The sequence below is a fragment of the Marmota flaviventris genome, chromosome 2 (genome assembly GCF_047511675.1).
Source record: "Marmota flaviventris isolate mMarFla1 chromosome 2, mMarFla1.hap1, whole genome shotgun sequence".
Taxonomy (NCBI): Eukaryota; Metazoa; Chordata; class Mammalia; order Rodentia; family Sciuridae; genus Marmota; species Marmota flaviventris.
The window spans coordinates 179,354,853-179,846,625 of NC_092499.1; the positions used below are offsets into that span (position 1 = coordinate 179,354,853).

Sequence of the window (491,773 nt, forward strand, 5' to 3'; positions counted from 1 at the left end):
GAATAGGGCGTATCCTGCTGCCTGAGTTCCCCTTGAGTTCTCATGGGATTCAGACAGTATTTTTTGGGAGACAGAAGCCCAGTGGAGGTGAATTTGGGCAGAGAACGTGGATTTGGGCAGAGAATGTGGATTTCCCCAGAACGTGATTGTAGATGGCTGGTGTGAGTTCGGGAATAAAGAGTTGCTGTTTGAATCTACAAGCTGTGTGGTGGCTCGTGATTGTGTGCAGCCAGACTGCGGCATTTGTGCCCAGCCAGACTGTGGTAGATCCCAGCACAGTGACCTTACAGAGCTTCACAGTTAGAGTAGTTGGGTTCATCTCTATAAACTCACACATGCGTGGAATTCACTTTCTGTTCCTGATCCTCCCACCTTATAGGTTTGTGTAGGAATCAGAAAATGGGTCTTCTCTAGACAGTAAATCTGCTGGCCCCATGATCTTGGACTTTGCAGCCTCCGGGACTATGAGAAATAAGTTTTTGTTGTTTATAAGCCACATTGCCAGGGGCCCAGTAACTGGGAGTGTAGACACTCACCACCACACCTGGTAATTTATGGTATTTTTGTTATAAAGCCCAAACAGACTTAGATACAGACATATGGATATAATCTGTTAGTTCTGTTTTTCTGGAGAACCCCCCAATATATTCATAAACCACAGAATTATCCCACCCAAGGGGAGAGGGAGTCAGGATAGTTATACACTATAGTCATGGGGTGAAGGACACCGCTGGGTGTGCTAATTCCTCTATTTTGCCATGTGGAGGGACCGATGATGGAGGATGATGGAGGAATTCCCTCTGGCAATAAGATGCAAAAATGCTCTAGAACCCTGAACCAGTTGAGCACTGAGGTCCCTGAAAACCCTTGCTATACCCAAACTCTTCACTCCTCATTAAAAACCCTATAAAAGCTGGGCATGGGGGTGCATGCCTGTAATCCCAGCAGCTCAGGAGGCTGAGACAGGAAGATCGCAAATTCAAAGCCAGCCTCAGCAAAAGCGAAATGCTAAGTGGCTCAGTGAGACCCTATCTCTAAATGAAATATAAAATAGGGCTGGGCTCAGTGGTCAAGTGGCACACACCTGTAATCCCAGCGGCTGGGGAGGCTGAGATAGGAGGATTGAGAGTTCAACGCCAGCCTCCACAATTTAGTGAGGCCCTAAGCAATTTAGCAAGACCCTGCCTTAAAATAAAAAGGGCTGAGGATGTGGCTCAGTAGTAGAGTGCTCCTGGGTTCATTTCCCAGTACGTAGGAAGGGAGGGAGGGAGGGGGGAGGGAGGAAGGCAGGAAGGCAGGCAAACCTATAAGGTGGGAGGATCAGGAACAGAAAGTGAATTCCACGCATGTGTGAGTTTATAGAGATGAACCCAACTACTCTGTGAAGCTCTGTAAGGTCACTGTGCTGGGATCTACCACAGGCCAGTCTGATCCTGAAGCCCTGCTCTCCCCACTGGTGACTGATCCAGCCTTAGACAGGCCAGCTTCCCACTGAGGCGCTGCTGCTTCCATGGGTCACCACGGCCAAGCCAGTCCCTGCTGACTCCAGGGTCTTCGCCTAGGTGGTGGCTGCTGTGTGGAGAATACACTGCAGTGAGGGCGGGAGAGGGAGCAGGGAGCCCAGTCAGAGAGCATCTGGGGACTGTGGCCATTGGACCTCTGGACTGGTGTGGTATCTTAGGCAGTGAAAGTGACGAGAACAAACTCTCCAGATTGGGGAGCCCAGGTTCCATCCTCCCTCAGGACCTTTCTCCTGAATGCTTTGCCTGAGATGCCCTCCCACCTTCCCCCCGACTCCTACTGGCCAGTGAATGTCCTAATAATGCTGAGCGATTATTCCCACCGTTCTGTACCCCCTGTGGGTGGAGTGCATTTCCTTTCCCACTGATGTCAGGCTGCGGGCCATGAATATGCCTTGCGTGGTTTACCTTTCTTTGTATCCCAGTGACTTGCCATGGGAAGAGCATGCTCTGGGAGCTGAAGCCCCCTCATCCTGGGCTCTAGAAGGAACACAAACTCAGGCTACAATCTGGAGCAAAACCACCCCGCCCAGCCTAGCTTATACTAGTCAAATTCATCACCATGCAGCCCAGAGCATGAATATAGATGCTAGTTGCTGTAGCCGCTGAAATGGGGGCTGGGTTTTTCCACAGCACTGATGAGAGCATGCTCCTTCTGATGGACATCCATGTCAGTGTCTCCTCCTGAGAGAAACCTTCCCTACCCCCCTGCTCAGGTCAGATCCCACTGCCACCCCCATGTGTCTGCCCAATTGGAATCACGCCATTTGATTATGGAAACTGCTAATGAATTTCTTTCTCTGAGGATGGGGATCTGTCTGCCTCACTCACGGCTACATCATCTCCTGGCCCTGGGGACAAGTTCAGAGCAGAAAACAAGATGCTTCTCAGATGAACAGGGGGTTGACAGATGGATGAGTAAATGGATGGATGGGTAAGCAAGGTCGGAATGGCTCTGTTTACCTGCATCCCCCCATTTTCTATTACCTGGCTTCTGGAACCAGCTCTGGGTCTGACTTGTTAGTAGCTGCATGTGCCCATTGCCTCATGTGGAGGATCAATTAGAACCACTAAGCCCAAAGCAAGAACCACGTGTGGCTACAGAGCACTTGATATGCAGCTCGTGTGAATGAGACTGGATTTTATTTTCATTTAAAATCTGACACACAATGCAATTAAGAAGATTTTAGAATGTTTAGAATAACATAGTGTGTGGATCTATGTTTTTCAAATGTAAAAGTTATAAAATCTAAATACAGGGGCTGGGGTTGTGGCTCAGAGGTAGAGCGATCACCTAGCGCATGTGAGGCCCTGGGTTCAATCCTTAGCACCACAGAAAAATAAATAAATAAAATAAAGGTATTGTATCCAACTACAATTAAAAATATATATGTGTGTATATATATGTATTCTATTCATTAGAATACATATATAAATATACATACAGAAGTATATATACATATTTTTTAAAAGTGTAAACACAAATCCAGTATTTCAATCGAAATTTGGCATCTTAATAGAGATGTGCTGAGGTGTAAAATACATCCTGAGTTTTCAAAACAGTATAAAAAAAGAAATGTTAAGCCAGTTTGGTGGTTCACACCTGTAATCCCAGTGATGCTCAGGAGGATGAGGCAAGGAGGATTGCAAGTTTGAGGCCAGTTTCAGCAACTTAACAAGACCTTGTTTCAAAATAAAAAATAAAAGGGGGATGGGGGCTGGGCACTGTGGCACATGCCTGTAATCCCAGCGGCTCTGGAGGCTGAGGAAGGAGGATCACGAGTTCAGAGCCAGTCTCAGCAAAAGCGAGGCACCAAGCAACTCAGTGAGACCCTGTCTCTAAATAAAATTCAAAATAGGGCTGGGGATGTGGCTCAGTGGTTAAGTGCCCCTGAGTTGAATGCCTGGTACGAAAAAAAAAAGTGGATCCTAGCTAGGCATCGTGACATGGGCATTGTCCCATGTGGGAGGCTGACTAGCATGTGACCGCATATGTCTCCTCTTCTGATTGGTGTGGCATCCTCTGGCACTCTGTGATCTGGTTGCCTAGGTAACTCAGATGTTAGGGTCAAGAAACTGTGTCTTCGTGCATGGGCGTGCCTTCCCACATCCCCCTGGGTGGAGCTATGCTCACCTGTTCCTTTGTAATATTACCCCCTTGCCCTATTTAGGATAGAATGTTCCATGGAAATGCCCCTTGTGTGTCCCCTTCTCTTACTCTGCCCTTGGGTGTGGACTTCCTAGATGTCAGTCAACCTGCTGGCAGCAGACATCATGAAGCTAGACTCAGTCCCCTGAAACCTGACCCCTTGCCTTATTTGAATGGCTTCTACTCAATAAAAGGGGTCAGAACGTGCTCTCTCTCTCTCTCTCTCTCTCTCTCTCTCTGCGGCTCCTTAAGGTCAGAGGAGCCATCACAGTACTCCCCAAAGAAAAAGGTATTTCTGTCTCTTGTGTGGTTATTTCGTGAGGCCCAGTTCCCCTGGAGTGACCCGAGTGTTTAAGTCACCGAAAACGCAACAGTCCCAGCTACTTAGGAGATTGATGCAGGATTGCCTTCAACACCAACATGGGCAACACAAGACCCCCATCTCTTTTACAAAAGGTGTAGCCAGGCACAGTGGTGCATACCTGTCATCCCAGTAGCTGCGGAGGCTGAGACAGGAGACTTGAGAGTTAGAGACCAGCCTTATCAACTTTGCAAGGCCCTACACAGCCTAGCAAGACCCTTTCTCAAAAAAAAAGGAATGGTAAAGCACCCCTAGGTCCAATCCCCAGTACAAAAAAAAAAAAAATAGTGGCACCTACTTACCCCCTCCTTGAATGTGTGCTGGGCTTGGTGACTCACTTCTAATGAATAGAACAAAGCAGAAGTGACTACATGACACAAGAGCGGGTCCTCCCTGCTCTTTTCTGAGTCACTCAATTTAGGGGAAGCCAGCTGCCATGTTGTGAGGACACTCAGGGAGTTGTGTGGTTTGGCCTCTGTGCTCAGGAACTGAGGACTCCGACCAACAGCCACAAGTGAGAGCGATGTAGGAAAGGGCCCCTCCACCCCAGGTGACTGCAGCCTTCTGAGTCACAAACAACCCAACTGAGCCCCTCTTAAACTGCTGACCCGCAGGACCTAGGAAATAATACATATTGTTGTTTTGCACCGCTAAATATGAAGGTACTTCGTCACACAACACACTCTCTTTGGGGCCCTTGGGTTAAAGGTCTCCTCTTCTCCAGGGAGAGAGGCCCCAATCCTTGGTCTGATTCATGTTGGAACTTCAGGAGCCACCACAGGGCCCCCAAACCAAGGTGCAAACCACAGACTCCGAGCCAGGCTGCCTATGTGCTCACAGGCTGTTTATTATCCAAGCAGAAGGAGGAGAGAGAGAGGAAGTAGGGGGGCGGGGTGGAGGGAAAACCAGGGGCCCTCAGGTGGTGGGCGTAAGGGAAAGTGAACAGAAAGGCTCCTCTTCTTTCTCCTGCTGCTGACCAGGGAACTCCACCCTCAGATGGGGCCTCTGGGGTGGCATAGGGGCCTCAGGAGGCCCGGCAGCTCAGTTGTTAGCTGGGGTCGGCAGGTCCCAGGCTCGGAATGGCTTCTGTGTACACAAAATATCTCTCTGCAAAAGGCACTGGTGGAGGAGGGCAGCAGGAAGGCCACCCCATCACAGGCAGGGTCCACTGGGTCCTGGGTCTGGGTCCTGGCCCCCAAGACCAATCCAGCCTCCCTCACAGGCTGGGTCTCTCAGGCCCTGTTCTCCTCTCCTCTCCCTCAGCCCAGCAGTGAGCAGGCAGTCAGCAGAGGGCCGGGTCACGTGGCAGACATCCCCTCTTCAGGGCTAGCCCATCTGGTGACTTCTAGGCCAAGAGCCCCAGGCGGGTGACTTTGGCTGAGAGGAAGGAGTGGATGATGAAGACCATGGTTTTGGGACACGAGTGCAGGTCCAGCTGCTGCAGGAAGGATGGAGAGAAGGGTCAGGGCCCAGTCCAGCCAGGCCTCCTGGAGTGCACCCCCCTCACGGTACAGAGGTGACCCTCCACTTACGATCTCGCCTTCAGCGCCTCCAAAGTCCAGGAAAAGGAGACTGGCGCCATCATCCGAGGACATCTGCAGCTTCTCAAAAGGCTGTCGGAGCAACACGGCCCGGGCTGCTCCCGGTTCAGCAGCCCACAGCGTGAAGCCCTTGTCGATGTGCACGGAGAGGCTGCAGGGACGGCCATGCCACGTGCAGGCTGCAGGGAAGGCACGTGGGCACAGGCACAGCTGGCACCTCAGAAACCATGTGACCCACCTCCAACCCCACCAGCAGCTCCACAAAGTGGGTCTAAAGTACCCCCAGGGCTGGGAGCTCACCTCCCTGTGCAGTCACCACCACCCTAAAACACAGTAAGACAGGTCCTCAGAGAACCTGCGCCTGCTTCCAGTCCCACCTAGCAGCCCCATAAGTAGACAGGGGGGAGCTTAAGAATCTACCATGGCAAGAGGCTCACTCCCCAAAAGGACATCAGCAAGCCCACTAAGCATGATCCCAGAGACCTATAGAGGTGCTTCGCTAAATTTAAATTTCAGGTGGACATGGTGGTGCAAGCCTGTAATCCCAGCTCTCAGGAGGCTAAGGCAGGAGGATTGCAAGCTCAAGGACAGCCTTAGTAACTTAGCAAGACCCTGTCCCAAAATAAAAAGTAAAACGGAATGAAGATGTAGTTCAGCAGTAAAGCACCCTTGGGCTCAATCCCCAGAACAAAAAAGAAAATAATTTCAGAAAAACAGCAGAAAATTTAGACATACTTAGGTTTTTTTTTTTTTAAGTATATACTATTAGCTGGGCATGGTTAGCATGTGCCTGAAATCTCAGCATCTTGGGAGGCTGAAGCAGGAGAAGTCAAACACAGCCTCAGAAACTTAGCAAGGCCCAGGCAACTTAGCAAGACCCTGTCTAAAAATTAAAAAATAAAAATAAAAAGGGCTGAGGATGTAGTTCAGTGGTTAAATGCCTCTGGGTTCAATCCCTGGTATCAAAATAATAAATAAATAACCACCAGAAAAAAAAGTATTTGTTGTTTATCTGAAATTCGAATTTAACTGAGTGTCCTACATTTCATCTGGAGTCCCACCCCAAGTGCCAACTTTTACAAGGACACAGCTTGAAAGGTCCAAGGGAAAAGACCCACGACCTACCAGGGTATCTACATATCCAAAAGACAGGGCCTCTGGAGAACCCAAACCCCACTTACTCTCCCCCTTCTAGGGTACCCTAAAGAAGGAGCTTGAGCCAACTGTAGTGTCACATGCCTGTGATCCCAGCTACTTGAGAGGCTGAGGCAGGAGGATTACAAGTTCAAGGCCAGCCTGGGCAACTTAGTGAGACCCTGTCTCAAAAGATAAAAAGGGCTGGGGATGCAGCTCAGTGGTAGAGCACCCCTGTTTTTAATCCTCAGTACCACAAATAAATAAGTAAATAAATAAATAAGGAATGAGGAGACGGGGAGGAAAAGGAGGAAGAGGAAGAGGTTGAATGCCTCCTCCTGGGGGAAGAGGCTCATTACAAGAGAGACACTCCCAGATCCACCCAGCGCACCTGTGGACACCTCTTGCACACCCTCAGCAGCCCGGTGACAGCCATCCACCAGCTGTCGGGTCCAGGCAGCCAGCTCCTGAGGTGACTCCACGCTGAACAAGTGAGTATCCACACCGTGGCGTGTGCCCGTGCGCAGGGCAAAGGACAGCTCTGCGTCGTAGGGCACCGAGCCCTTGGAGGGGCCTGAGTGCACCAGCCTGCGGTGGAGGGCAGAGGGCGACGCGTGAGGCCCTGGGGTGGGGGAAGAGTCTGGACAAAGTGGGCAGTGATCAGTGACCCGTGGATCCTTCCCACTAATGGGGACTCAGCAAGAGGCGATTCCCCCACCCTCCTCCGGTGGCCCGGCTCCAGCCACAGTGGTGTCCCGCCGGGCACACTCCTGCCCCAGCACCCCTGCACGCGCTGTTCCCTTTGCCTCAACACTACGGTCTCCCCGGCTCGCCTTTCCACGTCTTTCAGATCTTTGCTCAAATGTCACGTCCGTCCTCTGAGAAGCCCAGAGTCAGGGTTTAGATATGAGGTGTCCCCTAACAGCTCATGTGTGCGAGGTGAAGTGATTGGGTTCTCAGTGCATTAATCCCTGACAGGGACTAACTGGGTGGCAACGAAAGGCAGGGAACTGGAGCAGGAGGGTCCCTGGGGACATGCCTTTGTCCTTGTTGAAAGGATCCCTCTCTTTCTCTGCTTCCTGGTGCACTGTCAGGAGCTCCTTTCCTCTGCCGGCCCTTCGCCATGAGGTCCTGCCTCACCTCTGGCCCAGAGCAATGGAGCTGGCCATCTACGGACTGAGACTCTGAAACCACGAGCACCAAACAGACGCTTCCTCCTCCGAAGCTGCTCTTGTCAGGCCTTTGGGAACAGCACTGGAAAGGCTGATCAAAGCTCCCACCCTGGCCGCCCTGGCCAACAGCACCCTTCTCTCTCACTAGCCCTACTTTTCCTCATGACACCAGAAATCGCGCTTTTTATTTGTTTGCTTCCATTGGCTTTTTCACTGGAATGTCCACTAGGGTAGAAACTTTTGTCTATTTGTCCACCACTATTCCAGTAACTCAAAACCATGCCCGACACATAGTAGGAGCTCCACAAACATTTGTTGCCTTAATAAGTCAGCTGATTAAGTAGGCAATCTACTACCCACTCGTCCCCAGTAACCAGCAAACTCCTGACACACAGGCCAGAACCAGCCCAAGGAGAGGAGCCTCTTGCTGTGTGGCCTTGGGCAGCTCACTGCTTCTCTCTGATCAGCAGACCTCAGAGTTCTGGACACAGCCCTCTCTGCTCTTCACCCTGTCCACTCTCTCTCTCTCCTGGAGCTCTAGTTTCTCTTTAGGGCTCCTTCTGACACCCAATCTCCTACATTCCAGCCATAAGCCACAGACTTGCAAGTCCCCAAGCTCCCTATCCAAGTTCCATATCCGTCCCCCACACACTTTGGACCTGACTCAGCACCTCACTCCAGCCTCCTCCCTTTGCACTCCCACCCGCCCCCCAAACTGCAACCTCCTATTCATCCTGGGACACCTCCTTCTCCCTCCCCATCTGGCAAGCGCCAGGCTGTGAATTTTCCCAACGTGTATTCTCCACTGCAAATGCTGCCTCTCTTCCCCATCTGCTGCCTCCGCCCACCTGCCTCCCCCAGTCACACCAGCTCCCCTGCAGGCTGCAGGGGCTGCCAGCTTCCATCCTGCCCTTTCCGGTGCATTTCCCAAGTGACAGCCACAGGAGACTTTTTGAAAAACACAACCCCAGTCACCGGACTCCCTGGCTTAACCCCTTCAGCTCTGCCACAGGTCTTAAAGGGAAGCCAGCATCCTTAACCAGACAGCAGAGGCCCCACAAGATCAGGCCCCGCCGACCCCTGTCTCTTTTCAATGCGTGTCCTGCGTGGACTATGTACCTGGTTATGCTGCACTCCTAGCTCCACGAACACGCCACAGCCCTGGATGCCTCAGCACCTCTGATCACGACGCTCCCTGCATGAGAGGCTCGTCCATCCTTTCCTAAATAATCAACTCACCCATCAAGTACAGCTCAGATGTCACTCATCCTCAAAGCCTTCCCCAACCAGGCCAGGTAGAGATAAGTGGTTCCTTCAACCCTGCACTGTAATGTCACCTCTTAGGTCTGTCTGCTGGACCAGGCTGGGTTCTCCCTGAGGGCAGTGTCTGCTGGGATAAGCTCTGAGTCCTCTGAACCATGCAGCATGGGGTGTAGTGGACCTTACACCTTTCTACTCCAAGCCCCCATTTCACAGATGAGGAAACCGAGGGCCCAGACAAGGCAGAGACTTGCTTCAGATCACTTAGGGAATAATAGGGCAGGGAAGAATAGGGCAGGAATGCATAGCTTCTGGACCTATCTGAAGCATCTGTCCCCAGGCTCTGGGTGAGTCACACAGTCCGTGCCCATGGATACCTGGTGGCAATGAGCGGGGCGGTCCGGGCTGGTCGGCTCAGGGCCTCACGGGTCTGAGGGAGACTAGAATAGAGGAGCAGTTCCTTTTCAGTCAGCAGGGCCAGGGTGGGAGCCGTGCCCCCACTGGGCAGCTGCGGAGGGATAGGAAGGGGAGAGGTCAGAGGGAGAGTGAGGAGGAAGAGGGGCATTGGGAACAGGCCAGCGTCAAAGTGAGGGCTACACCGAGGAACCGGCAGATACCTGTTCCGTCAGCCAGCCAATCTGCTTGATGTCCTGGTTCCCAGCTGTGCCCGTGGCTGCCAGCAGTGCCTGCAGCTCTTCCTTGACCCAGGGCATCAGCACGTTGATCTGAGCTTGGATGGCACCAGCCCATGACCTTGCACCAGCCTCATCCTTGGCCCTCAAGAAGAACGTCTCCTGGCCATCTGCTGCACAGATCTCCAGATACCTGTGGGCACAAATGGAGCAGGGGAGGCCTGTCACTGGGCTTCAGCTGTCCAACCCTGAAGTCTGGCCTAAGAAACCCAATCCACCACCAAACCGGAAGCAGCCACAGGGAATGTCCAGGAGAGAATCAGTAGCAACGTTCACTGCTGGGGCCCCAGCTCCAGTTGTTGGGGTCTAGGGACACAGGGCTATGTCATACACACATGTGTGCACAAACACACAATTACACTCAAACATGTGTTCTGGGGGACAAAATTTTTACTCTGAGTAATTATCATGCTCTTTTCTCCCGTTTTTTAAGGAAGATTCTTTTGCTGGACCAGCTCCCAGGTTCTCCTTTTGTATGAAACCAAAGTAGTGTGCATACTTACAAGGGGAAAAAACATGAAAGTGGTCAAGAGACCAAATGGACCTACATAATAAAGAGCTTGGGAAATGAAGTGGGGGTAAGGGAGGAGACAAGGACATGCAGGCCGCTGTGAGGGAGAGTTTCAGGGGGGTTTCACCGGGCACAGTGTGCAAGGCATTTTCAGAAGGCTTTGTGGGGCACTAAAGAGTCACTCCCCTTTGGCATTTCTGAACTAGATAGGGCGGGACAGAAGTGGAGGGTGGCTTACTACACCCGTTCTGCTCCCTTCACGTCTGCTTCAGAACTAGAAAGCAAGGTGCTTGAATTCCCAGCCTCCTCTGCAGCTAGGGCTGACTACGTGGCCCAGTTCTGACCAAAAAGACACACCTAGAAGTCTCTGGAGAGGGTGACCATTCCAAGTGAAGGGCAGATCCATGCCCAAAGACGGATTCCACCAAATCCATCCCTCCCTGTACACATAGTCCACTACTCCCCGCAGAAGCTGAGGTTTGTGTTCCTTCTCCTAGACTTTGTGGCTTGGGTCAACAAAGAAAATATGGCAGAAGGGACACTGTGGAATTTCCAAGCCACTATATAAGAAGTCCAAGGGGCTGGGATTGTGGCTCAGGGGCAGAGCACTTGCTGAGCACGGGTGAGGCACTGGATTGGATCCCCAGCACCACATTTAAAAATAAATACCTAAATAAATAAAGGTATTTGTCCACCTATAACTAAAAATATGTTTTGAAAAAAGAGGTCCAGGGCTGAGGCTGGGGCTCAGTGGTAGAGTGCTCGCCTAGCATGCATGAGGCACTGGGTTCGATCCTCAGCACCACATAAAAATAAAAAATAAAGATATTGTGTCCACCCAAAACTAAAAAATAAATATAAAAAAAAAAGAGGTCCAGCTACACTGAGACCACCATGCTATAAGGAAGCACAAGATAACTGTGTAGAAAGGCCAGATAGGAAGAGAAATGCTCGGTCAGCCCCCAGATGTTGGACCTTCCCACCAAGGAAACAAGAGGGCGTTACCGCTAGCTTGGCCTTCAAGCCACAGCAGACAGCAAAGGGAACAGAAGAAATGGCAGACTGTGCCGGCAAACTGCCAAATTGGAAGAAATAATAAACTGTTATTTTTGAAGGTACTAAGTTTAGGATAATTGGGGTTTTAGGGGGTGTGGGTGGTTGTTTGTTTTTGCTACTGGGGATTAAACCCAAGGGTGCTTACCACTGAGCTATATACCCAGCTCTTTTTAGGTTTTATTTTGGGACAGGGTCTTACTAAGTTGCTTAAGCCCTCGCCAAGTTGCTGAGGCTGGCTTTGAACTCGTGATCTTCCTGCCTCAGCCTCCCAGGTCACTGAGATTCAGGTGTGTGCCATTGTGCTCAGCTGGGATGGTTTGTTATGCTGGAACAGATAGCCAGGCAAAGGCTTTTGTCTCTTTCTTGTTTGGAATTAGACAAAATGCTTGGAGGTATAGCCATCACTCTGCCTCCATAAAGAAATATCATAATAAAAAAGACAGAAAGCTGGGCGTGGTCGGGCACACCTGTAATCTCAATGTTAGAGAGGCTAGGGCAGGAGGATCCCAAGTTCAGGGCCAGCCTCACCAATTAAGTAAGGCCCTAAGCAACTTAGCGAGACCCTATCTCAAAATAAAACATAAAAAGAGCACATGATGCAGCTCAGTGGTTAAGCACCCCTGAGTTCAATCCCTGGTACCAAAAAATAATAATAAGGTGAGTGCCTCGGTCCTCATCATAAAAAGAGGTGAGCAATAGGACTTTACTCAAAGGCTCTGTGAGAGGGAGATGAAATTGTGCCTGGGTACCACTAGACACAGTGCTGGGGAAACAGTAAGCACTCAGTAAATGCTGGCCAGGCCCAACCTTGTTAGTGAACAGCTGAAGGCTGCTCAGGTGTGAGGGATGACAACCTTCTGTGGCCCTGACATGAATGCCATATCTCAGAACCTCCCCCAACGTGGCAGAGACTAGAGGGATCACTGGGCCCAACAATGTCATTTCACAATGGAGAGTCTAAAGGCCAGTGAGGAAAAGGAGCTGGGTCAAGGAGGACCAGGACTAGAACCCAGACCAAGGTCCTCCTCAGATGTGAACAGCCCAGAGGAAAACATGAGAAGCAAAGCACACCACTGTCCGTGACTTCACTCGCGCATCCATTTGACCCATTTCTTCAGCAGCTGTTACGTGCCAGCACTGTGCCTGCCACTCAGACGACCCAGAGGAAGCTCTCCTTTGATCTCACCACCTAACACCGCCTTACGCCAGCCTTACCTGGGCTCGGGGTCAGTAGGGGTGCACCTTCTTGAAACATATGCCATCTTCAAGGACACGTGTTTGACCTCACTGAGGTTCCGGGGTTGGGGACCAGGGGAGGAAGGCTGCCGCTGAAGGGGTGAGGACGGGGGTGAGTCCCAGCCAACCGAGGTCCCGCTGGCAGAGTTCTTGAAATATGGTGAGACCTCCTTCATGTATTTGACTGGTCAGGAGAGAGGTCAGCAGTTACTACTGTGACACAGGCCCCCATGTAGCCCACAAGTGTCACTAGTTAATTAAAAGGGAAAGCCAGGGCACAGTGGCACACACCTATAATCCCAGAAACTCAAGAGGCTGAGGCAAGAGGATCATAAATTCGAAGCCAGCTTGGGTCACTTACCAAGACCCTATCTCAAAATAAAATAAAAAGAGTTGGGTTTATAGCTCGGAGGTAGAACACCCCTAGTTTCAAACACCAGTGTCACAAAAAAAAAAAATAGTTTAACTTATGCCAGGTATTGTGGTGTATGCTTATAATCTCAGCAACTTGGAAGGCAGAGGCAAGAGAGTCATAAATTCAAGGCCAGCCCAGCAACTTAGTGAGACCCATCTCAAAACAAAAAATTAAAAGGGCTGGAGATGTGGCTCAGTGGTAAAGTGCCCCTCGGTTCAAATTCCAGTACAGTAAAAAAAATAATAATTTTTTTTTTAATTTTGGTGGGGGCCAGGTGCAGTGGCACACACCTGTAATCCCAGCAGCTCAGGAGACTGAGACAGGAGGATCGTGAGTTCAAAGCCAGCCTTAGCAAAAAGCAAGGCGCTAACAACTCAGTGAGATCCTGTCTCTAAATAAAATACAAAAAAATAGGACTGAGGATGTCGCTTAGTGGTCTGGTGCACCTGAGTTCAATCCCCAGTACACACACACACACACACACACACACACACACACCCCAAATTGGGGGGGTAGGTAGCAGTGATTGAATTCAGTAGCACTAAACCACTGAGCCACATTCCCAGGCCTATTTTGTATTTTTTTTAGAGATGAGTCTCACTGAGTTGCTTAGTGTCTCGCTTTTGGGGGGGCTGCCTTTGAACTCACGATCCTCATGTCTTAGCCTCCCAAGCTGCTGAGATTACAGGCATGCACCACTGTGCCCAGCTAAAAAAAATTAAAATTTAAAAAGGCAGGGGATGGAGACTGGGGTTGTGGCTCAGTGACAGAGCACTTGCCTAGCATGTGTGAGACACTGGGTTCAATCCTCAGCATGAAAGGAAGGAAGGAAGGAAGGAAGGAAGGAAGGGAGGGAGGGAAGGAGAGAGGGTGGAAAAAAAGGTATATAAAAAAAAAAAAAAGCCAGATGTAGTGGTGCACTCCTATAATCCCAGCGACTCAGGAGGCTGAGGCAGGAGGATTGCAAATTCAAAGCCAGCCTCGGCAATGGCAAGGCCCTAAGCAACTCAGTAGGACCCTGTCTCTAAATAAAATACAAAAAAAAAGGGGGGGGGGGGGCTGGGGATGTAGCTCAGCAGTAGAGCACTTGCAAAACCCTAGGTTTACTCTACAGTACTAAAAAAAAGCTTAATTATATCCAATATCACTACCTTATTGTAAGCTAAAGCCTTTCTCAGGGCAGTGAGTGAGACAGGAAGTACTGAATGCCTGCTCATATCCATTCACTTACCTGCCCCCTGGTCTATGGCCACCTGGCCATCTGTAAGAAAGACTATACTTCCCAGCCTCCTTTGCAGCAGGTATGGCCAAGTGACTAAATTCTCACCATAAAGTGGAAGGTTTAGACCTATGGTTTGTTTCTTTGTACTGGAGACTGAACCCAGCACTTTATGACTGAGCAACACCCCCAGTACTCTTTATTTTTTATTTTGAAACAGGGTTTTGTTAATTCACTAATGTTAACCTCATCAGTGAATTAACTCCCTGCCTCAGCCTCCAAGTTACTCAGATTACAGGCGTGCACCAACATGCCCGACTGGATTTGGACCTTTGGGATGACTACTCAAGGAAAACAGACAGCAGCTACAGCAAGACAGGGGACGAGCCTAAGGTAGGCGTCAGGACATGTGACTGCTCTGTCATTGTCCTATTGCTTTCTCCTATCTCTTCATCCTTTGCTTCTGCAGAAAGGAGGTGTTGATCCAGCAACTCAGGAGTCCAAGGCAAGAGGATCACAAGTTTGAGGCCAGCCTCAGCAATGTGGCAAGGCCCTAAGCAACTTAGCAAAACCCTCTCCCAAAGTAAAAAATAAAAAGGGATGGGGATGTGGTTCAGTAGTAGACTGCCCCTGGGTTTGATCCCCAGTACTGCAGGAGGGAAAAAGTTGGAATAAGATGGTCCTATAATATGGTCCGGAGTGGTAGAACATGCCTGTAATCCCAGCAGCTCAGGAGGCTAAGGCAGGAATATTGCAAGTTCAAAACCAGCCTCAGCAACTCAGTGAGGCCCTGTCTCAAAATAAATAAAAGGGCTAGAGATGTGGCTCAGTGGTTAAGTACCAATTCCTGGTGCAAAAAAAAAAAAAAGATTGTCCTATAATAGAAGCCACTCATTGTCCTCCAACATAGCAACAGCTTCTCAGCTAAAGACTTCATTTAGGGGCTGGGGTTATGGCTCAGCGGTAGAGCCTTCGCCTTGCAAGTGTAAGGCCCTGGGTTCAATCCTCAGCACCACATATAAATAAATAAAATAAAGTTATTATTAAAAAAAAGAAAAAGATTTCATTTACCAGGTTCCCTTACAACTACAAGTGCCCATGTGGCCAAGTCTGGCCAATAGGATAAGAACAGACACGATGTGTGTAGCTATCAGGTTTTGCCCACTATAAAAAGGGGTGTGCCCTTCCCTTCCCCACTTCACCTTTCACTGCCTGGAAACCATATTGGTGGGGCACTATCTTGACCATGAGGACATGAGCCATACTTTAAGGAAGTCCAACCAACAAAATAGAAATAAGCAGATGCTGATGTTTCCAAGGTACCATGGCAGACTTGGACTGTCAACTGAGAAAGCAAAAACCTTCATTCACACACACACACACACACACACACACACACACACACACGTATGTATATGTACATATACTCTTTGTGTGTGGCGGGGGGGGGGGGGGGGGGGGCTGAAGATTGTACCCAGGGCCTTGTGCATACAAGACAAGCACTCTATCGAGCTATATCCACAGCCCAACCTTCTATTATATTTACGGCACAAGTTTATGGGTTTCTTTCTAACAGTAGCATAGTTTGTACACTAATCAGTATAGTTGCCCAGGGCTGGGGTTGTAGCTCAGTGGTAGAGCACTTGCCTAGCATGTGTCAGGCACTGGGTTCAATTCTCAGTACCACATACAAAATATAAATAAAATAAAGGTTCATCAACAACTAAAATAGAAAAATTAAAATATATATATGGTTGCTCAAAAGCCCTTGAAGGTGTGGCCAATTCCTACTGAGTAAATGCAGTAGTCACCTTGTGGATCAATATTCTCTAACAGAACCTTCTATTAGGATGGAAATGTGTAACCTATACTTTGTACCATACAGTAGTGACTACCCACATGTAGCAAATGAGTACTTGTTAATATAAAAAACTGATTTTTAGATTTTTATTTACTTTGTTATCTTAAAATTAAATTCAATCCTCCCTATCCTTGATTTTATCCTAATCTACACTTCAGATTTCTATTTTGTATTGAACTTGAGGCTTTTTTTTCATGTTAAAAAGATGAGCTGCAGGGCTGGGGTTATAGCTCAGTTGGTAGAGTGCTTGCCTCACATACACAAGGCCCTGGGTTCAATACCCAGCACCACACACACACACACACACACACACACACACACGCAATTAAAGATGAACTGGGCACCATGGCACACACCTGTAATCCCAGTAATTTGGGAGGTTAAGGCAGGGGAATCACAGTTCAAGGTCACCCTCAGTAACTTAGCAAGACCCTAGACAACTTAGTGAAACCCTGTCTCAAAGAAAAGATACGAAAAGGGCTGGGAATGCAGCTCACTGATAAAGGGCCTCTAGTTCAATTCCCTAGCACGAACAAGGAAAAAAGAAAAAAAAAAAAGGTGGTAGTGTTTCAAGAGCCAAAAATAAATGGGAATTAGAAAAAATTAAAATCAAATAATGACATAGAGATAATAGCAACCACATTGGACAGAACAGTTCTAGAATACCTGCCCAGACCTGTTTCTCTGCCCAACTGACCCATAAAGTCCTGTTCTGACAGGTCAGAGGTGAACACCAAAGCCACACCAGGCGATCCAGATTGAGACTGGAGAAGTCTACACTGAGAGCCTGACTGTCATCTGTTCTCAGGGGACAGAAAGAGAAGAAAGCTGCTCTGTAGAAAGAGACTGGTGCAGACATGAGGAGAGATAGAAGGCAGGTCTGCCAGCTACCTGCTGACATTCCAGTTTCTGATGTCTGTCCTTCAGAAAGTTGGGTTGCAAACCCACTTGGGGTTCTGATATTGGGGGCCCCAGTGATAAGGATTAGGGTCCCACACCCTTGTAGAAAAGAAAAGGAGATCTCACCACCAATGGCAGCTGGAAGCCAAAGGCAACAGAACCACACAGCTGATCTGGGAAAAGCTTGGCCAGAGTAGAGAGTGTCAGGGACAAGCCAGCTTTCTTGAGGACCTACTAAGTGCCAGGTATTGTCCTGGCCCTAGGACCAGATGGCAAACATCTGACATTTGTGCCACCACTTCTTTATCCCTTGCTCATGGAAGACATCGCTGATCAATCATAGTGTCATTACAAATAAATTAAGGCCGGTAATAAAACCTTTTGGACACTCTTGTTAAATCAATTAGATGGGTTTAATTGCAAATAATTGAATACATGATAATAGGGTCTTAACCAAAAAGATATTTATGATTTAATTTAACCACTCTTGAGGAGGGCTAGCTTCAGCAGCACACATACTAAAATTGGAATAATACAGAGATTAGTGTGGCCCCTTTGCAAGGATGGCATACAAATTCATGAAGCATTCCATATACTTCTTTCATTTGGTAAATTATGAACTGGTTTAAATTTGTACCGTTCAGGTACATTGATTGTCACAAAACTGTACAGATTTCTATATTTTGGATGGGAAATATTTCCTTTCTCTATAATACATTGCTTCCTATCATGGCATTTAAAAAAGAAAAGAGCCAGGTGCAGGGGTACACTCCTGTAATCCCAGGAGCTCAGGAGGCTGAGGCAGGAGGATCACAAGTTCAAGGCCAGATTCAGCAATTTAGTAAGGCCCTAAATAACTTAGCAAGATCCTGGGGATGTGGTTCACTGGTAAAGCACACTTGGGTGCAAAACCTAGTACCAAAAATAAAAAAGAAGAAAAGAGGGGAGAAATGCTGGGGAGTGACATTGGCCAAATTCTATTGTTATAGTGTGTGCATCTACAAATATGTCACAACAAATCCCATCATTATGTACAACTATAAGACACCAATAAAAAAATGTGGAAGAAAAGAAAAAGACCTTGGGCTCAGAGATCTACAGAATATGGTCAGAAACTGCCAATATTGATGCTATAAATTCTAACTCTTCTTTCCTATTTTTGTCCTTCTACCTACAAACTGCAAGACAATTGTTGAAACTTCAGGTATATTTTCATTTCAATAAAATAACTGTAAACAAAACAAAACAAAAAAAAAAAAACGGAAAGAGCCAGATGCAGTAGCACATACCTAATCCCAGCGGCTCAGGAGGCTGAGGCAGGAGGATCGTGAGTTCAAAGCCAGCCTCAGCAAAAGTGAGGAGCTAATCAACTCAGTGAGGCCCTGTCTCTAAATAAAATATAAAATAAGGCTGAGGATGTGGCTCAGTGGTTGAGTGCTTCTGAGTTCAATCTCCTGAACAAAAAACAAACAAACAAACATAAAAATAAAAATAAAAAGTGCTGGGGCTAGGGCTGGGGATATACCTCACATGGCCAAGGCCCTGGGTTCTAATACCCAGCAGTACAAAAAAAAAGAAAAAGGATATTAATTAAAATGAAAAAAAAAAGTGCTGGTCTGTAGTTCAGTGGTAAAGTATCCCTGAGTTCAATCCCTAGTACCAGGGGGAAAAAGAAAGACAGGAATCTTGAGGAAGGGGACTCAGGATTGAGTTAGGGGCTGATGACCCTGGATTCTGGGCGGGCCCCTTTGCCTTCCCTGGTTCTTTTCCTCATGACCACAGCTCAAGCTGATCATTCCTTCTGGGATAAAATCCAAAGCAGGCATAGAGGAGACAATGCGTTCTCTCCTCACACTTCCCTCTTATCGAAAAGTTAGGAATTTCCATGAAGCAGCCAACAGACGTTTCCTTATATCTCATTGGTCAGAAGTGAACTGTGTGTCCACTGCTGGCCCAGTCAACAGAAGGGAATGATCATAAGCTATAGTTCCGCTTGGTCTACAAAATCAGGTTTCTATTAGTGAGGAAGAGGAGGAAATAGTTCCAAAGTGTCTACTACACTTCCCTGGGGAATTTGGGCTCTTCTGATGAGGACAGTCTCCTTACATCTAAAATGAGCTACTAGAAGACAGTATATAGACCAAGATGGTTAAAAGAGGGCTGGGGCTCAGGGATAGAGCACTTGCCCAGCACATGTGAGGCACTGGGTTCAATCCTCAATACCACATAAAAATGAATAAACAAAATAAAGATATTGTGTCCTTCCACAACTAAAAAAAATATTCAAAAACATTTTTTAAAAGATGCTTAGAAGACTTGTTCAAGCCTGGTCGGACTTCCTCAGCCACGCCATGCCCTCTGCTGATCTGCTGGGGAGTGCCTGATACCTGTCAGCCTCCCTCTCCCCTCAACCACACCCAGGGCCATGGCCATCTGCTAGTTAGCTATCAAAGTCTCACAATTAAGCCCAGCATGTCCTGCCTGTGAGTGGACAGTCCAGGACAGGGTTAGGAGGCAGTTCTTGGCCCAGTTCCCTGGAACAACCCGATGAGAAGCTATTTCTGTCATAGGAGACACCACTAAGGTTCAGACTTACAAACCCCAGCGAGGAGGATGAGAAGTTATGCTGAAAGCAAGGGCAGGGTTTGTTTGTTTGTTTGTTTGTTTATGTTTTATTTTAAGAATTAAGCCTAGTCTGAAGTTTGGGAACCAGAACTAAAAATGACTCACGTCAGCTGGGCACAGTGGCACAAATCTGTAATCCCAGCAATTTAGGATGCTGAGGCAGGTGGATTGCAAGTTCAAAGGCAACCTCAGCAACTTTGTGAGACAGTAAGCAACTTAGGGAGATCCTGTCTCAAAATAAGAGATAAAAAGGTCTGGAGATATGGCCCAGTAGTTAAGCACCCCTGGGTTCAATCCCTGGTATTGAAAAAAAAAAAAAAAAGACTCATCACTGAAGCAGTGACTTACCTGGGAACTATTAGATTATGTCTCAAAGGGCCATGGCGGGGGGAACATGTCACAGCTCACCTGATAGCCAAAAGCCATCTCCCTGCCTTCTCCATGCTAACAGAATCCTGAGCCCTGGAAGCTCAGCTTCTCCCAACCTATAGAGAGAGTCTTGATTGGTCAAAGTTAATCGGGCTCATTCTAAACTTTTTGCTTGTGACTGGTTTGGAAAGGGGCAGATGATATAATTTTGGCCGATGAGATGTGAGGGAAAACACTCCCTTCCTTTTCTCTCTTCTAGCCTTGCCAAGTTGCTTGGGAGAGAACTTGGTCTGAGAGAAACGGTAAACAACATTTTCACCTAAAGGTTGGGGTGCACACCTGGAGGATGATGAAGCAGAAAGATGGACAGACCTTGGTCTTCAAAGACCCTAAGACTCCAAATTAATCTACCCTGATCCATGCTGCTTCAAGATGTTCTAGAAGATGACATATTTTATTCAGTGCTTACATTTATTGGAGGGGGATAGAGAGAAGTTGATTAACCGGTACAAAAATCATAGTTGGATAGGAATAAATTCAAATGTCCTATAGCATAAGAGTGTGACTATAGTCATCAATAATTCATTATATATTTCAACGTAGACAGAAGAGAGGACTTTGAACATTCCCGACACAAAGAAATATGTTTGAGGTCATGGATATGCTAATTATCTCGATTTGACTATTATTGAAATATCACACTGTACCCCATATATAGGTACACACTCAATTAAAAATTTTAAAAAGAGGGGGGGAAAATCCTTGAATTGGGCTCCTATTATTTGCACTCAAAAGCATCCTAGACTAGGCACAGTGGCACATGCCTGTAATCCCAGGGACTCAGGAGGCTGAGGCAGGAGGATTACAAGTAAGTTGCTTCAAGCAACTTAGCAAGACTCTTAAGTAACTTTGTGAGACCCTGTGTCCAAAGAAAGGCAGGGGGCTGCTGGGGACTTAACTCAGTGGTAAAGTGCCCCTAGGTTCAATCCCCAGTACCAAAAAAAAAAAAAAAAGTGTCCTGGGTTGGGGCTGGAGCTCAGTAGTAGAGCACTTAACTAGTCTATGAGAAGAAGATCTGGGTTCCATTCCCAGTGCCATCAAAAAAACAAACAAACAAAAAACTAACCATCCTGAATACTACAGTCCCCAGTGGTGAAATTGTTGTACCTCCTTGCAAAAAGTCCACACTCCTGGGGCAGAGCTGGGGCTGGAGCTCAGTGGCAATGCACTTGCCTAGCATGTATGGGGCCTGGGTTCCATCCTCAGCACCACATAAAAAATAAACAAATAAAATAAAGGTATTATGTCCATATACAACTAATTATATATAATATAACTCCAATAAAAGTCCACGCTTCTCCCCTGCACCTTTACCCAACTTCAATGCCCTCCAGGACTTGCCCTGCCTACCTCCGGGTTTTACCATCTCCCACATCCCTAATCCCACTCTCTAATCCAATCAGACCATCTACTCTCAGCTCTCAGAAGCTATCCGTGTCCAAACTCCCGCACCTTTGAAAATGCAGTCCCCACTGGGATAGGTTCACTGAACAGAAGGAGGATGTCACAGCTCAGATGCCCAAGCCCAGCTCACCTAGGAAGCCCTCCCAGGTGCTCGGTCTGGATCCATCCCACCCCTCTGCAGTTCCCAAGACCACATCCCCTCCGATTGATTATGTGGGGTTCGTGTCCCCCACCAGGCAGGAGCACTGTGAGGGCAGGGACCTCTGTGATTCATTTCTATCTCTCTAGAATTCAGCAGGGATCTCATACGCTACGTGCTCAGCAAATGAACATTTGTCAATTTTGAAGCCAGAGAAACCGCTGAGTCCCTGCTCACCCGGTCATACCAGACTGGGCCCTCCTCTCCTTTCCTGCAGGAACATGCTATAAATGGACAGCACACCAGACTGCTGGTGCCAGAAATGGGGCTTGGATTTCACAAACCAAGTGGCCTCACCCAGAGTGGGGGTGGGATCCTGGGGGCCCCCAGCATGTGGCCATAAATAGCCCCGCTCTGAAGCCTCCTCCCCACTGAGTCATTTGACCGGGCAGGGCGGGGCTGCCCACAGGCTTCAGCCTCAGGAGCTAAGGGCCCAAGAGCAGGCCCACCCAGTGTCCACGCTCCCCAGCCAAGCCCTTGGCCCACGAGCCTGGTAAAGCTCACATGGGCACTTCCTTCCTTCCTCCTTAAGAGAACCTGGGGCAGACACAAACAGAGGCCCCAATACCCAGGGACATCCAGCTTCCCCAAGGAGAAAAGCCAGGACCCAGCTCTGGCCCCAAGAACCAGGAAAGAGATTCCACTAGAAACGCAAAGAACAGAAACAGGGCAGGACCATTCACCCGGCCCAGTATAATTGAGGGGTATGGGGTCACATGTGATGCTGAGAGAAGCAGACACATCTGCTTTGGCTCAACATAGCATCCCCAGAACTTATCCCAGGGCTCAATGAATGTTGGTGACTGAATGCCCTGACTTCAAGTCTTGGCTGCAGAAAAACCTCTCTGCCAAGCTCAAGCTGTTCCTGGTCTGTTCAGTGGGTGGTCACTTATTTACTTCTGCTTGAAAGTCCATGATCAATCCATTTGTTTACTAGTCCAGGGCCTCTCTCCTCGAACCCATGAGCACAGGAACCTGATCTCTTGCTGGCCAAGCTTCTATATGTACACCAGGTAATCAATGGAGAAGACATTTCTTAGATAATGGAGATGGGGGTGGACGTAGCTCAGTAGTAGAGGGCTTGCCTAGCATGGGCAAGGCCCTGGGTTCAATGGCAAGTACAGGGAAGGGAAGAAATTTGCTAAATGAATGGACATTAAAAGTCCTAGGGCTTCTCAGCCTGGGGCAGGAACATGAAAAAGAATGTGGCTCTGGAGGAAGGCAGCCTTGGTTTCCCATCCTTGATCTATGATCTTGGACAGGTGACTTAACCTCCATGAACCCACATTTCCTCAACTTTAAAATGGGAGTAAAATTATATGTACCTCATGAGGTATTGAAAGACCCAATACCTATAAAGCACTTTTCCCGCCTGGCACAGGATGGTTCTTCAGTTGGCAGTAGTGTGGTTATTACTTCTACTGCCATGTTTAGCATGACAATATGAAGAGACAGTCACAGGATGTGATGGCACAAACAAAGGATAGGAATACAGGTCCTGTGATTTGCTCTCTGAGCCTCAGTTCCTTTCCTGTATAAGAGGTTCTGATACATCAGCTCTCTAAGCAAGGCACTGTGAGGATTCATGATCAGCTATCCACCACCTGCCCAGGATGGCGGAGAAAACTTGAGATTCCAACAGGCTCAGAGGAATGATCTTTAAGGATTTACTGGCCTAGCAAGGCTGGACTAAAAATAGTTCCTGGACACTGGCGGACCTGGCATCAGGGCTGACCAGCAAAGCCCAGACTGCCACACCTTGAAAAATAAAATCTCACCTTAACACACCCTTTAGTATGGGCAGGGAGGCAGAGGATACCACCTATCAAGATTCTACAGCTAACACCAAGGCAGGAGGGCAGACGCCTGTAATCCCAGAAACTCAGGGGGCTAAGGCAAGAGGATCATAAGTTCAAGGCCAGCCTCAGCAATTTAGTTAGCCCCTAAGCAACTTAGCAAGATCTTGTCTCAAAATAAAAAAATAAAATAAAAAGGACTGGGAATGGAGCTCAGGGGTAGCGCTGGGTTCAATTGCTGTTACCAAAAAAAGAAAAGAAAAAAAAAGATAAGCTTCCTGACTGTCAGAAACCACACATCCCTGATACCTACAACAAGTCCTGGCCCAGAAAAGGGTTCAGTAAATACTTGCTAGATGAATTAATGAATCCCAGTAACAGAATATTATGCAACCATTAAAAGGAATAAGAAAGAGTTACATATCCTTGACTTATTAATTAATAAAAACATACATACAGAGGAGTGACATGGCTTTCCGTGGCACATGTCTATAATCCCAGTGAAACCAGGAGGCTGACGCAGGAAGATTGCAAGTTCAAGGACAGCCTCAGCAATTTAGCAAGGCCCAAGCACTTAGTGAGACCCTGTCTCAAAATAAAAAGGGATGGGGATGTGGCTCAGTAGTTCAGCATCCCTGGGTTCAATCCCTGGTACAAAAGAAAATTTGAAAAGGACCCATATCGGGGCTGGGGTTGTGGCTTAGCAGTAGAGCACTCGCCTAGCATGTGCGAGGCCCTGGGTTCGATCCTCAGCACCACATAAAAATAAAGGCATTGTGTTGTGTCCATCTACACCTAAAAAATAAATATTTTAAAAAAAGGACCCATATCAACTCAGGAAGCCAAGATTCAGAGTTCTAGTATATTAGCAAAGGGAGAAAGGAGCACTAATTGAGTGCTTACTACATACCAAATACCAAGTTCATCTTTCTCAAACACATCTTCACCTGATTTTACCAATTCAATGAAATGAATTGATATCCTTGTTTAATGGATGGATAAACCCAGCCTCAGAGGGGTGACATGACTTTCAGCACAGTATAAATAGTTAAGACCACGGAGTTTGGCTTCTGAGAGATTCAGTTGAAATTCTCTCTCTGCCACTGTGTAACCTGGGCCAAGTCACCACCTGAGTTCTCATCTGTTTAATAGGATAAATAATGTGGGGGTGGCATTGAGGATTCAACGAAATATTACATGAAAGACACTTAGCACAATGTCCAGCACATTGTAGGTGCTCAATAAATAGTAGACACTCTTCTCCTGATTATTATCATTGTGATTTTCTCCACCACTATAACAGCCAGGGTCACACAGCTCACGGGTCAGAGCCTACCTCCAGAGGCCCACCGGCATTTTAATTGAGGTCTGGGGATCAGGCCAAGGATGGATTAGGCCAAGTTTTGACTGTGGCAAATCACATGGTCCAAAGTTATGTGTGTGTGCAGCCAAATAAATGTTTCCTTGAGAACAATGGTCAGAACAACAGGTCTTTGCAGCCACCAGAGACCTGGGTGGGGGCTCCATTCATGCCTACCAGGACAGGAGTCCCTCAGGCGCCTCAGGGGCCCAGCATACTTGGCTCAGCTAAACAGGGTGACCCCAAATTAGCTGCATCTCACTTTTGACAGCAGTAAGGCATGGAGCCAAACCATGGGCAGGACACCTGGCAATGTCCATCTCCCGGAGAAAGGACAGGCAGGGCACTGGCCTCAGAGTCTAAAGACTCATAACAGAGAAAAGCTCGGGAGTCAGTCAAGCCCCGTGTGAGCTTTGAGCCTCTTCTTCTTCTTTTTTTTTTTTTTTTTTTGGGGGGGGTATACTGGGGAATGAACTCGGAGTCACTCGACCACTGAGCCACATCCCCAGCCCTATTTTGTATTTTATTTAGAGACAGGGTCTCACTGAATTGCTTAGCGCCTTACTCTTAGCGTACTTACTCTTTTGTGTGTGGGGTGGGGGCAGGGAAACTAGAGATTGAACACGAAGTGCTCTACCACTGACCTACATCCCCAGCCATTTTAATGTTTTATTTTGAGACAGGGTCTACTAGGTTGTCCTGGCTGGCCTGGAACTTGCAGTCCTCCTGCTCAGCCTCCAGAGTACTGGGATTAAAGCCATGTGTCCCCACATCTGGCACAGATGAAGTTTTCAAGCTTTGTTCAGAATAAGTGGTTTTCAGCAAACATGGTGGCACATGCCTGTAATCCCCACAGCTCGGAAAGCTGAGACAGGAGGATCTCAAGTTCAAAGCCAGCCTCGGCAACTTAGCAAGGTGCTAAGCAACTCAGACCTGCCTCTAAATAAAATAAAAAATAGGACTGAGGATGTGGCTCAGAGTTAGAGCACCCCTGCATTCAATCCTTAGTACGAAAGAAAGAACCTAGGTCCCCTCCAGAGAGGCTCCCAGGAACCCTGTTCCAGATTAGGGCAACTGCTGAACCCTGACCTTCTCCCCAGATCCCTGAAGTCTTGAGGACCAGGCACAAGCCAACATCCTCCTGTCCCTGTGCTGCAGGTTTCCCACATTGCTCCTGCAATCTTATCTGTGAAATGGGGATGAAAGCAATTCCTATTACTCTACAGACTGTTTTATTTATTTATTTGTTTGTTTGTTTGTTTATTGTACCAGGCATTGAATCCAGGGGTGTTTAACCACTGAGCCACATCCCCAGCCCTTTTTAATATTTTATTTAGAGACAGGGTCTCACTGAATTGCTTAGGGCCTCGCTAAGTTGCTGAGGCTGGCTTTGAACTTGTGATCCTCCTGCCTCAGCCTCCCAAGTCACTGGGATTACAGGTGTGCACCAGCACGCCCCATTCTACAGACTTTTATCATGCACATGTATTCAAAGGCTACTACGTGCTCAGGTCTTTTAAAAGCCCAATTTCTGTGTAGGATGTACTTCTACTTTGTACAAAGCACTAAATTAGCTTTTAGTATTATCTTTTAATGCACGACAGGCTCACTGTGGTTACTGTCAGTGTGTCCAGCCACACTGGAGGAGGGAAAAGGAAGCACATTTTCCTCATAGAGATCCCTCCCTCTTCCCCCAGGCCTGGTCTCCAAGGGCCCGGCTGAGCCTGGCAGGCGCTCTGCACACACAATGGGCCTCTCTAAGCAGCAGGCAGAGGCGTGCTGGCTGCCAGCTTGCACCCAGACTCTGTCACAAACACATCCCTGCGGCTGAGAACAGGCTCTGAACATTTGTGCAAATCTCTGACCTAGCAGAGGAAAGGTCCCAGCAGCTGGGCTGCTGAAGCACGGCTGAACCCCCAACTTAAGGAATGAGGGCTCTGGCTGGCACCTGGAGTTTGCTAGCCAGACCTGTTCTTCCAGGACATTCTCCAGGAATTCTGTACCTACCAAGCCCCAGGCCCCAAGAAATTTGCCCAAGCTGCCTTGCCAAGTTCACATCCAAAGGACAGGCCATTCTTCCATGGTTCCTTGGAAGTGGCCTCAGAAACAGGTCAGGAGTGAAGAAATTCTGAACAATGTGATGTGATGTGCTCCAGAGGGGACCTCGGCCCAGAGGGGCTCCCAGGAACCCTGTTCCAGATAAGGCAACTGCCGAACCCCGACCTTCTCCACAAACTCCCCGAAGTCTCGAGGACCAGGCACAAGCCAACACCTTCCTGTCCTTGTGCTCCAGGTTTCCCACACTGGAAAATCAGAGATTCTTCATTTTATTTCATTTATTTATTTATTTATTTTTGTACCAGAGATTGAACCCAGGAGTGTTTAACCACTGAGCCACATCCACAGCCCTTTTTTATATTTTATTTTGAGACAGGGTCTGGCCAAGTTGCTCAGGACCTCACTAAGTGGCTAAGGCTGGCTTTGAACTTGCAATTCTCTGGACTCAGCCTCTGGACCTGCTGGGATTACAGGTGTGCACCACCATGCCCAGCCCAATTCAGAGATTCTTGGGCCCAGTTCCTCACCCACACACCCCACCCACCAGCTCTTAGTACTGCCTTAGGTGGAATTACTTCTATCTGCTGGGCCAGGAAACCAGGTCAAAAGAGAATTCAGCCAGGCCAGTGGCACATGCCTGTAATCCTAGTGGCTAGGGCGGCTGAGGCAGGAGAATCACAGGTTCAAAGCCAGACTCAGCAAAAGCAACGTGCTAAGCAACTCAGTGAGACCCTGTCTCTAAATAAAATACAAAATAGGGTGGGGATGTGGCTCAGTGGTCAAGTGCCTGAGTTCAATCCCTAGTAACCACCCCCCCAAAAAAAAAAAAAAGAATTCAACTAAGAAAAAGCTGGGAAAAAACAACAATAAGACCATAATCTCAGGGCTAGGGCTGGGGCTCAGAGGTAGCGCACTTGCCTGGCATGTGTAAGGCACTGGGTTCGATTCTCAGTACCACATATAAATACATAAATAAAATAAAGGTCTATCAACAACTTTAAAAAAAAAAAGAACATAATCTCTTTCCTCTTCTCTAGGTCTACAGAAGAATCTACCAAGAAATGATCTTACCCTTTGAAAAAATCTAAGAATATATAAGTTAGAGACTGAGAGCTGGAATGGTACACTGGTACTTCTCTTCCCTACTGCATCTGGGGTAGACATTGCTAATCAACTCCAGATCGTTTCTGCTGAGCCCAGACAAGACCTCCCAATCCTCCCAAATATGGGACTCTCAGTAAGCTACCAGGGGAGCTAACACTCTAAATGAAAACTGTTGGATGTCCCTTCTGATTCATCACAGTGCAGACAGTATTTTAATACTAAGAATTGATTTTCAGTTTGCAGGGAGGAAACAGTGTTTATGTTTTGTTTTCCCCAAAAGCCTGGGTCTGGCTGTACTTCTGACCCCAATGCTCTATATACCAGGCAGGAAGTACCTATCGATGAATGTTTCTTGACTTAGTGGGAAGAAATGGAGTACTTGGGTTACAAGGACAGTCTGGATATCAGCTCCTAAAATCAAGAGATGCTTCAAATGTCAAACATTCAGAGATACTTCCTTCTCTAAATGATGTACATGCTAAGTACCCTGACATTGATGTTCTCAACCTAAAGATAAGAAGGGTGAAGGGATCTCAGTGTGGAATCGACATGTGGCTACAGGCCAGGCATGGAGACACACCAGCGTCCCAGCTACTAGGGAAGCTGAAGCAGGAGGATCAAAAATTCAAGACCAACCTGGGCAACTTTGTGAGATCCTGTCTCAACATAAAAATAAAAAGGGTTTTGACTGTAGCTCAGTGGTAGAGGGCTTACCTAGCATGTGCTAGTCCCTGAGTTCAATCCCCAATACCTCAGTAAAAAAAATAATAATAAAAAAAAGAAAGAAAAGAAACATAGCTACAGTAGAAATTTTACCATCTGTAGACTAAATTTTCAAATAGCAGAAACTAAAAAAAGCTTTCAAGTCAACTAAAATTTGACATTTCAATGAATGTCAATTGTTTTAAACTGCACTGCTGGCTATAAATATCAAAGTCATAAGGCATCTGGGGGAAAGCCTCTTACATTCATATCACTTATGTATGACCCTGTATTTGACTTAGCTATTAAAAGGTGAGAGGTAGAGGCTGGGTGTGTGGCTCGGGAGCAGCACACCCCAGCACCCAGGAGGCCCTGGGTTCAGATACATAATGTGATTGATAACACTGAAGATTTTAGGGTCCAAGGCTCTCAAGTCAGCCCTTTTTAAGTATGAAAAGAAAATGCAACAGCAGCACTTATAGATATTCCCAAAATATAAAAATAAAACAAAATCAAGTGGGAATTAAGGTCATGAGTGTGCCAAGATCACCAGAGGCCCACAGCCTGTTTGCTTCGATGGCCTCTTGGAGGGGAAACCAAGGCAATCTAGTGGGGTCTGGACCTGGGACTCAGCTGAGCAGCTCTGCTGGCCCTGGCCTCTCCATCAGCCCCTGCCACCTCCCTGTGCCTATTCTGGGCAACAAGCCAAGACACATTCCTCAGGCCCCCATGGTCTTCCGGAGCTGGCAGAGTAGAGTCAGAGGAAAGGGCTGAGCAAAGCAGAAAGCTCCTGACAGAGATGGCAAAGACAGACACGGGGCAGCCAAGCAGGAGGCCCGCCACACCAATGGGGAAACTGAGGCCCAGAGAAGGCAAGAGTCTCATCCAAGACCACACAGGGACAGTGGAGAATGCTACCCCGCCACAGTTCCTGCCACCAAACTCATCTCTATCCTTGGAGGAGGGATTTGAGGTCTTGTTACCTAATGGCCAAGTTCTCCCCGAAAGGAAAATGGATCTCAGGATTTTAGGGCCCCTGTGTGCCAGAAGAACCAAGAGTTCAAAGCTCCCCAGGCCCTCTGGGAAGGCATCTCAACTGTCCCTTCTCCAGTCCTCACTCCTCTCCCTCACTGGGTTGTGCATCCCACCTTGTACCTTTTGTCCTGTACAACAACCCAGGAAGGCAAGAGCTATAACCCCATTTTACAGATGAGGAAACTAAGGTTCAAGGAAAAGAAGTGATTCATCCAAGGTCACAATGCTAGCAAGTGGGCCAAAGGAACTGCAAACCAGGTCTGCTCAGCTCTGTGCTCCACCAGCCCACGCCGGCTCCAGGCAGGTTCCAGGTTCAGTCTCTGTTTTCTGCTACCTCCCATCCCTCTAGGCCAGGCTGAGGCCGCTTCAGGCCTGGGGGAGAGGGGAAGGAATTCAACACCCCTGCCCAGCCCTCCGGGCTCTAGACCCCAGCACTCACCCTCCAGCACCACCTCCTTGCCGGTCTTCTTGAGGGCCTGCACCGCCTCATCATGGGTGGCAGAGGACAAGTCTTCACCATTCACCGACAGGATAGCATCCCCCACAAAGAGGGCCTCCGTCTGGTCCGCGGCCAGTCCCTTAAAGATCTTGGAAATGAGAATGGGCATCTTGTTCTCCCGGCCTCCTGCACAGGCACAGAGGAGGAAGACAGTGAGGCAGACACCCCAATAATTAGGAGTCACACCAAGGTAAAATTACTTCTTCTTCTTTTATTATTTATTTATTTATGTATTTTTTGGTACAGGGGATTTAACCCAAGGGTGCTTAACCGCTGAGCCACACCCCTAGCCCTTTTTTATATATTAGAGACAGGGTATCACCTAGGGACTTGCTAAGCTGCTGAGGCTGGCTTTAAACATGGCGATCCTCCTGCCTGAGCCTCCTAGTCACTGGGAAGGTAAGATTACTTCTGAAGGGCTCCCTCAGTGCCCAGCCAGTGCTGGATCTTTTGGTTAAATGTTTGCATGTTCACCACTGTTGGAGTAACTTCAATAGTTCTTTCTTGAGTTAAATATTTTGGATTTTAATCAATTTTCCTACAATGTGAAAACTCGCTGAAAGTCTCTGATCTGGAATTAAGATAGAAGTCAGTGATTGCTATGGCCCCAAATACCTCCTCAGCAACCATAAAGTTTTGCAATCCAAGCTTCAGACCAGAAACCAAGGCCTAAGATACTAGGGATTTCAGAGCCAATCTGAATTTCACCTCTGATGCAAACAACTCTAATACATTTTACTGAATTGCTTTATTGCTAAACTCTTTTATTTTTTAATTGTCAATGGATTTTCTATTTATTTATCTATTTATTTATATGTGGTGCTGAGGATCAAAACCAGGGCTTCACACATGCCAGGCAAGTATACTACCACTGAGTCACAAATCCAGCCCTACTTAAACTCTTTTTTTTTTTTTAATATTTTCTAAGTTGTTGATGGACCTTTTTATTTTTTATTTATTTATATGTGATGCTGAGAATTGAACTCAGTGCCTCACACATTCTAGGCAAGTAGTCTACTACTGAGCTACAACCCCAGCTCCTATTGCTAAACTCCTAAATGGCTTTTTAAATAATAAATAGTAAGAACAGCCAGGCCTATGGTGCATGCCTATAATTCTAGCTATTGGGGAGACTGAGGCAGAAGGATCACAAGTTCAAAGCCAGCCTGGGCAACAGTGAAACTCATCTCAAATTGGAGAATACAAAAAGGGCTAGTATGTAGCTCAGTGGTAGAGCACTTACCTAGCATGCTTGAGGTCCTGGGTTCGATCCCCAGGACTACCTCCCCCACACAAAAAAAAGTAATAACAGATATCAGATAACATGAGTTCAGCCTAGTTACACATATCAAGGTCTATAATGTACTGTTGTCCTTCCACATCTTCACAACACCCCATCAACAGGCAGTGTGGAAACAAACCCCTTGACCAAGGTCACCTAGCTAATAAGTGGCAAAGCCACCAAGTCTCCTGGCTCCAGAACCACACTCTTAACCCTATGGTAGACTGCAAGTCAGGCCCTGAAATTTCATACTTCTGGCCTATCCTAGGAGTACTAAAGATCAGGAACTAATCACTAAGAGCAGAAGGTCATTGTTCCAAGGTCACATACGTTGGTGGCAGAGCTAGAAGTGGAACACCTCTCCTGATCCCCACACAGGCCCAATAGTTAGCTCAAGGCCAGATCATGATTGACAAAAAAAAAAAAAAAAAAAAAAGCTTGAGGTCTATGAGCAGAAGGGATTTCTATTTATATCTGCCCTCCCCTACCTAAAACTAAGAATGTGGGCAGGGATGTAGCTCAGTGGTAGAACACTTGCCTAGCACGCACGACATAAGAAAAGGAAGGAAGCCAGGGGTGAAGGGAGATACAAAAGGAGATAAAACTAGGGACTTCAGTTTAGTTTGAAGTTATATTCATAGCTGCCTTGGATTCAGCTGGACCCCAGAGTATAGATCACCACGGTGACAAGAGCCCGTCTCCATCCACAAGGAATTGGATCGAGCTGGTATTTCCCTTGAAAGCCTCCTAAAAATATCCTCACATCCATCTGTAAATGCAGAGCTGGGGAGTAACTTTGTGTGCCCATGGAAAGATCCTGCTCTCCTGAGAGTCAAGTTTGCCCATCTGCAAAATGGAACTTAAAAGTTTCTTTCCAGCTCTGACACTCTGAGTGTACAACTTTGGGATGGGTTTGTTGCCCTATCCTATGCTAGAGTTTGGGGGTTAGATGGGTGTCCACTCTCTGATTTCCCCCACTTCCCCCATTAGACCCTGTGGGTTAGCTGCCTGGGGATGTGTCCTTCCATTGGGAAGAACCAACTCCTATATGCTTTCTAGGGGAATCATAGTCTGATAATTAAGGTTCAAATCCCAGCTCTGCCAATCACGGACAGTGGGATCCTCTGAAAATCATTTTCCTTTTCTGAGTCTCAGTTGCTTCTCCTGCAACATGGGGATTATGTCCACTACCGTTCATCACTTGTTGCCAAGGTGAAGTAGATAATGAGCCAAATGTACTTTCATAGCACTCAGGACATAGTAGTAGCATTCACTATCATTCCCGCCCCCTCACCCAGGCCAAAGGGTTTGGCAGCACCAGTGAACACAGCCAGCACCAAGGCAGGCAGCCTGGGAGGGGACAGTGCACAATCAAGGTGACAAAAGGACTGACACCCTTTCCCAAGGCAGCCTGCTGAGACTGGAGCTGAGATTCTGACTGGCAGATGGACAAGAATGGTGAACCCAGCTACTGGGGATATGAAGGGATTTTAAGCACCGTGGTTAGCTGCTTTTGGAAGTCCCTCCTGGCCTCCATGTTCCTCTTGTCTAACAGCAATAATAAACCAAGCACTTCAAATGTGCTGGCCCCATTCTCATAGGAACATCACAACTCTATCATCACCTTCATTATACAATTGAGGGAACTAAGTTTCAGAGATGGGAAGTTACTTGTCCAAGTTCACTCTGCAACCCTGGACTCCAACTCATTCTGGTTGACCCTAAAGAAGGCTGTCAGCCTTAGGGGCTGAGAGCTCTTCAGGAGGAATGGCAACTCTGGGTCCACCCTCTCCATCCTGGGTAAAGCAGAGATGGCCAGGTCAGGAGTCTCAAATCCAGTTGTCACAGCTCCCTGCCCAGGTACAGAACCTTCCTGGGGCCTCAGATATCTAGGTCCTCTCTGGCCCCGCCAGCATCACCTGTGCCTGCATCTACATCTTCTACTCGAGTTTCCCAGACTCCTCGCCTTGCCCCACCTTGGTTCTCCCTCTGGGACTTGCCCCCAGGCCTCAACCCTCTTTCTCCCCTGTCTGCTTTTCTGGGGCCCCTCTTGTCCTTGATGCCCACCCTAGTTTGCTCCTTTCTGACTCCTATGGCGCCTACCCATGTGTCCTTGGCGCACCCGCGATCTCCTCCACAACTGTGCCTGGCGTGGCACCCTGAGACCCCCTCCGACCTTGATGCTCTGAGTGCCCTGGGTTCCCTCTATCTCCTTCGACTCCCCTTAGCCCCAGACAGAAGGCCTCCAACTCCACGTTCTCCGTGCACTGCCAGCCCCCGCGACCCCTGCGCCCTCGGCGGCCCCACAGACACCGCGACCCTGTGCCCTCAGTGCCCCGCGCCCACCTTTGATGCTGATGCCCAGCCCGCCGGCGTCGGCCTTGCGCACCGTCACGCGGCGCCGCTGGAGCAGCAGCGCTTCGGGCAGCTGCGGGGGCGCTGCGCCCGGCTCGGTGGCGCCGTTGAGCTGCGCGGGCTCCGGCTCCCGTGGAACGCCGGGCTCGGGGCCGGGCTCGCCGTCGGCGGGGCTCACGGTCAGGGCGTCCTCGGTCAGACTGAGCAGCACCCGCTGCCACCGCTCGCCGCCGGCCCCCGAGCCCGCCCCGGCGCGCAGCTCCAGCAGCCCGGTGCGCGGGGCACGCCTGCCTGACGCCATCTTCGCCTCCGAGCCCCCCGGCCTCCGCGCTCGCCCGGTCCCGCCGCGCCCGGCCGCCTCCGACCGAGGGCCCAGGGCAGAGGGCAGCGGGGGCCCGGCTGGGCCAGCCGCCACCCTACCCGGGGCTGCTGGAGGCGGAGCTTCGGGGGGCGTCACTGGCTCGGGGTGTGGCTAATACCCGGGGGCGGGGCGGGGCGGGGCGGGGCCCCCTGCCGGAGCAAAAGGCTGAGAGGAGGCCTGGCAGCCTAAGGACTTGGGGCAGGACCGCTTGGAGGGTGGGACTAGAGGCGTCGGGGCGGAGCCACAAAGTAAGAGAAGGAGGCCGATGAGGGGTGGGTGCTGGGTGGGGTCCTCGGGGGGCAGGGCTTCATGTCAGGGGCGGGACCCAGGGATCCCGGGATGGAGGCTCTGTCCTGGGAAACGCTGTCGAAGGACCCAAACCGTTGTTCACGGTCTTGGAAACACAATGAAAAAAAGACAAACCCTGGGTCCTGGTGCGAGGGGTTGGGCGTCTGGGCAGAGCCACGTGTGGCGGAGCGCTGAACTCCAGGGACTTCGCCGTCAGGTTTGCTAGTCGGGGAGTTTTCAGAAGTTGGTTTCCCATTCTGGTGTCTGGGCTTCGGTCTATTTGCCTGACTTAGTGTGAGGTGCAGCTTCGAAAGGTAGCAGGCCCTGCCCATTTGGAAGGAGATAGTCGCAGACTCCATTTAGAGTTTGAAGAGGGATTGAACTCTTACAGACTGGAGAGGAGCCAGGAGTGGTGCGCATGCCTGTAATCCCGGAGACTCTGGAGGCTAAGGCAGGAGGATTGCAAGTTCGAGGCTAACGTCAGCAGTTTAGAGAGACCCTCAGTAATTTAGCAAGACCCTGTCTCAAAAGGAAAAAAATAAATAAATTTTTTAAAAAGCACAGGAGATGTAGCCCTCAGTGATAAAGCACCTATGGGTACAATATCCAGTACCCCCCGAAAATAACAAAACTGGAGGGGAGTTTAAGAAATTAACACCCCGGGCTAGGATTGTGGCTCAGTGGTAGAGCGCTCACCTAGCACGGGCGGGACCCGGGTTTGATCCTCAGCACCTCATAAAAATGAAGGCATTGTGTTATGTCCATCTACACCTAAAAAATAAATATTTAAAAATATAAAAATAAAGAAATTAACACCCTGCTCTGTTCACAATTGAGTAAAGAAAAGCTCAAAAGCCCATATTGGGAGGTCGAGCAAGAGAATCCAGAACTTCCGATTTGTGAGAGGTTTGCAGGGTTGGATGCTCTTAGATTTAGACGTCTGGAGACCTAATGTTGAATGCTTGCCCAGAAACTCTGTCAACTCCAAGTTGACCTTAGTCCCTGAACTTCACTTCTCTGAGTCTTGATCTCATCTATGGAATGGGAATAATAATTATCCCTATCCTGCAGGACTTGTGTAGGGATTGAATCGAAATGAAAATGCGTCCTAAACTGTGAATGTCTATACCACTGATACAATCACTTTCATTATATACTTACTATGGCCAACTGCAGCGCTGAGTTTTTTTTCATGTATTATCTTTATAGTCACTTCATGAAATCTCTACTGGAAACCCACATTATACAGCCATTTGCCGGTCTCCGTTGCCCCTGCCTGCAATCCCAGCAGCTCGAGAGAATGAGGCAGGATTACAAATTCCAGCCTCAGCAGTTTAGGGAGATCCTCAGCAATTAAGCGAGACCCTGTCTCAAAAAATAAAAAGGGCTGGACACAGTGCACACTCCTGTAATCCCAGCAGCTCTGGAGGCTGAAGCAGGAGGATCACGAATTCAAAGCCAGCCTCAGCAAAAGCCAGGCGCTAAGCAACTCAGTGAGACCGTTCCTCAAAATAAAAAAAGGACAGGCGGTGTAGTTCAGTAGTAGAGCACTCCTGGGTTCAATCCCCAGTATTAATTAAAAGGGCTAGGGAGTAGCTCAGTGGTGGAACTACCTACATCCAATCCCTAGGATGGAGGGGGTGGCTAGAAGAAAAAACTTGGATTGCAAGGTCTAATTGGCCAGGCTGAGGCTGTGGCTTAGCCATAGCACACTTGCCTGGCATGTGTAAGGCACTGGGTTCAGTTCTCAGCCTCGCATATAAATAAATAAAATAAAAGTCTATCAACAACCAAGAAGAAGAAAAAAATTAACAACAACAACAAAAAAAAAAAAAAACGGTCTTATTGGCCTAGGTCACACATTTATGAGCAGGACAGATCTGGGATTCAAACTGAGCCATGCCAATGGCTGGGCATGGAACTGCTCTACTGAGTGTTAAGACAGCTGCTGAATATGAAATAAGGCCTGATTTTTATCAGAAAAAAATCTCATCACATCACACACTACAACTGGCCTTCTCCATCTCTGTCCCTTGTCTCCATCTTTCACTTCCAGCTGGAACATGTTGGACAATAAATAGGTAAGGCCATACTATTATATAGATTCTCTGCACCCTTGGGTAGAACCCTCTATGTAAAATACTATCAAGGAAATAAAGAGAAAACATAAGAAAACAGGCACATATACAGTTGTCCACAATAAACTTATCCACAAATCACCAGACACAAACCAAAGTGTCCAACAATAGCTCTTTACCACTGGAAATCCCCTGAGGCCATGCATTTATGTCATTTATTCAGTATTTGTTATATAACAGCACATGAGTGGGCTGATTTATATACATTGTCATTTAACCCCCACCTAAACTGCCCGCATGGTGCATACTTGTAATCCCAGCTACTTGGGATGCTGAGGCAAGAAGATCCCAAATTCAAAGCCAGCCTGGGCAACTTAGTGAGACCCTGTTTCAAAGTAAAGATGAAGCCCAGTGCAATGGTACACACCTGTAATCACAGTGATTTGGGAAGCTGAGGCAAGAGGATCCCAAGTTTGGAGCCAACCTCAGCAATTTAGCAAGATCTTATCTCAAAATATAAAATAGAAATGTTGGGAATGTAACTCAGTGGTAGAGTGCCCCTGGGTTCAATTCTTTGTACCACACACATACACACACACACACACAAAAAAAAAAAAAAGTAAAAATAAGCTGGGCATGGTGGCACACACCTGTAATCCCAGCGGTTCAGGAAGCTGAGACAGGAGGATCACAGGTTCAAAGCCAGCCTCACTCAGAAACAGCAAGGCTCTAAGCAACTCTCTAAATAAAATACAAAATAGGGCAGGGTATATGGCTCAGTTGTCGAGTGCCCCTGAGTTCAATCCCGGTACTTCCCCCCCCCCAAAAAAAAAAAAAGAAAGAATGAATGCTTGCCTAATATGAATGAGACCTTGGGTTTAATCCCTATACAATGGGGGTTGGGGGTTGCGGGGAGAATAGACCTCTATTCTTACCTGAGTCTATCTGGCTTCCAAGTTCATATACCTCCTGCTTTTTTCTGAAGCACACATAGTAGGAGGGGATGGTTTTACAATTCATTCATTCAACAAGTATTTACGGAGCAGCACAGAGGTGCACACCTCTAACCCCAGCAACTCAGGAGGCTGAGGCAGGAGGGGCACAAGTTCACGGCTAGCCTCAGCAACTTAGCAAGAACCTGTCTCAAATTTAAAAGGGCTAAGGATGTGGCTCTTGGTTCAATCCCAAGTACTTCCAAAAAACAAAAAATATTTATTGAATAGCCACTCTGTGTCATAGCGCTAGGTGTAGAGATTAGTCATAAAGAAGACACACAGGGTCTCACCTCACAGAGCATACAATCCAGTGGGAAGAATGTTCTCACAGTGATGAGAAGGATATGTTTGGCCCAGCACTGTGGTGCACACCTGTAATCCCAGTGACTCTGAGGCTGAGGCAGGAGGATTGCAAATTCAAGGTCAACCTCAACAACTTAGTGAGGTCCTAATTTAGTAAGACCCCATCCCAAAATTTTAAAAAAATTTTAAAAATGCTGTGGGTATAGTTCAGTAGTAAAGCACCCCTGGGTCAATCACTAACTATATATATATATATATATATATATATATATATATATATATACACACATATATACATATATACACACATACACACACACACAATACATACGCACACACACACATATATGTACATATTCTAATTATTTTGGGAGACAAGCATCAACTAAATAGCTTTAATGTAGACAACTAAGTACTAAGTGTCAAAACAGGGGGAAACATAGGTTAATTAAAAAAAAAAAATCAAGCCAGGCATGGTGGCACATGTATATGTAATCCCAGATACTCAGAGGCTGGAGGCTGAGGCAGGAGGATCTCAAGTTCAAGGCCAGCCTGAGCAATTTAGTGAGACCCTGTTCTCAAATTTTAAAAGGGCTGGGGATGCAGCTTTTTTGGTCTAATGCCTCTGGGTTCAATCCCTGGTGCAGATTTTAAAAAAAGGATCATGTTCTGGCATATATATGATATATGGAAGAAAGAAATGGGGAGGACTGCGGGAGGAAAGAAAGAAAAAAGGAAGGGAGGAAAGATAGGAAGAATGGAAGGGAAGTGGGAAAAGGAGGGAATTCGATTATATATGAGCACTGATATTTCAAAAGCATGATTTTGCTTAAAGATTGTACAACAGCCTGTGAAGTTGGGGGTAAGAACCTAGGATCAGTGAGAGAATCCCATCCTACTTGGCTTCTGGAAGCTTCCCTTTGATGGTAGAGAAGGGACAAACGGAGACAGCAGGCAGGAGATGGAAGGAAGCGAGGCTCCTTTCCCAGGACCAAAGCCTGGAACCAGATTCTTAAAAGTCCCCCCACGTACTGCCCTGCTTAAAAGAGACTTAATAAGACCCAAGCAAACTTAATGAGAAAGAGCCCGGGAGGAAAGTCCGCCCCTGGGCACCGTTTCCTGTGAATCAATGGAAGGGGAGAAGCAGAGGAGATGTGTATACAGGGAGCTGGCAGAGAAGGAAGAGCAGGGGAAAACAGTGGCGTGTGCACACGTGTGTATGTATGTGTATAGTACATGCATTGCACGTGCACATGTCCGTGATCACACAGTAGGGGCAGTGCCAATCACCTGAGTCGTGCCAGCTGTCTCAGGAACCTGTAACTGAAGTAACACTGTCTTCTTCCCTTGGTCAGCTGATCCTTCTCTGCTGTGACTAACAAATCGCCTCCCTCCACGGCCACAGACCTGGCTCCCCACCAAACCCCAGACAGAGCTTCCAGAGGCAACCTGTTCACTCTGAAGGAATCAGAGGTGGGGGAGGGAAAAGGAAGGATATAAGCCAGGCACGGTAGTGCACACTATCAATTCCAGCTACTCAGGAGACTGATGCAAAAGTCTTGGCAAGTTCAAGGCCAGCCTGGGCAACTTAGCCAAACTCTGTCTCAAAATAAAATCTTTTTTCAGTACTGGGGATTGAACTCAGGGTGCTTTATCACTGAGAGCTACATCCCCAGTTCTTTTTATTTTCTATTTTGAGACAGGATCTGGCTTAGTTCTGAGGCTGGCTTTGAACCTGAGATTCTCCTGACTAAGCCTCCAGAGTCTCTGGGATTACAGGCATGTGCCATGGCATCCAGACAAAATGAAATATTTTAAAAATGGGCTGGGGATGTGGCTCACTGGCAGAGTGCTTGCCTAGCCTGTGTGAGGCCCCATGTTGAATCCCCAGTACACACACACACACACACACACACACACAATAAAGAAGGAGATAAATTTCCAGCTCACTGAAGGCCTTACAGGCCACCTTTGGAGCAAGGGTTTGAGGTCCTGCTCAGACAGGGAGGTTTCTGCTCAGACAGGGGCTGCAGGGCAAGGAGCAGAGATTCCTACAGTCATGGCCTCCCACACCCAGAGACAGCAGTAACAATGAGAGTTAACATGACCGGCCTACTTAATTAGTGCTTTCTGCGGATCATCTCACTTAAACTTACATACAATCCTAGGAAAGCGGTCTTATTACTATTCCCATTAGCCAGATGAGAACACTGAGGCTCAGAGACATGACATAGTAACACAGGCAGTCTAAAACCACAGCTCATTGTGACACTGCACCCTAGGAGACATTTAGGTGTCAGCGAAAGTCTAAGGCTCTGAGGTACTCTGTGGGATGGGAATCAAATGATCCCAAGAGAAAGAGCCCTGGAGGAAAGTCCTCCCCTGGGTACTGTTTCCTGTGAATCGAAGGGGAGGGAAGAAGCAGAGGAGTTCTGTACGCAGAGGAGCTAGCAGAGAAAGAAGATGCAGAAGCCAGGCTTGGGAGGCTGAGGCAGGAGGATTGTGAGTTCAAATCCAGTCTCAGCAATTTAGTGAGGCCCTAAGCAACTCAGTGAGACCCTGTCTCTAAATAAAATATAAAAAGGGCTGGGGATGGGGCTCAGTGGTAAGTGCCCCTGAGTTCAATCCCTGCTACCAAAAGAAAAAAAAGAAAAGTATAGAGCAGGGGAAACCGAGCTGGACTGAAGCCATAGGGACAGAGTCAGAAGCTTGTCACTGTGGTGATTTTCCTGGGCAAGGCTTGTGATGAGTGACCAGGTGACAGGGTTAGGGTGCTACAGAGTCGGTCTTGTAGGGCTCCTCATCTTATGGGTCTTAGGGGAGGGGTTACCTCTGACAAGGCTGATAACTTCCTGTGTCTGGTGTCCCTTACACATTGCTGTTTAGTTCTCATTGCAGCCTCATGAGGTGGTCATTCTCACCTCCATTTTGCAGAAAAAGAAATCAAGATTCAGAAAGGGAAAATGTTTTGCTCAAGGTCACACAGCAAATAAACCACAGAGCCCAGATACAAACCAGGTGATTTCTGAATCCAAAGCCCTTCAACTGGGCTACCCTAGGACACTGGTTAGAATCAGACACTCAGAGCGTTAGAGAATTTAAATTGTAGACATATGGAATTTAGAGAAAAGGAATGTTAGAACCCTAAAATCTTGGCATTTAGGAGATTCTCTTCAAATGTCACCAGATCTAACTCCATCACCCACCCCACAGATTCCAAAATGCATTGGTGCTCAAGTCCCTTCTATTAAATGACATAGAGCTATTTGGATGTAACATACACACATCCTCCTGTATACTTTACTTACTTGTTTACTCATTCGTTTATTTATCTGCAGAACTGGGGATTGGACCCCAGGCACTTTACCACTGACCTACATTCAGTCTTTTTTTTTTTTTTTCTTTCTTTTTTTTTTTTTTTAATTTTGAGGCAGGGTCCTACTAACTCACCCCAGGCTGGCCTCAAACTTGCAATCCTCCTGCCTCAGCCTTCCCAGTAGCTCAGATTTCAGGCCTGCACCGCTGCATCCAGACCTCCCATATACTATAAATCATGTCTCGATTACTTATAATACTTAATATAATGTAAAGGTAGTGCTAATGGTTGTTATACTACATTGTTAAGGGAATACTGACATTAAAAATAGCTGTATGTGTTCAGTATAGATGCAACTTTGTTTATTTCAATACTGAGGCTTGAACCCAGTGTCTCATGCATGCCAGACAAGCACTCTACCACTGAGCTACTTTGCCAGCCCTTTTTATTTATTTTGAGACAGAGTCTCACTAAATTTCCCAGGCTGGCTCTGAACTTGCCAACCCCCCGTCTCAGCCTCCCAAGTAGCTGGGATCACAGGGCTGTGAGCCACCTCTGGCCAAGTGCATTTTTTATTAGTTTGTTTTGGTGCTGGAGATTGAACCCAGGGGTGCTTTACCACTGAGCCACATCCCCAGCCCTTTTTACTTTTTATTTTGAGACAAGATATCACTAAGTTACAGAGACTGGCCTCAACCTTGCAATCCTCCTGCTTCATCCTCCTGAGTCACTGGAACCACCGGCATGCACCACTGCACCCAGGCAGGCAAGGGATTTTTGTTTGTTTGTTTGTAAGTCTTACTAAATTATTTTTTACATGTGTATTTTAGTTCTAGATGGACACAATACTTTTATTTTATTTGTTTATTTTTTATGTGGTGTGAGTGCCTCACACGGCCCAGGCAAGCACTCTGCCACTGAGTTACAGCCCCAGTTCCACAGATTGTCAAGACCCGAGAGAGCAGACTACAGGGGACAGCTGGCAGTCTCAGTGTCAGCATGAGATGTCAGCTCGCAGTAGGCCATAAATGGCAGTCACAGGCAGGAGAACCCAAGCTGGACTGAAGCCTTAGGGACAGAGCCAGAAGTTTGTCACTGTGGCGATTTTCCTGGGCAAGGCTCATGATGAGTGACCAGGTGACAGGGTTAGGGTGCTGCTGTGTCCGGTCTGGTGGGGCTCCTCCTCTTACGGGTTTTAGGGGAGGGGTTACCTCTGGCAAGGCTGATAACCTCCTGGTCTGGTGTTCCTGATATGATTTGGGATATCCGTGTGTCCAGATGCTTTTGATTTTATTTGATAAGTTGGCACAAAGTGTACGGTCATTCTACCTTGGCATTTGGACACAAGATGAAGCACTCACGGCAAAACTACGGCTTTACAAAAGGGGGTAACTTAGGGATAAGCACAGCCCGAAAGCTACCGTTCAGTACATCATGGAGTCACTCAGAGCGGGCACAGCCTGCTCTCCTCAATCTAGATAACCTAAGAGGGAGGTTAGATGAAGACAAAGAGGCCAGGCCCTGAGCCCTGGAGCCTCTCTCCAGCAAGAGAGTGACCTGAGGAAGCGGGACACTTGCTGTGGGATGGGGGCAGGCAGGGTGAGTAGAGGAGGGCTTTTCTCCCAAACCAGACATTAATCCTGGACCCCAGGACAGGAAAATAAACCTGAGAGTGATGATGACAGTTCAAGCTGAGCTCAGGTAGGGAACACCGGAGAAAATAAGAGCCAGTAGATTCAGATTTATAGTCTGAGAGCTTTTAGTGACAGTCCAGCACTTCACAAAGGAAGAACCAGAGACCCAAGAAGGGGCATCCTCAGCACCACATAAAAATAAATAATTTTTTAAAAAACATAGTATTGTGTCAAACTACAACTAAAATATACATGTATATAAATACTTGTACATCTTAAAAAAAAAAAAAAACAGTGTCAAGGGCTAAATACAGGCTAAACGCTGGAGGGTAGGCAGATTCTGCACCCAGGCACCACATCCAAAAGATACCAGAAGGGGGCAGCAGAGAGTCAGGACTGCCCGCCCAGGGTACTAGCAATGAGGCCAACTCACATCTGGCAGAGGACAGAGAAAGGGATAGAGGAATAGCTCAGCCGTGGTGGGGGTATGTGAGAGAGAGGAGGGGTGGGAAGCAAGGCTTCTTGGGGCTTTTGTTTTTGTGTTTTAGGTACCAGGGATTGAACTCAGGGGCATTGAACTACTGAGCCACATCCCCAGCCCTATTTTGTGTTTTGTTTAGAGACAGGGTCTCACTGAGTTGCTTAGCACCTCACTGTTGCTGAGGCTGGCTTTGAACTTGCAATCCTCCTGCCTCAGCCTCCTGAGCCCCTGGGATCACAGGCATGTGCCACTGTGCTGGGCTTTGTTTTGTTTTGTGTTTTATTTTTTGCCTATTGGGGTTTGAACCCAGGGCCTTCTGCATTCTAATTGATAGGCAAGTACTCTACCCCGGAGCAGCACCCACAGCCCGGGTTATTTTATTTTGAGACGGCGTCCCGCTAAGTTGCCCAGCTGGCCTTGGACGTGCATCCTGCTGCACTGGCCTCACTTTTTTTCCCCTTGCTACTGAGGAACCCAGGGCGCACTACCCCCAGCCCTCTTTAATTTTTTGCCTTCCTTCCTTCCTTCCTTTCTTCCTTCCTTTCTTTCTTTTTTCTTCCTTTCTTCCTTTCATAGAAGTGGTTTTACTAAGTTATTGAGCTGTCCTTGAACTTCTGATCTCCCTGCCTCAGCTTCCTGGGTCACTGGGATAACAGTGCCACTGTGGCTGGCTCAACGTCACTTTTTGTTGTTGTTGTTTCTAGGGGTTTGTTGTTGTTATTGTTGTTGTTTTGTTTTTGTACTGAATATTGAACCGAGAGGTGCTTTACCACTGAGCTACTTGCAACCCTCCTGTTTCAGCCTCCCAGGCACCACTATGCAGGCTCAGCCTCAATTTTGAAGCACTTTCCTCCCTTCTCCATGTGAGGATTACATACCCACGGTGATAACTATTATTATTATTATTGCCACATTGTTTTAGCCCATCCCATTCTTACTCCCCCAGCCTGAGTCACAGACTGGGACAATAGAAAAAAGGAACAGCTTGGGGACCAGACAGACTTGGACCCAAACCCTGGCTTTCCACTGACTTAATGTGTGACCATAAACAGGTCACTTACCCCCTGAGTCTCTGTCCTCATCTGTAAAATGAGGTTAAGAAAATGAAAAGCTGAAATCTCTGGAAGAATTAACTTGGCCTGGGGTAAGGGCCTGACATGTGAAAGAGCCTTCATCAATTTAATCCCTGCTCCTGGCTTTTGAAGACTATTTTATTGGACTGGGTGGTAGCTCAGTGGCAGACCACTTGCCCAGCACACTAGGGATTATTTCTAATACTGTTTAAAAAAGGATATTTTATTTAGACTTACATTATTAATGTCATTTAACAGACATTCATTGTGGTTATACTCTGTGCCTGGTTCTGTCCTAAGTACTGGGGACAGAGTGGCATTTCAGGTCAGCAAGAACCAGGAAAGTACCACTTTGAGTGGGGTGGGTCCCTTCAAGTCTAGGGTCTGCATATCAGCATTAAAAGCCAGAATTCCAAATTATTGCTACCTTGCTTTAAATTTTTATTGGGCTACTCACTATGCAGTCTCTGAGCCTCAATGACATATCTATAAAATAGTATAGTTGGAAGTAAGTCTAACTAGGCACATGCCTGTAATCCTAGGAATTCTGGAAGCTCAGGCAGGAGGATCACAAGTTTGAGGCCAGCCTCTTCAATTTGGTGAGATCCTGTCACAAAATAAAAAAGGGCTGGAGATGTATAAATAAAGGGGATTACAGGATCTTGCCTGTTCCCCCTCCCGGCCACCTCTCCTTGACTAGAGATGTACACTGGCTTCAACATACACTTCTGCCATGATGTGCCACCCTCAACAGAGGCTCAAACCAGTGGGGCTTCCCAATCCTGGACTTGAACCTCCAGAACTGTGAGCCGAAGAGAACCTCTCTTTACTTCACAAGTAGCCTGTGGGAGGTATTTCACTATAGGAACACACAGCTGACCAACGCAGCCTCCCTTGAACTTGTGTCTCCCCTGGGCAGTGCTAATTTCACCAGGTCGCTCTCCTCAGATGATCCAAGCAGCCTGGTTTCAGAGGGGAAGTAAAATCCCAGCATCCGGAAGCTGAAATTGCATCCTGGTTCCGACACCTATCAGCTGTGCAACCTTGGCCACTCAGCCTCTCTGCTCCTCAATGATGCAAAACAAAAATTAGGATCATTTCAATATCTACTCATTGGGGTTGCTGTGGATGAAATGAGGTAGTATCTATAAAATGCAAAATATAGTCCTGTCACGGTCACTGTAATTATTGTGGCTCCAGGTACTAGTACCATACTATCTTGCACAGCCACTGTGACATCAGTTCCTGGCGGATTTGACCTCTTAAAAGTAAGCTGTGCAGGAGGCTAAAGCAGCCTCAGCAATTTAGCAAGACCCTGTCTCAAAATAAAAAAAATAAAAAGGGCTGGGGATGTGACTCAGGGGTTAAGCACCCCTGGGTTCAATCACGGGTACCAAAAAAAAAATAAAGGCTCTGAAAGCAGTCTCCATCCTCCATCTCCCAGGCCTGGCGCCGCCCCTCCATTCACACCTCTATGAAGGACTTGTTAAAACAGATTTTCAGTCCACACTCCACTTTCTGGTTCACTGGGTCTGTGGTAGACCGAGAATAACAAATTCTCAGGTGAGGACCGGGCTGCCAATCCAAGAATGACATCTTGACAGCCTCTGCTCTGAGCTCCTCCCAGCCTCTCCTGCTTGGAGTCTTTCACCCAGTCCTTCTGCAGACTGGTGACTCTGAGGACGGGGATCAGTCCAGGAGGCTCAGAGGCTGCAGGCTGGGGTAGGAAAAGGAACTGGCCTCGGGCTCCAGGTTTTCCCCCCACTCTGGAAACTGCTGCTTTGCAACAGCCAGAGTCAGGGTGTCTCTAGGACCTGCAATCCCACCCGCGGGTTCACGCACAGGCCCCTACCTCCATCGCTCTTTCCAGAAGTCCCACGCGCATGCTCCCACCGGTGCAGCTTCCCACCCCGCGTGAACCCTTGCTCCCTGCCTTGGCCCCAGACCTCACCCACACGCACGCTTCATCCAGAAAACATTTCATCCCTCTCCTCACAGATGTTTCCCTCACCCTTCTCTCTCTTCTGAATTCCCTCAAAAAGCAGTCACTGGTAATTTTTCCAAATCACAGTAATTACCTCATTACTTTGTTATTAATAGACTTCACTTGGCTCCGAGGCTCTGTGTGTGAGGAGGGATTCCTGGAGGCAGCCCCGCAGGAGAGCTGCCCTGGCCACAGCCCCTGGGCTGGCCTTGGCTTGCCTCTCTCTCCCCGGGCCTTTGCTACCACATGCTCTGACTCAAATAAAAGGGTGTATTTGAACCACAGGTTCCTGAGAAATGGTAGAGGACAAAAAAGAAGAAGGTGCAGGCTGTAATCCCAGTGACTGGATTAGAAGGCTGAGGCAGGAGGATTGCAAGGTTGAGGCCAGCCTCGACAATTTAGCAAGACTCTCAGAAACTTATCAAGATCTGGTCTCAAAATAAAAAATACAGGGCTGGGGATATAGCTCAGTTGGTAGAGTACCTGCCTTGCATGCACAAGACCCTGGGTCCTAATCCCCAGCACCACATGCGCGTGCATGCACGCGCGCACACACACACACACACACATTCACACACACACACACACACAAATACAAAGAACTGGGGATTGTAGCTCAGTGGTAAAGCACCCCTGGATTCAGTCCCCAGGACCAAAAAGAAGAAAACTATGGTCAGGAGCAGTGGCACATGCCTGTAATCCCAGCCACTTGAAAGGCTGAGGCAGGAGGATTGCAAATTGGAGGTCATCCTCAGCAATTTAGTGAGACCCTGCCTCAAAATAAAAAATAAAAAGGTCTGGGATTGTAGCTCAGAGGTTAAGCACCCTGGGTTCAATCTCTAATTTAAAAAAAGAAAGAAAGAAGAAGAAAAATGGAAGAAAAAGAAAAATGGTAGGAGCCAAACAATGCAGAGGCCTGGAGTCCCACAGCAAAATAGAGGCAGAACCTAGAACGAAACCCAGGCTTCCCAGCCACCCTGTACAGGCTTTTCCCTTTTCTCCCCTTCCTTAATCCCCAAGGCAGATCTGACTTGGAGATGCTTCCAGGTTTAACCGGGGGGGACCCCCAAACCTGAACACCTTCCTCAGTTTCCCCCCACTTGCCTCCTGATAATAGCTATACTTATTGATTATACTCCCTGAACTTCCCAAATGAGAACTGACTTACTACTCACAGTACCCCTGTGGGGCAACTGCTGACAGTTAACCCATTTTACAGATAAGGAAACCGAGTTCCAGCAGGAGGATCACAAAAGTCTTCAGGGAGGACTCCGAGCCTGAACACTTGGCTACTGGGTTGCTGATGTCCTGGGATCCTCATCTCGCCGCCCTGGGGCTTTTGGTAGTTCAGGCTTGCAAATTTTTTCTAGATTTAGAAAAAGAATGAGATTTAGTTCACAAGTATTGAGTGCTTACTGTCTACCGGATTCTTCCTTGTGGGAAGGTCTTGGGTTGGCTTATCGACCCTTAAGTTAAAGTCACCCTGAGGACTATTTTCTATGATAAGGATTTAATTAGCCCCATTTCCAATGGGGAGACTGATAACTGCAGCCATCACAAGGGCTCCTTCTGGGAAGCAGATATGGATTCTCTAATGAGTTAGTCCTGATTCCCAGACCTCTTCTCACCATGAGACTCTTCCCCAAGCGCCCTCCACTCTAGGCCTCCGCCAACACAATCCCAACCTGACCCGTGGCGCTTATCCTGCTACTGCATTGGAATCTGTGACCAGTTACAAGCACAGGGGTCACAGAGGCTTGGCCATCGTTGCCCACTCTCAGGTTGAGAAGAGGGTTTCCAAGTCCAAGGTCCTCCAGGAGCATTGCCTGGAAATTTCCTCCACGAATGAGATGGGGGAAGAGACAGTCTCAGCAGAAAAGCTGCCCAGGGCAGGAGGTGGCCAGGGCTGAGGGGACTGGGTAGCGGGAGACTAGCCTTGCCAAGCTGGTCAGGATCAGTGGCGGGGGGGAGCAGCATAGAGGATCCTTTGTCAGGCCAGAAGCTGCAAGGCTGCCCCATCCCCGCCATCTGGCTTCTCCTCCAGCCTAGTGATGCATGATGGGGAAAATGGGGGGGGCACTAGGGGCTGCCCACCTGCTCTGCCTCCTGGGATAAGCCAACCCGAGACCTCCCAGGCCCATCTGGCCAACACATCCCCAGGCCCTGACCACCCCTGGGACTCCTTTCCACAGGCTGAAATTGGCCGGGAGTGTGGCCAGCCTGTCAGGGTCACAGGTCACCATTAATCTGACAGAACAAGGGAGGGCGGGCGGGTGGGCAGGCAGCCGGTGTGGGCAAAGCCCTGGCAGTTCCTGCCGTCTGCTCTGGTGGCCCTTGGAGGGAGGTTTTCCTCTTCTGGGAAGCAGGGAGGTTAGAAAGAATACAGAACTCTAGGAAAATTGCAGTTGCTCATCTCTCACTGCCTAGCAATGGATGGGAACCCCAGAAAGTCTCAGCCATGCATGTTCAGGGTGTCATGCAGCACTGACCGCGGGTGACAGAGAAATACTGGGAGGGAAGTAAGTGCCCATCAGTAGGAGACTGGATAAGTCTAAGAGCTGTGCCTATCTTCCTCGACCTTACCCTACACTCAGGTTTGAGAACTGAGGTCCCCCGTGTCAACGTGACTTCACTCTTCCAGGAAACTCTTGCCCAGAAAGACAAGACTGTAAACCAATAAATAACCTCACTGTTTGCCTCAGGAAATACTTGCAAACCAATTTGTTTGGGCAAACAGTTTGCTCACCTTAGCAAATATATCCGTGACCAGACCACAGTTTGATATCATGTTTAAGAGCTTCTTGTTAGTTCTCTATCACCCTAAACTATTAAGTCACCAATCCAGCCCGATCCCACTTTCCTGCCTTAAAAAAAAGACCACCTAACACCACTAGAACCCAGACCCCCTTACCCTGTAAATAGTGTTCCCAAATCACCCCCTTCCAAGGCATGACCAAGACTCCCTCAGACACTACTCTTGGGCTGGGGCTGGGGCTCAGTGGTAGAAAAAGAAATGGAGTCTCACCTGGCAGAGATGGGAATCTGACTCAGCACCAAATAGAAAATAAATTAATTAATTCAATAAAGGTATTTTGTGTCCACTTACAACTAAAAAAAAAAAAGAAAAAAGAAAGAAAGACACTGCCTTTGGAACCAGGATCTGTGGTGCCCACCTCTAATTCCAGTGACTCAAGAGGCTGAGAAGACCACAAGTTCAAGGCCAGTCAGCAACTTGTAAGACTCTATCTCAAAATTTAAAAAAATAATAAAAATAAAAAGAGCTGGGGATGTAGTTGTTGGAAAGTGCTCCTGAGTTCAATCTCCAGTTCCATCTAAAAACAGAGAATCAGAGACTGAGGCTGAGACAGATGGAGAGAGAGAGAGAAAGAGAGAGAGAGAGAGAGGAAGGAGAGAAGGAAAAGCAAAGTGTCCCTATGTTAAAAGAAACACAATGGCAGATCAGGTTCATGTCCCACAATCCAAATATTAGCACTGTGTGGCACTGAACAGGTCCTTTGCCCCTCTGAATCCATATTTGGCACCCAGGGAAAGAGTAGAGTAGCAATCCAGAATTCCGGAAGTAATAATTATGCAAATGTTTGTACATAGAAAGAAATCTGGCCAGAAATTCAGGAGATCAGCCTGTAAAGGCTGGGAAGAGAAAGCTGGATGAAGAAAATGGAGGTCCATTAACTGTTCAGGAGGACCAAGCACTGCACAGATTCAAATTCCTCCCCACTGTAGAGAAGAAGAAATGGAGTCACACCTGGCGGAGGTGGGAATCTGACTCCGGAGATGAACCTTTTTCTTTTTCCAGTACTGGGGTCTAAACCTGGGGCTTCCTACACAGGCTAGGCAAGTGCTCTACCATTAAAGCTACATCCTCACCCCTTTTGATTTTATTTTGAAACAGAGTCTCACTGTGTTGCCCAGGCTTACCTGGAATTTGTGATCCTCCTGTTTCAGCCTCCAGAGTAGATGGGGTTAAAGACATGTGCCAGCAGAGATGAAATGCTTCTCTGCTACAATTCGCTGCCTCCCATGTCAACTCATCCTGATCCCATGAATTCAGTGATAAGGGCCCTGAAGATCAGAAAGTTTAACTTAATGATGATGATAACTAATATTTAGCTGGGCTCCCTGGTGCAACCTGTAATCCCAGGAGGCTGAGGCAGGGGCATCGCAAGTTCAAAGCCAGCCTCAGCAACTTGAGGCCTGAAGCAAGTTAGCATAACCCTGTTTCAAAACAAAAAATAAAAAGAGTTGGGGAATGTAGCTCAGGGTTAAAGCGCCTCTGGGTTCAATCCTTGATACTACTACCACTACAAATAATATAATAACTAATATTTAATGAGTACTGCCCATGTGCTAGGCACCACATGTCAGTTCTGAATTCTCCCAAACCCACTGAGTAGTATGCTGTCGCCTTACTAATTTGGAAACAGAGTCTCAGATATTTCAAAGGATTTGCCCCAAAATGACACAGCTAATAATGTCATTGTCTGTGTGGCTTCAGAGCCTCAGCTTCCTCATTTAAGTATGCAAGACTCAGGATTCCAACCTGGAACATGCTAGAACTGTATGCCGATGTACATCCCATGGTGTCTCCTGCCTCCAGGAAATGAAAAGACTCCTCAAACTGTCCTTCCTGGCATGCTCTGTCACCTCACGTCCTTCTCTTCTTCTGTCTCCTCTTCCATTCCTACCCTGAGCAGACCCCAGGAAAGGGCTTCTCATTTGACCTAGTGGCTGGCAGGCCATGTTGGAAGGTCCTTAAGTACCTGGGGGGTGATCTGTGGGCCATGACTTTCAGACCATGACTTTCAGGCCATCCATCAGCGGTAACTTAGGTTTCAGATGTCATGTGACCTCCACCAGCTTTCCTGGGCTCCCAAATCCTCCTTCGGGACCCAGCCAGCCCTAAGCCAGGTGGGTTTTGTGTTGTTGTTTTTTCCTAGGTGGGTTCTTGCTCAGGTACCAAGAACCTAGCTGGGTCCCAGAAAGAGCCAAGTCTGTCCCCAACATACACACAGGAGTGTCCCTCAACCCTAGGCTCCCAGCACCTGCTCCTGGGGCACTTCACTACTAAGCTACATCCCCATTGCTTTTTTTTTAAAATATCTTTAATTAATCATTTTTATGTGGTGCTGAGGATCGAACCCAGGGCCTTGCCCGTAAAAACCAATCTCAGAGAGGTTAGAGAACTTTCCCAAGGTCATGTGGTGGCTGCCCAGTGGGTAGTAGAGCCTAGAAATTAGAAACCTGGGACCTGGATCTTGCCCTACCTGGTGCTCTCTGGGAGACACTGACAAAGTAAAAGCCTCTCAGAGCCCCAGATGTAGAAGAGAGAAAAGACCAGAAGGGAGAGAACAGGAACAAAGAATCTTGGAGCAGCACACTTTGATGGGGACTTGTGATCAGGAAGGATGACGCAGGAGCTGGGCACAGTGACCTGCACTTCTACTCCCAGCTACTTGGGAGTCTGAGGCAGGACAATGGTATGCACTCAGGAGTGGGACATCGCCAGGGCAATGTAACAAGACCCTATAAACTGGGCAGAGTGGCACACTCCCGGAATCCCAGCTACTAGAAAGGCTAAGACATGAGGATTGCAAATTTGAGACCAGCCTCAGCAATTTAGCAAGACCCTGTCTCAAAATAAAAAACAAAAAATGTTGGGGGTGTAGCTTAGTGGTAAAGCACCCCAGCCTGCCCCCCACTAGAATTAGAGGTGTACATCACCAGGTTTGAATGGATCTTAGGATCAAGCCTTGGGCCACTAACAAGAAAGGACTTGTACACACAAAGAAAGGATACAAAGAAAGGACTGGAAAACTGGGTGTAGTGGCCCACACCTAGAATCCCAGCTACTTAGGAAAGGAGGCAAGAGGATCATAAGTTCAAAGCCATCCTATTTTGAGAAACTGTTTCAAAATAAAATAGAAAAAGAAGGGTTGGGGATGAAGCTCAGAGTTAAAATGCTCCTAAGGTCACTCAGCATTGTTACATTAACTCTTTTTTGGGGGGAGGTGCACTGGGGATTGAACTTGGAGCACTTGACTAATAAGCCACATCCCCACCCTATTTTGTATTTTATTTCGAGACAAGGTCTCACTGAGTTGCTTAGCACCTCACTTTTTGCTGAGGCTGGCTTTGAACTCTTGATTCTCCTGCCTCAGCCTCCAGAGCAGCTAGGATTACAGGCATGTGCCACCAGACCCAACCGCAAACAAATGAAAAGGCACAGGGAGGGCTGGGCATGTAATTCAGTGGTAGAACACTTGTCTAGCATGTGTGAGGCCTTGGGTTCAATTTCCAGAACTCGCCCCCCAAACACACACACACACACACACACGCACACACATAAAGTGGGTTGAGCAGGGCTATTCTCACTATCTGTGATAAGGGAAAAGTTATTGTTTCCAATCCAATGGGGACTAATATTTTTGTAAAGTACAATTAAGTGAATTACCAGAAAAATAATCACATGCTCAGATATCACAGTAATATCAAATTGCTATAAAATAGCAGTTTCTAAACCAAGTGATGTGGTGCACACCTGTAATCCCAACAATTCAGGAAGCTGAGGCAGGAGGTTTGTAAATTTGAGGCCAGCCTCAGTATCCTAGCAAAACCCTGATTCAGAAAATTAAAAAATAAAAAGAGCTGGATATGTAGCTCATAGCACCTCTGGGTTAAAAACAAAGTTTCTAAGGGCTAGCTAGGGCTGTGGCTGTGGCTCCGTGGTAATGTGCTCACCTAGCATGAGTGAGGCACTGAGTTCGATCCTCAACACCACATAAAAGTAAAATAAAGATATTGTGTCCACCTATAACTAAAAAATAAATGTTTAAAAAAAGTTTCTAAACATGCTCTATTTCTTACTTATTTTATGGTTACAGTTTGGATACTATCATTACTCATGACCAAACTTTGAGTCATAATTGGTGTCAGATCGGTGGAGGTGACTTAGGACAAAGCAGCCCTGGCGGGAAAGAAACATCAATGAGGTGCCCACAGAAATGCCTGTCAATTAGCAGGATCTCCTGATTAACGCCTTGCCTGATCTTACAATTGGTTTTTCTTGTACTGAGAATTGGACCTAAAGGCACTTTACCACTGAGCTATATCCCCAGCCCAGCCCTTTTTAAATTTTGAAACAGGGTCTCACTAAATTGCTCAGGCTAGTTTTGAAATGGCAATCCTCCTGCCTCAGCCTCCCCAGTCCCTGGGATTACAGGCCTGCACCACGGCACCAGGCCAGTAACCATGATTGTAGAGCACGTGGCTTCATGGCAGGCACACAGCAGAGGTGGCTATTGCCATTACTAAAGATAACACTGGATGGAAGAATGAGTGAGAGGGGAGAGAAGAGGAAGTCTATAAAAACACCATTATTAAAACTAATGCTCATAAGGAGCAGAGTGGCCAAACATTATCACTGCAGAATCTCCTGACAGTGCAGTGTGGAGAGGGACACATTGGCCACAGGCCTGGTTGGAGGAAAATTTGGAATTGGAGATCTGGCTCAACCCAGGTGGGGCATCTAGCCTTCTTTTTTTCAAATGAACCAAGGGCCTCTCTCAGGCTAGACAAGCACTCTACCACTCAGCTATATCCATAAGCACCCTCCCCCTTTTTTAATTTATTTTATTTTATTTTTAAAGAGAGAGTGAGTGAGAGAGAGAGAGAGAGAGAGAGAGAGAGAGAGAGAGAATTTTTTAATATTTATTTTTTAGTTTTCGGCAGACACAACATCTTTGTTTGTATGTGGTGCTGAGAATCGAACCCGGGCCACACGCATGCCAGGCGAGCGCGCTACCGCTTGAGCCACATCCCCAGCCCCCTCCCCCTTTTTTTTTAAAAGACAAATTCTATTTTGAGACAGGATCTTGCAGAATTGCCTGACTGGCCTCAAATTGTGCAGTCCTCCTGCCTTAGCCTCCCCAGTAGCTGGGGCCACAGCATGAACCACCATGCCCAGTTGGGTATATGAGTTTTAAAAGTTCCCTGCTAACAAAACTCTAGTGTTGTTCAAAGGTAGAAAAATGGACCCTTTTACAATAATGGTCTTACTGATGGAATGACTGGTTAGCAGCCCATTCCAGCTTCTTAACCTTTCCACCCTCCTGCCTCAGGACCTTACAGCCTGCCCTCTGGGTATATTCTTTCTTGTTTATAGGGAAGTTTCCTGATTGATTTGAATTGTAAGGCTTCAGAGTTCTATTAGAATTTCAAGACAGAGAATTCTATTGATTAGAATTTTATGGCACCAGAGAAATATTGATTAGCATTCCGTGGCCACAGAATTCTGTTACTCAGAATTCCATGACTCAAGAGTCCTATTGATTTGAATTTCATGGTGTCTTAGTATTCCCGCCCTGCTAGCAGAGCCCCATAGAATCCTTTGTGTGTATGTGTGATACTGGGGATTGAACCTGGGATGCTTTACCACTAAGCTACATCCCAGGCCCTTTCATTCATTTTTTTTTTTAACTTTTGAGACAGGGTCTTGCTAAGTTGCTAATGCTAGCCTCAAAATTGTGAACCTCCTGCCTCAGTCTCCCTAACAGCTGGAATTTTAGATGTGCACCACAATGTCCAGCCTCATAGGATCACTTTTAAAAATGGTGATGCTAACCTACCCACCTGTTTCTGGTGAAACAACCTGTCCCCAGTCATGCTTTAGCTCATGGTGAATGGGGGAGTTGCTGTGCCATGTTCCCCCTCCCCCCCCCAAAAATGGAGCTCCCTTGAGACAAAATCTTGAGGTTCCTAGGAGAGGGAAAGGAATTGAAATAAGGAGGAGGAAGAGTGAGTCTGGAAGGGGGCTGTCCCAGATCCTGGAAACGTCTCATTTTTCTGTGTCTTTTTTTTTTTTTGGTACTGGGGATTGAAATCAGGAGTACTTGACCACTGAGCCCCATCCCCAGCCCTATTTTGCATTTTATTTAGAGAAAGGGTCTCAATGAGTTGCTTAGCGCTTTGCCATTGCTGAGGCTGGCTTTGAATGCGATTCTCCTGTCTCAGCCTCCAGAGCTGCTGGGATTACAGGTGTACACCATGGCGCCTGGCACATTTTTCTATATTTTAAACTGCTATCACCTCCTCCAGGAAGCTCTTCCTGATGACCAGATTGATTTGGCTCCCTTGTTGAATGCTCTTCAAGCTCCTCCATTCTATTTCTTTGTTGTTGTTGTTGAGATGGGCTCTTATTATTTTGCCCAGGCTGGACTTGAACTTGAGATCCTCCTGCCTCAACCCCTGAGCTGCTGGGATTACAGGCATAAGCCACTGCGCCTAGCTTTTTTTTTTAATTATAAGTTTTTAGCGGCACCTGGGAAGGAACTCTGAGCCTCATGCAAGCTAGAAAAACAGTACACCCTCCAATCCAGAAATATGTTCCTAAGATTGTACTATTTGTATTTAGAGATTCTGGGTGATTCTTTTGACTAATATGTAGAGACAAGGACCACTCTACTTTGTGCCTCACGCCCAGACCAGTGCCTGGTATACTATATTTGTAAACACCTATCACACTCCTACAGGCCGCATAGAAAAGGACCTGCTAGAGACAAGAACTGCCAAGGATCAGGGGATGCCAAGGAAAGAAGGATCTTCAGGGGACTGAGCGTTTGGGCTCCCACCCCATTCTGGAGCCAGCTTCTGGGGAAGGGGCCAAGTTGAGCATCAAAAAGAGGAACACATTAAAACAGAGGCTGGATGAGCCATGCGGGTTTGGGTCTCTGTCTGCTGTCATAGCAATCAGTCATGCCCAACATGAGCCATAGACCAAAAGAAAAAAAAGAAAAAGAAAAGAAAAAAAAATGTATATATATATGCAGTTTAGTTGCAAAAGATTCTTCTAATTACCATAAAGTTTGAGTTTCACCTAACTTTTAGAGTGAGGGAAAGGTTTTCCAAACCTGGAGATAAAGCTTTCCTGGGGGGGGCGGGTAGTTTGCCCCACCTCTCTGGTGTCAGAGAAGTCCCTTAACCACTCTGAGCCTGGGGCTTCTCATTTGGAAAAGGGCTATAATAAAAGTCCTTGGTTCCCAAGGCGGTCATGAGGATTAACTGAGATAACGCCTTCAGCTCCAGCAGGCGGGCTCAGTGGGAGCCATTGGATTGCTATTGTTGGTAATAATTATTATTACTATTACCAGGGGGACTTTGGGAGGAGCAAGCGGAAGGACATATGCAAATCCTCCAGCACAATGTCTAGCACCCGGGAGACCTTCATAAAAGCTCTCAACCTCCCCAGTCCTCCACCCTTGTCCCCCATCCACACCTCCACCTCAGGCGATTCCAGACAGACCTTCCCGGCATCCTCTCTTGCCCCCCTGCACGCGGTCCTGTGCCTCTCAGGCCTCAGCCCGAGACCCGAGAAGGTGCCCACGGCAGCTGGCCAGGGTGCTGGGAGGGGGCTAGGCACCGAGGGAGGAGGGTTCCGGCCAGACCTACCACCCCCCCGCCCATTGTCTGAGCCTGCCGGCCCGCCAGCCAGCTGATGTCCTGGGTCGCCGACACCAGCTGGCCGAGTGCACCGCCGCCCCAATCTCCCCTCCTCTCAGGTCCCTCCCTGTCACTCAGCCTCGGCCCATATCTGCCCACAGCCCAAAGAGACTCAGGGTGTGATCAGAGGGCCTGAGCTATTGTCCCCCAAATCAAAGATTGATTTGCATTCTTCAGCGATTTGCACACCCCATTCATTTGTAGAAAGCTAGACTGATGAAAAGTCTGTCTGCTCCTTTTTTTGAGAGGGGTTTTGACATGTGATTTTGGGGGTGTTCTCTTTGAATCTTCAGCACTTCCTTACCCAGGGACTTTGGCCATGTGACTTGCCAGTCTATCCTCAGTTTCTTCATCTGTCAAATGGAGAATATTTTCCCTACATAGTGTTTATGAGCAGGAAATGAGATCCAGGGATAAAGAGTGTGTTCAACAAATGATGGCTGTTCTTACTTATTATTTAAATATTTTATCATTCAAACATTCCAGAGCCAACGGTTAGATCCTGTGTTATCCAATACAGGCTACTAGGCACATGTGGGTATTTTAATTCAAATTAATTAAAATCAAGTGGGGCATGGTGGCATAAGCCTGTAATTCCAGCTATTCAGGAGGCTGAAGCAGGAGGATTAGAAAGTTCTGAGACCAGAGCTAGAGATGTAACTCAGTGGTAGAGCACTTGTTTAGCATGCACAAAGCCCTAGGTTCATTCACAGCACCACAAAAAAAGAAAAAAAGAAAAACAATCCACAGTTGCCCAGGCTGGTGGTGCCCAACTATAATCCCAGCAATGCTGAAGATCAAGGCAGGAGAATCACAAGTTCAAGTCCTGTCTGGGCAATTTAGTGAGACCATATCTCAAAAAGGGCTGGGAAAGTAGCTCAGCCATAGAGCATCAATGGGTTCAGTCCTCAGTGTAAGATCAGGCGAGTCCGGCAGGGACCAAAGGAGGCCGCTGAAGGAGGCTTTATTGAGATGTCACTCCCCGGCGGGCGGAACTCCATCAGACCGACAGAGTGGACAGAAGAAAGGTCTGAGGAGAAACCTCGTGGAAGCTTCTTCGTGGAAGCTCCACCTGACTGGACTTTTATGGGGTTTACAGCAGGAAGGGAAGGGCTTGGGCCAAGAAAACGTGTTTTTAGAGTCCCTTGTCCCGCTGGAGTTGGTTGGGGGAGCTGGCTGAACTCCAGGATTGGCCAGGGGGTCCTGATGATTGACAGGCGTTTGTCAGGAGATCCCGCTGATTGACAGGCGTTTCTGTTGGCGCCTGATTGATGTTTCTTTCTGGCGCGGGCTGCTTTGTTCTAAGTCACCGCCACGGACCTGACACTCAGTACCACTAATAATAATAAATAAATTAGTTTCTGAGTCACAGCAGCCATATTTTAAATGCCCAAGAGTCACATGTAGGGGTTAGGGATGTAGCTCATTGGTAGACCACTTGCCTATCATGCTCAAGGCTCTAGGTTCTATCTAATACCGCATTAAAAAAGAAAAAAAAATGAAAGAAAAGGAGCCGGGTGTGGTGGCACACGCCTGTAATCCAGGCAATTTAGGAAACTGAGGCAGGAAGATAGCAAGTTCAAGACCAGCCTGGGCAATTTAGTGAGACCCTATCTCAAAAAAAGAAAAAAAAGTCCGGGTGCAGTAGTCTACACCTGTAATCCCAGCAGCTCTGGAGGCTGAGGCAGGAGGATCAAGAGTTCAAAGCCAGTCTCAGCAACTTGGTGAGGCCCTAAGCAATTCAATGAGACCCTGTCTCTAAATAAAATATAAACCAGGGTTGGGTTGAGTGCCCGTGGGTTGAATCCCTGCCACACACACCAAGAAAAAAAGAAAGAAAGGGAGGAAGGAAGAAAAAAAAAGAGAGAGAAGAACGAGAGAGAAAGAAAATAGTTACAGGGCATATACTGGGGACCCTCATTCTGAACACCACAGATACAGATCATCACAAGAAGCTTTATTGGAAGCTCCTGATTCAAACCACGAATCCTCCAGAGTTTTTCTCCCTTTCTACAACAGGGCTCCTGCTTTAGCAGCCTTTCTCCCTGCCCCCAACAAAGTAATGACCTTGCTGAGTGGGTGTTCTTTTGTTTTCTGCGGGCCTGCACCTGGGCGGAGGGTGGAGAACAGGTGTGGAGCTGTGCCCTAGAGCACCTAGGGGGTGGGCTCAATGGTCTGTGCTGTAAAGCAAACAACTGCACCCAACTTTGTTCCAGGCCCCAGTAGGAGCCTCCACCTCCTGGAGGTGAGGGAGGGAGGGAAAGTACTGAAAGTTGTGGGCCTTGTCCCCACTACCTCTCTTAGGCAGTTTAAGGTCACACAGCCTGGGCCTGGGATGAGCAGTTTCCAGCACAGCTGACACCTGGGGAAGGTGTGCCAGATGGGAGGCTCAGAGGCCAGGGGAGGGGGAGGGGGGCTGGCAGCCTTCCCAGTGGCAAAGGCTCAGCTGCGCCAGAGGCTAAGGAAGGGATGACTGGGTCACATTCAGACTATTTCAAACCTTACACATCCCACATCTGCTGTGACCCTACCTCCTTTCTGCGGAGAAGCAGGAATTGAGCAAACACAACAACAATATCTTCACTACTATGTGACTGTCTCGGCATCTCAAAGTTCACATCTCCACTCCTGGACTCTTGCTTTTGCCTCCAGGATGTGTTGATTCATCCCACAGCTGTCCCCATCTTAGCAGAAGGCTGTTCCATCCTTTCAGCTGTTTAGGATCCAAACCTTGGAGTTACCTTTGACCTTTCTTGTTCTTACACCACACAAACAAGCCTTGGGCAAATCCTATTGCTACACCTTCAAAATGTATCTTAAATCCAATGCCTTCTCACCACTCCATGGCCCCACCCCTGGTGGTGGCCACCATGATCTCCCTCCAGGAGCACTCTAGTGACATTCTACCTTGACCTCCTCCAGTACACTCTTTACCCTGGGTAGATAAAAATCATATCACTCCTTTGCTTTAAACTATCTACTGGCTCTGAAATGAAATTACGTATTATTCTTGCAGTCCTAGGGATGGTACCCAGGGCCTCACGCATGCTAGGCAAGTGCACTACCACTGAGCTACAACCCCAGTCCTTTTTTCTTTTTACTTTGAGACAAGGTCTTGCTAAATTGCTAAAGGTCTGTCTAAGATCCTCCGGTGGTCTTAGCCTCTCCAGTTGACAGGATTATGATCATATGCCATCATTCCTGGCTCCTGAGCCCTTTTAAAATTTTTATTTTATTTATTTGTTTATTTAGGTACTGGGGATTCAACCCAGAGATGCTTCACCACTATCTGATCTACATCCCTAATGCTCCCATCCCCTGCCTGGCCTTTTTTGTTAAAAACTGCATTTTTTAAATTTTGCATATTTCAATTTCAGAAGAAAACCAGCAAAACCTCCCACAATACATAATGTCAAATTAGGGAGGGGATGGGTTTGAGGCCCAGGTTTCCTGCTTTAGACATAAGGACTGGAGAAAGAAAACCAGGAGATATCAATCACCACAGGGAGCCAAGTGGGAAACTATACTGAAGGCTAATTTTTTGAAATTTTAAGACAGGGTTTCACTAAGTAACCCAGGCTGACTTCAAACTTGAAAATCATCTTGTCTGTTTTCCGAGTTGCTGGGATTACAAGAGTGCACCACCAAGCTCTGCATAAATTTTATTTTATTTTATGACCCTCTCACTAAATTGCTCAGTCTGACCTGAAACTTGTGATCTTCCTGCCTCAGCCTCCCCAGTAGCTGGGATTACATGCAAGAGCCACCACACCCAATCTCTAAATGGAAATTGATTTAGAACAAAGCCAAATTCCTTGTTTTGGCTCTGTAGTCCCCACATTCTGTGGCCCTTACCCTAGTCCCTTTCTCTAGTTATGTACTGATGTCCTTTCAGTGACATGCTATCTTCCTCCAAAAGCAACTTGTTCTCTCACTAAATCACAAGCAGCTCAGTGACCTTTGGGTTTCAGGAATGTGCGTATCACTTCTTTAGAGAAAACTTCTTTTTTCTTTAATGACACTGAGCATTGAACCTAGGGCCTCTTGCATGCTAAACCAAGTGTTGCACTACTGAGCCACACCCCCAGCTCTTTTTTTATATTTTATTTAGAGAAAGGGACTCACTAAGTTGCTTAGGGCCTTACTACATGGCTGAGGCTGACTTTGAATTGGCGATCCTCTTGCCTCAGCCTCCCCAGCCACTGGGATAACAGGCTTCTGCTATCACTCCTGACTAGGAGACCAAATTCTGAATTCCCAGGTGGATTCAGTTGCATAGGAATGAGGGTTGAGATTCTCTGCTCTAAGGGTGGGCAGCTTTAAATAGATGAACTTTTAACAGAGGAAAATCCAAATCCCTAGATTTCTCACCTTGGCATAGTGCTGCAGGCTTATAAGCCAGCGATTTGGGGGGTTGAGGCAGCAAGATCTCAAGTTTGAAGGCAGCCTGGGCAATTTAGTGATCAGTACAGCAAGCTGTGCCCTGTTCTGAGTTACTTCATGGTGTAGACAACAGCAGTTTTCAGGCTGTGCCTATACTTGTGTTACCCCATGTTGTAAAGCAGTAGTTTTCGTAAGCTGCTCTATTGTGAATTCAAGTACTGGGGTGAAATGACTCTACACCTTGTTCGTACATATAAACAGCCACCATCTGCCTGGCACAACCATAAGGCACAAACCGATAAATAATTTTTTTTTTTAAAGAGAGAGAGAACGAGAGAGAGAGAGAATTTTTAATATTTATTTTATTTTTTTTTTTAGTTTTTGGCAGACACAACATCTTTGTTTGTATGTGGTGCTGAGGATCGAACCCGGGCTGCACGCATGCCAGGCGAGCGCGCTACCACTTGAGCCACATCCCCAGCCCACCGATAAATAAATTTAATTGTGCTAAGGAGAATGACCACCTGTAAACTTATCAAATTAATCAGAAGCATATGTATGCTCAGGTGTATAGTTGCGAGGGGGCAAAGTTGCGATGTATGCAGTCAAGGGGGAGAAATAATGTCCATGCTCTTCTGCCCTTTTCACTGCTTTATTCACTCGAATTATTCAATACAATTCCACTCTATAGGTTCTTTTTAATTTTTTTTGTAGTTGTAGATAGATAAAATACCTTTAGTTTATTTATTTATCTTCATGTGGTACAGAGGATAGAACCCAGGGCTCACATGTGCTAGGCAAGCACTCTACCACTGAGCTACAACCCCAGCCCACTCTATAGGTTCTTTTTTTTTTTTTTTTTTTTTTTTTCAGAGTAGAAATTAGAAGTTTATTAAAGGACAACAGAAAAGACTTCTCCCGGAGGAAGAAGGGGACCCAAGAGGTGGAATCCTCTATAGGTTCTTAATCAAGAAAATGACAATCCCTAATGCTCGGCACTGCAATAGACATCATCAATTCACAGCAAACGATTCTAGATTAATTAATTCACTGCAAACAATTCTAAATTAATTCTAAGCACTACAAACACACTCAATCATGACAGGTTAGTGACAGACATTCTCTCTGCATGCTAAGTTCAAAAGTCTCAAGCCTTAGGCTTTATGTCCAGCAGATGCACACTCACTCAGACCGTGGTGACCAGGTCCGGAACCAAGGCAGGTTTCTCCTGGCATGGAGTGGAAGACAGTTGAGGAGAGGGTTTTAGGGAGAAGTTGCGGCTCTCACCAGGGTCCAGATGAGGTGGTAGAGTTTGAGAGCGGTGAGGATCACACAGAGGATCAGGAAAACGATGACAAGTGATAGGATGTCAGTCCAGGTCCTCATCAGGCCCTCCAGCTTCAGTGCATCCTTGTTTCGGCTGGCTGAATCCCTGATCATTAGCTCTATTATTTATACTAAATTTTGGGGCTTCTGACCCCCCTTTCAATCCTTAACAGCTACCACCAGATTTCTCCATGACATCATTTACCCCAGGATCAGAAACATCTGGTCTGTTGGTCTCCATCCTGATCTTCTCGCCTTTCTCCCTTATCAGGTGAGGACAGTCTGCCAGAAGCTTCACTCTGTTTGTCAGGGTGAGGGGAAGTGACTTGTCTGAGGGCCATATTGGAGGGCTCTGTTAGGTGTGCCTACTGAGACTGTGGTTTCAAACTGGAGTTTTTAAAATGGAGTTGCTTAGGCTCAGGCCTAAGGCCATCCTCACATGTATTAAACTCATATCAGAAAAACTAGGCCCATGAGCTTATCGAACACACCAGACCACCAAATGAGGCAATGATCCATAAAAGGAGAAGTATCCCGAGACTGGACACTCTGACCCTGTCACCTGGCCACTCATCATGAAACTTGCCCAGGAAATTCTCCATAGTGATGAGTCTCTGTCCTTGGGCTTTAGCAGAATGTGGTTTCTCCTGAACTTGGCGACCATGCATGGCCCTCTCCAAGTTGACTTCTCAAGCTGACACTGTGAAAGCAGGGTTTTTCAAACTTTGCTAGAATAAATTCCTGTGCTTTGACAGCTCTGTGCCCTGACCAAGTTCTTAGGCCGGTTCTTCATCCTATATGACCACCTCCAGTGACTCTCTGTAGTCCTATCTCTGCCAATGCTCTCACTCCAGCCTCCGGAACCTCAACCCTTTCTTAGCCTTTTTGTAACCTATAGAGGTGATTGTGTAAAATGTAATGTGTGATTGGGGCTGGGGTTGTGGCTCAGCGGTAAGATTAGGGGCTCAGGCTATAGTTTAGTGGTACAGTGTTTGCCTAGCATGTGTGAGGCACTGGGTTCAATTGAGAGAGAGAGAGAGAGAGAGAAGTATTGTGTCCATCTACAACTAAAAGTATATTTTAAAAAATTATGATTGGAGCCAGTTCAGGAGGCTGAGGCAGGAGGATCACGAGTTCAAAGCCAGCCTCAGCAATGATGAGGCACTAAGCAACTCAGTGAGACCTTGTCTCTAAATAAAACACAAAATAGGGCTGGGGATGTGGTTCAGTGTTCGAGTGCCCCTGAGTTCAACCCCTGGTACCCTCCCTCCCAAAAAATTAAGATTGGAATAAAGAATTTGTGACTGCCTGGCTCTTGACCACCAGGCGATCCACAAGTATTTACTGAACTGCCACTGATTAGAGTGGTATAGCTTGTGAATTTAATGTAATTCAATAAATTCTGACATTGTGGAAAGACACAAATGTTTTTGGTCTATGTTAATATAATAATTCGCTATGACAGAGACCCAAGTGTTACTCAGTGTTAGAGCTCCCCTAAATTCAATACCCAGTACCACAAACAGACACACACACACACACACACACACACACACACACAAAGAAATCTCTGGATTTCTCTTCTCTTGTTTAAGGGAAGGATATGGCAAATCAGAAGCCTCAGAGTGAAATAGAAACCTTTTATATGCTAGTTAAGTGTGGTGGCACATGTCTGTAATCCCAACAGTTTGGGAGGCTGAGGCAGGAGGATCAAGAGTTCAAAACCAGTCTCAGCAACTTAGTGAGGCCCCAAGCAACTCACTGAGACCTTGTCTCTAAATAAAATATTAAAAAAGGCTTGGAATGTGACTCAGTGGTTAAGCACTCCGGGGTTCAATCTCTTGCCCCCCCCCAAAAAAAAACCCCTTTTATTCTTTTATCTTTTATATGCGGTCCTTTACTCCAGGCTTCAATATCCTTCCCCAGATCTCCATGTAAGCATTCAGGAGCTCAGCTCACCTTGCCCAGGTCTCTCTCATTCTCCTCAGTGAGAACCAGCATGTGACAGAATCAAAAGCCCTGCAGGTGGGAGCAGGACATTGTGGCACATGTCTGTAATCCCAGCCACTCAGGAAGCTGAGACAGGAGAACCCTGTCTCAAAGAATAAAAAGGGATGGGGATGTAGTGGTAGAGCAATCTCTAGTACCAGAGCAGGTGGGAGGAGGTTCTACAGTAGGAGAAGGTAGAGAAGAGGAGAGAGGCCCACAGGGTGGTGCACACCTGTAATACCAACAATTTGGGGGCTTGAGGCAGGAACATTGTAAATTCCAGCCAGCCTCCGCATTTTACCAAGGCCCTAAGCAAATGAGCAAGATCCTGTCTCAAAATACAAAATAAAAAGGGCTGGGGATATGTGGCTTAGTGGTTAAGGCATCCCTGTATTTAATCCTCAGCACACACACAGAACAAAAACAAAAACAAAACCCCCCACAAAAACCTGAGTTGTTTTTCCATTTCTCAATCTTATTGTTCAGTGTACAGATTCTTGACCATGACCATGACCATGAGCATGCTCATGTTCCTTTCATAATTATAGAAAATACTACATTTTAATAGTTTAACTAGTACGTAAAAACTCAACCTGTTTATCTCTTTCTTTGGGAGCTCTTGAACTTTCCAACTAACTTTGGGGAAAAGGCTTTCCTGTTAGAAAATTTGCAACCATGGCAAATATTTCTCTGGCACACAGATAGGTTTTGTAAACAGCTACAGATATTTCAGAATCCTGTTTATCCAAGGACCATATACCTTTGAGTTGCTTCCCCTACTAACTGTCTGGCCTAGCCTTGTGTTTAACCTTCATTAGCAGAAGGGGCACGGCCAGGGCAGATGGTAGGCAGCATGCACTCTCCCTGCCACCCATCTTTATCCTTCCTGTCACTAAAGAAAAACATTCAGGGCTGGGGTTGTAGCACTTGGCTACCATGTGTGAGGCAGAGGGTTCGATTCTCAGTACTACATAGAAATAAATAAAACTTAAAAAAAAAAGGTGGTGGGGGGGAACATTCACTTGGTTTGGACATGAATCAAACCTACAATTAACCTTCCTTCCTTCCTCCCTCCCTCCCTTCCTTCCTTCCTTCCTTCCTTTCGAGTCCTGGCCACATTAGGACCTCATGCATGCTGGACAAGTGCTCTTATCACTGAGCAGTATGCCCAGCTCCCAGAACCTAAAATCTCACAATTTTTTTAGTATATATATTTTTTAGTTGTTGACAGATTTATTTTATTTATTTATATGTGGTGCTGAGAATCGAAGGCCCCAGTGCCTCACACATGCCAGGCAAGTGTGCTACTGCTAATCCTCAGACCCCCCCCAAATTTCACAATTTTAGTAAATTGTGAAAAAAATGTCAGAGGCACTTGGGGGTCACTCAGCAGTGGAGCACTTACTTACCATATGGGAGTCCCTAGTTGGATCCCTAGCACTGCAAGAAAAAAAAAAGGAAAAAAAAGGTCACAATTTGACTCTATTTGAGATTCTGCTGAGCTTCAGACTTGAGCAGACTTTATAGTGTCTCTTAACCTTTCTCACACTTAATGTGTTTGTCAGGAAAATGCAGTGTGGCAAAACCGAAATCAAATTCACTTTATAATGCACCCAATCCTATTGCTAGGGAATAATCCCTGAACTTCCTGAATCTGAGGCAAGGGCTTTACCATTGAGCTTCATCTTCCAGCCCCATCCCTGACACTTAAACCCTTAGACTTTAGGTAACTAAACAATACTGTCTGATGCTTTGTGGCCTGTTCCCAGAGGTCTTATCCCCCACCCCAAAACACATACTGCACTATGATTAAGCAAGAAAAATAAAGAAGAGAGAGTGACTTTCAGAGATTAATTTATAATCTCTATATTTGAGAAACAGAATTTGAGACATTCCAAGGTAGGCCTGTTGAGGTCCTCAACAAGAAAGTGTTTGTTTTCTAAAACAGTAGAAGGTAATGAAATTCAACAATGACATACTTCACAACTATAAAAAAAAAAAAAAAAAAAAAAAGAGGATAAAGGGATAGCCAGGCATGGTGGCCCACACCTGTAATCTCAGCTGTTTGGGGGGCTGATGCAGGAGGATGGCAAGTCCCCAGTAAGCCTGGGCAATTTAGTGAGATCCTGTTTAAAAATAAATAAAAAGGGCTGGCATATGGCTCAGTGGAGAGCACTTGACTAGCATTCATAAGTCCCTGAGATCAAGCTCCAGTATCTAAAAATAAAAAATAAAAAACATTATGAGGATCTCAGGATTTAGCTCTATGGTAGATCACTTACCAAAAATGTGTGGGATTCTGAATTCAATTCTAGTACTGCAAAACCAAAAACAGAATTTTTTATTTACTAATTAAAAATTGTGCATTTCACTGGGTGCAGTGGTTTATGCCTGTAATCCCAGTGACTTGGGAGGCTGAGGCATGAGTATTGCAAGTTCAACGTCAGCCTCAGCAGCTTATGAGGGCCTAAGCAACTTAGTGAGAACTTTTCTCAAAATAAAAAGTAAAAAGGGATGGACATGTGGCTCAGTGGTTAAGTGTTCCTGCGTTCAAGCCCCAATACCCCCCCAAAAAGAAGTGCATTCCAATAATTTTGAACAACAAAAAAGGCATTCTATTGAAAATAACATCTGATTTAAAGCTATTTAAAGCAACAGCACATCTTGGACAAGTTTGGATTTTATTTAGATTTCATCTTCATCCCACACAACTTCTTCCTTCACCAACATGCAAGTTCTTTTTCTTCCCTAGCTCCGAGACAAGCAGATGGACAGGGTAGGGCCTTCCTTGACAGTAGTTCTAGATTCTTTGGAGCGAAAGGAACAGCATGGTCATTTAACCTTGATCCAGTCACAAGTTCCTGGCCAGCCTGAGCAACTTGGGGAGATCCTGTCTTAAAAAATGAACAAAGCGGGGCTGAGGCTATGGCTCAGTGGTAGCACACTTGCCTAGCATGTGTGAGGCACTGGGTTCGATTCCCAGCACTACATATAAATAAATAAAAAATAAAGTTCTATCAACAACTAAAAGAATATAAAAAAAAAAATGAACAAAGGGATGGGGACAGATTGCTCAGGTAGAGGGGTAGAGCATTCCAGGGTTTGATACAGAGTACTGCCTGCAGGCACATGCAAACACACACACACACACACACACACACCCAGACCGATTACATACATTTTCCTCACTTTTTTGTAGATTTTTTTTTTTTTTCATACCAGGGATTGAACCCAGGCATGCTTAACCACTGAGCCATGACCCCAATCCTTTTTATTTATTTATTAAAATATTATTTTAGTTGTCAATGGACCTTTATTTTGCTGACAGTGCTGAGAATAGAATCCAGTGTCTCACACATGCTAGGCAAGCGCTCTACCACTGAGCCACAACCCCAGCCCTTATTTTTTTATTTTGAGACAAGTTTTCCCCAAGTTGCTGAGGTTGGCCTTGAACTTGTGCTCCTCCTGCCTCAGTCTCCCAAGTTGCTACTTGGCTTTTCTTTTTGTTTTTAATTTTATTTGAAATTTATTTTATGATGTGGCATTGGAGAGATTTTCACAAAGGAAATAACATTTCAGCTTTGTTGTTTCTGTCATTTGAATTCCTTTCAGGTTTAGCTAAAAGCCCCTACCTGGTACCTCCTGAGTAAATTGGGGCCTTTTGCTGCGTTAATCAAAACAACATAGAGAACTTCCTTCATCTTTGCTCATACTACTATTTATTTATTTATTTATTTATTTGGGGGTCCTGGAGAATCCAGGGCCTGGTGCGTACTATGCAAGGATTCTATCACTGAGTTACACCCCCATCCCTTATTGTAGGTTTAATCCCCCTTTCTGAGACGTTGGAGTCAGAGTAGTTCAGAAAATCTCAAAGCACTAGATCTGAAGCCAGAATTACTTTGGTTTTATGGCCTCTGTGTTTTCATTTCTCCAACAGAAATGGATGGGCAAGATCTTTCCTCATATGTAGAAAAGGCGGAATAATATTTCTCTATCCCACTGAGAGGATTAACTGCAGGGATTGTACTAAAACAGCACCTGAACCTGACAAAGGGCTCAATAACAATGGTAACTAACAGTTACTAATTTTATGACATTTTAGGCATTTAGAACGCTGTAGACCCAAAAAGGGAAGTAACTTGCCCAAAGACTTGGGCAAAGGTAATCAGGCCTGTACCTGGTGAACTCAGGTGAGACCTGTTACCTTCCCCTAAGCTCCGCCCCCACGACTCCGCCCAGTCCCCCCCCCTCCCCCCGCATCTCCCTCGCCTCGGGGGCTGCCTTGGCCATATCCGGAAGCTCAGGGCTAGAAGCTACGGCTCGAGACGCGAGCGCGTGACGCAGGGGGGGTGGGTCTGAGAAATAGGATGCGCCGGGATAGGTCCATAGGTTCGCGCGGAAGGGGCGGATCGGGTCAGGGGGCGGGGTTTAGCGGGAGTAGGTCTTAAGGCCGGGCTTCCGCGTGCGTTGGTCTGGCGGGGGAGAGCGCGCGGCGGGGGCGTGTCCGGAGGTGGGGCGGGGCCAGCAGGGGGGCGGGGTTGCGCGCGGCCTAACGGCGGCGGCGGCGGCGGCGACGACAGCGGAGCTGGTGTTGGTGGGCTCCGCGCCCTGAGGTCCTGCGGCGGCGCCTGTGAGGCACCCGGGCCGCGGGCGGAGGCGCGCGGCGTGTGGCCGTCGGCGATGGTGGGCGTCCCTGGAGCGGCCGCCTTCCAGAGTAAGCTGGGAGGGAAGGCGGGCGGCTTAGGGGGGCGTGTGAGGGGCCTGCAGCTCCACCGACGCGAGGTTCCCAAGAGTTCCCGGAGCGAGGCCGGTATGGGGAAACTGAGGCCCTACGCAGGGCGGCGAGTCCAAGGTCACCGGGCGGGCCGGGCTTCGCGGGTCCCCGAGGCCACCCCTTCGCTTCCTGCGCCTCCGGGTGTCTAGAGGCTCAAGGTGTGAGTGAAACTGGGGACCGCGGCCTCGAAGCCCAGCCGGGCGGGCGTCCATCGGACTTGCGGCGGACAAGAATTGTTTTGTTCTCCAGGCGCTGGGGCCAAAAGTCCAGCTCTGGGGAAATATTACACACGCCTGATTATGAGAGCTGTGTGGTCAGTGCTGGAGCAGGTGAGAATGGCGCCGCAGAGGGGCCTGTTGCGTGCAGGCTCAGGGGTCGGACTGCCTAGGTTCCCATTCTCCCCCCCCCCCCCCCCCGCCGCCCCCATTCATGTCTGTCACCTTGGCTCTCCCCTGGTCTCAGTTACCCATCTGAAAAATGGGGGTGTGAAAAACGTTTTCTCCATTCTCCAGAGTTGGGTGTAGTGAAGCTAGAGGAATGATTGGCACACCCTGGCACAGACACCAGCGTGAAAACTGTCATTATTGTAATCGCAGTTTATTAATCATTCTGTGTGAACCTCACTTGGAATAGTCTGAAATTGGACTCTTGGTTGGGTATTTAAGATTTTATGTGGTCGTTGGTTAGTCGTACTCTATGATCCAATTGTCCAATTGTTATTCTTACCTCCATTTCGCCATTCCAGCATTTATCGAATGTACCTCCTAGACTTGTGAGATCCTTGGGGGAAGGGTGGCATCTTTTAATAAGAACAATAAAAATTTAATTGTTTTAAGTCTTTTTCATTGGAATAGCAATAATAGCCAACAGTTTTCATGCACGAGGCATTTTACAATTCTATTCATTTAATATTTATTAAATCATCTCTTGAGTAAAAAGTACCATTCTAGGCCCTGAAAAATATAGCAACAACAACAAAAAAAGATAGACCAGACTGCTTTTGAGTTTAGTTGAGAGAAGGAAGAGACCCAGTAAATGAAGAAACAGATAAATGGTTTCTCAGTTGTTTAAGCATTGTGAAAATCTAAAGAGCTTTGTATTTAAATACACCCATTTTGCAGAGGATGAAACCGAGTGACATTAGAACTCTAGCCCCAAAGCAGTGTTCTTCACCACATAATAAAAGGGAAGCCTTACAAAAATTGTGGTATATATGTGTATTAAGAATTGTAATGCAAAAACAGAAAGGTACATGTATAAAGGCATGAATTGGCGTGAACATACTTTATATACAGAGGTATGAAAAATTGTGCTCTGTATGTATAATAAGAATTGTAATGCAAAAAAAGGGGGAAAGTTTTATGCAGCCTTTATTCCTTCTTTGGTACCCCTTAAATGTTGCATTGAAGAAATACAAAGTAGATTTAGTTTATGCATTTCCTAGTTAGATCTGCAGTTGCTGGTTTTGGTTTGAGCCATACCTTTTGAAATTTATCAATAGAGACACAGATAGGTGACCCCACAAGTTTGGATCTTTTATCTGAACTTAATTTTTTTTTTCCTTTTGCTGTGCTGGAGATTGAACCCAGGAACACTCTACTACTGAGCTAAATCCTCAGCCCCCTTTTATTTCTTTTTTGTACCGGGCACTTGACAACTGAGCCACATTCCCAACCCTATTTTGTATTTTATTTAGAGACAGGGTCTCACTGAGTTGCTTAGCACATTGCTTTTGTTAGGCTGGGTTTGAACTCAAGATCCTCCTGTCTCAGCCTCCTGAGCTGCTGGGATTACAAGGCATGTGCCAAAGTTTCTCTAAATTGCCCAGACTGGCTTCAAACTTGCTGTCCTCCTGCCTCAGCCTCCTGAGTAACTGATATTACAGGCATGTGCTACCATGCCTGATTGAATTTAAAATTTTTATATCTAAATATTTTGTTTTTATAAGTACTTTTGGTTCTGTTAATGTAACTTTTTCTTTTTTTTCTTTTGTAGTACTGAGGCTTTAATGCTGGGGCTACCTACTACTGAACTAAAATCCCAACCCTTTTTTGTGAAAGGTTCTCGTTAAATCCTCAAAACTTGCCTCAAACTTGAAATCTTCCAGGATAGCTGGGATTGTAAGCATGTACCACTTTCACTTGGTATACTTTCTCTTTTTCTTTCTATTTTTTGAGACAGGGTCTTTTGCCAGATAACCTCTAACTCCCAATCTTTCTGCTTCAGCTTCTCAGGATTTTATAGGCATGTGCCACCACACCCTACTGTACTTTTTCTTTTAATCTAGAAGAATCAAGTAAATTGCATTGAAATATGATAGTATTGCCAGGTTTGGTGACATGTGCCTATAATCACAGCTGCTAAGGAGGTTGAGGCAGGACGATCTAGGCCAGTTTGGGCAGTTTGTCTAGACCCTGTTCAAGGCCAGCCTGGGAAGTTGTCTAGACCCTATCTCAAAATTTAGAAAAGGGCTGAGGATGTAGCTTAGTGCTTGCCTAACATGTGAAGGCCCTGAATTGAATCCCTAGTATGACACACATACAAAAAAATTTATAGTTGTAGTTTATATATATTTTGTAACATGCAACATTTTACAAAAGAATGAGCTAAAAATAAATATTTGTAGAAGTTCCAGTATTGTCTTTTCACATCCCAGTGTGTGAATAGTAACTATTCCTCTGGTGATGGAGATCATTGATCTTATAGTGGCACCTTTCCTTCAACCCATTAGGTCTGCTACTCCTGAAAAAAAAAAAATCTGGGGGCTGAGGTTGTGGCTCAGTGGTAGAGCTCTTGCCTAGCACTGGTGAGGCTGGGTTCAATTCTCAGCACCACATAAACAACAACAACAAAATAAAGATTAAATTCTAAAAAAAAAAAAAAATCTGGCTTATTCAATAGAAGTATAATGTGGCACATGTCTGTAATCCCAGTGGCTAGGGAGGTGGATTGCAAGTTCAAAGCCAGCCTCAGCAATTTAAGCAACTCAGTGAGACCCTGTCTCTAATAAAAAAAAATACAAAGTAGGACTAGGGATGGGGCTCCGTGGTCAGGTGCCCCTGAGTTAAATCCCTGGTACCCCCCCCCCCAAAAAAAAAAAAAGAAGTAGTAAAATGTAACAGTTTAGCTTGAAATTCTAAACTTTTGAAATTAATTCTAGAGTTGGGCATAGGTTGAAAACCTGGTGGGTAGTCCTTATAAGCCTTTTTTTTTTTTTTTTTAAAGAGAGAGAGAGGAAAATGAGAATTTTAATATTTATTTTTCAGTTTTCGGTGGACACAACATCTTTGTATGTGGTGCTGAGGATCGAACCCGGGCCGCACGCATGCCAGGCGAGTGCGCTACCGCTTGAGCCACATTCCCAGCCCTTTTTTTTTTTTTTTAAATCAAGGATTGAACCCAAAAATGCTTAAACATTGAGTCACATCCCCTGCCCTAAAATATTTTATTTAGAGACAAGATCTCTGAATTGTTTAGGGCCTCAAGTTGCCGAGGCTGGCTTTGAACTCTCCATCCTCCTGCCTCAGCCTTCTGAACTGCTGCTGGGATTACAGGTGTGCACCACTGTGCCTGGCCAGTCTTTATAAGCTTTGAGACTTTGGAACTTTCTCTACACTTTATTTTCCTCATCTGTGAAATTGAGACAATGAAAGTTCTTACATTAAGCCTGATGCAGTGGGACATGCCTAATGCCAGCTGCTCCGGAGGCTGAGGCAGGAGGATTGCAAGTTTGAAGCCAGCCTGGACAATTTAGCAAGACCCTGTTTTAAAAGGAGAGGATTTAGCTAAGTGGTAGAGCATGCCTGGGTTCAATCCCAAGTAACACACACACAGCAGTCCTACCTCATTTAGAGTTTTTATTTAAAAAAAAAATTTTTTTTTTTTTTGTTTGTAGATAGACAAAACATCTTTGTTTTATTTATCTATTTTTATGTAGTGCTGAGGATTGAACCCAGTGCCTCATACATGCTAGGGAGGCAATCTACCACTGAGCCACAACCCTACCCCCTCATTTACAGTTTTATTGCCATGATTAATAGTTTGTTGTTTTGGTACTGATGATTGAACCTATGGGCACTTTACAACAGAGCTACATCCCCAGTTTTTTTATTTTTTTGTGGTACTGGGGATTGAACCCAGGATCATTCTACTAGTGAGCTACATCCCAGCTCTTATTATTATTATTATTATTTTATATGTAATTTAACCCCTGAGCCACATTTTCAGACCTTTTTATTTTTTTCATTTTGAGACAGGGTCTCACCAAGTCGTTTAGGGCCTCACTGAGTTGCTGAGGCTGTCTTTGAACCTGGGGTCTTCCGGCCTCGGCCTCCCGAGTTGCTGGAATTATAGGGGTGCACCACCATGCCTGGACCTTTATTTTTTATTTCGAGACAGAGTCTTGCTGTTACTTAGGGTGACCTGCAACTCCTGGGCTCAAGTGATTCTTCTGCCTCAGCTTCACAAATTGCTGGGATTATATGCATGCCATGCACTGGGCAAGAGTAATATATGTTAATGTGATGTTTGTGTTAATTTATGTAAACAACTTAAACAATGCTTGATAGACTGTTTTGTTTGCTTTTTGTGGTTAAGGATACAAAAAGATGACTTAGGATCTCAGTCTATGGGGACTTAAACAGTTATAAAGTGCTTTCAATGTTATAATCAAAGGCTTTTGGGATACAAAGGAAGCATAACTAGTTGTTCTTTGAGGGTTTAAGTAAGGACTGGGTAAAGAGGTAGGTAACATTTACAGAGGCTTTAAACCAGCCCCAGCAACTTATAATCTTCATCAGAACAATATATGACAAGACTGGGGAGGCTGAGGCAGGAGGATCATAAATTTGAAGCCAACCTCAAGCAATATGGCAAGGCCCTAAGCAACTTTGTGAGACCCTGTTCTTTTTTTTTATTATTATTATTTATTTTCTAGGTGTAGATGGATACAACACAATGCCTTTATTTTTATGTGGTGCTGAGGATCGAACCCGGGTCCTGCCCGTGCTAGGCGAGCGCTGTACCACTGAGCCACAATCCCAGCCCAATATATTTATTTTTTAGTTTTAGGTGGACACAATATCTTTATTTTACATTTATGTGGTGCTGAGGATCTAACCCAGTGCCTCATGCATGCTAGGCGAGTTCTCTACCACTGAGCCACAATACCCCCTCCTTTTAAAGTAAACAATAAAAAGGGATGGAGGTGTGGCTCAATGGTAAAACGCCTCTGAGTTCAAACCCCAGTATAAAATAAAAAACAAATAAATAAGGTTCTCTCTACATGATTCCCTCCTTCTGGGTTTGGGAAATTTTTTCCCTTTGTTCCTCTAGCATAAAAGTGCTCTCATTGATCCCAAAGAGTTACTATTATTTGTAAATATATTATGCCCATTCACACTTGTTTACTACCTTATTAAACCCTTCTTAAATTACCTTACTGGACTATTCCATTTTTCCTGAGACTGTCATTCAAAACTTATTTGTATTCTGCATATACTTCAAACAGAAAGATGTCTGAGTCCCCAGCTCATAGCAGAATTAAATAAGCAGAGAGAGATACTTAAAGCTTGTTCTTTAGTTGTGTTTGTTTCCTTCTTTCCTTCCTTTCTTTCAACAGTACTGGGGATTGAACCCAGGGGCACTCTGGCACTGAGCTACATGCTTAACTCTTTTATTTATTTTTTTAATATTTATTTATTTAGTTTTTAGCAGACACAACATCTTTATTTGTATGTGGTGCTGAGGATCGAACCCAGGCCGCACACATGCCAGGCGAGCGCGCTACCGCTTGAGCCACATCCCCAGCCCCCATGCTTAACTCTTTTCATTTAATTTAGTTTAAATTTTATTTTTTGGGTTACTGGGGATTGAACTCAGGGGAACTTGGCCACTGAGCCACATCTCCAGCCCTGTTTTGTATTTTATTTAGAGACAGGGTCTCATTGAGTTGCTTATCGCCTCGCCATTGCTGAGGCTGGCTTTGAACTCATGATCCCTCTGCCTCACTCTCCCAAGCTGCTGGGATTATAGGCATCCACCACTGCGCCTAGCCTTTTAATTTTATTTTCGAGACAAGGACTGGCTAAATTGCCCAGGTTGTTCTCAAGCTTTTAGATCCTTCTGCTTAAGTTTCCCCTGTAGCTGGGATTGCAGATGTGTGCCATTATTCCCCGCTTCAATTATTTGAATTTAATGAATGTTTGTAAGTATGAAGAAAGATGTTTTAAATGGCAGTATATAATGCAGCACTAGGATCAAGATTAGTTAATTCACTAAGTTTATATCTCTTCCAAGACAAGGAATATGGAGGAGAGAGATGGTGAACTGTGTTTCTTGCCTTCAGTTTTATCTTCATTTCTTAATTTCAGAGAAGTGTTTTGAACCTCATATTACAGAAAGTGATCACTGGATTGTAAACATTTGCTTCAAATTCATGAAAGCTTGAAGGTTAATTAGAGAGAATCTTAGTTCTTGTTTGGACCTTAATAGAGCTGTGTTGACAGTGTGCGTGTGCAGTATGCACTAGTGTATGTACATGTGACAGACCCTGTTTCTGGGTTGTATTACAGTTGGTGAAGTTGCTTTTTTCCTCTGTCTCTGGTTTTTGTCTCTGGCATCTTGAAGGCCTTGAGGGTATCTGAAATTACAGGGACTGGGGTACAATAAGTTATACTTTGCAAATGAGTCAGTAGCAGATATGTCAAGTGAATATGCCTTCCTTTTTTTTTTTTTTTTCCTGTTTCTCTCTCTCTCTCTCTCTCTCTCTCTCTCTCTCTCTCTCTCTCTCTCTCTCTCTCTCTTTCTTTTTGTGGTACTGGGGATTGAACCCAGCGTCTCACAAATGCTAGTACTCCACCATGGAGCTACAGTCCTCCTCCCCCCCCCCAAAAAAATATTTTTTTTTAAGGCAGAATTTTGCTAAAGGTTAACCTGGAACTTCAGATCCTCTTGCCTCAGTTTCCCAAGTATCTGAGGTTACAGTTGTGTGCCTCTTCACTTGGCAGGACCATTTTTTAAATTCTCCATTACATGGCTGCTTCTTTTTACTAGACTAGAGTTTTTAGATGAATGTTCTAGAGGATCCCAGAGGTTTCTTAAGATACTTGACTTTTCCATCATATTTCTTCAAATTTCTTTCCTTAATGTCTCTTATTTTAAAGTCTAGAGAGTCTGGGGCTGTGGCTCAGTGGTAGCGCTCATCTTACAGGTGTAAGGCACTGGATTCGATCCTCAGCTCCACATAAAAATAAAATAAAGGTATTGTGTTCATCTACAATTATAAAAAAAAAAAAAAAGTAAAATAAAATTGTCCTAGAATCAGATGCCTGTAATCCCAGCCACCTGGGAGATTGAGGTAGGAGGATCACAAGTTCGAGGTCAGTCTGGGCAACTTAGCAGCAAAACCCTGTCTCCAAAAATGCTGCTGCTGCTGCTGCTGGGGATGTAGCTCAGTAGAAAAGTGCCCCTGGGTTCAGTCTCCAGTACCGTAAAACTAACTAACTAAACAATTGTTTCTTAGAATTGAGATGATTTAAAGATGGATATCAAAGGTCTTGTTCAGGGGTGTCCTAACTTGGTCTTAGATATGAATTAGAGGGGAAAAAACATAACAGAAACTCAGCAGCCTTTACCAATCCATCCCATATGTTTCCTGATCTTAACTGTGAAGCAGATGATGGCAGTGAACATCAAAAGCTCAAGAAAATGTCCATGTTAATTTTGTATGGCTCTGTGAGGAGTTGTCAAATACAGATTCTGAACTGTGGTATATGGACTACTTTTCAATATGACTTCTTAAGATTTGATCCTTCCCCTAGGTTTTGTATTGCTTAATTAAATGTAGAAATCAAAGTAAAATTCAGAGTAACCCAGAAGTAGGTATCCTTCAGTCTGAATTTATTGTTTCAGAGATGGCTAGACCTTTTAATTAAATTAGCTGATGGGGACAAATATGTAATCTGACCTCTGCAGCAGCTCAAGTGAAATGTTAATATCAGGCATTGCAAGTCTCCCTTGACATATTACTTTGACCTTTTCTACTCTTACAAATGTCTCCCTTATTCCTTTGTTGTTAACTTAGCCAGCCATACAGAGGTCCTGCCTGCTTTTGATTTTTGAAGCCATATGAGAACAGACATTCAAATAGCACAGATTTTCACTTTAGGTTCATATCCCTAGAACTACACTAGCCATACGTAACTGAATTTCAATTAATTCATTTGTAGTTTTTATATATTTTAAATATATAATTTTTAAAATTTTTATTTCTTTTGCAGTCCTGGGTCCCTTGTAATTTTTATCTAGTTCACTGTTCTCACCATTTCCCATTACCTACTCTCTGTCCCCCAAATAAAAACTAATGTGTTGACCTTTTTGCCCCACTAAAAATGTGGCAGTTTTTTTTTTTTTTTTTTGTCTTTAATATATTTTTTTTTCCCCATAGGGAAATGAAACCAGCCTTGAGGGTAGAGGTCATGGTCTTGGCCTCTTTCGGATTCCCCAGGTGTTTATAGGTTCTCCTTAATTTTCCCTTGGGTTGGTCTGGCCAGATAACAGTCATGTGTTAATGACAGGAATATGTTCTTGGTTTTTGTTGTTGTTGTTGGGGATACTGGGGATTGCACCCAGGGCTTGGTGCAAGATAGGCAAGTTGCTCTGCCACTGATCTGTAGTCCTAGCCTGAAAGTAATGTGTTTAGAAATGCATCCTTAGTTGATTTTTGTCATTGTGGGAATCTTATATTGGGCTTAAACTGAGGTGGCATGGCCTACTGCATGCCTCAGTTTTTATGACATATACCACTGTATATGTATAGACCACTGTATGTATGGTCTGCTGTTGTTGGAAGTTTATACAATGCTTGACTCTTAGCTCTTCTAAAATATATTATGTATATTTTTGTATAAGCCACTTTATTTTTTGCAGTATTGGGGATTGAACTGGGGAGTTCTCTACCACGAACTACAACCCCAGCCTTTTTTTTTTGGTCCTGGGGATTGAACCCAGGGGGCTCTGAGCCACATCCTGAGCCCTTTTTTATGTTTGACTTTGAGATAGTCTTGCTAAGTTGCTTAGGGCCCCACTAAATTGTTGAGGCTGCCCCTGAATGTGAGATCCTCCTGCCTCAGCCTCCTGAGTCACTGGGATTGTAGGTGTGCACCATCAATGCCCGGCTTCCTTAGGGTCTTGCTAAATTGCCCAGGTTGGCCTAGAATTTGTGGTCTTCCTGCCTCCTTCTCCCAAGTTGCTTGGTTTACAGATATGCACTATTATGTTTTTATGTTTGAGACCAGGTCTTGCTGTGTTGCTGAAGGTCTCCCTAAGATGCTGAGGCTGTCCTCAAGTTTGTGCTCCTTCTGCCTCAGCCTTCTGAGTTGCTGGATTACAGGTATATGACAGCAAATCCAGTTCCTTTTCATTTTTATTTTATGTTGAGACAGGATCAGGCTGGGTTAGTGAGACTGACCTGGAATTTGCGATTCTCCTATTTCACAGCCTCCTGAGTTGCTGTGATTACATACTTGTGCCACTGTATATAGATGATTTATTTCTGTTTTTGTCTATATATGATAAAAAACATGAGTTCATGCTAATTCCTCCAGTTCCAGCCCAACACGGCAAAGTTCCTTTAGCCTTTCTCCTTTCCATATTTGCAAATTTTTTGTATTGAAAAGGTCAACTCCTCTTATCCACAATCTACCTGTTTATTTGTTCAATCATAGAAGATACCAAAAATAGCTTTAGAATTACTAACCATGTTTCTATGAAATATCTGCAAGTTGGAGTTGAGTGTTTAGTTAAGTCAATCTTTCTTTTCTTTTTTTGGTACTAGAAATTGAACCCAGGGGCACTTAACCATTGAACTACATCCCTAGCCCTTTTGAGATTTTTTTATTTTCAAAAAGGGTCTCCCTAAATTGCTTAGAGCCTTGTTAATTGGCTGAGGCTGGCTTTGAACTTGTGATCCTCCTGCCTCAGCCTCCTGAGCTGCTGGAATTACAGGTGTGCATGACCACACCTGGCTTGTTCTTTCTTTTAAGCTTGAGAGTTTATAATCAATATATTGAGTTGAAAAGTTAGCTTGGGCTAGGTGCCTTGGCTCATGCCTGTAATCTCAGGTACTTGGGCGTTTGAGGGAGGAGGATAACAAATTTGAGCCAAGCCTGAATATCTTAGTAAGACCTTGTTTTAAAACAAAACAAAACTGGGCTGTGGCTGTAACTCAGTGTTAGAGCACTAGAGCACTTACCTAACATCCTCAGGACCCTGGGCCGTGCCATAACTTGGGGTCACTCCTTAATTATTTGGTTTAATTTGATTAATTAGTGATGGAAACCAGGAGTGTTCTGCCTATGAGCTAGCTACATCCCCAGACTTTATTTATTTGTGGCACTAGAGATTAGACCCACTGGTGCTTTTTTGTCTTGAGGCAGGATCTCATTAAATTGCTGAGCCTTGTCTCAAACTTGTAATCTTTCTGCCTCAGCCTCCTAAATTGCCTCCTAAATTGCTGGAATGTAGATTAGTGGTAAATTGCCAGAGTTCAATCTCTACTACCAAAAAAAAAAAAAAAAAAGGCTGGGGGTGTAGTTCACGGCAGAACCATGATCAATATTTTGTTTTTTGTTGAGAGCCACAGCCCCTGGCATTTTGCCAGAACTAATGGTTGAGAGGCAAGCCATTAAGATAATGATAATTAAGTTAAGCTGTGTATGATTGCTGTGACTGGATGATGCTGGATTGAAATAGGCTATGTATTCAATTGTATATAGATTCCTGCTGCCTCGGCTCCTGGGGATTCCTAGAGAGTTCCAGTTGGTTCCTGAAGTTCCGGTTGGTGTGTGGTGTCCCTGGAAAGGCCAGGGGAGCTTGGAAATAAAGTTTGTTCCTGCTTGAGTGGCTCGTGATTTGTGCCCAGCCAGACTGCGGCAGTTTTTGTGGTACTGGAGTTTGAATCCAGGGCCTCACTTGTGCTAGGCAAATGTTCTACCACTAGGCTATATCTTCAGCCATTATTTTGTAATTTTAGGCACACATTTATTATGTAAGATTATATATATGAAAAATATTCATTTTGTATTTTTTAAGAATTTCTCCCATGTTCTGCCTTTTGGCAGAATTTCAGAATAACTTGAAATTCTTTATTTCAAATAAATATCAGCATTTCTGTTCACCTTTTGGAAGAGCTTTTAATTAACTCAGCCATGGAGTGTTTACCTTGCCCCAGATGATTAGTTTTTACATTTTATATGGGCATAGTAATTTGCACCTGCTGATTTCTTGTTTTTAGTGATAGTGAAAAGTCAATTTTTTTCTTGTGGTGATAATTAATGCTTTAGTCTACTTACTGATTTGCCTTTGCAACTTCACAAAAGCAATTTTAGCGTGCTCATTTTTCAAATATATTTGCACATGATAACTCTGGTTTGCCCTTTTTGAAGGTTTTGAATGGGGAAAATTGGTAAATGGTGTTGAAAGTCGGGTAGTGGTAGCTACAGGAATGAGCTCTGTCAACATTATACTAATTCCTTAGAAAAAAGAAGCACCTGAGGTGACCCCCCCCCCCAATTGGGGATTGAACACAGTAGTGTTTTATCATTGAGATACATTCCCAGCCCTTTTTATTTTGAAATAGTGTTCTCTCTAAGTTGTCCAAGCTGGCTTCAAACCTGTTATCCTCTTGCCTTAGCCTCCAAGTCTTGGGAATTACAGGTGTTGTCCTATCCAACTCTGTGCTATTTAATTTATGTACCTATAATTTATTGATTTTGTGGTACAAAGGGTTGAACCCAGAGGTACTCTACCACTGAGCTCTACATCACCAGTGTTCCACCCCCCCCCTGCTATTTTAAGTCAGTGTCTCATTAAATTGCCCAGGCTGTCCTCCAACTTGGAGTCTTCCTGCTTCACCATCCTGAGTTGCTGGTATTATAGGCATGCGTCCCTGTGCCTGGTTCTTAGGTCTTTAAGATAGAGTTGAAAAAGAAGATATGGATATCATCCCAATCTTCTTACTTTTATTTCACAAGCAATGCAACCTTGATCAATTCATATTTGGACTTTGAGTTTATTTCATCATTTGAAATGTGGATAGCCTTAACTCTTTTATTTTTGGTAGTGCTGGGGATTGAACCAGGGCCTTGTGCATGCAGCACTCTACCAACTGAGCTATACCCCCACTTTTTTTTTTTTGTACAAGAGATTGAACCCAGTGGCATTGAACCACATCCCCAGCCTTTTTTATTCTTTATTTTGAGACAGGATCTCATTAAATTGATTAGGGCCTCATTAGATTGCTGAGGCTGGCTTTTGAACATGCCATCCTCCTGCCTCAGCCTCATTTGCTGGAATTACAGATGTGTGTCACCATGCTTGGCAAACATCCATACCTCTTCTGTCTACCTCACAAAGCAAGAACCAATATTTGGATTGTTAACCATGTTTTGAACATTATGTTATTACATGAATAATTTTGTAATACTACTAATTTGTTTGATTTCCCTAATTTTATGGGACCAAGTTTGCTGGGGAAAAAAATGTATAGAAATAGGGGAGAAGTGGGGCATGGTAAAGTAGCACACCTGTAATCCTAGTGACTCAGGAGGCCAAGCAGGGAGGTTTGCAAATTCAAGGCCAGTTTCAGCAACTCAGTGAGACCCTGTCTCAAAATAGAAAATAGAACTCGGTAACTCAATGGTAAAGTACCCCTGGGTTCATTTTCCAGTACCATAAATAAGTAAATGTATGTATGTAAACAATGAAGATAAAGTAATACTCCTGGGCTGGGGTCCTGGCTCAGTGGTAGAGCATTTGCACTTGTGTGAAGCACTGAGTTTGATTCTTTTTTTTTTTTTTTAAATATTTATTTATTTATTTTAGTTTTCGGCGGACACAACATCTTTGTTTGTATGTGGTGCTGAGGATCGAACCCGGGCCGCACGCATGCCAGGCGAGCGTGCTACCGCTTGAGCCACATCCCCAGCCCCTGAGTTTGATTCTTATCACCACATAAAAATAAATGAATCAAATAAAGGTCCACCAAAAACTAAAAAAATAAAATAAAAAAATAAAAATAAAGTGATACTCCCTTTCCTGGTCTAAGTGAAGGCAGCCATTCATTAACAGCTGTATTGTGAAGTTGTTGGATGCAGGGACTTTGTTAAGTGCTGTGGAGCTGCCACGTCTGTAAGATTCCATCTCTGTCCTCAGAGAGATCTTCCAGTTTGTCTTTCCTTCTATCTTCTAACACTTTGTTGATTGTTCTTGTGAGGAAACTTTTTTTTTTTTCCCTTTCCTTTTCTCTTCTCATGATGCTGAGGATTGAACCCAGGGCCTCACATGCCAGGCAAGTACTCTACCACTGAGCCACATCCATTCCCAACCCCAAAATGGGTTTCAGTTAAGTTTTTATAGTGGTTATTCATCTTTTTCTCTTGTAATTGATGCTGGTAGGCAGGGTTGTGTTGAGAATAGAGACACAAGAATTCTGTTTTAATCAGTGGAAGCAGAGAATTTTTCAAGAAAAATGGGATGCCATCCATGCCTCAGAGGCAGTGAGTACTTAACTGCAGCTGTGAACATCAACATTTGGTGCTATGATCTTTATATGTCTCTAAATAGTCCATGCTAATTTTGTGACCATTGGACTGTGAGGAATGATATAGTAAATGATGAGAGTTTTCATAGAAATCATGGCTGTTTAGCTGTTTGAAATATAAAAATTATTTCCTTATCAGTGGATATCCTTTTTTGTGGATTATTTTTGCTCACTTGCCATTTCAGTCTCTTGGTTCTTGTTACTTTGGTAGTTTTCAATGAATCATTTATTTGAGGTGTCCAATGTTTGTATTCTATTAGAACAAGGAACCACTGGGGTTGGGGATGTGGCTCAAGCGGTAGCGTGCTCGCCTGGTATGCGTGCGGCCAGGGTTCAATCCTCAGCACCACATACAAATGAAGATGTTGTGTCCGCCAAAAACTAAAAAATAAATATTAAAAAATATTCTCCCTCCCTCTCCCTTCCCCCCCTCTCTCTTTCTCTTTAAAAAAAAAAAGAAAAAAGAAAAAGGAACCACTAATTATACTGGAAGTTTGAGTATGATGAGTTATCATTATAATGACCAAGGGTCATTGACTTTCTAAGATACTCTTTTTTTTTTTTAATATTTATTTTTTAGTTTTTGGCGGACATAACATCTTTATTTGTGTGTGGTGCTGAGGATCGAACCCGGGCCGCACGCATGCCAGGCAAGTGCGCTACCGCTTGAGCCACATCTCCAGCCCTCTAAGATACTCTTGATTTCAGTTACTTTCAGAAACATTTATTTTGCCCCTAGTACCAGGTGCTGGGGGATATAAGGAGAGTTCTAAGGCCCTAAAGGAGTTCATAGGAAGGCCAGTAGGGGAGATAATACAGGTGGATAGTTTCAGTTCCAAATGGTAAGCAATGGGAGTGGTATGTGTGGGTGATAATGGTCCACAAAGGCTCGCATCTGACCTAATGTGTGTATTTGCATGTATGGGTGTTTTAAAAAAGGCTTCTTAGAAGAAAATTATGCCTGTCTTGACCCAAATATATTTTCCCTTTCCAACAATTTTTTTAAATTTATTTTTTAGTTGTAGTTGGACTCAATACCTTTATTTTATATATTTACTTTTATGTGGTGCTGAGGATCGAACCCAGGGCCTCTCACAGCTAGGCAAGCACTCTACCGCTGAGCCACAACCCCAGCCCCTCCCTTTCCAACAATTTTAAATTTTGGGACTGCAATATATTTACATAATTCATCATTTTAGAAAGTATAAGCCAGGCATGGTGGGATGATGCACCTGTAGTCTCAATCCTTTGGGAGGTTGAGGTGGGAGGCTCACTGGAGTCCAGGAATTGGAGGTCAGTAACATACTAATTTCATGAAACAGCTCCCTTAACTCTACAGTTGAGTAAGCTTTCCTTTTTTTTTTTTTTTTAAGCCTCTGGTTCTAGAAAACTAGTTTTCCTTTGGGGTAAGGGTTGTCTATGGGGTGGAATGGATGTGTGTGATCAGAAATTACTTCAGGGAGCTATTAGGATAACAGTGTGACAGCATGTTTTGAAATATTCTGGGGGAGGACATCTGGTATACTTTTTTTCGGGGGGGCAGCACTTCGGATTAAACCTGGGGCTTTGTGCATGCTAGGTAAGCCCTCTACCGCTGAGCCACATCCTCAATTCAACTTCTGGTTTATTTTTTGAGAAAGCCTGCTATGTGAGTCTCATGCTGTGCCTTTCAGGGTAAGAGCTGTTATTTGAACAAATTTCTGTCCTTTCACTCCTGCCCTCACTTTATCTCCAGTGCTGGTGGGATTACATTGTTTTTTCATCTTGTAGCATGAAGGAAGAGTTGAGATGGAATTTTCCTATCCCACAAAGGCTGCTGACCTCTGGCATATCTTTTGGCAGTGAGTATCCTAACTTACATTGTCAGCTTGATTAACCTTTGTTTTGAAAAGAACACACAAAATTTACTACACACCTGAGGGTGGGAGTATTAGAGTTCCTGATCAGCCTTTTTTTTTTTTTTTGGTAGGGAATTGGATCTGGGATTTGACCATTGAGCTACATTCCCAGCCCTTTTTAATTTTTATTCTTAGTTTTGAGACAGGGTCTTGCTAAATTGTTGAGGCTGACTTCAACCTTGGCCATCCTCCTGTGTTAGCCTCCTGAGACACTGGAATTACAGGTGTACCACTATGCCCAGCCTTGTTGATTTTATTTTGTCTCAGTTTGTTGTCTTAGCTTTGTGCCTTAGTGAAAAATCAGCTCTTCTTATTTTTGTGAAAACTGCCTTTTTTGTTGTTGTTGTTAGGGATTGAGACCATGAGTGCTCTACCACTGACCTATGTCCACCATCATGGAGCCACCCTCCTTCTTTTTTGTATCCGTGGTTGAGCCATATCCTCTGCTCTTTTTATTTTATTTTTAGACAGGGTTTTGTTAAATTGATGAGGGCCTCACTTAATTATTGAGGCGGGCCTCAAACTGGTGATCCTCCTGTCTCAGCCTCCTGATTCACTGGGATTATAGGCATATGCCACTGCATCAGGCTCTGAAGACTGCTTTTTATCAGCACAAAGCCAAAGATAATGGTTGGATACTTTGCTCTTACTGCCCCTATGTTTTTTGTTTTTTTTTTTAATGTGGTGCTGAGGATCGAACCTGGGTCCTGCCCGTGATAGGCGAGCACTCTACCTACTGCTGAGCCACAATCCCAGCCCCTGCCCCTATGTTCTTAAAGGCATTCTGTGCATCTGCTAACATGCAGTTAATGGACATAAAGATTTTTGTGGAGGTGAAGGGATGCTCCAAATATAGGAAACCAAGAAAAAACAAAAACAAAAAACCTTAAAGGAATTCTTAGGTCCTTCTCATTCCAGAGGCTGGTTCCATGAATTAAAAAGGCAGTAATTCCTGATAAAATCCTCTGACTAAATTACATAATACCTTATAGCTGAAAACTTTTAACTATAACTTGTTTGCTTGCTTGGTTTAATAGCTGTAAGTGAATGAGATGACTTTATAGATTATTGTGATGTGAAAAGTTTATAGAGACAACAATTTGGTCAAATTTAGTTGATCAGTCATCTTTTCTGATCAAGACTATTATTTTGAACTTCTTTTTTTTGGGTACTGGGGTTTGAACCCAGTGGCCCTTTACCACTGAGCCACATCCTCCAATTAAAAGTAAAAACTTTTAATTTTGAGGCAGAGTCTCACTAAGTTGCTGAGCTGGTCTTGAACTTGTGATTCTCCTGCTTCAGTCTCCCAAGTCCCTGGGAGTACATGTCTGACTATCATTTCAATTTTTAAATCACTTGAGGTTTCCAGGGCTTTTTTCCTTTTTTCTTTTTCTTTTTGTGTGTGTGTGTGTGTGGGGTTCTGGGGATTTAACCCAGGGGTTGCTTTATTACTGAGCTATGCCCCAGCCCTTTCCCCACCACACACATATTAAGTTTATTAAATATTAACATGTTTCATTCCAAAACAGCTATGAAAACTTTTCAGAGCCCTTAACATGTCAATTGGAATTGTGACTCCCCAGAAGGTATAATGTGCAGCGTCTCTCAATTTGTATGATTTTGAAACACTTCCTTAAAAAGCATCTTGAGGCTTTACTGTCTCACAGAATATGTGTAGGTCCTGATAGAGATGAAGCAGGACTGGGGGAGTAGCACCCCAGGAACTCCAGTTGCTTCAGGACATCACTCGGCCCTTGGTGGTGGGTCATGTGGTGACTTGATTCTCCTGGCAGCCCCTGGAAGTTTTACTTTGGCTCCTGCTAATTAGGCTAGTCAACTCAAAGTCTAAGGGCAGCTGTCCAGCTCTGGGGCCTTGGACCTAGTGAGCTCCTGCCTAAGCTGGGAGTCAAGAATGTGACAGTTGGAGCTGGGGTTGTGGTTCAGTGGTAGAGCGCTTGCTTAGCATGTGTGAGGTACTGGGTTCGATTCTCAGCACCACATATAAATAAAATAAAGCTCCATCAACAAGTAAAAAAAAAAAGTGACAGTCACGCTGCAGTGCTGCAGTCTCTTTTCTTTACTCCTCTTGTGCAACTCCATTCCTGGCCCAGCATCCCCACTCAGACACCCCCCCCCCCCCTTTATTAACTTTGTGACAGGATCTGGCTAAGGTGCCCAGACCAGATTTGGAACTAAGTGTGATAGGATTATCTGGGAAGATCAGCCGAGTGCTCACTGAAGGTGCTCATAAACCAAGAGGGGTTTATTTAAACTTCTATCAGAAATAAGTCAAGATCTGAATAGGGTTTAATTAGCTTGGGAGCTGCCGAAGGGTTAATTTATTGGGAGATTTGGCAATATGTGGAAGAGCCCAAACTTATTTTAAAGAAGGGATATCTGTGCATTTCTTCAATTGTCAGATCAATTATGTTTAGATGTGAATCCTATTCTCAACAGGGAAACAGGCAGAAGAATCCATGCCAATTAAAAATTCGTTCATGACAGACTGATTCAGATCACACAGATTAAGGGGAAAAAAATAAAACAAATTTCATTATTTACTCTGAATAATGGCATTTTGAAAAATGAAATCTTTGGGGAAAGTCTATGTGTAATAGATGTGTAAAAATTTTCTTATTTAGAAAGGTCCATCTATCTATATAAACGACAGGGCCTAGTGAGAAAGGAGCTTTGGATGTTTACTCAATAATTAGACTGCACTTTATAGGTGACTCAAGTTGTGGCTTTAGCCCATCATTTAATCTTGAATTATATATTAAATGAAAAAAAATACACATTTTTTGCTTATGGCCAATATTAGAAGGATGTTATAAATATTAGCTATTATAGCTTTTTTGGAAGATAGCCTTCTTTTTTTTTTTTTTTAGTACTAGAGATTGAACCCAGGGACCTTTACCACTGAACTACATCCTAGCCCCCCCTTATTTTTAATTTTGAAACAGGATCTTGCTGAGTTGCTTGGGGCCTCACTGAGTTGTGGAGGCTGGCTTTGAACTTGTGGTCTTCCTATCTTAGCCTCTTACATAACTGGATTATAGGCATGTGCTACTAAATCTGGCTGGAAGATAGCTTTCTTTTTTTCCCCTGTTTGAACTTTATTAAACAGACAAAATGCACAAATGCACAAATTGTAAGCATACAGCTTTCACAAAGTGAATTTTTACAAAGTGATGTGTCAGCTCTCCATTTCTATGACAAAATACCTGAGAGCAAGAGAAGTTTTGTTGTTTTTTTTTAAAAGAGAGAGAGAATTTAATATTTGTTTTTTTAGTTTTTGGCAGACACAACATCTTTGTTTGTATGTGGTGTTGAGCATTGAACCCGGGCCGCACGCATGCCAGGTGAGCGCGCTACCACTTGAGCCACATCCCCAGCCCCTGTTTTTTATTTTTTTGTCTCAGGTTTCAGTCCAGGTTCATCTGGCTCTTGCTTTGGGACGGAGGTGAGGCAAAATATCATGATGGCATGAGTGTTGGATTGAGGAGACTGCTCACATGATGACAGCCAGGAAGCCAAAGGGGCTGGGAAGTGTCTAGGAATAAAACATACCCTTCAAAGGGTATCCATTGATCAGGTTAGTACCCTTATGGTCCAATTATGCCGGGTTTCTGTTCTCGCAACTAAAAGGCTCAGGGGTCACTCCAGTTAAACTGGGCTAACTGGGCTGCACGAAATAACCACACAAGAGACACAAATACCTTTTTCTTTGGGGTCGCTGTGATGGCTCCTCTGACCTTAAGGGTCTGCAGAAAGAGAGAGAGAGCAAGAGCATGCACTGACCCCTTTTATTGAAGAGAAGCTATTCAAATGAGGCAAGGGGTCAGGTTTCAGGGGGCTGAGTATCTTCATGATGTCCACTGTCAGCAGGTTGACTGACACCTGGTTAGGCCACACCCAAGGGCACAGTAAGAGAAGGAGACGCACACAAGGCACTTCCATGGAAGATTCTTTTTTTTTTCTTTTTCTTTTTTTAATTTTTATTGTTGGTTGTTCAAAACATTACATAGTTCTTGATATATCATATTTCACACTTTGATTCAAGTGGGTTATGAACTCCCATTTTTACCCCGTATACAGATTGCAGAATCACATCAGTTACACATCCATTGATTTACATATTGCCATACTCCATGGAAGATTCTATCCTAAACGGGGCAAGGGATTATATTACAAAGGAACAGGTGAGCATAGCTTCACCCATGGGGCTGTAGGAAGGCACACCCATGCACGAGACATTGATCCTCGCGCCCAAGAAGGGTGCCACATTTCTGCGACTGAGAGCCTCAGCACCCAGCGGGGAGTGTAACTCAGTCATGGGGAGTGTAACTCAGTCACGTGTAAGGTTGGCCTCCCACACAATTACTTCCCAGCAGCCCAACCTGTGAACATTGGTGCATGGGGGACCAACACTTCAACACATAAGCCTCTGGAGGACCTTCCAGATCCAAACTGTAACAGTGATCATACTTGTGTAACTACTGCATAAATCAACATATAAAACATTTTCTTTTTTTTTTTTAAGAGAGAGAGAGAGAATTTTTAATATTTATTTTTTAGTTCTCGGCGGACACAACATCTTTGTTTTTTTTTTTTTTGTATGTGGTGCTGAGGATCGAACCCGGGCCATACGCATGCCAGGCGAGCACGCTACCACTTGAGCCACATCTCCAGCCCCTAAAACATTTTCTACTTCAGAAACCCATCTCCTGCTAGGCGCTGTGGCGGCATACGCCTGTAATCCCCAGCAATCCCCAGTGGCCGGGAGGCTGTTACAGGAGGATCGGAAGTTCAAAGCCAGCCTCAGCAAAAGCAAGGCGCTAAGCAATTCAGTGAGACCCTGTGTCTAAATAAAATACAAAATAGGGCTGGGGATGTGGCTCCGCGGGCAAGTGCCCCTCAGTTGTTCAATTTTGGGTTTACTCACCCCGTGCCACGCTGCCCCCCCCCAAAAAAAATAAAACACTCTTGCCTTTTACTTGCCACTTATCCCTCCTCTGCTTACTATTCTGATCTCTATCACATTCATTAGTATTTCTCTTTTGGGGAACATTATACAAATAGTCATATATAGCATGTTTTTCTGTATCTGGCTTCTTTTGTTCGATAATAATACATGTTCATGTGTGTAACAATAGTTCATTCTCATTGCTGAATAGAGTTCTAGCTATGTGCCACAGTTTGTCCATTCTGTTGTTGATGGATATTTTGATTGTTTTTAGTATTTGCCTGTTAGGAATATGCAGGAAACAGTCTTCTGTGTCTTTGGGTACATGGATGTCATTTCCACCGCCCTATCTTGGTGCCAGGGAATGAACCTAGGGCCTTGCACATATTAACATATCTATTCATTTTTGTTGGCTACATACCTAGGAGTAGAATTGGAAGACTATATTCTTCCAATTCTTTCAATTCCAAGTGTGTGTGTGTATGTTTGACTTCATTAGATACTGCTACTGTCAAAACATTTTTTCAGAGTTGTTGTGTAAATTAATACTTGGATTATAGTCTTTTTAAGAGTTTTGTTTATTCTGGATGTGGTGGGTCTGCCTGTAATCCAGCAGTTTGGGAGGCTGAGGCAGGTGGATCGCAAGTTCGAGGCCAGCATCAGTATCTTAGTGAAAACCTGTCTCAAAAAATTAAAAAAAGTGCTAGGCATGTAGTTCAGTGGTAGAGTCCTCCCCCACCCCTTATTCCATCCCTAGTACTGGAACATGGTGGCATGTGCAGGCTGAGGTCAAACAGAAGACATGTCTCCAAAAAAGGAAGTGTCTAAGGAGTTCACATAGAGAAGTGGGGGAATTGACTCTGGATCAATGGGATTCTTGGTGAGGGTAAAGAATTTCAGCAGGAGCCAGTCAAAGGCATAGACAGAGGCTTGTTTAGGAAAGTAAGTAGATAAATAGTCAAGGGAGAATGGGAGCAATCTCAAGAGAAATGCCTTTGAGGTAAAGCAAGGAATACACATTCAAGGGGGATGTGGGCTCTCCTCAGGGAGGGAGAAAAGGAGGGAAGTCAGTTCTAGGGAGGGAGGAAAGAAGAGAAGGCAACTCATTGGTGTGGGGTGTTAATATTTATAGAGTGGTGGTCACTAGAGTCTGAACTAGAGGTGGAACCAAGGTGGAGCTACATAATTTTGCACCAGTTTTTCCTGTGTTTGCATATTTCCCTTGTTAAAGGGCATGGGTCAAGGGTAAGTGCTTAGGAGTTGCCTTTGTTCCAGGGCCCTTTTTGCATCTCAATGGACCATACTTAGACTTATCCTAAATCCTTATCTCAAGGTGAGAGGATCACTTGAGCCCCCAAGTTCTAGACCAGCCTGGGCAACATAGTGAAACTCCACCTCCAAGTCCGAGTGTGTGTCATGCCCCCCACCCATGAAGATAAAGAGAGGAGGGTGATGAAGAATGTTCTTTGAAAGTGAAAAACTTTTCTGAACAAGTGACATTTGTTTTTGGTAATACTGGGGATTGAACCCACCAGAGTTCCACTAATGAACCACATACCCAGCCCTTTTTATTTTGAGACAGGATCTCATTAAGTTGCCGAAACTGGCCTTGAATTTGATATCCTGTTTTAGCTGTCCTAGTAGCCAGGATTAGAGGTTTGCATCACATTTGAAAAAAGATCTGACAGAAGCACATGTCACATCTGGGACAGGAGCAATTCAGGCAACTAGAATAATAAGTATTGAGGCCCTGAGGTAGGAACATACTTAATAGGTTCACAAAATAGCATGAGGCTAGCAGGAATAGCAGTAAAAGCCAATGTTAGAAGGCAGACAGGGACTTAGGGTCTTGGTAAAGATTTTGGATTTTCTGAATAAGCCATTACAGGTTTTTGAATAGAGGAGTGACATTATACTCACTATTTTTTTTTTCCCTCCAAAAATCCCACCCCCCACCCCCCGTGATCTAACCAGGGTTTTCAGCATGCTTAGGTAAGCACTATACCACTGAGCTACATACCCAGACCCACATATGGATTTTCTTTGATTTTACTTTTGTGGTTCTGGGGATTCAACCTACAGTCTCATGTATGCTAGGCAATATCCCCAGGCCCCAGCCTAAGATATTCTAAAAGAACTTCTAGTTAAACTGAGTAAAAAGTAAAAATTACCTTTCACTTCATTACTGAAAGTTTGTATTTCCAGATGTTTTTGTATATCTATTTATACATGTATAATACAGTGTTTTCATCATACTGTGTGTAATATTTTGCAGTCTTTATAAGTTCCAGTCAGATGGGAAGTCCACAGACCTATTCTATCAGATCTTTAAACAAGAGCAAAACCATTTGTCTCTTTTTGTTGTGATAAGTACCTTGGATTTTATGAACAACAATAGCAGCATTCAGTAATGTTTTTAATGTTGACTTTACATTTATTAGTAACATAAATGTTCAAGAATAAGAGAAACAGATAAAATGAACTGGGTAAGGCCATTTAATCTGTCATTTAGCAAGATATTTTCTAAAGCTATAGTGATTCTATTTTGTTTTATTAATGTGGCTATTTTTTTCTTTTTGTACTGGGGATTGAACACAGGGGTGCTTAACTACTGAGCCACATCCTTAGCACCCCCCCCCCACTTTTAAAAGGATTTTACATCCATCTATCTATCTATTTATTATGTGGTGCTAAGGATAGAACCCAGGGCCTCACCTGTCCTAGGCAAATGCTCTACCCCTGAGTTATAACCCCAGCCCTTTTTTATATTTTATTAGAGACAGGGTCTCATAAGTTGCTTAGGACTAGCTTAGTTGCTGAGGCTGGCTTTGAACTTGCGATCCTCCTGCCTCAGCCTCCCAAGCGTGTGCCACCATGCCCACCTAATGTGGCTATTTTTTATTTTATTTTTTAATGTTTTTTTTTTGTTGTTGTTGTTATAGGTGGACACAATATCTTCACTTTATTTTTTATGTGGTGCTGAGGATCGAACCCCGTGCCTCATGAATGTGAGGCGAACACTTTCCCTCTGAGCCACAATCCAAGCCCTAATGTGGCTATTTTTTTTTTGTTGTTGTTGTTATTTTTTAAAAGTAAAAAATAGGGCTGGGGATATAGCTCAGTTGGTAGAATGCTTGCCTCATATGCAAGTCCTGGGTTCAATCCCCAGCACCACCACCAAAAAAAGTAAAAATATGTTACATCTATAATAAGTGAAAATAGTTATTTACATTTTATAAATAATATATGCTATTTACCCTGAGATCATTTTTTTCCCTTTGAGTCTAAGTCCTCAATAGTATTTTGTTATTACATTTTGTAATTGACAAAAATTGTATGTATTTATGGGTACAGTGTGATATTGCAACATGTATACAGCATGCATTAATCAAATCAGGCAGATTAGGATTGGGGATGTCGCTTAGTGGTAGAGCACTTGCCCGGCACATGTGAGGCCCTAGGTATGGTCTTCAGCACCACATAAAAATAATAAAGGTGTGTGTCCATCTATAACTAAAAATTTTTTTTTAAATCAGGCTAATTATCATGTTCATCTACTTATCATTTCTTTGGAGCCTTTGAACTTCTCTCTTCTAGTCCTGTGTAAAATATATAGCATGTTATTGAGAACTATAGCCACCGCATTGTGCTGTGGAACACTAAAACTTACTTTCTACGTTTTCTTATTTGCTATCCTGCCTTCATCTATCTCCTCCACCCCAGCCTTCCAATCTCTAATAGTCATTATTCTATATTCAAATAAACTGTTTTTAGCTTGCATATATAAAAGAAAATTTGCAGTGTTTGTCTTTAATTTATGTACCAGGTACAATATGATGTTTTGATATATGTACAGAACTCAGTATTGATTTGTTCAGTGTTAGTAATGAGATTCCTCTAAAGTGATCACACCTTTCATTTTAGAGAACTTTGCAAATACTCTGTGAAAAGACAGGTTTGTGATAGACTGCTTCATGAGTTTGCCAAGCACCATTCAAATCCTTTTTCCTCAGAAAGTGCAAGGTCGTCCATTTTAGAGCAATTGCTTCTTAAAGATGTACCTGTTACCTGTGGTTATAGGAGATAATGTTTCTATAACAGTAGGAAAAGGCATTAACCTGTGAAGTTCTGGAACCAGGCAGATTTGTGCTGGAAATAAAAATAGGTCCTTTACTACTGTTTGACATAGGAGACAGGAAGCTTCAGGTGGAACCAAGCTCTGCCTAAGTCCATAGAAGCCTTGCCAAATTAGTTCATCACCCATCACCATAAAATATACCTTGGTGTGTATTTTCATCATTGTAAACTGATTCATGAGATAGGTTATTGCATATTTTTTAATTTTTTCTTTTATTTTTGGTACTGGGCATTGAACCCAGGGGTGCTCTACCACTAAGCTACATCCCCAGCCCTTTTTATGTTTTGTTTTGAGACAGGGTTTTACTAAATTGCTTACGGTCTCACTAAATTGCTGAGGCTGAACTGGAACTTGTGATCCTCCAGAGTCTCTAGGATTACAGGTGTGTGCCATCATACTCAGCCCAGATTTTATTTTAAACTTGAGGAACATATCTTTTATTTGATTGCTTTTTATTTGATATTCCTGATAATGATATTATGTCCTTTAATAACCAAGCTTTCATATTTGTTTATTGTACTCCTGGGGCATCCTTGATTTCCAACACACTACACTACTTTCTCCATAAGCCCTCAAATTACCCTAAAATGTAAAACTTTTCAACACTCAGACTAACTCATGGAATATGACATAAATCATCTATCATCTCATGAATGTTTTTGTTTATCTGCATAGGAAATAATCACTGTTTTTAGTTCACCAATATTAATGAGTCTCCTTAGAAGAAATTCCTCTGGGAATTTAAGTTAAGGTGAAGTTGATTTAAGTTCCCACAGGGAAAGTAAAATGTTTCTCAATTACAAAATTTCTTAGGTATGAAACAAGGAAGAACTTCGTATGTGTCACCTGCTTTTTATTTAACATTATCCATCCATTCAACGTGTTTACTGCTATTGAAGTTCTGACTGCAAGTGAGTAATGAGCCTATTTTACTAGGAGTAGTATTCTAAATTAAGTAGTTTGAGAAGTGATTAACGAAAACCAAATTTGTTTTTTTGTTTTGAAATGGTCTTGCTATGTTGCCCAGGATCATTTCAAACTCATGATCTCATCTCAGTCTCCTGAATAGCTGAGACCACCACACCTAGCTTTATAGCTATATTTGTAATCTAGGATTATAATACCTTATTACAATTTTTGACATTATTATAGTAACTTCAAATGGCTGTATTTGTGTTTTCGGGATGAAAGATGTATTTTAGCATCCTATAAATGTCCTTGGTCTTTATCTGGGCAGTAAAATGAAAATGTTGACCAGGGCTTGCCTGATCTGTAGCTAGTATTGTTCTAATTGCATGGAATGGATAAACTGAAACAGGTGTTTTACTTTTTAAGTGCAGCTGTACCATCTGTGCGAGCAGGTGGACAGATTCTGTGTCATCAGGAAAACACAGCTGGTGAGACTTAGGAGAAGAGATAATTGATTGCTTTTCCAGTTTCATATACCTAAGCACAGCCTTTACCTTGACATAGGTGTTGACTCTGGTCAGGACAGTGACAGCAAAAGTGAACAAAAGGGGTGCAAATTTGGCTGGTGTAAGTAAGCAAATTAAGGTGTGTGTGTGTGTGTGTGTGTGTGTGAGAGAGAGAGAGAGAGAGAGAGAGAGATCGATCAGTGCTGAGCAAGTGATTTAAGGTGTTTTGTTTTGGTACTGGGGATTGAACTCAGGGGTGCTCTGCCACTGAACTACATCCCAAGCCCTTTTAAAATTTTTGAGTCAGGGTCTCGCTGAATTGCTGAGGCTGGCCTTGAGCTTGCAACCCTCTTGCTTTAGCTTCCCAAATCTCTGGGATTACAGGTGTGCATTACCTTGCTTGGTTTATGGTATTTTTTGTTTTTGTTTTTTTGATTCTTTTGGTACTGGGGATTGAACCTAGGGTTGTTTTAACACTGAGCTACATCCCCAGTTTTTTTTTTTTTAATATTTATGTTTTATATGTAGTTGGACACAATACCTTCATTTTATTTATTTTCATGTGGTGCTGAGGGTCGAACTCAGGGCCTAACTCAGGGCCTTGCATGTGCTAGGCTAGTGCTCTACTGCTGAGACCCAGCCCCAGCCCATCCCCAGTTCTTTTTATTTTTTATTTTAAGTTTGCTTAGGTCCTTGCTGAATTGAAGAGGCTGGCCTCAAACTTTCGATCCTCCTTCCTCAACCTTCCCATTTGCTGGGATTATTGGCATGTGCTCCTGTGCACAACAAACCATAAACTGTAATGATTTTTTTTTTCAAAGAGAGAGAGAGAGAATTTTTTAATATTTATTTTTTAGTTATTGGCAGACACGACACAACATCATTGTTTGTATGTGGTGCTGAGGATCGAACCCGGGCCGCACGCATGCCAGGAGAGCGAGCTACCGCTTGATCCACATCCCCAGCCCCAACTGTAATGAATTAAGATAAGCAATTCTTACTTTCCAAAAGCATTTTTTGTTTTATTTTGGTGATACTGGGGATTGGACCCAGAACCTTGTCCATGCTAGGTAAGCACTCTATCACTGACCTATATCATCCTGCCCTTACTTAAATTTTTATTTACTTTTTTGCCATATGGAGGATTGAATGAACTCAAGGGAGCTCTTCCTATGAGCTACATCCTCAGGCGGCTTTTGCATTTTATTTAGAGACGGTCTCACTGAGTTGCTTAGCGCATCACCGTTGCTGAGGCTGGCTTTGAACTTTAAAAAAAATTTTTTTTTTTAGTTGTTGACACAATACCTTTATTTTATTTTTATGTGGTGCTGAGGAGTGAACTGGTGCCTCACGGGTCGCAGGCAAGTGCTCTACCACTGAGCCCTAGCCCCAGCCCTGGCTTTGAACTCTTGATCCTCCTGCCTCAGCCTCCTGAGCTGCTGGGATTACAGGTATGTGCCAGTTGTGCCCAGCTCCTTTTCTATTTTTTGAGAGGGGGTCTTACTAAACTGCCTAGGCTGGCCTCAAATTTGTGATTCTCCTGCCTCAGCCACAGCTGTCATCATAGGCATGCTCCACTGTGCCCAGTATCCAAAAGCATTTTTCATATGGGTTATTATTTAGATGAGATGAATCTTACCCAGGAGGGCTTACAGTGTAGTTGAAGCAGACCTCTTTGAAATTAAAAACAAATTTGTGATAACTTTTTCTATAGCCATTCTATCTCTCCTTTTTTTTTTTGGTGCTAAGGATTGAACCCAGTGCCTCACATATTGAGCTACAGCCCCAGTCCCCCATTATTTCTTAATTCCTACTTTTGAAGGTAGATGCCAAGAAAATGAAGACTGATCCATTCCCTGGCTGGTTAAGTCCACATTATCACCTATAAATTGTAACCAGTTTTGTGGGACTGGAGGACCAAACGTCTCAGTTTAATCAAATTGCATAAAATTCATTTTTCCAGACAGAGTTATCAAGACCCTGTCTCAAAATGAAAAAATTAAAAGGACTGGGTGTGTAGTTCATTGGTAGAGCGCCCCTGGGTTCAATTCTCAGTATTAGGAAAAAAAAAAATTCATTTTTTTTTTCTTTTGTACTGTTTGCCTATTTTATGTGGGCCTGAGGCTCAATCTAGCCAGCCAGTATCCAGGCAGGGTCCCTGGACTAGGCTGCTTGTAACAAGAGATAGCTAACAAGCAAACAGATGATGTACTAAAACCCCAGTTGGATATACTTTGGAAAAAAGTAACCAGATTAAGGTTTTGGAGAATCTTTTGGTGTATTCCTATGTCTGTTTTTGTTTTAGTTTCATAGTGTCACTTGGTCAGGTAGGTTTTAGAGTAGATACCAGTTTTAAGGACACAAATAGGCACAGGTATTTTTTTTTTTTTTTTTTTTAAGAATTGCCTGTGATTCAGTGCTTGGCACATAACATTTAATAAAAATTAAAATGCCTTCTGGGGCTGAGGTTGTGGCTCAGTGGTAGAGTGCTTGCCTAGCATGTGTGAGGCCCTGGGTTCAATCCTCAGCACCACATAAAAATAAATAAATAAAATAAAGGTATTGTATCCAACTACAACTAAAAAAATTTTTAAAAAAGATGCCTTCTAATAAGTCTCAAATTCTATTATTAAAAAAAATCAAGGCCAGGCACGCCTGTAGTCCCAGCAACTCGGGAGGCTGAGGCAGGAGGATCACAGGTTTGAGACCAGGCTTAGCAAGTTCCTGAGGCCCTAAGCAATTTAATTAGACTCTGCCTCAAAATAAAATAAAAAAGGACTGGGAATGTGGCTGGCCTCAAATTTGAGTAGGAAAGGGCCCCTGGAACAAAAATTAAAAAAAAAATTAAAAAAAAATAAATAAGAAAAAAAGGGAGGGAGGGAGGGAGGAAGGAAGGAAGGATGGATCACAACTTACAGTGTGACCTGCAAGTAGTGTAGGCTGATAATTATGGTTAAGACCATGCAGAAGGACATGGAATCGAAAGGTACATTATTTTGTTCCCTTTCTCATACTGTGATTTTTGTATTCTGTTGGAATCCAGTATCTGAGGATCTGAATAGAGAAGTGGTCTCCACTCTGTTGCACACCATATGGGTATGGTTTTGGAAATAACTAAGGGTTTTTTAGACTGTGGGTTCTTGAGAGATTTGTAACATTTCTCCCCCTTTGTCCCTGCCCCCTCCCAACTGCCTAGATAAGCATACTGCAAACTTGCAAATGTTCTGCTTTTCAGATGTAAGAATTTTATTGCAAATTTATTTTTTCTGTACTGGGAGTTGAACCCAGGATGCTGTATCTCTTAGCTACATCCCTAGCCCCTTTTATTTTTTATTTGAGACATGCTCTCATTAAGTTGTTGAGGCTGGCCTTCAACTTGTTATTTCTTGCCTGTGCCCCCTGAATAGGATTACAGGTAAGTGCCATTGCATCTGTTAGAGTGTATCTTATGGAGAAAATGTTAGTAAGCTTCAGGTTGCCATGTTAAAGAACTAATAGTTAAGTAGTAATGTATACATTAAGTCCGAAGTTTTAAACAGAAAAATAAAAAAATTAGATACTGATTGGTTGACAAAAACATGACTTGGAGGCTCACAGTACCCTATTCCTGTATTTCTCCCAGGAGCAATGGTTCAGTATTGGTTACCTCAATTTTAGTGGCAATAGCAATAGCAAGGATTATTACTGCACTTGGTCTGTTCACTGCATATCAGAAGCCAGTTAGTCAAGAGGTCAGAGAAAGAACTTCATTAAGATGAGATAGCTGATTGGAATATCTGGGGAAGCTGATTTAGGAGTGGTGTATATAGGAGATGGGTGATAGGGGACTGGTGGGCATCATCTCAAAGTGGGAGGTTTGCGACCAGGTGTCACACATAAGATCCTAACCCTCCTCTTCTAGTTAGGAGCTGTTTTTCAGTTCTATAAATCTCAAAAACAAAGATCATTATTTCCTGAGACTATTCTCAATCACTGATTCCTTTGCCCTCCTGCAATTGCTGTCATACATTATATAATGGCCATGCTAGAGAGAGTAGCTACCCTGAGGCCCTCTTGCCCATACTCAGGGTAATTAAAGAAAACATGCCTCACTTGATTATTTTGGAAGAAAACTGTCAGGTGAGATTAAACAGGGAGTCAGCAGGAAATCTGGTATCACTGCTCAGCTTCTTGATCTACTTTACCACATTTTACTTACCTCTTTCTCAGTTGATCTTTGATTTGTTTCTACTTTTGGCTATTAAGAAACATGTTATAAACATGGATGCTAGTTTTTGTGTAGACATATTGTCTTGTCTCAAAAAATAGCTGGGGATGTAGCTATGTATTATATGTAGCTATTAATTATATGTAGGCATATAATTTTTCCATTTTAAAATTGTCATTGGCAGTAGATGAGGATTCTAATAGTGCATAAGGGTTTTTATTGTGAATGGTTCCACATCCGTGGCCAGTACTTTTAAAAATTAGTTTATTGTACTGGGGATTGAACCCAGGATCTTTAGTATGCTCAACATGCATTATACCACTGAATTATACCCTTAGTCTTTAAAAAAATTTTTTTTAATATTTATTTTTTAGGTGTAGATGGACACAACACAATACCTTTATTTTTATGTGGTGCTGAGGATTGAACCCGGTCCCTGCCCATGCTAGGCGAGCGCTCTACCGCTGAGCCACATTCCCAGCCCCCTTTTTAAAATTTTTATTTTGTGACAGATTGCTAGGTTGCCCAGACTGGCCCCCAACTTTGGATCCTCCTGCCTCACCCTCCTGAGTCCAAGGGATTGCTGGCATAGGCCTCCATGCTCAGCTTCAAAACATATTTAATGAATAAATGTATTTTATGTTGAAACTATAAAAGCATAGAATTTTTGAAGACTGAAATTCAGAAGTATAAATTACCTTCTTGGAGTAATATTGAGAGATTATTGTGGGTGTTCAACTTTTTTCAATAGGGCCAAATAGAAATTTCAAATTGATTGTAAAAAAGGAAGTATAAATCTTAGGCCATGTTTCCATGTGAAGAAGACTGTTCTAAAGACCACCCTGAGAGGGATTAAGTCTTATGTTTTAAGGTTGGAATGCCTAGAAAATTCTCTTTGTTCCATATCTTACTCCTGGCTTTTATTTCAGCATTTAGGCTGAGTCAGGCCACAAACATACACTTAAGTGAGTGCAGGTGTTCATTTGAATGTTGGTCTAAACAGATCTCTACACTTGTCAATACCTGAGTATGTAATCATTCTAAAATTTCCTAATTTTATAGGATGAATTGGCAGTAAGCAATTTTAGTTCAAGTTCTCAGCTACATGCAAGCCTATCTTTTAGCTAGCCATCTGTACATATATTTGGTAAAGTGCTAAACCCAGGAGCCTTTCTAAAAATTATTTTTCTGTATCTCTTAGTTATAATTTTATCATTTAATTTGTGTGTTTTATAAGAAGTGTTTTCTGATTATTCAGATTTCATTTTCCTGCAGTCTGGAGATTGTGATTTGTACAGATTTCATTTGTTTCAAAAAACCAAAAAAGAAATTGTTTATATGTGTGTGTGTGTGTGTGTATTTAGCAGAAAGCTGGAATTTTATATAAGACTAGTTTCTCAGATCTTCAGAAACTTTAAGTTGAGGCTTGGGGCCACACCGCCGTAAACCAGCAATATGGCCTCAATTCAGGAGGCTGGGGTAGAAGGATAGCAAATTTGGGACCTCTGTAATTAGTAAAACTGTCTCAAAATAAAATTAGCAAACAACGGCTGGGGTTATAGCTAAGTGATAGAGGCTGGTAATGTAGCTAAATGGTAAAGCACACAGGAACCCATAGTTTCAATACTCAGTACTGCTAAAAATTGACTAGATTACAGGGTGTTGCCACTTGCCTGACTGTTCCAACTCTGTGTGTGGAATCATGGATATGACTTATGTGGCCTCTTAATACCTTTTACACTTTTTTTTTGCCAGAATTGTATACTCAACTGGGTTCAGCAAGCTTTATACTCTCCACTCATTTGGTTGAGATCGCTGTTTGCCTAAGAACTAATTGTTCCAGCCAGTACCATGTCCTAAGCTCTTGGAGCCACTAGTTGGCTGGTAGGAGGAAGTGTTTATTTAACCTTTTTCTTTCCCTTTTGGGAATTTGCACTGTGGATGTCCCAGTTTCTTTCTTTTATTCTAATTAATTACATATGGACCCAGTGACGTTAACTTTGACTTTTTTTTTTTTACCACATATCTGTTCTCTTCCAACCTTCTAGTATTCTTTAAACTTTTAAGCTTTAACCTCCCATAATTTTTCTTCCAACTCTAGTGTAATTACTGCAGGAAATCTTTCTCTCTTTGTGTATTGATTTTAGTTATTTTTCTTTTTAGGAGACAAGATTTTTCTGTGTTGTTCCTACTTGCACCCAAATGCCTGGGCTCAAGTAATCCTCCTGTCTCAGCCTCTTAAGTAGTTGAGACTACAAGCAAGTACCACTGTTCCTAACCCTCTTTTTTTTTTGTGTGTGTGTGTGTGTTAAGAAAAAAAGAATAACAAGCCAGACATGAAATTACCTTAGTATCTTTGTATCATAAAAGGAGAAAGAAGTAATAATAATTTTAAAAATGAATTAAGAGGGACTAGGGCTGTAGCTCAGTGGTGGAGCACCTGCCTTGAACGTGTGAGGCACTAGGTTCGATCCTCAGCACCTTATAAAAATAAATAAATAAAGATATTGTGTTCATTTACAACTAAAAAAAGAAATGAATTAAGAGATTCAGATATGCCATTCTTTTTAAAATAAGCCTTCCCAAAGCTTCTACTAATCACTGTAAATTTGTTTTCTTTGTTATTTTCCTAATAACTTTTATTGTATGAGTCCAACATCTAAGATCAGTAAAAACCATATTCACGTTTGTTGAAATTTGCTTAGTTATGGCTGGGGATATAGCTCAGTTGGTAGAGTGCTTGCCTTACATGCACAGTGCCCTGGGTTCAATCCCCAGCACCATAAAAAAACAAACAAAATTTGCTTAGTTATTCACGGTGACAATAGTACTATTGTCCATTATGGTATTTCCCAAAGGATATCCTGTGAAATTAGTGGTAGAGAATAAAGGTCTTCCTACATTAGCCTCTCCACTGGGATTACAGGTGTGGGCCATTATAGCCAAGTTCCTTTGGCTCTTTTAATAACGCTTTTATTTTACTCGTTTGTTTATTTGTCGTTTTGAGATAGAGTCTCAGTAAGTTTTCCAGACTGGGTTTGAACTTGGGATCCTTCTTTTTCCTCACCTTCCTGAGTAGTTACCTGAAATTATGGGTATGCACCACTTCACCTGGCTTTAATAATACTTTTATGGGAAAATGTGTTTTCCAAACTTGCACCTGACTTAAAACAGTTTTTATAATGTGAACAATTTATCATTTGGGGCTGCTTCAAAATACCTAGCTCCACTATGAGCGAGTGGAGCTGGCTTGGAATACAGTTTTGGAGCCTACTACTTGTGTGACAGGAGGACTTGGGTTGTTAGAACATGAAACTAGATTTTGGGCTTGAATTTTAATTAATTCTAGGGTAAGATTTGGGTCCCTTGTGATTTTTATATGTCTGATATGCAGTTGTTAGGGAAAACTAGATTTGTGTATGGAGGAATCTGCTTGGAACCATCACTCCTGTCACAGAATTCTGGAGTAACAGAGAGGAATTGAGAACAAGGGTTTAGGCAAGTGGGAAGACAACTCTTATGTGAAAATTGGTGTTTTGCTTTTTTGTTCTTTTATTTAATGGTTTGAGCATGTCTTGTGTAGTAGACCTAAATAATATGTTTTATATATGTTACCCAGAAGGAAGAATTGGAGAAAGTTATCTTTTTCTTTTTGTTTTTGTGTATTAGAGCTTACACCCAGAGATGCTCTATCACTGAGCTATATCCTAGCCCCCTCCCTTTTTTAAAGATTTATTTATTTTTTTTATTTTTGGTATCATACATATCATGCTTACAAATGACAAATGCTCTCATTTAGGCCAGAATGCATCTCGTATACTGTTACTATATGTTCTCTTCATCTTGTGTTTGGGGATTTTGAACTGTATTTTTCTTGGATTGTTGCCCCCCTGGCCACTGAGCCACCCCCCTAGCCCTTTTTGTATTTTATTTAGAGACAGGGTCCCCCTAGTTGCTTAAGGACTTTATAAATTGCTCAGGTTGGCCTTAAACTTATGATCCTCCTGTATCAGCCTCCTTAGTTTATGAGTTGCTGGGAATATAGGCCTATGTTACCATGTCCTGTTGAAGAATGCGCTCTTATGAGAACACCAAAATAAATCAGAGTTTATAATTCAGTATTGAAGAGGAAAATAGGAGTTTTGGGGGGTGTGGGGATGGGTGGGTGCTGGGTATTAAACTCAAGGGGTCCTCCCACTGAGCTGTATCCCCAATCCATTTTATTTTGTATTTTGAGACAGGACCTTGTAAGTTGAGGCTGGCCTCAAACTTGCTATCTCCTTTTGGTTTCTGATATCTGAAAATTGGAACAATATAAGCGAGAAAGATGTATTGGTATGTGGACTGGAGTATTAGTGTGGCGGAGGGACTTCAGGACTGATTACTGCAACAACTCCATGATGTGAATTAGCACCGAGGTTCCTTTGTTTCTCTGATGTATTCTTGCTCAGGGTCTGAATTCCCTGAAAGCTGACTTCACTTCTGGTTACCAAAGTGGGCTAATGTTGCATGTTCATATACCTCTCCCATCCTGAAAGGGAACATGAGGGGACATTGTCAGCTTTCCACTTAAGAGTCTAGGAAAATAGCCTAATTTAGCTTTTAGGTCTTGTGTCCGTTTTGACTTGGCTTGTGGGATGTACCATAAAAAGTGCTTTGGGTCTTCCAAGAGTATAAGAGATGGCTTTTAGGTGGAGTAACAGAGAAGAATTTGAGAACAAGGGTTTAGGGACTAAATGCCAGGGTGCAGTGTAGTTTCAGTGTCAGAGTATAGTATTCATACGTGCTCACTGAAGGATGAGTATGATCCTCCAAGATGAAGGATGACATGATCTACATACACCACAGTTACAAGTACAGGGGAGAGTGTTAGCAAAGTCTCGGAGGTAGAAAAGTATAAGGGATGCTTACAAATGACAAATGCTCTCATTTAGGCCAGAATGCATCTCATATACTGTTACTATATGTCCTCTTCATCTTGTGTTTGGGGATTTTGAACTGTATTTTTCTAGGGAAAAACATTCTGATATGTTACAGTTTCACATTTGAAACTGCTTTAGCCTGCATCCTTATCCTTGGACCTTCCTAATAATGGCTGTGGTCACACTGGGCCTGATCTGTTCCTGTGCTAAATGAAAGCATACAATCACAAAGCTGAGAAGGCATAAATGAGAGGCATATGGGAGTGGTGTAAAAGAACTCTGAGTCTTAAATGCTTGGGTGGGCAAGCTAAACTAATAGCTCCCAGCAGTTCTTCTGAATCAGACATTATGGAGCCAAGAGTCTAGGATTTGGAATTCCACTGCCTGCACAAAGGATCTGTCTTTTATCCTCCTAACCACCATTTGTTAAATGGCTAATGACCCAGTGGACCTGTTGACAGCAAAAACGGGAGACTGGCAAAGATCAAGTTAAAAGGAAAAAGAAAAGTTCAAAGGTAGGAAAGTAAGAACAAGAAAGATTTAATCATATCTTCACCTACTCTCTTTTTTCTTTTTTGTACTGGGGATGAAACCTAGGTGCTTTTCCACTGAGCTGATTCCCCAACCTTTTTATTTTTTGAGACAGGTTCTCTAAGTTGCTGAGGCCTGGAACTTGTGATCCTCCTGCCTCAGCCTCCTAGTTGCTGGGATTATAGGTGTGCTACCACACCTGACTTCTCCATCTATTATCTCTCTCTCCCTCCTGCCCAACAATTTATTGTTGAGAATTTATTTATTTTTTGTTGTGTTTTCGTACCAGGGATTAAACCCAGGAGTACTCACTCAGCTACTGAGCCACATTGCTTAGTGCCTCGCCGCTGCTGAGGCTGGCTTTGAACTCGGCATCCTCTTGTCTTAGCCTCCCAAGCCACTGGGATTACAGTCATGTGCCCCCACGCCCAGCTATTGTTGAGAATTTTGAATAAACACAAAAGTAGACAGAATAATGCGGGTAAATCACCTTGATCACTCTCCTTATCTCCAATGAGTTACAGTTATCAGACAGAATGAAAGGAAACCAGTACTCTGATGAGCCCTGGGTTTGGTCTCCAGACCTCTCTAAGTCTTGTCACCTTTTTGAACGTCTGCCATCAACCAGTTCTTTCCCCTGTTTTAGCGCCTGTATATGCAGAACGCTGTGTTTAGACTTTGTTATGGGTAGGACATCACTTTACCTCTCATAGCTAAGGGAAATAAGTTGTTGTGCCAGTGTAGTTTTAGGGGCAAAAATATGTAATTCTATCAAGGGAACACAGTGAAAGGAGAAAGGTTTTATCAAGAAGATGGTATTTAGCTGGATACAGGGGCTCATGCCTATAATCCTAAGGGCTCTGGAGGCCAGGATAGGAGGATTGCAAGTTCAAGGCCAGCATCAGCAATATAAGGACATCCTAAGCAACTTAGTGAGACCCTGTCTCAAAATAAAAACAAACAAAAAAGGGCTGGGTATATAGCTCAGTGGTAAAGTGCCCTGGATTAAATCTGCAGTACCCAACTCCCTTAAAAAAATAAAAACAATAATAATAAGAAGGCATTTGATCTTATAATAGAAGGTTGGAGCAAGAGGGTAGGGGATGGATCTCTGAGACAGCAGTGTAAGTGATGTGTTAGCTCTTTTTTACTGGGCTGATTAGAACATGACATTTATGTTACATTTATAACGATATATTTTAGATGTAGTTTCTCTTCATGTTTGAAGCAACTTAGAAATATAAGTCTGTTTCAGATATTTTCTGGTAAACCATGTGTGTTTTTGAATACTTTTTATCAAGATGAATTACAACCCCTGAACCACATCCCCAGCCCTATTTTGTATTTTATTTAGAGACAGAGTCTCACTGAGTTGCTTAATGCCTTGCTTTTGCTGAGGCTTCCATGAAATTGGCAATCCTCCTGCCTCAGCCTCCAGAGCTTCTGGGATTACAGGCTTGTACCACTGCGCCTAGCAGTATTTCATAATTTTTGATGCTACCTTATTTATTTATTTATTTTTTAAATTTTATTTTGTGTGTTTGTGTGTGGTGGTGGAAATTGAACCCAGGGCCTCATGTTGCTAGTGAATGTTTTTCTACTGAGTCATACTGTAGTCCCGATTTTTGACCATTGCTTCTAAATAGGAATCAAGTTGACTTTTTGTATTTTGATCTTGTATTCCACAACTTGGATAAATTCACTCATTTTATTAGTTTAAAAAATATATTTCAATGGATTTCCTTTTCATTTTTAGTATAATGGGGCTTATACATGTGAAGTATGAATTCTATCCAATAGAGGCATGTTCCTGCCTTCCTCCATTGGAAATGGAAAGAAAATCACTCGGTGATCTAAGTGAGTTCTTAATACCAGTTTTTCTTTTTTAGTTTATCTCATTTGTGACTATGAAAATTTGCCTTTGGAAAATAGTGGTTTCATTCTGTTCAGAGACATATAATGGTTCCCATGTACCAATTACATGTAGTCCTAACTTATGGCTAATAATTAATTTATAAACACCAGTCTGATTTTTTTTAAAGAGAGAGAGACAGAGAAAGAGAGAGAGAGAGAATTTTTTAATATTTAGTTTTTTAGTTTTTGGCGGACACAACATCTTTGTTTGTATGTGGTGCTGAGGATCGAACCCGGGCTGCACGCATGCCAGGCGAGCGCGCTACCGCTTGAGCCACATCCCCAGCCCAACACCAGTCTGATTTATTCCAGCCCAGCTCCCACTTAAAAAATGATGGGGAGGGGGCATCAGAGTTGTTTTGGGAAATTTGATTTGAATTTCTGCTTTGTTCCTTAATGTCTATGTGTAATCTTGGGCAAGTTTCTTAACTTTTGGATTTGTTTGCTCATCTGTAGGAAAACAGTAACACAAGAGGGTCTTTTTTTTTTTTTTTTTTTGAAAGTAGGACAAATATTTATTTATTTTTATTGTTGGTTATTCAAAACATTACATAGTTTTTGATATATCATATTTCACCCTTTGATTCAAGTGGGTTATGAGCTCCCATTTTTACCCCATATACAGATTGCAGAATCACATCAGTTACACATCCATTGATTTACATATTGCCATACTAGTGTCTGTTGTGTTCTGCTGCCTTTCCTATCCTCTACTATCCCCCCTCCCCTCCCCTCCCCTTCCTCTCTTCTCTCTCTGCCCCCTCTACTGTCATTCATTTGTCCCCCTTGTATTATTTTTCCCTTTCCCCTCACTTCCTCTTGTATGTACTTTTGTATAACCCTGAGGGTCTCCTTCCATTTCCATGCAATTTCCCTTCTCTCTCTATAAAAAAGAGAGAACACAGTAATCTTAGTCATGTGCCTACAATACAATGTGAGTAGTCAGTAAATATTTAACCTGGAACTAAGGTAAGCACTGAGTGACTGAACGGATGCTTGATTCCATATCCTGTTTCTTTTTCTTTTTTCAATACTGAGGATTGAACGCAGGGGCACTCCACCACTGAGCCACAGCCCAGCCCTATTTTTTGTTTCGTTTAGAGACAGGGTTTCATTGAGTTGCTTAGCCGCTGCTATGGCTGGCTTTGAACTTGCAATCCTCCTGCTTCATTCTTCCCGAGCTGCTGGGATTACAGGTGCACACCACCAAGCCTGGCTCCCTCCACTTTTTTTATTTAGAGGCAAGGTTTCACAAAATTGTTTAGGGCCTCACTAAATTGCTCAGGCTGGCTGTGAATTTGAGATCCTCTTGCCTCAGCCTCCCAAGCTGCTGGGATTACAGGCGTGGACCATGTGCCTGGCTTCATATCGTGTTTCTTTACTGTTATTTTTGCTGTTATTCTCATCTCAGGATACTTTTGCCTCTTTTCAGGCCGTTTGAATCTGACGCATATTCCAATGTTAATAAAGTGCATTCCAGTTACTGATTTCTCTCTATTCTTTTTATTAAATACTTTTGTTTTTGGCATGGACACCAATACCTTTATTTTGTTTGTTTATTTGTTATGTGGCGCTGAAGATTGAACCCAGGGCCTCCCACATGCTAGGTGAGCTCTCTACCGCTCAGCCCCAGCCCTGGAAATATATCTTTTGAACTTTTTTTTTTTTTTTTTTTTTAATAATAGTCATTGAATTCAGGGATGCTTAACCACTGAGCAACAAGTTGCTAAAGCTGGTCTTGAATTTGCAATCCTCCTGCCTTAAGCCTCCCAAGTTGCTGGGATTATAGAAGTGTACTACCACGTTTGTCAAACTTTTTATTTTTTAAATCTGGTGCTAGGCATTGAACCCAGGGGTTCTCTACTACTGAGGTATATCCTCAGCATCTATCCCTTGCCTTTTTTGGTGGGGGGCATTGAACATAGGGGTGCTTAACCACTGAGCCGCATCCCCAGTCCTTTTTTATATTTTATTTTGAGACAGGCTGTTACTAAGTTACTTGGGGCCTTGTCAGATTGCTGAATCTGGTTTGGAATTTGCCATCCTCCTGCCTCAGCCTCCCAGGGTGCTGGGATTACAGGTACATCATAAGCTTTTTGATAAACAGCTTAAGATCTTTCAGGTTCCTGTAAGAAGTTCTGTGGTAAGACTAAGCTGATTAGAGCAAGATGTGTCTGACTAATTAGCATATTATAATAAGGGGTTTCAAAACCGGAGATGGTTCAGTCTGCCTTTATTTATTGTGTTAAAAATCTACAGTATAGGGCTGAAGATGTAGTTTAGTGGTAGAATGCTTGCTAGAATGTGGGAGGCTCTGGGTTCGGTCACCAGTACTGCCAAACAAACAAAAACAATCTATGATATAAGCCAGATGTGACATACACTTGTTCTCAGCTACTCAGTTGAGATGGGAGAATTTTTTGAGCCAAGGGGTTTTGAGACCAATCAGCAAGATCTCCTTTTCAAAACATAAGCCTGTAATCCCAGATACTCTGAAGGCTGAGGCAGGAAGATTATAAATTGGAGGCCAGCCTCAGCAATTTAGGACCTGTCTCAAATTTAAAAATAAAATAAGGACTGGGGATGTAGTTCAGTGGTAAAGCACCCTGGGTTTATCCCTCAGTATGAAAACAAACAAAAACCCCACAATAAGCATTCAAAGCTTTTGGATCAGACTTTTCCTTAGTTGGTTAGCTTATAAATTATGTTATAAATCTTCAAATATAAGATATTTGTTGGGACACCTATTTAATATACAGTTTATAACTCTTCGGTCACCATTCACATTGCGTTCTGGAGTTGTGCTCTGTGAGGTTCTGTTCTTATAGAAAGTGAATGTAAAAGGTAACCCTGAGAGTTATGTAAGTAGGAGGTATTTGGCTTAATGCCTTTGGTTCTAATAAGTCATTGAAGTCATATGAACATTGCTTGAGAGCTAGAATTTAAGATGCACTGAGGGACACTAGAAAGTAATTTGCAGGCAGCCAGGAAATCTGAGTTCTGGAACCAATCATTAACTGAAACCTAGACTTTGTCATAGTGCCAAGGAGTACTTTGGTAGATTCTTTTTCATTGCTCCTTGAATTTAGATGATAGAGTTGAAATCAGGAATAAAGTGCAGCTTTGAGAGTACTAAAAGGTGGCAGTCATGTGGTCTAGATGTCAAAGGTCAAATGATTAGAAGTTCACTCAGAGCCAAGTGGTTGGAAAGAGATTAGGCCTATTTTGGTGTCAAATGTAACCGGAAATCCACTTACCTGCCCCTTCCCTATTGCCTGGAGATTGACTAGTTATCATTCTTAGATTATACTGTAGGTACATGGAAGGGACTTGAAATTGATGATTCACGTAGCTTAGCAAAGAAAGAGAAGCAGGGCTCTCTTCTTTTGTTAGATCTGGGCCTTGTAAAGTCTAAAGATAAGTTTTTTTCTCCTGCCCTATTGCTCAGACAGCGGCTTGATGTAGTAGACAGTTATGACTTATATGTTCTAGCCTAAGATGATAGCTTATCACTCAATTCTAAATCATTTTTTTAGAATCAGAGTTTTTTCCCATTTCTCTCAGTTTATAGGTATATTGCCCTAACTCATACAAACTCAAATTCTTTCATCTTTTCCATGAAGCCTTTTATGTCCTTTACTTACTTGGAAGAGATTTTTCTTGTCCCTTTTGGTACTTTTTACTTCTTACTTTCTATTTCCCTACCCCAGTACTGGGGATTGAACCCAGCCCTTTTTTATTTTTATTTTTGAGAGAGAGAATTTTTTAATATTTACTTTTTAGTTATTGGCGGACACAACATCCCTGTTTGTATGTGGTACTGAGGATCGAACCCGGGCCGCACGCATGCCAGGCGAGTGCGCTACCGCTTGAGCCACATCCCCAGCCCAGCCCTTTTTTTATTTTAAGATAGGATCTCAGGCTGGGGATATAACTCAGTTGGTAGAGTGCTTGCCTTGCATGTACAAGGGCCTGGGTTCAATCTCCAGCACCACACCAGGCTGACCTTCAACTTGCAATTCTTTTGCCTCAGCCTCCCAAGTTACTGGGACCACCGGCATGTTCCAATGTGACCACATTCTTCTACTACTACTACTACTACTACTACTACTACTTCTTCTACTTTTCTCCTCCTCCTCCTCCTCTACCACCACCACCACCACCTCTACCACCCCCCCATCCCCCCACACACCCATGGTTGCTTTTACCACTGAGTTCCATCCCTAGTTCTTTTTTTTTTTTGATACAAGGTCTCACTAAGTGCTGAGGGTCCCTCTATCGTTGAGGCTGGCTGTGAACTTGGAATGCTCCAGCTTCAGTCTCCCAAGTCTCTGGCATTACAGGTGTGGGCCACTGCACCTGGTACTCTTTACTTTTTGAAAACATTTTCTTCATTTGATTTCTAGAACTCACTTTCTGTTGTTTTATCCCTTATCTCCCTGTGTGCTATACTTTTACAGTATCCTCCTACTTTTTTTTTATATTTATTTTTTAGCTTTAGGTGGATACAATATCTTTTTGTGGTGCTGAGGATCGAACCCAGTGCCTCATGCATGCCAGGCGAGCGCCCTACTACTCGAGCCATATCCCCAGCCCTTTCTCCCACATTTTTAAAGTTGATGCTTTATAGTTGTGAATAATGGTGTGATTTGTTGTTACATATTTACACATGCACACAATATCCTTTACAGTAACCTTTGATAGTTATCAAATTTAATCAGATCATGTGAACTCTGATAAACTCTGTTAATGAGGTCCAGTTTCCTTAAAGCTAGAGTTCTTTTTTCCTGTGGCTGTCAAGTGTTCTTTGATATCTACAACAATATCTATCTATCTCTCTTTCTCTGCTCCCCATTTAACTTGTTTGAAGTAATACCCTTATTGCTTTCTCAGCTCCAGCCACATAAATCTCAAGCCTTGGTCTTGCCTTAGGACATTTGCCTAGATTGCTCTTTCTTCACCTGTTCTATGGCTCATTTCTTTGTATTTTTCTCAGGCCAACCACGATATCCTATTTAAATTTATCCCCAAACCCACTTCTTATCATCTGCTAACAGACTACAGTTGGCCTTTGAAGAACATGGGTTTGAACTGCAGGGTCCACTTATGGGGCTTTTTTTTTTGGGGGGGGGGGCAGATTCTTCAAAAATTTGACAAGAAGAACCACATAGTTTAGAAATATTTAAAAAATTAAGAGATAGATCATGAAGATATAAAAATGTAAATAGTTGTCTATTTAACATTTACTACCGTAAAAATATATAAATCAATCATAAAAACTAAAATTTAGGCTGGTGACATAGCTCCGTTGGTAGAGTGCTTGCCTCACATGCACAAGGCCCTGGGTTCAATCCCCAGCACTACATACACAAAAATAATAATAAATAAATAAAATAAAATTTATCAGAATTTACACAAATACTTGCAAATTATGTTTGGCACCATTTGCAGTTAAAGACAAATGTAAGCAAATGTAAAGATTTAGGGCTGGGGTGTAGTTCAGTGCTGGTTCTATTCCTACCTTCTACCCTTAAATAGTGATGACTATTTTTTTTTTTTTTTTTTTAAGATGTGGTCTTGCTGTGTTGCTCAGGCTGGCCTTGAACTTGCAATTCTTTTGCCTCAGTCTCCCAATAGTTGAGATTATAGATGTATAATACTACACCTGGGTACCTTGACTAGTTTTTGAAAAATATTGTTAGGTCATTTTGGATCCTAATTCATTGCTAATTACAAAACGTTCTATTTCCTTGACATAAAGAGCAAATTCTTTGACTTTTTTTTTCTTTTTGTACTGAGGATTGAACCCAGGGGCATCTAACCATGGAACCACATCCCCAGCCTCTTTTATTTTTTATTTTTGAGACAGGGTTTCATTAAGTTGCTAAGGGCCTCTCCAAGTTGTTGAGGCTGGCTTTGAACTTGTTACCTCCTGCCTCAGCCTCCCTAGCTGCTGGGGATTACAGGTATGTACCACTGCGCCTGGCTTTCTTTAACTTATTAATGGAATTCACAAATGAAATGAGTTTTTTTGTTTGTTTTCATTTGAGTTTTCCTTTTCCCAATTTACCATGAAAAATTTCATTTAAACTCACAAATTCATCTAGGCATGGGAATAGTGGTGGGGGGCACCTCAAAGTTCTGCTATAAAGCTAGGCACAGCAACTTGGAAGGCTAAGGCAGGAGGATTGCAAGTTCAAGGCCAGCCTCAGCAATTTAACAAGACCCTGTCTGAAAATAAAATTTAAAAAAGGACTAGGGATGTACATCAGTGGTAAAAGCATCCCTGGATTTAATTCCAGAAGTAAAAAATCAATCAATCTGTAGAAAATCAGGTATGATAGGGAAGACTTTTGAACAAACATCTAGTGTTGAGCAAATAGTAGATATCATATTTATGCCATCTGAGGAAATATGATAAAATTTAGTTAATAAATAAATCTGTTAACATAATCTGTCATGTGCCAATTTAAATAATGAAAGCACTACTTATGGAGGGTGTTTAGTTTAATGTCCTATAAGACCTGTATATTTTTGTACAAGACCACCATGTGGTAGATACTTAATAATAGTTGGTGAATAATATAACTGAGTTATATGCTTTTTTTCCCCCTTTGGGTACTGGGGATTGAACCCAGAGCCTGCAAGTCAGGTGTCCTACCCCCCAACCCTAAAATTGGTAATGTATTTTTTTAATAACTGACATGTTTTCTTTCCTTTTTCCTAAAAGATTTGCAGTGATTTCATAATAAAATAAACATTAAAAAGATGGTTTTGGAACTGGGAATTGAACCCAGAGGTACTTTACCACTGAACTACATCCCTAGGCCACCCCCTGCTTTTAAAAATATATTTTTAGTTGTATATGGATACAATATCTTTATTTTTATGTGGTGCTGGGGATTGAACCCAAGGCCTTGTGCGTGTGAGGCAGGTGCTCTACCAATTGAGCTATATTTCCAGTGCCCCCCCCCCCCCCACCACCATTTCTAAGACAGGGTCTTGCTAAGTTTATCAGTCTGGCCTTGAATGTGTGCAGTTCTTTTGCCTCAGCCTCTTGAGAAAGGAGCTGGGATTACAGGCATGTACTACTGTGCCCATCCAGAGTAAAAAAAATTTTATGGTGGTCTTTATGTAGGATAAATAATGAAGGTTATAAAGCTGGGCATTAGTGGTCATACTCCAAAAGCTAGAGGAAATGAAATTTTCAGTTGTGAGTTTTGAATCCCTCTTTTTGTTTTGTTTTGTTTAGTTCCGAGTCACTTTAACTCATCATAGCCTATCTGGGTATGTTTTCTTTGCAGTGAAAAATTTATAATTTGGAATACAGAAAAATAATTTTACATTGCTTTTCTGTTTAGTTTCATTTATGAACCAGAGTTTGTTAAATGTGTAAAATAATTAGGCCTTATTAAGGAAATTATCAAGGAATATGAAAAGTATAATTTTCTATTAAGATTCATAGGAATAATTAGAAATAATTGAATAATTTGTAGGATCTTCCAGTTGGATATATGAACTATATATTTCTCTATATAAGTTCAATAGTTATTTCATAAAAGTAGAGTACTATTGTTAACCTTACTATTTTGTGTTTCCAACAGAGATGTTGACTGTGTGCATGAAATACTGAATGGTTTTAAGTTTTCTTAGGTTCTGTCAAAGACAGGAAATAATAAATTTGCTTGGCAGAAAGTAACAGGTTAATATAAAAATCATACAGGCATTCCAGGGTTTGGTATTTTTTGTGGGACTGGTGATAGAACCCATGGGTAGTCTACTGCTGAGCAACATTCCCAGTTTTATTTTAAATTTTTTTGAGACAAGGTCTTACTAAGTTGCCCAGACTGTCCTCAAATTTACTATCCTCTTGCCTCAGCTTCTTGAGTTGCTGATATTCACGTGTGCACCACCATGTTTGACACTAGGGTTTCTGAATAAAATCATTTCAATAAAACTAGTTTTAATAATCTCTCTGTGAACATTATTTTCCTACTAGCTTTTATTATAAAACAAGAAACATTTTACTGAAGAGTAGAAAAATAAATAATCCCAATATATAAAGTGAGAAATTTATAAGGAAGGCAGAGTCTCTGGATTATTCAGATTTCTTGTAAATGGTAGGACTCTTGTGATTTTTAGCTTTCACCTGTGGGATTAGTTTTATCTTGATTACTAAAGGATGTTTTCTTTTTTTGGTACCGGGAATTAAACCCAGGGGTACTTTACCACTGAGCCACATCCCCAGCCCTTTTTTATATTTTATTTAGAGACAGGGTCTGACTGACTTGCTTAGGGCTTCACTAAGTTGCTGGCTTTGAACTTGCAGTCCTCCTCTGCCTCAGCCTCCAAGCCCCTGGGATTACAGGTGTGCACCACCGTACCTGGCCCAATTACTGGAGTTTTGAGGTCTTAGTTATTTTTAGTCTTTGGATATTGATTTTTTTACTCGGTAATGGATAGACTTCAACTCGGAATTTTTACATGTATCAAAAATAAATTGTAGGGCTGGGGATGTGGCCCAAGCAGTAGTGCGCTCGCCTGCCATGCATGCAGCCTGGGTTTGATCCTCAGCACCACATACAAACAAAGCTGTTGTGTCCGCCGAAAACTAAAAAATAAATATTAAAATTCTCTCTCTCTCTTTAAAAAAGAAAAAAAATTGTTAAAATAAAAAAAAAAAATTGTAGTAAAGAATGAATGGTAGCCGGGCATGATGATGGCAAACACCTATAATTCCAGCTACTCATCAGGCTAGGCAGGAAGATCCCAAGTTATTAAGGAGACCTTGTCTCAAAATGATATTTTAAAAGGGCTGGGGATATAACTTAGCAGTACAATATTTGTCTAACATGTGTGAGACCCTGGGCCTATCCCTAGCACTGAAAAAAAAAGGGGCGTTGTTGAATTTAAAAAGTGAAGCCATGACCATTGCTCGAGAGCTTGTAAGAGTGAGAGAGGGATAAACTTTCTGTATATGATATCACAATCGTAACCAACTACCAGTGACATTGGAATCTCAAAATATAAAGAGAGTATCACTTTTAAAAAATTGGTTGAGGTAGCCTTTCTGCAATGGCAGAGTAATATGCTTGGCAAATCTTCTCTCCAAATGCTGATAAAATTAAAAAAAAAATAATTTAATCCTCCCAGTGCCATTTACTCAGTAGCCAAACATTTGGAACAATTTACATTCCATCAAAATGCAGATGGGGGCTGTGGCTGGGGCTTAGTGGTAGAGTGCTTGCCTAGCATGTGTGAGGCACTGGGTTTGATTCTCAGCCCCGCATATAAATGAATAAAGATCCATCAATAACTAATAAATTAAAAAAATACAACTCAATAAACAAAATGCAAATTGATAAACATTGTAACATATTGATGATGTGTTCATCAATAGAACTCTGCTCAGCAGTAAGGAGGTGTGAGTTCGGATTCCTGCTACCACACAGATGTATCTCAAAGTATTCCAAGTTACTTAGAATAAAGAAGCCAAACACACGAAAGGAGACACATTATTCTATCCATGTGCAGTGTCCAGGAAAAGCAAATTTATGAGGACAGAGAAACAGATTAGTGATTGTCTTCGACTGTGGATGAAAATGAAAATGGGATTTATGGTGAAAGGGACATGAGGGATTTGGGGGATGGTAAAAATGTTACGATATTGTGGTAATGCTTGTACAACTCCATATATTTATTAAAAAATCATTGAATTTTGTATTTAATGTGGGTTGATTTTTGCCATGCTTCTGCTGCTTGGGAGGTGGAGGCAGGAGGATTGCTTCAGTTCAGGGGTTCACGGCCAGCCTGGGTAACACAGTGAGTTCCTGTCTCAAAAATAAAAATAGTGTGTACATTTTGTCAGGAGCAGTATCACATGCCTATAATCCTAAGTACTTGGGTGGTTAAGGCAGGAAGATCAAAAGTTCCAGGTCAACCTGGGCAATTTAAAAAGACCCTGTCTCTAAAAATGACTAGGGAGAGCTGGGGTTGTGGATCAGTGGTAGAGCGCTTGCCTAGCAAGTGTGAGGCACTGAGTTCGATCCTCAGCACCACACAAGTATAAATAAATAAATAAAATAAAGATATTGTGTTCATCTACAACTAAAAAAATATATATATAAAAAAAAAGACTGGGGATGTAGCTCTATGGTAGAGTGGTACTGGTTTAATTTCCCCCCAAGGTGGAAAAAAAGGTGTGTCCAACTACAACTAAAAAATAAATATTAAAAACTAAAAAATAAATATTAAAAACAAAACCAGTCATGGGCGGGTATATTATGCCTGCATGAACCCATACCCCTGGTATAAGGGTATCAAAGACATAAACCTTGTTTTTAAATTTATAAAATATAAACACCTGTCTTTCCTGAGAAGAATTTGGACATCAAATTTTGTTTTTCACATAATCTTTTTAGAAGATAGTATGAACTACAAATCTTATCCTGACCAATGTTATAATGCTTTCTGTTGTCCTTCCAAATAGGTTTGTACTCCAAGGATGAATCATATTTTATTTGGGACACAGCAGAGTAGCAAAAATGGCCCCATATTTGGGAAAACCAGCTCTGGAGCAATTATTTAAAAATAGTTATTTACAAAGTGGTCTCATTTATTAAATAACTTTTAGTCCTTTAAAAAACCAGTCACGAGGGGCTGGGGTTGTGGTTCAGTGGTAGAGCACTGCGTAAGACCCAGGGTTCGATCCTCAGCATCACATAAAAATAAGTAAATGAAATAGAGGTATTGTGTCCAACTACAACTAAAAAATAAATATTAAAAACAAAACCAGTCATGGGCGGGGCACGGTGTCACACTCCTATAATCTCAGCAGCTCAGGAGGTTGAGGCAGGAGGATCGCAAGTTCAAAGCTAGCCTCAGCAAAAAGCGAGGCGCTAAGCAACTCAGGCCCTGTCTCTAAGTAAAATACAAAATAGGGCTGGGGAAGGGCTCAGTGGTTCAGCACCCCTAGGTTCAATCCCTGATACCAAAACAACAATAACAACAAAAAGAACCAGGCTGGAGTTTTAGCTTAGTGGTAGAGTGCTCGCCTAGCATGTATGAGGGTTCCAGCCTCAGCACCACATAAAAAAAAAATAAATTAAATAAAGGTATTGTGTCCACCTACAACTGGGGGCAAAAAAAGAAAAAACAGTCATGGACTGGGGATGTATCTCAGTACTTGCCTAACATTCTCAAGGCTTTGGGTTCGTCTCCAGCATCAAAACAAAATAAAACCTTAAAAAACCACCTTGCTGGGCCTGGTAGTACACGCCTGTACCAGCTACTACGGAGGCTGGGGCAGGAAGATTCTAGGTTTGAGGCTAGCCTGGACAACTCATTGAGACCCTGTTTCAAAATATAAAATATATAAGGGTTGGCAATGTAGCTCCGAAGTAGTCCACTTGGGTTCAGTCTCTAGGATCACTAAACAAACCAACAAAACAAATAGTTATGTATATCATAAAAAATTCTTGAACAGAACATAATTTGTGTTGAATATATCACAATTAATATAGAAGTAATTCAACCTTTTGACCTTATCCTCTGTTCTCCTTTTAATTAAATGAATAGCTTTAAGACTTTTTCTAAAGCCTATGTTCTGTGGTTTGATCCTCTTAAGTTTATTTTTTAAACAAACTGGATGTTTTATGTTTATATTTCATAGTACTGGGGATGTAACCCAGGCCTTTGTGCCTCTAAGAATGTGTGCTCTAGCCAGATATGGTGACAACTTCCTGTAATCCTGTTGATTTGGGAGGCTGAGTTAGGAGGATCTTAAGTTTGAGGTCACCCTCAGCAATTTAGACTCTGTCTCAAAATAAAAAAGTAAAAGGGCTGGGGATTTTGCTCATTGGTAAAGCGCTCCTAGATTCAAATGTCAGTACTAAAACACAAACAAACAAAACCCTGTGTGTTACCTCTGAACTGTATCCCCAGTTTCAAAAGAATATTTAAAATTATTTATGCAACAATTAAGCAATGAGTATGTTAATTAAAACATTTCCTTCACCCCTCAGGAAGTAGTATTGAGAACTTTGATCAACAAATAATTGGAAATCTTTACTATTAATGTACTGTCTTACTCGTTATCTTAAGTATTATCAAGTTACATGGTAGGATGGTTAATTGTTAGCTATTTTAGGAAACATCTCTCCCAAAGGCAAGATGCTTGGAATAAAAATTTAAGTATAAATCTTGGCTCCAGATAGCCTGAATAGGAAGGGGTATGGAGAATAATTGATGTGAAAGAACTGTGCATAGTAAAGGAATGAAATTAGGTCAGTGGTCTGATTTGAGTAGAATAACTGCATATCCTTCATAGTTTAGAATATAGGGTTGTGTGTTGGTTTCTTCCAGCAAATGAGAGTTTCTATGTCCAGTTATTTTCTGTGATTTTGTTTCTTCAACTTTAAAAATGTTTAAAAAAGGGAGGGGGGGGCTGAGGCTGTATCTCAGTGGTAAAGTGCTAGGTTCAATCCTCAGCACCACATAAAAATAACTAACTTAATAGATAAAGATATCGTGTCCATCTACAACTAAAAAAGTATTTAAAAACAACAACAACAACTTAATGTTGAAATTTTAAGTGTAGCCTGACTAGTAACCATAAGTGCTGGGCCTGGTAGTACATGCCTGTAATGCCAGCTACTAGGGAGGCTGGGGCAGGAGGATTCCTGAGCTGATGACTATCTCAAACATCAGAATTATTTCAGTTTTGAGTTTTCAGAATCATTTCTAATTTTGTTTGCTTGTTTTGTTTGTGGTGCTAGAAATTGAATGGAGTATGCTTTACCACTGAGCTATATCTCCAGTCCTTTTAATTTTTCATTTTGAGACAGGGTCTCAACTCACTTAGTTACCTGGACCGATCTGGCAATCTGATCTTCCTGCCTCACTGTCCTGAGTAGCTAGGATTATAGACATGTACTGGGTGCTTGGTGCTTCTCTGTTTTTAAGTTGGCGAAAATTTTTTCCAAGCTTTGTAAAATTATGTGCATAAAACAAAATAATTGGTAAATTATGAAATATGTTAATAAAAAGGGAATCTATTGTCACGTAAATCAGAAAAGAGCCAATATTCTGATCCATATTTCTTTTTTTCGGTACTGGGGATTGAACACAGGAGCACTTTCTTATTATTTTCAAAAGCTCCTGGTATATGAACTGGTGATACAATTACAGAGTTAAATGACTACTGGTACCATATTGAACCTCCTGGCAGAATCCCTTTTGTCTGAGTTAACTTAATCTCTCTGCCACATCCCTTTTTGTATTTTATTTAGAGACAGGGTCTTGCTGAGGCTGGTTTTGAACTCTGAACCCTAACCCTAACCCTAACCCTCAGCTTCACAAGCTGTTGGCATTCTAGATGTGTGCCACAGGAGCCTGGCCTGCATCTTGTTTCTGAGAGCCTCAAACCTCTATTTTATTTCCAGGTTATCTGGCTTAATGATGATACTAGAGACTATAAGGAGGACTAACTGATCTAGACCAGTTTAAAAAAGTGCTAGATAGAAAGACAAAATTTGCAGGGGACAGCAGATACAACTTTGTCAGTCCTGCCCTCTGATTTTTTTTTTTAAAGAGAGTGAGAGAGAGAGAGAATTTTTTAGTTATCCGCTGACACAACATCTTTGTATGTGGTGCTGAGGATCGAACCCGGGCCGCATGCATGCCAGGCGAGTGCGCTACCGCTTGAGCCACATCCCCAGCCCCTGCCCTCTGATTTAACAGGTGATAGGTTACCAGTTTAGATAATTCATAACTGAATTGGAACACTTCTGTAGGCTTTTTCTACTGCATTCCAAAGAAACCAATGACTGTTGAAATGTTTTCTGTAGATAACCTAAAAAGGAAAACACTCCATTTTTTGTATATTTCAAACTTTAAATGCTACTATTGTATACTGTGTCAGGCCCTGTGGATCTGAAAAGTATTAAGAGAGACTGTCTTTGGAGTTTTTTGAATCAAATTGCTTATGCTGTGCCCTCCACCTCAGAAAAGCTCTAGGTGGTCTTCCCTTTGCTTGTCCCTGTTTCATCTTCCTCCTATAGGTTTAATGCTTCTAGTCCTGCTGATCAGTTACTTTCCCCCCTCCCCTCTTTGCCCCGAGATTAGGTAAGGGGTGCCTGTGTGTGTGTGTGTGTGTGTGTGTGTGTGTGTGTGTGTGTGTGTGTGTAGGTGTTTCTATGTTGCCCAGGCTGGCCATGAACTTTTGCTCTCAAAGGATGGACCTGCCTCAGCCTTTGGAGTAGCTAGGCTAGTGTCACTTTATGCCCCACTCCCCTTCTTTTTAGGTATTCATGACAGTAAAATAAACTTGCCCTTCTTAATGCTTTAGCCATATCTCTTACCATCTCAAGATTTTATTTTTTTTTATATCTTGTTCCCTTTGTCTGAAAAAATCTCCATCTCTTAAAACAAACACATTTCTCATGTTTTAAATTTAAGTTCATCAGAGAATAGCCCTTACTCTGTATAGCGTACCCCTTGCCCTTCTACCTTTATTTTTCTTTTATAGCACTTATTGTATATTATACATTTATTTGTATGATAATTAACTTTTTTCTCTAGCAGAATGTAAGCTCTCTGTAACTGCAGTGTTTGAGTGTAGTGTTCTTTTCTTTCTTTCTCTCTTTTTTTTTTGGTACCAGAGATTGAACCCAGGGGAGCTTATCCAATAAGCCACATCCCCAGCCCTTTTTATATTTAGAGACAGGGTCTCACTGAGTTGCTTAGGGCTTTGATAAGTTGCTGAGGCTGTCCTTGATCCTCCTGCCTCAGCCTCCCCAGCTGCTGGGATTACTTATGCCACGGAGCCTGGCCAGCAGTGTTCTTTTTCCTTTTTTTGATACTGAGGATTGAACTCAGGGCCACTCAACCACTGAGCCACATCCCCAGTCCTATTTTGTATTTTATTTTTAGAGACAGGGTCTCACTGAGTTGCTCAGCACCTTGCTACCTCACTCTTGGTGAGTCTGGCTTTGAATTCATGATCCTCCAATCTCAGCCTCCTGAGCTGCTGAGATAATAGGTGTGCACTACTGCATTTGGCTAGCACTCTTTTTTTCTAAATGATATTGCATTGCTATAAATCTGAGTTTAGGGTTTTTTTTTTTTTTTTTTGTAAGGCAAGATGGTAAACATACTTGATTCTGTGGGACAAATAAAACCTGTGTAGTTGGAAGCAGCCATTAATGGACAATATATAAAGGAACAGGCATGATTCTGTTCTAGAGGAACTTAGGTAAGCAGACTATAGTTTGCTGACCTCTGCTGTGAACTGTCATCTCTTAATTTTATTGGACTTGAAACTCTTATTACACAATCTTACAAATCCTCTATAAGGACTTCTTTTTCCTTCAGTACTGGGAATTGAACCCAGAGGTGCTTGCTGTACCTCTGAAGCACATCCTCAGGTTTTTATTTTTATTTATATTTTTATGTTGAGGTAAAGTCTTAAAAGTTGCATAGGCTAGCTTGGAACTTGGGCCTTCCACTTTAGCCTCCCAAATTGCTGGATGTGCCACCACATCCATCAAATAATCATCAATTATTAATTACAATTAAAATACAGTATTACTAGGAGTGGGAATACAGTACCTTCATGGTAGACAGAGAGCGTTTGGCTGTATCATGTGTGAACCCTAAGTTCAATCCCCAGTACCACCAAAAAAAAAAAAAAAAAGACAAGCCCAAATAATAACAACAAAAATAATCGACTATAACAATATGGAATCCTTATCAACCACTTTACAAATGATGTTACAAAGTAACCAATTTAGAAGCTGTTTTACTATTCCTGATCATCTTGTACTGTTTGTTTCTCATTATTTTCAAAAGCTCATAGTATATGAACTGGTGATGTGATTACAGAGTTAAATGACTGTGTTGGTACCATATTGAACCTCATGGCAGACACGAATTCCTTTTGTCTGAGTTACTTAAACAAAACAAAAACTCCTTATCCATCTGTCATTCTCACGTATAACTTGGCATACTATTTAATCACTTATTTATTATTTATAGTGACATTAGGGATTTAACCCAAGGACACTGTACTGCTGAGTACATCTCCAATCTTTATTTTTAATTTTTTTAGTTGTAGACGAACACAATACCTTTATTTATTTATTTATTTTAAAGAGAGAGAATTTTTTTAATATTTATTTTTTTAGTTCTCGGCGGACACAACATCATTGTATGTGGTGCTGAGGATTGAACCCGGGCCGCACGCATGCCAGGCGAGCGCGCTACCGGTTGAGCCACATCCCCAGCCCCTCAATACCTTTATTTATTTTTATGTGGTACTCAGGAGGATTGAACCCAGTGCCTCACACATGCTAGGCAAGTGCTGAACCACTGAGCCACAACTCCAGCCCCTTTTTAATTTTTATTTTGAGACAAGGTCACAAAGTTACCAAAGCTGGCTTGAAACTTGAGATCCTCCTTCCTCAGTGTTCTGAGTACCTGGCATTATAGATGTGTGCCACTATGCCCGGCTTGTCTTTTAAAAAATTTTTAAAACCTTGTATCATGGAAAATATTAAATAGCCCCCCAGATGGACAAGATAAACACTTTGTTAGGATAATTACAAAATTGATTCTTCTTGAAGAAAATCCCAAATAACATAAACTTGTCCATAAATATTTTCATCCATATCTCTTAAAATATAAGTACTTTGCCAGGTGTGGTGGTGCATACCTGTAATCCTGGCAATAAGTATTCTTCTTAAAAACAAATGTATAATTATACATGAATAAGTTAAAAATAATTTCAATATAATTAAATAGTGAGTCTTAAACATTTCCATTTATCTAACTTTTTGCTTTGTTGACTAGGCTGGTCTTGAGCTCCTGGGCTCAAGTGATCCTCCTTTATCAACCTCCTGAGTAGCTGGCATTATAGGCACGTGCCACTATGTATAGCTAAAGATTTTTTTTTTTTTTTAACAGTTGGTTGTTTGAACCAGGCCCTAATGAGGTCTATAATTTGCATTTGTTTTAGTCTTTTAATGTATAGTTTCTTTTCCACTCTTTCCCCATCTTTCTTTTGTGAAGAATCTGGGTTGTTTGGGAAACTGCCCACATTCTGGACTTGGCTACCTGTGTAACCATCTTGTTAATAACTAGTTCATACATCTCAATGTCCTGTAACTTGATTGTTAGATTTAGAGGCTCTGTCAAATTCAGATTTACTTATTTCATCAAGAGTGCTTTGTAGCTATGGTATGGTCATTAGAAAGCACATTAATATCTGTGTCTTTCATCTTATATTAGTAACAATTTATCATTACTTAGATTCATTTTTAAATGTTCTGTTTAGATATACATGACAGTAGAGTGTATTTTGACATACATACATAGAGTATAACTTAGGATAGATTGATTTTTTTTTAATTAAATATTTGCATAATGATGACAGTACAGATATGTTATTTCTCATTTATTAGGTTTAATGTTTTTTCCAATTATTTATTTACTTAGAAACACAAGTAATATAGGAAAAACTAGTGAAATGCTTGATTCAGCAGTTTTCAGAAGTATGAATTTGTTTTCTGGTACTCCCCAAAAGGTTAGGGTTTTTTTTTTTTTTTCCTTGTAGTTGGACACAATACCTTTATTTTATTTATTTAATTTCATGTGCTGCTGAGGATCGAAAAACCCAGGGCCTCGCACATGCTCTACTGCTGAGTCACAACCCAGGGCCTCGCACATGCTCTACTGCTGAGCCACAACCCCAGCCGGATCAGTTAGGTTTTTACAAGTAGTAACATTATGAACTCACAGTTTTAAACATTTTGTTTTGGTTAAATCGGTTGCAATTATTTCTTATTGATGCTCAAATTATTTCATCTATGTTAGTGGAAGCTTCTTAAGGTTGGCCAAGTTCTTTGGATGTAACTCCAGAAGTCTTTGATAGCCTTATTGCCTTTTTAAATGTTTTTTTATTTTTCTAGGTTGTAAATGGACAGAATACTTTCATTTTTTAATTTATTTTTATGCGAAGCTGGGGATCAAACCCAGTGCTTCACACATGCTAGGCAAGCAATCTGAGGTACACCCCCAGCCCAGCCTGATTGCTTTCTGATATGACAAATTTTATACATTTCCTGTCTCATAATTGGGGTCCATTATTTTTCTAAAGAGCTTACTTTTATTGGGAAATGATATTTAGGATCCATAATCTGTGGTAGAAGTTAAAAAAAAAAAAAAAGCCAAACCATTGCCTTTTTCCTTTGTGGATAACAAGAAATATTTATTATATTCGGCAGTTTCTTTAGGTCATAATTCCAAGGTGGCTTATCAGGATGCTAATGGCCTGGTCTGCTGTCAAGATTGTTTTACTTAACATAGGGAACTAGTTTGATACTGAGTGTTGGCAAGAAATCTCAATTCATCATTAGAAGGACCTCTTAGGGCTGAGTAGTTCGGGATAGTCTGTATTATCTTTTATTTTTTTGAGATGAGGTCTCATTATGTAGCCCAGGCTGGCTTCAAACTCTTGGGCTCAAGTGAGCTAATGTCTCAGCCTCCTGAGTAACTGGGACTACAGGTACATGTCACCATACTCTGTTTCAGTAGCTTTGTGTGTGTTACTGGCATTGGAACCCAGGGGCCCTCTACCACCACCAAGCTACATTCCCAACCCATTTTGATTTGTTTTATTTTATTTTGAAACAGGGACTTGCTAATTTGTGGAGTCTGGCTTCAAATTTGCCATCCTCCTCCTTCAGTCTCCTGAATGCTGGTATTACAGGCATGAGCCACCAAGCTCAGCTCAGTAGCATCTTTTGATTCATATTCCTAGTTGACAATAAAGAGTAGTGCTCCAGGTGTTAAGTAAGTTTTGGAGAATACCCTCATTCCCCAATCTTCATGATGTTTCAGGGAATTCGAGTAATCTCTGGCAGTTACAGAATATTCATGGTAAATCTCTACCTGCTGCTACTGTATTTACCACTACCACCAATGGAATGAACTAAAGACCTGAAACATAGTCATAAAGTTGCCCTAGATAGAAATAATATTCCTTCTTATTTGCCAAAAATTGCCAAGGCAGAAGATTTTTTTTTATTATAGATTCTAGATATCTCAAATTGGTAGACGATTAAGGGTTAGAGAATTATAACCATCCTGTTCGATTATGTATATGAACAGTCTTCTATTTGTATTCTGTTAATGTACATTTTAGTAGTAAGAAATGTGTTAATATAATCCAGGAAGAAGCCCAGCCCTCCTCCATTAACTTTTATTTTTTTTATTATTATTATTTTTTTTTGTAGTAGTAGTATTAAGGATTGAACACAGAGGCCTGCTATCACTGAGTTACATCCCCAGCCCTTTTTACTTTTTGATTTAGATAGTGTCTTATTAAGTTCCCAAACTGGTCTCATATTTGTAATCCTCCTTCCTCAGCCTTCCTAGTCCCTGGGATTACAGGCACAAGCCACCACGCCCAGTTTAACCTTTTATTTTAAAACATGGATTCATAGAAAGTTGCAGTAGAAAAAGGAAAAAATGTATATGATGGTCCCCTGCACCCTTTGCCCAGTTTACCCCAATGGTAACATCTTATGTAAGTGACTCCTCATCAGTTTACCCCAATGGTAATGTCTTATGTAAGTATAATATCAATTTTTAATTATCAGTTTTCATTCAGCAGAAATCAGCTAAGCAGCTATTTATATGCCAGCTCTTGAGAGTAGATTAAACTCTGACCTTGTGCAGTTCTTCTTGTTTTTGGCTTGTCAGAATAATTGTCTCTAAATATAGTTTTTATTCTTGTGTTCTTTGTTGAAACTTATTTGCAGCTGTTTTTAATGTTAAACATTGTTATTCCTCACTTTCATATTTACTTTCTTTTAAAACAATTTTTACACTGTGTTCCCATCTTTGTTTTATAATCTTTACAGCACCAGAACCATGTTGCCTGCATTGTCTTATTTTAATCACGTGCCAGTTTTGCAGTGCTACCAAGTCTGGATCTGAGAGGCAGCTTGTGTGAATCATTTACATACATTTCTGTTTATATTCTCCAAATTAATTTGGAACTTTATATTTTTTATCCACTTGTATGTTCAAAACACATTTTAATAATTCATTTTATGAAGGAATTTGTCATGTGTGATTTAAAAATTGGCTCAAAGAGCAGAACTATTAAACAATAGCAGAAACCGCACAATATGTAGGACTTTAAATGGTAATTGCTAAACATTTGCATGTTCTCAAAAATCTTAGTGTGTATCTATATGCTATTCCACTAGGACTTGCACAGATAGGTTTTGCACAATATCTTTGCTGTTACTGTCAGCCATAAACAAATTACACGTATTTAACAAGTTAATGTCAGATTGGCCAGGAGCCACCGGGAGGTGTGTACTTAGTGACATCAGCTGGCAAAGAGCCCTGGTAACAGGGAGGGTTGGAAGGGTTGTGGAGAGAGAGGAAGCAGGAGGGAGAGAGGAAAAGAGACAGAGAGAGACTGACTGTATCTGGGGATTCTGGCAAGGTGAAGAGCTGGTCTGTTTGGCAGGACCTTCCCATCTGGGATCCATCTGTGTTTCCCTGGAATGGGACAGGCAGCTCCAGTCAGTGAGAAATCGCAGATGTGAGAGAGCTGACACATGTCCAGCTAATGAAAGGAGGAGGAAGGCTGGTCTCCGATTGGGCTTTGAAGATTAGGAGGAGAAAAAGAAGAGCTTTTAAATATCTAATTCAAATAAATTTTATACTAAAAACTTGGATTGTTATAACCTGGGCGTTCAGGGTAAGTACATTTTTATTTAGTTTTGGGGGAGAAAGTGCACAATTCTCTGCCTTTCCAAGCTTTTTACTTATCTTAAATTATGGTGATGTTTGAGTTCAGTCTTCACTCAGTTTCATTTTGTTCATGTTTTTATCTCATTTTTCAGTTGCCACCTTTATATTTGAATGCTGTGCTTTTTGAATGGAAAGTTTAGTTAATAGTCAGATGTAATATATGAATTCTACAGCTAAAAGACATCCCACAAATATTTCTGTAAACTCTTCCACATTGAATTCTTCTCTGATGTGTTGAGGGAATTTCGCTCTTAAGTATGCATACTTCAAATGGGCAATATTAAAGAGATGGCTCATAAAACACATTTTACTTACAATTACTTTATTTGTCAGGTTTTATTTCAATGTGTTCAGGCAAGTTACAACTAAAAGAAATTGCAGTAAAATTAGTAACATATTTAACTAGTAGCATATTTAGCTTCTTTATGTTACATTTTTTTTCCTGTGCTGTTTTCTCCTTTTTACTCCTGTGTGCAAAATAAATAATATCAAATCCAACTGGAATTGTGAGTAGGGGGTATCACATACATAACTACCATGTTCTATAATCATGGTAGTTTTTGATGTCTGTTTTGGATTTTTGCTACTTTTTGCTGCTATTGTACATTGTATTCATCATGTTTTGAGACCTCCAAATTCAGACACCTATGGAAGAACATGAGTTAGTAGATTAGGTATACTTTTTCCTTCCTGTGGCACTGTGGATTAAATCCAGGGGTGCTCTTCCTCTGAGCTATGTCCTCAGCCCATTTTATTTATTTTTTTATTTTTGAGATAAGATCTGCCTAAGTTTCTGAGGCTGGCCTTGAACTTATAATACTACTGCCTCAGCCTCATGAGTCTCTGCTATGAGGCCTGCAACACTGTGTCCCATTAGTTGCCCATACTGTATAGCCATTATTCATTAGTGCTTTTATCTCTATGTTCTGTTTGAGTTTTTATTTTTGTTTAGTTCCTGATTCATGTTATTGGGGAAATAATTTGACAGTACATAGAAGGTGGTATGCATTTTAGTATAAGAGTTCCTAGATTATTTTTCTGTTGCAATAGTTTCTAAACCCTTTTGCATTTTTTCAGCTCTTGAACTGAAAACGGGTCTTGTTTGGGGCACTTATTTTCAGGGTACCTTTCCTATTGCTGCACCTACCTTCCAAATCAGCTGTATCTGTTATAAATGTTACATGCCATCTTTGCCTCTCCAAGTTTATAAAGAGTTTGGAGAACATTCCAGTTCTATAATACAAATGAACCTGTTAGACTACACCAGAACAGAACTTTGAGAAAAATCAACATTCAAGAGAGAGGTCCTAAATTGCAGTGGTTTGTGACAGCACTGTTTAAATTGTACCCCCCCCCCCACTCCAAAATTCTATGAGTTCTCAAATAGAAAGTTTTTTTTTTTTTTTAATTTCAAATAAAAAGTTTTAAAAATATTTTCATTGCTTAAAGTTCTTCAATCTTATATCAGTATTTTAAGAGAACAGTACAGTACTATTCAATTTCTTTCTTCAATTTTATGGTCAGATTTCTTGGTGGAAGGAACCTTTTAAATGGACTATTGTAAAAGTTTTCTTTTATGCCAAATTGACCAAATGGTTTAGTAAAAATTGGAGGCTTCCAGTTGATAGGTTCAGCATTTTTGGGACTTGTCTGAATATTTGAAAGGATATAGTGTTTACAGTAAATTTATGTGGTATTCCCTCTTTGAGCAAACACTTTACATTGTTCCCTTAGGAGACATGATTCTAAGGAAGAGTGGGGAGAAAAAGACCTAATGCTGAATGAAGCAATAGTCTAGGCTGTGGACTACTACGGAGGGCCTGAAAAGGGTGTTATAGTTCTGTATGTTCATGTTAGAAAGAATACCTTTTTGTTTTACTTTTGTTGTTGTTTGTTTATTTTGGTGATGAAAATTGAACTGGCGTATGCTTAATCATGTGCTCTACTACTGAGCTACACCCCCTGATCCACAGAAATCCTTTAAATGCTAGAGTTTTAAGAGACATAAGAAATGATAAATAATATGCATTATAATAAGCGAAGAATCACTGACTTTAAATAAAGGTAGTTGGTTAAACGTCCTGGTAGGATAAAACAGTTTAGGAGAATAGTTGCTTCTTACTAAGATTGTAACCAAGACATCTTTGAGTTGAATACTGCTAGAGTAAAATCATATACTTTCTGAAGACTTTGAAAGCATCTTATGAAGCTTTACTGCTATGAAGAGAAGAAAAATCTCTTGGACTGGGGATGTAGCTCAGTTGGTAGAGTGCTTGCCTTGCATGCACAAGGCCCTGGGTTCATTCCCTAGCACCACCAAAGTGGGGGGAAAAGATCTTCTTATTTGGTTTCTGGTAGTGATGGATTTTTTTTTTCCCTTCATATCAAGTGTCTGTGTTGGACTAAAAGCATATAATGCATTTATGGCAACAAACTAGAGATGAGGTTCATGACAAATGGCATCTTTGCAACATCAAAAAAAATATTGCTTTTGAGTGTGAGTTAACATTTTATACATGAGTAGAAAAATCCCAAGTGGATCTGAAAGATTGGTTAAGTCAGTTCATTGATGGTTATTTTAAGGCCACTCAGTGTAAGAAATGCTCATAAGTTTCCAGTGGTGACCTATCAACAGGAAAGCATCTTAAGGATAGGTGATCTAGTCAAATGCTTTATTTTATCAGTAAGGAAACTTGAGGAAAGGCTAAGAAGTGGTAAAAAGTCTGCCTGGCCTAGAGTTTAAAAGTTATAGTTGGTGATTGGACTGGGATGTGTTCAGATCTTCTAGGACATTCATTTTACAAATGCACATGCGTGTGCCACTGTGCCTGACTTGTAGACATTTTTTGATGGCCTGTTGTGTGGGAAAATGTGTTAAGAGATAAATAAAGTGCCTATAATTCCAGCTTCTTGGAAGGGTGGTACAGGAAGAACCCAAGTTCAAGGCATCCTGGCTCCGAAAGGGAAAGACCCTGTCTCAAAAGGGCTGGAGATATATCTCAGTGGTAAAGTGCTCCTGTTTTTTCTTTTCTTTTTTTTTTTCTAAGTGAAATTTCATAGAGAAGATAAAATATTTCATGAATGCACAATAGTAGTTAAGTCTAGAAATTAGTATCAATCGGAGGAAATCAGAGAGCCTTCTTGAAAGAGGTTTGCATTTGATTAGAAAATATTGCAGGACAGGAAGGATTTGTACTCCTCATGTTTGGAAGGAACGAAGTGGATAGATAGAACTAAGTTCAAGTACCACTGGGTGTCAGTGCCTTAAGTAAGACTTTGTCAAATGCATACTTACTCAGTGTTAATTTTTACTGTGTTTTGAAGTATTCCTAGCTGTGGTGATCTTTCCAAATCCAAGAACAGTTGTTTGCTTCTGAGATACTTATCTATACTTATACTTACCTATACTTATCTATACTTATCACATACATTTTTATTCTCCCTTAAATTTGTGGTTTACATACCAGGAAGCTCTAATTGAAAAGGTTTCTACTATGATGGACTGTGAGGTTGTTTAATTTCACCTCCAAGCCAGCAAATAAAGGAATTAGTGGTGGCTGTATCTTGCAGGAAAACAACCCATTATAAGTGATTGTTATATTCTCATTGGCTGATGTGCTTCTGAAATAGCATCTAACTTTTAAGAACTAGGAAATGACACAGATTTATGCTAGGAAATTTAAATGCATATGGATTTACTTTTCTAAAATATGTCAAAACCTGCTAAAAGCAACTCTTTGTGTTTTGTTTAAGCAACAGCTAGTGAAATCCTTCTATCTTTGAATCCTGAGCAGCTTGTTAGAGATCTCTGGTAAGGTGGAGTGCAGTTCTGTGTAGAACATGTATGTCCATAATATCTGCAATCGACATCTTACAGCTGGAACTAAAACAAATAGAATATGGATTTTAGTTTGGTTGTGGTGGTTAGGACAGATGGAAAAAAGGAGATGAAAATACTGTGTATAGGCTTTGGCATGAGACTGTAACTGTGAGCTAATTTAACCTTCTCCTCTGAGCCTCTGTTTTCTAAACTGTAAGGTGGAAACAAAAATGAGTATTAAAGTATTAAATTAGAGAGTATTTGTGAAGCATTCTAGTTACTAAGATTTATCTTTCCACGTGATATGTATGTATTTTCTTTCTGTGTTGCAGGGGATTGGCCCAGGGCCTCAACCATGCTAGGCACTGAAGCTTTCTAGCACTGAGGTACATCCTTATCCCTCAAAACATTGAAGTCACAATAACTGAAAGATTTTAGTTTAAATGTGTTTCTTGCATATTTTGAATATCTCGCTTCAGACTGACCAACCCTGCTTCCTTAACTGATTCTTAGTTATGAGAGAAAGGTGTGTGTAGAGAATGCAGCAGCCTTAAAAACTCAAACCTGTTGCTGTGTGGCAAGCTGTTAATGTTTGGGAACCTTGCATTACTTACCCTGCTGATGAGCTGGGGGATGGGCCGCTTTGAGGGTGACAGATGTGCCCTCTGTTGCCGGCGGGCGCGTGCCGGCTCTGTCCCTCTGCTCCCAGCACCAGGTGCAGCCATTGTTCTGGCTGGTCTCTCTTCATCCGGCCTCGTCTGTTACTCTGCTCTTTCTAGCTCATTGTTTCTGTAGGAAATTAGCATTAAAAACCCATCTGAAACCCCCATGTCCCTCAACTGCAGGTGACTGTTATTGGCCCCAGCTGCCACCCTTGCGCTTGATTACTTCCATATGGGTCTGTGCAAAGAAGTAGTAGCCATTTATTGATTTCCACCACAACCCCCACCTCTATTACTCAAACTATAATACTCTGAAATCTATTAGACCCCCAATAGGCTGTATGGCTCAGTTGGCACTACAACTGTGATGAACGTTTTACAAGCAAAACTAATTACGCCCTCGTTCTCCCCCCTTTACCACCTCCTACCTAAATATTAAGTGTAGAAAAACCAGAGTGTCATAAGTAGAATAGTAAATCTTTTCAGTGTCTTGAGATGAATCTGTTTCTAAGTAGTAAAACTGTTCGACTTTGGATGGGCTTTTATGGAAAATTTTAGTCAGTGCTTTAAATATTTCATACCACACCCATAATATTCAAGTAAACCATGGCCCAATAGGTCCCTGGAGTGGGAGTTGGGGAAACAAAAATTTTCATCACTTGCCTTTTGGTTTATTAAATTTAATTGGGGTGGGCAGTATGTTAGGAAAGGGACCTAGTTTAAAATGATAGTATGTGGGCTGGGGATATGGCTCAAGCGGTAGCGCGCTCGTCTGGCAAGTGTGCGGCCCGGGTTCAATCCTCAGCACCACATACAAAGATGTTGTGTCCACCGAGAACTAAAAAATAAATATTAAAAAATTCTCTCTCTCTCTCAAAGAAAAAACAAAAAAACAAAACCTCTAGTTTCCTACAATGTTAAAAAAACCACAATAAAATAAAATGATAGTATGCTTTTCTGAAAAAATTATGTAACAATATTAAAAATCCTTTAGTATTGCATTATCTTGTTTGTATAAATATTGTTCTAGTTTACTTAGAATGAAAAGCACAGTAAGAAGGTTGGTGTCATAGACTTCTTCCTTAATCAGTTCACAAATTTAAGTGTTTGAAATTTAGGTTAGGGTTGCAAATCAAGATTATAAACAGGTAATTTTAAGTACCTTACTTAAAATTCTACATCCAATTTTAAGGACAGTCTGAAGTTGTTATTGGCTCCTGATGATTTGTATTGTAACCTTAGTAAAGTCACTACCCTTATCAGTTAGTGCCAAGAGTCCTGGTTGCCTGCACAAGTTAACGGCCCAGGGAGAAGTAATTGACTTTTGATTGCTGATTGTTTAGATATGCAACTCAGTTTTAAAGTTAAGTCTTCAGTTAACTTCCAAATTAAATTATTTAATAATTCTAACATTTAAAGTAATAATGTCAACCACGAGTGGTGGTGCAAACCTATAATCCTAGCTATTCTGGAGACTGAGACAGGTAGATCATGAGTTCTAGGCCAGCTTGGGCAATTTAACAAAAAGATACCTTAAAATGAAACAAGGCTGGGATGTAGCTCAGAGGTAGAGTGCTTTTATCTAGCATGCAGGAGGCTCTGAGTTAGGTCACCAGTACTGACAAATAAAAAAAGTAACAATTTCAGTTACTTTTCCCTCCCCTCCCACCTCCCTCCCTCTTCTCCTCCCTCCCCTCCCTCCCTCCTCCTCTCCTTAAACTTAGCTACACTGAGCTTTTATCACAAATCTGGAAGGGGAATTTTTTTCCTCCCTCCCTCCCTCCTTCCTTCTTTCCTTCCTTCCTCCTCCCTTTCTTCCTTCCCTCCTCCTCTCCTCCCCTCCCTCCTCCTCTCCTCCCCTCCCTCCTCCTCTCCTCCCCTCCCTCCTCCTCTCCTCCCCTCCCTTCTCTTCCTCCCCTCCCTTCTCTTCCTCCCCTCCCTTCTCTTCCTCCCCTCCCTCCTCCTCTCCTCCCCTTCTCCCCTCCCTCCTCCTCTCCTCCCCTCCTCCCCTCCCTCCTCCTCTCCTCCCCTCCTCCCCTCCCTCCTCCCCTCCCTCCTCCTTCTCCCCTCCTCCCCTCCCTCCTCCTCTCCTCCCCTTCTCCCCTCCCTCCTCCTCTCCTCCCCTCCTCCCCTCCCTCCTCCTCTCCTCCCCTTCTCCCCTCCCTCCTCCTCTCCTCCCCTCCTCCCCTCCCTCCTCCCCTCCCTCCTCCCCTCCCTCCTCCCCTCCCTCCTCCCCTCCCTCCTCCCCTCCCTCCTCCTCTCCTCCCCTCCTCCCCTCCCTCCTCCTCCCCTCCCCTCCCTCTCCTCCTCCCCTCCCTCCCTCTTCTTCCTCCTTCCCTCCTCTTCCTCTTCTTCCTCCCCTTCCTCCTCCCCTCCCCCTCCCTCTCCCCTCCCCCTCCCTCTCCCCTCCCCTCCCTCCCCTCTCCCTTCTCTCCCCTCCCTCCCCTCTCCCTTCTCTCCCCCCTCCCCTTTCCCCCCTCCCCTCTCCCCCCTCCCCTCCCCTCTCCCCCCTCCCCTCCCCCTCCCCTCTCCTCCCTCCCCTCCTTCCCTGGTTCCCTTCCTCCTTTTTGCCCAGGCTGGGCTTAAACTCTCTATCCTCTCACATCAACTTCCTGAGTAACTGGGATTACAGTAGGTGCATGTGTTTTTAGCCTTTGTATTTTGGGACTCCTGAAGGATGGGATTTCCTTTCATGACTATTGAGACTAATTTTCTTTTCTACCCTTTTAATTTTATGAGATATGTTTTCCTGTACCATTCTTAGAATTAATGCCATGATAAAGCTATGATAAATATTTTTCACCCTTGAATGAGAACTGCATTTTCACAAGCAAAGTTTGCTTCTGTTTTCCCAAGAAGAGAGGCATAGCAAGTAACTATATGTGCTTTGACTGCCCAAATGAAATATTTGCTGGAGACTTCAATAGGACTGGGTCTAGTGGGGGCATGAGTGAGGTACCTAAGGTGCAGACTTTGAGACACTGTGAAGGTCAGTCCTGCACTTATTTTGGATCCCAGGCATCCTTACCCATCCCACTCATCTTAAGAAATTTTTCAAATAAGGAAGGATCACAAACTTGGTGTGATTGATTTTCTAGAAGTATTATTTTCCATTTTTGTTTTATTTTACTTTATTGGTGCTGGGGATTGAACCCAGGGGAACTTTACTACTGAACTACAACCTCAGCCCTTAGTTTTTTGTTTTTTTAATTTTTTTTTTTTAGTTGTAGATGAACACGGTATCTTCACTCTTATGTATGTGTATAAAATGTCATATAAATAGAATTATAGTATATAGCCTTCTCTGTGTGGCTCCTTTAACTTAGTGTAACACATTTGAGATTCATCTTATGTTCATCAATAGTTTGTTGGTGAAGTAGTATTCCATCATGTAGTATAGTAACCAGCTTTCTCTGTTTGCCTTGATCCTAGGAAAACATTCGGCTTTGCCTTTCCATATAAATCTTAGACTAAGTTTGCAAGTAGATGGTGGTATGATATTAATGTCAGTTATTTTGATAATTATACTATGAGTATATAAGTAAATTTTCTAACTCTTTTTGTTATTGGTACTGAGGATTTAACCCAGGGGTGCTTTACCACTGAACTACATCCCCAAAACCTTTTATTTTGAAACAGGTCTTGCTAAATTGCTGAGGTGTCCTAGAACTTGGGATCCTCTTGCCTCAGCCTCCCAAGTCACTGGGATTACAGGCAAGTATCACTGTGCCTGGCCAGTCTTCTAGTTCTTAATAATTATACACTTAAGATATTTACAGGTAAAGTCATAAAATGTTTCTAGCTTACTGTCAACTGGTTTAGGCAAACAGGGAGATTAAAAGGTAGGTAGGTAGAAAAAAGGAAAATGATAAAAATCGATCAATTTGTGTATTTGGGTAATGATATCTATAGAGTTCTTTGAATTATTATTGAAAATTTGAGATTATTTCAAAATGAATAATCTTTTTAAGTTGGAATAAAAGAAATAGAGTACTGAGTAATAGATTCCTGTTAACAACAACAAACAGAATAATATTAAGTGGTCAGCTTAGAGTTGTCTGAAGAAGGAAACTTGTTTGTTCTGAATTGGGATGCTGATTTTATTCTGAGTAATGGATAACCATTGAAGGGTTATCAATGTGATAGTTACGTGATCTGATTTACATTTTCAAACTCCCCATGTGGTATGAGGAAAGAATTTCATAGCAGCATGGCTTGAAGCAGAAGTGAAAAAGGTGTTTGGATGGTTTATGGGCAGTGGAAGATAGAACAGGATAGATCATTTGATATATTTCGGAAGTAGTTGAATTTCTGCACTGGTTGATGGAGTAAATATTAATAAAGGTGGAAGGGTTCTTTTAAATAGCATCAGGTCCATCTTCTTTGTTATTCACATTTATTAAATATTTAATTGCTGACTTCACTCCAGGCAGCATTCTAGTATTGAAGTTAAATCAAGGAATAAAACAAAGCTTTTGCCTTCATTGAAATTCAATTCTAATGGAAGAGACAAACAGCAAAGTTATATATATGCAGCCTGAAAATGTTTTATATTGCCGCAGTCTGGCTGGGCACAAATCACGAGCCACTGAAGCAGGAACAAACTTTATTTTTAAAACGCAGAAAAACACTTCACACAGCTCCCGGGGAAATCCTCCCGAACACGCCACGAGGCTTGTCCAGGAACCCCCAGCCGGAACTATATCTCCCGGAAATCCCTCCTCCTGCACTTCCCCAACCAATGGGAACTCTCGGGGAATCCCCGGAAATCCCCACGAGAACTCCAAAATAGTGCGAGAACTCAAAAGTTGCGGCAGAGGCGGACAGGCAGAGGCGCCTGTCAATCAATACTGTTGGCAAAATGCCAGGGGCCATACAGACTCAGCCGTGGCTCTCAGCATCTCCCCCTTTTTGTTTAATTAAACAACAAGCAATGTGGCTTAGGGACCGTGCCTGTTAGGCAGTCCAATTCAACATATGGTCCTTACCCGTCATCGGATGAACTGACCTCTAGGCGTCAGCCTCCTGTCTTAGGTTGGTACCACTGCAATTGGATCATACCCGTCACTGACTACCGGTCCAGCATACAGCCATACTTGTGGATAGGTCTATGCACCAGTGGGGGGGTGAGGTTCTTTGCCTCACCTCTGTTGGCCCCCAAATTTGGCCTTGGTGCCAGTGGGGGAGTGAGGTTAATGTGGCTTAAGGACCGTGCCTGGTAGGTTGTCCAATTCAACATATGGTTCTTACCCGTCATCGGAAAACTGACCTTTAGGCGTCAGCCTCCTGTCTTAGGTTGATACCACTGCAATTGGATCATACCCGTCACTGACTACCGGTCCAGTATAAGCCATTGGCCCCCAAATTTTAGACCATCACTAGCAGAAGGGAGGAGGATGCAAAATGCCATGACACTAAGCCAATTGAGGGCTCCTTTGAAAAATTGTACCACCGGTGACACCATCAACAAAAATACTCCAGCACTACCACAATTCGCTGTACCAACAGATAGTTCACAATGCATACAAGTGATACATAGTCCAGGCAAGGTCTGCAAGCAATTCAAAGCAGAGGAATCTGTCAATATGTCCATTTCCTCCCAAAGTAAATCGACTCCTTGATTGAGCATTACTTGTGGAGTTATTATTCATTGATGCATCAGTTTTTACAGTTTGTTGTGATAACTATCGAAGAAGCTGTAGTTTGGTTTTATCTTTGTCTTCACCGGCACTGGGATGAAGATAGGAGTTCTGGCAATGATGCTAAGAAAAAAATTATGTAACATTCCAACAGGCACTAAGAAAACAATTTTTTGAACAATTTACATTATCCTGAACAGAATTATTAAATATAATGAGAAGGAAAGGTGAAAGTAAACAAACAGATCTGTTAACCTCCTATTTGTTCACATATTAAAACAATTTTCAACAGCTGTTTACCCAATCTAAATTAAACCATTAAAATCACGTGAATAAAAAAATTTGGATCCATTTATTCATGAGCGCTCCTCATATATGATATATGGACATACACACATACAGACATACAACACAAAACAGAAGTGTGCACACATAACATACAACACTTAAGACAATAGTAAAGGCCTTGAAGCTTTACCTAGGTGAAATCTCCATTGCAATGCTTAAAAACTCCACAGTCAAAAAATAAAACTGATCAGAAAAACATTAACCTAGGTCTGTATGAGCTCAAAAATAAAATAGAACTTTATGATGTGGGAAAAGGCAAATAATAAAATAAATATTGAAAAAAGCATCCTGGTTAATCACTGTCGCAGATGTAAGAATGGCCAAACTGGAGTTCTGGATATCAGCTGTTATGGATTTGAGTCAAATCATCTTCCTTTTGGCCTGTAGAAATTGTTTTAGTTAATCTCTCTGGAATCCAAATCGGCTGCTGTTCTCCCTGTGGAAAAACACAAACAGAACCCCGACTCCAGACAATCACTGGGTCAGGACCTTTCCATTGTCCTGTTAGAATATCCTTCCAAAGTACCTTAGGCTTATGTACATTTTTTGGACACATATGCCTTTCCGCAGCACTAAGCCCTGAGGAATCCAAATTTAAAAAGTTTAGAGTAAAAAGGGTTATTTTAAGTTTATCTTTTGGTGACATATACCCCTTTCCAATTCCCTCTTTTTGCTTTAGTAAGTACATTTTAATAGTTTGATGAGCTCTTTCAACTATGCCTTGTCCTTGTGGATTGTATGGAATTCCTGTTATATGAGTAATGCCAAATGATGAGCAAAATTGTTTAAAAGAGGTAGAAGTATAACCAGGACCATTATCTGTTTTTAACTGTTTTGGAACGCCCACAGTGGCAAAATTTTGTAAGCAATGAGCTATAACATCTTTAGTTTTTTCTCCGGAATGAAGGGAGCCCATCAAAAATCCGGAAGAAGTATCAACTGTAACATGCAAATATTTTAATTTTCCAAATTGTGGCAAGTGTGTGACGTCCATCTGCCAAATATGGTTAGGTATCAGTCCTCTAGGATTGACTCCAAGATTAACTTGTGGTAAAAAGGTCACACAATTTTGACATTGTTTTATTATTTGTCTAGCTTGTTCCTTAGTTATTTTAAAACGCTTTTGTAAAGTATTAGCATTGACATGGAACCTTTTATGAAAATGTGTAGCTTCTTCTAGTGTAGAGAAAATATGTATGTCATGTGTAGTTTTATCTGCTAAATCGTTGCCCAAACTAAGGGCTCCAGGCAATCCTGTATGTGCTCTGATATGTCCTATAAAGAATGGATCTTTTCTGTCCCAGATTAGACTTTGTATAGCAGAAAACAAAGAGAAAACAGTAGAGGAAGGGGAAATCCTGCCAGCATCTTCAAGGGATACTATAGCATTAACTACATACTGACTATCAGAGAATAAATTAAATACAGAATCTTTAAACATCACAAAAGCTTGTAAAACTGCATTAAGCTCTACCTTTTGAGCTGATTGTTTGGGTACTAAAAATGTAAAAGTTTGATCAGGGGTAACTACTGCTGCTGTACCATTATTTGACCCATCAGTGAATACATTTGGAGCATTCATGATAGGGGTTTTTCTTGTCATTTTTGGAAAAACTACAGGATGCGAAGACCAAAAAGACAACAAAGGATTAGATGGTAAGTGATTATCAAATGAAACATTAGATTTACACATGATTATTGCCCAAGTATTTAACTCATTAGCTAACTCATCAATTTGATCCATAGTATATGGAGTAATAATTTTATTGGGAGAAATTCCAAACACTCCCTTTGCTGCTTTTATTCCTTTGAGTATTAATTGTCCTACAGCCTCAGGATACCTAGTAAGAATAGTGTTAGGAGAATAAGATAAATGTATCCACAATAATGGACCTTCTTGCCAAAATACTCCTGTAGGAATATTTTTTGTTGGTATTACAATAAATAATAAAGGCAAAGTTATATCAATTCTATCCAAATGCATATTTTCCATATATGTTTCAATAATTTTTAATGCCTTTCTTGCTTCAGGCGTTAACATGCGGGGTGAATTTGGATCTGATGGACCTTTTAGGATATCAAATAAAGGTCCCAACTCTCCTGTTGGTATGCCTAGATAAGGCCTTATCCAATTTATGTCTCCTAATAACTTTTGAAAGTCGTTAAGTGATTTGAGTTGATCTACTCGTATTTGAATTTTTGGTGGACGGACCATGGTTGAGGATAATAGAACTCCTAAATAATTAATTGGAAAATTTAATTGTACTTTATCTATTGCTATCTCTAGATTATAATTTTTTAATAAATTTGTAAGTGTGGCATAACATTCTAGCAATGTGTTTTTATCTTTGTGTGCTAACAATACATCATCCATATAGTGAAATATTTGTAGTTTAGGATTTTGATTTCTAAGTGGCTGGATTGCTTTGTTAACATAAATTTGACACATAGTTGGGCTGTTAGCCATCCCTTGAGGGAGTACTTTCCATTCATATCTCTGATCAGGACCTTCATGATTCAGTGCAGGGATAGTAAATGCAAAATGTGGACTATCCTCAGGATGAATTGGAATTGAAAAAAAACAATCTTTAATATCTATAGCTAAAACGTACCAGGTTTTTGGCAAAGCAGACAATTGAGGAATCCCCGATTGAGCAGGTCCCATAATAACCATCTCATTATTAATGGCTCTTAAATCTTGCAATAATCTCCATTTACCAGATTTCTTTTTAATGACAAAAATGGGAGTATTGTAAGGAGATACGGAAGGTTGTATATGTCCCTCCGCTAATTGTTGCTTGACCAGGTCATGGGCTGCTTGTATCTTTTCTTTAGTCAGGGGCCACTGAGGAACCCATACTGGTCTATCTGATTTCCAAGTAATTTTTATTGCCTCAGTGACCCCTTCTGAAAACCCAGTCCATGTCTATTTATTCCCTGATCTATTTGAATGGGTGCTGCTATGCCTTGTTCTCCTAATCTTTTTTCTTTCCTGAAACCTTGTCTAGCCCTAATAGTGGGCGCATTTGGATTGATGTTATTTGTTAATGTCAAACCTAATTGATCTAGGACATCTCGTCCCCATAAATTTATAGGAAGATGATCCAATACATATGGCTGTATAGTTCCTTCGCATCCTTCAGGATCCTTCCAATCTAATACCATTGCACTTCTATGGGGATTAGTTGCCACTCCTAGGCCTCGAAGCGTTTGAGTGGCTTGTTGTAGCGGCCAATGTTGTGGCCATTCTTGACGAGATATGATGCTAAGGTCTGCACCTGTATCCAGTAGCCCATTAAATACATGTCCTTGAATATTTAGTTTTAGCATGGGGCGAGAATCTAAATTTAAAGACAGCATAGCCCAATCTACACCTGTGGAGCCTAATCCCCTGGAACCTCTTTCTATAGTACTACTGGAAAATTTATCATGTAGGCTGGGTATTATTAATAACTGTGCTATTCTATCTCCTGGTGAAATTACTGATATACCCTTTGGAGAACTAGCTATAATTTTTATTTCACCTTCATAATCGGGATCAATTACCCCGGGACTTATCATAAGTCCTTTTAGCGTAGAAGAACTGCGTCCTAACAATAAGCCTACTGTTCCTTGGGGAAGAGGTCCTTTTACTCCTGTGGGAATGATTTGAACTCCCATCTCTGGAGTTAGTACTGCTCTGGCGGAGGCGCAGATGTCCAACCCTGCGCTCCCTCTGGTTCGTCTGATGAGAGATCTGATGGATAATGTGTCCTGGGCACTACCCTGATGGTGTTGCTGGGTTCCTCCATGGTGTTTCTGGGTTCCTCCAGTGCCCCGTACATTTGTGGTCGTGGGCCCCGGAGCATTGGGCCCCCCTGTCCGTTTTTTGGCAATGGAGCTCGATGCCTTTCTCCACGATATCGTGGGTAAACACTTGGTCCTTGTCTGTTTTTTGATAACGGAATACCCTCTATGGTGGTTTGAGAACGGCATTCATTAGCCCAATGTTTCCCTCTACGGCATCGTGGGCAAATACCCGGTATTCTATTCGTTTGATATCTAGCTTTGTTAAACCCTCCTCCTATGGGGCAACTCCTTTTAAAATGTCCTGTTTGATCACAATTATAGCATGTTTTTGGCCTGGCATCTAAAGCCTGTTGTACTGCTGCCAAGACTTGCCCTTGTTCATTAACGTCTCTACATAATTTAATATATGTGTTTAAATCTTCATGTCTCCATGGTCTAATGACCTCTCTGCAACAACGATTTGCTTGGTCATAAGCCAGTTGTTTTATAAATGGCATTGCCTGTTCTGTATCCCCAAAAATTCTGGAAGCTGCTTGAATAAGCCTATCTACAAATTCAGCGTAAGGTTCATTAGTTCCTTGTATTACCTTAGATAATTGACCTTGTAAACCTCCATGCCCCTGTAAAGTTTTCCATGCCCTAACCGCATCTACAGCAATTTGTGCGTATACACCAGGATCATATTCAATTTGTTGCCGTTGATCCTCATAAGGTCCTTTTCCTAACAACATATCTAGATTTCTTTGAGGGTAACCGGCTGCTGCATTTCGCCTAGCTGTCTCCCTGCAAAATTCCTCATTGGCAACCTTCCATAACAAATATTGTCCTCCATTTAGCACAGATTTACACATACTAGCCCAATCTGCTGGCGTCATGTCCAAGTTGGTAATGGATTCGACCATGCTTACAGTGAAGGGTGCTTGAGGACCATAGGTTGTTACAGCCTCCTTTAACTGCTTCACTGTTTTGAAATCTAAAGCACGGTGAATTCGCTGCCCTCCTGCCTGCTCAAGTACAGGGCATGCTAATCTTTGAGGTCCTGTCTCAGGATCCCATCTATCAACTACGGGGTTTGAGGGCCACTCAGCTATCTCCATAGGGGGTGCTGTTGGTTGAATTACGCCCTCTGGTGATAGAACGGTGTTAGTAGCAGCCTCCTGTTGTAGCTTTTTCCCTAATACCTGTTTCTCCTCTAAGCTTTCTTCCTTTAAATTTTCTTCCTCTGTCTGACTAGCTTGAGAGACCTTCTCTTTTGCTTGATCTAAAATGTCTTTCTCCATGGTCTGAACCTCTAACAATTTACTTAACACTCTTTCAGTTTGTTTTTTACTAATTTCTAATCTGTTATAAAGATAACGCAACCCAATAAGATAACACAAAACAAAACCGAAACAGAATGAAACAAAAACGGAACAAAAAATCGTTGTATCAATTTTCCTATTTTCTTGATATGTGCATTTGTGGTCTATTTCTATCTCTTCCTCAGGGGCGAACAACTTCAAACCTTGAGCCAACCATTTTTCCCAATCTGCCTGATAAAATTCTAGGGATAGGCAGCTTGAAACAAACACAAAACAAATCAAAACAAGAACACATTGTTTTTTAAAATGGTCACCCATTCTCTCGCCTTCCCTTAGGGGCAATCAATTTCACTTACCCTGAAGCTTCAGACGTTCCCCGTACGGGCCACCAAATGCCGCAGTCTGGCTGGGCACAAATCACGAGCCACTGAAGCAGGAACAAACTTTATTTTTAAAACGCAGAAAAACACTTCACACAGCTCCCGGGGAAATCCTCCCGAACACGCCACGAGGCTTGTCCAGGAACCCCCAGCCGGAACTATATCTCCCGGAAATCCCTCCTCCTGCACTTCCCCAACCAATGGGAACTCTCGGGGAATCCCCGGAAATCCCCACGAGAACTCCAAAATAGTGCGAGAACTCAAAAGTTGCGGCAGAGGCGGACAGGCAGAGGCGCCTGTCAATCAATACTGTTGGCAAAATGCCAGGGGCCATACAGACTCAGCCGTGGCTCTCAGCATATATGTTTAAGGTAATTGATATTTAAAATGTTACAAAAATGAAAAGGCTAAGGAAAGAGGAAGATTCAGGTTAAGTTGAGGGTATGGGGAGGACCCTCATTGAAAGGTGATTTTGAAATGGCAAGAAGATAAATATTAGGGTTCAGCATTGTATGTGGCACATTTGTTTCAGCTTTTGAGTACATACTATGCTTAATAAGCTTGATGATAATAATTCCTTATGGGGTATAATTCTGACTCTACCTATGATATTGGCATTCATCCTTTTTAGCAGTGTAAGGCTTAAAGAAGTACAGGTCACCAGGCATGATGATGCATGCATGTAGTCCCAGCTACTTGGGATGCTGAGGTAGGAGAACCAAAAGTTCAAGGCCAGCCTCAAAAACTTATCATTGAGGCCCTGTCTCAATAAAAAATTAAAAGGGCTGGGGTGTAGCAGAGTGGAATGGCACTTGCCTAGATATTGTGTGCAAGACCCCAGGTTCAATCTCAGTGGTGGGGTGGGATGGGGTGGGGTAGGGGGAAAAAAGGTGAGGTATAGGTCTTGGTAAGACAATGGAAATAGGAATGTAAAACATTCATATATAGTAGGAAATTAAGTTATCGACAGAAAAATATTCCCTATAAACAACTTGCAAGGTTATTCTGCTTTAATATTAATCTGTGAACAAGGGTTTTGAGGTATATACAACAACAACAACAAAAATGTGTTAAAAAGACAACCCTTAAAATGGGCAGAGGATCAAGAGCCAAAGAATTTGAGTAGTAAAGTGAAGCTGTTGCTGCTCAGCCTTGTACTAACCTAGGTTTCCTTTTAGTAAAAATAAGGTTGTTACCTCAATCCTCTTATCTGGTTAGAGAACACACTCCAGAGAGGCTTTCAGTTCTTGCATAATGAGCAAGGAAAAGTTTCTTCTGAACGGATAATACCCAGGGCAGTTCTTGTGTGTATGAAAGTTAGCTTTGAGAAGATGAAGAGAAGAGTCCTCATGGAGGATGAAGTCGAGGGTGGAGTTAAATAAGACTGGATAGGTAACTGATGTCTAGGTTGTAGAACACCTTCTATGCTATATGTAAGAGCATATATTTTATCCTATAGGTAATAGGATTAAAATAGTTAGTTTTATTTTGTTTTTAAAAAGAGGGAAACATGACTTATTAGGTATTTTTGAGGTAATTTACTGGGAAAATATGAATTTTAGGGACACAATTTGAGATGGTTAGGGTAGGTATAAGCAAGAGATGGCAGAGGCTTGAATTTTGTAGGTGGAATAGAGAGGGAAGGGAAGAGGATTTGAACTTGTGGTGTGCGAAATGCAAAGAATGTGGTTTTAAAATACAGATTTAAAATGAAAAGGTTAACCTGATCAATTTTGCTTTTTAAAAAAATGTGGCTGATAAAGCACTTTGTGCTTTCCAAGGGAGTTTGATGAACAAACTTAGGGTACTGTATGTATTTTATTAGACATTTGGGGGTGGGAAAACAATTTCTAAAATATTTCTGGCAGCTTCATTTTCATTTTTATTTGCAAGATGAAAAAGTAAATTCTGTTTTTGTTTTTTTTTTTTTGATTAAATTAGCAGACCATATGGTGTTTGCACAGACTGACTGCTTATGTGAGGTAGCTGTGTTATTTTTCTCTTTCAGGATATGATGCTTTACCTGATGCCAATGTTCTGAAATATTTATTTTCTAGTCAACACTATGTGAAATAATTATTGTAGTCATTGTATTTTTTTTCTTGATGCTTTAATTGATGTCCCTATTTGTTTAGTGCTTAATCTGCTTTTCTATTAGTTTAATATTTAAAAAATTTTAAATTTTACATTTACATAGTGTTTCCTAACCTTTTTTCACATCATAGCACAATAGAAAATAAGTTGATTGGCAATCCCAGGCTGAATAAATCAGTATCTCATTAACTCATCCATTTATCAGTGTGAATTAATATCTAGCTAATTAGTATCTAGGAATTCTGCCTTAGCAGAAAAAATATATAGAAACTTTTCTTCCACTGTATCATAGTTGATTAACTGGAATTAAGTTAGAATATATAGTGTGTCCAAATAGGACACTGGGAGCTGTGGTCATAGAAGTGAAGCGCTCCAAGAAATCAACAGTCACAGGCATAGAAAATAAGTCACTTGGTACATTATGACATGTGACACCATAGAAGTACTTATGGCGCTGTAATGTAAGAGTGCAGATGTGGAAGGATTTAATTCTCTCAAGGTGAGTATAAGGAAGTATTCATGAAGAGGTGATGTTTGAGTTATACCTTTAAGTAGGAGTAGTTCTAAATTACCTGTGACAGGAAAGGCAGGACATAAAGAATACTGCCTGTTTAATTATCTATTGGTCTCCCCCCATACACACACACATTTTTTACACAATACTTTTATTTTTATGTGCTGCTAAGGATCTAAGCCATGCCTCGCACGTTCTAGGCAAGCACTCTACCACTGAACCACAACACCATCCCCTGAAGGTCTCCTCTTAAATGTAAAAGTAGTAGGTATTGGTATTCATGAGTTTGTTCTGATGGCATACATGGTTATTTGCCCTGACGAAGTACCCATCTACCTTCCATTTATGTTGTTCACATTCAGTCCCAACTATATTAATGGCTTCATATTTGCATTGCACTTTTAATTTTCAGAGCCTTTTATCCTCATAATGAACCCTCCCCCCAGGATAGGGAGGAAAACCCAGATAAATGGTATTTTTATTTTTTATAGAGGAGAAAGCTGAGACATTATCATCCTATTACATTTTAGTTCCTATATTGCTGTGTAGTAGGAAGAACCTCCCTCAGTTCTCTGGGCATAGCCCAGAGAGCTGATTTAGGCAGCCACCAGGAAAACCCTGGCAAGGCACACAGGCCTAGTTGCTGATCACAGAGCAAACAGCCTGACATCTGCAAGCTGCAGCTGTATCTTTTTGCTACAGCATATCTATATTTCTACTCGCACTTGTAAAGAGTTACAGAATTTGGAAGAATGCAAGTTAAACCATTCCAAATTTATAGATGTGCTTTATCTCTGGGAGTATTCTATATTGAGTGGGGTTGTCTATGAGATCCCACAGTTGGTACTTTTCTCAGTTCATTTATTGCCATGTTGAGGCCATCATCCCTATACCAATTTTAGTTATTTGCCAAAATAAGTCTGAGCTATCATAATAGATGAATTGAGTGGGTGCTAATTGCGTCTCTGAAGTGTTTGCCAAAGAGATTTTTTTCTAACTAGTTTTGTTCTGTCTCAGTCCTTCAGTCTGTTTTGGAAAACATAGGGTCTCAGATTATGTTTTAGGGTGTTTTTGTTAAAATAGTCAATTTCAGTGAGCAGCCTTTGATCCTTTATGCCTATACTTGGTATTTATACAGTTTTCTAAAGTTTGTGGATTTTGGAAATAGTGAAGGAGTGAGCTTTCTGGATTGTTAGGTTTCTTGTTGTTGTTGTTGTTGTTTGTTGTTCTGGGGATTGGACCCAAGGATGCTTTATCACCAAGTTATCCTGTAACCCTTATTATTTTTTTTAATTTTCAGACACGGTCTCACTAAGTTGCCCAGGCTGCCTTGAACTTGGACTTTTCTTGCTTTAGCCTCCTGAGTTAACTGGGATTACAGGCATGCACCATGACACCCAGTTGAATTATACTAGGAAGGAAAGTGTGATCTATGTAGAACCAGCATTTTCAAAATCTTGATTTATTTGTTACTACACCTTAAAGTACTCCCACTGCAGTCCTCAAGCCCATTCAGTGACAGTAGGCTTGCTTTGTCAAAAATTTTTTTGATTGTCAGTTGAGGATATAAATGGGGTCCTCTTTAATAAAAACTTGTTGTATTATTTCCCTTCTAACTTTCCTAGGGTTTGCTTCAGCCACAGGCACTACTTTTTTAATTTTTTAAAATATTGTTTTCATTGTAGATAGACACAATATCTTTATTCATTTGTTTTTATGTGGTGCTGAGACTCAAACCCAGTGCCTCACGCATGTAAGGCAAGTAAGTGATCTACCACTGAGCTACAACCCTAGTCCCCCATATATTTGTGAAGAAAGACAGCAACTGTAATATGAAGTCTGTGATCAGTGCTCATTTCTTTTCTCTTATTAAATTTTTGGTCACCCACCATGTACAAGAAGCTTCATTGAGTTTTATAATAATTCACTCTTTCAGCCTCACTCAATTCAGACTTCTTTTGCTATAGTTACAGTCTCTGGAGCCCAGCAGAACTGTCACCTCTTTTTTATCTAAATTTTCATGGGCATGGTTTAATTTCGTGAGCCTTAGTTTTTGGTTGAGTAAAGTGATAAAGTGGCCTCTCTTCTCTTTTTCCCTTTACAACTGACTGCTTTAGTAGCTTATTTTAAAAAGTCACCTAATTGAAAATTGGGGGGGGGGGGGGGCGTGTTGCTCAGTGGTAGAGTCTTTCTTAGCATGTGTGGGGTCCTGGGCTTAATCCTCAACACTGGAAAAATTCTTTAAAATTTTGTAATTTTTAAGAAAACATGTATTTTTAAAAGTTGTAGTTAGACACAATATCTTTATTTTGCTTTTATTATGCTGAGGATTGAACCCTGTGCCTCATGCATGCCAGGCAAGCGGGCTTACCACTGAGCCACAGCCCTACCCAAAAAGTTTGTAATTTTTAAGGGCAATCTATATATGATTGAATAATTTTGCATTGATTAATGATTTTTGGGGGGAATATTAATTTTTAAAAGATAGACTCCCCCCCAAATAGCAAATAATTGAGAAGACTGAACAAATAGAGAACTTAGGCCTAAAGTTTAGTGTGAAAATAAGATAAACAATTTCTGTTTGCAAAAGTATCATAATCAAAGGAGTTTTCTTAAGTTACTTTTGATTGCAGCCATTGACTCTCCATATTGCAAGGTGTGGAATTGCTATACTCTGTGGTGTTCCATGAGGCTAACACAACAACTTTCTGCGTGTGGTGCCTAGAGCTATCCTCCAAAAGAGCCAAACACATGGCATTGCAGTATATTTCCAGATGTCATTCTCTCTGTTTGGATGACTTAGATCTTAAGAAGGGTATTTGCTCTTGAATAGGATAAAAATTGTTACTTTGGCTTAAGGCCCACCCTGGCACCATTCCCACATTTGCTATTGATTAGAAGTGATTGCTGGTCAGTCAGGATGTAATAGTGCTAGTCTGATTATCAAGCTCAGCCTTCAGGATGAAATGCTGGAGGAAAATGAAAGATGACTTAACTAGCTGTACAGAGAATCTGAAAGAAGACCCTTTTTTCATAGCTATTGAACAGAGCTGCACAGAGATATCCTAAGTATTTCTTTGTGTTAAGAAATACCATAATGTTTGTATACTGATACTGCCCTTACAAAAGGCAGTTAACAGAATGAGTGTTGAAATCCTTTTGCATTGATTTTAGAAATATATAAGTCAAATTAAATGCACAGATACATGTTCAATTCAATGAGGTTTTAAAAAGTAGTCATCTAGAAGAACATGATACATATCTGTAATCCTAGTGTTCTGAAGGCTGAGGCAGGAGGATCACAACTTAGCACGGCCCTAAATAACTAAGTGAGACCTTGTCTCAAAAAATAAAAAGGTCTGATGATGTGGCTCAGTGGTTAAGTGCCCCTGGGTTCAATCCCTGGTAAATGCCCTGCTCAAAAAAATAAAAATAAATAAATAATAAATCTGTATTTCTGTAACTTTTAGTAACTAAAAATTTAGGACTCTTAACTTTTACCAGAAAGTTCCTGCTTACCTCCCTGCGACATTATTTCAATTCTCCCCCTGTATTTGTATTTCATGTAAATGAAATCATACAGTGTGCATACTCTAGTGTTTGGCTTGTTTGTTTGTGAGTTTCATACATGTAATTGCAGGAATCAAAAGGGTTTTATTTTAATGTTGCAGTATTCTATTTTATGGATGTACCATACTTTTTCCATTCATCTGATGGTGGACTTTTGGGTTATTTCCAGACTTTTTATATTATGAGTAAGACTGCTGTAAATATACCTGGAGAAGTTTTTGTGAACATATGTTTTAATTTGTGTTGAGGTTGAATTATAAAGCCATTGGGTAGAAATATGTTTAACTTTATAGGAAACTGTGAAATAGTTACCCAAAATGTACCATTTAAAACTCTTACCACAGTGCCTTAGAGTTCTGGATGCTTTGTGTTCTTCTTAACATTTAGTCATTCATTTTTATTTTAGCTATTTTATTGAGTAAGTGATGATAACTCATTGTGCTTTTAATTTGCATTTCCTTGATGATAAATGTTTACCACCTGTGTGCATATTGCTTTATCTTTAGGTATGATATTTTGTTCAATATGAACAGTCTCTGTTCTTTCATATATCACTTAAAATTTTGATTACTTGTGGGGTTTTTTGTTGAATTTCTTTGTTCATTCTAGATCTGTGTAAGCTTTTTGTCAGGTATATGAGCTGTGAACAATTTTTCTCAATCTGTGAATCAACTCTTCATTTTCTTAATGGTGCCTTCCCTTCTTTCTTTCAGTAGTGGAGATTGAACTGAATCCAGGAACTTGCACATGATATGTAGATTCTCTACCACTGAACAACATTTCTAGCCCTTTTATTTTCGGACAGAATCTCTCGCCTGAGTTGCCTAGGCTGACCTCAGCTTGTGATCCTTCTGCATTGTTGTGATTATAGGCATGCGCCACCACACCTGCTTCTACCTTGTTTTTCATTGAATTTAAAATCAAAGTTGACATTTAGTCCTAATTTTGAATCCTGATTTTTTTTTTAAGCTATTCCTATCATTAGGTAAACATGGGCGACATAACCTGTGTAACATACTAAGAAATATCTAAAATTTTGCTTTACATACAAGTAAAAAACCAGCATGGACTATGTTCTGGTCACTGGACTTGAATACAGCGGTGATCAAAACAGACATGATACCAACTCTCAAGGAGCTTGCAACCTGAGGGGAGAGGCTCACTTCTTCTGAAACAAAAAGGAACAAATGATGCATTTAGGACCTTGTGATGTGAACAGAAGTCTTCAGTATTCTTCATTAGCAGTCACTGATGAAAGCATCACAATTTGAATAAGTAGGATACAGATTACTTTATTCCCTTTGATGATGATGATGATTATTTAATGAAAATATTTCCTGAAGCCATGGTATAATGAATACTGGAATGAGTAGTTCTCTATATCTGTATTTTTCTTTGTTACCTACTTTCTAAGAATTACTCACTTTTAAAAGAAAAAATTTCTTTGCAATGACTTGTTTTATATTTCTCATGCTATTTTTTTCTTTTTTTTTTTTTGGTTGTTGTTTTGTTTTGCTTTAATCCCGGGGAACCAGAGGTGTTAGCCTATGTTTTAAAACTCACATTTGGTAGTGATACAAACAACTGTCACACTGAATAATTGTCACATCATTATAAGGGTTTCTGTTGCTCACTAATCTGTAGGTAAAAGTCTGGATTTTAGCCACACGTGATTGGTAAAAATTAGTTCTTGTGAGAGTTTATGCTGCATAGGCCATCTGTTCCCTATTTCCAAACCCGAATGAAACTTAGTCTTAGAATTAAGGAGGGGGGCTGAGTGAAGTCTGAGGAGAGAACTTTGTGTCTATATGTAGGCACTTCTGGATTTGTTTACAGAAGTATATTCTTATTCGATAGAATGAATCTCAGTTTTCTTCTGATTTGTAAAGGTAGCCATAACCCCAAGTAGTATTTGAGATCATAAAATAAACATGATTTGATTGTACACATGAGTTTCCCTGTTTTGTGTGTTCTGTACCACTCCTTGTCTATTTGAGGTGCTCTCCTTTAACTCTGACCACCTAGCTACTTCATGAACTTGTTGAGCTCTGAAAGCACAACTTTGTATCTCAGCTTTATGTTTGTATACCAAGCACTTAGAACAGTGTTTAGTCAGGTTACCCTTTTAGTAACATGATAAAAATGAATCATGGAAACTGGGGCTGTAGCTCAGTGGCAGAGCGCTTGCCTAGCACGTGTAAGGCATTGGATTCTATTCTTAGCACCGCATAAAAGACTAAACATATAAAGGCATGCTATCCATCTATAACTATATAAAAAATAAAAAAAAGAATCATGGTGTGGGCATTGTGGCTCATGCCTCAGACTCAGGAGGCTAAGGCAGTAGGATCACAAGCTACTTAGTAAGACCCTATCTCAAAAAATAAAAAGACTGGGGATGTAGCTCAGAGGTAAAGTACCCTGGGTTCAGTCCCAGCCCCCAGCGCTCCTCTGCCCCCTTCATGGTTAACTTCTTGTATTACAAGTGAGAGTACTAGCTGGGCATGTTGGTGCACACCTGTAAAATCCCAGCAACTCAAGAGACCCAGGCAGGAGGATTGCAAGTCCAAGGTCAGCTTTAGCAATTTAGTGAGCCCCTTACCAATTTAGCAAGACCCAATCTCAAAACAAAAAACAAAACACCAGACTGAGGATGTAGCCCAGTGGTAAAGTACCTGAGTTCAATCCCCAGTACCCCACCCCCCCAAAAAAAAGTGAGAGCACTACTTTTATTAAAACCAACTTCTTATTTCTTCAACATTGTTTTCTGGCTTTTGCTTACACATGTACAGACTTTTTCCATGTTGTTTTCACAAATGTAAATTATACCTTGCTCTTTCATTATATCATGGTGTTTTCTGTGCTGCTATTATGTTTATCTGTTATTTCTATGGAGAATTAGGCTCAGAATGTGCATTTTTTCCCCCACTCACCGTGGTACTGGGGATTTATTCCAGAAGTGCCCTGCCTGAGTGACAACCCCCTTGACTGTTTTAAATTAATTAATCAAATTTATTTATTTTTGTGGTACTGAGGATTGAACCCCCGGGACTTGTACCCCCAGGACTTGCACATGCTAGGCAAGTGCTCTACTACTGAGGTATATCCCCAATCTTTTACAGCCCTTTTTAAAATTTTTGAGACAGGGCCTCACTAACTTGCTTGAACTTCCAATCCTTCTCCCTCAGCCTCCTGAATTGTTGTGATTATAGCCATGCCCTACTGTACCCAGAATGTACTGGTTTTTTAATCGACATAAGGTACCATTATTTTATTAGATTATATTACCATCTAGCTGTCCTTTTTGGGGGAACACTGTTGTACTAATTTGAGAAACCAATCGTTTCAGTGTGCATATTACTACTACAAAGTTGTTCTAGCCACATGATAATTGACCCCTTTCCAGGGCCACAGCCTAAGAGTCCCAGTACATAACCTTGTCTAGGTTTTTCTTTGTCTAGATGGGATGACTATACATGGCTTTCTGGTTTAAAGTTCTTCAATTAATTGTTTGGGGAGGTGATGTTATTTCTATGTACCCTTAAATTGATTATAATATATGATGAAGCTTAGAGTATTTTTTCCCTTTAAGCAAACCATATATTTTTATTTAATTTTTAAAATTTTTTTTAGTTGTAGTTGGACACAATATATTTTAGGTGGTGCTGAGGTTTGAACCCAGTGCCTCACACGTGCACTCTACCACTCAGCCACAACCCCAGCCCCCAAGCAAACCATATTTTTTAAACCATATTTACTAAGCCATATTTAGTAAATATTTTTAAATCATATATTTTGTAAAAATATAATTAAGACTGAATTGTCAGATTTAAGTAATTATAGAGAAGATTGGCAGATATTAAGTTCTAACTTGCTTAAATTTAAATGATGGCCGGAATTTCTACTAGCAAATGTATTCTTTCTGCAGGGAGTTCTGCTGTATTATGTATTCGTTCTCACTACTTTCATTGTCCACTGGGAGGATAATTGTCTTGAAATTTGAAAGCATTTTCTGTACTCCCTCCTATATGAACCATTGCATGTATTGAATTGTATTTTTCCTTTTTTATTGTGTATTCTCACCTTTGCCATTTGGTTTAAACAACATTTTTAAGATTAGAAGATTTCACCTTAAGCCACCAGGTCTTAGTAGGGGCAGTAGAGATGATAACTGTAACATTTTATATAATGGCATGCATTTCAGAACTGGATTATTAACTTTATTTCGTAATAGCAAAACAGATTAGGGAGAAAGGCAGACTTAATTGCCTATTTTACAGAGATGATGAGCCACAGTTTTTGGTGTATTTGTTTGTTTAAGCATTTAGTAAATGCCAAAAAATTATATCCTTTAAACTCACAATGAGGTTAAATGGGTTAAATGAGATGTGTTTGATCAGTAAATTGTTGATTATAGCATAGAGCAGTCAGTCTCATTGGAGGGGATGTTTGTTAGCCATTTATGTCTTTTAAGGTGGAGAAAGTCTGAGGTAGGGCTTCTGACTTCCAGCCTTTTTTTTTTTTTTTTTTTTTTTGTAATTTTTGCTATTTTTAGGTACTCTATCTTAGTGTTCCTTCAAGTTTACTTGAAAAAATTGCAGCTTTTTTCAGAAGTCATTGCAGATAATGCTACCTCTATATGAAAAAGACTTAACACGTTAGTAATGTTTAGCAGTCCAGAGAATGTCGAATAATTCTTCTGTAGGAAAGCATGTTGGGGTTAGGGGATGGGAGTGAACAAATGAAATAAGCAGTGTTCCAAAGATTCAAGGAAATTGGTATTTACCCATTTTCCCTACCATGTCATCAGTTCCATGTTCATGTTCTTTTTCATGCTATGACTATGTATTTATTTTTTTATAAATAATTATAATTATACTATATTGTAGTTGTTTCCCCCACCTAGCTTTGTAGTTTATATATTCCCTCAAGTGTCAGATGATCTTCATAATTATGACTTTTAATGCCTTCATAGTTCATATTAATATGCGGTTCCACCATTTAATTTATTGTTCCTCTGTGGAATAAGTTGCTTCTTTTTCAGCTGTTTTCTTAGGGAGAAATTCCCAGGAGAATGGTCATACAGTCATACAGTCAAATGGAATGAACAATTTACTGGGAAAGAAATGTTTTTGGTTTTATTTTTAATGCCACTAATTGTGTTGGAACTTCAACATACATTTCTTTCTTTTTTTTTTTTTTGGTATAAGCAGCATGCCTTTATTTTATTTATTTCTTTTTATGTGGTGCTGAGGATTGAACCCAGTGCCCCATTTATGCTAGGCAAGCACTCTGCCGCTGAGCTACAGCCCCAGCCAACAGACATTTATTTCTGTGCCTTTTTCCCTGGTACATTAGTAATTGGATACTTGAACTAATGGAAGCAAATAAGCATATAGATAATCTAGAAAGTCTTCTAGCCTGAACTAGAAATACAAATTTATTTTCTTCTAAAATTCACCATCCATTTTGATGTGGTTGAATGGAGGGTCAATGGAAAAAACGTGGGGAAATTAGTATTAAACCTTGGCTATAATAAAATTAAAGTTAACTCTAGAATTAAAGCACAGTTATTCTTTATGGTTTGCTGTTGAATTGTAGGTTTAGTCCTTAATTCTTCTTTGTACATATCCATCTCTAAAAAGCTAATTAATGTGTATGCTTAATTTGTAGTGTCAAAAAAACTGCCAGTATGGACTCATGTAATTCTGTCAACATAATGATCAATTAATATTGTTAACTCTGTTACAGAGAAGAAAAAACTAAAGTTAAATGATTTTGAGTCTGTTCTTAAAACAGTGGAATATACTCTTATCCCATCTTTCTCTTCAGTTTTTAGCAGAAACTGGATTCATGGAAGCCATTCATATTCTATAGCAGAAATTTGCATTGGCTATGAACTCAATATAGATAAAATCTTACAATCTCTTCAAAACCAGGACTATATAAGTAATCAGAAGTACTCTGTGGGCTGGGTGTGTAATTCGGTGATAGAGCACTTGCCTAGAGTTTACAAGATCCTGGGTTCGATCCCTAGCAATGGGAAAAGAAAAAGGACTTTGTGATTAGAACTTAAAGAGCCAAGAGGACTTATAATAAGGGAAATACCAATAGAAAAACATCTCTGATGATGTGATTCCACAGACAGTTTCTCTTTTCCTTAAGAGAAAATAGGAATTAGGGCATAAAAATTCTGAATTATTCTACTTTGGAAGTTACAAACTTGATTGATAGCATGCACCTGTAGTTCCAGCTACTCTGGAGGCTGAGGCAGGAGGATTGCTTGAGCCCAAGAGTTTGAGACCAGTTTGGGCAACATAATGAGCCTGACCTAAAAATAAACTTCTCAATTAAAACCTCACTATCTAAATATAATAAATAGTCTCTGCCTTGTTCATTGAAGTCAGCTTTAATCTCATTTCCTTAGTGGACCTGTATAGAAAACATCTTAGATATTTCTAAGACAAAAGTTGAATTGTTTTACATGCCTTTCACTTTAATTTGTTATGGCTGGTCTGTTTTGGTATTTAAAGCCATTAATCTTAGGGATTTCTATCCTAAGGGAAATCAGAGTCAGATGCTCACATCTGGACCACTTGTTCTAAACATGGTTTCATTCAGATAATTTAAATTGCTTTAGAAATTTTTGATAGTAAGGAAGTCAAGAATGTAAAGTGAATCATTCAGCTGACCCACTGAAAGAGGATGATGAAAACTTCCAACAATGTGGAAATACAGACTGAAAGTACAATTAGTTTTTTGTTGTTGTTTATTTAATATTCTTAGTTGTAGATGGACATGACCCCTATTTTGTTTATTTAGTTTTATGTAGTCCTGGGGATTGAACCCAGGGTCTCACGCATGCTAGGTAAGTGCTCCACCACTGAGCCACAACCCCAACCCCCTACAATTAGTTTTTGTGTAAAAGAAACTTCATGAGTGACATTATAAGAAGCTATATGTATGTATTCAATGTTTGAAAAGTATGCACCTATGAAATCATCACCACTATCAAAGCTGAAAACATGGCTGTCACCTCCCAGTTTCTGTCCTCTTCATTAATTTTTAGTGTGTGGTATGTTGACATTTTAAAGTATTCATTGGTAATCTTGTTTGAGCTTTGCTTAAGTGTTCAAATGATGAACTTACAGATGAAAATATGAATGATTTGAAGAGTGTCCTGTAATTAAATAGAAACTTAAATGCACATGAACAAAAAATATATTTTTAAATAAAGTGCCATTACCATTCACCTCATATATCTTTTCTCTCTCTTTCTTTCTTTTTTTGGGGAGGTGGTATGCTGGGGATTGAAGTTAGGAGTACTGTTTAACCACTGAGTAACAACCCCAGCCCTTTTATTTTTTATTTTGAGACAAGGTCTCCCTAAGTTGCCTTTGGCCTGCCAAAATTTGCTGAGGCTGACCTCAAATTCCTGATCCCACTGCCTCATTAGTTTCCCAAGTCTCTGGGATTATAGGTGTTCACCACCCCATCCTTCTCCTCAAGTTTCTTTCTTGCTCCTTCATTTCTCACTTGTTGGAAAGACTAACACTACTATAATCTTTTTCTTTATTCCTTGGTTTATTATTAATTACAACATACTTGGGAGTAATACAGTCTAACCATGGAAGGTTGGTCGCACAAAGCAAGGATGATTCAACATTAAGGAGTTGAAAGGAAAAAGAAACCACAACCATTTCCATAAAAAGCAGCCAGTTACTGAGGAGATAAGCTCCTGTTGTGTTTATTTGTTGTAGAGACACTTAATATGATACTGTTTCCCTGGATTCATTATAGTGAAACACTTCCTTTTTTTTTATTCTTTTCTGGTGGGTGGCAGCGTGGGGGTGGTTACTAGGGATTGAACCAAGGGGGGCTCAACCACTGAGCCATATTCTCAGCCCTTTTAATTTTTTATTTAGAGACGGGATCTCACTCAGTTGCTTAGGGTTTCTCTCTAAGTTTCTGAGGCTGGCTTTAAACTCACCATTCTCCTGCTTCAACCTCCCAAGTCATTTAGATTACACGTGTGTACCACTGCACCACCCACACCTGATGTTCATATTCATTTTTGACATTCCTTAAAGATTTAGGCCTCCCAAAATGATCTGTTACATGAATTCTTTTAATTTGTTTGTTGCACTGCTGGGAATTGAACCCAGAGCCTCTACACCTATGCAAGCACACTACCACTGAGCTACATCCAAGCCAATTTGATTTTCAGCTCTAGAAAGGAAGAATAAACCCTTAATTCCTCTGCCTGAAGAGGGTAAGATCCCAGTAGTTCATATTTCTCAGGAAACAATAAATAAAGATGAATTTCTTTCTTTGTGGCATGGAATCTGCACTAGCTTGTATTTTTTTTTTTTTTTTTCCCATTTGATTGCCAACAACGCTGGTAGCTGGACAGTATTGAATGCATGTAATAATAGGGAAACACTTGGGCCACAACCCCAGCCCAAGGAAACAGACTTTTAGGGAGGAACTATTCTCATTATCAAAGAACTAGAAAAGTAGCATAGTCTCAATTTGAATACAGAGCCTGTATTTTTTTCTTTTAGCACACCAGAACTGAAATATAATGCAAGCAACAAAAAAGAGACCACATATGTAATTTAAAATATCCTGATAGCCTTATTTACAAAATAAGGAAATGGGTAAGGTTTTTTTTTTTTCCCTTCTCAGCTCCAAATTACAGTATAATATGCTTTGTATTGTGGGATATAAAACTAACCTCTCACCTATGGAATGTTAAAACAGTCCAAGCCTCCCACAATTCAACATCCTACTTTTTTCTGTTGTACCCCCCAAAAAAAACAAAAACCAGCAAACAATTTCACTTCTAAAAGAACCATCATTTACATTTAAAGGGAATGATTTAGGGGATTCTCTTCTTGTAAAAATGTTTCTGGAGCTACTAAAAACTTGAATTTACAAAATAGTTCATTCCTCTGGATTATACAAGAAGGGAGACAGGTAAGGGAGACATGGTGTATGATTAATCAAACTTGGCTTCTTTCTCCTGATTCACCAGAGGCTGAATTCGCCTGCAGGTAGAATGTAGTTTCTTGGTTAGCCACTTCAGCCTGTTTTCCCTTTGCTCCCCTTTTCTCTTTTGTTTGAAATTATTTTTGGCAATTATTTAATTTAATATCTATTTAAGTGCATAATCATTATAAAATTATTGATGTTTTACATTTTTTCTAATTATTAAGTCTTTGAAATGTATAGCACATCTCAGTCTAGACTGGCCTCATTTTAAATGCTCCATAATCCCATGTAGCTATTGATTATCATATTGGGGAATATAGACCCATATTATAAAAACCTGTGCAGAAATCTATACTTACAAAATTTTAAAATCTGTGGTAAGTTACATAATGTTACTGTTATAGTTTGGATATGAGGTTTCCCCTGACAGCTCCTGTGTTAATGCAGGAGGTGGAATTGATTAAATTATAAGAGCTGTGATGCGACATATGGATTGATCCAATTTGATGGATTAATAGTTTGTATAGATTACTAGGTAGTAGTTGTGGGCAAGGTGGGGCTTGGCTGGAGGAAGTGGGTCACTGGGGGCTTTCCTGCGAGAGAGAGAGAGATCTTGTCTCTGGCTTCTCCCAATCTCTCTCAGCTTTCTGGCTATCTTAAGGTGAGCAACTCTCTTCTGCCATGCCCTTCCGCCTTTACTTCAGGCCCAGTCATGGAGTTGGCCAATCATGGACTGAACCTCTAAAACCATGAGCGTTTTTTGCCCTCCCCTCCCCTCCCCTCCCCTGGTGGTGATGGTGATAGCGGTGGCACCCAGGGGCATTCAGCCACCGAGCCACATCCCCAGCGCTATTTTGTATTTTATTTAGAAACAGGGTCTCACTGAGTGCCTTAGCATCTTGCTTTTGCTGAGGCTGGCTTTGAACTCGTGATCCTCCTGTCTCAGGTGTGCACCACTATGCCTGGATTGAAACCATGAGCTTAAAATAAACTTTTCTCCAGGTTGTTTTGGTCAGGTATTTTGGTCACAGCAAACGGAAACCTATAAATAAATAGGTTAAATAAAAGCTATAAATAAATCTTTGCCTTACATGGCAAATTTACCAGAGTTTTCTATAAATAATCCAAAATTCAGTACATATTTATTTGTTGACATGTTTCAGGGGCAGTTCTGCTCTTTAAAAAAAAAATTTGCCATGTTATTGTCCTGCCCCAAAAGAGCTTCCAAAAAGTGGTTAAAATAAAGAATCAAACACTAGTTTATTTTTAAGTATTTCTTATCTCAGAAGGTGTGTAAACTCTTAACCAGATTGATTAAAACACATAAAGCTTCATTTTGCCCAGACTCCACTAAAGCTATATGCATGTAGCAGCAATATGAGGTTTGGTGGATTTATACAACCACCTGTCTTTTTTGATTAGGCATGATAGATTGTTTTCACCAATTGGTAACCATTGCCAAAAACCACTTCCCAGTTAATTGGCAATGGCATATGCTATCTTTGTAGTAAGGCAAAGCCCTGAGTGCCAAAAGTTCCTTAACAGAAGCTGTCAGGCAAGCAGGGATGTTGTCCAGGGGCTTCCCATCATGGGAGAGAGCTGGATCTTTGATCTCTGCTACTCTTGAGTCTTCAGTTCTCTTTGTGGTTCTCCACCCCAGAGCAAAAGCTAAATGGGCTGACTGGCCAGCGGCTTGAGGGAACTTAAGAAAATCAATTTGTTTAATATTAAGGAGGGCTGGGGACATAGCTCCGTTTAGAATGCTTGCCTCACATGCACAAGGCCCTGGGATCAATTCCCAGCACCACCAAAACAACAACAACAACAACAACAAAATTTAAGGGACGTTGAACCAGTTGGAACCTGAGCATTAGCTAGCCTTTTTTTTTTTTAAATACAGGGTCTTGGGCTGGGGATGTGGCTCAAGCGGTAGTGCGCTCGCCTGGCATGCATGCGGCCCGGGTTCGATCCTCAGCACCACATACAAAACAAAGATGTTGTGTCCGCCGATAACTAAAAAATAAATATTAAAATTCTCTGTCTCTCTCTCTCTCTCTCTCTCTCTCTCTCTCCCTCTTTCACTCTCTCTTTAAAAATAAATAAATAAATAAATAAATAAATACAGGGTCTTGCTAAGTTACCCAAGCTGCCTTGAAACTTATGATCCTTCTGCTTCAGCATTCCGAGTCACTGGGATTATAGGTGTGAGCTACGGTTCACAGACGGCAAGTTCTTTTAAAGGTTGACAGATGAAAATGTACAAAAAGAAAAAAAATATTTGCAGCATACAGGTTATCTGAATAGGGTAATGTAATTTAAAAAATATATTTTAAGTCACAGTGAACTTGATCAAGTTTACTTTCTAATTGAAAGATGAGAATGGGCACATATTCCTTTGTATTGGATGAGTTTATTTTTACTTAATAGAATAAAATTAAAATAGCTAAAGTTAACAGCCTTTTAAAAGTTGTGTCCCCACCCCTACGCCCATACTGGTGATTGAACCCAAGAGCTGTTAGCCACTGAGCCACATCCCCAGCCCTTTTTTGTAAAATTGTATTTTAGAGATAGGGTCTTGCTGAGTTGCTAAGTGCCTACTAAGTTGCTGGGACTGGCTTTGAACTTGTGATCCTCCTGCCTCAGCTCCCAAGCTGCTAGGACTACACTCTTGTGCCACTGTGCCTGGCTCTAAAAATTAATATTTTTTCAATCTGAAATAATAACACGTGTATGGAGGAGGAGGATACATCTAAATAAATATAGCATCTTTGCTGGGCATGGTGGCGGACTCCTGTAATTCCAGCGGCTTGGGAGGCTGAGGCAGGAGGATCTCGAGTTCAGAGTCAGCCTTAGCAAAAAGTGAGGTGCTAAGCAACTCAGTGAGACCTTATCTCTAAATAAAATACAAAATAGGGCTGGGGGTATGGCTCATTGGCCAAGCGCCCCTGAGTTCAATCCCTCGTACCAAAATAAATAAGTAAATAAAGCATCTTTGAGATGGAAAAGCCTACGGAGAGAATTATATGAACAAAAAATAGTGATGTCTGCATTAGTCTCCAATATTACACAGCAATTTAAGAACATAGATATTGAGCTTCTTAATTAACACAATTAATGGAGCCATGATTTCTATAACGTTGTGTTGTCTTCTTTAACGTCACAGTGATGTATTAATGGTATATTTATTAAGTGGTACTGAAGAATTTATATAATTCTTTGTCTCTCCTATCACATAAAGCTGCCTGAATTTGTAAGATTAACTGAATGGTCTGTGACCCAGAATTATGGTAAATATAATCTGCTTATAACTGAGCCATTATAACTAAATACCATAATTGTCCTTTTTTTAAAAAAAAAAAACTTTTCCTAACTTTATTTAATATGGTAAAATACTAATTTATAACATCTATCATCATAAATCATTTTATGTTACAGTTCAGTGATATGGAGTACATTCATACTGTTTTGCAGCCATTATCATCATCCATCTCCAGAATGCTTTTCAAAGAACAAACTTTGTCCATTAAACAATAACTCTCCATTTCTTTCTACTTCCAGCCTCTGACAGCTACCCTTCTATTTTCTCTGTGAATTTGACTATTCTATGTACCTAATATAAGTGGAAGCAGGGCTGGGGATGTGGCTCAAGCGGTAGCGCGCTCGCCTGGCATGCGTGCGGCCTGGGTTCGATCCTCAGCACCACATACAAACAAAGATGTTGTGTCCGCCAAATACTAAAAAATAAATATTAAAATTCTCTCTCTCTCTACCTCTCTCTCACTCTCTCTTAAAAAAAAAAAAAATAAGTGGAAGCATATAGGCTTTGTCTTTTTCTGGCTACCTATTGAGCATAATATCCTCAAGGTTCCTCCATGTTGAAGCATGTTTGAATTTCATTCCTTTTAATTTTTATATTATCGTTTTAAAATTTATTTGGGGTGCAGGAATTGAACCCAGGGTGCTTGAACACTGAGTCACATCTCCAGCCCTTTATTATTTTTTATTTTGAGACAGGACCTCACTAAGTTGCTGAGGCTGGTCTTGAATTTGGAATACCCCTGCCTCAGCCTCCTACTCAGGTTACAAGTGTTTGCCCCCACACCTGGCTTGAATTCAAGCCTTCCTTTTAAGGCTGAATGATATTCCAAGGCTGTAGATATGTACTACATTTTGTTCATTCATCTGTTCAGTACACTTGGTTTGATTCCATTGTGAAAAATGCCGTGACTATGGGAGTATAAGTATGTCTTCAGGATCCTGATTTTAAAATTCTTTTGAGTAAACAGAGAAGTGAAGGTACTGGATCATATGGTTATTCAATTTCTTATTTTTCGAAGTACTTTTACACTGTTTTCCACAGAAGTTGTACCACTTTATGTTCCAACCAAGCATGCACAACCGATTACATTTTCTTTTTTTTTCTTCTATTTGCTCTGTAGTAGTCAGCTACTGTGTTGTAATGTTGAAATCATCAGTGGCTACCATAAGGAGGCATAAGATTTACTGTCAAGTAAGTACATGCAAGAGAGATACTGAAGGGTTTAAGCATGAAAGTAACAAGTGGGTTTATGTTCTGAAAGATAAAATATCTTTGTGATTACTATGATGTAGTTGGAAGGAAGATGCATCAGAAGGGTTTAGATCCAAACAAGAGGATCACAACAGACCGAGCCAGAGAAAATAGTAAATGTCTGAACAAAGACAGTAGAAATGGAAAAGGAAAAAAGAATAAAATGCAGTGCTGGGAATCAAATTGGGGCCTTGCAAGCACTCTACCACTGAGTTATATCCTCAGCCCCCTCTCTCCACTTTTAATTAATTAATTACTGCCCGTTGAAAACGGGTGTTTTGTCACTAAGTTACACCTCTAGGCTCTCCCCTACCACATTCCTTTTGAGACAGGGTCTTGCTTACCTGCCCCAGCTGGCCATGAACTTGGGATTTTCCTGTTGCAGGCTCCAAAGTTCTTTTACATTTGTTATCTCTTTTTTTTTTTTTTTTTTTTTGAATTTTAATATTTCTTTATTTTTTTTTAGTTTTTTGGCGGACATAACATCTTTGTTTGTATGTGGTGCTGAGGATCGAACCCGGGCCGCACGCATGCCAGGCGAGCGCGCTACCGCTTGAGCCACATCCCCAGCCCCATTTGTTATCTCAAGGAACCAACAAATTTATTCTACACCTGTTGGATACCAACAGTTGGATGAAACCCCTCCTTGTTCTCTACTTCAATTTCCCACACGAGGCAGCTTCTACTTCAGACTGCTCTCCCACCCCAACTCAGTCTTTCATCTGTTTTGTTTTGTGTGTGATTCTGGATATTGAATCTAGGGACTCTCTACCAATGAGCTACATCCCCATCCCTTTTCATGGTTATAGAAGAATATCAGAGTTTAGCAACATTCAGAGGACCATGAAGGCCAGTCTGAGAGCAGAAGAAAATAGTGGGAATTCCTGATGAAGTAGGTGCTTGGCAGCAGAGTGCAAATTAGGTTGAATTCTTGAGAAGGATCATTTAGGAGAGCGGCAAGAAACAACTGCCCTAGGAATGGATCAGGGATGCTTATGAAGAAGTAGAAATGACAAGGTTATGCTAGGCCCAGGGACACGAAAGAAGAAAAATTGAAAGTCCAGTCGAGTTTTAATGCAGTGCCACTTTAGACCACTGTAATTTGGTGTGGGTGCCTTAGTTGCGTCAGGGAAATGTGCAAAGCTTTTTGTTATTCCAGTGCTATGGACCACAGGCACTTTCAGGTAACAAGTGCAGTGAAGAAAATATTGTGGGTTAATCTGGTAGAAGGAGTGGAGGAGAACTTGAGTTGGGGAAGATCCCTCTGGAGCAAATGACATTTGAGGTGACATCAGAATGGCAAGAGGTCAGACATGAACAGCGGGACCCAGGAGCAATTCTAAACATAAGAAATAGTCTGAGCTGACACTGAAGTGGAGTTCTCTTGGTATATTTGATAGAGAAAATGACAGCATGGCTCATGTTGTAATAAGAGACAGGACAGGTAGAATAGTTGATTTTGAAAAACTTGGAATAAGTTAGCATTTTTCAAACTCCTTGGTTTCAGGATCCCTTTACCCTTGTAAAAATTATTAAGGCCCCCAAGTTAATGTTTATGGAACACACACACACACACTTTGAAAATTAAAAAAAAAAAAAATTAAGCTAGTCATGGTGGTGCACACCTATAATCCCAGCAGCTCAGGAGACTGAGACAGGAAGATTGCAAGTTTGAGTCCAGCCTCAGCAATTTAGCAAGGCCCTGAAATTACTAGAGACCCTGTCTAAAAAATAAAAATGGGCTGGTTATGTGGCTCAGTGGTTCAGCGCCCCTGGGTTCCATCCCCAGTACCAAAAAAAAAAAAGCGAATCACCCCTTAAGATATGAAAATTGTTTTGATTTATCCTCCTCTCCAACACCCCCCCAAAAAAGGAGTCTCCAACAGGAAAAAACAACTTTTTCTCCGCCCACCCCCCCCAAGATTAGAAAGAGTTTATTCCCTGATAGTCTCAGATTCTCTGAGTTCTCTGACTTTGCTGCACAGTGTTAAAGAGGTATAGCCTCCATAAGAGGGCAAGATGCTCATCAAATGTAATTTAAGTAATGTCTGTTCATGTGAGAAATATTAACTTGGTGGAGACTTGAAGCAGATGGTGTGCAGTTGGAGTAGATAACTATATTATTCCAAGTAATATTGTTGGAGCTGGGAAGCAGCAATCCACATTTCACTTTTCCCTATTTACATTATCAGGTCAGCTGTGTTGCTGCTGCTTTTAACTTGCATTAAGATTATCAAGGAGGGGTTGATGTTGGCAGGCTGATTACAATGTATCTTTAAATATTAAAATAATTAGCATTGGAAGAGACCCTTGAGTTACTCTCAGCATATAGTAGCATGGTGATTGTTGATTCATTGGGTAGCTAATAAAACCTTATATTTGGGTCTGATAGAGCAGTTTCTTATCTGTTACTTTAGTTGCCTTTTTCAGGCCCTACCCTATCTCCATTTTACAAATGAGGAAGCCAGTGCTCTGGAGTGACTTGTCCAGGGTTCCACAGTAGCTGATAAATTAACAGAATGAGGGTTGAGTCACAGCTTCCAGTTTCATTGCCCAGTGTCATTCTACAGTAGCCTGCCTATGACTCTTCAAGAACATAAATCTCTAGCTGGTGTAGAATTTTGTGCATTTGCCAAACTGCATTTTTCATCTTGGCTGCAAACAAGCTTTTCATATTTCTGTTATTCTGCTTCAGATAAGAGATGAACTTACTTGAGGAGGGGAAGTTTTATATTAATTCTTATCTGGCCTAATGTAGTATATATAGCCATTGTTCCTCATTCAGTTAAGTTCTAGAGTGAGAGTTGTGTACAGTGTTTTACATGTTTATATTTATATACCCTTTGTTACAAATAAAATATCCATTTTTTTTCTTTTCTCTCTTGTACCAAGGATTGAACCCAAGGGAACTATACCTCTAAGCTATATCCCCTTCCCTTTTTAAATATTTCATTTAGAGACAGAGACAGTATCTCACTGAGTTATTTAGGCTGAAGCTGGCTTTGAACTCAGGATCCTCTAGCTTCAGCTTCCCAAGCTGCCAGGATTACAGGCATGTAATCTGTTACTTTAGTTCCCTTTTCAGGCCCTACCCTATCTCCATTTTACAAATGAGGAAGCCAGGCTGCTCTATTCAGTCACCTTTTTTAGATTCTTGACTTTTCATGACGATCAGTTCTTAAACCTCTATTTTATTCTCACTTTCTTGTAGATATTTGGTCTTGAGCTGATTTTTTTTTTTTTTTAAGTACTGGGGATAGAACCCAGATACTTGGCACATGCCATGCAAGCTACATCCCCAGCCCTTTTTATTTTGAGACAGGGTCTTTTTAAGTTACTGAGGCTGGCCTCAAACATGCTCTCCTCCTGTTCTCCCTGAGTATGTGGGATTACAGGCATGTACCACCATGCTGGGCCTGCTCCCTGGTGCATTAAATAGGATTTATAAATAGGAATTGTATATTTACATACCATTAATTGACAACATCTCATTACGAGTTCTTTCTTTCTACCTCATGCCTCAGCTCCAGACTTCTTTCTATACCTGGCTGCGTGTCCTACATTTCTGATGGAATATCTACTAGGCATCTCACCAGTTAATCCCATTCTTTAGCTGCTCCTCAGCCTATCTTCTTTCCCATTTCAACTCCTCCTTCCTGTTGCTCAGGATAAAACCTCAGGATTGTACCTTGACCTGTCTCATGTAATCCTTTTTTTAAAAAAAAATTCTTTATCTTCTGCAATAGGAAACCTATTGTTACACATCCCACCCCACCCCCCAATTTTTATTTTGGAATAGAATCTTTCTAAGTTTCCCAGGCTGGCCTCAAACTTGCAATCCTCCTGCCTCAGTCTCCTGAGTCTCTGAGATTATAAGTTTGTGCCCACATATCCAGGGAGAATGCAATTAATTTTTAAAAGCATAGATCTTCCTCTAACAACCTTGGTGAACCTATATCGTTTTTGTTTTTGTACCAGGGATTGAACCCAGGGTCACTCAACCACTGAGCCACATCCTAAGCCCTTTTGCTTTTTATTTTGAGACAAGGTCTTGCTAAATTGTTGAGGCTGGTCTCGAACTTGCAATCCTCTTCCCTTGGCCTCCTTAGCTGCTGGGATTACAGGCGAATGCCACCACTCCTAGCTCCTATGTCTTAATGTTAATAACTGGGTTGTAAATTTCTCTTTGCCTTCTATGTAGAAAGTCATCTGGCTTATTCAAAAAGATTTTCTTTCTTCTTTTCCAGTCCTTACACCCTGTATTCTTTTTGCTGTCATGCCACTATGGCCTGACTCCTAAATAAATGGTGAATAAAAGTGTTTATATTGGACACCTGTTTCTTTTGAGTTGAAAGAAATGCTTGTAGTATTTTCCCAATAAGTATGACATTTATGTGGGTTATTGGAAAAAAACCTTTATTAAGGAATTGAAATATTTCTGCTTTTGTTGATGTTATGAATAGGAACTGTGTTTTCCCAAATGCCTTTTCTTTAATTACTGAGATAATCTTAAAATTTTCTTCTTTTTAATCTGTTTATATGGGGAGTTTTTATCTGTTTATTCATTCCCTTCCTCCCTCCTTTTTTTTCCCCCCCTGTGTAGGGAGTACTCAGGGATTGAATCCAGAGACATTTAACTACTGAGCCACATCCCCAGCCCTTATTAAAAATATTTTATTTAGGGATGGGGATATAGCTTGCCTCACATGCACAAGGCCCTGGGTTCAATCCCCAGCACCCCTACCACCCCCCCGCCACCCCCCCCCCAAAAAAAAAAAGAGAGAGAGAGAGAGACAGGGTCTTGCTGAGTAGCTTAGGGCCTCACTAAGTTGCTGAGGCTGGCTTTGAACTCTTTTTTTTTTTTTTTTTTGTACCAGGCAGTGAATTCATGGGCATTTGACCACTGAGCCACATCCCCAGCCCTTTTATTTTTTTTTAAATATTTATTTTTTTTTAAATATTTATTTTTTAGTTTTCAGCAGACACAACAGCTTTGTTTGTATGTGGTGCTGAGGATCTAACCTGGGCCGCATGCATGCCAGGTGAGCACGATACCGCTTGAGCCACATCCCCTGCCCTGGCTTTGAACTCTCAATCCTCCTGCCTCAGCCTCCTGAGCCACTGGGATTACAGGCGTGCACACCACAGCAGCTGGATGGCTTTGTTTTTTTCTAATATTAAAGTATCCTTGTATTCTCGAATAAACTTGAGTATGATTTTTGTAAAGAATGCACTGTTGGATTTGGTTTACTATTTTTTCTCAGTTTCATTGTTGTCTTCTCTCATGCCCCTTTATGTTTAATTTCTTTCTATCAGTCCCTGGAAGCCACTGGGTGCTTTAAAGCCGGCTTTGTCTAAAGTTTCATATAAATGAAATAGTGTGGTATGTGGCTCTTTGGCATCTTTCATCTTTCACTTACCTTAATACTTTAGACATTTATCTATCCATGTATGTGTGTCAGGAGTTAGTTCCTGTGTGTTATAATTTTGTTATTCTTTAACTAATGTTGAGCATTTTATTATGTGTTTATTAGCCATTCAATATCTTCTTTTGGGGGTGTCTGTCTCCCCCTCCTCGCCTCCCTCTCTCTCTGTCTCTGTCTCTTAGGGATGGAACCCAGGGCCTCATGCATGCTAGACAGGCTCTCTACCATTGAGCTATATCCTCAGGTGCCCTGCCCCGCTTAAATTACTGTGAGACATTCTCAACTTTAAGTTGATAAGGCTAGCCTCGAACTTGAGATCCTTCTGTCTTAGCCTCCTAAGTGTGTTTTACCTTACCCAGCTCTCCCATTATTTCTTAGCAGACTGATTAGGTTTTAAAGATTCAGATATAATGGCTTCCTTGGCCATCCTGTTTGGAATGATCATTATTTCTGGCATACTTCTGAAAAATCTACATTTTACTCTTTTTTTTTTTTTTTTCTCAGTGATGATACGCAGGAATACTTGACCATATATATCTTCTTTCCAAAATTTAGTTTAGATAACTATCTCAAAAGCCAAGTAAAATGATTAATTCTAACGAATTTTTAATCTAATTAAAGTAAAACATGTATGAGTGTGCTGCATACCAGCCTCTGTTATATTCATTATGATACCCTCAGAACCAGCCTTTGTTGTGTAATCCCCAAAGACAAATGGGAAAACAAACCAACTATCGTTATAAAATATCCTTTACACATCAAACTCAGCTTCTTTTTTGTAAATGTGGTGCCATCCTTTAGATCTTGGAATTTCTTATGTTTCCAGTTTGGGTTGTAGTCTTTTCCCTCATATTATAGCATTATTTTTGATCTCATATTTACATCTCTGTTCTTTATTGTTTCTTTGCCAGCCTCATAAGAAGTTTAAAAAACTTCCAAGGAAATATATTTTATAATTATTTGTAAATATCCCTGTTTGTGGGCAATTTTTCATGGAGGATTCTTCTCAAATAGTACTTGTCTAGGGTATTTACCAATAATATATTCAATAGTACTTTCTTTTGTGGACCTATAGAATAATTCTTTATAGTTTCGTGATTGTTTGTTTTTATGGTTTAGAGATTGAACCCAGGAGCACTCTACCACTAAACTACGTCCCTTTTCAAAAGTTTTTATTTTGAAGGTAGAACTCATGAAAATCAAAGAGAGATCAATAGAAGAAAGGGACCAAAGGGAGGAAGGGAGGAGAGAGTGCTAGGGAGTGATATAGGCCAAATTCTATTTTTATACATTGTGTGCATGCACATATGTAGTAACATATCCCATTATCATGTATAACTATAATGCACCAATAAAAAAATATGGAGGGCGGTATTTTGAGACAGGTCTTGCTAAATTGTTCAGGCTGGCCTCAAATTTGCAACCCTCCTGGTTTTAGCCTCTTAAGTAATTGGGATCACAAGCATGTGCCATTGTGCTTGGGATTGGAAAGAATTTTCTGGTTTTTGAACTTTAAAATTTTTGAAATTCAAAAGTGCTCAAGATATGTGTGGTTGGTTCTTTAAGGGATTCAGCCAAAATATATATAAACAGTGATTTCATAAAAATTCAAGAAGTCACTTTCACAATGATGACATAAGGGCATGCCATAGCTATCTGTCTTCCTATAGGAAGTTCCTCTGCTCCTACTGTGACCCCAAGCAGAGTTAAAATGCGTACTTTGAAACATACCCTTTACCTATCATCTGAGCAGCTGATCAGTTTGATCAGGTTATACAAAACATGAGGTGCATTCATGCAACCCAAACTCTTAACAAAAATATGTATATTGTATTTGGTGCTTTTATGACTTTAAATTCTTGGATCATTCTATATAGTATGTCTGAGGTTATATATAGATAAATTATTAGTCAGAAAAATTCTGAGTAGTTGGAACTACAGGTATGCAGCACTATGCCTGGCTGCCAAGTTGTTTGTTTGTGGTGCTGGGGATCAAACCCAGGACTTAATGCATACTAGGCAAACGCTCTACCATTGAGCTACATTCCTAATCCTAGTTTGTTCTTATTATCCCTCACTTTTACGTATGTTGAAAAATGAGATCCAGAAAGGTAAAATGATTTGCTAAAATCCATGTAACAGAAAAGTTTTCACACCAAACATATATCCTTACCTGTGATTTTCCTGCTGTAGTGTTGCTTGAAACATGAGGAAGGACACTGAGGTTGCAGGTTTGTGGGTAATGAAGTTAGTAAGAGAGGCGTAGGACGTGTAAACAGTATTTTCAAGGCTGAGCTTTGTTCACTGTCTAAACTTTCAGTTGGTAAGAGTATCATGTCAGTGCAGTTGGTCTATTCCACCTTTTTTATCCTGCCAAATGCTGAATGTTAAAACACATCTCACTGTTACGCCCTCCTCGGGCCTTTGGCGCCCTCGCTGTAAAGGCAGGTGGTCTGAAGAAAGACTCCCTCCAGGTTGTTGCACACGGTACATAATACACATAACAGTGCGAGACAACTGTCAGTTCCTTCCTTCCCTTCTCCACCCCCTACAGAAAGCTGGGCCCCAGATGGAAGAGCTGGAAATGTGTCAAGTGTTCTTTGAAGGGCATTGAGAAAACAGGGAGAAAAAGGCAAGCGCAACAGCTCATTAGTCCACTAATCAGACAGGATGTCCATCAATTTCACAGGGAAAATGTCCTGAGCAGAGGGATGACAAGGGCTTTCAGAATACTATACATTTTAAAAGAAAATTTTTTTTAGTTGTAGTTGGACACAATATCTTTATTTTATTTATTGTTATGTGGTGCTGAGGATCGAACCCAGGGCCTCACACGCTAGGCTAGCGCTCTACCGCTGAGCCACAACCCCAGCCCCAATACTACACCTTTTTGACAGGGATTTGTAACTTGGGAGCTTGGCTCCTTTGACTTTCTTTATTCATTATATCCTTTCCTAAAATGCGGTCACTACAAACTGAAGCATTAAAGGTAATAATTGGGCCTATAATCACAGTGAATCAGGAGGCTGAGGCAGGAGATTGCAAGTTTGAGGCCAGGTGGGACAACTTAGCAAAATCCTATATTGAAATAAAAATAAGTTACTGAAGCTGGGCACATGGGCACACGCCTGTATCCCTAGCAGCATGGGAGGCTGAGGCAGAACAAAACAAACAACAAAAGCAAGGCGCTAAGCAACTTAGCAAGACCCTGTCTGTAAATAAAATATAAGATAGGGATAGGGTGTGGCTCAGTGGTCTCCAGTTCCGGGTACTAAAAATAAATAAACAAGTTACGGAGAGCCTTGCTTAGTTGTTGTTTGTTGGGTTTTGGTTTTTTTTTTTTTTTTTTTGAGAGAGTTTTTTTATATATATATATATATTTATTTTTTAGTTTTCGGTGGACACAACATCTTTGTATGTGGTGCTGAGGATCGAACCTGGGCCGCACACATGCCAGGCGAGCGTGCTACCGCTTGAGCCACATCCCCAGCCCCTTGCTTAGTTGTTAAGGCTGGTCTCAAAGTTGCCATTCTCCTGCCTCAACCTTCTGAGTAACTGAAATTGTAGGAATGAGTCACTATGTCTGGCACCTGAAAACTCTTTTCAATGTCAGTAAGTTTATCTAATTTCTCTTTCTGGAGTTTCTTTGTTGTTCATTGTTATCAAACAGCTGCTTGTTGTCAGTTACCTACAGGGATGAAATTGTTCATCTTAGTTTAGAATCAGTTGTACTTTTAATTTTTTTTGTATAGCTTATATCATAAGTGACATTGACTCCACCTTCTTTTCCTTTATTAGTATAGTTGACTATATAAAAATTTAGTATTTCATCACCAGCAGAAATTTATATACAACTGATATTGATTCTGTTTCCATGTCATGCAGTTGAGGCCTTTTAGCTGTTTATAGTTTAGCTGTTTCCACTTTACTTAATTGATTTGTTTATAAGGAGTAGTCTAGAAAGAATACAATTGAGGTACCCAAGTTTGGAATCTGGTTTCTCCCTTTCTCAGACACTCTGTAAACTGTTAACTTTCAGTTCCTATCACCTCTTGTCCTTGTTCCCTTGTTTTAGTTTGTAATGTTGACAAAACAAAGTACCACAAACTGGTTGCCTTAAGATGTTAGAAATTTATTCTCTTACACTTTAGGAGTGAGAAGTCCAAAATCAAAATCAAGGTGTGTGTGTATGTGTGTAGGGAGGGAGGGAGAGAGAAAGACCGAGATCTCATGCGCGCGCAGGGCTGATTCTTCCTTGAGTCCTTAGAGGGAGATATCAGTTCCGTGCCTGGCTCCCAGTTTCTGGTGTTTGCCAATATTCTCTGCAGTCCTTAGTTTGTAGATGAATCCTTGAGTCTGTGCCTTTATTGCCACACGATCTTCTATGTGATGATTTTCATATATACTTCCCTCTGTTTGTGTGTCTTCTATCTACCTACCTATGTACCTGTCTGTCCATTTATCCATTTATCTGTTGTGGCACTGAGGATCAAACTAGGAACTTACCCATGCCAGGCATGTGCTGTACTACAAAGTGGCACCCACAGACCTGTCTTTTCTTTTTTAAAGACACCTTCATATTGGATTCATAGCCCACTTAATTACTCAAGATGATCTCTGCAGTCCCTTACCCTAATTACATCTTCAAAGACACTTCTCCCCAATAGGTAGCATTCACACATCAAGATGTTAGGAAATGGGGGCTAGGGTTGTGGCTCAGTGGCAGAGCTCTTGCCTAGAGTGTGTGAGGCACCAGGTTTGATCCTTAGCACCATAGATAGATAGATAATAAAGGGCACATCAACAACTAAAAAATATTTTTTTTAAATGATGTTAGGAATAGACATAATCTTTTTTGGAAGCAAACATTTCACCCATGTACTAAACCTCTACTTTTCAGTCTTCTAGGAAAACAAGTTGGAATTTCAAATTAATTTGCTGTTTTAATGCCTTATAGGAACTCTGACCTCCATTTATTTTATTCTCTCCAGTTGGTTCTGAGAAAAGGGTGCCAGCAATGCCTGGATCGCCTGTGGAAGTGAAGATACAGTCAAGATCCTCACCTCCCATCATGCCACCCCTCCCACCAATAAATCCTGGAGGACCAAGGCCAGTGTCCTTTACTCCTACAGCATGTGAGAACTCTTAATTACTTGGGTTTGTGGTTCAGAGTGACATTTGTACCTAAGTGACTAAGTAAGTGACTTTCATTACACATATACTATTCAACATTTTCAAAGTACTAGTAAGCCAGATATAGTGGTGCACTCGTATAATCCTAGCAGCTTGGGAGACTGAGGCAAGAGGATTGCCAGTTCAGAGTCAGCCTCAGCAACCTAGTGAGGCCCTAGGCAACTCAGCAAGACCCTGTCTCAAAATAAAACATTAAAAAAAAAAAAAAGGCTGGGGATACTGCTCAGTGGTTAAGTGATCCTGGGTTTAATTCCTTGTATCAAAAAAAAAAAAAGGCAAAATGCTATTAAAATATGGTAACAAATAGATATGGTTGTTTCCAACTTTCATAAGTTTCTTATTCTCTCTGAGAACTATAATAATCTTAGGTTTAAAAAAAAAAAAATGGAGGGCTCGGGATGTGGCTCAAGTGGTAGTGCACTTGCCTGGCATTCGTGAGGCACTGGGTTCGATCCTCAGCACTACATAAAAATAAAGATATTGTGTCCATCTAAAAGTAAAAAAAAAAAAAAGTAGAGCATATTGTTTTCATACTCTTTAGTTGTTAAGTAAATATTTTATTTCTTTTACTCAAAAAATGAATTTAAATTATATTGATTTATAAGATTCAAAATAAATTTTATAAAATTATTGAACTACTTCTAAAACTGTTCCAGGACTATCATTGTTAAATCCCTTTATGAAAGAAAATGTTATGGTCTTAGTTTTGTAGGGCTGCTAAAGCAAAATATCATATCATTGGTTGACTTATTTATTTCTAAAAGTTCAGCAGATTAGAAGTCAAAGGTCAAGGTGTTGGCAGGTGTGGTCTGTCCTGAAGCCTTTCTCCTTGGGCTTATGGATGCTCACCTTCTTGCTGGTCCTTACATGGCCTTTCCACTATTCATAGGCATAGCTGCTATCTCTTCTTCTGTGTATAAGAACACTAATTTGATCTAATTTAACCATTGTGTATTCCTTCAAGTCCTTGTCTCCAAATACATTTACATTCTGAGGTTTGAAGGGTTTGGACTTCAGCATGTGAATTTTCAAGCAGACACAATTCAGTCCATGACATTTACATGAGCCTATAAATATATAAAAAAGGATTCAACTTCACTAGCAAGGAAAATTATAAACTAGTATAATACCTTTGCACAACTACTATGTTCAAAGTATAAAAGAATGTCAAGTTTTGCTGTGAATTTATGAGCAATCTGAACACTTGTGACTTGCTAGTTGAAGTATAATTGGGTACAGTCACTTGTGCAAATTGTTTGGCAGTATGTTCCAAAGCTGAATTTCTACACATTTTATATGTCAGCAATTTCACTCATATATATATATTTAAACAAGCCTCAGTTTAAAATCTAGGCTTAGATACATACATATATGTCTTGATTTAATTCTACTTTTCATGCAAATGCTGCCATCCCTAGTTTATGTTGACCCTCTTATACGTATTTTGTCTCATAAACCAGAACACACTTGCTCTTTGTGGAGTGCCGAAAACATGTCAGAGCATTGTGGTAGATGCTGGGTATATTGTTTTATTTAAATGGATTGTACAACTTATATATTATACTTGCTCAAATTTGTGTTTTTATGTTTATCATTTTAAAACACAAGAGAGGGCTGGGAATGCAGTGCAGTGATAGACCACATGCCTAGCATTTTTGAGGCCCTGGTATGATTCCTAATATAGCAATTGTGGAGGAAAAAATGGCAAGAGAGGGGCTAAGTTGTGGCTCAGCCATAGAGCACTCACCTAGTGCATGTGAGGCCCTGGGTTCGATCCTCAGCACCACATAAAAATAAATAAATAAAGGTATTGACAGCTACAACTAAAAAATAAATATTTTTTAAAAAGAAAAAAATAAAAGGCAAGAGAGTGTAAGATGTATAGCCGAGTGCCAGTGTGCACACCTGTAGTGCCAGCAGCCCAGGAGGCTGAGGCAAGAGGCTGCAAATTCAAAGCCAGCCTCAGCAACTTAGCAAGACTCTGTCTTAAAATTAAAAATGAAAAGGGCTAGGGATGTGGTTCAGTGATTCAGCACCCCTGGATTCAATCCCTGGTACCAACAAAACAGCATCGACAACAACAACAAAAAACCCTGCTTATTGTTCAAATTTTAACACACACACACACACAATAGGTATATGTAAATCTAGTCCTGATGTATACATGTACTGAAATATCCCGTAGTAATAAATAAATAAAATGTTAGTCTTTTTTACCTCCACATTTGGCTGCATGGAGGCGGATATATTTTATTTTGGAAAATGTAAGCATAAGGTTTTATTAAGAAGACTGTAAAAAAGCCTATCTGCATGTCATGGTGGCTAAAAACACAGTAATATCTTATTACATTGTTTCAAGAGGGCAGCTCTATGCGGAGAATTGACCTTTCTGTGAAAACGGAGAAATGACAGACCATTATAACTAATTTTTTGTGTTGTTGAGGTTGAATGTTTAGCTTTCCTTTCCAGTGGCTTTAGTAATCTCTTATAAGAAAATAGGAGAGAATTCACCCATTTTTCCTCTGCTTTAGCTAGTCTTTTATGCAGTGTAGCATTTAGCACTATTTTCTTGAAAACTTACCTTGGTTAACTAATGAATAAAAATTAAAAGTACACATGGTATATACGGTTTACAAAAGCTTAAGAGAATGCACTAATGTGTAAGGTACCTTATTTCTCATCAAGATGTGGTGGTGCACACATGTGATCACAGCATTTAGGCATCTGAGAAGTATCAAAAATCAGCTTCAATAACTTAGGGAGACCATGTGTTTTAAAAAAAGAAAAGAAAAGAAAAAGCTGGAGTTGACTCAGTGGTTCAGCACCCCTGGGTTCAATCCCTGGTAGAGAGAGAGAGAGAGAGAGAGAGAGAGAGAAAATGTGTAATCTATTGGCAATGCAAATATAGAAAAAAATAAGTAGATGTGCATGGTGTATGACTGCAACCCCGGCTGCTCAGGAAGCTGAGGCAGGAGGATTATAAGTTTGAGATGAGCCTGAGCAACTTAGTGAAAGCTTGTCTCAAAAGATCAAAAGGCGCTGGGAATATAGGTCAGTGCTAAAGTATGCCTGGGTTCAATCCTCAGTACCACCAAAAATGAAAGAAGGAAAGAAGTATAGTTTAGAAAGTAAAATAGTGGAAGTATGTACACAGGCAACAAAGAATATTTATTAAATCTGCCAACATTTAAACTTAAAGTGGAGCAGCAATGTGTTTTTCAAAGAAAGCTTCTTAATACAGGTGATACCTAAACTATAGAGGTCAAATTTGAATATGGATTGGTCCAGGAAGAGAAAACAGAGATGGTCAGGTGACTTTGACTAACTTAGAGGAAAGAAAAGTGAAGTAGGAAAATGGTTGTGATTGATGAGTTTTTGTGGACATAATACAGGTAAATATCAGTTTTCTAAGCTAGGTAAAGATTAAATGCTTAGGCTTTTTTTTTTTTTTTGTGGGGAGGTACTAGAGATCTAACCCAGGGGCACTGAACTACATCCTGAGCCCTTTTTGTTTCTATTTTGAGACAGAATCTTGCTAAGTCACTGATATTATAGGCATATGCCACTGCGACTGCATGATTAGGCTTTTCAACTTTTCTCAAATCTTGGCTTAAATTGTTTCCTACGTTTTTAGATACTTTCATCTTAGATATCTTTTTCTTTTCTTTCTTTCTTTTTTTTTTTTTTTTTGGTACCAAAGATTGAACCAGGGATGCTTAACCACTGAGTCACATTCCCAGCCCTTTCTATTTTTTTATTTAGAGACAAGGCCTCGCTAAAGTGCTGAGGCTGGTTTTGAACTTGCGATCTTCATGCCTCAGCTTCCTGAGCCACTGGGATTACAGGCTTGTGCCACCAAGCCAAGCTCACCTTAGATTTTATGATTAAGTAAAATCTATTTGAAACTTGGGACTAGGTGATTTTTATCTCACTGTTCAGTGACAGAGTTTTTTCATGTCATGCCACCAAGAACATAGCTCCTCCAAAAAAAAAAAAAAAAAGTCTGGCGCTGATGCCTGGCTCTGCACTTCTGTTTTAACACATTATTCTGTTACCATTATTTACCTGACAGTCTGTTTCATTATACATAAAAGTATTATTGAGGACAGAAACAGCTTTGCATATTCTTTTAAAATGTACTTTACAAAATTTGAATGAATAAATGAAAGAGAACACAACCAGAAGAAATTAACAAAGGCCTTCGTGGTCTGTAAATTGAGTCTTTCAATTTTGGCTTCCTTTTAGTAAGCAATGGTATCAACCATTCTCCTCCTACCCTGAATGGCGCTCCATCACCACCACAGAGATTCAGCAATGGTCCTGCCTCTTCCACTTCATCTGCGCTAACAAATCAGCAGTTACCAGCCACTTGTGGAGCTCGGCAACTCAGCAAGTTGAAACGCTTTCTCACCACTCTGCAACAGTTTGGCAATGATATCTCGCCTGAGATTGGGGAGAAAGTTCGGACTCTCGTTCTAGCACTGGTGGTAAGTATAGCATCTCTGTGCCCTGAGTGTGTGGGTCACATCCATAGCCAGCAGAGAAGTTGTAGATTTTTATAATTTATATAAAGCTGTTGAATTATAGCTTCATGATGGTAAGGTTTATAAAAGTAACAAAGTCAGTAATGCTTACCTTGTTGGTTAAAGTGTTGATTTAATTCTAATAAGCTTAGGATTTGGCTTAAAACTGGTTTCAGAAGACCTGCTGAGGTTAATACAAGGTTTTTTTGTGATTTAATATATTCAGTCCCTAGTGCATTGTTTCCAAACCAAAGAGAGTAGAGAAGTATCAAGTTTAATTTTTAGAATAATGGTTTGTAAAATTGTAAGTTTCATCATTTAAATAAATAGTATCAAAGGATTACATTGTTCAGCTCATCATGCATACAGTTTCTTTAGGATTTTTAAGGTACACATATTTTTCTTTCTACACTGAACATGGTGAGCCTGTATTGTAAAATACTGCTTTTCTGAAATCACTAGCTGGATGAGGTTTGACTCTCTGAGTTTATAAGGGAAATGCTACCAGTTTTCAGTATATATCAGATAGATACTTCAGAATTTATCTCAAGAAAAGTGTTCTGTGCTCCTTCCTGCATATTAGTATATATGTGATAAAAAGAAAATGAAGGTCTGGCGCTGATGCCTGGCTCTGCACTTCTATTTTAACACATTATTCTGTTACCATTATTTACCTGACAGTCACATTATTTACCTTCATGTCACATTTCTCAGAGTATAATTCAGAATCCTTTCTGGTGGTCCAAAAGGTCAGAATTATTTTCATAGCCATATTAAGTTATTTATTTGCCTTTTTGTTGTTGTTCTTTTAAGAATGTGTGGTGAGCCTGGCAAAGTGGCACATGCCTATAGTCCCAGCAGCTCAGGAGGTTGAGGCAAGAGGACTGCAAGTTCAAAGCCATCCTCAGCAACTTAGTGAGGCCCTAAGCAACTGCGAGTCTCAACATAAAATATAAAAGGGCTGAGGATGTGGTTCAGTGATTGAGCATGCCTGATTCAATTTCTGATACTAAAGAAACAAAAGTTTGCAGTGAGCCAGGCTCAGTGGCATGTGCCTATAATATAGCCCAATTACTTGGGAGGATCAAAAGTTGGAGCCTAGCCTGGCAACTTAGTAAGACTTAAGATTGAAAGTAAAACCAGGCATTGTGTCACACACATGTAATCACAGAGGATCAGGAGTTTGAGACAGAATGATTTCCATTTTGAGGTCAGCCTCAGCAACTTTGTGGACCCTGTCTCCAAAAAATAACAATAAAATAAAAATAAAAAGGATTGAGCATGTGGCTCAGTGGTAAATTGCCCTGGATTCAGGGATGGGGTGGAAGGTGGGCAATGGGGAATGAGTTTGCAGTGGAATTTGCTAGGGGCTATATGGCATGAAATATTGCAAAAGATAAAGTATATAGAAGCAGATAGTAGAAATTAGTTGTCTTCTGTTATGCTGGATATTTAAGAGATTTATAAAACCGTGAAACAGAACACTCAGCACATTTCTCTCAGAAAATTTTTTATTTTTAAAATGTTATAAAATATGTAATGGATTATTTTGAAATAGGTCAAAACTTTTTTTTTTTTTTTTTTGTACCAGTTATTGAACCTGGGGCACTTAATCACTGAGCCACATCCTCAGCCAGTTTTTATATTTTGAGACAGGGCTTGAACTCAAAAATCTCCTGCCTCAGCCTCCCAAGCTACTGGGATTACAGGTATGCACCACCATGCCTGGCTCTAAAACCTCAGTTTTAATTTCTAAATTGGTGTGAATATCAATAGATGTAATTCACATAAATTATAGGGATTCTGAGACTAAAAGTTTTAAGAACTGACTCCTTAATAGATTTCTTTTTTTTAATTAATTTATTTTAATTAGGTATATATGACAGCAGAATGCATTTTGATTCATTGTCCACAATTGAAGCACAACTTTTCATGTCTCTGGTTGTACATGATGTAGCATTGCACCATATATGCATACATGAACCTAGGGTAATGATGTCCATCTCATTCCACCATTTTTCCTGCCCCCATGTATGCTCCCTACCTCTCCCTCCCTTTTTCCAAAGTTCCTTCATCTCCCCCACCCCCCATCCTTTATGAATCTGCATTCAATTATCAGAACATTTCAGCCTTTGGTTTTTTGGGATTAGCTTACTTCACTTAGCATGATATTCTCCAATTCCATCCATTCACCTGCAAATACCATAATCTTACTCTCTTTTAATGCTGGGTAATATTCCATTGTGTATATATACCAGTTTCTTTATCCATTCATCTATTGAAGGGCATCTAGGTTGGCTCTACAGTTTAGCTATTGTGAATTGAGCTGCTATGAACATTGATGTGGCTACACATTATTATAGTATGCTGATTTTCAGTCCTTTGGGTATAGACTGAGGAGGGGGGAGAGCTGGGTCAAATGGTGGTTTCATTCCAAGTTTTCTAAGAACTCTCCATACTGCTTTCTATATTGGTTACACCAATTTGCAGTCCCACCAGCAATGTATGAGTGTACCTTTTCCCCCACATCCTTGACAACACTAATTGTTGTCTGTATTCTTGATAACTGCTGTTCTGACTGGAGTGATTTGAAATCTTAGAGTAGCTTTGATTTACATTTCTCTAATTATTAGAGATGTTGAACGTTTTTTTTTTTCATATATTTGTTGATTGAATGTATATCTTCTTCTGAGAAGTGTCTGTTCAGCTCATTAGCCCATTTATTGATTGGATTTTTTTTTCTTTTTTGGTGGTAAGTTTGAGTTCTTTGTATATCCTGGAGATTAATGCTCTATCTGATATGCATGTAGCAAAAATATGTTCCCAAAATGTAGGCTTTCTATTCACCTCATTGATAGTTTCTTTTGCTGAGAAGAAGATTTTTAGTTTGAGTCCATCCCATTTATTAATTCTTTTTTTTTTTTTTTGTACCAGGGATTGAACTCAGGAGCACTCAGCCACATCCCCAGCCCTTTTTTGAATTTTATTTAGAGACAGGATCTCACTGACTTGCTTAGTGCCTTGCTTTTTGCTGAGGCTGGCTTTGAACTAATGATCCTCCTGCCTCAGCCTCCTGAGCCGCTGGGATTATAGGTGTGCACCACTGCGTCTGGCTAATTTTTTATTTTAACTCTTATGCTTTAGGAGTCTTATTAAGGAAGTTGGGGCCTAATCGGATGTGATGAAGATTTGGGCTTACTTTTTCCTCTGTTAGGCACAGGGTCTCTGGACTAATTCCTAGGTCCTTAATCGACTTTGAGTTGAGTTTTGTTGCATGGTGAGAGGTAGGGTTTTTTTTTCATTTTGCTGCGTATGGATTTCCAATTCTCCCAGCATAATTTGTTGAAGAGGCTATCTTTTCTCCAATGTATGTTTATGGCACCTTTGTCTAGTATGAGATAACTGTATTTCTGTGGGTTTGTCACTGTGTCTTCTATTCTGTATCATTCATTGGTCTACATGTCTGTTTTGGTGCCAATATCATGCTGTTTTGTTACTATAAGCTTTGTAGTATAGTTTAATGTCTAGTATTCTGATGCCTCTTGCTTCATTGTTCTTGCTAAGGATTGCTTTGTCTATTTTGGGTCTCTTATTTTTCCAAATGAATTTCATGATTGCTTTTTCTATTTCTATAAGGAATGATGAATCTGTTTGGCGCTTTGGGTAGTATGCGCATTTTGACAATATTAATTTTGCCTATCAAAGAGCATGTGAGATCTTTCCATCTCCTAAGGTCTTCTTCAATTTCTTTCTTTAGCATCCTGTAGTTTTCATTGTAGAGGTCTTCCTTCATCTCTTTTGTTAAGTTCGTTCCCAATTTTTCCTAATTTCTTTTTTAGAGGATTCATCACTGATGTATAGAAATGCATTTGACTTATGGGTATTGATTTTATATCCTGTTATTTTGCTGAATTCATTAATTAATTCTAGAAGTTGTCTGGTGGAGTTTCCTAAGAAGATTTCTAAGTGTAATATTCAAGAAACAACTTTATGAAAAACAAATGCAATAAATGACTTCCATCATTAATGACATAGAGACAGGGTCTTGCTAAGCTGCTTAGGGCCTCTCTCAGTTGCTGAGGCTGGCCTTGATCTTGTGATCCTCCTGCCTTAACCTCCTGAGCCACTGGAATTACAGGCATGCACCACCATGCCCATCTAGAGTGATGATTTATTACAGGTATATAATAAGAATACATAGCCCGATCAAAAAGGAGAGTGACATGGCAGAGTCTGGATAAATCCATGTTTCATCTTCCTTTGTGCTCTCTCCCTCTCTTGAATAGTCATACAGAATGCATTCTCTTTCCAAAAGGGAGTATACAGCAGCATGTATACAGTGCTCCTGCCAAGGGAAGGCTATTAGAGAGTCTACTCAAGGCTTTATTGGGACCTGGTCACATAGACCCTCTATCCCTGGCACCTTCCAGAAGGAAAGTAGGTGTTTAGTATAAATCATATATGTTGTTAGCAGAAATGGTCTAGATACAGTGAGTGAGGACCTATCAGGATACCTCTATCAGGAAAAATCTGGGATTGTTTTTAAATTTGTCTTGGTGTGTATGTGTTTATAGTCTTTTTTTTTTCTTATTTTGTTTTTTGAAAAAAAAAAAAAAAAAAAAAAAACTATTTTTCAATTTTAGACTACTATAGAAAAGTCTTATTGGATCTAGACTATTGTACTTTGTCTTGAATGCCAAAGTTGAAAATAGAGCAGACATCAAGATGTTATGCAATTCCAGCAGCAAATTACTTTAATAGAGTCTGTGCTTAAAGATAATTTCAAGCTGGGCATGGTGGCACATCGGTGTAATCCTAGCAGCTTCAGAAATTGAGGCAGAAGGACCTTAAATTCAAGGCCAGTCGTAGCAGTTTAGCAAGGCTGTAAATAACTTAGCCAGACCCTGTCAAAATATTTTAGAAAGTCTGGGAATGCAGTGTAGTGGTAAAGTACACCACATTTCAATCCCCATTAGCCCCCCCCCAAAAAAAATCAAGAGTAAAAATTTTAATTGGCCAAAGCTCATTTACCAAAAAAAAGTGAGAGCCAAGATGGTGGCCAAGTTGTGATATGAATCTGTGCTTTATGTTAAGTGAGAACTCATGTCTACTCGATTCTGCCATGGGCCTCAGTTACAGGTCATCTGACTGGAAATTAGACCAACCTGATTTGACTGGTAGTCTCTGAATCACTTCAAAAGGAAGAATGCTTATATCAAACTCGAAGATAAAATTTCTGGAGAGCTCTTTGCTCAGGCCTCAGTGGAACAATATCTTGTTATTGCTGTGGAGTCAGTGACAAATTCTAACTGCGACTTTATTTTTGGTTTTTATACTGGGGGTTGAACTTCACCATCCAGCCATATCCCCAGCCCTATTTTGTATTTTGTTTAGAGATAGGGTCTCACTGAGTTTCTTAGTGCCTCACTGTTACTGAGGCTGGCTTTGAACTTGCAATTCTCTTGTCTCAGCTGCTACTTTGTAATTCAAATCCAGGATGGTACTGGGCATAGTCTGTTCAATTGTGTTGGATTCACAGATTCCGGAGATGCCTTTGACTTTAATGTCTCTTTGTAAGATCACTTCAAATAGAGGAATCTGAGATTTAGAAATCTCAGATGGACAGATCATCAAGTTGAGTGTTGGGAACATTACAGCCAAGAAAGGGGATCCTTCTACTCCCAGGACTACAGGAGCTGAAGGCCTAAGCTTATTTCCTCCTCCCCCTGGAGGCACAGTCACTGTTCCCCCACCATCCTCTTAAGTTGCCTTCAGTAATCATGGCACTACATGACCCATTCCAAAATCCAACCTTGGAGGTAGTGATTCGGATATCCCCTTAGATTTGGATTTTCCTGCACTTGTCACAACATGAGCACCAGCTCCAGTTTCTGCAAGCAATGACTTTTGCAGAGACTTTAGTACTGCATCCAGCTCTGTTCCAAACCAGGCACCACAACCATCCAACTGGGTCCAGTTTTGCATAGCATTGGAAGACAGTAAGGACAAACTTGAAGAATAAAAATGGCTTTGAGGAAACCAATCTATGGGGGATGTTAGGAACCACTTCTGTCCCTGAAACCAAAATGAATGGGCAATCTTTTTCATAGCTTCTCCATTACATTCAAGCTGATTTATGTTTGTCTCCTATGTCATTACTTACTGTACAGCCAGAGAGTGTCTATGTTTTCCTGGTAATGACCAGTGCAGGAAAACAGTAGATCTTAACTGTACGTGTGGCTGGCTATACAGGGTTCAAACAACCACTGTCAAAAATTTTGAGGGGAAATAACCTCTAATCTGGAGAATTTTTCTTTATCTTTTAAATTCTTGAGCTGATTTCAGAATCTCCTCATGATCCTTGTGTGCCTGATTGTGAAACCCTATTTAACAATTTCAGGGGAGATAAAGCCTTGAAACTTTCTTTTCCACTACCCAAAAAAGACACTGAAAATGGACAGCCTGACCTCACTATTTACAAATTCAGAGTTTGATAAGGGTAGGTTTGGAGAAAGATGGGTGTCCTGGGTCTCTTCTATATATAGACTCCTTTAGGCTTGTTCTGTTCAATGAACCGCAGCGCTAGGTGCAGCTCCATCAATCTCTTGTGGGTTTAGGTGTCTCTTCCTATGATAAGAGGGTGTATTGGTGGCACCAGTACTGTTCTTTTATTTTTTTTTTTAAATCAAGAGAGAGAGAGAGAGAGAGAATTTTAATTTTTAGTTTTTAGTTCTCGGCGGACACAACATCTTTGTTTGTATGTGGTGCTGAGGATCAAACCCGGGCCGCACTCATGCCAGGCGAGCACACTACCGCTTGAGCCACATCCCAGCCCCTGTTCTTTTATTGAATAGTGCAACATCTTAGAACAATGGATATTTCTGTAGTGAAGGAAATATCACGGGGCTCTGCTTTCCAAGTTATATTCTAAGTGTTTAATTTTTTGCATCTCCATCTAGTTGCTACATTTGAAGCACAGCATTAATTTATATTCACCCCTTTATTTGACCTAATTTGAAGAATTGTGCTTTTAACCTGATCTGTAGAACAGAGAGGTTTAAAAACATTCCATCTCACTGCCTTGCTGCCTGGATATCTGACTGTTGGGAAAAGTATAAACGGCAGCCGCACCCCAGAGAAAAACCCCAACATGGGCCTAAGGACCTCTTCTTCCTACCTTCTTTTCTGCAGTGGCGCGAAAAGTTCCCGCACCGGCGCCAAAGGCGCCAAATTCAAATCTCGCTGGCAGGGAACCTTAGCCCCAATAAGAACTAATTCCTGGGCTCCCGAGCTGATATCTGGAAGAACTTGCCAATAAACGTGTGGCCTGCCATTTATCTAAGCCCTACCATCTCCCCCTTAGTTATATATAAGCACACAGCCTTTTGCAATAAAATTGGAATTCTCCCGGCGAAGTGTCTTTGCGTGGAGAATTCTTTCACTGACTCCTTTCCATACATTTATTTTCCAATCCATATAGCTCTTCAGTAGAAAGCCGCTATTACATATATTGTCATTTATGAAGGAAGTTGGAGAATCACAGCTTTATGTGGGATAAGTTTTGTTTTAGACTTTGATACCCGCCAGCTAGGGTATCTTAATAGCAAGTTGCTCTCCCATCACTTTTCCTTCTCTCTGTCCTGCTGTTCCTTTCACCATGCTATGAGGACAGTTCACCACCTCTAGATGAATGGGCACCACTTGTTTGTTAATAGGCAATTTTGAGAATGAAATGGGAGGATATAATTTCTTCCCTAGCACCTATTTGGGTATGAACATTCTGGCTGAAGAGGGATTCTTATATTTGGCTTCAAAATACATTTTTTTTTTCTCCTGGGTTTCATTCTTAAATTTTTCTAACTTTGGGTCCATATTTATCATTCCTCTCCATATAGGAAGCCCTTTTCTTACAGAGCCATGGTAGGACACTTTAAAATCCCAGTAGAAAACACTAAAAGGAAGTCTGTAAAATCACTAGTGATTAACTCCTGGGAACCTATTTTCTCAATCTTCCTTTGTGTTGTGTTCTTTGTATTCTCAAAATAATAACATATTATGTATTTGAATTGCTGAAAAATTGAAAATGAAGTTTAAGACATATGTATATAGGGCTGGGGTTGTGGCTCAGCCGTGGAGTGCTCGCCTAGCACATGCGAGGCCCTGGGTTCGATCCTCAGGACCACATAAAAATAAATAAATAAAATAAAGGTATTGTGTCCAACTACAAATAAAAAATAAAAAACATTTTTTTAAAAAAGATATATGTATATAAAGCTGTATTGGTGCAATGGTGATAATTAAAAATATGGATGGCTGGGGTTGTGGCTCATTGGTAGAGTGCTCACCTAGCATGCATGGGGCACTGGGTTTAATCCTCAGCACCACATAAAAAATAAAGATATTGTGTCCACCTAAAATTAAAAAATAAGTATTTTTTAAAATATGGGAAAAAAAAAAACAGTGAATCTCTTTCTGATTATAAAAAGGCTATGTAGCATCAAACAGACCATAGGTAAAGGTGTGGGGGTCAGCAATCCAGTCAGAAAAGCTGGTTAACTGTGTCCATGGACCTTGCAGGGGAGAGAGGAAGGGGGTGAATGCAAGAGCAGTAATTCCAGAAAGATTGCAGTGGTGCGGGGAGGACCCTGCAGGAGGACAACAGCAATCTTTCCTGTGTAGATGACAAGGAGCCCTCACTCAGCTGCAAGCTCTGGAGGCTTGATATGGAGCTGGGGATTAAGGAGTTCCCAGAGAATATCACAAGAATGCATCACAACACTCTTCAGTGCACTCAAAGCAGTCCTAGGACTGCTTGACATTGGTGCCACATGTGTCCTTCAGCCATTCCCAGAAGAGGTCATCTTTCTTTAGCACCAAAAACTGACCAAGAATGACATATGCCTTGTCAAAGCCGCTTTCCTCCAGTTTCTTGCCCAGGACTTCACCAGTCCCAGCCAGTTTCCCTGAAGCCAGATTTAAAGTTAGGTAGTGCAGTTAAGTAAATTGGGTCTAATATCGAGTAAGATCCAAAATGGAGGCCATGTTTAGAATGAATTCCAGGAAAAGTTGAACAACTCTTGGAATGTTAATGAGGTCCCCAAAAAGCCCAGAGCCCATCCCAAAGAAATGTTAATGAAGATTACTTGTTTGCCCCACCTGTGCCCCACCCTTTGGGCCATCCCTACATTCCATCAATGAAAGAACTAAAAAAGGGGAAACTACCACACTTCCTTGGATTCCATCTCTTGGGACCCCTTCTTCCTCCAGGAGAATCTTTTCTGCTGTCCTTTAATAAGCTTCTATTTTCCACTCTGATCTTGCCTCGTCGTGCTTCTCTGGTGTTATACTTCAACATTGGGGAAGCAAGGATTCGTCACCGATCAACAGCGGTAACATCCCTACTGGCTTTTTCCCATAGGGACTTTAGGTGCTTTGGAGAGGTTCTCTCTCTCTCTTTTTTTTTTTTTTTTTGGTACTTGTCTATGGACAGAATGCTTTATTTAATTTTCTTTATTTTTATGTGGTGCTAAGGATTGAACCCAGTGCCTCACACATGCCAGGAAAGTGCTCTGCCATGGAGCTATATCCCCATCCCAGGTTGTCCTCTGAATGCAGCCTTAACACGCAGCTCCAGCTCCTGTAATGGCTGCTCTCCAAAGTATAGCTTCTTTTTAAAAAATATGGGGAAGTGCTAGAGTAATAAAAACCAATCAATCAATTGGCCAGTAAATCTTTAGGGTGTGGCGGAGGTAGAAAAGTGTATTATCTGAGAGGACGAATTTTGATCTTATGCTAAGGTCTGTAGGAAGTGAGAAGGCAATCAGTGATGCTTTGCCTTTTGGAGTTGTTCTGATAGCACACAGGGCACTTCAAGGTAGAATGTACCTATTGCTCTTATTTTTCTTTTCCTTTAAAAACATTGAGAAAGTTATACCCAGGAGGTATGTTGAGCCTATGAAAAAAATGAACTTCAGGGCTAGGAATGTAGCTCACTGGTAGAATTCTTGCACAGTGTGTGTGAATCCTTGCCTTAAAAGGGAATTTTTAGTGGGTTGCAGTGGTGCACACCTGTAATCCCAGTAGTTTGGGAGGCTGAGGCAGGAGGACCAGAAGTTCAAAGCCAGCCTTAGCTATTTAGCAAGGCCCTAAGCAACTCAACAAGACCCTGTCTCTAAATAAAATATAAAAAGGACTGGAGATTTTGCTCTATGGTTAAGTCCCCCTGAGTTCAATCCTCAGTACCAAAAAAGGGAACTTTTCAAAAAGTTTGACACTAGGTTGTTAATTCAGGAAGAACTGTATACTTGATTCTGTGGAACTGAGAAGACTTCAGTGAACCCCCTCAAGATGAGGGGACCTGAGGGCCTCTTTTCATGGGTTGTGAGGAATTAAGTGCCTATTCTTTCCTAGAAGGAAGAATTTAGATTTGGGGGTCGTAGAATTTCTGCCATTAATAAAACAGCATTTTGTGATCAATATACACAATGGCATGTTCCTTGACCATAAAGAAGAATGAAATTAGGGCTGGGGATGTGGCTCAAGCGGTAGCGCGCTCGCCTGGCATGCGTGCGGCCCGGGTTCGATCCTCATTAGCACCACATACAAAAAAAAAAAAGATGTTGTATCCGCCGATAACTAAAAAATAAATATTAAAAAAATTAAAAAAAAAAAAAAGAAGAATGAAATTAGGGCAAATGCCAGTAAATGGGTGGAACTGGAGGCTATCATGCCAGGAAATAAGCTAATCCCCAAAAAGCAAAATCCAAATGTTCTCTCTGATATGCAGATGCTGACTCACAATGGGAGGGCGGGGTTCCACCTGATTAGACTAGGGGCAGGTGGGAATGGGAAAGACAGTGGAATGAATTGGAGCACAACCAGTGTAACTTCATATCATATATAACCACAGGAATGGGAATTTGTACCCCATGTATGTATGATATGTGAAAATACATTTTACTGTCCTATATAATTAAAAAGAACAAATTTTTAAAATGCTCAAAAAACAGAAAGAAAGAAAACAGCATTTTGTCCGGACACAGTGAGGCATATCTGTAACCCCAGCAGCTCAGGAGGCTGACATATGAGGATTGCCAGTTCAAGACCAGCATCAGCAAGTTAGTAAGACCCTAAACAAGGCTGTCTCAAAACAAACAAACAAAAAAACAAAAAGGGCTGGGGATGTGGCTCCCAGTGGTAAAGCATTCCTGGGTTAAATATCTAGTAACCAGTGGGGTGGGCGTGGGGAAACAGTATTGAGTCAACCTTTGAGTAAGATTAGAGTTCTTAAGTTCTGTATGATTTAAAAGGGTTCAGCACTGAGTCAGTGTTGGAAGTTGAATTTATTCCTTTTCAGAACTCAACAGTGACAATTGAAGAATTCCATTGCAAGCTCCAAGAGGCTACGAACTTTCCTCTTCGTCCTTTTGTGATTCCATTCCTCAAGGTAATTCTATGAGAACCACTGAATGTAATTGTTTTCTTCAACATTTCCACAAGATCCAGGGATCCCTGTTATGTGATCTAAATCAGGGTGGGTTGCCACATTTTCATATCAATGTTTTATTGGGGGCTGGTAGAGAGGTGTAAATGCAGTTTTCCAAATACATTAGCCTCATGCTTGATGAAATGAGAATTTTAATAGCCTTGTGTTGTGATCTTTGTGCAGTCACTGTTGATAATACACAGAAGGGGCAAGTAGAGACAGGAGGAGGAGGTGAGTGGGGTTAATGAAGACCTAAGAAATTACTGGCCAGTAAATCTTTAGGGTGTGGCGGAGGTAGAAAAGTGTATTATCTGAGAGGACGAATTTTGATCTTATGCTAAGGTCTGTAGGAAGTGAGAAGGCAATGTTTGTGTCTCCCCAAGCTCCAATTAGTCTAGTCTTTATTAGTATCCTCTGAAACTATTTTCTGGATCATAACTTTTGGTGACACTTCTAAAAATCAGTTTTCCTGTTAAGTGAGGCAGTGTATATTTATATGGAATCATGGCCCTTTCATAAAGATTTTTTATTTTGAAATAATTTCGTGCTTACAGATATAGTACAATAAAATTCCTGTATTGCCTTCACCCAGATTCTACACTAAAGTTAACATTTTACTACAGTTGTATTATCAATATGTATTTCTTTAGAAATGCTTGATACATCTAAATGCAATTATCAGGGGCGAGGATTGTGGCTCAGCTGTAGAGTGCTAGCCTAGCACACACAGGGCCCTGGGTTTGATCCTCAACACCACATAAAAATAAATAAATAAATGCAATTATCAGATCAGATATTTATAATATACTGTTACCTGATCTGTAGAACTTATTTATGTTTCACCAATGTCTCACTAATGTTCTTTACAGCAAAAGAAGACTTTGTGGGGCCTAGAAGCATGATCCTGCATTGAATTCAGTGTCACATGTTACATTTATTTGCCTTTCTAGTCCACTGGAACAGTTTCTCAGCTTTTCGTGAACTTTACATTTTTTTTTAAAGGTTTACATAGGTTACTTTATAGAATACTCCTTAATTTGTTTTGTTCTAACACTCTTTATGAGTAGAATCTGGTGATGATTTTGGAAAGCAAAGCCCATAGTGGATTATGACAAGCTATAGAAGAGCTAGGTAGTGATTTGACCCTTCGTTGGGTCAATGTCTGTCATATTTTCCCACCATAAAGTTACTGTTTTCTCCAATTTTATCATAATTTTCCAAAAATAGATAATATTATCATTCATAGGTAACAGTGAATGCATAGCAAAGATTTTATTTAGTTCATAGTTAAGGAAGGATTAAGATATCTCAAACAATTCAAAAGAGAATTAAAATAATAGAAACATTTATATATCAGAATTACTGATAGGGCCAGGTACCATGGCACATGCCTGTAATCCCATTGGCTCTGGAGGCTGAGGTAGGAGGATGGAGAGTTCCTATCCAGCCTGATGGATTTAGTTTCAGTCCAGCCTGAGCAGTTTAGCCAGACTCTTAAGCAACTTAGTGAGATACTGTATCTAAATAAAATATAAAAAGGTCTGGGGATGTGGCTCAGTGTTGAGTGCCCCTGTGTTCAATCCCTAGTACCTCCCCCCCCAAAAAAAAAAAAATACTGATAGGATTTTGCAAACACAAGTAGAACTATCTTCTTTTCCAATGGGCAAGAGAAGTCAGTTAAACCTCCTCAGCCATAATTTGCGTGTCCATAGGCAACAGTTACTTCCACCACTGTCAGTTATCTCTAAGTTAGAGTTGTAACTCAGAGGCAACCAAAGACTAGATAGAGTCACATACCAGTTTGTTGTAAACCAAGTTTAGTGAAATATGATCCAAATCTAGTACACCACATGGTTTTGTACAACTAAGAATGGCTTTTAAATATTTGCAGTTCATTTGATTATAGGAATTAGTAACTTGAACCCCAATTAAGCTAAATGTTATTCTATCTGTCTGGAGTCTCCATTCTTGTTAGTAGTAGATTGATAATTAATTAACCCCCCCTCAAAAAAAAAAAAACTGTTTAGCTGTATATTATGTTTTGTTTAGTACAATATATGGAAATTGTTTTCTTTTTATGAGTACCTATATTAATAGCTTTAATTTTGCCTCTTACCTCACAAAGCCTAACACTAATACAAAGCCATATAAATATAACCCCTTTACTCTCTTTTATCTTACTTTCATTTCCCTAGAAAATGTTTCATTTTGTTTTTTGTGGTACTGCGAATTGAACCCTAAGACTGTAAAGTCAAGAAAGATCTGTGAAATTTGTGTTAAAAAATAATTAGCATTTTAAAAAACTCACTAAAAGGTACTCATCACAAATATAAAGATCTGACATGGCTTTTTTCAGGTTTTTTTTGTTTTTTGTTTTTAAGAGACAAACTCCCTTATTTTTTTTAATATTTATTTTTTAGTTATAGGTGGATACAAGATTTTTATGTTATTTTTATGTGGTGCTGAGGATCCAACCCAGTGCCACACGCATGGTAGGTGAGTGCGCTACCCTGAAGACCTTAAAAGAGCGTATTTTAGGGATACTGCTACATCGATGTTCATAGCAGCACAATTCACAATAGCTAGACTACCACTGAGCCACAACCACAGCCCTCCGTTAAATTTTTATAGTTGCAACAAGATTGGGGTTATAGAACAGACTTAGAACCTGTTTTTGGAAAACAGCACAAGGTAGGTGGTTATAGCAGCTTTTTGGCTAGTTTTTGGAGTTTTGTCAATTTATTTGTTTTAAAAGTCACTGATATTAACCCTCTCCTTCACTTGCTCAATCTATCCCTTAGAATAAAAGCGTTCTATTACAAGCTTAAGCTTGAATTATGTTTAAATTTGGGGAGAAATATAATTCTTTTCAATTTATTTAAATGAAATAAATGTGGAAAATGCTATTCTGTGTGAGTTCAAGGGAGGCGGGCAGCAACCAAAGGAGGCAGATTTTAAAAGGCCGCTGAAAGAGGCTTTACTGAGATATCACTCAGGGGGGGAACACGATCAGACCGGCAGAGTGCACAGGAGAAGGGTGGCAGAGTGCACAGGAAAAGGGTCGCAGAGTGCACAGGAGAAGGGTCCCGGAGAAACCGCCTGGGAGGTCGACCGGACTGGGATTTTATGGGGCTTACAGCAGGAAGGGAGGGGCTTAGGACAGGAAAAGGTGTTTTTAGAGTTCCTTGTCCCGCTGGAGTTGGTCAGGGGAGCTGGCTGAACTCCAGGATTGGTCAGAAGATCCTGCTGATTGACAGGCGCTAGCCCCGAGATCCCCCTTACTGACAGGCCTTTCCATCAGCACCTGAAGAATGTTTCTTTCCAGCGCGGGCTGCTTTGTTCTCTTAAGTCACCTCTACCGACCTGGCATTCTGTGTATGAGGAATTTGAATTCTGAGTTTAAAGCTTAAGAGAAGGGCTGGGGATGTGGCTCAAGCGGTAGCGTGCGGCCCGGGTTCTATCCTCAGCACCACATACAAACAAAGGTGTTGTGTCCGCCAAAAACTAAAAAAAACAAATAAATATTTAAAAATTCTCTCTCTGTCTCTCACACACTCTCTCTTAAAAAAAAAAAAAAAGTTTAAGAGAAGAAATATCTGTGTACAATTAATTCTCCTTTCACAGGCTACATCACTCCCAATTTTTTTTTTCAAAACCTCAGGTTCCAGTGGGTTGAGATGGCTCCAGAGGCTAAGGCAGGATAGCAAGTTCAAGGACAGCCTGAGCAAAATCCTGTCTCAAACAAAAAGAGGAGGAGGGGCAGGGGGATGTTGGTTGCTCAGTGGTAGAATGCCCCTGGGTTCAACCTCCAGTACCAACATCCTCACCTTACCCCACCCCCCAAAAAATAAATCCCTTATGTTCTAGAATAATTCCAGTTGCCAGAATTCAAAGGTAGCACTCTAGAGAACATGAAGAGAAGGCTGAATAGTGCTATCAGAGATAGATGGAGACTCAGAAGGGAGAAACTAGGGTTTGTAATGGTAGAGTTAATTTCTCCTATTCTTGTGTAGGCTATACCTGACCAAGGTCTTTCAAAAATTGTTTCAAAATTATTATGATCAACAAATTTTTATTGAACTTTTACCCTTGACTAGGCCACAAAAGTAAATGAGTCACTGTCCCTTCCTTGTAGGGGATTCATTTACATCTTTGGGGGCAAGAAACAAGTAGCAGTAATTCAAGTACTGCATAATAGACCACACTTCACTCACAAAAGAGGCTGATGAGAATCTGACTAAGAAGCAGAGAGCTTTTGTCTTGTGTTAACCTGCTTTGTGAAAGCCCTTTGAGGTGCTAATCCCTGTTGTGTAGGGCTCAGCACTGGGAAAATTGCCTCTTGTTTTCAAGGCCAACTTGCCCCTGCTGCAGCGAGAACTGCTGCACTGTGCTCGGGCTGCCAAGCAGACCCCGTCCCAGTACCTTGCTCAGCACGAACACCTTCTGCTCAACACCAGTATCGCGTCTCCTGCCGATTCTTCAGAGCTGCTCATGGAGGTTCATGGAAATGGAAAAAGACCCAGTCCAGAGAGGTGAGCAAAGAAAAGATCTATTATTCTTGCTCTCTGGAACCTCACTGACCTTCCTCTTTGATTTTGAACGAAAGAATTTAATTGCTGTGGTTGTAGATGGATAATGTCTTAGACTTTCTAAGGTTAGTTTTGCTTTGTCCCAGCAATTCTTCAGATGACTGTAGTCCACTGCTCCAGAAGCAGAAGAAACTCGTTTACTCCTATACCTTCACTCAGCAATCAACATAAAAGACTTCTTTGACCAAATGTGGATATTTCCCCCCATACATCAGGCAGGAATCAGTTCTGTAGAGGTTGTCCTTCAGTTCTGATGCTGTCTACCTGGAAATACTATGGCAGATTCTGTGGTTTGAAGGCTCAGACCCCTAAATTGCATGCTTCCTTCAGATGCTATTAAAACAAACCCCAGATTGTTTTACCAGTGTGTCTGACTAACTGGCTATATAAATTGGGTTTCGTATATCTGCTCCTCAAATTTTATTAATTAGCTCTAGTAGCTTACAGAACTTGGAAACTTTGGCATTTATTGGTTTATAATAAAGGATATTACACAGGCTATTAATAAAAACCAGCTACAAAGATGAATAGGACAAGATATGGGGGATAGAAAGTGGAGTTTCCACACCCTATCCTGGTAAGTGCACCACCCTCCAGGATCTTCCCTGTTCTGTTGTTCTGACCCTGCTGATTTACGCCTATAATCCTAACTTCTCCAAGGCCGAATCCAGAGAATAACAAGTTCAAGGACAGCCTTTGCAACTTAGTGAGACCCTGTCTCAAAAAAAATGGGGGTGGGTGCTGGAGTGTAACTCAGTGGTAGAGCACCCCTGGGTTAAATCCCTATTGTCATCCCCCCCCCCAAAAAAAAAAATGTTCTCCATCCATTGAATTTTTGTGGAGGTTTCATTACATAGGCATAATTGATGAAATCATTGGCCACTAGTATAAATTTGATGTTCAGTCTTTCTTCTTTCCCTAGAGGTTGGGGGTTGGGCAGAAAGTCCCAGCCCTCTAAAGCTGCCTTGGTCCTTCCAGGGACCATCCCCCATGAGGAAGTTACCTTGGTGCTTCCTTCCATCAGTCATTAACATAGAAAAAGACACTTAACACTTTGAAGATTCCAAGGATTTTAGGAGTTTATGTGCCTGGAAACTGGATGAAGACCAAATATTTATTTCACAATATCCCAAGTAGTTTATCAAGGAAGCAATATTTTAACAACAATGGAAAATTGGTGACAGTTGAAGCTGAGTGATTGAAAATCCTATCAAGTAATAAGAGGATTAGTTATGTGTCCCCCCTTTTTTTAGTTGTTGATGGGCTTTTTAAAAAAATTGATATGAGTGCTGAGAATCAAAGCCAGTACCTCCCGCCCAACACACACACACACACACACACACACACACAGTGCTCTACTACTAAGCTACAATTCCAGCCGGTATTGTTCTTAATAATCCACCTCCATAGGAACACATTTGACCTTAAAATATTCCTAAAACATACTTGAACTCATTACCTTCCATATTCCCCTCTCATAGAAAAATAATGTCATTTACTTGTTCTCTTCATGAGGATTATATGTTTCTGCCTGATTATGGATAGATTTGACCTCTTTTCATGCTGGAATAAATCAGCAATTTATAATAATAATAATAATATGCTTTGCCCCTAAAGACTATTCATTTTATGCCTCAAATCTTTCCTAAACTAGGCATGGTGGCATAGTTCTCAGCTTCTCCTAAGCTGAGGCAGAGGGATCATTTAAGCCCAGGAGTTTATCTAACTTGAGCAGCGTAGCAAGACCCTTTTCATTACAGTCTTCCTGCTTAAGAACATGCTGGCACAGTACATGTAGAGTAGTGCTCAGGAAATGTTTGCATGAACTCTTGTTGACATGCTCAGACATGCACTTCTGTTTCTTCTACAGAAGGGAAGAGAGTAATTTTGAAAGAGATACTATTCCTCCTGAGCCTCCAGCCAAGAGAGTGTGTACCATCAGCCCTGCTCCTAGGCACAGTCCTGCCCTCACTGTGCCCCTTATGAATCCTGGGGGCCAGTTCCATCCTACTCCTCCACCTCTCCAGCACTATACGTTAGAAGATATTGCAACTTCTCACCTCTATCGGGAACCCAATAAGATGCTAGAACATCGAGAAGTTCGTGAGAGGCACCACAATCTTAGTAAGTATCCTAAACAGCATGTTGAGGGTCTAAATCTAGACAGAATCCTTGAATTTCTTTCCTACTCAGTAATAAAATCCAGTGCTATTGCTTCTTTTCAGTGATAAATTAAAGCAATAATATACATAAAAAAGAATATTACAATTATAGTTGATCTTATTAGAAGTTGAACTGGCTTCAAATATTGTTGCTATTCCATTATATGAAGGAAAACTGAAGTTTGGCCCAGTGGCTCTTATCTTCAATCCCAGCTACTCAGGAGTCCGCAGCAGGAGGATCTCAAGTTTGAGGACAGCCTGTGCAAGTTAGCAAGACCCTGTCAAAAAATGAAAGAAAAAAAAAAAAAAAAAAAAGGAAGGTTGGGAATGTAGCTCAGTGGTAGAGCACCCCTGCCTTCAAACATAAGGAAAAAAAAAAAAAGAGGCAAAAAATCTGAAAAGGGAAAATCAATTTTACAAAAATAGCAAAATATATACAATGATAGAGACTAGAACTGAACAAATTCTAGGAAGTACACTGGAATAAAGAATAAAAGGGCTTCACTTATTCTCAAATGGTTCAAAATAGAGAATTAAAAGGCAAATGAGGTAAAATGTTAACATGGAAATCTATACAAAAGGTATAATAGCTATGTAAGGATTTTTGCTGGGATTGAATTCAGGAGCACTTAATAGAGAAAGGATCTCCCTAAATTGCTTAAGGCTTGCTGAGTTGCTGAGGCTGGCTTTGAACTTGTGATCCTTCTGCCTCCATTTCCAAGTCTCTGGGATTACAAGCATGTGTCACCATGCTGGCCTATAACAATTTTTTATACTACTCATAACTTCTGTAAGTCTGAATTTATATTAGAATTAAAAGTCTTTAAAATCAAACACAAAAGTCGGGCATGATGGCACATGCCTGTAAATCCCAACAGATCAGGATGCTGAGGCAGGAGGATCACTAAGCCAATGATAGCAATTAATGGAGACTATTTCTCAAAATAAAAAGAGGGTTGGGATGTGACTTAGTGGTTAAGCACCACTGGATCCAATCCCTGGTATCAAAAAAATTTTTTAAATAATAATAAACACAAAAGGTGTAAAATAATGTGGTGTTGTTGTAGGGACAAACGAGGCAAGGCACCGAAGATAGCAGGAAACAGTTTTATTTGGCTGCAGCCAGGTTCAGAGGGTATAGCCTTTGCTGTAATCAATCAATCCCCTGAACCCCGAGTTCAGGGAGTTTCAGAGTTTTATACCCAGTGTGTAAGGGGAGGGACTCAGAAGTTCACAGTCTGCAGAAGTTCACATAAAAGCAGCTTTTTCTTTCACTGTTCTGGATATGTTAACTCTTCAAGGACAACACCTGAGAAGGGGAGAGCTTCATCTCCCCTTTTCTTTCCTCCCCCTGCCAGCTGTTACCATGGGCCCATTTGTAACTTATCTTAAAAATGTAGTAGACATCTCTTTGAAGCCCAGCTCAAGGCCAGAGGCCTTATTTGCACATTTCTTCAAAGTACTATACTGGATAAGTTTGTGAAAAACTAGTAAGGTGGTGTCTAGCACCTGGAGTGCTGGTATCTTCTCTGCCAGTGGCCAAGTAAACAGGGCAACATGAAAATAGGAAGTTTATCTACAACGGACTCTTTTGCTGCAGTCCTAAAATCAGCCATGGTGAAGCAGGCTTTTCTGTGGAGAAAGGGGGTGCCACTTCATTGTGAGCTGTAAAAGTTTATAAATGTTTTATAAGGAGGTGAGGTATAACTAAACTTAAATCTTGCCTCTACATCTGCCCCGCCCAGTGGTACATACTTGTAATCCCAGTAACTCAGGAGGCTGAGGCAGGAAGATCACAAGTTTGAGGCCAGCCTCAGCTACTCAGCAAGATCCTGTCTCAGTGAAAACAAAAAAGCGCTGAGCATATTGCTCTGCTTTTAGAGCACCCCACCCCCAACCCCGCCCCAGGGGGAAAAAATCTTGGCTCTACATCTAACTAGCTGTGTGATCTCATGGAAGTTGCTTGGGTTCTCTAAGCCTCAAGAATAGTAATTTCTGCAGTGGAGCGAAAACTATCTCCTTTGCTGGATTGTTAAATTTGTATATCCTAGCCTCAAACCATTAAATTTGGCGGGGGCGGGACCCCAACAAATCTAATCTGTGATCTGTTTTTAGAATTTTTTAGATTGTATTCAAACAAGTTTATTGCAGAAGATTTTTTTGGAGTTTAACTGCTGACCATTGTTCAGGAGGAAGAATCAAAGGGCTATTTGCTTCCAGGGTTTTTCCTACATTTCCATTTGTGAGGCACTTACCTTGTGGAGTAAAATATTGCAACATATTTGCCCCTCCCCCGCCACTTGGCTCACTGGCTTTTTTTCAGAGGCTTAATGCTGCAGACTTCATGCAGTGGTAGCTAAATGGTGAAGGCTGATAGCCTTGTTGTTTCCAGCTACCAGCATTAACTGAGTCTTTGCTAACACTGCAGTATGTAATTTAATTCTCAAAGAAGCCCAAAGCATTCATGTCCATTTAGCAGATGTGATAAAGAACAACTATGGCCAATAGATAATAGCTTTAATAAATGGCAGAAACAAGATTCAGATGCAAACTCGGATCCCCAGAGATTCGGTCTTGGCAGTATATCAGGATCCTCCTTTAAAACCTACTTCCTATTTTCCCACACCTCTTATTTATCTGTTAAAAACTAGACTTGCTAGCTGGGCATGGTGGTGCCTGTAATCCCAGTGACTCCAGAGGCTGAGGTGGGAGGATTGCAGGTTTGAGGCCAGCCTCAGCAATTTAGGGAGACCTTGTTTTAAAAAAAAAAAAAAAAGAGTGGTATAGTGCCCTTGCCTTCACTCACCAGTATCTATTCACCCCACCTCCTCATACACATTTTCTTATCTTTTTTCAAACTTATTTTTTAGTTTTAGGTGGACAAATCTTATTTTTGTGTGGTGCTGAGGATCAAACCCAGTGCCCCATGAATGCTAGGTGAGCACTCTACTACTGAGCCACACCCCAGCTCCACATACACATTTTCTGCCGGTTTGATTGAGAGAAAAGAAAGCTAAAAACTAGCCATATGTATCTTAACAGATTTCATTTGTATTTGTAACAATTTTAGACTTTTTTCCCTATCATCTTGAAGTATACTTTATATGATTATTTGTTTATTTATTTATCTATTTTTATTTTTCTGTTTGTGTACTGGGAATTAAACTCAGGAGTAGTCAACCACTGAGTCACATCCCCAGCCCTATTTTGTATTTTATTTAGAGACAGGGTCTCACTGAGTTGCTTAGCACTTGCCGTCCTCTTGCCTCAGCCTTGTGAGCTGCTATGATTACAGGCATGTGCTACTGTGGCCCACTTGAATGATTATTTATGATTTCTTTTAGGGTCAATACTCTGCCTGCCAGGCTCATTATAGATTCCTTAATTTTTCCCAGACGTGCTTGAAAACATGTCCTCTATTATAATGGTTTTTTTTGTTGTTGTTGTTATATAAATGACAACTTTATTTATAATTATTTGACATCTATTTCTTTTTTTATTATTTTTAGTTATATATGACAGTAGAATATATTTTGATACCTCATACATATATGGAGTATAACTTCCCATTCTTATAGTTGTACAAGATGTAATATACTGGTTGTGTATTCATATACGAACACAGGAAAGTTCTGTCTGATTCATTCTACTGACTTTCCCATTCTCATCCCCTCTTTCCTTTGTGCAATCCAATGAACTTCTACTCCCACCCCCCACCCCCCCAATGGTTCTTAATCCTTACTTAATTCATCATGGAACCTACCTCTCTTAAGCAAATATATTTCCCCTTTTGCTCTTCTAAAATGAACTTCATGGATACTGTAGCCTACTTTAAATCCATAATTTTAGGATCAATATTCTATCATAACTGTAATATGTAAGAAGTTATTACATTATTAAATGTGTTTGTGTTCAGACATGGCTACACTGGAAAATAAGATGAAATAAGCAGATTCTTACACTAATGCAGAACCAATATGAATATACCTGTAAATTCAGACTGATGGTGAGAGTGTTTTATTAATGACTCAAAGACTATAATCAGTGTGTTACTGTCTGTAACATGAGTTTTTCAAAATAGTGTTACTTCTTGATTTGGTGTACCCTTGATTCACAAAATCATGGTATTCCTAGAAATTTCAATGTTTATTTGGGTCGGGCTATAGCACAGGAGTAAAGCATTTGCCTAGTATGCATGAACCCCTGGGTTTAATCCCTAATAACTAACACACACACACACACACACACACAGTAAAAAAGAAATTTTGGTATATATCAAATATTGGTGATACACTGCTGTTTCCATTATACAGTCTAGTTTTAGTGGTTAAGCAGTTATATTGTATCACTTTTCTGTCAGCAAAGTATCATCTGAAATTTTTATTTTTCCCACTATGTTGGATATGAACTGCTTTCTCAGTGAAGTTTTTATTTTTAATAAAAATAAAAACTGCTTGTAAGTGCGGAGTATTTTTTCATGTTTATGATATTAAAGTTTTTAAGATTGTGTATGTTTACTTGGCAGAATTTAATTCTACTGTATTCTTCCCACTCTTCATATTATTCTTTATTTTCTAATAGGTCTAAATGGAGGCTATCAGGATGAGTTGGTAGACCACCGTTTGACAGAAAGGGAATGGGCTGATGAATGGAAACATCTTGACCATGTAAGAAGCTTAGCATGTTTAAGTTCCCTAACTTTTTATTACCGTTAATTCTTAATACTACCGACAGTTCATGTATGCTTGAAGTGAATATAATGAGAGCCATGAGATCCTTTCTTTTAATTAAAACTCTCCACTACTCCCTCAGCTGGAGAGCTACGGAGTCACACTCAGCTCTTGGTAGGATGATCTCTTCAGTTTATGAACCAGGTGATCATATAGAAAATGGTTGAAGCATAGGCTTATGAGTTTACGTTCCAGTTTTTCCCTCTTCCTGCCTTCTTCAGCTCAGTAAATTGTTTTACCTTTGTTAGCCTTAGTTTTTATATATACATAAAAGAATTCAGCTTTATTTGAATTCACAGTAGGGTTTTACCAATATATAACATGGTTACTATAGGGCCGGACATATAGAAAGTGTTAATTAAATAAATGGAACTCCTCCAAATACAAACAATAATTAGTAGTGTACAGAATGTAAGCTTGGGTTCTTTTTCCCTTTGGAAGAATTTTCCTGCCTTAAAAAGGGAATAAAATGTGTAGTGCCTGTTTGAAGTGGGCATATTATAGTTTTTTTCTCCTTGAGCAATCATTGTTGCTGATCCTTGTGTCTCATTATATTATTATAGAAATCTCTAGTTTTATCAGATGACTATTTATTTAGGCAGAGACTTAATATGGTTTAATCAGTTTTTAAAGCTTCATGTTATAATGAGATTGTATGGTTACTTCAACTTGGAAGAACCCAAAAAACAGTTTTTTTTAAATCCAAAAAAGTAATACAATATCTGCTGCATATTGATATTTCAGTCAACGACTTACAACATTTATGATCATCTTCCCACAAGATATGTCACCTAGGGAGGTTGTAACTGTCTTAGTCTATGGAAGTATACTCCATGATGTTCACACAACAGAATTGCCCAATTACATATTTCTCAGAACATGTCCCTATCGTTAAGCAACATGTGACAGTACTTAAATTATGTGTTTTGTGCTGTAGGCCTTGTGTATTCATAGTATAACAACTATTTACATCACATTCATATTGGATTAGGTATTTATAAGTAGTCTAGAGTTAATTTAAGATATATGGGAGGATATGCATAGATTATGCAAATACAACCCTATTTTATATAAAAGACTTGAATGTCTATGGCGTTTGGTATCCACTGGGTTCCTGGAACCAATCCCACATAAATGTGTAAGGATATATATATTGTGTTTGTCTGTCCTCAATTTTCAGTGTACATTGTTTGAATTTCCTCATCTCAGCCTTACTTTCTCTCTCGGTCAGGCCCTGAATTGCATTATGGAAATGGTAGAGAAAACAAGGCGCTCCATGGCAGTTCTGAGGCGCTGCCAGGAATCTGACCGTGAAGAACTCAACTACTGGAAAAGACGATTTAATGAAAACACAGAGATGAGGAAAACAGGGACTGAGTTGGTCTCCAGGCAGCACAGCCCTGGGAGTGCAGATTCACTCAGCAGTGGTAAGGGCAGAGTCTGACGGAACTCAGAGTAAACATCAGCCTTTGGATTCCACCTAATATGCCAGATCTGTTCTACTTTAAAGAAAAGTGGTACTACACTGTGGAGTTAGGGAGAATTGGGTGACTATGAAGAGTAAAGGAAAAAATATGTGAAGTGCTGGTACTTGTCATATTCTAAGAATGTTCATTCTTCCTCAGAGAATGAGAATATTTTTTATTTTGTTCTTTTCCCCCTTCCCATACCACACACACACACACACACACACACACACACACACACACACACACACGAGAATGATCAAAGAGTGGTTGTTAAATTCAGGCTTGCTGAATGTACTATCCTGTCAGGAAAAACTGTCTTTTTCCTTCTTGTGCTCTTCACACTACAATCACCACAAAAGATTTCTCCCCATCAGCAAAAAAGCGGTCCTGCAGCAGTGGAGACCCACTGACTGTCCTCCAGTCCAATTCAGTTCTGACACTGTCTACCTGGAGGTACTGTCAGGTACCACATGTTGGGAGCTCAGTCCCCAACTTGTATCACCTCAGCCTTACATGCCGGGAACAGGCCCCAGGTTGCTTTACCCATGCTTCTGACCCCTTGGATATAAACCAAGCTTCCCACAATTCCCTGCTTGGATTCTTTTATTTGGATGGGTGGCTTGTGGAATTCGGGGGAACAGATTTCTTATAAAGTATATTACAGAGGATACAGATGAAGTGACATATAAGGAAGGATATGGGGGAAGGGACACAGAGTTTGCATGCCTTCTCCAGACCTGCCATCTTTCAGCAATCTCCACATGTCTGGCTAACTGAATGTGTTCTGAAGTTCTCTTAGCCCTGACCCTTGGGGGTTTATGAAGTCTTCATTGTGTATCTAATGCCAGTGGACTGGGTGGGGAAACCCAGCAACTCCTTCTCCAACATCCTTGTCTTCTTTGCAGCAGCTCTTCCTTCAGGGCATGGGGCAGGACCTCTGTAGAATGAGGAGTATCTACTAACCAATTATCAGACAAGGTGGTCTAGAGAATTTCCTTATGGCCAGCTCTAACAAAAGTGGGGGAAGAACAGAGTTATTCTTGTGTGCATATCATAATAACAACTGTATTCTCGTGCCATCACTTTTATTTCTCAGAGTAACCTAGAAAGTGTTCGCCTCATTTTGCCTCCTCTTTTCCCCAGTACCTTATTCAGGAAAATAAAACTATCAACCACTTCCTGGTAGCCTTCCACAAAAGGTTTGGCTATACCAAACTGGATTGTCCCATCTCACGTTTTCCCAGCCTGAAGCAGCAGAGACAAGATAGTTCTTCTCTCAAAAATAATATTTAAGAAGCCAGAGTTATCCCCCAAAATGTTCCTTTACTTTCACCCAGTAACTGAAAAGGTACCCTATCCACAGGCACAGCTAAATGACAGGCCATCTGTGATCACACTCTTTACCCACCCACCCACTTTTAAGTTCCCAAATGTCATCGGGGAGAACAAATTTCTTATGACAGACCTAGCACATTCCAGAGAAGACAGCTGTTAGTCTCAAAAAGACTGCAACTTGCTGAGACAGAGCCAGAATTAATATCGTGTGTCCAAATGCTCAGTGGCTAAAAGAGCCCACTCTCCCACCCCACCAGCAGCCCTATCTCTTGATCCAGCCGTGGATTATAGCACCATTACGTGTATGTGTAGCACAGAAAGATATCAGAATATTTGTACTTGTGTGATTCCTTTGATAAAAACATCAAAAACAGACAAATCTAACCCTTGGGTCTCCCTCACCATCTACACCCTTAAAAATATTCATGATAACAACTTGCAGAAACTGCTGAAATTCACCTTCCAAACCACATGCCTTCTATCAGTAAGTGAGTGTGTGTGTGTGCACATGAGCTGATGTAGAGAGCAGAGTGGCCACAGTCCTGAGAGGTGGTGTTCTCAAGCCAGAATTTCACGTCTTGGTGGTGTCTAAACATTGCTTGCTGTGCATTACCAATACTCCTCCTTCTAGCTAGATTGACTATATTTTCAGTTTTACCTGGGGTGGTCCTAATTTAAATCTGTATCCTGTCATCATTATTACTAATATTTTCCTCTCAAAAAATAAGAATTGGAACCAATTTAACCAAGTGTAATCCCAGAAAGTTGGGAGACTGAGACTGGAGGATCACAAGTTCAAGTCCATCCTTGGCAACTCATGGGAGGTCCTGTCTCAAGATGAAAAACATAAAAAGGGCTGGGAATATTTTTAGTGATAGAGCACTCCAAAAATAAATAAATGAAATAAAACACATATCTCTCATCTGAAAACTTTGAGATTCACAGTATTTTCAGGAACAATTTTGTTCTAACAAGTGATTTATTTTGATAATTTACCTAAGGATACATAAATAAGTGCAAAAATCATGAAGAAGAAAATTCTTACAAAAGTAAGATGAGTGGTTTCCTCTGACATTAATGGAGAAGACATAGCTAGTGCGCTCTTAATGTGTCTTGTCAGCAGTTGTAAGGACAGGGTTGCCAGTCTATCTGGCATCATTTTTACACATTGCTTTGGTTTACCTGCCGATTTTTCATTAAATTTCACACTAATGTTTTTATGAACTTGTGAACCATCTAATAATTTTCAATTTTAAAAAATTTTAGGCTCTTTCTCCCTCTGGAGGCGACTCATGGTCTCCCTTCAATGTGTATATGTATTCCTTGCTTTACCCCCAAAGCTCACTCTTGAGATAGCTCACATTCTCCCTTGACTGGGGGGGGGGGGGCAGGGTTGAAGGACAGAAATGAGTCTTGCTATCAGTTTTTCCTCAAAATGAGTGTCAGCCTGTGTATTTTCTACAGGTCCTTCCTTAAAGGGTTCAGGGACCCAAGAATCTGAATATATCTGTTCAATGAGACCAGTAATCAGGCAAGATTGGATAATTGCCTATAGTTAAGACCATAGTAGATAGTCTCAGCCACTTTTTGTAACTTTTTTGGTACTGGGGATTAAACCCAGGGGAGCCAATGAGCCAAATTCCCAGGCTTTATTATTTTTCTATTTTGAGACAGGATCTCACCAAGTTTCTGAGGCTGACCTCAAACTTGCTATCCTCCTACCTCAGCCTTCAGAGTCCCTGGGATTCTAGGCGTTCACCACCATGCTTGACCCATGTAACTTTTTAGTGGCATGCATGAGGAGTTAAGGGTGAGCAGGCTCCAGAAGTGAGCCTCTAATATGAAAGATAGAAACGAAGTAATAAGACAAAAGTGGCAGTTGATAGCAGTTCTTCAGAGAAAAGAAAACTTAAAGAAATTATTATTATCATTCATCGAGGAAAAAAAGAATGTTAGAAGAACTACTCAACTCATACTCCAAGTCACAAGTTCCAGAATGAGTGTACAAAAGAGGCAGAGGGCTGGTGTTGTGGCTCAGTGGTAGAGCGCTTGCTAAGATGTTGAGGCACTGGTTCAATTCTCTGCACCACATAAAAATAAATAAATCTTTAAAAAAAAAAAAAAAGGCCAAGAAGATAGAGTACTAATTGAAGTAATTCCAAAAATTAGCCAAGATCTGAGAGATCTAGGTTGAACCAGTATTGGGGTAGGGGCACAGACTATTCATTTGTAATCACTTCTGAAGAAAGTCATTTTAACATAGTTCTATACTTATCCTGGTATTGTGGTACACACCTGTAATTCCAGCTACTCAGGAGACGAAAAGCAAGAGGATTGCAAGTTTCAGGCCAGTCTTGGCCACTTGGCAAGTCTGTCTCAAAGTAAAATAAAAGAACTGGGGATGAAGCTCAGTAGTAGAGTGCCCTGGACTCAATCCCCAGTAACCAATCAACTATGTTTTTTTTGTTGGTGGTAGTTTTTAGAACCAGGGATTGAATCCAGGGGCGCTTAACCACTGATCCACATTCCAAACCCTTTTTATTTTTTATTTAAAGACAGGGTCTTGCTAAGTTACTGAGACTAGTTTTGATCCTCCTGCCTCAGCCTCCCCGGCTGCTGGGATTACAGGTGTGTGTCACCACACCCAACTCACCTCAGTTTTAAAAATGGCAAATTTTAGATTTATTTTATCCCATCCCCTTTGCACAGGACACTAAACCTAGGGCTCCGATAAGTTCTCTTATCACTGATCTAGAGATCCTCTGTCCTATACATCTAGGGGGTTAGCCAGGGGTGCCCTGCTGCTGAGCTACTATATCCTCAGTCTTTATTTTATTTATTCATTCATTCATTTATTTTGGTACCAGGGATTGAACCCAAGGGCACTTAACCACTGAGCCACATCCCTAGCCCTTTTTATATTTTTATTTTGAAACGGGGTCTGAGTTGCTTAGGACCTCACTAAATTGCTGAGGCTGATTTTGAATTTGGGATCATCCTGCCTCAGTGTCCTGAGCCACTGGGATTACAGGTATGTGCCACCATCTCCGGCTCTATTTTTTATATTGAGACTGGGTCCAGGCTGGCCTTGAACTTGGAGTCCTCCTGCCTCAGCCTCCTGCGTAGCTCAGATAACAGGTGTTTGCTACCACACTATACATTTTTTAAAGCTCAAAGAAAATAATAATGGTCGCTTGTTGACAGCATTAAATTAATTAGAACACTTTTTTTTAAGTGAGGTCCTAAGCAATTTGGTGAGACCCTGTCTCAAAATAAAAAGGGCTGGGGATGTGGCTCAGTGGTGAAGTACCTGGACTGGGAAGTAAGGATATAGCTCAGTAGTAATCGCGCCCCCCCCCCCAATCCTCCAGTTTCAATCACCCATACCACCAAAAATATATGTAGACAGAATGCTTTTACTTATTTTTATGCAGTGTTAAGAATTTAACCTAGTGCCTCACATGTGCTAGGCAAACACTCTGTGATGAGTCACCCTCTACCCATGTCCTTCCTAATGAATCACAGGGGTGTCTTTTGGGCTTAGCACTATTTTAGACCTGCACCTTTTCTTTCTTCTCTTTATTTTAAATTTTGAGACAGGGTCTCACTAAGTTGCGAGGGCTGTCCTCAAGCTTGATCCTCCTGCCTCAGCAAACTGAGTAGCTAGGATCACGGGTGTGTGCCTTCATCCCCAGCTCTCTATATTTTCTTTTGAAAAAAATTTTTTTGTAGCCATAAATGGATAGAATGCCTTTATTTGTTTATTTTTATGTGATGCTAAGGATGGAACCCAGTGCCTCACAACATGCTAGGCAAGCGCCCTGCCACTGAACCCCAGCCCAGCCCCCTCTGTGTATTTTCTTTACTACTTGTTTATTTTTTCCTTCCCTTAGTTTAGTTCACAAGCATTTTAAGAAACTTTAAAAGGAAACCACCTTCTGAGTTGCCAAGAAACTGAAGCTATCCTTCCTGACATCTACAAATCAGAGCTAGAGACCTGTGTGTGCACAAGGGGAGAGAGTTAAATAGAAAATGGAGACACAGAGACAAATGTACATATATCTGTGGGCTTATCATCTCACTGTTTATTAAATACTATTAATATTTGATATTATTTCATAATCTGATTTTCCTTTATCAGAAATTTTTTTGGACTAAGGCAATACATTTTGAGTCTAATGAATGAAAAGTCTAATAAAAATCTGTTTCAGGGCTCCGAGTGATAGCTTAGAGGTAGTGATAGCTCACATGATGCCCTGAGTTTGATCCCCATCACCACCAAAAAAAAAAAAAATTGTGTATGTTTCATAAAATGAAACTGCTGATTAAAAGAGCTTCTGACCCTATATTCTTTATCTTTCTTTTGTAGATTCTCAGCGGGAATTCAGTAGTAGACCAGGAACAGGATACGTACCTGTGGAGTTTTGGAAGAAAACAGGTATGTGTCTATCTGCTTAGAGCCTGCATGAACTCACTAGTTTGTATAAGCAGGGAACACACACTGGGGGAAAGGTTGGTGACTGGCTGTCTGGTTGTCTAGAAACTTCCCCTGGTGGAGCTCATGGCTCTTGCTTCTTCCCCCCTCCACTTTGTCCTGGGCTGCCTGTCATGTTTCTTTGCAGGTCAGGGGTTTGGGATAGCTCCCTCCAGGTTCTTTCTCACCTTTCTGTTGGATTACTCTGAGGCATGAAATAATGAGCTCTTCCCACCCTTTTGATATAAATTGAATTCATTTCTGCCTGATCTCCTTGCTAGCATCACACAGTGTGTTCACACTGCTGCCACATTCACTCAATGTTGCTCTTGGAGCAGCCCTTTAATCTCTCTGTTCTTCAGATAATAAAAAAATGGACAAAGGCCAGGGGTGGTGGCACTTGCCTGTAATCCCAGCAGCTTGGGAGGCTGAGGCAGGAGGATCTTGAGTTCAAAGCCAGCTGCAGCAATTTAGGCCCTTAGGAACTCAGTAAGACCCTATCTCTAAATAAAAAATACAAAAAAAAAGGGCCTGGGATGGGGCTTAGCTGTTAAGTGACCTTGGGTTCAATCCCTGGTACCAAAAAAAACCAAATGGACAAAAGATATGAGTAGACAGACAGATTATGCTATGGCAAATACAGATCAACTTACTGTAAAATTTTTTCCTCAGTAAGCAAGAATGTGCATGATAAATGAATCCCAATAAATTAGCACCCAAAATCCTTAACGCCCAGTTATAGACAAAATTTTCGAGATAATTCCTCAGTTTTTATATAAAAAGTCAAATGGTCAAATGTTACCAACAGTTATTACATGCTGATTCTTCACTCCCATGCTTTTGAATGTTTCCTTCCAAAAGCAAATTATCCAGACTAAACACAAATTGTAAGTGATAAAGAAACTGTTTTTATGGGGTGTTGTTCAGTGATACACCCTCCATCCCCTACCAAAAAGAGTGTTTTTTGTAGATTCTTGAGGCAACCTGAATATGGAAAATGCCAAAATATCTATTCACTTATAGTTAACTTATAGTTTGATACCACAACAAAATAAAAATTTAAAATGATTTAGAAAATTTCATGCAATTGGAAATGGGAAAATGTATATCACCGTCATAATAAGTGGGATATAGTTGTGGGAAATGAAGATAATCATAAGAGAAAGATGACCATGGAAGGATTTCCTTAGGCATCTAAGTTATGTAGTCTTTTTGTTTGTTTGTTAAGGAAAGAGGTTTATTGCTTTGCTAGCAAAGGAGAAACAGGGACTCCTGTCCCAGATGTTGTGATTCTGCTCATCCAAAGAACTAAAGAGGTTACTCAAAGGCTGCATTCCATGTGTTCTCGATTACTCTAGCACTTCCCCATATTTTTTAAAAAGAAGCTATACTTTGGAGAGCAGCCATTACAGGAGCTGGAGCTGCGTGTTAAGGCTGCATTCAGAGGACAACCTGGGATGGGGATATAGCTCCATGGCAGAGCACTTTCCTGGCATGTGTGAGGCACTGGGTTCAATCCTTAGCACCACATAAAAATAAAGAAAATTAAATAAAGCATTCTGTCCATAGACAAGTACCAAAAAAAAAAAAAGAGAGAGAGAGAGAACCTCTCCAAAGCACCTAAAGTCCCTATGGGAAAAAGCCAGTGGGGATGTTACCGCTGTTGATCGGTGACGAATGTGTTCTCTGTTGGACTTATAATTCACTGGTTAATTTGGAAAATTACCAGTTTCTGAGATCTTCTGGTGCCATCCCCAAAGTCTGGATTACTTCATTCCTATGGTGGGTGTGTACTCAAGGACAGATAAATCTGTCTAGGAGGGGAAGAACAGTAATCCTATTTCCCTTGAGATTAGGGATGGGGAAAGATTAGAGAGGAGCAGGGAGAGAAGAAAAGAAAGAACAGGTCCATTTTAAAAATAAGTCACAGTGGCAGAGCCATAAGGGCTATATTCAGAGCATAAAGTGAATCACTATTATATTTCCTGTCAATTTCTACATTCCATTTCTATGGAAAAATAGATGCCAACATCTCCAAGCTGCTTCCTGCTGAAAGAGGGCTAAGTTGGGGGAAGTAACCCAAAGTTCTTGTTCCCTTTTTGGTTGGGGAGGGTTACTGGGGATTGAACTCAGGGACACTCAACCACTGAGCCACATCCCCAGCCCTCTTTAGTATTTTATTTAGAGACAGGGTCTCACTGATTACTTAGTGCCTCGCTGTTGCTGAGGCTGGCTTTGAACTCACGATCCTTCTGCCTCAGCTTCCGGAGCTGCTGGGACTACAGGCCTGCACCTGGCCAAAGTTCTTGTTCTCTGTGAAGTGGGGTGTGGACAGTTAAGGGCATTTGGCATCAGAGCAGTCCAGAGGTTCACGGTGGCAATGGCAGGTGACTACAAGGTATACATAGTGCAGGAGTTGTGCAGATAGCCAAGGGTTTTGCGACTTTACGGAGTTCAATTTCCTTTTTCTCAAAGTGGACCATGATGGAACAACCTGTACCACTCAGAAAGCAGTTGTGTAGTCTGTGGACTCATGCGTGTGGAAGGTCATTCACATTCACATTGGAGATTGAGGCTCAGATGCATAGAACATATGTCATTTGGAGTGTCCACTTATGGAAACCAAGCCAGGGTAGTGGAGATGGGAGGAAGTCACCAGGTGGCCTGATGGTGACTGGACAGGGTTTAGAAGCCTAGGGCAGTCTACTTAGATCTGTATCTTCAGCTTGTTTCTCTGTGGTGCTCAATATCATGTCAACAACTCTGCCTCCTGGTCATTTATACCTGGCTCTCCAGAGACACATCAAACCATCTCATTTGCCTCCACACCAGCTTCTTACATATCACCCATTTCATTGTATAACACTCCCATCTCTTTTACCTCCACTTCTAGACCCTTTAGTGCTACCAACCTTTGGCTCTTCCCTTCCTGGGTGCCACTTGCTCTATCAACTGGATGACTGCCACAACCTGCCAGTTGCAGAGAATCCTTTAAGGGGTTCACATTTCCTTTAGAAAATAAGGCCAAGTAAGGCATGCAAAACTTTCCAAAATCTCATTTCCACCTGCCATCTCAACCAGAGCACTTTGAGAGTGGGGCGTTGATACTGGGGATTGAACCCCCAGGGTTCAATATACCACTGAAGTACATCTCCAGCCCCTTTTTATTTTTTGAGACAGGGTCTTGCTAAGTTGCTGAAGGTGGCCTTGAAACTTGTGATCTTCCTGCCTCAGCCTTCCAAGTTGCTAGTATTTCAGGCGTGTGCCACTGTCCTGGGCAGAGCGTGTTTTTTTGATCCTTCCCTCCCACTTTTCTCCTTCTAGCCTTTCATACTGACATACATGATGGCACCTTAGCCACCATTATACTTGATAAGAAAAACAGTTCTGAGGTGTGGACAATGTTCTGTCTCCTTTGTATCCCCAAACCCGCCACAGTAGGTACCTCCATATGCACACCCAAAAAATTATTGCATGAATGGACAAGTGATTGTAAGAATGAATATACCTACATATGCCATGTGTTTACCCCGTGCATCTTGTCTCTGCTTCATCTTTGGAAATGCTGTGGGGTGGGGGGAAAGATTTCTTGACCAGTTGATTTTACTGTGACTTTCTTCTAGAAGAAGCTGTGAATAAGGTGAAAATTCAGGCCATGTCAGAAGTACAGAAGGCCGTGGCTGAGGCTGAGCAAAAAGCCTTTGAAGTGATTGCAACAGAGAGAGCGCGAATGGAGCAGACCATAGCGGACGTCAAACGACAGGCTGCGGAGGACGCCTTCCTCGTCATCAACGAGCAGGAAGAGTCGACCGAGGTCAGCGCTCTGTTAGGGCCTGGGGCTGGGCATTTCGGGGAGCAGCTCTGCCTGCCTCAATTGCTGGGCAGGAAGACAGAGTTCACTTGTGGACAAGACTAGAATTTTTAGGCAATACCAGAACAGTTTTATTTCTGTTTATTTATTCACTTTAAATTATTGTATTGTATTTACACACACACACACACACACACACACACAAAACCTCATTATAGTTACTTTAAGTTTTGAAAACTTATCCTAAGGGTAGAGTTTGTGTCATTGCTTGATAATGATAACTGACTTGAGTGGACTGACTGGGTGTCAGAAACCCAGCCATGTAAGTGTGTTTTCTTTTTGGTCCTCACTGTGAGCATGGAAGGTAGGTATTATTGAATCCCATAATCTGTAGATGCAGCAGTGGCTCAGGGAATATAACTGACACCCACAGTGCTGAGGATAAGTACAGGGGTAAGAAAGGGCAGGTTCTACTTGAATCTAGTTTTTTATAAATAAAACTTATTATGGATGGAAGTGACAGATTGGGCAGACTTGCCCAGTGCCCAGGACTTACAGCCTACAACTTGGTGATGCTTCTGTGTAACAAGGACAAACATGAAAAAAAGGGAGGGGTGGTATGGCAGAAACTTAACAGTCCCAAAAGTGGTTTTAAATTAAAGTACTTTTTTGTTTATTTAAATGTTCCAATTCAGTGTAGCAAGGCCCAGCATTGCACTGTGGGAATGAAAATGCCTAACTGTCTTGTCACTGCGGCAAAAGGAGTAAAAAGCCTTCTGGTTCTCTTATAGTGAAGATACCAAGTATGAGAATATAGTTCCTGTAAACCTCTCTCTTTTCCTTCCCCACTCCTACTTTTTCTATAGAATGATTCTTGAGCGATAATATTTATTTCTGTTCCCTGTGTTTAATTCTGTATCCTTAACTATTTATATCAATATATACATCTGCCCGTATTTATCTACTTTTATATCTATGTTTATCCTTAACTGTGTCTGTCTCCAAAGACGGAATGTGGCTTTTGGCTAAGAACATGGATTCTGAGTCTGGACGGCCTAGCTATAATCCCAGCTGTCCATTTAGAGGGTTGTGCTTTTAAGAAGCTATACTCTTAAACAACTCACAGAGTGGCCTGTAGGTGAGGGGTAGAGCAGCTTCTGTCCCAGCAAACTTGCTTTCCAAAATAGGAGGGGAATAGAGGGCCTAAGCTTTGGGTGAGTTTTCACTGACCAGAAAGGCCAATTCTCTTGGGACTTCATCCCAGAAAATTCTCCTTAAAGTTTATCAAGTATCTGTACCTTCTCTTTTACCTTGTGAGAAACTGGTTGGTATGAGGAAGCAGACTAGAGGTTAGGAGCCCTGAGCTCCAGTCCCAGCTTCCTTCACACTAGCAGTGTACCCTTAAGAGTGAGCTTCCTTCTGTGTACAGTGGATATAGTAGCGCCTTCCTGTTGGCCTGGTAGCACTGTGCAGGTAGAAAGGACTTTGTTGTGTCATTAGTATGTAAGCTTTGACGGCTCACACAGCACAGCTTCCCTATAGTGCCTTAGGTTGAAGGGACAAATGAGAGGTCCCCTTGTCTGTACCATAGGACATGTTCTATTCCCAGCCTGGGTCTCCTGGAAAACATAATGGGCTAGCAGGCAACAGTAAAATGGGGAATTCTTTCCCCTGTGAGGATCGCAGTAAGGTCAGGGAGGTTCCACGGCTTCTGGAAAGCACCAGGTGGTTTTTGTGGACCCTGGCCCTCACTTGGAGTAATGCTGACATAAGTGATAGCCCCCATTTGACAGTGGAAATTCTGGAATCATATTTATGATTTCCATGACCAGTAACTTGGAAGGTTTATAACCTTGCCCCATTAACCACAGAGCATAATTTGGCTAAGTCCTAGAGGTTAGGAGCCCTGAGCTCCAGTCCCAGCTTTCTTCACACTTGCAGTGTATCCTTAAGAATCAGCTTCTTGCCTCAAAGCTATAGCTGAAGCTGATTTGAAGGGTGACTACAATAAGATTTGGGGTTTTTTTTGTTTTGGGGTTTTGTATGTGTGTATGTGTGTTGTTTGTTTGTTTTTTGTTTTTACACTGGAGGTTGAACCCAAGGTGTTTTACCACTGAACTATATCCCCAACCCTTTATGTTTTTTATTTTGAGACAAGGTCTCACTAAGATGTGAGGCTGGCTTCAAACTTTCTATCCTGCTGCCTCAGCCTCCCAGGTTGTTGGGATCACTGCCTTATGTCTACCTCGCCTGGCTCTTTTTGTTGTTGTTTCATTACGGTCTTGAGCCCAGCCTGGCTCAAACTCCTGGGCTCAAGCTGTCCTCCTGCCTCAGTCTGCTGAGTCGTCACGCAGCACCACACCTGAGTTTGTCTCATATCTTAAAAAAAATAAACCCCTCTTAGTCAATTCAGGGACAAGCCCAACAAGGGAAAGAAAACGGGAAACTGTCCTTGTCACCCCTGGCTGCTCTGACACTCTGTTGTTCTGCACGTCTGTGAGCATGCCTCTGTGGGAGGCTGTGTTCTTCGTTTTTCTGTCTTTCATAAACCTTCTGTATTTCAAAAGCTTTTTCAAAAATAATGGCAGCCAAGATGAAAGTACCAGAGGTTTAATACTCTGATCCAGTTCTGAGATGTCCTTGTGGACCGAGGAAGAAGAGGCTTGCCCATCCTGCTGGTGGCAGCTTATGAGGCAGCAGCTGGGTTCTTCCCCACAAGTGACAACATTCAGCCAAAGGATTTTTGGGAGTCAGCCTGTTGGACTCCATAGTAGGAAATTGTCTGGAACACAGTTTGCTTGAGGGTCTGTAAATGTAACCTAAGAATTACATCTGTTCCCTATTTTGGTCCTCTGGTGTTGGTGTTGGCAAGTTTTGACATTCCCTACAGTGTGTTTCCTGGGAAGCCTGTGTTAGCAGGGCATCGACAGTCTTTTCTAATGTGCTTTGAAACCAGATTCATACATGGAGTATCAGGAGGTCCAGGTTCCAGACTTTGCATAGCCCCTTGATCATTTGTAACCTTAGAAAGTCTGGCCCTCGTTTTTCTCATTTGTACAACATACAAGGTGGTCAAGGAGACCCCAGCATCCATTTTTGCCCTGTTGCCTGTTTTGTACTCAGGTCAGACATCCTGATTTCATTTGGAGGTAGGGATGATTATTGCGTAAGTAGTTTCACAGCCAGCCTGGAGATTGGCTTCTCCCAGTCTTGGTTTCGTGGGCAGGAACGCTGGCTGATAGCTTCACCTGGTCATTGCCGTAAAGCTTTTCTCTTAGCAGTAGGTCCTGCAGAACATTGACGTGTCACTGGTGAATCTTAGGGAGCCTACAGGAAAGAAAGGCCGCAGCACTGGGGCCTGCATTGTGGCCAGGTTTATTCCCATGCATTCCTCCCTCTGAGCTGAGTGGGGAGACGTTAGGTTGTCTGTGTAGGGACTGATTCTATTCCTGCTTCTTGGCACTGCTTCAGCCTTCCCCAAGCCTCACTTGGCTCATATCCTCAGTAATAAAATTAATACTGGTACAGTCTCCCCAGGGGTTCTACTGAATCCTGGTCACACCTGCCCACTCTGAGAAAGTACAGGAAGTAATAAGAAGATGCTGTAAGTTAGACTTACAGAGCCCTGAGTGCTGAGTGGCCCCAAGACTGGGCTTTTAACTTTCCCATGATCCTAGCCCAGTCTGTAAAGAGACACAGCAGTGAAGGGAAGACAGGCAAGGCAGAGAACAAAATTGGAAGTAGCACAGCCACCTCCCAGGTGACTTTTTAAGATCAGTTTGGCTTATACACTAGTCTTTGGTTTTTAAAAAAAAAAAAAAAAAACAGTATTGCTGGGCATGATGGTGCATGCATGTAATCTCGGTGGCTTGGGAGGCTGAGGCAGGATTGCAGGTTCAGGTCTAGCCTCAGCAACTTAGCAAGAGCCTGTCACAAAATAAAAAAGGCTGGGGATGTAGCTTAGTAGTTAAAAACAACTTCCAGGCTGGGGATATAGGGATATAGCTCAGTTGGTAGAGTGCTTGCCTCACATGCACAGGCCCTGGGTTCGATCCCCAGCAGCACAAAAAATAAACAAATAAAAAAAACTTCCAGGTTAAATCTCCTGTACCACCAAAAAGAAGAAGGGGAGAAACGAGAGAGAGAATCTGTGCCTTAAGCAGAAGATGGGAACCACCCTCTAGAGCTGGTACTGATCAAAGTGTCTTCACATAGGCCCTCACTTTGCCCATGGCCCCATGAGAAGGAAGTTTGTTTGCTCTACAGATGAAGGATGCTCGGAAAGGGGGTGCATATGTCCCATGGTTATGCAGATAGCAGAGGCAGGACTCAACCACAGTGTGTGGCTCCACAGCCCTTGCTCTGTCATGCAGGAGAAAGTGACATGACAAGTCCATCCCCCAAGATCCCATCAACCACTAACTGATGATACCTGTGTCTTGCAGAACTGCTGGAACTGTGGCCGCAAAGCCAGTGAGACATGCAGTGGCTGCAATATCGCACGGTACTGCGGCTCTTTCTGCCAGCACAAGGACTGGGAGCGGCACCACCGCCTCTGTGGCCAGAGCCTGCATGGCCAGAGTCCCCACAGCCAGGGCCGGCCGCTGCTTCCTGGAGGGAGGGGCTCCTCGGTCAGGTCTGCTGACTGCAGTGTGCCCAGCCCAGCCCTGGACAAGACCTCAGCAGCCACCTCACGTTCCTCAACTCCTGCCTCTGTGACAGCCATTGATACCAATGGACTCTAAACCCCAAGTTCCACTTCTCTGATGACCACTCTGAATGACAGAACCCTTGCACCAAAGGGCCTGGCTGTTGGAATAAGTAGCTTGGGTCATCAGCAAGAAATGAAGTGCAGCAGGAAACATCCAAGCAGCACTCCGTGGTCTGTCTTGGACTTGCATCTGTGTCCTGGTAGAATGAGTGCCATTCTCTGCACACAAGCAGCCCATCTGAGCTGCCTCTTCTGGGGGCTTTCATGGTGTGTTCCTTCCCAGCTGAAGCTGGCTTGGCTCCTTGGAGGCCACAACTTCCCCAGCTCCTTGAGTCAGCAGACTGATGAATGTGACAGCCAGGCTGGCAGCAGCTTGCCATGTACTATCTCCCACTCTGTCCATGGTCCTCAGATGGCAGAGACCTCGAGCCTGGCAGCAGACTGAGGAGGAGAAGGATTCCCCCCTCCCACTGAGTAGCTCTTTGAGCCCTTTTCCATCCTCAGAAGGCGACACTGATTGGCTTCATGGGCACTTGGGTATACCAAAAGCATCACTTGAGACTCCCTTCTCAACCCTGCTTTCAGACTTAAGATGCTCAGAAATGACAGGAAAGAAGTCACCACTTTAATATGAGCACCCATGATAATAAAAATAAATAAATAAATCTTCCCTAAGCAACACAGATCATTTTGGACAAGATTTTCCAACCTGGCTGGCTACTTTACTTTGGAACCCATTTTTCTCCCTCTTTCTTGATTTTGCTTGTGCAGAAAATATTTTCCAGCGCATGGATTTGTCCAAGAGAGAATGAGACTCCATCATGTTAGTCTTTTCTCTCTGAGCATGTTGACCACCTCCTGTCATCAAATCACTGAGTGGATCATCCCTTGGAAATGCAGAGCCTTCTGCCCTCGCCTGGCTGTTTGCACAGTTGTCTCGTTCTATGTCCTTTTCTCTCTCAGACCACACACGTCCAGACTGCTGTGGGCATCTTCTGCCCACGGGCTCTGTTTGGCACCTTTAGGCCACAGTTGTCCCCCTGGATGTGCTGTGGTGTGTTTGTAGGACTTGCCCCACCCACCAAGGCCTGGTCTTCTCTGAGCAGCCCTCCTGGACCTGAAGGAATCCTTCAGACCTGCTCCATGGAGTCATTAGCAGGCACAGTCTCAGTTTACCTTCCCTTAGCTGTTCAGTACCTTCCCTCTGGTTCGTGGAGTGTGGGACTCATCTAGGAAAGCAAGCCTGACCCGTTCTTCCTCCTTTCTCCAGGAGTTTTCCTGCTTCCTGGCACTCCAAATTGACATTACCTGTATCCCTTTCACAGTGGTGGCCACTGCCTCACAGGTTCTCTTCTGCCATTTGGGTTTTGTCGGGAGCCCAAGGACCTTGCCTGCCCCTCCTGCTTGGCACCTTTGAGCCTCTAGTGTCCTGTCCCGTGGAATCAGTTGGAGTGACGTGGTTAGCCCTGCTCCTGCTGGCTTGAGAGCCAGGGTTAGATCACCACCTTCACATAGACAGAGTGCAGGAAGAGGGATGGACACAGTGGTGTTCTTGCATAGAGGGGCATCTTCCTTTAGAACCCACCTGATTCATCTTAACCAGTCTTAGACACTCAATACAAGACACCTTTAAAATCCCTAGATTTCCATCCTATAAAGCAAGGTAGACTCAGAAAAAGAACAACAGAGAATCACGCTCCTTGACCACATAAGACCCCCTGTTTTCTGTCAGCCTGTATGGCTGTGTCCCCACCTCCTCTACCTCCTGGAGCCCTAGCAGCCAGGGCAGCCTGGCTTTACTAGGCATGGAGTCAATCCTCAAATTGTGCACCCACATTTCCATAAGAAAGGGGGTATCTTCTGAAAAGACCTTTGAGCCTCTAACTCAGTTGTAGAAGGAGGGCATCTCACATTATATACTGGATCTGCCCTCAGGTTATTTTCCTTAAATAAGTTAGATGAACACCTAAACAGCTTTTTAAAATCTTCACTGGCAACAAGACTAGCCAGGGTAGCTCAGGTTTTTTACTGGCTGGAATAAAGAGCCAAAACAAATATAATACTTATCAGGGCTTGAGGTCGATTTGGGGTGTAGGGCCTGACCTACTTCTGTGGGCTCTGGTTTCAATGACAGTTCCTGTTTCCAAGTCTTTGTAATGCTGTTCTAGACTGCTTTGCTCATGTGATAGTGGAAGCCTGTCTGCAGACCTGAGCAAAATTGTGCACCACAGTTCTCAGACCATTCCCTATGTTCATTCTGGTCAGTGTCACACACAAGTCACTAGGGCATCAGTACAGGACTATTCAAACTTAAGGAATCCCTTTCTCTGGGAACTTCCTTTCTCTAATCCAACTTCCTAATTGAGGGGAAGAGCAGAACCTAGGATGAGGTAGGTGGCTGGGGGGACAGATGTGAGTCCAGGTCCCAGGTTAGAGTTGAGCATAAAGCGCCCCCCCCCACCACCACCTTTCTCATCTCCACTAGGATTTAAAAGAAGTAGTATCCGTATAATGAGGTTGCTCAGAGGTCTGGCCTCTACTCAGGCTAAGAGGCTGGGATGATGGTACAAAAGTGGGCAGGGCAAGGCAGTCAGAGGCTCTTTGATTTTATCATGGAAACCAGAAGCAAAGAGCATAAGGCCAGTGCTCAACATCGCTTGCTGAGGGACACTGATGAGTTCTTTGCCAAAAGAATGATTGCAGGAACCAGAGAACACCAAATGTGGCCAAAGTAGGAGCCGACTTTTTTTTTTTTTTTTGAGCGGGGGTATCTTGAGATTGAACCCAGGGATGCTTTATCACTGACCACATCCCCAACCCTTTTTATTTTTTACTTTGAGATAGGGTCTCCCTAACTTGCTTAGGGCCTCACCAAGTTGCTAAGTCTGGCCTTGAACTTGCTTCAGTCTCCCATGTCACTGGGATTATAGATGTGCATCACCATACCTGGCTTGGAACCGACTTAAGTGTCCCAAGGGATAGTTGAGGGCAGGGTTTCTATCTTCAGTTGTTTTCTGTGTCCCCTTTCACCTGCACTGTCCTGACTCCATGCAACCGTGAAGATGACTCAAGCCCAGGAATAGGCAGTCCACCCTGTGAACCACCCTCTAGAGCTGGTACTGATCAAATTTCAGCTCCAGGGCTGAAATTTCAGCACATCTGCTCAGATTGGGTGGATGGATCATTCTTAGGGCACCCCTGAGTCGTGTCTGCCAGGATATCTACATCTGGGAACCTCAGGTCTACCCTTGGCACTGACTGCTCCCCTCTGCAGTGTGGACCCTTTGCTATCTGCCCATCAGTTCCCCTAGAATTCATCATTTCTTGGTGTCAACCTGTGCATCTTTAGCATCCAGACAGAAACATCTACATGTTGCTTTCTTTGTACAACCTGTCCCAAAGTTGAAGTGATCCCCAACTGTCACTGCTCACAAGGCTGTAGACATCGGTTCGGGTCATTCTGGAAGATATCTCAGCAATTGTGTTTGAAGATTCAACAGTATAATTGGAATGTATGGTAGTGAGTTGTCCAGAGAGAGCATAAAGGACCACCAGATGGCCATTTGTTCTGGAAACTGTAGAGGGCCACGGATGGAATAAAGCATTACCAGTACGATACATCTTGGGGGCTTTCTTCATAACTGAACTAGAACCAAGGTTCAAAGGCTGTGGATTCCAAGCCAGTTTTTTGGATGGTTTTTACTTGGGTGGCGGCATGTTTGAACCAAATGTGAGAAAAGCCAGAAGGACTGTCCCAGCACAGGCCAAATGGCCAGCTGTCAGAGAAGAGCCCTGCCTGGGCCCAACTGGGCAACAGGGCCGGCTGTTCGGCAGGCCCCTTCCCACTTGAGGATGTTCTTGTGAAACCAAAATGCTGACTACCGGCCTCTTTGCTCCGGTGCATTGACATGCTCATTTCCAAAGATGATGGAGCAGGTGACCTTTCCCATCATGAGCCAGAAGGTTGGGAAGCCTGAGGGCAGGCCCCCTCCAAGCCACAGAAAATGGCGCTTCCCACGAACCCCCCATCTGGTCAGGCCTCCAGCTGCCAGTGTATACTCTCATTGATGCTTAAACCAAATAGGGCATGTGTGGCTGGTGTCTGTCAGGGACAGCCCCGTCCCTGTCTTGGAGTCAGCAGAGAGAAGCAGCAATAAGCATTCGGTGAATGGTTGAAAGGGCTGTTTGGCTAAGAGGCCTTCAGCCCACTGACATGGCTTTCCAAGTTCCTGATAAGGCTACAAAGGCTCCGTCCATAAAAGAAAGCTGATAATGTAAATAAGTAGAAAACTAAGCCGCAGAGCGCAATTTTCAAAGGGGGACATGAATGTGAAACCACCCGCAGAATGCGTTAGTCTGATTTTTCTGTGCTTTGTCATTTTACTCTGATAGGAACTTTTGTTACTTAACTCTGTGCATAACTTATTTAATGTACTGTATAAATGAACCAAAACTGTTAAATATGTATTTAGTTTGTTCTACTTAAAGTAGTCAATAAAAAGGCTATATTCCTTTTCTGACTCAAACTGAACTGGGCCTGGGAGGGAAGGTGTACACTGTGAGTGGCCTGACGGGGGCTCTGTGTCCCCTCCCCCTAGTTCCCAAATTGGAGGGCTGAGGGAGAGGTGCTCCTGCCCAGTTGCTGAGGCTGAGCTGCTACAGAGATAGTTCCAGCACTGGAGCCCTGCAGGGCCTGCAGCTGGGCCCTGTGGGAAGCTAGTTCGGTCACCTTGTCTGGCCCAGGGGAGCAGGCTGGTTGCACATGCCCACCCAGAGGCCTGCAGCCATTGCCTGCAGTTGTGCACACACAACACACTCCCAGGTCCTTGTTCTTGCTTCTCTTCACCATTATATGATCTTTTGGTAAGGGAAATTCAGACACAGGAAATTTGAAAAATAAGGTAAAGTACTAGAGACATTTTTCTTTCCTAGTAACTTCTTTATTTTGGTACTGGGGGTTGAACCCTAAATGCAGAGTAATACTAATGAAGGTACTTCCTTTATACAGGAAATCTCAAGGGTCAGAAGAAAATTAAGAGTGAGCTTATCCCAGCGGTGATTCAATACAAAAGGGGAAACGTGTGCTGTTAGGAGGAAAATATTCCAAGAACTCAGAGTTTGAGAGATGAGCTGCCTGGGACTCATCCCACTCCTGGAAGCCAGGTCACTCAGGGGCTTTGACCCTGTGAAAAAGCCTTGGAGAATCTGCCTGGTTACAATGGGAACTGACCTCAGACATCTCCATCCCCTCTTGAGAGAAAGTAAAAGAACCTCAGCAGAGATTGTAATCTTAGATCTGCTGTCACCTAGTTCAGGTTTACTCCAGAGGTCAAATAACTCCAGGGCTGAGAAATTAAGATGATTCTAGGCTAGAATCTCCTGGTGTCTGTCATGAAAATGTAAATATTTGGGAGAAAAGGGTCTTCCTTCAGGAGTCCCAGATAGTACATGTCAAGGTGTCGCAGGCTGTCCGGAAAAATTACTGAGCAAATTAAATACTCATCTAAGGAAGTGAGCCACCATGATCAAGTGTCAGCAGGAACAATAAGTGATTGATTTGGACGCCAGGACTTGGGCTGTTGGACTTGGCAGAGGGAGGCTGTAAAGTGTGATAGGAAACTTCTAAAGGGGGTGATGGAAAAAATGAGTGAAAAATAAGAGCCGAGGCAGGTGGTCAGGCAGATCTGAAGATAGATAGTGGAAATGACAGACACTGAAATAGCGCATCATTAAAGAGCAAGTTAGGTGAATTTGGAGATTACTGGCACATTACCATATGACTCCTTGTCACAGCAAGTCAGAGAGATGGAAAATAGAGTTGCAAGGGAAGTTGGGAGGGGATGGAGACAGGAAGTCACATGGCTTGGTTTTCTCAGTATTGAAGGAAATAGTTGATAATCATCTCAGGATGAGCAAACACAGCGATCTCGACTCCCCTTGGCCTTCTGGGCTTATTTCTTGCTGCTGGTCTTACAAGGTGGTGAATTAGCTCTATCTGTCCTCACCCTCCATGCCTTGCTGGCTTCATTGCTAAGTGCCGGGCGCCCTCTGGTGGACAGAGCTGGGCCTGCTGCCTCTGCTGCCTCCATTCACTAGCCAGATTGCTATTGGGTAACCTGTTACTTAGGCCTTTCCCTGCGCACCAGTCTTTCCCCCTTCTCTCTCCCCCCCCCTCGCTCTCTCTCTCTCTACACCAGCTTTTTATGAGGCTCCCTTCCTGCCCTTGAGTTCCGCTGCAGCTCTCTGGGCACTCCTAGGGAGTTCCAGAACCTGTCAGGATCCAACCTCCCTGAGGGTCAGTCTGCCCTCGACCTTGTGCTGGGCTCTTCCTTGCCATCCCCATCAGCAACTCCACAGGCCCAGGGACTACACTCTCTCCTGTCATAGTTGTCCCTGCCTCTCAGCTCTTTTCACACCCAATGGCAAGTAGCTGTTGGTGTCAGGGAGAGGATCCCTGCTATGTGACCAGAGCAAGGCACTTATTCCCTGAGCTTCTGTTCTTCTGCCGCTGGGGGATACTAGCAATGCCTCTGCCACTGGGGGGTCCTGAGGGTGAAATGTGATGACATGGGTATTGCTGCTGGCACAGAGCCCTGTGCCCAGGAAGCCACTGTAAACATGGTTGCCCTCATGGCCTGATTCTCTTCCAATCTGTGTTTCCTTGAAGATTCATCTTTGCCTCCAGCACCCTGTGTGGAGCCTATCTATCTTGATCAAGTAATATTTGTTTTGAATATGACTTCTTGGGGACCCACCTCCTCCTTTTGGGGGGGAGGGGGACACCAGGGATTGATCCCAGGGATACTTGACCACTGAGCCACACTCCCAATCCTATTTTGTTTAGAGACAGGGTCTCACTGGGTTGCTTAGCGCCTGGCTGTTGCTGAGGCTGGCTTTGAACTCGCTATCCTCCTACCTCAGCCTCCAAGCCTCTGGGATTACCGGCAAGTGCCACCACACCCAGCCCCACCTCCTTGTTCCTTCTTATCCCTTCCTTTTGCCCCACCAAAGGCTGTGTCAAGGGAACTCAGTGAGCAGGTATCCGCCCTCTGCCCCCCCCTGCCCCCCCGCAACTGCCTCTCTCTGAACTATAGGGCAATAGCCACACCTAGACCAACGCTCCCCTGGCTTGCCGCAGGTTTGCACATGTGCAGGTGAGTTGGGTACAGGCCTGAGGGGAGTGGGGAGGAGGTGCAGGGAGCAGGTGAAGTGCCTGGAGTGCTCAGGTCTGTGGGACTCCACCAGCCCTCCACCTGGGTGTTGACACTAGTATAGGACATCTCATTATCCCCAGCACCTGCCACAAAGCAGGTCCCCAGCAACTGTCAAAAGGAACTAAGAGCCACTAAGAGCAATGGCATAAGCACATGGGTTGAGAAAAGAACTTGGCTCTGACCTACAGATGGAAGGCTGGGGAGGTGTGGGTGGTGGACATAAGCGAGACAGGGACCTAAGCAGGGAGTGACCAAGGCTGTGGACGGCCTAGTCGGGCTGAGTGATTTAGGCAGAGGTGGCTACACAGATTGGAAGGGGGGCTCACTGGCCTTGAATGCCAGGAAAAAACCACACTTGATCTTCATGCTGAAGAAAGTGGAAGCCATGGAAGGGTCTGGGCCAGAAGAACATGGTCACCATGACAACATTCTGAGAGCCCCCTTCCCCTGCTTCTTTACAGGGAATGGCTCAAAGTGGAGCCGGAAGCCTACTCAGTGAAGCCACTGCTGCAGGTTGTGTGTGTTACAGTGGGGACAGCGAGAAGGTGGGCATCAGAGGGACCCACTCTGTGTCCCCACTGCCCTGACCCCAGCTCAGAAGTGAGTTTTTCTGTGACTGTGACTCCAGCCTCCTGTGTCGACTGCCCGCACCCAGGAGCTCCCATCTGGCTCCCCTTACCTGTCACACAGCATCGAAACTTCCTGGGCCTGGACTCACTCACATCCTTATACTGAGGGTCCTCCTGCACAGCGCACTTCTTGCCCCGCCCCACCCCAAGGGCCTAGACCTTTGCCAGCCCTACAGTGTCCTCCAACAGCTCCAGGCTTTTAGTAAGGCAGGGAGGACTGCATTGTCTTAGAGAAAATTGTGCCGGGTGCCATGGTGCACGCCTGTAATCCCAGTGGCTCGGGAGGCTGAGGCAGGAGGATCACAAGTAGGATCACAAGTTCAAGGCCAGCCTCAGCAAAAGCAAGGTGCTAAGCAACTCAGGGAGACCCTGTCTCTAAATGAAATACAAAATAGGGCTGGGGGTGTTGTCCAGTGGTTAAGCACCCCTGGGTTCAATCCTGGATGCCAAGAGAAATGGGGCTGGGGATACAGCTCAGTTGGTAGAGTGCTTGCCTCCCATGCACAAGGCCCTGGGTTCAATCCCCAGTACCACAAAAAAAAAAAAAAAAAAAAAAAATTGTGAACTCAGAAACCTGATAAGGTGCTTGGGACTCCAAGAAGGCACTGCTACAGGTTGTTCACAGTTGGCAGTGACAGATTTTCTAGTTTAAAGGGTTTGTTTTCACTACTATTTGTGAAATTACAACAAGGATCAAGGGCAGGATGATTTCCCCTGGACTGGCTTCTCTAACAAGGAGACATTGAAATCGGAGAGGAGCAAACCTCCCAAGCCAACCCGGTGCCGTGTGTGGCACAGATGCTGGCGACATGTTCTAGGAGCCACTGGGAGCCGGGGCAGGGTCGGGGGTAGCCTGGCACTGACCAAGGAGACACCAGGAACCCTACACAATGGGTCTTGGGCCTGAGCAGCCAGGCTGGTAGAGAGACTGACCCTCAGGAGCTGTTAGGGAGGAACTATAGGGAAGGTTGCTGGGGCGGGGTGCAGTCCCTGGAGCCGGTACCATCTGACCTGACATCAGCAGCTTTCAGGAACACTGGTAAAACGCCAGCCCCCCAGCTACCAACCCTGGCTCAACACTTCCCATGGCCTCCTCAGGATGAAGCACCTTTGGGGCCCTGCCTCCCCGGCTGCACCCGGCTCACTCCCCTGTCCCTGGCCTCAGCCCGCTGCTGGGCTTCCCTTAGCTTAGGGGGCCCCCGCCCCTCCCCCTCAAAGCCTAGGCGAGCCTCTTGGTCTGCCTAGAAAACTCTTGACCCCAAGACCCCAGACCAGGTCAGATGGCATCCTATGCTCTTGGGGTGCCACACGCCTCCCCATTTATAGGGAGTGTGTACCACCAATCCCTGCTACCCAGTCCCTTCCACCAAAGGGGTCCCTCTGTGACTGGTCCTTCTGTGACTTGGCCGTTATCCTCCTGGATCTGCTGTGTCAGGTGGCAGTGGTGGTGGCAAGCCTGGCAGAGGAGGTCCTGTCAGGCCAGGTCTTCCCCAGAAATCCGGCCAAGTCTCTGAGACCTGGGAAGTCTCTGTAGGGTAAAGCTACAACTCCCATCGGATTTTGGACCATGTCACTCCTTTTCCCAGGCAGGGCGCCAAAGCCAGGGTCCAAAGGACACAGGGGCCTGGACCAAGAAAACCTGTACCAGCTCTGGTGAAGCATCCACTCTGAAGGTGCGACACTCCAGACAGGAATCAGCTGAGGGTATTTGCTTTTTTAGCACTGGGGACTGAACCCAGAGGGACTCCACCTCTTAGCTACATCCCCAGTTCTTTTTAAAATTTATTTTGAGACAGGGTCTCCCTAAGTTCTGCCCAGGGTAGCCTCAAACTTGTAGTCCTCCTGTCTCAGCCTCCTGAGTAGCTGGGATTATAGGTGTGTACCACCAATCCCTGCTACAGGAATGGACTGAATTTTTTTTTTTGGTGCTGGGAATCCAATCCAGGGCCTCAGGCATGCCAGGCAAGCACTTTACACTGAGCTGCACTCCCAGTCTGGAATGGACCGATTTTTTTTTTTTTTTGGGGAATGGACCGATTTTGAAGACAGGTATCCTGCCCTGAGTTTCTGGTCAGGGAGGCGCAGGATCCCATCACCACGCAGGAGAGAGGAGGCAACGTGAGAGGTGACTACTGCCTTTATTGCCTCTGTGCTGGGGTCGTGGGCTGGGGTTCAGAAGTCTCTGGGGACAGCAGGTGACTCTAAGCCCAAATTATTGCTACTTGACAAGGTCACCTTGGGGGCTTCCCATAGTGCCCTGAGAATGGATGGGTTGTGAGCATGCAAATGATATGCAAATTATATGCGGACCAGCCCAGGTTCCTCCAGAGGTCTGTGGTGTAGCCTCAGGTGTTGGATGGAAGTCTGGTGCTGGCCCAGGAGGGTGATGGGGACACCCAAGTCCCTACCCCATACTGATCTGGCCCAACCTCAGGGGTTGAGGTTTGGGGGGTTGGGGGGTCCCTGAGCTCAGCCCTGGTTCTGCTGCTGGTTGGGGAAGAGCAGAAGCCTGGCCCCAAGACAGCAGGAAGGAAGCAGGACGCCACTAGGCAGCCAGAGAGGGAAGGGACCTGGCTGATCACAACGCAGGGGCAGAGGGGACCAGAATTCACACTAATAAATAAGTAAATAGCAAGCAGCCCAGTCCCCGATCCCTGGGCTGAGCCTCCCCCAGCGGGCCAGGCCCTGGGGCTTCCAGGAGAAAGCAGCATCCTTGGTTTTAGTGTTGAGTTGACCAGTGCAGAAGGCTCTAGAAGGAGACAGGCAGGGCCTCAGGGTCCTCAGCTTAAGCAGGTCAGGCTCAGTTGTTATTCATAACCCACCAGGAGGCTGTGGGTCAGAGGTCGGGGGTCAGGAGCCATCAGGGGCCCCTTGCCCCCCGGGGGCGTCCCAGGGCTGTGGAGACTCTGTGGGCTGCAGCCCACCTGGGAAGAACACGGTGGTGAGAGTGTCTGGAGCCCGCAGGTGGTCGATGAGGATGCGCTGGAAGGCCTTGCTGCAGGGTGACTGCTGGTGCCTGGGGACAGCCGTGGAGGGGACCAAGGCTGAATCCATCTGCTCCAGGATCAGGGTCACCTGCTCTTGGGTCCCCCCACCGCATTTTGCTGCCTGATTTAGATCCTGACCTTTCCCATAATGGCTGGGCCTCACTCTCCTCGGTAGAGGAGGTCAGAGTGGCTGCTTCACTGAATGTATGAGGCCCCGTATAGGGTGCACGTGGCACACAGCAACAGTGTTGCTCACTGAGCGCCTCCTGTGTACCTGGCATTGCATTCTGGTGTGTGTGTGAGAGAGAGGCTCTGGGAGGGGGCCTCCCGCTCTCCCTCCTCAGCTCTGCATTCAGGTCCTTACACATCGGATTTTGCCCCTGGAGGCTGGACTGCTATTGCCCCCATTTTAAAATGGAGGCGATGGGCTCAGCTAGCTTGGGTAGCTCAACTGAGGTCACACTCCAGTGATTGGGAGGGCAGGGCTTGAAGGCGGACCTGGCGCTCAGGCCACCTCAGAGTCAGCCAGCAGAGGACCACGTACCTTCTCCAGGAGGCTTCATCCCGCCAGAACTCGTACAGGCTGAAGGAGGCGCTGCCCAGCAGCTTCTGAGCGGATACACTGTGGCGCCAGAGAGACCAGGCCAGGCCAGGGCCACCGCGCCAGGCCTCACAGGACCCCGCCCAGGACGCCCAGCCCAATATCCCTCTCATGCACCCCCGCCCCACCTCAGCTGTCCCACCAGCTGGCAGAGACTCACTGCAGACAGTGGCTCTGGGCTCTGGTGAAGTCCACGTAGCAGCACAGGGCCCGGTGGAAGTCCTCCAGGGCTTCCTCTGCCACCTGCACCTGCCTCTGGGCGACGAGGATGTGCTGATGAGAGAGGCATCTGGTCAGCTGAGTAGGGCAGGCCCAGGGGGAGGACTCTGCCCTTCCTGGCCTGGGCCCATCCCACTGGCTCACACTGGGGTTATGTCCCTGCCGCCAACAAGCCCCTTGGCGTCTCTGACTCTATCCTCCAAGATCATAGCCTTAACCCAACCATTGTCCCCCTGTTCTGCAGAATGCCACCACTTTCTTCTGCCCCCCTCGGTTTCTACCCACTGTCCCCCTCAGTTTCTATCCACTGCCCCAGACGTGACTTTCAGAAGTATAAGTGAACGAAAGCTAACACTGAGAGAGCAGTGGTTTCTTTTCTGTAGGATTTAACCCAGGGGCACTCTACCATTGAAGTATATCCTCAGCCCCTCCCCCTTTTGGCTAAATTGCTGAGGCTGGCCTCAAACTTGTGATCCTCCTGTCTCAGCCTCCTGAGTCTTTAGAATTACAGCATGTGCCACTGTGTCCAGTTAGAGAGGCAGTGATTTCTGCAGGATTATATAGCAAGGACCAGAACCCAGCACCTGCTGGCCAGACCTGGGGAATGGGGCACATATGAGAGCAGAGGGTGGGCTCCATAAAACCCTCACTTCCTGAGCACCCCTACTCCCTAGCATCCAGCAGCTTCCTCTGCCCAGGCTCACCGAGTCAGGACCATTAGCAAGGTCCTCTTCATGCAGGGGCTCCAGCCGGGGGGCCTGTAAGGGACACAGAATGGGGGCTGAGCCCCTGGCAAGTGTGCCTGGGTGGATGCCAGGGATGCTCCCCAAGGGTGCTGACCACAGGGCCACTCACTTTACACTCCAACTGGTCTATGAGCTCCTGGAGGCGGTTCACCTGGAGCCGCCACTGCATCTCCGCCTCTGAGCTCTGTCCTGGGGTGGAGGCCAGGCCAGGGTCAGCTGTGGGTCCCAGAGGCTGGGAGGCCACTGGAGCAATGGAGGAGCAGGCACTATGGACACAGAGGTGCCACGCCTGCCCTGGACCCCATGCAGCCAGGCCTCCCACCCTACCCCAGGCACACCTATGTCAGAGGAACCAGGAGACCAGGACGGTGACCGGCTGATGTTCCTCAGGGCCCTGCGTCCTGCCCGCCGGCTGCCACAGGGCCTGCTCTGCACTTCCACATTCTGTTCACTTGACCTGGGGAAGTGGAGGGTCAGCCTGCGGCTCCCAGACCCTCGGGCCAAGGACTCAGTTTCCCAGAGAGAACCAGGCTTGAGTGGGCAAAGGTCTCCTCAGAGCAGCTACCCCTCCTCACCTGCCCAAGACTTGGGGCTCCATGATGTGGAGCTATAGAATGTGATGACACCAGGGGTCTGGAATGCAGGGACAATGGGCATTCATGCACTGGACCCCAGGCTGGCAGAGCCCTCACATACCGCAGGCCACAGGCCTGGACCTCCAGGGTTTCCGACGCTCCTTCCAGTGAGCTCTGCAGAGCTTGCAGCTGGCCCACTGTCTCCCGCAGCAGGAAACGTGTCACAAACTGGTCCACCTTGGAGGCCTGCTCATACTCCTGGGGGCAGAGAGGAAGTGGACAGCATCTCTTGAGCCCTGAGCAGGTATTTCCGAGTGGTGAGCCGCCTCCCTGGTTGGCTGCCTTATGCCCATCCGGGTAACAGAGGAGTGTAAAGAGGGGGAGCTTCAGACCTGGCCCAAACAGTGGGGCACCGAGACTCAGGGCAGGGAGGGCCTGGACCCTTCCTTGTCCAGCCCTGGCCTCTCCTGCTGGGACTTGTGAGGCCAGCCCACAGGGAGCAGCTGGCAGCTGGGGTGCTGGGCCCTTTTGGATCTCAAATCCTCTTCCTCTTGGGCCCACCACCTTGGGCAGCATGGCTAGTGAGGCCCCGTCATAATCACACAGGGTGGGGCTGGTAGTGGTGGTCACAGGCATCCAAGGGCTAATTTGGCACATGGTGCAAGATGATGGTGTGATGTGGCCCCATATTGACCCAGCTGGCCCCAAACTTGCAATCTACATGTGTCCACACATGTATTCATTCATTCAACCTTGCCACCAAAGGTCACCACATGCTCTCTGGAGTTACCAATACAAGATAACCTGTTGACTTGTACACAACACACACACACCTGTGCGTGAGCGGGCACACACACAGGCCAGCACCTCCTCCCAGTGTGACCATGTGCCAGGCCCTGTGCCACCCACTTTGGGATTCTCAAAAGAGACTTCTCAACCACCTTCACCTTCCTGTGCCCTAGTTTCCTCAGCTATAAAACAGGAATGAGAAGTCTCATCCCACTGAGCTACTGGGAGCCTCCCTCGGTTAATTCCTACATAGGACTGGGCCCAGTACCCGGCACAAGAGTTTCAATACCAGGAGAACTGTCGACATTTTTGTCAAATATACTGCTAATAAGGAATCTGCCCACTTGTGACCCAGCAGTCACAGATGTCTTGAGAATTCCTCAGCCCCATATCTATTTCTCTCTCTCTCTCTCTCTCTCTCTCACACACACACACACACCCATGATGGGAGTCCTGGAGAAAGAGGGATGGAGTCATATTTTTCTTAGGCTAGTGTTTCTGTCTGCATGAAATCCTTCCAATGAACTCCCTTTCGGTGCTGAAGATGTTTGATCAGTTTCCGTGACTTGCAATCAAAAAACTTAGCTGGCTCAAGCACCCACTCCGTGTCAGGCACTATCCTAGGAATAATTCCACTTAACCTTCATAACAATTTACAGGAACCATAACCGACCCTATTTTGCAGATGAGAAGATTGAGGTCTAGAGAGGTTGATTTCTTCCTTCAAGGTCACACAGCTAGTTAGTGACAGGGCCAGATTTCAAAGCCAAGCCACAAAAATGCCTTTCCACTCACCACCAAGCTCCTTACAAGCACTGTTTCATTGATGGTCATTTGCCCAGTTTTACAGCTGGGAAATCAAGGTCAGAGGTCACAGACAGTGTGAATGGAGCCCAGATTCACCTGGAGGTTCTGAGAGCAGGAGGTTGGAGTCCAGCTGGTGAGGTGGACCCATGAGGTCACAATGTAGCTTCCCTCCTATACCCCACCCCCCTGCAGGGCCCCAGGTCAGAGGGCAGGGCAGAGGCAGCATGGGCTGTGGCCCCCAGTGGTAACCAGCCCTACCATGGGAAACAACAGTTCCCACAAGAGGACCAAAGCACCCAAGCAGGCCCACAAGGAGAGGCCACCGGACATGGACAAGGGCCGGCGGAAACAGTTCTCCAGCCACCTCCAGCGGAAGAAGCCAAGTGTGAGTTTGGGGAGGTGGGGGAACAAGTAGGGGGTGGGAATAGGAAGTCCTGGACAGAAGGGGATGCTCTAAGTGTGGGCCTGTAGGCAGAAGTCCTAGAGGGGTTACAGCATCCCTCCAGAGGACAGAGGTTCCAGAAGTCCACATGGGTGGGTGTGGGGGTCCTGAAAGCCCAGAAGGGAGGGCAAGGGTTCCAAAACCTAGAAGGGTCTACAAGATCTGTGAGCCCAGGAAGATGGACAGAAGTGGGGTTCCCCCGACCCTGGACAAAAATGGGCCTGGAGGTCAGGCATGGGGAAGTAGCCCTCGTTGGTACCACTGTGGCTGTGACACAGGGAATTCCCTTGTGCCCTCTCTCCAGACCGCAGGCTCAAAACATACCACTTTCCGCCTCTTCACCTGGGGAGAGGCCCTTGACCAGGCTGAGGTGGGTGAGAGCCCCAGGCATCAAGGCTGGAGGGGAGGCAGGGACCCCGGCAGTAGGTCGGTCTGGGCGGGTGAGGGCTTCCAGAGGGGATGGCGGGGTCCCGGCAAGCCAGTGGGGTGGGGAGGGTCCCTGACCTCTAGTGGGGACACGCGGGTGCGCCTTCCCAGGACCCGATGAGGTCCCCGCACTCCCACGCGTGGCAAGATGACAAAGGTCCCAGAAATATAACAGTTCCTGGGAGGAGACGGGCTCTAGAGGGTGGTGCGCTCCTCCGCAGGCGCGACCTTCCCTCCCGCCCACCCACCCCCAGACCAAGATCGTGCTGCTTTTCCGGTTGGACAAGCGGCAGCAGCTGGCCGAGGCGGCGGCGGCAGGCCCTGGCGCACGGCCCGGTCGGTCGGGTGAGAACGCATCCGGCGCCCCGGCGGCGGCGCCCATGCTGCGAGGGGCGGGCGACTGCGCTGAGACGCGCGAAGGCGCGCGCGCGAGAGAGATGAAGAAAATCCTGGTCCTGCTGCTGCTGCTGGACGCGCGGCTGCAGGAGGAGGGGCGCCGGGCGGGGAGCGGGGCCGGATCGGGGGGCGGACCCGGAGGCGGGGCCAAGGCCGCGCAGGGTTGGCAGCGGCTGTACGCGCGCCTGCTGACCGAGAGCGAGGCGAACGGCGAGGGCGACCCTGGCGAGGAGCAGCCCCGCAAGCAGCGCCGCTGCCCTCGCCCGAGGCCCTGAGCGGGGGCCCCGCCCAGCCCCGGCCCCGGGATCCAGCCCAATAAAGAGAGCAGAACAACTCTGGAGTCTGCTGGTTCTGTCCCGGGCTACAAGGGCAGGGGTGAACCAGAGTTTAGCCGACGCAGTCACCGCCGATGGCCTGGAGCTGGGGCACTTGCTTGTGACACAAGGGTCAAAACCCTTTCCGGCGACACTCCAGACCCTAATCAGACCCTGCCAGGTCTTGCAAGCTCAAAGTAGGTGGACTCTGGCAAATCCGGTCTTGGCTACGCTGGAAGGACCTGTTCCAGCAAAGGCCTGACATCTCCAAGAGTCCCTGGCATTCAGGAATCTTCCTCAGGCAGAGGGAGAGGTCCCGGCAGATAAGCAGCACCCCAGGGAGAACAGCAAGGATCCCCAGGCAGATGGGTGAAGCCTGAGACGCAGATTCTGCCTGTGGGAGCAGCCAGGAGGAGGAGCTGGGGTCCCTGGGCCTCTGACCATCACTCCTACCCCCATTGTGCTCCATGACTCCCAAGGCACCTCAAATTCATCCCTTGTCCCTACTCTGTACTGTCCCTTCTCACATTTCACCAAAGACTTCTTTCAAACAGTGTCTAGGGCAGTTCACTCCCCTCCTAAGTCTCGCTGGTTCTCCACTGCGCTCTGGGACTATGCAGGTCTTCTCCCCAGCCTCTATCTTCCCCTCTGAGGGCCTCTCAGTGGTGCCCCCTCATCCCTGCTCTAGCCAAATCAGCACTTGTGGTCTCCATGCGAGGCTCACTTCATATATCACAAGAGGCCCAGCACAATCTGGGCTGCCTCTCCTCACCACACTCTCTTGGTTCTCAAACCCAGCTCCAGGCCCCAAAGCCACCCCAGCGTGCCATATCTGCAGCCTGCCTTCCTACCCCACACTGGTGACCAATTTCAGAAAGCCCCCTTTGGGGGTAGCCCAGCTCACTAGCACCACAGGTCTAGCTTCTGCTACAGATACACTTTTGTTACTGTCAACACAAGGGACATCCCCTCCAGAAGGCCTACATCACAGGAGGTTGCATGACCCATACAGCAGCCCCTACATTGTGAGAACTGACTCTCCTGCCATCCAGATGGTTACAGTCAGGATAACTGCACTCCTGTGTACGTGACTAGCCCAAGCTGACTTTTATCAGCCCCTTCTCTGGGACTGAAATTTGGGAGCTGTAAGGGACAATGATTTCTACATGAACGTGGACTGGCTAAAGCCAGTCTTCAGAGGAATAAAAACCGCACAAAGACTGCACGTCCTGGTTCCCCTCAACCCTGAGGTCAGACTCTCTTCCTGAAAACTGATTTCACCCTTATCCTTGGTATCCATAAGATTAAACAAGATTCAGTATAAAATCCTTATTTTAGTTGGCCTGCCTGGTGGTGCGCACCCAGTGGCTCAAGAGACTGAGACAGGAGGACCGCAAGTTCAAAGCCAGCCTCAGCAACTTATCAAGGCGCTAAGCAACTCAGTGAGACCCTGTCTCTAAATAAAAATACAAAATTGGGGTGGGGATGTGGTTCAGGGATTGGGTGACCCTGGGTTCAATTCCGTGTACCCCCCCCCCCAAAAAAAAAAAAAAAAACTTTAGCAAGTAAAAGGGCGGTACATCTGGCACGAATAGAGCAGATAATCCAGCTATTTTGGGAAAGAATCAGACTCCTTGTGCTGGGCAGCTGAGGCCAGAACATGAATGCCCAAACCGCTGCCCTTGGCTTGGACAGAAGAGGAAGATAGGTCCAGCGTTTTCTTGGGGGGAGGGGCCAGAGACGCTCAGTCAGTGCTGAGGTCACAAAGAGCCCAATACAAGTTCTCTTCTCTGACGGTCCTCTCCCACCTCCACAACGAGAAACTTCTTTAGCCAAGCCAGGCGAGAGGTGCCAGGAGACTGCCTGGAGCTTAAGGGTTAGCCAGGACTCCAGCATCCCCACGGGGGTATATATGTCCTGATGGCCTTGCCACAAGGGCCTTTCATTGCCTGAGCTCTGCTTTCCCAGCAGTTTCTCAGTATCCAAAGTATTTGGCCTGGCCCTCTCGTCATCCACCCCAGCAAGACCTGAGGAGGCGGGTCCGCGCGACCACGACGAGTCCCGAGGAAGTGCTGCGCCTGGAGGAGCCTGGAGCTTGCAACCTAGGACAGCCAAACCCAGCCGCCGCTGGGACCCCGCGGGAGCAGAGGTAGACCCTGGAGCTGAGGGCGGGGCCTCCGGCCTAGGGCGGAGCCACGAGCAGAAAAGAAGGCGGCCACTCTGCCCGAAGGGTGGGGAGTGGGGCACACGACCGGCGGACGAAGTCACGGACTGAGAGGGACAATTATCCAGCGCAGAAAAACTAGGACTTGGAGGCTCAGGCGGACCAGGCTCTGGGGCCGGGCCGAGTCTCTGAGGAGGGCTGAGCCTTAGCCGGAAGGTGGCGTCTGCTTCCCGTAGCCGCCGGGTCCGCCGGCGACACTCCCTGGGCCACGTCGCCGTGGTGGTGGACCTGGGCTCGGGCTTCACAAAGGCGGGCTTCGCGGGCGAGGAGGAGCCGCGCATAGTACTGAAGAGCTCCAGTCTGGTGCCCAGCTGGGACCGGTCCGTGCAGCCAGGCACGCTGGGCTGCGAGCTGGCGGGCGGCGTGGCGCGGGCGCACCCCATCAAGCACGGCGTGGTGGTGGACTGGGAGGCGCTGGAGGGGCTCTGGCAGCGCCTGCTGGTGGGCGGCCTGCGAGTGCTACCGGAGCAGTGGCCCGTGCTGGTGAGCAACTCGCCATCGGCGCCACCTGAGGACCGCGAGAAAGCAGCTGAGCTGCTGTTCGAGGCCCTGGCAGTGCCCGCGTGCCACATGGCCAGCACCGCGCTGCTGGCGCTCTGCTCCTCCGGTGCGCTCAGCGGGCTTGCCGTAGAAGCGGGCGCGGGCGTGTGCCACGCCACGCCCATCTACGGGGGTCATTCGTGGCACAAGGCCACTTTCCGGCAGGATGTAGCAGGCAGCACCTTGTCGCGCTACTTGCGAGACCTGCTGGTGACAGCGTGTCCCAACATCGGGGTGCAGGCCTTGCCCCGCAAGACCATCACACAGCTTAAGAAGCGCTGCTGCTATGTGTCGCTGGATTTCGAGGGTGATCTCCGTAACCCTGCCCGCCACCATCCGGCCAGTTTCTGCTTGGGCAAGGGGTGCTATCTGCGCATCACCAGCGAGCGTTTCTGTTGCCCCGAACCCATCTTCCAGCCGTGTCTGCTTGGCCAGTCTGAGCCAGGACTGGCTGCACTGGCCTTCCGGGCACTGCAGAAAATGCCCCCAACACTGCGAACAGGGCTAGCCAACACTGTGGTGCTCGCCGGCGGTTCCACGCTTTTCCCTGGCTTCATTCAGCGCCTGGACCTGGAGCTGGAGGGTCAGTGCCGGCGGCACGGCTATCCCGCCCTACGGCCCCACCTGGTGGCCAACCCTGGACGTGGCTCAGCTGTGTGGACTGGAGGCTCCATGGTGGCCTCCTTGGGCTCCTTCCAGTGTGATTGGATGACTCGCGCCATGTACCAGGAATGTGGCTCCAGGCTGGTGCACGAAGTGTTCAACTGAGCCATGTTTGCCAGGAGGTGGTGGTGCAACCTGGGGACTGCAGGGACATTGGCTCTAGGTTGAGTCACTGTCCTATCAGCCTTGAGACTAGATAAAGAAATGTCAAGTGTTTGGAGCTGGCAGGCTCATCATGTGGAGGTGGGTCAACTCCACTCCCTTTCTGGGTCAGGAGGGGGCAGATGGGACCCACTGGGCCCTCACATTGACTTGCAGTTTGAATCCCCCAACCCACTGCCAGTTCAGAGAATGTCAGTCCAGCTATCCATTTGCAAGGCCAGGCCCAAGGCTATGTCACATGAAAGCAATCAGTAGAAGCCCTGTCCCTAGTTGTGTGATCTTTTAAACTCTGGAATCTCAGTTTTCCTTTTGGTATAAAGTGGGGTCAGAGGACTGAGGATGTAGCTGACAGATACAGCACTTGCCTAATGTGTGCAGAGCCCTGGATTCAATCCCCAATAGAGGAAAAATAAAAAATAATTTACAAAGGCAGGATCGGGCACTCTCCCAGAGCTGCTCACTGCTCCTCCCCACTCAGCCCCAACTGGAGGAGCTGTGGGGCAAAAGGAAGTGGAGACATTTCTTAAAAGGAGCACAGGACTGGAGAGGTGGCTGCCTGCCTATATGCCTGAGGCCCTGAGTTTGACTCCCAGCACTGCAGGGGGAGAGGGAAGAATACATAAAGGGAGGGGTGGCTTATTTTTTTGAAGTCACTCTCCAAGAACTTGGAGCCCTAGCTGTCAGCACTGTTTACACTTGTGCCCAAAGGTGTCCACACATGCACACAAACACATGGCCACACACATACCTGCCTGTTCACATATGTCCTTAGGGCAAGACCCCATGGCTCCATGCACCAGCACAGGCTTTGGGCATGATGAGCTCGTCCCCCCATGAACCAGCCTATGCCCACTGGGTTCTGGCTTGATAGTTCCCAGCATTTATGTCTGGCCAAAACCAAAAACAGCAACGCTGCTCCAGGTCTAAAGCACCCACTGTGTGCAAGGCCTTGTTCTGGGTGCTGGGAACAAAGAAAACAAAACTATGCAAAAATCCCTGCCTTCATTCTCATTTAATTATCACAACAAAAGTACAGACAGATGAGGAAACTGAGGTCCAGAGAGGCAAAGAGGCATAGCCACTAAGTGGGAGAAGCTCTGCAAGCTTGAGCCATGACAACAGTGTCCAAAGCATAGCAGATACCCATGTGGGGACCCACCATCAGCCACTCCACTCACCAGCTTGGTGGCGTCCATGGCAGTGAGTACTGCACGGTTCAGTGACTCCAGTGCAGCCAGCACAGGCCGGTAGACACCCAGGCGTTTGGAGAAGTAGTCTGCAAGGAGAAGAGGTGCTCATGGGTTCTGAGCCCTGCTCCCCAATTGGGAATTTGGCCACCTAGAGTTCCCCAGCTACCAAGCAGTTCTCATATCTTGAACCCAGCCCCTTCTGTCCCATCAGGAACCCAGCAACAGCCCCTCACCATATCCACCTGCCCAGGGACCTGGGAAACATGCACCTACTCACCACATAGTTTCTCTGTTTCTAAATTGCTGCAGAGGAAAAAAAAAAAAGACACCCTTCAGACCCTGAGGCCTGGCCTGGCAAACTGGAATGTCCCCACCCCACCCCTGACTCCCAACTCAGCCTGACAAGGAATTTGGGGTATCTGGTCAGTGAGTGGGGGGGAGTGCTGCAGACAAAGGGTCCACCCAAGTCTTGGGAGCCCCGCATGCCAGCCCAGAGTCTGGGGTTTACCCTGAGGAGACGGAAGGGAAGGCGTATACATGTGCGATGTGTGTGCACCAGAGCGAGGAAGCTGGGAGGAGCTCACTCGCCCTGCCAAGATGTGTAGACGTGGGAGCACACGTGGGAAGATGTGGGAAGGGGTGTGTGTGTGCACCTGCACCCCTGGGTGGAGGCGGGTGGGGGCAGGCGGAGCCCAGCTGTCCCCAGGCAGCCTCTGGTTCCTGCAGGAAGCGGGAATGAAGGGGTTGAGCCACAGGTGGTGACTCAGGTCTATTTTGGGGTTCCAGCCGAAAGCAGCGTGGTGGGCAAGGCTGGAAGAGGGGGTAAAGCTGGCACCAAACCCTGGCACCTTTCTTCCCACTACCCACCCCAGTCCTCCAAAAAGAACGGAGGCAGTAGGGGACAAAGTGGGGCTGGGACAACCTGGCCTGGCACCCACCCACGCTCAGTCACCCCCTCTCACTCACTCAGTGGGACAGCCGTCAATGCTGCTGAACAGTTCCCGTAGCTCCCCGGGGCTGAGAACCCCATCGGCAAAATAGTTCTGGAACTCTTCAAATGAGAGCTTGCCATCATCTAGGAGGGGCAGGGAGAGCGTCAGTGTCCCTGAGCCCAGATCATGCCCTGCCTCCAGGTCCAAGCCCCTCAAGGCCTCCCCATATCTCACAACCACCTAGCCAGGTGCCATGGGCTCTGAGCTTAGCCCCTGACTGCTGGGAGAAAAGGACTGGAGTCCCCAGAACAGGGGAGGATCCAAATGTTAGCCAAATGAGGAAATGAAAAATCAGCCCGGACACAACTGCATCACAGCCTGATCTGGCTGGGGAGGACTTAGGGCAGAGGGTCTGGCCCTGAGGCTGGTCAGCTTCACCCTGGGTACAAGGACTTCTGTGCTCTGGACCCAGAACCTTCACTGAGAAGCCAGTGGGAGGCCTAGGAAATCTTCCTAAATAGGTGGACTCTGTAAGAAGCTTCAGGCTGGCTCTAGAGGAAATGCTGTCCCTGGGGGACAGGGTAAGCCAAGCGGTGCAGTTGAGTGGGATGTTCAAAGATGCCAGAGAGTCGGCCTGAATGATGTAGAGAGTCACTAATAAATGGGGAGGGGGAGCTGCAGAGCAGGAGTAGGGGTGGTAAGGCCTGAGGCTCTCCAGAAGGAATGCCCCAATCAAAGGGGGGATGTGTCTTTTTTGGTGGGGAGAGAAGGGTTGGGGGTATACCGGGGATTGAATCAGGGGCGCTATACCACTGAGCCACATCCCCAGCCATTTTTATATTTTGTTTAAAGACAGGGTCTCACTGAGTTGCTTAGGGCCTCACTGTTGCTGAGGCTGGCTTTGAACTCACAATCCTCCTGCCTCATCCTCTCGAGCTGCTGGAATTACAGGCATGTGCCACCACACCCAGGCAGGGCATGTGTCTCAGTCAGTGGGTTGGGACAAATGGTTCCCACCAATTAAAAAATACCCAAGGAGAAGGAGCAAGGAGTGGGGACACTACCCCATCTCAAGGAGGCTGGAACATGGGGGTGGGGGGTAGGTAAAGACCCAGAGGGAGGGGAGCTCCAGGCAAAATGGCCCCCTCAGCTCAGACCCTCCACTGGCTGGTCACTACAGGGGGCTGTTCCCAGCCATCTAGAGGCAGCAAACCTACAGCACGCTAGGCTGGACCAGGGGCAGAAGGAGCTGACTCAGGTTACTGGACCCCACTGTATCCTTGCCCAAAGGCTGGGTTTAATTGTGTCCTCTGAGCCCTCGCTGGATCTAGATGGTAAGTCACGTGGAAAGCGAGACCTCTAAAAATCTGGGTGAAGTACCCCACAGGGCCTCCATTATCCCACCCTTCCAAGCCCCTCACACAGGGAATTTAGGACCACACATCACCACCAATTAAAGGCTGTGTGACCTCAGGCAGCTTGCTTCCCCTCTCTAGGGTTCTACTCCTTTGTCTGTGAAATGGGTGAGGAATCTCAATCCAGCTGGCGCTGCAAGGCAACACAGGTCACATACCGGAAGTACCCATCACTGTGCTAGGGCACTGTGTGAAAACAAGCCCCCACTTCCAGCCTCTACCCAAACCACTCTCCCTCTGCTCTCCCTTCCAAATTTGACTCGGAATAGCACTTCCTCCGGGAAGGATGCATTGATTTGATCTCCCTGTTTCAGGGCCCCCAAGATTTGTCTCCACTCAAATTCTCCCCCAATTCCCCAACTCTCCCCTGAATCTCCCTGATGGACTCCCACTCACCACCGAGTCCCAGGGAAAGCGACACTCACCATTCTTGTCTGCTCTGCGGAAAACCTAGAGGACAAAGGGACAGGAGTGGGAGCTGGGTGGGGGTAAGAAGCAAGAGGCGCCGCCCGACCCCAGGGCCCCAGCTGCTCTGCCTCCCCGCTGCCTGGCCTTACCTCCTGCTCAGCCTGCCCCAGCCGCCTGCTCAGCTCAGCCCGCAGGTGCTTTTCCAACAAGGGAGGCACAGGAAGGGCGCACAGCAGGTCCCACTGCTTGCTCCCTGCTCCTGCAGAGCCTGGCTCCATGGGGTGCCCCAGGCCAGCTCCTGCACCCCACCTCCCACACCTGGACGCCAGCCTGAGTTCTGTCTGATGCATCAGCCCCTGGCATGTCCCGGCTTGAAGAAGGTGCAGAGATGGGTCAAGATGCAGTCCAAGGATCCAAACCAGACCTGAACCCCAACTCTGGCCACCCACAGTCCACCCCAGTCTTCGTCCTCTGAGCCGGTCCCCTGCATGCCTGTGCAGGAAGTGGCCATTCCCTTCTTTGCCATACCTCAGTTTTCCCACTAGTGTCCCAAGGAGCAGCCTAGGGTTAACCCTTTCAGGGCCGGGGCTTCCCACAGAGACAACTTTATGTGAGGGCTGTGGGTAGGTGTGTGAGTGCCCAAGGGAGGTGGGGGTGGGGAGGCAAAGATCAGCAGATTTTATTTACAGAGAAGAGGAGATGAAAGGCACCAGAGGCAGTAAGACAGCCTCTCAGGGACCAGAAACTTCCAGGTCCCCCAAAGCCCAGCAAAGGGCAGCCCAGCAGGCCTAAAAAAGAGATGCAGACCAAAACCTGGACAGAGAGCCCTCATAGCTTCAAGTCCTCACTCCCTTTGGATGATCTCCTCAGGGTCAGTGGGTCTAAAGAATCAATCTAATGCCTAGCCTGAATCAGAGAAGGTATGCTACAGGGTTGGGATCACACAGCAGCCCAATGGGGCCTGGGTGGGTAGATGGAGATATGGGCAGGGAGCTAAATTGAGAAGACACCTGGGGCCACACCCAGTAATGCCCCTGCTTCAATATGGACATATCCCCTTAGGCCTCGGTGTTCCTATCTGAGAAGCAGGAGGGTCAGCTTTCAGTCAGAACTGTTTGTGGTCAAGGTGCTGAGTCACTGGGGGTTGTGGGGAGGGGGCAGGAGTACAGTCTTTCCCACTGGTAGGGACCTCTGGAATGGGGACTGAGCACAGGGGTAAAAGGGAGTGACTGAGACCCAGAAATGCTGCTCCACACTCACAGAAGGGGGCTGCAGGGCCACCTGCTGCCCCATGGAGTGGTACCCAGACCACAGAGGATGGCTGTGGGCAGCCTTCACCAGCTGCAGGACTCCTCTTGCCCTTGGGTCAGAGGGGCTCTGGAGGTACTACTAGGGTCAGGAGAGGGCTCCTAATGTGGCCAGGCGCCACCACAGAGCAGGGACAGTGACTGCTATCTTAATTGTGTTGACAGTCCCCACCCCCACCAGACAGATTGTTTGGGGGTTTGGGACAGCAGGGACAGCGACACTGGAGCAGAGACAAGGAGTGATATGAAAAGACAGGACTGGGGACGCGGAGGCAGCGAGATCGGAATAAGGAAGACGAGGGACAGAGGGACAGGTGGGTCAGAGATCGCGAGAGGGACAGGGTCAGGGAGACACGCACTGAGACCGAGATGCGGGAGCACAGAGACGGGGCCGGGAGACAGTGACAGCGAGCCCGGGAGACGCCCCGCCCGCGCCCCACTCACGTCCTGGAAGAGCGCGTGTCCGGCGGGCCCGCCGGCGGCGGCGGCAGCTGGGGATCCAGGGGGCCGCGGGGCCGCGGGCGGCCGGAGCAAGCACACGGTGAGCAGCCCTGCGCACGCCATGGCGCAGCCGCCCGCTCGGCTGGCTGTGCTCCGCCGGCCGCTCTCCGCCGAGGCTCCCTCGGGCCGGACGCCGCGGCGGGCCGGGGGCTGGGGGCGCCCGCCCATTGGCGCCGGCGCGAGCGCGGCCCCGCCCCCGCCCCGCCCCCGCCGTGCGCCCGGGACTGGCCTCTGCCGGCCACGCCGGGCCTCGGTTTCCCCGTCTGGAGCCCAGGCTGCGCCCAGGTCCAGCCTGGACCCTCCCCGCGGGTGCGCCACCGAGGAGTGAGGAACCACCCAAGGGGTAATTTCCACTCGGGACGGGCCGAGCAGATCCAGCCAGCGCGGGTGTGCACCGCAAGAGCAGAACGGGAGGGCTGCGCGAACACAGGACGCAAGGCCCAGAGGGTCAGCGGCCAACCCAAGGGTCGTCTTCTCCCGTAGGTTTGTCTAATGGGGGTAAAAGTGGACGCCCCCATAGGAGTCGTGGTGATGCATTGAATGTAAAGGGGTTAAATTGGGCCAGCTCAGAGACCGCCCACCCAACGGTCTGTTACACAGGTCCATGCTGCTGTCACTCTCCCCTTTCCCAGGTCTCAAGTGTCCTGACCCCACACTGTCTGCACTTTCAGAGTCCTCAGCCTTCTTTCCCCCCAAGCTATTTGGGCACTCCCTTCAACGGTCTCTGTACAGCTGCCAGAGGGAGCTTTAAATATGAAACAGGACATGTCCCTCCTTAGACTGCCTGGTGACTCTGTACCCTGAATAAAACCCTAGAATGAATGTCTCTCCTCCCTCAGGACTCCAGCCTCATTAGGTCAGCTCCTCTGACCTGCCCCACTGGGCCCCAGGGCCTCTTTGCCCATACTTTTTTTCTCTGCTTGGTGTGTTCCTCTTCCTTCCTCCAGTTAACCCCTATTGACCCTCAGTTTTCAGCCTAAGCACCACCTCTTCCAGAAAGCTCTCCCCTAATTTTTCTTTTGCACAAATTCCCATCAAAACACCCTTGAGGGGAGGGAACCCACTCACCCCAAGACTGGAAAGTACCTGACACAGATACAAATGCAGTCCATTGTATTTGTTGCATGTTTACTAATGCCTAGAAACTTCTGGAAGGAACATACCAAAAATATCAGTGACCCCTGGGGCTGAAAGGAGAGAAACTCACCTATTACTTCCACACTTTGGCAATATTTACTGGATCAGTTTTTAAGTTAGGAAAAAACTTTAAGTTAGGAAGCCTTCCTTTCTTAGGGTTATGAAACTCAAATAGAATGAAATCCATCTGAGGGACAGAGAGGAGAATGGGCATTTTCCCTAAAAACCCTGGTTTCTCCCACTCCCAGACTTACATCAAGTAGAGACCTAAAACCCAGCCCAAACATCATCAAAATGTTTATTAAAACCAAAGCAGGAGGAAACAGCTGTTAGGAAACAAATCAAAGTGCAGATTGGAGGGTGGGGCAGAGCAATAAGTGGGAGGGGGGCACTTCAAACACCACAGGAGGGTCCCCTCAGTCTAGGCTGGGGAGCCCTTCACCCACCCCTCCTGCCCACCCTGTCAATGAAGGTCCCCACTCACCTCTCCCATCTCATATCCATGGGGAGGGCATCTGGGGCTCTGAAGTGACCCCTGGAAAGGGACCACCCCTCCATCCACCCGTAGCTGTCAGTCAGTCTGTCTCCCTTCTGCCTTTCCCCAATAAATAAATCGCTCAGGCCTCAGCTCCCTCGGGATGGGGCAAAAGAACCACTTGGGGACCCCTGTCTTTGCTCAGGGGTATAGGGAGTTAGGGTATCAACCCCACATCCCTCCCAGTCTTGTTTCCCAGGCTTGCCAAAGAGGCCTAGATAAATAAATAACGCTCCATTAAAGCTTCGATCAGAAAACCTTAAGACAGAAGTGCTCTTGCAAACCCAGCCAGCCAAGGCCTCCCTGCCTGGCCAGGTCAGCACACAGGATTCTGGGGGCAGGCGGCCAACCCTGGGCCTTCAAGGGCCCCTGGAGCAAGGAGACCGAAAGTGCAGTTAGAGCCCCCCATGCACACACATGGACTCATGCACACACGTGGACACACTGGGGCGTGTCTGCAGTGCACGCACAGATGTGTTCACCTTCATTCCCCGGTACATGCACACACTCATACTCACACACCACTCACCCCAGTTACACACACGTGGGGTGCTGGGTGCATGCACATACACACCACAAACAGAATCCTTCCCTTCCTGGCTTGCTCAACCTCCTGGTGGCAGCCAGACCCCAGAGCTAGAAGCTGCTGAGATAGGAGAGAGGGTATAAATTACACTTTTCCAAAAGGGCTGGAAGGATGGCCTAGGGCAGGGGGCTCCAGGGCTGCAGAGACAGGGAGGGGCATCTCAGGAGACCCTGGCCCCCTAGGACCTGTCAGAAATCCAGGGGGGTCAGATCCCCAAAGTCACAGTCGAAGAGGTCTCTGATGCCCTCACCCTCCTCAAGGCCAAAGTGGTAGTCGAGGGCCTCGTGGGGTGGGGAGAGGCTGATGAACTCCTCAGGTAGGAGCCCGGAGAAGTCTTCCCGCACATGCTCCAGGAGTGAGTCAGCAGCCACCAGCGGGGACAGGCGGTCCTCATCCATGGGGGCCCGCAGGCCACCCATCCTTGACAACAGTGGCTCTGGGGAGATGGGGGAGCATCACAGGCCAGGGATGGCCCAGCAGAGAGGACAGAGGGGGCTGCCATGCCTGCTCACCCATCTAGGGGGGCCCCCCCACTCACCCTTACCCACCTTGCTCCAGGCTGAGCAGGGACTGGCTGGGATCCACAGCAGGGGACGAAGGCAGAGGTGATGGTGGTGGCACTGTGGTGACGGGGTCAGTTGTCCTGTCCTCCTCTCCAGAAGCTGCCTCCTGGGATGGAGTCTTTGCTGGGCTGATCCCACCCACACTCTCTTCAGGGCACAGGAAAACATCAATGGGGCCTTGTTTGCTCTTGAGGGAGATCTGAAAGGTCTGGGTAGAGGCAGCAGGCAGAATTACCTGAGGCCCAGGTGACCACTATCCCAGCCCAGCTTGTCCTCGTTGGGCCTGAAGTCCCTGGTTTTACCTCTGAAGAGTCCACGGCTTGGAGTTGGGTCTCAGGAGGAGCCTTGATCACCATGACCATCTGCTCTGCAGGGTCTGCAATGCTACGAAGGTCCTGGCATGTCACATAGGCCAGGGTTGGTGGAGTCAAGGAGTATATGATCTTTGGCCTCTGGAGGCCACTCACAGTGACAGCCCCCAAGACAGGGTCCATACTTGCCTTTTCACTCGTCTTCCTGATCCACCATAAGGTTTGGCATATAATTGGTGTTCAACACTTCATTCCCCTGGACGTCAATGGCCACATCAGTACAGTGGGACTATCTACCCATCTCATTCAAAGCGAATGATGGCTGACTGTGATAATCCCACATAAAAAGCTTAACACGATGCCAGGCCTGGTGTTGAGAGTATATTGGCCTGTGATCTTGGTGTTAATTGATGGCTATGGCCAAAAATATATGTATATTTTTTGAGGTCCTAGGGATTAAACCCAAGGCTTTGATCAAGCACTCTACCAACTTGCACTCAGTGACAGAGCCTTCTCCTGAATCTGAGATCCAGGGCCTCTCCACCCACTTGGGTGGGTAACCCCACCTATCACACCTGTCCTCCAAGTCCCCAGCCAATCCAAGGATATCGCTGGCTGTCAGAGTCCTCAGAGAGCAGCCGCAGCTGTGTGGTGCAGATGTGCATCAGGTGGTCCAGCTGCTGCTCACTCTCCTGCAGTTGCTGGAGGTCCTGGGTCAGCCCTTCAAGCCGCCCACCGATCCCCACTGTGGCGTGGCTGCCTCTGTGGAGAGGCGTTTAGGAGGGTTAGCAGCTCCCAGCCACTCTGCCCATCAGCCCTGGCCCTTGGGACAGAGTCTGCTGTGACCACTGATCTCAGATTATTTTTTTTTTCTTTTAATTTTATTTTTTTTAAAGTTGTAGATGGACATAGTATCTTTATTTATTTTTTTATGTGGTGCTGAGGATAGAACCCAGTGCCTCACATGTGCAAGGCAAGTGCTCTACCACTGAATCACTGCCCCAGCCCCTGATCTCAGATTCTGACAGGATTTCTCCTCTCTGGCTCCAGCTTCTCAGTTGGGTTCCAAATCAGACTGGCCTGACTGCCAACAAACACCTACATGTCCCTACCAGGAGGCTGAGTAAATAAATGATGGCAGAGATACGCCCTGGAAAATGACCCAGCTGTATAAAAGGATGAGAATTAATTAGATGTACACATGAAATTATTTCCAAGACATGTTGTCAAGTGAAAAGAAAAACAAAGTGATGCAGAATAGGATGATCTACCCCAAACTGAAAAGACCAATGTGTCAAAGACAGGGTAGTAGGGTTGCCTGGGGAGAGGCGAGAAGGGAAAAATAAAGAATTAACAGGATAGCCAGGCATGGTGGCGTAAACCTCTAGTTCCAGCTACCTGGAGACAGGAGGCAGGAGGATCACAAGTTTGAGGCCAGTCTAGAGAAACAGATGTTATTAAAAAACAAAAACCAAAAAACGGGGGGGGGGGGGGCGGGGGCGGGAACACATCTAAAACATCTATACATCTGTGTCAAACAAATCTCATCAATGGGAGCAGAAGCCAGAATGGGGACTACCTGGTGGTATGAGATAAGCAATGACCAGGAAGGGGCACAAGGAAACCTCCTGGGGGTTGAAGAAGTTTTTTAAAAATCTTGATCTTGGTGGTTACTCAGATGAACAAATATGTACAGCTACAGTGAGCTGGATAAGTTTGAAATCTGTGTCTGTTGCCAGGTGTGATGACACTCACCTATAATCCCAGTGATTCGGGGGAAGGACCTATAATCCCAGTGACTCGGGGGAAGGATTGCAAGTTCAAGGCCAGCCTCAGCAACTTAGCAAGACCCTGACTCAGTAAAAAGGACTGGGAATGCAGCTCAGTGGTAAAGTAGTCTTGGGTTCAATCCCCAGTACAAAAAAAGATTTGTGAACTTCTCAGCATCTAACAGCCTAGGGAAACCACATCTGCAGCTTCAGTGCCCCAACTGTAAGACGGGAATGCAGAAGTCAGTGGGTATTGCCAGCAGCACGGGCAGGTATTTGTGCCTGCCCTCCTGATTGCCTGGTACCTACAGCCACTGGATGTGGTTCTTGGACTTCTTAGCAATGAGCTGGATGCCCTCCAGGACATTGGTGATGTCGTAGATGCGCCGTTTCTGCACCTTCAGCACCTCAGCTGCCCAGTTCAGATCAACAACGCCATCAGCTGAGCGGCTCAACAGCTCCAGGAAACGTTTGGTGGTAAGATTCAGGGACGTCTCATAGCGTGACTTCTCCCCCGGGGATTTTGCACCTGGTCGGAGAGACTGTTCAAGCAAGGTGGAGCAGCAGTACTGGGGGGCAGGTGGCTCCTCCCCTTGGTAGGGCCAAGCAGGGAGGCCCTGTGGCTGCTGCCTGCCAACCACAGCATTTCTCTTCTGGCTGGGGAACTCCCCACCCCCGGTGCCCAGGGAAGTCATGCCAGGCGGCCACTCTAGCTGCCTACCAGGCCCCCAGATGCCTGACTTAAGCTCAGACCTCACCAGTTAGATTTTTTAGTCTGCAAGCATGTTTATCCATGTACAACCCCAACCTGGGCCTGGTCAGAGAGGCCTACCCGGGTTAAGTTCCACCGGTACCTTTTCCTGGGTGTCGGCCTCTACCCCGAACAGGCCCACTGCTCTCAGCCAGGTACTGATGGTCAGTTTCCAGGTCCAGCCTCCGCTTCACCTGTGGCAGAAACAATGGGAGGATGCCCAGTAACCAGGAGTGAGGCTACAAAAGACTTGGGTAAAGGCGTGGTGCCCCTGGGATGCCTGTCCCCTTCCTCTGTTTCTCTACCAGAATGCCTAAGTGTGTGAGTGAGGGGGACATATTGTAGGGGACACAACATGAGCATTATAATCCTACCACACAGGACCCTCAAGTGGAAGGCAGAAGACCTGGGTTAACCACCACCTATAATCCCAGCAATTTAGGAGGCTGAGGCAGGAGGAATTCAAGTTCAAGGCCAGTCTCATCAACTTAGGGAGGCCCTAGGCAACATAGTGAGACCCTGTCTCAAAAAAATAAAAGGGCTGGGTATGTGGCTCAGTGGCTAAATGCCCCTGGGTTCAATCCCTGGCACCAAAATAAATAAGAATGTGGGGCTGGGGATGTGGCTCACGCGGTAGCGCGCTCGCCTGGCATGTGTGCGGCCCGGGTTCGATCCTCAGCACCACATACAAACAAAGATGTTGTGTCCGCCGATAACTAAAAAAAATAAATATTAAAATTCTAAAAAAAAAAAAAGAAAGTGGCAGCAGAGATGGTGTAATGCTTCTACGGCTGGGTCACAGAGCCACTGGAGCTTCCTCCTTGTCCTCTATTTAGATCAACCACTCTGGGGGAAGCTAGGTACCACATCACATGAACACTCAAGTAGCCCTAATGATGGGCCCCAGTCACATGGAACTGAGACTTCCTAACAGTAATGTGGGCAAGCTTCGAAGCAAACCCTACAAGCTAAGACTTGTGGGGCTGAGGTTGTGGCTCAGTGGTAGAGCACTTGCCTAGCACGTATGAGGCACTGGGTTCAAGCCTCAGCATCACATAAAGAAAATAAAGGTATTATATTCATGTATAACTAAAAATTAAAAAAAAAAAAAGACTTCTGACTGCAACTGGGGCCAGCATTTTGGCTGTAACCCCAGAAAAGCCCTGAGCCAGAAGTGTTCAACTAAGTCTCCCCTGAATCCCTAACCCACAGAAATTACAGATTTTTTTTTTTTTTTTTTGAAGTTCTGAGGCTTGAACCTAGAATACCTCTACATTGAGCTACATTCCCAGACCTTTTTTTTTCCTTTTTTCATTTTCTTTTTTTTTTCTTTTTTTCCTTTTTTTTTTTCTTTTTTCTCTTTTTTTCTTCTTTTTTTTCCTTTTTTTTTTTTTAAGTTCTGAGGCTTGAACCTAGAATACCTCTACATTGAGCTACATTCCCAGACCTTTTTGAGACAGGGTCTTGCTAAATTGACCTTGTGGTCCTCCTGCTTCAATCTCCAGCATCACTGGGACTGCCATGCCAGACTAAATGCTTGTTTTAAAGCACTGAGTACACATGCCCCTTAAGCAGTCACTTCCTCTGTGGTTTTCAAGAAATCTACTAATCTGTAACATGGCAGCAGCTGGTGCTCACCAACTGTCTGCATTCGTTAGTTTACTCCATCCCATAGAACAACAATACAATAATGACCCCATTTTGCAGAGAAGGCCACTGAAGCCCAAGATCATATAGCCAGGATTCCTACCCAGGACTGTCTGAGAAGAAAACAAGATGCTGACCTCTACACTGTCTAGCTTAGTCATGCTCTCGAGCCTAGAGATTATTCTGGAGGTCCCATAGGCAACTCAAGTACCCTGAACAAAACCAGATGTACCATCCATTCCACCAGCCACTCTCACCACATCTAGCTGCCAAGAACTCATCACCACAGCCATTATCACCTCCCACTGGACCGTTGGGTCTCCCTGCCTCCATCTGTCCCCTCTACAACAACAGTCCCCCTACAAGTCTCATTATGTTTTAGCCCCTACTTAAGACTTTCCACTGGCATTGCTTCTCCATGTGAACTTCTGCTGAGAGGTGTCTTCTCACAAATCTGTGCTTCCAAGCCCTAGACCACACTGGCCCCTTCCCTTCCCTCCTTGCACCTGCTATTCTCACCTGAGCAGGAACCTTTCCCATCTCTTAAAAGAGGTACTACCTCTTTCCGTCTGAACTGCCTCAAACCCAACCTTTTCCCATGCTGTCTCTCATTACAAACTTCTGCATGGTGTCCATCTCACTCTCAGAGTATCCAGTGTCTGCCATGGGACCTGGGCACCAAATGTTTGCCAAATGAATTTCTTCACATGTGGTACATGGTGCTCCCTCTTGCACGTACTTACTTCTCTTCTGGCCTCTATTCTGGGGACACCCCACTAGTAAGGAGTGGGGCCAAGATTTGTACCCCAACAGGCTGATACAAAGCCCAGTCTAGAAGTGAGGCCCCCACAAGTCAGACAGAAATATACTCCCTTGGGCTGGGGACATAGCTCAGTTGGTAGAGGGCTTGCCTTGCATGCACAAGGCCCTGGGTTCGACCCCCAGCAGCACAAAAAAAAAAAAAAAAAAGGACCAAAGAAATATACTCCCTTCTTCAGATCAACAGCTGGGCCTGAACCCTAGCATGTTCCTGCCACAGCCATCACTTTCTCCCTGGTAACCTGGTCCCTGCCCTCTCCCAAGACAGGTCACAGCCATACCCTAAAATGAGGGCCCAAGCAGATGCCCATTTTTGGCACTGCTCTCTACATAAACCTTGGCACAGGGGACCTAAAAGCCAGAGGTGGAGACATTCACTGGGGGAAAAAAAAAAGACTCTCATACCCATCCATGGGGGGCGGGGGGGACAACCACAAACATTTAGTCCCCAATGGTATATGCTTGTTATCCCAGCAATTCAGGAGGCTGAGGCTGAAGAATTCCAAGTCTGAGACTGGAATCAGCAACTTAATGTGACCCTGTCTGAAAATAATCAATGGACTGAGGACTTAGCTTAGTAGTAAAGCACCCCTGGATTCAACCCTCAGTTAAAAATAAAAAACAAATAAAATAAAAAGTGAATGTAACTCAGAGGTAGAGCACTCTGGGCTCAAGCCGTGATACCAAAACCAACAAAACAGTCAGAGGAGTTGATGGAGGTCAAAAGCTGCCCCTGTGTTTCTGGCTTTGAACTCAAGGATGGTGCTAGCCCCTCCACTGCCCACATAGAGAAATGCCTGCTGGCCCTAAGAGGGCAAAGGATCCTTCCTGGCCTCTGTGCCTAGCACATCAGAGGCACTTACTAACTAAACAACTACTGGCTTTTTTTTTTGCAGTGGTGGGAATTGAATGAATGGGATGCTTAGAAGAGGGCATTTCTCTTCATCACAGTCCACTCCTCTGAGTCTGCAGCTCAGCTCCCTGAGGACAGCACCCACAAGTTGTTGGTCTCTGCAGCCCTAGGACTGCCACAAGCTAGTACCCGCAGGGACAAGTCCCTGGAGTACATAGTAGACAAGCCAGCTAACCCACTCTATACAACCTCCCCTTCTAGTCCTTCATCAGGAGGAAGGGGTCCTAAGAACTTCTTTTCTTTTTTTAAAGGAAAGGTTTATTTTATGTATTTATTTTTGAGAGAGAGAGTTTTTATTAATTTTTTTAGTTTTTTTTCTGCGGACACAACATCTTTGTTTGTATGTGGTGCTGAGGATCAAACCTGGGCCGCACGCATGCCAGGCGAGCACGCAACCGCTTGAGCCACATCCCCAGCCCCTAAGAACTTCTTATGGTTTCTTCAACTTCTATCAGCATCTCCAGAAGGTCAACACTCAGGAAATATGGCCTGGTCCCACCACTTGCTGGCTTAATTACTAGAGATGTTTCCACCATCCCTAGGTCTCAGCTTCCCCATCTACAAAAAGGTTGCTGACAGGGTTAAATGAGTTAATTGGGTAAAATGTTTGGCACAGAGCCTGGCACACAAAACATCCTCAAAACAATGGTAGCTGCTATTGTTATTATTATTAGCATCTTGGTGATTCCGGAAGGAAAGCAGCACTGGGCACTGGGCCAAGGGGGTTGGGGGCCTTCCCAGGATGCCTTAGGAACCAGCTGCCACCCACACCCCCATCAGCAGTTGAGAAGCATCTCCCTCCTTGTCCTCACCCCTTCCACTTTCTCCAGGCCCCCTGCTGAGACCCCCATCCTGCCTAGCCAACCTCTGACTGCCTGCCCCTGCCCCACCTTCAGTCACAGGCCATGCCAGTAAAACTGGTCTCCACACCCTGCCCTGCACAGGTTCAAGCTTCAGGCCTCTGCTCCCTTTTCCCACTGTAATTCACCTGCCTCTTCTAGAACCCCCAGTCTAAACTGGTCTTGAGCTTCCTGCTGCTGGGAGGTCAGGAAGGACTTTATCCAGGGATCTCCCTGGGACATTCTCTCCTGGCACTAGGGGCCTCCTCTCCAGCTCCAAGAGGCCCAGCCCACCCAGTCCTTCTACAGAGGCTCAGGGGTTTGCCTGATTAATGAGGTTCCATGGTAACCAGGGGCTGGGAGGGTGGCAGATGGAAGGACAGGCTGAGGGAGGGGATCAGCAGCTGGCCCAGTGCCCCGCCCCTGCAGAGAAGGCCTCCCAGTCAGGAGGCCTATCCCCAGAGGCCTGGAGGGACAGGCCTGCACCTGGCAGTCCTGCATTTAGGCAGAAAGGGGCTCTTCAATGGTTCCCCAACGGTCAAGCTCCAGGGCCTTCCCCAGCCTCCGCCGCGCCCCCCCCCCCCCCCGCAACTGTGCCCACTACCCAGCCACAGATTCTGGTCGAAGCCAACAAATCCCAGTCCCACCATCTCCAGCTGTCTGACAAGTCACTTCCCCCTCTGAGCCTCAGTCTCTCCATCTGTCAGATGGGCACAGTGACATCAAGCTCACAGTTTAGCTGGCTTCAAGTCTACCAAAGGCCTGGCATATGGTAAGCACCAGCTGAATACATGTGGGCCATAATTGTCACTGACCGACGATTGAGTGGCTCCAGTGAGGACGCTGAGGCCCAAAGCACAGAGAAGCAAACAGGGACTGGCCCGAGGTCACCCCGCACCCCGGGGCGGGGCCCAGAGGCCCAACCCAGGCTCTGCACCGCCCAGCCAGACTCCTCGGTCCCCCCTCCCCCGCCGCCTAGGGGTCAAACACCTCGCCAGGCCGGGTCTGCGCGGGGGTACGGTGGCGCACAGGGCCTGGCGACCCTAGGGTCCGTACCGGCGGGCGGCCAAGAGCCGGACGCGGCGCGCTGGGTGTGGGCCGGGGCGCCTGCGGCGTGGCGAAGAGCAGCAGGTCGGGGTCGCGGGGGCCGGCGGCGGGCGCCGTGGGGCCAGCTGGAGCCGGCGGGGCGCTGGCGTCCTGCGCCGTGGAAATGATGACGATCTGCGAGGAGTCGAGCAGCCGCAGCGCGCCGGCCCCGAGCAGGGCCTCCAGCGCCGGCGCGCATGGGCCGCCTGCGGGGGCCCCAGCCACGGCCATGGTGCTCACGGCCCGCGCGGCCTGGGTGTCAGGCGGCGGCGGCGGCGCGGGCCCATGGCGGCTGGCCCCGGCGAGGGCTCGATCCCGCTCCGCCCCCGGCCGCCGCTGCCTGCAAAGTCCCGGCCACTTTTACGCGCCAAATCCTTTTTGCCGCGAAAGAGCCACGAGCCGCAGAGCGCCGTCACCATTGGTTGTCCGTACTCTGACGGAGGCGGCGGCGGTGCCTCCTGTTGGCTGCAGCGCGCCAGACCGGCTGTGAAGGGCGGAACCGGGCGGCGGCGCGGGGCGGGGCGGCCAATCGCGGGGCGGGGCGCGCGCAGGCTTTGTCGGGGCGGTGCCAGGCGCGTTCTTTCTCCCCGCCCCCAGGTCGGACGGCCTCTGCTGGAGGCGTGGGGACACTGACCCCACCTCCGCCCCTACACGCCCTGTCCTGATGATACGGGTGTAGTGAAGGCTTAGCTCAAAGTTTTGCACATCTCCCCGTCAGCAGACCCCACGTGACCCCCCAAACCCTCCACCTGAAGCCCCCACACCCTCAGCTCAGGGCTCCAGAAACGGACCCCTCCTCTTTTCTGGATGCCCAGGCTCACCTCCCACCTCCAAAGCCCCAGCCACGTGCGCCATCCTCAGCTTGACCCACCTACACCGCTTACTCAAATCCTTTTCCTGGCCCAGCCCTTTTGCCCAGTGCCCAAGCCCAGTTTTAGCTGCAGTCCCTTCAATAGCAACGTACCCCCAGCGCCAGGGCACGCGCACCTCAGCTTGAGCTCGTTCACTCACTCCTCTCCGAATGCTCAAGAGACGTTTTGAGAACCTACTCAGTTCAGAAATCCTTAGTTCAGACCTTGACTTAGGGCCTTACGGAGCTCACAGTCTAGTGAAAAGGGAAGAAGGGGAAGAGAAAACCATTAAAAAGTAAATCCATGTTCCAGGCTGGGTGGCGCAAGCCTGTCATCCCAGCGGCTCTGGAGGCTGAGGCCGGAGCATCGCAAGTTCGAGGCCAGCCTCATCAATTTAGAGAGTTCCTGAGCAATTTAGCGAGACCCTGTCTTAAAAAATAAAAAGGGTTGGGAATGTAGTTCAGTGGTAAACCCCTCCCTGGGTTTAATCCCCAGTACCAAAAAAATAAACTCCATGTTAGACCTCACAAAGGGAGAAGGTAAGGATGCTGAGCGTGAAAATGCGTTTAATCCTGAGGCCCTGGGACAGTTCCATCAGCATTTCTCATTGCTCAGGTCAGCCGATCCGACCAATATTGTCCTCTCTGGGCTAGGCCATGTGCCAGCACCGAGGACAGATGTGAAACACTACCAGTAAAGTCTACAGGCTTGCCTGCCCTCTGGTGTGTGACCCGTGTGACCCACAAGGGTAAAAAAAGTAGCTAGGATACAAACAAGAATCAAATCCTCAGGCCCAGCGTCAGCGTCACTTCCCCCTGGGAGCCTTCCGGAATCAGGGTTCCTCATTTTCTCCATTGCCCATGCTATGTCTGCCCCAACATGACCACTCCCTGCATTCCTCCGCTGGCCTTCCTCGCCAGTCTGGAGGCTCCAGCGAGGCCTCCTCCCACTGGCCTGGCCTCCAGTTGGTGCTGAAAAAGATTATGAGAGAAATGGAGCCCAACGTTGTGAGGAAGGACACAAAAAGGAGGCCACGGTTCCCCATGGTCCTTAGGGACCTGGCTTCAGAATCACCTGGGCACTTGTTAACTTCAGATCTACCCCAGCCCTGACAATTTAGAATTTCTAGGAGCCCCCAAATTTGCATTTTAATAAGCAACCCCCATCCCCATACGGGGTGGGGTTTTTGTTTGTTGTTGGCAGTACTTGTATTTTGAACTAGGGCCATCCGCTCTACCCCTGAGTTACATCTCCAGCCCTTTTAATTACATATATATATTTTTTTCATATTTATTTTTTAATCTTATTTATTTTTATGCAATGCTGAGGATCAAACCCAGTGCCTCACACATGCGAGGCAAGCGCTTCAACACTGAGCTATTGCCCCAGCCCTTATTTTATATTTTTGAGATAGGGTCTCTGTACATTGCCCAGGCTGACTTTGAATTTTATGTGTGTGTGTGTGTGTGTGTGTGTGTGTGAGAGAGAGAGAGAGAGAGAGACACTGAGGATTGAGCCCAGAGCCTCGCACATGCTAAGCAAGCCCTCTGCTACTGAACAGGCTGATCTTGATTTTTGAATCCTCCTGCCTCAGCCTCCCCAGTATCTAGGATTACAGGTGTATGCTACCATACCCAAATTACCAGGTGATTTTTATGTGTACTTACCTTTGAGAACAAATTGATGCACAACCAATGTGTCTCTCAAGTTACAGTTCCTAAAGATGCTTCTCAGCCTATTTCCTCCTCTATAAAATGGGTATATTATTGACCTTGTCCTGCCCATTCTAGGACTGCTATGAGGATGAAAAGCACAAGGGATTTGAAAATCTTTTATTGTCTATGAAGTGGATTCAAAAAGTAGCAGGAGTTTTTTTCCCCCTCTGATGAGCAGTTTATAAAATTAGTCCAATATAAATCCTAGACTATATAAACCCACATGGTGGCACATGCCCCAATCCCAGCAATTTGGGAGGCTGAGGCAGGAGGATTACAAATTCAAGCCAGCTTCAGTAACTTAGTGAAACTCTTTCTCAAAATAAATAAAAAGGGCTGAGGATATAGCTCAGGGATAGAGTGCTCTTGGATTCAACCCTTAGTACTGCAAAAATCCTAGAATGTATCAGAACTACAAAGGCCCACAGGGACCACATAAGCTTCTTGCTGTACAGATGGGAAAATGAGGTCCATTCCAGGAAGGGGAAAGTCAGCCAGAGGCCGAGAGGCTAGCACTTTCCCATTGCAGATGGAGACATTGCCTTTCCCCACTCCTTCCTTTTTTATATGGTCTTTTAATTTTTTTTTTAATATTTATTTTTTAGTTTTCGGCGGACACGACATCTTTGTTTGTATGTGGTGCTGAGGATCGAACCTGGGCCGCACGCTTGCCAGGCGAGCGCGCTACCGCTTGAGCCACATCCCCAGCCCGTCTTTTAATTTTTTGATGGTGCTAGGAATGGAACCCAGGGCCTCACCTATGGTAGGCAAGTACTCTACCACTGAGCCATGTCCTCAGCCCTCTCAGCCCTTCCCACTCCTTCCTAAAGAGCCTCAATGACAGTAAAATTCACTTTTAAGAGATGTGTTCATTTTCGTTGTAAATGTAACTTTATTTTATTTATTTATATGTGGTGATGAGACTTGAACCCAGGGCCTCACACATGCTAGGCAAGTGCTCTACCACTGAGCCACAACCCCAGCCCCAATAAAATTCCCTTTTGTAAAGGCCTTTCCTACCTCATAGTCTTTCAACAGGCACAAAGCCTCACCATGGTGGTTGCTGGACAGGGGAAACAGATTGTTGTTTATCGCCCCATTTTATGATGAGGAAACTGAGGCCCAAAGAGCATGAGCTTGCCTAGTCGATGAAAAAGGTATTACTCATGCTTCAGGAGGCCAAAGCCAGAGGTTTTTCAAAGTTCAGCCCTGCCCAAATTATTTCAGTACACATGGCAGGTGGAAGCAGCTGCCTCCTTCCCACAATCCCTGGTGTCCTGCTGCAGCAGAAAGGAGTGAAGACCAGGATCTCCAGCATGAAACCAGGAAGAGATAAGGGCTTCTGGATCTGTCCAGATACCTACTGGGAAGCAGAAAGGCCTGAGAGATGGGGCCTCTTGGCCCTGAGCCTGGAAGATCCTGATAAGGCTGTTCTCAATGTCAGCAGTTCTCCAGCTGATTGGCTTCCAAAAATCCACAGTCACTGGGCAGCCACTTTCATTGATGGTCCCCTTTCAACCCAATAATCCTGAAAATGAAGCTTGTTTATCTACATGGCTCAGGAAGGAGGCAGCTCAGAGAGGGGTACTCACAGTTCAAGGTCACACAGCAGAACTGAAATGGTAACTTAGCCTGTTCTACTGCAAAATCTTGCCACCCTCTGTTAGTACCCCAAGAGCCAGGCTCAGGGCTGTTGAGATTATAATGTGTGGTTTCCAAAATTCATTATGGTAGATAATAGCATAGTTAGTAGGTGTTTAGACCCATCATTATCTCTACCTCCTCTGTAGGAATCCATGAAGGCAGAAGTTCCTAGGCCGGGGGCCCTCTGCCTAGAGACATCTTTCCCTTGGTTCTTTCTAAGATGCAGGATGACATAAAGGTAATAGGAGGGACTTCCAAATCACATGGACATAAATAGGAATCTTGGTCTGTGTGATTCCCTTCATTTCCTCTATGCCTCACTCATTCAATCCACTGATATTTACTGAGCACCTACCATGTAATCAGGCGTTGTGCTGGGTGTTTGGGGACACAGCCATAAACAAAACAGACCGCTCCTGGGCACCTGGAGCTCACAATCCAGTGGGAAAGTAAAGAATTATTTCTATGGACTAACACAGTATCCTCATTAAGAATCTGCCGACTGACACAAATAATTGAAAACTATTTATTTCACACACAGCACCTCCCACAAACATACATTCTTATCTTAAAAAAAAAAAACTTCCAAATATGATTGTGTCATCATTATAAGGAATGCATAATTGGGAGAAATGGTTCTGTGGTGACTTAATTTTATTAAGGGGCACAGAGACATCCATTGTTGAGTCCTGGCAGAGGGAAGTGGGGAGTTTTGCATCTGCAACTCCCCGTTCCTCTTGAATGGCCCAGGGACGCTGCACTGACTGACAGTTTACTGTCCTTGGAGCTGTTCTGTCACTGTGCCAGCTCCGACTGTGTCTGAACAGGCCTCCTACCCAGCCAAGCAGTGGTGTAACCTGGGAGCAAGGCCTCGGACTCAGGCAGACGTCAGCTCTGGGCCTTCTTGGTTTTCTGACCTGGGAAGTGTGACCTCAGCCCCAGAACCAGGGGTACCAGGACGGGTATCAGGGTCACATGAGAACACAAGCCGAGTTCACCAGCTGGCCTACAGGTGTGATATAATTTGCCCACTGAGTAATTTTTTCAGTTATGAATTCGTTTTAAGGTTTAAAAATTAGGGAATCCTATAGAAGAATTCAAATATCTGCCAGGCACGGTGGCTCACACCTGTAATCCCAGCGGCTCCGGAAGCGGAGGCAGGAGGATCTGGGGTTCAAAGCCAGCCTCAGCAACTTAGTGAGGCCCTCAGCAACTCAGTGAGACCCTGTCTCTAAATAATATACAAAATAGGGCTGGGGATGGGGCTCAGTAGGTGAGCGCCCCTGAGTTCAATCCCTGGTACCTCCACCCTGAAAAAAAAATTGAAACCACCACTCATCTTTGGTGGCATCTTAGAAATGATGTTCAAAAAGTACTGGGGCTGGGGCTCAGTGGTAGAGCGCTTGCCTAGCACGTGTGAGGCATTGAGGTCGATCCTCAGCACCACATTAAAAAAATTAATTCAATAAAGGTATTGTGTCCATCTACAGCTAAAAAAAAAATTATTTTTAAATACGGAGGGGTCTGGGGTGTAAGTCAGCGATAGAGCAGGTACCCGTGCAGCACCCTGGGTTCAATCCCCAGCACCCCCTGCATCCTCCCCCACCCACCAAAAAAAAAAAAACAAAAAACAGCACTGGTTTCTGACACCAGCCCTGGTCCAGCACCTGGCTTGTCACAGCCCTCAGGTTACCCCAGGATCTTCAGCATCCGAGGCTGAGGCTGGCCACTGGGAACCATTAGCGCCTTTTTTTTTTTTTTTTTTTAATCCTTTTCTTGTTTTCCTGATGACACCTGCTGCCCTGCATTTGGTACCCGGGTTGACAGGCACAGGGCAAATGCAGTCAGGGAGGGCCATGGGGAGCGTTCAGGGAGGGAAGAGAAAGGCTTTTTATAATATATTAAGATATTCAGAGAGGAGGAGCCAGAGGTTCCCTCCCCCTTTTTTTAAACAACAAAAAAATCCCTGCTGGAAGCCAGGGTTATATATATGCCAAACAGCCCAGGAAACCCACCAGGCCTCCCGGGGCTGGCGCTGAACCGAAACAGGGGCATTGTGTGCAGACCACTGGCTGGCGGTGGGGGCATTGTTAGGGCCTGGGCCTGTCTGGGAAGAGGGGGGTGGCAAAGCAGGCAGAGTGTGTTCCCATGGCTCCCTGGGGAGTGACAACAATCAGGGCCAGCTGGGAAGCCTGGCACACCAGGGGCCTGGTGGGTAGGCAGGCAGGCCCCAGAGGGGCCAGGGAGGGCAGTGGGGGGCCGAGCAGGCAAGGTGGGGGGCAAGGTCAGGGCCCGTTTCTTAGCCAGGGGGCAAGGCCTAAAGAGGGGAAGCATGGAGGCCATCATTACCCCCCTTACTGCACCTCCAAGGCCCTGGGCCTCGGGGCCTCTGCAGAGTACACCCCAGATCTGCCTGTTGCTCTCTATCTGTCACCATCCGGGCCTCTGTCCTAGTCACCATGGTCTCTCATCTCTAGGCCACATGGATTCCTGCTGCCAGCCTGGCCCTATGCTCTGTCCTCCATAAGCTGCTAGAAGCATTTTGCCCACATGTAACTAGCACCACATCACATCCTTTACCTCCTAAAAACAAAGGCTGCCCATCAGGCTTAAAAGAAAACCCAATGCTTTCCCCAGCCTGAGAAGCCTGCCCCAGGCCAGCCTGCCCCTGGGCTGCCCCTCCAGGAGCCCGCTGCAGTCTCCTCTTCAGGCCCTTGGAATGCCAGTGCCTTCAGCTGTTCCCTCCTCAGGGACTGTGCACTTTGAAGATCTTTGGCCAGAAATACCCTTCCTCCACCGCTTTGCATAGCTTGCTTTATTCAGGGCTCACAGCAAACTTCACCTCCTCGGAGACACAATACCCCGCTCTCCCCTCTCTGGTCCCTCCATGACACTGCCTTCACAGAACCTAGCACTTCCTTGATTCTTTTCTCTTTCTACTTCCTTTTCCTGCCCCTAGTAACTGGGATACAACCCAAGGGTGCTCCACCACTGAGCGACATCTGCAGTCCTTTTTTATTTTTTAGTTTGAGGTAGATTCTCACTAAGTTGCTGAGGCTGGCCTTGAACTTGCAATCCTCCTGCCTCAGCCTCCCAAGTTGCCGGGATGACAGGCGTGCACCACCACGACTGACTTGCTGCAATTAACTTGGGATACTGTTTATCACAATTTTAAAATCATGGTTTTGGACTCTGCCCCTAGAACTTGCATTTAATATATTTGTAAGAGCATACATTCCTATCATGAATTTTAAAAAAAAATGGGGGAGGGGCGCTGAAGGTATAGCTCAGTATTAGAGTGCTTGCCTAACAAGTGTGTTAGATTCCCAACACACATACACACACACACACACACACACACACACAGATTGTTTCTGAGAACCATTTCAATACTCATTATAATTGGTCTCTCTTGTAATCCTATGTATTTTACTGAATGGGTTTTGGAAGCAGCACTCAAGAGGGTTGATAGGCTCCACCAAATGCCAAAGGGGTTCATGACACACGTAAACAAAGACACTCTAAAAGAAGTGTCTTAAAAGAGCTGATGTGGCCTGGCCCGGGTCCTACTCTCAGCTGACATGCAGCTCACAGGCAGAGGCTCCAGGGAGAAGCCCGGAAGAGCAATGAGATCAGGGTTTCTTACACCAGTCCTGGGACCTGCGTTTCGATTCTGCCTGGTTTTTGTCTCATTTATTAAATCACGACATCCACAGCAGCGTTGAGCACAGAGTTCTGGTATAGAAAACAGAGAGTCCTCCCTTGGGAAGCTCCTCAAATCAACACCAGAAAAGAGTACAGTCTTTCTTTGTCCTCTAAGTGGGCCAGTCTGGCTTCCTGCTACCTACAGTACAGTGAGTCCTAAAAGGGGCCTTCTGCTGAAAACCCAAACCTCCTCACTCAAAAATGCCCTTCAGGCTGGGGCACGGTGGTGCACACCTCTAACTCCAGCAGCTTGGGAGGGTGAGGCAGGAGGATCACGTTCAAAGCCAGCCTCCACAAATGAGCGAGGCCCTGAGCAATTTAGCGAGACCCTGTCTCAAAATAAAAAAATAAAAAGGGGGACTAGGGTTGTGGCTCAGCACAAAAATAAATAAATAAAATAAAGGTATTGTGTCCAAGTACAACCAAAAAAAAAAAAAATTAAAAAAAAAAGGTGAGGATGCATGCAGCTCAGTGTACAGCAAGCACCTCTGAGTTCAATCCCAGTATCAGAATAATAATAATAATAATAATAATTTAAATTAGAAACAGAAAATTTAATATTGTCGGACTGTGGGTGTAGCTCAGAAGTAGAGTGTGTGCGTAGCAGGCACTAGACCCTGGGTTCAATCCCATTTACCAAAAAAAAAAAAAAAAAAAGCCCTTTAAGGTTAAAGACAGACATTCTCCCCCTGGGAAACTGGAACAAGAAAAGGAGAGGGAAAAAAAAGCGTTTCTTTTTATAAATACCCTCTAATTTGTCAAAGAAAGCGGCCATTTGAAGTCACAGTTGTGGGTTTGTGGGCTGGTTCCAGGAGGTGGAGCACATGAGGTGCCCTGGTTTGGGGGAATGCCAGCTTCAAAGCCAAAGTGCAGTCACGGTGCAGGAAGAGTGGTCGGCGGCGTGGACGGAGATGCCCCCCCAGGATCCTTTCTGGAGCGCGGGTGTGGACGGCCAGAGCGACCAGCACCAAACACAGGCAGTTTCTTGGCGGCTCAGCACATGAATCATCGCTCTCCCGTGGGCTCGCTCAGCCAGCTCTAATTTGGGAGCTGAGCAGCAGAAGGGCCTCAAATTAACTTCACTTTGTCCTTCCTTTTTCACTTGGCGTTCTGGGACCGGAACATTGGGCGCCATCTACATGGAAGCTCAGGATGTCCAGGGTGGTTTACTATTGCACTGATCACAAGCAGGACTTCCCAAGCTATTCCGGAGGTAGACTTGGGGGCAAAGGGACAGGCCAGGCCCACAGACTCACTTTTATACTGGTTTATTAACCAAAGAGAAACCAAACACACAGAGGACAAGGAAGGAAATACCAAAGAGGTGAGATGACATTGCAATGTACAGTCTCTTATGAGACAAGGAGAGGTGGCTGTGTATTTTCGGAAAGTGCTGAGAGTGGGCGCCCCTGGCAGAGGAGGCATCTGGAGTGGAGCTTAAGTGTAGGAGGGAACCTGGTTTTTCCATTACACATTTTTTATACCATTTGAGTTTTGTACTATGTGTCCGTATAATTGATTTAAAGTTTTTTTTTTTTTATAGTTTTGCATGTCAAAAGACTTAAGTAAATACAGGTTAAACCAGGATGCTGTTTCAGGAGCTAGCATTCGGGAACAGTAAGTGGCTACCTGGTCGAGCGTCCTTTGGCCATCCCGTTTCACAGATCACAGAACATGGAGACTCAGCTGGGCAGCGGCACACGCCTGTAATCCCGGTGGCTTGGGAGGCTGAGGCAGGAGGATCGAGAGTTCAAACCCAGCCTCGGCAACTTAGTGAGATCTTAAGTAACTCAGAGAGACCCTGTCTCTTATTAAATTAAATACAAAATAGGGCTGGGGAAGTGGCTCAGTGGCTGCGTGCCCCTGAGTTCAATCCCTGGCATTCCCTCAAAAAAGAAAAGTATAAAGAAAATGGAGGCCCAGCTAGGAAGGAGCTGAGGGCTCTTCCTCGGCTGCTGGAAGGCAGAGTCCTGCTCCCTGGCAGGGACCACCCCACCGCCTTCCTCCCTGGCGAGTGCAGTTGGAGGCAGCAGATGCTCTGACAGGATCCAGGGAGATGCCATCTGTGAGGGAAACCTATTCTTAGAGAGCAGAGACAGTCGGTGGTGGAGCAGACCTACCCCACAGCAGTGGGGGGACCCAGGAGGGCAGGCGGCCAAGGCCAGGGAGCAGGGCAGGCTAAGAGCGGGGTGCACTCAGTTCTCAGGACCTCGCATCCATCTGCATCAGACGCCATGTTAGAAATAACCACGACGTTTATTGAGTGTTCACTTTTATATGTCGAATCAATTAATCACCCAGACCCTCCAAGGCAGGAGCTGTTACAAAGCTACTTTACAGATGAGGAGACAGAGGCACGGAGGGTCAGTCACTTGCCCAAGAGGGGCCAGGCCAGGTCTTGAGCCCAGGCGGTCTGGTTCCAAAGCCCATGTCCCTAACTGCCATGTCATGCTCGCTCTCCACCTGCTGTACAGAGGCCAATTTTAGTTTGGGGTTCCCCAACAGCAGACCCTGAGGCAAGGGCCTGAGTGGTTTGCGGGGGGTGGGGGTGGGGGCCGGGGCCCAGGAAGCACTGGCAGAGGCTCAAGAAAGGGCGCTGGGAGGGCGTGGCTTTGAGCCAGCCCACTGTGGTCTCCTGAGGCTCCAGCCAGCTGGGGAGCTCTGGGGGCCAGCACAGGGCTCAAGCCTAGGGTTTCCCCGCCCAGAGGGGGAGCTGCAGCTGGAGAAGCGGAACCCAGTGACAGGCGAATTCTCAGGCAGGAGATGGTGGCAACAGGAGAGGTGGCTGGTTGCGTGGAAGTGGCAGGTTGGAGGAGGTGGAGCAGGTCACGCTCCCCACCACCTCATCAGTACAACCTGCTTTGAGATGGCCCGACCACCCCCCGGACGCCTCCACAGTGAGGGCAAGGAGCTCCAGAATCACCTCCCCTGAGCTTGCAGTCAACCGTGCTAGGAGCACTGCCTGTCCAATCTGACATGATCCCACCTCAGTCACCCCACACTGTGACGCACTGGTCACAGGGGATAATGATGGATGGCTCTGTCATGCCCCACACCACCCTGCTACTTGGGGTGGGGCTCAGGGCTGTGGCACCAACCTCATCTGGGAGTCCGCAGGGGGGAGCCTGTCTGATCCCCAATCCAGACCCAATCCATCAGAATCTACATTTTTACAAGCTCTCTAGTGACGTCTATGGACATTTCTAGTAACTTCTAAGATACAAAAGGATATGGAAGTGGTATGTGTGTTAATGGAAGTATTCCTAGTAGACCGAGGGTCCCAGACTGATAGCCTATGGACCATGTCTTCCTGGAGACTTGTTCTGCACAGTGGTTTGAAAAAATTCCACTGGCACCCAGGCTCTGATCCATTGTGCCTGTCACTCTCCACTGCAGAGCACCCCAAACATTTCCATTTATGCCACTAGGAACGACTGCAGGCATCTGAGTTGGTACCCCTTTGGGGCCAGATCCTATGACTAGCTACTATTTGCATGGCATAGCATCAAAATTTTAAACAAGGCACTAAAAAAGACATGGGCTTCGGAATCAGGCAGATCTGGGTTCAAATACTGATTTGGCTGTTACCTGAACTATATTTCCCTGGGCAGGTTACCTCCTCTCTTTGACCCTCAGTTTTTACATCCATAAAATGGGGATCAACAGACACACTTGCAATGTCACTGTTTGGATTAAAAATAAAAATATGCAAAGCACCCAGGAGGAAATTAGAACTCACTAAGTGGAAGGAATCAATAGTAGTGGCAGAAGTTGTAGTTGTAAGAGTCCAATGTGGACACTGGGTATTATTATGATTATTCTCATTTTATGAGAAATTGAGGCTCTGAGAGGTCGAGAACCTTCCCCAAGGGTTCACAGTGGAGTGGGAGCACAAAAGTCATATCCTCCAGCTCTAGATCTGCATTGTCCACTAGAAACTTCTTCGGGAATAGAAGTGTTCTGTATCTGTGTTGCTTGATATGGAAGCCACTAACCCCATGTGGCTACTGGGTACTGGAATGTAGCTCATCCAAACTGAGGTGTATCGGAAGTATTAAATATGCACTGATTTTTTTTTTGGGGGGGAGTACTGGGGTTTGAACCCAGGGGCACTCTACACTGAGCTACATCCCTAGTCCTTTTTCTTTTATTTTGAGACAGGGTCTTGCTAAATTTCCAAGGCTGTCCTCAAGCTTGCAATCTTCCTGCCCCCGCCTCCCGAGTCACTGGGATTCCAGGTGTGTGCCATTGTGCCTGGCCACACACCTGATTTTGAAGACTTAGTATAAGAAAAAAGATGGTAAAATATCTCACTATGATAATCATTTGTTGAAGTTATAATGTTTTGTTAACATTAGGTCAAAATATATAATTAAAATTAATCCCATCTGTTTCTTTCTATTTTTTTTTTTTTTTTTTTTAATGTTGGCTTCTAGGGAAAAAAAAGTTTTTCCTGGTAGCACTGAGGATTAAACCCAGGGCCTCACAAAGGCTAGACAAGTTCCCTACCACTGAGTTACATCCCCAGCCCTAGAAAAAAATCTAACTCCATGTATGACTCACATTATGTTTCTACTGGACAGTGCGGTTCTAGAACTTCTCCAATACAACACCAGAGAGAGGAACTTCGTATTTCTTTAAAAAGTATTTGCAACCCGCTGCCCACCATCCAGGTGCCTTCTGTTACAGAAGAACAGTGGAAGAATGAACATACCCACCAGAAAGAGACCCTCTCTAAGGATCCTCTTCTGGGCTCAAGGACCCCTGAAGCCCAGAGACCTTCCCTGGTCATGGAGGGCAGCAGCGTGGCTGGAATCAAGCCCAGGACTCCTCAACCTGACTCAGCCGTCTGTCGCACGGTTCAAAGTACCTACTGAGTCGTGAAAATCTGTGCTTTTCCTTCCACAAATGGAGCCCTGGGATGAGCCAAGTCGGAGTGTGAGGCCTGACTTCCAGAAGGCAGGACCCTCTGGAGGGTGTGCTGACGGCGCCCAGCGGAGCTCGCCAGGTGCCTGCGGGGCCGGGGTGAGCACCTGGGAGCCGCCTACTTGGAAGCGCGGCTCTTGTTGTAGATGAGGAAGTCCGAGAGGTCGTGCCACACGTTGCTGTCCTCGTACAGGTAGGTCATGGAGGACTGCAGCGAGGGCTGCAGCGTGGGCCGGTGATACTCAAAGAGCCACAGGACAAGCCCCCAAACCACTGCCGTGTAGAGAGGGAACGGGTCCCACCGGAACTCCGGGATGTAGCCCTTCTCCACGCCCAGGCGGCACAGCGCGAAGAGGACACGCGACGTCAGGTACATGTTGATCTGCGGAGAGGGGTGCCCGGGTTACTCACGGACATGGCCCCCGGGAACCCTCCTCCCACCCCAGCCCCCACACCGGGGCCTCTCCTGGGCTGGGGCCCAGGGCTTCTCAAAGTAGGTGTGCAAGATGGTGTGAGGCGGCAGGTGGCTGACATCTAGGATTTCTAGTTGTCTGCTATTTATTACTCTTTTTCACTATGTATTTTTTTTTTAAATAAATATACCTGGTTCAAAACCAAAAGGTAACTTGATATCAAAAATATAATCCACAACAGGAAATTTTGATAAACTGAATCTCTTTGAAATTAAAAAATTTTCTCTGTGAAAGTCCATGTGAAGAGATTGAAAAGAAGAGCTGGAGCCAGGACAGTGTATGCCTGTGATCCCAGACTCAGGAGGCTGAGTGAGGCAGGAGGATCACCAGTTTGAGACCAGTCTCAGCAACTTAGTGAGGCCCTAAGCAAATCAGTGACAAACGGTATTTTTTTTTTTTTTTTCTTTTTTGAGGGGGCAGGTACTAGGTATTGAACTCAGGGGCACTCAACCACTGGGCCAAATTCCCCAGCCCGGATTTGTGTTTTATTTAGAGACAGGGTCTCATTGAGTTGCTTAGTGCCTTGCTTTTCACTGAGGCTGGCTTTGAATTCCTGATCCTCCTGTCTCAGCCTCCTGAGCAGCTAGGATTACAGGCATGAGCCACCACGCCCAGGAGACCTTGTCTGAGAATTAAAGGGGGGTTAAGAATAGAGGTATTTTGGATTAGACAAAGGGGAGTGAAGGGAGAGAGGGGGCATGGGGGTAGGAATGATAGAATGAGCTGGACATTACTACCCTATGTGTATATATGATTACACAGCCTGTGTAACTCTCCATCTCGTACAACCAGAAGAATGAGAAGTTATACTCCATTTATGTATGATGTGTCAAAATGCATTCAACTGTCATGTATAACTAATTAGAACAAATAGAAACAAACAAACAAACAAACAAAATGATGTGGCTCAGTGGTAAAGTGGTAACTGGCCCTGAACTCAATCCCTAGTACCAAAAGAAGAAGAAGAAGAATAGCTATAGATGAGAGAAGGAGAGAGATACTTATGAAACTATATCTGTCAAAGCATTAGTACCTTTGAACTTGTGATCCTCCTGCCTCAGCCCCCCGAGCCACCAGGATTACAGGTGTGTGCCACCTGTGCCCAGTTTACAGAGCAAATTTTTAAAAAACAATTTATTTTCCCTAGAGAGCAATGTAACATTGACTTGGGAGACATGAGTTCCAGGCAGTTGCTGGATTTACACATGGGGAAACAGAGGGGAGAAGTGACCTTCCAAGGACTGGCCAGTCACAGACCTCAGACATGGAAGATAGTCAAGGGTTCATCTTCAACTCCCACCCTGAGCTTTATACCCAAACTTTGTCCCGCCCCCCAGCCCCACCTGAGGGGGATTTTTACCTGGCTGTTGATGTTATTGTTGTCTCCAAACAACAAGAAGCCCCCGATGAAGGCAGCCAGGAATGAGTGCGACTGGTAGGTCTTGCCCTGTGTGTGGGCCTGCAGGGCGCAGAGGCCCTTGTAGACAAACACGAAGCAAGCCAGATTCCAGGAGTGGGTGTAGGTGGCCTGCAGAATGGCTCGCAGCTTGTCCCGGAGGCTGCACAGACACAGGGAGCTCCCGTGAGAGTGAGCCCAGCTGTTCCAAGGGCAGTTACCCATCACACACGTTGAAACTCAACTAGGAGAGGAGCTCAAGGGCAGAAGCTTGGGGCAGAAGCTCATTAAGCCTAGACTGCAGCTCTCTCAACAGATTGGGCCTTCACTACTGCCACCTGGTCCCTGACACCCACACAGGGAATGCCACCACACCCTGTGCCCATACCCTGCTTTCTTTTCATGGCTCTTTTCACCACCTGACCTTTCCTGGTTTGTGTCATGTTCCATTATCCCTGCCCCCACACCTGGAAGGTAGTGTCCAGATCTGGCTTACTCATCTGCAGGGCCCAGGACAGGGCCGGGCACATAGTAGGTCTTAAAAAAAATACTTTTTGTGCTGGGCACAGTGGTGCATGCCTGTAACCCCAGTGGCTTTGGAGGCTGAGACAGGAGGATCTTGAGTTCAAAGCTAGCCTCACCAAAAGTGAGGCGCTAATCAACTCAGTGAGACCCTGTCTCTAAATAAAACACAAAACAGGACTGGGGAATTTGGCCCAGTGGTTGAGTGCCCCTGAGTTCAATCCCTGGTACCAAACAAAACAAAACTTTTTGAACATGTGAAGAAATGAAAGAGTGGCTGTCTCCCCAGTTTGTGCCGGGTCTGGGGACATGATTCCAAGAAAAACCCAATATGCTTGCTGCCTTCATGGGAATTATGAGGGGACTATGTCATAATGACAAAATGAGGGTCCAACTTTGATAAAAGATGGCACCAAGGTCTGAAAGATGGGGAGGAATCAATGAAGTCAGGTGGGGAGAGAGGACCATCCCAGGCACAGGACTCGGCATGTGCAGAGTCCCTGAGGAGGGACAGAGCATGGGGTAAAGGAACAGAGAGAGACCACTGAGGCTATGAGTAGAGAATGTGCGGGGAGAATGATGCAGGGCAGCAGGAGGAGGGGACCACCCTGAGCTTTGTCTTCATCCTGAAAGGGGACCGGTTTAATAGAGGTGATTCTTTTGAGGATCACTAGGGGGCGCTGGGAACCGCAGCAAGCCTGTAATCCCAACTACTGGCGAGGCTGAGGCAGGAGGATGGCAAATTGGAGGCAATTTAGCAAAACCCTATCTCAAATTAAAATAAAAAGGGCTGGGGATGGATCTCAGTGGTAGAGCGCATGCCCAGTATATATGAGACCTTGGGTTAAACCCTCAGACTACAAAACAAAAAACCCCCACTAGGTGGCAGTAAAGAGATGGCAGGGGGAAGCCGAGTGTACACCTCTCAATCAGGAATACCACATCCGAGAGCCCTCAAGGACCCTAAAGGAGTGAGGTGGGTCCATTGGGCCCAGTGGAAATTTGCCAGGAGCAGCTGGTTCTCGCCCCACCGGAACATGGGTCCCAGTGTTGTCAGTTCTAAGGAAAGAAAGCTGGATTTCCCTGTGAAATCTCAGTCTGGGCCAGTTTTTGCTCACCTAGGTCACTGCCCCTGTCTCCTAATGGACACCTACTTCTGTTTGTTTGAGACAGGCTTTCGCTATGTTGCATGGCCTTGAACTCGTGATCTTACTGCCTCAGCCTCCTGAGCAGCTGGCCTCTCCCTGACAGTCTGTGGCACCACTGTCAGCCTATGTACACACCTACTCTGGCCTGGTGCCACTCCCACCTCCCCTGCCAATCTCTTCTTAACCTGGCTGCACATTAGTAACCCTCACACCACTGCAGTAAGTCAGATAAGCCAGACACAGTGGCATGTGCCAGTAGTCCCAGCCACTTGTGAGGCTGAGGCAGGAGGATCGAAGCCAGGAGTTTGAGGCCAGCCTGGACAACACAGCAAGACCCCCATCCCCATGGAGGGGGTCAATGGCAACTCCTGTTTAAAATCTTACAACAGCTTCCTGATTTACTAAAGGAAAAGCCGAATTCCTCTCTCTGGCCTTAAGCTGGACAGGCCTGACCCAGGTTGCTGCTGTGACCCTCTTCTGTCCTCTCCCCTTCAACCACACAGCTCCTGCCTCCTCAGATTCACTGGGCATGATCCCACCTGAGTCTTTGCGCTGATCGTTCTAGCACCCTCGAATGCTCCTTCCCCTGGTGACTGCTTGGCCAGCTCTTTCACCCACTCTAGTCATAAGGCCACCGTCATTTTCTTTGTTTTTTTTGGGGGGTAGGGGATACCAGGGATTGAACTCAGGGGCACTCAACCACTGAGCCACATCTCCACCCCTAGTTTGTGTTTTATTTAGAGACAGGGTCTCACTGCGTTGCTCAGCACCTTGCTTTTGCTGAGGCTGACTTTGAACTTGTGATCCTCCTGCCTCAGCCTCCCGAGCCGCTGGGATTACCGGCCCGCACCGCTGTGCTCGGCTGCCAATATCACTTTCTCATGGAAGCTCTCACTACTGAATTTGGCAGCCTGCCTGTCTACAGCACCCTCCACTCTTCCCTCTCCTGCTCCAATTTTTCTTTTCCACAGTCTCTTTCACCCTGACACTCCATCTGCTTTCTTTATTTATTATGCTGGCTTTCTGCCACCTGCTGCTAGAAGATAAGCTCTAGGAAGGCAGGAATCATTGTTTTGTTTTGTTTTTGGTACTGAGAATTGAACTCAGGACACTCAACCACTGAGCCACATCCCCAGCCCTATTTTGTATTTTATTTAGAAACAGGGTCTCATGGAGTTGCTTAGTGCCTCGCTAAGCTGCCGAGGCTGGCTTTGAACCTGCTGTCTCTCCTGTCTCAGCCTCTTGAGCTGCTGCAATCACAGCGCCACAATCGTAGTTTTGTTCCCTGTCGTATCCCTGGTACCTAGAATAGTGTCTGGCACATAGTAAATAAATATTTTATAGTTAAGTAAATAAATATTTTCCTCACCTTTTCCCTCACAATCCCTGTCCTCTTGATAAACATTTGTTAAATGAATCAGTTAAAAAAAAAAAAGTTCAGAGGGTTAAAAGCCCAAACAAAAATAAACCAGCAAAATAAAAATACAAAATGAGAAACTCTTGTGAGTTGGACGTGGTTGGTAGGAGCTTCTGTGACCCCTACAAGCTCCAGGTAGGTTATTGCACCACAAGATGTCTTCTGAGAAGGGAAGAGTTATGGGAGATCAGAAGGAAGGCAGAGATGCTTAAGTGAGAGAGGAGGGATCAGAGACAACTTTGCAGAGGACAGAGCCACAAAGAGCAGGTGTAGGTTGACAGGAGGGAAGTAAAGGTGTGGAGGAGGAGGACAGGGCATCCTGGAGGTGGGTGGAGCTGGGCAAATGGAAGTGGAACCACTTGTGGTAAGTGCATGGAAAGGTAGGGAGCTCTGTGTGCCCAGGGCATCCCTGGGTGGACAGAGTGGGGACAGAGCTGAGGCCAGGCTACAGAAGGCACTGAAGGCCAGGCCTGGAAGTTGGACTTCTTTGGAAACAGTGGGGAGCCTGGGCATTTTCAAGCAAGGACGTGGGACCGGAGCTGGAGTTAGGTACGGCAGGGCCCAGGCTCGACCCAGCCAGGCACTACTATCTTCCTGGCACAGAGGGTGGAACTGGTTTGAAGGGTGCCCAGAACGGGTGGTACCTGCCACTCCTGAAGAGGAAGGTCATGACCAGTGCGTGAGGGGCCCGGATTTTGACTCCATAGCTGCAGAAACAAAAGAAAATGGTTACTCTGGCATCACGGGCTCGTAGCTTCTTTTTGGACACCCCCTTTGAACCTGTCCCCTCTCCCCATTCCTCATTCTAATACCACTCAGGGAAGGGAAATAATGATGGCTCCCCAGTGAGATCTGGGTTCAAGCTCAGCTCTTCTTATCCTGTGGTATGGATACAGCTCGTCATTGGACATCTCTGAGCCTCAGTTTCCTCAACTGTAAAAAGAGATGCAAACCCTTGGGGTTCTGGGCATAATTCTGATGGAAGCTGCTGACCTCCCTGCAGTTCCTGACATGCCTGGCCCCTGCCGTCCTGCCTTGGTCCACAGCATGCTCTTCCCTTACCCCTCCCAGCCACCTTTTCTCCCTCAGCTTTCTAATCTCAGCTGGACCTTCTGACCCTTAAGATGAGATTTGGGCAATAGTTTATTGCCCCACAGACCTCCAAACTTCTCTGCAGATGTTTTTTAAAAAATTTTTTTGGTACCAGGGATCGAACCCACGGGCGCTTAACCACTGAGCCATGTCCCCAGTCCTTTTGTGTTTTAGTTAGAGACAGGGTCTTAACTAGGTTGCTGAGGCTGGCTTTGAACTCTCGATCCTCCTGCCTCAGCCTCTCAAACTGTTGGGATCATAGGGGAGCACCACTACGCCTGGCTCTCTGCAGCTCTTCATATGCCCAATTTAAAGGCTCATTTATCCCTAGTAATTTATCCTTTTATAGTTAACTCCCTCCTCCACTGGACTGTGGGCTCTATGAGGACAGGGACTGGGTCTTGTTTGTCCTCTGCAGAGTCCCCAAGCACCCAGAAGGATACCTAACGTATAGTATATGCTCAGTAGATGATTACTGATTGGCTGATTCTAGTAGAGTCCTTAATTACTCATGAGGGAAGGTGATTTCTAGAAGGTTCTATCTTCAGCTTAGTCCAATTTAAGAGATTCCCTAAAATATCTGTCATGTAACATTTTTAATGTATTTTTTTAGTTGTAGGTAGACATAATACCTTTACTTTATTTTATATAAAAATAAATAATAAATAGCACCAAATAGGTGCTAAGGCTCAAACCCAGTGCCTCACCTGTGCTAAGCAAACGCTCTACCACTGAGCCCCAGCCCCAGCCCATCACGTAACATTTTACTTTCTTCTACATGTTTAATACATATGTTTTGACAACTATTATACACTGGACCCCAAGTTTTTAATTATGCATTAAAGAAAGACTAGACATTTAAAATGATTAGACAGAAATACGTCACAGTGTTGTTTTACTTATTATTCTCTTGGGTAATGGGGATTGAACCCAGGGCAAACCCTACCACTGAGCTACATCATCAGCCCGGAAATTTGTTTTTGTTTGCTTTTTTAACCTTTTAGCACTTCCAAAATGATCTCTAATAATCATGCATTGATTGATTGTACTGGGAATTTAACCCAGAGGTGCTTTATCACTAAGCTATATCCTTAGTCAGGGCTTTACTCATTTTCTGAGGCTTGCCTTGAACTAGTGATCCTCCTGTCTTCATGTCCCAAGTCGCTGGGATTGTAGGCATGTCCCCCTGCACCCAGCTAAGCACTGCTTTTAGATGGTACATCCTTGCCTCTTTTTAAAATTCAAATCTCTTCCCCCTGACCATCCTTTCAACTTTATCCTTTGAGCATCTGGGATTGTATGAACAAAACAGTGTTCACCTTCACTGTTATAAAAATGGGTAGTGGGCTGGGCGCGACACACACCTGTCGTCCCAGCTGCTTGGGAATCTAAGACAGGTGTTCAAAGCCAGTCTCAGCAATGGTGAAGTGCTAAGCAACTCAGTGAGACTCTGTCTCTAATAAAATACAAAATTGGGCTGGGGATGTGGCTCAGTGCTTGGGTGCCCCTGGTATCCCCCAACCAAAAAAAAAAAAAAAAAAACGGGTAGGAGAAAGACAATGGTAGTTGGCATCAAAGCCCTACCATGTTTTGCTGTGTGAACTCAGATAAATCACTTAACCTCTGAGCTTTCCTTTCCCCATCAATGAAAGGTATTCTCCTCAGGCACGGTGGCACATATCTGTAATCCCAGTGATCTGGAAGATGGAGACAGGAGGATCATAAATTCAAGGCCAGCCTCAGTAACTTAGCAAGATCCTAAGCAACTCCGTGACACCCTGTCTCAAGACAAAAACTAAAAATGGCTGGAGGTGTACCTCTGTGGTAAAGCATCCCTGGGTTCAATCTCCAGTACCCCAAAATTTTAAAAATAAAAAACAAAAGGTATTCTCCATTTCACATAAGATATAACACATGCAAAAGATTCTAGCACATCTTTTACTTTTCCTTGTTGGGTGTCTCCACCCTCAGTCTTAACCAGGTTTTCTAGCTGCCTGACACAGGTCTTACCAGACCTAACGATCCTTACGGGCCTCCTTGTTGTGTCTGAATATATGAATCAAACCCACATCTGTCCACAGGAGGCTGCTGGGTAAATACACATGGTTTCATCATCCAGTGGAAAGCATGAGCGACTTTATGCACACTGATTTGGAGAGTCTGTGGGATTTATAATAGCAAGTTGTGTAACTATGTGCATTACAGCAGAAATTGCAAAAAATGAGGAAATTCTTCTATAATTGTACGAATTGTACAAATTTCAGAAGAAAAAAAATTTAAAAGATGTGGGGGAGAACATATTTATTTGTATATGCATACATCGTTCCTGGAGGAAGATATGAGACTGGACACAGGGACGGTCTTCATGGGGAGACTGGTGGCAGAGGGATGGAGCAGGCAGGATATTTTAGCATTTAATTTTTCACTTTTAATTTTTGGAGCTGGGGATGGAACTTGGCCCTCATACGTGCTAGGGGCACACTTTATCATTGAGCTACACCTCCAGCTTAGCACAGAACTTTTTTTTACAGTTTTGTGAAAGTGTTGCCTTTGGGCAGGGGCAGTACTTGGGCTTGAACCCCGAACCTTATATATGCTAGGTAAGCACCCTACCACTGAATTACATCTCTAACCCATTAACCAAAATTTTTTTTTTTTTTTGTACCCAGGATTAAACTCAGGGCATTCTACCACTGAGCCACATCCCCAGCCCTACTTTGTATTTTATTTAGAGACAGGGTCTCACTGAGTTGCTTAGCACCTCATTTTTGCTGATTCTGACTTTGAATTCACAATCCTCCTGCCTCAGCCTCCAGAGCAGCTGGGATTATAGGTGTGCACTACCATGCCCAGCTCCATTAACTAATTTTTTAAAAAATGAAATTAGCTGGGTGCAGTGGGATTATGCACCTGTAATCCCAGCTATTCAGGAGGCTGAAGTAGGAGGATTGCAAATTTGAGGTCAGCTTGGGCAATTTAATGAGATTGCCTCAAAATAAATTTAAAAATGAGCTGAAAATGTAGCTCAGTGGTAGAGTACTTGCTGAATATGCACAAAGCCCTGAGTTCTATCATCAGTGTCAAAAAGAAAAATGAGAAAGAAATTTTAAAATGTCAACAATTTAAAGCTGGTTATAAACTAGGTGTGGTGGCATACCCCTGTAATCCCAGCAGCTCTGGAGGCTGAAGCAGGAGGAGCACAGTTCAAAGCCAGTTTTAGCAAATTAGTGAAGCCCTAAGCAATTTATTTTATTTTTTAAAGAGAGAGAGAGAGAATTTTAATATTTATTTTTTAATTATCGGTGGACACAACATCTTTGTTTGTATGTGGTTTTGAGGATCGAACCCGGGCCGCACGCATGCCAGGCGAGCGTGCTACCGCTTGAGCCACATCCCCAGCCCTGAGGCCCTAAGCAATTTAATGAGACCCTGTCTCAAATAAAAATACAACAAAAAGATTGGGGATGTGGCTCAGTGGTTAAGTGCCCCTGGGTTCAATCCCCAGTGCCCAAACAAAACAAAACAAAAAAACTGGTTTATGGTTGCAGAGGCCACTGAACCTCCTGTCTTCTCCCTCGCCTGACAGTAAGCAGGAGGCCCAGAGCCCCATCTCAGCTCAGGAAGCTGTCTTCCTCTAGGACCCTCCAGAGCCACATCTATGTCTCCTGCACAGAGAGGCCTTGAGCCTTCTCCAGTTGACCAAAGCTAAATGGCCCTTCCTTTTACCCCAAACACAATCAGAACAGTGCCCCCAACTCCCTATATCAGCCAAGCCCCTTCCCAAAGTCCTCAAACTATAATGAGATTTGTCATAGCCAAGAGTGGTTGATATGATCCGGCAAGATCCAGTCAGTTACTCTCCTGTTCATAGGATTATTCTTTTAAATGGATCAAAGAGTACTTAAAGGACATAATGATAGGACATGTCATGTCCTGGAGAGTCCTGACTTGGATAAACTAGCTGTAGAGGACACTTGTGGGACAACTGAGACAATCTGACTATTAACTGAGCAAAGGTCAATATTATAGAATTCTTATCATTAATTGATTAAATGCAATCATGACACTTTAGCCGTATAGGAAAATGCTTAATGCTTTTAGTTTTAGAGAAGCACTATGAAATATTTCAGGAGTAAAGTTTGACAATTGAAATATTGAGGAGTGAAACATCAGAGTGAGTTAAATTTTTACCAAGTTCAAACACCTCATCTAAGTTGCCTCTCTAAATGAATACCCTCTCTTCACAAACAGGATATTCTTTTCCACCTCTGGATTTCATTCTGGTCATTCCCTTGCTGGGGATGCCCTTCTTTCCCTGGAAAAATCCCAACTTCAGAAAACAACTACCACCTCCTGTGAAAGACATTTGTTACCTGGTAGTTTAACTCAGACTTCCCCTTTGGACTTGAGGTCCTTACAGATGGGCATAGTTTTGTAGCACCAACCAGTAATCCAGTTGCTGCCTTTGAACACTCCTGAGTGGGTGAGTTGACTGTTTCCGTTTTATAGAGCAGGAAATGGAGGCCAAAAGAGATGAAGCATCATTCAGCTTCAAAGATGAAAGATCTGGGATTAGAGCCCAAGGATCTGACCCAGAAGGTGTTGGCCTTGGCTGGGAAGGTCCAATGCAGGCACAGGGACAGCTAGAGCAGAGGCAGATGTACAAAGACAACATTATTGGGCAATGCCTGCTGACCCTGGGGCTGTGTGACTCCTATTCACTTCTGTTTTGTCCTGTGAACATGTTGGCAAAGGGGATACTGATGTTATCTCAGGACTCACCCCACCCTGGTCACAAAAGGAGTGGCTGATATGATCTGGTCAGATCCAGCAAGAACTAGCTTCCACCTGCCTCTGAGTTTTTATGAAAGCCAAGAGTCTGTCATTGGGGTTGAGCATCCCTGGGCTCGAATCCTGGCTCAAGTCCTGACCAAGTGATGGGACCATGAGCAATGAGTATATTTCTCTGAGCCACAATCTTCCCATATGGGAAATGGGGACAATGGCAATACCTACTTTGCTGGCATTCATTCGTTCAATAAATATTTGAGAATTTATAGTTATGTAGCGGGTACTGTGAGTACATCAAGGGACACAGTAGGTAAACATTTCTGTCCTCATCAAGTTCACTTCCTAGTGAGGCAGTTGGACCATAAAACAAGATAGATAAGCAAATGCTTTAGCATCCCATAGTGACAAGTACCACAGAGACAAATAGAAAAGGAGGCGGAGAGATGGCCCCAGCGGAGAGATGGCCTCAACGAAGAGGTGACAATTAAGCAGAGGCCTGTGAAAGGTGAGGGAGTGAGCGAGGTAGACATCACGTGACTGTAACACAATAATGGCCAACAATTATGTGTGTGGGGGTAAATATTCCACACATATTGACTCAGTCCTCTGACAGTATGACTTAAGAACTACTGTTTCATTTTACAGAAATTGAGACTAAAAGAGGTTAAATGACTTGCTCAAGATCACACAGATAGGTGGCACCAGGATTCAAATCTTGACAGTGCAAATGCTTGCCACCATGCCATTTTGCCACCAAGAATGTCATCTCAGGGGAACACAGGTCTTTGGTTGGTTCTCTGCTTGGTCGCCAGTTCTAACACAGTAGGCTGTCAATAAATGGTGGCTGTCACGCATGAGGTTTAAAGGTGGCCAAGCTCCCTTTAGGGCACCAGCCAGGTGAAATGACCCCAAGACCTCACTCCTCAGGTTATAAAGAGGTGAAATCAATTTGCCCAGCAAATATTTGCTGCTTTTCTTACTTTCTTTGACTTCCCCCAGGAGTCCCCAGTGTCAGATGAGGACTTAGCGCCGAAGGATGTGAGCCCAAAGGCAGCCTAATGGGTGCACATAGACAGAAGGTGCCTGCTAGAGGCCAGAGTCCAGTTTGTGTAGAAGGGCCGCAGAAGCCAGATAGGCCAAAGGGTGCACTGCCAGGCTGAATGAACTGGGCCCAAATAAGGGGATACAGGTGCTGGCACGGGAGGATCCAGAAACAGCGCAGTGGGAGCCCTGGCTCAGAGATGGCAAGGCGTTTGGAAGCCAAAACCCGGCTCCCACTGCACAGATGGTGGACACCGAGTCCTAGAGACACGCGACGGCTGCTCAAGGGCACAACAGGCAGCGGCGCCGGGCCTCGAACTCGCGTCTCCAACTCAACCTGGCCGGGTTCCTCAGCCCCTCCCAGCCCTATCGCCCCACTCACACGATCCCGTTCCGGAAGCCCTTAATCAGGGTCAACGCAGCGTGGTAGCGGCGCTTGCGCAGCAGTGCGTTGACCGCCTTGAGTAGAGCCTGTAGTTGCGGCGGAGCTGCCATAGCGCGGGAGGCAAAAGGGGTTGATGGACTCAGCTGGACTCACACTGACAGGCCCGGCTTGAGGTAGCACAGCTCACCGCCTACGGAAAGCGCCGCCACGTCTTTGTACCCATAGGCTACATCTGCCGTCACTCATGTAGAGTGAGCCAATCACAAAAGCTTATTCGTCCACAACAATAATGGGATGCTTTCACTCTTAAAAATAACCGTCTGATTGGAAGGGAGAGGAGAGCTTTAGCCAATCACAATGACTTTGCCTCCGGAAGGTTGGCAAACCTGCAGTTGTCCAATTAGAAGCCACTTTTCCTTAGAGGCGTGTTCGGTTCACCGAGGGGCTTGGAAGGGGGTGTGGCAGCCATGGGCCAGCAGGGAGGCTTCCAGGAAGAGGTGGGCTTGTTGTAGTTGGAACAGACGATTTAGGTGGTGACATAAGGAGGAACCTGGCTTGACGCTTCTGACTTGGTAGCCCACATCACGACCATCTTTTCAGAGCATAAATCAAGTGACACCCTAAGTGACTTCCACCAACTCTTAAAAGCCAAACTCCTCCCCAGGGTCCACAGGAAAAGAACTTTATGCTCTGGCCCCTGCCTCCCTCACTAGTGCTACCTTCCTCACTTGCCACCTCACTCGCTCCTCTCCACCCAACAGGCTTCCTTTCTGTTCCTTGAGCTTGCCAAGAACCCTTCTGCCTCAAACCCTTTGCACGTAACTATTTCCCCACCGGGTATGCGTCCCCCCGCCCCCCCAGCTCTTCCCATGGCTGACTTCCTCTCAACCTTCAGGTTTCAGCTCACACACCGTGTTATCAGAGAGGCTTTCCTAGATATCCCATGGAAAATAGCACTGCTCCCTGTTAGTCTTCTTTTTCGTTTTTCGTTTTGTTTTTGATGTAACCCTAATCCATACATGCTTTTGGAAGCAATACGACTTGGCAATACAGCTTGGGGCTTCCATGTTTCATAGCGTTTATGGGTGACACTTACATATGACATTACTGTGTGGGGTTGACACTGGCTAACAGCTACACACTGACTGATAGCTGTGACTTTTCTTTTTTTGACCGAGGATCAAACCCAGGGGTGCTTTACCACTAGGCTACATTGCCATTTGTGTTTATTTATTTATTTATTTTTATCTCGAAACAGGGTCTTGCTAAATTGCCCAGGCTGGTTTGTACTTTCAGTCCTCCTGCCACAGCCTCCGCAGAGTCAGTGGGATTACAGGAGTGAGCATCTGCGACTGGTTGATGGCTGTGACTTGTACTAGTGTCCCCTTGGACCATACGATATTTACCTCATGATATTATTGCCAGTAGAGACTGGTGGATCAAGCAATGTCAGAGGACAACATCAAAGCCCAGTGAAGAAGAGAATTGCTGGATCTATTTTATTATTAAAACTGGATTTTCTGGGTTTTTTTTCCCCTTTAGTAATGGTGAACTAATTTATTTAGTTAATCATTCCTCCAAAAAGTTAATTTCTTAGATAGTATATAAAACTTTTTTGGGGGGGTGAGGGGATAACCAGTTATTTAACTCAGGGGCACTTGGCCACTGAGCCACATCCCCAGTCCTATTTTGTATTTTATTTAGAGACGGTGTCTCACTGAGTTTCTTAGAGCCTCTGAACTCGAGATCCTCCTGCTCAGCCTCACAAGCTGCTGGCTTCCAGATTGGTTCTTGAACAGATAGAAAGATGTAAAGAGTGGAAAATATAGCCAGCACATGATGACCAGCAAAAAATCAGAGATACCAGACACCCAAAGTTCTGGCCAATGATCTGCACAACAATCTCTGTGAAGATGGGGAGCAACTGAAGAAGACAGAGGCCTGTGCCACTTCTGGGCACTTCACATTTGAGGCCAGAACACCAAGACCACTGGTCACCATGTCTGTACCATAGTGTGTCCAAGAAGAAATGAGTCTATAGGCATTTTCTATTAATAAAGATTTTATATACCAAAAAGGCATGTATTTGTATACACATATATGTATGTGTGATATATATCCTCTTATAAACACTGACATGCTAAACAGTGTGAGGAATGTCTGGGCCAATTATTGAGTGCAAGCTGGTAATAAGATAATAAACAATAGAATTCAAATACTGGTGCACTCAAGCCACTTATGATATGAGGGCATTTGCAAATATTGAAACTGTGAGTTTCAGTTTGTCAACCACACAGGAAAAGAGGGAGAGAAGTGTCAGCCCATGGCCTGCCCAAAGTGGGGAGTCTTAAAGCAGAATCTCCTCACATTAAGCTGAGATACTGCCCCCCAAGAGTTTCACTTTTTGGTCTAATGCGATAAGAACCCACTGACAACATGAAGAACTTGTGCAACCGGATTGGCTGGGCCCAGGGAAGTGCAGAAAACACTGTCTGGGGTTGAGCAGAAAAGTTGAAGAGAAAGGACAAATTAATTGTTTGAAAGCCCTTCCTTGGGAAGTTGTAACCATTGACGAGTTCTAGCGCAGCCCAGGAAGTAGAGACTGGTGAATCAAGCTACAAACGGGGAACCTGGCTTGAGGTGATAAATAATGAAGAGTGACCCACACCCTTGACAAAAGCAAATACAAACCCTCTCTGGAGAAGGGCATATCCATCTTTGGTTTCAGGGAACCACCATAAATAATTCTTCAAGTATGATGCCCATCACAGAGATACCAGACTCCCAAGACAATGCGAAGAACCAACAGATTAACATAGATTTCAGATATTATAATATACAGACAGGTTTTAAGAAAATAGTGAACACAAAATTCAAAGTTAGAAAATAGCAACAAATAACAAAAAACTTTTAAAAATATAGTTAATTTGAAAAGGAACTACATAGAAACTTTTAGAAATGTCACCTGCTATTTGCATGGAGAATTTGTCACTAAGCCATGACATAGTCTGGCATCAGCAGAGGATATTTGGAAATTCTTTGGTTTAGTAAGTTCTTCCAGGTGGCATCTTTTGCTAATCCCTTTCATACATAGATGAAAAAATTCTGCCCTTACCAGCCTCCCAGGGTGGTAAGGGTAAAGAGTTGCTACAATAGAAACACTTATTACCTCGTGACACTTTTTAATTTACACAACTCTGAGACTCTCAATAATAGGGACCTTTGACCAGATAAATAAAATTTATTTAATGAGCATCCTGGAATACTTATTGAATATCAGAAATTGTTTTCTTTTTTGGGGGGTGTACTGGGGATTGAACTCAGGGGCACTCAACCACTGAGCCACATCCCCAGCCCTCTTTTGTCTTTTATTTAGAAACAGGGTCTCTCTGAGTTGCTAAGCACCTCACCGTTGCTGAGGCTGGCTTTGAACTCACAATCCTCCTGCCTCAGCCTCCCGAGAGGCTGGGATTACAGGCATTCGCCACTGTGCCTGGCTTCCCCCTTCCCCCACCTTTTTTTTGTTTCTTGGCAGTGCTGAGGCCAACCCAGGGCTTCCTGCATGGTAGGCGAGTGCTGTACCACCGAGCCCCAGCCCCAGCCCCTGAATGCTTTGTTAATGATTTCCTTGTCACAACGACCTAAGAAGTAGTTTCTATAACCATGCCCACTTATCCTCTGGGAGACTGAGGCACAGAAAAGCAAGATGATACTGCTAATAAGGGATGGGGCCAGGTTGGAGTCCAAGCCTCCTGCCTTGGCTCCAGAGTTCTTTATCTTAACCACTATATTAGTTTTCTAAGGTTGCCATCACAATATACTACAGACTGGGTGGCATAGCAACATAAATATTCTCACAATTCTGGAGGCTAGAGGTTCAAATTCAGGGGGTCAGTAAGTTTACTTTTTCCTGAGGCCTCTCTCCTTGGCTTGCTAATAGCCACCTTCTGTGTCCTCACATGATTGCCCGCTCTGCCCACCTCGGTGGGTCCTCGCATTTTCCATATAAGCACATCATATCGGATTAGGGCCCACTTATGTGACCTCAATCAGCTTTAGTTACCTCTGGAAAAGCCCTATCTCCAAATACTGCCACATTCTGAGGTATGTGAATTCTGGTGGCAGTGGGGGAATGTCACAAGTTCAGTCCATAACAGTTGCCATGCTTTTCTGCCTCGTCTCAATGCCGACAAGTCTAACAAGAGGGTGATACCCAGCGCTGCTCCCTGTGTGTCCTCTACTCCTCTTCCACTGGGAGTTTGGTTCCAGTGCCTCATGATTCTCCCCTCCCGATACAGAAGTCAACTTATCTGGGGTAGCTGGGACACTCACTGTGGAGTGGGACACTAGAAATTCCTCAAACTTTCCCTTTTCCCTACTTGGCTCTATGCCTGGAATTGCTACATGACTCCTTGTCCCAGAAGTCTCTAAGCTGCGATTAGCCACCAGACTAAGCTGTTCAGTGTCAACTAGGTGGCCTTGAGGAAATGGGACATGGGACTAATAAAATGTTGGTGTTGAAAGCTTGTGGCAGGAGGCTGCCTGCCTGCTGGGGTGGGGCTCTAGAGCTCTGCATCTCAGAGCCCTTCATGAGCTGTCCCATCAAGTCAGGGCATTTCCACGGTTGCCTCTGTGCCAAGCCTTGAGATCCAACTGTTACCACAATCTCAGTCCTTGTTCCCAGTGATGCCAATTCATGCCAACTTAATCATGAGGGCACAGTCTTGAGAAAAAGGAAAAAAGTGTTATTGCTTTGCAAGTAAAGAAGAAACACAGGGGATTCCTGTCCCAGAGGCTGCAATTCTGTCCATCAGGAGGAACAGGGGGATTTTAAAGAACTCCTTCAAGGGTTGCATCAGTAGGGGGTCCGGGGCCACCCTAACTGTGTTAGGTATTCACTTCTTAGATCCTCTGGCAGATAGCTCCTTCCTTGGCAAGTGTGTTCATGGGCAATTAACTAGGGGAAGATAACACAGTCACCCTAATCTTGTTAGACAGGGGGAGGGGGAGAAGAGAAAAAAACATGTTCTTTTAAAAATAAGCCTGAGAGCAAGGAGGGCTATATTCAAAAGGTGAAGTGGCCCACTGTGCCCACCCCCACCACACTCCTTCTGAAAGGTTAAAGAAATTGAAATGTAAAAGATAAGATTTGTTTCAAGTTCTGTAAAGTTTATAAGTTCTGTTAAGTTGTATTTGGAACCCGAAATTCATGTGGAAGTTTAAAACAACTCCCGGAAAAGCCAGTGAAATGTATGTTGAAATCTCCCCTGACCATCTGGTTGCTCTGTAAAAACAACCCCCTCCCCAGAAACCGTGCAGTCCGGCATGTACACACCTCAGGGCTTAAGCCAATCAGTTCATATGTATACCCTTCTTTGTGCTGACCAATCACCCCTACCCGACCTGTTCCCGCCAGTGAATGTACTAATCATGGTTGAGTTGTTGTTTGATTTTCCAGCGGCGTGTGATGATTTGTTATGCTGAACGTGAAGTCCCTGCCCCTTTTCAAAAAATGTATATAAGCCCTGCTCAAGCTGTACTGCGGAGGGCTCTTTGCTCTCCGCTCCTCTGAAGTGAGCTCTGAGCCCCAGCATGCTGGACCCCCAATAAACCCTTTGCTGTTGCATGAGACAGTCTCTTGGTGGTCTTTTCCTCTGACGTTCGCCCAACCTTTTCACTTCAACATAGGGCTCCCTATGGAAGGAGTGGAGAAAAACAGAACCGCCAATAGCGGAGTATCACATAATAGGGGTTTTGTTAGACCAGGATGAAGAAAAGACCACTGACTCCAATTAAAATCAAATTAAAGCAAGCTTATTATTTCGACCGGCCAGGCTGCCTCTCCCTCCCAAAATGGCAGGAACAAGACAGCACCCCAGCTTTCCTGCAGCCCAGCTTTATAGCTCAGAAAGTTACTCAAAGTGGGGTTACAGATAACAGAACTCTGACGAGCATCACACTGATGGTAGTTTACATTTTTTGCTGGCCCCAACATCAGAATTTATGAGGACCATTAGAGCCTCAGAGAGGGTCGTTGTCTGGCCAGGGAAGGCCAAGATTTGTGAGGCGTCACTAAAGTTTCAGAGAGGGCTGCTATCTGGTCAGAGAGCCAGGCATGGGTGAGTTCAAGGCACGGGCAGGCATTCCAAGCAGGTTCAGAATTCGCAGTAATTTATAGTAAAGCCGAAATTATCTTTTCATGGCTTTGTGGCGAGATGGCTCCCAATTTTAAGAAAAGATCAGGTTGGGTCTATCATTTGTACCAGGCACTGGAGAACCTAAAATGGCAAAGGAGGGTTTAAAGCCATCCTGGAGGTCAGGGAGAGCTTGTCAGAGGAGGCAAGAAGGCACATTCCCATTGTTCTGATGAAGGTAGGAAAACAGCCTTTCAGGAAGAGAGAACAGCATGTGCAAATGCCCTGTAGAGCTGATAAAAGTATACCGTAACCAACTCCAGTCAGAACAATAGCAGCAATAATAAGGGTTGGCAAGGATGTGGGGGGAAAGGCACACTCAGACATGGCTGGTGGGACTGCAAATTGGTGCAACCACTATGGAAAGCAGTATGGAGACCCTCAGAAGACTGGGAATGGAACCACCATTGGACCCAGCTATCCCACGCCTCAGTCTATACCTAAAGGACTTAAAATCAGCATACTTACAGGGACGCAGTCACATCGGTGTTTATAGCAGTTCAATTCACAATAGCTAAACTATGGAATCAACCTAGATGCCCTTCAACAGATAAATGGATAAAGAAAATATGGTATATATACACAATGGAATACTACTCAGCCTTAAAGGAGAATGAAATTATGGCATTTGGAAGTAAATGGATGGAACTAGAGAATATCATGCTAAGTGAAATGAGCCAATCCCAAAAAACCAAAAGCCAAATGGTTTCTCTGATAAACGGATGCTGATCCTCAAAGGGCGGGGGAGGGGGAGAGAGGGAAGAAGGAAGGAACTTTGGTTTGTGTAGAAGGGAGTGAGGGGAGGGGTGGGGCTGTGGGGATGGGAAGGACAGTAGAATGAGACAGACATTTTACCCTATATACATGTATGATTACACTGCTAGAGTGACTCTGCACCATGTACAGCCAGAGGAATGAGAAGTTGTGCTCCATTTGTGTACAATATGTCAAAATGCATTCTACTGTAAAATAAATAAATAAGAATAAAATTTAAATATGCTGTGATCAAAATATACTATGTGCATGTTGGAAAACCACCATGTTTTGTGTTGCTTTTTGTTAGTGGAATCTTCTTCTTTTGTAATTTTTAGTTGTGGAAGGACACAATGACTTTATTTTATTCAGTGCCTCACACAGGCTATGCAAGTGCTCTATCACTAAGCCACAACCCCAGCCTCCATCCTCAGCATTTAAAAAAAAAATTCTGTCGTTGTAGGTGAACAGAATGCCTTTATTTTATCTGTTTATTTTTATGTGGTGCCGAGGATGGAACCCAGTGTCTCACGCATGCTAGGCAAGTGCTCTACCACTGAGCCACAGCCACAGCCCAATCCCCAGCATTTTTTACTTTTTATTTATTTATTTTTAACATTTTTTTTAGTTTTGGGTGGACACAATATCTTTATTTTACATTTATGTGTGCTGAGGATCGAACCCAGTGCCTCATGCATGCAAGGTGAGCGCTCTACCACTGAGCTACCACCCCAGCCCCATTTTTTATTTTTTATTTTGAGACAATGGCTCACTAAGTAGCCCAGGCTGACCTCAAACTTTTGATCCTCTGTGCTCAGTCTCCATGTAGCTGGAGGCCTAAGGCACTGCACCTGCCCCCTCTGCCTTTCTTTTCTTTTTTAAAATATATATATTTTTTAGTTGTAGATGGGCACAATACCTTTATCTTGTGTGATTATTTTTATGTGGTGCTGAGGATGGAATCCAGTCCTCACACCTGCCAGGTGAGTGCTCTACCACTGAGCCCCACCCCAGTGTCCGCTCTGTTCTTCGTGTTCTCTCTTCGTATAGCTGACTCCAGCTCATTTCTCAGGTCCATCTCCTCAGAGAGACCCTTCCTGATCACCCTCACTAAAACAGCCTCGTTTTCTCTCAGAAAAAATTAAAGTCACAGAACCTTCTCTCTCTCTTGTTTACAGCCTATCTCGCCTGCTAGACCATGATTCTATAAAGGCAAGGATTTTTGTCTTTTTGTCAGGGATGTGTCCCCAGCATTTAGAACAGTACAGCACATAGTAGACGTCCAAAATTTTAAAAAATGAATGTGGATATATTATTACTTGAATAATAATAATAATAATAATAATAATAATAATAATAATAATAAAGTTATACGAAGAGGGAACCCTGCTCTTACTCCTACCAGAGAGGCAATAGGTAGGCCCTGGGTCTCAAGTTTCCCAGGAAAGGAGCCAGGTATAGAGTCTAGAAGAGGGGGTTTTCTGTGGGAGATATTTGCTCAGGGCTCATGTGCAAGGGGGAATGGAGAGGGTGGTGGTAGTAGTGGGGGAACAGGGGTGATTCAGAGCAGGATGGGGAGTTCATTGTTAGAAATGAGTCTTGGGTGGTGGATAAACAGAGGGTCTGTGCAGCAAGTCATCAGAACAGTGAACTGGCAGCATTCCACAAGGGGAGAAGCTTTGAATGAATATTGCTTAATTTTTAGGATAAATGTATTTATTCATTTATTTGGGTGCTGGGGATTGAACCCAGGGCTTCACACATACTGTGCAGTGTTCTACCACTGAGCTACACACCCTCCTTAGGGGATCTGTATGTAGTGGTTTGGGGGTCTGCAGAATGAAAGTAGATGGGCTGGGGATGCACCTCAGTACAGCACGGGGTAGAGCACTTCCCTAGCAAGACCCAGGGCCCTGGGTTCAATCCCCAGAACCATTAAAGATTTTTTAAAAATTCATTTTATTTTTGGTACCAGGGATTGAACTCAAGGGCACTCAACCACTGAGCCACAATCCCAGCCCTATTTCGTATTTTATTTAGAGACAGGGTCTCACTGAATTAGTTGCTCAGCACCTCACTGTTGCCGAGGCTGGGTCTGAACTCGAGATCCTGCTGCCTCAGCCTCCTGAGCCACTGGGATTACAGACGTGCGCCACCGTGCCCGGCTAAAAAACATAATAATTTTTAAGATTGAATGTCAGTGGTAGAGCGCTTGCCTAGCATGTTTGAGGCACTGGGCACTGTTTACAGCCTATCTCGCCTGCTAGACTATGATTCCATGATCCTCAGCACCACATATAAATAAATAAAATAAAGGTTCATTGAAAACTAAAAAATATTAAAAAAAAAAAAGATTGAATGTCTGTTTTCTCCCACTCCTTCATGGGAAAGGATCAGTGAATTTTTAGAGCTAAGAGAATTTGGTTGTATAGAGGGTGAGGGTGTGTGTGTGTGTGTGTGTGTGTGTGTGTGTGAGAGAGAGAGAGAGAGAGAGAGAGAGAATGAATGAATCTGGGGGAAGATACAGAGAGAGGTAGGTGGGAGGGTCCCTGTGAGACCTTGAATGGACCTCTGTGAGGCTGGGCTGGGAGTGACTGGCTGAGCACTGGGGGTTTATGTATCAAAAATAGGGTCTTTAGCAGGGCTCAGCACATGCCTGTAATCCCAGCTACTCAGGAGACTGAGGCAGGAGGATCTCAAGTTTGAGGCCAGCCTAGGAAATTTAGGGAGACCCTCAGCAATCCAGCAAGACCTTGTTTCAAAAAAGAAAATGGGAGTCCCTGGGGAAGCAGGAATGGATCCATAGGAAAGGAAAATAGGAGGCCCCCGAAAGGTGGAAATGGGGGGGGTCTTCAGCCATGGAGGAATCTGAGGTGATAGGGGATTTTTTTTTTCAGTGTCACAAGCTTTTTATTATTTATTTATTTATTTAATCTACACATGACATTACAATGATCTTGGCAATTCATACATTTGTATCATTGGGGTATAATTTCTCATTTTTCTGATTGTACAGATTGCAGAATCACACTGGTCATAGAGTCACCTATATACATACATCAATCATAATGTCTGTTCTATTCTGCTGCCCTGATTAAGCCCAGGCAGTGATGGGAAGTTACACGAGGAGAGACCGGTGGTGGGGAAAGATGGGGGCTTCCGCGGGAGGGAAGTCTGTGACAAGGGGTGGAACCTGGGTCGCCCAGTTGGGGTTTGCGGGAGTCCTTGTGACAGAGTCGAGTGGTCCGCGTGAGCTGGAGCTGGTGTTGCAAAGTTGGGATGGGAGCAGGGTCGGGCTGTCGGTGGGGGGTCTGGTCTGGTGAGTGGTTCAGATAACAGGGCGGGAGGGTCCCCTGGGCGCGGCCCACTGAGGTCCTCCAGGGAGGTGGGGATGGGGCCCGGAGGCGCCAGACACTGCGCCACCGGGGCGAGATGCGGGAGCCTAGGGACGCTGGGGTCCCGCCAGCAGTGGCCGGGGGCTCGGCGGCGGCTCTCGGGCGCCCCCTGGCGGCCCCAACCCCGCCACCGCCGCTGCTCCCACAATGCTCGCGTAGCCCGGCTTGGGCTCCCGCGGCGGCTGCGGCGGCGGCGGCGGCTCCAAGATGGCGCAGGCGATCTTCGAGGCCCTGGAGGGTGAGCAGCTACGGGGCCCGTGGAGGCGGCTGTTCCGCGCTGCGCCCCCTCCCGCCGCGCCCTCGCAGTGCCGGGCCCAGGGCGCGCGGCGGCCTCGGGGCGGAGGGCGCGGGGCCCGGAACAGCCGCGGGGCGGGAGGGGCGCAGGCGAGAAGAGCCGCTGGAGCCGCGGTCCGGCGGGGAGGGCGCAGCGGGACCGGAACAGCCGCGGGAGCCGAGGCCTGGCGTGGGCACCGGTCCCCGAACAGCCGTCGAGAGCTGGTCCAGCGGGGAGGGGGCCGCGGGCCCGGAACAGCTCCAGCCTCAGGGCCTCGGGCCGGCGCGGGAAGGGTGTCCCGGCGGGAACAGCCGGGCCGCGCCGCTGCTCCGCAGGACCCGGGCGCGGAGGGACGCGGTGCAGGAGCCGCTGACCCGCGCCAGGGCTTGGGCAGCTGGGCCAGCGCCCTGCCCATGAAGAGCTTCCGTGTGCGAACTGTGCCTCGTGCTGGCACGTAGTCCCTTATATGCAGACTGGCAAGGGAGAGGCGCCATCGGTGTGCAGGCTCGAGACTAGCAGTTCACAGACCCAAGCCCGCACACCTGGGCTTCTACCGCGTGTGCCCTGCTGGGGCACCGACTGTTGCACACTCAGACCAACACACGATGCCCGCCGGCGTGTGCCTGGCGGGATGCGGTGCTCTCAGATCCAAGCTGTAAATACTGGGTGCCCACTGACTGGCCCTTGATCTGCAGGATCCCGGGATGGAGAGTGGTTCTTAGCCTCAGAGAATCGGAGGCTTCAGATACAGCAAACTTGGAGCGCCTCCGTGTGCACCTGCTGGCATCAGGGGGCAAGGGTAGCCTTAGCTACTCCGGACCAGGGCACACAGTAGACCCTGGGGGAAATACAGACCCTAGAAAGATGAGTAATCGGCTAGAATGCAAACGGAAGTGGATTGAGCTGGTGGGGCTGGGGTGGGGTGAGGTGGGGTGGGTGGTGGGAGGAGACTTTGAGTTCTGCACCTCCCTTGGAAATCTGGGCCACTTGCTTTACTTCTTGAACGGTTAAGAGTTCTCACCATGGAGGGGGGTTCAATTTCAAGAATAGTCATTGAGCCAGACACACTTCCCATCTGCACCCTCCAGTCTAGTGGTTGTGGTGGAGAGAGACATAGAAATAGCAATTGTAGAAATGATAGAATTCTAGAAAAGGTAGATGGTGAAAGAAGATCTCAGCTGGCCATTTGTGCAAAATGAAGAAAATAGGGGTGATGGATGTGAAGGGTGAGGGTCAGTGGGGGTTCTGTGTGGGAGGATAAGAAGATGGAGTGAGGCCTTTCTCTTTCATCTGCACTATTAGAATAATAATTACAAGAATTAATTTGTGTATTGAATAAAGAAGAAATTAAAAGAGAAATCAGCTGGGACTAGAGCTTGTGGTAGAGGAGGGTCATGCACAAGCTCTGGGTTCAGTTCCCAACACCAAAATATAAATGAATAAGTAAAAGAGAAATCAGCCCCTAGGACATCACCATGCCTGCTGGGCGAGGGAAGGGCAGCAGGCCTGAAGATCCAGGGGAGAGGGTCATCTGAATGACCCAGGCGGTGGGAATTGCATTTGCAAAGCTCTCCCCTGGTTTCTCATGCAGGGGAGCAGCTAGAGAAGAGGCTTCCATTGGTTTGATGAAGCTTCTGAACTTTATCTTGGGATCAGTGTGGAGCTAAGAAAAGATTTTCAGCAGGGGAGCCGCACAAGCTAATGTATGTTTTATAAAGTTCACCATGGCCTCTGCGGGAACAGACTGGAGGGGGCCAGAGTGGCTCTTGGGAGGTGAGTGAGGACTCTTCCCAGAGTCAGCTGAGAACTGATGGTGGCCCCGGCCAGGGGACAGCTGAGGGGATTGAAAGAGTGGATCTGAGACAAACTTGGTAGCTAGGTTTGCTAAAAGTCCAGAAAGTGGAGGAGGGAGCAGTAGGTAAGGAAAGAATGAAGGGGTACCCAAGAGGCATTTTGGGAGTGGTGCTCTGTTCTGTCTGTGTGTGGTACTGGGGATTGAACCCAGGGATGCTCTACCACTGAGCTGTATCCCCAGCCCTTCTGTATTTTTTTTTATTTTGAGATAGGGTCTTGCTAAGTTATTTAGGCTGGACTGAAACTTTCTATCTTCCCTCAGCCTCCACAGTCTCTTGAGATTATTGGTGTGTGTCCCCACACCCAGTTGAATCCCACTATTATTTAAAATTATAATGCACCAATTAAAAAATAATAGAATGATCCCCTATATCCTATACCCAGTCTCCCCCAGTGGTAACATCTTGTAACACTAGAGAATATAACTGTCAATCAACACAAAACAGTTCTGTCACTACCAGGTGTTGTCCTTTTCTAGCCACATCACAAATCCTTCTTCTATTCACATCATCCTTGACCCCTGGCAACTGCTAATCTGCTCTGTTTCTAAAGTTTTGTCATTTAAAGAATATTATAGGGCTGGGGGGTAGCTCACTGGCAGAGCACTTGCCTAGCATGTGCAGGGCCCTGGGTTCAGTCCCTAGCACCCACACACTCACAAAAGAACATCCTATTAATGGAATTGTAGAATATATAACCTTTGAGACTTGCTTTTTTCCCCACACATCTCAGTTGAAGGTTGATTCAAGTTGTTGTGGCTATCAGTAGGTTGTTCCTTTTCTTTTTTGGGGAGGGGTAACTGAGGGTTGAATTCAGGGCACTTGACCACTGAGCCACACCCTCAGCCCTATTTTGTATTTTATTTAGAGACAGGATCTCACTGAGTTGCCTAACACCTCACTTTTGCTGAGGCTGGCTTTGAACTTGCAATCCTCCTGCCTCAGCCTCTCGAGCCACTGGGATAATAGATGTGTGCCCTTTTGCGTGGCTAGTTTTTTCCTATTGCTGAATATTTCATGGTATGGATGATCCAGTTTAACCATTTGTCCACTGGAGGGTCTTCTGAAATGTTTCCAGATTTTTAAAATCATGAGTAAAAGTTCTGTGGACATTCATGTACAGATTTGTACCCAGATTCTAAAACACAGTTTTGCATCCCGCTCAGGGACAGGATAGGAAAGAGTCCAGACAGAAGGAACCTCTGGAAATAGCAATGTTTAGGGAGCAGACAGGAGAGGAAAGGAGGTGTGTGCTAGACGGCTTTTTATAACTATGATGAAATGCCTGAGATAAACAGCTTAAAGGGTGAAAGATTAATTCGGCTCATGATTCCAGAGGTTTCAGTCCCTAGTCAGCTGGCCCCATTGCTGTGGGCCTGTGATAAGGCAGAACACTGCCTCACCACATCTTGGCAGGGAGGGCCAGGGACAAGAATGTATTCTTTGCAGAGCATGTCCCCAAGGACGCACTTCCTCCCACCAGGCCCCACCTCCTAGTTTCCACCCCTTTCCAGTAGTCCATTCAAGCATGAACCCATCAGAGGTTAGTCTGTTAATGAGATCAGACCTTCATGATCCAATCACTTCCCAAAGCCCCACTTCTGACTATTGCTGCATTGGGGACCATGCCTTCAACACATGAGGCTTTGGGGGATATTCCGTATCTAAACTACAGCAAGTCCCCAGAAAGGAGGAGGAGACCTTGGAAGGGTGGTACCTGGAGCCAAGAAGGAAGTGTTCCATGGCATGTCTGGATGCTGCCAGGTGGTCTTTGGTGTAGGTGGAAGCTTAAGTCCCTCTGGAGCAGGAGGATTGGAAGGTAGGTAGATGAAGAGCAGGACAGCCTTCAGCAGATGCTTGATAGTGAAGGGAAGACAGATGGGAACAAAGAAGGCCAGGGTGCCCGGATGCAGACAGACTTTGAGATATGCGGCATGGGTGAGAAAGATTTCCAGAGGGGCTCCACGGTTTAGGATTAGAGGTAGCCATCAGTAAGAGAGGAATCCAAACTAGCAGTGACGGAAAGAGGCTGGAACATTGTTTGTTTCATGGGAGAATCCAGCGGAAGTCAGTTTGCAGTGTGAGGATGGCAGGTACAGGCTTCTCACAGGCCCAGAATCTTTCCAAATCTCTCTCTCTCTCTCTCTCTCTCTCTCTCTCTCTCTCTCTCTCTCTCTCTCTCGTGCCAGGGATTAAACCCAGGGTGCTTAACTGCTGAGCCACCTCCCCAGCCCTATTTTGTATTTTCTTTAGAGACAGGGGCTCACTGAGTTGCTTAGCGTCTCACTTTTGCTGGGGCTGGCTTTGAACTTTCAATCCTCTTGCCTCAGCCTCCTGAGCTGCTGGCATTACAGATGTGTGCAACCGTGCCCAGCAAATCTTGGGATCTGTTACAGGGCAGTAGGAGAGAACATCTACTGGGCGCTGCCAGCTGTCTCTACCTGGTGTTGCAGTGGGTCTGGCTCGGGAGGATGAAGACAGCAAGGTCTGGGCCCACTTTCCTCAGAGCCCGTGTTGTCTTTTTCAGGAATGGACAATCAGACTGTTCTGGCCGTCCAGTCATTGTTGGATGGCCAAGGAGCAGTCCCTGATCCAACAGGCCAGAATGTCAGTGCGCCCCCTGCCATCCAGCCATTGGGTGAGTATCTGCTCTACCCACCAGTGGAGAGTCAGTGGCTCCGAGCTTAGGAAGAGCACGTAGAGCTCCTGTGGGGGCGTGGGAGTAAACTGTCACTGGGTCCCCAGGATATCCCTGGGAATCTGAACCCTGTCTCCCACCCTCCCAGCCTGGACCTTCAGGTTTATTCAGGCCTTCTCTGCGTAGCTCTAAGGACGCTCTCTCACTTACTTAGTGGCTGTGGGAGCCCGATGCTGGGCAATGCTTTTCATTTTCTCTGGAAGTTGTTTCTCAACTCTCCGGAAACAATAGGCTGAACATGAATGTCTTCAATTTAAAGACCAAGTCCCTAAGACACAGGGCAAAACTCTGTTGCAAGTCCTTATGTGAGACTGCATGTTCATTTATTTCTTCCACAAACATTCTTAAGCACTTAGGAAGCACTCTCGGGACAAAAGGATAAAAACCTGGTTTGAATTTTGTGTCCATAGTCCCTGGCTCTGTGGCCCTGGCCAAGTGAATCAACCTCCCTATGCGTCAGTTTCCATGTCTATTAAATGAGGATAATTGTCCTGTTTCATAGGAACCTTATGAGAGTACTCGGGACTTGGTTTCAACTGTTGTAGATGAGAAAGGAAAGTTTCTTATGGTTTTTAGAAGATTAACTTTATCTCTCTGTTGGGTGAAGCCCTGGTGGGCATTTGAGGTGAGTCTGGTGATTTCTTTCTGTGGATCTGTTGTCCTCACGTGCAGTCCAGGGTGGCCGCCCCACCCATCTCCTACTGTGGTTGCCACCTCCCGGCCAACACAAAGGGAAGAAAGAAAGAAGTGGAAATCAAGCCTTTTCCTTTTAAGGGGAAGTTGCACATACCCTACATTCTGCTGTCATTCTGTTGGTCAGAATTCAGTCACATGACATGCTGCTACAAGGCAGGCTGGGAAGTCTGTCACTCACTTACACCTTTAACTAGGAAGCCCATGTTTCCCACTAATTTTTTCCTTCCTTCCTTCCTTCCTCCCTCCCTCCTTTCCTTCCTTTGTAGTGGAGATTGAACCCAGGGACACTTAACCACTAAGCCACATCCCAGCCTGTTTTATTTTTTTATTTGGAGACAGGGTCCCACAGAGTTCCTTATAGCCTTGCTAAGTTACTGAGGCTGGCTTTGAATCTGTGATCTGAGCTGCTGGGATTATTATGTGTCACCATGCCTGGCTCAATTAACTTTTCATTTATTCAGCAAACATCCATTGAGGACCTCCTAAGTGTCCAGAAGATTTCCCAGCTGTGGTGATAAAGAAGACACATTTCTTTCCCTTAGGGGACTCATCGTTTGGTGATGATGAGAAAGCTAATATATGAGAGGTGAACCCAAAGGAAGGAACTCTGGCCAAGGGCTTTGGGAAGCCTTCCTGAAGGAGGTGAGCCTTGCAGAATGAGTTGTTCTAAGAGAAGCAGCTCAGCAGCGGGCAGTGTGCTCACCTGGTCCATTTGGAGACAGAGGAATAAATTCAGGCAGGATAAAGATTCCTAGCTGGGTGAAGTGGCACAAGCCTGTAATCTCAGGGGTTTGGGAAGCTGAGGCAGGAGGATCGTGAGTTCAAAGCTAGCCTCCGCAATTGAGTGAGGCCCTAAGCAACTCAGTGAGACCCTGTCTCTAAATAAAATACAAAAAAGGGCTGGGGATGTGGCTCAGTGCTTAAGCACTCCTGTATTGAATCCCTGGTACCAAAAAAGAAAAAAAAAAAAAACTGAAATTATCAACTTTGAACTGAACCCATTCTATTATTTCCTGGTGTCTAATGGTTTGCTACCTAGCTGCACATGGCTGGCTCTTCCCACAGGAGCCTGTGTAGCTCCCAGGAAGCTCCCGGTTGATGTTCGACATACTCAACAAATCGCGAATGCTGTCCAGAATTGCTGTTCTCTCTGTTCTGTGGTCTCCCACTCTTCACCATGATGCCCCTGACTTAATCTTGCTTTTTTTTCCCCCATTACTCAATCCCTCTATGGTCCCTTCCTGCATCTGGGTATGACCCTTAGATGATGAGGATGTCTTTCTCTGCGGAAAGTGCAAGAAGCAGTTCAATTCGCTGCCAGCCTTTATGACCCACAAGCGAGAACAGTGCCAGGGGAACGCACCTGCCCTGGCCACTGTCTCGCTGGCCACAAACAGCATCTACACGCCTCCAGCAGCACCTGCCACAGTCCAGCAGGCCCCGCCTCCCGCCAATCGCCAGGTATTCATTCACTCATTTATCCTCCCAGCTTTTTTTTTTTTTAAGCTAGGTCTTGCTGTCGCCCAGGCTGAACTTGCCAAGCTGCCTGAGTTGAGCTGGGATGACAGGTGTGTGCCACCACATCTGTCCCAGCAGATCTTTCCAAGCACCTACTGTGTGTCGGGCACTGCTGGGCCCAGGAGGTACATCAGTGGATAAAACAGATCAGGTCACTGCTCTTGTGGAGCTGAGTGACACGGGTAGTATGCAAACAAATACGTGAAGCTGTACTTCCTGTGTTGAGTGTGGAGCTAGGGGACGCCAAGGCAGAGTGGTACCTGGGGAAGGACTCTGTGGAAAGGTGACATGTGAGCAGAGACCCAAGGAGGTGAGGGGAAGAGTGTTCCAGGTGAAGGGATCAGCAGGTACAAAAATCTGAGGCAGAGTGTGCCAGGTCATTCCAGGTACAAGGAAGGGACAGCGGCTGGGAGAGTGAGGAAGACGGAGGGTGACAGGGGCCGCAAGAGGGGCCTGGCAGGTGGGTCGGCCTTGTGGGCTTCACCTGGAGTGAGATGGGAAGTGCCAGAAAGCTTTGAGCAGCAGAGGGGTGTAGTCTGACTTATGCTCTAACCAGGTCTCTCCAGCTGCTATCGAGAGATTAGATTCTGACAGGTAGGAGAGCAGGAGGCAGCCGTGACAGCAGTTAGTTCCAGGCAGTGGGCGGCGCGGCTGGACTAAGGTGGTGCCTGAGGACGGGGTGAGAAGGAGACTTGGGAAATATTTTGAAGGTGTTAACAAAAGGGTGTGTAGGACAGTTTAGTGAGGAGTGTGACATAAAGAGACATAAAGAGGAGTCAAGGGTGACTTGAGTTGGAGTTGCATCGTCCAAAGTGGGAAAGCTACCAGGAGAATATTTTAGCAGGGTATTAGGAGTTCATCTGGACGAGCTCTGGGAGCTGTAGAGGGAGGCAGTGTAGACTGTGCAGACCCCAAGGCCGAGGTCAGAAGGCGGGCAGGCTGGAACATGGTTCTAGAGCAAGGACATCCTGGTGGGGGCCTGGGTTAAAGGATCCCTTATGAAGGAGGCTGGGCGTGTCTCAGGAAGAGTCAAGGAGCTGAATTTCCCTGTGGCTTCCTCCTCTCTCCTTACTCTTTTAGAATCTCTCAAAAATTATATGGACACAGTTCTGCCATCAGAAAGAGCATTCACCCCCAGCCCACTGGGACATGCAGACTGAAACTTTTCAAATTGCCACAGGATCTCCTAGCATAGGACACAGTCATTTCTCTAACTCCTCGATTATGAGTTTTACTAGAAGAAAATATTCCCCTCCCCTACTTTTTTTTTCCAACAAAAAAAGAGAAGGAAAAATTCTTTCTTTCTGTTTTTGTTGTTTGTTTTTAGTATTGGAGATTGAACTCAGGGGTTTTTACCATTGAGCTACATCCTCTATATTTTAACATATTGATAGATCTTTTAATTTATTCATTTATTTATATGTGGTGCTGAGGATCGAACCCAGTGCCTCACACATGCTTGGCAAGTGCTCTATCAACAACATTTTTTATTTTATTTATTTACTTTTAAAAATTTATTATTATTATTATTTTGGTACCAGGAATTGAACCCAGTACTTAACCACTGAGCCATATCCCCAGCCCTTTTTTGTATTTTATTTAGAGACAGGGTCTCACTAAGCTGCTTAGGGCCTCACTAACTTGCTGAAGTTGCCTTTGAACTTGCGATCCTCCTGCTTCAGCCTCCCAAGCTGCTGGGATTACAGGCATGTGCCACCGCACCCAGCCAGTCTGATGCTTTCTTGTAAGATCTGCCTGTCTCCCTCACTATTGTAAGCATGATATTTTAATTTTTATTGATTTGTACCTTTGCTGGTAATATAGACCTTGCCTCCTACTTTCTATTTTTAAAGTATTTTTTAGTTGTAGATGGACACAATATCTTTGTCTATTAATTAATTTTTGTGTGGTGCTGAGGATCAAACCCAGTGCCCCACACGAGTGAGGCAAGTGCTCTGCCACTGAGCTACAGCCCCAGCCCCCTTGTACCTTTTGAAAGTTAGAAGGTTACAAATCAAGACTGGTTTGGTGCTGCTCCTCTCCCCTGCCCTCAGGTAGCTGTTGGCAGATATCCTTCATGATCTAAGGTACATTCAAATATTTTATTTAAGTAACTAAGGAATCATATGCTATTGTTTTAGATTTTTTTTAATAAGAACACATAATCTTCGTATTATGCCATACAGTATTCTATTCCAGGAATATGATGTTATTTTTTAAAAAATTTTTATACCTTTATTTTATTTATTTCTTTTTATGTAGTGCTGAGGATCGAACCCAGTGCCTCACGTATGCTAGGCAAGTGCTCCAGCCCCAGCCCTGTGGTCATTCCCCCATTGGTGGACATTATTTAGTTTTCCACTGTTGGAAACAAGGCTGTGTGGCCAGCCCAGTGGCATACACTGTCATCCCAGTGACTGGGGAGGCTGAGGCAGGGGTTAGCAAGTTCAAAGCCAGCCTCAGCAACTTGGCAAGACCCAGTCTCAAAAAAGAAAAAGGGCCAGGGGTGTGGCTCCGTGGTAAAGAATCAAGGCTCGTGGGAGCCTCTCATCTGGGCTCCCTGTGCAGTGTGTGAGCGGTTCCCTGGTCTAGAAACCGGAAGTGTTATTGCTGGATCAGAGGCTTGTACTTTGCAGAGAGGTGTCAGTTATTCTGCTTTGGGGAGGACTGAGCGGAGAGGAGGAGGGCCAGGGTCACACGGTCGGGTCTGTGGGACTCGGGAACTTGGATCTTTCCCTCAGCTTCCCTGCAGAGCCTCAGACGTGTTCACACATCCCTCCTGTCTGTCTGTCTCTCTTGCTGCTCAGATCTCCACGTACATCACAGTGCCCCCGTCCCCACTGATCCAGACCCTGGTGCAGGGCAACATCTTGGTGAGCGATGACGTGCTCATGTCCGCCATGTCAGCCTTCACGTCCCTGGACCAGCCCATGCCCCAGGGGCCCCCGCCTGTGCAGGTAAGGAGACTGCGGGCTTCTCACAGGGTCTTTTTCTTGCTTTGTTCTTTGTGTTTATTTGTAGTCTTGAGGATCAAACTGGAGACCTTACACAAGCTAAGCAAGTCTCACTGGGTCTTGTCTCCAGGCCTGTGTTCAGTACCTTGTAGGAAAAAGGGGGCTTGGGCCGGCCTTCTCCATGCTGAGGGGGCCTGTCAGCCTCCCGCGGCCAGCCTCACTGCCGTGAGGGAACCGCCACAGTTTGACTATTTTGACTCCTGCTTTTGTTTTTTAAAAGTGTCCCTTGTCAGCTGGGTGTGCTATAATCCCAATGATTTGGGAGGGTGAGGCAGGAGATCACAAGTTCAAGTCTCTGCAGATGTAGCTTAATCATAAAGGGTCCCTGAGTTAAATCCTCCCGCCCCCAAATATTAGAAGATACACCGGGGCTCCTTGGGATTTTTCTAATACCCATAGGCGACCGGCCACCGTGACACCAATTCCAGACTCCCAGGAGGGGCGGAGATGCTCCCAGTAAACCACACTGTTGGTACAAAGCGTCTAGATGAGCTGGTACTGGCACAGTGTGGTCTGTGCCGCTGGCGGGCAGAGCAGCTGTATCAGCCAGGAGTGTCCCAAAGCTGCGTTCTAGGTGCCCGTCAGAGCCAGCCCTGTAAACAGGCCTCCTTAAGATGGCAACATGCTGGTCGGTTTTGCTGATGTTCTTAGAAAAAAGAATAGCGGCTCCAGGCTGATGCCCCCTCAGAATTCTTCTGGGACTTTGTTTCCCTGTCCCCTCTGAGGTCCCTGTGAGTCGTTCCCGTCCCCTGAGGAGGCGCAGGTACACAGTCTTCCTCGTCGATGCTGGTGGCAGCCAGCAGCTCTAATGCTTTGCTTTGCTTTGCTTCTGATTTCAGAGCAGCCTGAACATGCATTCTGTGCCCAGCTACCTCACTCAGCCTCCGCCACCTCCTCCACCCCCACCACCTCTGCCGCCACCTCCACCCCCACAACCCCCGCCACCCCCACCCCAGAGCCTGGGCCCCCCCGGGCGTCCCAACCCTGGTGGCAGTGGCGTGGTGGAGGTGTACAGTGCTGCTGCGCCCATGGCTGGGAGTGGGACGGTGGAGATCCAGGCCCTGGGGATGCAGCCCTACCCGCCACTGGAGGTGAGCCAGGGCAGGGAGGGGTGCGGGGAGCTGGGCATGGCCAAGGTCTTTCCTGAGCACCATCTGTGTGCCAGGCTCTGTGCTAGGGCTGTGGTACCGTGGGATACTGAACCAGACCCCCCCCGGCCCTCATGGGAGATGCATCGTGGGAGAAAGTGGGACCTCGATAGAAGCATCACAGCCACCGATGGAAAACGCGACTGGGGAGGTGGGATGAAGTAGAGGTCGAAGCAGAAACACTAGCCCTGCTCAGGGGCAGTTAGAACGGTCAGGATACTTGCCTTTGGGGAGAAGATCCCCCCAAATTATCAGCATAACTGTCTCGTTCTTTTACAAGCGAGATGAATCAATTATCTATTGCTGTGTAAGAACCCCCCAGGACCTCAGTGTTTAGGTCCAAGTGCTCACACCAGTCAGCCAGGCACCTCTGCTGACCTTGGCTGGGTGTCAGCTGCCCTGGGATGGCCTGGACTGCGACAAGGATGAGACTCAGCTCTGCTCTTTGTGGCTCTCATCCCCCTGCGGGTTCTCCTGGCCGTGGTGGAGGCAAATACACAGAAATGCTTGAGGCCACTCTAAGCTTAGACCTGTAAGGACACGAGTCATTTCTCCCAGCCACAGTAGGCTATGAGGCCAGCCTAGATTCAGGGGACCGACCTGATGCCGCTTCTCAGTGGGAAGAGCTGTAGAGTCATCCTGCAAAGGTCCAGCACAGGTGTGGGTCCAGGGAGGGAAGAGTCGGGGCCACGGCACAGTCAGTGTGTCATGACCAGTGGTGATCACCTGATTGCTCAGGAAGGCCTTGAGTGATAGGTGAATTCGTGCCTGGGACAGATATTGATTGAGTGCAGTCCTGGTCAGGGTCGATCAGGGAAGTGCACACCACACTGTGCGTTTCTGGCAGAGGGATTTAATACAGAAGGTAGGTGTCTTCAGCGCTGGAGGAAGGGCTGCAGAAGCGCCACTGGTTTTCAGGCCCGCTGTCAGAGCTCAGCCCAGGGAGCCAGGGTGTGGCTGCTGCGCCCTGATGCCAGGGGCCCGTGGGGCGTGGAGTCTGCTGCTGCCCGAGGCCTGGGGCATGGGGCCTGGGGAGCAGGAGGGGCACGTTGAGCGGGATCAGCGGCTCCTTTGCTTGTGACTTGCACAGCTCACCCTCTCCCACGTGGCTGCTGGACAAGGCACTCTCTGCCCCACTGTGCATCCAGATCTCATGCAGAAGCTGCTGCTGGGCAGAACCTCGTCTTAAGTTCAAAACCTTGCTCTCCAGGGAGGTGCATTTCTGGGCTGAGCCTGGGCCCTGTCGGGTGCCCCCTGAGCACTTTAGGGAGGGCGCTCGTTCAGCAGACCGTTATCAAACCCCTGCTCGAGCCAAGCATGGCTCTGAGCCTGGGCCTGGAGTAGGGAGCAGAACTCCCTGCCCTGTGGAATGAAGCCGGACAAACAGGAAAAATGTCTGATTTTAATTGATTGAACCCAGGGCACTTTACCACTGAGCCTCATCCCCAGCCTTTTTTATTTTTTATTTTTTAATTTTTTTGTAAAATATTTTTAATTGTAGATGGCCACAATACGTTTATGTTGTTTATTTATTTATTTTTATGTGGTGCTGGGGATCAAACCCAGTGCCTCACACATGCTAGGCAAGTGTTCTGCCACTGAGCCCCAACCCCAGCCCTTTATTTTGTATTTTTGAGACAATATCTTGCTAAATTGCTTAGGGCCTTGCTAAGTGGCTGAAACAGGCCTCAACCTTGCAATCCTCCTGCCTCAACCTCCCAAATTGCTGGGACTACAGGCATGTGCCACCATTCCTGGCTCGGAATTTCAGATAATAGTAAGTATAAGGAGAAAAATAAAGCAGAGAGGGATAGGAAGTGTCATTTTGGGTAGAATATCCCAGAAAGACCCATGAATGATATGCAAACGAGTTCTTCACAATGTGCCAGTCATGATCCCGGCTTAGTTAACTCAGTTTTGTGAATGACTCAGAATTCATTCAGCAGCTTTCTGTGGCATCAGCATCGGCTCCCAGTTGACAGGAGGCTGTTACTGCAGCATCTGGTGGTGTTAGTTAGCTGTGAGGACACAGGCCCTTTGGGCTTCCTGTGCTAAAACTATCACCAAGAGCAATAATAGCTGGGTGTGGTGGCACACTTCTATAATCCTGGTGGCTCAGGAGGCTGAGGCAGGAGGATTGCAAGTTTGAAGCTAGCCTTAGCAACTTAACAAGGCCCTCTCTCAAAATAGAACATAAAAAATGAAAAAAAAAAATAACTGGAGATGTGGCTCAGTGGTAAAGTGCCCCCACTGGGTTCAATCCCCAGCCCTGAAAAGGAAAAAAAAAAAAAAGGAGTTATAATAGCATTAATGACAGCTCATGTTTATCAGTGCCTGATGTATGCCAACTTCTGCTCTAAGCTCTTAATTGTTCCTTTTTAAATTCTCACAACAACCCCATGAGAGGGAGCTGTGATGAGCCCCATTTCACAGAGGAGGAAACTGAGGCAGAGAGATTAAAACCAGGGGCCACTTTAATAGTAAGTGGCAGAGCCCGGATTTGATCCCAGGCAGGGCTTTTGAAGATCCCGGGGGTCTTGGAGTGACAGGTGCCTGAACCCCATTGAGGCTGGTGGTGAGGCTGGGGGCTCTTCTCCTGCCCCAGGCTCTTTCCCTGACGTGCTGTCTTTCTAGGTGCCAAATCAGTGTGTGGAAGCTCCAGTGTACCCCACACCTCCGGTGTACAGCCCTGGCAAACAGGGATTCAAACCGAAAGGACCAAACCCTGCTGTCCCTATGACCAGCGCCACTGGGGGCACAGTGGCCACCTTTGACTCCCCACCAACACTGAAGACCAGACGGGCTAAAGGTGCCAGTGGACTCCCGGAAGGTGGGCCCCCAGCCTGCCATGAGCATCTTCCCTTGGCATTAGCCTATCCGCAGGCTGTTTGGTTCTGGTCTTCCCTTTTGTAATGGTTAGGATTAATTTTGGTTGCATGTAATAGAAAAATCTAAAACAAGTGACTTAAAAAGTGATAGAATTTCTTTTCTGTCTTGGGTAGAACAAGACCAGAAGCAGGCAATCTGGGGATAATGTGACGTGGTCACCAGGCACCCATGTATCTTCTGTCTTTCTGTTCCTCTATCCCCAGAGCATGGCTTCATTTATCAGGGTGCCTCATCATCTAAAATGGCTGCTGGAGCTCCAGTCATCAATTTCATATTCCAGGCAGTAAGAAGGAGGAAGAAAGGAAGGGTAAAAGGGGTACCTCCCAGCTTCCAGAAGTTCTGTATGAGACTTTTGCTTACATCTAATTGGTGAGAACTTAGTCACATGGCCATACCTAGCTGGAAAGGAAGCTGGGAAATGTCTGCTTTAGCTAGGAGCACTGATGTTCCCATTATGTAAGGGAATTTTTGAGGGAAGAAGGAGAGAATGGCTGTTAGACAAGTAGTAGTGTCTGTTACCGTTTTGGAGGTGCTGAGTATGGGGTGGGTGACAGTGTCAGAAGCAGGAGGTAGAAGGAGGGAAAGATACTGAGAATTTCCCAGAGGCTTTCCAGTCAACCATTTTTCCTTTTCTTTCCTTCCACAAATATGTGTTGACCTGCGAGCACCAGGCTCCACGTCGGGCACTGGGGGTCTCATATCTTGGTCCACGATGCCTTTGCCCTCAGTTACTCAGAGCTTACTTGGAGAGCGAGACAGGAAATAAATATCTGGGAGTCACTCTAGGAAGGAGATTAGCAGGGTTCTGTGATTCAGGTGCTGGGGAGAGGCTGGGAAGTGCTGCTGTCTGGCTGGGCGTGGTGGCGCACACCTATAATCCCAAGAGTCTGGGGAGGCTGAGCAGGAGGATCTCAAGGGCAAGGCTAGCCTCAGCAATTCAGTGAGGCTCTAAGCAGCTCAGCCAGACCCTGTCTCCACATAAACAATGAAAAAAAGCTGGGAATGTAGCTCAGTGGTTAAGCGCCCCTGCGTTCAATCCCCAGTGCCCGGGCCCAAATGATGCCACCTGTTCATCTGGGGAGGGAAAGGAAGCAGCCTTGTGGGTATCTGTGCAAGGGGACCTGCGGGTGCATAGGTCCAGAGATGGGACCTTGCTTGAGGTCTTTCAAGGTTAGTAAGGAGTCCACTGCAGCTGGGCGGAGGGCTGAGAGGTTGAGGAGAATCAGAGGGTGCGGGTGCTGGAGGCCATAGGAAAGGTGGGATTTTACCCCGGGGCGAGGGGAGCCTTTGAGGGTGCCGTCCTGCTTTCCAGCCAGAGCACGCGCTGGTTTCCCGGGGCACTGGGAGGAGCCCCCATGCCTCTCGCCCTGCCTGTGCATGGACGTGGCCTTCCTGGGTGTGGGCTGTGTGGCCGCAGGTCCGGGGGATGGGGTGGTCCCCTCAGCGGTGCCCCAGTCTCACCAGCCCCTCCTGGCACTGTCTTTCAGCTGCAGGGAAGCCCAAGGCTCAGCAGCTCAAGTGCTCCTACTGCGACAAGTCCTTCACCAAAAACTTCGACCTGCAGCAGCACATCCGAAGGTAGGTGGGCGAGCCCCTCCTCCCTCTGAGGCTGGGGTCACTTCGGCCGGCCCTCTGCACTGTCACGGTGTGCAGGGCGCAGCCCAGGCCGGGGCGCAGTGCAAGAGGACCATCAGGGTGGGTAGAGGGTGCGGGCGATGTGCTTGAGCAAGAGGGGCTCTGCGCCTGCGTGAGGCACCTCAGTCCTGCGCTGCCCAGGGGAGCTGCCAGGCCACCTGTGCTGCCTGGGCCACTCGGCTGAACTGGGCCTCTTGTCCTAAGAGCGTGCCCGCCTGTCTAGGCCCGTCTTCCGCGTGTGAGCGGAGGGGTGTCGAGAGCTCCGCAGACCTGGGGGTCGTCGGCAGCTTCTTTGCCACTGTGACCACAAGGCCTGATGGGACCTACTGTAGAGGAGGGACCTCACTGGGGATTGGGGTTCCAGAGGTCTCAGCCCATAGGTGGCTGACGCCCCTGCTCCGAGCCCCGAGGTGCAGAACGTCCTAGCAGAAGGGCGTGGAGGAGGAAGGCAGCTCAGGACATGGCACCAGGAAGCAGAGAGAGCACTGGTCACCAGGAGCAGCATGGAGACCCCAAAGGCAGGCCTCTGGTGACCTCCGTCCCCCAGCCACACCCTGCCTGCCTTCAGTCAGCGCCCAGCTGATCACTCAAGTGGATTAATGCATTGATTGGGTTAAGGTCTCCTGACCCAGTTATTTCACCTCTGCACTTTCTTACATTGCCTCACACATGAGCTTTTGGGGATACCACATCTCCAAACTATAACAGTGACATATGTTGATCCGTGAGGTGATTTAGGTGTTTTATAGACACAGTGTTGAAAAGTTCTAGCCAGGCACAGTAGCACGTGCCTGTAATCCCAGCACCTCGGGAGGCCGAGGCAGAAGAATGGCAAGTTCAAGGCCAGCCTTAGCAATTTAGTGTGATCCCCAGCAACTGAGCAAGACCCTGTCTCAAAGTAAAAAAATAAAAAAAATTTTGGCCACTGTAGCTTAAGGGGCAAAACTTCCTTGGAGTTCAATCCCCGGTACCAAAAAAAAAAAAAAAAATCTAAAGATGTGATGAGATTATTCCCCTTGCAGTTTCAGCTCTTGGAGAATCGACAGCAACCCTCTCTTTGGTGCTAGACTGTCTGATACTCACACATACCTGCTCTTCTCGGGCCGGGGAGGAGAGGCTGCTTCAGATTCCAACCGTGGCAGGGACGACTTCTTTCCAGACCATGTTTCTGTTGCCTTTAGGGATTTGGAGTCACTCATTCTTTCCTGGTGGCCGAGCTGTGCTTTGTGGACCGTTTAGCACCATCTTTGACTTCATTGTTGTCTTTTTTTTTTTTGGTACCAGGGATTTAAACTGGGGGCACTTAACCACTGACCACATCCCCAGCCCTTTTTATTTATTTTTTTGATACAGGGTCTCATTAAGTTGCTTAGGGCCTCACTAAGTTGCTGAGGCTGGCCTTGTTCTTGTGATCCTCCTGCCTCAGCCTCCTGAGCTGCTGGGCTCATTGGCTTGCATGTACCAGCATGCCTGGCAGCAGGCTTGATTTCTTTTCTTTTTTTTTTTTTTTAGAGAGAGAGAGAGAGAGAGAGAGAGAAATTTTTTAATATTTATTTTTTAGTTTTCGGTGGACATAACATCTTTGTTTATATGTGGTGCTGAGGATCGAACCCGGGCCGCACGCATGCCAGGCGAACACGCTACTGCTTGAGCCACATCCTCAGCCCAGCAAGCTTGATTTCTAACCATTAGATGCCAGTGACTGCCCACCCCACAGCTCTGACAGCCAAAAATGTCTCCATACATTGCCAGGTCTCTTCTGGAAGGCAAGGTCATCCTCTGTTGAGTATGACCGGTCTATGCTGCTGTTCTCCAGTAGATTTTTCTGTGGTGATGTAAATGCCAACTGGTGCTGTCCACTGTGGGTAGCTCCTAGCCGTATATAGCTGTTGAATTCTTGCAGTGTGTCTAGAACAGCTGAGAAACTGAACTGAAAAAATTTTATTTTAACGAATTTAAATGTAAATAGCCTTATGTGACTGGTATCCATCTTATTGAACAGTGCATCTCTGGATATTGACATTATTTTAGAATTATTGCAATTTTGATTACTTGGTATTTATGACGAGTAGTTTTTCATATCCAGTAACAATAGGACTCTTCAGAATTGCTATAATTTTTTAAAAAGTGAGTTGATTTGGGGCTGGGGTCCTAGCTCAGTGGCAGAGTGCTTGCCTAGCATGTGTGAGACACTGGGTTCAATTCTCAGCACCACATATAAATAAATGAAGGTCCATTGACAACCAAAAAAAAAAAAAAATGAATTGACTTGATAAAAAGTGTCTTTTTCTTTTTCTTTTTTTTTTGGTGCTGGGGATTGAACCCAGTGTTGCTAACCACTGAACCAGGTCCCAAGCCCTTTTTTGTACTTTATTCAGAGACAAGGTCTCACTGAGTTACTTAGGACCTTGCTAAGTTACTGAGGTTGACTTTGAACTTGTGATCCTCCTGCCTTAGCCTCTGGAGCCGCTGGGTTTCAGGCATGTGCCACCACGCCCAACTTGATAAAAAAGAGGTAGAGGTGTTGTGCTTTGGCAGCTATGATGTTTTCTTCAAATAACAGAAGTCCCCATTGAATGGGCTGGAGCAATTAAGAAACGTTTGCTGTCACGGTATTAGATATTAGATAGCCTTGGAGCAGGTCAGCTCTAGCGTTGTTGATTCAGCAGCTCAGTAACGGGATCCAGAGCTCAGGGTCTTTCCACCCCTCGTCTGCCTTCCTCAGCCAGAGGATGTACCCACAGGGGGTCAGAGTGGCCACATCATCTGGGCCTGCTCCGTGAGCCTTCCTGCTGCTGGGAGCTCCTGGGCAGAGGCTGGGTCCCCATTCCTACGCACGCAAGCTAACCGGCCTTCTTTCCCCAGCCACACCGGTGAGAAGCCCTTCCAGTGCATTGCGTGTGGCCGTGCCTTCGCTCAGAAGTCCAACGTCAAGAAACACATGCAGACCCATAAGGTGTGGCCTCCAGGGCGCAGTGGTGGCACTGTTTCTCGCAACTCGGTGACTGTCCAAGTCATGGCCTTAGACCCCAGCAGGCAAGAGGAAGAGGAGAATACAGGTGGGTGGATGTGAGGAAAGCCACTCTCCCAGTTCATCGCTCCTGCAGCTTTTAGGTTTCTGTTGCCAGCTGTGTGACCTTGAGCAAACTTCCCGACCTCTCTGGGCTTCAGTCTACTTTATAAAAGAGGGCATAGGGTGAAAGGAAAGATGACAGATGCACATATGTGAGGCATCACCTTAGCACTGTACCCCGGGCAGACATCCCTAATTAACTACCTGTCTCTTTTTTCATTGAGCCCGAATCCCACCTCACAATTCATTTCGAGTATATTATTCCAGGCAGTGACTCCGGTTGATTAGGAGTTGAAACCTGGGGACAGTTGGTCTCCAGAGCTCTGTGTATGTTATTGGGTTCTCATTCATTGAAGCTGTCACTTGTTCCAGAGCTAATGCTTCTGTCCCTAGTATTGATTTATTTCTTTTGTGCAGAGGGACTGGGGACTCACTAGGGTTGGAGTGACGCTGTCTAACAGAAGTATAACGTGAGCACCACATAGAGTTAAAGCTTCTCTAGTAGCTACATTAAAATCACTTTAGAAAACACAAAATTAATTTTAATCATATACTTTATTTAGTCCAATATATTATTATTTTAACATGTAACATAAAGAAATTATTGAGGTGTGATTTTTTTTTTTTTTAATTTTGTTTTGTTTTCTTTTTGAGGGGCTGAGAATTGAACTCGGAGCCTTATGCTCTCTGGGCAAGTGCTCTACCACCTAGCTGTGCTCTCAGCCATATTGAAATGCTTTATATGCTTCTTATACTAAATTTTTGAAATCCAATGTGTATTTACTTTTTAAAAAAAATTTTACTGCTGGGCGTGGTGGTGCATGTCTATTATCCCAGTGGCTCGGAGGCTGAAGCAGGAGGATCACAAGTTCAAAGTCAGCCTCAGCAACTTAGAAAGGTCCTAAGCAATTCAGCGAGACCCTGTCTCTAAATAAAATATAAAAAGGCCTGGGGACGGGGCTCAGTGGTTAAACAACCCTGGGTTCAATCCCTGCTGCAAAAAAAAAAAAAATTATTGGTACTTTATAATCATACATGATAGTGGGATTCATTATGCCATGTTTATAAATGCACATAATAAAATTTGCTCAGTCTCCATAGCCGTGTGTATTTACATAGATAGCACATGTGGATTTGGACTGGCCACACTTCAAGTTCTCAGTTGTCATGTGTGACTCACAGTCACTGTGTTGGACAGTGGAGAGCAGAGCCAAAGTCCTTTCCACATAGCACCGAGGGTGAGCAATGCCAACCACATGACAGCTGCTGAACGGGGACTTTTGCTGGGTGACAGTGTGTGGCCACTTTTGTCCGATTGGCCATCGGGGCTTCCTGTTGGAACATGCCCTGAGTTCTGTGAGCTCCGTAGAGAAGGAACCCTTCTCCCAGTGCTTTCGCAACCCTGACAGTGCCTAGCACCAAAGGTTCCACCACTGAGCAAATTTTTATGGAGCCTACTGTGCATCAGGTCACACAGAGATGAGGTCAGAGGTGCAGGGGAGTGAGGAGCAGTCTAGTGAAGAAAGTCAATGAAGCAATGATTGTAATGGGAACAAGGGCCTGGAGAGGCAGGAGTGAGCGAGGAGCGTGTGCAGGGTGTTCACAGAGCACAGAGACGTGGGCGGTGTCCCAGGTGAAGGCCAGGAGGGGAGGCCAAGGCCAGGAGGGGAGGCCAAGGCCAGGAGGTCCGCCTGAGGCCTTGCTTGTGCGCCTCCAGCCTGGCCGTGCTGGTGCACACCCGCTGGCTATGACTGTGGACCTGAGGATATTGTGCCACACCAGGCGCGTGGCAGTCGGCAGGGGAAACCCGGAGGAGTGTGCAGTAGGTGTTCTGAGTCCCACCTGAATGTGTGGCTCCTGGTTGGAGCCTTAATCGGCTTCTCGTTGACTTCCTCCCCTGGCTTCCTCCACAGGGCTGGGCCAGAGCCTGTCGAGTGCGCCCCCGCAGCCCCAGGCCTTGCCTGCTGTTGGTGAGGCAGAGGGGGACAAGCTGGGGCCCGGGCAGGTGGTCCTCATCGACAGCTCCTACCTGTGCCAGTTCTGCCCCAGCACGTTCAGCACCTATTTCCAGCTCAAGTCCCACATGACGCAGCACAAGAACCAGCAGGTAGGCCTGTGGCGGGCGGCAGTGGCCACGGCCGTCATCAGGAGCCTTGGCCAGTGCTGGGGTCTTGAATGCTGTCCTGAGGGGACAGGACGCAGTCACAATGTTTTCTGCAGCTTGGTCCCATCCCTTCTCTTTCCTTAGGGGAGATTCTTAGGGGTGTTGGTGGAGTAAGTCCGGTCACCCTAGGGCAAATCACAGAGACCTTAAACAGTTGAGAAGTCTGTCATCTGTGGCACAAGAGGCCTGAGATAGGGTGACAGGTGACTCAACCAATTTCCTCCTCTGGTTGCCACCATTGTCCTCTGCCGTGGCTCTCCTTGCCTTGCTGGATGGTGGCCACTCTTCCTAGGCAGCAATTCAATCATATTATTTGGAAACAATGGAAACCTTTTTTTTCTTTCATTGAATTTTACTTATTTTTTGCTGTGCTGGGGGTTGAACTCAGGGCCTCGGGCTTGCTAGGCAAGCAGTCTGCCACTGAGCTATGTCCCCAACCATGGAAACCTTGAGAGCAGCAAGGAAACCTTTCCTAGAGGCATTCTGTAGATCTCTGATTATCCAGAGCCAGTGCCTGTGCTCTGTCATTGAGAAATGTGTTACTATGCCGCAAATAAGAGGAAATTGGATTAATATTAAGAGTTTAATTTCCCTCACATCAGAAGCCCATACGTAGGTAGAGCTGGGCTTGCATAGCAATTCAAACATGGTATCATGGACCAGGATTCTTCCAGCTCCTAGCTTTCTTCTCTTCTACCTTAGCTGGTAGCGTACTTTCTCAAGGTGACAAAATAGCTACTATATCTCTGTTCATCACATCTATATTCCAGTCAGGACAAATGCAAAAGGTAGAGGGGATTTCTCTTAGGAAACTTTTACCTTTTCATTCTGGGAGGGGTGCCATCCTGAAAGACTGCTGCCTACATATCATTGTCAAAAAGGAGTCACGAGGCTGACACTAGATTCACGGAAGCCAGGGGAATCCAGTGTTTGAAGTAGGTATGTTGTTACCCTGAGTAAATTGGGGTTCATTTTGTTGGAAAGAAAGAGTGTGTGATATTATGTGGGCACCCCACAATATACTTATCAAAATATAGTTTTCAAAATGCTAGAAACATACCTTTTCTACAGATGAGACCCTGGATATAAGTCAGAATTTTACTTATTAAAGTCGGTTCAAAAGAACATCCATATACAAGCTGGGCACAGTGGTGCACGCTGTGATCTCAGTTCCCCGGAGGCTGAGGTGAGAGGATGGATCATAGTTCAAGGCCAGCCTGGGCAACTTAGCAAGACCCTGTCTCAAAAAATAAAAAGGGCCACGGGTGTAGCTCGGTGGTAGGGCAGCTGGGTTCAGCCCTCAATGCCACAAAATCAATCAAATCAAATCAAGCAAAACTAAGCAAAGCAAACCAGGGCTCCGGCAGTAGGGAGCGGGGCAACGTGGTCAGGTGCCCACCAGCAGTGCCCCAGGCTGGTGTCACAGATTCCTACCGCCCCCCCCAGCCGCCTCCCCTCATTCCCGAGTCTCCCCCCAAGGTGTACAAGTGTGTGGTCAAAAGCTGCGCCCAGACGTTCCCCAAGCTTGACGCATTTCTGGAACACATCAAGAGCCACCAGGAGGAGCTCAGCTACCGCTGCCACCTCTGTGGCAAGGACTTCCCCTCGCTGTACGACCTGGGCGTGCACCAGTACTCCCACAGCCTCCTGCCGCAGCACAGCCCCAAGAAGGACAGTGCCGTCTACAAGTAGGTGCCTCCACCTGCCATCCCAGTGCACAGGGCGGGGCAGGGGACAGCGCAGGGGGGCCTGTGGTCCTGGTGAAACACCTCAGGGGGAAGCGAGGCTCAGCCTCGGGACGAGTTTGCATGTTGGCACAGCTGGGAGCCAGTGCTGCCCTGCTCACGTGGCTTCCGACTTGGTGGACATTCACTAGAGACAAGGACACCCTGAAAAAGGGGACCTCGCGGGGCGGGGCTCAGTGGCAGAGCGCTTGCCAGCATGTGCAAGGCACTGGGTTCCATCTTTAGCACCACATGTAAATAAATAAAATAAAGTCCGCTGATAGCTAGAAAAAATATATTTTTTAAAAAAGGAAACTAATATCTCTTCTTTTGTAATGGGAAAAAGGTTTGATTGTTTTTTCTAAACTAAAAAATTCAAACAAGCACATGTTGGAAAGCAAAAATCCTAAAAATAAGATTTGTTGGTTTAATGATCTGTTAAATGTGGGTTAAAGTTGGAGCTGGGTGCTGATTCTTGGGATGGATAAGGAGTGAACCTCGTGTAGGTGGACATGGGGTGACTTTTCAGATCCCCCTTCCCATCACTTGAGTCTTGCTTTGAGTCATTAAGAAGATCCCTTGGGCAGGAGTGATGCAGGCCCCCCGGGGGCCTCGTGCTCATCCTTAGATCCTCAGGTAGTTCTCCTTGGGGTGTTGGGCCTGTGGTGGTCCTTTGGAGGGCTCCCCGGCTGCTGTCCAGGCCCTCTGCCAGGCGCTCCCCTCTAGTGGGCGTTTTCTGCAGACACGCACTTCCCACCTTTCCCCATCCTGGGCTTTGGCCCTGCAGGTGTTCCTCTGTACATTTGCCTGTAATCCTGTGCGTGGGGATGGGGCCTGGGAACCTAGAGGGATGTCTGTCTGGAGGCCATTTGTACATTTCTCTGTACAAACTTGTACCTTCTAGGGACTTGGTTGGTGACTTCCATTAGCCCTGGAACTCCTGGGTGAGGCTTCTGAGATTTAGAGATAAATAAACACAGGCCTTGAGGTTAGAAAGCACCGTTGCTCAGGGAGAAACACTGTTCACTGTGATAAAAGGCTGACCTGTTAGTCCCAAAGTTTGGTCAAGGAGCAGATGGCCATCAGCCAAACCCGAGGGTGGAATGGTGTCATGGGTAATGTAGGGCTCTGGAGCCACTACCTGTGTTAGGATCTCATTAACTGCAATCCTTATGGACGAGTGCAAAGCACTCAGCTACCGAGGGCCTCAGTTTCCTCATCTTTTAGATGGGGATCATGATAGTGCCTACCGTGTTGGACCCTTTATGATCTAGAAAGACAGGCATGAGGCATGTGGACATGGTGCCTGGAGCATCGTGGGTCTCAGTGAAGTTGGTTGCTACAGTTATTGGATTACTTCAGTGTAGGTTTGGCTACTTACAATAGAGACCCAGAGTAATGGTAACTGAAACAGGTGAGAATTTCTCTAATATTGGAGCAGGTGTGGCGCCTTCATATTTTCAGAGGTCCAGGCCTGTCCTAGCCTGTGGTTGCTCTGTTCCTTGGGAGTCATGTAGCCTTGGCCTGCCTGTGAGTACCTCCCCAGAGCTTGGAAGTGAATCTTATATCTGCTGCTGTATTTATGCTATATGTATTTTGCATTTTTAATTTTTTTAAATTCTTTTTAGTTATACATGAGAGTAGAATGTGTTTTGACATATCAGACATGGATATAACTTCCCATTCTTGTGATTGTACATGATGTGGAGTTACGCTGGTCATGTATTCATATAAGAACATAGGAAAGTTATGTCTGATTCATTCTACTGTTTTTCCTATCCCCACATCCCCTCCCCCATTACTTCCCTCTGCCTAATCTAAGGTGACTCTACTCTTCCCTAGTGCCCCCCACCTTATTGTGAATTAGCATCCGCATATTAGAGAAAACATTCAGCCTTTGGTTTTTTTGGGATTGGCTTATTTCACTTAGCATGATATTCTCCAGCTCCAACCATTTACTGGCAAACGCCAGACTTTCACTCCTTTTTTAAGCTGAGTAGTATTCCATTGACTATATATACCACATGTTCTTTATCCACTCATCTATTGAGGGACACCTAGGTTGGTTCAATAGTCTAACTATTGTGAATTGAGCTGCTATAAACATTGATGTGGCTGCTGATTTTAAGTCCTTTGGATATAAACCAAGGAGTGGGATAGCTGAGTCCATACTGCTTTCCATAGTGGTTGCACCAATTTGCAGTCCCACCAGTAATGTATGAGTGTACCTTTTCCCCATTTTTTATTTTACTTCTTGCATTTTACGAGTCTTGTTGAGGAATTCGGTTCCTAAGCTGACATGGAGATTTGGGCCTACTTTTTCTTCTAGTAGGTGCAGGGTCTCTGGTCTAATGCCTAGGTCCTTGATCCACTTGAGTTGAGTTTTGTGCAGAGTGAGAGATAGGGGTCTGATTTCAGTTTGCTATGTATGGATTTCCAGTTTCCCCAACACCATTTGTTGAAGATGCTGTTTTTTCTCCAATGTATGTTTATGGCACCTTTGTCTAGTATGAGATAACTGTATTTATGTGGGTTTATCTCTGTGTCTTCTATTCTGTACCATTGGTCTTCATGTCTGTTTTGGTGCTGATACCATGCTGTGTTTGTTACTATAGCTCTGTAGTTTAATTTAAGCTCTGATGTTATAATGCCCCCTGCCTCACTTTTGTTGCTGAGGATTATATATTTTTTTGGTGGGGGGGATGCACTGGGAATTGAACCCAGGGCCTTGTGCATGCTAGGTGGATGCTCTACCAATGAGCTGCTTTCCCAGCCTTATATTTTTATTTTAAATATAAGGAGTATCACCAGGTGTAGTGGTGCATGCTTGTAATCCCAATGACTTGAGAGGCTGAGGCAGGCAGATCATAAGTTCAAGGCCAGCCTCAGCAACTTAGTAAGACCCTGCCTCAAATGAGAAATAAAATAAGAAGATCTGGGGATGTAGCTCAGTAGTAAAGTGTGCCTGATTTAAAAAAAAAAGAAATATATATATACATAGACACACACATACACACATGCATGTTACATTATATGAAAATTATATGCATATGTAAGTTACATATATATGTAATAGATTTTTTCCTTCCTGATTGCAGAAGTCATTCATGTTTAATACCGAGAAAAAGGATTTGGGGTGGGGGCAGAACTGGGGATTTAACTCAAGGGTGCTGTACCTTTAAACTTCATTCCCAGCCCTGCCCCACCTCCCCCTGGAGATTGAACCCAGGGCCTTGTGCATGTGAGGCAAGCACTCTACTAACTGAGTTATGTCCCCAGCCCTCCCAGCCCTTTTTTAAAATTTTATTTTGAGACAGGGTCTCACCAAGTTGCCCAGGCTGACCTTGAACTTGTGATCCTCTGCCTCATTCTCCTGAGTTGCTGGGATTACAAGCAAGTGCCATCATGCCTCCTGAGAAAGGATTTTTAAAAAACCTTACACAGGAGAAAACTCACAATGCCTATCACCCAAAGATAACCACTGTTAATCTCTTGGTGTATTTTGGTATATATCTGTAATGTATACGATTATAGATATAGATACAGATATAAATATCTCATACACACACACACACACACACACACACACACACACACACACACATTGAGTCTGGTAATCCTAAACATGGTCATAGGATTTGGTGAAAATTCATCACACCATCTTTCTATTGTGCAGCTTATGACAAATGGACTGAAACTTAGAGGGATTCCTCTGTACCTTTAGTGTTGTTATTTTTAAATATATATATTTTAACAGGATATGGTGGTAAATACCTGTAGTCCCAGCTACTCAGGAGGCTGAGGCAGGAAGATCACAAGTTCAAGTCCAGCTGGGCAGCACAGAAAGACTCTGTGTCTTACACAAACACACGTGCACACACTTATATATGTAGTATAAATTTTATTTTTGATTAACATATTGTACACATAAATGGTGTTTAGTGTGATATTTTACATGCATGTAGTGTTCACTAATCAATTCCAGCCTCCCTTTATCCACTCTTCCCTTGTGTTATCATTTCAACCTTTAAACTATAAAACTTAAACTGTAATATAGACATCGCTACTTTTCAGCATAAGCAGATCTGCCTCATTCTTTTAGACAGCTGCTGAGTATTCCTTTGCACATGGATGTGCTATAACTTATTTAAACCATCCCTCATTCCTAGATAATTGGTTATCTCCAGTTGTCATTATTATAAACAGTACTACAGGGAATAACTTTGGACATACATCTTTACTCATTTGTAAGTTCCTAGAAACAATTTTGCAAGTCAGAGACCCATGGGGGTTCTAAAAAAAGATTAATTGCCCCCTTCAAAAACTAATTGTTATGTGCAAATAGTACAATATTTAAAAACCATAAATGGGCACAGAGTGAGTAGGAATTCCTTATCTACCCTGACCCACTTCTCCACATTGTAACAGGAACTTAGAGAAGCTGCTTTTGCTAACAGCACTGATTCTTCATTTAGGCCTTCAGGTGCCCAATGGGGAACTAAAAGCATGATAAAACCTGGCTTCTCTGCCTTCATTTGTATCTGTCTCCTTTATCACCTTAAACTTTGTGACCTGCTCAGCTCTGCATTAGGCATGTTGATTCTTTAAGGAGTGTTCATTTAAAAGCTGGCAATATAAGGTTTATTAGCCCTAAATTACCTAAATCATCTTGTCTCCTTTCAAGTCTGAGGAAAGATCTGTAGGGACATTTGAATTTCATCCTGTTTCAGAACCTTGGAGTGGTGCCTAGAAATCTCCAGTCTTGGGCTGGGGATATAGCTGTTGGTAGAGTGCTTGCTTCTCATGCACAAGGCCCTGGGTTCAATCCCCAGCACCACACTCACACCCCCCCCCCCCAAAAAAAAAGAAAGAAAAGAAAAAGAAAAATAAATCTCCAGTCTACCCCACACCTTCCAGAAAGAGTGGAATCTTGCAGACACATCACCCATGATGAGACTGCCCCCTAAGCAGAAGCACTTGTCTCATAGGAACCAAGTTACCCGCTTCCTGGATCACAGGTCTGATAACTAAACCTCCTGCATTCTAAGAAGAAAATGGAGATTGCCCCCTCGAGTAATAAGGATTTCTTCTGAGCCACACCTTACAGAACCAGAGTGAGATCATGATCATCCAGACCACAGTTTGATCAAAACCGTTTAATTCTGCATATCTCTCATTCCCCTCCCCTGATTCTTCCTCTATTTAAATCTAAAACTCATGTGAACACCCCAAAGGACTGAGTTGCATGGTCTCACTTTGACTTCCCAGTCTGGCCATATTGATTAAAGTCCTTGTCTGCTTTTTACCATTAACTTCTTGGTTTCATTTTTTGGGTGAATATCTAGACTTGGTTTGGTGGAACCCCTGGAGTCAGGCCTCCCGGCCTAGGACTCTTGACAAAAATTTTGGCGAGCCAGCCAGGAAACATTTGGGCATCAGCTACTTGCCCCTGGACAGCCTGGCCAAGGGGAAGGAAAGGGCAGTTTTTTGCAGCTACTGAAACTATCTTTGTTTCAGGGATTTCTTTTTTTCCTTCCTCTCTGGGCCAGCATTGGCTGCATTTACCATGATTTGGTGAAGCAGAGAAATAAACTTTTGGACCTACAGGCCCTGAACTCTGAGCCCTAGTAAATTCTCCCTGATGGTGCACGTCAGCCCTCACCCCTCTTTTTCCTTATTGTTTGGGGTTCCTTTGAACCAGTGTGGTTCTTTTAAACCAATTTGGGCCTCTGCCCTTTGTCTAATAGGGAAGTTTGGATTCTGTAACTTTGTGGTACCACTTAGCAGGGAAGGGACATGAGGTACACAGAGAAACCAGGCTAGTTTGAGGATATCTCTCTTGTGCTTTGCATAATAATGGAAAGTACCGATTTTGTCTCAGTGCCCACTAGAGAGAATTTTTACTGTTTTGTTTGTTTATAGCTATAAACCTATGATTAAGAAAAATAATTTCTTCTGCCTTTTTGAGCTCATGGTTTTTCTGATGGATTCGGTTTTGGGGTCTGTAGGAATGGAACTTTAATCAATATGGCCATATCTGAAAGTCAGAGTGAGATTATCAGCTCATCCTGCCTTGGGCTGGGGTGTTCATAGGAACTTGAGCTTTTTGTTTTGTCTAAATGGAAATTTGGGGCTCTCTGACTACTGCCCTCCCCCATCTTTTCTCAAAATCTGGTTATTCAAGGGTTAACCTTCAACTTTAGAGCTGGTATACAAGGGTTAACTCTCAAACCCACTCAGGACTGAGGGAAAACAACTGGATGAAAGAAAGCTTTCTAAAACCCAGCTGTTGCTATGGAAAACTGCTTAGTTCAAGGTTTACATAAAACTTGCAAATAAGTATCTTAAAGTCTATAAAAATATAATATATTTTGGTCATTAAATGTGTTTTCATGATCTGGGTCTGTGGCTCAGTGGTAGAGCACTTGCCTGGTATGCGTGAGGCACTAGATTTGATCCTCAGCACCTTATAAAAATAAAATAAAGATATTGTGTCCACCTACAAGGGGTTATAAGTTGTTGATGTATCAAAAAACATTCAAGATTGCTTTCTTCCTGGGTCTTCATTAAAGATTACTAAAAATTATAATTCTAACACTTTGAGCTGTGTTTTAATGAGAAAAAATTATGAAAAGCGTATATTTTATCTTTTTTTCCCCCCAGTACTGGAGATTGAGCCATGTCGCTCTACCATTGAGTTACATTCTCAGCCCTACTTATTTATTTATCATTTGGAGATAGGGTCTTGCTAAGTTGCTTAGGGCCTCGCTAAGTTGCCCAGGCTGGCCTCAAACTTGCTATCCTCTTGCACCAGCTTCCCAGGTTGCTGGGATTAAGGCGTGCACCACCACGCCCAGCTAGTATTTCATCTTTTTGAGAAAAAGGAGTGATTTTTTTTAAATTCAGAAATTTTGTAAGATTGTTTTGTTTTGTTTTTAAAGATGGACACAATATCTTTATTTTATTTATTTATTTTTTATGTGGGGCTGAGGATAGAACCCAGTACCTCACAAGTGCGAGGCAGGCGCTCTACCACTGAGTTATAACTCCAGCCCCTGTAAAATTGTTTTAAAATGCAAACTTAGAAAAAAAGGGCAGAAAAGAATTAGCAAGTAGGAGAAAGACCTAAGAAGGTTATGAGTATGAGGACATATTTTGGAGAATGTTTTTGGTTGAGAAAAGATTTCGAATGGTAAAGTAAGATTTTTGTCCTAAAATAAAGTAACTGGATTGTTCCAGGATGGGAAAAAGAAAAATGGGACAGAAAACTAAGGATGAAAACAAGTTGTAGAATGTCTAAGCAGGTTGCAGAAGGCTGTGGAGGACAAATATTAGAACATTTATGTGTGATTAAGTTGGCTACAATTTAAAAGATTTTTTTTTTTTTTGAGATACTGGCAATTGAACCCAGGGGTGTCCTATCACTCTGCTGCGCCCCCAGCCCTTTTTATTTTTTATTTCGTGACAGGGTTTGGCTAAGCTTCCCAGCCTGGCCCTGAACTTGCCCTTGCATTCCCCTGCATCAGATTCCCGAGTAGCTGGGGTTATAGGTGTGTGCTTCTGTACCTGGCGTAAGTGTCTCTTTTATTTTATTTTTTAAAATATTTTTTAGTTTTGATGGACCTTTATTTTATTTACTTATTTATATGTGGTGCTGAGAATTGAACCCAGTGCCTTATACGTGTGAGGCAAGTGCTCTACTGAGTCCCTGTCTCTTTGTTTTTTAAATGACCACTTTATAAATCTAGTTAAATAACAAATATTATTTTGGGTTTCTGAGGTGTATTTGGCACCCTGTGTATCTGTGACTGAAGATGCATATTTATCTCAGGATTAAATATGACGTGTTTGAGCTTTCTAAAAATGTCATGCAGAAGTTTGTGGAGTGGGGTACAGCTTAGTGTAGAATACTTGCGTAGCATGCATGAAGCCCTGGGTTCAATCCCTAGCACCACAAGAGAAAAAAAAAAACTTTGTAGAGTTAAAGATTTATAGGTTTAATACACGCAAGATAACCAATAAATACTCTTTTAAATCATGTGCATGTATCTGGACCTTAAACATAAATTGAACTTTAAACATATAAAATGGTCAATGAAACTTTTAGAATTTTGTTTTCAGTACCATATAGATGAGAAAAATGCCAGCCATTTAAAATCTGGTTTGGGTCTGTTAGCTTCAACTGAATAAGTGTTTTATTACTGTTTATTACCGAGTCACTGGCACTGTCGCCTCCACGTAGGAGAGGTATAGAACTATCCTTTGATTTTTGCCAATGCTTTAACCTATGTAGTCCTTGTTGAAAACAGAACCACTTGATTATAGTTATCCCATTGATCCACAGGTTCCAAATTTAACTTCAAAAATAAAAACTGCCAGGTGTAGTAGTACACGCCTGTAATCTCAGTGACTTGGGAGCCTGAGGCAGGAGAATGGCAAGTTCAAGTCCAGCCTCAGCCACTTAGTGAGACCCTGTCTCAAAATAAATAAAGAAAAAAGGACTGGGGATGTGGCATCTGGCTATAAGCCCTAGTACCACATATACACAAAGTAAACATTACTCCAGTAACAGTATCACAGGTAGAAAATTAAAAAAAAAAATAGCTTTGTATGCATGAGGCCCTACTGTGAAGAAATAAGCTCTTTTAAAACTTTTTATTTTGGCATAATTTCCAACTTCCCAAAGAGTTATAAGACTAGTACAGAGATTCCCATATCTACCTTCACCCAATTTCCCAATTGCACACGTCATATCCCATTTGTTTTATCATATTTGGAAGCATTTCAGAGTCATTTGAAGATGTGATGTTCTTTCCTTTTTATCTTCTGTGTACATTTGCCCCAAACAAGGGAAGCTAGGGTGAATGTAATCCCAGCAGCTCAGGAGGCTGAGACAGGAGGGCTGAGAGTTCAAAGCCAGTCTTAGCAATGGTGAGGCGCAAAGCAACTCAGTGAGACCCTGTCTTTAAATAAAATACAAAATATGGCTGGGGGTGTGGCTCAGTTTTCGAGTGCGCCTGAGTTCAATCCCTGGTACAAAAAAAAAAAAAAAATCAGTATAATTCTATTAGCTCATCTTCAGGCCTTATTCAAAACTTCCAAATTGTTCTATTAATATCCTTTATAAAATAAAAGAAAAAAGAAAAGCACACACATTTTTTCTGGCCCAGGGTCCAGCCTGGGATCACACCTCACCTTCATTGTCATGCCTCTTTCACCTCCTTGAAGCTGGAACAGTTTCATCCTCTCTTTGCTTTTCATGACCTTGAAGAACTAGAAGTGAACCTAGGGCCTTGGGCACGTGGGCAAGTGCTCTTGTGCTAAGCAACATTTCCAGCCTGACCTTGAGTGTGTGTGTGTGTGTATGTGTGTGTTTGAGAGAGAGAGAGAGAGAGAGAAAGAGAGAAAGAACAGGGATTGAGCCGAGGAGTGCTTAACCACCGAGCCACATCCCTGGCCCTTCCTGTTGTTGATCTAGAGATGAGACCTCGATAAGTTGCCCAGTCTGGCCTTGAATTTTTGATCCTCATTCCTCAGCCTTCCAAGTTTTGGGGATTACAGGTGTGTATCACCACACCTGGCTCTGACCTAGGTTTTTTTTTTGGCGGGTGGGGGGGTGGGGAGTGGGTACCAGGGATTGAACTCAAGGACACTCGACCACTGAGCCACATCCACAGACCTATTTTGTATTTATTTAGAGGCAGAGTCTCACTGAGTTGATTAGCTCCTCGCTTTTGCTGAGGCTGGCTTTGAACTCATGATCCTCCTGCCTCAGCCTCCAGGGCCACTGGGATTACAGGCGTGCACCACCGTGCCCAGCCTGACCTTGATATTTTTAGAGTGTCGTTGAGTTGTTTTGTAGAATGCCTTTGTTTGGGTCTGCCTGATTTTACCTTGCTATTATATCCAGGATGTGTACTTTTGGCAAGAACATCACTAGTGACACTGTCCCTCTCTGGGCACCATCTCAGGAGGCACGTAATGATCATGTGTCCCATAACTTGTTGTGCTGCCTTGGATGACTTAGTGAAGGAGGTATTTCTGGCAGGGAGTTTTGATTTTCATGGCTTTTGCTGATCTCCCCCGGCCCCAGACTTGAGGTTTAGTCCTGTCCCCTCACCAGCTTGTTGGGTCTCTGCTCCCCTGGTATCTCCCTCCAGTCCACCCCGCTCCCTCTCTTGCTGTCTGGAGAACTTTGTGTGTGGTTTTCAGAGTGTGGTCTGAGGGGTCCCCTAGATCCACCATGGGTGCCATCTTCCTGGGGCTTCCCGTGGGTGGCACTAGTGTAAGGACGACAGGGCTCACGTGTTTCTGTTTTGGCATGATTTGCCTGCTCACCTGTGACATGCCCCACAGGTATCTCATTATATAAGGGTCCATTGGCTGGTGAATGTCTTCGTGGTGGGAGATGGTGGTCTTATTCCTTCAGAGTGGCTCAGGACCTACAAGTGCTGTTCCGTTTTTCTCCTTGTGGTGCTGGGGATTGAACCCAGGCCTTGCACATGCTAAGCACAGGCTAAACATAGGCTATACCACAGTCCCTGAACATGCTGTTCCAGGGGCATGTCAGCCACAGGAGCTGTGTATACCACACTTTTCAGTTATGAGCCACTCGGCACAGTTGTGTCCTTCAACTCTGTGGCAATCTTAGAATGACCATCAGGCAGGGCCATGTCACAAGTGAGGAAACCTAGAGCATCAGGCAGGAAGGAGCTGGACCTGCGTCCCTTTGTGTGGCTCTTGCATATGACAGATTCTCACTGGTACCCTGAGCAAGCTGTGAATAGGAAAGGTGTAGTTCCATTGTTAGGGACTATGTGTAGTGGAGGAGACTGTTCATAACCAAGCAAGCAAATAAAATAATTCCTAGTAATTAGTGCTAAGGAGAAAATAAGCTGGGTGACATAACAGGGGGTGCCTGGGGTAGACTGTGGGGGGCAACTTGAGACAGAATGGTCAAGGAGTGCTTCTCCAAGGAGGTGACATTTGAACTGGAACAGCAAGTGTAAAGGTCCTGAGGCAGGAATGATCTTGCTGTGTGCAAGGTTCATCAAGGAGGCCAGGGTGCTGGGACAGAGCGGTTTGGGTAGGGAGTAGGGGAAGAAGTCTGAGGGGTAGGAGTGGGTCAGACCGTAGGGCCTCATAGGCCGTGGTGTGCAACAAAGTGCAAGCAACTGGGGGACACTCTCACTTTCATTTTTTAATTATTTGTTGATTTGTGTATGTGTGTGCAGTGCTGGGGATGGAACCCAGGGCCTTGTGCACGCTAGGCAAGCGCTCCACCACCGAGCTACACAGAGCCCTGACTGATTGATTGATTGATTGATTTCCTTTGTCATGCTAGGGACCGAATGCAAGTGTGCTGTACCACTGAACTATACCCCAGCCCTTTTTATTTTTTATTTTAAGACAGTGTCTCACTAAGTTGTCGAGGCTGGCCTCAAACTTGCCTCAGCCTCCCAAGTAGCTGGAATTATAGGTGTTCTTCACCATGGCTGGCTTGATTTTTGTTGTTTTTGTTTTTTTATTTTTAATATTTGTTTTAGTTGTAGATGGACATAATGCCCTTATTTTATTTATTTATGTGGTGCTGAGGATGGAGCCCAATGCCTCACACATGCTAGGCGAGCGCTCTGCCACTCCAGCCCTTGATTTTTATTTTTAAAGGCTCCCTCTGGCTGCCCTCTAAATGGATGTTCAGGGACAGGTTGGGGACAGGAACTTGAACCAGAGGCTACTGTGCATGTCCCAGCAGGTGGTGGCAGCAGCTGGGTGGAGGATGGAGGCAGTGGCAGGAGAGAGGAGTGGATTGAGAATCAGGGAAACTCAGGCCCTTGCCTCCTAACGATGGCCTGGGGCAGGAGGGACGATGGCCTGGGGCATTGGGGACAGACCTGCGCCTGCCCAGCTGCTCTCACCTTTGCGGCTCCTCCCCACTCAGGTGTGTCAAATGTGTCAACAAGTACTCCACTCCCGAGGCCCTGGAGCACCACCTGCAGACTGCCACTCACAACTTCCCCTGCCCGCACTGCCAGAAGGTGGGTGCTGCCCCTCCCCCCCAGTGCTGGCCCTACGGGTGGTGACAAGGGAGGTGGCGGGTATATGTCTTGCTCTTTCTGTCTCTCCTCCACCTCGGGAAGTGCCAGTGGGTGCAGGGGGCCGACAGGCATCTGAGTGTGGCCTCCAGCTTCCCAATGTACCATCCTGTCGTCATCATTGGACCTTCTTGTTGGTGACTCTGAAAGTCCTTCCTAAAACCTGCTCCTATGCCATCAGACATCCAGGAAGTGTTTCCATTGTCCCTGGCTCAAGTGTCATGGTTGATTTGAATCAGTCCCTATATTGCAGTTATCCACACAACAGAAGCTTTTCTGTTAACCCGAGCCCCTGCCCCAGTGCCTCCTTTTTTATTCCCCCTTTTAATTTATCTCTCCAAGGAACTGGGCCGTTGGCCCTGTGGGGCTTCCTGCCATCTGGGTTTGCTGATTGCTCCCCTGGGTTGCCGTCACCAGGTTCTACTCATGAGAGACAACCTTACATGCAGATTTTCCAGGACAGCCTTTTTTTTTTTTTTTCTCTCCACTTTAGCCTTGTTCTAGATGTTTCTAATTACATACCTAACTTCAGAATTTGTGGTCTAAGCAAAAAGTATCATGAATCGAGAAAAAAGCACCTTCCAGGTGCCATTATTCTATCTGAATTGACCCACTTAGAACTGGAGGGCAGATATACTCTTTCTGTCCCCGTTTTACAGGGGGAAACAAGACCCGGAAAGGCCACCTAGCTAGGAAGTGATGGGGCTCATGAGGGTGGGGCGCTGTGTCTGTGCCCTTGACGGCTTCTCTTAACCCAGTGAGTGAGTGAGTGAGTGAAGCCTTTCCTCTGTCTACAGGGAAAGGTCTGGGTTTCTGTGTTTTCTGGGTCTTTATTACCTTCCTGTTCATTCCTTTACCCGACAGTCGTTTGACCTGGGCTCTTTGCTGAGGAATGAAAGTCCCTCTCTGCCCTCCTAGAGTCCCCATGTAAGCCAGGGATCCTAGTTCAGTGGGTTAAATGCTGATTTTAAAACGTGAGTGATCACCGGGAGGCAGGATCTTCTTTGTCTAGCTTGGCACCAGGAATTCAGGGAAGGCTTTACAGCGGCTCTGGCATCTGAGTTGGGTCTTGAAGGATGAGTAGGAGTTTGTGAGACTGAGAGAGAAAGGCCCTGTGGGTAGGAAGAACAGCCTGGGCAGAAACTCAGAGAAGGTGCATTTTGGGCTTGTCTCCTGGGTGAGTAGAGAAGCCACAAGGTGCTGAGGGCTGGGTCTGCCGCTGCGGGCCCTGGTCTCAGGTGAGCAGAAGGAAGGGTATCTCCATTGGGGGTGGACACGAGGGGCTCGTGAGCTCTGAAGGTGCGCGGGAGGGGGCCTGGGGAGGCAGCACTGAAGCCGAGCCCTCTGCCTCCAGGTGTTCCCTTGTGAACGCTATCTGCGGCGTCACCTGCCCACGCATGGCAGCGGAGGCAGGTTCAAGTGCCAGGTGTGCAAGAAGTTCTTCCGGAGGGAGCACTACCTCAAGCTGCACGCTCACATCCACTCAGGTGGGTACCTCGCCCCGCCCCTCCTCCCGCCCTGCGCCCGCCTCCAGGCCACCAGCTCTCGCTCATGAACCCTGGGTCACCACTAGCATTAGAGCAGGGAGAAGCTCCTAGAGGCTGGTGGGGGGGACCTTGGCTCTGCCCCGAGAGTCGGCTCCTGTAGACTGCTCCGGGACTCTTGAGCAAAATTCCCACCAAATCTGGGCGAAACCCTCTCTCCTCAGTTGAGACATTGATTTTTTTTTTTTTTTTAATCTTTAAATGTTATTTTCCCCCCACGGTCCCCAGGGCCTTGCGCTTGCTAGGCTAGTGCTCTATTACATGGACAATCCAGTTTTCAAATTCTTTTTAGTAAAGCATATTTTATATCACAACCCAGGATATACGTAGCACATAGGATATGTTGAAACCAAAGTTTCACAAAGCAATATTTTCAATTGTGTTCAGTTTTTAAAATAACTACTAACTGGGCATGGCAGCATGTACCTGTAGTCCCAGCTACTTGGGAGTTTGTAAGATACTCCTAATCCCCTCCCTAAAATTAACTGCTATTACTGTCTAGTTTGGGTCAATCTAGTTTTGTTTTGTTTAATTTAATTTATTTATTTATTTATTCACTCATTCATTCCAGTATAAAATAATAGGATTTATTCAAGTGAGAAGAAAAGAGCCAGAGTTCTCACAGGGTGAGAGAGGACCTAGTAGGGGCTGCCCTGGTTTTATTTTATATCTGTACAACATACTTGCTTACTTTTATGTAGGTAAACATAGAATATAATTTGGAATTCTGTGTCAGAATTCCTTGTCAGTATAGCTGAAGATGTTCTTGAATAGCAACTCTGTCTTCATAGTTGTATAGTATTCCTTTGTCGAGCAGAACAATGGGCAGGCCCTTCAGTTATTTTTCAGCTGTTAGTTTGTAAGGTTCACACGATGCTATGTGGGTCCTTTGGCAAACTTCAGGTATAGATCGGTAGCATACATTCCCAGCAGTGAAAGTGCTAAATTAAGGGCTGGGGTTGTGGCTCAGCGGTAGAGTGCTCACCTAGCACGTGCGAGACCCTGGGTTTGATCCTCAGCACCACGTGTAAATAAATAAAATAAAGGTATTGTGTCCAACTACAGCTAAAAAATAAATATTAAAAAAAAGAAAGTGCTAGATTAAAACGTATGTGCAGGCTGGTTGTGGTCACACATGCCTGTAATCCCAGGGACTCCCCACTTAGGCAGGAAGATCATATGTTGGAGGCCAGCCTCAACAACTTAGCAAGATCCTGTCTCAAAAATTAAAAAAAGTAAAAGTAAAAAAAAGGGCTGGGGGTGTAGCTCCATGGTAAAATGCCCTGGGTTCAATCCCCAGTATCAATAAAAATAAAAAAATAAAAATAAAATGTAAGTGCAGTACTGAGTTTCTTCTTGGGATGATGGAAAAAGTTCTGGAGATGGATGGTCTTGATGGCTGCACGACAGTGCACATGTGCTTAATGCCACTGAACGACATGAATACTGAAAGATGGCTAAGATGGTAAATTTTATGTTATATATATTTTACCTTTAATAAAAAAGGAAAGTCTTAAGCTTTGTAATTTTTGTTGTTGTTGTTGTTTCGTCCTCAGGATTGGACCCAGGGGTACTTAACACTGAGCCACATTCCCAGCCTTTTTTATTTTTTATTTTGAGACAAGATTTTGTCAGGAGCTGCCACATAGGAGCTGAGCACCCTTAGCCTTGAGCGCGCACATCCACTGGTTTCCCCTGCACACAGAAACAGGTGGATCTCAAAATTGGCAGAGGAATGAAGTCTCACCCAGTGAGACTGAAACCCAATCCCTGGCCTCATGTGGGTGGAACTTTCTTCCCCTCAGTAAACACGGCCACCGGCAGGCGCTCTTCTGTCTGCCTCTCTTGCTTCCCTTGTGGGAGCTGGGGCCAAGGAGCCCTCACTGAACCCCAAGAAAAAGGTATTTTCTCTGTCTCTGTGTGATTATTCAGTGCCAACCCAGTTCACCTGGAGTGACCCTGACTGATTTAGTCACCTGTCGCGGCAGAATTTCACTAAATTGCCCAAGCTGGCCTCAGCCTCGGTGTTAGCTGGGTTACAGGTGTGCACCACTGTACCCAGCTTCCCCTGGGGTTTTATGAGGCATAAGGATTATACTTTTTCCTAACAAGAAAGTGACTTTGTTAAACTACCTTATAGTTTTCCTCTGCCACTTTGGCTAAGGGATCTTTCCAGATGAGAGAACAGAACACAGATTGACCTTAGTCTTTTTTTGTTTTTTATTTTTTGGTACTGGGGATTGAGCTCAGGGGCACTTAACCACTGATCCCCATCCCCAGCCCTATTTTGTATTTTATTTAGAGACAGAGTCTCACTGAGTTTCTTAGGGCCTTGCTTTTCCTGGGCTGGCTTTGAACTCACAATCCCTCTGCCTCAGCCTCCTGAGCGCTGGGATCACAGGCATGCGTGCGCCACTGCACACCCTGCTGGCTGCAGACCATTCCATAGTAAGCACCAGAATTCCCGTAAGCACTTGCATTGAAGTTTTTCCAAAGCACTGTTCCTTCTGCGGGAGGACAGAGAGGACACAAGGGCAGAAAATCAAATCAGCCCCGGAATAGCCCTTTCCAAAGAGCAGCTTGTGACCGCACATGAGCTTTGTAGGCACCTCCCTTGGTGTCCTGAGGGCTCTGCAGCCATCAGGTGAGACACACCCCTCCACTGCCAGATAGGCTCAGCTTAGCAGCAGGAAGACCTGGGGCAGCTCAGGTGGGCTCTGGATCGCACCGCTGGGCTGGAATCCTAGCTGCCCAGCCAGAGTGTGGACTGCGGGCTGGTCACCCTGACCTTCTCTTTCCCAGCTGTAACACAGGGACAATAGTAGTCCTTACCTCAGGGATTTGATTGGATAAAGTATGAGTCTCCCTCTCCATTGTGGACCCGATGGCTTTGACCATGACTCAGGCACACCTTAGATTCATGCTGGACGTTCTCTTCCTCTCATGCATGGCCAATCCCCTGGTGAGGGCTGCTGACCCCACTTCCCCGACCTGGCCTGTCCTCTGCCGCTTCCCTGTTGCCCAGCCTCCACCCAGCCTGCACCCCGACTCCCCCGAGTCTGCTCTCCAAACGCAGCCAGAGGGGCCTGTCCCTCCTCTGCTCCGACCCTCTGCTGGCTTCTCATCCGGCTCAGAATGCAAGCCACGGTCCGACCTCAGCCGCCCAGATCCTCCCATGAGGCCAGCTGCCTGGTGACCTCACCCATGCCCCTTCCTCCCCATGCGGGCCTCCCGGGGCTCCTCAGGAACCCCAGCATGCTTCTGCTTTCCCTCTTGCCTGGACCCTTGCCTGCGTTTCCTTGGCAGCTCCCTGTCCCGGGGTCTCTCTTCATGAGTTGCTGTACCGGAGGCGCGTCTCCCACCAGCCTGTCTAAAATAGTCCCTCGGAGGAGCCCTTGAGCCCAGGAGTTCAGAGGCATCTGGGCAATGCAGCGAGACCCCATCTTAAAAAAAATAAATAAAAGAGTCCTCTCTTCTCCCTGGCAAAACAAAATCGAGAAATGAGAAGTTGTTTTTCCCAGCCCACCTCCGTGGCGGAGCTGCCGCCCTGAGAGGCTCAGTGGGGAGCCCTGGGACCCTCACTCTGGCGGGGTGTCTCCTGCAGGTGAGAAGCCCTACAAATGCCCCGTGTGCGAGTCCGCCTTCAACCGCAAGGACAAGCTGAAGAGGCACATGCTGATCCACGAGCCCTTCAAGAAATACAAATGCCCCTTCTCGTGAGTAGAGCTGCGGCAGGTGGTGGCGGAGTGTGGAGTCCCCACAGGGAGGGCTGGACCCAAAGATGCCAGGCCTGCGGGCAGAAGGCCTCTCTCTGGCCTGTCCTGCTCACTCCCCACTCTGCTTCCTTTCCCAGCCCTTAGGGCGAAAGGGTGTCCCTCCGTCCTGTCCAGGGCCACTGGGGGGCCAGCAAGAGGGCTCCAAGCTTGCTGCGCTCCCCTGACTCATGGCTGTGGGTTCCAGGACGCACACGGGCTGCAGTAAAGAGTTCAACCGGCCAGACAAGCTGAAGGCTCACATCCTGTCCCACTCAGGTAAGGGACCCACGGCCTGCCAGGCGGGCGGTTCAGCCCAAGCCCTGGGTGACGACGGCAGGAGGAGGAAAAGCAGACACACCCGCGAGGCCAACTGTCCCTGCCTGGTGGAGTCCAGCCAACGGACTTGCCCTCGTGGGCTGGAAGCCAGTCTGTGCTCGGAATCTGAGGGGTACAGACGAATCTCACAGCCCCCCCAGTCTGAGGGGAAGGCCAGCCTGAGAAGGGACATTTGAATTGGAGTGGTGCCCGGTGTGAGGAGTGTGGATCAGGTGTGGTCCAGGATGTGGCTGGGAGGCTCCTTGGCTGGGCAGGGTCTTCAAACCACTCCTCGTTTCCCAGGGGCTCCCTAGAGCAGCTCTCTGGGGTTCCACCCACTGCTTAGTCTTGAAGAGGATGTTTCATCCTGGCAGCCTTGACACCGTGGGCTGCGTAATTCTTTGTCGTGGGAGGTTGTCTTGTGCCCTGATAGGTGTCTGTCCACTTGGTGTCAATGGCTTTCCCCCAGTAGTGTGACTATCAGCTGTGTCTCTAGGCATGGCCAAGAGTCTCCTGGGAATGGGATGAGTCACCCCTGGGTGAGAACCACTGGCCACAGACAGGACCCAGTGGCTAAAGAAACCCTGAAAACTGAGAGTAGTTGAAGGAGTTGAGGCAGGATCTGGGTTTGAATCAGGGCTGTCACTTTGCTGCTGGGTGGCTTCAGGCAAGTCACTGCCTCTCTGAGCCTCCATCCCAAGAAGGCTGCGGCGACCAAGGGCGTGTGCATGGACCAGGGTGAGCAGGAGCTAGGTTGACTTGAGGGTGATGTGGACACCAGGGATTCATTCAGGAGTGACTCGAGGCCTGACCCTGGCTCAGGCGTGGGTGGCATAGGGCATCAGCCAGGCAGAACCCACCCAGCCCTCTTGGGAAACTTCCCAGTTAGTGGGGAGACCAAAAGTATACAGTGAGCAAATAAACAAAGCAGCAAGCACACTGGGTGCAGGGAGGAGGGAAACAGGGCGGAGAGTGAAGGGTGTGGGGATGAGGGAGGCCCCTGGGAGCCGAGTCCCGAAGGATGAGAAGAGCCAGGAAATGGCTCTTTGGGAGAGGGGGCAACAGAGCTGACCTCACGGTGAGGGAGAAGGGGGTGGGAGGCCGTGCACAGGGCCTGGTTGGAGACAGGAGATGGGGCCGAGAGGTGAGGGGGCTGCCAGACAGCAGCGTGCTTTTTAGGGAACATAGGGAATCAGTGGGAGGTTTGGAACAGGGAACACCTTGCTCGTTTGTGTTTTGCAAAGACATTTCTAGCTCCCTGTAGTGAGGTAGGCAGACCAGAGGAGGTAGCTGCCTCTGTCATCCAGGTGAGAGATCATGGTGACCTGCAAAGTTTACCAAGATTTAAGGATTAAGTGGACTGGTCCATGCGGAGGAAATGGCAAGTGCAAAGGCCCAGGGGCAGCAGCCAGCTTACTGCATTAAGGAAGTATATGGCTGGCAAGAGTGACTAGCTGGGAGGAGGTGGGAGAGGAGAGTGGAGGAAGCCAGGGCCAGTAGGCAGGACACTGAGTGTCATTCCCTGGGCGAAGCACCCCTGCAGGGCGAGGGTCTGCTTCCTCAAACTGACTTGCCTCTACCCCCTCAGGCATGAAGCTGCACAAATGCGGCCTGTGCAGCAAGTCCTTCAGCCGTCGTGCCCACCTCGCCGAGCACCAGCGTGCTCACACAGGCAACTACAAGTTCCGCTGCACCGGCTGTGCCAAGGGCTTTTCCCGCCACAAGTACCTCAAGGATCACCGCTGCCGCCTTGGCCCCTCAAAGGACAAGGACCTGCAAACCCGGCGGCCACCCCGGAGGAGGGCAGCTCCCCGCAGCAGCAGCGGCAGCAGCAGCGGTGGCGGGCACAAGGTGGTGGCCCCCTTGCAGGACCCACTGGGACTAGAGGAACTGAAGGATGCAGGGGCCGGGCCAGTGCCCGAGGCTGCCCCCGGCAAGCCACCCTTCTCGGAGCAGGATGCCGTGCTGTCCATCGTAGTGGGTGGCGCTGTGGGCGGGGACCCTGAGCTGGTAGTGCCAGGCCACGCTGAGGGGCTGGGCTCCAACCTGGCACTGGCAGAGCTGCAGGCGGGGGCCGAGGGCTCGTGTGCCATGCTCGCAGTACCTGTCTACATCCAGGCCTCGGAGTGAGGTGGAGCTCCTGCTCCCACAGGCCAACCTGATGCCTGTGGGCCCCGCGGCCCAGGAGGACCAGAGATCCTTCCAGGGGAAGTGAGCCGTGGCAGAAGCCCTTTTGGAATGTAAGCTCAGGCCCCTGGCTGCCCTTCTATGCCCCCAGTCTGCTGGAGGGCCCTGCAGCATCCTGGGATTCATCCCCAGGACAGAGCAAATGGCAAGAGAGAAGGCCGGAGCCCGAGAAGCCCGGGCCTGGCTAAGCTAGGCTGGTGGTGAGACCACCTCCAAGGCAGACAGGGTGGCCCCAGCCACCCTTCTCCAGCCGCCTGGGATGGCCTCTAATCAAGCTTCTCTTCAGGAGACTGGACATGGTCAGAGTCCTTACCTAGTGGACCTTTTCCCTTAGGGTTCCTCACAGTGTCCCCAGAAAACTGTGAGGTAGGCATTTAGGAGGCACTTCAGTATGGCGGGTAGATGGCAGCTGTGAGCCAGATCTGGCTTCAAATCCAAGAGCTGCCAGGCACTTACTTTGTGACCTCAGTAAAGTCACTTCACTTCTCTGAGCTCCCCTGTTCCTCATCCATACAGTGGGCTTGTGATGGTCCTACCTCCTGGGGTTGGTTTGGGGGTTCAGTATGGTGAAATGTGCAGATCGTCTGGTATGGTGCCCTCGCTGGGAAAGTACTCAATAAATGTTTCTATCATATGTGTCCAAATGGCTCAGACCCGAGCCTGGCAGTTCCTTTCTTAGCCCCTAGGTGACAGTCTTCTCCTCCAAAGCCTTGGGGCTGGGAAGCTGGCACATTGCAGCCACTGTGAGGTTATGAGGGAGGAGTGTGTGTGCTCCTGGGATGGTTGTTACAGAGCCTGAGCTGGGCACACACTCCGGGGAAGGCTTATGCCTGCTTGAGAAAAATTCAGGATCCCGGGCCTCGCCCCAGCCTTTCAGAACCAGGAATTCTGCCCAGAGCCAGGAGCCCATCCTGAGCGGACCCCTGCATAGCCAGCAACGCCAGCCTCTCCTGTCCCTCTTCTTCCCTCCCCAGCTAGTACAGGTGCGAGACAGGAGGGAGGAAAGGGGCCTTGACCAGGTTTCCCATGTATCTTCAGGGCCCCTGGGCCACTTTGCCTTTGTTACAGGCGAGGAAGCTGAGTTTGGAGGGCGGCCAGGGCAGACACTGAGTTTCCTCAGAGACCAGCGCGTCCCTCAGGCCTCAGTGTTGGCATCCAGGGCTGCAGCTCAGAGCCAGGCCCCACTTTTGGCATCCTTAGGCAGGAAGGGTGCGGTGTGTCAGCGGGGACAAAGCTGATGGTGAGGGCTGTGAGCATTTCAGCCTGCAAGAGGCCAGAGGAGGGACCAGTAAGTTTCAGAGGCGGCGATATCTGAGCTGGGCCCTTTGCAGAGGATGCTCTGCTGGATGGACAGATGGGGAAGAGCAAGGCGCGAGCCAAGACCTTGAGGGCTGGGGCTGACCAGAGACTTGGATGGGGGCAGGGATAATTATATATGTATGTATTTTTTTAGTTATTATTATTTTATTTATTTATTTGGTGGTGCTGGGGATTGAACCTCAGGCCCTGTGCATGCAAGGCAAGCTCTCTATCAACTGAGCTATATCCCCAGCCACTAATTGCCGGTTCTTTAAGCTGTCTCCCTGCTGGCTAAGCTATTTTTACTTCGCATTGCCTCAGCCTATCAGGTGAGTGCTGTTACTTTCCACATTTTACAGTTGAGAAACGGAGGCCCAGAGAGACAAAGTTCCTCACCCAAGCTCACGTAGATAGTGAGCTGCAGAGCTGGGGTTAGAACCAGGAGACTTGCCTCCACACCGGGCTCCTGGCTGCTTCGCTCTTTGAAACATGGGTAGATGGCGAAGGAGAGCCTTGGATGTGGGTTAAGAAATTTGGACTTCACTCTCTATAATGCAGGAGTCATGGGTCGCAGCAAACAGGGTTTTAATTTGGAGCAATGACATTAATAGAACCATTTCTCTATTCTAGTACAACTTCTTCCTGTCAGCGTACACATACACACACTTACTAGTGATCATGAAAACTAACACTTACTAGACACTTATCGCAGGGCTGGTATTATTCCAAGAACTTCGAGGCGTGTATTACTTTTTTTTTTTCTTAGTCCTGGGGCTGGAACCCAGGGCCTCTACATGCTAGGCAAGCGCTCTGCCACTGAGCCATAACACCAAGGTAGGTACTGCTTTTAACCCCATTTTGCAGCCAAGATGAGGTAACAGGTGCGTCAAGGTTAAGCAGTCCAAGTATCACAGCAGGTACGCTGCAGAAGCAGGCCACAGAATAAGGGAAATAACAAGGTCAGGTCTGATATTTCACAGATGAAGAATTGGATGGGGGGACGGGGCTGGGACAGTATTGGGGCTCCCCTACTGAGTCCTTCCTAGGTTAACAGATGGGGAAGCTGAGACCCAGAGATGAGGAGGCCTTTGGGTAGGGTCACAGAGAATTGATGACAGGGATTCCAGAGCCCCCTTGGAGGGCCCCAAGCAGTTGAGCCAGGCAGAGTGTGAAGAGAAGGTGGCCTAAGGGGTCCAGGGTCCCTCTCTCACTCCAGAAAGAGCACAGACTGTGGCATCAGGTTGAGCTGATTCTGCTGCTTCCAAGCTTTTTGGCTGTGGCAGGTCATTTCACCTCTGAGTCTCAGTCTCCTCATGTCCCTAAAAAGAATAATCATACCTTCCCAATGAGATTGATGTTGAAAGCCAAATGGGGAACAGACCTCAATGAATCAGCAAGCTTTCTTTATTAAGCAGAAGAATGGCACATTCTCAGGTGAGAAAAATGTCTGGGATTTTTATAATGTTTATATATTTATTTTTATAATGTTTATTATTTCATAATAAGATTTGAATCATTTGCAAAGTTTGTGGGTTGGGCAGTCAGGGGGAACAGTTGCACAAGTTCAAAGCCTAAGTCAGGGAAACAGTTGCAAAAGTTCCATAACCACTGTGGCTGGGAAAGGGTGAAACTCCAGAGCCCAGGGCCTGCTGTTTGCCTCCCCCCTCCCACACCTCCCATGTCACACCGTTCTTCTTTTCTCCCTGAAGGTTGTTATTCCCCTTTTCCTCTGGGGATTTTCCGTATCCTTCAGATGTTATAACTCAGGGAAATAATCCAAACAAAGCAGAGACCACAAATTGGCAACTCGTGGATTGAATCCAGCCAACAGACAAATTGGCATTTATGATCTTTGAAAAAAAGTGAGCTTACACTTAAAAATAATGAAATTTGGATTGGGAGTGTAGGTCAGTGGTAGAGCACTTGCTTAGCATACTGTGTTGAGTCACAGTGTTGAGTCACCAGCACTATGAAAATAAATTAATAAAAATTATGAAGTTAAAAATATACTACAGGCTGGGGTTGTGGCTCAGTGGTAGAGCACTCACCTAGCACGTGCAGGGCACTGGGTTCGATCCTCAGCACCACATAGAAATAAAATAAAGGTATTCTGTCCAACTACAACTAAAACAAAACATTTTTAAAAAATACATACTGCAATGGCAAAATGTAAGATACATTTCTTCTGTGTCAGGAATAAGACAAGGATGCCTTTTCCCCCCCATGGGTTTGTTTTTGTTTTTGTAATTTCTTTCTAGTTGTAGATGGACACAATACCTTTATTTGTTTATTTAGTTTATTTATTTGGTGCTGAGGATCAAACCCAGTGCCTCACGCATGCTAGGCAAGCGCTCTACCACTGAGCTACAGCCCCAGCCTCCAAGGATGCCTTCTATCATTATTCCAACATAGCATTGGAGGCCTGGCCAGAGCAATAAGAGAAGAAAAAGATATAAGAATCACAAAGGATAAGATATAGCAAGGATGCTGAAATAGCTGATCAATATATACAAATTCACTGTGTTCCTTTACTCTAGAGGCAAATTTAAAAATGTAATTAAATTAGGATATTTTAGCCAGGTGCAGTGGCACATAGCCTATAATCCCAGTGACTCGGGAGGATAAGGCAGAAGGATCACAAGTTCAGCCTTAGCAACATGTAAGGCCCTAAGAAGTTGGTGAGATCCTTTCTTAAAATAAAAAAGATAAAGAGAGCTGGGGACATGGTGTGGCTCAGTAGTTAAGCTCCCCTGGGTTCAATCCCCAGTACCAAAAAAAAAAAAAAAGTGACATTTCAGCCAGTGGTGTATGTTAGGGTATCTGGCACAAATATCCACAAGAGAGACAGCTCTGAGTTCAAGCAAAGGTTTATTGACAGAATATCTGCCAGGCTGCCCTTCTGTAAGGCGCAGCAGCCTGCTAGAAAAAAACTTTTTAATTCTGTAGTCAAATACAGTGGAGTAGTTAAAAAATAACCCGTCTGTGCTGTGATTGTTACTTGATGTCTTATCTGTGGTTTTGGTAGTTAAGGACTCCTTCAGGGTAGGCCTAATGGGAAGGTCATGCCTGGGTGGGCAGGTGCTGAATTTCTAAATGGAGTCACTTTAGCCTAGGGACGTAAGTGCATACCTGTAATCCCAGTTTTTCAGAACCCTGAAGCAGGAGGATGGTATTAGGTCAGCCTGGGCAACTTAGCGAGAACTAGTCTCAAAAAATAAAAAGGGTTGGGATGAAGCTCAGTGGTTGAGTGCTTGTCTAGCATGTGCAAGATCCCGGGCTCAGTCCCCAGCAGTGCACAATAAATAAATGAAAAAGAAAATTGGATAATCTGGTATGGTGTGGTAGCAGGTGGAGCCGATCTAGCCAGTCCCTTTAGGTGGACAATTGCATTCCAGGTGGCCATCGTCCCTGTTCTTCCCTGCGGTCTTCCTGACATTGCGACTGAATATCAGTTGCTATCTGCTATACTACAGAGAAGTATTTATAAGTTCCATGTCTCGCAAAAGTAGGAAAACAAGGTGGCCAGGAAGAGTCACGTGGTCTTCGACATTCTGTGCCCGGTTCACTCATCCATCTTGTTGTCTGGACTCTGTGGGTACGGGACTGGACCCTGGGGACCTGCTTCCTTCCCTTCTTCCCCTGTGGTCCTCCATCACCCACTGAGCTTGCTGGCCTCATTTTCTCTAGCAGCAAAAGTGGGGATACAGCTCAGCTGGTAGAGTGCTTGCCTCACATGCCCAAGGCCCTGGGCTCAATCCCCAAAACCACCCCCACACACAAAGTGGGCGTTTCCATCATGGCTGACTTGCTTGAGTGGCTCTAGTGTCAATTTCAGCTTCTTTTTTTTCTTTCTTTCAACCCCTGAGTCACATCCCCAGACCTTTTCATTTTTCATTTTGAGACAGGCTTAAATTGCTTAGGGCTTTACTAATTGCTGAGGCTGCCCTTGAGCTTGGAATCCTCCTGCCTCAGCCTCCTGAGTCACAGGATTACAGGCCTGCACCACCACACCTGGCTCCTTCAGTGGCTTCTGATCTCTCCCAACAGGAAATCCAACATTTCCCCCATAGATTGCAAGGTTCTACCTGACATGGCCTCTACTAACTCTTCAAACTTGTCTCCCACCACTCTCTCCTCTCCCTCCACTCTAACCACATCTATCTTCTTGCTCTTCCACAAGTACATAAATTAATTCCTGCCTCAGGCCCTTTGCACTTGTTATTCCCTTTGTCTAGAATTTTCTTCCTATAGATTTTCATTTTGCAAGCCCCACTCCCTTTGTTCACAGTTGTTCAGAGTCATTTCCCCAGAGTGGCATTTCTCAGTGGATTTATTTAAAATAGCCTGGCCCCCAACGTTCTCCTAGTTCCTTGTCCTGTTTTATTTTTATTCATCACCCTTGACATCACATTAGACAGTTCTTTATAGTCTATTGTCATTACAAACAAAAGTTCCACAAAGGCCAAGGCTTTTGCCTCTTTTGTTCACAGGTCCATTTACAGTGCCTAGGAGTGCCCAGGAATTGTTCAACCAGTATTTGTTGACGGAAGAACAAGAGCACTTGAGAAAACGAGGCACACCTGACCCATCCTCTTTCCCATGGTAGGGAAATGAGGTGCAGAGCCTGCCTGTAGGCTGAGACACCCCTGGCCCCAAATCCTGGGAGATAATATTGATAAAACTGAAGACAGAGGAAGAATCTGATGAGGCAGTGGCTGGGAGGTTTCAGTTGACAGAGCAGGTGTCCCTGTGGACCAGGAAAACAGGTCATACCAGTTTGCCTGCCTGGGGAGGAAGGAGTGGAGGTGGCAGCTGCAGGTTGTCCCAGCCCCCATGGCAGCCAGAGAAGCCAGCCAGTGAGTGAGGGCCTGGCTTCCCAGGACCTGAGAGGGGTGACCAGGGAGGCTAGCGCCACCTCTGAGTTAAGGGTACTTGCCCAGGGTGCTCGGTGTATACTCAGACACAGAGCCCAGGGCTGGTGACCAAAGGCCAGCTTCAGGCTGTGGGTCCTTTATAGAGTCACAGAAAATAAATTGGGCCCCAGAGAGAGCAGGGTCTTGTCTAAGGTCTCATTGTGGCAAGGCTGCCCCCTAGGTCACTGCTACCCTGGTCCTTTCATAAATTCATTTAACAAATATTTGTTGAGCACCTACTATGTGCCAGGCATAGTTCTAGGCATTTAAAGGACATCGTAAACAATGATCTGTGGTGATCCCTTGTGGAGAGAGCAGAAGTCAAGCAGCAAAGTGAACCATGGAATGTGTTGGCAGCCGTTAAGTACCGGAAAAGAAAAAAACAGGAGAGGTTTGGGGAGCATGGGGCTGGGGCAGGCGTGTTCCAGGAGCAGCAGAGTGGCCAATGTGTCTGGAATGACGTGTGAAAAAGGAAGATGGGGCCAGGTGTGGTGGTGCTCGCCTAGAATCTCAGCAGCTTGGGAGACTGAGGCAGGCTCAGCAACTTAGGGACGGCCTAAGCAACACAGTGAGACCCTAAAAAAAAAAATGGCTATGGGTTTTGGCTCAGTGGTTAAGTGATACCTGGGTTCAATCCCTAGCAGGGGAGGAGTCAGGAGGAACATGACACATCATAGGGGGACAATGAAAGGTCTTTGACTCTTACTCTTGATGGGACATGGAGAGCTGTTGGAGGGTTGTGGGCAGTATAGTTGACTGCATCTGACATTTTTAAAATTTTTTAATTTTTTTTTAACTTTTTAAATTTTTAAAATTTGTTTAATTAGTTATACATGACAGTAGAATGCACTTATATATTTTGATATAATATACATAGATGGGATATAACTTCTCATTTTTCTGAGTATACATATTGTAGAATCACATTGGTCATACAGTCACATACATAAAGCAATAATGTCTGTTTCATTCTACTCTCTTTCTTTTTAAAAAAAAAAGAGAAAATTTTTTAATATTTATTTTTTAGTTTTTGATGGACACAACATCTTTATTTATTTTTATGTGGAGCTGAGGATCGAACCCAGCACCCCACGCATGCCAGGCGAGTGCGCTCCCACTTGAGCCACATCCCCAGCCCTCTACTACCTTTCTTAGCCCCACATCCCCGGCCTTCCCCTCCTTTTACTTCCCTCTACCTAATCTAAGGTAATGCTATTCTTTTTTTGCATTACAATTCTTAATACACATATATACCACAATTTTTGTATCTCTGTATATAAAGTATGTTGACACCCAATTCAAGTCTTCATACATGTACTTTGTATAATGATGTCCATCACATTCCACCATCCTTGCTATTCCCCTGCCTCCTCCCTTTCCCTCCCACCCTGCATCTAACATATTTTTTAAAGGACTTTTCTGGTTGCCACATAGAGAGTGGAAGGGGCAAGGAAGGCCAGTGGTAAAGTGTATGAGGCTTCCATAGCTGCTGTAACAAGTTACCAAACACGTAAAACCACCCAAATTCATTATCTTATAGGAATGGGAATCAGAAGTCTGTACTTATCCTTGGACTAAAATCAGGTGGCTGGCAGGGCTGTGTTCCTCCTAGAGGCTGTGGGGGAGGTGAGGACAATCTGCTCCATTGCCTTTTCCAGCAGGTAGAAATCACCTACATTCCTTGCTTTGTGGCCCTGTTATCTAGCTTCAGAGCAGGCAGGGTAGCATCTGGCAGTCTTTCTCTCACCCTGACTGAAGGATATGGAAAACAGCAGCCCCCAGGGAAAAGGGGGAACAAGAACCCCCAGGGACGGGTCCTGGGGAGGAAGGAAAACAGTAGGCTTTGGACTTTCACAAAGGATCGACTGCCCAAGGACACAGGCTGCCCAAGGACACAGGCTGCCCAAGGACAGATGCTGCTATGATTCAAGTCTCATTTAAACCCTATAAAAATCAGACCTTCTTGTAACCAGTTGTCATCTTTCCTGAAAATGTGCCCCTCTGATGCTTAGCCCTGCTGCTTGCTAATAAAAGGCATCGTCCATCTGTTGAGGTCTGTCCCCATTTTGGTTATTTTTGCTTTCATTGACCCTCCTGATTCCTTCTTATGATTACATCGTATCCAGCCAGATACCCTAGAATATTCTCCCTGTCTCAGGCCCTGCAAAGTCCACTTAAGGGGATATTCTGGGGAAAGGACATGGACAACTTCGGAAGACTCTTATTCTACCCTCAACAAAAGACTCCTGCAATAGTCCAGGCAAAAGAGATGGTGACCTGGACCGAAGGGACAGTTGTGAAGATGGTAACGAATAGTGGGATTCTGGATGTATTTTGAACAAACCAGATAATCTACAGGTTTGGACATGGACCTTTCTTTCCTTGCAGAAGGAAATTTCTAGTTTACCTTGGCCTTGGGCCTAGGCCTGGGTGAGGAAGTTTCTCTGGGGTAAGGTCAGGAGGTCACAAGTCATTTCCTGGAGCCTCTGTGGCCCTTGAGAGAACATAGTACTTGCCAACTGGTCAGTATGTGCTCAGCTGAATGGGCATGGAGTAGGCCCTGCAACCCCCCATCACCTCAAGTGTAGGCCCCTCTCCAACCCACGGTCTCCCCTACCCCCTGCTCATCCCTCCTAGGTTCTGCTGGGTCGGGTCTGATCTACCCTACTGCCAACTTGACCCACTCCCCAGGGAGGTCACACCACACTTCATTTACTTTCCTCTGTGCCTGCGTCTCTCTGTCCATTCATTCATTAGGATGCGGGCAGGACAGGCCAGCGGCGGAGCTGTTGCCCTTTACAGTATGAATCCCAGCTCTGCAGCCTGCAAACCATGTGACCTTGGAAAGCTGTTCCTCCTGTTTCTCCAGTTCCTAATGTCTAAAATGGGGATCACTTCAGGCACTTGTGTGGGCGAAACAAGATAATGCACGTAGCAAGCTCAGCTCAGTGTCTGGTGTGGCTTAAAAAGTGCTCCATAAGGATTTTCTATTATTTTCTCAGGGTCCAAGTGGCAGCCTCACCACTTAATGATGGTGTGATCTTGGGCAAGTTATTCAACCTCTAAGCTTCTGTTTTTTTCAGCTGTAACCTATCTGCCTCACAGGGCTGTCATTGGATGATTAAATTATAATTTTTTAATATTTTGATTTATTTATTTATTTTTCAGTGTGGTGCTGAGGATCGAACACTGCCAGTGCCTCACATGTGCCAGGCAAGCGCTCTACCACTGAGCCCTAGCCCTAGCCCCTAAATGAGACTTTTTGGGGTTGTGTTTTTAGTGGTGGAGATTGAAACCAGGGCCTTCTGCATGCTCAGCGTTCTCTCTCCCACTGAGCCCCAGTTCCAGCCTAAATAGGATATTCTATGTGAGCTGTCTAACCCAGAGTGGGGGCTCGACAGCTGTTGATTTTTATTCCTATGATGGCTGTTTATTTTATAAATACTTATTGGATGCACACTCAGTGTCAGGTACTTTTTTTCTGTGTTCTCATTGAATTCTCAGAATGACTTGGTGAGGAAGATGATGTCATTTGTTTTACAGATGAGGAAACCGAGGCAAGTAAAGTACATGAAAGAATGCCATAGCCTTGATTTTTTTTTTTTTTTTTTTTTTTGGTGCTGGGGTTAACCCCAAGGCTTCATATCATGCAAGCTTAGCCTATCTCTGCTCCTGAGCTACACTAGTAGCCCCACAAATCTCCCTGCACCCCAGTTCCAATCTAGATGTGTATGGTGGGCACCAAAGCATATTCTCTTTTCATTACTTCAACATATTTTTTAAAATTGAGATAAAGCCAGGTGTGGCGGCACATGCCTGTGATCCCAGCGGCTTAGGAGGCTGAGGCAGGAGGATCGCAAGTTCAAATCCAGCCTCAGCAAAAGCAAGGCACTAAGCAACTCAGTGAGACCCTGTCTCTAAATAAAATACAGAATAGGTCTGGGGATGTGGCTCAGTGGTTGAGTGCCCCTGAGTTTAATCCTCAGTATCAAAAAAATGGCATAAAATTCATCATTTCAACTATTTGAACACATATAATCCAGTGCTTTTCAGCATAGTCACAATTTTGTGTGATAATTGCCACTCTCTAGTTCTATTAAGTTTTCATCTTCCTAAAAGGAACCCTGTACCCAGGAAGCATTCACTCCTCATTTTCCCTTCCCGATCACCTGACAACCACTAACATGTTATCTCTACAGATTTGCCTATTTTGGACATTTTATATAAATGGAATATAGCATAAGGCCTTTTGTGTCTGGTTTCTGTCACTTAGTGCTATATTTTAAAGGTTAATTTATGAATCTAGCATGAGTCAGAACTTCATGCCTTTTTATTTGTTTTTAACTTTTTTCTTTTATTTTTTTCATTCCCTTTTTTCAGCCAAATAATATTCCATTGTATGAATACAGAACATTTTGTTTATTCATTACCCATTGCTAGATATCAATGGTGGTTTCCACTTTTTGGCTATTAGGAATAATGTTGCTATGAACACTGGTGTACAAGTTTTTTTGTGAACATATGTTTCTTGGGTATAAAAGTAGGAGTGGAATTGCTGAGTCATATGGTAACTCTATGATTAGCTTTTTGAAGAGCTGCCAAACTGTTTTCCACGGCAGTAACATTAGTTTACATCCTATCAGAAATATATGAGAATTTCAGTTTTCCACATTCCTGCCAACATTCAATATTTTCTGTTTTGTTGGCTAGTTTCTGCCCTCCTAGTGGGAATGAAGCATCTCACTGTGATATTGGGATTTTGATTTGATTGCTCTAACGACTAATGATGTTAACAATCTTTGGGGCGGATTGTGCTTATTGACTGTGTAACTTTTTTGAAAAGAGCTCTATTCAAATCTTTTGCTTATGTTTTAATTGGATTATTTGTCTTTTTTGTTCTTGAGTTTTAAAAAGTATATTCTGGGGGCTGGGGGTGCAGCTCAGTAGTAGAGTGCTTGAATACGCTGGGGTTTATCCTCAGCACTGCAGAACTGCAAAAAAAAGAAAAAGAAAAAGAAAAAGAAACACACACATGTGTATGCTGAATATTAACCTCTAATCAGATATATTATTTGCAAAGATTTACTTCCATTATGAGGGTTATCTTTTCACTTTCTTGATAATTTCTTTTTTTTAATATTTATTTTTTAGTTTTTAGGTGGACACAATATCTTTATTTTACATTTATGTGGTGCTGAGGATCGAACCCAGTGCCTCGCGCATGCTAGGTGAACGCACTACCACTTGAGCCACAACCCCAGCCCCTTAGATAACTTCTTTTGATGGGCAAAGGAGTTTGTAGGGTTTTATGGTTGTTTTGTTTTGCGGAGCTGGAGATGGAACCCAGGGCCTCACACACACTAGGCAAATGCTCTACCACTGAGCAATAACCCTAGCCCCCAAAAGATTTTTGGTTTTGATGAAGTTCAATATCTATTTTTTTATTTTATTGCTTTTGCTTCTGCTTCTGGTGTCATATTTAGGAAACTTAACCTAATTCAAGGTCACAGAGTTTACACGTTTCTTTCTAAGAGATTTATAGTTTTAGTTCATATATATCAGATCATGTCATCTGCAAAGTGACATTGTTTTAATTATTTTCTAAATCTGGATTTTTTTTTTTGTTGTTGTTGTTGTTTAATTGCCCTGGCAAGAACTTTTACTATGGTGTTTTATAGAAGTGGTGAGAATAGGTATTTTTATCTTATTCCTGATTAGGAGAGAAACTTCTAGTCTTTCACTACTAAGTATGATATTATCTGGGTTCTCAGATATATCCTTTAACCAGTTTGAGCAGATCTCTCCTAAAGTTCATTAAATCTTTTTTAAATTTTTATTTATTTATTTAATTTTTAAAACATGTTTTTAGTTATCAATGCACCTTTATTTTATTTATGTGAGGTACTGAGAACCGAACCCAGGGCCTCACACATGCTAGGCAAGCGTTCTACCACTGAGCCACAACCCCAGCCTTTAAAAAAATTTTTTTTTAAATCAGGAGAATATGTTGGTTACACTTGATTGTCTTGGCAACTAAAAATCAGCAAAATCTTCCATATTTAATTTAACATAATTATATGAGACCAAGTTTTATAATAATTAAGGTTTTATTAATTTTTCATTTTTTGACAAGTTTTCAAAGAAGACTACAAATTGATGACTGGGCATCCTAAACTGTGTGACCTTGGGTAATTCCTATTAACTTTGGGCTGTACAATAGGAGGTGATATAGTATGCTTATATATTACAGGGTTTTGAAGGATCATGGAGATGAGATAGGATCTTGTATGCAAAGGTATTTTTCAAATAAAACCATATGCTTCTATTGCTGCTCTTACTAGAGATGGCTTTTACATTGCAGTATAACATGTTAGTAAAGTACATACAGTGTGTAAAGGCATTGATCTTATGTGTAAAGACTTGTGAATTCTCATGTACCATGTGAACACCATAGAATCCTGCTATTGAACCTGTCCAATACCTCGTAATTGTATTACCAGAGGTAACCACTGTTATGACTCCTATCATCATAGATTAGTTTTGTCTATTTAAAAAATATTTATTTTTTAGTTTTAGGTGGACACAATATCTTTATTTTACATTTATGTGGTGCTGAGGATCGAACCCAGTGCCTCATGCATCCTAGGCGAGCACTCCACCACTGAGACACAACCCCAGCCCCTTGCCTATTTTGAACATTCTTTTTTTTTTTAAATTTTTTTGGTTTTTAGTTGTTGATAGACAATTAAATTTTTTATTTACATGCGGTGCTGAGAATCGAACCCAGTGCCTCACATATGCCAGGCAATTGTGCTACCGCCGAGCCACAATCCCAGCCCCTTGAACATTTTTGTGTGTGTGTGTGTGTGCCAGGGATTAAACTCGGGGCACTTGGCCACTGAGCCACATCCCCAGCTTGAACATTCTTAATAGGCTTTTATGTCTGCTTTCTTTCACTCACTATAATACCTGTTAGTCTTCCAAGCTTACATGTACTGGTGGCTTATTCTTTTTCACATAGTTTTAAATGAACTAATACCAGTTGGTCAAGGTTTGAAAAGGCTGTGCATTTGCACAAGAGACCAGAAAACTAAAGCCCAAGGATCCCTGTTGATAAGCAGTTCACCCTGTGAGTCCTCACCATGGCAGCTGAAATGTCAGCCAAGATGCAGCTTCCTTTGCCCACATGTCACCACTTCCCATCCTGCATCTTAGGTGAACATCACGAATTGATCTTGGCACTTTTTTCCTAAGGTAGGGAAAAAATTATTCTTAACCAAGGTGAGTCCTGAGGTAGGCTCAAAATTATTCTTAACCAAGCAGCACAGGTGGCCAATGCCAATTGCTTAGGGGCTGGTACTTGAGATTAAATTTGAGTTTTCTGCTGTAACATTCCCAAGACATTTTTCTGGGTTCACAGAGTTATGACATGAGGGGCTCAGCTTGCCCCACAGCACTGTGAGACTGTGGATGGTGAGGTCTGCAGCACCTGCCTCTTCATATATTTTTTGGGTAAATGGCTCAAACCTAGCAAATCTTTTATCATCTGTTTGCCTTCGAGCATGACTTAGATAAGAGGCAAGGGTGCAGACTGCTTAGATCTGAAGTGGTTGTTGTACCCATTATGGGGCTTAGTTGAAACATCCTTGGTTCTTTCTCTCTCTCTCTGTTTACTTTGATGAAAACATTGCAATGTCTCAATCACAGAGCAAATACAAGTGTGACTTATACTTCACAATTCATGCTGCTTTGAGTTCTTGACAGTTCTAGCATGTCTTCCACATTTGAAAATTTCTTCCAACATGGAAAGTTGGGTGACATGAACTCTACCCCTCTGGGAGTGGCTGTCTGAATGTGCAGGTGGGGATTGTGGCATATTGAAACAACAACCACAACAATATCCAAGGCGTGGTTATTATTTATATGTGGATCGTAGCCAAAGGAGGAGACAAGATTCATCTATATTTTCTCATGTAATAGAGGAGAAGTTCATTAAATTCTCATTTATTTAAAATTCTTTTTTTTCCAAGTAACTTAGAAAGGTCCAGGGAGGAATAAAAGACCTTTGAGAAATCATATTTTTCTTTATTGTAGAACACTTCAGATCTGATTTACTCTGTTTTCATGTGAGTCTAACAAATGCAAAAGATTGAAAGCAGCAAATTAGAATGATGTATTTGATCGGCTATTAATGGAGGAGAAGTGATTCTTTTTGTTTTTGCAGTGCTGGGGATGAAACTCAGGCCTTGGCACACTCTACCACTCAGCTCCAGCCTTATCTACAGTTCTGAGAAGTGTTTCTTGACAGCAAAGATAAGGAATAACAATGAAATGCAGCCCTAGAACCGGTGGGGCATATTTACTGCACAGGGAAAAAATCCTCAACACTTTTGTTACTTTTGAAAGTGCTGGGCTGCCCCCTGCTTTAATTATAATTGCCCATAGTGATGATCCAGAATGCTTAGGAATAATACTTTTTCCCCGCCCCTGTACTGTGTATTGAACCCAGGGGCCCTCTACCACTGAGCTACATTCCCAGTCCTTTTTGGTTTTGATTTTGAGACAGGGTCTCACTGGTTGCTAAAACTGGCCTCAGACTTGCAATCCTCCTGCCTTAGCCTTCAGAGTTTCTGGGATGACAGGTAAGCACCACTACACCTGGCTCAAATACACATTTTTGAGTGCTTCTGCCTGCTGTGTGCCAGGTCTATGCTAAGTAAGCAGTTTACATTCCCTATCTCATGTAAACTTCTAGGAGGTCCTGTTATCATCATGTTCAGTTACAGTTGCAAAAAGGGAGGCACACAGGGTAGGGGAAGTAACTTGCCCAAGTCGTCAAGGCAAATTTTGAAGCTTTGCAGTTTAAGCCCTGTGCCAAGGTAGTTAGCCTCTCCCTGATTTCAAGAAACCTGTTAGGTGTGTGAAGAGTAGAAAGGCATTACTTGTAGAGGGAACAGCATTTGTAAAAATAGGGCTAGTACATGAAGCTAGTTTGTGTCGCTCAGTTCTGAGTCTTAGTTTGCTCATCTACAAAATAGGAACATGTATTATCTATCATGGGCTGCTTATGGGATTTAAATATGATAATATGTGTAAAACACATTTCACAATGTGTAGTTCATAGAATGTGCCCATTAATTATATAATAATAATATCATATAATATATAGTACACACTATACATTACATATAGCATTTAACATAACTATAATATTTTATAACATTATAATTATAACATCATTAAATATAATATTTAATAATTATCATAATATATAAGATAACATAATATTATAATATTATATTATAAATATAATTATAATTATTATTCTTTTAGGCGCTAGGATCGCACTCAGGGCTCTAACATCATCCAACAACTCCTGTCTTTTTAATACAACATCCCTAACTCCTATCTTTTTAATACTGTTAATTCCCTTCCTGTTCTTCCAGCCCTACAGAAATTTAGTCCTAGGGGACTACATTTCCCAGCATGCCACCTCGCCCTTTGACCCCAGCGATACCAAAAAGGTGCCCCGTGGAGCGCCTCAAGCCGGAAGACTATAGCCTCCCGGCATGCAGCGCGGCCCCCACCATTAGATTCGAGGCGCCGCCAGCACGTTGCACACCGGGAGTTGTAGTCGGCGGCGCGTTGCCCTGACGCCGGCCGGGCCGGGCGTAGGGGCCTGTGGGAGGTGGCGCGGCCGGGCCCAGCTGCGGGGCGGAGGCGGAGGAGAGGCCTGCGGCTGCAGGGCGCGGCGGGGCCGGGAGCGGGCGCCGGAGCCGAGCCGAGCCGGAGCGGGCGGCGAAGGCCGCCTCGGCTAGCAGCAACCATGTCGGTGTTCGGGAAGCTGTTCGGGGCTGGAGGGGGTAAGGCCGGCAAGGGCGGCCCGACCCCCCAAGAGGCCATCCAGCGGCTGCGGGACACGGAGGAGATGCTAAGCAAGAAACAGGAGTTCCTGGAGAAGAAGATCGAACAGGAGCTGACGGCCGCTAAGAAGCACGGCACCAAAAACAAGCGCGGTGAGGCAGCCGGGCCCCGCCACCTCCCCACTCGCTCCCCTCAGGCTCCCCGGGCCCGGACTCTACCTTCGTCTGATTCGCCTAGGGGTCTTCTACGACCCTGGAACTCTTCCCCGTCAGACCCCCTTCTGTGGCCTTCCGGGTCGGGACGCCTCTGACCTCTTTAGTATCTCCCGACCCTGGGCTCTTCCACAACAGACTCATGCCACCCCTCTCCCCTCCAGCTCTCCTCACCCTGCCAGGCCCCTTCAGACTCTGATCTGGCAGCACTTGCCTTCTGTTCCTGTCTGTTCCTCCTTTTCCTGTTTGTTCTCACCCACCTTCCCGGCCACTGCTCCTGACCCTTCTTGGCTCCTGTCTGCTCCCCCATCCTAACATTTAAGTGCTTCCTGGCCCCACCCCTGCCCTCTCCCGACCCCTACGTGGAGTCTTTGAGCTGCCCTTAGCCCCTTCCCTACCCCTGACTCAGGGTTCTCCTTGAAAACTCTCCTCGATGGAGAAAAAAGAAGATTGGGGGACAGGAGGCCCCCCTGGTTTCAGCTCTGTTTACATTCTAAGTGAACTTGAACAAGTTGTTTTCCCCTGAGACCTCAGTTTCCCCATCCATCAGCTAGGGTTTGGCCTCCATGAGGCCTAAGGTGTCCTCCAGCTCTGTGATTCACTTTTGGTTGCCTCAGCTTGGCTTTATCAGTTTCCTCGTATTGCAATCCTGTGACTCACTGCTTCCCCATCCCTTCTGAACTAGAAATATGGACTCCAAGCCTCATTGGCCAGACTCCTCCCCAGTCCACACTCCCGGTTGTTGATCTTTGAGGCACCCTTACTTTACTTCTTGTTGTTTTATTGCATTCTGAGCAAGTACTTTTTATTTTTCTTGAGTGAGTTTGAATGTGAAAATGCTTTGACAACTGTAAAGCTTGTTTTTTTTTTTGTTACTGTAATGTGAGAAAGAATCATAGTAGTGGCAGTGCTTCCCCTCAAAGAGGGCAGAAATGAGAGGGGTTTAAGAGTCAAACAAGTATTTAACTCAGAAGTCAGCTAGCAAAGTCTGTACTGTGACCTTGAGCTAGTTAATTTACCCTTCTGAAAGGAAGATCTTGGATTCACAGTGCTCAGCACATAGTAGGAGCTAAATAGATGTTTTTGCCATTTTAAAAAAGAAAAAAAATCAATAATCAACAAACATTCTGGAAATTCTTCCTGAGTGCCTAATGGTGTACTCATAGGGGTGAACAAAACATGACCTCCACCCCAGTGGGGGAGAGACAGATACAGAACAATAAATGAAGAAAGTATTCATTTTGGAGATGGAATTAAGAACTGAACAAGAAAAATAGGTGATGGGTAGGAGGGATGTCACTTTTGATAGAATGATCAGGGAAGGCCTTTTTGAAAAGGTAAAGTTTGAACTGAGCCTTTAGACGGAAGGAGGAGCCTTCTAGGCTGGGAGGAGTGCAAGGGAAAAGGCCAGGAAGTTGGCCAAAAGAGGAAGAAAGCAAAAGAAGTGTAGTGATTGAAGGGAGAGTAATGTGAAATAAGGAGAAGGTCCAATTGGACCTTCAACTTAGAATCCAAACTTTTCAGTTGTAAGTTCAAGGATTGGATTCTAAGTGGATAGAAGAATTTTGGAGGGTTTTATGTTGGAGTGTGCCCTAATCAGTGATAAGAGTTTTAAAACATTGTCTAACTGCTCTTTGGAAAGTGGGAGGGGATGAGGGCTGGAGTAAGGAGGTGGGTCATCTGGCAGTTGTAGATGTCTGAGGCCTTGACTCCAGTTGTAACTTTGGAGATAGAGAGCAGGGCTGTATTTTGCTGTCACTAGCTTTTTTCTCTGAGAACTCTCCCTTGATTAGGATTCTGTTATTTGCCAGTGGTAATTAGAATCATGGTTTCTGCCTGTCTGCACTGTGGAAAGCTTGTCCTGTTGCAGGGTAGTGGAGGAGGTTTCAGTTTACCTCCTCTCCCATCTGAGAGAGCAGTTGTCCTGTAGTTTCTGCAGTTGTACAGGTGATTGAATTGGCTTTCAGGAGGTTTGGAGAAAGGCTGCTGGCATGCTGGAACATCAGTCTCACTTGGCAATTACTGTTCAAAGTAGTCTTTTTTTTTGGAATCCTCCTGCCTCAGACTTTTCTGTAGCTGGGATTTCAGGTGTGCACCACTGGGCTGGGTTCTAGTCTGTGCTTGAGTTAGCCTGTCTTTTTGTTACTGTCCTCTGTAAGAAGGGTCTTATCTGCTTCCTGGAATGCTTCTGTGAGGTGTTAACACCACCACCTACATACCAATCACTCAGCATAATTATTGACCTGCTACAGTGCTGGGACCTTGAGCTTCAGAGATGAGCAGACACTGTGCCTGCCCTCCAGGAAGTCAGGATTGGAAGTGTGGGGGAGGGGGAGGGTGGAGAGTAATTATGTCAGTGCTAAAGCATGAATGTGTACATGTGGCTGAGGCTGAAGAGGTGAGTTCCTGTGGAAGGGCTGTTACGGGCTTTGCAGAGGAAGGAGAATGAGGTGGGCCCTATTGGAGGGTGTCAGTTTACCTCCTCTCCTATATTCATTAGCATAAATAAAGGAGTGTAGACTGACCAGGAAGGGACTGAGAGGCAGGAATACAGTAAGGGATGGATAGAATCTCGAAGGCCTGGATTTGAGTTATAGTTTCATTACTTTCTAGCTGTGTGTCAGGGGCAGGTTACTCCAAGCCTCTGAGTCTTCCTCTATAAATCACGGTTCTAGTCTTTGCCTTATAGGATTGAAATATGTTAAGTATGCAAAGCTCTTAGCATAGTGCCTGCCATATGGTGAGAGATCAATAAACGCCCTCCATTATCATTATCACTGGGAGACCTGCAGTTGTTCAGGTGGGAACAGAGGGCCCAGAGTAGAAGCATGGAAAATAGAGAAATAACACGTCAGGGACTTCTGAAGGAGAATCAAGGAAGACTTGGTGATTTAATGGAATTGTGGGAGTGGGTCGGATGAAGGAGAGAGGAGAACAACTCCAAAGTTTACAGTTTGGGCTGTTGTAGATGGTGATGCCATTAAGCAAGCCGGGAAACAGGGGGAGAAGTGTCATAACAGTACAGAAGTTTATGAAACACTTACGTTCGAGGCTCACAGCAGGAAGTTATGATCATACTCCCCACTGTGTTCCCAGCACAGTGCCTGGCATTTGGTTAATGCTCAGTGTTGTGGGTATGTTCTGGTGTTCCCATTGTACAGAGAGGAGATTGAGGCTTAAGGGGGTGGAACTCAACTCAGAGGCTAACGTATTTGGTGGCTGCGGGCTTCTTGCATTCTATTTACTCCCATGATCTCCAGAGGTATCATCATGGCCTTTGTTATTGCTTAGTTTATTAAATGCCCCACCTATACAAGGTGTGGTGCTAAGTGAGAAAGAAATGAGAGAAAAGTGAGATGGGACCAAGCCTTGTCCTGCAGAATATGTAGCCAAATGTGGAAGCTATCTTGGTGGTGTGCACATTAGAAAGATGACAAACAGCTCTTTGAACAAACTTTTGCAGTGTATCCCAGGCATTTATTTCAGGTAGAGGCCTACAGCAAACTTTGGTGTACATGTTTTGTTCTAAATTTATTTTCCATTCCTTTAGCCATGTATTCATTCCCAAGAATGTGGCAGGCTGCCATCCATCCATCCATCCATCTATCTATCTATCTATCTATCTATCTATCTATCTATCTATCTATTGTGCCAGGGATTGTACCCAGAGGTGCTTTATCACCGAGCTACACCCTAAGCCCTTTTTATTTTAATTTTGAGACAAGGTCTGACGAAGTTGCTAAGGGCCTTGCTCAGTTGCTGAGGCTGCCTTTGAACTTGCAATTCTCCTGCCTCAGCCTCCCAAGCCACTTGGATTACAGGCATGTGCCATTGTGCTCAGTAGGCTGTGTTTTAGGCCCTATACTCAGTGCTGGGATACAGAGATGAACTGGATGCGGTCCCTGCCAACCAAGAAACTTAAATATCACTTATGAGTTAATATTCTCACATGGCTCTAGTGAGGATTAGCTAAGATAATGTAGGAAAGGGTGTGGCATGTTGTGGATAACGAGTGAGTGTATTTTCTTTGCGTTTCTTTTTTTTTTTTTTTTTGAATTTTTAATATTTTATTTTTTAGTTATTGGCAGACATAACATCTTTGTATGTGGTGCTGAGGATCGAACCCGGGCCGCACGCATGGCAGGCGAGCGTGCTACCGCTTGAGCCACATCCCCAGCCCTTCTTTGCGTTTCTGATAAAGTTATTATTGATCAGACTTTTGTGGTTTAATTGTCAAATGGTGAAGTTTTTTCACTGAGAGCTGAATGAAAAACAGGATCATGTTCTGGGTGAGCTAACAAGAATCACCCAAACTTATGTCTTTTTTGGTACCTTTATAAACAGTTCTGTTGGTTTTCTACCTAAAAAAGATAATGAAACATAAGATTCTTTTCTTTCTTTTTTTGCTGTACTAGGCAATCACTGAGCTATATATTTGACCTGTATCTTTGATCCTTTAGTTTCATTTTAAGATGGGGTCTCACTAAGTTGCTGAAGTTAACCTCAAACTTGCCATACTGCTGCATTAGTCTCCTGAGTAGCAGGGAGTACAGGTATGTGCTGTTGTGCCCAGCTACAGATCAGTTTCTTTTTATGGCATGGTAACAAGTTAAGGAAAAAAATCTACCCTAGGTGGTTCAGATTTTACCCACCTCCCTTTTTCCCCCCTGTTTTAATAAATTGGAAAATGATTTGTAGAAAGGACCTTACTTCAACAAGAGAATTGTGTGAGATTAGGAAATGGAGACTGGGTATCTCAAACACCCTACATTGGTACATTTCTGTGGATTTATGGATGCAAATCAGTTCATTTGCAGGTTAATTTAGGTTCAGCTGAGAATGTTGATGGATTCAAAGAGGCCAGGAGCTCGTGGGAAATATATCCTCATTAAGTTCTTGCTCATTGCTGCAAAAAGGGTGGCATTCTTATATTTAATAAAGTCACTCTAAAACATTAGCATTTGGGAAGACATCTTAATAAGTTAAATTTATAGTGAACATGGCCTTTTGATTCTCTGGCATTTCAAGATATCAGGTTGAAAACCACAGCATCTTAATGGTATATGTGCCAACAGGAGCTCCTATCCCAGAAACCCAGAGGTGGAAAACCTGAAACCCACCCAGGGAACTAAGCAGTGGGAATTTCCCTTAGTGATATTGAAATTTCTCATTAGAAGAAATAGTTGGCCAGATTGGGTTTGCTTTACTTCTTAAGACAGATGGAGTGTCAGAGTGGCCCTATGTTTTGGCTGTACAAACATGCTGGCGCCTTTGATTCAAATGACAAAATCTTTTCTTGCCTCATTTGGCAGGGAGATTAAATATTTTTAAGTGCCTGCTGGAGTAGGTTTATAATGTGATTTGAAATTCAAGATAGATTTCGCTTGGAAGTTTAACCAATATGAGGACCTTTAAGCTGGCCCATTGTGCTGGGGGAGATCTTGAGTTGTCCAGAGTTGTAACTGAGTGTGGGGAGTGAGGTCCCAGAGAACAGCCTGTGATGTAGACAGGCCACCAGTCTCTGAGGCAGAAAGCCAGGATCTCACTTATTTCCAGTGGTCAGAGTCCTGACATGGAGTCAGGGCCCACTGGGAGGAACAAAGATCTGAAAACATAGTCCTCTTGCTCAGAATTGTTTTGTGCTGTGCCAGTCTTGAGAGAGGATTTTCCCAAACAACTTTAGATTGGTCATTTTGAGGAAAGATGAGTATATTTGCAAGGAAAATTTAAGCACACCAACAGGAAACAACAGATCTGGCTGTTATGGTACTTACCTGCTCTTAAGGTGTTGAGCTCAAGTCAGCTGCCTTCTGGAAGGAAGGCAGTGTGGTGGTGTAGGCAAAAGATTCCCAGTTCACATACAACTTTACTACTTACCAGCAGTTACTACCCTCTTCTAAGTTTCGTTTTCCCATGTGTTAAAAGCAAATACTACTACTTTCTTCATAGGCTTCTTGTGAGGGTCTGGAATAAGTGGTGTGTGTATATAAAGTGTTTAGCAGAGGGGCTGGCACATAGGAGAGAGGTGTTTCCTTGGCTTCCTCCATATAGTCTTAGGCAGAGTAAGGGTTTAAAGGGGGATAAGACCCTGCCTTCTCACCAGGACTCAATAGTTCAGCAAGGAAAATCCACACTGGTACAAGTAACCATGATGAAAGACAAACTATAGTAAGATACAAATGAAGCATTAGAAGAAAACACAGCGGGAAGAGATAATTCTTCTGGGATTGGCGGAGTTGATCTTACCCAGCACCCATCCAAGCCCAGATTCCCTTTGTAAGTATCCTGCCTAGTGATCAACCTCCAATTGAACCCCTCTGCTAACAGCATCTGTATTAGGTGCTCTGTCCTTGCACATCACAGCCTACTCTGTCTTTGGACAGCTCTGACTGTGAAATCACCTTTTTATTTGAAACTGAGGCCTGATTTCCATAGTACCTTGGATACAGATTGGGGTGGTAGCTTTGTAGGGGAGCAACCTGGGCTGGTGGAGTCATGTTGGAGATGAAATGTCTGGGGGCAAATCCCAGCTCAGATATTAGACAACTGTAAACTGGAAAACAGGCTGTTAATTCTTCATCCTGGGGCCACAGAGATTGGATCTGAACCCCCTTCGAGGTGACAGATGGAGAAAGATGGTGCTTATTTCTTAAGCCTGCACTTCTCTGGGATAGACCTCAATTCCCTTGATTATTCATTACATGGTGTTTCTGTTCCTTCGTTGTGATCGTCCTCTAGATACACTCCTGTTCACATGTTGCTCTTGTAGTATGCTCTCGTAGTGTGCAGTGGGCAGAGCTGAATACTCAGAATATTCCAGCCAGGGTGTAAGTAGCACAGACCAGAACATACAGGGTCAAGTCATTTGTTTAGGAGTTAATTTAATTCTGTAGCTTTTTGGCCCTGATAATTTCCATATTACTGAGACAGATCCCCCACCACAACCAAAAAGCAATCCTACTTTCCTGTGGCCTTTTGATAATAAAGAAATGTTTAGGGGCTGGGGTTGTGGCTCAGCGGTAGAGCGCTCGCCTAGCACAGGCGGGGCCCGGGTTCGATCCTCAGCACCACATAAAAATAAAGGCATTGTGTTGTGTCCATCTACACCTAAAAAATAAATATTAAAAAAAAAGAAAGAAAGAATTGTTTAGATTCTGTACAGCCATTCCATTTTGTTTGTGTGTGTGTGCTGGGGATTAGACCTAGGGCCTCACATGCTGAATACGTACTCTACCATTGAGCTACACCCTCAGCCCCTTATTCAGCCCTCTTCTTCTTTTTTTTTTTTTGTAGTTTTAGATGGACAGCATGCCTTTATTATTTGTTAATTTTTATGTGGTGCTAAGGATCAAACCCAGTGCATCGCAAGTGGTAGGCAAGTGCTCTGCCACTGAGCTAGCTACAGCTCCAACCCCTTTTTAAAGAGTCAAGAACCCAGCATGGTGGCACATGCCTATAATCCCAGCAGCTTGGGAGGTTGAGGCAGGATTGCAAGTTCAAGGCGAGCCTCAGCAACTTAATGAGGCCCTGTCCTAAAATAAAAAATAAAAGGAGGCTGGGGATATGGCTCAGTGATTAAGTGCCTCTGAGTCAAAGCCTAGTACCAAAAAAAAAAAAAAAAAAAAAAGAAAAAAGAAAAGAAAAAAAAAGTCTTAGCTGAAGAATTGAAAGATTGAGGTGTACGTGAGCTCTGGGCGCGGTGGTGCACACTTTTAGTCCCAGCGCCTAGGAGGGTTGAGACAGGAGGATTGCAAAATTGAGACCATCCTAGGCAATTTAGTGATACCCTGTTTCAAAAGAAAAAATAAGGGCTGGTGATGTAACTCAGTAGTAAGAATGCCCTGGGTGCAAAACCCAATACCTTAAAAAAAAAAAAAGAATAAGAAAACCAATAAACAGGGACTGGGGATATAGCTCAGTTGGTAGAGTGCTTGCATCACATGCACAAGGCACTGGGTTCAATCCCTAGCAAAACACACACACACACACACACACACACACACACACACACAAATAAATAAATAATAATAACATAAAATAAAAAATTCTTATTAAAAGAAAAAAAAAGAAATAAACACGAAGTTAACATGAAGAACTGACAGGCTTTATTCTCCCATAATTCAACCTCTCTTTCTTAAAGGGCAAAGCTGCCTAGAGAATTTATTTGAGAGAGTCGGGGAAGCTATACATCCCTTTGGTTGTGGCTATTTAGCTCAAAAGTTTAGTGACACGGCATAGTGAAAGGTGCTGGTTTGGGGGTCAGAAGACCTGTGAGTTCACATTCTATCTCTGCCACTTGGTAGTTTTGTAATTCTAGGCAAGTTTCCTCGTATCCCTAAGCAGTAATTGTCACTGTTGTCACTTCATCACTGAGCTATATCCCAGTCCTTTTTATCTTTTATTTTGAGGCAGGATGTCACTAAGTTACTGAAGCTATCCTTGAACTTATGATCCTCCTGCCAAGTTGCTGGGATTACAGGTATGCACCACCATGCCTGATGAGCAGTAGCTTCTAAAACTGCAAAAATCAGATCACAGTATTATGGCTTTGGTACAAATTGTGGTCTGTGGAAATTTCTGGGAATTTGCCACAAATGCATACTCCAAGGCCACATCTTGACTTACTGAAGCAGAACCTGCCGTTTCATGAGATTCCCTAGGTGGTTTGTATACTGATTAAAGTTTAGGGTATTTTGAAGCTGATTCCAGTGTTGAAATACTGTTTGGGGATTCCAGTGTTGAAATTTAATATTTTTAGTCTTAATGCTGCATAGATGGACATTTGCATTTAATTTCATGTTTTGTTTTTTTTTTTTAAAGTAGCTGGAAACTTTTGCTTCATTCCTGAATCCATTTGATAAGATAAGCATATTTTAAGTGGAGCTATGTGCCAGATACTGTCCTAGTTTCTAGGTAAGTGCAGACAAGTCAAGTCATTGTTTCTGAGGAGCTTGTAGTCTAACAGGCAGGTAAATAGATAATTGGGGGTACAGTGTGATCTGTTCTGGAGGCATGTTCAGAATCCAGAGTACTTGACATGCAGTAGAGGGAGCTGAAGCAGTTTCAGCTACATTGGAGGGGCCTCCAATCTGTTTTATTGAATAGTTTTTTTGGAGAGTAGTGAAATGTTAATTCAGAAAGGATATAATTCAGAAAGATATATGCAAGTGCGTATATCTTTGAATTGATAGGAAAAGTGTTTTGAGAAAGAAAAAAAACAGTAACAAGGAAATATATGTAGCAATTTTTAAAAGCACTTTATCTGAATCAGAAACCCCTAGAGTGGGGGGGCCATAAGAATGGATCAATGTTTAATTTAGGTTAGTCATAAAATAATTAGCCTTGGAATACTAAATTTAAGACATAGTATAATTTGATAATTAATTTGTCTTGCTTTCTACAAAAAGAAGTAGGATCTAAGAAATCTAAGGAATGTTTTCTCTGTTACAGTCTGCATAAGCAGGACTGTAAATTCCTTGTTGTACTCCTATAAGATCTGGTAATTATAAAAGTAAAAGCAAGTCTTGTCCATATGTGTAACTTGGCTGCTGTTCCCTGCAGAGGCTTTGAGAGGAGTTGCTGCCCAGACTAGGCACCCGGAATGAAGTGTTTACTTTGTGACTTCCCCATTGGGGTGAAGAAGTTGATTATGATGGTGTCCCAGTGTTCTTAAAATTTGAAGTCATTGACTGGCAAAGCTGACATTTAAAACCCAAATGATTACTAGTTTTTAATTCTCCCTCCATGGCTGGGGATATAGCTCAGTTGGTAGAGTGCCTGCCTCGCATGCACAACGCCCTGGGTTCAATCCCCAGCACCACCACAAAAATAAAAAAAAAAAAGAAAAAGCTAATTCTTCTCTAGTGGGTTAGTGGCTTTCACCTCTCCAGAGCATTTCTCCCCTTAGAGTCTTACACACAGGTAGTTCATTGTCACTGATTTCTTGGCAAGTCTGGAGTTAGAAGATTTGAGTGTAATTTGAGTTGTAAATGCATAGGTAGCCTTCTGTGGTCAAATGCAAGGAGGGAACTGGTGTCAGCCTGCTTTCCATACAGCTCAGGACTCCTAGTTGACAGGGCAGCAGGACTCATAGCTTTCACACAGTCCTTCGCTCCCCACGCCCCCCCCCCCAAAAAAAAAAAAAACAAAACCCAAATCTGGAATTGAACCCAGGGATTTGTACATTTTTAGGCAAGGATTCTACCACTTAGATATACCCCCCCAACCCTTTTTTATTTTGAGACAGGGTCTCTCTGAGTTTCCCAGGCTGGATTTGAATTCAAAATCCTCCTGCCTCAGCCTCCCAAGTAGCTGGAATTATGGGTATGTGCCATCATACCTGGCTTACACATAGTCCTTCTAATGGTTAGATTTTAGAGTTGTAAAGAACAGATAACAGGAAAAACAGATAACAGTATAGAAATACTTAAGTAATTTTCATCATCCCCCCTCCCAAGAATGATCGATTGATTGACCGATCTTCCTTCCTTCCTTCCTTCCTTCCTCCCTCTCTCCCTTCCTCCCTTCCTTCCTTCCGCAAATGATAGAACCACGACCTCATGTGTGCTAGGCAAGCATCATACCACTGAGTCACATCACCAGTCCTGTATTTCAAACTTTAAAATTTTTTCTGGAGGGGGAAAAATCATAAAAAATAATAACATCTTCCATCTTTTGGAAATGTCATATACTTTGTAAACTTGATCACTTTTGATCATTAGAGTAACCTCATGTGTTCAGTGGTATTATCCCATTTCAAAGATGAGAAAGCGTTCAGATTACATGAATCACTGGACTGTCCCAAGTCAGACTTGGGGATCCTGAATTGGACTGCATCCCGTTGAATTCTGGTGTCTTTGGTGTTCACATAGGGCTAGAACTCCACATCCTTGAGTGCTCATAAATTGTCAGTGGACAGAATGCTTTTATTAGGAGATAAATTTTATAATATTTCCTCCCTAGTGTGAGCACCTGTAGAGGAGTACTTCATGTTTATACAGGATTTTATGGCTTCCAAATCAATTTTACATCATAAACTGTTTTTTTTTTTTTTAATTTTTTATTTGTCGTAATCTGGTTTTGAAACTCGGCAAAGCCTTAAAGCAAGCAGGGGAGGATGGATGTGATATTTAGCCCCATTTTGTAGAAAAGGAAACTAAGGCTCAGAGTGATTAAGTCGTTTCTCCAAAGGCAGAGTCAAGGCTAGAACCCTCTTTAGGATCTATATTTAGCGCTTTCCTGCCATGTCACGCTGCCACCTGGCTCCTTCCTATTCTCATTCTCAGCTTCCCCTGCCAGCTTCAGCAAGGCTGTGTGTCAGCCTTGTAGTAGGTAGGGTCAGGTTAAGGAGGACAGGTTGGGAATGGAGTCCTTAGTGTGGCTGGATCATACTGCATACAGTGGTACTAGGGCCAGAAAGGCAGAAAGAGAGACTGTTTATACATGTCTGGAATGATTTGATAACCTTTATTCACTTGTATTAATCTACTCACAGTCTGCTATGACATCAGCATTGTGCATTTCCTCACCTGGCTTCTACCTTTTCCCATGACAGGCTAATTTTCTTTGTAGTCTCTGGAATGGTGTTTCTCAGCCTTGGCACTATTGACATTGGATTAGAGAATTCTTTGTTGTGGGAGGCTTGTCCTGTGTATTGTAGGGTGTTTAGCAGCATCTTTAGACTCTAACCACTAGATGTCCATAGCATCCTTCTCCAGTTATGGCAACTAAAATGTCTCCCAATATTCCTAAATGTCCCCTGGGAGGACAGAAGCTCCTCAGTTGAGTGCCACTGCTCTAGGGCTTGTCAGCCGAGGCATATGTCACTCTAGAATGCCAGAGTCAGATCTAAGGATGAAAGGGTCATAAAGAGCAGGCTTAGAGGACCTGATAGAATACTTTTAATCATACACTTTTGTTGTTCTGAGGAAGCTGAAGACTAGAGTCTTAGCTCAGGGCAACCTGGCTTTGCTTTCTGGGAGTCTTGCTTATCTGGGACCCAAACCTGAATTCTTCCCACCCAGGGTTTTTTTAATCAATCCCAAAGATCCTCAGTATTTTCAGGTTGGACAATCCTTTTCTAATTCCAAAACATATCAGGAATGGTCATGTGATAATAGTTGTACTTTTAGTATCCATTAATGAGAAAATACAGCATAATTTCCTTCAACCAGTTTTCATTAAGCATGCACTTTTCTGTGTCTCTAGCCTAGGGCTGTCTGTCATTAGAGTGTGGTATGCTTATAGGCAGATTGACAGGGTGCTGGATTGCTAACTGGGAACCCAGCGGGTTCACAACCTGTAGGCTGAGAACTGACTATTAGAAGCATTTTACCAGGAGATTCAAGAGAATAGCAGGTCTGAAACTCTGGCCTTTTCCTGAAACCATGAACTGTCTCTACACTTGAGATGGAAATCTCCACACTCTGGAAATAAAAAGTCAACAGGCTACCCAGAGTCCTCAGGGCAGCCCTCTCAACAGCTATACACTGGGGCATTTGTGATCAAAGAAGAGGCATTTGGCTAGAAACAAGCTTTAAGTTTCTAGCATTAGTTGGTAAATGGTGCAAGGGTCTAAAGGGAGTTTAAAATAATGGCCTTGAACTTGAGAATCTGTGTTTCTAGAGATTCTCATCTCAAAGCACTCAGCTTCTCAGACAAGAACTATTATTATTTCAGAGGTGAGAAGCAGAGAGGCCAGGCCACACAAATGTCCCCTTAAGACAGAGGAAACCATTCCAGGCTCCTCCTGGGCATCTTTCAGACAATGACAGTAAAAGGAAAAATGTTGTTAGAGTAAGTTCCACCCAATTAGATAAACATTTTGAGTATTCACTGTGAAACTTCTTGTGTAGGACAGTATAGCACTCTCCAGGAGCTCCAGTCTGGTGAGCTCTGGGGAAGACAGCCATCTGTACAATGAGGCACATTGTCATTGGTATTTAAAGTATGGCAGGAGAAGGAAGGAGGGAGAAATGAATTCCAGCATGGAAGGGAGAGTTCTCATGGGGTCTTGACAGACGAATGGGATTTGGGACAGAGGAAGGGAGGGGTAGGACCATTGCAGGCCGAAGGGTCTGTGGGAGCCTCTCTTGGCTGACAGTGACCTGTTTCTGAGGCAATACATCTTAGATTCAGCTAAGACTCTTAATTCATTTACAAAAATCTTGAGAAGCACACCCCCTGGGTGCTCTCTTCATCACCCATGACAGTCAAACAGAGCCAGGGGACTTCAAGACTCTGTGCACCCGGGTTCTAGTTCTCCTCTGTTACTGTGTTTGTTTGGGCAAGTGCCTTCCCACCTCTGGGACTTTGTTTTCTCAACAATAAAAAGAGAAGCCTGTGTTAAATGAGTGCTGAGGTTCTTTCCTGGCTACCATCCTCTGAGTCAACAGGTGCAATGTTCCAGTGACCCTCCAGAAAGCCAGGTGTTGCTTCAAGCAGTTTTGCGGCATAAAATGATGGAGTAGCTCAGCATTCATTTGTCTGTTAACAGCTTGGGTATGCCTCTGCTCATTGTAAAAGTCGAGGGCGGCCACAGGCTGTTTTGTAGAGGTGCTGGACATTTTTCCATTTTGATTTCCTGGTTCAGAGGCCAGTGCTGAATAATGGCTTTTGGCTGCTCCCCTGAGCCTCCATCTAGGCAAGGAGCATCAATGCCAGAGGGAGACTTTCCTGGTGCTTGAGCTTCTTTTCAATCAATGACCTGCCTCCCTGACTTTATTGCCAGCCTTTTGACAAATCAGAGATTTCTTTGGGGATGAGCAGGCTCAAGCCCTACTGGACAGAAACCCAGCAGTGACCAATTAAGCACACTAGGGGTGCATCCTTGTGACCCACCTGTGGGACCACAGGGTATTAAGGGATTTGTCTCTTATGTAAGAATAGTGGAGAACCAAAGCAGCTGCTAAGGGCTGGCGGGACTTGAGTGGTTGTGGTTAAATCTACTCTAATTTAGGATGGTGACTGGTGATCACCATCTCCAGTGGTGATGTGGGGAGTGTTGGAAAGAGGCCTGTGTTCTTGTGCTTAGTGTAAGTCCTGGCCCCAGCAGGAGCAGCTAAGCCTCTTAGGAATATGGAAAACATCACCCACCTGGTTCTAAATTAGGACCTTTAAAACCTCAAGTCCCTACTAGTGCCCATTAAATCAGCTCTTGCCCTTTTATTAACGTGCACAGTGTATTCCTGTCTCTTAAGCAGCTTTGGAAAATCACACAACTTCAGAGCTCATCTTACCCATACCTAGAGAAATTCTACACCCAGAGGGTAGGTGACCTGTTAATAGAGACAACTCACTGGAAGCAGAGCTGGTACTGGGAACCTGTGGTTCCGGTCTCCTCATCCAGTGAGTTCTGCAGCCTCACTGTTCCTCAAACAGCCTCTGTGGCGGCCAGTTCCCAACCTGCCAGGTTTTGAAAATAAAGTTGTCATGTAGAAAGCCAGCTGACAGGAGAGGCAGAGCAAACAGTTGCTATTTCAGGGGGTTGTTTTCTTTGGAGTTGTAACTGGTTGTCAGTGGTTTGGTGGGCTGGCACAGCCTGGGTGGAGAATCACAAATCCCAGGGTCTTGTTGCTGCTACATTTCTAACTCTGTGTGAGCAGGCTGATAAGTAACTGTCTCTCCCTGTGTCCCAGCTTCCTCCCATCTAACAGTTCAGAATAATTTCTTTGAGCCCATTTTACAAGACTGGTGAGGATTAGGAAATCTGTAGATAGACCTAAGAAAATGTTGGTATACATAAATAGCAATTTTTGGTGTCTTTTTAAAAAAATTGAGGTGCAACATATTTATAATAAGGCAGACAAGTCTTAATTGTGTAGCTCAGTAAGTTTTTACAAATGTATACATATGTGTGTATATTCAGGCAGTGTAGAGCACATTTGTAGCACCCCAGCAGTCTTGATGATTTTTTTTTAACAGATGAGGACTTGAAAAGAAAGCAGAATTTGTTTACCCCAACTTCTTCTTCGTTTTTTTTTTGGTACTGGGGATTGAATTCAGGGGCACTCAACTATGAAGCCACATCCCCAGCCCTATTTTGTATTTTATTTAGAGACAGGGTCTTGCTGAGTTGCTTAGTGCCTTGGTTTTGCTGAGGCTAACTTCGAACTCGCAATCCTCTGCCAGCCTCCTGAGCTGCTGGGATTACAGGCATGAGCCCCCAGCTTCTTTAAGAATCTCAGAGGCCATTTATCCTTCTATTCATTCCATGTGTTTCCCAAACACCTTATAGTACAGGATGCTGTGCTAGGTATTGCTGGGAGCACAGAAATGAGGAATGATTGGCTTCTGTTTTGGGTTTATAGCCCACAAGGGATTATGACCAGAATCCAAGGGAAAAAGTGAGAAGGGCTAGAGAAGAAACTTGGGGGAGAGGCTGCCTCTCTGGGAGAGGAAAGGGTGTGCATGTTTATGTAACGTGCGTGTTAAGTTTCCCAGTCTCTGCAGTGTTTGTGAACCCACATGAACTATAGCCACTTCTAGCCAGTTCTTTGCATTCTCCAGCCAAGTTGATACTTGGAGTGGTACAAGCCCGGCTGAAGATCTGCAGTCGTGGAGTTTGCTCAGCCTTGCCTTCTCCTCTGGGAAGCATGTGGCAACTGGGACAGCATGGCTGAAAGCAGAAGCAAAAACAAGCTTTCCTTCCTTTCTTTAGCCCTCAGGCTCTGAGGAACTGACTTCTCTCTCTCCTTTTTTTTTTTTTTAGTTGTAGATGAACACAATACCTTTATTGATTTATTTATGTGGTGCTGAGGATTGAACCCAGTGCCTCACACATGCCAGGAGAGAGAGCTCCACCACTGAGCCACAACCCCAGCCCAGCTGACTTCTTTTTTGTCTTGTGAGATAATTTTGGCCTGATTTTCTCTACCCTGTTTGGTGGTATACTTTAATATTAGTATATGTGCTGCCGAAGCGAGCACGGTGGTATACTTTAAAACGTAGACTTTTCTATTTCTTAAGTGAAAACATACCCAGGAAGGGCTTTTCTGAGCCTTTGCATGAGAATCAAGTTTTTGTTTGATTTTTAATTGCTAATAAAGGCATATGACTCTGTGGTTGGTAGGAGGCAAGAAGGCCATGTCCAGCATAGATGCACAGGGATTGTCTTCTTTAAAGAAAGGCAGCTGGGGTAATTAAGACCAGTTCCTAAGGTAGGGGCTGTGTGAAGAGACAGCACCCTAGGACATCTGAACATTACAGAGCCACATCTTGGTACATGTGTAGAGAGCAGATAGGAAAGAAAGATGGGCGATGGCTCAGCCTGACTGACTCTTGTTGGGGTTCTAATGAGTTACTGTGTCTCATCAGAAATACAGGCCTAGAAATCATTTAGGTCCATTTACCTACACCATTTACAGATGAGGAAAATAAGACTTTTGATCAGAGCTGGCTGGCAGCAGAGCTGGAGCCAGAATCAGGTCTTATGTCGGATGGAGCATGAAGGCACTAATCAGTTTAGGCAAGGGTTATGGCAAGGAGACGAGTACAGAGTGTTTGGGGTTTTATTTTGGTTCTGGGAATTGAACCAAGGGCTTCATGCATTTATATCACTTCATGCAGTGGCATATACTGTACCACTGAGCTACACTCCCATCCCCAGTTTTTGTTGTTTTTAATTGTGGTAGAATATACACAACATAAAATTAACCATTTTAACCATTTATAAATGTGCAGTTCTGTGCCACTTCTTGTTGTACCAATCTGTTTTGCTCTTAAGTAAAATAGTGCTTATATTTGGCTCTTGCCATTAAGATTAGCTATTTGACCTCTAGGAGCTTGGGCCCTCGACTGTAAAAATGGCTCTGGAGTCAGCGAACTGAGTTTGAATTCAGACTCCACCGTTGCTAACTGTACTTTTTAGTTACAGGTGACAGCATGCTTGCTCATACCATTTTACCTTGCAGAAAGGGAATTATTGACTCTCATGACTGTGGGGAAAGGGCAGGGTAGAACTGCTCTCTTTCTGCCTGTTGACTTTATTAGGTACTGACTTCCTTGTGAGTCCAAGTCCATGGCTGCAGGCCACTAAGGTTTATAGTTTTGGTTCCTGGAGGGAAAGTCCCTCCATCTATCTCAGTTCTCTCCTTGCTCTATTAGAAAAATCCCAGAGCGGGCTTCTCATTGGTTCCAGGGATCATGTGCTCATGGCTAGCCAGTCACTATAATCCAGAGAACCAGGTTCTTTGTCTTATCTTGGATCCCAGGCTTGCCCCACCACTTTATGGCCTGGGAGGCCAGTCTGTTTGCAAAGGCTTGGTCTTTAGGTTGGTCCTTAGGAAAACAGTTGCCTGGTCCTGTTTCTCCTCTTCCCTAGCTCCTGTTGGTGCGTAACCCCAGCAGGGCTGATGGGAAAGGTAGGAGACCTTGCTGAGCATCTACTTCCTGAGCCTTAGTTTCCCTGACAGTACGAGTGTTGAACCAGTCAACACTGAGTACCTCCTTTGTACCAAGGACTCAGAGGTGAATATGGCTCTGTGCCTGTCCTCCAGGAGTGTACATTCTAGTTAAATTGCATGAAGTTTAAAAAGGAGATACTCAGTAGGATACCAGGACTGTGTGCCCCATTTTTTGTGGACCAAGGGAAGGCTACCTTTTTCCCAGAGAGAACCTGCTTCTCCTTTCATCCCTCGCTACCACAGGAGAATGATTTGTCTCTCCAACCCCCACCCCTTCCCGCCCCCTCAGCATTTCTCTTTGATTGCTAAAGGAGAACTAGCTGGTTTAGTTTCCCTGTTGCTTTGCTCTTCTAACAAGAGCAGTATGCACAACTTAGAAATACTTTTCTACTGATGTTCCCCTTTCCCCCCACCTCCCTACAAATGTCCCAGTCCCTAGCCCTTTATTGTCCTCTCAGTTGCTACTCTTGTGCTTGTTCAGGCAGAAGGGGGCTCTTGTTGGCATGGATTCAGCTGGAACCAGAGGAAGAAAAGCCAGTTGGAAAAGAAACAGTGCATCCCAGCCTGGGAACGGAAACCAAGGGAGGCCTTTTCCCCTTCTGTCTCAGCCAAGAACCTGCTCACCCCGAGCAAGTCTGGCTAAGAGCATCCAGCCTGGGATCTGGTGGTTGCGGGGGGGGGGGGGGGGGGGGGGGGGCTTCACTTTTATGGGTGGGACAGACTGTAGCTCCAGTGTCATGCAATTAGGCTGTTCTTAGCTGACCTTTGCTGTTTTAAATACAACTGACTTTCTGTCTGAGGAGAGGAAGAAATTGGCTGTTGCTTTTTTGTTTATACTTTTTTTAGCCTGTCCTATAAATGGTACATAATTTTAAAAGTACCTTTCCTTCCCCACCTACTCTGTGCCTCTCAAAGGTGACTGGCTATGAGGCCCCAAAATAGTCCCTGCAAATACAAATGCATGATTGTACAGTTTCCTGATGCACACACATGCATAAATAGTAACTCTTAGGTTACCTTTTGAGTGTGTGTGAGGGGGGCAGGGGGTACTGGGGACTGAACCCGGGGGAACTCTACCACTGAATTACATCCCCAGTCTTTTTTTTAATTTTCAGTTGTTGATTGACCTTTATTTTATTTATTCATATGTGGTGCTAAGAATCAAACCCAGTGCCTCTCACACATGCTAGGCAAATACTGCACCACTGAGCTACATCCCCAGCCCCAGTTATTTTTATTTTGTAATATTGAGACAAGGGTCTTGCTGAGTTGCTGAGGCTGGCCTCAAACTTATTCCTGCCTCAGCCTCCAAGCCCTTAGGATTACAGGAGTGTACCACCATTCCCAGCTTCTTAGGATACCTTTGAATCCTGTGCTTTTTATAGTTTTGTGAGAAATTATTTTGATTTGACCCATTCAGAAGTTCCTGAATTTCATCTTCATCATATGGATGAGAATGAGAATTCAAATCTCAGGTGCTAATTTGAATTTTGAAGGCCACAGCTCCACAGAAAGACCTGGAGAGTGATTTCTGGTACTGGCCCTGTCTTCCCTGAGTAATTTTTTTTTTTTTTTTCTTTTAATGGCATCTCCATAACCTGGCTACCCCTGCCAGGAACCTGGAAGTTGATCCTGAATCTCTTTCCATTTCCTTCGCTTGGATGTTCAAACAGGTGGCACAGGCCCCTGGAGTCTTCCTCTGAGTGTCTCAAGTGCAAGCCCTTTGGCCAGCCCTCTGCTGTGGCCTCAGTTCAGGCCCTTGAAACCAAACCCTCTGATTATTGCAGTGGTTGAATATTTTTCCCCCCAGCAACCAGGGGGATCTTGCTGAAATGTAAATCTGCTCACGTTTCTGTCCTGTTTTGAATCATTTAATAGCTTCCTAGTAACCCTAGGATAAAGTCCAGCAGCTCCGTAGCCAGACATACAAGTCTATTCTTGAGTTTCTCTCCAAGACTTTTATCTTTGCTTATTACTCTGGGTGCCTCTGGGTTCCTCCCGCTGGGAGATGGCCCTTTGCCATCCTTTAAAATGTGTGATAACTCAGCAGGGTGCGGTGGCAACTATAACTCTGACTCTGGGAAGTTCGAAGCTAGCTTCAGCAGTTTAGTAAGGCCCTAAATAACTTAGAGCTTGTTTCAAAATAAAAAGGTTTGGGGATGTGACTCAGTGGTTAAGCACTCCTGGGTTCAATTTCTGGTACCAAAAAATATATATATATATAACTTCAAAGTCAGGTTTCCTCCTCTAGTCTTCTCCAGCGCCTGGTGCTTACCTCTTTCATCGTCTCACATTACCTGTCTCTACTGGCCTGGGAGCTCTTTCAGCCTTGGGACTGTATAATTTTTGTCCTTAGGTTCCTAGGAAAATATCATGAGCAAAATATAATCTCTGATATAGTAAAAAAGAGCATAGGTTTGGATAGTTCAAAAGAATTTTTCCATTTCATCTGAGTAGTCAAATTTATTGACATGATGTTTTTAATAATATTTCCTTTTTATCCCTTTCTTTTTAAAAAATATTTATTTTTTAGTTTTAGGTGGACACAATATTTTTATTTTATTTTTATGTGGTACTGAGGATCGAACCCAGTGCCTCATGCATGCCAGGCGAGCACGCTACTACTTGAGCCGTATCCCCAGCCCCTCTTATCCCTTTCTTATTTGTGAAATCTGTAGTGATACTGCATCTGTCATTCCTGGTATTTGTAATCTTTTTTTCCTGATCAGTCTGGCTAGAAGATCAATTTTTTAAAATATTTTTTTAGTTATAGATGGACCACATTTATTTATTTATTTTAATTTTTTTTTTAAGAGAGAGAATTTTTTAATATTTATTTTTCAGTTTTCGGTGGACACAACATCTTTATTTTATTTTTATATGGTGCTGAGGATCGAACCCAGTGCCCTGCGCATGCCAGGCGAGCATGTTACCGCTTGAGCCACATCCCCAGCCCCCTGTATTTATTTTTATGTGGTGCTGAGATCAAACCCAGTGCCTCACATAGGCTAGGCAAGCGCTCTGCCACTGAGCCACAACCCCGGCCCCTACTTGTCATTTTTATCGTTGTTCCTCATACATACATACACTCATAAATAGTGATTGTATTTTCTTTTGGCTGCTTTTGAAGTTTTGTTTTTTGTTTTTGTTTTTAATCTCTGGTCTTGATGAATTTTACCATACTATGCTCTGGTGTCGTTTTCTTCGTGTTTCTTATGTTCAGGGTTTGTTGAGGTTGGATCTGTAGGTTTATAGTTCTTATCAAATTGGAAAAATTTAAACCATTATTTCTTGAAATATTTCTTTCACTTAGTACCAGGTGTGTTTCTTTTGGATAGTTTATGTTGTTATGTATTCAAGTTTAACAGTCTTGTTTTCTGCAGTGTTAATCTGCTGTTAATCCCATTTAATAATTTTAATCTTTCACAGCTCAATTTGGATTTTAAAAAAGTCTTCCATGTGTTTCCTTAACTTTTTGAACACATAGCAGTTATAACTGTTTTAATAAAAGTTTGCTAATTCTGACATCCACATTAGTTCTGAATTACTTGATAGTTTGTTGATTTGTTTTTCTTCCTATTATGGATATTATTTACCCACTGTTTTGCATGCTTACTAATATTTGATTGGATGTCAAATATCAGTTTTACCCTGGTAAAATTTCTGTATTCCTTTACATGTTTTTTACCTTTGTCTTGGGCACAATTTTCTTGGTAACATTTTGTCCTTCTGGGTCTTGCTTTTAAGATTTGTTAGGCAAGTGTTAACAAGATTAACACTGGAGCAGTGTTAATCTAGTACAAGGCACTTATTCCCTACTTCGAGATAAGACCCTGCTGAAAAACTGTGAATTATGAGGCTTTTCCCGTCTGGCTGAGGAACTGTACTCCAGCTGGCCTCTATTTCTGTTCTCTCTCATCCTTTTTAGTGGTTCCTTAGGTAGCTGCTGCTGCTTCGTGTGTGCTGGTCACTATTCTACTATTTCAGGGTTACCCTCTGCAGCTCTCTCCTCTGGTGCCCTGTGTTCTGCCACAGCTACTTTGGTCTCTACAGACTCTCAGCTCTGTCTTGTCAACCCTGAATGTAAGCTTAGTCTGCCTTCTTGTACCTCGGCCTAGAAACTCTCAAAGCAGTAAGGGCTGGGGCAGTCATGGGTTCACCTTGTTTATATCCTATATTTCAGGGATCATTGTCTTTTTTTGCCTGATATTCAGTGTCTTGAAAACTACTTTTTCATTTATCTTGTGTGGGAGGGTAAATCTAGTCCCTTCCACTCTATCTTAGCTGAAGCAGAAATGTTTATTTGTTTGTTTGTTTGGTTTTTGGTGCTATAGATTGAACCCAGAGCCACTCTTTACCACTGAGCTACATCTACAGCCCTTTTTATTTTTATTTTATTTTGAGACAGAGTCTTGCTAAATTGCTTAGGGCCTCATCAAGTTGCTGAAGCTGGTCTCAAACTTATAATTCTCCTGCCTCAGCCTCCCAAGTTGCTATGATTACAGGCACGAGCCACCATGCGCTGCATTTATTTGAATCTTGTCTGCCCGTTCATTATTCACAAGTTTTTAGAGTTTAGTTAGTCACTTTTAATCTTTCTAGGCCTCAAATCTCATTTGCAAAATAGGCTAATTAAATGTATTTCTTACTGTGATGATTAAATGAAAAACCAACTTTCTGAATAGGTGTTAACTTAGGTTAGTATGTGAGAAAGGAAGAACTCAGAACCAAAGGTTGATCTCCAACCATTAGGAATTAAGAAGAAGGAAAGGATTTAGGAAAAATGCACAAGAAGAAATGGCTAGGGCTGAGGGTGTGGCTCAGTGGTAGAGCATTTGCTTAGTATGCATGAGTTTGATCTTCAGCCCTGTTCCCCTGTCAAAAAAGAGGGGGGGGGAGAAATGGCTGCCGGGTAGGGGAGCCATGCTAGGGTGTCGCCCAGGGCTGGCAGGAGAGGATTTTCAGGCAAGAGGGCAACACTGCTAGAATTTGTAAGGTCTTGAGGCATCTGGGTTCACATTCTGGCTGCGTTTACCTCTTCTTCCTGAGTGACATCTGTGGTGAGCATTGAATCTCAGTACTGGCTGCCTTTACCCAGCTGGAGCAGCTGAGTTCAGAGGCTAGAGGGAGTCTCCGATCTTTCTAACTCAGTTTGTGAAATCAGTTAAAATGAGAGAGAAACTGCTAATTTCATCGGACAGGGCAAACTTGATTATGTGACATGCTCAGGAAATGGATTGTAAAGATGTTAATTACATTTTCAGGATCACACAAGGTCAACCAGAAAAAGGCTTTTTTTTAAATCTAGTTACAACCACATGGCTTCCTGTATCATGTTTCATTTGGAGGAAGACTAGAATATCTACCTTCTCCTTGTCTTTGATGAGAAGTCTGAGGTCCTAAGAAGTGAGAAGGCTTGTTTAGTGACATAATTTGGTTATGGCATAGTTGGAAATGAAAGCCACATACAGGACTACAAGACCATGCTGCAGGTGGTATTTGGACACAAGTCTTTTCAGGAGTTGTTGAAGGAGCGTTAATCTATTCAGGACACTTGGCTTGGATTCTTTGTCTATTACCTCTAATTTTGTGACCTTAAGCAAACCTTTGGGACTTTATTTGACTAGCTTTAAATTGGGCATAACCTTAATTGCTTGAAGGCAAGCAGTTGTACCAGATAACTCCTAGCAGTTTCCTCCAGATTAGTGTCAAGTGTTAGAGGGCCAGTCCAGAAGCAGGTGGTGGGCAGTGGTAGGTTCTGAGGTGAATGGGAGTGTGCTCCTTCTAAAAGATGACAGCTACTCAGTTCCAATGGATTGTTGCTAGGTGCCAGTGTGGTTTCAGATACTCTGAATTTACAAAAGAAACCCCAAAGATAAATTTTTGTGTGAAATATGTAACATTCAAATTTACATATTAAGACATGTTTTAATTAAGACTTGGAACAATTAAAACATCTGTGTGGAGCTGGGGTTGTAGCTCAGTGGTACAACGCTTGCTCCTCACATGTGAGGCCCTGGGTTCAATCCTCAGCACCACATATAAACAAACAAACAAACAAACAAATAAATAAAAAGATAATGTGTCCCTCTACAACTATTAAAAAAAATCTGTGGGCTTCATGGATGCTCAGTGCTAGCCTCTGAAAGCTGTTTTAATGAAATTCTGTAAACTTTTGTGTATAAGAAAGGACCTTGACCTTGGATTTCAGAGCATAGACTTTTTGACTATGACTCTCAATAACTAGGGGTAGGTCACTTTCTTTCCTGGGATCCTAGTTATCCCATCCTGAGTTATCACTAAGAGCTACATATTCTCTGCTGCCTGCTGTGTCTGGGAAGTGAAACAGCTCTTCTTGGGATTGGGGGTGTAGCTCAGTGGTAGATTGCTTGCCTAGCATGCAGGAGACCCTGGGTTCATCCCCAGCACTGCCAAAAGAAAAAGAAAAAAACCAATCTCCTCTTTCTGTCTGAATAGAATCTAACTGCAACAGAGCTATGGGAAGCTATCAGCCGCCCTTTTGGAAGCCACAGCCAGCCACACAGACCCTTCTGCTGGTCCCTTTGCTGGGCCTGATTTCCCTTGGCCATTTTTTCTCATAGCTTGGGCCACTCCTGCTGCCTAGTTCTGGAACAGACCACTGCTCACTCTGGGTCTGTGCCTCTTCCCTTGAGGTGGTACCAGGTAGTCACCGGGGAGGTCCCAGGCTGACTATCTCTGATAACAAACCCTTTGCACCCTTTGGAATCTCAATGGCGTTAACATAGGGAAAAAGCAGGCAATGACAGAAATGTGGGAAACCTTAAGGTCTTACGAAGGTCCCTGGACCTTTGGCATGTAGAAGGAAGGCCATTAGGAGACAGAGGGCATTGACTGGTAAAGAAGTGACAGGACATGGCTGAGCATTTTGGTATGCCTTGCCTTTCTTCCTTTCTCAGTATTGTTAGGGACACAGAGAGGTAGCTTCTGCCCTTGAGGGGCTGCTTGTCTAGGGAAGACATAGGACAGGCATGGGAGAAGACAGTTATCCCTTGAAACCTAGAAAGAAGAATTCTGTAAACTTCCCAGCTGTGTCAAATCATCAGCATAAGTGCAGGGAGATGATAAAGTGATTGAATTTCATCACATGTGCTTTTAACCAATTTAAAATCCATGAGAAAGAAATTTTGTTCAGAGGCTTTTATTGCCTTCCCACCTGGATTACCAGTTAGTGGAGTTTCTGGCTAGACCGAGAAGCCCCTGGAAGCCCTTGGTATCAGACTGCTAGTTTGCAGAATCTGTGGGATGCAGAGGCTCTCAGATTGCCAGGTTCAGGGCAGAAACAGGCCCAGTTGCCTACTTGGGCAGGATAGGTGTTCCTCTGCAGAGAAAGAATATGCCCTATGCAGACAGGCATATCCTGGCTTTGATCCCAGACTGCCACTATATAACCATATGACTTAGTGACCTTGACCAGCCTCAATATCCTGATCTGCCAAGTGGAACAATAACAGCTCCTGCATAGCCAGTGAGCACATACCACTCATGGTGGTTAGCACCCCTCATAAATGTTAACTCTGTTTTATACAGTAGCACTCCTTTAGCAGCAGTTTTGCCTTTTGCAATTTCAATTACTCACAGGTCATCTGTGATCTGAAAATATTAAATGGGAAACTCCAGAAATAAGCAGTTCATAAAATTTTTATTAGAATATATGGTTCTAATTTTTCTGCTTTATTATTGTTAATCTTTTATTAAGCCTAACTTATAAACTGAACTTTATGTACATACATGTATGTACATATAGGAGAAAATATTATTTATAGAGTTTGGTACTATCTACAGTTTCAGTCACCTACCCAGTTCTTGGAACCTAGCTCCCACAGGTAAGGGGGACTACTTACAGGATTATATTTTTTTCTACCATACTCTTTCTTAGAGGGACATGCTAAACTAGGAGATGGGACAAGAACTGGAAGTTAGAGATTCCAGAGAGCATAATGGACACCAGCAGGGCACAAGAGGCAGAGGAGGAGGAAGCAGGCAAGCAGGAGAGAACACCACACTCATCAAGTGTCTTCATAGAGCTCATCCGTCCCGGGCGGTAGTGGTATCCCATCCATTTTGTATCTGTTGAAACACATTCAGAGTTGAAGTAACTTACCTGACACTCAGGGTTAGAGACAGGTTTCTGACCTGGTTTTCTTACAGTGCTGGTAAGCTTCAGCCATGGTAGGGGTGACAAAATCTGCATTGGCTAAAATGATCAAGGTGGTTTTAAATTTACTTTTCCCAATGTGGTTTGCAAATGGTTTCCGAGGGGTCTGGGATTGTGGTGGTGGTGGTATGTTCTCTTCCCGTTAAAACAGGTTCTGAGAAATCCTGCAGTTACAAATACAAGTGGCAGACACTTAGCGCTTCACTGTGTTTCAGGCTTTGTGCTGGCACATCACATACTTGCCTCATCCTAATCCTACAATAGCCCTGTGTGCTGGTGCTGTTGTTATCACGGGGATTTGTGAGGTTAAGTAATTTGCTTAGGGGGACTTGATGGTGGAACTGAAAGTTGAAGCTGGAAAACTGGATAACCTTAAACCACTATTGTAATTTGAAGTGGCCCAGCTTCCTTGACTGCTCAGGTGCCTCATCAAGCCTTGTAAAGAACACCAGTTGTATATGCTATTTTAATGATTTTGGGTGGCACAAGCCCGTAATCCCAGTGACTTGGGAGGTTGAGGCAGGAGGATCACAGGTTTGAAACCAGTCTTAGCATCTTACTTAGTGAGACCCTGTTTCAAAGTCAAAAATAAGGATGTGGCTCAGTGGTTAAGCAATCCCTGGTAAACTCAGTCACTCCCTGGTACACCCTCCCCCCAAAAAAGTAAATAAATTATTTTGGAGCATTTGCTATTTTGTTAGTTTGTTTATTGTGGTGCTAGCTTATTTCTTCTTTGTCCCTGTTAAAATAATAAAGGGCTTTCTTTTTCTCCAGAATTTTCCTTCGCAGTGAGTACTGTACTCCCTGTGTGTTTGCTGATGAAGTCAGCAGGGCTTCAGACTCTGATTTCCTGGTCATACACAAATACTTATTTTACCATCTCTAAATGGAGCATATTAGCTCCCGGCCACGGAGAGCACATTAGGGGAACAGAGAGAGATATCACAGAGAAGGAGGCTGCTCTGGAAAATGTGTCTGTGCCTCTGGCCTCAACCACCCTGCCCACAAGTACCTGAGAGAAAAATACAGCAGTGTTGGGACAGCAGTCCAGGATTGTTGCAGGAGAAGGCATTCAGGCCTGCAGGTGAGCCTGGACACTGAGCAGTGGTTGACAGAAAACGGTCTGTTAGGGCTTCAAAGGTGCATTTGGTTTCTGAGCTTTTTTTTTTTTTTTTTTTGGTGGTTCTGGGATTGAATTGCATGCTAGGAAGGTGCTATACCACTGAACTACATCTCCAGCCCAAAATCTGAGAATTTTCTGTAAGCCTTATAGATCCATGCTATTCCTGCCACCTCTGTACAGGGTAGAGAAATGGGAGCCCCACCCTGTCTCCATCTTCTGAAACTGTAGGTAAGATCAGTAGCACCCATTTGGGAAAATACTCATGACCCAGACCAGTTAACACCTCTTTTCCATTCTTTCTTTTTCTTCTAACTGGGGACTTCTAAGAGCAAATTAGATAGCTTTCTGATTCTTAGCATGCACTTTTTTTTTTCCTATGGGATACTGGAGATTGAGCCCAGATCCTCACACTCATAAGGCAAGATGAACCATATCTCCAAGCTTTTTTAAATTTTATGTTTAGACAGAGTCTCACTAAGTTGTTGAGGCTGACTTTGAACTTGGGATCCTCCTGGCTCAGCCTCCCAAGTAGCTGGGATTACATGTGCCACAAGCCTGACTTGACAGGAACTTTTTTTTTTTTTTGGTAATGGAGATTTTACCACTGAGCTACATCCCCAGCCTTTTTTGCTTTTTTATTTTGAGATGGGTCTAAGTTGCTTAGGGCTTCACTGAGTTGCTGAGACTGGCCTTGAACTTGCTATCCTCCTGCTTCAGCCTCCTAGTGACACAAACTTTTAAATGGGGTTTGCAAAGAGAAGAGTTTTGAAAGAGAGTTAGGCAGATATTTTCTTATGGCAAGGGGAGCTGCTGATTTATTTTTAGCAAGTTAGTTTGTAGATAACAGAGTTGGTAGCAGAAGGAGTTCTGAGCTAGTTCTAGTCCTGATTCTTTTTCTGACTTTCTGTGAGGTCCTGGCAGCCTGTGCCCACTTCTCTGCACATCATTTTTCTCAGTTATATAATGAGAAGAGTTGGACTGAATTCAGTACCTCTGAGACCTCTCTGCCCTTGATACCAAGAGTGTAACTCTTGGGGCTAGGGATGTGTCTCAAGCGGTAGCGCGCTCTCCTGGCATGCGTGCGGCCCGGGTTCTATCCTCAGCACCACATACAAACAAAGATGTTGTGTCCACCAAAAACTAAAAATATTAAAAAATTCTCTCTCTCTCTCTCTTTAAAAAAAAAAAAAAAAAAGATTGTAACTCTTAACTGGTCAAGTTCATACCACATTGTCATGTGGTGCAGGGATGGTTGCTAATAACCATCAGGTTTCTACAGGATGAGTTTCTTTGGCATTGGTTAATTTTGTGGTTTTGACTTTCAATATCTTATTCAGATACAGGAGGCAGATGATACCCCTACCCACCCCACCTCTGGTAAAGTGACTAGTGGCTTGAAGGCCAGATGTGGTTCTCCTGGCTTAGGGTTCCCTCATCATCTGAAGTCGATTCAGAAGCATAATGAGCCAGAAATGTCTGAGCAATGGGGGGAGGCAGGGAGAACGGGGCTCCCTGGGGCTCCCTAGCCTCACTTGCCTGGCTGCCTGCCAGTGCCCTGTTGCGTACCCCCAGGCTGCTGAGGGTTTTTCAGAATTCTCCCCCTAGCTGGAGTTCAGTGTTGCATTTGTGTGTAAGTGTCCTTTGGAGTGTGCTTGTGTTTGTTGTCTTCTTCATGCTGACAGTGGGCACTTCTTCCCTCCCAGCCCTTCTGTTAGATACCTTCAAATGTAGGATCTTGGTCTTTGAAAGAGCTGTGGACCCCACTGTGTGTTTAGTGAGAGCAGATCACTGGGCCCTCCTCTACATGCCAGAGACTCTGTGCTAGTAGGGATTGCGTGGTCATGAGTTTGTGGCGTCTTAGACATACTCTGGGCTATTTGGCCCTGTGCTGAATTTCGGGCATATTGTAGCAGGCAGCCTTACCTTCCTTCTCACACCACTTCAAAGTGATGTTGGCCTTTGCTTAGGAGATAGCCGTGTCCTATCTAGTTGTGTTGAACTGATGTAGTCTCTGAAAATGATTTCTGTGGTCACAACAGATGCCTTGCAGAAAAGGTTTCTGATCCTAAGTGAATGTCTTTCCCACTGGTCTCTTTGCTTCTTAGGGTGTCTTTTCTGTATCTTTCTCCCAAATAGCTGTTGGAGGGTCTAATGAAGCAACTGTCTGGAGACCAATGTTTATTTCAACATGGTTGGAGTTGTTTTTGCTTCAGCTTTCAGAGCCAATAAAGCTGGTTATTAGATTCTGTAATTGCTGCTGTAATTACTCTCTTGGAACCAGCAAAGGCATAATTAAATATGGAGATTCCAAGGACTATTTTTTCCATCTAAAAGCAACCTCTTAAACTTCTATCAGCCTGGTCTGGGTTAGATTTCAGTTATTAAAGCCATTTTGTTTACAAACGACACCGGGAGTTCTTTGGCAGAAAAGGAATTTCTTTGGCTACCTCTTTGAATATTTGGTTTAGATGAACAGCCCCTCATTAGTCAAAAATAAGAAATAGTACTGGGGATCCAACCTGGGTCCTCTGCCTACTAAGCAGATACTCTGCCACTGCACCATATCCCCAGTCCTTAAATGCTTGTTTTTAATCTAACCATCAGGAACTTATAAACCTTAGGCACAGCATTAAAAGCCTGGATGTTTTTATGTAAACATTGGGCTTGGCCTTTTGGACTTTGGCTACATGTAGAAGCAAATCTCTATGGTCAGGAATATGGTTGTGTTGGAGGAAGTTTTAAGAAGGATATTGTTCAGGAAGGGTATTGCTTACCTTTAGAAGCAATGGGCTCCTCTCAGCCTTCTGTGTACCCCAAGTTACACTCCACTGCGGTGCTCCAGGTTGTATGGGATGGGATGGTTCCAGTGCTGTGACTATTTATTGACACATATTCTTGCAGCCCACATGCAGACAGGGTTACTTTACTTGTGAATTGTGTTTAGGCTTTTCTCAGGATATACCTTTTCTTTTTGGCGTTCTCAGTGAGTTGAGAAATACATGTGGAAGTTAGATGGAGTAAAAAAGATCAGCAGTCCTTGAACCCCCCTGGAGGGGAGGCAGCTACGCCAACCTTGTAGTAGGTAGAGGCTGCTGGAACCAGGCTCCTTGCTGGGAACCTGTTCCCAGTCTCAGAGGAGTACACTTCATGGTGAGTAGCTTGTAGAAGGTCCTATTTGATGAACAGAAGAGATGCAGGGAGAGGATCATGCCAGATGATTGCTCTAGTCTGAGTTTCAACAAGATGCTGTCATTTTTCCTCTGAGTCGGAATTGCACCTCACATGGGGAACCCTCGCCAGAATACAGGTGCTTCAAAAATGCATTTAATATTGAACATCATATTTTAGCCTAGCCTATTGTAAATATGCTCAGAATACTTACATTAGCCTACAAGTGTGCAAAATGATGTAACACAAAGCCTACTTATAATGAAGTGTTGTTGAATGTCTGTGTAATTTATTGAATACCATACTGAAAATGAAAATCAAAGTGGTTATATAGATGTGCATTTGCACTGTTGTAAAGTGAAAGATTCTAAATTGGAGACTATGTGTGTATAGAAATCTTATAAAACAGATGAAAGTAGAGATTCAGTTTAATATATACTAGGCATATATTGTGTACCTAGTCCTTGTGCTAGATGTTAGTCTGCAAAGATAAATAGTATTATCATGATTTTTCATTGCAGGGTGTCTCTTGCTTATCTTCCTTGTGTAGTAGTATTTGCTTCCAGATCATTTATTGCTTGGGGGAAGCTGAGAAGAGGAGGTAGAGGTTAGAGAAATTTAGGATTGGCATCAAGAAGTCACTGCCAGTGGACATGTTTTAACAAGCTGGGTGTGATAGCACAAGCCTATAATCCCAGCTACTGGAGGCTGAGGCAGGAGAATCGCAAGTTTGAAGCTACCATTGGCAATCCAGCAAGACTCTGTCTTAAAATTAAAAAGGGTTGAGGATATAGCTCAGTTAAAGAGCATCCTTTTTGTTCAGTGCCCCCCCCCCCCCCCGCCCTACATACACACAAAAAAGAAAAAGCAGTTCTAAATTTGTGATGTTAATATGGAAACAATAACTTTATCTTTTTTTAATTTGAAATTTTTATTTGTTTTAATTAGTTATACATGACAGTAGAATGCATTTTTACACATCATACATAAATGGAGTGTATTCTTCTGGTTGTACATGATGTCGTTACACCAGTCGTGTAATCGTCCATGCACTCAGGGTAATAATATCCGATTCATTCTACTATCATCCCTACCCGCAGGCCCCCTCCCCTTGGAAACACTTACTTTAATTTTTACAGATCAGGATGTTGATGGTATAAAATCAGCTTCATAAACATTTTATCAGGCTCCTGTTACACTTGGGACACTAAAAAGCAAGACTGCTCCATCATCTCTGTGTTTGTTCTTGAGAACTGTCCCTGAATTGCTTGCTGTAATTCTGAGCCCATGGTAGGGAACAGCAGAGGGCTGGGGGTTACACAGACAGTGGCCAAGCCCTCCCCTCCTCACATCACACAGCTGGCCTGGGTGTCCTTTCATCCTTTTGACCCACACTGTCTGTGTTAGAGTGGGGTCTGGCTCTCTGTCATCACCGAGTGCCAGAAGATTCAATGAAATGAGATGGGTGGGACTGCTGCCCTGCTGGTGGCAGGCTCTTAGAATGCCTTGGTGAATCTAGAATGGTAGACAAGGGAGGGTGGGGAACCTGGGAAAGGGTGCCTGAGCTGAGCTTGAACCATCACTGGGTGATTAGGGTGTGTCTAGGCCGTTTTCTGTCACAGGAGAAGCAGCAAGGAAGTTACCCAGGAAGGAAGCAGGTCAGCAGCCGCAGGATTCTCCCAGGGTAGCTTTCTCTGTCGTCATGGTTGTTGAAGACCTGGTGCTAGGGCTCCCAAGACTCGGGTTTATGAAGAGAATCCCAGTCCCTTGATTCTGCAGGTCCTTTCAGGCCACATGAAACCATGTGGAAATTTTGTCCTGGGGGCAGATGGAGGGTTTGAGATTTTTCAAGCAAAGGAGTGGTTGGTTTTCACTCCCTCTTCTGTTCCACAGTCCCCTGGGCACTCACTGATGGATTGGTAGCCCCTCCAGGGCAAGATCCTGCCCTCTCCATCAAGTGGGAGGCACAACAGAAAGGCAGGACGTGCATGGACCTGGGATTCCACACCTGGCTTAAATCCCTCTCCACTACCTTGACGACCTGGACTGGGTTACGGAACCTTTCTGAACCTCAGCTTCCTCTTCTGCCTACAGGGTTGCCGTTGTGAGGAACTTCTGTAGCATGCATGTGATTTAGTGGTGGCAGGAGGTGAGGGTTTTCAGCAAGGGTTTTGGGGTCAGCCATTTTAGTGATTCATGTCAGGATCAAGAGAGAAACAGATTAAGTGGCTTTTCAGATTTAATGAGGCACATTTTATTGTTCTTCACTTTTGCTGCAAGTTCTCTTTAGCCTGCTTTATCCTTTGGCTGGGGGAGTTCTTCCTGGTTGTTTCAGCTGTTGCTTTTTTTTGGAGGACCTGTGGACATTAACGTAGAGGCCAAGCCATTTTCCCTTGGCGAGTGGTTCTCAGGAAGGAATCCTAGACTAACAGTGTATATGAGTAGAAGAAATTTGTTAGCTATTCATGTTGATGTGACAGAGAAACAGCCCTGCGTGTGTGGGGGGGTGATTGTAACCTGTAGCCTGCAGGAGGTGGCTCTGGTTCTGTAGCTCTTGGACCCCAGGGAGCGCATAGGCTTGCGTGTGTCTGTGGGCCTGGTGCTCCTGGGCCTGAGGTGGGGTTGGGCAGCCTGCACAGCCCAGTGTGGCCCAGCTCAACCATTCCTTCTGCCTCAGGCTGCTGAGGTGCCTTTTTGCCTTTGATGCCCATCTAAGATGGGTGTTGAAGAGGGGAACTGAGACAGTAACGGGAAGGAAATCTGGGTTTGAGAAATGTAGTTTTGGCACAGCTTTTTCACAAATTCATCTTGGTCAAATTGCTTGCTTTGACTGGGCCTTTAAAACAAAATCACCCCTACAGTCTTTTTTTTTTTTTTTTAATATTTACTTTTTAGTTTTAGATGAACACAATATCTTTTATTTTTATGTGGTGTTGAGGTTTGAACCCAGCACCCTGCGCATGCCAGGTGAGCACACTACTGCTTGAGCCACATCCCCAGCACCCCCTACAGTCTTAAGAAGCCAGGCTGGGTACTGTGGCACATGCAAACATTTATAGAGTTGTTGGCTTAGCATTTTAATGTGAATTCGCCTAGTATTTGGTATAGGCATTTATTACTTTTAGAATTAGTTGGCATTAAATGGTGCTTTAATTTTGCTTTATAATAATCAGCGCTGCTGGGCTTTAGGCGGGGGTGTCTACATTTTAAGGTGCTAGGTGTTTGCATACATTAGCAGGAAGCTTACTAGCTCACCAACATCTGGGATCTGGACTTTGACCTCAAAGTGATCTTCTGGGTGCTTTGGTTTGGGTGTGTGTTGGCAGAGGTGTGAACTTTTGCTTGTGTGCTTGCTCCTTGGCTGCATTTTGAGGTATGCAAATTTTTTGTGTTTTATTAGAAAATTGATGTGCTTTCTTTGTAGAAGAGAATATTTTATTAACCATTGGTTGTAGTGGAGGCGACAACTGAGGTCCCAACTGGGGGAATTGCTCAAGTGACTTCTAGGATATCTCCCAAGTCTGGGCTCTCTGAAATCATGTTTTCTCCCCATGCAGCGGCCTTACAGGCGCTGAAGCGCAAGAAGAGGTACGAGAAGCAGCTGGCGCAGATTGACGGCACGCTGTCCACCATCGAGTTCCAGCGGGAGGCCCTGGAGAACGCCAACACCAACACTGAGGTGCTCAAGAACATGGGCTATGCCGCCAAGGCCATGAAGGCTGCCCACGACAACATGTACGTGTCACTGCTGGTGCAAGGAACATCCAAGTGTAGGGCAGCCCTGGCTTGCCGCACACACTCAGGCTGTGTCCTGTGGTGGACCCCTTGACTTATTTAAGCACCCGAATTTGATTTAATCTGCCTTCTTTTGGGGAGCCTTCTAAAATGAATTATAATTATGAATCCTGTTGCCTTTGGAAGCAAAGCTCGTGGAGTGAAGAAAATATTTTTTTGCCTGATTCTTTACTATTGTGATGAGCGTACTTTTTAAGCTGGGAATGTCCTTAGGAAGTCTTCTCATCAAGAGGAGAAGCTTGTATCCCAGAGGAGGAAGGCCACACGCCCTGGGTTATGTGTGAGCATGGACAGAACTGGGGCTAGAACCAGTGGTCGTGACTTTGCCGTCACTGTAGGGCCCCGGTGTGTGTGGTGCTTCCAGGAGCTTTGGATCTCCCTGCTCTTATGTCTGCTTGTGGTGGAAACTTGCCTTTTCCCTTGCTCTTGGGCTATGGCTGTCATATTGGCAATGTTTTTGCCTTCAGCAGTCCTTCCTTCTCTGGGTGGCTGCTTCTCATGGGAATGACCTAAGAAACAAGATAACCAAGGTTATTAAAATTGTAACTAAAGGTTAGGAGGCTTCAAATGAGGGCCTTTTCCATGAACAAAATTCTGTATTTGTTTTTAGTTCTTGACTTGGCAGCTTATATTGCGGGTGCTTGGAACCCTTCCTGCTTCCCTTTTAGTACTCAGCTGTGCTCTAGGACAGGGGTTGGCAAAATGCAGCCTCTGGGCTGGGCGTGGTGGCACATGCTGGTAATCCCAGCAGCTCAGGAGCCCAAGACAGGAGGATCACAAGTTCAAAGTCAGCTTCAGCAACTTAGGCTCTGAACAACTTAGCGAGACCCTGTCTCAAAGTAAAATATGAGAAAGGGCTGGGGATGTGGCTCAGTGAACCCCTTGGTTCATTCTCTGGTACCCACCTCACCCAAAAAATGCAGCCTGTGAGCCTGCCACCTATTTTTGTAAATAAAGCTTTATTGAGACATAGTCATGCCTTTAATTTAGTTATCATCTGTGGCTGCTTTTTTTTTTTTTTTTTTAATTTTGGTTTGGGATGGGCACAGTACCTTTATTTTATTTATTTTTATGTGGTGCTTAGGATCGAACCCAGTGCCTCACACTTACTCGACAAGTGCTCAACCACTGAGCTATTACCCCAGTCCCGTGACTGCTTTTGTGCTACAAAGCAAGGTTGAATGTTTATTACAGAGATACCACAAATTCACAAATATATATTATCAGGCCTTTTACAGAAAGAGTTTGCTGCTCCTTGCTCTAGAAATTAGAGTTTTTTGGGAAAAGTTATTTTTACATAAGGGAGGTGTCATCCGAGGGTGGATGCTCATTGGACCGAGCTGATCTGGTGAGGGCTGTTCTCTCAGTCACCTAGAACAGAGCACGTCTCGTAAACACTGTGCATGCCTTGAAGTACATGCACGTGGCTCATATTGAATAGTTGTGTGTTTCATGGTCAGTGCTGCATACACACTGCCTTTTTTTTGGCATACACACTTCTCCTTTCCTAGTAGTGGAGCCAGAGTGGATTTGGGCAGATGTGAAAGGCTTTCAGGTCACATGCTGTATTTTGTGATTTGTGATTTTACCTCCCTCCCTACAGAGTTGCCTTTGAGCTTGAAAAAGAGCTGTTGGTTCAGGAGTTAAAGTCCTGTGGGCTCATCTGACATGTTTGCTCGTTTGCGTTTGGGACCTTGACTGTGCCACTTAACTTTGCTGAGCCTTATTTTCTTAGGGTGTTAGACTAGGTGATGTCTTAAGGACATACCTGTTCCTTATTTTAAAGGGGAGTAGAGGCAGTTATGACAAGTAATCCCTGGAGGGGCCTGACTGATGGTAGCGATGGAGCTGGGAAGCGGGCTGTGTGCGGAGGGTTTCTGCTCTGCTTTGCAGCTCCTCACGCAGACCCGTCGGCCAGTATGACAATCTGTTCATTTCATTTCAAGGGACATCGATAAAGTCGATGAGTTAATGCAGGACATTGCTGACCAGCAAGAACTTGCAGAGGAGATTTCAACAGCTATTTCAAAACCTGTAGGATTTGGAGAAGAATTTGATGAGGTAAGTGGTTTCATTCAGATCACAGAAACCTCACAGGCGACACCCAGGCCAGGCCGTCCCTTGATGTGTTATTGAAGGTTCTCAGCAGGGGTGTGTGGTTTGGAAATCACCAGTTCTTACCCCTCCAGACTTGGATAGAGACGGGCATGGTGTTAAGTCTTCCTGAATGCTAGATTTTGAGGGATGCTGTCATGCTTTTGGGTAGTTGACCTAAAGGAACCTTCATCGGGCATCAGCTCCGTAATTGGTTTCAACAAGCAGTTACCCTGCACCTTTCCGTGGTGGGCACTGGGCTCAGAGGTGGGGGAGCAGAGGTGACCATGTCCTGGAGAAGTATACGGGATTTCCCCTCGGACAGCTCTGACATAAAGGAAAAGCCAGGGAAGGAGCATTTAGCTCTGATCTCTGAACCATCCTTCTGGACATTGGCCACCTACCTATCCATTGCTGCTCTACAGTTTGGGACTTGGAGTCCCTTGGGTTTTTAAAATACAGTAGCAGCCCCTAGTGAGGATACTTCATTATGCCTTAGATTTGAGTCCCTTGAAGGTCAGCCTTTCTCAAATTCTTTGTGTTCTCTGACTTGCGTCATATAAGGAGAAACCAGCCTAGCCTCTTACCTTACCTCCCTCACTCTGTTTTCTTTCACCAGGATGAGCTCATGGCAGAATTAGAAGAACTAGAACAGGAGGAGCTAGACAAGAATTTGCTGGAGATCAGTGGACCCGAAACAGTTCCTCTACCAAATGTTCCCTCTATAGCCCTACCCTCCAAACCCAGTGAGTATTTCTTATTACAGCCAGCATCTACCGGCACCAGGTGAGGGGTGTCTTATGGTTGGTTGACTTCACTCTGGGTCCTGGGCTTGTGCAGGGTTGAGAACCAGAATGTGTTGCAGTGGCCACAGTAACAATGTCTTCTGCGTTTTTCTAGTTTCTAGAACAGGTTTTTTTGTTGTTTTTGTTTTGTTTTAACCTTAGCACTATGGACTTGGCCAGATAATTCTGAAGGTAGGGGTAAGCCTGGGAGGCTGTCCTGTGCACTGTGGGTAATAACAACACCCCTGGCCTCCCCCAGTAGCAACACCCTCTGTTTTGTGAAACTAAAAGCTTGTCCAGGCATTGCCAAATGTCCTCTGGCAGTGGGGGTTGGGGACTCATTCCCATTTGAGAGCCCCTATTCTAGACTGATATTTCGCCAGAGAAAGTTCTAGGCACTGTGAGAAGGTGTGAGAATTTTAGTCGAGTAGCTCAAGCTCCATCTAGTATCCTGTGCTATGCACACCTGAAAAGCCCAGGCCCTCGGAGACAGCCCCTGGGGGGGAACAGCTTTGGCTGTCCCATGGTTTCCTTCTCCCTGTCACTTTCCCCCTCCCCTATCATGATATTTCACCCCTGATAAAAATATTCCACCCAGAGCTTCTTGATAAATGCTTAGTGGCAGAGCACTTGGCATGTGTGAGGCACTGGGATCGATCCTCAGCACCACATAAAAATCAGTAAATAAAATAGAGTTATTGTGTCCATCTACACTAAAAATATTTTTTAAAAAGGTAAAGAAGTTGATCTGGTGTGGAGAGAGCACCCAGGCAGTGGTGTGAGACCAGGCCGTAGTCACCCGTGTCTTCTGTATAAGAGGAGAGGCCTCTTACACAGTCAGTGCCCAGCAAGCCTCCTGGGGCCGTGCCCTGGGGGTTCAAGCAATTGGGGTGGAGGTGGGAGGCTGGCGAGGATCGAGCTCCTGTGAACTACTTCCCTTCTCCACCGCCTATGGTGCTGTGAGACTGAGACCTCGTGGGAATGCTGGTGACTCTCAGTGTGGAGACTTCCTCACCTCTCTGCCCCTGCTGGACCGAGGGGAGGTGCTGGGGAGGGAGAACCTGGGGTCCTGGAGTTTTGTGTGACAGCTTTAGGCCCTGAGGAGCCGCTGGTTAAAAGCCTGGAGGCCAGGGGGCTACAGGGTGGAGCGCAGCCCTGGTCCCCAGCCAGAGTGTGCCAGCATCCTCTCAGCCAGCCCCTAAACAGCCTGTTCTGTCTTCAACAGCCAAGAAGAAGGAAGAGGAGGACGACGACATGAAGGAATTAGAGAACTGGGCCGGATCCATATAACTGGTCCAGTGCAGGCTGGGCCCAGACAGACTCTGGTGGCCTGCGCTGTGGGCAGGCGCTGCGTGTGCGGGCAGGCAGGATGTGGTGCAGGCAGCCTCCATCGCTCTCAATCTCACTCCAAAGCAGCAGCAGGCCGCATCGCTGCTCACTCTCGCAGAGCATGGTCTGCGCCCAGCGGGAGGGCGGGGGGAGGGACGGGCGGGAGGGAGGGAGGTGCCTGCTGTTTATAATGTTGAATTTCTGTAAAATAAACTGTATTTGCAAATCCAACATTGAGCTTCTGGACTATGCTAACTCCACTGCTGAATCCTCAATGGAAAGGGTCGACCATTTGCAGTTGAAATGATCTGAAAATGTAGCCTCTGTCCTTTTAAGTCAGTTGACTTGTCGCACATCTCTTTGTAAGACTGTATGGTACTGGCAGAAAAGTCGTTTTTTAAAAGCCATAGGCTTTTCCTTGTCCTTAGCTGTAATATCGCATTGGTTTTGGCTTCCTCGAGAGCTGTGTTTCTTTTCTGTCTGTCACCTGTGTACTGGCCCCTGTGTTTACCACCCTGGCCCTCCTCACTCCCACCCCCCTGCTCTTTTGGAGTTTGTGACACTGATTTGAAATGGATGTGTTCTCTTGAGAACAAGTGAAATTGTTAGAATTAAATTCCAGCTTTACAGTTTTCTAACATGGCTCTAAGGTCCTTGTTGCTGTTTGTGATAACTGATAGATAACTCATTGGAAACATGTGCATACATTTATATTCAGATGAAATTATGGTTTGCACTGTCTATTAAATATCTCAATTAATTTTCATACTTTGCCGTTGTGTTCAATTAGTCTGTCATTTACCTTGGGAGCTGACCTTTCCCAGGCCAGCATGGGGTCCAGTGGTGTCTATGGAAACAAGGAAAACTTGAACATGACATATATCAACAGTCTGAGCCAAAGAGCGGAGCCTATCTCATCAGACATCTACTCTGGTTCTAGAGGCCCTGGATCTGTGAGGCTCACCTTGCTTGGGGATCCCCTGGGCTCAGTTCAGGTGAGTTGGCTCTCACGTAGTTCCAGGGTCTTCGTCCTCTTCTGTCCATGTCCACGGGCAGGAGCCTCTCCTCTTGGAAACCCTGGTGCTCCCACTGGGCAAGGCCAATGGGATTGAAGAAATTGGCCTTTCCCTGGGGAGGAAGTGCGGGCAGTGACAGAATTAACACAAACCCTTGTTTCCAGTCTGCTGCGGGTTGCCATGTGACTGTGGTCCAGCCCATTCCATTCTCTGCACTTTTTATAACTCTTGTACCTGCTGGAGAATTGGATGAACACTTTAGACTCTCAGCAAAATAGATTATGCATGTTCATCGCAAAGTATGCATGCAAATTGGCAGTAGTGAGAGGATACCCCATTTTCCCCGAACCTCTTAAGATTAAAACCAACCAGGAAGCCGGGCATGGTGGCACACCCCTATAATTCCAGCTGCTCGGGAGGCTGAGACAGGAGGATCACAAGTTCAAAGCCAGCCTCAGCAATGGTGAGGCACCAAGCAATTTAGTAAGACCCTGTCTCTAAATAAAAAATACAAAATAGGGCTGGGGATGTGGCTCAGTGGTCAATGCCACTGAATTCAATCCCCGGTACCAAAAAAAAAGAAGAGTAGTGGCCGTGCATCCCTCCTTCACCTGCAACAGAAGACTCAACCAACAGACCTAAGTGACATTCACTTATTCGTTCAAAATTCACTCCAAGTTGCTGTGCATGGTGGTGCACACCTGTAAGCCCAGTAGCTTGGAAGGCTTAGGCAGGAGGATCACAAGTTCAAGGTCAGCCTCAGTAATTAGTGAGGCCGTAAGCAACTTAGTGAGATCCTGTCTTAAGAAATGAAAAGGACCAGGGATGTGGTTCAGTGGTTAAGTACTCCTGGGTTCAAACTGCAGTAACTGCCCCCCCAATAACAAAATAAACATTTATTTATTTTTAATAAGTATTTAGCACCTCCTTTGTGTCAGGTACTGTTGAAGGCACTGGGAGTGCATGACCCACAGGTGGGGTCTCTACCTTCAGGTTGGTAACAATCTTCTAATCTCAGGAATGGTAGTAGTGGTGGGTTGGGGATTGGGGGCAGTGCTCAACCATGTCCTCAGGAACCAGGCTCTTGGGGTTCTTCTGCTCTGCTGTCCTGAGCACATAGGCTTTTCCTCCTTGGACTTGCCACCTCTGGGTCATTAACTGGCATTGCGTCACACCCCAGAAGCCAGGAGCCTGTCATCAGTACCTGCTGACTCTGCCTTCACCCTGCCCACGTCACCAGGAGGCAGACTCCCGGAAGACCCACGCAAATGCCCTCAGGACTCATGGGTCATGCCTGGCGCATGACTACTACTTGCTCCAAGGAAGTCTGGGAAAGTGGGAGCCAGACAAAGGGGTTCAGTCAGGATTCTCCCGTAAGGCTGAGGGTGGGGCCACCCTTCCCTGAGATTGTTGCAGCCCATCCAATTGATACCTGGGAAGAAGGGGGGGACGGTGGCTGGGTAGTTGACACAATCATCAGACCCCACAAACAAACCCGAATGTGGTTAGTGCTACCGGTTTCTTTTAAAAGCAGGTCGGATCATGACATTTCTTTCAACCCCCTTAGCCTGTACCTTCTCTTCTGTGTTTGGAAAACTAAAGGTGCCTCAGAATCACCCAAGAAGCTGGTTGAAAGCCCCAGAACTGGGGGCTGGAGAATCACTCCTTGGGTGATTGTAATGTAGATGGGCTGGGACCCACACTGGAGTATTCAGGTGGACAGTTCTCAGAATGGCTTTCGTGGCCCCTCTATGACCGGGCCCCTTCCTTTATATCCCCCCAACTCCTGTTACCCAGAGTTCTGGCCCTTGGCCTTCCTCTCCTCTTTGCAGCCTTCTTGGTCCCTTTTTTAAATTTTATTTTTCACTGATTTATTTTGTGGTGCTGGGGATGGAACCCAGAGCCCCCGACATTCTGCCAGTCGAATTCTACCACTTGAAACCTTGCAAATGTATTTGAGCACCTCTGTGCCAGTGCTCATGAAGCTCACGGTTTGATGGGATGACTAAAAAGGATATTGCAGCCAGGTGCGGTGGCGCATGCCCGTAATCCCAGCGGCTCTGGAGGCTGAGACAGCAGGATTGCAAGTTCAAAGCCAGCCTCAGCAATGGAGAGGCACTAAGCAACTCAGTGAGACCCTGTCTCTAAATAAAATACAAAACAGTGCTGGGGATGTGGCTCAGTGGCTGAATGCCCCTGGGTTCAGTCTCTGGTTACCCCCTCCCCCAAAAAAGGACATTGTTATTTACCTCTTCCTTGTTGCCACCACAGACTGGGTAACCAGCGTGATGAAACCCGCTGGAAAGAAGGCCCCTGACTCAGGAGGGCTTGTGGGAGGAAGTACTGTCTCAGCCAAGGTCGAGGGGCGATGAGGACTCAGCATGGGAAAAGAAATGAAATAGCAGAGACAGGACAACAGTTCACTGCATGTGCAAAGGCCCGGGGCCACTCTAGGCTTGCTTCTGGGCTTGAGCAGGACAATGGCACAGAGTCAATAGACACAGCGGATATCAAGGAAATGAATTATAGATGAGGCAACTGCGGCGCTGAGGTGCCTGGGAGCTTCATGAGCAGAGCTGAGGCGTGAACTTGGCTCCCGTCTCTCGGTCCAGGCCTCTTCCAGGCTGCCCCTCGTGCCAGGAAGCAGCTCTCCCCACTCCTGCCAGCTGCATTCTGGCCTTGCTGATCCTTGTGAGCAGAAACATGTCCTCTGGCCCACAGTGGCGGTGCTGGCTTGAACTTTTTGATTTTCACTAAGAACAGCAGCTCTAAAAGGAGGGAACATGAAGAGCATTTACCAAGAGCCATGGAACCTGCTTTTTATTTGGCCCACACAGGACGGTTTGTTGCCCTGTTTCACAGCTGAGAAAGCCCAGGGCTTGTGGGGTAGAGGGATTTGTCCACAGTCACAGCTGGTGGTCAGAGGCGCCACAGGAATCCAGCTCTCTCCTTCCCTGCCACTGTGGCGGGGGAGGTTCAGGCTCACGGTGAGACACCCTGTCTCCCTTAGACGGTGTCAACTCTGAAGGTGGCCAATGCTGGGGTCCCAAAAGGAGGCCAGCTTTCTCAGATTTTTACCTCCTGCTGGGAGCAAAAGAGGCCAAGGTGACAGGACCCAAAATCATCCAGGGTGGCCTGGAATGGAGCCATGGGGTCGATCTCTGTAGTAGCCTCCATCTGCTAGAGGCTGAGGAGGGTGGGACGGCTCTTGGGTTGGGTTCCGCTCCACCTGAGGCCTTGGCTGAGACAGTATTTCTTCCCACATGCCCTCCTGAGTCAGGGGCCTTCTTCTCAGTGTTTCCCAGACCATCTCTTTGATGCTACCTCTGATTCCTTCTCTCCCTCAGCTTGGTGGCTCTGTGGGGACATCAAGTTTCCCCACAGAAAGCATGGACAAAGACACAGGTCCATAATGATGCAGGTCTGCTTCTAGAGAAGGATGCACAGGAAACCACCCTGAGCCGGGTGCAGTGGCACACGCCTGTAATCCCAGTGATTTGGGAGGCTAAGGCAGGAGGATCGTGAGTTCAAAGCCAGCCTCAGCAATGGCGAGGCACTAAGCGACTCAGTGAGTCACTATCTCTAAATAAAACACAAAATAGGGCTGGGGATGGGGCTCAGTGGTCGAGTGCCCCGAGTTCAATCCCCAGTACCAAACAAAGAAAGAAAAAAGAAACCACTCTGAAACTTATTTGGGAAAAGAACTATTTTAATGAACTCTCAGATTCTGTGGATCAGAAATTTGCAAAACCCACTCCCTCGGTGGAGTGACTTGTCTCTGATCTGTGATAACTGAGGCCTACCTGAGAAGGCTTGGAGGCTGGAGTGACCCAGTGCTGGAGGCAGGAACCACTCGCTGCCCTCTTGGGTCATGTTGTGTGTGTGGTAGTGAGTGGATGCCACTTGCCACTGGGACTTGCCCTGGGTCTGTCAGCGAGAACATGTGGTCTCTCCTTGTGAGCTGGGCTTCCTTACATCATGTCAGCCTCAACACCATCAGAGCTCAGGGTTCTCAAAGCTATTGTCCCAGCCAGTAAGACGGGAGGCGTGTCACCTTGGTGACCTAGCCTCAGAAGCCACAAGGATACTTTACTGATTTCACTAATTATAAGTGAGTTGCAAACCCACCCAGACTCAAGAGGAGGGGAAGAAGAGTCCACCTCTGATAGGGATGTGGTTAATTCTCAGAGCATGGGCTGGGGGTAGGAGATGTCACTGAGACCATCTTTGGGAAACAGTCTACTGTGATAATTGACAGGGTTTCGTGTGTGCCAGGTATTACGCTAACTCATCTGGTCTCTCGACTCATGTCAAAAGTATTTTTTTTAAGATAAATTTTTTCTTTTAATATTTTTTAAGTTGTAGATGGACCATTATTTTATGTCCTTATATGCGGTGCTGAGGATCGAACCCAGGGCCCCACACATGCTAGGAAAGTGCTCCACCACTGAGCCACAGCCACAGCCCTTGAAAGTATTTTTGAATATTTTTGAATATTTTGAATATATATCATGTTCATCTATCCATTCTATATATGTACTACTGTACTGCTATAGTGTGTAATGAGTTATATACAACTTACTGAAGTTTTTAAAGGTCGGTATAAGAATAAGCATAATAAAGATTCCAGAGCTTTCTTCCTGTCTTCCAAAGAAGGGAAAGGATTTACCTCTGAAATCTGCTTCATCCCTCTGTCCCCCTCCACTACCAGCACTGGGCCCAGGACATTATTGTCTCTCTGGGTGACTTCTGCAGTTACCTCCCTGGTCTCTGCCACCCACCTGGCCAACTCCCACCGGTGCCTTCCTCCTACCTGTTAGGGCAGAGTGAGTGTTCTAAAGGGCTGCCACTCCCCCTCTACAACCTCCCCTGGCTTCTGCTGACCTCTGGATGTCTCAACATCAGGTCCCAGCAGGACCTGGCCCTTGCCTGCTTTTGTAGCCCACTGAAGTCCTGTTCCTTCCACGTCTCTTCCTGGGCTGGGCAGACCTTCTGCATCAGACTCCTGCATGAGTCAGAATTTCTAAGGGTGTGGCGCCCAGGGGCTTGCTTATTTATTTATGAAACCAGGAATTGAACTCCAGGGTGCTCTACTGTTCAGTCACACCCCTACTTTTCCCTCCTGCTTATTAAGAACTAATTTTTAAATTTTAAGGCTGTGTTTTGCTAATTTACCCAGGCTGGCCTCAATCTGGATACCCTCCTCCTGCCTTATCCTCCCAGTTGCTGGGATTGCAGGCGTGGGCCACCACATCTAGCAGGAACTTGAACCAATTTCTTTTTCTTTTTAGTTGTAGATGGACACAATACCTTAGTTTTATTTGTTTATTTTTATGTGGTGCTGAGGATCAAACCTAGGGCCTCACACATGCCAGACGAGTGCTCTACCACTGAGCCTCAGCCCCAGCCCAGAAACTTGAATTTTAAATGCACTTTCAGATGATTCTCATTAAAATCTGAAAATCCCACCTTGCCTTTGAGATCATCTCTTCTAGTGCAACACCTTCAGCCCATTCTGCAGATGAGGAAACCAAAGCCCAGAATGAGTCATTTCTCCCTCAGCCTCAGGATTCAGGGAACCGAGGAGTAAACTCAAGTCAAATGTGCGTTGAGAATCTCCAAGACATTTCCCAAACTACTGGATCAAGGAGCAACACCATTTGGGAAACGCTGAGGGACAGAGTGACCCAGTCCTGAGAGGGAGCAGGGCCTCTGGCTTAGGGTACCAGGGGCCAACGCGGCAGCGCGCCAGGGGGCCTGCAGGTGGCGCCATCTCCCAGGCAGTGAGGCCCACGCGCGGCCTGACGGGGGAGGCTGGGTCCTTCCCGGGGGCGGGGGGGGGGGTCTTTGCCAGGTGGAGCGTGAGGAGGGGTGTTCGCTTAGGATCCCGGCACCCCGTGCCCCCGGCCACCCCTGTTACCTCCTACTCCCTCACCCAGCCCCCTCACCCCTGCCAGCCCAACACGCAGGGGGTGCAATGTCTCCTGGCTCCCGCAGGGTCCTGGCGGGTAGGAGAGGGAGTAGGAAGTGGGACACGCCAGCCTGAAGGTGGGACCGGTGCATCCACAGCAGTGGTGACAATCGTCATTTTCCTTGTCCGGCTTTGCAAGGGCCCTGCATTGCGGGGCCGAGGGCTGCTGTGGGGGCTCCTCACCCTCTGGGAAGTCCCTCCCCGGGCCCTGAGTCTGGCCAAGGAGGGAAGCACGTGGTCAGACCTTCTCTCTAGTTTGGCTGAGGGGCAGCTAACTGCCCACTTCCAGCGGGGGAAAGCGGGTCCAAGGCTGGGGACTTCAGTGGTTGCAGTGGACACTGAAGCTGGGGCCCCAAACGGCTGCCCTCTCTGTCCTAAGGAGCAGCCCACCTCAGCAGCCCAGGCCAAGTGTTTCCACCCCACAAAACTGGTTTCCTCTGCCTCTTTGTCCCATGAGGGCCTTTGCCTTCCTGCCCTGGCCCTCCAGACTTAGGGGACTGTGGTGACCCAGTCTCCTGGGGAGGGTGCCCAAAACTGTCTTTTCAGCACAGGGCTGAGGTGGACCTTAGATATTTTCTGGGAATAGCTGATAAAGACAGCCTTGGGGCTGGGGGCTAATGTTTGCTGTAAAAACTCCCTAAATGGTGAGTTGCAAACCATTTTTTTGATGCTGAGGATCGAACCCAAGGCCTTGTGCATGCAAGGAAAGCACTCTACCAACTGAGCTATATCCCCAGCCCCTTCAAACCATTTTTTTAAAAAAGAAAAAAATCAAAATGAACCAATTGGCTCTGGGAGGTGGGACAGCAGCTGCAGCACACAGTGGGGAAAGGTGTCTTTGAGGCTTTGAGGTGTCTTTGAGGCTACTTCGGTCAGGGCTGGTCACTAACCCACAGGGCCCAGTGCAAAATGAAAACACACTGCCTGTGGCTCCAAAATTATTAAGAATTTCAAGACAGAAACAATAGAGTCTTAAACTAGGCGTGGACCCTTCTGACTGAGGGCCCTGTGTAGTTGCATAGTCTCACACTGGTGACATCTGTGCTGTCTCTGATCCAGCTCACCAGCGTCACTTGCCAGTCATGACCTCTTCTCTGTCCTTCCTATATCTCCCTGACCCCCTATAAACTATCCTTCACCCAGCAGCCAGGGGTGTGTTTGAATATCTAAGCCAGGTCTTGTCACTTCCCTGAATTCCATCTGCCCTTATGAGCTGGGAGAGGCCCTTCTGCCTGGTCTGTTTCCCTGACCCTTGGTTCCTTTGGTATATATTCTCATAGTTTGTCACTTGAGTGTCCCTGCTCAGTTCTCATTGCTGTAGAAACTTCACATTTACTTGTAAGGTACTGTCTACATGGAGGTGCAGCACAAAGAGGGTCAGGGCCTGAGTCCTGTGTGATGCCCTGACCCTCCGCAGGCCTCAGTCTCCCTGCCTGCAGACCGTAAGTGCCACAAGAGCAGCTGCCATTGTATCCACAGGTATTGTGTGGCTTTGCCTGCAGTGGGGGTGGGAGACCGCAGCCCTGGCCTGGATGGTGCACTCAGTGTTTCTACAGAACTGTGAAAGGTTTGGTGACAACACTATTACAGGTCTCCTTTGTGCTCCCTACATTTAACCTTAGTTAACACCTCTTGGCTGCATGTTAATAACCTGGTTTACATTCATATTAGCCAGACTCTGAACCTTGGCTGTCACACTGGTTGTAAATCCAGATGATATCCCCAGCTCCCCTCCTCCCTGTGCGTGGATCACCCTGGGCCACCCCTGGGCTCTGAGAGCAGCATCTAAGCTGAGTCACAGTCACGAGCAAGGGATTTGGTGTCCTGTGTGGAGCGCGGGGGCGTGCTGCAGCCCCATGGGGCCATCGCCACTGGTGCAGCCTGCCTGTCCCTGGCTCTGCTGTTACCCTGGCCTTTCTTTGGTCAGGTGACCTCCTTCAGCCAGAGGCTAAGCGCCCCTTCTTATAGGCCTCTAAGCTCTTTTTAATACCCGCCAGCATTTATTAAGCACTTATTGGGTGCCCAGCATGTTGAGAAGGGCTCCCTGGAGTTTTTCCACCATTTTCTCACAGCGACCCTTAGGAATGGTTGTTATTATTGTAATTATTATCATTATAATTATTAATTCATTTATTTTTGGTACCAGGGATTGAACCCAGGGGCCACATCTTAACCACCGAGCCACATCCCCAGCCCTCTTTCATTGCTGAATCACTTAGGGCCTTGCTAAATTCCTGAGGGTGGCTTTGAACTCGAGATCCTCCTGCCTCAACCTCCTGAGCTGCTGGGATTACAGGCATGTGCCACTGTGCCCAGCAGGAGTGGTTATTATTATGATCTTCGTTGTGTAGTTGAATATGTGAAGGCTCAGAGGAGGGAATGAGTTGGTCAAAGTCACCCAGTGGGGGACTCCTACTTCCCACCCACTGTGGCCCCTGGGCACAGTGGGGCCACTGAACTATACACCAGCTCTTAAGAACAAGAGAGGAAGAGGAACCAGGGCCTTCTATGGCCTGATTGTGTCTCCTGGCCCTGGGAAGTAACTGCGCCCCCGCTCCGTGATCCCCCCCACCCAGAGGCAGGCTGGCTAAGTGGGTTGGAAATCCCAGGAGTTGGGGTAGGATGTGACCCAGGAGCTAGAGCAAGGGGGGAATGGACATCAGTGCCCCCTGCCTGGGTTGGGGGGCAGGTGAGGAGGAGGTTGCCCTGGGCAAGGTGTAGCTGCCTGCTCTGCACCTAGAGAGGACCCGGCAGGAGGTGCAGCACCAGGAGGGTCAGGGGGCTGGTTAGCACTGGATGATGCCCTGGCCTCTGAGGGCCTCAGTTTCCCCACCTCCAGCGTGGATCTCCTGCAGAACCCACAGGAGGTGTGGCCGCCTCCATGTAAACGAGGGGGTGGATCCCGTCCCTGAGACTGCCATAACAAATCCCCTCCCACTGGCTGGCTTGAAACCACAGCAGCTATTCCCTGGGCTCAGGAGGCCCAGGTCTCCAGGCAAGCTGTCAGCAGGGCCACGCTCCAGCAGAGGCTCTAGGGCACAGTCCTTCCTTGCCTCATCTGCGGGGCTGCCCTGCTGCCACAGCCCTTAGCCCTTGGGGTTGAAGCCTCTGATCTCTCATCCTTCCTGTTCTCTCTGTCTTCTCTTGTAAGGACACTTGTCATTGGATTCGGGGCCACTGGGGGGTTTCAAGATCTTTCTTTTTCTTTTCTTTTTTTTTTTTTCCTTGGTGGCGCTGGGAAGGGACCCAGGGCTGGTGCAAGCCAGGCAGGTGCTCTACCACTGAGCCACATCCCCAGCCCCATTCAAGATGGTACCTCGAAACCTTCAATTGTATCTGCAAAGGCGTTTTCTCCACTAAGGTCACGTTCTCAGGGTCTCGGGGTCTAGTGTGGACATATCCTCTGGGGGGCCACCCTTCAGCCCACTCCGGGGATGTCACAGTGGACCACACCTCACAGAGAAATGACAGTGAGGGCCCCAGGACTCTCCTCTAAGACCTCGACGCTGGTGCAGTCGCCTCAGCAAGTGTGAGTCCTCCGGGAGAGATCAGAAACCCAGGCGCGGGTAGGAGAGGCCCCGGGAGCCCCAGACCTCCCACGGCCGCGTCCCGGGAGCGGGTGGGCGGGGCGTCAGACCCCGCCTCCTGCGGCGCGGCGCCCTGTTGCAGCAGAGCCGTGCCCAGGAACATATTTTACCCATAAACGGGCCAATTAAGAAGGCAAATGTTTCCAAACAGGAGGATTTATTGGCATAGAAAGTGCCATTCCTCCGAGCATGAGGAGTGGGGCGTGTGCGGCGCCATCTGGAGGGGCTGTTTGTCATATTTATTGAGTCGCTGGTTGCTGGGTTGGAACCGGCAGGGCTTTGTGAGGTGTGGGCAGGGACCCAGGGAGGGCGCGGGCTTCGTGCACACGTGTGTGCCCGTCTGCGTGCAGACACACGTCGTGGGGCTGAGTGCGCATGTCTGCGTGTGCGTGTTCGCCTTCCTCCTCGTATGTGTCACCCCTGTGTATGGAAAGGGGTGCATGTGGGCTGCTTACATGTTCTAGTGCATGCGCTTGCACCCGTGTGTCTGTGAGCAAGTGTGTGCACTCTTCTTGTGTGTGCGTGCATGTGTGGCCCAGTGTGTACTTGCATGTCACAAGCCCTTCGTGCCCTACCTGATTTCACTTCCTGGCAGCCTTAGGTATCTCCATACAGCCTCCCATGTTGCCCCCTCCTTCTGCAATCTCTCTTTTTCCTGTGTGTCCCTTTCTCATCTCTTTCTAGATCGGGGATCACCAATGGGTCCTGGGAATAAGAGAAGTGAGTTGACTAGGCTTTATTTATTTATTTAATTTTCCCTTTTCTCCCTGGTACTGGGGATTGGTCCCAGGGGTGCTCTACCACTGAGCCACACCCCAGTCCTTTTTATTTTTTTGAGACAGGATCTCACTAAGTTGCCCAGACTGGCCTTAAACTCGTGATCCTCCTGCCTCAGCCTCCCAAGTTGCTGGGATTACAAGCTGTGCCACCACCTGCTCCCACTGCTTCAGCCTTTGAGACCCTGCAGGAAACCCCCTCTGTAAAAGGGTGGAAATAAATCTCCCTGAAAGGTTTCTCCCAGGATTCTGTGAGATTGTGTCTAGCACACGGTAGGTGCTCAAACAATGTGCATCCTCCTCAACACTCCACCCTGGTTCACCCCCATGGACTTCCTTGGCTGCCGCTCTCTCTGGAGAGAGGACTGTGGAAACCCCAGGGCCGGAGGGACGTTGGACTTCTGGCCAGGTGACTCCATAGCCTTCCCAGACTCTTCCTGGTGATTCTCCAATGACGTCACCAGTGCTGGCATTTTTCCTAATCAGGCTTTCCCCATTAAACGAGCATTTAGTATGTTCCCTGGACTATGTAAGTCCCAGAGGATTCTGATTTTACAGCCTCTGTTTTAGAGTGTGACGTTCTGGGCTGTAAAGATGTAATCAGCTCTCACAAGAGATGGTTTCTCTGGCACTAAGGCAGGGGGGCTGGGATGGCAGCAGCGTGATTGGAACTCTAAGTGTCTAAAGTGACTGTCACAAGTCCCCAGAGCCACAATTCAATCAGCCTCTCCAAACAGGAAATTCAACAGAGAGTGTTAAGAAGATGGTGGAGGGCGAAAATGAAAAAGAAAAACATTCAGGGTGGAATTGAATTTTGGAGTCATTTGATGGAAGTTTTAAAAATGAACAATAACAGCCTCTGAAAGCTCGTCTTTTTCAGTTCCGCTGAAGGGGACATTTCCGGGATTCTGGAAGAACCTTTCAGAGTTTTCCTCTTCCTTTTCTCCATCTCCTCTTCTTTTCTTCCACAGATGTTTCCTGAGCACCTGCTATGTGCCTTAGGCACTGGGGATGTAACCATGAGAAATAAAGATGCTGTCCCTGCTCTTGTGGGTTCTCATCCTCTTCCACTATTGGGCACTAGGGTTGATTCCAGTTTTTGCAGATAAGGGGCCAGTGAACACCTTTGTGTGCGTAGCAGGATGATCCCGGATTAAAGTGTTCTGTGGCCCCAGAAATAGTGACTGGGGTCAGGCAAAGGCACTGGATACCCCACATTCTAAGGAGCAGATTCAACGTGAGGCTGGACACACCCTCGAGGCAGAGCAGCAAGTTCTGCGGTCCCAGCCACCTCCCAACCCCTCCTCCTGTCCTCTCTCCATAAGCAGGAAACCAGCAGGGGACGGAGAAAGGAGAATTATTGTCCCATCCCTGCAGGAGAGAAGGAATCTTCAAAGGGACCATTGGCAGAGATGGAGCCCCCTAGAAGGGCAGAGGGGTCTTGTGCCATGTTGAGGGGGTTCTGCTGAGGCAGCAGCCTGGCCTCTGCCCTGGAGGCCGCCCCACCCAGCCCTCTCACTCCCCTCACCTCCAGGCCGGTCAGGGGCCTCCTCTGGCTCTCATGGCCCCAGGGTTCCTGCCACCTTGGCGGCAGCCCCTCTGGCCTATCTATCTCTGGCTGACAGAAGGGCCCTTTTCTTTTTAGCAGCTGAATCCCTGGCACTTGGTTCAGGGGTGGCAAACAGCAGGTGCTCACTGTGTGTGGTTGGGAGGAACTGTGTTGGAGGAGCACTGGGCAGAGGGAAGGTGCGGGCTCGGGGGCCCTGGGGCGGGAGGACGGCCCCCCTCTGCTTCCTTTTCCGCTCTTCCTGCCCAGCCCTGGCCTGGCTTTCATTTTACAACCACATAAACAAGTCCTGTCCTCAGAGAGGCCCTCCTGCAGGCAGCGCAGTGGAGGATGGGGAACGTTCCAGATCTAGTTCATGGCAAAGGAGCCCTGGGAGGAGTCAAGCCTCCTTAGACATGGCAGCCCCAGGCCTTTGCGGATGCTGGGTTCTCTGCTGTGGAACGGTTCCTTCCTCCTTCGCAGGCTCCGCGCCTCATCCTCTGCCAGCCTGGCTCACCTCCTCTCCCCAGGGAGCCAACCTGGGTTCCTCCACTGTATGAGGCTTCTTCTGGAAACCAGTCCTGTTGGCTTCCCCTCCATTTGGACACAGTGCCTTTATTTATTTATCTGTATGTGGTGCTGAGGGTCAAACCCAGGGCCTCACATGTGCTAGGTGAGCGCTCTACCACTGAGCCCCAGCCCCAGCCCATTCTCAGCCTTTTTAAATTTTGAGACAAGGTCTCACTAAGTTTCTCAGGCTGGCCTCAACCTTGTGATCCTCCTGCCTCAGCCTCCTGAATAGTGGGATTGTGGGCTGCGCCCTTGCACTGGGGTTTCATTACACACTTTTGAACAGTGTTGCCAATTGGCTGAACCCGGCTGGAAGGTGAGGTACAAGGGATGTGGAGATGAGGTGGGGGAGGCAAGAGTGGGAAGGTATGCCAGAGAGAGGGCACCGCGTGAGCCAAAGCTTGGTGTCAGAATGTTGTCAGGGCTGTGGAGCTGTGTGACTGTCACCAGAACCTAATGCTCCAGTGATGAGGCTGGAGAGACCCTCAGGGGCCGGGCCCTGCACTGCGTTGGTGCTGAGGGGTGGGGGTGTTGGCCTGGGCCCTAGGGAGCCAGTGATTGTTGGGGCCAGGGGAGGGATGTGAGGGCAGGGTGTTGAGGAAGCTCATTCCGCCTGCGTGGGGAGGCCATGACCAGGTAGGTGTCAAGTGACAGCCTGAGCTAGGGTGAGAGCAGCAGACCTCGAGAGGAGGGGACAGACTCGGGTTCCACGGGGAGGATCCCTGAGGGGGGCTATTGGCACCTGGGACTCTGCCTCACATGAGTGGGAGGAGTCAGGGTGGGGACCACGGAGCACCTGTGATGGTGCTGGGTGCTCGGTGGAAGGACTTCGAGGAAGAGTCCAGAGGCCCAGCATCCATGGTCTGGAGAAAGATCTAGCTTGAGAAGGAGCCTGAGCAAGGCTGGGCAGGGGACCAGTAGGGCTCTAGGGGGGACAGAAAGCCCCAGAGAAGTGTGAAGTTACGCAGGGCTTACCGCCCCTCCGAGAAATTCATCATCAATATTAGCTCAAATATTAATATTTACTTTTAAAATAAATATGTTGATATACTCAAAATTTGGATTTTAGAAACGTTTTAAGGAAAAAGCAGAGACATGATATCTGAATTAGATATGGCCTTTCCTAAATAGACATTTCTTTAAATTTTTTTTTGTATTTATTTATTTGTGGTGCTGAGGATCGAGCCCAGTGCCTCACACGTGCAAGGCAAGCGCTGTGCCACTGAGCCTCAGCCCCAGCCCAAATTATACATTTCTTAAAAACCTGTCTGTGAAGTTGGATGCGGTGGCAAACCTCTAATCCCAGTGACTCGGGAGGCTGAGACTGGAGGATCGAAAGTTCAAGGACAGCCTCAGCAACTTAGTGAGACCCTGCCTCAAAATAAAAAATTTATATAAAAGGCTGGGGAGTAGCTTAGTGGCAGGGCACAACTGAGTTCTACCCCTGGTGCTCCAAACAAAATGAAAAAGCCGTCTGTCCTCCCTGCCCCTTCATCCTCCCCTCTAGAGAGTATCTGAGCGCTGCTTCTGCTCTTTGTTCCAAAGGGGGCCTCCACACTGGGCTGTGGGTAACATAATCCACCCCGCTGTGGAGGTTGTTAAGTGTTGGGGGCTCACTAGCCTGGGGGGAGTGAACGCTTGTAGAAATAGGAGGAGGCTGGGAGGTAGCCTGGTTGGCAGAGTGCTTGCCTCACATGCACAAGGTCCTGGGTTCAATCCCCAGCACCACACACACACACACACACACACACACACCAAAAAAAAAAAAAAAAAGAAAGAAAAGAAAAAGAAAAAGAAAAAAGAAAGAACTAGGAGGAGCTAGAGCCTGTGTCCTTGGGAGTTCAGTTCACCTGGAAGGTCCCCAAACTAGAGGAGACGGGATGAGCCAGAGTCCAGGTGCTCCAGTCGGCCTGACAGGGGTGGAAGCTGAGGCTCCAAAAGGCGACTGGACGAAGGCTAGAAATCCAATAAGTGGCCGAACTAGGATTTGAGCCCAGGTCTCCTCAGCTCCGAAGCCCAGGTTCCTGTTCAGGTTTACAGGTGAAAACCATGACCGTGTGTTTCAGTCGGCTTTTCTCGGCTGTGACCAAAAGGATTGACAAGAACAACTTAGAAGCCGGGCACAGTAGCGCACACCTGTAGTCCCAGCAACCTGGGAGGCTGAGGCAGGAGGACTGTGCGTTCAAAGTCAGCCTCAGCCACTCATTGAGGCCTTAAGCAACCTGTCTCTAAATAAAATGTAAAAAAGGGCTGAGGATGTGGCTCAGTGGTTAAGCACCCTAGGTTCAATCCCTGGTACCAAAAACAAACAAACAAACAACTTAGAGCAGGAAAAGCTTATTCTGGCTCAAGGTTTCAGAGGTTCAGTCCGTGGTCTGCCGACTCCATGGCTCTGGGCCCGAGTGAGGCGGAATATACGGCAGAAGGTGTGGTGGAGGAAAGCAGCTCAGGACAGGCAACCAGCAAGCAGAGAAAAATATAAACCCCACAGTCACACCTCCAGTGACCTACTCCCTCCAGCCACACCCACCTGCCTATAGTTACCACCCAGTTAATCCGTATCAGTGGATTAATCCACTAATTAAGTTACGACTCTCATAATCTCGTCATAGTCTTGCATTGTCTCACAGGTGAGCTTTTGGGGGACACCTTGTATCTAACCCAGGGGCCAGAGGGTTCCCAGGGCTCTTGTGGCCATTTCACAGATGGAGAGACTGAGGCAGAACCAGGAGTAGAACCTAGGCCCGCTGCCCCTTGGGCTGAAGTTCTCACCACAGCAATGATTTCAAGGGAAGAGAGGCATGCAGGAAAGACGCCAGCTCATCAAGGCAAGGTCAAATGTGAGGTTTTGGAGCCTGTCCCCCGCACCTCCCTCCAGGCCCTGAGGCCCTGTGGCTCCTGCTCAGAGCAGACGCAGATGAGGGGCTGAGCTCTTCGATGAAGAATCCTGTCCTTCAACTTGTCCCCTGCATTTTATACCACCATGTAAAATTTTCCATTAATTCCTCAGAATAAAATGTAATGGCTGTTAATTTTTGACGCCTGGGAAGTCGCCAGCTGAATGCCTTTTTATGTCTGAAACTATTTCCACCATTAGGGAAGTACAATAAAACGTTTTCTTTTTTTTTGATTTTAATTTTAATTAGGCAAGAGCGTAGGGCAGCTTCTGTCAGAGTTGTGGCCAGTGGTGGGGACCCAGAAGAAGCTGGGACGAGACACCAGCACCCTCCCTGCTCCAGGCACCGTCCCCTTGGCCAGACCTCACCTTTCTGAACACACTGGGGGCGCCAAGGTTTGGTTCAAATCAGAATCAACTCCTGATCTTTGCTTTTCCAGAAAGGCTGTTTGTAGGAGGCAGAATGGAGCTTTGAGAAGTTTCCATCCGGGGCTTTGGCTTCACGAGGACCTGGGTGAAATCTTGGACCCTCGACTTAATAGCTGAGGGACTTCGAGCAAGGTCTGCTCTGGGCCTCTGCACACCTCCCAGGACGCAGGTGTCACTGCATGGCTGGAGAAGATACCAGAACAGTGAAGCTGGGGCACCTTAGTGTTGAAGAGGTGGGTGCCATCTCCAGGTTCCTTGACAGGGTGGTGGGGGCGTCCCCAAGCCAGCAGGCTGACAGGCACCAGGGGGCACTGGGCACAGCCTTCCCCGCCTGTGAGAGGAAACCTGTGGGGGCCTTTCCATGGAAGGAGAGGGGACAGTGGAGAGGAGCAGGGTGCGATGACGGACCTACATGTCAACTCATCGAGGCTGTGGTGACTCAAACACCCGTCTAGGGGTTGCTGCGAAGGTATTTTGTGGATGAGGTTAAAGTGGACAGGTGACTTTTAAGTAAAGGTAATGTGGGTGGGCCTCTTTAGAAACAGAAAGGGAAGCTTCCAGAAGAAAAAGAAATTCTGCCTCAAGTTTGCAGCATAAAATCCTACCTGAGTTCCTGGACTACGACCTGCCCTCCATATTTCAGGCTGGTCAGCTCCACGATTGTGTGAGCCAGTTCCTTTAAAAAATTCTCTCTCTGATGGATTCTGTTTGTTTGAAGAACCCTGACTAACGTGGAGGAGGAGGAGGAGGGGAGAGAGGGAATCCTTGCAGTCTACCTCCTGTCTCCTCTATTCTGAAGCCACACCACACTTGACCTTCCTGCAGTGGACATGGCCAGTGTCCTGCCCACTTGCCCTTGGTCAATGCCACTGAGAGGGTTCTTTGCTTGCCTCGGGTTGTTATGGTCTAAGCTTAGTCAATATAGATATAGATAGTCAATATAGATATGTATTACAGATTCTAGATTATAAATTATAAAATATTAATAAGTAAGATAATAGTATTATAAGTAATGTTAAGTTACTCTAGTTATACGTTGGGAGCAATAAACATAAGTTTCTCATGAGTAAGCATAAGCAATAAGTAGGACAGTCTTCTAACTGTAAGACACAGGATTTATGCTGTAAGGGGATAAGTTTGGGTCCGTAGGTATGGGTAAGGGTAGGCTAATCGGTTCACAAGGTTAAGTCAGTATTACCATAGACAAATATAGATGAGCATAGCCATAGTGACTCCATTTTATGACTCTTCTATAAACAGTCTATATATATATAGACTGTTCTTAAGATGTTTTTTAAAAGAAATTGTTTTCGAGTATACGCCCATACGAATGAGGATGTAGACCCCATAAATGAGGATATGGTTGTTTTTGCTCTGCAAACTGCCTTCTCGGCCCTTGTGTCCCCTGCTGGCTTTCAACTCGCAGGTTTCATGAGATGTGGTTTCTGGCCTATTCACAGATGGCTGCTGTTCTTCCCTAGGGTCCTTTGGACTCTGGGAGGAACAGTCTCTGGCCACATAATAAAAGACTCTCTAATTTGATTTAAATCCAGACTTAGAGTGTTTTCTGAGCAGTTGCCCCATAACAGGGTTCCTTCCAGGGGTCCCCCAGGGAGGCCCTTCCTGCCTCACCAGCACCTTCCCCAGAGACGTGGTCAGGTGGAGGCCAGCTGGCCCTACTCAGCTGAAAACGCCTGTCCAGGTTCAGGAGTGGCAGGGGCAGGGCCCAGGCCCAGCAAAAACCAAACCCCACTCCTTGCCGCTCAGCTGAGGCTCAGAAATGGCCGTGAGTCCGTGAACTTCCTCCTGATGGAGCACTAACCACAGCCCCAGCCATTGCTGAGCTCAGGGTTTTGGGACCCAAGTGTGGACCCCTAGCCCAGGGGACAGATGGGGCTGGGAGCTGTGCCGATGAACCAATCAGGGAAGTCGTCCAGTGGGACGGCCCCTGAGGCCCAGAGAGGAAGGCAGTGGGCCCACACTGACTTCTTCCCTGGCAAAGGTGTGCGGAGGGGTGAATCTGAGTTGGCTCTTTTCGGAGCAGGGCAGGTAGAAGACATCTCCCTAAGAAGTGCTCTGCGGGGAGGGTGGGCCTCTGGATCTCCCATGGGACTCTGCCGTCACTCCCTGGTCTCTGTATTCCCAGAGGGGTCATAGTGCATTGGCTGGGAGCTTGGTGTTGGATCTTCTGGTGGCCATCCACACGACAGTCTAACCGTGGTGGGACCTGTGCCCCTTGACTTTTCTTGGGGTCGCATCCCAATAAACCCACTGTAAATTGAAAACATCCTAAGCCATTTGATCCATCTGCCTGCCGAACCTCAGAGCTGAGCAGCACAGAGCACCCGAGGGTGTTGGTTGGTCCCCTGTGATCACATGACTGATGGGGGCTGTGGACCGTGGCCACTGCTCACCAACACCTGGGAGTGTCCTCCGAATATCACTAGCCAGGGGAAAGATTGAGATTAAAAACTCAAAATGCGGTTTCAACAAATGGGTATTCACGCCATCGTAAAGTCAAAAAATGGTAGGTAAGTTGAGGACTGTCTGAGTTACCCTCCCCGTGCCTCCTTATGGTCTCCATGGGAGTCTGCCTATCAGGTGTGATGGGTCTTCTCTTTCATAGTTTGCATTTCTGTATCTCTCCATGTGCTATACTCTGGGTTGACAGGTCCTCTGGGCAGCATTTCTTTTCGGTGGTGTCTAGACAGTACGGGCTGAACAGTGCCCCTGCCAAATTCCTGACCCCAGGACTGTGGAATGTGCCTGCATTTGGAGAGAAGGCCCTTAAAAAGTGATTAGGTTAAGACGAGGCTGTTAGGGCCCTAACCCAGAATGACCGGTGTCATAATAAGAGGTTTGGATGCTCAAAAGGACAGGGGTGGGGGATGAGGATGGGCACACACAGAGAGAAGACCACGTGAGGACCCAGAGGAAAGACGCCATCTGCCAGTCAATCGGAGGAGCCTCAGAAGGAACCCAGACTGCCACCACCTTAGTCTTGGACTTCCAACCTCCAGGATTGTGAGAAAATATATTTTTGTTATTTAAGCCACTAGATGGGTGGTATTTTTTTTTTTTTTAATAGAAGCCCTGGCAAATGAATCCACTGGACCATTGTGACATTCATCTGCTGAGTCTCCGCCCCACCCCTGCCCAGTTTTTCTTGGATGGATTTTTCCTTCTATGGTCAGGGCAGGGAACCTTCTTGAAGGCTGCAGGCCCGTGGTAACTGGGGCTGTTTTCCAGTTCCCATTCCAGAATGGGGAAGCAGCTCATTTCCAGTTTTTCCCCAGATAGGGAGCGGAGGAGGCCCAGCTCCTGCCTCTCAAGGGGCCTGGAACTTCAAGCTCCCTCTCAGGGAGTCATGAAAACCACAGCCCAGGACTGGGACATGGTTGGTGGAGTGTTTGCCTCATACACACAAGGCCCAGGGTTCAATCCCCAGCACCACCAAAAAATGCATGCTCTGGAGGCTGAGGCAGGAGGATCATAAATTCAAGTTTGGCCTCAGCAAGGTTCAATCCCCCCCCCCAAAACAAACAAACAAACAAACAAACAAACCCTTCCCAACCGGAAGTCCCATGTGGCCAACCAGCAGGTGAATGGCTCCACGAAGCTGCCAGAGGCTGCCGGCTGGGACCTTCCCAGCACCCCATCTTTAATACCCCCCACCGTTTGGTCTTGTCTCCTTGTCAGAAGGGTCTGTCCACGGTGACCCCCTGATGCAACGGAAGGAACATGTTGTTTTCTCCCCACTCTGAAAAAAACCGCATTCCCTCGGTAAGAGAGCAGAGCAGGCGGGTTTGGATGGGACGTTTCTCCGCAGTGAGGGACTCTGGTCCTGGTGACTCGCACCTGCTGCCTGCGCCCCTCGCGAGCCGCCCTCCCCGCTCCGCCTCGGAGATCGCGGCCTGATCTCATCAGCGGCGCTGCCCCCGCCACGGTGCAGTGGCCTTGTGTGACGGATGACCAGGGGTCCCATTCAGGACCGGGCTTGGCTGTTTGCCCAAAGCCCGCGGGAGCGGCGAGGCCGGGATCTGGAGCCGGGAGGCCGCCCGGGACGGCTCCCTCCGCTCTGGCTCCGACCGGCCTCCGCAGCCTCCCACCCTCCACTGGGCGCTCAGCTGGGGCTGGCGCTGGCCCTGGCGAGGGGCGGGGACTGTTGGGGGCGGGGCTGGGCCTGACACCCCCATCCCTTCAGATGGGGAGGAACCAGCTGACAGCCTCTGTCCCCACGCCCCACAGCGGTGGCCTCATTTACTCTGCCTTTGAGGGGCTGTGACCAGGCCCCTTGCTGGACGGTCACGCCTGCCCGTCTGTGCTGCCCTCGCAGCTCTGGTCTCGTCCCCTGTAAGCCATTCTCCCCGCTGGCCACTCACAAGTCTGTCATGTCATGCACGTCTATCTCTTCCCCACCTTGGATTCCCTCCCCATGGCTCCTCCCTGTGTGCATGACAGGTGACAGACAGCTGTCATGGCTGGGGTCCTGGAGGTCCTCGATAACCAGCTACCCCGGGGGGTGGCTGCTGTCCTTGGCTGGACTCACATCAAGGTGAGCTGTGGACGGCTCTGGCGCTCAGGTCGTTTCCTGGGTGGTGTCTTGGAAGACAGCTGGAGCAGGCAGATGGCGGGGCTGGATAGTGGGGCATGATGAGCCTCCTGCTCCCCCGCCTCCTGGCCGCTGCGTTGCCAGGTGGTCCTTTCAGAAGGCAGCCGTTGGCCACTGGCATCCGGGCGAGCCTCTTCGAAGGTTCACGAAGGTGCATCTGTGCAGGGTGGCCTTGTCTCCTGGGAACCCGCAGGCCAGGTTGCAGCAGGCTGTTAAGTGACACAGTGTCACCCTGTGAGATGCTTGAGGGGGCTTTATGGCTGTCATTAATCTCACAGCCACAGTACGTATCCCATAGTACTCTGGTCCCTGCCGCACTCTGCCCCCAGTACTCACCCTCTGTATTCTTGCTGTTAAGTTTTTGTTTGTTTGTTTGTTTGTTGTTGTTGTTTTTAAATGGGTTATACAATCAGAGGTTACAAAAATCCAACTTGAGCTGGGTGTGGTGGGGCATGCCTGTAATCCCAGTGACTCAGGAGGCTAAGGCCAGAGGATCACAAGTTCGAGGCCAGCCTCAGCAACTTAGTGAGAACCTGTCTCAAAATTTAAAAAAAATATAAAAATAAAAAGGGCTGGGGTAGAGTGCCTGACTAGCATGGGAGAAGCCCGGGTTCAATCCCCAGCACCACCATAACAAAATAGCAAATTCAAAAGGCACACAGGAGAACACGTCTCATTCCCACAGCCCTCATCTACCCAGTTCCCAGTCCCCCCATGTCCCTCACGTATCCTTCCAGAATTCATGCAAATGTGAGCAAAATCTCAAGCCCTTCATAGTTTTACTCATATGATAGCTTATTATGGTTCTTTATGTTGCTTTTTGTACTTAATGTATCTTGGAGATCTGTAGAGAGAGAGCTAGCACTTTTTTTCTTAGTACCAGGGACTGAAGCCAGGGGCACTTAACCATTGAGTCACGTCCCCAGCCCTGTTTATTTATTTAAATTTTGAGACAGTATCTCACTAAGTTGTTTAGTGCCTTGATAACTTACTGAGGCTGGCTTTGAACTTGTGATCCTCCTGCCTCAGCCTCCTGAGTCACTGGGATTACAGGTGTGTGCCACCATGCCTGGCTTGGAACATTCTTTTGTTTGGCTGCATAATAGTCCACTGTACAGCTTATTATGGTTTTCCTGTGTCCCCCAAAGTTCTTGTGTTGGAAACAGAATCCCCAAATTCATATGGTAATGACATTTGGAGGTGGGGCCTTTGAGAAGTTGATTAGATTAGGTTAGGTTAGGTTAGGTCCTAAGGGTGGGGTCCTATGATAGCATTAGTTACTTTATCTTAGAAGAGAGACTCAAGCTAGCACATGCATGCTGTGTCTTGCCATGTGATGCCTTCCACATGTTATGATGAAAGCCTTCCACAGATTCTGAGAAGCCACTGATGCCCAGCCCTTGTACTTCCCAGACTTCAAAACAATGAGCCAAATAAACTTCCTTTCTTTATAAATTACCCAGTCTCAAGTGTTTTGTTACAGCAGCAGATGATGGATTAAGGCATGATTTGAACCCAATTTCTTTAGCAAGCTCTCGGGTGATGGATGCTTCAGACTTCCTGAGCTCACCTGCGGCCCTTTCACTTCTCTAAGCTTTTGCCCATGCCGTTCCATCTGCCTGGAAGGTGCTTCTGTTTCTTTATCTTGGGCAGTGCATCCTCAAGTCATGAATACTGCAGCCCTCTGGAGATGCCTGACCTAACAAAGTTCAGCAGAGCTGGCACTTTGGGCCTCTGGAGTCCCCTTACCCCCTGTGCCTCAGGAATGGTGGGGATGGATTACATCCTCTGTTTACCTGCCTGCCTGGCCTGGGAGCCCCTTGGCAGTGGGAGGGGGTTTATCACTATGTGCCAGTACCTCTTACAGCATCCCAGAGATCTCTGATGAAGCAGGAAAAGAACAGAGCAAAACCCTGTGACCGACAAGGCCTTGCCAACACTGTCCCTGACAACCTCCTCAGAAGGAGGTTGTCACTGTATTTGAAAGTAAGGTCTGTGCAGAAGCGATTACGTTAAAATGAGCCTGTAGGGGTGGGGCCCTAACCCAACATGATTGGGGGCCTCAAAGAAGAGGAAGAGACACCAGGGATGAGGCACAAGGGCTCCGCGAGGAGGTGGCCAAGGACAGTGGAAGCCAATTCTGCCAGAGCTTTGATCTTGGACTTCCAACCTCCAGAGCTAGGAGCTAGGAGGAGAGGAATTTCTGTTGTCTTGGCTCTGCTCTCTGGTATTTTGTTACGGCCACCAGCGCTGACTGTACATCAACTATTTTCTCATTGTGTTTATCATCATCTGAAATTCCCCTGTTTACATCTGCCTTAGGGCAAGTAATTCGATCGTCTTGCTCACTGGTGGACCCCAGCTTCTAGGACAGGGCCTGGTGCACAGTAGATAATCAATGGTCATAGAAGGAGAAGACAAATCCTAATTCTGTGCAGCAACAGAGTCTGATATGAAGACCCCTCCGAACTTTCACTAGTACATGCGTGAAAGCACCCATATGTGCTCAGATGCGTGTATACATGGACAGGAGACACTCACATGTACCCTACTCTGTATCTTTGCCTCTGACCATATATATAAGAGTTAACTTTGTATTACTACAGTAAAATGCCTGAGTCGAGTAACTTATAAAGAAAAAAAGGTTTATTTAGCTCAGGGTTTGGGAGGTTTGAGTTCAAGATTGGGTAGCCCCAGCCAGGCATGGTAGAACACACCTGTAACCCCAGCAACTCCAGAGGCTGAGGCAGGAGGCTTGCAAGTTCGAGGCCAGCCTCAGCAACCTAGCAAGTTAAGGAGATCGTGTCTCAAAATGAAAAGTAAACCGGGCTGGGGATGTGGCTCAGTGGTTAAGAGCCCCTGGGTTTGGGCTGGGGTTGTGGCTCAGCGGTAGAGCCTTGCATGTGTGAGATCCTGGGTTTGATTCTCAGCACCACATAAAAATAAATAAACAAAATAAAGATATTGTGCCCATGTATAACTGAAAAAAAAAAAAAGAGCCCCTGGGTTCAATCCCTGGTACCACCAAGAAAAAAAATACCGGGTGGCCCTGTGGGTTGGGCTTCAGGTGAGAGTAGCTTATCATGATGAGAGTGTGTGTTGGAATGAGTGATTACACCTCAAACCAGGAAGGGGAGAGAGAGAGAGAGAGAGAGAGAGAGAGAGAGAGAACCAGCCAGGGTCCCTTTTGAAGGCACCTTGCCAATGGCCACTAGGCCCTGCTTCTTAAAAGATCACATCACCTCCTTACGGGGCCACCGGGGACCGCGTCTTACACGGGCCCGATGGCAGTCACTCAACCTGCAGACCAAGCACAGCACGCCAGCTTCACGGTGGAGATGGTGTTCACACTTGCAGGCTCAGCGCAGGTGAGTTCCGAGCTGGCCGTGTCTGAGCTGCCCCAGGGAGTCTGCACTCGGCCTCAGGAGGCTGCCTGGGTGTTGGCCTCCCAGGAGGGTTGGGACAGAGGGGAGATGTGTGATTGTTCGCAAACGGAAATCAGAATTCTTATATGTTTATTTATTTATTTTTGTGGTGCTGGGGAGTAAACCTAGGACCTCATGCAGGCCAGGCAAGCGCTCCATCATTGAGCTACATCCCCTGCCCCCCGAATGGGCCTCTGCCTGGCACAGGGAACAGGGAACAGGGATACAGATATGTTCAGGCAGATGGTGTGATTAAGAGACTTAGCTTGGGAGTCCGACAGCCTAGGTTCAAATTCTGACCCTGATAACTGCTAGCTGTATGACTTGGGGTAAATAACTTCACCTCTCTGTGCCTCCATTTCTTTTCTTTTTCTTTTTTTTTAACTTACATTTTAGTTTTCGGCGGACACAACCTCTTTGTTTGTATGTGGTGCTGAGGATCGAACCCGGGCCGCATGCATGCCAGGCGAGCGCGCTACCACTTGAGCCACATCCCCAGCCCCTCCATTTCTTTATCTATGAGATAGATTTGCAACAGTACCTACTTGCTTGGGTTGATACATGTACTGTGCTTAGGATGGGACCCCAAACATAGTAGGCGCACTTCCTGAGCAATAGATATCAGTTCTCGTTAATTATTTAAATCTGATTTGTCCACCTGGGGATGTGCCAGCCATCTCTTTCAGGCAGAATGTGACACGCTTTCAAAGATATTAGTTTCCTGGGGCTGCTGTAACAAACTGGGTCACTTAAAACAGCAGACATTATTCTCTCACAGAGCTCGAGGCCAAAAGTCTGAAATCTGAGGTGAAGCGGGTGGGGCCCTGGGAGCCGTGCAGAGCGCCTTTGGTGTGGCTCAGCTTCAGCCAGGTCACTCCAGCCTTGGCCCTTGTCGTGGGTGGCCTCCCCCTGTTTCCACGTGGTCTCTCCTCGGAGGGACACAGTCGCATTGGATCAGGGGCTCGCTCTGGTCTCTATGACTTCATCTTAACTAGTCACATCTGCAGTGACCCTGCTGTCAAGGGGGGCACCTTCAGAGGTCCTGGAGGTTAGTACTTCAACAGGCCGTTTTTTTTGGGGGGGGACAGGGCCCAATTACACCGTAATGGCACTTGGCTCTTGCCTCTGGGGAAACTGGATCTTTACCCGGAGCCATAATGGGGACAAGAAGTCAAAGCCAGTGAAGACAGGGCTGTGTCCCGCGTCACTGCTTGGCTGGAGAGTGACTCTTGTGGGCACAGAGCTCAGTGCTTTGGGTTTGATTCTCCGCCTGTCACTGCCATCGCTGTGCTCCCTGGACTCGGCTTCCCTGTCCCTTCAGGACACCTCGAGCTTGTCCCCTGGATGGCTGATGGCTTTGGCGTATGAGGAAGTCCCCACCAGGCCAGCCCCCACCTCATTTGAGTCAAGTCTACAGTGTGTCACCGAGGGGGAGTGTGGGGACAGGAAGGTGGGCCAGGCCAGAGGAGGGAGGGGACAGGGAAAGGGCCTCTCACCTCATACTTCCTGGCGGCCAATGTCCTTTCTCAGTCCACCCCTGAGTGGCCACGGGAGACTTCTGTGTCATTCGTACCCAAATGGTGGCCCTCATGTGTGGTATGGATGGGTGTCCTTCAGCGGCCCCTGTCCCCCAAGGCCAGTTCCGCTGCCTCCTTCTCTCCCACAGCTCACCCCCTGCTTTCCTCGGGGCCCTTGGTGGCCGGCAGCCAGCCCTCCCCGGGGCAGCGGCAGGTCCCCCCCGGGCCTTCTTCATAGCTTCCAGGAACCTCCACACGCTGGCTCCCCAGGTGCCAGGGTGAGGCCCAGGTATCCCCTCTGCCCTGGCCGTCTGCCCTGGCTCTCCCGGGAGAGGAGCTGAGAGGGGTGACCCGAGAGACACCGGGAAATGGGGGCTGCTCCCTCTGCATGGCACCCCCCTTTCTGAGATTCTGAGGCCCCAGAGAAGGGGAAGTTCTGAGAGTAGGGGACAGGCTCCCCAGAAGCCCTCCTTCACTGACGCCCCTCTGTACCAACTCTGTCCCAAGAGTTGGTCTCCAGATTCCCGTGGGTCCTCCCGTGGTGAGCCCCATGAGGGTCCTCTACCCCAGGGGCCTGGGCCTGTCACTTATAGATGCTCCAGCTGTTGAGATGGTGACTGTGGTGTCTTCAGCCACACGGTGTCCCTGGGCCTGGGGGTGGGGCCTTCTCAGTGATCCTGCACCTTCCCTGTCCGTATAAGGGTGTTTCTGTTCCCTGCCCCAGCTGGTCACTAAGGGTGACCACATTTGTTGTCCTTTCCCAGTTACCCCGCCGTGGCCTGACCTGAAGCTGGGCCACCTGCAAGTGCTTAAAGTCCACCCTGAGGGTTCAACCAGCAGCCAACCTGGAGGGAGAGGTGACACCTCAGTTCCAAACCATCCAGTATCCCCAGACCTCCAGGAGCAGGAGAGGCCGGTCCAGCTGTGCCCTGCTGGATGCTGACCCTCACACCTGTGAGCCCAGCAGAGCAGTGGTTGAAGGCCGGTGGGGGGGTGGACGTCATGCAGTGACAGACACCAGAACAGTGGCTCATCACCACAGGCCGCGTTGATCCAATCACTGAGTGCCCGCGCTGGGCCTTGTCCTGTGGTGGACACGGAGGACAAGGGACAAAAGAAACACGAGGTCTCTGCCTTCCCAGGGCTCACAGACTCATGAGGGAGGCCCTGGCAATGCAGAAAGATGAGGGCTGTGACAAGAGGACACAGCCCTACGGGGTCCAAAGCCAGGACCCCTGACCCAGGGTCAGGAAGAGGGAGGCAGGAGAAATGTCCTGGAGGCTGAGACCTGGAAGGCCCTGGGCAGGAGATGGGGCACCTTGGAGGGACCCGGAGAGCCTGGGTAAGGCTGAGGAGAGGATAAGGGTTTGAGCCGGTGCCGTGGCGAACGCCCATAATCCCAGAGACTCTGGAGGCTGAGGCAAGAGGACCGCAAGTTCAAGGCCAGCCTCAGCAACTTAGGGAGACCCTGTTTCAAAATAAAAAATAAGAAGGGCTGGGGAGGTGGCTCAGGGGTAAAGAGACCCTGGGTTCCATCCCCAGGACCATCAGAGAAACGAAGGAAGGAAGAAGGAAGGAAGGATAAGGGATTGAGGCAGGGTTTCTGCCACTGGAACCCAAAGGGACCCCGATAATCATGCTCATTTACAAATGAGGAAATGGGGGCTCAGAGGCAATGACTGACCTGAAGCCCTCCAGCACGTGAGAGTTAAGATTTGAACTCAAGGGGGTCCATCTCCAAAGCCAGTATGTCACCTCTCTGCACCACCAGAGAGAGATGACAAGACAGAGGTGGACACGTGGGATGTCCCTACCCTTGGCTGTGCCTGGAGCCTGTCTCTTTATTACCCTCCATCTCAGTTGGGGGTCAGCAGAGAAGTGACAGAGGCGGCTGACAGCTGTAAGGGGTGGCTGAGGGGCGAGGGCAGCCTCTGCTCCACCCTGTGCCCCCCCAACTCTAACCAGATCCGTGCCTGTTTGAGTCTCAGCTTTGCATTGATGCGTCTTGCCTTGGAGGCCAAATCTGTCCCTAATCAAATTGGATTTCTTATTTCTGGCCATAAAGAAACTCAGGGAGATCAATAATAATAACAGAGACATTCGGAGAAATATACCGTCTTTCTAGAAAGCTGAAGGGAGTTTCTTCCCGCTCGACCAGGGCCCAGTCAAGGACAGGTGTGTGAGCAAATTAAAACGCTGGTCTGTCTGTTAACTGTCTTGGCATATCAAACAGTGCTCAGGCCCCCCAGGGCTGGCCTTCTGAACAGGGGAAACAGAAATATACTGAGATCGTTCTGTAGGGCCCAACTGTCACCATTAGGGACAGCAGCTATCAAGTTTATTAGGCCATCATTAACTAGTTTTTAACAGAGGACATCTGATGGGTAGCAGCTATTTTTGTGGGCTGGGAGGAAAAACCTCAGGGACTTGGGGAAATCTGGAAATCTTTGTCACAATTATTTGACTGTCTATCTACGGGTTCCTTTGTAAAGTGTCTTTTCTTTTGATCAATTCAAAGTAAATTGGAACAAACTGGAATTTTCCTCTCTCTGAGCTCTTCTTTTAGATCCAAAGATTAGATTAATGATTGTACCTTGTGTGATAAATCTGATCCCATGGTAGTTAGTGGTGGTCTGGGAGGCTGTGTTGAGAAGGATTCTGAGGTTCTGTTCAGGCTCAGCAGGACAGAAGACTGTGATTGGTGGAGACGGTGGGAAGGCTGTTGGGGAGTGCGCTCAGGGAGCTGGGGACGATGGGTTGGGCCAGCAGAAGCCTAAGCGAACCCCAGGGGGCGCTCTGGAGTCATCTCCACTTGAGCCCAGACGTGGACCCCAGCCAATAGATGAAGGTGACAGTCCTAGAAAATGGGGAATTAGATGCCTTATTGTCCAGGCAGCCATGTGATCAGCTGCCAGGGATGAATTAAAAGTGATCCAAATTATTATGTCAATTCCAGTCCACAATAAGGAAGGGCAAGCGTGCTGGAGGCTTCTGTTAAGATTTTCTCCTGGATAAGGGAGACATTTGGAGGAATGCCTTGTTTCCTCCCTTCCTGATCCGGCACGAAGCCAGCTGCTGTTTCTTTAACTGTAACGCGGGGTGATGCTCACCTGTATGGCACCCTGGCTGTGCTGATGTTCGGGACCAGCCTTCCCTTCCTGGTCCTTCCTGGTCTAACCTGGGTCTAGCGGGAGCCTCAGGTTTTGGACAGCGGCCCCTTCCCACCCAATCGCAGCCGAGTGGCCCGACTTCTGACCGCAGCTATCCAGCTGGGCCAGGGGGAGTCCCTGAATCTGTAATGGAGAGTCCACTCTGCTCTCTGGAGCAAGGAGGGGGGACATGGGGACCTCGATTGTATCTTAGAGGAGAGAGCACGAGTTTGGTATACGGAGAAACAGCCAAGAGGTAAGGAAAGGGACCATGGTCACCTTTAGTCTTGGGTACAGGTGTCACCAAGGTACAGGTGTGTCCCTCCCTGGCCTGAGTGGTGGTTGTTCAGCTTATCTCCAGTTTGCATGAGTCAGTTTCCATTTTTTTCTGAAGCTGGTGTGGATTGGGTTTCTGTCAGCTGTCCTGGATGACAGACTCCCCACCCATGGCTGGGCGAACGTCCCATGGAAGGAGTGCTACAGTCTGGATCTAAAATGTCCCACATGGGGTCTGGGGATACAGCTCAGTTGGTAGAGTGGTTGCCTAGCATGCACAAGGCCCTGGGTTCCATCCCCAGCACCTCCAAAAATAAAACGTCCCACAGAGGCCCTTGTGTTAAAGGCTTGGTCCCACCCCATGGCCATATTGGAAGGTGGGGGAAACTTTGAGAGGGGGGCCTTTTGGAGGTCTTCAGATCCCTGGGGCTGTGACCTTGAAGGGAAGAGAAGGACTGAGACCCTTTCTCTTCCTTTTTTTTGGGGGGGGGCGGGCACTGGGAATTGAACTCAGGGGCGCTCAATCACTGAGCCCCATTCCCAGCCCTATTTTGCATTTTATTTAGAGACAGGGTCTCCCTGAGTTGCTTGGTGCCTTGCTTTTGCTGAGGCTGGCTTTGAACTCCCGATCCTCCTGCCTCAGCCTCCCAAGCCACCCCAGGGGCATGCGCCATGGCGCCTGGCTCTCTTCCTCTTTTGCCTCCTGGCCATGAGGGCAGTGGTTTTCCTGTCACATGCATCCGCCATGATACTGTCTTGACACAGACCCCAAACCAACTGGGCCAACTGATCATGGACTAAACCTCCAAAACCATGAGCCCAAACCAACCTTTTCTTTTATAAATCGCTGCCTTCAGCATTCCTTACAGCGCTCCTCACTAGCTCGCCGGGCGCTGCTGGAGCGCTGGCTAAGCCGTCCTGTGTGTGGCTGCTGCCGGCTTCTTCCCTGCTCTCGTGGAGCCCAGAGACGCGGCCACACTCGCCTCATCCTGGAAACGCCTGGGAGTCAGATAAAGAGGCCCTCTGCGCAGTGGGAAGTCAAGGCAGGGACAGAGGGACAGAGGGACAGAGGGATACCACTTCCCTTTGAAAAGCCCTGCTGCTTAAGCCTGCTGGGCCAGCAGCCCTGAGGATGGAAAAGAGAGCAAGATCAAAAGGATCAGAAACAAGTTCTGTCAACTGCAGGACCCGCTTCAGGTGTGAAGCGAGGCGGCGTCCCCAGGAGCCCTCCTAATAACCTCTCCAGGCGCCAAGCATCCTCAGGCCACACATTGGACAAGTGTCCTTTTGATGAAACTTGCAATGGCAGTGGGAAAAAAGGGAAGGGAAACGCCAGCTGGATCATGGCGGGAATATCAACAGCTCAGCTGCAAACCTGGGTGAGCAGCACAGGAGCCAGATGTCTGGCATCCTCTGCGGTCAGGCTGATTTCCAGCCCCAGGCTCCATGATGGCTCCTACCAGAGTGTCTTGGCTGAGTACATCCCATTGCTCCTGCGATGTTCGTTACCATCCTAACCCTACCACTTAGCTGGGCTCAGAGGAACAAATCCAGGACTGCCAACTACGGCAGCTCAGGATGGGCACTGCACAACTCCCAGAGGCACCATTCATCGTCCAGGGCTCATCCTGTCTGACAAAACTCCGCAGAAGAGTCTATGGCAGCTTCAGAACTAGGCTCAGGGTCAGATAGACGCGGATTTGAATCCTGGTTCTGCTGCTTATTAACTGTGCAGTTTTGAACAGAACATTAACTCTTGTTGCCTTGGTGATTTCATCTGAAAAATGGGAATATGCCATAGTTTATTGATTCGAGGATCATAGATTTCACACTGAAAATGGACTATCTTATAGAGCTGGTGTGTCCTAGTTTTCATCAGTAACATTTCCTTTCTTCCTTGGCGGTAATGCAATAATGGTGCCTCTCGATGCCATGGTAGACTTGTTGAAGTACAGGAACGGAATCTGTCTCACAGGAGGGTGGGAAAGACCCAGCAGGTGAAGCACAGGGTCTAGCTGGTGTGGGTGGCCCAGCCTGTCCCCTCAGCTCCTCTGAAAGTCCCTGAAGCTTCAAAGGCAGTCTCTGCACACCATGTAACCGGGCCGACTCCTCCTTCCCTCTTCCCAGCTTCCTTGCCTATAAAATAGGTCCTGCCTCAGGGTTTATGAGGACCCAGTGAGCAAGGGAATGTGCAGGACTCTCTCCCAGGAGCCCTAGGGCCTCTCACAAGGACACAGAAGTTAGGAGAAGTGGAAGGCTCACCCTCAGAGCCTCCCTGTCTCCAGCCAAGACAGGGGAGAAAGCCCAAAGTACCATCCAGTACCCAGAATGGTCACCATGGGTCACTCTGCACCCAGGCTGGAAGGACACCCATCCCCCATCCAGTTCCCCTCTCTGAACAAAACTCCTCTGCTGCTTGCTCGGCGACAGAGGGTCTCCCACTGTCCCTCACCCTTTCCTAGCAGGGCAAACTGGAGCCTTCCTCATCCGTCCTAACCCCCTCCATGGGTGTCCTTCAGCGGCCCCTGTCCCCCAAGGCCAGTTTTTTATTTAATGAAGGGTGGAGTGAATACTGGGGAGTAGGATTTCTGGGTCGTTTGGTGTGGGTATGCTTAACGTCTTATCGCCAAAGCACTTTCCAAAGTGGCTGTACCAGTTGGCATTCCTGCCAGTAATGTGTAAAAGTCCCTGTTGCTCAATATCCTCACCAGCACTTGGTATTCTTAGTTTTTTTTTTTTTTCTTTCCTTTCTTTCCTGCTCTAGTAGAGAGCCTCAATGTTTAAAATCCATTAATCGAGGAAGGTCTCTGCTCGGATTGGCCCTCAGATGGCTCATATTACAAACCCTTCAAGCCTCCAGGGTCTTTCTCGCCCAGCCCCTCTGTGGCCTCTTCTCCCCCTCCTCCGCTCCCACCTGGAACTCCACCCTGCTCCTCACACATGCCAGAGGCTCCCACTTGGGCTTTGTCCTTTCTGGGTCCTTTGTCGGGGACAATCATCCTGATTTTCCTAGGGGCCTCTTCCTTCCTGGCATTCAGGTCAGACAAAGCGGTCTTCACAGAGACCCTGCCCTGGCCTCTCCCCTGGGACTGCCCACACCTCCACCCCCACCCTCAGTCCCTCTCCGTCACCACGCCTGGTTGTACGTTCTGTCTCTTGTCACTGTGTGAACTTATTTAGCTATTTATTAGTATAAAAACTTCTCTCGTTCTGTTGTGGGGCAGGTCGCTCAGAAAACACGCCAAGTCCCAGTTTTGTCCAAATGGAAGAGTCTTTATTTAGCCGTTTAGAGACTGCTCCCCACAGGACCCATAACTATCTCTGCAAGGAACAGCCCAGAGCCTGATATTTAAAGGCAAAAACCACATCCGGATTGACGCAGCCGCAAGCAAGCAGGTACAGAAGCTGGACTGGGCAGTTAGCGAGACAATGCAATGGGTACATTGGTATTTCCCACGGGACTCTCCAGGTTGGCATGGCAGCAAGCAAGCAGAAGGGAAGGGGGTCAAAATGACCCTAGTTCAGTACAAGTTAGAGACAATCAATCTGTGACAAGGTAGATTGCCCAAGAAAAATGGAAACCAAAGAGAACAATCTTACATTGTATTAGAATTGCTATTTTGGGGCTGGGGTTGTAGCTCAGTGGTATAGAGTGCTCGCCTAGCATGCACGAGGCACTGGGTTCGATCCTCAGCACCACATAAGTGTAAAATAAAGATATTGTGTCCACCTAAAAAACTAAAAAATAAATATTTAAAAAAAGAATTGCTATTTTGTGTTGCCAAGTATGTTATGCTAGGTAACTATTAATGGGTACAGAGGCGGGGCTTTCCCACGGGAAAGGTATTTCTTACATGATACGAAGTCTCAAGGTAGGTGGCATCTGTTTGGTAATTGCCCATATAGCCTGGCCCATAACAATTCTTTTTTTTAAATACTAGAGTTGAGGGGCTGGGATTGTGGCTCAGGGATAGAGTGCTCATCTAGCACTGGCAGGACCCAGGTTTGATCCTCAGCACCACATAAAAATAAAGGCATTGTGTTATATGCGTCTACACCTAAAAAATAAATAAATAAATACTAGAGTTGAACCTAGGGGTGTTAAACCACTGAGCCACATCCCCAGCCCTTTTTCATTTTTTATTTGGAGACAGTCTCCCTAAGTTGTTTAGGGTCTCGCTGAGTTGCTGAGGCTGACCTTGAACTTGTGATCCCCCTGCCTCAGCTTCGTGAATTGCTGGGATCACAGACACACCATCATGCTAGGCTTTAGACTTTTTATAAAAAGATTTGTTTGGGGCTGGGGTTGTGGCTCAGTGATAGAATGCTTGCCTAGCCTGTGTGAGGTGCTAGGTTTGATCCTCAGACCACATAAAAACAAACAAACAAACAAATAAATAAAAGTTATTGTGTTCATCTATAACTAAAAAAATAATACAAAAGGATTTGTTTTCATTTAGATATTCTTTTTTAAAAGAAAGGTTTGTTGTAACTTAGGTATAATATTAAGTATACAGTTCAATGAGCTTTTATATTTGTAAACATGTAACCACTTCCAATATTAGGACATGGAATGTTTCCAATGCGCTCATGCTTCCTGCCCCCAGAGTGGTTGCTATTCTACCTCTGCCTTCCATCATAGATTAGTTTAGTGGAATCATGTGGTCTACGCTCCTTTTGTCCACCTTCTTTCTTTATCACTGTAGTACTTGCCCATGTTTGCAAGTGGTCACCTGCTACAGGAGCTTTGTTCCTTTTTCTTGCTGTGTACTATTTCATTATAGAAATATACCACTATTCATCTATCCAGTCTTCTGTTGATAGAGGTTTGGGATATTCCTGATTTTCAGCTGTTGGATAATACTGCTATGAACATTTTCTTTTGCACATCTTTTGGTAGAGATGTGCATTGATTTCTTTTGGATATATGCCTGGGAATTGCTAGATCATAAAATGGGCACATATTTACCAGCTATTCTTTCACTTGTTTATAGTATTTTTCCTTCACTAGACTAGAAGTTCCATGTAGGCATGAAACAAGCCTCTGTGGTTCAGCATTACATTCACGGCTCGGTAGATGGCACATAGAAGGTGCTCAATAAATAGTAATTGAATAAATGGAAGAACCAAGTTAAGCTATTATCAGTTCAAAGGGAGTTATGACAAAGCCAGGGCAAGATCCACATTCTCCTGACTTATGCCCTGTGCCGGCTGAGACCTGGGAGCCCAGCTGACTCCAAGGAGGCAAAATTCCAGGTGTTGGTTGATTTCAGCATCCATTATTCTTTGGAAAAAAAAAAAAAAAAGCAGCTCCCTCTCCCTCTCTTGGCCTGCTTTGTCACAGCCTGAAATATTCTTTTGATTATGAGAACATTTCCCATTAAGTGTGCGTCTTGGGCTCCCCCCACCAGTATTTATGAGCTCATAACTCCGGAATCTGTCACAATCGGTGTTGCAAAAGTGTATCTGACTGTAATGAAATAATTCCATGAAAAACGTGGCAGGGGGATGGTCAGGATTTTCTCCTGTTTTATAAACCATCCCCAGGGGACGGGTGGATATAAATCAGCACCTCCCTTAATTAAGTAAAGCATTTTAAGGAAAAAAAAACAAAAACACAAATTAATTACCACTTCATGGCACCGCCCCAGCCGATTACCCAAACGGTTCACGTTTCATACACCTCGCCTGGATTTACAAGTCATTATCACTCTTTCTGTTTGTTTATGCTTCCCCACATGGCACAGATCTGTGGGGTGGTGTGGGATGGTTCTTCTCCTCCACTTTTAAAATGATGCAAGTATTTCTAAGAATCAGGGCAGGTGTGGTTGGAGCAGCCAGATGATGTCGTGAGGTCCAGGCCTGACCGATTCCCTGACTTGCTGTGTAACGTTGGGCAGGAGTTGATGTCTCTGGTCTCTCTCTGGGCTGACTGTCATCTCCCGTCCGGTTGGCCCAACCCCAGGGTGAGCTCTCATCACCTGGCACGTAGTTTGGATCCTCTCATCTCTGCGCTGATGTCCTTCCTAACTCTCTTTCCTGCTGGCTTGGCCTTAACCTTGCCCTGTGGGCCTGACCCATTCTCATGAGCCTGTGGCCAAGGTAGCTGTTCACTAAGGCTTATCCTGGCTGCATTCAGGTCCCAGCTGCCTTCTGATTGGTCCAGTTGCCCAGTGGAGCAGGCTTCCTGGGTCTGGCCCTGGTCTTTTGGGAGGCGTTTGGGAGTGGGGATATCAGGGGATCAAGCACCACTGGCCTCCACTGTAAGCCTTGCTCTAGGTCCAAAGCCAAGCACCAGCTCCTGGCTGGTAGAAAGCAAAGCCCTGGTGGCCCATTGCTTCTGCCACTTGTCCCATGTGGGTGACTGTACTCACTGTAGGCACTCGGTCAGTGCTGAATCTCAGTGAGAGACATGGACAGCCACACAGAACTAATAATCTAAATTTTTAAAAATTTATTATTATTATTATTTTAGATAGTGTCTCACTATGTTGTGCAGACTGGTCTCAAACTCCTGGGCTCAACCCATCCTCTTGCCTCAGCCTCCAGAGTAGCTGGGACCACGGTGTGTGCCACCCATGTCCAGCTTTAAAACTCCAACCCTTCAAACAGTTTGGGGGTTATGAGTTGTACACAGTAAAGTGCATGAATCCCAAAAGCACAGCCCAGAAAACCTTGATTGGCTACACCCATGAAGTCCCCACCCAGGAGGAGGCAGGACATTCCCAGTCCCCCCAGGGAGTTTCCCTCCTAGTCAACACCCCTCAAAGACACCGGTATTCCGACTTCTACCACCACACGTTGGTTTTGTCTGTTCTTGAAACTCATAAGATGGAATCGCTGGTATCTAGTTTTTTGTGTTGGCTTTTTTCCTCATCCACTACATCTACGAGATTCACTCTTGTTGTATGCAGCAGTCATTCTTGAATTCCCTTTTAGACTAAGATTTTAAAAAGTAATTAGTGGCAGGGCATGGGGGTGCACGCCTGTAATCTCAGGGACTCGGGAGGCTGAGGCAGGAGGATTTCAAGTTCAAAGCCAGCCTCAGCAACTTAGTGAGGCCCTAAGCAACCTTAGCGAGACCCTCTCTCAAAATAAAATACAAAAAAGGGCTCAGTGGTTAAGAGTCCCTGGGTTCAATCCCTGGTACTAAAAAAAAAAGAAGAAAGAAAGAAAAGGAAAAGAAAAAAGTGATTAGTGATAACTGGTTGTTGGTATCTAGTTTGACAATAATGTCACCCTTTAAGGAAAAAAACAAATGCTAAGATACTCATGGGTCTAATACTGTCATTATAGTATGTACAAAAAAATAAAGGAATAATTTAGCTCTTGAAATTTCTCAGCTACATTCACATTCCAAACACAGCAGGGCCGGGTTTGATTAGCAGGGAGGGCGTCTGACCACCTCTCTCCCCTCTTTCCAGGGCATCTTCTTGCTGCTTTAACCCCCATTTCCTGGGTTACCAGACACTGAATATCTTTCCTTGGGATTATTTGTCACCTATTTCCTGTGGATCCTGCAGGGACCCTCTCTGGAGGGCTGGGGATGGGGGCTGGGAGGTTGGGGCTGCTCCCTTGAGATCATGTATGAGAGGGTGGGAGCCATCTGGGCACCCACTTTGGGTTTTCCCCCAACAGGGCCATTCAGCCCCAGACTCACAGGAAACATGCTCAGGGCAGGCGGAGAGTCAGGCTTCTCTCTTTCTCTCAGGCCAGACTTGAGTTGAACGTCTCCATGGGACCCTCAGTTCCCACCCCACCTTCTCTAAGACCAGAGAATGGCTTAGCCATGGATGTTGGGGACTGCGTTGGAGGCCCTGGGCCAGCAGGTCTGGGGTGGCCCAGGAATCTGACATTTTAATGCTTCTGATTCCAGGGCTGTACTGGGTGAAGCCGGGCTGCCTGAATTTGAATTTGAGCTCTCTGTTGTCACCGTGACCTCCTGCAGGCACCTTCGTTTTCTCACCTGACAATGGAGGTGATAATAGTCCCTGAGAGGAAGTGAATCGATGAACCCTTGAGAAGCAAGGAGCAGGGTGTCTGGGGTGGGGTCGGTACTCAGAATAAGTTGGCTGCCATCATTGCCACTACCACCAGCACCCGGGGCCCACAGTACCCAGAGAAACTGAGGCCCAGAGAGGGGGGCAGCCTTATCCCAGGTCACATTGCAAGTCTTGAGTGGTTTGGGGACTGGAAGAGTTCCCTCTTGCCTCGGAGCTGTGTTCCCTCACCACATAGGGGGGTCGGCCATCCTGCCCAATGTCTGGCCTGCTGGAGGCGGGAGGGCCTATGGCAGGAACTTGCTGAAGGTTTATAGAAGTGGAGAGTTTGCCTTTCACCCACCGTAGCAACCTCTAGCTCCCTCCTCACCCTCGTAGGGGACCAACCAGACTCTCCTTTCCTCTTTTTGGTAAGACCTAAGCTGCCTTTGGATTTCTAAAGTTAGAACAGATATATTGTCACCATTACCAAATCCCACCACTTCATTTTTTTTTTTTTTTTTTTTTTGTACCAGGGATTGAACCCAGGGGCACTTAACCACTGAGCCACACCCCCAGTCCTTTTTCAATACTTTATTTAGTGACAGACTCTCACTGAGTTGCTTAGTGCCTCGCTAAGTTGCCAAGGCTAGTTTTGAATTCACGATTCTCCTGCCTCAGCCTCCCCAGCTGCTAGGATTACAGGAGTGCACCACCCTCTGCGCCTGATAAGTTCCACCAATTCGGCCTCTAGAATGTCTCTGACATCCAAGTCCTCTGCCACCTGAGGTGAGGTCACTGTCATCTTGTACCTGAACCCCTGTGCCAGCCCCTCCCTGGACTCCTGCTACCACTTTGGCCCCTCTGTGCTGGTCTAGACACCACCCTGCCCCCCCCCCCAGAGCGACTGTTCTAAATCGCAGACTGCGTTGGGCCACATCATTGCCTAACACCCCTGAAGGTAAAACTGGGCCAAGAAAATGTGATTTATCTGCACACTGAAGCATTATTTAGCCTCTAAGAAGAAGGAAATCCTGCCATGTTGGACAACAGGGATGGTGCCTGAGGACATTTTGCTAAGTGAAATAAACCATCGCAAAAAGACAAACACTGTAGGAAGGAATCTAAAGTAGTTCAAATCAGAAAGAGAAAGCAGAAGGGTGGTAGCCCAGCAACTCAGTGAGACTCTATCTCTTAATAAGACGTAAAAAAGAGCTGGGAATGTGGCTCAGTGGGTGAGTGGCTGTGAATTCAATCCCCAATACTCAAAAGAAAAGAAAAGAAGTACTCAAATGTAGGCTACTCTCTGAAAACTTTTCTTAATGCTCCTCCTCCAGAAAGAATTAGCACCCAGAGTATGTGCTCCCCATTATGTCACTATCACCATTACTACCTTAGCTAGAGCTTAATGAGAGCTGACTACATGTAGACTACCATCCAAACACAATGTATGCATCAATAGCTAAGTTAATATTTTTTTTTAAATCTTTATTTTATTTATTTATTTTTATGTGGTGCTGAGGATCGAACCCAGAGTTTCGAATGTACTAGGCAAATGTTCTACCGCTAAGCCACAACCTCAGCCCAGTTAAGTTAATCTTAATGACAACCCTGTGCTATCCTCATTTTATAGATGAACAAACTGAGGTTTGGAGAGGGAACATATCATGACCAAGATCAAACAGCCAGTAATTTATGCCCCTGAGACTTTAATCATCCTAATTCTAGGGGAAAAAAATTTGACTACTTGTGTTAGTCAGCTTTCCATTACTCTAACAAATGCCTGAGGTTAATTAATTTAAAAAGAGGAAAGGTTTGTTTTGGTTCACAGTTTTGAGGGTGCAGTCAATGACTGATTAGCCTTGTTGCTTTGTCAGGAGTACATGGTGAATGAGGCCTATTCACCTACTTCAAACCTGGGTGCAAAAGAGAGAAGAGGAAGAGTCTGAGGTCCCATTATCCCTTTTAAGCGTATGCTCCCAATGGCCTAAAATCTCCCACCAAACCCCACCTCTCAAAGTTTCCCTTAATAAAAACTCCCTGGGAACCAAGCCTTTAATACCTGGGCCTTTGGGGGACACTTACCTAAACTACAGCCCCATTCAACTCTGTCCCTCTCTGACACACCTGCCTATTACATTCTCTGTATAACTTTATTTGACTGCCTTCCCAGTTAGGTGCATGTTGTGCCTTGGTTATCCTGGGGCCTGGCACGCACAGGGTGCTCATTTTGTCGTGGAGTGAGTCAGATCCCACACTTGCCCCTCTAATTCCACCACTTCTGTTTTCCCTCCAGGAATTGGCAGATTGGCAATCACCAAAGAAACATCCCCAGCCGATCAATGAGTAATAACGTTGGAGAATTTGAAATAAGAATCTGGATTATTAAAGTTACAAATCTTTGGTCTTTATACCGTCAATAAAACATGCATCTATTAATAATGGAAACTGGCTCTGGCCTGCGAAGGCTGGAAAGGGAGAAAAATGACCAGTCGAGAGATGCTAATATTTTTTCTCCTTCCCCAGCTTGGCTGCCAAGATGCTGCTTCCCTGATAAATTGCTCATCATCTGAAAAGGTTTAAAATTTTTAACAGCATGAAAGGGATGGGACATCCTGCCTTGATCTCAGTGAGAGATCATTTCTTCCTCTTTTTTTGGTACTCGGGATTGAAACCAGGGGTACTTACCATGAGCCACCTCCCCAGCCCTTTCTATTGTTCCTTTTGAGACAGGGTTTGGCTTAGTGGCTGAGGCTGGCTTTGAACTTGAGATCATTCGTTCTTAAGACCTGGCCCTGCCTTGAACCCACCTTACTCTGGCTTCTTTCCTTCTTCTCTGGCAGCCCTTTCTTCAGCTCACCCCTACGTCTCCCCCAGGCTCCTGTCCTCTCCCTTTCTCTCCCCTCCCCTCTCCTCCAGCTTTCTCCCCTAGTCTTCAGTAACCTCAACGGCTCCCATGACCACACCTCGCCATCTTTGCATGAGAAGAAGTCAATCAATGGGAAAGATCAGAGAGGTAACAGGGGGACAGACCATGGGCCAGGTAAGAAGCTCTGGCTTTAACTCCAAGAATGCAGGCACCACTGGAGGATCTGAGGATGTCATGATAGGATGACGGCTTGAAAGAAATCTCTTTGGAGGTTATGATTTAAATGGACCAGGGAGTGATGGGGACATGCTATGGATTGGACCTTACATATCCCCCCAAGTCTGTTTGTTAAACACTTTCACCCACCATGGTGCTATTAAGAAGTCGTGGGAACTCTAATAAGAGACAGGGCCTAGTGGGAGGCTTGAGGTTGCTGGGGCATGGCCTTGAAAGGCAGAGTGGGACCCACGTCCCCTCTTGCTCTTTTGCTTCCCAGCCATGAGTTGAATGGTTTTGCACTTCGTTTTACTTCTGCCATGATATGCTGTATTGCCAAAGGCCCCAGATAACTCCAGGAGACACCATCCACAGATTGGGGCCAAATGACCATGGACTGTAACCTCCAAAACTATGAGCCAAAATAAACTTTCCTCTTAAGTTGCTTATCTCAGGTCTTTTGTTACAGTAAAGGAAAGCTCACGCAGGGCAGAAGCAGGAAAAACAGCTAGAAGATTGTCATCATCCAGACAAGAGATGCTGGTCGTTTGGAATAGAGCGGATGCAGCAAGGAGCTGAGGTCGGGTAGAGGATATATTTTCAAGACAGAGGTGAGAGAATTTGCTGATGGATTGTGAAAGGAAAGTGACCACAACACTCGGAGCGACCAAGAGATCTTTATTGTATCAGTGCAACAGAGGAGAAAAGAGAGAGAGGGAAGTGGGGGGGCCCGGCTGCGGAAGGCTTTTATAGCCCTTCTGCTGTGCTGCCTAAATCTAACAGGGTCTCTGGGTCTGCAAGCTGCCTTGTTGGCACAAGGGGGGTTAAGTGTTCAGCCTTGAGCAGGGGGGCGAAGCGCTCAGCCTTGAGCGGGGTCTTGGGCGTTTGGGCTTGAAGCAAACAGGTGATAAAGAACCAGACAGAGGGTTTGAGCGGCCGGGTCATCCTGCAGCTAACTTTGTTTGGCATGACCTGCAGACAACATAGTTCAGCCTGTCCTGCACCTAACAGATTGGAGCAGGGTGTGGGGAGGGGGGAAAGATGAAGTCAAGAAAGTCTCCAAGGCTCTTGGCCTGAGCAACTGAAAGGTAACCATTTTCATTTCCTGAGGTGAGGAAAGCTATGGGTAGAGGAGATTTGATGAGAAGGAGTTTAGTCTTGGACATGTGTAGTTTGAGGAGTCTGTTAGGTGTTTCAGAAGAAATATCAAAATTGACAGTTGCACAGGGCTGGGGCTGGGGCTGGAGCTCAGCTGTAGTGCATTCGCCTAGCAAGTGTGAGGCCCTGGGCTCGATCCTCAGCACCACATAGAAATAAATAAAATAAAGGAATTGTGTCCAACTACAACTAAAAAAATAAATATTTTTTTTAAAAATTGACAGTTGCATATATGGGTCCAGAGCTTGGGAGAAAAGTCCAGAGAAGGTCAACAAGATGGTATGTAAAGTCATGAGACTAAGAGATGGCCAGAGGAGAATTAGAACACGGAGAAGGACGGACACTATGAGCTTCCTTTGCTTATAGGTCAGGAAGATGAGGAAAAATCAACAGAGGAGAGTAGGAAGTGGCCAGTAAAACAGGAATGAAACCCTGAGAGCAAAGGGTCCTGGAAGCCAAATTCAGAAAATGTTCTCAGGGGCGAATGGTTTTCTGTGTCAGGCTCTGCTGATGGGTGGCCTGGATTTAGCAACATGGCAGTCATGGTCATTGGTGACTTTGATAAGAGCACTTAGCTTAGATCTTGGTCTTGTGATGGGGAAAACAAAAGGAAAATGCAAAGGAGCCCATAACTGTCACTAAAGAAAGAAATCTCCCAATTGTTCAAGGCAGCCCAGCCCAATCTGGGAACTTATCCTGAATTCTTAGAAAGGAGATATTGGATAATGAAGGTCGTCAACAACAGGATTATAGTAGAATCACAAGGGAACAGTGTTCTCCCAGGATATAACTGGTCATGGGAAGCACAGTGTGGGAGAGACACTGTCATGTTTATTAAGTGTTTATCACACCATGGATTCATGGCCGATTCGATCCAGTTTGAGAACCGGCTGTGTTCCTGAGGAAGCCACATTAGGAAGGGATCATTTTTATGGAGAACAAGAGTTAGCCAGTGTGGACTGCCCTGCCACTCAACTCCAGGAGACGCCAGCCACACATTGGCCTATGTGAAATGTGTTCCCAAAGGTTGTGCAGTGCGCAAACCACACAGCTGTAAAAAGCAGGCGTAGTGTGACAAGACACAGCTCCGGGCATTTCTCAGGTTCTACAAAGGCGAGAAGGTGGTTTCCCAGGATACTGGGGCACAATGATCAGAAGAAGGGTGAGGGATGCTGGGAGACAAAGTAACAGATGTTCACCTCCTACCAGGAAGTGCAAATTCCAGATGAAATAAGACATGAGTTCTCTTTATTCTTTAATCCCCCAAATTTCAAAAGGAGTTTTATTGTGTTTCCCTCTGCCATCAGGTCTGTGGCTTGTTTTAGGAGAAAGGGCAGCAGGTGGATTGTATAGCCTGAACTCTTCTCTCTCTTTTTTTTTTCCTCTGAAATTTCATCCTTAGGGTTTTTCTAATCATTAGAGGAGCCTGGGAACATATTAATTAGAAGAAGCCTAAGCAGCTGAAATAAAAAGGACACAAAATATGGTGTCGTGAAGAAAATAGAAATGTGTTCACTCTCGTGGAACAGCCTGCAGATAGGTGGCTCTGTTTGAGGGTAGCTGTTCTGCTTGCCCATCGGTACCCTAGACCCTGCATCTGTTCCTCTGTATCTCTCAGGGTGTTCTGCTCAGCGCCATTGTCAGAGCTTGGCGTTAGCCCATCTGTGGTCAGAGAAGGAGAAAGAGCGGTCAGGCAGAAGATGCTTCTGCCTCCTCTGTTCATGTGCTAGTGGTGACAACTTAGCCGTGTGGCCACAGTAGCCACAAAGAAGGCTGGGACATGTTGTCTGTAGCTGGGAAGTTGCCATGTACCTGGTTTAAGCCCTATTCCTATGGAAAAAGGGGAACAGGTTTGAGTACTGTTGTCCCTCAGTATCTGCCGGAGAGGCTTGGTTCTAGAACCCCCAAAATGCTTAACTTGCTTATATAGAATGGGGTCATATTTGCATATAACCTGTGTTCATACTCCTACTTTATCTTTTTTTTTTTTTTGTACCAGGGATTGAACCCAGGGGCACTTAACCACTGAGCCACATCCCCAACCCTTTTTTTGTATTCTATTTTAGAGACAGGGTCTCACTGAGTTGCTTAAGGCCTCGCTAGGTTGCTGAGGCTGGCTTTGAACTTGCAATCCTCCTGCCTCAGCCTCCCCAGCTGCTGGGATTATAGTCATGTGCCACTGTTCCTGGACTACTTTAGATTATTTAGAATACTTCATACAATGTAAATGCTATGCAAACCGTTGTTATACTGTATTATTTGGAGAATATGGACCAGAAAAATGTCTGTATGTGTTCAGAACAGACACAGCTTTTTGATCCACGGGTGGTTGAATACACAGAGGCAGAGGACCAGCTGGAACAGGCAAAACTTGGTTCTTTCTGTTCTCATCTCCTTTCCAAACACTTTTATTTTCAAGCTGAGAAATTGAAAAACTTGAATGTTCTTTTCCTGGTCCCTTTCTGACAACTTGACTCAGGTACTTGCCCTGGGTATCCACTTCAATCTAAATATGGTGAGTCCCAGGGCTAAAGTTAGAAGGGGAAAAGGAAATCAGTCAAGGTTATATGTCAACCACCCCAGGGCCACTGGGTGACCAACTTACTGCCTGGGGAGATGGGAAAGAGGAGATGCCGCTGAGGTTTTGAGAGGAAGAATAGGAATTCTCAAAGAGAAAAGGAGAGTCAATACCATTTTGTGCACAGAGAATGACATATTCTGGCATTTATTTTATACACTTAAAATTTTTTTCTCTGTTTCATGTCTCTGTTTTTTCTTCCTCTCCCTCTTTCTCTCTCACACCCTTACCTTTACAAACACACCATGTAACTGTTAGAATTCTTGTTTGCAACTAACAGAAAACTCACCTCAAAGTGGCTTGAACAAACAACAGGATGTGGAGGTTCATGGGACTGAAAAGTTCAAGGGTAAACTTAAGACTTTGCTAAACTCAGGAGCCCAAACAATGGTACTTGGTCTTTCTCCACCCTCTGGCTCAGCCTTGCTCCATGCTGGACTGGCGCTCACACTCCACATGGTGCCAAGGGGGCTACACCACGTCTGAAGTCATCTCAGTGGAAATAAATAAATGGCCTGACTGTCCATAGTGCTTCATTGGTTCTGACTAGGTCAAGTGATCATCCTTAAGATGATCTGATCGGCTAAGCTGAGTCACATGAATAACCCGTTAGCACTAGGGGTAGAGTTGAATTCTAAGTCAGACTGTGAACTGCGAGGGAGTGGCCTCCCGAAGGTAAAGCTTGTTACCCAAGTAGGGTGCATGGACCACAAAAGCTATGTATGTCCACTTCCATGCAGTGGGATGGTAAGGGTACCCTAGAGATACTAGGTTCCTACCCTACTGTCTATCCTTGACAATCAAAGAGCCCTCTGAGTTCAGCGGGCTGAGCTCTGAAGCGCAAGAAAGAGAGAGCCTGAGAAACATGGTGGCCCAGGGCTTAGAAGTCACCCAGCCATTTTCTTGGACAGAAGAAGCTATCCATATCCAGAGAGCAGAGAGGGTACACGGCTTGTCTGAAGTCACAGCAAGTTGGGGCAGCGCTGGGATTTGAACCTAGGTGATAGGAAGGTAAGGACCAAGCTCTGTGGGCCTGGCAGCTGCCTCGTATCTGCTTGTTTCCTGGTATATTTTTACAAGGTTGTTAATTACCGGCCATAAAGCTCAGCAAACATTTTGATAGGCTTTAAAAGCTCATGAAAGCAGCATTACATTTTAAGGCATGGTTTCCTAATTAACCTAATTAACTGTCAGCATCACATCCTGCTGGTTTCCAGACAAGGCGAGCTGTGCCTCTCATCTTCCGATTCGGTCCCAGTGGACAGGGCTTGGAGCTTTTCGTGTCACAATCTCTGAGCCAGGAAACCAGCCCACACGTGCCCCAAGGTGTGGGGTGTTGGAAGCAGCGTCTGTATGTTCAGCACTGTGTTGACTTATTTCCTGAACGACCCAGCTCCAGGACAGACACTGGTATGGAGATGGCCCAGATGAAAGTGAGTAGGTAGGGGACTGGCCAGCTCAGGCCAGGAGGTACAGGCCAAGCCACAGCCCTGACCATGTGGCTGTGCTTCCCTTAACAGCTGATGGACTCTCCTGGACATCTGACCAAAGGTGGTTCTGACTTGTAGCCTGGCTCAAAGAGAAGGACCAAGCAGAGGCAACTCTGGCAATGAAAAAGATGGAACCAGGGAATGCGGTATGGGTTTACTAGGGCTGCTGTAACAAATGGGCACAGACAGGACAGCTTTAACAACAGCGATTTATTTATCTAGAGACTAGAAATCTAAGATCAAGGCGGCAGCAAGGTTGGTTTCTCCTTTGGCTTCTCTTCTCAGCCTGTTGGTGGATGCCTTCTTACTGTGTCCTCACCTGGCCTGCCTTCTGTGTTCGAGAATCCCTGGAGTCTCTTTGGGTGTTCACATTTCCTCTTAGAAGGACACCAGTCAGATGGGATTAGGGCTTACCCCAACAGTCTCCTTTCAACTTAATCTCCTCTTTAAAGGCTTTATATTCAAGATAACCACATTCTGAAGTATTGGAGGTTAGGGCTTCAGCACACAAATATTGGGAGGACACAAATCCCGAAATACAAAGGGCAGGGGTCTGGGCTGGGACAAGGGAACAGCCATGGCTGGCTCTCTACCCAAAACTACAAGAGCCCCAGCTCCACATCCTGGTCATGTTATTGCAAACACCGGGGACCTGCCACCTTCCACTTAAAGGCTTTTATCTGGTTCTTTTCTGCTCTGGACACAGGCATCTGCATTCAGGCAGCACCAGAGCCAGAGGGCTAGTGCCCAGGGAACTGATGGGGTCGCACTGCAGCTCCATTTCCCCTGGGGTCAGATAACTCAGACTCTTGTTCTACCTTGTGTCCAGAGTCCCCTGGTAGGATTGGGTCCCCACTGTCCACAGCATTAACTGACCCCACCATGCCTCCTCCCTGTCTCTGTCTCCCTTTCCCACATCCCTACCAGAATTTCCTGAGATCACTTCCCAGGTGAACCACTTCTACTTGAATCTTTGTCTCAAGGTCAGTTTCTGGGGGACCAGAACACAGGTGGCTGTGAACAGTATAAGGGCGTATGAGCCAAGGAAGCTGGGGGAGGGGAGAAAGACATGAACTCCAGGACAGGGGCAGGGTGAAGAGTCCCGAGGCTCTCCTGCTAGCCTGAGCACTGCCCACGTCTCTCCCCTTGATCTTCCAAGTGGTCTTATTAAGTGGGAAGTCAGGTGTTACTCAATAAACTTCCCAAACCAGGTGCAGCAGATTCTCTTTGAACTCTTCCAGAAACTTCCCTCTGAAATATGCAGTTGTGAAATTAGTGGATACCTTTTGCTTTGGGGGGAACAGCACCACCAAAGACATTCTGTGGCATCATAAATATGCCCCTCCAAATAAATCTGTGGTGTCTGGAGCTGAGTTGGGCAAATATGCCTGCAGGCCAAGAGCTGGCGGAAGGTCAGGAACTGAGGTCTCCCGCTCTGCTCTTTGGGGGTAAAACATGATCAGATCCTAATGGGTTGGAATGAGCTTGACTGAGGACCCTGAGAAAAAATGACAAAGACCCACATGGAAAATGGCCACAAGTACAGAGGGAGTCTGTACCGACGAGCATGTTAGACACTGGCCTTTTGTACCTCCTTCCCTCTAGCTGTTACCCCGGGGAATGTTGTTTTACTACTCTCAGCAGAGCCGAATGTCAAGTCGAAGGATTAAGGTCAAACTCTTAAAAACAAGACAGAAGTTGGAAGTCTTCCAGGAAACTGAGAGGAAGATCAGAAATTATATTTCTAAAATCTGAACACCTTCTCCTTCAGTTCTTCCTACAGAATTTATTGGACTTTTTTGGCCCGGTGAGGGAGGAATGGACCCTGTAGGGTACAGGGTCAGAGACGAGTGGGTAAATTGGCTTCTGGGCAACAGGGGTTCTCATTCATCTAGGGCTTCACTGTCACAGATGGGCATGTACCACAGGGGATGGGGGAATCTCCAAAGCAGGGTCCTGCTCTCAGGTCAAGGACAGCATGATATTTATAATAATGATGATGGTGAACATGATCATGATCACAACATCTCCTGGTTACAAAAGAGAAAGCTTCACTTTCAGCATGGTTCAGTGTGAAGTCTGAGGAGTTAATCAGATCCTAAAAATATGACTCAGTCAGTGGTCAGAAGGTAGGATGATTTGAAACAGACGGAGAAATGGATCCCTATTTGAGTCAGGAGAAGCTCTGTGGATCTGAGACTGTGAAGACTTGGGGTCAGAAGTCAGCTGAGCAGTGGGACTGTCTCTGGGGAAGGGCTGGTTCTGATGGCTGAGGCCAGCAGGATTGAACAACTGTCCTTCCAGTGGCTTCCACCCTTCACCATCTAGTATGTCCCTACCCCAATCTGCTTGACACTTGCTTGATGGATCTTAACCGATGCCTCAAAATTGCAAAACTAGGGCTTGTTCCCCCTCCTCTCTGTCCACTCGCCTTCAAGAATATAATGAGTTTGTCTGGGCTAAAATGTTTTATTGAAGCCCAATGCTAGCAATATCACCGAGAGAGTAGATCCTAAGCTAATAGAAGCTGAGTGTAATGTAAAATAGCAGTTAATCTCTGTTGTAGAGAGTAAGAAAAATTAACAAACCACTGTTCAAATATTTATTAGCAGGAGAGAGACTGGACAGATGTCCTTGTTCTATAACTGCAGGATATTGGAATAAAATTGTTTTGCTTTTAGGTGTGGATGGGGTGGGCTCAGGAATGATTTCAAAGGGTGAAGGATCCAGAGCCCTCTCTGGGGAGTGAGACCTGTGGTCTCTTAGGTTAAAATTTCTTGGCAGTTCTTGACAAATCTGGAATTTTTTCTACCAATGTTGGACCACTCTCATGGGCTTCACCAACCACCTGTCCTCTCCCCACCAGTTCCCCACCTAAGACCTAGAAAAAGGTGGCTGTAAAGGCTGGCATGTGGGTGAGAAGATTTCTTAACCCTGGCTGATGGTTTCCAAAGATGGCCGCCAACAATCTCCCCCATTCCTGGACACACATGCTGCTTCTCCTGTCAAGAGGTGGCGCCATTTCTCCTCCCTGGAGTCTGGGCTGAGCTTGTAACTTGTTTTCACCTGCTGCTGTGCCAATTCCTGGCCTAATCCTAAGAGTCTGGGCTGCGGGTGCTCTTTTGGAGCTCTGAGCCCCTGAGAAAGAAGTCCAACTAATCTGCAGAAGGATGAGAACCAAGTAGCCCCTCCCTGTTCCAGACACCCCTTGACAGTCCAGACTCCCAACAAGGGGGATAGATGACAGGAGCACAGAGGCAGGACCATGGTAGGAGCAGTTTAGGGCTGAGGTTCAGGATTGAACTCCGGGATGGGGAAGGGGCCAGAGCTTTCCCACTTGTATGGTGAAAGTTCTAGCCTCTGATCTCCCAGCTGAATGTGGGAATGACCCCCTCAAACATCCAGTGGAACAGAACTGCCCAGCTCTACCTGGCCTTCCCCACAATTGTAAATAATAATAAATCATTTTGAGCCTTGGGAGGAGAGGATTGTTCAAACATGGGCAACTGACGCACCAGCCCTTCTAAGGACTGGAGTCTGGCTCCCTGCCTGCCACTTTGGATATTGTACACTATATCTTGTCAAACTCAGAAATCTGGACTGACACACATGTGGCTCTCCAGAAGCCGGCCACCTGTCAGGGTTGCTCTGCTGGCCAGCCCATCCAGCTCCGAGCCCAAGATTGCTCAATTCAACAAACACTGATTCAGAGGTCTCACTTAAATCAAGCCAGTCCTGGTCGCTGAGCATTTAGAGACACTCTCAGGCTCCAAGGAGCTTCCAGGCCAAAGGGGAAACAGGCAGCAAGATGACATGCTAACATTCAGTGTGCAAGGTGCCGAAATAGTAGCAGGACACAGGCCCACGGGGCACATAAGGTGGGAGTGCGGGCTCAGTGATATAGCGCACGCTCCCCATGCACAAGGCCCTGGGGATTGACCCCAGCACTTCGAATAAATAAATAAATAGGAGGTAGGATGGCACCACACCCAGGTAGTCTTCCTGGGGAGAGGTGTTTGAGTGCTTGGTGGGGAGGTCTTCAGGCTGGTCTTCTCCATGTCATTGTAGTTCTATGTTGTCCCCTCCCTGTGCCCCTTCTCTCTCTCTCCCTCTCCTTCCCCACTTCCTTTTTCTTGGTACTGGGGATTGAACTCAGGAACACTTTACATCCCTGTGCTTCTGCCTGTCCCCTTCCCCTGCCTCGGCTTCCCATGCTTCACCTCTTTTAAGCAGGACATGATGATTGATGACAGGGAAGACTGGGAAGAACCAGAGATCCAGCCAGAGACAGGGAGCTCAGTAATGAGGGAGGTGTCACGGTTAAGGTGAGAGAATCATGGTGGAAAGGCCACAGAGACCTGTCACGAGGGCAGAGAGCCTAGGATTCAGAGGCTCTGGGCAACCAGCTCAAAATGCACTGGCTCCCAATCTGGGACTCATTCCACTACTGAATGAATGAAGAGTAACAGTAAAGGTGAAAGATACCCGTGAGTATGAGGAGGTGGGCACTGTAGCTTTGTTTGTGATGTTAAGAAGTCAGAAAGAGGCTAGGGATATAGCTTAGTGGGAAAGCACCTGCCTAGGATGCACAGGCCCTGGGTTCGAGCCCCAGCATCTCTCCCCCCCCCCCTCACTCTCACGCACACACACACACACACACACACCCGACAGATGTCTATCAATAGGAAAACACTTACATAAATTATGGTACATCTTTATAATTGAATAGTATGAAAGAGTCAAAAAATGAACTCAACTGTATGTAACAATAAGACAAATAGGTCATTGCACTTGTAACTGAAAGCTTGGTCCTCGTCCTTGATGCCCATTCAAGAATGAAGACAAGGTCTTGAGAAAAAGGAAAAAGAAGGTTTATTGCTTTGCTAGCAAAGGAGAAGTGCAGGGGACTTTTATAGAAGTGATTCAGAGAAAACGAGATCAGGAAGGAGAAGATCAGGGAGAAGTTTAGGGAAAAGAAGATTGGGGAAAAGAAAAAAAAATAACATGTAAGTTTCAAAGCCACAAGGGATACAGTCAAAGCAGCAAGCGAACCTCTATTACAATTGCATGAAGAAAAATTGCATAAAGATATATACAATTAAAAAATCAGCCAGGCATGGTGGTGCACATCTGTAATCCCAGTGGCTTGGAGACAAGAGGATTATAAATTCAAAGCCAGCCTCGGCAACTTAGTGAAGTTCTGAACAACTTAGTAAGATCCTGTCTCAAAAAATAAAAAGGGCTGGGGATGTGGCTCAGTGGTTAAGCCCCCTGGGTTCAATCCTGGTACCAAAAAAAAAAAAAAAAAAAATCATCACCTATTCACTAAAACCCTATTAAACAATATGAGATATATATAATGTGTATGCAGTGCTGATAGAACCCATGAATGCTAGGTACTCATTCTACCACTTTCATCTCTATAAATGTATTTTTAAATGTCTGGGAGGTACCAGCTAAATCCAAGATTGGGAAGGAGGCCATGGGCCAGGATGTGGGGAATGAGCAAAGAGGCTTGTGCTTTATTTATAACATTCTATTAATTTTTTTAAAAAAGAGTGATTCAACTGTAACTAATATAATTAAATATTAATTAAATGGAAAATAATGAATTAAGGATTTGATTCACAGTCGTTGTTACTCCCCCAAATAGTCGGCTCAGAGCTCTACTGTGACACATGGCAGATTCTGTGTCATTGAATAGTCTTGCACAGATAAGCAGCACAAAGCTCAGAAAGGCTAAAGAAGTGTCAAGATCACACAGAATATAAATGGAGGACTTGAACCCAGGCCTATCTTAACCCTCTCCTCTGTACCTGGGAGCGAGAAGACGGACAGGCGTGTATCACCTGGGAGCTCTCAGCACTCATCCTTCCCAGACCTGACCCTCAGATGCTGCCGTGACTGACCAGGGCTGGGGCCTGCGCTTTCTTTTTCTTTCAAAGAGGTTTCCATGGTCTGCCGGATTTGAGGATAGCTGCTTTAACTGGTGGCCCCTGAATCAGCCACTGTGGGGGATCCTTCAAGTGTGCCCCTCCGTTACTGTCCTTTTAGACAACAATTTTATGAAAAGTAAATGTTAATCAAACTCTGGGATGATTTTTGAAAGGAGGCTCACAAAGCCAGCATCAATTTTTGGTTCCTAATTTCTCTCTCTCTCTCTCTTTTTAAATCAGAGATTATGAGACACTTTCTTCAAGAAATTTTAAAAAAAATTACCACCTGTAATAATTTAATGAAATAAACAACCACCAGTAATAATGAATTTTAAAGTCAGTGTTTCCTGGACCTCAGGTCTTTTGGAACCACCTTCACATTTACCATAAGATTTATGTCACAGCTGCTAATTTACTTAGTAGTTTATTTTAAACCAACTGTTGCTCATAAACTTGAATTTTTTATTTGAAAAGATAACTGTACACCATCACTTACAATGAAAACTAAACATACTTCAGTAAACACATAACTCTCACAATAAAGCACAGTTACTTTGTCTTACCTGCAATAATCTCATATACTAGCATTGATTTGATTCTTATATTTTAGGAGATAATTATAAATACTAAATTTAAAAGACAAACTTTGAGATGAGCTATTGAGAAATTCAAGATCCTGCTTTAACTGGTGGCCCCTCCAGTGCTAGAACCCAAGGCCTCATGAACGCTAGGCACTCGTTAGATCCTCTCTCACCTGGATTATTGAAATAGCCTCCTAACTTATCTGTTTCCGCTCTCACTAGCCCTTACCCCCATCTATTTTCCTCTCAGCGGCTGGAGTTATCCTTTAAAAATGAATATCAGGCCATGTCCTCTCTCCACTCAAACCCCTAGTGGCTCTCCTCTCAGAGTAAAAGACATAGAACTTACTATGGCCAACACCTTGCTACTCAAAGAGAGGTGCTACTCAAAGTGTGGTCCAGCAGTATCCATATCACCAGGGAGCTGATAGAAATGTGCAATATCAAATCTCACCCTGGACCTGCTGAACCACAGTCTATATTTTAACGAGCTCCCAGGTGATTCATATGCACATCAAATTTGAGAAGCACAGGCTGGCCTAAGCGCTCCCCCAGGGTCTTCCTTCAGCCCCTGTCCCAGTCCCTTCTACCATTTTCCCTCTGCCTTTCTCTGTCCCTCTGCTCCAGCTACTTGGTCTCCTCCTGCCGTTCTTGAGTCACACCAGACTTGCTCCTGTCTCAGGGCTTTTGCACTTCCTGTTTCCTTTGCTTGTTTATTGTGTGTGTTTGCTAGAAGGTACAATCCAAGGGGGAAGACCCAGGACAAGGGCGTACCACCAAGCAGGATGCCCCTGGCTGATCACATGGAAATCTTCTGAGAGCCCATGTAAATGAAGTCAACTCAGGACTGTCCACCTGAGGAGGGAGTGGGGAGAAATCCATCCACTGGTCTCAGTTCCACTGAACAGAGGTTCCACTGGCAGAGCTTCACCCTTGTGGGGCATGAACGCTCCTGCCCTTCCTGGTGGCTCCTTTGTGGGTACCCCAGCAAGTTTTGGGTCCCCTACTTCAGCATCAACAGAGAATTTCTGGGGCAAGAGGCATGAGATAGGTGGTCCAGGCATGAGATCCATCAGAGCCCACACAGAGTATCTTCAGCTAAGTGTGACAAGTGACACAGTCTGAGGAGCCAGCAGAGGACCGAGGACCTGGAGTCTGCATGAGGGAGATCTGTCACCAGGCTCCTCCCCATACCCACATGGCTCACTGCTCACTTCCTTTGATGGGTTCAAATACTGCCTTGGAGGAAGTCTTCCCTGGTGGCCCTTTTAAACACTGCGCCTCCCCCTGCTGCCCGAGTCTTTTCCAGAGCACCTCCTGGTGGAATGCACAATCTGATTTAAAAAGAAAATGGTCTCCAGACCTCCCAGCAGCTGCACCATCCAGGGCAGGGATCTGTGCCTGTCAGCTTCCCGGCCGTGTCCACAGTACCTACAGCAGTGCTTGGGCCTAGCAGGTGTTGGTAAATAGTATTGAACAGCCCAACAAAAGGCAGAACTCAACAGGCCCTTAGAAGTCGGTGAGCCCACTGGTCTTCAATCTTATCTCACATGGAACCTAACATGGAACAGATGACAGGCAGCAACCTCTGAGGTCTCTCTGCAGATGTCTTGGGCATTCTCCCTCCTGTGTTGGTGACAGAAAAAAAAAAAAAAAAAAACTGAGCCCAGAGAGGGGACATCCCTTCCCCACAAAAAAACCCCTGTATTTAAAAATCACAGATACACATAAGTTAGGGTTGTTTTTCTGTTTGGAACAATTGGAGAAAACAATGATGAGCACAGTCTAACTCAGTAGTCCCTGCACCCACAACTTTTCCAGTCCCAGAAAAATCCCTTCTTGAACAGGGAGCCCAGAAGCCTATCCTCCTGCCTGGTCTTGGGGTTCCGGGCTCTGGGAGGGAGCGTGTCCGTGTCCAGGCAGTCTGTGGGAATCGCTGTCTGTGGGCAGATGCTGGAATCCTTCCTTGTGAGAACAGTTCTTTTGTTTGGGAAAATATTTCAAAAGACCTATTTGATTTTGCAAAGAAATGCAGGGGGCGGATGAGATGCCTGCCAGGGGCCAGTGGTGTTGTGCCTTTGGGTTTTCCCAAGTGTGGTTTTTTTTCCTTTGCCTTATATATCTTTGCCCGTCTCTTTATTTCCAGCCTTTATTTAGCACTTTATTTTAATGATGTTTGTAAATAACACATAGAGGGGAGTTGGGGAAGAGAGAGCTTGCCAACAGCCCAGGGTGGAAGAAGTCAAGACAGTGGTGACAGGGTGGGGTTTGGGAGCTGAGGTTGGCCACAGCAACATCTAATGCTCCGTTTAAGAGATGATTCATTCTGTGGTGACCCTCTGTTCCCATTGTTCCCTGATTTTAAGTATCAGCTGTAACCCCAGTAGTTTAGGTTGAACTGTGCGCCTCCCCCCCAAAATACATTTATATCCTAATCCACAGAACCTGTGAACATGACCTTGTTTGAAAAAAGGGCTTTTGCAGATATAATTAATTAAAGGATTTTGGGATGAGATCATCCTGGATTATCCAGTTAAGCAATAAATATAATGACAAGTATTCTTATAAGAAATGAGAAGATGGGCTGGGGTTGTGGCTCAGCGGTAGAGCGCTCGCCTACCACGGGTGAGGACCTGAGTTCGATCTTCAGCACCACATAAAAATAAAGTAATTAATGAAACATAAAAACAAGAAAAAAGAAATGAGTAGAGCCGGGCACGGTGGGTGGTTCACACCTGTAATCTCAGTGGTTTAGGAGACTGAGGCAAGAGGATCACAAGTTCAAGGCCAGCTTCAGCAATTTATCGACAATTTGTATCAAAATTGGGTTGGCTGGAGATACTCTTCAATGATTAGGTATACCTGGGTTCAATCCCTGGTGCCGAGAGAGAGAGAGAGAGAGAGAGAGAGAGAGAGAGAGAGAGAGAGAAAAGAAATTACATATTTGTTTGTTTACCTGCTTATCATCTGATTCCTCCATGGTACATAAATTCCATGGGTGTGCTTTCCAGGTCTGCTTTATTCACCACTATTGTGGTGTATTTGCAGCAGAGTAGGTGCTTAATAAATATTGTTTAATTCAATGAATGAATGAAGAAATGCCTGCATGAATGAATGAATAAACAGAACAAAGTGCTGGAGAGATATTCCAGCTCTGGAACCTAAACCCTTGAGAGAGAGAGATGGCAAATGCTTGTTGCACACATGCTTCTACTCCCCACTCCTGTGTCTATGCAGTCACTAATCAGTCATGTCATTCTTTCCTGCTGAGGCTGAGGACAGTTCCCAGCTCCTCAGTACAGTGGTCCAGCCATATCTTCTAATGAATTGGAGGAGGTCAACAAAATGGGACTTTTTATGATAAAAGGATGCAAGAGAAGATTCTTGCTGTGGCAGTTTAAAATAAAGCTTTCAAATTCTTTGACATTCCTCCTACTAAATGGTGGGACATATGATACTTCCCCTTGAATCTGGGCACTGTGAATGCTTGACCAGTAGGATATGGCAGAAATGATGTTATACCAGTTTCCAGGAGCAGGTCTTCAGAAGCTGGCAACTGGCAACTCCTTTCTGTTCTTTTGAGCCATCCTCCTCCTCCTCCTCCTCCTCCTCCTCCTCCTCCTCCTCCTCCTCCTCCTCCTCCTTCTCCTCTTCCTCCTCCTCCTTCCTCCTCTTCCTCCTCCCCTCCCTCTCCTCCTCCTCTTTCTTCTTCTTTGTGATACTGGAGATCAAATCCAGGCTCTCATCCCTAGCCCCCCACTTTTTTTTTTAAATTTTGAGGCAGGGTCTCCTAAGTTGCTGAGGCTGGCCTTGAACTTGCAACCCTTCTGCCTTAGCCTTCCAAGTAGTTGAGATTGAAGTGGCACCCCCTTTCTCCACAGAAAAGACTTAACTGGGCTTCTCCAGAAATCTTTACTCAGACTGATTTTAGGACTGTCAGCAAAAGAGACTCTGCAAAAGAGTTCAATGTAGAAAAACTTCCTATTTTCGTGTCACTCTGTTCTACTTGGCCACTGGCCGAGAAGATACCAGCACCCCAGGTGCTGGACACCCCTTACTAGTTTTTCACAAACATATCCAGTATAGTACTTTGAAGAAATGTGCAAACAAGGCCTTTGGCCTTGAGCTGGGGTTTCACAGAGATGTCTATATTTTTAAGATGTTACAACTGGGCTCCCTGGTAACAGCTGGCAGGGGGAGGAAAGAGAGGGGAGAAGCAGCTCTCTCCTTCTCAGGTGCTGTCCTTGAAGGGTTAACTTGCCCAGAACAGTGAAAGAAAAAGCTGCTTTTATGTGAACTTCTGCAGACTGGGAACTTCTGAGCCCCTCCCCTTACATGCTGGGTATAACACTCTGAAACTCCCTGAATTCGGGGTTCAGGGGATTGATTGATTACAGCAAAAGCTGTGCCCTCTCAACCTGGCTGCAGCCAAATAAAACTATTTCCTGCTATCTTTGGTGCCTTGCCTCGTTTGTCCCTACAACAATATTATGTGAATGCCCAGCCTGTATATTCATACTTCAAACCTAGCCACCATGCTGTGAGGAAGCCCAAGCTGCTTTAAGAAAAGATCCACATGGAAAGGCCAAATTGCCATCTGGGAGAATACTCCAACCTTAGTGGAGATGGCCCCTCTGTCATTGCATAAGCAAAGATGAGCTGTCCCTGCAGAGCTCTGCCAAAATTGCAGGCTCAAGAAATAGGTAAATGATTTCTGAATTAAGAAAATAAGTTGGGAGTTTTTGTTATGCTGCAATAGTATCTGAGACACTTGCTGAATTTCAACCACAGCTCTCCCACTGGGGCTCAGCCCCCAACATCAAGTTCTGTTCCAGTTTCCCTGCTCTATGGGTTAGGTCCCTTTCTGGGTCCGTAGCCTTAAGACACAGCTTACATCCTATCCTATCCATGAAATGGGCAGAGGGCTTATTCTGCTCCCCATATTCCCATATAGTCCTGTAAGATATTGCTTAGCCTGTTGGACCACCAACCTAGCTTCTCCAGCAGCCCAGGCTGAGATCTTGAATATTTTACAATATACTGTGGCTTTTGAGCTAGAGGATGAAATGTGGGTGTCATTTGAAGTTGGGTCCCATCCCTTTTATTCCCAGGGCTGTATTTGTCAACACATAACAAACGACTCACCCTTGTGCATTGGTTGGGGAAGCTGTGTGCCTTGTCTAATTCATGGCTTCCCTGTCCTGCCCTGTTACTCTTTGTGGAATCAGACTCCCTGGGCTCAGGGGAGCCATCTCCGAAGCCTCTGCTAAGTGGTTCTGAAACATGTTTAGATGCCATTTAGCCGCTTGGATGAGCCAGTGACTGCCTCATTAATCTGCAAACTGTTGGAAACAACTTGCTTGCTTCCCTGCTCTGGGCATTGGGCACTGGCCCAATTGGGTCTACACCTTGAGGATACTGAATTTTAGGAGACCCAGGGGGCCTGGCTTCAGAGGTAGGTAGGGAGATGTGCATTCAACTTCTAGCTTTGCAGTATGAACCTTGCACATTCTGGTGATCTGGGGCAGGGGATGTCTTTTCCCTGATCCTAGGGCTCCATGTCAGTTCCGTGGGGACAATGCCAGCCTTAGGAAGTTGCTGCAAGGAGTCAGTGAGATAAAGTGTGCAACTCCCATCGAAGCAGGGCTTCCAGCTTCTTGAATCAGCCTAAGATGAATTCAAATCTCCCACTTGCCCCTTGTATACAGGTTAGTGCTTATGAAGGATCAGAACAGTGCCTATTAGAAAATGCTAGACAATGTCCTGTGAATTTTATGAATCACTTTTGTGTGCCTCTGATTACAGGTTTCTGGAATATTTGTCTTGAGAGATGGTGAAATTTAGAAGTTAAGAGTATGGACTCTGAGCAGGCGGTGACACACACCTGTGATCCGAGCTACCTGGGCGGCTGAGGCAGGAGGATCGCGAGTTCAAAGCTAGCCTCAGCAACTTAGTGAGGTCCTAAGCAACTTAGTGAGGCCCTGTCTCAAAATAAAATATAAAAAGGGCTGGGGATGTGGTTCAGAGGTTAGGTGCCTCTGGGTTCAATCCCTGGTACCGAAATTGATTAATTAATTTTAAAAAGAGTGTGGACTCTGAGTCTGACTTTCCTGGATTGAATCCCAGATCTAATACTTACTCTATGAGTGACCTTGGGCAAGTTAACCTCTTCAGTCCTCAGTTTCCTCATTTGCAAAATGGAAATAATAATAGCACTTACCTCTTCAGGTTGTTATAAAGGTTAAAGAAATTAATATGCCCAAACAGACAGCATCCTATCAGGTTCAGCTAGTATTACTTTGTACTTTGTTGATCCAGATGTGAAATCCCATATCTTTCTTAATTCCCACATATAAACTCCCACTCAAAAAAATTTTTGTTTTGAACATTAGACGGTACACCCTTAATATATAACTAGGCTTTTATGTAACAGTTTGAAAAATTAAAATAAAACTTACAAAACAAAAAAACAAATCAATGTGAATTTTTTTTTTTTTTTTAGCTAGGTGTGGTGATTTATGCCCTTAGTTTCATCTACTCAGGAGGCTGAGGCAGGAGGATCACTTGAGTGCAGAAGTTCAAGACCAGCTTGGGTAACATAGAGAGACCCTCACCTCAAAATAATAACAAGCTAAGCGTGTTGGTGCATGCCTGTAATCCCAGGAGGCTGAGACAGGAGGATCATGAGTTCAAAGCCAGCCTCAGCAAAAGCTAGGCCCTAAGCAACTCAGTGAGACCCTGCCTCAAAATAAAATACAAAACAGGGTTGGGGATGTGGCTCAGTTGTTGAGTACCCCTGAGTTCAGTCCCGCTCCCACCAAGAAAAAAGGAACAACAACAACAACAAGAAAAAAAATATATATATATATATATATACATACACACACAATAATAAAGTATATATCTTTATATAGTTTGTTTTGTAAATATGGTAGAGCTTACAAAAAGCATGAGGGTACAATGGTAGAGGAAGGGTTTACTGTTTGTTACACAAGTTGCTTCAGGTTGATCTTTAGATGTGACAGTTTTATATATATATATATATAATTTTTTTTTAGTTGTTGATGGAACTTCATTTTATTTATTTGTTTGTTGGTTTATATGAGACGCTGAGAATCGAACCCAGTGCCTCACACGTGTGAGGCCAGAGCTCTGCCACTGAGCCCGGCCGAACATGAGAGTTGTCAGTTTCCTCCAGGCCTCCTGACAGGCCCTCCCCACCGCACCCCCACCTAGTCCCGCCCTTCCACCTTCTCTCTGACTCCTTGTTCCTCCACCGTTTCTATTTCTCCACCATTGACTCTGGATCTCCCCATCCAGATTCTTCTGCCTTAAGTATGAGATTAATTCTGCTCTCCCCGCCCAGCCTCCCTGCACAAACAGCCTCGCCCTCCCCACCCACAGTGGAACACAAACACCTTCCACTTACTGGCCCTCCCCTCCTTGGAAGGCAGTGAAAATTATAAAAAGAAACACTGTGGGGACTGCAGGTGTGGCTCAGTGGTATAGCGCTGACTGGCCTAGCAGGTGTGAGGCAAGGGCTCGCTCCTCAGCAACACATAATAAAAAAATAAATAAAATAAAGATATGTGTCCATTTCCAACCCAAAATAATTAATTAGTTAATCAAAAAATAAAAAGAAAGAAACACTATGCTGCCTTGGTCGGTTTGCTTTGTTTTGAACCCAGGAACCTCTACTACTGTGCTACATCCCCAGCCCTTTTTATTCTGCTTTATTTTGAGACAGGGTCTGGTTAATTTTCCCAGGCTGGCCTAGAACTTGTACTCCTCCTGCTTCAGTCTCCCAAGTTGCTGGGATTACAGGCGTGAACCACTGCACCAGGCAAAAAGAAATGCTATGTCTTCTTATAGGCATGTAAAAACTATAATAGACAAAATATGAATGACATGGGCTCAACTATTAGCAACAATATCCATGTATTATCCTGCACTTACCCTTGACCCTTCTTACCCTCTTTCTCATCAGATCTCTACTCTCATTGCTTCAGGTAAAGCAAGGCACAATTGAATAGAAAGAGAAGTCAAAAAAAAACAAAAACTAGGTCTTTAGGAATTTGAAAGATAATTAAAATTATCTTTGATTGGAAGATAATTCATACAGAATCTTCAGGATCATTTTGATAAGGAGTAATTTATGCTTTACAATGTTGAAGTTAGGACATAATTCCCACATGAGAAGGACAGCTACCACTCAATCAGTGTGGGAGGACTTTCCTTAGAAAAAAAGAGATATAGGCTTTTAGAGCACAAGAGAGTAAAAATGAACATGAAGTCTTTACACCATTATTTGAAAGAGAATTCTGATTTTGGCAATGTAATCTACCAAGCTTGCTGCAGCTGCAAACATATGGGAATGCAAGAGAAAAGTCCTAAAACATATGTATTTGATACACAGCTGAGTTTAGGAGGAGGAAAGGGAAATCCCTAAGTGTATGAAAATATGAGGGATCATCAAGTAAGAACAATAAACTTTCAGCGGACGTTGTAGCAGCTACCAGGGCATATCCACAGACTTTAGGAATGTGTTGATCAGTTTTCCATTACTGTTTCAAAATACTTGAGATAATCAACTTAAAAATAAGAAAGGTTTATTTGGGTTTTAGTTTTGGAGGTTTCAGTCCATAGCTGGTTGGTCCTGTTGCTTTTGAGCCTGTGGTGAGAGAGGAAGAGAAGGGACTGAGGGACTACAAGTCCCTTCAAGAGAATACCCCAAATGACCAGAGGACCTCCCCCTTGGCTCAACCTCTTAAAGTTTTCACCACCTCCCAATGGCGCCAAGCTGGGACATAAGTCTTTGACACATGAGCAAAGGGACTTCCAAGAGCCAAACTATAGCAAGAGAAAAGGGACAGGGGTTTGAATACCATGTAGATCAGAAGTCGTGGCCTAGGGACCCTGTGAAAATAATTTAGAACTAAGACCCATTCGAATCAAAGCTGCACCTGGGAGGACTCTTCCCTATGCATCAGGACCAGAAGTTCTCCAGCCTGGGCCGGGGCCTCCTAGACCAAGGGCAGACTGGGGGTGGGAATCCAGACCCAGGGGCCAGGCAGGAGCCCATTCGTCAGTGCAGTGCGTGAGGAATTGCCAGATCAGGCAACCTGCTGAGTGTCAGAGTCCAAGACTGACTAAGAACTGTTAGAACAATCACATTCCCACTGTGTGCCATAGGCTGTGCTAGTGCTCCCCATTTCATTCTTACAAGCTAATGAAGTAGGTGCTTCTGATGTCACCAGGAGGACAGGCTTGTAGATTTGGACAAGTCAGGATGAGAATGTGATTCCTATTGGCTGCGGCTTGGGGAAGGATTTGGACTAGACAGTTAAGAGGGACATTCTGGAGATAACTTCTCAACTCCATGGCTTTTTTTTTTTTAAAACCATGGATTGAACCCAGGGACACTTAACCACTGAACCATATCCCCAGCCCTTTTCATTTTTTATTTTGAGACAGGGTCTTGCTGAATTGCTTACAGCCTCACTAAATTGCTGAAGCTGACCTTGAACTCAGGATCCTCCTGCCTCAGCCTCTGGAGCCACTGGGATTACAGGTGTGCACTACCATGCCAGCTCCCAGGGGCTTTTAAACAGTGCCTTGTGGATGTTTAGGGATCGTCCTAGGTAGCCCTAGGGAAGGTCCTCTGATGAAAACAAACAAACAAAAAGCTACAATAAAGTAAAATAAGAGTCTAGAAAAAGTGGCAATGGGACAAGGTGTCTGCCTGCTATCCCAAGGTCTGCCTCTTTCCTTTACAGAGCTGTATGATGCTAATTACACCAATTAGCCCTTGGCTCCCAGCAGCTGGACGTTGTTTGTCCTTCAGAATTGTCCCAGCATCCTGGGGGTCCTGGAGCTCCAAGATCCTCCGCAAACACAAAGGAAGGGATCTCGCTGCATTTCCACATTTCCCTGGCGGACCCAGGTGGTGGCGGGGGGGGGGGGGGGGGAGGGGGGGGGGCGGGGGGGGGGAGAGTTGGATGAGGCTCTATCCACAGGTGTGGGTTACTTCCTGGGCCTTGGGCTCCCCTCTTACAGAAAGAATAAGAATCTGCTTTCTTTTCGTGGTATTTACCTAAAACTTAGAACTGGTTTTGCTTTTGGAAACCTCTTAACTGCAGCTTTATAAAGAGGCTCCATATGCAGAAAAAGGGGGGAAATTAATTGGTCTTCCAGGGAACAGCTGAAACCAAGTCTGGTAATTGAATTTCACACTGAATGCCTCCCTCTGGGGGGCCTGTGTGGGATCTGGAATGGATATTTGAGTCTTCCTCATGTAAGTGGCTCAGGCTCCTGTAGGTTTACATTTTTTTTTTTTTTTTTGGTGGGCATTACTCATTCACACTTTCATCGAGATGAAGGGAAATTTACATCATCTTACATATTCTAAAATGATAGAAAGGAATGAAAAGGGGAGGAGGCTGTTCTCATCTGGAGATGCAATTTGGCAGATCCTTTGCAAAGATTGGGCAGGAGCCAATTCAGAGAATAAATTATTGCTCGAGTGCAGGCTGCCTCCGAGTGAAGCCACAGACCCAGCTGGTAGGTACCAGAGCTCAGGGGCTCAGTTCCAAAATGAGTTACGATGGGTGAGATCAGGAGAAGCAAGGAACACCCGAGGTCATGATAATAATCAATACCTTAAACTGGTAGATATATACTGAGGTGACCTACTGATGCTTTAAGGAGCACAGCGGCCCAGGGAAGACTTAACTTGTGCATTTTCTGTCTTAACAAAAGAGTTACTGGTACATCACCTTGTTCTTGGGTTGGACATGCAAGATAACCTTCAACCCCTGCCAGCACCATGGTGAATATCATGGAATCCAGGTCAGCCCCCAAATAGAGAATACAGTCAGTCAGCCCTTCGTATTCATTGGCTTCACATCTGCAGATTCAATATTTGAAAAAAAAAAAAAAAGAATGTGGATGCATTGAACACGTACAGACTTTTTTCTTGTCATTATTCCCTAAATAATACAGTCTAAAAATTATTTACATAGCATTAGGTATTATAAGTCATTTAAAGATGATTTAAAGTATGCAAGAGGATGCATATAGATTTTGTGCAAATACTATTCCATTTCTTTATTTATTGGCAGGGCTGGAGATGGAACCCAGGGCTTCATACATGGTAGGTGAGCATTTTACCTCTGAGCCACATTCCTAGACCTATGCAATTTTATATAAAGGACTTGAGCATCCTCTGATTTTGATATTTGGGAGAAGGGGTCCTGGAACGAAGGCCCCAAGGATACTGAGGGTTGGCTGTATAGTTCCAGAAATATATAGAACAAGTAGGAATATAATATGAATCACAAATGAAGTCACATTTGTAATTAAAAATTTTCTAGTAGGCACACTAAAAAGTACAGATGACATTAATGTTTTATTTAACCCAATAAATAAAAATACCATTTCAAAATATTTGTGTGTGTGGTGCTAGGGATTGAACCCAAGGCCTCATACATGCTGAGGAAGTACTGTATCCCTGAGCCCTAAAATTTTTATTTATATTATTTTTTATTTTGTACCACGTCTTTGAAATCCAGTGTGTATTTTAACTTACAGCACATCTTGATTCACACTAGCCATATTTCTTCTTCTTTTTTTTTTTTTGGTACCCGGGATTGAACTCAGGGGTGCTCGACCACTGAGCCACACCCCCAGCCCTATTTTGTATTTTATTTAGAGAGAGGGTCTCACTGAGTTGCTTAGCATTTTGCTTTTTGTTGAGGCTGGCTTTGAACTCGTGATCCTCCTTCCTCAGCCTCTAGGCCACTGGGATTACAGGTTGAGCACTACCGCACCCAGCTCACACTAGCCACATTTCAAGTGCTCAGTCACCACAAATTGGACGATGTAGGTAAAACCCTTCCCAGAAGCTAAGGAATTAGAATGAATCCTTTGCAATTCAAGGGTTACAAAGGAAACTAAAGAAGTTTTCAGGTTAAGAGAATCAGTTGAAATGTTCCTTCACTAATACTTAAAAATATGAGCAAAAGATAATAAAAAGCAAGAAGAAAAATCACAGAACCACAAACTAGCAAACTAAACAAAACAGATAACTGACTGTATGGGTTGAATTGTGACTCCCCCGCCCCCATTCATATGTCTTAACCTCGGTGTCTTAAAATGTGACTTTATTTGGAGATAGGGTCTTTACAGAGGTAATCAAGTTAAAATGAGGGCATTAGAGAAGAAGGGATGGGAGGGGAGGGGGGATAGTAGGGGATAGGAAAGGCAGCAAAATACAACAGACACTAGTATGGCAGTATGTATAAACGTGGATGTGTAACCAATGTGAATCTGCAATCTGTACACTTGGTAAAAATGGGAGTTCATAACCCACTTGAATCAAATGTATGAAATATGATATGTCAAGAGCATTGTAATGTTTTGAACAATAATAATAAAAAATAAAATAAAATAAAATGAGGGCATTAGGGTGGGCCCTGATCCAGTATGACATCATCATAAAAAGGGGAACTTTAGGTTCTGAGACACACATAGAGATGATGTGAACAGACATGAGAAGATGGCCGTGTGCAAGCCAGTGGGAGAAGTGTGGGCCAGATCCTACAGCCTCAGAAGGAATCAACCCTTCTGACACCTTGATTTTGGATTTCCACTCCTGAAACTGTCCGCTGATAAGTTTTTAACCATCCAGCTTGCTATTTTGTTATATCAGCCTAAAACTAATATAATAATCAAACAATGAAAGGGCATGACACAATGTTAAAAAATTTCTAGAACAGATAATCAAAAAAAGAACTAGAAGATTCTAGAGTAAGCCCATAACCTGAAACACTGATGAATTGACAAAATCCACAGAATTCCCTAGAACATCCAAATTTGGAGAAAAGCAAGATGAGTGAACATCTGTTATGGTTTAAATATGAGGTGTCCCCCTAAAGATCCTGTTTGTAGGAATATTCAGAGGTAAAAGGAGTAGATATGAAAGCTGTGACCTAATCAGTCCATTCTAGCTTAAATGGAACCGACTAGGTAGTAACTGTAGTCAGGTGGTGTGTGGCTGGAGGAAGAGGGTCACTGGGGGTGTGCCCTGGAAGGGTGCATCTTCCCTGTGGCCCTCCCCTCCCCTCCTCTTCTCTCTCCCTCCCTCTCTCTCTGCTTTCTGAGCCATTGCTGGGCCAGTCCTCCATGATGTGCTGCCTTACCTTGGGCCCAGAGCAATGGTGCCAGTCATCTATGGACTGAGACTCCTGAAACCGTGAGCCCCAAATAAACTTTTCTTGTTGGGTGTTTTGGTCACAGCCATGAAAAGTTGACTAAAACAGCACCCTCATCTTTTCCTTCTCCGGATGGAATAATAGTAGAGATGGCTACCAGGAAGAATCAGGTGAAAATAAGTGGGCAATATTGCCGTGTCTTGCTGATGAAGTAAACACACTGAATTGAGAGACTGATCCAAAAGCTGAAACTAGCTTTCTTCCTCAGGAATGGGACACACCCCTGGCCATGGTGGAGTGGACATTGGAATAGGCTGTTCAGCAAAAGCTCAGAAGAGAGGGAAGAGGCTACATAGGCTAAGGAAGTTCACACACAATTGCAGCTGAGCTCTGTCCCTTTCCCTCCATAATTTCCACAAATGGCAAAAAAGTAGACATCAAATGTACAACCCTTACACTATGTTTCAGAGGGAAAAATAAGTAAATTTCTTTTTTTTTTTTTTTTGGTGGGGGGGCGGGTACTGAGGTTTGAACCCAGGGCCGTCCACTGGGCCACATCCCCAGCCCTTAACTTATTTTAATTATAGTGGGACAGGGTAATACAGAGCAAACAGAATACATATAGACAGAACCATCAAAAAGTGAGCCGAATGCAAAGAAGACAGGCCAGAGCTCTTTCAGTATGTGTGTGTGTGTGTGTGTGTGTGTGTGTACATACACATGTGCAAACACCCCTTTCCCCCAACATCAAAAATAGTACAACTAGAGAGCCCACATGGGAAGAAAACATAACTTCAAAGACAGACGAAAAATTAATGAAAATAGCTTTATATCTCAAAAATATAAGAATCTTATTTATTTATTTTTGTTGTGCTGGGAACCTAACCCTGGGCCTTGCTCATGCTAAGCAAGTGCTCTACCACTGAGCTACATCTCCAGTCCTCTAATTTTATTTTTTAAAAAAGAGCTCAAGATAAGATGATAAAAATGAGGACTGAGGTTGTGGCTCAGTGGTAGAGCGCTTGCCTACTAGCATGTGTGAGGTACTGGGTTAGTCTCAGCACCACATATAAATAGATAAAAATAAAGGATCCATTGACAACTAAAAAATATTAAAATAACAACAAAAAAGCTTGTAACACCCAAACCCATTAAAAAAAAAAGATGATCAAAATGACAAATCTAGGATTCAAAGAAAACATTTAAAGGTCAAAGTAGCTTCATTATGGCACTAGTAATTTAAAGCTACAAAGAACATATACCACTGAAAAATGGCAATACTATTATTTAATAGCTATTATTGCTATTAAAGACATGAGATAATAATGGTAAATTCAAATGAAAAGAAAGTGGGTTTAAAACAATTAGAAACTACTAAATATGGAAGGCAGACAAAGATGATTTAGTGCATCTTCCCTGTGGCCCTCCCCTCCCCTCCTCTTCTCAGATAACTGACATCTATGAATTGGAGAATACAACAAATGAAAAGAAGATAGAGTCAAAATATAAAGCAAGTGAATTTCTCTGAAATGGGAAAAAAAAAGCACAAATCTTCGGTAGAAAAAGTGCAGTGTTGCTGGAAATTTTAATAAGAAATATTTCGTATTGAGACCAAACCTACCACAAGAGTGCCAAGACAATTCAATGAGGAAACAACAGTTGTTTGAACAAATGGCACTTGGACAACATCCACATAGAAAAGAATACAGTTGGACCCTACCTCACACCATAAAAAGTAATTAAAAATGGGTCAAATACTTAAAGGTAAGACCTAACACTATAAAACTCTTAGAAGGAAAAAAAGGGAAAACCTTTGTGACTTTGGCTGAGACAAACAATAGTTTCCATCAAAGCCACAAACAACAAAAAGTAGATAAACTGGACTTCACCAAAATTAAAAACTTCTGTGCTATAATAGGGCAAAAGATCCACAAAATGGGAGAAAATATTTTCAAATTGTGTATCTGATAAAAATCTAGTATCTAGAATATATAAAGAACTCTCACAATTCAACCATTTAAAAAATGCAATTTAAAAATGGACAAAGGATCTGTAAAGACTTTCTCCATAGAAGACATATAAATTGCCAAGATGAACATGAAAAGATGCTCATCATCATTAGCCACTAGAAAAATGCAAATTGAAAACCCAAACCAAAAACCAAACAGCCAACAATGTTGGGGGGGAATGTGGAGAAACTGGAACACTCATACATTGTGGATGAGAATGTAAAATGGTGCAGTCGCTTGGAAAACAGTTTGGCAGGTCCTCAAAATGTTAAATGGAACTATCGTACAACCCAGCAATTCTACTCCTGGGTCTGCATCCAAGAGAATTAAAAGCATATGTTCATAGTAAAATACACACACAAATATTATGGCAACATTACTCCTAATAGCCTCAAAGTGGAAACAACCCAAATGTCCATCAACTGATGAATGGATTAATACAACATTGTATATCCATGTAATGGAATATTATTCAATATCAAAAAGGAATGAAAAACAGAAACATGATGTGACATGGATGAACCTGGACGACATTATGTTAGGTAAAGAAGCTAGGCCCAAAGGCCACAGGTTGCAGGATTCCATTTATGAGAAATGTTCAGATTAGGCAAATCTGTTGGGAGTCAAAGTGGGTTAATGATTGCCAGTGGGTGTTGGGGAGAAGGGAAGGGTGGGAATGGAGAGTGACTAATAATGGGATTTCTTTTTAGGGTGGTACAAATAGTCTGGGATTACATGATAGTGATGGCTGCACAATCTTGCTTAGTGAAAACTACTAAATTTTATACTTTAAAATAGTGACTTCTGGGCTGGGGTTGTGGCTTGGTGGTAGAGCACTTGCCTCCCACGTGTGAGGCACTGGGTTCAATCCTCAGCACCACATAAAAACAAATAGAACAAAATGAAGTTATTGTGTCCATCTACAGCTAAACACACACACACACACACATAAAAATTAGTGACTTCTTTGTAAGGTTTAAATCTTAATGAAAATGTATACAAAAATCCATTCAACTTATCATTAGAAAAATTGACAGGAATCTGAACAACATAATAAGTAATAAGTAATAAAAATTAAGAGGTAAAACAAGGAGGGAAGAGTGCTAGTCTCATCATTTTCAAAAGGGAAGACAAACAAATCTGAAGCCCAAAGTTTGAAATAAAAACATAATGACCCCAACTTCAATGTTGCAAATGGGCTATTTTAAGAAATTATCTCTTTTTTTAAAAAATATTTTTTTAGTTATACATGGACACAATATCTTTATTTTGTTGATTTATTTTTATGTGGTGCTGAGGATCGGACCCAGGGTCTCTCACACGCGAAGCGAGTGCTCTACCACTGAGCCACAACCCCAGCCTCAAGAAATTATCTCTTGAAGTACAAAAACATTTATTTGGCTTTCAGTAATTTATTTAGTTTTTTTCTGTTTTTATTTCTTCTTGTAAATTACAAAAATAAATAAAGTAATGCTTTTAATTAAAATTTGAACTTATAATCCCACTTTAAGAAAAATATTTCTCTCATTCTAATTTTATATTGGCATAGAGAGATGTTTTAAATAATGTTCATGTCTTGTAATTTCTAAACACAGGGTTTGGAATGATTTTCTTTTCTCCTTTTGACTTCCTTTTCTGCATTATTAGATTGTTCATAAAAGGGTTGTATCATTTTCACAAAACAATAGGGTTAATTTTGTAAATGACTGCAATATGCCAAGATGAAACATGGTAAAATATGGGTTATTATTTTGTTCTTTACATTTTTCTTTATTTTTAATACCTCTGCCCTCATCCCTCCTGAACGAAATTGATCTATCCTTTAGACCAGAAAGAGGGAAAAATAATTGTGGTTTTTATAAAGAAAAGATGTCTAAATAGCTCTGGCAAGAAAGCCTTCTGAACATCTATACTCCAGCCTCAGCAATTTAGCGAGGTGCTAAGCAACTTAGCGAGACCCTGTCTACAAATAAAATACAAAAATGGGCTGGAGATGGGGCTCAGTGGTTAAATACCCCTGAGTTCAATCCCTGGTACCAAAAAAAAAAAAAAAAAAAAAAAAGCGTCTTGAACATCTGTACTCCAGAGGAGAAAGGCTGAGTACAAGAGTTGTGACCTGAGTACCTGGTGTCAAAGACCCGCCCAGAGTAGTGGAAGGTCCTCCTTCCAAGGCTACAATGGCCCAGGCTACGACAAGTCTTGCAAGATGTTGCTGCAGCCTAGACCCACAGCACCTAAAGACGTAGGAGATCCACCACTGTGATCGCTCCCTCTCCCGGGAGAGCAGAGCAACAGCAGCGACAGCGATGTGGGGTGGCTCCCGTCACTTTTACATTTAATTTAAAGAAATAAAAAGATCTATAGCAGTTGCTACCAAGAGTTACGAAATAGTTTGTAACTGTTCTATCTAGTGCCTTACAGATTACGAGTCGGCTAGCATGTCCATAATCTTATTTAATCTTCTATAACCGTCCTATGGGGAAAGCTAAGATTGCAATCCATATTTTATGGGACTTCAATGACTTGTTCAAGACCACACAGCTGTCTATGACTCTGTGAGGGTCAGGACTCAAGGTGAGGCAAGCAATATGGTAAGAGATTTTGGAGAAGAAATTTTAGCCAGAGAGGCAATAGGTGGGTGTGAATTAGGCACCCACAGTGGACTGAGAGCCAGGGGCCTCCTGACCCCTGTAGTGGGAGCCTTCTCTTCATTCCTAACTCCCCCATGTCTCCTTGCTGCTCTGATCTGTCTCTCATGAACCAATGCTGACATCTCAGTAATTCCAGAAACTTCTCTTTACATGCATTTGGGATTATACATTATATCAGAGAATAACCTCTCTATCAAGCCAGATCATAGACACTGGGAAATTAGCAAATTGAGAAGCATTTTTTTTCACCACCCTCTTAATTTATGAGACCTGCTCACTACTGGTGCCAGTGCCTGTAACAATGACATGTGTAACCCAGATGTTCCCCAGGGTCTCTCAGGAACATGGGCTCCATTCCAGTTCCATTGCCTGTAGGTCCACCGGCGCTTCTCAAGCGCTTGCAGACCCCAAGGGACTCACATGCTTAGTAACATCTGCCTCCAAGGTCCTGATTCTGGCATGAATCTCAGTGACCCAGATGTGAAACTCAGCCACACACAGACAAATAACCACTCAAATCACAAAAAGCACTCATGGGTATAATTAGATTTTTTTTTTCTCAGTTGGTAACAATTTTAAACACAGAAGAGAACACAGAGTAATCTAACAAAATACCCATGCCCTCCAACTCTCAGAATTTAGTGTTAGCATTTTACAGTATTTACTTCTGATTTTTTAAAGACATAATTGGATTAAAAGTGAAACCTATGCATACCTCCAACCCCAGAAGAATCCACCATCAGAAATTTGATATCTGCCCTTCCACATCTTGTGTTTATAGTTTTATGGTAGATAATGTATTCATAAATGCTTGTCTTGTGTGATTTTAAAATGCACAAAAATGCTATCATATTTTATTTTCTTCAAGATGCTTTTTATGTAATAATGTATTTCTGAGAACTATCTTTGATGATATATATGGACAAATATATATATAGTTCATTCATATTAACTGTAATGTGGCACTTCATCACATAAATATTTATACATGTATCTCTTTAAAGCTCTACTTGTAAGCAATTAAGGTTTTTCCCCAAATTTCCTCTGTTCCGGATAATGCTTCGAAGAGCAAACCCTGCTGTATGTATTTCCTGTCATACAGGTGCAAGAGTTTCTCTGTAAATTCCTGGAAGTGAAATTTCCTGGTCAAAGGGCATGCCATTCTGTACTTCCATAGATAAATACTACCAAATTACTCTCCAAAGTGCTGTGCCATGTTAATGCTTCCACTTGCGAGAGAAAGAAGGCTCCTGTTTTATAAGGAGATTTTCTGAAAATTTGGATGGAATATGAATAAACAGTGAAGCAAGTACATAAAGAAAGAAAGAAAGAAACCAGGTTCAAAATAACTATTAGGCACCTGGGAGTTTCTGTGTTTTCCTGCCACTTGGCCTCTTTGAACTTAGGTGCAAGCCCCTCGGGGAATCCCACCTGTATCTTCAACCCACATTGTTCCTTGCACACACCCTCTTGCTGACTACTTTCTCCTCCTTCCTTCTTCTTATGCTCCCACCCGTCTTCACAAAGGCAAGAAATAAATTCCTCCCATTTTCACATGAAAAGCTGCTTAATCATCTTTTTTGGTTGTTATGAACCTGGTACTCCTGCCCTCACAATTAGTGGCTTCTCAAACACAATTCCCTTTGGGATCAGGAATTTCTATAGAGCAAACCATCCTAAAACACAATTTATTAAGCACATAAGTCTCTGGGTTGGCCACCTGTGGGTTCAACGAGGTATTATCCCTGGTTTAGGCTAAGTTCATTCACACACTGTGGTCAGCCGGGTGACTCTGCTTCAGGGGTTGGTTCACTGTCAGTGGCGGCTTGGTGGCCTGTCGATCTAGCTCCAGCAGGCTAGCTCTGGCTTATTCCCTTGGCAGTGGCAGGGTTCCAAGAGTGAGAGCAGAAGCATTCAAGTTTCCTGGAGACTCAGTTCAGAACTAGCACAAGGTCACTTTGGTCTCATTCTGTTGACCAAAGCAAGTCTCAAGACCAGCTTAGATCCAAGGTATGGAAAAATTAGACTCCATCTCTTCAGATGCCGCTAACTCACATTCCAAGGGGTGTGGGTATGGTGGGGAGGGGAGAACCCCAGGTAGGGTTCACTGGGAAGCAGGTTCTGAGATGGAGTTGAGCATCGGGAGGTTACTGAAGGAGGATTCTTGGGATCAATGTCAGTGGAAGAGAGAAAGCCGCTGAATGAAGAAAGGAAGTAGTTCAACAATGATGTCGGAACCAGGGTTTTGACTGACTCCATGGGCAAAGAGGATCAAACTTCTAGGCTTTCAAGCTGATCAGTGTTGTATAGAGGCTGCTGCCTTCCCTAAAGGGTGTGTACAGCTAAGGGTCATCTGTCAACCGTACTCCTCGTAGCTGAAGGAATAATTCCTTCATTTGTCAAAGGGTCTGTGTGGAAATCAGATTCTGCTCCATGGCTACAGCTCCCTAAGAATTCTGATGCTGACTTTAATAACAAGACTGTCACTCATGATACAGGTATACATTACACTTTTGGACTCCCTTATTGAATGAGTTACCTTAGCTACATATACCTTCCCTAGGATCACACTGCTAAATGTCTCTGCTTTGAGAGTCACACGTGGTGGCGCACATCTGTAATCCCAGAGCTTGGGAGGCTGAGGCAGGAGGATTGTGAGTTCAAAACCAGTCTCAACAAAGTCGAGGTGCTAAGCAACTCAGTGAGACTATCTCTAAATAAAATACAAAGTAGGTCTGGGGATGTGACTCAGTGGTCAAGCGCCCCTGAGTTCAATACCTGTAACCCCCCCACACCCCCACTAAAAAAAAGTCTCTGTTTTGAGCCCTGTCTTCAGAGCGCCGTTGCTCATTTATCTAGGAATGAGGAACAACTTTGCTTCTCCCTTTAGAGATCTGGGCAAGAACAATTTCAATCCATGCTGGAAATGGAGTCACCAAACTGTAGCTAAGGTAGAGGATTCAGAGAGAGATGGAGATCTGGGTCACAGAGAAATGATCACTCCAGGGGGACTGTGGAAAGCCAGGGTGGAATTTGGCTGAAAGATCAAGCCTAAGAGGAAGACAGAGCAAGTGAGGCATTAAAGGATTAAAGAAACAGCCCCACCAAGGCAGCTCTTGAAATCTGGCAGACAATACGCCTTGAAAGGGCATATTGCTTGTACAGCAAAATTCCTGGGGAGTTCTCAAATCAGAGTCTGAGAAGCTGGATAGAGAATTGGTTCCACTGGCAACAACGAAGAATCCCTGTGACCACACAGAAGAGACGCTGCATATTGGAAACTAAAGGCTTTGACCTTTCAGTGGAGGCTGCAAGAGGGACAGAGGCAGGCCAGAAAGGAGACTGCTGGAGGGGCAGCCAACGGGGAGGCCTGAGAGGACCACAACATGTCAGGACACCTCAGATGATGATGATGATGATGATGAATTATCATTATTCTACTGGAGATTGAATCCAAGAGCACTTTATCACTGAGCCACAACCCTGTTTCTTTTCTTTCCTTTTTTTTTTTTTTTTTTTCAAATTTTGAGACAGGGTTTTACTAAGTTCTTAGGGTCTTGATAAATTGCTGAAGCTGGCCTGGAATTTGTGATCCTCCTGCCTCAGTCTCCTGGGTTGCTGGCCTTACAGGCGTGCGCCACCACACCCAGCTAGGACCCCTGAGTTTAAGTGGGAAAACCAGTTCAGAGTGATAGGCCAAGCTCACACACAGTTGGTAGCAGTTCTGTTTGGCCCTCCAGAGCTATCCTTCCCCCTGCCCACCTGGGGGTGCTACACCAGGGACTCTCCTTTAGGGACTATGTCCACAGGTTTCCCTGCTGTCCGGCTTCTATGGGAGCCACCGCCAGGAGTTTAGAGGGAGGAGAAATGAGGGTATTTATTCCCCCAGTGTCCTCTCACTGGAGCCAAGGACCAGAATCATTCTGAAGACCTTTCTACAACTCCAGCTCTTTTTTGCAGACCCATAAGCATCCTCTCTCCTTGCTCCTTCAGGCCTTCAGTCATGACGTCCCTCTTCCCTTCTTGTTGGCTTCCCTCAACCCTCTTGCTCCGCTATTGCTCCATGTTCATCATCTCTCTCCTGATGTCACTCAACCATGACAATCACTCAAGCTAGCTGCTTTAAAAGAGGACACCCATGAATTTTCAGGGATCATTGTCTCTTTTGGCTGCACAACTTCAGAAATCCATACTCAACTTCTGGATCTTTCTGACCTATGAGTCCTGCTGGGAAGGACGTCTAGCTTGCTCCCCATATGGAAAGTGGAAGGGCTGGTTCTTGGTTTCCCAGCCTCCCTTGCAGCTAGGGTCTGGACATGTGATCTAAGCTCAGCCAGTTAGAGGCACAAATTAGGCTTTGAATGAGGAGGAGTGACAAAAAGGCATAAGGACTAGAGGAGGAGGGCTAGCCCGGTGTTGGTGGGCATAGAAGTAGCACCATCCTGCCTGGAGCAGCCTGGGTGGTGGGGCCAGTGGCAGTTCCTAGTCTCCAGGTGAGGAGTCAGAGGGGCAAGCCGAGGGGTCTGCACCCTGCAGTGGGGGCAGCAGAGTCGTCACCAGATCACCTCTGTGCTTTTGCCATCATGGCCGCTAGGTCTGTGTGTCACTCTTCCCAGAAAAGCCAAAAGCGCCCCTTTATCTTTCCCACTGATTCCTCCTCTGCTTAAATTCCCAGAGCCAGTCTCTTTTTCTTGCATTTATGAATCCCAACTGGGGGAGATTTCCTTGCACCCCGTGCAGATGGCTGGCAGCGCTCACAAGGAGACAGAAAAGAGTCTAGGCAGACCCCCCTCTGCTTTTCACTGTGGAGCCTTCTCTATCTATCTATCTATCTATCTATCTATCTATCTATCTATCTTTCTTTCTCTCTGCTATATTCCTCTCCAGCTCTTCGGTATGGCCCATTAGTTAGGAAGAGGCACCCATTTTCACATCAGAATGTCTGGATTCAAAATCTCAGACGAACAGTGTTCTAACTACGAGCTTTGGGTCAAGTTACTGCACCTCTTTGAGCTGTTTCCTCAATTGTACGATGGGAATAATACTGGGATTGCCTTGATTTGAGGACTAAATAAGATAATGCGAATAAAGCTCTCACCAAGCTCTTTGGCTCAGAGTACCCAACAATAACAGTTGCTCTTATCTTTATAATCACCGTTATTATCACCGTCATGACTCAAGAGCCTCATGGAGACTACCTAGAGCAGCGTCATAAACTCAAATGCCTATGAGAGACAGACAAGCATCAGGAGTGAGTGAGGGGAGCCATGTACACAGCCACATCAGGGCCAGGTGGGAACCATGGGAAAACAGGAGAACTGAGCCCGTCTGGAAGAGAAAATCACTTCTCAGCAGCAGCCATTTATTGCGGTGTGGAATAGGAGTCCAGCAATGCCAGATTCTCCATGACTTCAAGTGAAGCCAGGAATCCAGATTTCTATGTGAAGTCGGATGCTTTCCAAAAATCTAAAAAAGCACTTGTTCAGGCCAAGTGAAACCTTCCTGAGGCCACAACAGACTGCAGATGCCAGTTGGTGCGTTCTGAATGTAAATCTCTGAGTCCATTTGAAATTGTCAGGAAGACAACCGGGTTGGGTCAGGTTTATCCCATTGGCATAGCCAATTATGGCCACGATCCACTGCCCACCAGTAAAGAATGTGGTGGAAACTGTCTACAAGGGGTTCTGGGCAGGAATGTAGTGATAGGCACACTTCAGAGAAGAGAGAAAAGGGCTGAGGGGCCACCCGAAGAATTGCTTCTTTGTGGTTTTCAAGTGTACTGAAAGCAAATGCATCAGGAATGCAATAAGTCCTAGTAACTGCAAGTTTAAAATAGGGGCTTATTTATTTATTTATTTGCATATTCACATGTTGGGGGGTGGGCAGAACAAAGCCGGTGCAAAAGCTAGATATGTCCACAGGATTCCATGCTCTTCCCATCTTTTCATCCAAGCCTGTATCCTCATGCTCACAGGATGGCTGCCACTGTGACCATCACAACTATATTACAGGCAGGGAGAAAAGGAAGTTGAGAAGTAAGGAGTATCCTCATGTTAAAATTTCCTAGAAATCCCCAGCATACTTCTTCTTTTATCTCACTGACAAAGGAAATATGAAGAAGAGTATTTTTAGCTTGATATTTTGCAGCCCCAAATAATATCAGGATCCTCTTAATTAGAAACAAAGAGAGAATAGACTTTCGGCAGGCAATCGGCAGCCTCAGTCACATCCTCTGAAAATGTACTGTGTGTAAGATCCTTTCTGAGAACTGAGGATCCCGAGCTGAAATACGCAGACTGGGCCGTGGACAGACAGCAAAGTGGCTGTGAAATTCCACACAGCTGGGTCTGGATCCAGGGCCAGAAACTCAGCCTCAGGGACCCCTCACAGCAGCTGTAGGCTGCCCTTTCTTCCTGACCCCTCCCTGTCCCTCCGGCTGTCTGTGTGGCCTCACCAAGGCTCATGAATGGCGGGGAGAATGTGTGATTAACACCACTAGCAGTTTCAGGAGGCACCCGAGAGCGTTCAAAGAGAAATACGCATCTAGCACATCTGGTTTATAATGTATATTAATCCCTGACATGTAATTTGAGTAATATATGTAAAGCAAAAAAGCCCAAGTGCTGATTTAGGAGCCTTATTATTACGCTGTCAGCACAATTCATGTTCTATTTGCACAGTGCTCCGGGTCCAGCATCTCATCCAGGGCAGCAGGAAGAAGGCTTTCTGACAGGTTGCAGATGAAGGCCGAGGTCCCTGCTGATGGGAACAGGGTGTACCATTTGAGTGCTTGGAGCCCCTGGTAGGGTTGGCAGGAGATCATCTGGCACAGAGGGCTGTGGAACAAGACCAAGTTCCAACTGGAGCTCAGACAGATCCATTCCCACCCCTCAAAGGAGCTTGAGTCTAGAAAACGGCGCACTTTGGGGTTTAAAAGCTTGGCCACTTTATCACTATGTGATGTTGGATAAGTTCCTCCTACTCTCTGGGACTCAATTTCCCTATCTGTAAATGGGAATCATCATAGCACCCATGGCGAGGCTTCAATTAAAATAACAGGTGTTGAGGTTTCACTAAAGATCAGAGTATTATTCAAGGGTTTGATGTGTATTATCTCGTTGAATCTTCACAGGAAACTCATGAGGTAGACAGTAGTGTGATTCTCCAACTTACAGCTGAAGAAAATGAAGCACAGAGAGGCAAGGTACATTGTTCAAGGTCACACAGCTAGTGATTGGCAGAGCTGGTGACTGGGGCTCAAAACCAGTCTGGTCCTAGAGCATGCCCTCTGAGATGCTTCGACAGACTGTTGTATCTTTTTTTGTTTGTTTGTTTTTGTTTTTAATATTTACTTTTTTAGTTGTAGTTGGACACAATGCCTTTATTTTATTTATTCATTTTTATGGGGTGCTGAGGATCAAACCCAGGGCCTCACACATGCTAGGCGAGTGCTCTACCACTGAGCCCCAGCCCCAGCCCAGATGTTGTATCTTATAGTAAGCATAGTAAATGGTAATTCTCTAGTCCAGTGATGTCCAGTGGAAATTTCTGGGATGATGGAAATGTTTTCTAATCTTATGTGCTGTCTTTTACAGGAGCCACTTGCCACAGATGGTTATTGGGCATTTAAAATATGGACTAGCTTGGCTCAGGATTGATTATTTTTTTGTGTGTGTGGTACTGGGGATTGAACCCAGGAGTTCTACCACTCAGCTCCATCCCCAGGTTTTTCTTTGTTGTTTTTGTTTTGTTTTGACACAGTCTTGCTAAATTGCTGAGGCTGGCCTCAAATTTGCTATCTTCCTGCCTTAGTCTCCAAAGTAGCTGGGATTGCAAGTATGAGCCACTTAACACCCTGCTTAACTTTAATTAATTTAAATGTAAATGGCCACTTACAGCATGGCTCCTGTATTGGACATGCACACTGACCTTTGTGTCAGGGGCTTGACTCTATTGGGCTGGAAGCCCAAGAAGATCAGTGGCCTATTTAGGTAGGGCTCCAATAATAGGGATGTAGGAGCCACTGATTAGAACATGCTCTGGGCATCACATGCAGAACGCTGTTCCTTTAAGATGAGTGGGTGCCTCACCTCCAAGGTATATGTTGAATTTAACGCCTGGTGCAACAGTATTAAAAGGTGGGTCTTTAGGAGGTGATTTAGCCATGTGGGCTCTGCCCTTAGGAGTAGATTAGTGTCTTATCAAAGGGCTGAGGGGGCAAGCTCAGCCCATGTTTCTCTTCTGCCATGTGAGTACACAGTGTTTGTCCCCTCCAGAGGATTCAGCAGCAAAGCACGCTACTGAAAGCAGAGAGCAGCTCTCACCAGACACTTAATCTGCTGGCACCTTGATCTTGGACTTCTCAGCTCCAGATCTGAGAGAAAATTAATTTCCATTCTTTTTTTTTTTTGTACCAGGGATTGAACTCAAGGGCATTCAACCACTTAGCCACATCCCCAGCCCTATTTTGTATTTTTCTTTACAGACAGGGTCTCACTGAGTTGCTTAGCGCCTTGCTTTTTGCTGAAGTTGGCTTTGAACTCCCGATTCTCCTGCCTCAGCCTCCCAAGCCGCTGGGATTACAGATGTGTGCCACCGTGCCTGGCTCCATTATTATTATTTTTTTTAATATTTTTTAGTATACTATGTATACAACCAGAGATATGAAAAATTGTGCTGTATATATGTAATAAGAATTGTAATGCATTCTGCTGTCATATATAAATTAAAAATAAAGAAAAAAATATTTTTTAGGTTGTGGATGGACACAATACCTTTATTTTATTTTTTTACTTTTACGTAGTACTGAAAATCAAATCCAGTGCCTCACATTGCTAGGTAAGCGCTTTACCACGGGGCTACAATCCCAGATGTTAATTTCCATTCTTTATAAATTACCCAGTCTCCGGTACTTTGTTATAACAGCACAAACAGACTAAGACAGTGGAGGTTCAAGATCCCAGGCCTTTCAGAGAAGTCCTTAGCAGTGAGCTCCCGCATCCTAGACACTGTCCCTGTCAATTAGGTTGTGATAGACATGGGCTCTACCCTTCCTGGAACTGGCAATCTAATAAGGGAAAAGGGCTATTAAACAAATGACCCCTTAATTACAGACAACTTACAAATTTTTGTCTTTAGGATGGGCCTATTGGGTCATAACCCAATTGTAAATCAAGGAGCATCTGTATTTAATAACAATTAATTACAGTGACACCTGAGTACATGCCAATCTTGCAAGTGATAAAATGTCAGAGTATTTGGGGACACCTAACAGAAAGCAGTTGAGATGAATGGGTCAGCTGGGTACCATGGTGCATGACTGGAATTCCAATGGCTGGGGAGCTGAAGCAGGAGGATTGCAAGTTCAAAGCCAGCCTCAGCAACTTAGCAAGGCCCTTTCTCAAAATAAATTTTAAAAGGGCTAGGGATGTGGCTCAGTGATAGATCACCCCCTGGGGTACAATCCTCAGGACAAGCATTCCAGGAGCAGGTACAGCGAAGGCAAAGGCTCAGAGTACACAGAACAAAGACAGCATCATGGTTGATAAGGCTGTGAGAGAGGATGAGCCTGGTAAGGACAGCTGGGGACCAAGTGCCCCCAGCGCCTTACTGAGCTGCTGCCTTTGTCCCAAGAGTATGAACTAGGGGTATGAAGGTTTCTAAGCAGGGCAGGGCTGTTTGGTTCTCAAAGGCAAGCTAGGCTGCTTTGAAGTGTGGAACTCTGTCTGGTGGGTGACCGTGACTCTCCCTTTTTCTGTTCTTTCCAGTTGGCCTCTCCAGTCTACTCTCAACATAGCAGCTTTGGGATTCTTTTCATTTTTTGAGTTTTGGCGTATAGTTAAAAAGCTAAACATTATAAAAAACGTGTATACGTTTTTGCATATAGTTAAAAAGCCAAACATTATTAAAATGTGTATTCTTATTCCCCCATTCATCTCTTCCCATCCTCTCCTCAGGGAATCACTCTAATTTCTTGTGCTTCCTTCCAGATTTCTCTATGCATACAAATACCCAGACTCTTGGGAACTTTTCTTTCTTTTTTTTTTCTTTTAACTTTTACTTGACAGTGAGATCTTTCCAGATCAGTACAGAGAGCATCTTCATTCATTCTCATTCTCTCTCTCTCTCTCTCTCTCTCTCTCTCTCTCTCTCTCTCTCATAACACACTTATTTTGAGATGATTATAGATTCACATGCAGTTGTAAGAAATAATACAGAGAGAGCCTATATACCATGTATCCAATTTCCCCCAACTGTGACATCTTGAAAACTATAGTACAATATCCAACCTGCATACTGTTATGATTGTCGTCAACACACAGAACTGTTACATCAATACAAAGGTCTTGTGTGTTGTCCTTTTACAGCCACAGTCAGCTTCCTCCCTATTGGTTCCTCCATTCCTCCTCCTTCCCACTCTTCCCTTTCCCCTGGAATCCACTAATCTATTCTCCATGTCTATACTTTTGTTAACTGAAGAATGGAATCATGCACTATGTCACTATGGAATCATGCACTATGTCACCTTCCGGGACTGATTTTTTTGTTACCGGGGATTGAACCCAAGGGTGCTTAACCACTGAGCCACATCCCCAGCCCTATTTTTTATTGTGAGAGTCTTGCCAAACTGCTTAGGGCCTCACTGAATTGCTGAGGCTGGCTTTGACATTGCAATCTCCTTGCCTCAGCCTTCCAAGCTGCTGGGATTACAGGTAGTGCCACCCCTGCACCGCATGGGTCAGCATAATTCCTGATGATTCATGCAGGTTCTTGTGTGTATCAATAGTCTGTTTCTTTTTATCACTGACAAGTAGACCCTGGTATGGCTGCCCCACAGCTTGTTTAACTTTTTACCCACTGAAGGACATCTAGGTTGTTTCAAGTTTGAGGTTACTATTAGTCACACAGCTAGGAGCACTTGTATACAGGTTTCCCATGGGAATGTAAGCTTTCATTTCTCTAGAATAAATGCCCAACCATGTAACTGCCGGATGGTGCCGTAGTTGCATATTTAGTAATAGTAAGATATGTGCAACATAATTTACCATTTTAATCATTTTTAAGTATAGAGTTCAGTGGCTTTGAGAACATCCACGTTGCAGCGCACTATCACCACCATCTGTCGCCAGAACTTTTTTTAACCTTGCAAAACTGAAACTCTGTGCTCGTTATCCCCCTTCCTTCCTCCCCCAGCCCCTGGCAACCACCTGCATGCTTATTTTTATAAGAAACCGCTAAACTGTTTTTCAGAGTAGCTGTATCATTTTACATTCTCACCAGCAATGTATGAGTGATTCAGTTCCTCTGAATCCTCACCAGCATGTGATGCCATTGTTTTTTTTTTGTTTTAGACACTCTGTAGGTGCATAGTGACATCTCATTCAAGTTTTGATGGGCATGTCCATAATGGCTCACTTGTTCTTGTATGCCTTCTGTATATTTTCTTTGGTGACATGTCTATTTATGTCTGTTGTCCATCTTCTAAGTGGATTGTTTGGGTTTTACCATTAAGTTTTGAGAGTTCTTTTTATCTTCTAGATACTAGTCCCTCAGATATGTCCGTCGCTTTTTAAAAATTTTCCCAGTGTGTCGCTTAACAGGATCTTTTAAAGAGAAAATGTTTTTAACTTTAACAAAGACCAACTTATCCATTTTACCAACCATACTTTTGGGGTCAAGTCTAAGAACTCTTTGCCTAGCACTAGATCCCAAAGATTTTTTCTTATTTTTTTTCTAAAATTTTTATAGTTTTATATTTAAGTCTGTGACTCATTTTTAATTAAATTTTTATATTAGGTTTAAGTTTTAGGTCTAGTTTCTTTCCCCTCTTTTTTTTTTTTTGTGTGTGTGGTACTACAGATTGAATCTAGGAGTACTTAACCACTGAGCTGCATCCCAAGCACCTTTTATTTTTTATTTTGAGACAGGGTCAAACTAAGTTGTTTAGGGCACTGCTATATTACTGAGACTGGTTTTGAAATCCTCCTGCCTCAGTCTCCCAAGCCTCTGGAATTATGGGTGTGTGTCACCATGCCCTGCTCCCTTCCTTCTTTCCTTCCATTATTATTATTATTATTGGCGTATTTTGTTTCAGCATTATTTGTTAAGCAGGCTATCTTTCCTCTGCCGAATTTTGCCCCTTTGTCAAAAACCAGTTTGGCATATTTGTGTACTCTATTTCTGGATTCTCCATTTGTTCCGTTGATCTATGTGTCTGTCTCTCTTCCAATACTGTTGTTTTGATTATCATACTTTCATAGTAGACTTTAATATCAGTAGAGTGATTTTTCCTTTTCAACATTGGTTTAACTAGTCTAAACTTCTGTATGTCTACAAAAAAATCCTTATTAGAATTTTGATAGGAGTTACATTAAATCTGTAGAATGTATTTGGGGAGAATTGACATCTTTACCATATCAAGTCTTCCAATTAAAATATAATATGTTCTTCCAATTATTTAGGTATTCTTTGATTTCTTTCATCAGCATTTTGTGATTTTTTTTCAGCATACAGATCTATATATGTTTTGTTATATTTATACCTAAGTATTTATTTTTCTTTGGAGTCATAATAAATGATATTTATTGTGTTTTAAATTTCAATCTCAATCTCCACATGTTCAACGTCAGTCTATAGTTAGTAAGTAGACATACATGTTAGTTCATAGATAACACTTTTTTTGTGTGTGTTGATCTTACATCCATAAACTTTCTGAACTTGCTTATTAGTTCTAAGATTTAAAAAACAATGATTGTACATCTGGGGATATAGCTCCATAGGAGAGCACTTGCCTAGCATATGCAAGACCTTGGGCACAATCTCTAGCACCACAAAAACAAACAACAAAAACAATGATTCTTTGAGATTTTCTGTATAAGCACTCATGTCATCTGCAGAGGTAGTTTTATTTCTTCCTATCTCTTATTTCTTTTTCTTGCCATATTGCAGTGTCTGTAACTCCTAGACATGGGTTAATTAAGAATGTATGATTGAGGCTAGTGCTTGTCTTGTGGTAGAGACTTGCCTAGCATGTGTGAGGCACTGGGTTTGATTCTCAGCACCACATACAAATAAATAAAGAAAATAAAGGTCCATCAACAACTAAAAAAAAAATACAAATTAACAAAATATTTTTTAAAAAAGTATGATTGCACAAGTGGTGTGACCCTCCTTTGTGTACAATCAGAGGAGTGAAAAATTGTGCTCCATTTGTGTACAATGAATTGAAGAACATTCTTCTGTCATGTGTAACTGATTAGAACAAACAAATAAATAACGAAAAACAAAAAAGTAAGCTAAATATAGTAAGTATACAATGATTTTGCAAACTTAAAAAAAAAAAAAGAATAGTAATAGCAGACATCCACATCTTGTTCCCAATCATAGAGGGAAGCACTCAATCTTTTGTTGTTGTATGATATTAGCAGTAGGATTTTTGTAGATGCTAAAGGACATGGAGAATAAGCCCCAAGGCATTTCGCCTATCTGCAGCTGTTCCCCCTACCTGCCTCCCTGGGTACAAGGAGACATTGTGGTAAATTGGAGTTTTTGTCATTTAGAAGCCCAGTCCTCAGTCAGGAGCAAGGCAGAAAACAAAGACATAAAGGGAACTCTCACCTGACCCCCACCTGCCCGAATCAGCTGGCCCCAGGACAATAGGCCCCAGGAACTTCCTTACTTGCCCTCCTGTCCCACCCCCAAAGAGCCTGCCAAAAGTGACCGACCAACTCATCCCATGACCTGGGCCTGCTGTAAAACTCATACCCTCCTGGTGGTGCCTTGCCCTCCCCAGATGTGCTTCTCCAGTGCTGAATAAAGCATCACTGTTGAGGTCAGCCTCCATTTCTTTTTCTTTTTGTATTCTCTTTCATGTGCTTTCAGATGCTTTTTATAAAGTTGAAGAAATTCCCCCATCTCCCCAGTCTCCTGAGAGTTTTCTCATGATTATGTCAATTGATACATGATTTCTCTATTTTAGCCTATTGATATCATAGATCAAATTGATTATTTTCAAATGCTGAACCAGACTTTACATATCTGAAATACATCTCACTTGATCGTGGTGTATGTATTATCAATGTATGATTCTTTTTATGCAATGCTGGATTTGATTTGCTAATATAAGTTTATAAGAGTGATTTTGTTTGTTTTGTTTTCAGTACTGGAAATTGAACCCAGGGCCTCACATACATTAGGCAAACGCTCTGCTGAGCTACATTGAGCTACATCCCCAGGCTAACTGCTATGGATTTGTAGTGTGTCTGTTCCTTTCTACCCTTCAGAGCCTTCCTATGCTTATGTTATTTTCAGGGCTTTTTATTTGCAAGCAAGAGGACCTAAGAGAAATAGAGCTATTGCATTTTGATGGAACTAGAAGTCCCACAGGTTCTTTTTTTATGTCCATGTACTGTTATGTGAATGTTTTGCAATGTATTTAATCAATTTCCTGATGAACACTTAGATTCTAATCATAAGCCAGTATGAACAATGCCATAGTGAATAACTTTGTGCATTCCTCATTTTACACTGAATGGTATATATTGCTGTTGTAAATTCTCAGAAATGAAATTATTCTGTTAGAGAGCATATATGTTTAAATATTTTATATTTCCAAATTCCCCTGTATGTCCATATTCCTCATTCTCTTCACTTGAGAGACATGAGACTGCTTTGACCTCCCCAGCACAGAGTGACATTAGGGTTTTTGTCAACCTGATAGTGAAAAGTGGTAGGTAGCTCAGTGTGCTTTAGTTTGCATTTTTGCTACAAATCAAATTGAGTGTTTCTTCATGTATTTTATTTTCTGTGAATCATTTGTTCTTATCCCTTATCCATTTTTAGTTACTGTTTGTTTGTTTTAATTTTTGGAGCTCTTTACATATTAGATTAGCCCCTCATCTATGATGTGAATTTCAAAAAAAATTTCCTCCAATTTACTGTTTGTCTTTTAAATTCACTTATGGTATTTTTTACTATGCAGAAGATTTTTTTTTTCATTTTTAGTCAATTATCTCTGGATTTTGAGCTGTAAGTTGGCCTTTTTCACTCCCTGAAAAGATTTTTCCCTGTTTTCTTGTAATATTTGTACTTTTAAAATTTTAATTATTTGATCCATATAGAAATCATGGATCTAAGGGCTGGGGTGTGGCTCAGCAGTAGAACGCTCACCTACTATAACTAAAAAAAAAAAAAAAAAGAAAGAAAGGAAGAAGGAAACCATGGATCTAATTTTTCCCTTATATCTATCTGGTTATCCCTTCAACTCTCTTTAAAAAGTCTCTTAACGCTTCTGATGTGAAATGCCACCAATATCATATATTTATATCCTATATTCATTTTGAGTGTATTCTGTCCTTTCTAGTATTTTCAGTTGGTCATCCAACTATTCATGCAACATCACAATCCTATTTAAATTGTCATGGCCATGTAAGTTTGAATTCTTGATAGGGCTTTCTCACTATTTTTTCTTTTCAGAGTTTTCCCTGTTTCTCTCCCCACTTCACCCAGAACTAGGGGTAGAACCCAGGGCTTCACATATGCTCTATCACTGAGCTATACCCCAAACCCTCTCTGTTATTCTTTTTTATTTGTCTCCTTTAAAAAAATATTTTAAAATTGTAGATGGACATAATACCTTTATTTATTTATTTATATGTGGTGCTGAGGATGGAACCCAGGGCCTCACACATGCTAGGCAAGTGCTCTACCACTGAGCCCCAGCCTCAGCCTTTGTTTGTTCCTTTTAAAAGTGCCAGGGACTGAACCCAGTGTCTCCGGTCTGTTAGGTAACTACTCTACCCTCAATTACATCCTTAGCCCTTTCTATTATTCTTGTCTATTTATTTTTCTAATGAAATTTAAAATCAACTGGGCATGATGCACACTTACAATCCCTATGACTCAGGGAGCTGAGACAGGAGTTCAAGGCTAGCCTCAGGACATTAAGACCCTGACTCAAAAAAAAAAAAAAAAAAACAGCTGGTGCAGTGGCAAATGCTTATAAGGCCAGCAGCCTTGGAGGCTAAGGCAGGAGGGTCACAAGTTCAAAGCCAGCCTCAGCAAAAGTGAGGCACTAAGCAATTCAGTGAGATCCTATCTCTAAATAAAATACAAAATAGGGCTGGGGATGTGGCTCAGTGGTCAAGTGACCCTGAGTTCAATCCCCGTAAACGTCCCCCCCAAAAAAAAAGATCAAAAAAGGACTGGGCTCAGTGGTAGAGTACCACTGGTTTCAATCCCTAGTACTATCGAAAAGAAAAGAAATTAAAAATCACCTTGTTTCCTGGGCACAGTGATGCACGCCTGTAATCCCAGCAGCTGGAGAGGCTGAGGCAGGAGGATCATAAGTTCCAAGCCAGCCTCAGCAACTTAATGAGGTCCTAAGCAATTTAGCAAGAACCTGTCTCAAAATAAAAGATTTTAAAAAGGGCTGAGGACGTGACTTAGTGGTAGAGCACCCCACGTTCAATGCCCAGTACAAAAAAAAATTTTTTTAATTTAATTAAAAAATATAAGTCTGTTGGATTCTTTAAAAAAAAAAGATAGAGAGAATTTTTTTAATGTTTAATTTTTTTTAGTTTTCAGTGGACACAACATCTTTGTTTGTATGTGGTGCTGAGGATCGAACCCAGGCCGCACACATACCAGGCAAGCGCGCTACTGCTTGAGCCACATCCCCAGCCCATCTGTTAGATTCTTAACGGCATCAATTTAAACATATATTAAAAAGCAACCTCAGGGGCTGGGGCTGTAGTTCAGTAGTAGAGCGCTTGCCTAGCACATGTGAGGCCCTGGTTTGATCCTCCACACCACATAAAAATAAATAAAGTAAAGGTATAAAAACTACAAAATAAATAAATAAAAGCAACATCAATTCCCTCCCTACTCTTATACCTTTATAATCTTAACTGGGGTGTATATGTGTCTGTGTGTGTGTGTGTGCGCATATATATATCTGGTATATGTGTATATATATATACATACATACACACACACAAACACAAATATACATGAAAAATGACGTCTTTGCATTATTTGGTTCTCTTATCCAGGAGCATGATATGTTTTCTTATTTGCTCAAATCTATTGCTGTTATAAATGAGATGTTTTCTTCCATTATGTTTTCTAGCTGGTTGCTGGTTGCACATATGAAAGCAGTAGTTGTTACTAATCCTTTACCATGTTATTCTATTGAATTCTTTTTTTTTTAAAGAGAGAGAATTTTAAAAAAATATTTATTTATTTATTTTAGTTTTCGGTGGACACAACATCTTTATTTTATTTTTATGTGGTGCTGAGGATCGAATGCAGCGCCCCGTGCGTGCCAGGCAAGTGCGCTACTGCTTAAGCCACATCCCTAGCCCTGAATTCTTTTATTAATTGATTTTTTAAATATTTCCAGTTACATAATTCTTTCCTCCAAGTAGCAATATATTTGTCTTTTCCAAATTTATGCCTGATAAGATGATGACCTATTAAGAAGAAGCCTGGCAGCCAGGTACAGTGGCCCATACTTGTAATCTCAGCAACTTGGGAGGCTGAGGTAAGAGGAGCACAAGTTCAAGACCAGTCTCAGCAACACAGGCCCTATCTCAAAATAAAACATAAAGAGGGCTGGGGATGCAGTTCAATAGTAAAACGTCCCTGGGTTCAATCCCTAGTACCAAAGAAAAAAATTAAAAAGTGACCTCAATTCCCTTTTTATTTTTTTGCTACTAGGGATTGAATCCAGGGGCAACTAACCACTGAGCCAGATCCCCAGCCCATTTTAATATTTTATTTAGAGACAGGGTCTTGCTTAATTGCTGAAGCTGGCTTTCAACTCACAATCCTCCTGCCTTATCTCCCAGGAAGCTGGGATTATATGCATGCACCTTTGTCAGCTCAATTTCCTCTTTTGTATCCTTACAAGCTATCTGGAAAAGAGCTGTTTCAATACATTATCCATAATAAAGGATGCAAAGGTCAGAGTCAAGATTAACAGGTTTAGGTGTACAAAATTCCAGTCTGCTCACACAAGGGCCTGTCTACCTTCACCCCCCATTACTGCTGCTCCTCAAGAAACTGAAACCGAAGTTTTGAACTGAAACTGGATTCTTGGCTTCTGCCGGCGGGTGAGGTCTGTGTCAGGCTGCAGACCTCTGCAGCGGATCTGTGTTGCAGCTCTTAATAGCGGGCCATGCCCTCCTGCGTTGCCGCAGACCTCAGCAGCTCGCGGTCTACTGAATTCTTAGAGTGAAATTCACAGACCAGTGAGCCTAACAGTAGGGTTCATTGAAAACTAGAAACAGGAACAGAACTCCTGCAGTACAAATGGGGACCGCACAGCCGATTTTCTACCTCTGAGTACGCTAGTCTAGCGGTTTCTATACCACGTAGTTCAGTCTCATCGGTCCAAACTAATGCTAATTAGGACTTGGAAACGACTAACAGTATTGGTCAATTCTTGAGTCCCAACTTTCATTCAAGTCTGTCCCACTTCCATTTTCCTGTTGCAGGTCAGGAAGTGGGAGGTTGAGGTCGTGGGATGGGACTGCAGGGATGCCCTCAGTGCGCTTCTGCAGCAGGCATCCCTACTGTGTGCAGGCCCGGGGTGACTTGCCCTGGCTCTGCGGGCCTCGGTGCTTCAGGCTGGCCACGCCTTCATGCCAGGTTCCACATGACCACGGGTGTGCTTGCCACCGGGGCTGACACTTCACCACTCCGCTGATCCACTGCCACTTCTAGGCACAGACCAGTAGGCCAGTTGTGTGGTTTGCAGCTGGGGAGCCATGTCAAAACCAGCTCAGAACTCCTGTCAAATCCCAACCCTTACTAGTCCTGACTGAGCTGAACCAATTTAACTAGAAATCTAACCAAGACAGGAGAGGAGGAGAGGGAGGGGGGAAATGCTGGCTTTCCTGAGTTTACACAGTGGCTTCCCTCAAAATCTTCGCACCAGAGCTTGCAGCATCTTCCCACAGTCTCAGGAGCTGGGAGAATCTACCAGAAAGAAATAAAACCTTTACTGCAAATGTCCAAGATACGATGCTAAATAAAATATTCCTGTTGCAAATAAATGCACCAAATGGGCCTGTTTTATTTTGAAAAGCATTAATATATGCTAGTCCATGCACAGAAAGAGAGATCTAGAGGGGTATTCATTAAGATTATGTTAATAGCAGATATCTCTAGAGGTTGTGGCTGTAAGGAATATTTATTTTCTGTGTTTGTGTCTAAAATATTGTTTCTGTATAACAATCGGGTTTTTGCTTTTATCATCTAAAAGGTAGAGAGAAAGGATCTCTAATACATACTAAAATGTTTACGAATTAAATGAGTCTAAGATTCACTTCAAAGTATTATAGGAGGAAAGGAAAAGGGTGTGAGAGATGAAACTAGACTGGCCACAAGTTGATAATCACTGAAGTTGAGTGATGGGCCCATGGGTCTTTGTTACATGATTCCCTCTACTTTTGTATATGTTTGGAATTTTCTATAATGAAAACATTTTTAAAAAGGGATGATTTTATAGCTATAGGTTTTTGTTGTTGTTGTTTTTGTTTTGTTTGTTTGTTTGTTTGTTGGTACTGGGGATGGAATCCAGGGATGCTTTACCACTGAACCACATCCCCAGCCCCTTCTTATTTTTTATTTTGAGATGGGATCTCACTAAGTTGCTGAGGCTGGTCTTGAACTTGCAATCCTCCTGTCTTAGCTTCCCAAATTGCTCAGATTATAGGCATGTGCCATCACGCCAAGCTCCACATTGCAGTTTTTTTAAATATTTATTTTTTAGTTGTAGTTGGACACAATACCTTTATTTTATTTATATTTATGTGGTGCTGAGGATTGAACCCAGGGTCTCGCATGTGCTAGGTGAACGATCTGCCGCTGAGCCACAACCCCAGGCCCACATTGCAGTTTTTTTAAATTATAGAATTTTATAATATCTCATTGGTGTGCAATGATACTTAAATACCTATATATAGTACAATACATGTGGGGAAAAATCTGGAAGGATCGAGTGATCATAACAAGCAATTTTCTGAGCACTTTAGAGTTAGTGTCAGGCAGCATCTCAAGTATAGAAATCTAGAATCTTTTTTAAAAAAATGATATATTTAAAGTTATCTGCTGAAGGTCTTTTGGAAATTTAAGTCTTTGCTAGCCCTGTAAATTCTTTGATATACAGTTGACCTTCCATTTCTGTGGGTTCCACATCCATGAATTCAACCAACATGGATGAAAACTATTTGGGGAAGAAAACTGTGTCTGTTCTGAATATGTAGCCTTTTTTCTTGCCATTATTCCCTAAGCAACACAACAACTGTTTACACAGCACTTACCTGGCATTAGGTATAATAAGTAAGCTAATAATTAAGGCTATATACAAATACTATGGCATTTTATGTGTGGGACTTGAGCATCTAAAGAGTTTTGGGTTCTGGAACCAATCCCCATGGATACCAAGGGATCCCTGTACTTGCTATCAAAGGGTGGTATCTGTCTCCTCCTTTATTTTTTTAATTGTTGATAGACCTTTATTATATTTATTTACATGTGGTGCTGATAATCGAACCCAGTGCCTTACACATGCTAGGCAAGCTCTCTACCACTGAGCTACAACCCCAGCCCTGTCTCCTCCTTTTAAACATGGGTGGGCTTTTGACTGTTTTGATCAATAGAGTATAGCAGCAGTGATACTGCATGATTTCAGAGACTGGATCACAAAAGAACATGTGGCTGCCATCTTGCTCACTGGCATTCTTGCTCCTGGAGCTCTGAGCCACTGTGTAAGAATTTTGACTCCACTGTGGCTGCCATGCTAGGAAGAAACCCAGCCATCTGGAGAAGCTGTTAACAGGCTCCACTGAACAAACAGCCTTTGAGTCACCTCAGCCTAGGCTCCAGATATATGAGGAAAAAATTTCCAGGAGATTTCAACCTTCCGCCATGCAAGTCTCTTTTGATGAGGCCCCTAAACACCAAGAAGTTATCCCCGCTGTGCCCCACCTGAATCCCTGATCCTCAGAACCTCTGAGCAGAATAAAATTGTCTTTGTTTTAGATCACTGAAGTGAGTTGATTTGTTATACAGAAATAGCTAGAACTTTCAGTCTTTTCAATATGTGAGATTACTGCGTTTGGTTCTTGTGGTTTAATACATATTTGTAGTCTTATTTATTTATATCTTTAAGTCAACCTACTCTTTTCATTTAAACATGCCTTTAAAGGGGAAAATCTCTGGCTGGTGTACATTTGTAGCCCTAGCTATTTGAGAGGCTGAGGCAGGAGGATCCCTTCAGCCATGGAGTTCAAGGCCAACCTGGACAACATAGTGAGACCCTGTCTAAATAGATAAATAAACGGGATATCTTTAAAATACTTTTATAACAAATATTAGAAAAATTGCTACTAAAATTTAAAAATCATACTTTCCACATGTCAACTAAAATTATCTTGTGGCCCACCAGGGGCAAAACCCCTTCTAGGAATTACTGCACAACACTTTTCTTCTGATCACAAAAGTCTCTTTCTTCTAATTTTTACATTTGAGGATACATGAGATTCCCTTTCCAGCTTACCTCTGTGTGTTGCCCCAGAAGTCTCACTTTTCTGAAGAAGCTCACAAATTTCATTCCTATGTAATGCATGCAGCAGTTAGGTAACCCGTGTTAGGAACTGTGAAGAGTCTGAGGTTTCACTCTATCTGCAAGTTCATCAGTTAGGTTGTTTCTGGAATGCTGGCAAAAGACACAGACTCCTAGGTCAGAGACAAGGAAGTATATTCGTCACAGAGAAAGTGTAGGCAGAGCTTCAAGTTCTGCCTGATTCCTGGTGCTTCCCAAGTCCCTAGGAGGTGGTACAGGTGGGCCTTCACACAAGGTGAGCTGTGTCATAGGAGAATACTGAGCTTGGGGAAGCTACCACTTTTACAGTAAGCAGTGCAAGCCTGATCTTTGTGTGGAGGAAGACATGACTTCATTCTTCAAGGCTGCTTGCTGCAAATACAACCCTGAGAAGTGACCTGAGTCAAGGGCAGTCAGGAACTTTTATTCCTGGCACATCCAGCAAGAACATACAGGGGGTGCTGGAGTTGTAGCTCCATGGTAGAGCGCTTTGAGGCACTAGGTTCCATCTTCAGCACCACATAAAAATAAATAAATAAATAAAAAGTATTGTGTCCATTTACAACAACAACAACAAAAAAGAACATTCAGGGAGGCTCTGGGCTCATGTATATCCCTGTCCCCAGGGTCCAGGTCAGGCAGGCTAGGGGGTGCTGTGAGGTCCCAGAGCTGAAACACTGCCACTGCCTCCCCTCACTCCTGAAAGCACAGCCTGAGGTCAGTAGAATGGTAGGGTAGACGTATTGCTGGGTTCATCTCAACTCTAATTGTTAATAATAAAAAGTGTACAGTTGGCTCACTTCAGTACTTTAACTTTTTTTTTAAAAAAATATCTTTGTCTATTAATTTATTTTTATGTGGTGCTGAGGATCAAACCTAGTGCCTCACACTTGCAAGGCAAGTGCTCTACTGCTGAGCTCCAGGCCAAGTCCCAATACTTTAACTTTTATTGGTAAAATAACCCAAATGTTGCTGGGCTTCTCTAATTTGTACATTTGAGGGAAATCACACTAATGGCTGTGTCAATGTGTTATTGCTATCATAATGCCACATAACAACCAAATTCAAACTGTTGGTGGCATATGACAGTAAGCATTTCGTTTAGGGTCCTGAGTTTCTAGTCAGCTGGGTGACTCTTTTTCATTCCATAAGTTGGCTGGGGTGGTTCTGCTCTGTGTATCTCCCGTCCTCCTCCTGGGACCAGAACACACTTAGCTCTTGAAGAGGACAGAATTGCAAGAAAGCATGCCCAACTCTGTAAACCTAATTCAGGCCCATTGGCTTGTGTCTGGTGACATTTCATTGGCCAAAGCAAGTTTCATGGTCGAGCCCAAAGTCACAGGGTGAGGAAGTATGCTCCACTCATGGAAGTGGAAGGCAAGAGAGGTAATGCTCCTGTCATCAAGCTAATCTATCAAAAGCCTGTGGTTGGTCTTATCTTTTTTTATTCATATGGGACCTCAAGCCCTCTTTGTAAATTCTTCCTTGTGTTCTACCTTTAACCCCAAAGTTCCAGAGTAGAGCCAGGAGTGGTGGCATACACCTGTGATTTCAATGACTCAGGGGGCTGAGGCAGGTGGATCACAAGTTCAAGGCCAGCCTCAACAACTTACTGAGGCCTTAAGCAACTTAGCAAGATCCTGTCTCAAACAAACAAACAAACAAAATTAATAATAATGATAAAAAAAAGAAAAGCAAATGGCTGGGGATGTGGCTCAGTGGTAAAACACCCCTGGGTACAATCCCCAGTACCAAAGGGGGAAAATAAGTACTGAAGTAGAATTAAAACTTGAATAATGAATATTCACATGATGGGTGCTTCCCCCATCTCCCAGAATAGGGCTTTAGAGCAATTTATAATCCTTTTTCTTAATTAACCAATGTTTTCCCCAATAATAAAGAAGAAATAAAATATTGTCTTAGAGTTTATGCTTCTGAGCTCCCTCCTCTGCCCATTGGGCTAGGTCCTGCTCTTGAAGGACACTTGATAGTAACTCCAGTGCTTTATACTCAGGCTTTCACAGGCCCAGGAGACCTTCTGTTTGAGAGGAGATGTGTATTGAGCAATTCCTCATAAAGAGAGGCTTTGTTCTCGGTTTATGGTTATATAAGGTTATAAAAGGTAATAAATTAATTTAGAAATGATTCAGAAAGGAGAGAGAGAATAGGAGCCAGAACAATAGCTAAAACATCTATTTTCTTTGCTGCCTTATATAACTGAAGAGAACAAACTTGGGGAATGGGCTTTACAAAGAGGTTATATAACAGAGCTCCTGACTTAGGATGTTGTGTTATGGTGATAGGTTTTCCCTAAACTTTTTTCCTTTATCCCTGGAATGTGTGTGTGTGTGTGTGTGTGTGTGTGTGTGTGTGTGTAAAGAAGAATTAAGCCTTAGATATGTGTATTCTTAGGAGTCGCTGCAAGGTATTTCTTACATGCCCAAAGACCAATTATTGGCAACTATCTCTATATAGCCACCCTGTTCTTGTCAAGCCCCTGCCTATGTCTGGGAGGCCACCTGAAGGCTCCTCCTCTTCCATGATTGGTCAAGGGTCCTTTGTTGGAAGTGACATAAATCCAATAGCAATTAGTTAGGGCAAGAGAGGAGATTTATTGGTTCACATAACCAAACCATGGACAGTGCAAGGTGAAATGATTCCAGGGATGCCTGGATTCAAATATTCAAATTCCATCAAGGCTTTTCTTTTTTCTCTACTGCTCTTTGTTTGTTGTAGCAATTTGTGCCTATCACAGATGACCTTTCTTCTCAGGGAGAGGAGTATGAACTTTGGCAACTCTAGAACCACAGCTGTCTGATTTAGCAACTCCCAGAGCATAGAGAACATTTTCCCCTTAGCTTTGATGTAAAAATCTACAAGCTCATTGGCCTGGCTTGAGTTAAATGTGCGTGGCGTGAACCAACAATGTCCAAAGGTGGCAATCACCAATGTGGCCACAGGGAAATCACTGGGAACAATGAAACCACTTAATTTGTATGAACTATAGTGCTCCTATGAGAATCACCCAGAGGGTAGCAAGCCCTCTCCCCAGTCTGCACCTCAGAAGGCCCATCTGTACATTAGCGTAGGAGGGGGTGATCTGGAAGTCCCTCCCACAATGACAATCCATGACGACCTTGCTATAAAATAGCATACTATTCAGGGAGGCAGTTCCCTTTCCCACTCTCTTTGGTGGCCCTCTGGCTTTGGTCCCTGTGGCTCAGTGGCTGGGGCAGATTAAATGCTACCAGTGTAGCTGTCTAAAACCAGGCAGCAGCTGCCCAGCTTTCTGGGGCAGCATTGTTGGAAACATGATTGCCCCCTGTCCCTGAACCCATGGGAGGGAAGGTTCCTGGCCAGCTTTGCTGTAATTGTGACTCTGAGGCTTGGAGCATTTTGACCTTGACATGAGGGTTGGGACTCACCAGCCTGAATTCCAGAGCTGGTTCTGCCATGCCACCAATCAACTCCCTTCTGTCATTCCCTTGCCTTTTCTTCAATCTGCCCTCAAGAGTATTTCCAATTGCCCAGAAGCCTAGGGAGTGATGTGGAGTTTTCTGAAGACTGGCCCTTTGTCAAAAGATTGTCACTTGCCGGGAGTAGTGGTGCACTCCTGTAATCCCAGTGGCTCGGCAGCCTGAGTCAGGAGGATCACGAGTTCAAAAAATCAGCCTCAGCAAAGCAAGGCACTAAGCAACTCAGTGAGACCCTGTCTCTAAATAAAATAGAAAATAGGGCTGGGTGTGTGGCTCAGGGGTCGAGTGCCCCTGAGTTCAATCCCTGGCACCAAAAAAAAAAAAAAAAAGATTGTCACCTATGTTTATTCATTTTAAAGTAAGATATATATATATATATAATGTATATATGTATAAATGTATCAATGTTATGATTAATTCACATTTGAATTAATAATTTTCATTGACAGGCTAAATATGAGTGTGTGTGTATGTGTGTGTGTGTGTGTGTGTGTATGTTACAGGGAATTGAACTCAGGGTCTGATGCTTGCTAGGGAAACACACTTTACCACTATCTACACCCCTAAAAGTCTGTCTTGATTATATGGAATGAAGGAACTTCTACCATATATGTATATTGTATATCACTCCCTAATAGAATACATAATGGATGCAACATTTAAAAAATAGTAAATAAATGATGTCTCAGGGTTTCCTCAGATCCACATCTTGGGACAAAAATTTGAGACCAAGTAGTTTACTTGAGGGATGAGCCGAGGCAACAGAATTTGAGTGGAGAGTGAGACAGAGCTGCCAATAAATCATGTGTGTCAAAGCAATTTACCACTGTAACTGGGGCTTAATTCTCCTGGGACCTCTGGAAGACAGTCAGACACACACTCTTGGGAGTTATCCTATATGATGGGGAAGAACAGCAGTGTCAGAGTCAGCTCTTCATCTGTCATTGGCTAAAGGATATTTCTGCAGTTTTACATCTCTAGTCTTTCTACTGTGTCCAGTGAGTGGCCAAGCTTGCTCCTATGGCGAGGAACCCTCAGCGTCATTGCTGTAGTAAATACCTTTGGAGTGCTGAGAAGATATAGGTGGGACATTGGCAGAATTTTTATTCCTCTAAACTATGACTTCCTGGGGTCTATCCAACCCTAACACTGAATCAGGGGAAGGGAGGGTGGTCTACATGTAGGTCCATATACTGTCTCTGTCCTCTCAGGGAACATTTCCAGATGATGGCATGATCTGCGTGGGGACTGCCAATATCCAGACACCAATTTGAGTAGAAGAAAGGGTAGAGAATACCAAAAGATAAATCTTTGACTCAAAAGGGCTGGAGGCATAGCTCAGAAATCGGGCATGGGCTTAGCTTACACAAGGCCCTGGGTTCAAATTCCAGCACCCAAAAGGAAAAGAAAGAAAGAATTGTCTACATGAGCGACACCATTTTAAACTGGAAGAGATTAGATTATAGTCAATAATCAGTTTTATGTTTTTATTTCTCAGTAAAAGAAAAAAAAGGAATAAGAAAAAAATTTAGTTACTTATAGAAAATAAAGAATCTTAACTTGTGTGTGTGTGTGTGTGTGTGTGTGTGCCTATGAGTTATAGAAGGTAAAGTTCAACATCCTCACAAATATGATCTCCATGGGGACAGGTGTCTTTCTCTTTGATCATTGGCATGTTCGTGTCATGTAGCACTGTGCCAAGCACATAAAATATGTGAAATAAATATATGTTGAAAAAAAACACGCTCTAGGTTTTCTACCAGTGGCCTTTTTCCTGAGATCCAAGTCATCTAATTTCAATTAGTTTATTACAGCTTCATCCAGAGCTGGGCAAAAGGGCTGGTATTTTCTTTCAGACAATTAAGTGCTTTTAGTAGAGAGCCATGGGGTGAGGGGCTACTCTCTGAGCCCCCACATAAAGGCCCCCAGCTGGCCTTTGCGGAAAATGGCGAGGTTGTCAGAGCACTAGCTGGTGACCGAAGGGCTGGTGTGTGTCCCTTTCACTGAATGCCCTCTTAATTTGTGTAAATCATAGCTGGGCCATCCCTTCCTGCTGCTGCTGCAACTGTGGCTGCCTGTCTTGAAGGTTCATTGTGATCAGAATGAAAAGGGCTCCTCTATCCCTTAGGCGTGTCTCCAGTCGTAGAGTGGGATCCCAGTCCCTGCAATGTCCCTTTCTAGTCCGGTGACCTTAGGCAAGTTACTTTCCTTCTCTGAGCCTTGGATTCTTTATCTGGATGGGGCAGCAGCCTCAAATATGGCCTCAATACTGCAGGGCCACACGTCTCTTCACCTACAAGGATCCCCTGGATGATGTGGCTCTGGAGTCAGCTGGATCTGGATTCAAATCCTGACACACCTCTCTCTGACTGTGTGTGACTATGTGGCTTTAAATAATTCATTTAACCCCTGTGATCTGCAGTCTCTTCTTTATAATTAAAACACACACACACACACTCACCCCACATAGTATCCTAAGCTGCTGAGTTTGAATCCTGGATCTGCAGCTGGCTAGTTGTATGACCTTGGGCAACATAACTTCTCTGTTTCTCATGTAAGAGGGAGTAATGATAGCATTTTACTACTGGTTTGCTCTGAGGATTAAGCAAGTTAATATTTAGAAATCCTTTTTTTTTTTTTGGTACCGGGGATTGAACTTGGGGTATTTGACCACTGAGCCACATCCCCAGCCCTTTTTTGTATTTTTGTATTTTACTTAGAGACAGGGACTCACTGAGTTGCTTAGTCCACACCTCACCATGGCTGAGGCTGGCTTTGAACTCGCAATTCTCCTGTGTTAGCCTCAAGCCTCTGGGATGACAAGTGTGCGCCACTGTGCCCAGCTTATAGGAAGCATTTAGAACTGTACCAGTTCAGATAAGTGGTGCCTACCCATCTCAGTGAAATGTTAAAACCCACCTTGGGAAGAAATCCAATTTTTTTCTAAATTGAGGTTAATAATACACACAGCATAGATGGTTATGATTATAAAAGGTAATGCAGGCAAAGTAACAATAGCTAATATTTATTGAGCACTACAGTGAACCAGATATTGTGCTGTATGAGTCAGAAATGTGCTTGACAGAAAGAAGAAAAATCAGAAGTAACAGCAGCACAAACACAGGAGGCTTTATTTATCTCCTATAACAAAAAGTCTGGAAGAATCCAGTCTCTTTATTTGTGTTTTGCTATCCTCATCAAGTCAAGTTTTGTTCTCGAGTTTTCAAGATGGCTGCTGTGCCTCTGTGCATCATATTTGTGTTCCAGGTAGAACATGGAGATGGAGGGCAGAGAATGGAGGGTAGGGAGAGAGGGAATACAAAAGGCTGAAGACTGCCAGTTGAGTACTTTCCTTCCTTCCTCCCTCCCTCCCTTCCTTTCTTCCTTGGAATTGAACCCAGGGATGTTTTGCCAGTGAGCTACATCCGTAGTTCAGTTTATTTGGAGACAGAATCTCACTAAGTTATTGATGATGTCACTAAATTGCCAAGGCTCAAACTCATGATCCTCCTGTTTCAGCCTCCTATGTTTCTTAAAACAAACAAACAGACAAACAAAAAACCAAAATACCTCTTCTGATACACCAAGCAACTTCCACTTGCATATCATTGGCCAAAACTATGTCCCATGACCAACCCTACCTGCTACAGAGCCTAAGAAATCAAGCCAGGGGAATGACAAGGGAGGCTGGAAACAATTGGAGGCAGCTGATTTATGGTATCTACCACATAATGCATGCTCCTATCTAATCCCCACTAAATCCTGGAGAGACCAGAAATGTGATTGCTGTTATAGATGAGTAAACTGAGACTGGGAGGCAAGGAAGTAGCCGAGGGATATTCACTTCACAAGTGGCAGAGCCAGGATTAGAACCCAGGTCTGTTTGACTGGATGGTCTGGGCCCTTCACTATTATAAGATGCAGCAAAGATTCTATTGTATGTCTAGCCCACAGTAGGTGCTTAATGGGTGTTAATTCCTTTCCACTCCTGGCCCTCCTAGGAGGCTCCAACTGCATTACAGAGTTGAGCCTGGGTCTCTGTTCCTTTTCCCTGCAGACAGGGGATGGGAGGGCTGAAGATGAAAATCTGAGGAAGGAACAATAACAGTCACACCCAAGCCCTCCCTGATATTCAGGCCCTGTGATGGGGGTGGGATAGGCAGAAAGAACCATTCTCTGGGTGTAGGACAGGGGTGGGATGGTAGGCATCCTTTGATGCTGGCATAACCTTTGGCAAGACATTATGAAATAACGTAGTTAAAGGGTCTCAGATTAGTAGCCTGAAGACTAATGGGTGTGTGTGTGTGTGTGTGTGTGTGTGTGTATTAATTTATCTCACACAATATTGTTTTTAAATGCAAATGACTATTTTAATCTTGGGAAATTTCACTTCGTAACATATATTTCTTGCCTTACTCAGGAAAGATAAATCTGTTAATCTGGCCACACGGAGTCCAGATTCCACATGGTCATCCCTAGCTGGAGCTGGGCTGTGACCCCCTACCTTCAACAGGTGTGTATTTACCCACCACGGTCCCCCCTGGCCTGCCTCCCTGGTCTCTGCTATATGCCTGGTCCCTGTGACCATCTGAGCTTGTCTCCCCACTCACTGAACAATTGGAAAGGCTGGGGCTCAGAGCAGGAGGTGATTTGAGTGGTGTCCGCTCATACAGCCACCAAAAGGGCAGCTTCAAACTAGGACGTTGTGACTCCCAGCCCGGTGCTCCCACAGCACAGCTGTTTCTGCTTCTTCATCTGGATGAGAGCTCCAGCAGTGGAAGGCAGCAGAAGGGGCTGGCTCAGACATGTGAGTTTGGCAGCTCTGTCTCTGCTTGGCTGGGACTCTGCTGCCTCCCTTCTTTGGGCCTCAGCTTCCCCACCTGTAAAATGGGGGTAATAACAATTCCATTCTCTTAGGAGTGAAGGGCTTGAGGATTCTATGGAGCTACGAAATATAGTTGAACTTGACTGCTGTTTGGGTTGTTTACTGCTATGTGACACCCTGAGACTTAGTGGTTTAAGTCTTAGTGGTTTAAAATAATAACCATTTGATTTGCTGCAGATTATTCAGGCTGGGCTGGGCGCAGGTGGGCAGTGATCACTCTTGTGGCTTCATATAACTGGCAGGTTGATTGATGGCTGGGCTTCTGACTCCATGTAGTTTTTTGTCGTTGTTTTAATATTTTTTTAGTTGGCGATGGACTTTTATTTTAATTATTTATATGTGGTGCTGAGAATGAAATCCAGTGCCTTACATGTGGTAGGCAAGCTCTCTACCACTGAGCTACAAGCACAGGCCCCCAACTCCATGTAGTTTTAGGGCCTTTTTCCCCTACATAATCTCTCTAGACTTCTTTTTTTTTAATATTTATGTTTTAGGTGTAGCTGGACACAACACAATGTCTTTATTTTTATGTGGTGCTGAGGATCGAACCCGGGCCCCGCCTGTGCTAGGCGAGCGCTCTACCGCTGAGCCACAATCCCAGCCCCTAGACTTCTTAAATAGTTGTCCAGGGTTCCCAAGAATGAACATTCCAAGAAGACCAGACCCCAGTGTGGAGCATTTATCAAGCTCCTGCTTGCTGATGGCCTGTTGGCCAGTGTACAACACTTGGCCAAGCCCCAAGTTCCTGTGGGAGAGGACTACATAAGGAGTGTGAATGCCCAGGAGCCTGGTTCATTGAAGGCCACCAAAATAATAGTTTTCTGCAATTATTCCTGGAGTCTAATGGCTTAAGTGAAGAGGTGGGCCTTTGCCTGGAGTGTGGCAGAAGGAAGCAGCTCACATGGTGGTCAGGAAGCAGAGACAGAGTCCACTTGCCAGATATAAAATATACCTAATGCCACACACTCCTCCAGCCACACCCTACCACTTCAATTCCACTCAGTTAATCCCTATCGGGGGATTAAATCATTGATTGGGTAAAGACTCTTACAACCTAGTCATTTCTCTCTGAACCTTCTTGCATTGTCTCACATGTGAGCTTTTGGAAGACACCTCACATCTAAACCACAACATGTGTCCATGTGTGGAGAAGGACTCCATAGTGGGCAGGGTTGTGCAATGTCCTGATTGGCCAGATCTGGTTCAGGTGCCATCAGAATCCTTGATGGATTCAAAACCAAAAAGTTTTCAGGCCATCTGATCAAGAAGTCCTGAGTGAGGTACAACAAGTAAAAACATCTGGTCCAACATCTGGCTATGAACTCTTAAAATAATATGAAGAGATTAGGCATGATAGAGATCCTCCTGTAGAGGCAGGAGAATCACAGATTTGAGGCAGCCTTAGCAACTTAGCAGGACTCTGTCTCAAAAATTTTTAAAAAGGGGCTGGGGTGTAGCTTCGTGGTAAGGTGCCTCTGTGTTCAATACCCAGCACAAATAAGTGAATGTAATAAAATAGAATAAAAATAAATACATAAAAGAGAAGTCAAAGCCAGGTGTGGTGGTGCATGTCTGTAATCCCAGCAACTCAGGAGGTGGAGGAAGGAGGATCCTAAGTGCAAAGCCAGCCTCAGCAATTTAGCAAGGTGCTAAGCAACTCAGCGAGACCTTGTCTCTAATAAAATACAAAATAGGGTTAGGGTGTGGCTCAGTGGTTGAGTGCCCCTGAGTTCAATCCCCAATACTCCCCCCCCCAAATTAAATAAATAAATAGAAGAGAAGTCTATTTGGAGAAGCAGAGAATAAAAGATGGAGGGTGATAGGTGTTACCTGAAGAAATGCACCTGGGAGACCAGGACCAAAGCAGAATTAATTGGGAAGTCTCTGGAAAAGTGTAAAGTGTGTGTATGTGTGTGTGTGTAAAAGATTCTTCTGAACACTGGGAGTGTGGTGGGGGTGGAAGTCTATATGTATCTGTCATTTCCTGGGCATGCAATCCTTTTTGAATAAGATACTTCAGAAATGGTTTTTCTCATTAAAACAAATGCCAAAGATGCAATGCCTTCCTCATTTATATTTCTTCTAATATGCTTCTGCTTGAGCAAGTGAGCCCTTAATGTCAATTTCAATTAACGCCGCTGCATCTGATCTCTGTGGTGCAGCTCACGGATGCAATGGGGGGGGATGAGGGGGAAGGTCAGTGGGAAGTGGGAGGAGGTGCCCCTCTTGTTAGGAGCTTGAAGGCACTGGTGAGGGAGGCATTGGGAGGGAAGATGTGGAATGATCTGCTTCCTACTTAATGGAGACCATAATTTAAAGATGCCAGGCTGTCCTTTGTTTGATTTAAAAACAAAACAAAACAAAACAAATATGGAGATGCAGCAGGAAGGCAGAGAGCTAGGGTTCTGAGCCAGTGGGGAATGAATGAGAGACATATCTTGCTTTGAGAGCTTCCCCCATAACTGAGTCCTCTAGCCACCAGTCACAGGGCGAGGGACAGTATGCTCTGCTCTCTGCTGTTCTGGGGGGGGGGGTTTCTCTGATTCTACCATATGCCTCTTTTTTCCTCCCAGTCAAGATGGCTCAAAGCTGGTAGTCTCTCATGAACACATCTGTGAATGGTCTGAGCTCCGCATGGAAATGGGATGGACCAGAGTTTGGCGCGGGGGTAGCAAAGCGAGGCTCAGGAAGAGCGTTCCTCCCTGTTGTCTATTTTCCTTTCTTCTTTTCCCTATCCTTGCTTTCCTTTCTTTCTTCCTAACAAGGGGATTTATTCAGGAAAAAGATATAGATTTATGTCATTCAAGAGATGAGACTCAGGAATGATCCTCTCCTCTCTGAGAAGTCGGAGCTCTTGCTTTCCATCCTCTTCATCATCAATAACCATCATTCTAAGAGCTTACTGTTTCCTGAGCACCTTCTATGTGTCAGGGGATACTACGTGCATTATTTCTAGACTTCACAATAACTTTCAAGGTAAATGTAATTTATGCCCATTTTACAGAGGAGAAAACTGGGGCATACAAAGCTTGAGGATCTTGTCCTATAAGCAGCAGGACTGGGGTTTGAACAGAGTCCTATTCATCTGATTTCTGACTTTGGTATCATTGATGACTGAACACAAGGAAGGGCTAGGATCCTGGCTAAGACTTGCTAATGGATGCACCTGAAATGAGAAATGTTTCCTATTCAGGTCCTAGACATCCACATTGACAAGAATTAAATAGATTTTAACCTGCTCTACATTAGGAGTCAAGATGAGAGGGCCTCACCTATTCTGCAATTCTTTTGATCTGCAGCTTTCAGTGTACCTGATGTATGTTTCCCTCTGTAAGCTTAGTTCTCTAGTTATAGAATGGGGCAAATTGGACTCAGCATCTCCGAAGATTAATTCAGCTCAATCTAAACTGACAGCATTTATGGGGACTTCCAGAGTGACAAGGGTACAAAAAATGGACAAGACAGGTTTCCGTCCAAGGTGAGTTGGATATATGCTCTAATAGTTATAAGTAAAGGACAAGCTTGGGAGGGAGGGCAGAGCATCTCACTTACACTTATCCAGACTCTGTGTTGGCTGGAGAGATGAGGTGGGCTTCATGGGGGAGGCATCAATGACTCATGGGATTGAAAGAGAAATACTGGAAAATGTGGAGGTAGAGATGGGAGGAGGCTTTTCCCATCTAACGTCACAGTGGGCAGAAGAGTCACCTGGTTAACCAATAAATGTATAAGAAGTAACAAATCATTGTTTTGAGCCAGTAAGTTTTACGGTGGTTTAATATAGAGCAATAGATAACAGAGACCTCAAAGGTGCCTAATGATAGACTTTATCCTAAAGACCAGAGAATGCCAATTTTCAGAGCACAGTCTACCATAATTGGCCTGTAGACAAAATTTATTTGGCTCTTATGGGGCAATTTGAAAATGTTTGAGCCAATGTTTAAAAACTGGGAAATTTCAGATGAAAATTAAGATTTGGGGGGGGGCTCTCTTGAAAAATTCTGCATCTCACCACCTAAATCCTAGCAACAGCTGGCTAATTGGCCCGTATCTGTGTGGTGTGTGCTCTCCAGTTCACTATGTCCTACTGTCCTGCTCCTAAACTGCTTTCTGCCCCCTGCAGGCATCTGGATTTTTGATCCATGTTGTTGGCATGGCAATGGGAAGCCATTAAAGGCTTCTGAATAAAGGAAGAAGGATGAGAGCTGCGCAATAAGGAAAGCAATAAAGTGTCTCTGGGTAGGTTAAAATAAAAAATCTATTATTTAATCTACTCAGACATGCATCACATCTTATGGCAAATGCACCTTCCCCTTCTTTGGCTGTATGGTTCCAGCTGAACTGCTAAGATCTCTTTATATGTCCCACCTCTCATTCACAATGATTGGTTAAAGAGTTTTAGTTGGCTTAAGCTGGTCTAATCACAGGGCCTAGCCCTCCAGTCATAGATGACTGGTCCAGGGATGGTTACCAATCAAAGTCCTTCCCTAAAATTTTGTACTTAAGACCAGAAGCAGAACGCCTCGTTTGCTCTGATGGAGCAGCCGAGAGCTGTGAGTGGTGACAGCTGTTGCAGCTGAGTGTCCAATCTTGAGAATAGCTCACATGCAGAGATGAAAGACAAAATCTGGAAGAAAGAGTCACAGCAACATTCAAGTATTTGCTCCCATCCCCTTGGCTCATTTTCTGAGTTCTCCAGCCGTCCTATCAATTCTGGGAACTGCTCATATATACTCCTGATTAATTTCTCTTGTGCTTCTGTTAGCCTGACTTCTTTTGAATTTGCAATGGAGAAACCTGGCTATATCCTGGGCTTTGAAGCAATACTGCGGGGGCTATTCTTTACCCCAATCAGGTAGGAGCAAAGAGAGGGTTTATTCCCAAATCTCAGAGCAGGAAAGATATGGTGCCATCCACACTGGAAAGTGCATTATTGGCCTGGGAAGTATCTATCCATTATGGTTTGTATCGGGGATTTCTCCCTCTTCCCTTCCTTGCTCCAAAGCTCATGTTAGGCAAAATGATAGCATTGTGAGGGCTGTAACCTTATCAGTGAATTAATCCATCTGATGGATTATTAATGTGAATGGACTACTGGTGGGGCATAAGCAAAGTGGGACATGGCTGGAGGAAGTAGGTCGCTGGGGGCATGCATGGCCTGGGAACTCTGTCTGTCCCCATGGCTTTCCTGCCTCTTTCTCTCTGCTTCCTGGCTGCCCTGAGTTGGTCAAAGGCAGATGAGGAAGACAAGGTGACTTTGCAGGTGACAAGCCTCTGTCTTTTTCCTTTTAACATTCATCATCTCCACATGCT

The 491,773-nt window shown here is 45.0% G+C and overlaps 9 protein-coding genes, 1 non-coding gene and 1 pseudogene across 21 annotated transcripts; 7 read left to right on the plus strand and 4 right to left on the minus strand.

The window, feature by feature from the left end:
- Nucleotides 1-4,859: 4,859 nt before the first annotated feature.
- Snta1 (syntrophin alpha 1) lies at nucleotides 4,860-34,299 on the minus strand. 3 transcript variants are annotated; one of them, XM_071608844.1, is made up of 8 exons: nucleotides 33,867-34,298; nucleotides 30,179-30,364; nucleotides 12,612-12,816; nucleotides 9,755-9,962; nucleotides 9,515-9,645; nucleotides 7,065-7,293; nucleotides 5,563-5,750; nucleotides 4,860-5,468 (listed from the first exon to the last, which is right to left on the minus strand). In XM_071608844.1, the coding sequence occupies exons 1-8, from the start codon at nucleotides 34,174-34,176 to the stop codon at nucleotides 5,357-5,359; spliced, it is 1,569 nt and encodes a 522-aa protein (XP_071464945.1). In that variant the 5' UTR covers nucleotides 34,177-34,298; the 3' UTR covers nucleotides 4,860-5,356. The 3 variants fall into 3 exon arrangements, with proteins under 3 accessions (XP_071464945.1, XP_027801113.1, XP_071464944.1); XM_027945312.3 differs by having other exon boundaries at nucleotides 7,097-7,293; nucleotides 33,867-34,296; XM_071608843.1 differs by lacking the exon at nucleotides 4,860-5,468 and having other exon boundaries at nucleotides 5,663-5,750; nucleotides 7,097-7,345; nucleotides 33,867-34,299.
- LOC114100607 (U6 spliceosomal RNA) lies at nucleotides 17,522-17,625 on the plus strand. The gene has a single exon (XR_003584102.1). It is a non-coding gene; the product is annotated as a U6 spliceosomal RNA (small nuclear RNA).
- Nucleotides 34,300-69,173: 34,874 nt separating the features above from the next.
- Nucleotides 69,174-221,902, plus strand: Cbfa2t2 (CBFA2/RUNX1 partner transcriptional co-repressor 2). Of its 3 annotated transcripts, XM_071608846.1 has the most exons (13): nucleotides 84,771-84,819; nucleotides 88,299-88,471; nucleotides 94,794-94,891; nucleotides 173,897-174,040; nucleotides 178,344-178,585; nucleotides 189,978-190,067; nucleotides 194,457-194,638; nucleotides 196,566-196,819; nucleotides 201,439-201,524; nucleotides 202,819-203,014; nucleotides 208,761-208,829; nucleotides 212,489-212,679; nucleotides 217,122-221,902. In XM_071608846.1, the coding sequence occupies exons 4-13, from the start codon at nucleotides 173,923-173,925 to the stop codon at nucleotides 217,419-217,421; spliced, it is 1,728 nt and encodes a 575-aa protein (XP_071464947.1). In that variant the 5' UTR covers nucleotides 84,771-84,819; nucleotides 88,299-88,471; nucleotides 94,794-94,891; nucleotides 173,897-173,922; the 3' UTR covers nucleotides 217,422-221,902. The 3 variants fall into 3 exon arrangements, with proteins under 3 accessions (XP_027801153.1, XP_071464946.1, XP_071464947.1); XM_027945352.2 differs by lacking the exons at nucleotides 84,771-84,819; nucleotides 88,299-88,471; nucleotides 94,794-94,891 and adding an exon at nucleotides 69,174-69,318; XM_071608845.1 differs by lacking the exons at nucleotides 84,771-84,819; nucleotides 88,299-88,471; nucleotides 94,794-94,891 and adding an exon at nucleotides 69,174-69,318 and having other exon boundaries at nucleotides 212,492-212,679.
- On the plus strand, nucleotides 183,744-184,385 carry LOC114100533 (adaptin ear-binding coat-associated protein 1 pseudogene; annotated as a pseudogene).
- A 5,447-nt stretch (nucleotides 221,903-227,349) lies between the features above and the next one.
- Nucleotides 227,350-242,988, minus strand: Necab3 (N-terminal EF-hand calcium binding protein 3). Of its 4 annotated transcripts, XM_027945074.2 has the most exons (13): nucleotides 242,818-242,988; nucleotides 241,084-241,108; nucleotides 239,278-239,386; nucleotides 238,589-238,614; nucleotides 238,300-238,397; nucleotides 230,480-230,616; nucleotides 230,122-230,240; nucleotides 229,893-229,972; nucleotides 229,742-229,795; nucleotides 228,979-229,091; nucleotides 228,762-228,839; nucleotides 228,155-228,246; nucleotides 227,350-228,059 (listed from the first exon to the last, which is right to left on the minus strand). In XM_027945074.2, exons 1-13 carry the CDS (start codon nucleotides 242,935-242,937, stop codon nucleotides 228,031-228,033), a joined length of 1,080 nt encoding a protein of 359 aa, XP_027800875.1. In that variant the 5' UTR covers nucleotides 242,938-242,988; the 3' UTR covers nucleotides 227,350-228,030. The 4 variants fall into 4 exon arrangements, with proteins under 4 accessions (XP_027800875.1, XP_071464949.1, XP_071464950.1 ...); XM_071608848.1 differs by lacking the exon at nucleotides 228,762-228,839; XM_071608849.1 differs by lacking the exons at nucleotides 229,893-229,972; nucleotides 230,122-230,240.
- On the plus strand, nucleotides 231,963-233,493 carry C2H20orf144 (chromosome 2 C20orf144 homolog). Its single transcript, XM_027945075.2, has 3 exons — nucleotides 231,963-232,343; nucleotides 232,747-232,797; nucleotides 233,075-233,493. Exons 1-3 carry the CDS (start codon nucleotides 232,214-232,216, stop codon nucleotides 233,491-233,493), a joined length of 600 nt encoding a protein of 199 aa, XP_027800876.2. The 5' UTR covers nucleotides 231,963-232,213.
- On the plus strand, nucleotides 236,322-237,252 carry Actl10 (actin like 10). The gene has a single exon (XM_027945106.3). The coding sequence runs from the start codon at nucleotides 236,327-236,329 to the stop codon at nucleotides 237,062-237,064; it is 738 nt and encodes a 245-aa protein (XP_027800907.2). The 5' UTR covers nucleotides 236,322-236,326; the 3' UTR covers nucleotides 237,065-237,252.
- Nucleotides 242,989-244,293: 1,305 nt separating the features above from the next.
- E2f1 (E2F transcription factor 1) lies at nucleotides 244,294-254,171 on the minus strand. The gene is made up of 7 exons (XM_027945371.2): nucleotides 253,801-254,171; nucleotides 248,630-248,720; nucleotides 248,085-248,304; nucleotides 246,616-246,768; nucleotides 245,998-246,112; nucleotides 245,681-245,903; nucleotides 244,294-245,568 (listed from the first exon to the last, which is right to left on the minus strand). Exons 1-7 carry the CDS (start codon nucleotides 254,059-254,061, stop codon nucleotides 245,321-245,323), a joined length of 1,311 nt encoding a protein of 436 aa, XP_027801172.2. The 5' UTR covers nucleotides 254,062-254,171; the 3' UTR covers nucleotides 244,294-245,320.
- Nucleotides 254,172-263,982: 9,811 nt separating this feature from the next.
- Pxmp4 (peroxisomal membrane protein 4) lies at nucleotides 263,983-279,135 on the minus strand. Its single transcript, XM_027945304.2, has 4 exons — nucleotides 278,934-279,135; nucleotides 272,272-272,334; nucleotides 268,505-268,703; nucleotides 263,983-267,053 (listed from the first exon to the last, which is right to left on the minus strand). The coding sequence occupies exons 1-4, from the start codon at nucleotides 279,044-279,046 to the stop codon at nucleotides 266,790-266,792; spliced, it is 639 nt and encodes a 212-aa protein (XP_027801105.2). The 5' UTR covers nucleotides 279,047-279,135; the 3' UTR covers nucleotides 263,983-266,789.
- A 10,314-nt stretch (nucleotides 279,136-289,449) lies between these two features.
- On the plus strand, nucleotides 289,450-332,504 carry Znf341 (zinc finger protein 341). 5 transcript variants are annotated; one of them, XM_027945246.3, is made up of 15 exons: nucleotides 289,450-289,516; nucleotides 293,933-294,043; nucleotides 296,064-296,260; nucleotides 299,125-299,274; nucleotides 300,171-300,422; nucleotides 303,114-303,309; nucleotides 304,856-304,946; nucleotides 307,869-308,062; nucleotides 309,990-310,183; nucleotides 311,720-311,928; nucleotides 323,906-324,002; nucleotides 325,414-325,546; nucleotides 329,208-329,319; nucleotides 329,564-329,634; nucleotides 331,262-332,504. In XM_027945246.3, the coding sequence occupies exons 1-15, from the start codon at nucleotides 289,486-289,488 to the stop codon at nucleotides 331,801-331,803; spliced, it is 2,580 nt and encodes an 859-aa protein (XP_027801047.2). In that variant the 5' UTR covers nucleotides 289,450-289,485; the 3' UTR covers nucleotides 331,804-332,504. The 5 variants fall into 5 exon arrangements, with proteins under 5 accessions (XP_027801047.2, XP_027801049.2, XP_027801046.2 ...); XM_027945248.3 differs by having other exon boundaries at nucleotides 303,114-303,288; XM_027945245.3 differs by lacking the exon at nucleotides 289,450-289,516 and adding an exon at nucleotides 290,866-291,325.
- Nucleotides 332,505-347,790: 15,286 nt separating this feature from the next.
- Chmp4b (charged multivesicular body protein 4B) lies at nucleotides 347,791-386,195 on the plus strand. Its single transcript, XM_027945189.2, has 5 exons — nucleotides 347,791-348,088; nucleotides 381,596-381,773; nucleotides 383,780-383,894; nucleotides 384,547-384,673; nucleotides 385,938-386,195. The coding sequence occupies exons 1-5, from the start codon at nucleotides 347,899-347,901 to the stop codon at nucleotides 386,000-386,002; spliced, it is 675 nt and encodes a 224-aa protein (XP_027800990.1). The 5' UTR covers nucleotides 347,791-347,898; the 3' UTR covers nucleotides 386,003-386,195.
- The last annotated feature ends 105,578 nt before the right edge of the window (nucleotides 386,196-491,773 follow it).

Bases quoted from the DNA above. Each gene is read 5' to 3' on its own strand.
- Snta1 (XM_071608844.1), bottom strand. From the start codon at position 34,176: ATGGCGTCAGGCAGGCGTGCCCCGCGCACCGGGCTGCTGGAGCTGCGC. The intron at 9,963-12,611 runs GTAAGGCTGGCG...TTGTGCCCACAG, and splicing joins CCTACTGACCCCGAGCCCAG to GTATCTGGAGATCTGTGCAG. The intron at 5,469-5,562 runs GTAAGTGGAGGG...TCCTTCCTGCAG, and splicing joins GAGGCGCTGAAGGCGAGATC to CAGCTGGACCTGCACTCGTG.
- Cbfa2t2 (XM_027945352.2), top strand. From the start codon at position 69,285: ATGGTGGGCGTCCCTGGAGCGGCCGCCTTCCAGA. The intron at 190,068-194,456 runs GTAATTCTATGA...CTTGTTTTCAAG, and splicing joins TTGTGATTCCATTCCTCAAG to GCCAACTTGCCCCTGCTGCA. The intron at 203,015-208,760 runs GTAAGGGCAGAG...TTTCTTTTGTAG, and splicing joins TGCAGATTCACTCAGCAGTG to ATTCTCAGCGGGAATTCAGT.
- C2H20orf144 (XM_027945075.2), top strand. From the start codon at position 232,214: ATGGGAAACAACAGTTCCCACAAGAGGACCAAAGCACCCAAGCAGGCC. The intron at 232,344-232,746 runs GTTTGGGGAGGT...TCACCTGGGGAG, and splicing joins GCGGAAGAAGCCAAGTGTGA to AGGCCCTTGACCAGGCTGAG. The intron at 232,798-233,074 runs GGGGAGGCAGGG...CCACCCACCCCC, and splicing joins CCCCAGGCATCAAGGCTGGA to AGACCAAGATCGTGCTGCTT.
- Actl10 (XM_027945106.3), top strand. From the start codon at position 236,327: ATGGCCAGCACCGCGCTGCTGGCGCTCTGCTCCTCCGGTGCGCTCAGC.
- Necab3 (XM_027945074.2), bottom strand. From the start codon at position 242,937: ATGGCGTGCGCAGGGCTGCTCACCGTGTGCTTGCTCCGGCCGCCCGCG. The intron at 229,973-230,121 runs GTGTGCCTGGGG...CCTCCACCCCAG, and splicing joins TCCTGGTTCCTCTGACATAG to GACAGAGCTCAGAGGCGGAG. The intron at 229,092-229,741 runs GTGAGCCTGGGC...CTCTCTCATCAG, and splicing joins TTGCTAATGGTCCTGACTCG to CACATCCTCGTCGCCCAGAG.
- E2f1 (XM_027945371.2), bottom strand. From the start codon at position 254,061: ATGGCCGTGGCTGGGGCCCCCGCAGGCGGCCCATGCGCGCCGGCGCTG. The intron at 248,305-248,629 runs GTACCGGTGGAA...CTCTCCGACCAG, and splicing joins AGGCCGACACCCAGGAAAAG to GTGCAAAATCCCCGGGGGAG. The intron at 246,113-246,615 runs ATATCCTTGGAT...GACTCCACCAAC, and splicing joins GAGGACTCTGACAGCCAGCG to CCTGGCCTATGTGACATGCC.
- Pxmp4 (XM_027945304.2), bottom strand. From the start codon at position 279,046: ATGGCAGCTCCGCCGCAACTACAGGCTCTACTCAAGGCGGTCAACGCA. The intron at 272,335-278,933 runs GTGAGTGGGGCG...TTGTTTCTGCAG, and splicing joins GGCTTCCGGAACGGGATCGT to CTATGGAGTCAAAATCCGGG. The intron at 267,054-268,504 runs GTAAAAATCCCC...CCCTCTCCGCAG, and splicing joins ACAATAACATCAACAGCCAG to ATCAACATGTACCTGACGTC.
- Znf341 (XM_027945245.3), top strand. From the start codon at position 291,277: ATGGCCTCTGCGGGAACAGACTGGAGGGGGCCAGAGTGGCTCTTGGGA. The intron at 303,310-304,855 runs GTGGGCCCCCAG...ACTGTCTTTCAG, and splicing joins TGCCAGTGGACTCCCGGAAG to CTGCAGGGAAGCCCAAGGCT. The intron at 310,184-311,719 runs GTAGGCCTGTGG...TCTCCCCCCAAG, and splicing joins CGCAGCACAAGAACCAGCAG to GTGTACAAGTGTGTGGTCAA.
- Chmp4b (XM_027945189.2), top strand. From the start codon at position 347,899: ATGTCGGTGTTCGGGAAGCTGTTCGGGGCTGGAGGGGGTAAGGCCGGC. The intron at 348,089-381,595 runs GTGAGGCAGCCG...CTCCCCATGCAG, and splicing joins CGGCACCAAAAACAAGCGCG to CGGCCTTACAGGCGCTGAAG. The intron at 383,895-384,546 runs GTAAGTGGTTTC...TTCTTTCACCAG, and splicing joins TTGGAGAAGAATTTGATGAG to GATGAGCTCATGGCAGAATT.